The following is a 504,659-nucleotide window of genomic DNA, read 5'->3' as shown; positions in this document are numbered from 1 at the left end:
TGTGAAGCCGCCAACAGCTAGAGGTACCACCTTTTGTCTGTCCCGAATCTTCCACCATTCAGCTTCATTGGCTGTCACTGAATTCCAGTGTAAAGCAATGGAGACAAAAGCTTCCCTCTATCCACTTTCTTCACACGTTGCATGATCTTGCATGGCTCTAGAGTCTATAGTGTCACCTTTAACACCGACCTTAGGATATCCAGCATTGTAAGTTTGTTTTTACACCTGGACCAGTGATCTAACTCGCAGCAAGCTCCTAGCTAACAGCAAGATGCTGTCTTGCTCCCTGCATTAAGTTAAGGCTGTCTCAAAACAGTCTGGCTGAACTAAAATGGCTGGAGAAAGATTCCAGCAGTGTAGCCTGGATGATTGCCAAGAACTTAATGGAAGTTTTGCAGCAGGGATATTTCCATGTGAAGTCCTGCTTTTGGATTAGGATTTTACTGCTTGTAGTCCTAGGTCTCTTGCAACTAAGTCAGTGCTGTGGCTGCCTTACAATTTAAACCATGGGTGGCTTGCCAATTGTTGGACTGCAACTGCTGACCGCTGACTAGTAGCTAGGTTCAACCTCTGGACGACCACCCACCCCCAATGTAAGAGCTATCATCAGGGAGCAAAGCAATAAACACAGGGTTTGCAGGGCCTAATCCAGAGAGCAAGGTATGTTTTAACTTGAAAGTTAGTGGGTCAGAAGTAGGGTTGCCAGACTCAATAGAGGACAGGCCTTCTGTGCCTTTAATTGCCCTGCTCTCTTTTGAGTCTGGAAACCTTAAAGAGAAACCAGCAGACCCTTTGCTTGGAAATTAAACAAAGGGTCTGCTGGTTTCTCTTTAAGGTTTCCAGACTCAAAAGAGAGCAGGGCAATTAAAGGCACAGAAGTCCTGTCCTCTATTGAGTCTGGCAACCCTAGTCAGAAGTGGCTAAACAAATAGCCATGTTAAACTCCATTGGAAACTAACATACTTTAAATTGTGGCTAGTATTTGACTAATGGTTTTTTTTTGGGGGGGGGGGGGAGCGCGAGATCAGACAAGACCTAGCTCAAGGGGTCATTGCTGGCAGGGAAAACCACCCATTTTGAGCCTTCAGTTTAAGAGGTTAATACTGGAGTTGGAAATAAAAAGGTTACAAGAAGTATCATCATACACCAACGGCTTTTATTTAGTTTCAGAAACCTTTCACAAGATGGTAAAAAAACTTTGACAACCACTTCTAATTTCTCTGTCTCTCTCTCTCTCTCTGCCATGGTTCCCCATCAGTTCTAACCCCAGTGTGTGCCAAGTCCAATAACTTACCATGCATCTAAAGTGATAGATACAGGCTATGAAATTCTTTATTCTATTGTAGCAGCTTATGCAGGTGCAGCCAAATACCAAGCCTCGGGACAAAGTTTTACACAAAAACTTTACAATGTAGAATTTGAATTTTTAAAATATAGAACTTAAAATCTACACAAAAACTGGTAAAAATCAAGCACAAGTACAAGGACTGAAACTTAACCCAGGTGAAAAGGAGAGAATCTCATCTTCCTTTCAAGTGCCTTTATTCTGCTACATAACAGTAGAAAAAAAGCTTTTTTGTGTGGTTAGTTTAAATTATACACTCTGTAGATACTATGGACCAATTTAAAAGTTACACATATAGCAACAGATGTCCATCGGGTTCGTGTGGATTGCTCACACAATCCAACTGGATTGCTGGAAACAAGTCAGGCAAAATTTGAAAAGAAAAATCCATGTGTAACTTCCCCCCTCCCCCACCCCCAGACAAAACTTTTACTGGTGGGCACACTGCACCCCAGGTCCATGATGGCCGCTTTCGTCATCAGAACTATCGTTGTAAGCTTCACGCCTCTGGCCGCCACCTGAACCACGAGTGGTATCAAATTCTTGAAGTTCTACCTCCTCTGCATCACTAATTATGTTGGAGATTTCTGGTCTGGCAGGCAGAAGATCTTCAAGTTCCTAAAAAGAAAGTATTGGAGGAAGAGTGATGCAAAAATGTAGTACTCGCAGGAACACAAGTTCCAGCAGGCGCCTTCTGCACCAACTTTTGAACACCTGCTGAAAGCTTTCCTATTCCACCAGGCCTATGCAGAAAATTAAGAAGAAATCCTTCTACAATGGTTAACTGATGTCTGCTTTTATTTTATTTTTTATTGTTTTGGTTTTATGTTTTATTTCAAGCCATGGCTTGGTCAGTACCCTTTTCTCCACTTATATACAAATAATCTGGGCTTTTTACATAAACAATTGTACTGGGAAAAGAGCACAGTGTAAGAGCTTGTGTTTTTAATCACCATCCTTAAATCTATGATGGTAGAATCAGACCACATCTATGATGGTAGAATCAGACCAGGTGTGTCATCTAATCTAGCAGCCAATGTTGGACCTACTCAAGAGTAGGCCCAGTGAAATTAACGGAGATAAGTCAATTTCACCTCCAGTGAGTCTACTCCAAGCAGAGGAACACAGCTGGATAAAACTGTTTCCTATACTGATCAGATGTTATGGTGATGTGCAACTTCCACATATTCTGCAGCTGGTGTGCAAAAGAGGTGAGCATTTAGAGATACATCCTGGGGTACTCACTGTAAGCTTTTCTGGGCTAATCCAGTTGTTTTCAGGAAAATGCACATCAAACTTTATATAAAGATCTCCCTTTTCAAAGGGATTGCGGTACTGTGGCATTCCTTCTCCCCGAACAACACGGACACAGCCTGCAGGAATGGACAAAGGCAATTGTTAAGAGGCAGCCTGTAGTTTTCCCCTCTGTGTAAAATCAAATGCATTAAACAGGCAAAATGCAGGGTAACAGGCTTCCAAACAGCTCCAAAAGCCCATGAGGTTTTATAAATGTAAATGTAAAGGGACCCGTGACAGTTAAGTCCAGCCGCGAACGACTCTGGGGTTGCGGCGCTCATCTCGCTTTACTGGCCGAGGGAGCCGGCATTTGTCCGCAGACAGTTTTTCTGGGTCATGTGGCCAGCATGACTAAGCCGCTTCTGGCGAAACCAGAGCAGCGCACAGAAACGCCGTTTACCTTCCCGCCGGAGCGGTACCCATTTATCTACTTGCTCTTTGACATGCTTTCGAACTGCTAGGTTGGCAGGAGCTGGGACCAAGCAACGGGAGCTCACCCTGTTGTGGGGATTCGAACCGCCAAGCTTCCAATCGGCAAGCCCTAGGCTCTGTGGTTTAGACCACAGCGCCACCCGCATCCCTATGAGGTTTTTTTACCTGGTTCAATTACTTTTCCGGGAGGGTATTTCACCACAATTTGACGTCCGTCAAGGTGCTTAAATGTGAACTGAAAGCCACACAGTGCTTCAACAAGTCCTATTTTGTGCGTCATGTGCAAGTCATTCCCATCTCTTTGGAACACCTTGGAAAAAGGAGGGAAAGAAGTTTAGCGGCAAATGCATGAGCAGATGGGCTACCATAACAAAAAAAACAAAAGCAACCCTCTCCATGGTATTTCAAGTTCAGTGGTAAGGTGTGCTTTAGTTCCCTTCAGTCGTTTTACTTCCTCAGTTCCCGGATACCTGTTCAATGTCAAAATCCTCAGGAAAACTGGCACGCAGAAGTGCACAAGGGTCAACACAACAGATGCTGGTACACAGCTTTTTATGTAAAGCCTACATGTTAGTCACAACCCTTGTAAGAAATGCAGACTGTCACTTGTGTAGTTATTGCAATGTAGCCCATGCCAGTTTCCTAGAAGAACTTCTCACTAGACCCCTTGAGAAGTTTGGAAAGTGCACGACTCTTGCATTTTGGACATATGCTTAAGATGCAGTGGGGAGCAGAGGGAAGATGGCTGGAGAATATGCATTGATACTCAGAGGACATGGGAGCTGAATCTGTCCTTGTGCCCAACCAAAACAAAACCTGAAAGCATGTCATTGTATTTTGTACACCCTCATCTTGCCACCTCAATTTCTTCTCCTGGACAAGGCAGAGGGCAGGTGAAGGTCACAATCCTAGCCACCATCTCATTGAAATAATAAAATCTTCTGAACTTTACGGGACGTCTGATTAAAAGGACATTAATTGTATTTGTTGCTTACAAAAGTGACCCAAAACACAATATAAACAGTTATTGTAACAAAATCAATAAAAACCACAAATAAAACACATGTTTTACTGATCGTGGCCTACTAAAAAAAGGAGAAAAAGAGGGCACAAATACGAGAAACCCTTCAAATTTCAGGGCCAAAAGCCTGGGTACAAAGACAAGTCTTTGCCCGTCACCTAAAAATAGATAAAGATGGTGCCAGGCATGCCTCCCTGGGGCACACTCCTAGTGTGTGTATGCTTTGTGTTACACTGAAATATCACAGGTAGACAAAAGGTATCACATACAGGAGTATCTTACATTTACATCTGGCTACACTCCTATATATGAATTTTGAGACTAGAACTTTGGGGGGGGGTACAACTCCAGGACTAGGACAACTCACAGAATTCAGTGGGGCCATCTGACTTAAGATTCATTAAAATGAACTCAGTCAACTTAGTTATGACCAGTTTCATTTGTTTCAATGGGGATACTTAAAAACACAACTTAGCTGGATGCAGCCCAGACACTTGAGCAAAAACACAAAGCTTTGGGCTGAAAGGCTTTACTTCTGAACATTCAATTGTTTTTTGTTTAATTCTGAATAGCAGCCAATTGTATTTCGAATGGCTCAGGCCACAACAGCAAGGAGTTCACCGCAATACATTTTACTGGGAAAGGTATGAAAACAAAAGCAACCATGTCTCAAATGGCCTCTGACCATTATGAGGAGTTGCCCATTGCTAGCTTCTCTGGTTTCCAGAATGCGTATTTAAAAGAGCAGCAGGTTTGCTATATTATCTTTCCCTAGTTGCGCATATGTAAAGCATGGAAACAAGCAACAAAGACATACCTATTTTAATTGCTAGGTAACAATTAGGTGCCTAGAATGTACCAAATGCCGTACAGAGATTTAAAAACATGATAGGCCCTGCCCACAGGCCTACATTTCTAAAAAAGATTAGACACATAGGGAAAAAGAGAAGGGGAGAGAGAAGAGACCAATCACACACAGTAGTAGCTCATATAAATGACCAGCTTGAACAGAGACTGGGCTGCTGATAGTTGGGGCCAAGCGGCACATGGTCCCTTGGCTGAATCTACTGAGTGGGGCACCACAGCCCCATCTTTCTCTCTGTTACTGTCAACAAATTTGTTCACACAAATTATCACATGTTAAACTGGGGGAAGCCTGTGTCCCTCCTGACTGCTGGGCATGCTGGCTGGGGCTGACAGAATACAACAATATATGGAAGGTCAGAATCTGGAGGTTCCCCACCCCTGGGTTAGATCCAAAAAAGTGCCCTTCTGCATACATGTTTCTTCTGCCCATGGGAGGTATGTTTTTACACGATATGGCAAGACACCAAGTGCAAAAGGTGATTCTAACTCTCGGGGTGATGATCTGCTCTTGCAAGAGTTGCTGCGATATCTCCTGAGAAGCCGAAACACAAGAACTGCTCACACTCTTGCACAAGCACAGGCAGAACAGCACCAGCATCAATTTTCCTTTTGCTCATGGCTATCTAGTTCAACTCCATTATCACCCATGCATTTAATGGAGCACCACTACACCACCACTCCATAAACTGCCGCAAGCCTCAGTATTCAAAAGGCTCCAAAGGTCTGCAATAAAAAGACAGCTTTGCATTTCAGGAAGCAAGTTACCTCATTCTCCTTTTCCTGAAGCAGGAGAACGATGTCACCTGGCTCCACTCCGGGGGCTTGATCGGCCTCTCCAGTAAAGGTGATTCTCTGCCCGTGCTTCATGCCTTTATCTACATGGACTTCAAGGATCTTCACTTCTTTGATCACCTTCTTCCCTTCACATTTTTTACAGCGATCTTTTTCATTAATTACTTCCCCTAGAAAAGAGAGAGCCAGCCAGTTATGGCCCAGTTTCAAGGGGTTGAGGACATCTGGCATGCGGGACAAACACAGCCCTCCAGGCCTTTTAATCTGGCCCATGCGACTTTCCCCAGACCATACTTCTCCACGGTCCTATTCTGCACCCTCCCGGAGTGCCTCTGCCTGGCTGGAATGTGCCCAACTGTGATAATGCCTCTGGCTTGCCTGCATGGTGTGTGTGAAAGTGTGTGTGAACATCCTTAGTCAGAATGCAACCCCCTGTACAAAGACAGGGGTCACATCTGTTGCCACACCCATTTTTTTGCCCCTGGCCACCATGTCACTCACACACGGCCCCTGGAAGGTTGCCCAAATGAGAATGTTGCCCTTTGAATCCCTCTGCGCTGATGGGATTCTGTTGCATGTTGACGTCCCCCGTGTTTTCACAAACTTTTGGAGGCCATGCTTCAATTACCGTTAGCCCTGGTCTCAATCGTATTGATGCTTATTTTATTCCTGTAAGTTTAAAATGTATTTCACTGGTATCATTTTGTTATGATTATGGAAACCCCTTTGGGTTTTTGACAGAAAGCAATCTACAATAATATCTCTCCCCCCCACTCCAATAAAATGGTTCCTTATTCCTGCTCCATAGTTTGCTTCTTTACTACGATGCAAGGCACACATACCTACAAGCGCTGCTGGTGTCTCAATGTGGTTCACTAAAACCAGGTCAGGAACTTCCCCATTCAAATGTGTGTCATTTAAAGCAGGAAGACAGGCTAAGGCTAAGATACCTGACCTCACCACAGGAGGAGCCAACTCACAACTATTCAGGAACAGCTGAGCTGCTGGTCACCTATGACCATGCTGATCAGGTTATGAGGAATGTAGACCAGTTCCTTCCATGTCATTTCTTGCATATGCTTTCTATACTCCTACATTACTGGAACAACCATTGCACCACTCCTGCAATGTAGGAGTTAGGCCCAAGGTGTCATAATGCAATTGCCACTGATGCATCTAGTAGATGGCTAGTTGGATGTGTATCATCCTTAAGAGTTCTATATTCCCACTGCATTGTCAAACCTCACCAATGAAAGCAAGGCAAAGGGCAAACCATGTTGCCAATATGTCTAAACAATTCATCTTGCTAACTTGCACCCTAGTTTTAGCTCTCATAATGTATTGAAACTTAAGGGACTTTTCTTGAGATCAGATGCTTGTGGTAAATTGATTGGCTTACCTTCTCCATTGCAGTCGGAGCAGACAGACTGCATCTGCTGAACCATCCCAGGAGCCAGCTGCCTGATCATGATACGCACACCTCTGCCTCGGCAAGCCGCGCACTTCTGAACTGCTCCAGATTTACCCCCTTGGCTAGATAAAAAATATGTTGGTTTCATATTAATATAAACACAAAAGGGAAACGTAGCTTTACATCTTTGGAGCCTGGGGACATCTGATCCTGTAGCAAGTCTTAAAGCTTAGGAAATGCAGGTCTTAATGCTTTGGATAGCAGCTCACTTGAAAAACCGTATAAACACTTAGCGAGGAAGAGCAGCATGTAATCAACACACACACAAGGGCATCTTGTTGCAAAGCTGAATGATGTAACCCCACAAACAACTGAACCTTAGGTGGACATGGACTTTTTTGTTAGCAGTTATTAGATTCCAGCAATTTAAATTATATACCAACAGACTGCAGAAAAACCCCAAGCAATTTACAAAAAGAAACCAATACGATTATCAGTAAAAACAGCTATTTAAAAAAAAATTAAAATAACAATTAAAATCAGTGATAAGCTAAAACCAGATTAGAACTCATGTAAACATTCTACATATCTGGATAGACTTGTCTAAACAAAAAATTATTTATACCGTATTTAATTTTCATTTTTAAATCTTTCCTCAATTTTTCAAGGATCAAATCATTAATCTTTTGAAGACAGATGAATGTAAACAAACAAACAAACTAACAAACAAACAAACAAAAAGAACAACTCACCCGTTACATGAACTACAAAGGACATTCTTGCTAAGTTGTAGTTTGGTAGTCTTTCCATTATAAAGATCTTCTAAAGAAACTCTGAGTAAGGGAAAGGGATTTTGCTTTAGGTTTTGGTTCAAGTATCAGCAGAAGACTGAACACATTTTGTTTTAACACACTTGCAGGCACAAACAGTTGAAAGGTTACACAAAGTGGCAAAAACTTATTCCAGACACTGAATATACACTGGTAAAAAATGTTAGCACTATTGGTTTTATACCAGACCAAGAGCTGGATGAGCTGCATTGTAGAAAAATTATCCCCATCAACTTCTTGCCATTATATGGTAGCTCTACATTCTCTTACTAGGATTTCACATGTGCACCAAAGTCTCCATATCCCATAGCATAGCAATGCATCATTACTACACCATGCATACCCTACCTTCCTTCCAATGAACTCAACATACATGAGCCTGTGGAGCAATTAGCCTAAAACAGAGATACTCTCACTGAATTCCAGAAGGAGACATTTTAATGGAAGATTTCACACATTATTTGTTTGAAAGATCTGTATATGACCCTTCAGCTTCCAGGGAGATTAAAAAAAAACCAAACCCAATATAAAATACATAACATATTGGAAAAAAAACAGACATCAAAACACATTTAGAAGGCTGGGGATACAAAAATATATTTTGTTGGCACTGAAAGGATAACAATGTTAGCACTATTTGGGCCTGCCTGGGAAGGACCCTTCTTTAATATATTTTTCGTACCAGTCAAGTATTCCCTCCCCCCAAGGGTTTTTAACATCATTTAAAATTATTTACATTAATATTCTAATCTCTGCATTTCACTGTGGTTTAAGCTCAATGAGGATGTTTCGTGGTGCTCTTTAACATGACTATGGATGAAATTATGTTATCTGCTAAGACATGACTGTTTCACATGACAAGATGTTGGTATTCAAGTTAAAAGCAAAACAAACAAAAATCCAACAATGATCATCCCCCTATAACTCTGTTAATGGGGCAACTCGTAAATTTGAGAAAATTCCACAAATGGATCACTGGCACTGAAAAGGCTCTTCCTGGTTAACTCCCAACCCACCTCAGGTGAAATTAAGGATTTTGTTTTGACTTGAGACACATTCATGGAATAACAACTGTATGCTACAATTCTTCTAGTACATTTCCTCTGTCAGAATGCAGCATTCTAAAGTAGAAGCAACACTTGGCTAGCTCCTGCTCAGGCTTGTGTATACTCCTCACTTATCAAATAAACAAACCATTTCTGCACCAATGTAATCTGAATTTTGCAACTTGCATAATTAATGGAAGCAAATTGGCATTTTCTTAATTTTGCACCATTAATTCTGCTTCTGCTTTTTATTGCTTCAATTTTATATGCTGCCTTTCTCCACTTGGCACCCAATCAAGGCCTAGTTAAAGGAGCTATGCAGAACATTAAGCTCTCCTCCTGCCAATAAAATCCGACTCAGCACCACTCTAAGATAAATACACTAGGCATCTTACTAGCTATAAAGGGTAGTGTTTTTTTTGTTCTTTAAAAAATAAATTTCGGGTTATTCAATTCTGTACCCATCACTGCCTGCCTAGGCCACCTGCTGCGTTAAACTAGAATTTCAGAATACCTTCCTCACTCTACCTATTCTTGTGAAGGCTTGCTTTCTCACTTGATCTGCTGGGAACAGTCTGCTGTTCCAACTTGTCTGTTTTTCATTGTAAGGGATGCTGAACAACTTCAATGTTTTTAATTACATTGACTTGGTAGAACGATAGCCTCAGGTTTACAGTGATCTATAAGTGGTTTTGCTGCAATGATCAGTACAACCCATCTTGTAAATGTATCAAGTTACCTAAAGCATGGGCGAGGCTTTAATATTCCATTCACTGATGATTTAGTGGCTTGGCCTTATTTCTTTAGTAACTTGCCTTGGCAGAAACAAACCAAGACATAACCAGGCACCAGTTCCTTGGGACTATCTATTACAGGCATATCCAAACTTCGACCCTCCAGATGTTTTGGACTACAATTCCCATCATCCTTGACCACTGGTCCTGTTAGCTAGGGATCATGGGATCCCTAGGCCAAAACATCTGGAGGGCCGCAGTTTGGGGATGCCTGATCTATTACAATGCTGGATTATTTTTTTGTGTTCAAGGCTAAACCCAGAATTTTTTTCTCTAGCGTTTTTTAAAAACCCTATCTGAATTTTTTTAAAAACCCATCTGATGAGAGAGAGAGAAGGCTCCATGGAGAAGCACGAAGAACATTACTGTAATCTCTTGTAAAAGTTGGATGTGGCAATGGAGGTATACCAAAAGGGACAACATTGGGCCCTATGGAGATCTCGTCCCACCTACACTCACAATGGAAGGGGTCATACTAATCATTTGCGTTGAGTCAGGTGTTACACAAACTCTGCAGGTAAGGTTTCAGCCTTTAAAAAGTGAAGGGATTTTCTGCTGTGGTGCCATTCTACGAAAGTTGCTTGCCAGGTGAGATGCACCAGACCCATCACTGCATCCTTCCAGGTGCCTGGTGACAACATGGCTTTTAAAGACAGTTTTAAATGTTGTGCTGGCTTAAGTTGTGTATATTTTAATAACTGGATTTGTTTTGTTGGGTTTGGTATGGAATGCTGTGTATACAGTACTGTATTATTATTTAATTGTCTTAAGTTTCCTTGGAAAATAAGGCAGGGTAGACTTAAAAAAACAAAACAAATAAATGCTGGATCGCCAAGGCTATTTTGGTATCAGGTAGCTTCAGATAACTTTAAATCATGTGTACTTGAAAGTCCTTCAGTTTGTTATGAGAACTTCAGCCCACCAATAGAGCAGTTATGCATTCAGGACAGGAACTTCCCCCAGAGACAATAAGCCAGGTACTTACTTGAGTGGATGCATCATATCTTCACCTCTTCTTCTTCCGTTGCGACTTCTACTCTGATTACCCATGAAACTGAACAGTCCCCCACCAAATATGTGGGAGAAAATGTCGTCCATTCCTCCACCTCCACCACTACCTTCTCGGAGGCCTTGTTCTCCATACCGGTCATACAATTCGCGTTTCTCGGGATTTGAGAGAACTTCATAGGCAAAGCTTATTTCTTTGAACTAAGGAGGTAAATGTAAATGAAATGCCTATTATTTGCATGTTTGGCAATATATGTACAATAGGAAAGGAAAGTGTTTCAGCAGATACGCTTCTACTTCATTACAATTACTGTTTTATAAGCAGATACCGTATATTCCAGCGTATAAGGCGACTGGGCGTATAAGACGACCCCCTAATTTTCAAGTTAAAATATAGAGTTTGGGATATAATCGCCAGGGAGGGGAGGCTGTCTTCTCCAGCACTCAAGTCTGCAGCAAGGGAAATGGTGGATTTTGGGGTTTTTTTAGTTATTAAGAGGGGAAAAGAAGCCATAGCGAGGAGAGAGGAGAGATAGAGAGAGAGGCAGAGAATCTAGGGGAAAAGAAGCCAGAGAGAGGAGGGAGAGGCAGAAAACTGAGGGGAAAAGAAACCAGAGGGGGGGGCAGAGAATCGAGGGGGAAAGAAGCCATAGAGAGGAGAGGAGGGAGAGGCAGAGAAGCGAGGGGGAAAGAAACCAGAGAGAGGAGGCAGAGGCAGAAAATTGAGGGGAAAAGAAACGAGAGAGAGAGAGAGAGAGAGAGAGAGAGAGAGAGAGAGAGAGAGAGACGCAGAGAATCGAGGGGGAAAGAAGCCATAGAGAGGAGGGAGAGGCAGAAAATTGAGGGGGAAAGGAATGAGAGAGAGACAGACAGACAGAGACAGAGAGACGCAGAGAATCGAGGGGGAAAGAAGCCATAGAGAGGAGAGGAGGGAGAGGCAGAGAAGCGAGGGGGAAAGAAGCCATAGAGAGGAGAGAGAGAGAGGCAGAGAATCGAGGGGAAAAGAAGTCATAGAGAGGCAGAGAATTGAGGCCGGGAGAGCCAGCAAAAAGGGAAAAGCCATAGAGAGGAGAGCGGGGATGCGGCCGTGACCGTTTTTGAGCTCCCCCCACCGTATGCAGCGCCCACAGATTCTTGTACCCGGCATATAAGATGGCCCCCCAACTTTTGAAAAGATTTTCCTGGGTTCAAAAGCCATCTTATACACCAGAATATACGGTATATGCAAAATGCCAGTCCAGTCTGGACTCTGTCAACAGGCAGGTGAGCTGACTCTGGGCATCCAACTCTCCTGCATTCCTTTACTGACCTATCTTCAAAGAACAGGCCTCTCTTTGCTTCTGAGAAGGACCAGGTATATCCTGCTCTGCACAGCTGATCCATCCTTCTGTGCTTTGCTCTCAGGCATCTCAGTGATTCACTATACAAGCATGTCACATCTGTGTCATTCATGAACTTTCTCCATTACTCACATTGATTCGAACAAACTGCTCTCTGCAGTCATGTGTCAAAGCACAGCTAATGGCAAGAAGGCAGCTTTGATTATCTTAAAACATTCACATCCCACTGCTTCTCCAAAGACACAAGGTTAGTACGCATGAATATTGTTCCATTTTGTTCTCACAACAAAATGAGATAGAACTGGGCTCTTAAGTACCGTATATTCCGGCGTATAAGATGACTGGATGTATAAGACAACCCCCAACTTTTCCAGTTAAAATATAGAGTTTGGGATATGCTCGCCGTATAAGAAATACGACCCGGCGTATAAGACAACCGACTTTTGAGAATATTTTCCTGGGTTAAAAAGTAGTCTTATACGCAGGAATATACAGTAAGCTTCACCACCGAGGATGAATTTAAACCAACATTTCATCCAGTTATGTGGAACGCCCTCCCATCAGATGTCAAAGAGAAAAACAGCTACCAGATTTTTAGAAGACATCAGAAGACAGCCCTGTTTAGGGAGGCCTTTAATGTTTAATAGATTATTTTATTTTATTTTTCTGTTGGAAGCTGCCCAGAGTGGCTGGGGAAACCGAGCCAGATGGGCGGGGTATAAATAATAAAATTATTATTATTATTATTATTATTATTATTATTATTATTATTATTAAGCTGAGTACTACCTACACCTCACCGATGGCTACTCTTCCACCAGTGTGATCACTTTCGCATATTTTCCTCTTTTCAGTTCTTCTCAGACCATGTGTTCACAAGCTATTTTGGCCAGCATTGTGTCTTGTTCATCTTAAAATGCAACAGTCTGCAGAAAAAGTCTTACCTTGTCACCTGCATTTGGATTCTTATCAGGGTGGTACTCCTTGGCAAGCTTCCGGTATGCCTAAATGGCAAAAGGAACCAACATAACTAGTTAGTGGGGAAATGAATACAGATTTTGAGTTCAGCTTGTCCTTCCCCACTCCCCCAAAAGCCCCTGAAGTCAACTAGTGCTTGAAAAACCGATTTATTTATTTTTTAACTGTTTGTGTTTAACCTTACAACAATCCCCTTAAGAAGATCACTACTAATGGTTTGATATGTGCTCAAAGTCCATATGCATAGAAAGGAAATAGGGCCCACAAATAAAAAGTTAATTCTCAACAAGACATGCTACTATTTCTTCAAAGTCAGCAAAAATCTCCAAAGATCAACAATGAGAACAATTTGGAGTTGGTTATAGTGAAGCTTCACTAAAAATCTGTGTGAGTGATCAACTTTCAGTGAGAAAAGCCATAGTTGCTAAGAAGCAATTCTGTAACATGACCAAGACTGAAAAGTATTTTCAGTGACTGCTCTGAGTTAATACCGTGTGCCAAACTATTGAACATGAGATGCTACTAGGATTACAAACATTGTCAGAAATATCAGCCATCCCGAACTGTTTCCATTAATGACATCACCATTGGTACCTATTTGGACCATCTTTTTTTCCCTTTTTAATTTTTTTTACAGTATCCTGATTCCTGGACACAACTACGCTTTCCTCTACATATTTTGTTAAACTATGCAATGAAGTAGCATTAAGATTTACAATGTTGCTCATCAGGACACAACTTTATATTTAAAGACCCTGGACCTATCTTTCACCCAAAGCTGTAACAGGCACAAACTAGCAATTGTTTCACTGAATGAATCTCTTCTCTCTAGTGACCAAAGATGGACGGAAACTTTACATGTGCAAGTTGTTACACCAGAATTTTCTTATACATTAAAAGTAATGTAGCTCTGCCCTCTACTTCAAGTCATCCTGAATTTTTAACCTTTACTGTTAAAGGTTTGCTCCTTCCAAAAGAAAAAAAAATAAGCAAAATTATGGTAGTACTACTGCTGCAAACCAACATAGGCTGGAACACAACCCCCTTCCAGGTCCTAATCTACCAATTAAAGAATAACCTTTAAAAAGTCAAATGGAGTCTTCAGCCATCTGTTATATCTAATGATTGCAATTCAGAGACCATCATTCTGTATGTACCAAAGCTTACAAATAAGCAGTGGGAATTTTGATTCCCACACAGGAGCCTTCCCATGCCACACTGTTAGCTGCCTTTGATATTCCCAGGGCTCAAAAACTGCTTGCTGTGATAAGCAATATGTGCATCTGTGAAAAGAAGGTTCTCTAGACTCTGGAATGTATTCCTCCAAAATATATGCAAGTTCAACACAATCCCACTAGCAAGTCCAGATAAATGTTTGCTTCTCACCTAGAAAGCATCTATTTGTGAAATATTAAAATGGCCACAGTTATTCACAATTGCACCCTAATTTGACTTCCTATTTTTTGAAAAGTTTAGATCATGCAAGTGGTTCAAAAGCAAAAATCACGTTTCAATGTAACTTCCATGAAGTTTTCCTGGATATATTCTATTTTTAAAGGGACATAGTCAAAAGGAATTATCAGGGCATAGTTAATTTTGCTACTCACCTAAACTTTCATTTTAAAGGGATAAGACATTGCTAAATCTCAGCAGCCCTTAGTAAGCAATCACCTATCACTGTAGTGACCAAACACCACTTTAAAGGAGGAACGTCTGTACAGAATATAAATAGGTTTTTCCTGAATATACATGAAGGAACTTATTTTCCTGTTAACCTCAGAACCATACCCTGTTTCTCATATTTTAAGACATCCCCATAAAATAAGCCATAGCAGGATTTTTAAGCATTCAAGGAATATAAGCCATACCCCGAAAATAAGACATAGTGATAGGTGCAGCAGCAATGCCGGCCGTGGCAGGATGAGGAGGAAAAAAATAAGACATCCCTTGAAAATAAGCCATAGTGTTTTTTTTTTGAGGAAAAAATAAATATAAGACGTGTCTTATAATATGAGAAACACGGTATTATCACTCATGTTTATTCCAAAATACCTGCTTCCATAACAACGAAAACCCAGCCCAAACAAATTATGCTATTACACACTCAGATGAAGAGCATCTATTCCCCAGTAGCACCACCCTTCCGTCACAAACAGGCAGGACATGGTTATTAACCAGCTGAAGGCTCTGATGTGGGATGGGGCTATCAAAGACTAGATGAGGAAAAGAAGTGGGTTGTGCCTTACAAAAACAAGTTAATGGCAATTAATCTTGAAAGGGTTAACATGAAGGGGGTTATCTTAATTAGGGACTTTTGACCTTTCCACCCCCACTCCCCTTTTTGAACATCCAGCATGAGAAGGGATCACCTACACAGGAATGAAGGCCAAGAATGAAACCTATGCTTTTGTAGACAGAAACAGATTGTGCCCAAATGAGATTCAGCATATAGGTTGGGATACTATTCTAATTACCCTCCCCAAGATCTACAGGTTAAACCAATTCCCAAGAGGCATGGGATTGGGGCAGGCATGGCCAAACTTGGCCCTCCATCTGTTTTGGGACTACAATTCCCACCATCCCTGACCACTGGTCCTGTTAGCTAGGGATGATGGGAGCTGTAGTCCCAAAACAGATAGAGGGCCAAGTTTGGCCATGCCTGGATTGGGGGTTGGTAATGGACAGAAGAGTAGAAAATGAAAGGGCAAAGAGCTAACCTCCAGTTTTCCCTCACCATCATAAGAAACTCCATCAAGGTTACAGAAGATGGAGTGACAAGGGGAATAAAAAATGGTGAGATGTGGAGTGTGGAAACTGACAGGTCATCCGTGTTCTCACATAGCCAATCCAGAAAGGCACAAACTTGTGAGGAAAGGGAAGACAAGTAAGCTCTTGATACCATGTAGCAAGCCTCAACTGTGGGGAGGGAATAAGAATATTGGTGAGATAGTCTCTGTTTTCCCTTACTGCTACCCTAAGTTTAACTTCCAGTGCACAAAAGGTGTTTTTTTATTGGGGGGGTTTGCAAGAAGGCGGCAAAGAGAAGATGGGGAGAGAAAAGGAAGACCAGTCTCTGGCTCACCCTTGCCACCACGAAGCAAGGCACACAGAATTTTGAAAAATGGGGGACCTAATCCCCAGGTCTTTCTTCTTGCCACCCTAAAAATAACTCATCAGCCATATAAAATCTATGGGTGCTGTGGTTCTGGATAGAATGTTAGGTTTTAATGTTGAAATCCACCCTGGGACCTTAGGGTGAAGGTCAGGCAACAAATTAAATAATGAAGTCTGCAAAGGGTGGAGAGGATAAAGAGTGGAATTAACAGTAAAATATCCCTCCCCTCATTGTAACCATGAAGCAAGCCTTAACTCACATCTAGGGAAGTGGCACACTGGAAAGAAAATGGGGAGGAGGGCAGCATCCAGCTTTCCCTCACTGCCACTCTAAAAACAATCCCCAAGGTACAAACTATTGGGAAGCTGGGGTGGGTTATTGCCTTGTTACTGCTTTTGAACATACTTTTCTATCCAGTAAAGTATTATGGGTTAGATAACACTATGGACGGGAGGGGGAAGAGAGAGAAGAAAAAAAAGCTTGTCTTGGTCTAACCCAGTCACCCCCAAACTCAGCCCTCCAGCTGTTTTGAGACTACAATTCCCATCATCCCTGACCACTGGTCCTGTTAGCTAGGGATGATGGGAGTTGTAGTCCCAAAACATCTGGAGGGCCGAGTTTGGGGGTGCCTGGTCTAACCCATCTAGTCCAGCATCTTGTTCTCATAGTGCTCAACCAGATGCCTATTATGTGAAACCCTCAAGCAGGATCCAAGCACAAGAGCACTCCCCTCCCCGTGCCCAACAACTGGTATTCAAAAGCATCCACTTTGCCATTGTGGCTAGTAGACACGATCAGCTCTCTCATCCACGAATTCGTCCAAGTAAGATGGCGGGGGGGGATGCATAAGCGTCCCCCACCCAAATGTATATTTCAATGGTGTAGAAACATAAGTGATTCTAGGACAGGCATCCCCAAACTGCGGCCCTCCAGATGCTTTGGCCTACAACTCCCATGATCCCTAGCTAACAGGACCAGTGGTCGGGGAAGATGGGAATTGTAGTCCAAAACATCTGGAGGGCCGAAGTTTGGGGATGCCTGCTCTAGGATATAAACGCAATCAATCCAATACAACGCAGCCCACCATCAGCATCCACCTTCTCCTTCAGGGCCTACTTACCTTCCAGAGCCAACACCACAACAAACACTCGCTCCCACCTCACCCGGTGGCCCTTCCTCCTGCTCCTCCTTCACATAACACCCCCCGCTAACCGGCAAGGTGGACGCGAAGGTGTGTGTTTGTGTGTGTGTGTGCATAGGTTGGATACAAGCGCCATAAGCAAATTATATATGGACATGCCTAAAAAACACGGCCCACCATCCTCGCCCCCCCTCCTGGCAGGAGGGCCTTCTCTCACCTTCCAGGGCCAGCACACGCCGAGAGCTCAATCCCACCTCCCCCCCCCGCGGCCTTCCCTTCCTCCTCCTTCATACACACGGACACTCACCGCTACCCAACAAGCCTGGGCCTGACCCTGCGCTTCTGCCCCCCCCCGCAACCGGCCCCGAAGGCCCCATCCAGGCCGCCTCCTCCGCCCCCCCCCACCGCTCGACCCCCGGCCAGGCCTAGCCAGGCGAGGCCTGCTCCAACCCCGGGCGTCTCCAATGACCCCGGTCACAAGCCGGCCCGGCACCGGCGGCCTCCCTCCCGCCTGGGCCTCCCTCTCACCGCTCCCGCCCCCCGGCCTCCCCCCCCCGGCCAGGCAGACCTTCTTGAGCTCGTTGTCCGAGGCCCCCGGCGGCACTCCGAGGATGTCGTACAGCTTCGTGTCGGCTACGTTCGCCATGGCGGCCGGCTGGGAGGCGGAGGGAAGGGCGCCGACGACGACGAAGCCTCCCGGGTAGGTTGCGGGGAGAAAGGCCGGGAGGAGGAGGCCGTGCGCGCGCCCGCGTGTGTGTGTATGAGGGAAAGAAGGAAGGGAGGGAGGGGGGAAAAGAGGAGAGAGAGAGCGCGAGAGAGAGCGGGTGAGTGGAAGAAGGGGGAAGGCCCTCCGCCACGCACGCGCAACGTCGTCACGTCACGTCGCACGTACCGCACCGTACCGCACACCCGGATGACAGGGGAGCCAGAGGGAGCGGGTTGGTGGGCGGGGAGGAGGAGGAAAACGCACTGCGCGGAGAAGGAGCGCCCCGCCCCTGCTTTCTCCTCCGCGCGGAACACCAGGAAGTGAAGGGGAGAAGGGAGGGAAACACCGGAGTGGAGCTAGACTGAAGGGATCGGGGTTCTTAGGTGTTTGAACCGAACATTAGTTGTCGCCACTGCCGCCCTCCCCCCTTAGGGAATGCTGGGAATTGTAGTTCTGGGCAGGGGCGGGTTAAAGGCTACAAGAGCCAACATTGATGCCGAAATCCAGCATCGCCTGAGCTCTGCGAGTGTGGCTTTCTCCCGATTGAAGTGCAGAGTGTTTGAGGACCGGAATAGCAGGGAAACCAAAATGCTTCTTTACAAAGCTATTGTACTGCCACCCTTACCATATGCTTGTGAAACATGGACCACTTATAAACGCCATCTCCAACTCCTCAAAAGATGCCATCAATGGTGTCTCCGAAATTTTTTACATATGTACCGGTATCACTTGGGAAGACAGGTGAACTTATATCAGTGTACTGGAAGAAGCAAAGATCACCAGTGTTGAAGCAATGATTCTTCAACATCAACTTCATTGGACTGGTCATGTTGTGTGGATGCCTGATGATCGTCTTCCAAAGCAACTACTCTATTCCGAACTTAAAAATGGAAAGCGTAATGCTAGTGGTCAACAAAAGAGGTTTAAAGACTGTCTCAATGTGAATCTTAAAAAATGTAGTATAAACACTGACAACTGGGAAACACTGGCCCGCGAGCGCTCCAGTTGGAGAACAGCCTTTACCAAAGGTGTCATGGGCTTTGAAGACCCTCAAACTCAGGACGCAAGGGAGAAATGTGCTAAGAGGAAGGCACGCTTGGCAAATCCACATCATGATCAACTCCCGCCTGGAAACCAATGTCCCCACTGTGGAAGTGGAAGGACGTGTGGATCCAGAATTGGCCTCCACAGTCACTTACGGACCCATTGTTAAAACCGTGTTTATGGAAGACAATCTTACTCGGCTAAGAGTGATTGCCAAAGAAGAAAGAAGAAAAGGCCTTTTTGAGGCCCCAGACACTGAAAAGGTGATTGTGTTCCCCCAACCTCTGCATATGTAATTGAAAATAAAAAACAAGCTAATGAAGCCCAAATGGCATAATGTGCATTATTTTTATAGGTGTGTGTATGTACATCATCTAATTTTGCATATCATATATATATATATATATATATATATATATATATATATATATATATGTGTGTGTGTGTGTGTGTGTGTGTGTGTGTGTGTGTGTGTATGTGAGGAAAACAAATCCAGTATGTATAACTTAGAAAAAGATCGATAATAAAAACTTTGATTTATTGCAGCACACAAGAGGATCTGAGTTCTTTGCATTATTTCGATCTACATTAGTAGGAAGCCCCGTAGTTTATTGAAAAAGAACAGGAAAAAATGGGGAAAGGGTGTGGAGCGGAGTGCAAAGAAGTCTAACGAAGTCCCCAGGATGACACCTTTGAGGCTTAACAAAAATCAAATGTAAAATCATCATCATCATCATCCCCACCCTCTTTTTTGTGCCCCTGAATCTCTATTGGCAGAGCATTCCACAGGATTGAGCTGATGGCACTAAAGACGTAGGTCCTTTTTGGTCAAGGAGCCTCAGCAACTCTGGGAACGATCAGCAACACTCCTGCCGATTATCTGTGATCAAGCTGGGATGCCCCTGAGGTATCCTGGACCTTAGTTGTTCAGGGCTTTGTAAATTCATACAAGGAGCTTGGTAGTAGAGGGACAGCCATTGCAGCTGTTTTAACAATGGCGTCACATGTTCTCAACCAGAATTTCCCCTTAGCAGTCTGGCTGCTGCATTCTGCACCAGCTGGAGTTTCTGAACCAGACACATTGCAGTAATTTGTGCACGGGCAATGTGTGGGCCAAGTGGATTGTTCACAATAACAGTGACAAATACAGTAACTGGCCCCTAGGGATGTGAGAAGGCACTGTTTTCCAACCTGTTTCTGGTTCATCTATTATTTGTGTAATCAAGCCCTACTGACCACAAATGCCGTTGCTCTTGAAATTATGTAAATTATGTTGTCCTTGCATTATTACACCCCATTCATTTCAATGGAAAGGAAACACAGTGCAAAATGGGACACACACACACACACACACACGTAATAAATTATGTATGATTTGGAGACCGAAAGCAGAAACAACAAAATTGAATATGGAGGGTGTCTGCTGGATTACTTTTCACTCCAGACATGGGACAGATAAATGAACGCTGGCAATTTATGCTCCTGTTTCCATCAGAATTCTCCAGCATCCCTACTGGCCACAGATGCTGATGCTCTTGAAGAATAACTTCATGGTAGAATAACCTTCTGATCGGCAAGCCCTAGGCTCTGTGGTTTAATAATAATTAATAATAATAATTTATTATTTATACCCCGCCCATCTGGCCGGGTTCCCCCAGCCACTCTGGGCGGCTTCCAACAAAATATTAAAATACAGAAATCAATCAAACATTAAAAGCTTCCCTAAACAGGGCTGCCTTAAGATGCCTTCTTAACCCACAGCACCACCCGTGTCCCTCTAAGTAGCACCTTAGAGACTAAGTAAGTTTGTTTGTTTGCATGCACACTTTCTTCACGAAAGCTTATACCAAGAACAAACTTTGTTGGTCTCTAACGTACTACTGGACAATTTTTTTAAAATATATTTCGACTGTGTCAGACCAACACGGCTACCCTACCTGAATCTAGATCCCTGGCAAAGCAGCATCGCCATTGCTGTCTCTCAAGCATTGTCTCTCAGCATCACCTACCTCACAGGGTTGTTGTGAATGTATAATGGAGGAGCCATGCACACTACCTCCAGCTTCCTAAAGGTCAAGCTCCCCATCACAACTTCTGAAGAAGAGGCTAAGAGGAAGAACTAAGGATCCACATCAGCTTATAGGGCCCTTGTGGGTTAACTGATCCCAAGAGGTTCAAGGCCTTAAAGATCAAAAGCAGCACTTTGAGTTGTACCCATAAGCTATTTTCAAACATTTGGGGGATTTAGGTGTGTGCTTTCCTCGAACTTTATACTTAAACGCTGTGATCGTAAGCAACAAAAGGGCACGATCTCTGAAACACAGGACTTGGTTTGTCTTAGGTCATTATCACTTTTTAAAAATAAACCCAGAGGGAACATCACACGAGCAAATGATAGCGATATATTCTGCGGCTATGCTATTCTGGCAGAAAGGGCAACTTTTCAAAGTATGTGATGTTCATTAAATTACCGTAAGGGACTTCTGAAAGGGATATAATAAAAGGGCCTGTATAACGTGCAGCCATAAGGGATATAATGCTCCTTGCCTCCCTCTCCCCTCTCTCTTTCTCTCTCACACACAAATTCCCAAAGTACTTTATAAAATGTGCATGAACATGGATGCATGTGTGTCTTTTCTATGCCACTTTTCCTCCAAGGTGCTCAAAGCAGTGTATTTATCTCCACAAGAGCCGTGTGAGATAGGTAGAGTGAGAGACAATGAGTGACCCAGATCTCGCAGGAAACTTCATGGATTAGCAGGGGTTTTGAACCCTGGTCTCCCAGGTCTTAGTCTGACACTCTTAGCCAGTATATCACACTGGCTCTTGTGTGTGATTGTGTGTGTGTTTGTATAATATTATCCAACAGCACTTCATGTAAGCTGGCTCTGGATCCCTTTAAGGATTTCGTTAATCACAAAAATAATACATACATAACTGCGATTAACAAACAGAGCATTTTTTCCCTTAGGTTGCAAAATACTTCAGCTTTCACCTTCATCAGCTTCTCCAATAAAAAATGTTTGTGCAACATTGTGCAAACATACACATCATTAAATCTTACTAAACCTTGGTGTTCTGTAGGGTTTGGCATTCTCTGGGCTTGGAGGGGGCTGTTTTAGAAATCCAGAAAAACATTGCGGCTTAGAATTCCCCCCACCCTGCCTCTGAGTTGTCTTCTCTTCCAACCGGGTTTCTGCCTACATGGTGGTAGCAGCCTTTTGTAATTCCTTTTGGGAGAACCCAGAGAGAAAAGGGGACTCCATGTACTGCATGTATGTTCCCAATAGGGCTCTGGAAAAAGATGAAGACCAAGGTCCCTGTTGTTGTTTAGTCGTTTAGTCGTGTCCGACTCTTCGTGACCCCATGGACCATAGCACACCAGGCACTCCTGTCTTGCACTGCCTCCCGCAGTTTGGTCAAACTCATGTTCGTAGCTTCGAGAACACTGTCCAACCCCTATATGCTTTAATTGGAAAGGAAGTCCAGTTTTTTTTTACTTACAGTGACTGCAAGAACCAAGGTAAAAGAAAAGTAAGAGGCCTCCTATGTGCTTTTTAATGATGTTCTCTGTTTCCAGGGAAGGGTGAGGGTGGACACAATTTTATCCTTTGACTCAGCTGGCAATGAAAGACAGTAAAATTCATTTTTAAAGGTCACACCGTCGATATGTCTCCTCCGATATTAACATCATTTGGTTCTTAGATCTGCCTGCTCTTTATTCTTCAGTGGTGGGCAGATGGGAGAGGATCAAATGCCGTGTGGGTCAGAGAGGGGTCTGTCAGGAGGTTGAAGAGATAAAAAGGGTGGCATTTGGCAATTGGCACTGGCAGGAGCAGGTCAAGGAACTGACATTTTGCATGAGGCAAGATGGACTCATCGCTGAGGCAGGGCCTTCAGGTGGGCCCTTGGGGATGCAGTTCAGGGGCAGCAGCAAATACACGAGAGTTTTGCTCAAAATGTGCTGCTATCGCTAGAAGCTGCTTAATCCCATTGACTCCAGGAAGAGTGATGGAGTAGGAAAGCGAAGGGGTTGAAGTGAGTTCAAGAGATGGGTCTAGTCTGTGACAGAAACTCCCCTTCCCTTTCTGGGTAGAGGCAGATTCAAGGCATTGCTACCGGCTCTCCTGCACTGGCTATAACAACCAGTGGGGTCATTCCATGACAGATCCCCAGACCTTTACAATGTCTGTGCTAGGCTCAGCCATTGGGATTGTTGAAATATATACAACAAAAATTAATTTAGCCCTGTGCGACTCAAATTAGGCCTAAAAGGTAAAGGGACCCCTGACCATTAGGTCCAGTCATGACCGACTCTGGGGTTGCGGCGCTCATCTCGCTTTATTGGCCAAGGGAGCCGGTACAGCTTCCAGGTCATGTGGCCAGCATGACAAAGCCACTTCTGGCGAGCCAGAGCAGCACACGGAAATGCCATTTACCTTCCCGCTGTAGCGGTACCTATTTATCTACTTGCACTTTGACATGCTTTCAAACTGCTAGGTTGGCAGGAGCTGGGACCGAGCAACGGGAGCGCACCACATTGTGGGGATTCGAACCGCTGACCTTCTGATTGGCAAGCCCTAGGCTCTGTGGTTTAACCCACCACCACTCCCTTTCAAATCAGGCCTATTAGGCCCCAAATTTTGAAGCAATGTGGACTAATGCCACTCTGGAATTAGAGGTTCTGAAGCTTCGTTAGTTTCATAGTAGGTCTGTTCCTGGCCCTGCATGAGCTGCTGACATGCAGATTGGAAAGGAAGCTGTATAGCCGCCCTGAAACTTTTGCAGACCCAAGCCAGCCCTGAAAGTGGGGGATAGGGAACAGTATGAAATAGTATTGATAGCAGGATCCTGCATAGCTGTCAAGTTCTCACTTTTTAAAGGGATATTCCCTTATGTTGAATAGGCTTCCTCGCGAGAAAAGGGAAAACTTGACAGCTATGATCCTATATAACTGCCCTGATACCATCATGAGCACGAATCATCATGAATCTGCAATTAAAAGGATGCCCGTAGGAGACACTTGCCAACTAGTTAGACTTTCGTTCTCTGTATGATCTAGCAAGGCTCTCCTGAAGTTCTTCTCTGATACATGTCGCCCGGATCTCCTCGATGTTGACAGCAGAGGGCGCTTTTGCTTGCGAAAGTTTTTCCCCACTCACAATTTCACTCATTTCGAGGAGGGGAACCGAAGAAATTGCAAGGTTAGCAAGAAGAAGGCAACCCCCCTCCCGCAAGCTGTACAAAAGATGAAAAATGATCGCCACTGTAAATGTTGACATGCTTTCCATTTTTCAGATTGCATTAAAAGTGGCTATTCTGTTTCAGCTCAGGACAGATAACCCATGCTTTGTACGTAGAACAAAGGTGGGCCACCTTTCTCAGTCTGAGGAACACCCCCCCTTGCTGTCGGTTTTCTGGGGGCCACATTCCAGTGTGGGTGGAGCTGGTGGCAAAAGTGGGTGGAGCAACAGAAGTGATGCTTCCCTTTGTACTGTAGGCTACATTTCAGCCATGCAATTCAAGGTTTCCATATTCCCACCCACCCCCACCTCTCTATCCATCCAGGCAACCAGGAGGCATCACTTTGTACATGCTATTTATTAGATTTCCATTTCCTCTTCCCTCCAAGGAGCCCAAGGTGGCAGCACATATAGTTTTCTTGCTCCCCATTCTATCCAGAGTGGTGTAACCATCAATCCCTCTTGCCAGAGAGCTCTAGGAATTGTCATAGCTGCCAAGTTATCCCTTTTTTTAAGGGATTTTCCCTTATGCTGAATAGGCTTCCTCGCGAGAAAAGGGAAAACTTGGCAGCTATGTTCGGAATCGTAGCTCTGGCAAGCAAACAAGGGTCTCTGTTTTGGCTTTCCCACGGGAAAGAAAAGTGGATTATAAATACTAAGTGGAAATAGACTGAAACTGCAAAGGGGTCTCTTTAATTCTTCTAAACCTTGTCATTAGCATCTGGTGCATTTCTTTATAGGCTAACGTGGGTTTAAAAAAAATCCAACTTTCTTCCTTTCCTTTTTAAAGAAAATGATTTTTTAAGGCAAATGTTGCTGATGTGGTCTAGTTAAGCAATATGTATTACTTTTGCTTTCTGCAGTTTGTCCAGGGACAGTCTTCGGGGGCCGAGAGACCAGAGCATGCGAACTGCCTGCTGGCATCTCAGTGCATCCTTGGTAAATGCACAATCAATCTTGCGGCATGCTGGACAGCAGGAGCAAAGGAGGGCACCATATGGTGGAATGCAAGGACCATATGGCTCTTTCCAAGGCTAAACTCGCTCCTGATGGAAACAGGTGTGGCTCTCCTTGAAACCGCAGAGTTGTGATTGTGTAAGCCAGAGGCAAACACCGCACTCAGAAGTGGCCGTCTGGCACGTTGAGGAAACCTGTGTTAAATCAGGATGCAACCCTGATGAGCGAGTGGAGTATCTCATCAGCATGTCCTTGAAGTATATCTGGTGAATGGATTCTGAATAACAGAGCGTGCAAAGGAGGCATTTATGAGTTTAATTAAAATAATAATTTTCATTTGGAGAAAATGAGTGTATTTATTTTTTTTGCATGTTTCCACACCTTTATTTCAGTTTATTATTAAATTTACATCCTTCCCAAAGGATCAGAAAAGGACCATCAAAATGATCAAGGGGATAGAGTGAGGAAAGATTGTAGCGTTTGGGGCGTTTTAGCTTAGAGAAAAGGTGAGTGACGTGATAACAGTTTATAAAAATTATGCACGGTATGGGGAAAGTGGAAAGAGAAATGTATCCCCCCCTCTCCTGAAGTGAGAACTTGTAGACATCCAGTGAAGCTGAATGTTGGAAGATTGGAGGGGAGAGGCTCCATCAGGCAAGGCCTCTTTCCACCTGCCTTGCCTCCCCCATGGCCCTGGGACTCCTCATAAGGAAGCTGTGCCTGGAGGAAGAACTGTGAGGGGAGAGGCTCCATCAGGCAAGGTCTCACCCTCCAGTCTCTGTTTTTCAATTTGTATTGAATTTTTTTTATGCACTGTGGCTTGCTGTTGTTTTATTGATTGTTGTTTTGATATTATTTATGGTAAATGTTAAGAGTGGGTTTCTGTCTAATTTTCATATGCTGATATTATTCTATACTATTCTAATGATTGTTGAGCGTTACATTATTTGATTTCTTATTTTAAAGCTATGCTTTATTATCACATTTTTTATTGCAATAGATTGTTATAAGGGTGTTTTGTATTTCATTAGATTCTGTTTCTTCAGCTTGTAAACCGCCTTGAGTATTGTATGATAGAAAGGCGGTCTACAAATTAAAAGTGATGATGATGATTCAAGATGGACAAAAGGAAATACTTTCCCCCACGCAGCCCAGAGTTAAATTATGGAACTTGCTTCTGCAGAATGCTTCTCCCCAGATGCTTAGGTTTTCCTATAGGAAAGTATCCCCCCCCCACATGACCAAAATACTCAGGCTGGTCCTTTGCTTAATACTCCCAAAACCCACGAAGACAACCGTTCCTCCCCATTCCATCTTTGGCAAGATAGGACAGATGGAGTTCCTCAGCAGGAAGCTGGCTCTCTGTTGGCGAATGATCCCCATTTTACAGCACATGCTTCTTTAATATTCCCAAAGGCCCAGAAAGAGTTAGCAGCCCCTCGGTCATCCCATGAGCAAGAAAGGGATTGACAGCTAGTGGGCCATTGTGGGGCCGCCCTCCTTACATGGGGGGCTGCGGGATGGGCCATACCTAGTGGGGATGTTTGTCCAGCTGATTCCATACTCCATCATTATACCCCTCCGACCCAAGAGACCTGGCCCAGGGATGACTGGTTAGTGAGGGGATACCAGTCCTTTATAGATGAGGCCAACATGGGGTTTGGGATCACCACCATGGAAGGGCGAGGGAGGTATGGCGGTGGGGGTAGATTTTACAGGCGAAGGGTTTTGAGATGTGGTGATGCTCGAATCCCTTCCAATCTTCGCCCCATCCCGAGGGACGAGGGTAGGGCGAGCAGGGATTACCCACCTCCGTCACTGGTGTTGTGCAATGCCAGGTCTATAGGCAATAAAACCGCCACTATGAGAGACTTTTTCATCTCACTGGAGGTCGACCTGGCTTGCGTGACTGAGACCTGGGTGCGTGAGGGCGAAGTAGTTGCCCTGCATGAAATAACACCCCCGGGCTTCTCCGTCCTCCACCAGTCGCGGACTGTGGGTCGGGGGGGAGGGGTAGCGCTGTTAATCCGGGAGGATTGCTCTTTCAGGGCTCTGCCATCACCATCAATCACCGGCATTGAATGTGTTGGCCTAGTGTGGGGCACCAAGGGGGGCTTGGCTGTCTGGCTGGTGTACCGACCACCTAGCGCACCAGCAGCCACCCTGTCGGACCTGCTGGAGGTGGTGGCAGGCTGGGCCTTGGAGTTCCCTAACCTACTGGTTTTGGGGGACTTCAACGTCCATGCAGATGCCACCCCCTCCTCACGGGTTCCGGATCTGGTGTCTTCCATGGCGACACTAGGGCTCTCCCAGTTTGTTTTGGGTCCCACACATCAAGCAGGCCACACGCTGGATTTGATCTTTGGTGCGGGTATAGACGTGATCATGTCCCCAACTGTGGAAGTGCCATGGTCTGATCACTACGCTCTGAAAGCCAGGATTGACTTCCCGCCCCTCCCCTGCTTGGGTGGCGAGCCTATTTGGGCTCGCCCGCATAGGCTGATGGATCCTGATGGATTCCGTCAGGCCTTGCGGGACCCTGCTCCCCCTGGCGGCTCATTAGAAGAGCTGGTCGAGAACTGGAACAACCGGCTCTTGGCGGCCATCGATGAGATCGCACCTAAGCGCCCTCTGCGACCCCGCCGAAACCGGGCCCCTTGGTTTACCGAGGAGCTTCGGAAAATGAAGCGGGACCTTAGACGGCTAGAGCGAGTATGGCGGCGTGCTCACGACGGAGCCTCAAGAACATCTTACAGGAAACTTATGAAAGCCTATGAGATGGCGGTGAAAGCTGCAAAAAAGTCCTACTTCTCAGCTTCCATTGCATCCGCTAGCTCTCGCCCAGCACAACTTTTTAGAATAATCAGGTCTTTAACAACCCTAGAGGAACAGCCAAATTTAAATACGAATTTGACCCATAGCTGTGAGGCATTTGCGAGCTTTTTTGCGGAGAAAGTCTTGACACTCCGCCGTGACCTCCCTGCCAATTTGGACACAATAACAGAACTGGAGGCCCCTCGACTGTCTTCGAGTTCAGTATTGGACCAATTCGATCAGATACTCCCTGCCGATGTAGACAGATTCCTCCGGGCTGGAAGGCCCACCACTTGCTCCCTGGACCCGTGCCCGTCTTGGCTGATTAGAGCGTGTCCAGATGAGGTACGGGCCCCCCTGGGTGAGATCATCAACTTGTCCCTGGGCACAGGGACTTTCCCAGAGGAGTTGAAGGAGGCAGTGGTGCGTCCACTCTTAAAGAAAACATCTCTAGATCCTTTAGATCTATCCAATTATCGCCCGGTTTCGAATCTTCCGTACCTGGGTAAGATAATTGAGAGAGTGGTTGCCGAACAGCTTGGTAGGTTTCTGGATGAAACATCAGCTCTAGATCCATTTCAGTCCGGCTTTCGCCCTGGTCATGGGACCGAGACAGCTCTGGTAGCCTTAACAGATGATCTCCGTAGACAGCTGGATCGAGGTGGGTCGGGACTGCTGATTCTTTTAGACCTGTCAGCAGCCTTCAATATGGTCGATCATGACCTTTTAGACCACCGCCTTGCCGACGTGGGGATTCAGGGCACAGTCCAACAATGGCTGCGTTCCTTCATCTCAGGTCGGGGACAGAGAGTGGCGCTAGGGAGGGAGTTGTCGCCGCGGCACCCCTTGGTGTGTGGAGTCCCGCAAGGCGCAATCCTTTCCCCAATGCTTTTTAATATCTTTATGCGCCCCCTTGCCCAGATTGTCCGGAGTTTTGGGCTGGGTTGTCATCAATATGCTGATGACACCCAGATCTATCTGTTGATGGACGGCTGCCCTGCCTCGGCCCCGGACACACTCACCAGGTGCTTGGAAGCTGTGGCTGGATGGCTACGTGGGAGCCGACTGAAGTTAAATCCTTCGAAGACAGAGGTCCTCTGGCTAGGTCGGGGCGACATGGGGTTGGGGGGCCAACTCCCATCTTTTGCAGGGGCTCAATTGGTACCAGCGCCTTCTGTCAAGAGTTTGGGTGTAACCTTTGACGCCTCCCTTTCCATGGAGGCGCAGGTTGCATCCACAGCAAAGGTGGCATTTTTCCATCTCCGCCGCATCAAGCAGTTAGTCCCTTACCTCTCTCGCCCCGATCTGGCCACAGTGATCCATGCGACGATCACCTCCAGGCTTGACTATTGTAACTCGCTCTACGCAGGGTTGCCCTTAAAGCTGACCCAGAAACTCCAGCGGGTGCAGAATGCCGCGGCGAGGCTCCTTACAGGGTCCCGGCCGTGGGATCACATTCATCCAGTGCTTTACCAGCTGCACTGGCTCCCGGTGGAGTACAGGATCAGGTTTAAGGTGCTGGTTTTGACCTTTAAAGCCCTATGCGACTTGGGACCCTCGTACCTACGGGACCGCCTCTCCTGGTATGCCCCGCGGAGGACCTTAAGGTCCACAAACAATAATATTCTGGAGATCCCGAGTCATAAGATGGCTAGATTGGCCTCTACTAGAGCCAGGGCCTTTTCAGTACTGGCCCCAACCTGGTGGAACGCTCTTTCCCAGGAGACCAGGGCCCTGCGGGATTTGTCATCTTTCCGCAGGGCCTGCAAGACAGAGCTGTTCCGCCTGGCCTTTGGGTTAGACTCAGCCTGACCCCTGTGTTTTTCTCCCTCATGGCTTGGATTTATGGCCTACTTGAAATGAGGCTGCACGTTAAATTTTAATACTGTATTTTAATCTGTATTTTAACTAATTGTTTTTATGTTTTATTGTGGTTCTGTTGGTGTCAGCCACTTATGGCCTACTTGAAATGAGGCTGCACTTTAAATTTTAATACTGTATTTTAATCTGTATTTTAATTAATTGTTTTTATGTTTTATTGTGGTTCTGTTGGTGTCAGCCGTCCTGAGCCTGGTTTTTGACTGGGGAGGGCGGGGTATAAATAAAAATTTATTATTATTATTATTATTATTATGACACACAGAAAGGATTGAAACTGAAGCAATTCTGTAGCGCTGCATGACTATGATTAGAAAATCAAGTGCTAGTTATTAGGGTTTTCAAAAGCTTTCTTTTCCTATTTCAACTCTGCTGGATTTACACGAGACCTGCTAAGCTATGTATTTGTCTACACTGGTTCTTGAAATAGTCAATAGACATTATCCATTCCTCCTTATATTCCTTATCTTCGTCTTCTCTTATCCTGTTCGTCAGACAAGCTGGTTGAGCATATTCGAACATTTTACACTGCTATTCCTCCTTAGTGGGTACTAGACATTCTCCACCTTTATGCCAATAAGGTTCTAGCTGCGGCAGTGGCATATAGTAGTAAACTCTTTTGTTTTGGGGGGACCTCCATTGTTACCATCCCCAAGAGGAAAATTTCAGGTGTTTTGGAGAAAGTTTTTAAAAGTATCTTTTAAAATTCATTATATAGTCATACCTCGGGTTACAGACGCTTCAGGTTGTGTGTTTTCGGGTTGCACACCGCGCCAAACCCAGAAGTACCGGAATGGGTTACTTCCTGGTTTCAGTGCTCGCACATGCGCAGAAGCACTAAATCGTGCTTTGCGCATGCACAGAAGTGCCAAATCACAACCCACACATGCGCAGACGCGGCACTGTGGGTTGCGAACGTGCCTCCCGCACGGATCATGTTCGCAACCCGAGCGTCCACTGTATATAGTTTCACAATATTCCTTAATTATTTTACAGGACCACCACTCTGAGCAACTTTGGGAGGAAGAACATACAAATGTAAGAAGAGCACGGCTGGATCAGGCCAGTGGCCCATCTAGTCCAGCCTCCTGTTTTCACAGTGGCCAACCAGGTGCCCCAAAGCCAATGAAAACAAGGTCGAGTGATGCCTTGCAATTTTATTATATAGTAAGACATAATAATATAAAATAACCTGGAAGATAGTTCAACCTTTAAAAATATAAACTAGGCTGCTATGAGCTAGTAGTTTACCTGCAATTTAAATTTGAGGAGAAAAGAAGACCCAATCTGGATCGGCTCCCACATCCATGGCATCCTGATCCAAATTGGGGAGAGGCCCACCTTCTATTTCCTTTTTTTTATATATAATTATTTTTATTAAAGATTTTCTTAGGTTACAAAGGTAGTGCAATGTCTCATTTTTTTCATGCATCATTTTTACACATCAATTTTTACTTGTTGAGACATTATGAGGAAGGGGGGAAAGAGGTAGGTGGGATGGGGAGTTGGGTGTGGTGGATTGCCGATGTTTCTGTTTTTCTTGATATGTGTAGGGGTTCGGCGTCAGCGTCGTTTGTGCAGGTTCTCTGTTGTTTGTTCGTGCTTCTTTGTTGGTGAGAGAGGTCAGGATTTGTCTTAGAATGTGGTTGTTCATTTATGGTTGGCTGTGATGATCCTTAGTTTCTTGCGTGAGTGGGGAGGGAGGGTGTTTTGATCAAGTTAGCCATATTGATTTGTATGCTGACGGTAAGTTTTTGTCATTGTCCTGTTGGGTTGTATAAGTGATGAAGGGGAACCATACTGGGGTGAAGGTGTCTTCTTCTGTTTGTCCCCGTGTCAGTTTCAGCTTACTGGTTAGTTTTTCTAGCAGGGCTGTTTCCCATACAACTTGGTACCATTGGTCCAAGCCCACTCCCGATAAGTCCCTCCGGTGCCTGGCTATGATGCTTCTGGTTGCTGACAACAGATGGATTATAAGTTCTTTATGATTTGCGTGAGCGTTGTTATCTTGAAAGATATTTAGTAAAACCAATTCTATTTCCTTTTAAAGAATTTAAAGACTTCCTTTTAAAGAAAGGAATTCACACAATTGCTCAGTACGTGGATGGCTTTGTGTCTTGGCAGAGCAAAGGGGACATTGATGCTGGTCAGGTGCAAATCACTTGTGGATGACTCCAGCATTGTAGATTTAACTTTCAACCCTCCCAGGCAGCCTTTGTGTTCAGCTAGCTGGTTTCCCCCCATGCACTTCCAAGGCTGTTCGCCCCTGAAACGAGCCCGGGAGCCTATGCTGCTCCATTTATAATTATGAGTGTGGTGGCAGGCGCATTATTTGCAAGATGTGAAGCGCATGGAACAATAACCTCTCCCCGTGGCGTTCATTATCTTGATGGTGCAGCACATCCCCCCGTACGCTGCTCAGTGTTCCTGGGAGTGCGTGAGTAAAACAAACACAATAAAGGAAGAGAGCAATAAAGGAAGCCTCTGCTACAAAACTGCACCAGGTTGCTGGGGAATGTCTGTTGTCGGCATTGCTGAAAAATTGTGGGGCTAAATTATTACATTGCCGGTAAGATGAGGACATAAGAAGAGCCTACTGGATCAGGCCCATGGCTCATCTGGTCCAGCATCCTGTTCTCACAGTGGCCAAGTAGATGCCTGTGGGAAACCAGCAAGCAGGATTCAAGCACTCTCCCCTCCTGTGGTTTCCAGCAACTGGTGTTCAGCAGCATTGCTGTCTCTGACCGTGGAGGCAGAGCATAGCTATTGTGGCTGGTAGCCATTGATAGCGCGCTCCTCCATGAAATCCCCTTTGAAAGCCATTGAGGTTGGTGCCCATCGCTGGCTTACTGTGGGAGAGAGTTCCATAGTTTAACTATGTGCTGTGTGAAGGAGTACTTTCTTTTGTTTTTCTTGAATTTTCCAGCATTCAGCATTCAGAATCTGGCCCCCTACTATTACAAGACAATTTGTTCCAGGCTTATTGTTTTTGCTTGTGGACCAAAGCTCAGCCCTAATCATGGTGCTGGGATCTGGATCAGTTTTAGCACCTCTGCTTCCGGTGTCACAGGTCCAATGGACCTGGCTGTCCCCTCCTCATTTCTTTTCTTCTTAGATTAAATTACTTAATACTTTTGGAGATTTTTTTTATACCAAACTATGTTACAAAAGTAATATTAATTATTGTCTAATGGAAACATAAATTGCCCCCCTCCCCCCATGAACAGTATTTTGAGAGTCAGGTTACTTTTCTTTAAAACACAATACAAGCTGCTAGCAGGATTAGGAATTTTCTGCTTAACATAATATTTGATCAACTATAATATATAATACTTTTTCCCCCATTTACAGCATCCACTGTTTTCTATGACCTACAAATGGCTCCATTAATTAGATCCACATTTCCTTTTCCTTAATTGATCTAACCCTTCTTCCATAAATCCTTTTTAAAAGACCAAGCCATTTTATATGTAGCTGAACTTGACCTACCAGATACCTGGCTATTTATAAAATCAATAAGCAAATGCTAGCCTGCCAAAAACCTGTCCGTTTTCCTCAGGGCCGTCTCGAGCAGGTCGGGCGCCCTGGCGCTGAGGCATGGAGATCGCTCCGGCGCCCCCGCCCTCGAAGCGTGCAGCATGGCACCACCTAGAGTCGGGCCTGGTTTTCCTTTGACCCTGAGGTTCATGAGACAATCTTTCCAAAACAATTATTTGCCAAAGTTACAGGATTGATGTCCTAAAATTCATGAACTTTAACAATTTCTAATATTTAGCTATTGTTGCTCTTGCTGAGAAAAGGAGATGTGAGTAATCAGTTCCTTTTCCTTCCAATCTTTATTATTATCCTCAAATAAGTTCAACAAGCACAGGTAGGAATGGTTTTGATCCTTAATTTAACCCTCCTCATTTGAGTCAAGCCCAAACTGCTGCTTAGAGTGAGGGCCCAGAGGATCCACTTTACCTTATTCCTACTCGAAATGTGCACCTTTTCTAGTGAGACTCGTTTCAATTTAATGCACACAAGGGAGAAGTGTGCCTGAGAAGTTTGGGGAAATGTTATAGCTCTTTTTAAGCTGCTCTTCACAAGCACGAGAGCTGTTTTGAAAATGGAAGCCGAGATTTTCAGCATCAAATTCCAAGTTAGATAACCTGTTCATGCAGTGCATTAGCCAAGTACAAAAACTTTTCTTTTAAACTAATACATTTATATTCACCTAAAACCTTGTTGTGAAGGATGGACCAAGAGAGAAGCCTCACTTTCGCCAAGATCAAAGATTGAGCTATACTGCCAAGAGCTGGAGAACATGACATTTTTGAGTCACTCACCCTTTGAAGCTTGTAACAATGGAACATTATTTTCATCCCTGCTCTGGAAAAGGTCAGTGAGTAGCTGAGGAATCTTTGTTTTAGTGTAATTGCAGAAGCAATGAGAAATCTCTCTTCTCTCCCTACCCGCCATTTTGTTCTGACTCACTTTGTTGTTTCTTTGTATACTTAAAGCAAAAATCTAATAATGGCACATATTTTTCCTACAAAACAAATCAGAGCCAGCCCTAAGGATTTGTGATTTCCACACCATCATTCCTTGAAGAGGCATCAAAGAAAATGAAAGGACAAAGTGAAAGGACAGCATGGCTACACCAAGTGGCAGGTTGAGAAAAGGGCGAGCAAAATGGTCAAAGAAATGGAAAGACTCTCCTATGAAGTAAGCTTGCAGCATTTGGGACATTTTAGTTTAGAGAAAAGGTGAGTAAATGGCAACATGATAGAAGATTATAGAAATATGGCTAGAGAAAGGTTTTTCGCCCTCTCTCGTAACACTAGAACACATGCACATAGGGTTGCAAGACTCAATAGAGGACAGGACTTCTGTGCCTTTAATTGCCCTGCTCTGTTTTGAGTCTGGAAACCTTAAAGAGAAACCAGCAGACCCTTTGCTTGGAAATGAAACAAAGGGTCTGCTGGTTTCTCTTTAAGGTTTCCAGACTCAAAACAGAGCAGGGCAATTAAAGGCACAGAAGTCCTGTCCTCTATTGAGTCTGGCAACCCTACATGGACATCCAATGAAGCTGAAGCTGAGCACAGCAACACTTTACTCTCCTGCGGTTTCCAACAACTGGCATCCAGAAGCATTGCTGCCTTTTGCTCTGGAGGCAGAGCATAGCCATCATCAATAGTGAGTAGCCATTGATAGCTGTCTCCTCTATGAATCCTCTTTTAAAGCCATCCAAGTCGATGGCCATCACTGCCTCCTGCAGGGGTGAGTTCCAAGTTTAATTATGTGCTGTGTGAACAAGGGGTTTCTTTTGCCTTTCCTGGATCTTCAAACGCTCAGTTTCTAGTGAGAGGGGGAGGAAAAACTTTTCTCAATACGCTTTCTCCATGCCGTACATAAGTTTATTGAATTTTATCATACCACCCCCAACGCACCAGTGCCAGTGTGGTGTAGTGGTTAAGAGCGGTAGACTCGTAATCTGGGGAATTGGGTTCGTGTCTCCGCTCCACCACATGCAGCTGCTGGGTGACCTTGGGCTAGTCACACTTCTTTGAAGTCTCTCAGCCCCACTCACCTCACAGAGTGTTTGTTGTGGGGGAGGAAGGGAAAGGAGATTGTTGGCCGCTTTGAGACTCCTTAGGGTAGTGATAAAGTGGGATATCAAATCCAAACTCCTCCTCCTCCTCCTCCTCCTCCTCCTCCTCCTCCTCCTCTTCTTCTTCTTCTTCTTCTTCTTCTTCTTCTTCTTCTTCTTCTTCTTCTTCTTCTTCTTCTTCTTCTTCTTCTTCTTCTTCACCTATTCTCTAAATTAAAAAGTCCCAAACTCTGCAGCCTTTCCACATATGGGAGCTGCTTGAGCTGTTGCTCATTTCCAATTGGGAATCTGCACACTTTGAATCATTTCCCTCAGTTCAGATGGATATATGCTTTGTATATTTATTCCCAGAGCTGCTTACTCGAGAATTTATGCTTGGTTTAAAAGCATCCCCTCAATTGACATGGTAAGCGTTTTGAGGGGTTATAAATAACTCGGAGGAGGGAGTGATAAACGACAGGCTGTGTTCACTTCACTTAATTTGTAAGAGGGACTAATTAGCTAATTATAGAGAGGTCTCTGGCATTGGAGTTTGAGTTGGCCTGATGAGGAGCAAACTCTGTTTGAGAGCCGGAGAATCAAAACATAGAAAGCAGGACACAGGGGAGGAAAAAGATCTTGCCAAGCAGCGTGTCTCTAAGACATATTAGTATGTTGTGAAGAATAAATTTAACAGACCCATTCAGAGAGGGACTGACCACAGTTTCTCTGTATGGTTATTCAAGGACTCTGGAGTCTTGCAGGAACAAGGATGGGGATACAGGGAATGTCATGGAGAAGGAGAGGGGCTTCCCTACAGAACTGACCCCAGATTTCTTCACTGCCTTGCAAGATCATGTGCAATCTCTGCAATTAATCCAGAATGTGGCAGCCAGACTGGTGACTAGGAGCGGCCGCCGGGACCACATAACACCGGTCCTGAGAGATCTACACTGGCTCCAGTACGTTTCCGAGCACAGTTCAAAGTTTTGGTGCTGACCTTTAAAGCCCTAAATGGCCTCGGTCCAGTATACCTGAAGGAGCGTCTCCACCCCCATCGTTCAGCCCAGACACTGAGGTCCAGCATGGAGGGCCTTCTGGCGGTTCCCTCACTGCAAGAAGCAAAGCTACAGGGAACCAGGTAGAGGGCCTTCTCGGTAGTGGCGCCCGCCCTGTGGAATGCCCTCCCATCAGAGGTCAGAGAGATAAACAACTACCTGACATTTAGAAAATACCTAAAGGCAACCCTTTTTAGGGAAGTTTTTAATCTGTGATATTTTAATATATTTTAATTAATCAGAGTGGCCGGGGGGGCGGCCAGATTGGGGGGGGGGTAATAAATATGTTGTTGTTGTTGTTGTTGTTGTTGTTGTTGTTGTTATTTATATCTCTGATGTCCCCCTGGCTGAAACCTTGGAGAGTCACTGCCAGTCAGTGAAGGCAATACTGAACTAGGTGGGCCAATGGTCTTATTCAGTAAAAGAAGTTGCTGTTGCTCCTACATAAGAGAAGCCTGTGTCGTCAGCACCTCTTGGGCCCAAGGAGGTTGCACTGGCACCTCCAGAGTTTTAACCAGAAGTCCTGGAAGAACTAAGGGCTCCCTGGAACTACTGAAGCGGGTGAGGCCCCTTTAAGAGAAGAGATAGACCCAGTGGCAGATCAGGGTGAGGATTTCCCTGTGGTTGAGCCTACTGTGTGACTCTTCAGCCTAAGCTTAACAGGGAGCTATCCAGGGTGCTACCCACCTGCACTTTGCTTTACTGGTTCCACAAACCTGTCCTCTCTTTTTTGTTGTTGACATCTTCTCTTTGGAATCTCAACTCTGCCTTGTTTGACTCTGCCTTCCTTCCTTTGCCAGAACCTGAACTCGTGCTTAGTCTCTCTTCCTACCTCCATGCTTGTATTGACCAAAAGTTCATTTGCGTTTTCACCGTCTTCAAAGGGGCTTGGCTATGGGGCCCATCACAAAGAGCCCTTTTTGCACTTTTAGGATATGCCACTACATCGCAGCTCTGCAGTGAACCATTGCTACGGTTTTTATCTGCTCCATAAAAGGCATACAAATTAAAATGTCTCGTAACGACACCAAGTCCGTGACAGCTCGCCGGTGGCTCAGAACTGCCGTGGACAATTTGTTTGAGAGCCGAGTCGTGATCCAAAATGGGCTTAATCAATACGGCAAATGGTGACCCCTCCCTCCCCCATCTTAAAGCTTCGTAAAAAGGATTAGCTGTATCTCAAAGCTGAGACCGGGGCTCAGTGGATGGGAAATGATGATGCTCAGGTTTCTAATTAGTCAGCCTCTATCCTTCTATCACATCAGTTTGACATGCCCCCCCACTTGTATTGACTACACAGCTACTACAATGCTCCTTCCCCTCAACCCCCCCCCCAATATTTCAGTTGCTGAGGATACCAAAGCATAGCCTCCAAATGCAAATAGCCAGTTGCCTGAATACTTTTTTGGATCCCACACCAGTTCTTCCAAACCTTGTTAAGTATATATTGAGCTCAGAATTAAGGGGAATTATAGTGGCTGGGAGACAGATAGCAAAGTGCCTTCTACTGAGTCAGACCATTGGCCTATTTGGCTCAGCAATGTCTCCACTGACTTGCAGTGACTCTCCAGGGTTTGTGACCGGGAGTCTCGCCCAGCCCTTCTTGGAGATGCCAGGGATTGAACCTGCAACCTTCTGCATACAAAGCAGATGCTTCAGCAATGAGATGAAGGCTTCCAGTTGGGCTGCTGCAGGTGCGACGTGGCGTTTCTTCTCTCTGCATGGGCAGCAGGATATCTGGTTGCCTTCATCTGCCCCAGATGCAACAAAACATGTATCTACAGCCACAGCAGGCATTGCAACCTTCCAACTGCTTGACCTCGCCCCCAAAGGCACATTCCTCCACTGTCTCACAAGGCAGACAGATACCAACAACAATATCACCCTTCCCACCCAGATGCCGATCTGCTCAGCTACTACTACATGTTCTCTGTGCGTTTCCCCCCACAACTCTTTGTGAGTCTGCCACAAAGCAGCAGCCACAGAATATCCCTTAAGGAGGAAGGCCATAAGAACCTGAGAAGAGCCTGCTGGATCAGGCCAGCGGCCCATCTAGTCCAGCATCGTGTTCTCACAGTGGCCAACCAGGTGCCCCAAAGCGGGGAAGCAGGACGTGAGTACTGGACACAGTACTCCAGGTGAGGTCTGACCAGAGCAGAATACAGTGGTACTATTACTTCCCTTGATCTAGATGCTATACTCCTATTGATGCAGCCCAGAATTGCTTTGGATTTTTTAGCTGCTGCATCACACTGCTGACTCATGTCAAGTTTGTGGTCTACCAAGACTCCTAGATCCTTTTCACATGTACTGCTCTCAAGCCAGGTGTCACCCATCCTGTATTTGTGCCTTTCATTTTTTTTGCCCAAGTGTAGTACTTTACATTTCTCCTTGTTAAAATTCATCTTGTTTGCTTTGGCCCAGTTGTCTAATTTGTTACGGTCATTTTGAAGTGTGATTCTGTCCTCTGGGGTATTAGCCACCCCTCCCAATTTGGTGTCATCTGCAAACTTGCTCAAGCCCATCATCCAAGTCATTGATAAAGATGTTGAATAAGACTGGGCCCAAGACAGAACCCTGTGGCACCCCACTAGTCACTACTCTCCAGGATGAGAAGGAGCCATTGATGAGCACCCTTTGGGTTCGGTCAGTCAGCCAGTTACAAATCCACTGAATGGTAGCATCGTCTAGCCCGCATTTTACCAGCTTCTTTACAAGAATTTCATGGGGCACCTTGTCAAAGGCCTTGCTGAAATCAAGATAGGCTACATCCACAGCAGGCCTTGCTGAAATAAAGATAGGCTACATCCTCTCTCTTTCTCTTTCTCTCTCTGTGTGTATGCACACACACACACACACACAACATGTGCACACACGCACACGCACACACACAATCCCCACTAGCACAGTTAATAGTATTAGTGGCAATGGTGGCAATAGAAGCATTCCCCCTCTAACACTAATTATTGCTGCCGCAGAAATCCTTGGGTTCATTCTGCAAATGGGCTCCTGCTCATCCTGGGTTTGCCCAATTTTAAGCATTCAAGCTGCAGCGGGATCAGTCATCAAAATCTGCCCTTTTAATTCAGCCGCCTGATCCACTTCCTAATGATTTCTCTGCAAGAAAGTTGGTTTCAATTACTCAAGAGCTATTTCCCCCTTCGCCACGATTTTAATTTCCTTAATGTTCCCCCGTAATCATATTATGGCTTACAAAGGTAATGGTATTAGACAGGCTGGTTTTGTGTGTGAATGTAACGATATAATTAAGACTGTGTGTCCTTAATAATTGAATCTTTCGGGAAGGCAGACGTCTCAAACGTTTCCAATGGGCCGGCAAGTAGCGCCAGGCCTCTGTGAATTCTCTCCACCTAGGGATGTTGACTTCTATAAGGGACATATGGAGGGGGATATTTATTTATTAAAAAAACATTTGCTACTTCCTCACTTTCATTTTTTATTATTTATTATCTGTGAAATTTGTGTCACACTTTTTAAAGCATCTCTCAGCAGTCATCGTTTGCTAAGGGTGCTGAGACCCCTATGCACTCACGCAGAGTTTAACTATGAATCCTGCTAAACAACAAATCCAGAGTTCGCAGGCAACTCTGAAAATTGTAGCTTTGTGAAGGGAACAGGGTGCTGGTGGGGTTGTATCCCATCAAGCCTTGGCACCTTTCACACACTACAGTTCCCACGATGCTTTGGGGCGGAGCGTTCCAAACTTTCCATGTTTGTGACACACTTTTTAGACACGCAGACACGGTAATTCAGTTTTACTAGCTAACCGGAGGTTAAACAAACTCCTTTCTGGCCCTGGGAGGAGCACAGGGAGTCTTCGCGTGACACACCTACACACCGCAGCTGACACACTAAGGTGTCACGACACACAGTTTGGAAATCTCTGCTTTAGGGTGAAAGCCATGACTGCTAAAGTGGTATGATACGGCTTTAAATGTATGGTGCAGAGAGGGCCTCAATGCAGGTTTCTTTCTCTTCAAAGTCCTGGTGCCCCAATACTTAGAATCATAGAACTATAGAGTGGGAAGGGACCCCGAGGGTCATCTAGTCCAACCCCCTGCAATGCAGGAATCTCAACTAAGTCATATATGACAGATTGCCATCCATCCTTAACTCTGACTGAAGCACATTAGTCTGGCCAAATGTCTTCTTATAGGATAGGTTTGCAAGGGCCCCCTCCCTGAACCACAGGCCTTCCGACCTGCTGCTCACTCTGTGCCACTTCTAGAGTAAATATCTTTTCCCAGCCTGTCCACTGCTCGTTCTGTCGCATCTCAGAGTTAATCAACAATGCAGCCTGCGTCTCCATCTCTTCTGCCCTTCCTTCTTTTTCTCCTCTCCTTTCTATTCTTTTCCACCTACAAAAAAGAAAGTGAAATTGGTTTCCATTTCCCTAATTTTCTGCTGAAGTGTCCATCAAAGCAGAGCTTTCCTTTCAAAGTTTCAAAAGAACGCCTTGTGTCAGTTATGCAAATTGTTCTTATATATGTAACCGATATATGTGCATGTGTGTTATAAAATTGTAAATCACTTCAGGATTCACCTTGTGGGAAGTGATTCATAAAGGAATTATTAATATTATTATTATTGTGGGTTTTTAAAAAAAGAAATTATTAACCTCCCTTCAGGTACTTAAAAAAAAACTGCCACTCAACCAGTAGCAACCAGGAAATGTCTTCCTGCAGCCAAAGTTAACAGTTAAAATGAGAGAACCTAATGATGATTGGAAGCCTTTTATTATTATTATTATTACTTAAAGAAATACTATAGTATCATGAACTCGCGAGCAGGATTGGTACTATGAGCAATTAGAGATTATTGTATTGTTGTTACGGTATAAAGGACAAAAGATAGGGTACAAATTGAAAACAGGGTGGTAAGTACATAAAACAAAAGAAAAAAATCATAATGTATTGGAGTGTACATGTTGAATTTTTGAAAATTCAATAAAATATAATTATATCTTTTTTTTAAAAAAAAAGGAAATGTCTTCCCGCACAGGCGACTTCATAGCAGTGCTAAAGACCTCCTGCTTTCTGTAGCTTTAAAAGCAAACCAGTTGACTACCACCAGGAAGGGATATACGAAGCAGAGAGGCAGAGCACAAAAAAGTCCCATGTCTATAACAATATGTGACCAAAATAAAAAAATTCCTTCAGTAGCACCTTAAAGACCAACTAAGTTTATATTTTGGTATGAGCTTTCATACCAAAATATAAACTTAGTTGGTCTTTAAGGTGCTACTGAAGGAATTTTTTTATTTTGCTTCGACTCAGACCAACACGGCTACCTACCTGTAACTAGAAATATGTGACCAGTTTATTTGCGAGATCACCTTGCCCCCTTTTACATACTTGACTGCTCCAATCTGCAATCTGCAAGCGGTATATAAATTTTATGAAATAAATAATAACAAAAAAACCAGCTCCGGTTATATATAGCTCTTTTGAGCTGAAGCACAGGCCTGAGCAGTTCTGAAAATGAACTAACGGCGGTGAAGACATTCCAGGGGAACATTGAATAAATTTGGCACAAAGAGCTCCGCTGAATCCAACCCTCTTACACTGCAGCCTGGGTAATTTCATGTCCGGGGCTGAGGCTGTGCAGAGACAACAGCCCCTTAGGACCCTCTGTCTGTCTACAGCTGTTCAGGAAATGCAATAAATAGCCAACTGAGCTGCCAGTACAGCATCCTGGCATCAAAATGAAACATTGCTACTCAGGATTTGCAGTGTGCCTCTTCCTACCCCTCCGGAGATCTTAGGGTTGGTGTCATTGCTTTTATCCCACATCACCACACTGCAATGCTCGCTTTTGAAGTTTTTGTTTGCTTTGATGATGAAATTCCCAACCGACTGGAGCTTGTGCGGTGTTTGCTAATACCTTGGCTTTGCTCCTTTATTCTTGCTGCAATCCATGCTGCTATACTGACATTTTCATCAAAGCCACTCTGTTTTTCTCCAAGCCAGTGGCTGATGGTTCCGCCCACCCAGAGACTCTGTATCTTTCTCATTTGGAAACAGATGACGCAGGCTTACCTTTCAAGGATATACTGCTGTTGTTGTATTGCATTACTGTCTTACCCCTGATATACCCCTCTCCTGCAGGGATGCGGGTGGCGCTGTGGTCTAAACCACTGAGCCTAGGGCTTGCTGATCGGTAGGTCAGCAGTTTGAATCCCCGCGACGGGGGTAAGCTCCCGTTGCTCTGTCCTAGCTCCTGCCAACCTAGCAATTCAAAAGCACTTCAGAGTGCAAGTAGATAAATAGGTACCACTCTGGCGGGAAGGTAAGCAGTGTTTCCGTGCGCTGCTCTGGTTTCGCCAGAAGTGGCTTAGTCATGCTAGCCACATGACCTGGAAGCTGTCTGCGGACAAATGTTGGCTCAGGGGTCCTTTACCTTTACCTTTTACCCCTTCCCTGCACCCAAGCCCATTTTTGTCAAACCGTTACAGAGGATATTGTCCCTTATATTACTCAAGGTCAGCTTTAGAAAAATCCCTGGGAAAAATATTTGTCGGAATTTATCTGTGGGGAGAATTTTGCCACACTCAGGGCACCACCTGTTGTATGCATTTAAAGCTCTGTGACACAGCTTTAACACAGGCACTGCTCCCCCCCCCAAAGAATCCCAGGAACTGTAGTTTGTTAAGGGTGCTGAGAGTTGCTAGGAGACCCCAATTCCACCCAGAGCGTCAATTTTCTGGAGTGGCTTAACAAGCAATCCCTCCTCCCAGGGATCTCTGGGAACTGTAGCTCTGTGAGCAGTGTTTTTAAACCCAAATACGGTTAAAAGTGTGGCACTTACTATAACAACTTCACGGTGAGTACCAGCACCTTAAAAAAAGAGAGCAAAAAGCACAGTCTTTGAGGGAATTAGGGCTTCCCTAAGAACTCCCAGCACATTTAACAAACCACATTTCCCAGGATTCTTTGGGAGGGAAGCCATGACACTGTGTGATTTGCTTTAAATGTAGGGTGCGAATGGGTACCTAGTTGGCTAATGTGCTTTTTCTATTTGGCAAGGAAAACTATGTTACTTTGTGAGTTTCTTTCGTTATACTGGCAGCCAGAAAATTAAAAGCTAAATTTGCAGCTCAAGTCTGCATCTCCTTTCTTCTTTGTTATGGCTTACAGCTAAGGAAATAAAATTATTACCTACCTAGTGTTGTATTATTTTGTTGTCTTTTTGAAAGCACACATTCCCATCCCCTGCTTTAACTCCAGGCTACCTTTTCTATATATTCTTTTTACAGCATCTCTTAGGCTGTAAGCAAAGACACCAGCAGCTTCCCAGCCTTCCCCCCCCCCCCCTGCAGAAAACAGGTGGGGAAACATATTATATCTCCCCCGCCCCACACGCCTGCTTCACTGCAGGACTAACAGTAAGTTTGCGTGTGTCATCTGGCCTTATTTACATCACATCTGTTCCTTCACATTATATTTCTTTACATTTACACCTGTTGTAGGTGCCACCTACAAGCATTTCTGCATCTGCAAGAAATCCACATTTTAGTGTGGCAGCTCCCATACTTGGTAACTCCCTGCCTATTGTCATCAGCCAGGCGGCTTCCCAGCACTCTTCCCACCACCTGCTAAAAACATGTTTGTTTTGTTTTGTCTACCCAGATGTGTATGAGAATGTTGAGATGTAGGCTTTCGTTTGCTTTCGGTTTAGCTCTGCTTTTAATTACTCTTCCCACTTTTTAAATGGCTTTTTTATTGATAATTTTGCTGTTTTATTCTTTCTGTAAACTGCTTTGAGCATTAAAATGTATATACATTTTATGAAATAACAATTTTTAAAAATGCATTATATTAACACCCATCCTTTCCCCTAAGGAGCTCAAGGTGGCAGAGATGGGTGAGAGGCAGGAACTGTCCCAAAGTCATCCAGTGAGCATCATTGCCAAGTCAGGATTTGAACCCTGGTCTCCCAAGTCCTAGTCTAACCCTCCAGCCATCGCACTACACTGCCCCCCTTCTACTCTACATATTGAAGGCAGCTCTTATCAACATTACAGCGTAACAACAGTTCTTTCGGAACATACAGTTTGGGCATGTCTGCATTGGAATTATATTCCAGAGATGTCGAGTCAACACGCCTCTCTGCTGGGCTTGCAGAAAGTGTTTTGACACACATTTAATTTCCACAGGCTTCTGGTAGGGCTAGTTCAAACATTGGCTCATATCTGCTATTGACAATGAGACTATTTATAGATCTGACGGTTCTTCCTTTTTCTTTTATGCTTTTTTTAAAAAACAACAACAAATCAAAACACCATTTCCTTTTGAATATCTTCCCACACTATAGAGAAGCCTCTACAATACACAGATGCTTTTGAGCATGGCAGGAATAAAACATTCAAATAGATGCATTTATTTCTGGTAGCTCCTGTGATGCATGGGGAGGGCTGTTCAGTTAAGTTTGCTAAAAAACAAAACAAAACACCACCCCAAAACAAATGCTCAGGATAGAAGGCAAAGATATTTGACATCAGCCGCTAATAGCTGCTTCAATGACTCACAGAGGGCTTCCTTGAGGAAATCAATTAATACGTCCAACCTTAGCGAGGTCGACTCTGTAATCAATGCGCTTGCTGAACCCGGCGTGTTGTCCTTCAAGGCAAACGGGTGAGGTGGGTCTAATTGGTTTGGCAACCTTAGAATGTGGGCTTGCAAGAGACATTCTATATACCGCAAGGAAGGATGTCCCCCCCCCCACACACCCCAGCCTAGGGAACGAGATGCAAAGACTTAGGTAGGGCTCATCCAAACCCGCTGTTTACCACTGTTTAGGGAAGCTTTTAATGTTTAACAGACCTTTGTATTTTAATATTTTGTTGGAAGCTGCCCAGAGTGGCTGGGGAAACCCAGCCAGATGGGTGGGGTATAAATAATAAATTATTTATTACTATTACTATTATTATTGAATCAGTTTCCCCCCCCTGTGGATTGACATTTGTTTTGATTCAGTGGCAAACATCAGGTTTCCCCTAGGAAAGTGTTGGGGTATGTAGATTGGGAAAACAGGAAATGTAAGAACGCTTCAAAATCGTGTAAGAAAATAAGAGCGTTCAGGTTCAAAGTGGGGAGCTGAGCATCAGAGATCTAAGCTTTGGAAGGTGCCCACGAGTTGTAGTTGATGCAGCACAATTATCAGACTAATGCAGCTTCCTGTGCTAACTGGTACAGATATAATCATAGCTCAACAGCCTATAGCGTTTCACTGGTACAGAACATTTAAACTGGGCTGCCTGCAACAAAGGCTGAGCTTTTTAATGTCAGCACCCAACCAATTATTCTCAGAGCTGGCCTATATTCCCCTTGGAGGCTTCTAAAGGCAGTTCACAGACAGAAGAAAAAGGGAAGGAAATAGCCCTGGTGGGTTTTGATTTCTCCATTATGTACAAATAATGTGTATTCTCATTCTCTTTGTTCTATTGGATTTCTTGGCTTTTTCTGCCACAACAGCAAAGGCACACACAGGCTTATCAAATTCTGCAGATTACAAAAAAACCAACAACCCAACAACCCACCCCTGTGTGCAATTACTATAGCCTCATCTGCTATAAAGAAAAAAGAGGTGTAAGAGGCTAAGGCTGCGATCCTTTGCTCTTACCTGAGAGTTGGTCCTCTTAAGTGGGACTTATTTCTGAGTAAAAATGTATGGGCTTGTACTCCTTGAGATCTAACAATGTTCTTTTCGGCTTTTGTACAAGTGTGATGTGCCAGAATATTTTAAGTCATTTTTAGTGTCCATCCCATACAAGTATTTGAACTCAAAGTGTGTTGCTATAATCACAATTGAATAAAGAAATTACCAGCTTCTAATAGTTTTAAAATAAGTGAAAACAGACAACAATTGGCTTTTTAATATCTGTATGTGAAAGTGAAAAAAGAAAATGGAACCCTTTTGCTTAAACCAGAACATAGACATCATAAACATGTCAGGTGTGATATGGCCATATCAAAAAGGATAGTTTCTGACTGCTATATTTTAGTCACAGCCTGTTCCCCATCTAAACTGGTATGAGCTCCAAATTGTGTTACTGTCAGTCTCTGGAATGTGGACCTTGTGACTGAAGTTTCAGAGTCAGCTGTAGCCATGAGCGCTACATGATTCATGAACAAGGTGATTATTCAACATTTACAACACTGGGACTTTCAAAAATGGCAAATTCTTCAGCTGATGCACTGATGTCTGGTCTCTGTGGGTGTGATTAGGGAGAAGTGTGTTATATCTGCATGTTTTGTGCTGCTGTATTATGGACAAAACATTTGCAGAGGCTTGCTTAGAAAGTTACAGAGCAAAGTAATTAGTGTTGCCCACTTGGCCAAAACTCACTTCAGGCTGGCTCCAAATGAGGCAAATAAAAACTTGGATCAGATGGTAGATTGCTATGAGGCACAATTTAAGAGCAGATGACTTTCAGGAGGTTGGAAAGAGCCATCGGGCAAATAAGTATAAAGGAAAACTGTTCCTATTGAGACACTCCTGAGAGAGAACTTAAATGTAGCTCAACATACATTTGAGTTCTCTTAATAAAATTAATTCTGCAGCTAAGGATTGAGTTTCTGATGAATCTCTTTCCAAGAGCCGCAGTACAAAAGCAGTACAGGTAGAGCAATGCGGGGGGAGTGTCCTGGAAGCTAACCAAAGGGGATCCTTTCAAAATTTATACAAAATAGCTTCTCGTGAACTTGAGGCTATTGCCTATTGAGATGATTATTTCTATGCATTGTGAGATGCCCAAAGAAACCGAGAACTCATGGAAGCAGAGATAAGAGTTTTGCTGGTTGCTTTCAAGCTGAATGACATGAGCACATAACACCACGTAACCCTGCGAATAAAAAGAATTAAAAAACCAAGATAACGAATGTGGGGAAGGGGGGCACATGGCCTTCTCTGTCTCTTAATGACATGCATGTTGGCATTCTGTTAGAGAACAGGGTAGGCAGCCTTTCCCCTGGGAGATAATCTGTTAGGGGCAGTGGTGGGAAGATTCGTGGATAAGGCTAGTACACACTATAGCTCTGCTCTGTCTCCACTGTTGGAGGAAGTATACATCTGAATGCTGATTGCTGCTGGGACCACACATGGAGAGAGTGCTATTGTGTTCATGTCTTGCTTTTGAGCATCCCATTCCCATGGACATTTGGCTGGCCACTGGCACTGTGAGAAGAGAATGCTAGATGGTTAGCCATTGGCCTGATCCAGCAGGTGGGTCCAAGGAGAAAATGGGGATGGGCCATAGCTCAGGAGTAGAACATCTGCTTTGTGTGTAAAAGGTCCTGGCCTCTCCAGATAGGGCTGGGAGAAAGCCCTGTAGGAAACCCCAGAGAGCTGCTGCCGGCCCTTGCAGACAGCACTGAGCTAGCTGACTCAATACAAAGCAGCTTACTATTCTGGATAACACTAGAGTGATAAATATTGCCCTCCTTCAGTTTTCACCATGGCTGCCTCAAATTAGAACTCCCAATTCTATGAAGATCTGCTCAGAAGGAAAATAAATGTTATTTCTGAGTAGTCCTACATTAGACTGAGTACTAGACCAATACATTTGGGAAAGCAAATAGAAGTAATTCTTTTAGGACTTTAGGTGACACACAGAGTATGTGTGGCAGAGGACTACCATTTCCCCCCCTCAAGACAGCTAGGTTAAAAACTTATTTTCTCCTATCAGAAAAAAATCAAAGTATCACTTGTTTTTCTCAAATAAAACAGTACCTTCCAATTATTCTGGAGCTGCATAGGAAGAAGGAAACACACTTTTCAAGGCCAGGAAAATAGGGAACAAACAGGAGGGAAGGAACTCTGATGGGATGGGAGAAGGGGGCAGCAGGCAGCCCAGTTACACACCTTAAAAATAATGCAGTTTGAGATGGCAACATTCTTTCTCTGAAATACCAGAACACCCCACACCCCACTTATAGCTTAAAAAGACTCCTGAAATTGCCACACATCTAAATGAAAATGTGGCGAATATTTCCAGGTCTTTGCTTTCTCCCCTCATGGTCCAGTCTTGTGGAATCATAAAGGCTTGTGGCAACTAAGCCGTTACGTTCTGTATCCTGGATTATTGACAACAGCTAAATGCTGGAAAAAGGAGAAGCTGGATTTCAAAATTTCCATGATTTTAATACCTGAAGTAGATGGAAAACAGATTTAGCTGATGCAGCATTTGTTATCTCTCTTTTGTCCATACCTTCCCTTCTCCCCTCCCTCTTCAGCTGGGTATGAACAGTGATTGCATTAGGAAAATAATGGAGAAAAGGGAATTGTGACTATGTGGTTCATTCAACCAGATGTGATTAAAAAAAGAGAGAAGTAGTTATCCACTATTGAATTGCTTGTCATACATTTGGATGATTCAACATTCGCTTTCAGTGTTCCACAACATGACAAAACATTTCTGCATCTTTCGTACCAATAATGTGTGGGTACCAAGTGAAATATATTGCTAGAAGAGAACACAGCAGAGTTTCTCTTAAGATTGTTGGAGGTTCCTGGAGATGACATCTAATACCAACTGCTTCCACTCTGGTATCTGAAGAAGTGTGCATGCACACGAAAGCTCATACCAAAATATAAACTTAGTTGGTCTTTAAGGTGCTACTGAAGGAATTTTCAGTTACCCAAGCTGCCCTCTTTTTGCACATTTCCCTTTACTAATCAGGCAAACTAAGTCAGCTAAGATGAATATGCACTGCTCCAAATGGTCTTGCAGTTAGACTGAAAGCTTCAACTTGCTCACAGCAAGCAAGCAAACTTCCAGGGAACAGACAACTCTAGGCGACTGAAATCCAGTTGTATGTTGAGAGAACTACCGCAGAAACCAGGAAGACCTTTCACACAGGTAGGCCTAAATCACAGATTATAAGGTCAAAGTGATTAATAAAGTAGGCTTGGCACTTGATAAATTCAGCTTGGCCAACCCTATGTCACTGAGGAAGTATTTTACCCCTTGTCATGCTGTTTTTCTGATTGCAATCCCTCACGAGCTGCTAAATAGCCCAGGGGCTGGAAAAAGACAAGGTTTTTGGGGGGGAGGGGTGCATAGGGAGAGGTAGGGCACAGCTGCTTTTAAGAACAAGATTGCTGGGAGATGGTTTACAGATGACCCATGTCATGTCTACTTTGGCTCTGTTGATTGCAAAAGTAGCACTATTTAAAAATCCCACTGTTTAAAAATCTTGTACCCAGCAAGGTATCAGAGCCCGAAAGTCAAAGTCACTGGGATTATTTTGCACTAAAGAATATGACCAAAATAGTGTGTGCTTATTGCACTGAATGCTGAAGCTACTACCTTTGCTTGTGTGAAAAACCCTTGCAATCGTTTTTGAATGATGCTATTTTTAGGACTGTATTATTCCACAAAGCAACCGTGACCAACTTTTTCCCCTAGAAGAACAAAACTAGTTATTTGGTCATTCTTGTTTTGGGGAAAACGGCAATAGCTGAATGCCCTAAACTAAAGACTTGAGTTGTTATGCTTTACTGACGCAACCTACTTTTACAAAATCCCAGCAGTCTTAAAACACAAGTACTTGAGATGCAAGTATCTTTCACTTACACAGCAGCCTGCAAGTCAGTACAACAAATAATTTGTAACTTTCCTTTATCATACATTTTTTAAAAAATACAGGGTATTGCCCATTGGCTCAGAGTTGCAAGGTCACATTTAGTGAAAACAGATATGTAAACAAAGAAAGCTTAAGTAACCTGTGGGTTTATAAAAGGCTAGATGGTAAAGAAACCAGGTGTTCTTCACAAGTAGCAACACTGCAGTTCATAGCTGTTAACATGCACACTGATAATCAGTTTGCTGTACAGGTGCTTGAGTGGCAGACATAGGTCATACAGTGTCGAGTTATATAAAAGTCTAAGAAAAGCTGGAGAGTTCCATTTATAAACCTTTTGATCATAAAAATATGGAAGCCATACCTGTAGAGTTAAGAATATATACTGGTAACAAAAATGTGAATTGATGCTTCTTTCTTCAGCCTGACCTGCGAACAGACCTTGGCCTGAAGTCAAGGAGCACAACCTACAATATTCCATGACAGGACAAGGCAGGACAAAGACACTAGAGAGGTGGGATTTGTGGCTCCTAGTCCAGCCCCTGACCAAGCCACATTCTTCAAAGAACCTTTTAAGCAGGTCTTTAAGCAGAGGCTTGACAGGCATGTGTCAAGAATGCTTTGATGGTGTTTCCTGCTTGGCGGGGTTGGACTGGATGGCCCTTGTGGTCTCTTCCAACTCTATGATTCTATGGATAGAACACCTTGTGTCTAGAGCAGCAGAGCAAACTTGTCGCCCTCCAGATGTTGTTGGACTAGAATGCCTATCTTCCCTGGCCATCAACCATGCTGGTTGGGGCTGACGGGAATGGAAGTCCAACATCATCTCAGGTTCTTTTCTGAGAATCAACAAGTAGAGAGAATAGATGTTTTGCATTACAATTTCTATAGATTAGCATATGGCACAGGAGCCAACTCCTAGGAGCTGAGGTCCCTTTGGCTCACCCAATAAAATATTTGGGGGGTCACCCCCCAAAAAAAAGTTGATGGGCATTGCCATTCAAATGGAGTGCATGCACTGTATCCTGATCATGTGGGGTTGGGCTTATCTCCCCCCCCCCCCGTATTTTATTCATGTTGGCATCTGGGCTTTGGTGGCTTGGGCTGACTAGTAACCAATGCTACTTGTGGGGAAAGAGCTCAATGAATGGTAACCAATCACAGGTTAACGCTTTTTGCCTTTGAAGATGGTCAGGGAAGCCTGAGTATTGTGGCACTGGAGAGCCTTCCAACAACAAGGGTACCAAGATTCCTGCAGAGGAAAGCCTCATAAAGGCATTTGAATCTAACTTGTAAGTAGGCATTCCACACAATTTGTAATGAATTTAAATAGTGTTCATGTAATACACACATCATAAAAAGTTGGCCTAGGGCTCGGCTCAGCTCTGCCATACAGAGTAATTTGAATTCTTGCAACACAGGGGGAAAATGTATTTCTCAACAACCTGCATCACCAAAAGAAAGCAAAAGATATTTATTCCACCAACGACATGTGCGGGGAGAACGCTCAGACTGCTTTAGGACACCAACATTGCTGCAAATCTTTTGAAAGACATGGGCCAATATTCTTTCACAGTTAAGTACCTGCAACAATAATGTTTGCACCATGTTAATATGGCAGAAATGGCCTTTCAGCAGTTTTCGAAATCCCTGATGTATTGCTGCAAGAAGATAATACAAGTCATGGTCTAAACGTTGTTAACACATTTTTCTGATAACCGTCAAACAAATGTTGTGGTGATGTCTTACCTGTGCTTAGCACGAAGTGCTATCAGTGCATGATAGGATGTTAACACAACTAGAGATTTGGTGTGATGCTGAAATTACCAATGGATTTTGACTGCCAAAGACAAAAAACTTGATTTCCCCAAAGGAACCGAGTTCAAAGATAAAATTAAAAAGCTTTTAAAAGGCAAGAAACCCATTTCATTCATTTCCCCCACAGAACTTGGAGGTCCTGAATATTTGTGCTGGTATGATGTCCTTAAAATCTTGTCCTGTTGTCACCAGAAGCAGCTGCCAGTACACCATTTATTTGCTGGCATAGAAAGCCTTAGGACTGGGCTTTAAGGAGTCAGTAATTAAAAAGGCAGCGATATATAAATTAGACAAGATGAACCAGATGGAATGCAGTGTAACTCATTTGAGTCTTAATTGGCACTTAACACAATAACTCTAGCCACAATTTGACAAATTATAATAACTGCTTTCAATGTTAAGCTATATGGTGTTGTACCAACTTATTTTTTATTATTACTGGAGTAATTAAGCTTTTGACTCGAAGACTGAGAACCTGCAGGAATGAAACAAGGGAGAGAGTATACACTGATTTATATCTTTGTGTTTGGTGTGTGTGTGTGTGTGTGTGTGTGTGTGTGTGTGTGTTTTAAAAATGTCATGTAGCTGAAGCCTCATGCAAAACCTGTTATTCTGTTCTCCAAGCAGATGGGCAGTTTCACAAGGAAAAAAATGATTTATGAAGAGTTTTCTTTCAGGGGGGAAAACAACAACAACCCTAAAATAAATGAGCTAAAAAAAAAAAAGGAAAAAAAGAATGAATACACATGTCTCCATTGAATTCCGTATGGTACATTTTTGTACATTCACATACATTATATTTATATAATATTTACACACACCCATTTCACCTTCAAAAGTAGATTAGAAGTCCATTGATAATGAGCCTTGGGCAGCGTCCTCTCGACCCCTCACGTAGATTTCACAAGGGATCTCTTCCATCACCCTGTCCTCTATCACCTGCTCTGGACACTCGTGAGCCTGTTTGAAGGTATAGCTACTTTTTTTGAAAGTGCTATTGAAGGTCTTCATTGGCTGAGGTTGTGCAAAATCGTTGCGGAAAGGAAGTTCCATGGAACTGAGGTTGGTCCTGCTTTGCTTTACAGTTGCGGCCTGGGAGCCACAGTGATGGTCATGGATGCACCTCGAAGCTGTTGAGGAGCGTCTCATTTTCTGGTAGTTCTCAAGTTCTTCAGACAGGTCGGCCAAGTCGGCAGAGATCTCTTTGTCTCTCAGCGAGAAGAGCTCGTAATGAGGAGGGTCAAAAACCTCCTGGAAACCAGTTTTGTTGAACGTGGTTTTGCAGGCCATCACCTTCTTGCGGGGCTGCTTGACCTGCACCAGGATCGAGATGATGAGAAGGACCAAGACGATTCCTGAAGTAATCCCAATTATTGTCCCATGGGTTTTGGTGATTTGCTCAAACAGCCCTGTTTTTTTCTTTTCTAAAAAAAAAAGAAGAAGAAAGAAAAGAAAAGAAAAAGGGAACCAAGCAGCAACAAGCAATATTAAGACTGTCATATGACAATATTAAGTCCATCACCCAACAGAGAGGGAGAAAACCCTGCACTCTGCTTTTTTTAAAAAAATCCAACTTCTGCTGCTGAGCTGTTTTACATATTCTATCTGCTATCTTTCCCCCATTTCCTCAAGGTTGAACCAGTGTGGAGCAGAGTAATCTTCACCCAGGAATTCTAAAACTTAACAAGTTCTTTGTGCAGCTTCTACAAGCTCCAACTTCTTCACTTGTTTTATGTACGCAGGAGCTGCTTATGCGGGAGATTATGGTCGCAAGCAGGGCAACTAACTATGAGGGCAACGCTACATAAGAATACATGCAGAGCCTTCTGGATCAGGCCAGCATCCTGTTCTCGCAGTGGCCAAGCAGTGTCTGTGGGAACCCGACAAGAATGGTTGGAGTGTGTCAGTTTGCACTTCTTAGTGCAGGAAGTATTGATCTGATGTGTAGAGATCTTTCCTATTATAATTAACTCAAGAGGGTTCTGGAAGCTTCTCTGTGTGAAAGAAACAAGCAGAAGGTTCATGATGTTTAGGTATACCTTCAGAGAAGCTGAGTTAAACTGGTTCTGTTATCTCTTTCAGGCAAGGTCATGCTGGCTAAAAAGTAGGGCCAGAAGGAGCCTGGGTTTCAATTTCTCATTCTATCTTTTTCCTTCTGGTGTGGTGTTCTATACATAGTGTTAAGGTTTAGACTTAAGTTATTGTAAATTTAAGTTACGTCTGCTGCAGCTGGATTCCTTATGGACAGTGCCAATCCTGAGTGTATTGGATTTGTGACCATTATGCTCTTTTGCCTTCAGTACCAGTAAAGCTCTGCTAGATGAAATATTAATTGCTTCTGGTCTATTTCTGGGGAATCCTGCAATGTGTTTAAGTTGTTACTCTGCTAACTATACATTGGAATCTACTCTGGATTAACACTGAGTAGAATTTCATGACAGAGTATAAGAGCACTCTCCTCCTCCTATGATTTCCTGGCATTCAGGAACATTGCTGCCTCTAACCCTGGAAGCAGAGCATAGCCATCATGCCTAGTAGCCACAGACAGCCCTCTCCTCCTTTTATCTTTGTTTTGATGACTGGGGGGTTGGGGGAAGAGACGGGCACAACCTCAAGCTCTAAAAGTTAACAACACGTGACAAAAACCATATACAGTGGTATCTCGGTTTATGAACACAATTGGTTCCGGAAGTCTGTTCATAAACTGAAGTGTTCATAAACTGAAGCGAACTTTCCCATTGAAAGTAATGGAAAGTGGATTAATCTGTTCCAGACAGTCCACGGAGTACTTAAACTGAAGCGTTCATAAACTGAAGCGAACTTTCCCATTGAAAGTAATGGAAAGTGGATTAATCCATTCCAGACGGGTCCGTGGAGTACTCAACCTGAAGCGTACTTAACCCGAAGCATGGGTGTATTTGGTTCCAGAAGTCTGTTCATAAACTGAAGCGTTCATAAACTGAAGAGAACTTTCCCATTGAAAGTAATGGAAAGTGAATTAATCCGTTCCAGATGGGTCCGCGGCGTTCATAAACCGAAAATTCATAAACCAAGGTGTTCATAAACCGAGGTTCCACTGTAGTGATGTGAGCACTTCATATGAAAGCACACAAGATGGCACTAGCGGATTGCAGTAATTTTATATATCTAGCTACTGGTACTTAGAAAGGGGTGGAAAAGCAAGCTTTAGAAGAAAAGGTCATTCTTCTGTATGGCAAGAGGCATGAGCATGAATAAAAAAAGATATTCAGAAGGGGTATAGTGACATTATTATCTCTTGGGTATTAAAAAGAAAAGTCCATTCACATCTACAGACAAAATATGAATAGTAATTTATTTCAGCCCAGAGGATGGTGTTTGGCTCCAGCCACACAACAAACACTAGAGCAGATTTCTGAACTGAAAGGACACAGGCAACATATACAGAAGCATCATAATCGTTGCCTAGAGAATTGTTGGTAAAAAGGCCACCCCGACTAGGATTGATTCATGCTAGCAAGCTGGAGGTTCGTTAGGAAAAAAGATTGTTGTAAATGATCCAGAGTTGGTCTGCGACTGATTTATTTTTGTTAAGCTATAAAACAGGAAACCGAGTCACTGTGAGCAGAGAGATATAGTGTTGCGCAGTAAGTGCATCTGTATGGTTTACTAACTCAAATGAAGGTGCTTCAAGGTGAAGAAACAAGTCGCAATTGATACCGAGCTAGAAAATCCAGAAGCTTAATACATAAATAATCCAGAATTGCACTTCAAGTTTCATGTGCACTTTGCCTTATAAAGTTTACGTAGGCAGATCTCCATTAGGGAGAGTAATTTTATTAAATTTTGATTTTTTTTTGCTTATACAGTGGTACCTTGGTTTAAGAACAGCTTAGTTTATGAACAACTTGGATTAAGAATGCTGCAAAACCGGAAGTAGGTGTTTGTGAACTTTGCCTTGGAAGCAGAACCTGTTTCACTTCCTGTTGAGTGTGTTCCACTTGTAAATTGAGTCCCCCGCTGCTATGGGAAAACACGCCTTGGTTTAAGAACGCTTTGGTTTAAGAATGGACTTGCGGAACGGATTAAGTTTATAAACCAAGGTACCACTGTAGTATTTTGGTCTCAGAACCTGACCTTGACTCATTTGAGAGATGGGGGGGGGGGAATCAGAAGGCACAAGCCAGGCAGCCCCAGTTGCCCCTCATAGCAACACACACTCACCTTTGCAGTGGTTTTCATCCCACGGATATGCACAGTTTTGAATGCCGTTGCAGACTAAAGAATTATTGATGCACATGTTGCTATGGCAAAAGTATGTGCTGCCTGAGCAGGGGGCTATGAAGGAAGGGGGGAAAAGTTATGAGTTACCCAAACTTAAGAGTGATAGATAGTCACTTCAAGTGCTTTTCTTCTAGGAAAAAAGGTGCCAGTACTCTCCATGAACATATTACAGTAAGTGCCACACTTTTAACCAGTGCAGGAAAAAGGTGCTGGTACTGAGTACCCTTGAGTACCCCAAAAACCCACACACAACAACCCCCCCAAAAGCAAAGCACTGGTCGCTTCATAATTGGACTTAGAATTTGAGGAAAAAAGAAGTCTTCTGCATGCTACAAAGTGGCACATTTATAATAATCCCACAGCTGTGACTACTAAAGTACAGCATCAATCATGCACAATCACACAGAGTATTTATTCAAAGCAGCATAACAGTGCTATTCTACCCTCTTCCCCTGGCTATGATCTTTCGGTGGCGTTTATTTTGAGGGTTATTTTGTTGTAAATACAAGTGGTATTCCAGCATTTTTCTCTATTGTGCTTTTCCCAGTCTAGTCAGTTGTTGAAAATGGCCCATGCTTTTAGTTGTGAGTCATATTCTCTAAATTATAATACTTTTTGCCTTGTTGTTTATTGAGGCTTAAAGTGTAAAGCTGATTATTAAGGTCAACAACCAATTAGGTATCACATTAATGCAATTTAAAGTTAATTACACTTCTTGCTATTTCCAGCTGTTCTTAACCATGAGACTTAGTTTAAGGAAGGCAGTGACTCCAAAGTTTCCAGGAGACTGCACTGAAGACTAGATTTGGATCAAAAGCGGTCAACGATTTCAGATAGACTTCCAGTTTCAAAATGCCTGATCTATTAAAGAAGAAACCCTGTTTCCTTCAATACTTTAAAAGCCACATTAATTATTCATCCTGCAGTTCTGCCACAAATAAAGGAATGGGACTTTTCCAAACACAGAGGTCAACAGCCCCGCTCTAAAAAGAGAACACAACACTGCAAAAGTGCAGCTGTTCTATAGCAAGGCAAAGCTTGCAAATGGCATCTGAATCTCGCAATCTCCTTCTCTTAAAAGTTTCCAGCTGATGAGTCTTACACAATATTTTATATGGTTTGGAGTCACCCACTAATATATAGCAAAAGTAGTGTCCGTAAGCAGTTGTTGTCAATTCCGGACATTTATGGAGTAAACAGCAAACAGCTCTGAGTTTAAAGTTCTAAACAATATTTTTCCATAGTTCCGAAAAGGATGCATTACAGTACACTTACGGTCCACGAATGATGTGAAGAGCATTCTGAACCTGCTCAATCTACTGCCTTCGTCGGCCCACATTCGTACCACCCCGATTCCGGTCTGCAGCATCACATCATTAGCCACCGTGCTGCAAAACTTTGCTTTCAGGTTTTCGATAGAACTGCTTCCATCATACACAGCCACAAAGTTTCTCTTGCATTCATTTGAATGTTCCATCTGGTAGTCAAGAAACCTCAAATATATCTGTTGGTAAGGGGCAGGGGAAAGCTTTTAAAAGAAGTAATAATAAAAAAACTGACAAGCCAAATATGCAAACATTATTTTCGATTTTAAAAGTTTACACATTTCGTTTAGATGAAAGGGGCAGACAGCTTGTAAATATATTTTAGGCATGTATAAATATAAACTTGCAATTTTCAGCTATACTCATTACCCCACCATTCTCATACAGTCATACCTCGGTTTAAGTACGCCTCGGTTTGAGTATTTTCAGTTTGAGTACTCTGCGGGCCCGTCTGGAACGAATTAATCCACTTTCCATTACTTTCAATGGGAAAGTTCGCTTCAGGTTAAGTACAGACTTCCGGAGCCAATTGTGTTTGTAAACCGAGGTACCACTGTAATAAGCCTGATTTTTTTTAAAAGATAGTGACAGCCATTCCGTGCTTAAACAAACGTGGTACTTTTGCAGACAGAAAAAATATATTTTCCTCAGACAATTCACGCCATTAACTCACCTAGTCACATCTGCATTTACATGCATACCTGTCAGGGGTACTGTCTGGTTATTAGATGGATATTTATTTCCTGATGGAATTTTAGCCGTAAAGTGCTAAAACACATGCTCCCAAACCTTAGCAAGATAAGCCCAGTAGCATTTTGAATCCTGACAAACTGAGAGCTTGATACACCATAAATAATCCAATCAAAGCGCTGCGAGTTAGGAAGATAATTCAATTCAATAAGCGCAGAACTGAAGATATGCATTCCAGCAATATTCAATGAAATTTATAAATAAGCACCAGATATTTCAAATATAGATGAATCAGGAGGGATATAATTTGATTTCTTACTCTTGGAATACAAGCTGCGGTGTCAATAGCTTACAGTGCTTTAAGATTCATAAATCAACGTGAACAGCAAGTATATTGTTTATACTCCCTTATGCGCTACTCTTAAATAGTTTTTTTTAAAAAGCTCCAGAGAATGTTTATGGATGTGTGTGTATGCTGTTGTCATGGTCCTACCTAGTTCTGGCTATCTAAATTGTGGAGGAACTTATGCACAGCATCAAGCCCTATTCAAATTAATCTGCAAGTTTAACCCCAGATTGGGTGGAGATGTTATTGAATGTTAACCAAGAAAATAATTTCCCATCATAGGCATGTGTAGAGAAGATGCACTGTGGTGTCAACTAGAAAACGATGCCAAAATTTGAATATGTAAATTGAAGCTAGGTTGGTTACAACCTCACATAATACAACAGGGCATGCAATTTTGTAAATGAGAAGACTATTTTGTTGCACCCTCAAATAGTCAATAACCTGCAATAGTAAAATATAGATCTGAATCAGAAAACAAATTAAAACTGTAGCAGAATGACCCTGGCACAACCAGATTCCATGAGATTTTGAAAGTTATGTAGTTTAGGAGCTACCTAGCAAAGCTTATTAAGTTTGGATAGAAAAGTTCGGTTACAAAATGTAACAGTGGTGTCCATTAAAGCACTGATGAATAGTTTCCAATATGTTGAGCAGCATAGTATTTTAATTGAGTAAGTTGTCTTGGAAGCATGCCCAGAGCTAGGCCCAGGGTGTTTTGCTGCCCTAGGCAAAAGTGAAAATGCCCCCTGTTGGCATACATGGTAGCTTGGGGAGTAAAAAGAGGTGGGCAGCAGTGGTTGTGGGTAGATCCACCACCTGAGGTGACTGCCTCATCCCACCTCAGGGGTCCGCTGGCCTTGGCTGGCCCCATAGCAAAGGGATTTCTCTGATAAAATAATATGATTTCCATGTATTTGGACCTACCTATGTTAAATATAAAGAACAGTAACGCCGAAGAAGAAAAATAAATCAGACATTGGAGCCAAGGTGGAAGAAACCATATTCAAATATTTACATCCATCTTTTGACCCCCCACAACCAATAATGGTTGGTTTCTAAACAGCAGAATGGGTCTGAAAAAGTAACACCTTTTTTGTGCACCAGAAGCAGTCTGTGAAACCAACATCTGTCTTCGTTTCTCATTACCACCAACAGGTAATTAATTTAAATGAACGAGACGCAATATGCAAACCATTACTAATGGCCATTCCCAGCTACTAATGACCTGAGAGCTCATTACACAGTGAATGATTTGGAGGGCCCACCTTGGCATTTGGAGTGGCCTTGATGGTCCATATGCAGTCAACAGCCTGCCCAGGCTTTGTTTTCTCTTCTTGTTCCACCTGACTGGAGCGCACAATCCCATCAGCTCCCGAGAGCTCGAACTGGCAATCTAAAGTGAGGCAGACACAATGCGCTGTCAAATTAAAGGTAAGAGAAATTAAAAAATCTAATATGCAAAAGAGATTAGTACTGCAATACTAGACCTGGGATGGGATTTAAAATACCTCCTAGGTACGTGAAGTCAGGATCTGTAATGAAGAAGAAAAAACATAATGATTGGCCTGGGAGAGCTGAAGGTTTAAACAGAAAGACGGACCTTCCAGATGCCAAAAAATAATATGGTACACTAGGACAGTGTTTCTCAACCTTTTTTGGGCCACGGCACACTTGTTCTATGAAAAAAAATCCCGCGGCACACCAACTCTGTGCCGCCCTATATTTAGTTTAGTTTGGAGGGGAGACGTAATCATTACACACACGGGTGCAAAAAGTGCATGGTGTAAAAGTTGGAGTTTAATGGCAAAAGACTGTTGAGGGGTTCCTTTGCGGGTCTGTTCTGCATTATGTCCTTGGCGGAGCCACTCGCCGCCTTCTCCCCGTGCGCGCAGCCCCGGCGGTGGAGTTTCTGCAGCGGAAGGGAACAAACGACGGACCGACCTCCGATCGGTCCCTGTCTGTGTGGGCTGGGGCTTCTTGGTGAGGCTCCCTTTTGAGGCTCCCACATGCGGCTCCGGAGCCGCGGGTTGCCGACCCCTGGGCTAGCAAGAAGAGCACCTCACCTTCTGCAGGACTCCTTGCCGAAGAGGCCGCTCACTCCCGCGCCGACCAAAAAACTCCCGGGCGCCGTCAGCAAGAGGAGCGAGAGCGAGACAAACAGCCGCGGTGGTGGCTGTTGAGAGCTGCGCTCGCCCCGCCCCCGTCGTGACCCGGCCGGCTTCCTTTCCGGCGGGTCAGCGCCCCTAATGGCGGCCGCCAGTCACGTGACAGGGCAGCAAATCGCCCTTCTCGTCGCCAGCGTCTCCTGGCACACCAACCAGCGTCCCGCGGCACAGTACTGTGCCGCGGAACAGCGGTTGAGAAACGCTGCACTAGGATATGGAACTGAGAGGAGACAGGTTCCTTATCACTCAGTAACATATGTACCTTACATTTCAAGCTCTATACAGTGGTACCTCGGGTTACAGCCGCTTCAGGTTACAGACTCTGCTAAGCCAGAAGTAGTACCTCGGGTTAAGAACTTTGCTTCAGGATGAGAACAGAAATTGCATGGCGGCGGCAGTGGGAGGCCCCATTAGCTAAAGTCGTACCTTAGGTTAAGAACACTTTCAGGTTAAGAATGGACCTCCAGAACAAATTAAGTTCTTAACCCGAGGTAGCACTGTAATATGACGCCAAACAGTCATGGGTTCCCCCAAAACATTCTGGGAGCTGTCATTTGTTAAGGGTGCCAAGAGTTCCCCTATTTCCCTCCCAGACCTACAATTCACAGAGTGGTTTAACCACCAGTCCCTCTTCCCAGGGAACTCTGGGAATGTAGCTTTGAAAGGGGAATGAACATGCACACAACTCTAATCATATCTGCATGGTGAGTGGATATATATAAAATGCCAATTTCCACATGTGTATGTGGAGTGAGTGAGTGAATGAACAAGAGAGAGATAATGCCAATTTCCCCATTTAAGGATGATTTTAAGTTCCAAGGCCTACAAGGCACCCTGTCATTCACAATCTTGGTTTGAAATCTCTGCTTCTGACATTTGAAACTGGATAGCTGTGTTTACCCTCCTGCAGTCATGAGCACAAGAACATTAAAAAGAAAGTTCTGCTCCAGGATTTTTATATGCAGCCTTCAACGATAACCAATTCTGAGCAAAATATATTGGGTTAATATTGATTTACCCAACTAAATTCAACACCAGTTGGGCAGAATCTCTAACAGGCAAAGAAAGAAAAGGCTTTTTTTATTTACCTGGTATAAATGAATATTTTGCTTTAAATCCCTGTCCCTCTAGTTCTTCATCTGAGGTAAACTTTATCCACATAAATCTCCCTGTTGACCTAATTAGAGTAGGGCTTTTTAGACCACAGTAGCGATCAATGAGTGGGGAGAAACCAAAAGGTCCATCTCGAACTTCGAGGTGATCAAATCGACATTCAAATGAAGGCTCTATGTAGTACGGTTCATCAAAGGTTAGCTCTATTCTTTGCCTTGGGGCAGCTGTGACAGAGTAAAAACAATCTAGATCAATATAACTTTCAGCAACAATGAATTAAAACAATTTCCAGAAAGACGTGAAGTTTTGTATTTCTCAGCATAGGTGTGGAGTTAATTGCTATTGCAGTCCTAGCATGAATATAAATATAGATCTTCACAAATAGAATTTAAGATGCCTACACAGATGTTAAGTCTGACTGATTTCAATGGTTTTAGCTAACTGGGCACAGGATTGCAGCCTAAACATTATCCAGAACAAATTCGTTCTGGAATTTGTCCCATGCTGAAATCCTTAAAAAGAAAAACACACACAGTAACTTTCTTAAAACACCTATTTGCACATTTTAAACCTATTTCACATGAATAATTCACAAGGCTGCAAAAAAACAACAACACCCAAAACAAAACCTCATCAATTCATGCAACAAAGTAACCAAGCCAGCAATCAACAGAAATAAACCTAATACCTAGGATATTACTCTGATTAAAGCACTTGGTTTATATGTGTGTTCCTGGTGCAGGACAAAATAGCCTTTTGCTTTTTTCCTCTAATAAAACTTCTGATGCCACTGATGCAACCATGATGGTGGACTTCCTTCTTTACATGCTACTCAAAAGAAGCTCACCCTGTTTTGCACAAAGAGGGAAAGGCTGAAGCTCAGTGGTAGAGCATCTGCTTTGCAGAAGGTCCCAGGCAGGGCTGGGAGAGACCCCTGCCTGAAACCCTGGAGAGCCACTGCCAGTCAGTGTAGACAATGTGAAGCCAGATGGACCAATAGTCTGATTTGGTATAAGGCAGCTTCTGATGTTTCTGTTTTTCAAACGTCTTCTTCCTTGTCTTGTCCAGATCAATCCAGCTGCTTGTTCGGTTATAGACCTGTTTGATGAACCTCTCAAATGATATGCATAGTTTCTTCTGGAGTATTAAATGGGGCCCATATACCAGTCTTAGGGGTACATCAGTCATCTCTGACAGAACATTCCGTCTGGACCAGGGTATCATCTTTGCATGCCCAGCAAATGATGATACAATACTGCATCCTGTAAATGCATGGGATAGTGGTATAACATGTGACTTCCCAGGCTCAAGGCAGGTGCGATTTATAAGGAGCAGCCAGGTAAACCATTCCATGGCTGCTAGAGCTGTAATGAGAATCTTGATTTCTTCAGACATGAAAAATCAGGCATGGTCCTCCTTTACTGCCTGATGAAGGAAGCCCTTCCATTTTCCTGGTTCAGGTAAAACTCCTACAACATTCAGTTGCATTCTTACTTCCTGGTCTTGCTCTGGTTTTACTTTGGCAGAAGAGGCTGCTCAAGAGAGGCCCCGTGCCACATCCTGGCATGATGCGCTTCGTAGTTGCCCAGGTCATGCGGCACATGCACACATGTGCAATACAACATGCCCCCATATCTGAAAATGATCACAATGCGTTTAGTCCGCATTTGGGTACAATTTTTGGTGCTTTCATGAAAGAAAAGGGAATGGTTGTTGTGAAAAGCTGAGCTGTGCTGCCACACTTTATGCTAGAAATACATAGGATGGAAAGATAAGATTTTATCTGGTCAAGACAATAATCCTTAAACACACACACACACACACACACACACACACACACTTACTTTGCAACAAAAACTTTGTGCAAGCATCATTCCTAATGCCTTTTCTGGGATTTGACTCAGTGTAGTACCGTAAAGAGGAGAGGGAGAGGGACAGAGGACACAGTAATGACCAGAATGCACCAACACACAGCGCATTTTAATGAAAACCATAGCCATTGTGCATCTGTAACAATGAAACTGGACATCTTTATCTGGCCCAGCTGCAATAAAACATGTCTCTCCCGTATAGCCACAGCAGGTGCTGTAACCCTCCAATGGTTTGACTTTAGCCCCGATGGTGCATTCCTCTATTGTCTCTTGAGACAGACAGATGCCAACAACAACTGATTTAATGTGACCTGATATCCAGGTCAATGTCATGGTTGTGTTTTATTTATGGGATCCATTCCAGTATTGGGGCTGCATGCGAATGAGGAGTATTTTCCTGTATCAGTGTTTGAAGTTGGTAGAGAATAATGTATGTGTGTGTATCTCAGACAACATAGTAGCAAGGTTAAAAACAACCACACACGCTGCCCTTGTTTAGTTTAATGCTTTGTGGTGTTTTCATTTAGAGTCCAAGTGATTTATTTACTCAATAGTTGCCTAGATACCTGGACTGTTGTTTCCCTGGTTTTCTTCCCAATGATATCAATATTTGTTGAAGGATATTTAAAAACTCTGAAACTCTAATCCCTACCTCCGGAATACTCACTATAATCTCCTTGGGGTATTAGAGAGAATAATTAACCCATCCTTCCATGAATTATTCTAGTCCTGTTTAGAAGTTTAACTCTCACCCTCCCTATCAAAGTCTGGCTAGAACAAGGTAGTAGTGATATTTCAAGGGAACCCTTCATTGGCACCAATGGAAGCTCCCCCCGAAATGCAAATGCTGTCCTCAGAGAAGCAATTTCTACTGGATGGTAGCAGAGAAAGAGAGAACGGCAAAGTTCTGCTGTTGCTATTTGTTTATTTAAACAAAATTGTATACTGCTTGTATGCAGTTAACAAAAAATATAAAACAAAACATTAAAATCATTAATAAAGAGTTATTTAAGAACATCCACAAGATAATTAAAATCAACAATAGGTAAAAATAGGGTTGCCATATCTTAATGCAGAGCAAAAAAGAGGACAGCTTGAGCCACTGCCAGCCTGAGCTGGGGAAAGAGCACATGAGGCCATGGCGGCAGCTACGTGCCTCTTTCCCAGCTTAGGCTGGCAGCGGCTGTGGTGTGCTGTCAGACTTCTGCCAATGCTTTCTGGATTTTGTTCTATTTAGATGTCACTAAGTTAAGATGCTTAGGGATGCAGGTGGCGCTGTGGGTTAAACCACAGAGCCTAGGGCTTGCTGATCAGAAGGTCGGCAGTTCGAATCCCCGCGATGGGGTGAGCTCCCGTTGCTCGGTCCCTGCTCCTGCCAACCTAGCAGTTCGAAAGCACATCAAAGTGCAAGTAGATAAATAGGTACCGCTCCGGCAGGAAGGTAAACGGCGTTTCCGTGAGCTGCTCTGGTTCTCCAGAAGCGGCTTAATCATGCTTACCACATGACCTGGAAGCTGTACGCCAGCTCCCTCGGCCAGTAAAGCAAAATGAGCGCCGCAACCCCAGAGTCGTCCACGACTGGACCTAATGGTCAGGGGTCCCCTTTACCTTTAAGTTAAGATGCTTAAGATGTTTTAAACATGCAAACTTTCAACAGTGGAGTACACAAAGATTTAAAAAACAATGTCAATACCTTCTAAAATATAGACACACTCCTGGTTGGGTGGGTAGAAATTAGGGAAGTTTGGTGAAGCGAAGTGGCCTCCGTTGCTTGTCCGTACCCAGTCGCTACACTGGGTAGTTGCTAAGCGGTTACCTCCAATATTCTGCCCACCTTTTTTGAAGAAAACACAAGAAAACAATTCATAATAATTCCAGGATACCTCCACAAACAACAATCCCCCTCAGAAAGGCACGTTCTGAGTACTGGTATGAAGTCTGTGACATTTTAGAGAAGTGTAAAATCTCATTTGTAACCAAGTTCCAAAACCACCCATTAGTCTGAGACGTGAGGGTAAGGTCAGTTTAAATCGGAATCAGCAAAGATCAAATTCCTCAAGGATCTCAAAACCACACTAAATGTGAGCATATCTCTAAAGGGAAAGTGCTTGTTTCTTAAAACTACTCTTCAAGGCTAGACCGATCCCACAGAAAGGGCTCCGAGATTGCCAGAGCAAAGACTCCACTCCATGCTGACGCTCGGAAGAAATACTGTTGCTCAGAGGTGGAAAGGCAGCATACTGAAAAAAATGAGCAGTGTTGTAAGGAGTGCCCATAAGTGAGACTTCTGTTCCCTTAGACAATTCCTCAAAGATTTCTAGAATTTCAAAAAATGTATATGTTCCGCGTTAGAATGCACACACCTTTAGAAAAATTTTTAACCCCATCCAAAAATTAAGAATTCAGCTAGTTGTTTCTTTTCTCTACAGGAAGGGGCGGCAATCTGCTCTTCCTCCCCAAAGACAGAAGCTTTGAAGGCAAAGGTACATATAATGCATATAAACATCATGCAAAAAGGCTTAAATGTCAACTTATTTCCAAGAAAGCAAGCCAAGTGCTAATTACTCAGCAGTGACTTTCCCCCCACGAATGCTTCTTACTCAGGGAGCAATTAACACACACAGCATTGCCTTGTGAAAAAGTTAATTAGCATAGGCCTTTAACAACAATATGCATGTGAACGTGTGTTGAATTGAGAGTTCTTGTTCTTCAATCTCTATGGTTGCGCTTATCACAAAACCACCCCAGACATAGCTGCCAAGTTTTCCCTTTTCTCGCAAGGAAGCCTATTCAGCATAATGGAATTTCCCTTAAAAAAGGGATAACTTGGCAGCTATGACCCCAGATATGCACTGGGGCCACAAGCTCCCCACTCTTCTCATTGTGCACCAGCTTCCGAGCAGAGATCCTGGTTCACATTAAACCAGAGTTCCCTGTTACATCTGAATTAGATCCCCCCCCAGCTTAATGTCGGTTAACTAACAAGGATAATAAACTAGGAACAACATTTAAAATTACATTAAAACAAATATATCAAACTTTTTATGTACCGACATGTAATTACAGCAAGCGTTCTCCAGAGAAGTACCTTGAGTCTTTTGGGCCACAGCAATTCCTTCCACGACAAGTATAGTTATCAAGAACACTGGTGAGAAAAAGAGAACAGAAAACAACAACAACATAGATCTATAAATATAACAGGAGGCGCTGTATCTTAGCTTCACACCCATCCTGTGAGGCAAGTTTGGGTATCTCAGGGTAACTGGATCAATATATTTATTTAGAAGGGAACACAAAGTGAAATCCCTCGGCTACTTCATCACTGATACAACTCCCCCCCCCCACTACAACCTTAATTTTCACTAAGTGTTGGGTTTTTCTGAACCAATAAAGGGACCAATGCTGTAAAATTCCTCTGGCTATTATGCCAATACTTCCGTTCAGACCGCTTTCTGAGATTTATTCAGTGTGTGAATAGCAAATCACATTGAATAACAAATTCTGTACAGAAATGGCCCTGTATAATCAGCATTGATAATAAAAAAGGATTAAAGACATTCATGATTGATGGCTGTGCCATCCAAGAGATTCTTGATTATTAATGACTGTACCATCCGAGAGAAATCCTGCTGAGACAGTGGTGGCTGGTGCCCATTGATTGGGACTGGTAGGGCAGAAGACAGGGAAAACCCACAATGGGCAGAGGAAGAGCCAACGACAAGCAGAGCCAACCATCTCCAGTTTTGTCCTCCTCCTCCTCCTCCTCCCTGCTTCCAGAGCTCCAAAAAGATACATGCAATGGCTGGACAGATCAATGACTGGAAAAACCCGCTAATAAAAATTTGCCAGATAGCCAAATGGGCCCAACTATGTATTATTTTTTTAGTCCGCGGGTAATCTCTTGAGCTTCTGATCGCTCAGTATTCATATTTAGTAAATTACGAACAGCAGGCAATATTTTGGAAGAGTAAGTTTTTCATAAAGTGTGAAAAACTCTGGTAAGAGCTCTTCTGTTATATAATGTAAGTTATTACTTTACAGTACAGCCCTATGTGTGCCTACGGAGAAGGTAAATGTGTATAGGCACAAGTAAACTATACAGGTACCGGTAGTCTCAGGTAAGTGCATATAGGACTGCAGCCTGCTTTTTATTTTAGTAATTACCTTTCCCCCACTGCCAGTTTCTATGAAAATGACTTTGTTACCCAACGATATCTGAGCAAGATTGCTTATGTTCTGCGTCCCAATTTCCTTGATAAGCTTTCCTTCTGTTATTACTCTCTCTTCATAAGAAGATATTTTCTAAGCCACTGTGTGCAGAAAAACTTTATTCAGATCCCAATGAGCCTGCAATAATATTGCCCGGGGAAAAGGTCTGGGTGAGCATCAAACCTCTGGAGGTCTTAATTTTGAAAAAGTAGTACATTGAAGCACCACGTGTTTCTCTTACTCCACCCCAGGCATCGCCCCTCTGTTGTTTCAGACACATGATCAGAAACAGGATCTCTGTTTTACTCATCATACGATCTGCCACTTTCTGTGAGGTCAAAATATTACCTCTGTAAGAGTGCAAATAGTACGATATTGAACAAAATGTATATTCTTCTCTGACAGCTTGATTTCCCTGTCTCCAAATATCAATATTCTTGTTCCTGAGGCTATTTTGTTAATAATTGAGGTGCTTCATCAGTGCCACACTTGACTTCCCCTAATACATGTACCAGCAGCCTTGTGGGACATCTTCGGGAGAAGAAAAGGCTAAGGAGTAAACCCTACACGAATCCACAGTGGAGTCCCTGGGGTATTTGGATGGTGTCTTCTACACCTCCTTCCAGCAACTCCTGCAGCCAAGCTGGTGCCAGATGTATTGCCTAGCTTTCCTTTGGACCACATCTGCAAGGCTGAGGGGTCTTGTTGTCTGGGCAGCCCAGGACCTTCATACACACTGCCCAGGCTTCACACTTCAGTGCTGCTAATGCAGTGGATAGATTTCACCCCCAGAGGCACACTCTATTGCAGGCATCCCCAAACTTCGGCCCTCCAGATGTTTTGGACTACAATTCCCATCATCCCTGACCACTGGTCCTCTTAGCTAGGGATCATGGGAGTTGCAGGCCAAAACATCTGGAGGGCCACAGTTTGGGGATGCCTGCTCTATTGTCTCTCAAGACAGATGGATGCTAACTCCATTTATATCTTTCCCCAATGATTATAAATCTTTATCTTTTGAAGGGTTGCTTAAATGGATTTTTTTTAAAAAAAAATTCCACTTAGTACCCTTTTCATAAACAACTCTCAATCAAGTTGAAAAGCATTCATTGCCAAAGAGAAGCCTGCCATCAGCCCAGAATTACCATGCCAATCACACCATTTTATTGACACCTTGGTTGAGATTAAATATGCACCTAACCTACCTTGTTCATTGTTAACTGGTCATTAGTTGGGGGAAGGGAGTATTTCAGTGACAGAGCACGTGTCCTGCATCAAAAGGTCCTGGGTTCAATCCTTAGCATCTCTGAGTAGGACTGGGAAAGACTCATGATTTCAGTACAAAGCACCATCCTATGTTTCTCCCCAAACTTGGGAACTACAACTCTTCCAGCCTCCAACTGGGGCAAGGGATCTCCAAGGGATCTCCAAGGTGGGCTGCTGTGGAGATGGCGGCAGCTGATGCTACTCTAGAAAGCTTTCTCATGTACTCTCCTCAGTCTCAAACTACAGGAAATTCAGTTCATATCCATCCAGTCCATGTAATCTAGGCAGAAACGTAAAGCAAGCTCACATTTTGTAATGGGGGAAGATAGGCACTGGATAGGCTTAGATTTGGATGGAGGGGAGGGAGGTAGGGTTGCCAGACTCAATAGTGGACAGGACTTCTGTGCCTTTAATTGCCCTGCTCTCTTTTGAGTCTGGAAACCTTAATGAGAAACCAGCAGACCCTTTGCTTGGAAATTAAACGAAGGGTCTGCTGGTTTCTCTTTAAGGTTTCCAGACTCAAGAGAGAGCAAGGTAATTAAAGGCACAGAAGTCCTGTCCTCTATTGAGTCTGGCAACCGTAAGGGGAGGTTGTAGCCTCCACCTGCCCCTCCACAGTAAAGGGCAGGTATCCTGTTAAAAGGATCAAATGGGGATCCCTTGGGGGCACCCCTATGAGATGTAGGTAAGTCATAGGGCGCCCCTCCTGGTTGGGTTTACCCTCAGCCCCACTTTCAGCAGATGAGCTGGAGTGGATTAGTGGTGGCTTCACCCAATGCCTATTGTCAAACTTTCACATCTGTAATCAATAAAGTTGTGGCCTTAATTTATCCCATAAATCAATATACTGTGTTTTGTCTGGTTATTTCACCATGGGTACAGGGTGGTCTCTGGGCCTCGTCATGCAATGGCTTTTTGACAAAACCAGTGTTCTGTCCACTATTAAGAAACATGCTGTGAGGCTGTTGATTGTATATTTGTGTGCTTCTGCTGAAAACTGATTACTGTACTAGGATACTCAAGTAACCAGCAGCTCTTGGGTTAAGAACTCCTGAAAACTGCAGCAGTATTTGCACTGAACCATCACTATCCAGAAGGCAGGTCCAGAGAAGCGATCCATCCCTGATTTAGTGCATGCATTAAAGTAGTATTAACTAGCATTATTCAATTAAGCCAATTTTTATATATATTTAAATGGACGTGGATTTGCATAATTATTATTCCTCAGGGGCAGAATTCCTCTTCTTCAGCATAAGTTTTTTCACTAGCTTGTCTCAATGTTCCTGCAACCATTCTGTGTTGGGACTGTGCCTCTTCAGTTCTAAGATTCAGCACACGGCTCGCACCAGATAGATGTAAAGTAGCAGTAAAACATTAGGCATCCCACCCCAGAGCACTTGAATAAGGCATCTTCAATGTTTGTTTTCGGAGATTCTGGAGAGCCTTGGACTGTTTCATGATTGCATGATTATAATCTTCCTTGAGAGTGAAATGGAAATGCATGTGAACATTATACCACTTCTCAGCAAGAAACCCTACATAGACCTGGGGACTGAGGATAAGGCTTATCACATTGCCTGCAAAGCAGCAGGTATACCAGCATTGCTGCAGGTCTAACCTAGGACTGCATTGGTGCAGAATGAGCTGAGCCATCAAAGGATAGAAACTTAAATCTCAGCCAGCGCAGTTTCCTTAGGGAACTAGCAACAGTTATTCAGCACTGCATGTAAATCTTAATTGCCCCCCCAAAAAAATTTGTTTGAGAACAATAAATAAAACTTTTGTACAGTGGAATTACTGTATAAACAGTTGTCTGCTGTGATTTGCATTGTGCTTAGACTTGAGCTTCCTTCTACCTGGGTAGCAACTACTGAGCAAGGGATTTTATAGGACCCATGACTGAGAACACCAGGTGCAGCGGCATTGATGAAATTAAGCAGGTGCTGCCTTTATTATTTTACTGGATATGAAACCTCTGGGAACCCAATGTCAGAAGATATATACCGGTATATATTTAAAACACATTTTATTGCAATAAAAAACAGAGACTGTCGTGGGAATCTGAGTTTTTCCTTTTCCTTTTTAAAAAGCATATTGGATATGTGTAATGCATATATGCAAGATACATTCGTTTCTTAAAAATTAAAACACAGAGCAATTGATACTACCAGCACATGACTTCCTTGCATCAGATATCCCGCTGTGTTATGAATTTCTTTCCCAGGTTATCATCAGTCTTGCTTTTTCTTACAGCTTTTTGATGACCCACATTTTCTTTTTCTGAGCTTCCCCTCACACTCATGACTCCAAAGTTAAGATGGTTTGTGGTCCTCTAGCCCTAAACAGTAGCCATCAGGTAAGCCTGGTTGTAAGAAATTAATTCTCAAGGCCTCTAATACATGTACAATGTAGTCCAATATGTACAATTTGAAAGGCAGGATTATTTTGGTGCAATGTTTTCTTTTCTTTCTCCCAATTCCCAACTGGGAAATCATCAAAGCCTTGCAGATAAAGTGTCAGGCTCAGCAAGAAGTGCTGCCTCTGCCATGTGCATTGGCAGTTCTTTGTCCATGCCAGAGGAATGGTGCAAGTTTTGGCTGTCCGACATAGTTGCATGTCATGAGCAGGTGCTCACAGAAACTTCCTTGAGGCAGGAATTTTTGAGGTGCACCTCTCATTTGTACAGGGATTCTTTAAAACCACCAATACACCCAGCAAGGACTACTATAGTCCAGATCTTGTTGAACTACAACTTCCATCATCCCTGGCCATTGGCCATGGTGGCTGGGGCTGACAGGAGTTGAGACTGACAGCATTTGGAGAGCCACAGGTTCCGCATTCCTGTACTACAGCAATACTTTTATTCTGACAAATGCTAGAAGACTGATAAGATATACTGCAATATATGTGGAAGACAGCACACTCTGCAGATCACTTCCCTGCTAAGAACTGAAGTACAAATTGCATGTCTTTTATGGCCATGTTATACAATGGTCTCGGTGTACTTAGCTCCAGAAAGTATGCTCTGCAATCCTACACTCCCATAAAAACCAACACTTTGCATTTTGTACTACTCTGTGACACCAAGAACACATGCTTTTTGAACTTTCCCTACAATATTTCCAAACCCTGGTCTTCACATGCAATGCGATTTCAGGCTGTAGGTAGAATGTGGGAGAGATCGCATTTTTAAATACTGACCAGCAATTTATTTATTTATTTCAAAAGAACAACCACCGCCATGTAAGTTGAAACCTGGTACAGTAGGAAACAGGCTGGGCTTGAAACTTTCTGCCTGGTGCAGTAGTTTTTTGTGTTTAAAATGACAAAGGTTTTGTACACGAGAACACAACTGCAGTTTGAAGTGGTACAGTCCATTCTACCACCTCCATTTTGCTACCTGTATAAACCAGAGTAGCAGCAATAACAGACAGCACGGTAGTAATATCAGAATAATGGAAACACAAACAAACCGTGAAAATACTAAATGTATATGCAACCAGAAGACTTCACATATACAATGTATCTGAAAAGGCAAGTAAGATTCAGAAAGTGCAATGTTCAAAATATCCAAAGTTCAATATAAAGTGCCAAAAGTCCAATAATAAAGTGCTACGATGTATCATGCGTCCTCGGGAAAACAGAGGAGGATGCATGATACATTGTAGCATTTTATTATTGGACATTTCAGATACATTGTATATGTGAAGTCTTCTGGTTGCATATACTGTACATTTAGTATTTTCACGGTTTGTTTGTGTTTCCATTAAGCTGTATAAACCAGGCTTGAGTTTCAATTACAAAGTGAACATATACCGTAAGCATATCTGGGCCAGATTAGGAACTGGGGAAATATAATCAGTCTCCTTAACAAAAAGTCTTGGGGCTGATGAGTATGTTTTGGACTGCTATGATAGATAGAGATCCATACTTTAGAATAATTCTTCCATCTTCAACCCCTTCCCAAAAGAACTTGTACTATGTAACTGCCTCTTCGTGCAGACAACCATTTCCTTACGGCAGCCCATGCACGTAGAAGCTCACAAAGTCTGTCAAACAATGCTAATGTTTCTTAAAAGACATTGCTCCCTCCCTCTGCTTTAAGCATCAGACAATGTTCAGTTCTGCTCTAGCCCTTAAAATCCCCATTATGTGCCGGAAGTTCCATTAGTGTTAATCTATAGCAAAGTATGACTTCCCAACAGACGGTCTCCCATCTGCAACAGATGGTTAACTGCTTTCCTTCACTACTGACCTACTCTGGACACTGAACAAGCTCCATAAAGGAGAAAGTTGTATTTCCTTTATGGGTTTCCAGGGCATTCTTGAATAGCCAACTACTTACCACCAAGAAAAGGAAGGGCCGAATTTCAACCAGTCTCTTGGTTTCTAGATGTTGCTGTTAATGGGTTCAGCTGTTTAATGAAGAATTCTGGAACCCTGATAAGGCCAATTGGGGTAGCCCTTACATTGAATGCAACCCAATGCTTATAAGACAGCCAGGGTGGGTAGTAGCAGAGTGTTGGACTAAGACCAGGAAGACACTTGGTCATGAAACTCACAGGGGAACCTTGGGACAGACTGTCAGTCTGTCTCTCTCTCTAACTAACCTACCTCACAGGGTTGTTGTGAGGATAAAATGGGGAGGGAGGAGGAACTGCCCTTGAGCTCCTTGGATGAAAGGGTTGATATAAGTGCAATGATGGTAATAATGATTATAATAATGAGAACCCGTCCTTCACCCAAGGGTGGGATACATAAAAGTATTACAGAAAACAAATGAACAGCAGAACACCAAAATGGTAGAGGGTTCACTAAAACTTCATCTTGCCCTACCCCATCTCCAAATACCTGGAGGGGAAGGCGCATCTTCATCTGCCAACAAAAGCTGTACAACATCAGTGTAGGTAGGCCACACCTCACAAGAGAGACCATTCCAAATAGTGATGGCTTTGCCAATGGCTCCAGTTTCTCTTGACAGCATGCTACTACCAAGGATAAACACACATCTCAATCTCTTTTACCCCACCCTGGAGGGACAGAAGCCTACAGGGGTGGACCTTTCTACCAATCTGGCAATGAAACAATGCAGAGAGTTTCTGGGAGGCTTTATGTAGTGCTGTGGGCATCAAGGAAAAATACAGTGCTTAGTTATGTGTGATTAAAGATGGAATAGTACTGAGAAGTCTGCTGGATACAGGTGTGTGTGTTAATGCTAGGTTCTGTATTTTCTGCAAAGCTCTGAGGATAAGGGTCCATGTGAAGGAGAGAGTATTCTGTTCCATTATGCTCTGACAACTGCACAGGAGGCCTCTTCAGTTAAGCGGGTAGGTCAGTGTGTTCCTTAGGGTTCTGAATTACTGCTAACAGACATGCGCATCGGATTCTGTAAAACTGCACTTTTGGTTTAAAACCATACCCTATGAATTCAGACGCTCCCTGCCTCTCTGCCTTGTGAAACTGTATCCTTCAAAGCTGCACTGCACACACACAAAGAGTGGGTGGTGTACATGTGTCAGTTCCATGGATACTGCAAACAGATCTGGGACTGTTTAAATACCATTCTGTGTTTGGCTTGCACACCCCTGAAAGAACTGGAGCTTTATTATGTGCAGCTGAATAAAGAGAACTAGATTCTGATGCAAGGAGAAAGAATATCTTTCTGACTAGGATGGCTAGTAGAGAAAGAACAGACAATAAGCCCTCCCTGACACAACACGCTGCTACTTCGGAGAAGAAGGATGGGATGGTCCATCAAACAGGACAAAATTACCGGTATGCCCTTGTTCACACACATAACGCTAAGCCAAACCAAGGTTTAGTGTGCATGAGCAAACATGTAGGCTTCTGGAGAGGAGACTGCGGCTGCTTTGCTCTCTCTCTCTCTGCCCCCCCCCAATCATTTTGCTGCTATGTTGGCTTACCATGCCATCTGAACCCAGACAAACCACAAGCTGCAAACCATAGCACAAACTCAGGTTTTTGTTCATGGTCTGTCTGCGAGAGTTGAACCATGAGCTCAGCTTTGGGCAACATGCTAAACCAAACCATGGTTTAGCTCAGTAAAGCTCAATGGCAAAACAACTAGAGACAGGGGTGCCAACTTGAATAAAATATTTTTGGGGGTGGGTAAGCCTTGCCCCACTTCACTGATCACATGATGCAGTACACACACACCATGGCTAGAGAGGAGCAAAGTGGCCACAATTTCATCTCCAGGAGCCTGCATGTTTGTTGATTCACACCAGGCATCCCCAAACTGTGGCCCTCCAGATGATTTGGCCTACAACTCCCATGATCCCTAGCTAACAGGACCAGTGGTTGGGGAAGATGGGAATTGTAGTCCAAAACATCTGGAGGGCCGAAGTTTGGGGATGCCTGATTCACACTATGCCATGGTTTGGGTTAATGTTACATGCAAATTGGGCTACTGTATTGGGGGTATGGGACGCAGGTGGTGCTGTGTGTTAAACCACAGAACCTAGGGCTTGCTGATCAGAAGGTCAGCGGTTCGAATCCCTGTGACGGGGTGAGCTCCCGTTGCTCAGTCCCAGCTCCTGCCAACCTAGCAGTTCGAAAGCACATCAAAATGCAAGTAGATAAATAGGGACCATTACAGCGGGAAGGCAAATGGTGTTTCCATGTGCTGCTCTGGTTCGCCAGAAGCGGCTTTGTCATGCTGGCCACATGACCTGGAAGCTGTACGCCAGCTACCTCGGCCAATAATGCGAGATGAGCGTGCAACCCCAGAGTCGGTCACGACCGGACCTAATGGTCAGGGGTCCCTTTACCTTTACCTATTGGGGGTATAGCTCTTCAACTACAATATACACTGCTTTTACATCTAGCATATGTAGGTGAGTTGATAGGACTGATACACAGCTGTAGTTTTACACAATGGGGAAAAATATAACAAAACCTTGGAAGACAAGGCAATACCCACAGAATCCCATACAAGAATATGCAGGCTTCTTAACAATAATGCACATTTAACATTCCAGACATCCGATCACTTCCAATTGACAGTGATAAGTCTATTTACTACTGCTGCCCCTTTATTGCACACTTATTTTAAGGGAAGGAAAAAGAAAATCAATGAACATCAATGCTTGTTTCTGTGGTACGAGCCTTTTTGGCATTCTGAATTAAGAGGGAAAACAAAGGACACCACAGGCTACATTTTTCAGTGCCACTATCCAGCAATTTCACTTCTTTCACTGCTGCAGCTACAGAAACAAACCTCCTGGAGGATTTATAAAATCTGATTGGTTTTCACTAAAGCTCATGTTGATTCTAAAAATAGTTGGAGCGCTGTGTGTATGTGTGTGTAGAAGAGAAACCTACCAGTACAGCATGGCTAAGTAGCAGATAAGCAGCCAATTACAGCAGATAAAGAGGCAAGACATTTGGGTTTATTCCAAACCAGACCCCATCCCATTCGCTTTTGTTCACACCCCCTTTATTTTTCTCTTGGCATCTCCCTTTTTGTACCTTTCATCCCTTTTCTTTTATTCTCTCTCTCTCCCCCCTCTCATGCTTCTGGAGATTGTGAAAACATCCCCGCTCAGTCCCTCCGACTTTGGGCAATAATATAACAAAAAGAAGGCAGTGCTGCAGACACAGACTTCAAGGAAATAGTTTTCTATTATGGATCCTCTCTGCAGTGCTAGAGAAACAAAAAAAACAAAAAATAAAAAATGATGACCTAGCTGTCAGGTCCTAACTGAATGGTTAGTGCAGGCACTGTGGTCTAAACCACTGAGCCTCTTGGGATTGCCAAACAGAGGGTCGTCACTGCAAATCCCCGCAATGTGGTGAGCTCCCGTTACTCTGTCCCAACTCCTGCCAATCTAGCAGTTCTAAAGCACGCCAATGCAAGTAGATAAATAGGTACTACTGTGGCGGGAAGGTAAACAGCACTTCCGTGCGCTCTGGTTTCCGTCAAGGTGTTCCATTGCATCAGAAGCAATTTAGTCATGCTGGCCACATGACCCAGAAAGCTGCCTGTGGACAAATGCCGGCTCCCTCGGCCTGAAAGCAAGATGAGCACCGCAACCCCATAGTCACCTTTGACTGGACTTAACTGTCCAGGGGTCCTTTACCTTTTACCTTTTTGACAGTGCATCAGATCAATTGTCATGTTTGCCAACCCCCAAATTATGTGACACAAAGCAAAGATAAGCAGGTTTTGGGGGTGGGGTGGTGCAATCCTGTTCTTCAGTTTTGTCTGTTACATTAAATAAGTGCAGGGGGTATGGGCAAAGAAACTGGACCATAGGGAGGACTTTTGTCAGTTTTTCAATAGTCATAAGATGCAAACAGACTTCCTGCCCCTCCAAAAAAACTTGCTAGTTTAGAACAAAACTGTTGCGAAAAGTCCCAAGGGTTTAGCTTAAAAGTTTTTCAGGTGAAACTGAACTTGGCTGAGATACTAACTTACACACACACACACACACACACACACACACACACACACACACACACAGCTTCATTTGGACATCATGGTTCCCTACAAGCCATAAAACGGAAGCTAAACAATGAAAATTCACTACAGTATACATGATGCAATTATCACTTGCTATATAAATCACATTAACCTTTTTTTGGGGGGGGGAGCTGCAGACACAAGGACTGTTAAGTGGAAATGATAGCAATCTATTAAGTGGTTATTGCCCCTGTCTCAATGGCATCATATCAGTGCTCATGATCACCCTCGCAAGGTTCAGGCTGGGAGTAGTGAAATTAGGACAGCTGTAAGCACCCCTGACATACTCCCTTCCGTTGCAGCTCTCATTCCTTGGTGCAGTAAACATATAGGTTTTTTCATATATCATAACATGGATCGGCAAACTAAGGCCTGGGAGCCGGATGCAGCCCACCCAATCGCCTTCTAAATCCAGCCCACAGATGGTCCGGGAAGCAGCGTGTTTTTACATGAGTAGAATGTGTCCTTTCATTTAAAATGCATCTCTGGGTTATTTGTGGGGCCTGCCTGGTGTTTTTACATGAGTAGAATGTGTCCTTTTATTTAAAATGCATCTCTGGGTTATTTGTGGGGCCTGCCTGGTGTTTTTACATGAGTAGAATGTGTCCTTTTATTTAAAATGCATCTCTGGGTTATTTGTGGGGCATAGGAATTCGTTCATTTCCCCCCCTTCAAAATATAGTCCGTCCCCCCACAAGGTCTGAGGGACAGTGGACTGGCCCCCTGCTGAAAAAGTTTGCTAGCACCGATCTATAACTATCCATGAATACACGCACACACACATGTGCACATATACACAGTGTGTATATATAATTTGACAGCAACATAGAATAGTAGAGTTTGAAGGGACACTTCTCCACACTCCCATTTAATCCTCAAAACAACCGTGTGAGGCAAGTTAGGCTGAAAGGCAGTCATTGGCCCAAGGTCACCCAGTAGCCTTCATGGCTGCATGGAGATTTGAACCCTGGTCTCCCAAGTCCTAGTTTGATACTCTAACCACTACACCACACTGGCTGTCATATTGGTTATGCTAGGCTTCCCCAATCTGGTGCCCTTCAGCTCTTCTGGGATGCAACTCTCATCAGCCCCAGAATCATAGGGCCATGCTGCCTGGGGTGGAAGGACACCCAGTGTTCTTAATGCAACCTCTGGCAACCTAGTGCCCTCAATTTGTTTTGAACTACAACTTGCAGTCAGCTGTGCTTTAGGGCACCAGTTTAGGGAAGGATGAGCTATGCTGTTACAGTTGCTACAGTAGCGAGCAGCTATTGCCACTACAAACTTCTGCCTGAGAGAGAAAGGAAGAGAAGCAAGTGTTTTGCAATAACATAAGGAGGATTCATTGGGGATAGCAATTCAACAGTGGTAGCAATCAGTCCTTGAAGAATGTGTTTCTCCTCTCTGTCAAGTCCAATGCAAAGCCTGTTTAATCTCAAACAGTCAGAAGGCATCACTCTTTAAAACTTGGCATTGTAGCCACAGGGGCTAAGAATTTAGCTTTAACATTCTGAATTTTATTCTTATTATTTAAAAAGTGATGGCAGTAGTAGATTCGTAATTGGCATCAAACTAGCACTTCTGGCCGATGATCTTGAGTCATTCTTCCTTACATTTAAGAGAATTCTGAAAATACCATCACTAGACTTTCACAACCAAACCTAACGCTATATACCACCCCTCTTCCCACTTACTTGGATCACAGGTTTACAAGCCATCTAGCAGAAAATCGAAGGGAAATCTCCAGCAGAAAACCTCAGTTGCAGTCAGGCAAGTAAAAGATACACAAATACCATCCTATTACAGTGATGAGGTCTGCTATGACTATTTTAAAAGGGGGTGCAGTATGGACAACAATATTTCACCATGTTATCCCCAAAGTACTGATGCCTCAATTTCACCAACCCTATACACAACAGGGGGAAAGGCACACACAGCACATCTGCTGTACAACTCTATATTCCCTTTCCCCAACAGAACAGTTGTTTGTGTGTGACTAGAGTGCAATCTCTTTGTGCGAGAAACTGGAAAGGTAGACAAGAAATTATACTGATGGGTTGTAGTCAACTAAGTTTTACCGTACTCAGAGTAGATCCAACAAAATTAATAGATGAAAGTTAGTCATGTTCATTCATTTCAACAAGTCTACTCCAAGTAAAACCTAGTGCCACCCAATATTAATTAAGATGGACGTGTGTGTGTGTGTGTGTGTGTGTGTGTGTGTGTGTGTGTCTAGAAAAATAGCAAAGATCTTAATTGGCTATCTCCTCTCTCATCATCTACTTCCCATACACTTGATGAACTCTTGTGAACATTATCCCTGATCATTTTCCTATTCTCTCAACTGATTTTAAAGTTTTTATCTTAGAGAGTTAAAACCCCATCCTATCACAAAGGCCAATTCTGCTCCTAAAACTATATATCAACTTGGTTCTGCAGAAATTGAAGTGTATCTGATGAAGTGTGCATGCACACGAAAGCTCATACCAAAATAAAAACTTAGTTGGTCTTTAAGGTGCTACTGAAGGAATTTTTTATCTTGGATATAACTTACTCATTCTCACAGCCAGAGTTTATAGGTTTTATTGTGGGGATTGTATGAAAAAGTTTAACAGCATCTGGCAAAGCTTCCTAGTTTTCCCACTTCTCTTCCCCTTCCCAATATCTTTTCCTTCCTTTTTTCTCTCCAAGTTGTACATCCCATAGGAATTGGTGACTGGGACTGAGTGGGGAGAGGAAATGAGGTTCCTCTTGTAGGGCTTTGGGTTGGGTTGGTGATGGGTGGGGCTGTATTGTGAAGAGAATGAGGTTCATTAGATGACTGCATTAGTAAACTGTTTCTATATAAATAAATGGAAATAAGAACCACTATTCTTTCTTTTAAGCCGCCAGCACATTATCTCAGCTACCCGGTAACAGTGGAATCACTGCTACATCATTCTCACCTTTATATACCAAGGGGCTTTACAATGGTTACTAGAGACCTATTATAGTTTGTTTTGAGGCAGATGCTCTCTGCTTGCATGCTCTCCCCAGAACCCAGCAGGCCTTTAGTGAGTGGAAAATCTGGGATATTAATTCCACTTGAAGCAGCATTAGCTTCCATTCCATGATCTCTCTGTCTCTGTCTCAAAGGAAGCTATACAGGGAACCAAAGGCAGCTCACTTCCCAGAAATTCAGGCATTCCTGTTCTGTTTGTGCACACATTATTCAGATAATAAGCTGGAGACATGTTCAGGAGCCTTCAGATCGATGTCTATTCTATACTGATGTTTTGCCTCTCCAGCTGAAACAATTCAATATTCTTTCTCTTCGGTCAATGGGTTCTTTGCTGCTATCGTGCAAGACATTTCAGAAGGTAATTTAAAATATATATAAAAAACGAATATTGGATATGAAGCCACAAGAAGTGATATCCAGCTAAGTCTTAGTAGGCCCAAGATACTTAGGTTCATTGATTTCAATGGGTCTACTCTCGAATATGAGGAACATTGGCTATCACCCTAAAACTCTGTACAATGACTGCTGTTTCTGGGTTTTCATAAAAAGAGAAAATGACACACACACACACACACACACACACACACACACACACACACATGACTCAGACAATAACAAGTGGTGGGATTCAGCTAAGATCTACTAAAAGAAGACCCACTGAAATTAATGGACTTCAGTTTGTTACATCTAATGGTTTTAATTGGTCTGCTCTGAGTAGAATTGCTGCTGGGAATGTTGTGAGTTTCTTACATGTTTAATTCAACATCTTGCTCATAGTCATTCTTTTCTCAATGCCGCCCCAGGGTGATGTTAATCAAGTTCACAAGGAGGTTCTGAAGTTGGGTCTGCCTTCCTCATCCCTAGAAACAAGAAGCTTAGCACTTGGACAACATTACTCTCCAGAACTCCTGGACAAGGATGGGTAGGATAAAGTACTATTACAAAAACCCAAAATGAGAAGCTAAATATTGTTGCAGAAGAACAATATGGAAAGCCCTCTCAAGAAGCAAATTGCAGTGAAGCCTTCGCTATTCTCCCAAACCAAAGGTTACGTTTTGAAAATGAACAAGGAGCTTTCTTTAGCAAATGGAATGCAGCAGTTAACAAACCCTGAAGTGACTCAGAAAATGTAGGCTTCTACTGAATGCAGATTGAACTCTACATATAATCATAAAGGGACTGGGATGTTAAATCTTCAGAAAGAAATGTCATTAAGTGGCAGTTCTCCCTATCGTTGGAAAACATCCATTAGTTTCACAGGAGAGCAGTTTTTACACACTGCTTGAAGTTTCATTGTTACAGGACCAAATAGGAGTGTACCTGAATTTACAGAGGCTTTAGTTCATTCCAGAATTTGATACATTTCAAAGGAATGCTATTACACAGCCAGAGAAGAGCAACAATGTGTTCCTATATAGCTGGTTTTGCAATTGGCAAGATAGGTTTTATGTCTTAATATTGAGAGGTTTTATGCCTTAATACTACGTGACAGTTAGAATCAAGGCATTTACATTGCTAACGTTCGGTTCTGGAGGAAGGAGGAGGAGGGTGGAAACGCCACTGAGAAATGTTTCCTCACAGTCTTAACACACTTAATTGAACAGTGGTGGCCGGCACCCAGTAAGACTGGTGGGAGGCCAAGAGCTGGAGGAGTCATAGCCAACAAATTCTTAGTTTTGTCCTCACCCTCCTCCCTTCTACAACAGCAATACTGAGAGCAGATCCACACTATGCATTGAAAGCATATTCAACACACCTTTAAAATCACATGACATACCCCAAAGAATACTGGGAACTGTAGTTTTCCCTTCACATAGCTCTCGTTTCCAGCAGCCTCAAGAAGCTACAGTTTCTAGTTCTTTTGAGGAAGTCATGTGCTTCAAATGCATCATGTAGATCTGCCTATACCAGATTAAGGAGGAGGAAGCGAACAGGCATTGCCACACCCTGGGCAGGTTATATATAAGACGGGAGGCTGGTTGAGGGTAGACTGAGATTGCTGGGGCAATGCCCCACATGCCCTAACAGACCAGCATCCCCCCTGTAGTGGAAAGTTAGGTTAACACTGGTCAGGCAGGACTTGCTCAGCAAAATCTGTCAGATACCACAACCACAGAATTGTTCTTTCTCCAAAACTTGTTGGAATTTTCTACTGTAACTTCTTTGCCGCATAAGAACTTTAAGGAATTTTACTTTTATACCAAGTAAACTAGATATAATTAATCCAAGTATACAACTTACTTCAAAGCCTAACTTTGGGGTCAGCAAAATGGCAAAAGAAGCTACATTTATCATGTTGGATCCAATTATGTTTTCAGCTGTGAAACCGCTAAACCACCCAGAGCAATACTCCAAAAATGTAACTGCGTTACACAAGTTATGTAATATACAGAACTGCTCTCATGGTGAATTCAGCACCAAGTTAAAAACTAATGGGATGACATACTCTTGGTTCTCTATTAAGTGTCTAAAAATGGAATTTCAGAGGGATTACAATCTTCAGAGAGACAAGGAACTATTCATAGCAGTTTCATCAGATGGAGACACCTTCTGGATTACGGCTAAGAAATTATTTTATAGAAATCTCCTTTTTAATTCATGCAATAACCTGGTTATACAGGATCCTAGCAGAGAGGATAAAGCAATCATAGGTTATTTGAAAAGTCAGTGTCCAGTTATTCGAAGTATGCTATGCAACGCAAACTCAAGTGTCACAAACGAACAGTGAGATGAATTGCAGGCGTTTTGATTTATAACCACAATATCCTATTCCTGTTGGTGCTGCTACCAGCATGCATCCTACCCCAAATATGCCACCCCAAAGTGTTGGGCTTCTCATCCAAGGATCAGGAGGGAAGACCTGAGCTTCAAAACCTCGCTGAGCTGCGGATGGCCCTTGGTAACTTCTCATTCCTATTTAAATGCTAAATCTTGCTTGTCACCTTCTATAGCAAAGTATCAGAATCAGGTAGCATACAAACTTATTTTAAAGATTAGCAGCATCAATGAAACAAGCTGGATAAAGGCGTGGGAGTACTAAAAGACATAGACGGACTGATGCCTGCTTATAGCTCGCTTACACTTTGCATGTGCAATTAACCTTCCATGACACACAGGCTTTATACTATGGATCTTACTACACCATTGTTAATGGAATGTTTCAATATCTATATAGATGTGCTGTTAACAGCTCTCTGTTTTCCTAGCCAAAACCGAAAAATTCACTGAAGCACAGCAATTAACTCACCTCCAAGGTATTCATAGAGGCAAACATCGTGTTACAGAGTAATATTCCTGGACCTAAAATGTCAGTATTTCTTTCTGTCATCTGTCCAAACTATTCTGTGTCATACAAAATGTATGAATACATGACAGGGTGAAGATAAACTTTGCCACCTCAACACCATAAGAGGTCAGTCTAGCACAGGAGGCAAACTTCATTCTATTTTGCAGTATTTATCAGCCTGCTCCTTAAATTAGGAAAGCAAACATTCCATACAACTCCATTTCCTGATAGAATATTTTAGCAGAATGTCCTGACTCCTATGCAATGTCCAAAGTAATTAAAATATATGAAAGCTGCAAAACATCTGGTGCGCCTCGTTTCCATATAAATCGTTCTCTTTCTACACTTTTGCTGCGGAAGTATGGAAGATGAATACTATTGTATAAACCAAGGAAGTTTCAGGTAAGAAGGGTTTTTAAAAACCAAACAACAACATCAACAACAAATAACCGACACACCGTTTGAACCTTGCTCAGTGAAATCAAAATTTAAAAAGATTCACGAGCCGGAACCTATGGTGCAGCTTCTTCTTGTTTCAAAAAAGTATTTTAAACATGCTTCCACTTATGAATGGGAATAAAGCTGCACACTTTGGAAGGTTCAGCTCTCAATACCATCACCTGTGCTACCATTTCCAAAGACTATAAGAGAAACTGGGAGCCTTGGATTCCCTCCAGGCTTCTTTGGCTTTCGATACACTCGCTATTCCTAGCTAGAAATCTGGCTGAGGATCTGTTATTTCTCTCCTTATACAGCTCGACAGTTCTAAAATAAGGGCTGTCTCCTGCTACCTGCAGCTCTGTGACAGCCAGCAACAAGACACAATAAAACGAACACCTGGCAATCCTTAAAGCTGTAGGTACTCATAGGGACACTCCACAATCACCTGGGCTACCTTTGTCGGCAGCAGAACCAGAATTCCACCCACCCACTGAAAACCTCGTGGGTGGGATTTTCCTTGGGATTTCCTAACTCTCTGTTGCTACTCAGTCATCCCCACCCACCCCAGAGAAACAAACTTCCCCAGCTTTGTAGTTGGGTGGAAGCATACGCAGATGAGCCCAAGGAATCATCTATGGATGTTCTCAGGTGGCTGGTCTCCACGCGCTATGGGAAAATAAACCAGTGCGTGTATATAAAACCCAGGAATTTCAGGGGCGGGTGGAAGGGAACTGGGAAAGTGCCAACTATAACTAGCTACAGCACTGCAGTTTTTCAAGAGAGCCTACAGCTGCAGATCCTATTGGAACAAAGGAACACCTGGGCAGTTTCTTCCGCCATTTATGGAATCTGCCACCACTGAATGCAACATATACTTTTAATAAAAGTTTCATGGTACGTTGTAAATATGCTACGGATTAGCTGGTGGGACCCCAGGCAGACAGGCACCTTGCCAGCCACAGCCATGCTGAGCACTGGTGACATTTCCTTTGACAGGTAAAGGGCACCTTGCCAGAAGTGTCCTGACCCACACTCTGATTGGTAGATCTAGGCCATTAAACTTTCGCAAAGAGCAAGTGATACAAATCTGGGCCAAACCTTAATCTTAGGAAGGATGGGGAGGAGAGAGGAAGAGAGCTACAGTACTTGCCTTATTGTCAGCAACCTTGGGCTTGGAAGATATTGGTGCGGGCCACAGTTTTCCCAAGAAAAAGTCACAGCACACCAACCACAGTGAGGTGGAAAACTGAAGCCCCCACTGGGCACACTGGGCTCTGTTTCCTGGGTGTGCAGGTGGGGTGGGGATAGAAAGAGGAAGCGGGGGAAAGTCGTGTGCCAGTCTGGAAATGCCAGGTCTTTATGTGGAGGGCAGAGGGTGTCTCAATGCCTTTGGGGTATACTTGGATGTCCAGATTACTACATGGTGCTGGCAGCATCAAGCACCTGCAGAGCTGCCAAATCGCAGGACATATGGGTGGGGGTGGGAGGTTGGTTAAAAATGGGTCCAGCTCTTCACTCTCTACCTCCCAAGAAGCTTTAAAACCATGAGGCCGGAGCAGTATTTACCAAACAGGGTTACAACCTGAATGGAGGCGAACCCCACCCAACCCCATAACATTGCAGCATTCTCAGATCACGGAAATTTGGGGGTGGCAACAGCGGGGCAGGGGAATGAAGAGCTGAATGCTCCACACATCTTTGAAAAGTCAAAACATGGCTGAAACTGGAGCAGAAGAACAGCGGAATCACACACACACTGAGCAGAAAACCTCAACACACCCACATCCCTGTCAGATAGAAAAAAGGCAGCCCTGGAGATGTCCTGGGGCACACCTCCACCTGCCTACCCCTTTCTTGGCTGGAAGATTGCAGCAACCCTTATCTGTGCTCCAGCATCTGGCTGTTCTCCTAGATGTCAGAGATTAACCCCACTTATAACCCCCTAGAGTGGAGGGGGGGGGAGAGAAGCAGCTGGCTGGCTGGCCACTTTGGGGAGCTGAGAGAGGGAGAGATGGTCCCCGTTGAGCTGATCAGGGGGAAGAAAGGGAATAATTATCCCCCCACACACACACCCTAGGTCTTTAAACAGACTTTCTTCTCCATGCTTCCTGCCATGCTCAAGTCTTGGGCATCCAGATTTTTCAGGGAGATGAGCAGCAAAGGAGGCTCCTCTCTTAAGGAGAATAATTGCAATAACGGCAGTGGTGAACAGGAAAATAAACGATGACAACAACAAAAAACGATGATCGAGATGAATGGTGATGATGTCTGAAATCCCGGGCGCTCTCCAACCCCTTCTCCAGTTTTCCTCCTACCTTCCAGCACCGAGTAGACCTTGACCAGAGCCATCTTCCCTCCTCCTCCTCCGCGGTCTCTCCGCGCACCTGTGGCCGGGGAGGGGCGAAGGGGGTCGGGGGCGAGAGAGGTGAGAAGCGCCGCGCTCCCTCCCTCTCTCTCTCAGCGTGAGGGGCTCCTCGTCTCCTCACCCGCCGCCGCCGCCACCATCATCGCCCCTCGCGCCTCCGCCAGCGGCGGCGACGACGACCCCCGCCGGTCAGACTCGCTTCGCCCTTCGCCGGCACGACGCCCTCGAGTCCCGCCGCCTCTGGCCGCGGCTCCAGCCCGGCCGCCCCTTCATGCCCACCAGGGCGCGCCTGCTGGCGGGAAACTTCCTCAGAGGAGAGGAGAGGAGCGGGAGGAGGGGAGGACGAAGAAGAAGAAGATACGGGCAGCGCCGCCGCCGCTCCTGCCTCAGTCAGCCGAGTCCCATGGAGCGCGTGGAGCCCGCGCGCAAAGAAAGATGCAGGACGCAGCGAGGCTGCGGGTCCCTCCCCTCGGCGCTTACAAGTCCTCCGGCGGCGGCGAGCGGAGGAAAGCCACGCTGCTCCGCATCCCCTCAGCTCCCTCTCTGGAAACGGCTCCCCCCCCTCACGCCGCCTCTGCCACCCGCCCCTCGAGCAGCAGCTCCGACGACGAAGCGCCCGCGCCGCCCAGGCAGCCTGAGAATGTGCGAGAGGCAGGCAGGGAGGAGGGGAGAGTGCGCCCGAGAGGAGCCGCTTTCTACGCATGTGCCCCGTCGGCCCGTCTGTCCGCCCACCGCCCCTCGCGCGCCGCCTCAGAGGCAAGGGGCACCTCCGGGGTCTTTCCCGCCCCTCGGTCCCGCCTGCCCTCTTTCTTGCCTCGCGGTACCGGCGAGGGGGGAGGGTGTGTGGGGGTGACGCAGCTTCGTCCCCCGCCCTCCCAATATTCCCTCACCCCTCATAACCCCACTTTTCTTTTTAAAGGTGAGGGGGGTATGATGGCAGGGCTGTATCCACTCATTGTTATATACGAGGCCGAGGGAAAGAGTCAAAAAGTAGCCTCGGCTGAGGGTTTTTTCCAGCGCGATCCTATACGGTTGGGCGCGTAGGTTCGTTCTCGCAGCCTGAAAAAGCCCGAGGCGAGGAGCTCCTTTCATTTTGCTGGGTGCCCGAGCGGAGCATCCACAAAATTCCCCATGAAAGGACCGGGCACCCACAAATTTCGGCGCCAGGCCCATGCACACTGCATGGCGCCCACGGGCACCCACGCCATGGTCGCGGGGCCAAGCTGGCACTCCTGCTACAAGTTTTGCTCCCGGCTTTTCTTCCTAGGAGCTCAGGGGTCATTTCCCATGAAGGGTCGTCGTCCCCGCGCGCCCTTTACGGGACGAAGGAGAGCGACTGACTGGCTGACCCAGTTGGCTTGAGTCAGAGGGCGCGTTTGAAACCAGGGGGGGGCGCCAGACCGAGGGAGGGGCCTCGAGTTGCTTTTCAGACGGAGATGAATGCGCCACTCTTAATAACAACAACATCGCCGCCGCCTCGGCCGCGTTTAATTGCCACCCCCTCTTACTCCCGATGCGCGGCGAGGAGTGTCGTTGCCTGTGTAGCCAAAACGGCACCATCCGCGCGCAAAATGAACAGGCTCGGGGAAATCCCAAGGTTTTCAGAAGTACAAAAAACTTGTGCGAGGATCTATGCCCCCCAATTGGAATAAAATATTGTGTGTGGGGTGCGGGGTGTCAGCCTGGTAAGCCCTGCCCCATATACAGTAATCAATCTATCCATCCATCCATCCCAACGCAGTGTGACATAGTGGTTGGAGTGTTGGACTACTAGGGCCTTGGGAGATCTGGGTTCGAATCCTTGCTCAGCCTGAAGCTCACTGAGTGACCTGGACCAGTCACTCTCCCTCGGCCTAACGTCCTTGACAGGGTTGTTGTTGAGGATAACATGAGGAAGCGGGAAGAGGCGTCTGTGTTTCCAACTTGAACTCTTTGGAGGAAAGGTGGGACACTAGTATTGTAATCAATCAATGGAGAAAAGGCAGCGACCGATTGGAGAGGGGGAATTTTGAGTGAAGTGAAAAGAAAAAAAGGGGTAACAACTGAAAGGGCTAGGGACATAGCTGCCAAGTTTTCCCTTTTCTCGCGAGGAAGCCTATTCAGCATAAGGGAAAATCCCTTAAAAAAGGGATAACTTGGCAGCTATGGCTAGGGAGAAATAGGAAAAGGGATTATTTATCCTTTTTTTTCTGAGATAGGAAATGAAAAAGGGGTTGAGGGTTCTTATTTTCGCGCATAGCAATAGGAAGGAGAGTGGACGAGGTTAATTGAAACCAGGACTGCACAAGGGTTGGCCTCAGAAGCCAAAGGCAGGCATCCCATGAAGCCACAAGGCGAGAGGGTTTCTGAGCATACACAAAATGCCTTTGCCTCTGCTGTCAGCTGGAGGAGTTGGGGGACCAAGAGAGCGCCATCTGTAGACTCGCTTGAGTCCTGGCAACGCCACCGGGGGGTGCGCATGGCACGTTAGCCTTCCCTTAATCGTCACATCAACCCTGCGACGTGGGCTCAGAGACTCGGCTGTCTGGGGATGGGAAGCTCTGGGCTCCCCAGTCGAAGCGCAAAATATTAGGTGTTCTTCCACGATTTCACGCGTTTCCCTCCGTGTTTCGAGAGCTCACAGGGCGCGGCCGTATCCCTCGCGGCGTCTCCCTTTCCAAAAGCGCGCGTCTCTCTCCCCAGTTGCCGCCGATACAAGTTCCTGGCTAGGTGGGAGACGCTGGGTGGATCCCAGGAGGTATCGGTTGCTCCAATCCCCAAGCGCCCGGATTGAATGGGGAGCAGACAGACCTCACATTAAAAGTGCCATTTCTTCCCCATTGCAGGAAAAGACGGCTGGAGATTCCGGAGAAGTACAAATCCCAGCCGATCGCGCCTCCGCCTTGTGACTGCATTTTGCTCATCGCGCTTGCTTGCCCGAGAGAAACCCAGTGAGTTAAGATGATCGCACTTTTTATCGGATTAACTCCAGTCCCATCTTCTGCGACTGGAGGGACCGAAACAAACAAACAGCGACACACACACACACCCATAACACCCGCGACCGAACGGATCCATCTCGATCTGGACAGTCGTTCAGATAAGGTCCTTCCTTCCTACTGGACATGCTCTGCGTGGACGGTAAAAATGCGCAAGCAGTGGCTGCTTTGGAAACATTCAGGAAGAAGTATCCTTGAGCGGTTGGCCGATTGATGCCTTCTGCAGCTGCTGCTCTTAACCGGGGGCAGCCAGCGCTGCATGGCCCTCCAGATGTTGTGGACTACGACTCCCAGCAAGCATCCCTGGCCATGGGCCATGTTGGCCGGGGCTGATGGGAATTGTATTCCGCAGCACCTGGAGGGCACCACGTGGGCTAGCACCCCTGTTCCAAACCGTGCTCAGCTCCTAAAGGAAGGGCACTCCCGAGGATCAAAGTCTGCCTGGAAACAATGCCCTCTCATGTGGCTGCTGTTCCCCCCCCCGCCCCCCACCCACCCTGTCGCTGATGTAGAAAGACTGGGGCATGGCTGATGTGGAAAGGCAGGATACAAACCTAAGAAGTAGTTCCTGAGGGGTGAGGCAAATGCACTCTGCACCTGTTCAGAGCTGCTGCTGCTGCCACCTGCTCTTAATCAGAGGAGTTTCAGGGTTGTGCCGCGACATTGAAAATGCACACCAGGACTGAGCCTTTGCTGCTGTCGAAGTCTTGGTTCCAGAGAACTGTAACTATTACCTGCCAGTAAATGGAGAGCCACTATAAGTGTGAGCACACACATTCCATCTAGGAGATGCCTGCACCACTCCATGGGGAAGAACTGGATTGTTTTGTGTCCTTTTCTTCATCCATCTCCATACCTGCCCCAGCAGCAATATTTGGCTCATCATGCTTCTTCTCTCCCACAACGGGCCATAATCTCTTCTCAATAGCTTTTCCTTTCCTTTTTTTTTGGTTGTGGCAAAGTGGTGGAAGAAAGCTAAAATCTAGTTAGGTCATTTTAGTCTTTGGACTTTGAACCTCCTCCCTAGCTGCCAATGTGTAATTACTTCACTTATTTAAAAATGTGATAAGTCATTCCTGCTGTGTGTGGTGTGTGTGTGTGTGTGTGTGTGTGTGTGTGTGTGTGTGTGTGTGTGTGTAGCTTCTGCTCATCCCACTGTTTGTGTAGACCTTAACTTCTGCCCCAAAGTCCTGCTCTGTTGTTGCCACTCTAAGCTTAAGTCGATTCTAATGATTTCAAGAAAATGCTCCCAACCTGTTTTCCAGTGGAAACGTCCGAGACATTTGGAAAATGAAGGTGTGGGAATAGCTGCTGAGAACACATATAGGGCTGTTTGCCATTAGCACATTGAAACTGTTTTCAGAAAGCTTGCAGCTATGGTCCTCTCCCTCATTTTCTGGGTGTGTGTCATAATCCCACTTTTGCAAGCCTATCATCACTTCTGCCCTTCTTGCTACCTCAACCTTTGAGACAAGGTTTAACAGCAGGGTTTAACCCTGCAAACCTGCTCCTAAACCATATTGAAAAGGGTGATGATACTTATGAACAGCCTCCAAGTTCTAGATGCTTTACAAAAACTGAGTTTAAGACAAGGCTTTCAATGTAGTAAGGTTATGTGAGTTCATGTGTGCATCACACAAACTCTATGATTATTAAATCTGACAAGTCAATTACTCGAGAATAATACATATTCTCAATAGCATGCACAGGAATGGGCACACCTGCCAATACAAACTTTAGTGATCAATATTGTTTTGCAGTTGGTATCCTGATGGCAGTATTTCACTTGTCAGAGTCTCAGTACTTAAGGATGCAATTTGCAACTGAATCCAAAGAGCTAGTAAATCCAATAAACTGCCTGTAAATTAGATGGACCACTTATAAAGGTTGCTTCTTTATATCTATTTTAATGGCTGAGCTTACTCACTAGAGCTTGAACAACAATAGATTCCATCTCTCATGAATTCTGGTGTTGTTCTAATGTGTTTTAGCTACTTTGATTTTTTTGTATTACTACTATTATTATTGGTCTCTAAGGTGCTACTGGAAGGCTACCTACCTGTAACTAGTACTATTATTATTATTATTATTATTATTATTATTATTATTATTATTGATAGCTTAGCCATCCTTACCCAAACAGAACAAAAGTCATTTGCTAGCTTTTGTACATCATTCCCCCCCCCCCCCAAGACGTGCAAGGCAATATCTCGGGGCAACATCTAATGGTGACAAAATTGTGCACACTTTCGATTTGCACAGCATTTTAGAGGAGCCTATGAATCTCGTATAAAGTTAAATAGGGGGATGGGCTGGAAACGAGCTTGCAACACAGGAAATAGAGGTATCGAATGTGTATTTTTGGTGCAGCAGATGGCGCCATTTCATCTAATAGCCCCTCTCTGGCAGAATAGGATCCTGGGCATTGAAGATGCTGCACCAGTGCTCTAGAAGTCAGGGTCAGAAGCTTGGTGCTAATTTGCATTATTCTTTGTAATTCTCCCCCCCTCCCCTGAAGTTTCTTCACAGGGTAAGCACAGCCACAGGATTTTCGGACATCTGAGCTACATGCTGTACTGTAAAACTATTGTGCTATTTCACTCTTAGGTATCCTGAACATCTTTGTGTATATACACCTAGTTGGGAGATGTAGTGGCTGCTAGCCTGTGAAACTTAAATGAATGAAACAAACTATATAGATATAAAACCAGGGCTTTCCCCCACAGCTGGAACTCACCAGAACTCAGTTCTGGCACCTCTCAGGTGGGCGCCATTGCCATTATAAGAGAACAAGGGAGGCGTTCGTGGTGAGTTCTGGCACCTCTTTTTCTAGAAAAATAGCACTGTATAAATGCAAAGCTAGAATGCTAGTGTTTAAAAGTCTATTGCTGCCACCTTGAGTGACAGAAATGCAACTTGTTAAGAACTCCGCTTGCACTCGCTAAAGCAGCTGCTTCCAGCTCAGAACTTGTGCTACCTCCCTGTGTAGGTGAAACTGGGATGGCTGTTGGGGGTGTTGCCATTCTCCCTACTACCCTCAGCATACATAGGGTGGTGCAATGGTTGCAGTGTTGGACTAGGACCTGGGAGAGACCAGGGTTCAAATTCTCACTCAGCCACAGAAGCTGGCCAGTCACTGCCAACCTGTTGCATTCACCACATGGGAACTTTCCCTGCTAGTTGACCACACCCCCATCAATAGGCTGGGAAGGCTGGAGGGAGGGTGGCGAGGTGTCCCATTTCCCAGAGGAGAGTCCTCTGTTGCAAGGTGTCCGCTGATGCTCTTTAAATAAATAATTGTAGTGTTGTATGCTTTAATTTTAAGTTGCCTACAGCCGCCATGCGTTAGGCAACACACACACACTTATTCACTCTCTCTCTCTCTCAATTAATAATAATAATAATAATAATAATAATAATAATAATAATAAACTTTTTCCTTCGAAGGAAAGTGGCATGTGAAGTGGCAGCAGAATAACAGAAGACCTGAAGTAGCCCATCAACAGCTAGCACCTGGCTCACCTGCTCACACCCATTAAGGAGAGATGTAAAGGTAAAAGGTAAAGGGACCCCTGACCATTAGGTCCAGTCGTGACCGACTCTGGGGTTGCGTGCTCATCTCGCATTATTGGCCGAGGGAGCCGGCGTATAGCTTCCAGGTCATGTGGCCAGCATGACTAAGCCGCTTCTGGCGAACCAGAGCAGCACATGGAAACGCCGTTTACCTTCCCGCTGTAGCGGTTCCTATTTATCTACTTGCATTTTGACGTGCTTTCGAACTGCTAGGTTGGCAGGAGCTGGGACCGAGCAACGGGAGCTCACCCCATCACAGGGATTCGAACCGCCGACCTTCTGATCGGCAAGCCCTAGGCTCAGTGGTTTAACCACAGCGCCACCTGGGTCCCGCAAGGAGAGATGTACTGTATTGCAATTTGCATTATAGTAATTATTTCCAAATTAGCATCTATACATATCAAGCAGTATAGATGTCTTCCTCTTCTTAGCTGATTAATTTCTTCTAGCTGGAGGGGATAGCGAAAGGAAGTTTCTACTCCCCTTATCTACTCATCTCCCTCTCAGTGGATAATTATCCCTAGAAGTGTGTGTGGAAGGATAAGGGAAAATTAACCACTAAGGAGAGAGAGAGAGAGAGAGAGAGAGAGAGAGAGAGAGAGAGAGAGAGAGAGAGAGAGAGAGAGAGAGAGAGAAGGATAGATCAATAAGAGAAAGAGAGGGAGTCTATGGCTCTTTCTTCAGCCATCCCCCCACTCTTGTTTTTTCCTCACTGGGGTTTTTTTTTTTGGCAGGATTCTCAATATGCAGCAGTGTTAGGTGATCAAGTATAACATATAACCATGTAGGCTCAGCTTTGGGGGTAATACCAGCATGCAGAAATTAATCTCAACTGGCTGTGAGCCATGGCACTTCTTATGTCAGATTCTAGGGTAAGTTTCCATCTAGGAATAAAAATAAAATGCACAACTAGTTATGCAAAGTGGAAACAAACTGTTCTGAAAGTGGAACCCCCACACTGATGTCCCAAAATAGTGGCTGTTAACATTTGTGTGATCCAGGAAGAATGGTCTCCAATATGGCCAGGTCACTCTAAACCTAGGTGGCTCTGTTTTGGCACTACAGAGATGAGCACCTGTGAAATAATTTATACAAGCTGGCTAAAACTTGTGACTGCCAGTCAGTGCGGATTAAGAAGCACAGTGTCTCTCCGCTGTAATTGTACCGTCATTATTCATAGCAAAACATGAGATTCCCTAAGCCTCTAATATGCAGGTGAGAGACATTTATACACGTGCAAATTATAGACCCTTATCCCACAAATGCTCAGTTGTGCATATGCTTAGTTTGGCCCAAATCTGTGCTGGCTCCTCATGCTTCAGAAGTCAAGGGTGCACCTCTGCCTTGAAAATATAGCTTATCTTATTTATAATAAGCTTGCCCGTCTCACACACAAACAATATGCAGAGTGCATTACAGATTCAAGGTACATCTAGGAACACACAAATCTGTCATGTGCCAGGTCAGACTATTTGTCCATCTAGCTCAGCATTGTCTACTCTGATTGGCAGCTGCTGACCAGAATCTCAGGCACAGGTCTCTGCCATCACCTGGTATCTGACCCAATTAATTGGATATGCTGGGTACAGAACTTGTGGGATTCTGCATGCAAAGGATCGCTCTACCACGGAGCGATGCTGCCTCTCAAAGACTGACCTTGCTTCTACCAATCTCCTGCTGAGACTTGAGCTTGCCTCACCTGTCCACCGTCCCCCCCACATTTTGGAGCTCTGCGCCATGAGCCAATGCAGGTGGCTCAGAAGCGGAGCATTTCAAACGCGAATCCGATGTGACCCCTGTGGAACAAAAGATACAGGTCCCCCACATTCCTGTAGCTAGTGTGCATTCTCAAAAGGAGATTGTATGAAGCTTCTGTGCAGAGGGATCCTTAGGCAGGTGAATCTTCTCTTGGCACATTGTGATCTGATTTACATACAGTGGTACCTCGGTTTACAAACACAATTGGTTCCGGAAGTCTGTACTTAACCTGAAGTGAACTTTCCCATTGAAAGTAATGGAAAGTGGATTAATCTGTTCCAGACAGGTCCGCGGAGTACTCAACCTGAAGTGTACTTAACCCGAGGTATGAGTGTAATTGGTTCCAGAAGTCCGTACTTAACCTGAAGCGTACTTAACCTGAAGTGAACTTTCCCACTGAAAGTAATGGAAAGTGGATTTATCCGTTCCAGACGGGTCCGCGGAGTACTTAAACTGAAAATACTCAAACTGAGGCATACTTAAACCGAGGTATGACTGTAAATCAATTGGGGGTGGGGTTGTTGGAGGAAAGGAGAATTATTCCTCACAGCAGTGGGTTGAATTCAGTGACATATTTGTCCCTTTAAACTTTGGCTCTACAGTATAGGATTCCGTCTTTAAAGTTTCCAAACCAAAGCAGGACTAGGAGAGAAAAATGCCCGGTCTCTCTACAGCAAGGAACCCTTCACATGATCAGAACACATGAATAGCAAACAGCTGACTAAGGCACCTCCAGGCTCATCTAGACTAACCATCTGAACTGCAACATATCATGCTATACTTTAAAAAAAAATCCTGCATCTGCTAGACAGTTGTCTGGATATCTTTAAAAACTCCAAGCAGCTGTTTTGCAGAGTACAAAATTTCTACACCGAAGTCAAAGCTATTTAGGAATTTAAACACAAGCTCATATCCAAAAATTTACACGTGAGATTGCTCACTTTTTGCTGGAAGCTAAAGATGTCTTCCAACACTGCTCACCAGCAGGATGATTCATAGTTAGCTTATTTGGACTTGCCATAAAAAACTTTTTTAAAAAAAACCACACTTGAACAGTCAGTTTCAAACTTGAGCAGTGCTACTATTGTTTGCAGCGGAGCTTATCGGTGTTACTGCTAAGAGTTGGAACATCGCAAAGAGGCAACACATGTTTTCTTACCATTAAAACTGGGCAAGCAAACGAAGTAGAATGTTTGTTTTTTTCTATCCACTAATCTGTCAGTTTTATAATTACGTTGTGCTCTTCCTGCTATAAAGATATAAAGAACACTGTCCAGGCATAGCTTTATAAAAGTGGTGAACCTCAAAATGTACTGACGATACAAGCTCCATTCATTTTAGCCGAGACTCAGGTGGTACAACACTCAAGAGGCTGTGCATCCCAGGGATCTAACAAACGATTCGGTAAAAATCTAAAAGGTGATGAACAGTAATTTTTTTAAAAATTGCATTTATTATTAATTTTATTCATTGATTTTTAAAAAATACCTTCACCCTAAGATCACAGGGCAAGTTTACAATATAAAAACACAAAAATACATAAGAAATAAAAACAGCAACACCTTCTTGCAGTATATACTATCCTGTTTTAACGAAAGACGGGCGTGGTTCTCAAGCAGTGAACACATTATTAGAATAGAGAGAAGAAAACAACTTCCAAGCTAGTGGCTTCTTGGAATAAGAACAGCCTACTGCAGGCATCCCCAAACTTCGGCCCTCCAGATGTTTTGGACTACAATTCCCATCATTCCTGACCACTGGTCCTGTCAGCTAGGGATCATGGGAGTTGTAGGCGAAAACATCTGGAGGGCTGCAGTTTGGGGGTGCCTGGCCTATTGGGTCAGACCAAATGGCTCAACTAGTCCAGCATCCTGTTCTCACAAAGGCCAACCAGATGATTATTGGAAGCCCACAAGCAGGACCCGAATTCAAGAGCCCTCTCCCCTTCTGTTGTTTCCAGCAACTGATATTCAGAAGCATTGCTGCCTCCAGATGTGGAGGCAGAGCATAGCCATCACGGCTAGTAGCCATCGATAGCTTTCTCCTCCATGAATTTGTCCGATCCTCTCTTAAAGCCATCTAAGCTGGTGGCCACCACTGCCTCCTGTGGGAGCGACTTCCATAGTTCTAACTAAGTGCTTCATGAAGAAGGACTTCCTTTTATCTGTCCTGGATTTTTCCAACGTTCAGCTTCATGTCTTGGTGGACTCTTTGAGATCAGTTTTTGAAACCTTACCTAGCACATTTGGGAAATCCAGAGCCATGAGACATAGGAATAACCATAGTTTATAGACTACCCTGAATGTGCAACCTTGTCCTTTCTCCTCAAAAGTTAAACATCTCAGTGTGAGATGAGATATTTCAGGCATTTTTTTACCCTTGGTACAACCACCAAACTGTAGCATTAATACAAAATCCCTGTAATACCCCCTATAGCTTTCTCTGTGTGATATAAAATGAAGGGAGATGGAAATAGCTCCATACAAAGCCTACTTTCTCTATATTTTACCACAGGAGACCTCTGTTTGGCCCACTGCCAGGAGCAGGGATGAGGAACCTCAGTTACTGAGGGCAAGTGTGGCTCTCCAGACCTCTCTCCTTAGCCTCTCTAGGCCATAGCTGACATGATTTCAGCTTTGTGCATGCTTGGAATGCTTTTGCTTGGCTGAAATGTGCCCTTGACCTGTAAAAATGCCTCTTGTTTGCAAGCTGACAGCGTGGTTTAGTGGTTAAAGCAGGCTTCCCCAACCTTGGCCCTCCAGATGTTTTGAGACTACAATTCCCATCACCCCTGACCACGGGTCCTGCTAGCTAGGGATAATGTGAGTTGTAGATCAAAAACATCTGGAGGGCTGAGGTTGAGGAAGCCTGGGTTAGAGTGTTGGACTAGGACCTGGGAGACCCACGGTTCAAATCCCCACTTGGGCATGAAGCTCACGGCCTCTCAGCCTAACCTACCTCCCAGGGTCATTGCAGGGATTAAATGAGTAGGGGGAGAACTATGTATGCCACTTTGAGCTCCTTAGGGGGAAAATGTGGATTTTAAGCACAGCAAATAAATAAGAAGCTTTATAGAAAACTCATTGACTTTTGCATAGCTTGGATGTGTCCTACCGAATGAAGGTTAAGAGTTACATGCTTTTCTCCGCCTACTTTTGTCTCTGTTCCCACTGGCGTGCGGCACTTGGAAGGTTCCTCACGAGGGAAAGTGGCTCCCAGGCTGAAAACGGTTCCCTACCCGTTCTAGATTGGTTAATAGCAGTCATGCAACATGTAGGCAAAAGGACACAGGTGGCGCTGTGGGTTAAACCACAGATCCTAGGGCTTGCTGATCAGAAGGTTGGCGGTTCAAATCCCTGCGACGGGGTGAGCTCCCGTTGCTCGGTCCCAGCTCCTGCCAACCTAGCAGTTCGAAAGCACGTCAAAGAGCAAGTAGATAAATAGGTACCGCTCCAAGCAGGAAGGTAAATGCCGTTTCCGTGCGCTGCTCTGGTTTGCCAGAAGCGGCTTTGTAATGCTGGCCACATGACCCGGAAGCTGTGCGCCGGCTCCCTTGCCCAATAACGCGAGATGAGCGCCGCAACCCCAGAGTTGGTCACGACTGGACCTAATGGTCAGGGGTCCCTTTACCTTTAACATGTAGGCAGAAGACTCCATCAAGCTTTCTCTAATAAGCAAGGCCTGTGGCAACTAGACAGAAAACTAGTTTCAAGTCTAGGCCAAATTTGTACTTTCTTGCTTCTCTCTTGCTGCTGTCCCAGGAAGTGCCAAGACTGGGAAGAAGTAATGCAAACACAGTTATGACTGGGGACAAGTTTGCATACAGTTTGCTCTACATATAGATGATCCCAGGTTCAGTTTCTGGCGTCTTCATTTGAAACGAATTCAGGCCATAAGCACAGGAAAGGCTACTGGTGTGTGAGAACTAGGAGAGTTGCTGTCAACAGCAGACCAACGGCCAGAGCAACTCAGGATAAGACAGCTTCACATGTTCATGTGTTTCCCATTTCTCCAACTCAATTTCCCCCCTTTCGATTCTCCTTTATAGGTCAATGCCAAAATGACAAGATTGATTCAACGGTTGATTCAAGGGGCCACACAGAGAACACAGATGTTGTATTGAAAAGAAGCAACATTTAGATTCACCATCCATAAATTAAGCCAACGTGCATGATTTAACTTAATAGATGCCATTTATTAGGAATGCAGAAAAACAGTTTTCAAATCATGGTCAATTATAAATAAATCTCTAAGAATAAAGGAACAACCGCATTATACAAAGTATGTTTCCAACAGAATCTGTTTAATAAAAAAGCCCTGACCTCCTCTTTTTGGAAAATGATTTGCCTCTTAAACATAGCTGGAATTCTCTTTGTTCTTATTCATGCCAAATGCAAAACAATAATAATATTGGTTTGGTATGATTAAATGAAAATACAGCACAGTCCAGCCCTTGATTATAAGTGAATTTGGAAAGATCATACAACATATTTTCCCATGGTGGATTCTCTCCCTATTCCTTCCCTAATAACTTCACCTTATTGGTAAACTTTTATCATGATTGAGCTTTAGTGCAATTACATGATAACCATGAGTAAGCCATGCAAAATTATTCCACTTTAGGAAGGCATAATTTAAAATAGAAGTTGAATTATATACTTCCCTCTTAAAAATATTAATATATTAATGGGCATTGTGACCAGCTTCTTTTTCTTATTAGGGTGTTTGTATCTTCCAATTTACAGCCTTTCCTCTCACTTGATTGGCTACGAAGATTCATACGAAGCTGAGCAACCCAGAACACTACAGATCAAACACCCTGGAGGACAGTCAGAATAGCATGAGATATCTTCTCTCATCTGGCAATTATAAAATGCAATTCACATTTGGGGAATGTGTAAGTGACAAGTCTTTTTCAACGGGGATTTTGCTCACCGAAACTCACTTCCGAAATTTACATACGACTTCCTTTTCGTGAGTCATTGTACAGAAGAAAGTGAGCATATGCAAACAATTAAACACATGCTGTATGATCCATTATTAAAGCAGAGTTTACAGCTTTTTAAAAAATTAAGAGAAATGGTCTATCAGTTATATATACAACCAATTATTGGAGGGCCATGTGAAACAGGCTTGATTTTAACACTTTACAAATAAATTAAAACCAATGCAACATTTACAAATAGCACAGGAACAATACCCTCCCCCCCTCGGCCTTCGCAGGCTCGAATGCAGTATCTGAGACCAAGTAAATGTGCAGCACGTCCTCCATCGACACATTAAGGCGCATCACATAGCATCAAAATGGAACCGATGGGCTTCTTGCCTTTTCTCTCTGTCATCTGCTTTCTGTGGAGGGGGGGGGAGGGGATGAAAGAGAATATTTTGGTAAATGCATTTTGACTTCCAGAGTTACTGAATTGTATGGAGTAGCTGCTTTATCATGTGAAGAGGTAATGGAAAGCTCACTAAAAGCCTTAACAGTTAGTACTTAAATAGGTGTCATTTTAGAGAAGAGAAATGGCCACTGCAGTCAGTGATCAACTATTTTTTGTGTTAATGGTCCAATGCTTTGGGCAGGTTCATTAAATGATTTTCTTTAAGAGTGATAATTGTCAAAGTAGAAATGACTCTTGGTACACATGAATTTGCTGTTGTCTGGACTGTGCTTATATGCCGAGATGTGAGGGGAAGCTCTAAAATGACTAACATCTGGTGGGCTTGCTCCAGTTGTGTTTTTTTTTAAAAAAAAACATTCTCCTTCAGCCACTATTCGAAATGCAAACTTATAAGCCACAATGTGTGGCTCAAATAATCATTACAGGTACTGCAATGCAGGAAAAGGAAATATTTGTAAGCATTGCACATGCCTGTTCTCTAAACAAAGGAAGGAGTATATGTAACCTATGTTGGTCCAGGTATGTCTTCTGCAGTCTGCCATCTTCCATATGCCCTGGGCATCCTGTCCAGGAAAAAACTGCCCATAAACCTGCCTTTCTACTGTTTAGTGGACTAAGCACAAACATACACCTGTAATTGAGGAGAGGCCTGGTGCAGAAAGGGAAATAGTTGTTACATCTTAAGGTGGCCTGTGAAAAGTTTGCCCTCACCTACCTCATCCTTATCTGACAAGCTGTGCTTGCTCTCTAAGGGCACTCTGGGACTTCATGTTGAACTGACAGTACCCTTCTGGATTTTGCTGTCAGGCCTTTTATCTTTCAGGAAAAGAACTCTGGTTTTAAGGCGTTATCACTTCTGGCTTCTTGGCAGTGACATGCTCATGCCACTAAGGCTCTGACACATCTCAAATGTACAAAAGAAGCCTGCGACATGTTCCCTTCTATCCCACTCCCAGTCTTGGCAAATTCACAGAGCATAATGTGCTGGCTCCTCTCCTCTCCCATTCCTGCCTTTGCTCCCTTCAAACAGTAATTCCAAGCCAGCTGTATCCTCTTTCTCTCTCCCTTCCATGGCATTTTGAAAAGGTTACCTGTAAGACTCATTTAACACAAAAGTCTAAAAAAACCACCCCTCAGATACATTGTGGTTTATACAGATATATTTCTCCGCTATATGCCAGTTCTTGCACACAGAATTAAAAGATGCATCTTGAACTGCGGGATTTAAATTTGAACGATTTATTATTATTATTACAAAAATGGTTGGTTTTTAAAGAGAGAGAGATTAGTAGAATTATAAAAAGTGAGGGGGAACCTTCGGATCTCAACCTGCATGTCAACTTCTCCAAATAGCTGTTCTTCAGAATATGCATTTCCCCCCTGTAATAGTGCAATGCCCTTCACGGTCTTCCTCCCAATTTCAGCTAATGCCCCTGATAAAGCTGGAGGTGTGTGAGGAGTCAGCGAGCATTTCATACTTTAGAGGTGAGAGATATCCCTGCTCAGTAAAAGCGCCGTTGTTGCTAACTTGGTTCTGTTTGCTGAGTTGAGTGCCACCCTGAATATCTAACTTCATGGTTGTTTCTGTAGCTCCTGCCTTTGGCATTTGGTGTTAACGTTTTGGAAGGGTTTATGACAATAGGCTTACTAATTTCCAGGCATTGTGCAAAACCTTTCTAAACATTTAGCTCTTGCTCTTTTGTTTCACGAATGCCAATGACAAGCCACCATGAGTCTAAAGTGCGGTAATTTTGACAGTTATGATTACAGCTTGGCTAGGCGGCAGCATTTATTGGCTACCCTGCTGGCTCAACTGTTTGCTGTGAATGGAGAGCTATATGGGAAATTGGGACACAGTTTCCTTTTGTAGTATGAAAAGAAGCCTCCCAAATGGCTTCTCCGGATCAATGCATTTCTATAGAGAAAAACAGTCAGTTTTGCTCATGGTAAAATATCACCGTTTGAAGCATGTCAATAAAAAGTCAGCAAGGGTTTCTTAAACACAAGAGGGAAGAAATCCCTTTGTATTACAGCCTGACTGAAAATAATGAAAGCATGGGTTGAATTTCATTCATTGACAGAGCCACAATGTGCCTCAAGTATCTTTCAGTTAAACTACAGGCAGAGCAAGACATTCAAAGCCACACAAACCAAGTTTAACGAACGAAGGCACTTTTTGACTTGTGTACTGAGGCCACATATAGCAAAATGTGATGGGAGGAAGGGATAATACCTCTTCAGAATGCAGAGGGCAGATACTTATGGAAAGCAACTCCTCTTTAAAAAATCTAGCTCATTGGGGAGGGAGTTTCTAGTCCAGCTGTGCTAGCTTTCTACTTACAGGGTTGTTTTTAATATTGATGAGAATTCAAAAATGTGACCCCCACCTGCAATTTCAAGTGACATATTGTATTGTAGAAAGAAAGAAAGAAAGAAAGAAAGAAAGAAAGAAAGAAAGAAAGAAAGAAAGAAAGAGGAAGACATGAATGCACAGGAATAAGTAGGCCACAACTTTATTAAAGGAACATGGCATTCATCCACCCACCAGCTAAGGCCAGTATGGAGGGGCAGATCTAATCCTTCCCATATGACTTGCTCAGAAAGACTGGTATGGATAGCTAGCTGCAATACCTGCCCCCCCCCCCATCATTAAGGTGTATGCCAAGCTTGATTTGGGGCTGGGGGAAACCCACTATCCATTCTGACTGGCAATGGCTTCTCCAGGTTTCAAGCAGATGTTTTCCTCAATCTTGTTACTCAATATATTTATAATAGGAGTCAAATTCTGGGACCTTCTGCATGCTTAAACATGCATTATTTCCCCCGTTGTTTATTGAAGAAATGACTCGAAATCATCATGCTGAAAATGGCAACTTTTCCCAAAGTGAAAGGCTTAATTAAAAAAAGGATGATGCGGAGTTTGGTTCGCAATGTTGTATTGTCTGAACTTGACGCAAGAAAGACAAATTAAGCTTACCTTCTCTTGCCAGTGAAGTATGCCGATTATTGCCAGGATGAAGACACAGACCCCAATTAGGGCAATAGCCGTCAGCAATACGATGTTACTTGGGGTTAGGTACAGCTTGGCACTCCAGCTGTGGGTATAAAGGAGAATCCAAGAAAACATCAGTGTACTTTCAGGACTGATGGCAAGATGTTCCACAGAGATTATGGAAAGCAGAATGATAAAAGGATGCCTGACTTTGGGCCTATTTGATTTGGAGCTCTATGGGATGTAAAGCAATGAGTTAAGATCATCTCCCTGCTCCCCAGCCATGGCACGTTTGTCGTGTCAGAGTAACATTTTGACTTGTCGCTTGATGTGTTGACTCACTGCAAAGTTGATGTTCGCTTTTGGAAGCAGAGACAATGCGCAGAGAAAATGAAGGATTTGGGAAACTGGAGGCAGCAGCAGTGAGAGAAGATAATCTACTGCACATTAGTCTCTGAGTAGGAAAGGCTGCATGTTTCAGGAAGGAACTGCACCCATGATATGAAGCAGTACAAATTGGGAAAAGCTGGTAGGTGTATTTCTCCAGCTCCTGTTTTTAACGGGTTCTATCAAATACAGAAAACTACACTGCAATAAAGCTTCCTTCAAAGGCTTTAGCAGAGAAGAATTATCAGCAAAATATACCAAAACAGAGCAAAGGCAACCCTTTCCATCATCTTTACCAAAGTCACTTTACAGGTGATATTGCTATGTTCTGAGTTTATAAGTTTACAAATGTATCACACTCAAAGTACGCTAACATCAAAAGGTTTTCCCGTCTCAGCTAGGACTAAAACGGCAAATGGAGTTTGGAAACCTGAAACCCTTATTTCAGAAAAATAATATATCAATTCTCTTTGGGGTACCGAAACACAAAAGAACTTCAAGTGTTCTTGTGGCGTGCTTTGCAAATAGCTCCACTGATTATTGGAAGTTCATAAACAGGGTGTCAATTCAAAGCCACAAGGCGGCATTTAGCCCATCATGTGTCATCTTGCTCTTTTCTCACAGCACAGGCGACGGTTTCATATTGATCTGAGTTAATGTGTTTCAGCAAAATGAGCTCTAACTGTCCCATTTGTGGAGTGTGGTTCCAACTCAGGCATGCAGAAAACAACACAATCTTAATATACCCGTCAGGAGATCATTTAAAATACATTCTCCAACCCCTGCTCCCATTTTGTAATTGATCCCTCTGTTGTTTTTGGGCGGTGGTGGGTGCAATCAATCAATGACGGAGGGGGTGCAAACTATGTGCTTCTGTAATCCTTAGGTCTACCGTAAGAAAAGAAGTATTAGGATTGAAAAAGTATGGCTCCAGAGTTAATTGCCAGCATGCTCTTTAGGCTAAGGTGAAGCACTCCCCAAGGGCCCAAGCACAAAGCTTCTTCTAAAGCATTTTGCAAAATCGTGCATTCCATTCAATTCCATTCTAGGAGTTTATTTTATGGAAGGTATTTACTAGAGATGTGTGCCAGCCAAAATATTTAACTTGTATCTCTAGCCAAGGGAAGCCAACTCACCTGTTTTGAATCTGCTCTATGGCTTGCATCTACTGTTAATTCTATGCAGAACAGACCCATTGAAATTAATGGGCATGACTTAACTGAAGTCTACTAATATCCATGCGTCTCCTCTGAGCAGATAACTTGTTATACGGGTCTGAAGCACTGTTCCTTCCCCCTCACTGATTACAATGGGGAATCTAAAAATGTCTGCATTTTTCTCCCTTTTTTTGCAGAAGTGGACAAAATTTGCAGATAAAGGCACACCTCCAGGGTGCATTAAGCCTGCCAAATTGCAGACAGATTCAGTGAAGGATGTTGTGCAGCAAGCTTTTAAGGTTTTTTTTTAAAAAGCAAAAAAGTCTTTTAAATTTTCTGTCAGAATTCAATACAATGGTTCTCCCTTTTCAGGGGATGAAGCCTTTCAGAATAATAGGTGCAATGGTTTTCCACAAGGGCAACCATTTTTCAAAATGCAGTGATTACTTTTTTTTAAAGGCAAAATGCAGCATTTTTTGGGGATATCTGTGTTTACAGAATGACTTGGGGCTTCCTTGATCTAACTTCAACGCCTTGTAAATGGTGTAATCTGACTAATCTCCCTTGAAGCATTCCTGTTTGCCTCCTACTTTGGGTTGAATACAGAGTCAACCCACACCCAGTGGAAAACCATGAATGTTTCAGCATCTACCACACCCCATAATATGCATGGGGTGAAAAACCTGAAGTGCCTAGTAAGGATGCAGTGTAGTTCCAAGAAAAATTGGAGGACAATCACGCCCTCTAGACTCTTGTTTGTGGGTGCACAGGGCAAAATCACACTATACACTTTTATTCCTCAGACAAAATTATATTCTAAGGGTAAAATTCTGCTTCAGAATGCAAATTAACTCAACTACTATATAAAAATCCTACTGGGGCACAACAAATACTGTGCTCTAAATCCAAGACTGGTGAAAATCAAAACAACAACAACAACAACAACAATCCCAACTGTCACAACTGGAAAAAATTAAAAACAAGAAGACAACAGAACAAAAAACATGCAAAGGCAAATTAGAACAACAAACAATTTTACTAAAATGTAAGATTTACAGAAGCTTTTCTAGACAAGCCATATGAAAAGGTCACAAGCTTGTCAAGTATAAATTATGATAGAAACGGTTAAATGAATTAAATCTAGCTTGAAAATGACTTCCCGGATCCCTTACGGTAGTACTGCATTTCAATGTTCACTGGTTTTTAAAACAACATGTAATGAACTTTTTTCATAAAAATATTTTCCGATCTCTCCTTCCAAAGGCACACAGGCAATTTCAAAAACTAGAACACGAAGCTGAACCACATATCTGTGGAAAGATTGATTAGATTGCTTTGGAGTAAAAGCAGGTGGCAGACTACATTCTCCTTTGTTTAATATCTCTCAACTACCATGCGATTACATTAGTATAAAGCAAAACTGCATTCTCTTTTCACTTTTTCAAGTGCTGCTGCTTTATTTCAAAGATTAATAAAGCTATGATCTCTCTAACAAACAAGCATAGTTTTGTTTTAGGATTACAATAAAGATTTATTGGCCACTGAGGTCAGCCACTGCAATCAATAAATCCTGAAACTGACTGAAAACTAAAATCAATGTGCATTTTATAAGAGGCATAAATTTGAGAGAGCATTCTTTCAGAAAACACAAGGAGCAAAATAAGAGATAAATGACTAAAAACTCATTTGTAGGAAATAGTAGTACTACACCAACAGCTCCTAAAATGTCAGCACTAGAATTTACTTGATGCTGGTTAAAAGGAGCAATAGCACAGCCAACTGTGTTGCTTTGACAAAATGAGACATTATTGTAATAGTCGCTCTCGTGACATTTATTGCATCTGAATTCAATGGAGCTTGAACTGGATTACAGAGTTAACTGAACGCTTCCGGGTACGTCACGTGGTGATCAATAGCATGATATGTATACTATTTCAACATATTTGGTAAGCATTTTGGGAAGTGTATCTGAATATGTCGGTCTTCCTACCTACAGTATGTTGGTTCTGGGAGCAATTTGCTTGTCTTCCCCCTGGTACATGGCAAGGTGTTGACTGGGTGGAGAATGAAGATTAAAATCTGCTCCAACCTTTCCTTTCACCATTTCGTAGTGATTGGTTACTGATGGCATCTAGCAGGGTTTGGGAACCTCAGGCCTGTGGGCCAAATGTGGCCATCCTGGTCTCTCTATCTGGCCTTTGGGGCTCTTCCCAGGACACACCAGACTTGCTTTGCATGTGTCTTTTCCTGACAGGATAGTATAACTGAATTTGATAATCCTTCTTGCTTGCCTAGGAGGAGGATGAGTTGCAGGGGCTGGGACTAAATGACCCTTTGGGTTCCTTCCAACTCTGCAATTCTATGATTTTATATATAGAGTGTGTCTACAGCGAGCTTACTGTACACCAAGACATTCTTAACCCTCCTAATCTGCACAGAAAGGTAATTAAAGCTCCAGTTCACAATTCCAGAGAAATCTGGTTGCCTGAACATCAGTGAAATGGCCATCATGCTTCACATAATAATAATAATAATAATAATAATAATAATAATAATAATAAATTTTTATTTATACCCCGCCCTCCCCAGTCAAAAACCGGGCTCAGGGCGGCTGACACCAACAGAACCACAATAAAACATAAAAACAATTAATTAAAATACAAATTAAAATACAGTATTAAAATTTAAAGTGCAGCCTCATTTCAAGTAGGCCATAAATCCAAGCCATGAGGGAGAAAAACACAGGGGTCAGGCTGAGTCTAACCCAAAGGCCAGGCGGAACAGCTCTGTCTTGCAGGCCCTGCGGAAAGATGACAAATCCCGCAGGGCCCTGGTCTCCTGGGAAAGAGCGTTCCACCAGGTTGGGGCCAGTACTGAAAAGGCCCTGGCTCTAGTAGAGGCCAATCTAGCCATCTTATGACTCGGGATCTCCAGAATATTATTTGTGGACCTTAAGGTCCTCCGCGGGGCATACCAGGAGAGGCGGTCCCGTAGGTACGAGGGTCCCAAGTCGCATAGGGCTTTAAAGGTCAAAACCAGCACCTTGCAGATTACTCTCCCTGTCACAGGTGTAAACATCATTCTGATGCTGAGGGTCCATGAGGGGCAATCGTTTCATTCTGCCTTCTTACAAATGTGATGCCTGGTCAGTTTGTCTCGATCACCTGTACATCTGATGACAGGAAGAATTTGTTCTATTAGGTAAGTTTCTTTCATCTTAGTGGGCACTGGGAAGCGGAAGGAATCAGTTCTGCCAACAGGGCAATGAGTTAATATTTTGCCAATGGATTTCAAGGCAAACACCTTTGGGGGAAAAAACAATAACTGAACCAAAACCTTGGTTTAGTTTTTGTAGTTTTCTGAGGTTGCATATGTATGGAAGAGTGTAATGAGTGGTTTCCTCTCCAGAAATCCCTAAGGGAAAAGGGTGGAGTTTCCTTGTTTTATGCAAGCTGCTTCTGATAGCTTTTAATAGCACAATGCAGTCTCTTTTTTATCTCAAATGGCCTATGATGTCAAATTTGGAAATATGTCAAATATGTCAAATTTGGAAATATGGAATGATATCCAATGCTGCTCAGGCAATTTCCCCTTTCTTCTCTCATCTTCCCATCCCTCAGCCACCCCAGATCTAATCAAGAGTCTTCCCCCAACACTTTGGAGCAGATATTCGGGGGGGGGGACATGGGGGGCTGAAGGGGGAAGAGATTTTTGCAAAAGCAAAAATATGCTCTAGTGGACAGGCACGTTTGCATATCACCCACGAGATTGAGAGAAAGAGGAGAGCAGTTTACAAACAGAGAAGATAATCACAAAATGTGATTAACTACTAAGGCAAGGGTAGATAGAGATAAATTCTATAGCTTTTAGTTTTAAAAATGGTCCTATTCTCATATAGTTTTTCTCTGGGTTCTTGGATATATGAACCAATGGTATAAGTATATACCTATATCACCATCATAAGAGAAGTAAAAAGAATGTAGTAATTCAAGCGATTTTGCTTTTCTGAAAGGTAGAGATGGACACCAATTTATCAGCCTAGAAATTCAAGTTTATCAGCCTGTAAATAAGTGCCACAAGAGTTACTGACTTGTAAAATCTTTTGCTTGCCCTCCTCCTGTCCCATATTTATCCATGCTAGCCAAGTGTGGCTTAAAAGGAAATGCTCTTTTCCTGGGCATCTGGAAGCAATGGGTCTTAGTTAAAGGTGAACAGGTGAGCTGCTGTTTACAGTTTGTTCGATACCTTAGGTTACAACCAATTGTCCATGTTTAAAGAAAAATAGTTTCTGTCCAAGAGTGGAGCTTTAATATCAACATAGTTCCACAAATGCTTGGTGGCTGATGCAAAATAATAATAATAATAATAATAATAATAATAATAATAATTCTCTCTCTTATTTTAAGGTAAACTGAATTTTCCTTCCATTGGTCATCATAATAAGAGCATAACTATAGAGATAAAATTATAAACCATACACATAGATACCTATCTATGTAGTTGTTAGTTATTTTGTTGATTGTAGTTTTATTATTTCATATATATTTTGTTTTTCTGTGCAACTGTGGGAAGCCATGAGGAACACATTGGAAAAGCAGCACATAAGTAAATAAACAAGTAAGTAAATAAATAAATAAACACTACCTACGACACATTTTTAACTTTACTATATGTCAAGGGGGTTCCTAGTAGGCCAAATAAAAGGGCAGCTGGGAAGGAAAGCCAATTACTTTCATACAAATGGGACTTTATTTCAAGGGGATTTCATTGTGGAAATCCTCTGCTAAGCAAGTTTCGTGCCCCTAATTACAACAGAATCCAAAGAGCCATGGCAACACACAGCATGTGCTGGAAATCTGAATAGAAATCTTTTTGCACTTCACTGGACACAGAGAATGTATATTTGATTAGAACCAAACTTCTCGGGAAGCCATTGTCTCCACAATTACATTTGCTACTTGACAAAAAACAAAACAACAGCAAAAAAACCACCCCCAGACAGAATACATTTTATGAAGACACATTTTATGGAATTATACATCTATGGTCAATTCTTCAGAATCTTTCTTTCTTTCTTTCTTTCTTTCTTAAAAAACCCTGCCAATTAACACAACCCACGGGGAACATCTTCTGAAAGGTTGCATTTGCACGACTTCCATCCAATAAGGCTTGCCTAAGTTCCCAGAAACCTGCAGTCAGTCGGTATGTGAAAGTGAGTACCTCATCTCCATAGCTCCTGATCACATGCCCACTTTCAGCTTTGCTCATTCTTTGGACAGGAATCATTTCCCTCTGTTGTCTTTGCCGCCCATTTTCGCCCCTACAGCTTCAATCTGCCGATTCTCTCTGCCAGTTTTGCTTCTCTGAATAATCCTCTCGGACTCGCTCCATAAGCCTTCTGCTCTTTCCCTCATTTCTCAGGACCGTTCCCACACCAAACCTAATTTCCCAATAGCCTGGGGGCCTTCTTAGCCTGTCATTGCCTGAATCTCTTAAGAGTCCCAATCCCATGCTCATTGCTCTGCTCTTTCATTTCTACCAGTAAGCAGCTCAAGCCAACAGCAACAAGTTCCTGCTTCTTTGGCTCAGCTAGAGGCTTCACCACCATCACTACCAACACTCTTATTGAATTGCTCTAAAGACTTTGTCTCATTTTAGTCCAAGCAATATGGCCCTATGTTTATAGAATTATACTCTGCTTCTGGGGCACAGCCAAAGCTTTGTAGTGTCTCTCTGCAACTCAGGACATAAGAGGCACCTGCAGGATCAGGCCCATCTGGTCCAGCACCCTGTTCTCATGGTGCCTGTGCAGATGTCTGTGGGAAGCCTGCAAGCCACACACAAGTACATTTGCCTGCTTGCAGATCACAGAAACTGGCATTCAGAGGTATGAGGCCTCTGAGAGTGCAGGTAGGATATAGTCATTGTGGCTAGTAGCCACCAATAGCCTCTCCCCCCCCCCCCCCCCGAATTTGGTGTCCATCACTGTCTCCTGTGTGAGTGAGTTCTATAGTTTAGCTATGTGCTGCATGAACTAGGAAAGTGATTCGATTTTTGAGTATACCAGGATTTCTGTGAGAGAAGGAAACGGTCTGGCTCCAACCGCAGCATAAGCTCAATATCCTTCAAATCAACGGCCATTGCAACTCATATGACAGGATTTAAATCAGTGGCATTACCTTCGAGGGAGGTAGTGAGGATATGGAATGACGATCAGCTGGGAGTTTGGGATGATGGCTGTCCATTCCTGTTTCCTTATAGACTGGAAGAGGAAAAAAGCGAAAGCACTCAGTGAATGTCTTGCGAGCTCATTTCATTCTTAATTCTACTGTGCAGTCAAAGCAAAATCTCAACATTCTCATTATCTTAGAAAACTGGCTGGAATGACATTTCCCAAAGACTGTTTGGTTCCTTCCCACTTTCAAAGGCAAAACAATTTTGACCTGATACATTTTCAAGACTTAAGAGTAGATACTGCCACTTCAGTATGTGTGTGTGTGTGTGTGTGTGTGTGTGTGTGTGTGTGTGTGTGTGTGTATCAATCAATCTATAATAATGCTAGAGGGAACCCTGTCTTTTGCTGTCATAAATAAAATTAAGTAAACGGTGGATCAGGTCCGCAAAATGGCAGCCTGGGATAGACCCTGTCTGATCAGGATTCACACTGTATGAATGCCCTGTGGATGGAGGCCAAAATAGATGTAAACCCATGCTCTTTGGGTCCCGATCAGGCTTAGTTACAACCATAATGTTAGAGGTATTCCAGGCAGAGAATGCCTTTTTCAAGGTCTCAAAGGACTTTAAACAACAAAAATGTCCGTGCTGCAGGGAAAAGGTCTACTGGGATTCCACTGGGCCTGTTTACCTGGTCATTTTATCCTGTAGGTCAGCCATGGAAACCACAATTCTCTGGCTGAAGCCCACACCAACACATTCTCACCATCCCACCCTTTTAAGAAGAAGCCAATGTGATACTGAGCAAGGTATGAAACCAAATGCACATTGATATCAATACAATTATATGTGAACTGAGGTCCCAACATACCTTTTCACCTAATGGGCGAGGAATGCCCACATACAAGTGATCAAGAAAATTAGCGCTGCGTCCCAAGCCTAGCACATTATATGGGAGCTGGAGGGCAAAATGTGCTGATTGACTCAGTTGTCCCGCTGAAATGCAATCGAAAAGATGACACAATGAATACATTGTTTAAGGCCTTCTAAGTAAAACATTTTTGGTTTAGAGTCTTAGGATTAGGTGCTCTTCATCCATATTTGAGCCCTAAAATCCATTAATACCTTTTAACAGCAGCAACATTTGCCATTGATATAATATTCTGGAGAGTTCCAAGCACTGCACATACATTACCTTGCAGATAGGTCTGGGAATCAGGAAGCTGCCTGTTGTTGAGTCAGGCCATTGGTCCATATGGTTCACTACTGTGAACAGTGCTAGCAGTGTATTGGCAGATTGAGAGTATATGGGTAAAATTGTAGGAGAGGAAAACAACATTAACCGTACTGTGTGTGTCTGCTATAGATCTCCAAATCAGAGTGAGGACTTGGATGATGCCTTCCTAGAGCAGACACCAAACCTTATGAGGAATGGTTGATGGAACTGGGTATATTTTGCCTGGTAAAGAGGAGACTGAGTGGAGATATGATAACCATCTTCAGATATCTAAAGAGCTGTCACATGGAGGATGGACCAAGCTTGTTTCCTCCAGCTTCAGAGGCTATGACTCAAATTAATTGATTCAAGGGAGATTAAGTATCAGGAAGAACTTCCTGATGGCAAGAGCTGTTTGAAAGTGGACACCCAGAAGAGGTGGTAGACTCTCCTTCCTTGTATGTTTTAAAAGCAGAGGTTGAATGGCAATCTGCCATGTATGATCTAGTTGAGATTCCTTCATTGCAGTAGGTTGGACTAGATGACCCTCAGCCCTTCCAACTCTACCATTCTATGATTCTAGGGTATCTGAAGGACTGTATTCTTCTGTACAAACCTACCTGGACTCTGTACAAACCTACCAGGGGAGGAGACCCTTCTCTCAGTCCAACCACACTCACAGACATGCTTGGTGGGAATGCGGAAGAGGGTCTTCTTGGTGGCTGCCCCTAGGCTTTGGAACTCCCTTCCTAGAAAGGCTAGCCTGGCTCTCCCTTTTTGTCTTTCCACCGGCAGGTGAAGATCTTTTTTATTCCAGCAGGATTTGGAAACCGACCGCTTTTAAGGAAAGGGCTTTTAATAGTGTGCTATACTTTTTTTCATTCTTTTTATTCTAGATGTTGGGTTTTTTGTTTTTTTTACATAGTTTGAACTCCATAGATAGTTTAATTACTTTTTAAACATAACATTTTATATGTTTTAGCTATGTTTGTTTTATAGGTATTTGTTTTAATTTTTGTGAGCCTGTTTGAGTCTTGGCTCTGGCTAAAAGGTGGGATATAAATAATAGTAACTGCCATCAACCAATGACCACCTGGGGTTGAAGTCCAATAAAATCAGGAGAGCTACAGGTTACCCACCCCACCCACCTCTGGCGCTTAGACCTTAACCTTGTTTAAAAAATAAATCTGGAGGCATGTTTGTGATGAATATGCCATCTTGACCCATCATTTCATTTTGCTATGGTTATAAATGATAATCTGTAAACAGACCCCTGTGTTGCAATACAGACAAACTGAACAAAAAAACCACAACACGGTGGCCAATAACAATGGCACGAAGCACTATTTATAAACTAATACAAATGATCAGAAATTGCAACCAAAGTCTCTAAATCTTCTCCACCAGTCGCGGTAAAATAATTCAAAAGTTCAATATATACAATACTGTACATTTGTCTTTATCTTTTTTCTGGTCATCATAGCGCTACATCATGCACATTTATGGATGTTGAGGTCTTTAAATACAATGGTTTTCTTGCTGTTAAACCATATAAAAATCCACGGATTTTTACGCATTAAAAGAAATTCTGATTTTGATTCTGATTTTCGCAATAGTGCTCTGTAGCATTCTCTCTGTTCCAGGGGTTACCCTTCTATTGTCAACAGGTCCAATTAAAAAAAATCACTTATTAAGGACCGGTCTTCTCTTTTTGGCCCGAAAACTACACCCTCATCCAATAACCAGATTGTGGGTTCATTGGAATGCACGACCCATGCAGACATGGGTATTAGGATAATACGTAAACATTGGCATGTACTGTGGAATGTACCTTGCTGTCATGATTTCCCCCTGATTGGCCTTAGAAGGACAAAATCTATCAAGGATATGCTTGGTACACACAGACATTAATCCTGAGAGACTTACAAGTTGGACCATTGGTAATTTTGGGCCTACAGGTCACTACAAGTGTGGCAGATGCTCTTCCTGCCCATTTTCATTACAACTGAAATAAATTTATGATGAGAACATTAATTTCAGATTTGTCATACGTCAATTTAGTACGTGTCAAACAAAAAATGTGGTCTACCTCATTCGCTGTCCATGCAATTTATTATACATAGGCTCTACCAACAGAGCGGTTGGGGTCCGCGTAGGTGAACATTGCTCTCGCATACGCAATGCCATAATGGAGGCACCTTTAGTTGCACATTTTATTTCCCACAAGCATTCAGATACTGATTTATTATTCACTGTTTTATGGGTCAATCATAGGAGAGTTGGTATTAGACAAGATTCGGAACGGCAGTTACGCCAACAGAAAACCCGTCTCATCTACATGTTGAACTCTGTTTATCCGGGGGGATTGAATTCTGAGTTAGATTTTCATTGTTTTATTTAATTGCATTATCTGCCATGATCCACTGAGTAGATGGGGTACTGTTTTCATCTGGTTGTCAGGCATTCTTGCTGTTAATGTTGTGCTGTGTCTTTAATTTCCCTTACAGTATATTAGTTTCACCTGTGGTTAACTATATTATGTTCCTTACAATTTGTTACCAGCATCAGTGACTACAGTATCATATGAGCACTGATCCAGAGCATATTTTCTACAGCGTTTATATTTACTTACATGTAAGATAGGGTATGTATCTTAGTTGTATATATTGTATTACACATTTTATTTTATACAGATGCAGGTTTCATCGCATGTATATTGTAATTTCAGCTTGTTAAGAAATTGAACTGCATCCTTCTCCTATCAATTCTTACAAGTCTGGCTGATGAAGAATTGATCAAGATTGGCTGATAAAGCATTGAACGAAACAGATTGGTTATCCGGAAACTCTGTTCTGGCGATATTTGGTGACAGACTATATATATCTTGAACTTATTAATTATTCTACCACAACTGGTGAAGAAGTTTTAGAGACTTTGGTTGCAATTTCTGATCATTTGTATTAGTTTAGTGTCATTGTTATTGGCCATCGTGTTATGTTATTTTGTTCAGCATGGTTATAATGATGGCATTCTTTCTATGTTTTATGTGCTCCAAGACGTGCTCCTGCATTTAAATCAAGGGCCTTAAATGAAGCAGTAGGATACAGGAGATGTAAATTACAATACAATAAATCACACGGCTTTTGTGATAGATGGGAGCTTGAAGGCAGAGTTTTGTCACTGCAATTAGGCATGACTTATCACACCTTAATGCACCCTCTGCAGTCCTTTCCTTAGTCAAAACCATCTTTGTATTCCTGAGAGGCAAGGCACGCTTTTGGACAGATAAGGAGGGAGCACATGTAACGGTAAAGTGGAATTGTCAGAACTTTTCACACATCTAATGGTTGACTTTCTGATCTTCTGGTGCTTAAAAGCTGCTGAGAATTTCCACTTTATTTTCAGGATGAACTAGAATAATGATTCTCCTCTTCATCTTGGTCTGCAGCAGCAAACTTACTCAGCCCAAAATTGTATACGTAACATGTTTGTTTCCAATATTAGTCCTATTCAGAGCAGATCTATTTGAAAATGATGGCTGTGACTAATTAATTTCAGTGTGTCTACCCCGAGTTGATCTTAGCTGGATACAACCCCAAGTATTCCAGTACTATTACTGCACTCGGTGACACTATTCACATGAATGAAACCATGTGGTTGTTCCCTTGATGGTTTAACTTAAAGCGTAAGTTTATTTCCACATAAGACAGGCTTATATACAATAGCAGCCACTATAATTTCTATATGATGGTTCTAAAGAGTGCCACCGACAAAGCAAAAATTGCATGCATAACAATCCCTGTGTTGGCTCTACAACTTCCCCAAGTGATTATGGCGAGACCACCACTGTATCATGCCAGCAGCATTCTCACTTTCCATTGCCTCTAGGCCAGTTATATTTAAATGAAACTCGCACTGTAATATCTAAATATTCAACTCTCATATGCAGCACTATGTAAACATATTTCTTGAGAATAGAGTCAGCAGTAGTGAGGTGCCTGTTTGGAATGTATGTCTTCCTTCACTGTGTTGATCTGGGGATTAGGACTGATTGACAGAGTTGACAATTTATGCAAGTGTCGAAAGGAACAAGGGGCAATGAAGTTTGCCATCTTTAATTCATATTCTGAGACTTTGTTTCGTATCCTAGTATGGCCGTGTGCCCAGTTTTATCGACTTCAGATATTTGTGCCAGGTGAAAATTGCAATTATACCCACCACACTGACAATGAAACATTACTACAACAAAAGAGAACAATGTTACCAAGTGTTTGAAGAGGGAGTCTTATTGTAACAACAACAAAAACAACAACAACAACAACAACAACAACAACAACAACAACAACAACAACAACAACAACAGGAGTTTAAGCCTAAATTGTTAATGAAAGTGTTACAAAAAGAACTGGGAAATGTGAAACACTCACAGATCCAAGGAATCAGTCTCACTTAAACTCGTATGGTTTGAGCACAGTGCACAGGAGTAGCAAAGATCATGTTACTTGTCATGACTTGCCAGGGGAACATAGAATTTTCTGCCTTATGCCAGGTCAAATTATCTGTCCATCCAATGGTGGCTGGTGCCCATTGGGGCTGGTAGGGTGAAAGGCAGGGAGCCTAAATTGTAACTGGAGCCAGATCCAATGACAGGCAGAGCCAACTGACTCTAGTTTTGCCCCCGCCTTGCTCCCCACTTCCAAGTTCTACAAGGGCAACACTGAGACTAAGGAGAAGGAAGCTGAAAGGCAGTGACACCCTCTTGACGGGATGTAAGTACGAGGTCAGGCCAAGGCTGATGGGGCCGTGCCCCACTTGCCCTATTGGACCAGCCTCCCCTGCATCCAAATTGTCCACGTAAGCAGCAGTTCTGGGATGGAGATCTTTCCTATCTGTTACTTTATCCTTTTAATGGGAGATGCCAGGCACTGAAATTGGGACCTTCAACATAAAAAGCATGTGCTCTGCTACCGAGCGATGGTCAGTCCTTTTCCCACCACCTGCTATTCCACGTTCACTGGTACAACAGCTCATTCTTAACTCCTCAAAGAAGCAGTATAATGTTTAGCTAGGGAAGATGGAGGAAACTTAGCAATAATAGGAATTTCAATCAAAAGCATTCAGTGCACAATAGACGCATCAAACAATGCCGAAATATCTGAAATCGCCACCAGAACATGAGCAGTGAATCTTGGGTATAGGCAACAGAACAAAGGCATCCCACGGAGTCATTCCATTTTTTTAATATGATTTTCTGACATTCAGAGTGATTAAGCAAATGCAGTGGCAGAACAAAATCAATAATATTGACCACAGTACTAGGAGGTAAACGTTAGAACAAAAAAGTGAATTTTAAAGATACTGGAGTGCATTTTAACTGTGATGTTTCCCTCTTGGATCTGTACTATGGGAAAAGCAAGAGCCACAGACTTTAGGGTATGATAAATAATTTGGAAGGACCGGGACCCAGTATCGGGGAAGGTAAGGCAGGCCACCTGGTCTCCAACTGGATCTCCATCTCCTTTCCCCTTTCAGATTTCTACGGCTCACCCAAACTGTGCAGCAGGACTCATGTGGGGAGGTTTGGGGGATGCATGTTAGACTAGGTTATTCATCGTGGGGTAAACAAACCCAAACATGAATGGGAGAAGGGGGACACATAAAAATTGCCTGATACCAGGGTGCCACCTGTGCAAGAAAGACTCCTAATTTACATTTCTATTAGAGGATTCAAATTCAGATGATAGAAGAAACTCTAGTTTCAATTTACAGCCCACCACACATTTCGTACTTTTAGATTAGGAAATAATTCAGTTGTTCCTTGCTCTATTTAATATGTGAACTTCTTGGGTTTTAGTGGCTGGAAATAGGAGTAATTTGTTTAGAATGACAAACCTCTGTCACTGAAAAATATGCATGCAGGAACAGCCAGCAACTGAGGCAAATTCTAAAAAATAAACAAATGGAGCAACTCAAGGAAAGCACTAATATACTGAGCGCTTATTGATTTCTTTGTACTGCCAAGTCATTCATAATTTGCTTGTCAAAAAGCTGAAGGATAATTAATAAATGGCAGAGTTCTAATTAGATTCAAAACCTAAACTAAGATCATGTTCAATTCTCCACTGGACACTACTTCTGTGGGCCTCCAGCTTCTATACAGAAATCCACCCCCTCATTTTCAAGTGTTGCACACCAGGCAGAGGGAAAGAACCCGTGGCCTCAAATGCAGCAACAATTCATAGTAAATACTAGCAATTCACAGGCAGGATAATTTCAGAACATTTCAGAACCATTTTGTTCCTTTCTTTTCTCTGTTCTAGAAGCCCCAAGTTGCAGGTGGCTCAAGCCCTACACAGACTGTACTGCCGACATGCCTAATTCACCTCAGTGTTTTTGTTGACTTGATGATGAACCTGATAGGTGACACAAATGGAGAAGAATGATTTCCATGCTGTATTTTAAACTGACTTTTAAATACGGCAGCTTGACTTCATACTGTCATTAAGAAACATGCTGAGTTACTTGACCAGACAAACTGCTCATTTCCCAGAGTTATTTCCGACAAACATCCAATTCTTTCACACGGGAGCTCCTTCACTCATACATGCCCCACCATGCATAAGTGATGCAGAAAGGTTGGTACATACAATTCAAGCAAAGAATGACAGAAAAACAAACAAGCATGGCTGGACATCCAAACGGTGGTGTTATTGTTTGGAAAGAGGTGCAGATGAAGAATCAGGAAACAGTAATGCTTGACAAAACCAATACATGAAAACCTAAGAAGAAACTGCTGGATCAGGCCAATGTTCCATCTAGTCCAGCAGCCTGTTTTCACAGTGGCCAACCAGATGCCCGTAGGAAACCCTCAAGAAGAAGAAGTTTGGATTTGATATCCCGCTTTATCACTTCCCTAAGGAGTCTCAAAGCGGCTAACATTCTCCTTTCCCTTCCTCCCCCCCAACAAACACTCTGTGAGGTGAGTGAGGCTGAGAGACTTCAAAGAAGTGTGACTAGCCCAAGCCCAGCTGCATGTGGAGGAGCGGAGATGCGAACCCGGTTCGCCAGATTACGAGACTACACCACACTGGCTCTCAAGGAGGATCTGAGCACAAGAGCCCTCTGTCCTTCTGTGGTTCCCAGCAACTGGTATTCAGAAGCATTGCTGCTTCCAACTGTGGAGGCAGATCATAGATTAGTCACTGATAGCCCGCTCCAGCCAATGAGAAATCATTTGCAACCTCTCTCCTTAGCTCTGCTGTTATCACCTTCTCCAGTCAAATATCCAAAAACCTGACTGGTCTAAAATAAAAGAGCAAGTTGCACAGAGGTTGGAACGCACTGAACGGCCACCCTTGTTCAAGGACTAGGCTCAGCCAAGGGAAAGATAGATAGATAAACTTTATTTCGGCCATAGGCCCATAATACACAGCAAACAAGGAAAGGGAAAGAAAATGCCTCTCATCTCCCCAGCATGTTCAAATGAGCTCTTCCACCACGTTCTGCGATTTGCTTCTGCTCCACCACCTCCCACAGAGGTCACTGGAGTGGGCTGCCAAATATGCCAGGCTGGCTCTCATTGTTATGCAGATCAGAATGGCTGTGATTATGAAAAGGAAAACAGCTGTGCAAATTTTCATTCCCCCCTTTCAAGCTCCACAGTTCTGGCACTGTTGATCAAAGTAAAGTCACAGATGTAAAAATTCTCTAATTTATTGAGAAAACTGCAAACAAAAACAAGGGAGACCCTGGTTTATTCTATTTTAAAAGAAAAGAAAAGAAACAGCAGCTTCAGGCATACTAAGGAAATAACGCTAAGAGTGACTCAGCACCTTTGCAAAGATACCTGGAAAGGTGATTCCCTCTGACAGGTGCGCAGGACCTGGGGCCACTGTGGTAATTACTTAAACTTACAAAGCCAAAGGCAAATGGAAGCAAGCGAGTTCATGAGATGGGCTGACTGGAAGAGGAAACAAGAGGAAGGTGTCAGGAAGAGGAAGAGTTTCCATCTGCACAATCTCATTTGTGCAGATGTTTTGCAAATTGGACCTTCAAGCTTGAACGTTGTATACTGTGGCTGAACTAGCTTTCTTCTGCATCCCTTTTAAAGGAATGGTTTTTTTACTAGAAGAAACAAATGGGGGAGAGAAGCCAACCACATTCCCCCCCTCTTTTTTTTTACCCCCATCTTCTGATGGTAGTACAAGGCTCCATTTTTCTTCTACAGAGGCACTCCTCCTTGAAAGGGGATGCAGCTTGTTCCTTTTTCCAGTCATGAGTCTGCAGACTCATCATGTTATGTTTTTTTCCATTCCCCCTCACTTTGGCCTTGCAACCTTCATCTTACACTCTTTTCCAATTTACAAACATTTGCTACTTTCCCAATCAAGTATCCCTCCCTCCCCTGGCTGAGACATGTCACTCCCCCCCCCATCTCTCTAGCTTCCCCTTCCAGTATTAGCCTGTTATCCCTTCCACCCAGCTACTATTCTCAAAACTCCATCACTATTTGCTTCCTAGAACTCCTCACACTTGGCAGCAGTTAGTAATATAGATGCCATATTAATTCAAGCAAAAGTGCACATGGTTAAGATTATGCCTTTTATTTAATCAAGGGATGCTGGCACAACTACAAGCTTCTTTTTATGTTGGGAAGTATTATTCTTGCCTGAAAAATGTATTCTGGAGGTAGGAAACCTAAGGCCAAGGGGCCAAATGCCAGGCCTTTCTCTCTGGTCCTTCCCCAAGGCCACACAGCCTCCCTAAGCTTGCTTCATACCCTGGTTGAGAGGTTTTGGCAGGCTGTAAAAACAGCAGGGGTAGGCAACCTAAGGCCCAGGGGCCAGATGTGGCCCAATCGCCTTCTCAATCTGGCCTGTGGACGGTCCGGGAATCAGTGTTTTTTTTACATGAGTAGAATGTGTCCTTTTATTTAAAATGCATCTCTGGGTTATTTGTGAGGCATAGGAATTCATTCATATATTTTTTTCTTCAAAATATAGTCCCGCCCACCACATGGCTTAAAAAGTTTGTTGACCCCTGCAGTGTAATGTGTCCTTGAAGTCAGTTAATGACTCTTGCTTTCCTGGATAGAGGAGAGACAGGGAGGTGTGTGTGTGTGTGTGTGTGTGTGTGTGTGTGTGTAGACGACAGCCAGAGTGGTGTAGCAGTGGTTCTCAAAGGTTGTGGTACGCCACACTGGTGGGGTGGGGGGGACAGGATGGCGAACGTGCCAGAAGATTCAAGGACAATCAAATAAATAGTTAAACATTTCAGCTCAGCTCAGCTCAGCTCAGCACAGCACAGCACAGTACAGCAGAGCTTTCTAAATTGTGTGTCACGGCACGTTAGTGTGTCAGCTACAGTGTGTAGGTGTGTTGCGTGAACGCTCCCTGTGTTTCTCGCAGGAAAGGGGTTAGTTTCAACCTCTGTCTGGTCTGCTAGTAAAACTGAATTACTGTGTTGCGAAATAATGCATGTCTAAAAAATGTGTCACCAACATGGAAAGTTTGCAGAGCTCTGGGCTACAGTATTAATTTTTTTGGGAGGGTGGGGGGGGGATATACAACCAGAAACAGTATCCACACCTCTCTTCAAGAGAACTGGCTATTCTTCTACAGTTCTCCACGGCATATTGTTGCGAAAAGGGATTTTCAACTCTGACATATATGAAAGATCAGAAAAGAGAAAGGCTTCTTTGCGGTGATGGCGAGATTAGAGTTTGTCTGTCTCAAATTATGCCTAATATAAATGAGATTATCCAGTAAAAGCAAGCTCACACCTCTCACTGAGTTTGTAGTTAAGGTACATATGTAAGAGGCTTGTTTATAATTATATTTTGGGAATGATTCAAGCTCCTATGGAGCTGCATTGTTCTATATTTTCTGGATGATAAAATAGTTGTGTTCTATGTTACAAATCAACCACTGCTAGGAGTAGTTTCTTTTTGTTTCCCAACGTATTTCTTACCAATAAAAATTTTGGTGTGGTGCAAGCAAATTTTTATTCTGATAGTGTGGCCCAGAGAAAAAAGTTTGAGGACCACTGGGTTACGGTGTTGGAATAGGACCTGGGAGACCAAGGTTCAAATCCCCACACAGCCATGAAACTTTCTGGGTGGCCTTGGGCCACTCACACTCTCCCAACCTAACCTACATCACTGGGTTGCTGTGAGGACAAATGGGGAGGAAGAGAACCATGTACACCACGTTGGCCTCCTTGGAGGAAAAAGGTGGGATATTAATGTAATAAATAAATGATAGCAAAAACTAGCCTACTGTACAAAGGTAAAAATATGCCCACTTTTTCCCCTGGTCATGCTCACCGCTGGTTTATGCCCCCCCCCCTGGGAATGTGCAACTTTTGGCTGAAAAAGGTAACCACCTTGATGCATTCTACGCAGCTTCTGAAACTGGATCCCTGGCCCTAGGGAATGTTCTCTCTTCCATTTTCTAGGGAACATTCTGCCTCCTGAAAGCATCCCTTTCAAGCACTGCGTCTCAAGTACAAAAGAGAGGGGACTCCCTAATGAGGATTAGCCTTCTGCTCCACAAATTGATTGTATCTTACATGCTGCTGAAAATGTATTTTTCATAACTATATTGGTAAAATTGCTGCAAACAACTCGTACGCAGCTCGCACTATTACTGCAGATCATAAGTTCAAGGACCTAGAACGGCGCTAAATAATCATGGCATTGCTAAACTGTGTAAGCCCAGAAGGGCTAATGAAGATGCTGGCTCAGCAGAAGGTGAAAGGCCAGGCTGCCAAGGAGGGTTAGAAATTGCCAGCGAAGAACAAAAACTCAGTGATAAGGCATTGGTTGTGGAATCTAGTTTGAATCTGGACATAAAGAGCAATGAATCAAGAAGAAAAATGATCCCAGAGCTAAGGACAGAGATATGCTCTTGCAGCCCTTTCATGCTTGTCGGACAGAGCCACGGGGTTAATACGTTACAGAATTTAACAGTGATTAGTCATGTCTCTCTGAAACATTATAGGCAGAGCTTCCTAACTAGTTAGGAAAAGAAAGTCTTAAGAGAATTCTCTTAATAGTACAGGAAAACTGCAGCCAAAAATATAGTTTAGGAAACTTGCTTTTAATGATGATGATGATAATAATAATAATTCAAATCTTTTTCGGGTTTCTTTGCTGGTCCCCTGTTATTCAAGCACAAATGGGAGAATTCCAGCAATAGAGGAGAATGACAGATGCTTATAGAAGCTGCTCATTGTAGTCTTCTGTAATCTGAATTAAGCAGCACACTCCTTGGGGCGGTGGAATTTTATTCGACAGCAATTCGTTCTGCAAAGTACTTTGAATGCAGTGATAGCGCAGTATAGGCCGGAGGTCTAAAAGCTTGAATGGCAGCCCTGATGCCACAAAAACACTGTGAAGGTGCCACAGGGCTCGTTTGTTGTTCTGCCTGTTGTTGTTTAAACTAGCAAAGTTACGTTTACTTTGGAATTTGTCCCGGATGATGGTATGCCTTCTTTGCTCATGGGAGCATCTGAACGAATCGGTTCTGCAATAATTGATTTCCCTCAAATATTTAGTTTGACACTTAAGAAGTCTTTCCCAAACTGCAAGAAGCTCTGTTTAAAAGCTGAAACTCTGCCTAATCCCCCTTCACTTCAGAAAATTTCAGCTGGGTGATTGATACTGTACTTGAATGTGATAATTTCTAGCCAAACAGAGCCAAAACAAAAGTGAGCGCTGGTCTTAAGCGAGATGGCTTAAACTACAAAAACTTAAAAAAGGAAACTGCCAAGCAAGTTCTTTAATCTGCACTAAAATGCACAGGGGTTCTATCTGAATAAGACATACTCAGAGTAGACCTATTTAAATCAAGGGACTCTAACTTAAGTCCATTGATTTTGAAGAGTCTGCTCAGTGGGACTTAGCTGGATACAAGCCACCAGCATACCTATGTCCTGTGTTTTAATTAGAAAAAATATATATGCATTCTTAGTATAACGAAATGCACAATGCATTGGGAATGAAGAAAAAAATCCCAGTTCATTTGTTACCAATTCACCAGGCAACCTCAGGGCAGCCCACCTTTTATGAGCCTCAGCTTCACACCTACAAAACAGGGATGAAAATATAGACATGCCCCGCAGGGCTGTTGAAAGGATTACTGGAACAACATATGTGAAACACTTTGAACACCCTGAATGCTAGATATAAATGTCAGGAATTATTTTAATTATAATTTATTAATGTATAGCTTGGGGTAAGATGATGAACTAATTTCATATCTGTGTTTGTTTCGAAACAAAATTTCCTTTCCTTGTAAGCCATAGGAAAGGAATAGTCTATTACCCTAGGCTTTATTGCTCAGTGTTTAGTAAATGTTAGGAGCTAATAAGTTAATGATCATCTGTTTGATGGCAAGAGCGACACCGAAGCCTGACACTCAAGAAGCTGACTATAATATTGCTTGCAAACAACGGGCCATTAATATTTAAAAACTAATCTCATAAATTCATCAATATTTATACATCATAAGGCTTTAATTCTGGGCTGAGCTCTATTGCAGCTTGAAGTTATCACTCCTCCACCTACATAAGTTTGCAATTCACACACTATTAACTCCCCCCAGCTCCTGAGAAGATCTGCTTCACAACGCATAAGAACTTTAGATACTAGAAGACACTGCAGTGGGGTCAAGCTAACTATCACCCTAAGCCAGTGATGGTGAACCTATGGCCTGTGTGCCAGAGCGGGGCACGCATGTAGTCACCAAAGCAGGAATGTTGCTGGGTGTTTGCGAAGTGGGTGACGCCCCCCCCCCAATGCTGCTGCAGGCAGGAAATGGTCTGTAGAGTATGCTCCGCCCGCAGCAGCGTTGGGTGAAGTTGTGCACCCGCCAACCAGCTGGAAGGGGGGGATGGGAGCGTGGAAGCGATGGATCTATGGGCAAGAGAGAGAGAGAGAGCACACACGAAGGCACTAGGCCAGGGGTCAGCAAACTTTTTCAGCAGGGGGCCAGTCCACTCAGACCTTGTGGGGGGCTGGACACATTCTACTCATGTAAAAACACGCTGATTCCCAGACCGTCTGTGGGCCGGATTTAGAAGGCAATCGGGCCGGATGTGGTCCCTGGGCCTTAGTTTGTCTACCCATGGACTAGGCAGAGGACACTCTCCGCCTCCTCTGGGGTCTCGAAAGACACAAGCAGGAGATTATCTGCGTCGCTAGTGCATGTGATTGGAGGCTGTGTCAAGTGCTGTTTTTGACTGGCTGCCATTGGGGTGGAGACAATTGGTGTAAGTCTGTGATGGTGTTGAACGATTTTATGCACCCCCCCCAAAAGCTCATCAACTCTGGAGAATTCCCCCCCCCCCCAAATCTCTTAGTGGCTCGTAGTACAAGCCCTCCAGTGCACCTTCTGAAAAAATGTATTTCCAAGGTTTGATGGCTCATAATACTACTCTTTTGGGACTAATACCAGTACCTTTTTTTCTGTGAGGACATATCCCTATCCCTAAACAGAAAATTTTGAAGGCAATACATTACTGTGTAAAAGTGGGCTGCAAATAAGAAAAATAATAATGAAATATCTATACTCAACTTCTGCAATCTTTGAAAAACAAAGTTAATTATACTACGAACTGTACATTGGAAAATTTAGGGTACACAATATTAATTGTTTCTCTTTTATAACCACAAGGCTTTCTATTTAGGATCTGATTTGAAAAATGTCACATTTTTGTACCTTGTGCTTCACACCTCTATAGGAATTGATCTCCTAGAGCAGGCACGTCCAACAGGTAGATCGTGATCTACCAGTAGATCACTGGACATCTGTGGTAGATCACTGGTAGATCAGTGGCTCCCCCCAAAGAAGCTGAACAACTTTGGCTCCCCTAAAAAAAGCTCAACATTTTGGCCCTTCACCCCCTAAAAGGGCATTCCCTCCTCCCTAAAAGAAGCTCAACAAGTTTGACTTGAACCCCCCATAACAGGGCTTTCCTTCTTAAAAAAAAAGCTCAAAAACTTTGATCTGAACACCCAAGAAACGGGCTTCCCTCTTCCCTAAAAAAAGTTCAACAACTTTGACCTGAACCCCCCAAAAGGGGGTAGATCACTGCTAGTCTTTAACTCTGTGAGTAGACTGCAGTCTCTTGGGAGTTGGCCACCTCTGTCCTAGAGGATGGGCTTTCTTGGTGTCTTTGGTGCAGTGCCCAAGGAGATTAACGACATTAAAAATGTGTTTGAGATGAACCAGTGTAGGTTGACAAGATATTGAGAAGGCATAACTAAGCTACAGCAAAAAGTTCGCGTTTTCCCCTAGGCTGTGCTGTACGGAAGATGTTGGTCACAGAATGAGTCTTTAATATGTTTAACATGTAGAACACAGAGATCATTTTATTGACAAACATACAAAAAAAATGCTATGCCCAGACATACATTTTGCAAGCAAGTTGGTAGCATTTCTTTTCTGAAAGGACAGACCATCGTACAAGAAAACTATTATACCAGAACCCTTTTCGTCAAGCCCTTTTCCACAAAGAAATATTTTTTGTTATTTACGGCTACAATTTTTGGTTCAAATGAAAGTTCATTGTTCATGAACATTTCATGTTAGCGAGCAGCATTCTGGCTGGAAAAGACCTCAATAATAACTTTCACAGACCTCTTCTCCTCCAAGTTAATATAGTTGCCAAACCCGCTCCTAACAATTATTGCTTAAGGATAATGACTTTCCTTGCACTGACTACAGGCTAGCTGCAATGCTAGACTAACATCCCGCATTACTATTTTGGCATCTAGGTCACCAGCTTCTCTTTCTTGAGAATTCACTACATTACACATGGTATCTGGAGTTATATACTGTATATATCTGACATATATTTGTATCATGTATTAAAAGACCTCGGATGATTTGAAGTTACATAGTGCCTTCCTAGTGTTATTTGCTAAATGCAATTTGACCTGCTCCAAAACAAATAATTCCTTATTTTAAGAGTTTCTTTGTAGAAGGGCTTCTTCGACCCTCAGGTCAGAGTTAAGAATTGCTCAGGCAACTCTGAATTAAGTTGTTTCTGAACTACCTGTGATTTGGGAAAGAGCCTAGTAAAGTTTAACTGTTAACAGGTTAACTGTTAAGGAGCGTTTTAAATACCTAGAATTCTTAGTACATGCTCCAAACCAGCAGTGATGAACCCTTTCTTCTAAGGCAGCCCCACCTCTGACATCATATACAATAGTGTTTTTCAAACTTTTCATGTTGGTGACACGCTTTTTAGACGTGCATTGTATTGAGACACAGTAATTCAGTTTTACTAGCAAACCGAACGTTAAACTAGCCCCTTTCCAAGCCCTGGGAGGAGTGTGGGGAGTGACACACAGATTGAAAAGCTCTTATATACAACATCAAATGTATCTTAAATAAAGATATGACTGCAAGAGAACAATTGGGAGCCTGAAAATATGATCCTGGTTGCTCTTTGGCAAGTGGGGCTTGTATTTATTGTCCCTAAAATTTGGTGCTAAACGCAATCCCTGCTGGGATTGTTCCCAAGTGGAGCAGGAAGTCAGGATTCATCAGCGGTGACTTTAAGTCCTATGTGGACCAGCTGGGAATTTCCTTTGCAGTGCACAAGCCACATCACAAAGGAAATCGTGGCCACATTGATGACATGAGACTGACAGGTGACCGAAGTGACCTCCTGTGAGTGGAGGAGTGAAGTATCTGTCTCACCAGGCTTAAAAGGTTCCCCACCTCTGCTGCAATCATTAGTTAAACATTCATATTCTGCTCTGATGAATTAAGTGTCAACTACTTTCAAAACAGGCAGAATATAGATTAGAACCTGGGTTTCTGCTAACACTGAGGAAGCAGGGGATATATTTATAAGATGTATGGATTTTTAAGCTACCAAGATGGCAACATTTTACCATTTTCACTATGGAAAGAAATGATGTATGATTCATCACCTCGCCCATACTAACACTCGCTGTCTGGGGTTTGATCCATTTGAATAAACCATGCTTCTTTGCCATCTAAGCTGTGCTGGAGTCATCGCATCTCTTATCATGAGGCTTGAGCTCTTTAGCAGCCAGTCACAAGCCTTCCCTTCTAGATGTGACAGTGCCATTTCAGACGGCACTGACCCCAGAAGGCAGCTGGTGCGAACGGTCATTAGCTGTTGGTATTTTAGAAGCACAAACGGCTCGTACTTGTGATTTCATACTGAAATCCTGTAGGAAATTGGAGTGAGAGAGATTCTGCGTGACCCCTGGGCAAAATCCACAAGTCCCATGTCTGATGGCGTGTCACAAGCTGCACAGGCTTTTGAAATAACTGGAACTAATGAACATCCAAATTGGATCCATGTAAAAAGGCTGGGTCCTCAAAAGATCCCTGTTATTGATCATTGTGGCCTGCCCTACTTAGTCTATGTATGTCAATCCACTGGAAGTTTAGACAAGCTTGGCTCCCAGGGAGCTGAATTCTCTGCTGGTACAACCTCCAGGCTGGTTTTCTACCTCTTCCTATGTCCTCCTATCAGAGGGACAGGTTTTCCTTACCATCTGTGTGCTAAAAAATGTTTTCATTTATTAAAAGCCAACATGGTTATAAAACCACCCAGACTGACAGTTTTCATGCAGAGATCCGGTCTGCTTCCAGTTTTGAATAGTTAAAATATGACCACCCTGTCTGTATATGAGATGCTTATTATAATCTGCTTAATTATATGGGTACCTGCAGCCAGCTGTTCCACAACCCTGTGTGCATTTACAAGGCATCAGCTCCCTTGAAATATTAAGGATTGCAAGCCTGAGATTGCACTGACCCCATTATCATTCATGACCAGTTTAGTGAATAAGTAAACAAAAAAAGAAGTCATGACTGCATAAACAGACCCAATGAGAACAATTAAGAGTAAATAAAGGTCATGATACATTCATTCAAAGCTGCATTAACTGTGTACACCCTTGCCCTAATAAGAAGGTTAACAACCTAGCTATATCCATCCATTCTCCCATCCCCCCCCAAAAAAAGGCTCAAAACTTTTCTGACGAGAAAAGGGGACCCATTTGCCTAAAGTCACAACTCTTGGAGAATACAATTATAGCACAGCCATGTATATTCATGGGTCATCATTACCTTTGGCTCTTTGTAAAGAAGTGGGCTCCTACCAGCAAATTAACTATCAAGGGGACTCAAGTCTGAAACAAGCAGGCAGAGCTGTGTTAAAGACAGGACAGGGCCTTTAAACAACAACATACTCCCTAGGAAAATAAATGTAGATAAAAATTGAAAACAATTTAGAAATTGATAGTGTTAACCCTGGGGTAACATATTTTGAAGTAATTTGCTAAAAACATGGCCAAAGCTATTGATGTTAGATTGTTACATTTCTCTCTCTTCCACCATTCAATGCTCACCCTGACAACAACCATCACAATAACTCTGCTAGGCAGTCAAAGCTGTTTTCTTCTACACCCAAGACCATTTTTCTAGCCATTGCACCATGGCTGCTCTCCAAGTAAGCAAAAACTCACAACTCTGGAAGACACTTCAATGTGTTTCCACACTAACACTCTAGACTGATTAGCTCACATCCAACAGTCTAGCTAGCTAGCTACAAGTGTGTGTTTTTGCGGGGCAGGGGGCGGGATAACAGCAAATATGACATTTTATGTTTGACTCTTTTTTTTCTATAGAAATTTGGCTACTATTTATTCCTTACATTGGCAACAACAAAAGCACAGCACCCAAAACAGGAAAACTGAAAGATGCCTATTTGTTATAAATCCATCTTTTGTCACTGTTTTCTTGTTTAATGATTCAGGTTTTTAAAATATGTTTGCTGAATACGATGCTGATGGGACAAAGCTTAAGAGAGGTACAAATTATGGGCAACTAAGTTAACTTGAGTCCACTGAAATTAGTGAGACACACTTAAGTTTTGACTCGCGTGCCCCACGGATTCAATGGAACGTTAGTTTTAATCCATAATGGGTCTTAAGACAATTTTATTTTCTTATTTTCTTTCTTTGCTTCTGCTGTCTAGTATCTGAACCACTATTTTAAGAATGCCAACTCTCCTAAGAACACATCATATTTGCATAGACAGGATATCCTGTCCATATTCCCTGCTTCTCCACTATGGGGTATGGCAGAGGTTTCCAACCTTTTGGAGTCCACAGTTCCCTTGACCAACAACATTCTTTCTGCTGCCCCCCTGTGGGGAAGCATGCTCTGAGCCTCAGAAGCCCAGTTGTGTCACCCCTTGCCTGCAGAGCCAGCAGTCCCTCACCCCTTTTTGAACACCCTCCCTTGCGGAGTGTTCCCTCAGCCTCCTCCCTCTCCCCTCTCCTTGTGAGTCATCTGAGCAGCCACCGCCACTGCCACGCCAGTCCTCACCCCCCCAGGGACCTAGGAAGAGGATACCCCCAGCCATAGCAGCCCAATGGAGACTGGCCAAAGGTGAACGTGAGGTAAATTGCTACACAAGCCTTGGGGAGGCAGAAATGCGAGAGGGCACCAGAGGCGGAAAGGAAGGAAAGAGGGACAGAGGCCAGTGTTGCCCTTGGCACCCCTGACTCTCATTCAAGACACCCCAGGGTGTTATGGCACACTGGTCGAGAACCACTGGTTTATGGGATTATCATTGCCTGCCATGCTCTTGTGTTTCCATGGAGGGTTTGGTGAATCCAGGCAACTGCCACTTTCTTCACCTGGTTCCCTTTCTTTGAAGACATCCCTCCTCAACCAATGCTGGTGGGCTCCACATTGGGAAACTCACATTGAAGGCAGTCAACAGAAAGAAGTCTTACCTGAACCGTTTTTCAAGTATCCATTGGCATCCACTGTGGTATACATAATGTAAGGACCAGGTTGATTCACACCGAAGGGCTGGAATGTAAGATAATGACTTGGATTATTTCCCTTTTTCTTTTCAAAGCTTAAAAATCAGCAAAGGAAAAAAACACCCCACCATGAAATGACTGCAAACTCATTTTGATGTTGGGAACTCTACAACAATTTATTGTTGATTTTCTGAGACTAGAAGACAATTTTGTTTTCATGTGGCAAATAACCATGAGGGGTGCCTACCCTTCCCTACCAAACTAACAATACGGCTGTCAATTTGCTCCTGTACGTGCTCTTCTGAATGCACTGTGATTGCCATTGTGTTCTGAGGTCGATTTGAACGAGCATAATAGCATTTAAAGTTGCAAGTCCAATCTGGTGTGGGAAAAGGAATCTTTGGAGTTCTTTTTAGCCAATGATGCAGAAAACAGCAAATGTTTCCAGGGAAGATACTTATTCTCATCAGCTAATGCAAGTCTAAAAGATGAGTGACTGCAGGCTGACAGTTGATAAGAAGAGCAGATGCCAGGAAAAGGGCTTATGCAAGTTGAAAAACTCAATGGTTGTGCAACCATTTTCCAGGCTTTTTATTACTGGGCTTCTCTCTTTTTAGCACTGGAAGGGGTACAATGGAGTCTGCTTTTGCCTTATTCAAGTCTGTCACTCCATTCGTCTCCTGAGCATCACTTTGGTTACACAATTTCACCTTGTTCTGACTTGCTCAATCATGTTCTGCTCAAGCTTCTCCTACATATCTTTTAAGTGTGTCCATTTCTCCCACTCCTTTCTGTCTGCTTTATCTTCTTTCACCTTTTTGGTCTTGTCAGTCTTTCTACCTGGCCACCACCTATCTTGTTTCTGAGTCCAGAATTTCAATCACTGTCATCTACCGGGACATATTTTTCATAGCTACCCCTTCCCAGTGAAATACTCTCTAGCTCAGGTGTAGGGAACCTGTGGCCCCTTCAGTTGCTGCTGGGCTGCCATCATTCCTGACCATTGGCTATGCAAGGTGGAAATGATGGGGCCTGGAATCTAGTAACATCTGGAGGGCCACAGTTCCCCCACCCCTGCGCTGCCTGATAACCTCTGCTTTGCTCCATCCACAACCATCCTTAAATACTTCTCTTGCTCAGGCCTTCCTTCCCATGATTTGCTTCATTTACCTCTTCTTTTTCCTACCTCCTTTCTTTATATAGATAATATATTTTCTTTAAACTGTAAACCTCTGGGCAAGAAGTTGCCCATATTAAGATGCCAAGTCTGGCTTTGGTGCTTAACAATATGCAGTATCAGATGCTATCTGCCTGTGGGTCTGATATTTTAGTTCCCCAGGTGGAACTTTGAAGTCTACATATAACCATGCAGTACACACCAATTTATTGAATATCAGTATCGCTCTAATGCTCCAAATGATCGGTTTACAGGGTGAGCATTTCTAGGGCTTGCCATCCCACCTCCCCCAACCCAAGAGTTTTGTAGGCATGGGAATTCTGGTGCATTTACCGTATTCACTTAAGGCAGTGTTGCTTGGTACTATAAATAAATTATTCTGAAGTGAAAATCATTATGAACTTCACATATGCCTCCTAGGGAGATTAATACAAACGTGGATACAAGTCAGAAGGACAAAGCATATGGGAAAGAGAACATTGCTCATTACCCCCACCCCAAGTGTCAAGATTCGGTACCTTTGGGAAGGGAGAATAAAGAACAAGGCAAACCATTCAAGAAGATTTGGATCCTCAAACAAAGTCCAAAGAAGATAAGTGAGAGGCAAATGTTTCAACTACAGCGTGCCTTGGGGAACCAAGCTGTCAAGCGAGTCAGTCTGAAAGAAGCGCTCACAAATTGGGCCTTGCTGACATGCCTTTCAAAATTATTGCTTTAAAATTTTTGCTCAAGGCTTATTATTCAGAGGCTTCATTGCTCACGATAGAACACGGTCAATGAAAAAGGCAGAGCAAACTTTGCAAAGTTTCATGCTGGATAACCAGCGCTGTGATTTAGCAAACACTTTTACATGTGCACAGGTGCTCAATGGAGCCTGCATGTGCACTGGGGCTTTCTCTCTATCTTCCATGGTGGAAGAGGCAGCCCATTCACTGCCCACCTTGCACTATGAGCTGTTTTTAAAATCTGGGTGCCTTTTAAGTGTCACCGTGTGACAGAGTAGGGGGCAAAACAGGATGTTGAACGGGAGCAGGGAGTTCAGAATGCATAAGGAAACAAAGGACCAAGAAAGCAAAGCATAACTTTACGAAAACCAAGCCTTATGAGGAAAGGTTGAGGGAGTTGGGTATGTTTAGCCTGGAGAAGAGAAGATTTAGAGCTGGTATGATAGCCTTCTTCAAATATCTGAAGGGCTGTCATACGGAAGATGGCGCAATCTTGTTTTCTGCTGCTCCAAAGGGTAGGATTCAAATGATAAGAAAGGAGATTCCAACTAAAGATTGTTGTTGTTGTTTAGTCGTTTAGTCGTGTCTGACTCTTCGTGACCCCATGGACCATAGCACGCCAGGCTATGGTCCATAACTAAAGATTAGGAAGAGCTTTCTGAGGGTAAGAGCTGTCTGACAGTTAATGGACTACCTTGGAAGTTGGTGGACTCTCCTTTGTTGAAAGTTATCAAACTGAGGTTGGGTGGCCTTTATTGGTCAGGGATTTTTTAGCTGTGATTTCTAAACTGCTGGGGGTTGGACTAGATGACCCTCATGGTCCCTTCTAACTCTATCATTCTATGAACATTTTGGAGCCTTGCTTCTAATCTCTTGGCAGAAGTCTTGAAGCCTTCCTTCACTTTTTCTATATGGGCAAGATCTTGCAGACTGTCTGAGGAATGGAGATAGTGGACTTTGAACTCTACATACAACTGAATTGAAAGTTAAGCTTCTCTCATCCAGGAAGAAACGTACTGGGTTATCATAATAGCACTTAGCATGCAAGATATGGGGGTAAAACTACCCTCCCCTATCTCTGTCCATTGTCTTTTAGGTTAGGGACACCAAATCATTTCAATAACAACCTTTAGCAGCATACTTACCGTTATCTTTCGAGGACAGTCATTGGAACAAAGACCACTGAGCACTGTGGATAAACAATGGGGAGGAGTCCAATGGTTATCTATGCTGTTAAAAGGCTTGCTCTATACAAATCTTCCTGCAATCTTATAATTGTCACTGTTTCATGCTCAATTTGCACATCCAAGTCAAGTTGCATTTTCTTTATAAAGGCTCTAAAAATTTAAATTACTGTTGTTTATCTCACAGTAACATTTTAAAAAAAAATTATTGATTTGTCCAAATTATGCTGCTTCACATAATGAAGACATTAATTAGGTAATCACTGTTCTATCACACCTATTTCTTGTCTGGGTGACGTGATGCCAAATATAGACTCAATATTCATGTAAGAACGAAAACAAATTAAAATGCATGCTAAAAATAGAGGTTTGCATGCTCTCTTTCTCAGGCTTCTTTTTTTCAACTCTTGATTCAATATTCCATTTATTGTTTCTCATCATTTAGCCAGCCTTCCACCAAACAGCTCAAAGAGTGACATACAGGGAAATCTCCTGTTTTATTTTCACAACCATCCTGCAAGGTTGTGGATTGTAAAAAATGTGATTCATTAATTTAAGAGAACTACCCTCAATTCTTGGGTAGCTCAAGGATGTATTTTAACTTCATTCTTATCCTAAATAAGAAGTATCTTTGCTCATGTTTAATGTTACATTAGCAACCATTTTATATGTATTATTTGCAATGGCCTATGAGCATGAACAAATAATTTCCTACATTATCCTTACAACCACTCTGCAAAGCAGAGTAGGCTGAGAGATAGACAGAGACAGAGACACACAGTCACTATTCCAAGGTCACCCACTGAGCTTTGTGCCTAAATGAAAATTTGAACCCAGGTTTCTTCTGATCAAAGCCCAACAACCTGCAATACAGCAATATTATGTTAAAACACTGGAACACATCAGTGTTTTTGTGCTACACAGCAACATTTTATAAATGGGTTAGTGTGCTTCATCGATTGGAAGGAAAAGCCCTTACTAAAAAGACAACCCTGAGCAAAGTTATGGAGAAACGAAGCAGACTCTATTTAAGGAGCCTATCTATGCATCCAAGAAGCAGGTCACGGTAGGCTGAGTAGAAAACGCTGCTGGAAAAATGCTTGGAAGATCTGGGTTAAATACTGGCTCAACCACAGACTGCCTCGCTGATTAAGCCTCACCACCTGTTATATGAAAAGGCGTCCATTTACTTTTGAAGAGCACAGTGAAAGGATGAGCACGGTGCTGACTTCATCATATAGACCACAAAGCGCTTAAAAATAAAGCTTTGTAAAAGTATATTTGTCTCTTGCTTCCAAGCTTGTAATAGACACAACCTTAGGTCTCATCTGCAATAGAAGAGTGTCATTTTATCACTCCTAAACACAGATGTTAAAAAATGCTATCAGTTTGGGGGCGGGGAGGAGCAGAGAGGTAATGAATGCCTGAGAAAACAGCTTACTGACCATGGAAAATGAAGAAAAGGCTTGTTGTCAGCAGGCTACCAACTCACATCTCTTTCACTTTTCCCTTCCCTCCCTGCCCCTTAATACCGCCAAGAACATCTGCTCCTGAAAGCACTTCATCCTTCTGCCAAGACTTAAAGCTAGTTCAACCATGTAGCACCCTGTGATGAAGCAGCCAATTCCTTAATAACTTAGTGCCAAAGCTGGGCATTTTTGAAAAAAAGAAGAAGTTTGCCCTCTATGAAACTGTTCTTTTTAAAGTAATTGGTGGGTTTGCAATTTTAGTTGCAAAAATACCCACAAAAAACCATGAATGCCGCTTCAGAGGGAAATAATGGAAAATAGAAACGGAAACCAGCAAGTGCATACACCATTATTCTGGACTTTTTATAATTTCCAACTTTGCACAGCATCTTAAAAAGGATATTTAGGTCACTTTTTTTTTGCCCAGCAGGTACCCAGAAGAAGAGAAAGCTGTATTTAGCTGAACAATTTCATTACATACTCTGCTGAATTAAACAGTCTTGCATACAATGTGAATTCTTTCGCTTTCCCTGTTAAGTGACGTAAGCTAAAGTGATGGCAAAATGGGCTCTTGTGAATGAGGCCAGGAGCTCTCACCACTGTGTGCACTGATAAAGTTGAGCAGGTGCTTAGCATGGATGGGAGACTTCTGAGGGCTCCATGTGTAAGTCATGCCGCAGAGTATAAATGAAGATCCCAGGACTGATTTAGCTATTTATCTCTTTGATCCATTTGTGCATCACTTGTCACACAATTTGATTACAAAAAACAAAACAAAACGCAGTACACAAAACAATGCAATAAAAATAAGCTAGCAAATAAAAGCAGAAAGTGAAATGCTAAGAAATTCAAATGCCTAGGTGAATAAGGTAGTATTTACCTAGCACCTAAAAAAGCAATGTTGGTGCCAGGCAAGTCTAATGGCATTCTATAAGTGGGGTGCTGCTGCTGAAAAATCCCTCAGCCCTCAGATTGCACTCGCCTCACTTCTGATAGTGAAAGTACACAGAGACAGGAATCAACACAGTAGTCGACATAGTGCCTTGCAGACCTTGTTGGACTCCAACTTCCATCAGTCCCAGCCAGGGGTCAGGAATGATGGCAGCTGAAGTCCAACAACATTTGGAGGAGGACACCACATTGGCTACCCTGACCAGAGAGCATGGCTAGGTGGATAACATGCACTCCTGTAGGTACCCTGGTTCCAATCTGTTTAAGACTTAAAAACATTAGAACATTTGTTGGGTTTGGAAGTAGAGAGGAAACCACTAAAACTCTTAAAGGCCACCAAGATATCATCGGAATGAGCCGTTCCCATTCAAATTTCAGCAGTTGTATTCTAAACTAGTGTGCAATTTCAGAACAGTGAAGACTGTTCAGCTCCATGTAAAACAGACTGCAGTCATCTAATTGGGAGGTTACCAACGCCTACGTAACTGTGCCCTGGGTCCCTTGGTCCAGAAGGGGTTGAGGCTGGCAATCCAGCTGTACTTGGCAAATGGCACCCTGGGCAACTGAAGCTACTTGACAAGCTGGATCTAAGAGAAATGTGTGTGAGTAATAAATAGGGAACACCTTCCCCCATATGAACCGGCTCATCTATTTTGCTTCAAGTGGTGGTATACACTCAAAATGCATCCCTGATTTCATCTGCGAAAAACTGATGGGTAAACTTCTGAAACGTCCCAATGTTTTTTGGTTAAATACAATGTTCCTAATGCTTTGGGCTTATCGTTTGCTTTAAAATGTTAACTTTATTTCAGTTTAACCTTTAAGTAGCCTAAACGCACCATGAATTATGTTCTCCAGAGGCTGAGGATCAATAGTCCTCATCAGAGTGCCTGGTGATCCAGAGTGTGCCTCTTATTTTATTGAACCAGCTGTGTACTGGAATCACTGCTGCCTACGTACTCTGAAGCAGCAAGCGGTAGATTGTATTGAAATTAATTCTCCGTAGCCCAGATTAAAAGCAACCCAACTCCTGGGCTTTGGACAAAAAGCTGCTGAAAGCAGTATTTCACTTTCGTTTACCTTGCATATTTTCTCTTTCTGATTAAAAAGTTTCTGGTGCTCATTAAAAAAAAAAAGACCCTCTAAACTTTTGGCATAGCTCAATACCTTTTAAAATGCAGAATGAAATGAAATGAGAGTACACACCCACCCACACACATACAAATGTAATGAAGGCTAAATGGCCTCATTTTTACATACAGCCTGGCCACTTGCAAGAGAGCTGGTTTATGCTGCTGTGAACACTTCTGGTCCCATATTTTGAAAACAGAGTGGTCCTCATTAATATAGACATTTTGTTTCCTCTCCTTCCCTCTTGTGCAAGGCTGACTGTGAACCAGTAGCTTCAGGGTTTAAAACCAAATCCTCGAGTCACTTAAGAATTATTACTCAGAAGTATAGGTTACAGAGATCTCAAATAAGCCGTGAAGACTGATAAAAAGAAACAAGAGACAGGTTCACAGCACAATGCAAAGCCACAGCCAGTTTTTAAACAAGCCAATGTCAAACTGTGGATTACAAAGCTTGGTCATTTAACTGGTTTATTTGAAACCACCATCTTTGGTTTATATGTGGCAAGAAGCCCGATGTTGTGGAAAGTGAAACTAAAGTTTGTTGAAGTCCTCCTCCAAGAGGGTGGTCCATGTGGGCAAGTGGGGCACTGCCCCACCAAGCACACTCTGTGCTCAGCTAGTCCTCTTCTGCCTGCCTCCCTTCTTAAAAGTCTGGCAGAGGGAGTTGGCTTCCAGTTTCCTCCTCCTCTTCCTTAGGCTAAGTGTTGTCTTTTATAGAACTCAACAGGGAGAAGGATGAAGGTAGAATAAGAATTTGTTAGCTCCGCCTAATATGGACTCTGCCTGTCCTGGGCTCTGGCTCCACCCACTATCAGCCTCCTTGCCTTCCACCTTAATAGTTCCAATGAACATCAGCCTTCACTGTCCTCCTCCCAGAAGGGCAGGAGGAGGCAAGGGGAGACCAAAAATCCAAGGCTTGTGGAGGTTCCTTCCAGCTCAAGTACAAATCAAGTCCAATAACAGTTAAGGGGCAAGAGCAAGCATAATGAAGGAGCCTTCTTAACCATGCTTAGGAAATTGGGAGGGTGTAGCAGGCTTCCCCGACCTGGTGTCTTCCAGATGCTTTGTACTACAATTCCCATCAACCCCAGGCTTTGTTGGCTGGGGATGATGGGAGCTGTAGTTAAAAAAAATCTGGACAGCTGCACATTGGGAAAGACTGGCTGATGGGATCACTAACCTCAATCCCTCCTTCCTTCCCTTAATCACAATGAATAAGCATCAACCTTTAACCAGTGCTGAAATCCAGGACGATGTGGTGTTTTATTGCATACAAAGTATATCACTTTGATACTTTACATTAGTTGGTGGCATACAAACTTTCAAAAAGAATTAAAACAAATAAATTTTAAATATTGTATAAAAGGAAACACATAACAGCACAAGCATGAGCAAGTTCTGTACTGGAGGAATACACTACAGTGATCTAAATATATAAAACTGGCTAACATATGAGTGGGGGCAGTAAAATAATCAAATAACTTGGATCATATGTAATCAATTAGGTTTTCTTTAACCCAGTTCTCCCACACATAGCATTTCCCTTCCTACACTATTACTATAATACAATCATTTTTCTATTCTTCTTCGTGGGCAACGAGAAACAGAATCAAATTTCCCCTCTAACAGCATTTTGATGTTTTTATAGCAATCCACTTACCAATGACTTTAACAAAATAGGCATCAGCTTCAAAGTTATTTTTTAATGTGTGGATGTCAAGCTCTGTCTTTTTGCTATCCTTGCTGAGGACAATAATATCCAAGATTCCCTAAAGAAACAACAAAATATCAGTATTCTTAAAAGAGAGAGAGAGAGAGAGAGAGAGAGAGAGAGAGAGAGAGAGAGCAGAAACCTGAACATCACAAAAATGCAGGCAATACAATGAAGCAAAATAAAAATAAAAATACAATAACTGCTCGCAAAAACCATGAGATCACAAAATTAGTTTTAGCTTGAAACAGAGCTTCCAGAACCAGAGCTGTGGGTCAGATCACAGTTGTGAAGAGTTTAATCTAGCTATCAAAACACCCACTGAAAATGGTAAATCAGGCTTCAATAAAAGCTTAGCAACAATTTCACTTGTAAAGAAAATAGAATTGTTTTCAGACGTTGGGGGAAAGAGATATTTTTAATTTTAACATTGAATTTCACTTTTGGTTTTGAGTACATTGCCCTGGCCGCAGTCACACACGTTTTCTCCATACCTGTGCCCACTTTAAGACAGAGCCTCACAACCTGCAAGGAAGTTGGTTTATGCAGCTGTGCAACTTTCTGGCTCCTGGGCTGTACTTTGGAAATGAGTGGCCATTGAGCCACATCAGTTTTGAATTATGAGCATTGCATGTAATAAAGGAAACTTATTTTAAAAACTCTGAATATTTTCATTTAGTGAAATGGAAAGGAAAACAATTCTTTTATAGTTTTACAGATACAAAATGTTGATCTCTTTAAATTCACCAAAATGTTGGGCTTAGGCCAGGGAAGGCAGGCAGGGAAAAGGGTCCACATACTCTTGCTTTTGGTTAGGAGAAAAATGAAATAAAAACTGGGTCCCTTTCACCTCTGTCAATGGCATACTATCCAAAAGACACAGGATAGCACACTCTTGAGTGAAAAACAATGGAGCATTTAAGTTCTATGGGATTCATGTCTTCCAAGTCCAAGGACCTGGCTAAAGCTATAAACATATGCCAATTTCAGGCCAGGTTAAAGGAGATGTTGGAACTTCCATTAAACAACTCAAGTCTCAGGTAATACACAATGAGCAAGTCACATTGGAGTTACAGGCACCATAGGGTTGATATGTCCACCCTCATTCTACAAGCTAAAGGGAAATATAGGAGACACATGGCCAAATGATAAGTTTCCTCTGCGTGTGTTCCTTTTCTTCTCAGTTTTGCACAGATCTAGGCTGCAAGCATCTGCTTTAAGCACAACTTGATGCATTCCAGGCAATGGCATTCCATCCTTCATTATGTTTAACGGGAAACATGTCAGTTTTATGACTTCTCCACAACAGGAAACACTGCTGTGCTAAGCAGGTATCAGGCCTGCATTTAACAATGTTTCAAAAGTGTCAAACCTCACCTCCCGATATTATGGAACATGAAAACGTTTTGAATGACTTATTTGGCAGAAATATGCAGGAAAAATGTGGAGATGTACTTTTCACCCTTGGAATTTTCAAAGAAACATGTGGCCTGGGAGGGGGGGAATAAGAAATTATATCTAAAAGAAGGGACTCAGAGGTACCATTGCGATTTTGAGTGAATGAATGGACAGAGGTGGACAAAAGTTTAAAAGTGAGAAATAAAGCTGAGGCCAGGAGAAATTTGGCACTGAATGCAGGGAGCCAGATGCAGTGTCTGTTCATGTACTGTGCAGAAATAAATTATTGTGAATATTTGGCAGTCAGTAGGGGAGAAACTAAGCTGGAACCTTATGATTTATGTTAGCTTAGCTTAGTATACAAATGTCCCCAAATTGCACGGGAGGGTCAAGTGACAGTCACTAGGGTTTCAGCAGATCAGCTGTGGTGTATCCAGCTTAACAGTGCAGTAAACACCCCTTCCTTAACAACTTGGGAATATTGGTTTGCAATATTTAAAGGCGGCATGGTTTCTGGACTGGAAAGATGGAGTTGGTCTAGGAACTAAGAATGCAAGACCAAAAGACCATCTAGTTCAGAAATGTGAAACCTCTGGACTTTCAGAAGTTGTTTGACCTCAATTCCCATCAGCCTTAACCAGCATGACCAATGGGCAGGCTTAATGTGAGTTGCATTCCAATGATGTCTGGGGGGCCATAGGTTCCCCATCCATGAAGCAGATAATTAGCTTGTTTCCAACAGTAGGCAATCATAGGCAGTTAGGAAGGTAACACACAAGGCATGAAGGAAACAATGCCTCTTCCTTTCCTGTGTATTCATTATGTGCTCTGGGCAACTTGTCTTCTTTGAGCCTGAGATTCTCACCAATAGAAGAACGGGCTACTGGCTGGGAGGAAAGACACAAGGATTGTAAAAAAGGCAAACCCCTTCTATTTGGTGCATACACACATATGCAGTTCTGGAAGTATATTTTTAATGCAACTTCGGGCCTGTAAGTAAAAACAGGACATGAAGACGCTGTTAGCGAGCAACCACCTGTTTTTATTTATATTAACTCCCTGAATCCCTGTTTTTAGGAGCACAGGAAACTGCGTTCCACTGAGTCAGACCATTCCTCTATCTAGCTCAGCTTGGGCTACACTGACTGGCAGAGGCTTTCCAGGATTTGGGCAGAGGACATTCCCAGACATTCCTGGAGAGGGAGTTGCTAGGGCAGGAACAACACTCAGTGGTAGTGGCTCTCCATAGTTTCAGGCAGGTAGCCTCGCCCTGCCTGGAGATTCTGAAGCTCAAACCTGGGACCTTCTGCATGCAAAGCAGATGCTCTTCTACTTAGCTTTGGTCCTTCTCCAATATTACTTTGCATATGCTTTCACATGCCTTCATACTACTCTTTTACTGTTTATACTCTGTATTTTTGTTTTGATGGTATTGCTTACTGGGTTTTCTTTAAAGAGAAAGTTTATAAAATGTTTTAAATAAACAAAATAAAAATTGCATTAAAATAAGCCTGAGAACTTCATCTAAACAGATTTTAACAGATACAAGTGATGGTATACACTGGTGCCTTAGGAAAGTCCCAGTCCCTTCCTTAAAAAAAAATCAAATGTAAAAAGTGAAGCCCATTACTAACAAAGATCTATTCAAAAGAGCTGAAATGAAGGGTGACTGTTCATATAATCTCAGCAGCTCTCACTTCAGCTTTAAATGACTTCCCTTCAAACAACTCGTTTGTTTTCATTATGTGCCGTGGATTTGCCCAGTCAAAATATTCCAAGATGCCAGTTTGGAATGAAAGCTCAAATAAGAACGGGCAGATGGCAATTAAGCAGGCAGGAAAACAAGGAAGAGCACTCAACTCACGTCTTCATAAATGTCAAAGAAGGTTGCCACCACAGCGTTTTTGATCTGATTCAGATCCGAGAGCTCCCAGTAGACCTTAAACATACGCCGTGCACCCGTGCAGCTTGCCTCATTGCACTCAACATTCTCCAGCAGGAAAGCTTGCTGGTTGCTGCAAAGGAAGGAGAGGAACATGGAGTGGGTGCAGTTTTGTTTTGCTGCCTTTATTCTTGTAAGGCTGACCGTGAGTTGGGCCTCTTTAGGGCTTAATAATAATAATAATAATAGTAATAGTAATATATTTTATTATTTATATCCCACCCATCTGGCTGGGTTTCTCCAGCTGCTCTCGGCAGCTTACAGCATATATAAAAACATACAAACTCCTGCAACCCTAACCCTACGTATCTGGGAGTAGGATTCACTGAATTCAATAGGGCTTAGTTGTGAATAGACATAAATAGGATTGTGCTACTAGTCAGGTAATAAAAATTCTGCCAAGTCTCTGGGAAACACATAAATCTCAAGGCTATTTTGTCAAAATTTCTTGGGTTTGTTGGTATATGTATTATCTCCCCATGTGTATGTGTTGACAAAGTTGTTTGAAAAGGGAAAACTTAACACACACATAGGATGATTTCATCAGCCAAGTCCTTTATTCTGTATTGTAAGCTTCGCTTCCTTACTGTGCAAAGTCGTCAAAATGCATGAATCAGACTTCCCCACCCCCACAACTCAATGTTCTAATGAAGCTTTTCATTACCACAGCAATTTTATTCTCAACACCTTTCATGAATATTTACATATTTACTTCCAGTATGAGTCACAACTATCATTACATTGCATCTCCATTATTTCCCTTTGTGTCTCAGCCAAATATCAAAACACACCATTATACAATTTACAAGGTTATTTCAATTTCTTCATTACATATCCTATAAATGTTCCCATTCAGGTGTGACAAAAGGGGACATGCTGTGTGTTGATTTTTTAAAAATACTTTTGATGTATTCCTGGTTGAAATTTTGCAATTAAAATGACTGAGAATGCTTTTCTTCTCCATTTGGTATGGCACTACATGTCCCCTTAACACCAGGGTATAAATGATTAACGTTTCCGGAGCTGTGTAAAATGCTCAATTGTAAATTGTAGGAAAGGCAAACTAGCATGTATCAAACACAAACCTATAAGACAAATTCCAAAGCGGTATTTGTGTTAAAGCATTTCTTCATGTACAGCATAGTTAAATTATGGAACTTGCACTCAGAGGAGCCAGTGAAGACCACCAAGCTGGGTGGCTTTAAAAGAGGATTAGACAAATTCATGGGGGAGAGGGCTATCAAAGACTACTAGCCATGGCAATAATACTTCTGAATACCAGTAGGTATAAACCACAGGAGGAAGAGAAAGTACTCTTATGCTCTAATCCTATTTGGAGGTCTCCTATAGGAATCTGGATGGCCACTGTGAGAACAGGATGCTGCCGGATGGGCCATTTTCCTGATCCAGCAATGCTCTTATGTGCTTACATTCTTAATCTGTTGCAATAACAAAATGAGTCTTATGCTAACTTAAAGAATAAACACTTTCATTGTAACAAGCTTTCATGGATGCCTTATGAAGCGCACAGTGTGTTACTTAGCAGATATGTAGATATATGAGAGTTCAGAGCAGAAGAAAACAGGCAAACGATGGTATCAGGCCACACACACACACACAAGTTCTGCAGGCCTACTGCATTTGTATTGCATTGCACTGATCATTGTACTCAGATGTAAGTGCCTGCATAACTGTATCTCTCGACCAACTGAACATTAAGATTTCATGCATCCTGAAGAAGGCCTACAAAAGCCTGGGCCACAATAAACACATTAAATTTTAGGGCACTGCAAGAATCCTTGGTTGTATTTCCTGTAAAGCAGATTGCCCAGAGAGCCTTGTGATTGGCCCAAGATCACCCAATAATCTTAACAGATGAGAAGTGATTTGAACACATGATATTCCTTTCCTTTCCCCAAGGGTCAAACACACCTTTCCCATTATTCCTCAGTGCATGCCAGTTTTGAAAAACGCAGTCAGTCAGTGGCAAAGCTAGCCTGCCCACAAGGCTGGGTCTTCTTCTTCTTTGGCGATCACTTGTAGCCAAGTAAGATTGTCTTCCATAAACATGGTTTTAACAATGAGTCCGTAAGTGAATATGGAGGCCAATTCTGGACCCAAATGTGAGGTGGCCACCTCAAGCGACACCCATTTTGCCGCCTGACTTTGCTGCTGGTCTTCCTGGCCTCTAGGGGCAGAGAGGGACTAGGCACCAACACCCAGCTTTCCCACAGCAGGGGGGAGGGATCTCCCACCCCCACCCGGTGGTGTGGTGGGGCTTTGTGGGCTTCTCTCCTTACAGAGTTTGCGCCCCCATCACGAGGTCAGCAGCTGAGTGATTCACCTCAGGTGATGAAATGCCTTGGGCCGCCCCTGGTAATGAATGGTACAGGGCAAATAACCATCCCATTGCAGAACAATGAAAACAGGTAAAATAAGATATTCCACCCACTTCAAAGGAAATAGTGCTTCAAAGGTCAGTTGCCTTGGGGCTGCCAATGTTTGTATTATTCCAATCTGTTGTAAATTGCCTTGAGGGTCACACGTTTGAATGGTGGAGGATAAAATATTCCAAAATAGATGCATATTGCAACTAATGCAATCTCCATTTGTCAGCCCGTTACCCCTATAGCTTTGCACACTATTGTCCACAATTTATGGGGACATAGGTATGAAAACCATGCATTTATTACTCTGTTAGAAAGATTGTGTGATTGTTTTATTGGTCTCGGAATTAATCTTGGGATATTTGCATTCCCCTTCCTTCCATCTCATAAACAGCCCAGTAAAACCTATACAATTATGCACCCAAGCACTTTTGTTTCTGGGGAGACCAAAATGAGACACTCAGGTTGAATTCAAATATTACAGCTCCCACAGGGAGACTGATGAAAAGTGCTTCTGGATGTGGCTGTAACATTTGAAAAGCAGCTCTCAATAGTCTGTTGGCATATTTCGGGGGGGGGGGGTAACGTTCAATGGGACCATTAGTGGTACAAACATGGGAGTGGTATCAGTCTTTCTCATTAGGTGATGCAGATTACATTTTTTTTTCTGATGGGAGACTTGGTTCTTTGGGAAACAGGAGTTACAAAATGATGAAATGTTTTTCTCTTTTACTGTTGGCAGACCAGATCACACTTTTCAGTCTGTTCTTTATATAAATGTTTGATTAATTTTAATTACGTAATTTTAATTATTACTTAATGACACTTAATGTTAAAGTGGCGGAGACGATGATTTCTGAGAATGTTTTCTTAAAACATTCAGATGCAGATTCAAATTACCTGGATTCTGATATTAGTGATGGCATGGAAGAAGCATAAGCTACATTGCCATCTCATGTTCAACTGCAGAATTTACTGTTTATGCACTGCATTTATAGCATAAATACTATGCACTTGATAGATTTTTCACAATTATTGGCTCAAAAATAATTTCTGACACAACACTGTACTTTTTAGCAGAAGAACCCATCATTTCAGATTTTAGTAAAATAAAATATGACCCTTAGTTGTATCAGGAGCAATATGTCATTCCAGAGCACAGTGGGAGATTAAAATGGCAGCTCCTAGTAGGGGCCTGGGAATTGGTGTTTTAATTTCCCACAATGCCCCACATTGTTCTGTGGCATTGTGGGAAATGAACATGGCGGCTCCCAGACTCTTTCTGGGAGTTGTCTGTCTGCTGGGTAGGCACTGATGATGATGGGAAGAGCCAATTTGTCAGAGACCCCCCTCAAAGCTGGACCTGGACCTGAAGGTTCATAATTAATTGTAGGAACCCCCATCAGAGAGGAACTTCTGAACAGCATCCCATAATACAGACATTATTTCAAAATAGTGGGTTTCAGCCTTCCAGCGAAACATAAGAAGCCTACTGGAAAGGCCGAGTAGAGCAAGTCAATCATGAACGGGTAACTGCTGGGTGACAAACTCAGACTTGCAGATGGGTCTGGAAGACAGGCAAGTTTCGAGCTGTGGATCTCTTTAGGAAACAGTTTGGGAATTACAGTTTGAAAAGAGTAGTGCTCATCTGCCATTCCTTTAAAATATAGGATGTTGGGGAAATATAGAAAGTCTACTTCTGCAAAAAGAAAAAGTACATCCACAGAGATACTAGCAAGATGCAGGAATAAATCCAAGACCAGTGTCAAGCCTGAAAAGCACACTAACATGATAAAATGCTGAGTTATGCTAATGTTTTCAGTCAATTTCAAAACAATTAACATGAAATACTGAGATATAGTTGAGCAAGAGTGAAGGTATTTTGATTTAAGGCTGATGAGGATCCCCCTTTCCCTCCCTTTCCTTTCTCTTCTGAGCTTCTTCGAAAGAGGAGGAACAAGCAGCAACCTCACTGGCACATTTCTGCCTGTCCTTTCCAGGCAAGAAGCAACAGCAGTAAAAACAACACAACGCAGGAACAGAAGGAGCAGGCACAAGAGAGATCTTTATTTCTCTGGACCAATCCAGTGAGACACAGGAGAAATTTGCAGTGAAACTCCAAATTTCACTGCATACTACTCTAGCCTTCTCCCTGCTGTAGGAACATGGGGAGCTGCCTTACAATGAGTCAGACCACAGGCCCAGTCTGTGACGACTGGTAGGCATTCAGAAAGGAAACGTTCCCAGCCTTATCTGGAGCTGCCCAGAGACTGAATTTCTGCATGCAAAGTGGTTGCTCTGCCACTGAGCTACAGCTCCTCCCTATAAACTATGGTATACCAGCTGTAGTGCAGTAGTCAAGCAGATTCTTGGTCTACACTTGCAGAAGATGCTAGAATGGAGTGTACCATTTCATGGGGGAGACTGAACGTTTCTCAATGCTTCCCTGTGTTAAAAACTTCCTGCAAAAAGAAAACCACCACAGCAGGCTCAACTAAACCTTTCTTCCTGATGTACTAGTTTTCCATGTAGTGTGTGTGTGTGTGTGTGTGTGTGTGTGTGTGTGTGTGTGTGTGTGTGTGTTCCTACCTGCAGTCTGTGGTACAGTCCATTCTACCACTTAATCCTGTTTCATGTGTTGACCCATCCTAAGGCTCAGCAGTAGTTCCCTAGTTAACTGGACTGCATCAAAACAAGTGTGGTTAGTAAAATATATGCTTCTTTGAATTTCTCAGAGTTCCAAATAAAGGTACAATCTGCCCTCCAACACTGAATTTAAATAGATTTTTCCTTTAAGAAAAGCCTCAAAGCAAACTCATCAAAAGCCCTTCATAAAATCACTTAAGTTCTTTGTTTGGGATATTCAGAGAATAAATTCTAAAACTCAGGCCTGATGTGATCATGATTTTCCACAACTATGGCCAACATTTGGAAATATGCACTCTGCCCCCTCTCACACTTTCCCTCTATGGAGTGTCTATCCCCTTCTTTTCTCTACTTGGTGCTAACCTCAGTTTTGCAATACATAAGCACCAAATGCAAACCATCATTAAGACAAAACGGTTTCTAATATAACCTAGCCTAAAAACCTACTTAAAACTCTGACTTACCAGGAAACCATAGCCTGTGCTTAATTCTGGAAAGGGGATGAGAGAAGGGAAATTGCTCAAGAGTTGGAAGTGGGGGACACACTCTGAGATTGGCTCTCAGTCTGCAAACTATGGTTTGCAGGGAGCCAGCATTAAACCTGCATGGACCTAAGAGATGAAACTAAAAAACTTTATTCCAACCACTTACTGGATTCTCCCTGCCCCCTTATTAGCTCACCTAGGAAATATATCCAAATCACCCCAACATTCTCATACTATATTATAAGCACCCTCCCACACATTGCCAGAGCTTTCTTTTTGAGAGAGAGAAACACCACCAAACTATTTTGAATCCATTTTTGAGAATGATGGTAAGAGCATATAATTAACTCACTTCTGTGTCATGAGGCCATTATATACATCAGTGTGGCCTTGGATGAATAAAAAGAGGCATGGCCCCTTTTAATTTTACTTTGCTACAGATCCTAGCAATTAAGAACAAGGCTTCCTGGACTAGTAGCACAGCCTCAAGCCAAAGGTTTGTGCAAAAAAAGCTCTTATCACTTAATCACAGTAATCAATCATCAAAATTAGATCCGTGGTTACTAGTATTAAAAGCTGGAAGGGAAAGAATTAAAAGGTTTGCTTCAATTCATGATGTATCCTTAGCAACTAGCTTAAGATTTCTCTCTCTCTCTCCACCCCTTAACTTAATTGTTGAGATTTCTTGGTGAGTCACCTAATATGGCTCATAGAAGTGAATCTTGTGCACAATCTGAAATAAAGGGGAAATTAGTTTCAGTATACTGAACGTTCCTTGTAATGTTAAGAGAAAAGAAAATCTTTTAAAAAAGCAATGTTCCTGTATGTTCTTCTCCATCCCTTAGATCAGTAGCAGATGCACAGTTCTGCATTTTCTCCTTCATTCAAGGGAGGTTTGGCAAGGACACAGGGCAGAAGCTCTCTCAGTTACGCCACTCACTTTGTTGCATTTTAATTGGTTTTTTTGACTTCTTAGGGTTACTTGTTGACTTTAATGTTTTATTAACTGTGTAGCATTGTTTGCTATACATTTTTTAATTGTACATTAGATTGTGTGTCACCTGGAAGCCAAAGCTGGCTTATAAATGTTTGGACTAAACATTTCTTTTCTTTATTCTTTATTACCAGGACATCCATACAGTTTGAAAAGAAAAACACATCGAAAAAGGTGGTTTCTCTGGGGAAACATGATGTTTTATCAGTTATCAGTTCAATTTTTGCAGCTCTCTCTCAGACACAAAGCTGACATGTGTTACTGTCAGGGACTGGGCAGAGGCCGAATGGTGGAGACCGCCTCCCCATCCTGACCCTTCCAGGGAGGAGAAAGAGGAAGACAGTATAGATTTACAACAGTGGTTTGCGTGCGGGAGGTCACAGCTCAGAGGCAGATGAGGGGGAAAGCTGGGAAATAATGGGAGAGGAGGAGGAGGAGACAGAACCGGAGCGGCAGCTGGCTGACACAGTGTCATTAGAAAGCACCCCAGACGCTCCATCTCCCAGAACCCAGCAAGCCTTGAAAGTAGGAGAGCAAAGAGCTCAAAGACAGAAGGCATGTAGCAGTACCCGTAGAAGTGACAAATGAGGAAGTGGGAGAGACGGGGGTGGAGATTCACTCGGGACAACACCATTATCCAAGAGGCTGGATTTTATATCCCCTCTCTGTAAATATCAAAATAAAAAGGATGGTAATAAACTTTTCCTTTTCTTTGTACTTTCCTCGGCAACCAGCCGGGAGTCACTAACAGCATCCTGACAGTTACATTATTATTCCGTCTCCTCCTCCTAGTGAACTCAGTGGGTAAGCGTAAGTACCAACAAGACTGTAATCAAAACAGAGCTACTGAAAGCCAGCATGCCCAAGGTTTGCAGCAGTACGGAGAGCATATCTTCAGGAAAAGAACCACAGTAATTTGAGGAGGGCCTGGCTGGCTATGAGAAACCCTATGAGAAACTTCTGCTGCAACATTGCTGCAGATTCTACTTATGATTTATTTTAGATCGCTTGATCCTTTGAGAACCTACAAAGTGACATCTGTTTGCAGGATTTGACTTAATGGTGCGTGGTGATTGGACCTAGCCATGCTTAGCAAACAGAGCAGAGGAAATTGTGACTAAGATACTGTGCACACTCCACTAGCTCTCTGCCTTTTCTTTCATTTTCTGACCTAACCCACATTTAGCATTGCACCAGGTGTTTTTGCTAGCCATGATTAGCTTGAGCCAGTTTGCAAACCAACTCCTCAAAATCATGGTGGAAAACATTGGTTTCAACCTTGCCATGTCAGTAGACATGGCGATGTGCAATACAAACCGTAGTTCACTCCCAAAATAAAGCAACTTGAAGGGGTGGTGGTGGAATTCACACACAACAGGGAGAAGAGATGTCATCAGGATGCTCCCAGTCTTCTAACCATGGTTAGATAATTATCCAAAATTGTATCTGCACCAGTATGCCTGTGTCTGGAAGCAGGAAATGACAGGGTGGAAAAGAATCATCTGTGGGCAGAGTAGCAGGCTATTACATCGGTATTTTGCTGCCAACGTCAAAATCGCCCATTCGGGGATTATCCACTTTGAGTCAACAAATAAGCCAGCTGGCTGCTGCTGAAAATTTAAGACCAAAATACAGGTCAGGCTGCTACAAACAAGAATGAAGGGAAAGCTCGGCTGAGCAGAATAGCAATGTCTAACCTCACAGGACCATCCGTTTGATCTCAAGCTGAGTATTTGACTCGTATGATGAGACAACCTCAACTAATAGTACCATTGCAGTTCTTTTATAGTAACACTTACTGGGCAAAGGAACTTGTTTCCCAAGTCCACTAATGTATCTGATGGATGCTGCCTTGCCATCTGCCAAACCACCAAATGGTTTTCTTCTTCCCGATACATCCCTCCCTCCCTTAAAAACAAAAAACTACTACTGTGAACAAATTATGTCTTTTGTAACTATTTCAGTAACTTCATAACATTTTTAATAGCATGAGCAAGGAATTGTTTGAGTCCCTAGATAGTACTACACACATCAGAACTAAAGTGAATCCTTAGAATATATCAAAATGATGTTCCAAAAGGTTCATACATATATTTAAAGGACACTTGGCGCTGAAAACTTTAAAAATTCAGAGATAACTTGCTTTCCTTGTGCATAAGCACTTGGGTTCTGGAAGACATGAAAACGATCTAATCAATTGTTAATCCGATCTAGGCCACCTGTACGAAGACCAGTTCCACGAGAACCACAATAACCTTGGTTTTATATTGCAGCTGTTAACTACTGTCAATATATTTCCTCTCCAAAATGGCATGCTAAGCGTTTCATGTTAAGAGTCTCCCCTGCCAATTATCAGCTCAGATTTTACAAGAATTTATAAATATTTATATCCACCTTTGGCAGTTCATTTGCCATTGGGGAAAATCTGATTTTATTTTTAAACGACCACTTTTTTTTTTTGAAAGAAGCATATATCCTTACAGTTCTTTCTCTGGTAGAAGAAGCATGGGTAAATGTGTTAAAATTCAAGTTCTAATCAATTAATTTATACGCCGTAACAATATATTAAAGTGTTTAAACATAAAGGGGGGGAAGAAGAACCATGGCAGAATGCTGGAATAGAGGAGACTCCTCCTGTTTGAATGCCTGCCAGTTTGAACCAGATGTGCGCTGTCTCAATCTGGGAGAATAAAAACATTTGCCAGCATACATTAAATGGGTATCTCTCAGGCATTACTCATATATAATTATTTCTCTTGCCTCACTGCCTCATTCTTTCTTTTCTTTTTTAAGCTGTTTTGTTTTCCATCCCACCCACCCCCGCCCCACAAACACACCAAGGAACACATCTTCATTCTATACCCTTCCTGTTATCTTTCTTCTGCTCTTCCTGCATTTGAAAATGGGCTGACATCTCAGCGAAATTATCTTCAATTAAGCAGCTGTGTACAATTACTCCTTAAAAGTCAGGACGATTTGTCTCCTTGAAAAATCACTTGCTTTCTTAAAAGCTTTTAACTGGAACTGAAAGTGGGGCATTCATTAATAAGCGGTTCTTAACTGAACCTTGAAATGGTCCAGAATTAAGAAAAAAAATGCCCCTTGTTTCACCGTCACATGCTGTGGAAATGCTTCTTTATTTTAGGAAGTATGCCTTCCCCCTCAATGACAGCAATCAGCAACTGCTTTCATCACTTGCTTTCGAAACAGAAAAGGGACGGTATTATAGATTCAACACTAACGCACGCATCACACCGTGTATTTGAGAAGCCCTCAGTTCTGAGACACAGTTATAAATGTTATGCACATTCACACATCTAGCATGAAAAGTTGCTAAAAGGCTGCTAATCAAAGTCCAACATCTTTGCATCACAAACCATGTTTTTGGCCTTTGGACTGGATGCACATGCTCATTTTGCTCCTGTTTCAGAAGCACAAGCCTGCAGTTAGGCAGTGTGCGAGAGCTGAACTGCATGTTGGGGAATATGTTCTGCACCTTTTTATTTTGTAGCACTAAGAACATACGTCCACGAGGAGCACATGCCAAACATCAGTCACATGTCATCCATATTCCCCCACTATAGGTCACTGTGTCTTCCCTAGCCCTTTGCCTAAATGGTAAGCGACCATCCATCATCCTGTAAGATGGCAACCCTCTTACTAGATTTCAATTAATGGCAGTTTGACACCCTATGCCTTCTTCTCCGGGTGTCTTGCCAAAGAAATAAGGATCGGGGCTGCGATACCAGTAGCCGAGTAGGATGTTGTTGAGGCACTGCCTCCTCCAGTAAGTACATCAGGATCCACCAAGGTTAGGAACTTCCACGTAAAATATGTACACAGAAACCCCTTTTGCACTCATCACTCCTGGTAGGAAAACTTTGCCCTTCAAATAACCTCCTCTCCATTTGACCCATGAAAGCCCCTTCCTTAGATAACCAAGCTTTTAAGAGAAACAGCTTGAAATCGGTGGTCAGTGCAGCTGAAGTCCCTCCAGGTTAGTTAGCTTTGCTCACCCTCTTATCCTTTCTCCCACTTCTGTCCTTCCACAGCTCCATTTTTATTATTTTGTACTCTTAACTGAAGTCAGGGGTCCAGGGAAATGTGCACTCTTAGGTTCCCCTCCAGGTTTCTGTCAAAGGAATCCCTGTAACACACAAGGCTAAGGGACCTGAGAGGGTTCTGCTTGCTACCAGTTCCCCTACTGCAAATTCAGAAGGCAACCCCAGTGGCCTGGAACAAAAAAAATCACATCCAGAGCCATAGCATTCCCCAGGAGAAGAGGCTTTCCCACCACTCTGCTTTGGGAGTAAGTAATATTGATTCTTATTTTTATTTATTATATTTGTATACCACCCTTCATCTGAAGATCACAGGGCGGTTCCCAACATAAAAATACAAAACAAGGATGAAAAAACGCATCATATTATACGACATATGCTATATGAAATGTGTCATATGATATAAGAGATTGTTAATAAAGCAAAAAATGGAATAGTAAAAAAAAAACATAAAGCAAAAATAAATACAAACCAATAAGCTGCCTTCCACAAACACATTTAAAAGACCACAGAATGTTAATCAGCCAAAGGCATCATTTTAGATAAATGTTTTCGCCTGGTCTCCAAAGGTACGTAATGAAGACACCAGGCAAATCTCCCTGGGGACAGCATTTCACAAATGGGGAGCTTCTTGTTAAAATAGTTTGCTGTAGATGGATAATAACATATTAAAAGCCTCCTGGATCAGGCCAGTGATCCAATCTATTCAAGCATCCTGTCCCCACTGTGGCCAACCAGATGCCTTAATGGGAAATGCGTAAGGGGGGACCCAATCATAAGAGCATTCTCCCCTCCTGTGGTTTCCAGCAACTGGAATTACTAGCTCTAACCACGGAGGTGGAGCATAGTCATTGTGGCTTGCCAAGGTGGGGGCTGGGGTGGGGAAAGTGTGTGTGTGTGTGATCTTATGAACACACCTAAGTATCTTCTTTGGATCACTCCTTACTACTCTTTTAATTTTAATACTAATATGAAAATCACCGTTTGACACTGTCAGCAAGATTTTCTTTGCATTTTATACAGCAATTCCATACATCAGGCTGAAAACGGTTCTTCGGATTCAGTTTTCATTTTCTAAAATGCTGTAGGTGACCATTAGTTCCAAACACTTTTTTTAAAAAAAAAAGAAGGAAAAGGAACTCAAAAACTGAAAAGGACTCACTTGAAGCATATCTAGAGTTATGAACAAGAGCTTATGTTCATACGTCGAATAGGTCAAGAAGTTCCACTGCTGAGCAATTTCTTATCTAGTATTCTGTGCTTGCTGAAGTAAATCGTGGCCCAGGCAGGAAGGTAAATATAATATGCTTTATAGATGTATGGCAAGAAGTCAAGAATTTGTAACAGAAGGACATTATTCTCAGTCTCGTTGTAAAAGAACATTATGCTTGGTCTTTTGTATTTCACCTACAGAATACGCTTCCTTTCTGAGAAGATGCTGTAACCTGCATCTAGAGCCATGCAGTATGAATTCTTTGATTTATGTAATCGGTAGATTAATCAACTTAGATTAAAGAGTAAAGTGCTAAGTCAGCTATGAAGGCAGATGGCTCCCTCCTACTCATGCGAAACCTGATGGAAAAGAAACAAGCTCCTTCTGCTTTGCAACCAAAGCTAGTAGGTATTTTTCACTTCAAAGCAAAACCCACAAGGATCAAGGATTTAAAACCACAAGCAACTTAAGCCGGAAATGTTCAAGTGCAATCTTTCTTCATGCAGGTTTTAAACTTGAGTCTTCTGCAGTACTGATCAGATTTGAGCTTCTTCATTTTTAGAGGCATTCTGACTAATGCAATGTGCAAGAAGGAACAGGAGAAAATACGGCCAATTTTGGTTTCCAGGAGAGATATTTTTTCCCAAAGGGTGTTTGGTCATATCTGGAATTCCTCGAAGATTAACATATTAATAAATAGTTGTTTGAACCCCTTCCTCCCACAACACAATTTTTCATGTAGTGCCATTTTATGATGCATGGGTGAAAGTAATACAAATAACTACTACAACACAGAACAGATTCCACTATCAATGTCCCTCCAATTTCTGTATGAGAGATCCTTCAACACATTACTAGAAATAATGAGATGACATTTACTCATACGAAGTCTAACTGGGACTGACCCTTCCCTCACATAGTAACAGGTCACAGCAAAGAGCTGAGCCCAGGTAAATTAAATCACTTTCAATAGCAGCCTTCTAATCAGCAAGTGTTCCCTCCAGTAACTACTTACAAAGACAACAAGGAAAGTCAAGAAAGTCCACCAATTTATTGGGTGTTTTTTTTTGCTGAAACGTCTTTAGTGAATTAAAAGCTGGCTGAACGAATCAACAATTAGAACAGTAAAAGACATCAGATTTGCTGCAAAGTGGCTGCCCCTGTTATTAGTGTAGTACAGCGAGCCTTGAAAAAAATTAACATTCAAAGAAAATTCTACCTATTTTGCAGGCACTGGGCCTTCTTGGGATTCTATAGGACTGCCTTTGCAGCATAAAAGTTCACAATCCAGAAACACTGTAGAATGGGTTTGGGGATTTAGGATTACAGAGGATGGAAAGGATTAAATCATGCAAATTGGGGGGGGGCACAGTTAAAAGGCTGGGAGGGGGAACAATTGAGGCATGGGGCATGTGTGCAATTGCTTCCTTGCAGACACCGCACCTTTGGACAGCTGCAGTAGCAACTCTGGGAAGGGAGAAGGATGGCGGATATAGCTGGAAGTGCTGGAAAAATCCATCCTCACCTAAACTGACTACTTTTCCTACTTTGCCCGAGCTTCCAAATATATTAAGTTTCACCAGTAGCACAAGAAGAGGATGCCTACCTGTTCTGTACAATTATGAAATACAGGAAAGACAGGGTAAGAAACTGGCAAGTCCACTTGGCCAACATTCTTTCTCTTGAATTGATGCTTATTGTGTTACAGTAATCTCATAATATGTATCTAATAACATGCTAAATCCTGGGCATCATGAAAGGACTGACATCTCCCATATGAACCTGTTTGCCTGTTAAGATCTGTCTCAGAGTGCCTACTCCAGGTGCCTGCAGCTCGGAAACAGATCTTCACTGCTCCTAGAGGTGACCGGGCCTCACTACAATATGGAACACTCAGCTAACACTAGTTTTGAAAAGGGTAAATCACCAGAACTGCAGCAGGGAAGCTACCCTCTTCCCCACAATGCAGCCCTACCACTTTAGGAACCTTTCATTCAATGCCTTAATTTTTTTCTCCTTGCTGCCTGGATGCTTCCAACAGGGCAAGCCAGTGCTGCAGGAATTTTCCAGACTCCCAATTTTAAGGAGAGAGAGAGAAAAACAACAACCCACAGTTTAAGTAGTAGGGCTATTTTTCCTGCAGCGAAGTTACTTCAGTCCAACCCATTATGAGCGTACAGGATATATCACATTTACTGGCTCCTGGGTGCTATATTTGAGCTAGCTCAGAAAAACTGTTTTTTGTTTTGGTTTGTTTTTAAAACATTCTGGAAAAACCGCACTGATATAAACTAATGGATCCGACTTAAGAAACACACAAATAATGCTTTGAGCTTATTCATAATATATCTGTTGGTCTCATTCTCAACTCCAGAATTTACGCTGTCCTTTATTAATTTTTAAATAAAAGTATTTATATATTGCTGTCTCACAAAATATCTGGGTAGTGCACAGGAACATGAAAACATAAAAAAATTCAATGAAAGCCGTACAGTTTGCTTATTAATCAACTGCATTTATATTTTGCTTTCTTCTCCAAGGAAGCAACCATGTTTAGGGATGTTTTTAATGTTTGACGTTTTATCGTGCTTTTAATATTCTGTTGGGAACCACCCAGGGTGGCTGGGGAAACCCAGTCAGATGGGTGGGGTATAAATAATAAATAATAGTAATAGTAATAATAATAATAATAATAATAATAAAGTACACGGTTCTCCTACTCCTCATTTAATCCCTACAATAACCCTGTGAGGGAAGTTATTGGGGCAGGGGCAGGGACAGGCACGAGGTCACCCAGTCAGTGGGCATTTGAACCCTGGTCTCTCAGGTCCTAGTCTAACCACTACAGCACACTGAATTTCACTGGCATTAGCAGTGCTCCCAACACTGTTTGAATCCATGTTAGTTATCAGCTGCCATGTGGACACTATACCACTAGTTGGGAATCAATAATCAATTGTCCTTTAGATTAGGGAAAATTGGAAGACTGCTACCAATGACCCAGCAGTAACAGTGTGGTTGGCATCTGGCTAAGAGATGCCTAGCAGACCTGCTGAAATCAACAGACCAGCTTGTCCACCTTTGAACTTAGTCAGATACCACCTTGGTAAATTAAAAATATTAACTTGCTGAATCACAGAAATGTACAGATGGAAGGGACCCTGAGGGTCATCTAGTCCAACCCCCTGCAATGCAGGAATCTCAACTAAAGCATCCATGGCAGATGGTCATCCAACCTCTGCTTAAAAGCCTCCAAATTAAGGAGAGTCCACCACCTTCCAAGGGATTTCGCTACACTGTCAAACAGAAAGTTCTTCCTGGTGTTTACCAGAAATCTTATTTAATCTATTTGCTTTGGGCCCTACCCTCTGGAGCAGGAGAAAACAAGCTTGTTCCATCTTCCATGTGACAGCCCTTTAGATATCCGAAGGTGGCTATAAAATAGATTCCTTGATGAGCATCAAATAAATGCTTGTTCTGATTGATACCTTTACACTCAGTCTATCCTTGAGCCTTTGCAACACTGTTTGCTCCCTCTAGAATTTGGATTAGGTCATCCATTACCAGGAACCAAAAAGGACTATCAGAAAAACCTCCACTTAGCCCTAATATATCATACCACTTTTGTGGGTTTTAATTGCAAGCTGCTTGGAAGACAATACTGGCTGAAAACACAGGGCACAAATAAAATAAATTTAAAAATTAACTTAAGAAAGTGAATTGGTTACTTGGAGGTTGTCCATATTAAAGCATCTCCTCCTGTCATTGTTTTTTTAATGCTCAGCACAGAAACACTATTTCACTGTTAGCTGTTAGACGTCACTAAAACCTTAAAGTGACTGAACAAGAGTCTTTGCTCAAAACACACACATTTTAAATTCCCCCCTTTATTATGGATTACATTTCATGTCTGCTGCTGTAATCTGCATTTATACAGCTCTTAAAATGGGGATTTTAAAGGATTTCCAAAGTATTAACAAGGTCTTTGAGGATTCCCCACCCCGCTCCAAACTAAACAGCAGTGTGATGTTAGAGTGCTAGTTTGGCTGGCCACTGAAATATGACAAAAGCTGTTTGGGGGGAAAAAGAAGATTTTGTCTTGATGAGCTATGAAGCCCTGGATTATTGGGAGGGATTGAAAAAGCAGATGGGCTATATATGTGCAGGAACTGCACCCTGCTACTTGAACTGTGTGTACTTGATTTAAATAGCTAAAGGGAATATGCATCAAGTTACAGTGTGCTTTGGGGGCATAGATAGTCAAGATGTTAAGCTGAATCCATCAAGCTCTGCAGATTCTTGGGATATGGCTATTTGAAAAGACTCATCATACCACAATAATTAGGTGATTAGAAAGCCTCTCCAAGGGACTAATGCTGTCACATATGATCTCAAGGAAGTTTGTACATGCCCTGAAACCCAAGCCTCCCCTCAAGCAATATTACAGATCTGGGGCTACACAATGATATACAGTGGTACCTCGGTTTATGAACACAATTGGTTCCGGAAGTCTCTTCATAAACCGAAGTGTTCATAAACCGAAGCAAACTTTCCCATTGAAAGTAATGGAAAGTGGATTAATCCGTTCCAGATGATGAAAAACACCCCCTAAAGCAGCAATTTTACACGAATGTTACTGTCTAACAAGACCATTGATCCATAAAATGAAGACAATAATTAATGTACTGTAATATAAAATAAATAAGATGGTACAGTATTGTAAAAAAAAAATTACTTGAACTTGCGGAGCCATCATGAGAGCGCTTCCACGACTGGGGCGCAGCCACGGAAGCACTCCCATGGCTCTGGGAAGAGAGACGATTGACGACGAGCTGCTGCCTCTCCATGGAGGGGAAGGAAGGGGAGCCGCTGAAGCGTCGGGGGGATTTTGCTGAAGGAGGGAGAAAGGGGAAAGCAAAGAGGACTCGGCTTCTGCTGACGCGGAGCGCTGAGGTGGGGAGCCAGGCAGCCAGCCGGCCACGATAGCAAGGACTCCGCTCAGGCAAAGAAGGGCCTGCGGAGAAGGAAGCGAGCGAGCGAGCGGCTGACTGGACTTGGCCCTTTCCCCCTCGATGAGGAGACCCCATCTCGGCGGCTCCCCGGATTGCCCGGGCAACCCCGCGGGCAGCTCTCGCAATGCGATGCCTGCTGCTGCTCAGATTATTCGCCTGGGGCTTCGCAAGCTTGCCTGGGTGCAGCCGAGGAGCTTCTCCTCCTCCCCGCCTGCTTTCCTGCAGCTGCGATAGGGACGGGGTGGTGGTGGACTGCTCTGGGAAAGGGCCCGCTGCTGTGTCCGAGAGACTCAGCGCCTTCACCCACACCTTGGCTGCTGCTGGCGGGAGAGCCCTGGGCCCGCCGGGCGTCAAGCCGCGCTGCCACCTCCTGTCCACAGCAGCAGCAGCAGCCCCAGCAGCGACGCCTCAGCGGGCAAGAGCGGCACAAGATCCTGGCCCTGCTGGGCCTGCTGGGAAGACCTCAGCCCCGGACGTGACCCACCCTGACCAGCAGCAGCCCGGCAGCAGCCTGCTTCTTGCCCGCAGCAGCAGCACCGCCCCAGCAGCGACGCCTCAGTGGGCGACAGCGGCACGAGATCCTGGCCCTGCCGGGCATGCAGCAGCCCAGCAATGGCAGCTCAACCTCAGCTTTCTTCCTCAGGGCGCTGCGGTTCGTTTAAAAGGGCTGCCGGGAACTGCACCTCCGTGAGGGGATAAAGCACATGGAGGTTTTCTGAGGGGATCGAAATGAGCCGGATTCCTACAGCCTCTGCCGTTTCGTTCCTCCCTCAAAAGAATCCCAGGCTCTGCGCTTTATCCCCTCGCGGAGGTGCAGTTCCCAGCAGCCCTTTTAAACAAATTGCAGCGCTCTGAGGAAGAAAGTGCTTCCTTCGAAGGCCACAGCCTCTGCCAGCGGGAGCTGCTTCGGGCCAGGGGTTGGTGAAAGCTCCGTGCACGCCGCTTTAAACTTCTGCGGGGCCCCGAGGTATGAACGCCTCCCCCAATAAATAAGCCCGACAGTTAAAAGATAAGGCTCTACGCTCTCTCTTCTTTTCCTTCCCTTGCCGCCGGGGTACTGAGCAAGGCAGGCATGTAGGAGGCGAGCGCCAGGGTTGGGGAAGGAGGCAGCAGCCAGGCGCGCCGCAACAAGCCCAAGCAGGGTGGGCGGCCTGGCTCGGTGGCGGAGGAAGTGAGTCGGGGGGTCGGGGAGCGGCGTCGGGAGCAGGAGGGGAAAGCAGCCGGCGCCCTCTGTGCACGCTCGCATCGCCCCGTGCTTGTGAAGGCATTGGAGTGCCTCCGCAGCTGCGGCCCAGGCCTCGGAAACCTTGGTTTACACTTCCGGTTTATGATAGTTCGTAAACCGAAAGTTCGTAAACCGAGGTGTTCGTAAACCGAGGTTCCACTGTAAACAGAATCATAGAATCAACACAGAATCACAGAATTGGAAGGGACCATGTGGGTCATCTGGTCCCCCTGCAAGGCAGGGATCTTTCACCCAACATATATTACGTTGTTTTAAAATGTTGAATCCCAACTTGGGGGAAAAGCGGGATGTAAATACAATAATAAATAAACAAACCACAGGTTCATTCAGCTCAGTGGTACTGGTAAACTGTTGCGCTTCTGAATATGCACTCTCGCGGAGGAATGGAAGTGACTTGTTATGGCCTGGTTTGGATATTATGTTTAAACAAACAAAACATGGTTTAAAGGTGACAGAGCAGTGCACTGGTGGTATATGCAGCCCATAAGTCCCTGCCTCGCTCTTCCTCTTGCCACACGAGGAAAGAATCAAACCAGGGGCTGATGTTATGGTCTGTATGAACTGGTGGATGTGGTTTATTTCTCTTCAAACAGGCCATGAATGGAAGTCAAGCTTTGTTCTTGGCTTACTGCTTGCCGTTTGTTTGGAGGGAAGCAAACTGTGAATGCTGGGTTGCATCTAATGCAATGCCAGCCTCTGGACTGTTTCCTGCTTGGGAGCAAAGCAGGCAGTATTGAGCAGCACACACCAGCATGGTGCCTGTGCAGAATAAACCATACATTATTTTTTTTAACATTGGTTTAAAATGATGTCTTTACTTGCAAGAATCCTGGGAGGTTCTAGGAGAACTGGTGGACTGCAATCTATTGCCTGCCTACCCGATTCAGGAATCAGTCTAACCTTCCCTTATCCCTTATTCTTGTTAAAAATCAACTTTGTATTTTAATCGTATCTTTTGATTCTTTACAAGAGCAATGTAAATTTATACACTGCTATCAGCTCTGCTACTTTAAACCTTTGTCTTAAGATAGCTTGCAAGAACAGGGTTAAGATCACCAACTCTGATTTAAACACCTGGCAATAAGTGAAATATGTACCCTGCAAATATTTTGCATGCATTCATAGAAATGTTCCCATTTCCAACATGCATCCTTGGTATTGCATAGCAGCTCCAGGCAATGCATTACCACAACGTAATTCATCCAGATGTTTGCACATGACAATGTAAAAGAGCAGAGGTGGGAAGCAGTTGAGGGTCATGACAGCGGCGGTCTTCCAGTGGTGGGAGAGCTGGTGACTGAGCAAAAGCGTATATGACAGCTACCAGAAAATGCATCTGCAGTGTATCCATCAAAATAAAATGGGTCAACAACTGCTTGAGGGAAGAGGAGCTGCCTCAGGCAAAAATGGAACTGACAATGCACACTCACAACCACGGCCATGAACCAAGATCCTCCAGGGTATAAAGGCTGCCTCCGTTTCCCAGCCATAATGTCAAAATAAAAGAAGACAGTGCCCTAGAAGCAGAACCAAAATTCTTCCTATCTAGCCGGCCAAGAGGAAGGGTTGGTGGAGGGAGGGGAGGAATAGCATATTTGAAAGATCAGCAGAAATGCCTTTAGAGAAGCTTCAGCTGGCATGAATCATTATTGAAGGGACTTGATGTTGATGAAGGGACTGAGATGTTGACGCTTGCTTTAACAGGAAAATGGCATCTCTGGAGCCTTTTGGCTGTGCCTCTCGTCAGGCAGCGAGTGCCTGATCTGCTGTTATGTCACAAAGTGGCTGGGCATCAGAACATAAGAAGAGCCTGCTGGATTAGACCAATGGCTCATCTAAGTCCCAGCATCCTGTTCTCGCAGTGGGTCTGTAAGAAGGCCATAAGCAGGAGCCGAGTGCAACAGCACTCTTTCCTCCTCTGGCTTGTGCATGACCAGTTGCCTTTCTGACTTTAGCTCCCTTTCAACAGCAGAGCTGTTCATGACATATCACAGACTGCCTTTGAAAGTCCTGTTGCGAACGTGAAGGAGCGAATCAGCACATGTCAGGGAAGGAGGGATTGGTGGGAAGAGAGCATGTGAGCCCACAGCATGTTCCTAATCATAGAACCATAGAATTGTGGAGTTGGAAGGGATTGCAAGAGTCCTCCAGTCCAACCCCCTGCAATGCAGGCATCCTGCCCATGTGATTCCCTCGGTGGGCTCAAACCAGCAGCCAGGTGCACTGACCCGCAACCTTCCCCCACATGGTGCTATTCAGATGGTCAATGGTCAAGGATGATGGAGGTTGTTGTCCAGAGCATCTGCAGGACAGCAGCTTAGGGAAGGCCGCTTCAAACAAACAGAGCCCCCAAGCAAGGGGAGGAACTCAACTCTGGTACAAGGATGAAGTTCTCCTGCCTCCTTCAAATGAGTGGGAGGATGATAATCCCACGTAGTGGTGTCCTGGTGTCCACTTGAGGACATCTGGAGGACACTAGTTTAGGGAAGGCTGCTCCAAGTCAGCAGAGAAATTTAGGAATTACAAATCTTTAAGTACAATTTCTGAAGACTTCTGCTACAGAAATATTTACAGAATCTACACAACAGCTTTCAAACAAACAAAACTACACAATAAAACCAGTTCAATGAAATGAAGTTAAAATATCAATCGCAACAAAATAACATTAAAATATCAGTCACGGTAAACAGGATTGATGGGAGCCCGTATTAATGGTCAAGAAAATGTCTGGGTAGGTAAGTTTTCAATTGCTGGCAGGAATAACCACAGCTGGAGCTTGCTTGATCTCCATGGGGAGATCATTCCCCAAGGAACCATGACGGGTAAGTGCTTTTCATACAATTGGAACTTAATAAGGAAGGTGTGTGCGGGGGGGAGGAAGCTCCCCATGCTCCTTCCACACATTTTTCCAATGGGAATGGGTGAAAAAGGCAGCATTTCTTCACAATGCACTCTTCTTCCTAGATGGCAGCAGAAAAGAATAAAAGGGTTGCTTGATACAGATAAATAGATCCATTCTCATACCATTCAGGCACTTCTTTTTTAGATGAAGTGATTCAGCTTCTCCATGGGCCTATGATATTTGAAGGTGAGAATAATTTCATGCACCATTATGCCAAGTAGAAGAAACACTTGAAAACGCTATTTACTGAATATACTGTACCTTCCTGATGTATTCTTCAGGATGGCAAGTGCGTCTGGATAGCCATCCATGTTATAATCTCCAATGTGAAGGGTGATTGGGAAGGGAAAGTTGGTTTGAGCGGAATCGTACGGAACAAAGCCCCAGACGGTGCCTTTGTAGGTGAAGTTTTGCAACACTGGAAACCACTGAGAACCAGAAAAAACAACAACACCACAAATTGTCAGGATTTATCGAACACATATTGCTTTATTTTCCTTAGATTAAACCCCACCTTTCTTCCATCATGGAACCTGAGACTGCATACATGAGATTCCATCAAGGCACTCACCTGACCCACACATACTTAGCTTAAGCAAGCTGGCAGCCTCATGTGCCTTCAGACTTTACCCCGAGACCGTCAATGATGGGACATGAATTATTATTCCATAAATATTGTACTGGTGGCAATGTAGCTTCTGATGTGACAGTAAGGATTGTTCACAAGCACTCCAATTGTGCAGGGGGGACGCTGTCTGTCCAGCTTCTATGTGGGCAGATTGTCAGAAGAGGCTACTGAGAGGGAGACTCTTAAGAAATTTCGTAGTGCTTAGAGTCAGAAGGGTATGTGTGTAGGTGGGGAAGGAAAGGCAGGAGTATTAGGGAGATCGAACAAGAGGCGGGGGGGGGGGGAGCTAAGGAAATTAGGCAAAGTAGGTTGCACGCTGTAAAACAGTGGCTGGAGGAGCCAGTGAATGGCAGGGAAAAAATGAGCTGATGAAGAAAAGAGCCAAGTATTTAGCTGCAGGCATCTGGTAGATAGTGTTGCTTTTCTTAAAGGGGAGAGACGGTTAATCTCTTTTTAAAGAACACCTCTCTACTGAAATTATCCTAAGTGGATTACAACTAACCAATAACTTGATTATAAAATCAGTACATACGCCAAATACTAATGACTGCACATACTTTTTCAGAGCAGAGATTAAATCACTGCAATATCTGATTCAGAAGGACAGGGAGAGAAAGGCCTTGGTGAACAGGAATCTCCTTAACCAACCAGGTGCATATGGAGAGCCCATTAAAGACTTCCGCCCTGGTGACCCCAAGGCTGCTCAATTTCTCTCCCCCCCCCTTGCTTTTCTGTTCTGGAGTGCTCTAAATCCTATAGGACTGTTCCATCCATGAAACTGAGCTGCATATTAATGAATTAAAAAGCCACAGGGATAAGACAGTATCTCTCTGTTTCTGACACACATATACACCATTCCTGCTATTCCTGGCTTTTGTAAACTTTGTGCTTTATGCATCTGTGTGTTTTAGTGGGCTGCCAGGTTTTTGAAAAGTCTATGGCAAGATGTGAAAGAGAAATAGTTGTCTTTGGGGAACCGTGCGAAACAAAGCAATGATAGATTCGTTAACGCTGGTTTTTGCTCAACAGAAAATAGTCAAACACTCTTCTTGCCTGAGACAAATCGTTCATACGATCCCTCCCACTGGTTTAAGACAGAACAATCAAGTTCAAATAACGGTTTTACTTCACTCAGAAGAAGAATTTACACTGCAAAAAACCCATTACTTGAAACAAAAGAGAATAAGGAATGGGGAGATCATTCATACACCATTCCTAAATATCTTCTAGATGGAGCTATAAACACTAAAAATAGGGGTTCAGTTGTATCCACTAAAATACTAACAGCATAAAGGAGCTGCTTGATAGAAATCTACTGGGTTTTCACTCCCCCCCTCCCACCCCCTTCCTCAGGAAGATTAGTTTGTAAACAGAAGCCTCAAATACAGCTTGTGCTGATACTTGGAATACAAATAAGATTCCAACAATGGCTGAACAGAACGAGGATTTTATAAACCAAAGGTTGGATGATGCGGAGCTATACCAAAATTGTCTAGCTGGCGGGGGAGTCTGCTCACCGTTAAATATCGGCATAACCCCTATTTACCGTACTCCATCCTACTTAACAACGCTTACGGCCGCGTCTCATCGATATGCCTTCCTTAAAGCTAGGTTCAATGTTTTTCCAACTAATGTGCTGAGACATAGATTTACTAAGGGCCAAGTCTCTTCAATGTGTGCTTGCGAAATGAAATCAACTGAATCTTTACACCATGTTATGTTTATCTGCCCTATGTACAGTTCGGCTCGTGCTAGTATATTAAACTCCATAATCCAGCCTATGGCTGATAATCCAGTTGACCTTCAGCTAGCCTGGGTTCTTCAAGATGTGGACCCTTATATCACTCTACAGGTTGCTAAATTCCTAACAGCCGTCCTCTCGTACAAGAGACGGAATGGAATGTTAGCTGATTATTGATAGTTATAAGATTTTTTTTTTTTAATGACATCAGATATTGATTTTAGTTAGGCGCCTAAATTTTTAATCTTAATCTTAAACCTTCCTTCAAGATATGTTTTTTGAATTGTTAATATTTGTCCTCGTGAGCTGTGAATTGTGTTATATTATCTGTGGTTTGTATGAGTCTGTGGTTTTTATTTGATTTGTTTTGTTGTGTTGTGTTTTATGATGGGCGTACAGCCGAATAAACATATTTGATTTGATTTGAACGAGGATTTCTCAGGCTTTCAAAGAGAGTGTCGTGATCTGGAGATACATGAGCTTTACTGTTCTGAGTATATACTGCACAGCTGTTGGAAGTGTTTTGGCAACAACCCTGCTTAAGTAGGGTTGTAATATTTAGTTGATTACCCAGGTTGATTTATTAACACCATTTTGAGTGACTCAAGAAGGTGCCCCTATTAATTTCCATAGATGCCCTAGGCAGCCTTGTTCCACTGCTGAACTACTCTTGCGGTTAGAAATGTATTCTGAAAGTTGCCTCTCCTGAGCTTGAAGCCATTGCCTCTTTCTAGTCTATGGGAGACAATATGAATTATAAAGTTGTCACATGTGACAAGGAGTGCATGGGGGTTCACTGTAGTAAAGTACATAAGGGTTTAAAGGGAGACACAAGCCTGCAAACATTTAGGGCAGGTATCTTCAGCCTTTTCAGCACCAAAGCTTTTAACCCAAACATGCATTTATTAAAAAAAATTCCTTCAGTAGCACCTTAAAGACCAACTAAGTTTTTATTTTGGTATGAGCTTTCGTGTGCATGCACACTTCTTCAGATACCTTCAGATGCATTTATTAATCTTTTATCATATATTTGCTCCTCTTGTGACCCACCTTTGATCTGGCCATAACCCACTCATGGGTTTTGACCCTCCGGCTGAAGACCAATGATTTAGGGAGCTGGCTCACATCTCTCTAATGAGCATCTGGCACATCTCCAAATATACAGATGTTAATGTAAAAAGTTTGAGAGGCTTAATTAAGCTTATGTCAAAAACTGTACCAGACTATCCAGGAGTTGGAATCTAAGGAAGTGTAGTGTGTATTCTAAGCATCAGTGATTAGCATGTAAAAGCTAATTAGGTTAGGCACATTTCCTGGGTTGTGCATTGGACATGGTAATCCTAGCCAAATCAGCAAGTGTTAATGAAGTCAGGCAAACGTCTTTGTGAGGTGACTGTCTGGGAGGGATTAACCATTAGGAGTTCAAATAATAAAAAGAAAAAGGTGTTAGAATGCAAATGACAAAGGCCTCCCTCCCTCTGTCAATAAACAGGGCTTTGTTTAGGGAGGGTGGAGTGCGTGATCAGGTAGCAGAGAGAAGCAATTAAGCTGGGATGTGCCCTGCAGAACAATAGAGGCTGCAGAGAAAGAATGTTGATGCTGTTACTATGGAGGAAGTTGGCGTGTTTGGGGCTGCTGCTGCTGTGAGCCCCTCCATTGAAGGCTTCAGGTTGTATATAGGTGTAAATAAACCTATAAAGACACCACAGTCTCCACAAGGCATAGGCAAACTCTGGCCCTTCAGATGTTTGGGACTACAATTTCCATCATCCCTGACCACTGGTCCTGTTAGCTAGGGATGATGGGAATTGTAGTCCCAAACATCTGGAGGGCTGGAGTTTGCCTATGCCTGGTCTCCACTGTACCTCATTTTCCAAAGAAAACACAAGAAAACACAAACCCTAGGTGAGTGCATGGAAAACTTCAAGTCTCACACACCGCTCAGCGGAGAGCGTGGAATGCAATAATAATAATAATAATAATAATAATAATAATAATAATAAAGCATTAGCTGTAATTTGTATCCCATCTTTTTCTCCAAGAAGCTCTAGGTGGTGTATGAGGTTCTCTTTCTCCTCACTGAATATCCACAACAACCCTGTGAAATAGGTTAGGATGCACATTCCTCATTTGTACATTTATGGTTTCATTTCTTATTATTCATGAATTTCATAAAATTCATACAACGCTTGACTGCCCAAAACCTCAAAGTGGTTTACAAAGAAGATAAAACAATAAAATTATCATTAAGAAAAACAATTGAAGATGCACAAATGTTAAAATAACAATAGGCTAAAGCCAAATTAAAACTCACACCAACTTTCTACTGCAGCATATGTGGCTGCTGCTGACATCTGGCATGGCCCTAATTGTTGTCCCTTTGGGGCTAGATTTGGATCTTTGTCATTTCATCTGATGTACAAAATATGAACATGGTTTAATTTAATCTGCGCAAACAGAAGCTCAACATACCGAATCCAATCCTGGTTTAGATAGGTAGATGACACTCTTCTGACAAGCTGAATCAGCACAGGCTGGCAGCAAATGCTCAGTCTGTCCGTCACCATCTGGCAAAAGAAGAGGGAGATAAAAATAATTCCGCAAAGGAGAATAAAAAAGGTGTTCTTTTTATCGTCAGGGAAGAACAATGTGCACACACAAGAAGACAATGTATTTTGATACATGTAAACAATAGAGGTGTCAAGATAATTAACCAGATAGCTGTAATGCTTAACTTTGCCGGCCTGTTATCTAGTCTTTCCGTCAAGATTCTCCCTTGTCAAATGCTGAAGCTGATTTAGATTACTAATATGACACTGACTTGCAACCCAAGAGGAGTGAGGTGAGCCTGACTGCTCCATTTCATCCCCAGGGTAGTACATAATATTTAATCACTTTATGACTGAAAAAAATCCAACACATGGGCCTTGGATACAGGGACCATTTTTGAGATCCAAACTCTGGTTAGGATTGAACACCAATGCAAACAGAATACTGCACCACGGCTACTCCTGAAAAGGGCAAAGCAACTTGGGGGGACACACCCTGAAATCTAAATAAGCTCCTAAGCTTATAAAGTTTGGGACAGCAGATCTACATTTGGTCTTAGACCTATGCACAAAATTTTATTGATGAATTGATAATTTCATTCACGCCCCCTTTTCTTCATTGAGGAGAAGTTGGGTAACAATACCCCTAAGACAAAGGAAAATACACGACCCAGCACCATCGCCATGGCCTTATTCTCACAAAGAGCCTTTGGCAAGATCAAGGCCAAACCGTTTCAAACTACCAAGGTGGGAGACTCACATTACTACAGACTTTTTGTTTGTAAAAACAAAAATTGAAGGTTTGTGATTACAGGTGTGTATGTGGTGGTGGTGGTGACTTGCTACACACAGCAAACTAGATGTCAGGGAAAAGGCTTTCAGTTTGGGCTCTTTGCCAGCATGAACAATGGGCTGGGTGAAACTGCTTCTATATTCCTGCTATTAGGATAACCTTTAATTAAATGGAAACTGCCAGGAACTTATAAACACTCCAAAGTATACATTTCCTTTACTATGTGATAAACTGATTCCATTATGAGTAGTTATGAGAATTATTCATCTATAGGAGAGACTTTTAATACAGCAATTAAAGCCCCCCCCCCAATACTACAGATGCCTCATTACCTGTAAATGCACACTAAAATGGTGTTTTGAGCCTGCACTTTCGTTACATAAGTGTTATGAGTTTGTGGGAGCCAGACTCTTCTAATTCCTGGATCCAGCAAGTGTTGAAAGCTAAGTAAGCTAGGCTAGTTTCCTCATCAGGTGATCGCCCAGGGGATGGGCCATTAAGAGAAAAAAGGATTAAAGGCGCTCGGTATAATATGGCGCATGGATAAGGCCCCCTCCCTCAATAGTTAAAGCCAGAGTTTATAGTAGTAAATAAATTTACTACTTGGAGAGTTGAGTCCTTGGAGAGTTGAGAAAATCAAATGAAAAGATTCCAAGAGCTCTGGCCAGGTAGTAGATTAATTTTCAGAAAGTTTTAAGTTGATAATAAGACAAATTCCAGCACCAATCTAGTTTTTAGAAATCCAGGACCAGGCCCTGTTTCGGTTTATTCTTCACCAGCTCTAGTTTCATAGTTTCAAGGTCAAAGTGTGATCCGCTTTGACCTTGAAACTATGAAACTAGAGCTGATGAAGAATAAACCGAAACAGCTTCTGAGAGTTTATAGTAGGTGTGTGTGATGTCACCGAGAAGGAAAGCAGCAAGGAGCAGAGTTTGGTGTCATGTGAGCTAGAAGCTTGAGAAAAAGCTGCAGACTGGAAAGGCAGAGAGAGCGCCATGGCTTATTTCTGCTGTCAATCCAAGGCTGTGGGCTATGGGAGAAACAATACCCTTTTGGGGTGTGGATGCTGTGAACCCCTCCATCGTAGGCTCAGGTTGTATATATGTTTAAATAAACCATATGCCATAAAGACACCACAGTCTCTGCTGTGCCTCATTTCCAGGAGAAAACACGAACCCTGGGCAAGCGCCTGAAACCCCTGGAATCTCACACTGCTTGGAGATTGGGGTGGCGTGCGGCAATTATTAGAGAATCAACTTCACAAGGAGGTCAGTGGTGTACTCTCAAGACAGGCAAAACTTGTGTCGTGGGCATTAGCCAGCATTCTGTTTCTGTTCTGCCGCCCACTGAGATAACTTTTGTATCACTGTTCAGATTAATTTTCAATTTAAATAAAACCCTCCCAAGGCTTTGTCCTTTTTAATTAGGGATGTAAATACCTCAGCAGGAGGTGGCAGGGATGGGAAAGGAATTACAGTAACACAATCTCTCCACCTTGGCCAACTTATTAAAATAGGACAAGGCAGCCCCTGCAGAGCTTCCTAATGAAAATATGTTAGCAGATGCTAAAACAATTTAAAGATTTAGCCAGCTAAAAGATGCGATAACCACAAATAATTTTAGGAGAGAAATTTGAGGCAGAGAGTCCACTGACCTAGTGCCAAAAATGAGGAAATACAAGAAAAGGGACACCGATTTACATAAAATGTACATACGTTTTATGTGCACATTTCAAAATATGATTATTTAAGTAGAAATACATCTTGTCATAGTGATGAAGACTGTGACTGGGTCAACATTTTTCTTGGCTTTCCATGACTGAGAGCTAGGCAGTTGTACACATGAACCTCACAATAACGACAAGTCTAAGTACAGTGGTACCTCGGTTTTTGAACGTCTCCATTGACAAACATTTCGGTTTTCGAATGCCGTAAACCTGGAAGTAAATGCTTTGGTTTTCAAACACACCTCGGAAGACGAACATGCCATGCGGCTTCTGCTGAGAGCAAGATCCTGAGGCCCAGCTGTTGGCTACTGAGTTTTTGGTTTTTGAACGTTTCAGAACTCGAACGGTCTTCCAGAATGGATTACGTTCAAAAACTGAGGTACCACTGTATATTTTACATCCTGCAGAAAGCATTTCTAAATTATATAGCCTTACAGTCTGACTCATGTAAACATTCTGGGCATGGCGTTTCATATGCTTGCCTCCACTTTTAAAAAACCGAATTAAATCAAATTATGCAGAATAAAAGCATATTAAAAGCCAACTGTGCCTTTCCGACAGACTTAAATGTTACCTTGAATATTCAAAAGGAGAGTTGCATTTTCTGCTTTTATCCATGAATTTTAAAAAAACACACCCCCATCAAGCACCCACCCCAGCTATTTGTAACCTCGACTAGATGTTTCAGTGTTTCCCCCCACAGGAAAACTATGGAGCAGATCCTGGTTTTACCCACCGTCTAGTCATCTTTAGTGATTATTTTGTTTTTAAATTAATCGTTATGGCTAAAAATAAACAAACAGAACTGAGAAAAAACTATTTGTAATGGGAACATAAAGGCACGTAAAATCCTTTATCACAAGTTTTGCCCCTTCTTGTAAGAGACTGAATCAGTGGAAATGAAAAGGGATTGCTTTAATGCAGAGTTAGTTTCGAGTTTCACTTAGTTTCGAGTTAGTTTCACTTCCAAAACCTCACCAAAGAGGGAGGAAACTGAAGATTTTTTTTTTTCTCAAGACTGAAACAACGGATGGGATATACCCAACATCAGTGTTCCAAATCGAGCTTCCAAATCCTTTTCCAGGAGATGAATGCTTCCAAAATTGCAGCCATCTCTAGAAATTACTGGCAACTATATTAAATGATTTTAATCAATCGCAGTGCTAACCACTTTGCATGTAAATATATTCTAGACATTTGCATGCGTTGGAGAGAATGCAATTCAATGAAAATGACTCATAGATGAAAATTTCTAATTTACCCATTATTAATGCTCATTGTTGAACTGAAGTGGCTGAAATAATATTTTCCAGTTTTCTTAATGCTGTAGTGCTGCTTCATAACCAATTTTTACAAGAAAATTAAACTGATGAAGAGGAATATTGTAGCAGATGAACAATACAGATATTAAAGATGAATTTTATTTGAAGAGGAGCTAACAGCACATCACAAAGGGAGCAGCTTTTTGCAGGGGGGGGGGGTTGGGGGTAGTGGAAAGAAAGACCTGACATACTGAGGCTTTAATCCCTCTGTCATTTCCTGGGGAGCAAATAGGTCTTTGGGGACTTTTGTGAAACTTAAATTGCTCCAAACAATTTAAGAAATGGGCAACTTTGGTTTCACGAAAGTCCAAAAAAGAGCCACAAGTGCAGCAGGTGCAGTGTCTAGATAATGACATAAGATCATCCCTGGGACAAGGGGTTCAGATTAAAGGTCCATCTCTTCCAGTATCCCTCTACCCACAGCAACCAACAAGCCACCTCTGGCAATTCCACAAACAAGGCAAGATTCCTCTGCTGTGGTTGCACCACGACAATTTCAAGGACACTGCCTGCGAACATGCAAATTCAATACAGGCGCAATTCTCTCCGAGAGTAAACTGAGATGGTCCGTGCTAGCAAACGCAGACCCTAAATAAAGCATAAAGGGCAACTCACTCCCCCCATTCAATCTGATTGAGGATAGAGAACACTCAGCAGCCACTGAACGTTGGGTATCAATTGGAAAAGGGAATACCGGTAGACATAATGGAACATACTGAAGGAAGTCATGTTTAGAGGTGAGGTCTCAGTTTTCATAACTGATGTCCACTGAAATACTTATCCCCCATTAATGTTATGAATTCCCTTTCAGTCACCTAAACTATCAATCACCACACATTAATTCTGCTGTATGAAGAAGTCTCTTTTGTCTCTCCTGAGTCTCCAGCAAACAAGTTTCATAGAATGATGTTCTAGTACCGTGTTTCTCCAAAAATAAGACACCGTCTTGTATTTATTTTTCTTCAAAAACCACACGGTGGCTTATTTTCAGGGGATGTCTTATTTTTTTAAATTAAGTATGGCACAGATTAACCTACAAACTTATTTTCAGGGTATGGCTTATTTTCGGAGAAACACGGTATGACTACCAAGTTGAATGCAGTCCTCCAACCATTTGGTGGCCTAGTGGGGCCCACTTCCTCTTTTGGCTGCTTGCCTAAGTTCGCAGAAATGGAGCAGTAGTGGCTTCATGTGGCTTAGAGGACCCTGAGGTGGGTAGGTCTGCTTTAAATTGCCTTTCCCACAAACTCCCCCTTTTCTTTGTCCACTCTGGTTGGCCATGAGCCTACAGCTGGTCTGAAGACCCTTTGGTATAAACTAGGGCTGGAACCTAAAGCATCAAGTAAAATATAGGTGTATTTCAGTTCTCTGAATTTCTAATAACAATCACACCAAAATTGTTATGCTTACAAAGCCTTGGGATGAGAGCGAGAATGCCTGTGCCCCCACTTCTGAATGAATCATTGACACATAAACTTGTTCCCCCTTGCCACAACTCCTCGCAGAAGTTGGATTCGGAGATGTTCACAACAAGAGAAACAATGCTTTGCTTTCAACCTAGGACAGGCATCCCCAAACTTCGGCCCTCCAGATGTTTTGGACTACAATTCCCATCTTCCCCAACCACTGGTCCTGTTAGCTAGGGATCATGGGAGTTGTAGGCCAAAACATCTGGAGGGCCACAGTTTGGGGATACCTGACCTAGGACTTTGTGAGGGTAATGTAGACAGAAAAGCCGACCTTACGTTTTAAGGGGATGTCCGTGGTGCCTCTGCAAATAATGCCACAATGGGGCCCATCTAGCAAGGACTTTCCTTTTTTTAAAAAAAAGAATACTCTTGACGAATATTCCACATTAAAGGAGTCTCTTCGTATAAAGATGGAACTATGCACGCTAAGTAGCCCCACTGACCTCAGTGCATCCTAACTGCTCCATCTGGGCTGTGTGTGTGTTCTCTTGAGTGCTTTGCAGCTGGTAGCTGGACATACGCACACAGTAACAGACCATGCTATTAAGGGGCAGAGTAGATGGACCGGCATCAGATCTGTGAGTTTCTATGTGATTTTGTCGCAACTCTGCAGGAAAAGAATGTGTTGGAGGTCTGATATTTTAAAAGCAAGGAGAATGCACAGGGAAGGAACAAAAATGATCTCCCTTGCTTGAAGTTCATCTTATCTTCTTCTCCCCACACAGTATGCCCCCTCTTCACCCCTAATGCTTTTCTCCACAGCTGAGCTCAGATATGGAAAGGACTGGTGATTTCTGCAATCACTGTCTTTGTGCCTCTTTTGCTGCCAAAAAGCAGCCCCCTCCATCCATTTTTTCTGGCAATTGTGGCAGAGCCACATGTGACAAACAAAAAACCGCCACTGCTGCTGCTTCCTGTTTAGCCCTAAGAGCAGCCCTCACTCCTTAGGGAAAACGCATCTCGGCAAAAATTATATCCTATTATGGAGGTCCAGCGCTGTCAGGTGAATAATTGTGGCACTGTAACCTATCCAGTTTCATCTGTGGCAACGGAGGACTTTTCCCCCCCTGCAGCAAGCTGATTAATTTTACCCCTTCAAAGCTGACACAAATATAAGATATCAGATGCTGAAATATATCAATGCATGTTTTGCATCCACCTCTAACATGTTATAAATGCTTTTATGATGTATGCAAGGAAGCCTAAGAGTTACTTATTTAGAACATCTTTCCCCCTGCTTCTACAGCACTCGAGGCAGCTTTGTTAAGGACTTACCAACACAAACCTGTACATATTTACTCTGAAAAGTCCCATTGAGCAAAATGGTGCTCACTCCTATGTAATCGGGATTGGGATAACAGCCTCAGCAACTATATTTGAACGACATTTGCATATTTGTCGTCAGATTTTGTTTCAGTTGAGACACCAGAATATTGTACTGCTACTACCGTATGGGCCTTCTGGGGGTTCCCTCACTGCGAGAAGCAAAGCTACAGGGAACCAGGCAGAGGGCCTTCTCGGTAGTGGCACCCACCCTGTGGAACGCCCTTCCATCAGAGGTCAGAGAGATAAACAACTACCTGACATTTAGAAAATACCTAAAGGCAGCCCTGTTTAGGGAAGTTTTTAGTCTGTGATATTTTAATGTATTTTGATGTGTGTTGGAAGCCGCCCAGAGTGGCGGGGGAGACCCGGCCAGATGGGCGGGGTATAAATAATATATTATTATATTATTATGCCTTTGGCAGGATAAACCTACACTAAATTGAAGGACCATACCTGTATATAACCTTGTGGTGCTTTCTGCCCCCAATGTTACAGATATATAAGCTATGGAATTGATTTACCTCATGAGAGAATTCCTGCTACCCATCAACACTACAGAGATTCCTGTTGGAACTTCATGGGGATAAGTGATATTGACCTGCTGCATGAATAATATGCCTGCGATCCAAAGGACCACCCACATTTTGGGGATTTCAAGGGCCTCCAGTCATAGCTTTGTGCTGCATAAAAAGCCACCCGTGAAGGTCAGGGGACTGTCTGGTGGGACACTCAATGTGGTGAAGGGACTGCAGCCAGAAGGGGAAATGGCCAGAGCCTCAGATGCAGAGCTTTTGAAACAGACAGGCTTATACGGAGGGATATATTCCCATAGTCAACCTGGTCCCAAGTTGTCAAAAGTGTGATGGGAGGTAGGGTCAAGGCTAGCACTCAGCTATAGCATTACATCAGTTCCCGTGCCATTTGCCCAATCCAAACGCATGCAGACCGACTCCCACATGACTCCAGGCTTTTCAATTTCATGGTTACGGAGGAATCATGTGTTGGACAAAAGACCAAATGAGACTGGGTGAGGCTTCACATGCATCCTGCACAGCTCTCTGTTATCTATTATTGAATAATAATAATAATAATAATAATAATAATAATAATTTATTCATACCCCACCCATCTGGCTGGGTTTCCCCAGCCACTCTGGGCGGCTTCCAACAGAAATATTAAAATACACTAAGCTTTGAAGCTTTTTTAGCTTTCCTTTCATGAAACTTGTGTGTTAGTTCCATTCTCTCTCTAAATGCATTTGTCTCACCTTTTGTCCTAACCAGTCCTTTGAATGCACAAATGCAGCACTGCCACCAGGACTATACAAACCAAGCAAGCTAAATTGAAGACTTCAATCTGACAGAGAGTAAAACTGGGTTTCCTGGGCACGGAGCAATCAGCTTTGATAAGGGTGCATTTCAAAGGCCATAAATGTATGCTCTTTGAAAGCACCTTTGACCACCCAAATGTCTTACATGCTGCCTTCAGTACCAAAGAAGCTTTTCATGTTGTAGCTCAAGCAAAAATGGCTATGGGCCAGCTTCTGTGAATGTGCTTGACATCCAGAATGAATATGAATATGACTGTACTGCTGCATAGGGAAACACTATGCAGATGGTGAACATGGATGGGAAAAGGGACCCAGGCTTAAGTGGTGTCTGGTTCAACTACCCACTCAACAGCTGAGAAAAAAACAGTTCAGTATTTGCCCATGCTACACCATTTATGGATCCTGGCATGCAAATGTATCCTATATTTTACTCAAGTTCAAAATCAAGCATGAAACAAAATCATCACAGAAAACAGGCAGGGAGTATCAAAGCAGAGATCCTGCCTGAATTATCAGTCTAAATATTTTGCACTGAATTAACTTTATTTTTAACTGCATGTAATTTAGTTCAGTCAAGGGAAAAACGTTGTTTCATGGCAGTGGAAAAACTTTAAATGGCATTAATGTACATTTACTCAAATGGCTACGTGACGTAAGTTGCAAAATACAATTACAAAAGACAATTAAAATTTTTATATCAAATTCATTTTGCAGAAGACAGTAGAAAAATGTATGTTCTGTTGCTTCTAAAGAATTTATTAAAAATGTTTTCTATTCTATTCTCCATTTCATTACATTCCACAGAATAAAATAAAAGAAGAGCAGGATGATTTATTGCTCCAAAAATATTATTCGTACATACTCAGAAGAAAAGATTTTTATCATCCATTTGCAAAGTTTGAATGTTTGTAAATTCTCCCTGTCTCCCTGCTAGATTACAGTATAGCATCCAAAACAAACAAAAAAGTACCAAAACTTCCTTTTTGAAATGTCAATTTCAATTTTTATTACAGCAAAAGCCAGCAATACTTCCTTTTATAATAATTCCCTCCAACTGAGCCAAAGTGTCTTTGTTGCTGTATCTTGTTAAATTCATTCAGGTACAACTGAACATATGGAGGTTATTCATCAGGCTTCCACTCTCACATATTCCAAAGGTGATATTTGCAAGGCGCCTAGGCAGGCGTATCTGAATACATGTAGGCTTCTGTACATGTGATCTAGCATCTTGGAAAACAGCCTGGGATTGAGAGTACAGAGGCCTACATGTAGTTGATTGCGCATGCACAAAATCATTGCGGACGGCATCTTTAAGCATGTGGGGGCTAAGGGCAGGGCCACCAAGGTAGGAATACCATATTGGTTTGAATATAAGCTGCACCCGAATATAAACCGTACCTTTAAAATTGGAGGGGTGAAAAGAAAACAAAGAAAATATACCCGAATATATGCCGCTCCCTTCCTCGCTGCTCCTGGCTGCATCCTGGGGAAGCCACGGTGTGTTGCCAGCAGCCTTTTGCCTTCCTCACTCTCTCCCTTCCTGGCCTTGGGGGAGAGGATGGGGAAGTATTTGTGGGGTGGGCACTGCTTCGCTAAGCTGCCCCGCGCTCCTGGCTGCATACCGTAAGGTCACGAATATAAGCCGCCCTTTAACTTTTCACAGTCAGAATTTGGGGGAAAAGTGAGACTTATATTCAGACCAATACGGTATACCGTACGGACAGGGTTAGAGTGAGGAGCGGATACATCCTTTCATCAGTTAGAAAGTTAGCAAGGCTGGGGTATGCGAGTCTAACAGAGAAAAGGAAAAGCAGAAAGGCACTAAAAGAACGGAGGTCTCTGCTTTATTAAACCCAACCTCTTCTGAACTGAATTCTTATCCACAGGCACTCTTAGGCATAAGAAATTTTCAGTCTTTAGTCTCCAGACTCTCTTGCCCCTGGCAATCTCTACACATCTTTCAATGCATTCCAAGTAACAAAACTCTTCAAAGCTGTAAGCGCTTTCAGGAGAAGGAAGTTTTGCACTTCTTTTTCAGTATTTTATTTATTCGCAACACTGAAACTGTTAAATTTTTGTCAGGATTCTTACTTTAAAATGATAACAAGAAGTAGAACTCCAAATGGCACATTGCATATATAAAGTGTATGTTGCAAAAGGTTTGTTTCAACACTTCCTGAAATCCAAGTTAATTTTATACTTCCTTGAAATATGGCAGATTTCTAAAATTACAGTGCAGCCTTTGGTGATATTATCCACTGCTGTTAGCTATAACACTTGGAGAGATGAAATTCGATTCCAGATTACCTCTCTTTCTTACATCTTTCAAAATAAATGTATCTGACATATACTTTATGCTTATTAGTATTCATGGCATTTTTTTAGCACCATCTGCTTTGGGGGGAATCATTAACAGCTTTCTGTACCAGGACAATGTAAAACTGAAGCAGCATGGACAAAAGAGAGTTTAGATCATTCCCCCCTCCCACCCAAATCAAATCTCATGGGTATTCTTTCTTTCAAAATAAAATAAAAGACAAGGGGGGAGGAATTGCATGCAGATAATTATTTGAGTTTTGCCTAGATGTTAATGAGCATTCTAAGTTAACACTATGGCAAAAAAGGAGGAAAAACACAATTTGATCCTATGGCCCTGTGCTTTGTCTGTTGTAGTTAAATGTCTTCAGCAACCCCACCAGAGGCCAACCACAGTTATATGTGTGAAAGGTATTTGCTTAGTTCCTCATTCTAGTCAATGAAGGAAACCTTGGATTTTCTGAAGCAAGATTTTTTGACTTGGACCTGAGTCGACGTGGGTTTCCTCCAAAACGATCTTGAGCTGAAGCAGCCTCCCCACTGCCCCCAAATAGGATCTGAACCTAATCCTGACTTTGGCGCACATCCTTAGTAATTATACACTTAACTGAAACAAACAAACCAACCAGCATGCCAACCCCAACCCCACCCCCGCAAAAAACCACTCCTAAGTTATGCATAAAATTTTTGTGAAGCTCTCTTCATGGCCAACTGGAGGTTCTGACTTGCCACAAGAGACTATATGAATGGCCACTGACAATTTGCTAACTACTGGTACAGTGGTACCTCTACTTACAAATTTAATGCGTTCTGAACACACATTTGTAAGTCGAAAAAATTTGTAAGTCGAATCCCATAGGAATGCATTGGGAGAAAAAATTCGTAAGTAGAAGCAACCCTATCTAAAAATTCATAAATAGAAAAAATCCTATCTAAACTGCATCCAAGATGGCGGACACAGCTCCATTCGTAAGTAGAAACATTCGTAAGCAGAGGTACCACTGTATTATAAAAGTTAACTCTCAGAGGATGCCCTACTTAAAAAGAAATATAGATTATTTATATAAACCTATGTGTTTAAATTAGGATTGATGGAATAAAAAAAAATGCATTATCTGTCATCAATAAAATTAGAGTTAAAGAAAAAGACCTTTCGGATTAACATAACAACATAACAACATAACATAACAACTACATTTTAGGCTTTAAAAATATACACAATGATTCCCAAAAGCTAAGCTATTGCTTAAAAAGTACATTTTGCTGGTCAAAGATTTACATATAAATTACGTATTCCCTTTGTTCTAAAGCTTAGTGAAACAACTGGCAATTATAACTATTAAGAATGTTAACACATTTCATCAATGTTTTTATAAGCTACTTTAATTAATTTAAATGTTTCTCATGCATGACAGAGTTTTATAGGCAGTTTATCTGTTAACGTCTTGTAAATGAATGCCTTAGGTTTGTAGAAAAGGTGGGGGTTTTTTGAAAAAAAAAGCACTATAAATCCATTTGTTAAGTCAACAAAAGAGCTTATTGCGTATGTGCTTTGTCGCGCCACCCCTCTGCACTGGCAAATGTCAAGTTTTTCGGAAAAGTAGAAAAGAACCTCACCAAAATCAGCGAACACTGATTGCCCAACAACTTTTACATCTTTGGGTTTACTCTTCATATGTGTAGCTTTGGAAAAATTCCCATCCTGTCAGAGATAAATAAAAAAGTCAAAATATTACCCGAAGTAATCTATAAACAACTCAGCATAAACAAATCATCATAAAAGTAGAACTTGCTATTTTCCGGAACCAATATAATTCTGTCTTACTTTGTTTTGTTTTGTTTTATGGATCTTTATGCCACACTTCAGTACAATGGCCATGCAAGCATTTACTTGGATTTTCACACCTGATGATTTGCAAATCATTTTTAATTATGATTTTGATTTGGGGGAAAACCTGTCTGAAAAATGGCTCCAGTGCTAATTAACAATGCATTTTCCCAACTTCTTTGTAGTGGATGCAATCCCTGGAGAAGAATTATGTTACCCATATCCATTTTCTCTACTACTAGAACAATTTGGTCACCACCCAAAAGGGTAGTGGCAGGAGAACACCACATACACTATACCAAAATAGCCACCTCCTGAATATTCATTCACATCTCCCTCCATCTCCTTCCAAATAATCACCGCAATAAGATCTGTAGTGATCAGAAGAGGAAACCCTGAGTAGATGGCTTTTGAAAAGCAACATCACTAGTAGTATGGGATGCTCAGATGAGCTACCTGAGACTATAACATACCCTGCTGCACCCTGGGAATGGGAAGGGACACAATGCAGTGTTCTTAGATGTTCTCTGACTCTCTGGGTCAGAGGTGGTTCCTTAAAGCACAGCATGAAAGTTAAGAAACAAGATAAAAAAAATTCCTTCCAGTAGCACCTTAGAGACCAACTAAGTTTGTCAGTGGTATGAGCTTTTGTGTGCATGCACATGAAAGTTCACACCAATGACAAACTTAGTTGGTCTCTAAGGTGCTACTGGAAGGAATTTTTTTATTTTGTTTCGGCTATGTCAGACCAACACAGCTACCTACCTGTAAATGAAAGTTAAGAGTTATGGTACTTGCCTTTGGCTCTGGACCAAAAAATTGACCCCCTGATTATGGCAAATCAAATAGAAGTTTATTGCTGAATAGGAAATCAGCACATGACAATTAGTAAATAAAACTTTTGACTGCATTGTCGCTGGAACATGTCCTGCACAAGTCACACTTCGGGGAGCCTTGCACAATTCCTATTCATTGCAGCAGGGTCTTCCAAGCAGATGAGGTTTCTGGTAAGCTGTAATCATTGACGAGGTGTTGATGATCCTGTTTCTCTTGTACATGTAGCCACTTCAAAATGAGCTGTGATAAAACTAGGAAGACTCCAATTAGCCATAGTTTTTCATTTTGTCTGAAAAAGGAAACTAGGCATTGGTGTAGGATCTTGGCTTGATCCAAAGTTTCTAATCATAGTTTTCAAGTTCAGACAAAATGGGAAACTGTGGCTAATGAGAGACTTCCTGGTTTAACTGTGGCCCCCAGGAAAGAAGCAGCAGCAAAGAGGCTCTATGCCAGGCACCCCCAAACTGCGGCCCTCCAGATGTTTTGGCCTACAACTCCCATGATCCCTAGCTAACAGGACCAGTGGTCAGGGACATACCTGCCAAGTACCTCTCTGATAAATAAAGGAACCGGACCGAAAGTAGCATACCGGAAGTACGCACCAGAAGTCGTGCTGCAGCCATTTTGGAAGTGGGCAGAGCAGCATCAAAAGTCGCTTCTGAGCATGCTCTGCCCAGTTCCAAAATGGCCGCTGCGCCAGAATAAACCGGGAAAAAACAAAAAAAACCCAATTTTTCCGGCTGGGGACAGCTGGAAAAATGGGGGTTTCCCGGGGAAAACGGGAGACTTGGCAGCTATGGTCAGGGATGATGGGAATTGTAGTCCAAAACATCTGGAGGGCTGAAGTTTGGGGATGCCTGCTCTATGCACTGGCAAAAGGCTTGCACATATTCATGGCATAATAAACCAAGATAATCTGAACTGGGTCATTGTGCATCAAAGCTGGTTCCAATTTTGAACAACTTTATTTCAACACACCTGAATCATTAATGTGAATAATCCATTATAATAATGTTTGAGTGGCTTTGAAAACAATTTGGATTTTAAACTGCAGTCTCCCATTAACTCAGAGTGTGTTTTCATGTACTTTAGTCATGTGGAAATTATTAGAACTGAAAAATTGAATTGTCTTCTAAACACCGTTGAACTCCTGTAACACTTCAAGTTCACTGAGGACACATTTATGTTAGATCTTTAAAAAACTGAAAAACAATATGCCAATGTTTTCAGAGAACTAGGAAATGTGAAGCACAGGTACTTCTGCAGAATAATCTGATCAGTCTGAAACAAAAAGGTGTGTGGGGTGTCAGGTAACCCCTCCATCCTTTCTACATGGCAAACTCAGAAACAACTTGAAGTGTCAGTCCTTAAAAATGATGTTCAAGTATCCGGGCATTTTTTTAAAAAGAGATTGTCATCAGAGTTGATTTTCTTCCTCTTGATATTTAATTTATTTCATAATAAGCAGGAATTGTAAGAATTATACTGACTTTGTGGTTAGCCACTTGTCCTAAGATGGGTGATTCCTATTTTGCAACACACCAAATCGCACTGGGATGTCTTCCCTGGGAATTAAACAGCTGGGAAGAAGCCTGGATAAATCACCAAACTATCTTTTGCCATTTCTCCAAGGAAAAAAATTCAGCCATGTTTAAACCTAGACAAATGCCTAAAGGCAACAAAGAATGAGTACTGTATTGAAATCTTTTTCTTTTTCTTTGTAAGCCATCATGCTGACAAATTAAATGACAGTAATCTCATACAACAGATGACATCACTACAGGAGCCCTGTTAACGCACACATTAGGGCAGACTGATTGGTTTAATTGGCAGTCATGCTGAAATCCTGCCGAGGCAGGGATGCTGAGTAAAACATTGCCTCTAAGCAATCTTTGAAGTCTGAATGCGCTGAAGTTATATTTACTATAATGACAACTATTTATCCTTGAAATCAGTATGATCAGACAACCTCTTCATTTAACAGGCCCTAAGCACGCTTTTATTTTTATCTATTTTTTCTGAGCATGCTTTTATACATTTTTTAAAAAATTATATCCTAAAACATTTACATATAAGCTTCTTTACCTGATTAACCCAGATTTCAAACTGAATTTCATTGGACGGTGCTAATGTCGTAAGAAACAAATCTGTAAAGATAAAATAAAGGACAAAGTCAACAGGAGACCAAGAAATGTATCATTTACATTTTGCTTGAGTATTTAATTCAGCCTAGGTACAATTAATTCTAAATACATTGGCTCCCAGTACGTTTCCGAGCACAATTCAAAGTGTTGGTGCTGACTTTAAAGCCCTAAACGGCCTCGGCCCAGTATACCTGAAGGAGCGTCGCCACCCCCATCATTCTGCCCAGACACTGAGGTCCAGCGCCGAGGGCCTTCTGGCGGTTCCCTCACTGTGAGAAGCAAGCTACAGGGAACCAGGCAGAGGGCCTTCTCGGTAGTGGCACCTGCCCTGTGGAACGCCCTCCCATCAGAGGTCAGAGAGATAAACAACTACCTGACATTTAGAAAATACCTAAAGGCAGCCCTGTTTAGGGAAGTTTTTAGTCTGATATTTTAATGTATTTTGATGTGTGTTGGAAGCAGCCCAGAGTGGCGGGGGAGACCCGGCCAGATGGGCGGGGTATCCACGGAGATACCCCGGAGAGACCCAGACAGATGCCAGAACACTGTTCCAGGGCCTGGGACAGGGGGACCCTGACTGACTCCAGTTACAAAGGCTGAGGCTGCTGAACAGACTCTTGGGTTGGGGACTTGGAGAGAGTTGTTGTTGTTGTTGTTGTTGTTGTTGTTGTTGTTGTTATCTTAGATCTTATTATGATTTATGTGGCACTTGCTTCAGCTTGTTGGTTTACTATTCAATGTCTTATTTATTGTTTATCACTACTTTTGTTATGTTTGTAATTATGTAATATTTTTCATGTTGTAAGCCGCCATGTGCATGGTTTTGACTATGGAAGGGCAGTATACAAATAAAAAGATGTATGATGCAAAGAACCACTTAGAGATTTCAAAATATTAAATGATTTATAAATAAACTTTTATATAAATAAATACAAACATACGGAGAGAAGGGGAAGTTGAAAACACACCCACCTCTTACACCCAGAGCAACTCTCCGATTCTTTGCAAGCAAGTCCAGAATTTATTTTTATTTATTACATTTATATCATGCCTATTGCCCCAAGGACTTGAGGCAGCACACATCCCCTCTCCTATTTCATGCTCACAACAACCCTGTGAGGTAGGTTAAGCTGAGAGACAGAGTGACTAAGAAACCTTCATGGCTGAGGGGTAATCTGAAGGTGCGTCTCCCCAGGGACTAGAAGCTTGACACCCTTGCCCATTCTTTGCCAACATGATGCTTTCCAGGTGTTGTTGGACCTATCAGCCGCAGCCAACACAACGTGGCATCCTGCTTAGGGACAACTGTAGTCAAGCGGTATATAAATTGCTTGAATAAAATAAATTATTTAGAGATCTTTTATTTCAACTTTCTAAAGAGAAACTCCCAAAGCAGCGTGCCATATTTTGAATTAAAAAATACACATTAACAAAACTATACAAGTTGGTATCTGCATTGGATCTGAACAAACTGTGTTTAAAATTATTTTTATATAAGCAATTGCTTCCACTGTTTTTATACATGCAACAATTTTATTTACAGCTGGATTCAAATACCTACTGTAGCAACAAGCCCTAAACTGGGATAAGCTGAATGTACAAATGTGCACAAAGATCAGTGGACATCTATTTTAAAACTGCTCAGTGGAGCTGCACAGATGCCTGCCTGGGCAAAGGCAAACAAGTCAATACTATTATTCTAAAGGTGGGGATCACAGACTGAGAGGTAAGTGATTAGCACAAGGCCAGAAATGAGAAAGATTCTGCCATTGCTACTAGGGAACTTGACGTGCTTGCTGATCAACTGCAAATCATCCAGAGATTTCTTAGTTGGATCCTGATCTACCTAGGATCCTGATCTACCTTTGGATCCTGATCTACTGTCTGCTGCTGCTGCTTTAGGTGCAAAGGGCTGTAAGGTTCAATTGCGCCTGGAAGCACCCAGCATGATATTGATATTTGATACTGAGGAAATGTGTTCCATGCAGCTGGTCACTACCAATACACTACCTGCCTTATTTTGCGCCACAGAGGTTATTCTTGGAAAGGTTCAAACACATTTCCCCTTATTTCTGTTTCTATGTGTGGTATAGAGACTTACAAATCATTTTTCTGCATCACTTCAGAGGTGAGGTTCTCTACTCCCTAGTACTTTAAAAAACACGGATGTCAGGAAGCAGTGCAATAGTAGAAACCAACAGAAGCTCAACCACGTGTGAACAGAAAGTAGGCGGCTTCGCTGTACACGGTTGAATCCAAATAAGTCATCCAATTAGGACTTTTGCTCATGCAACCCCAGCCTCTCCTCCTCCTGTGCTCTCCTCTAATCTATATTGGGGTTTCTCTAACCCTCTGGAGCAGATTTGGGTGGGGGAGAACAGGAAGAGGAGAGGGAGGGGAAGCTCTGCTGGGCAAGAAGAGGCCCTTGTACAAATATACTGGTCTTCAACTGGTGGGTTGGGACCCGCTAGTGGGGGTCTGCAGCTTGATCCAAGGTGGGTTGTAACAAGAGCACCATCACCATGCAAATGTTCAGTAAAATATTAAGAAATGGGCTCTCAAATGCATGTTTGGGTTAAAAGTGGGTCCAAAAAAGTTGAAGTTACCTGCACTAATATAATAAAGTCTTTTTTAAAAAAAATGTTTTTATTAAAGATTTTCTTGAGTAACAAAAGTACATACATAGAGAAGTACAACTGTTTTCAGTTCATAGAGTCCTTTCCACAGATCAGTTACATCCGATGGATACACTAATGTTATAGACAGTATGATGTTGGGGGAGAAGAGTGGTGGGAAGAGAATGCGGAGGAGAAAGTTCATTGTTTTTGAAGCTTGCTAAAAGCTTTTATGATTAGGCAAGCATGTCCTGACATGTAATTTTACTATGCATAGTTGTTCTTACAAGCTATAGATTGCAAATTCTGTTGATTTTACTAACATTTTCTTATGAATGTTTTAAATGATTTTAAGGAAATAGCTTAGAGAGTTTACCTTGATTAAGCAATATATCATCAACCTTCTACGTTAAAATAAATTTGTTTTAAGAAAAGTGCACACACACAAAAAGCCACAAAGCAATAGGACTGGAATAATAACCATCTCCGAAACAAAATGGAGATTGGGTTTGTTTTTCTTAAAACCAGCCAACAACACAATGGCTCTGATGTTGGGCAGCTTAGCAATAAAACAAAACATGTGTTTAGCTATTTGCTGTGTGGGAGGAATAAATGTGAGGATTTGTTAAAAAACAAAACAAAAGCACAAGTCAAGCTACAAAGAGCTAACACAAAGATGATAATTTAAATGTCTAAAAGGTTTGGTGAATAGCTTTTTTTAAAGGTGCTTATAGAGAGAGAAGCATGCTCTGTCTACTGTAATGCATGTTGCCATTTCCTCACTTTTAGGATGAGATTGGTTTGTTCTGTTTGTTTTCTGAAAGAGGGGGAGATGAGAAAGAAGAAAGGATATGCCCCCCCCCCCGGTAAGTGGCTGCCTAAAACATCTAGCACAAATCACACAACTGGTACCAGCTTCGGGGGAAACTATGACAGCAACCCAGTAATGTACTTGTATTGCACAGCAGCCTTGAAGTAGGTGACATCCATCTTGGATTTCAGCTCCACCTTGGGTCACAAGGAGAAATGGTGACCAGGGTGCATTGGATCTCTTGATATATCTAGTGCTTTTCTATGGCACCTGGTGGTGTAAATTTGTTCTAAGGTGGTGAGTGAGCAGCCAATAATGCTCTCTGCTGTTTTAATAATTCTACACAGCCCTGCTCTGTCCTGGGAAGTACAGCTTCCATACCACACACATAAACCGTACGTGAGCACGCTCTGTATGGCACAGTGATAGAAGGCAAAATACAACTGAATAATGTTATCACCTGCTGTTTTGATTTTTAAAGCTGATGCTGTTTTGAGATTGTAAAAGGTTTACTTTGTGATTTTATAGCATTATTTTATTCTATGGAAGTTCTAAATTATTTGTTTGATAGCTGTTGTGAGAGCTTTACTGGCAAAGGGCAGGATATTAATTTATTTCTAGGATTTATAAGTACATAAATGGCTTTGGGGGAGTTTTGAAAAAATCTGCCATGCAACATAGGGGTCATCTACTCAAAAGCTTTTTTTAAAAAAAATCACACACCCTCTCTTTATGTGCCCCTAGGCTTAGCCTACAGTATATTTTTTACATGCTGCACATTCACACTCCTGGACTGTGAAATGAAGGACTGTATATTTCATATTCTGCTTCTTTGCGGAAACCTGAAATGTAATTACATTGAAAATAATAATAAAGCTAATGCATTTTAATCTTTGAAACATAAAATATAATCTTATAAACTATATTAAATTGGAGAATTTTCATTCTGCATTAAGTGACACTGACCTGAAAAACAATTATTTTAAAATACTTATTTTCAAGCATTACAGCATTTAGGCTGCTAGTGTTAGGGGAATGTGAAGGAAATAATAATTGGGCAATTCTGACTTTCTGTCCCCAGGTTTCAAAATGTAGTTGCTGTAATTGTTTTCTGCAGAAATTAGTCTGCAAAGAGTTTGCAATCTACCCCTACCTCAACATTTACATCAAAACCATGTAAGCAACCTTGTTTATCGAGGGAAACATAATTCTTATTTATTTGTGTGTGTTATGCTATAGTCACTTTATTCATTGATATAATTTTAATTTAATTTTTTACCTTGTGCTGAGCTTTAAACGTGTCTTTGACTGGGATCAACTGAATTCATAACTAGTTCCCCACACCCAAGGAAGCTTTGGGTTGTTGTTTCTTAAGCAGCACCCCACCCCCATATTGCATGACAAATCTACACAATCACTTTGTGAAATGCCACTGGGGTCTGCTGTTTGAAGGATGTTGGGGTGGGAATATCAAAAGTCCTACTGGGCATACCAAAAGTAGGTCTTTGGACGTTCCCCTTATCTCATTCCCTGTCACAATCTTGTGAGGCCAAGCTGTTAATAAGTGCATTTAGAGATGGAGGCCAGAGACAACTGCATTTCCGCACAGTGCAGACACAAACCTTGGTTTATTAAGCCAATCTGTGCATGGGTGCAGGTAGATAAACAAACCACTAAGAGGTGGGCATAGCATTATGCAATCTGAACCCTGGATTGTGGCTGGCTTCACTGTCATAAACCATGACAACTAAGCTGAAAACAACCCTTGATTTCAGGCTAACCTGCTATTGTGGCTTATTACTGTATTGTGAAACAAACTATGGTAATATCCTAGGTTCAGGTGGACTGTTAAGGTAGTCAACTTCATGGTTTATTTACCTTCTCACATGAAGGGAGGAGCAAAGAGTGTTTGGGTGGTGTGCATCACTCACAGACCAAGCACATTACAGCTTCATAAACCAGCCTCATGGTGAGATGCAGGGGTAGGCAAAGTGGTCCTTCCAGATGTTGTTGGACAACAACTCCCATCCCCAATCATTGGCAATGATGGGAGCTGTAGTCTAACAGCACTTGGAGGACACCATGTTGGCTACTCCCTGGCTTAGTGTTGCTTGCGACTGCTGCTGCCTGACTCCAAACATTGAGTTTATTTATTTATGAATGAATGAATAAGGCACTTAGTGAATACCTGAGAGATGTACAGAAATAGTTCTAGGCTGCAACAGGAACAATAGCATTGCCCGCTGGGTAACCTGATGTAATAATAACATTTTTAAAGCACTGGTTCCTTCATAAAGTACTAAATTAAGTAATTAAAAACAAGGCCTCAAGAAAATCTATTACTACTAATAAAGATTATCACACTGGGAACAAGGACAACTGGCGACTCCAGATTTCTAGAGCAAAGCCTTAAACAAATGTTTCAAAACTCAATTGATTTATGACAATAATTGTTAAGTACTGCACTGAGCAGAGATTATATTGGGCATAACTAACTGCTCATCTGTGAACAAGATCGACCACATCTACATTTTTAACCCTGGAGTTTCATTTAAACATACAGGTATTAAGATTTCTTCTCTACAGATAAATTATGTTTCCAATTATGCAGATCAACTGGGATTCATCCTCTGGGATTTTTACATTTACTGCATGTCAATGAGGATGGGAAATACCATTATTCTGGATGCAAAGTCTGCTGTGTTTCCATGAACAGTGGAATAAACCCCACTCCACATCAGCAGGCTTTTGAAGCCCATTATTTTTATGTTCAACAGTTCATAAGCCAAACATTATTGCAAGAAAACCAATTAATTTCTCATTTGCATTCCCATAAAAAAAATTACCAGAGGAAAAAATACCCCAACACAACCATGTTGCAAAAACATTAGCCTCCTGCATATAATTTGAAATGTAGTTCTGCAAAATATAATTGCAAGCTCATAATGCTTTTTGGTAACAAATTATAGGCTACCTTACTCATTTAAAACCCTTTTACTGAGGTTTATTAAAAAATGTATCTTCAAGGTAGGCTATAAAATATAGTTTAAAAAACACAAGAACAAAGATAACAAACAAAAAAAGCAGCATCAGCTTCAGACATCAACAAATCCTATCAATGACGGCTCTTAAGAACCAATTTAAAGAGGCACTAAACCCAGTAAACATCCAGACAATCAAAACCATATCTACCTGGTACCTAAGTCATATCAAGGACTGATAAGGAGAGCGAGATCCACAATTGAGATGCTGCCACAAGACAGACCCTATTTTTGTCAACCAGAGACCTTTTCTCTCTCAGGTCAGAATGCCAGAGCTGAGCCTTTGGTAAATATATTAACACCTGGGCAGGTACATCGAATCAGAGGGGTAGTTTGCACTTAACACAGTTCACAGTTAAATGGAGTAGCCTCAGTCAGCTGAGCAAGGCATTGGGTTTGCATGCTCCTCTCTCATTACAACCACAGACTCTCCAAGTGTCCGTATTTTCCAGGGACGCCCCTGATTTACTGGCCCAGTTTCTGATTTGATCCTGGAATGTTACACTTTTCCTTAGGGTGTCCCTATTTTCATTGGAGAATTGTTGGAGGGTATGGAGTTATCCAACCCCCGAGCCATCTGAAGGCAATCCAGTAAGGTGTGTGGGGTATAAACAGTAAAATTACAATTATGGAATGGGACGTCCCTATTTACACGGCAGAAATCTTGGAGGGTATGCACCCCACACCTCCATAAAAAGGGCTTCAGCTGAGGTTACTTTCAATTTCAAAGAATCTTGGCTTAGTGTTACGTGTGAGCCAGGAATATGGATTTAAAAACAAGCAATTGTTAGTTACACAAGCCAGGTTTTTAAACTATGGTTGAAGTTAGCTTGTTTAGCTAAGAATCAGCCAGCCAGAGTTTGTTTTACTGACCAGCGGGGGGGAAAGCAGGGAGTGTGCAAGCCCAAGGCCTTGCTCAGGAGCTTAGCCACACATTGCTAAATCACTCTTTAGTATCATGGGGCAAACCAGTAAGAATATTGGTTCCATGGGGAAAATCCAGCTAGAAGCCTAGCCAGATTCACTATACAAAATGTACATGAATACATAGTTTTCACATGCAAGGAAAATTACACTACAAAACTACTCTAGGGTCATTAGCACAGGATTCTTTGGAGGGTAATTGAAATCAACATTAAGAGGGCAGCAACAGCAGCTAAGGAAATTTCAAGGATTTGTCAGGTTCCCCAAGAGAGGAGTGCTTTTCTTTTCTTCCCCACTCCACACTGCAAGTGCCACAATTGGCAAGGATAAGCATTCCTAAAATAAAGTCGCCTGTTAACAGCAATTAAAGAAGGGTAAACTAACTCGTGCTGCCAGCAGACAGCACTAATCCTGAGCAGAGCAGGGTACAGGTAAGTGTGTGAAGGACCAACTCTCCCAACTTGGCACTCTCCAGACGTTGTAGTTCAACCCCATCAGCCCCAGTCAGCATGGGGACTTGTAGTCTAAAATATCTAAAAAGTCCTGAGTTGGGCGGGGGGCAGTGGGGCTGGTGAAGGACATGAGAGGAGAATCTTTCCCCCTTACAATGGTTACATATTAGGGTTACTAACAGGTTTGAATGGGAGGGGGGACCATCTGGACAGTTGCCTAAATTGTTCCAATTACAACCAGGTTTATTAATAAAGAGACTCTGGCCCTTTTCTCATTAAAAATATGTTTTGTTGCATTGACTTTACGCATACTTCTTCATTTCACACATGTGCAAATATAGTGGTGGTGGTGGTGAAGGAACCCTAGCCCCAGAGAGGTTAGACTGGCTCCCTCTTTGCAACCCTTCTGCTGGCAGGCCAAGACCTTTCGATTCAGGCAAGCCTTTGAAAGCTAAGGCGGAGATGATACTGATCACTGGGCTGCTGTCAAGTCAAACTGCTTTTTATTTACAGGTTCTAAATGGGTTCCGATGCATTTTAATTATTGTCCTTAACTATATGTTTTTATTACTTTGTATATCATAATGCTGCTTTAAAATGTTTTAAGCTGCCTTGAATCCAACTTGGGGGAAAGGCAAGATGTTAATGTGTTAAATAATAATGAAACTAAAAATTAACTACGTAGATGCAAGCCTGTGTGATGTGAAGCTGCCACCAACTCTTGCTGTTCTCACTTGGTTTGCTGCCTGCCCCCTTCCCAGCTTGCCATAGGCCAGCTGCCCTGCTTGCTGTGATCACTGACAGTGCTTGTGACAGCAGAAGACTCATGGCAATAGCAACGAAGAGTGGGAGGGAGCCACTCTGTCCTCTTCCCAGAAGCCTGGGCAGCAGCGGAGCTTCATGCTCTGCCAACGGGGGCGGAAAGCAGGCGCGCTGCCCCCAGGGATGTGGCATGTGTTTTGGGGGTGGGGGTGGGTTTTGGGAGCGGGGCGGGCAGCCGCGATGGCACCCCTGGGATCACGCCGCCCGGGGCGCCCCGCCCCCACCGCCCCTATCTTCCTACGCCCCTGAGCCTGGGCAAATCTCACGACCCTCCTCCACTTGAACCTGCAGCACAGCACAGAAATGGCAGTGCCCAAAATGAATTAATGATCGTACCGGCCAAATCTCCCTGTGGCATCCTCTGCCAGGGTGCAGTCAGGGCAGCTAAGAGGGTAGATGAATGCAGATAAGAGATGAACATGTAGTTCTGAATGGATGCAGTTATCCCTTTCAATTCAAATGGGCTCTGACCCCAGAGTGCTTTTAATTTCTATTTGGCAGCTTGTATTGCGAAGTTATTGGGCTGCATGCTCAAATTCAGGCTTTAGATAGTCTTGTAATGAACAGGATACTAGGAACAGGTTTGTGAACTATTGTCCAACTAGCAGATTTATTGCTAGAAGGAAAGGAATTGAGGCAGTAAACAAAGCAGCACCTTTGCTTGTGTTGGGAGCGATGTAACATGCATTACAATTAGCAATGCACAGGGCAGAAAGGCGCCGTCTCTTTCCCTGAAATGTCTTTGCTTGCCTCCTCAAATAACTGATTACACAAAGCATCCAACATCTCAAGCAAACAGCCAGCAGCACATCAGGTTACACTTTTTGCAATGCCTACACTGTACGAGATGTTTAAAGAGAGAAACACACGTTGAGATTTGCATTGACTGCTGTTGAGCAAAATCTTTGCAGACAGCCACTTAATTCTCTTCCCAACACTCATTGTTTCCATTTATTCCAACAGAAGGCATCTTGTGTGACATTTACGTACTTATTTTCCTTCATTGCAGCCGATTTAATGGAACTCAGTGAATTCTAGATTCCCAATAAGCGCATTCTGTGCATAAGGAAATTGAGAAGCAAAAATCTAAGCAAGCAGACAGCCGTGCCATTTCCACACATAGACAAAAATGTCTGTTTTATGATGCACATACTTCCCACTAAAGTTTCTGCACCTTCATTCCTGTGATGCACCTTCATTCTGCACCTTCATTCCCCTAACCCGGAAGTAGCTGCTTCTGGTTGCGAACTTTGCTCCAGGATGCGAATGGAAATCGCGTGCCAGAGGAGCGCGTGCAGCGGGAGGCCCCATTAGCGAAAGTGCACCTCAGGATAAGAACGGTTTCAGCTTAAGAACGGACCTCCGGAACGAATTAAGTTCGAAACCAGAGGTACTACTGTAAAAGGATTTGTGCTACCTGTTGGGATTTCTGGCTTCTTCTATTGAACAATGGACCCCACCAAGACCATATTATGTTTTCAGATGTCTTGATGGCTTTATTGTTTGTGTCTGTGCTACCCAGGGCTCTTTTGGGAGGAAGGGCAGGATATAGATTAAATTAATAAAATAGTAGTATCACAAACAACTTCAGTTCAAAGAACAGCTTTACCAAGCACTGGTGCTTGATAACCACGAATCCAAAGCCCGTTGGGTGCACGTTACTGGTCGAGTCATCACAGAAAAAGACTGTTTCTATAGTCTCACAGTAAGAGGAATGAAGCTGAGCAGAACTGAAGAGTGAAGGTATAACTTTCTACCAAATAGCTACTGCATTAAATGATAATGGCCACTGGCTACAAACAATAACAATCTGACGGACTACACTGAGACTGAACAGTTTTCTTCATAGCAAACCATGTCGCTTTCACACCACGGCTATCTGTCTGGAGTCCATATCTTATATACTGAAAGTACTTTTGTATCCAAGAAAATACGGCTGCAGCTCTATACTTATTTAGGCAGGATCGTTTTCACATTTATCTAAACAACCTGTGAATTTGTTCAGCAATGCATGGAAATACATTACTTAGGCCAATGCTATTAATTCCACCGATAAAGAGGTTTCCAAGACCAGGAATAATTCTGAAATAACAAATCTGTTTTTGTAGCCAAATTAAAATACCTTGGAATACGAAAAGCATCTGAAATAGCGTTCTCTGATTGATTAGGCCAATGCTATTTTCACTCTGGTTGATGTACTTATTTTCAAGGCTGAGAAAACTCTTATGCAGTTTACCAAACTGGGTCTGGTCCACACAATCAATCCCTGGATTAATAAGGCAGGATACACACAAGCTGCATGCAGGTCAGGTCAGGGCCGGTCCAATATATTTTGGCACCTGAGGCAAACCACAACATGGCGCCTTTCTCTGCCAGGGCTGAGAGGTCTCTGTAGAGATGGCATGTGGGGTAAGGGCTGGTGAGGAAGAGGCAGATCCAAGTAGCATGCCACAGCCTTCGCTGCTACTGCAGCAGTGGGCAATGCATTCCTTGGATACCAGATCTCCTCCCTCTGTGGATTCTGCCGCCTGAGGTGGATGTCTCACCTTGCCTCATGGCTGGACTGGTCCTGATGCAAGTATACAGAGGTCCTTTCCAGCCCAGTATGAACCACCTCAAAAACTACGCTTATTGGCTTACAAACAAGCCAGGGTACTGACTTTAAATCATGGTTTAATATTCCGGCTTGTTTGCAGGGCATTAACTATAGTTTATGGGTTCACATTTAAGGGGCAAGTCATTGTTTACAGCTTATTTTGCTGCTCACATGTAGGGGGTGAGAAAGTGCATGGTGCCATTCATATCCCTGGCTTTAAGTGATTTGTCCATGGAATTCTATTATGAAAAAGGATGACTCTTCAACAGAGTCTCCTAGATAACTGCTATGTAATTATATTATTGCTGGTAATAATATCAACCTTTTAAAGAAAGTTTTAATTGTTGCAAGGTTGTGTTATGACTTATATAGCACCATCTATGTACATGGTGCTTCAGCAAAGGATGAGAGGACAGATCCATAAAAAAAGATGAAAAGGAGTGTGGCAGTTGGAAAATGGATTAGGCCTAAACTAAATTGGCATAAAGATGCTCAGACTAGAGAGGATCCCTCTCCCCTTTCAGGCACAATTTAAAGCTGTTAAGCTGTTTATAATGATATAACTGTCAAAAATAGTTTAGCTGGCGTGACTATTTTGGCTACATCTGTTGCAAAAATAAACAGCGTGTTCTTTACATGCAGGGCACGGATCATTCACATCCCTTCTTAGTTGTCCTCCTCTTTCAAAGAGATGAAGAATCTGTGGTACTCCAGATTTTTCCTGAACTTCTAGCTCCCTTCAGCCCCACCCAGTTCGGCCAATGGTAAGTGAAGATGGGAGCTGTAGTTCAGCAACATCTGGAGTGCACCAAGTTCCCCATTCCTACTGTGTCCCTTACAATTCAAGTTTAGGTTACCATCTCATACCCGCTTACCATAGGATATGTCCCATTGAACCCAAGCATAGGTTTGCATTGTTAATCTTTTAAAATCCCTTCTCAAATCCCACATTTTCAATGCAATATTTGGGACATCCCCTGCAGTCCCTGTATCACACTGCTCCTACTCAACCTGAGTACATGTAACTGAAATGTAATTTTCATTTATTTATGCAAAATTTTACACCCCACTCTTCCCTTCTAAAAAAAGATCAACTAAAGCATAAAAACAAGTATAAAACAATAATCCATCATTTAAAAAAATCCCAGACTAAAAGTGGGAAAGAGAAAGAACACAAGAAGCTAAACTATGAAAGAATAAATTAAGCAACAATAAAATCAAAGGCTTCTGTTCTTCTGTTGTCTCCTCTCTTGTAGAATTTTAGCTGACAAACTCTTTGAGGCTGTACCTGTCCTTCTATACTTTGGAAAGTGCAATGCAATTATAGTTCTAAACAGTGTTTTTTATTATTGAAAACTGGGGCGTTGCTTTTTCTATACTGGTCAAAGTGCTGTGGGTGCCAAATAATACCCTCCACAAAGTTAGGCACTATTTTTAGAAGGTTAAGGGGGCATTCAAAAGTAAAGCAGGGAATACACCTTCTGGTTCTCTTGTCATTAAAGCACTGAGCATGGATGTTTCTGAACAGACATCCTGTGCAAACAAAGCAATGGAGAGCTAGAGACCTGACTGTGCTCCTCAGCCAGGCACAGAGACGCAGGGGTGCCAACTTGAATACAATATATTTGGGGGCAGGTAAGCCCTGCCCTGCATAACTGATCACATGAGGTACACACACAACATTTGAATAGCAATGCCCGCCAACTGTGGGGACCCCTGCCCCCTCAAATATTTTATTGTGGGGGCCAAAGCCCTCATGGCCCCTAGGAATTGACTCCTATGACAGAGAGATATGGTGAATACAGGGCCATAACAAAATGCTGCCCTATAATTCAAGCACTGTTTTTCGCTGCCCCCCCCCCTTCTGTCTAAAAGGAGCTTTTCTTATAGGACTCCCATTAGACACAGAATAACCTGCTAAGTTTGGATTCTTTTCTCCTCTTCCTGAGAAAACCCATTTTTCTTAGCTTGGAAAAAAATAATGTTGGATCTGAGTCCTGGACGCCACTCAGCCTTGGAAATTCACAATGCATAAGCGACTGCTTAATGTTCAGTTTAATTATTTGTAGATGTAATGCCAAACTGAACTTAAAAGGTATTTCAAAAGTAGTGACTCACCTGCAGTGAAATCATTATTCAGATCAATGAATGCATGGGAGTGAGGTGTGTACAACTTCTTCTGTGTGTCCAGAGCTATGTGCCACGATAAATTCCTATGAAGGGAAATTGTTAACAGTTAGTTTTAATAACAAGGTTAACACTTGAAGATCATCAATGTTGGCATTCAACCACTTGCACATAACTGATTTGACTGCAGTTATATAATATGTGTGCGAGAGAGAGAGCAACCTCTAGGTTTATACATACTCAGGCAATCATTTCATGGAATTGAGAAAGCAGGCTTTACCGACAAAGAGCTTATGCTACAATATATGTATCTGGTAGCCTTCAAAATGCAATGAGTCTCACACTGTTTTGACACAGTTCATTCAAATGGAAGAACAAAGTAAGAGGACAGAAAAACGCAATACCATTTCAAAGGACTAACACTGCCTTAGTTTGATCTGAGTAAACATTACTTGCATTCATAATACTTCTATTTTCCAGAAGAAGAAAGACCACTCTCCCATTGCAGAGTTGTTACCTTGCCTTGTGGTTAATGCTTTTAACCATGAGCTTGCTTGTTGGGCTAATTTGCTGTCGATTTTCTGGAATATGTTGTTCCTATTTTGTCATCTTAACCTTTTAATAAGCCCCTATTTCCCCAAAGCTAGTTAAACCAATGGGCCAATTTGTCTTGAATTAAGCCAGCCAACAATTTCAAATGGTAGTGCCCAGAATGCTGTGTCTTCCCTCTGTTTAGTATTCTACTGATCATCCCCAATATTGTAACTTGCTAACCAAAAGATCTCTGCATTACCACCATCTCCTCTCTCTCTCTCTCTCTCTCTCTCTCTCTCTCTCTCTCTCTCTCTCTCTCTCTCCATATTTTGATTTACGTTGAGTGACAATGGTTAGGATTTTTGTTTTTGCTCAGTTTCATACTTATTTGCCTGTATTCTGCATATTCATAGAACATTTCCAAGCAACAAATAAATGGAATCTCAAATAAGGTTGTTAGTACCATTCAACACACAGCTGGGAACTCAGCCAGACAACTGTACCCAAGATTCTGCCTCTGTGAGAATGACTAAGCAAGCATACAAATAGTGCAAATGTATTCTACACATATGAAGAACTTGATTTTTAGATCATGCAGAATAGCTATAACTGCGTAAGACAAGGCACTCTGGAACAGGAATGGGAAAGAAAGCTTATATGAAATCTCTCTAAGTCAGTTACTGGGCGGGGAGCTTTTTTTACTTCCAAACAGTTGCCTAAACATACTTAATTGGTATTGCTGTTGCTCCTGCTGAACTTCTTACTAGTTCATCCAATGATTAGGTATTCTTTAAGAAGATTTGGCTTAAGATACTTTATTCCTTCAAAGTCTTTGTTCTTACTTAAACCGATGCCCCTTTCTTGTCTCAGAATTTAACCTTCAGCCCTTATAAGCAGAAGCCTACTCATTGCAAGAAACTGAAAATTAATGGCTTATAAAAAACAAAAACACACACAAAATCCCAGGCTGTCCTTTGATGATAAGAGCTCAATTGAATCTGACTTCTTTGCTTGAGGTATTCGGAGGTGAAAATAAATTAAAGAAACAGCTAGCTGCGAGTAGGATCAGGCCAACATCACCAGATTCCTCATTCAGGGTAGGTCTGGGGAACCTGTGGCCCTCCGGGTGTTCTGGAACTACGACACCCATCAGTTCCAGCCAGCATGACCGAGGGCCAGGAATGATGGGAACTGTAGTCCAACAACATCTGGAGGGCCACACAGTCCTAATACCCATTATAAAGGGACACATACCACACCAGAAACAACTTTGATGATCCACAGCATCAACATGAACCCTTCAGGACAGGTGAGCGCCTGTGTGATCTAGCTTCAGGGAGACACATGTTCAGACCTAGCCATGAAGCCTGCTTGACCATGGGCAACTTACTCTATCTCAGCCTAAGCCATCCTTTCATATTAAAGGTACATCCTTCTGAGCTTGTTAAAGGAAGGGCAACATAAAGATGTAGTAGGGTTTTTTTAATTAAAAAAACCCAACCCCACAGTTCTGGCTTCTCCAAGTCAGTCAAGGCTCATAGGGAATCCTTAAAAAGGCAGGGGTAGCCAAGTGGTGCCCTCCAGATGTTGTTGGTCTTCAACTCCCATGAGTTCCCATGACTGATGGGAGTTGCAGTCCTAAAGCATCTGGAGAGTACCATTTTGGCTACCCTTCTCTAAGGAGACAAGTCAGCAAACTGTAAACAGCAAAACAGCAAACCCACTACATGCCTAGTGGGAACAGGATGAAATATAATATTTCCCCTCTCTCCTTCTTTATTCCATACTTATTAGTTCTATTGTTCAGATTTTGCACCCACTGCTGTCCAAGTACATTTCCCAAAAATTTCCCCTACCTTTGACAGACACGTTTCCATTTCCAAATGGATAAAGACACATCCTTGATAAGTCTGCGTTAATTTTGTCAGAAGTTCCCTATGAACTTATACACTTTCCCCCTTAAAAGACAAAGCATGAAATGCAAAGGAGAGCTGTGCTCTTCACACATTGTGAGGAATTTATTATAATGTGATCCATAATATTCAACCTTTTATTTTTAACAACCACGCTACTTTCTACTAAAAATATTCCCCCTCACTGGGGATGGGGGCAGGGGAGAGAGAGAAAAGAACAAGGAGACTTTTTTGTTCAAAAGCTGATAAAATCTTCCAACACAATCATTGCAAGGTTACGGTTGCTGTCATCTACACCCTTGAGGAATGTGCAGGCTTTGTTCCATAAGTCACAGTTTTTAAACAGAAGTCATCTTGATAAAAATGAAAGAGATTAATGGCCATAAAACTATCTCAGAAGGGCAGAAGAACTTCCCCCTAGACACTTAAAATGATTTCAACATCTAAACACTGTTTCTGTTTTCATAGTGCAAAATAATTTGCCCTGTCAAAAACAGATGTTATAAACAGATTTCTGAGATGAAAAAATCAAGTCTTAATAACAGGAAAAGGACAGCAATCCATCTAGTTATCCTAATATAGATATATTAAATTACTGGGTGATTTACCTAAATGAGGGAATATTTTACCTTTTTATTGAAGAACAGTACTCTTAGCCTGAATGATACAAATAGGTTTCTTAATTAAAACATTTAAGTGCCTGGGGACACATGATGTACCGTTTCTATGGAAACAGTGGCATAATCTGATTGACTTCTCTAGGTCTAATGCGCTTCTCTTGACACAATAGCTAAAAAGCCCCAGGGAAGTGCAAAACACTTCACAACAAACCATTTCCTTTAGAGCTGATGAGCATCACCATTGATTACATATAAAACTGAAACATCTGTCAAAGGCTTCAGACACCTGGATTTATTCTGCACTCAGTACCCTTCCATATGTCTATCTTCCTATATACATAAAAATGTAAGCCTGTCATCATACTCCGCAGTTCGCACAGCCACCAATAGGCTGCCCTGATCCATTAAGCCCAAAGAGCTCGTAGGAGTGGCTGGGTGCAGGGATACCAAAGAAGGGTATCAAAAACACCAGAGCAATTAGTTCTAGTGCTTCATTAAAAGAAAGGTCTAGAGCAGGCATCCCCAAACTGCGGCCCTCCAGATGTTTTGGCCTACAACTCCCATGATCCCTAGCTGTCAGGACCAGCGGTCGGGGAAGATGGGAATTGTAGTCCAAAACATCTGGAGGGCTGAAGTTTGGGGATGCCTGGTCTAGACCATGGGTAGGCAAACTAAGGCCCAGGGACCAGATCCAGCCCAATCGCCTTCTAAATCCGACCTGCGGATGGTCCGGGAATCAGCGTGTTTTTACATGAGTAGAATGTGTCCTTTTATTTAAATGCATCTCTGGGTTATTTGTGGGGCCTGCCTGGTGTTTTTACATGAGTAGAATGAATGTGTGCTTTTATTTAAAATGCATCTCTGGGTTATTTGTGGGGCATAGGAATCTGTTAATAATTTTTTTCAAGATATAGCCCGGTCCTCCAGAAGGTTTGAGGGACAGTGGACTGGCCCCTGCTGAAAAACTTTGCTGACCCCTGGGCTAGACTTACAGTAAATCAGCCTGCCATGTCTCCCAGCATTTACAGACAAGGAGATGGTTTGACCATGCCCAAGTAATTGTTCCTACACAAAGCAGCAAACACCACTTTGTTCAGAACTTCCCCTGACTTCCCCTGACCAGATAAGGGCATAGGTGGCATCAGATAGTTCCCCTTTCTGTGCTCAGAGCCCAGCACCCCAAGCCCACAGATATGGATAGCTTCAAAACAAGACAATTAGCCTATATCAAAGCAAGTGAATATAAACATATATGAGCTCATTGTTACAACAACTACTTATTAATTGTGGGATTATATTGACTACTACGATGGCATTTGCAGACCTTCCAGAATAGTTCGCCTTTGGTTCAACAATGCATAGGCAGCCACAACAACTGCAGCATGACAAATGGCAGGCAGGTGAGCAAGGAAGTAGTATGGGTGGCAAGTGGCTCTGGAGAGCTGTTTAATTGGGGGGGGGGGGAGCTGTGAAATATCGCCCTGCTCTGTTAAAGGCACCTACAAGGTTTAACACACAGGGAAAGGTGCTTCACATAGAAGTTCCTCTGTGATATGCTTCCTCCATCCTTTAAAATGGTGAGGGGAATGGAGCGAGTTGTGTGTGGAGGGGTTTGGTCAGGTGGAAGGGAAGGGCAGTTAGCAAAGGTGCAGCAGCCCTTAGTGTTCATATATACCTCTAAAATGATGGAAACATTAAACAATTGATCATGTGGATTAATTTATTTAATAACCTGATTTAGAAAAGAAGAGCACATGTAAAAAATGTAAAAAATAGGGCACATGGCCCTATTTGATTTCCAAATAGAGTCACAACTTATTACCTAACAGATTTTTAAAATTACTATTAAAAGGATGATTTCTAGCAACATAATAGATAGCAAATATACTCCTAAAAAGAGGCATGCTCCCTTCTCTCACAAACAGGAAAGGATGCCTCTTCTAAGATGATTTCCTCTAACAACAGGAGGGAGGAACCTGCAACTCAACTCCCAGCAGCCCCAGCCATAGCAATTACTGCCTCATCTTGGTAAGCACAAGTGTTGTGCATTTACCTTCAACAAGTCAGCTCACACCAAGCTTCCACAATAGGCTTCTTTCCATCCTGCCATACTTTTCTCTATTGTTCCTAGTGACCAACCATCACAGACTTGTTCCATTGGAGTATTGTAAAGAAACACAGCAGTCAGATGTAGAAATTAATTTGTTTAATAAGATTCGAGTAAACGAACCATTCAATTTTAAAAGGATAATGTATAGGTTGAGATATTATTCTGAATAACAGATATTTGTGTTCATAATTTGTGAATATTGGTAATTTTGCGTTTATAGTGTTTCATAAAATAAATAAAAGATAAATAAAAAGAAACACAGCAGCTAGAGCTGAAACATCAGCACCCAAAACGTCATGCACCCTTCTACATTTTCAGCACAGAATTTCCCTCCCAGCTCTTGTTCGCATCGACCATGGTTTAACACAGGCATCCCCAAACTGTGGCCCTCCAGATGTTTTGGCCTACAACTCCCATGATCCCTAGCTAACAGGACCAGTGGTCAGGGATGATTGGAATTGTAGTCCAAAACATCTGGAGGACCGAAGTTTGGGGATGCCTGGTTTAACAATACCATCCACACCATTATATATCATCTTTTATGTTACAGTCCTTTTACAGGGATCTGAAACCATTGTTTAAAGCTCATTTGGAAATCCTGATTAAGTGTGAAACTAACAATGGCAAGCATCATAGTGCAGAAGTAATTCTTAACTACTGCTCAAACAAACCCTGTAAGAATAGTCTTGTTGGATCAGACCAAACACCTGTCTAGTCCAGGATTCACTTCACTCAGTAGTCAGCCAAATGCCTTTGCTTTGGGAGTCCACAAGAGAAGGGAAGTAGGGTTTTTTTATCAGAGAGCACATTATCTGCTCTCAATCACTTACAAGGCCTCCTTTTCGGTCATCATACAAGACAAGCGATAAATATGCCAAAATGTGATAAAGCATGCATAAATGTTGGTACCGTGTTTCTCCAAAAATAAGACACCGTCTTATATTTATTTTTCCTCAAAAAAACCACGGTGGCTTATTTTCAGGGGATGTCTTTTTTTATTAAGTATGGTACAGTTTTGGGGCATGGCTTATTTTTGGGGTATGGCTTATTTTTGGAGAAACACGGTATGTAATGCTATGCTAAACCATTACTCAGTGTGAATGAGCAAATATGCAGGCTTCCAGAGAGGAGAATACGACCGCTTTGCTCCTCATCACTCAATATGCTGCCACATTGTGCTGTAAAAAAGTTGTGGTGTGGCTTTGCTCTCTCCAGACAAACCATAAGCTGTAACCAAGATCTATCCTATGACTTATGGCACATGGTTTGTCTGGATAGTGCTAAACCACAAACCAGGGTTCAGACAGCAGGCTAAGCCAAACCATGGATCAGCTCAGTGGCAAATGACTTGGAAAGAGCAAAGTGTCCACAATCTCTCCTCTGGGAGTCAGGATACTTTCTCATTTGCACCAAGAGTTATGTGCAAATCAGGCTGGTGTGTCTTCAGAGGCAATTATACACTGAATTCTACCTCCCTGTAAGCTCTAGTACCAAATGCATATCTAAAGCTTAGTTCACTGCAAGCCCAAAAATCTCTTACAGCAGGATTTATGACACCAATATTGTAAGACTCAACAATGCATCTTTTCAAAAAGTAATAAATAAATTCAGCTTACCTGCCAAGCAGTACCTGTGGCTTGTCAGAATCACTTGTAGCTCCAAATACATCAGGAATTAAGTCACCATCAAAACTGCAGGAGCAACAACGATAAGCTGAAATTTCCAGCTGCTCTGTCAATAATATGACAATTCCTCCTCCCCAAAGTTTAATACTGCCCTACCCCCAAGTATGCAGATGCTTAGAAAAATATGAAGCTGTCTTATAGCAAATCATGTCACTGGTCCATCAAACTCTGTATTGTCCACACTCACTGGCAGCGTCTATCCAGGGTTTCAGACAAAGGTGCCTCTTTACCTGGAGATGCAGGGAATTGAATTGGGACATTCTGCATGCAAAGCAGGTGCTCTGCCATTGAGCTACAGCCTTTTCTTAAAATCTGAAGAACAGAGGTTGGCTAAATACCACATTTTAAATGATTATTACTTTTACACTGCAATCCTATATACACTTTCCTGGGTGAAAGTCCCACTGAACTCAATGGAGTTTATTACAGAGTGGATACTGCACAGTGAATCAATAATATTTTCTCCGTTTTACAGTCAAACCTCAGTTTTAGAACGTCTTGGCTACCGAACTTTTTGGAAGCTGAATGCTGAAAACCCAGCAGTGAATGCTTCCATTTTTAAACGCGCCTCTGAAGTTGAATGGCTTCTGAGGTGCCTTTCTCCATTTTTCTCAATGGAACATGCTGACAGCCCTTTAATCCCTGGGTTTTGAACGTTTCAGAAGTCAAACACACTTCCGGAAAGGATTACATTCAAAAACCGAGGTTCCACTGTATTCTAATTTACATTTTGTAAATTTGTCGCATAATACTGAACATATACTTACTCCATGATTAGTGGCTCATCATGAAATGTTTTATTTAATAGAAACTTACGATTTACATCTGAAAGGAAAGAAAAATCACACTTGTTACTCTTGGTTCTCCCAACTGCTAAGTATTTCAAGCATTCTTATTTATTTCTGTGGGCTGACTATTAATACAGTTCATTTAAATTAACACAATGTTTGTTTTTTAATGAGCTGATGTGCATGTAGCACTAAACCCGGAATGGGGAACCCCTTGGCCCAAAGGATTTAATCCAACCTTCTAGGTCTCCTCCTGCCCATGAGCTGGTCAGCGGGAAGCTGCTGAGTGGGGAAAGGGTTTTGATCTCATGCAAACTGAGCAACTGCAGTTTGTTTCTCGCGAAGAAGATATGCTGCCAGATCAAATCAGAGAGGAGTATATGAAAGCAGAGACATAGACTTGTGTTCCTTGCAAATATGCAAGGACTGTTCATAGTTTTTATAACTGCATGCATGCAATTTTCTGGATGCAGCTACATTTTAAGGCTCTGAATAGTTGTTAAGGCAATACTTGCTGTTCAGTTGTACATTGACATTATTTGCCTTCTTCTGCTGGGATTAAGAAGCCCCTTTTGCTTTTTGTGCAGTCACAAAAGAAAGGTTGTGTGCCTAGAAAGGACGGATTTGAACTAGGCATATTCACTCTACCCCAAAATAATAGTGGGGTGTGGGGGGGGGGGTAAGCATGAACATAGGAAGCTGCCTTTTATTAACCAGACCATCTGTCTGTCTATCCAGGGTTTCAGACAGTAGATTTTCCCTGTCCTACTTAGAAATGCCTGGGAACTGAACCTGGAACCTTTTAGATGTGCTCTACCATTGACCTATGGGCCTTACCCATGTGCGTAGGTTATGTGCCCATAGGGCACTTAAACACATGGAAGTCAGTGGTGGCATGAACAAGTGCAACACCAACTCTCCAACCCCCTCTCCATACATAGACATCTTTCAGGACTGCACTGGATGATCACTTTCTAGAAATTTTAAAATGGTATTGCCTACCTAAAGTTTGATTATTTCCCCAGAAAATTAAGACTGATAGGTCAGCATTAGGTTGTTTTTGAGGACGAGTTGTCAGGAGCACATCCATTTGTGAATCACCATCATAATCACCAGGAACCACACTGGTTATCACCACATTTCTAAAATTAAAAAAGGGTAAAGTATTGTTAATTACTTAGTGCGTGATTGCAAACAATCATGTTTTCTTTTAACAGTGATTTGCACATAATTCCTCTTCTAATGCAGCATAATACTTGAGCATTATATCATTCTCTATGTTCTGCCCACAAAACTCTTGAGGTGTTTCCAACTGCTGAATCTATTTCAAGCTTTTAAAATAGGGCTTAATAAATTGCTTCCACATAGAATATAGACGCAAAGGTGAAACCCTGGACAGAGAAGGAGCGAGCAGAAAAGAAGGACTGTCATCATAAAGCTTTTGAAAGATGAATAGAAAGTTTATTATGGCATACATTAGGCAAATGGCAGGGCTAACATCTATTCCAAAGTCTACCAATGGAGCCAAAGTCTCTGCCTTGGCTCATATTTGAACAGGGTCTTTCCAATTCCCTGCGCCAACAAAAAATGATCCCCTGAGTAACACTTGGTGGTGCACAGGATTCTTTTCTACATGTCACACACAAGGAGATAAGAGGCATTCCTAGACTAAGTTCCTCAAAGGCTCTCCCCCACAAAAAAAGCTTCAGCTGGGTTTAAAATGAGGAAAAATTAAACATGCCCTTGTCTGTAGCATAAGAAAGAAGTGGAATATTTTCTCAGTAATTCTTTACAAACTAAATGGCAATGCCAATATTGAAAACTGCAATCCTAAACAAACATATTGGACAGTAATTTCCATAACAAACATGTTCAGGATTTCTCTGCCCAATTCTGAATGTAAAGTGTCATTTCAAGTCTACAAGCCACTAATTATGAAGGTTATCACTTCTCAGGTTACCACAAGTTTCCTATGTGCAAATCACAAAGCCACAAGCCACAACCTTCAGACTTAAGTCCCATGGTAAATAAATTCAGCAACTGGACAGTTCATTTAAGTTCAGCAATCAGACAGTTATAACAAATAGCACACAACAGCCTTTTGGAAAGGCTTATGCCTGTTCTGATGGGATGAGAAGAGAATTCAATCTGCTATATATCAGATGTATTTAACATACCTTATAAAGAGATACTTACGTTAATAATAATTTGACTTTGGGCTTAAAATAGGGCTCTTTTTGGTCTGCCAGGAAAATATTTAATTCACCATCTGAAAACCAAAGAAAAACATGACTGTAGCCTAAAATGAAAACATCAGATCAGGAACTGTCATGTAATACATGATTTTTTTAACTACCCTCTGAGAAACTTGTTCCACAATACAGTAACTCATCTGTTAAGGAACCCTAGAGTAAGTGTTGTATGCTTTACATAACTTTCTAGGGTAAGTGTACATACGCATGCACACACACAGAGTTCACCAGGCACACTGCCAGCTCTGCTAGGCTTTTACTCTTTCTCTTTACAAAGTGGGAGAGTGCCCCTAGAACAGACCTAGCACTCCCATGAATGCTCCAGGAAAATATAAGTAATGATGTACAAACTTTTCCAGGGAATCTTGTTCAGCATTACAATACTAAACTTCTCACTGAGTAAGCCCTAGGTTCCCTGGAACAAAGTTTGAAAACCACTGTAGCAATACAGTGAGATAGACACAGACACCCACACCCACACCCCAGGTCTAAATGTCATTCCAAATCATACTTTGTCTTTACACGAACAAGTCTAATTGGTCTACATGCTCAGGTCAACATGCTCCCTGCTCCCATGCATTTCATAAATTGTTTCCCTCCCTCCTTTCATGGTTTCCCTAAAAATTAGATTTTTGTTTTGCCTCAAAAAGAAAACTATGAATTGGAAAATATCATGGTTTTCAATTCTTGTTTGCAGGGCAAGCACAAACCATAGTGTTCTGGTTATTGCAAAACTGCAAGCTATGGTTTGCCTAAAAAGAGGTAACTGCTGCATGTGAAGGAAAGTGAGTTTGGCTTCACAACTGAACCACTTCAAAGTCACATCTTTCCTTATCTGGGCTTTATGAATCTTATCTTGCGTTATGCAGTTTCCCATTTCAATATGTTTCTTATCAGTTACAAGGGTAACAGAGACATATCTTGACAAATCTTGTTCTTTATCACTACAAAGACAATTGCCTGCTATGAATTTATATGAATCTACACATAACAAGAAAACCTATGAAACTTACAGAATTTGGGGCCGAAAAGTTGCTCTAACCATGCTGTTGGGCTTCAGTATACAACAAAAGCCCATCCCAACTATTTCTATGAATTGTGATTTAGTCTGGAATCAATGACCATGTCTGAGGCATGCTGCAGACATGTGAGTTGTATTGGATCATTAGGGCGTCGTGGCATGCATGAGGACCAATAACCAACAACAGGTTTCTTTCACCAGCTCAGAGATTTCTACCCTAAAGCTAACACTCCTTTTGTAAACACCGAATTCACTTCATATCCACAATTGGCAGACATGGGGCTGCTCAAGCCATGCTCTACTCGGCTCTAGTCAGAGTGAACCTATTGAAATGAATGCACCTAACTCTACCTATATGATCCATTTTATACTGTTGCCAAATGTCTGTAAACAATCAAGTGGTATATAAATTGTTTTAAAAAACACACAAAACTTAGCTATGCCCATTCATTTCTGTAGGTCTACTGTGATCAGAACTAACAATGTAAACAACCCTTCACCATTATTTTGGCAGATCCATTGCAACTGATTAATCTCCTTGCCTGGGTCCAACACCTCCCCACCACCAGGTCCTTTGCCTCCCCAGGCGAGAGGTGGGCCATTATTGGAGAGAGGAGACACAGCTGAAAGCTGGGCAATACCTCTACCATACAGTGTATAAAAGTTCATCGTGAATAGTTTCTGCGAAACATCCTTTGGGAATAGTAATCAACCCCCACCCAAAAAAGTTTTGTGTACTACCATTTTGTTCCCATTCCTGTTGGGTAAAATTCTCTCTCCTGCTTCAGTCCAAGCTGCTCAATCAAGTTAACTTATATGCATTTCTCTTCTGTATTTACCGACTTAACGATTACTTCCAATTGTTCTTAATATAACAAGTAAATGACGTGTCATTGCTTGTTTGAATGTTTTAAAAACAGTTGCTGCTGATAATACCGTGGCCTTATCCTCTTTTGTCAATCGCTTTGAGTTTTTGTTTCGTTTTGGAAATCAAGTAGTGTATAAATTTTATGAAGCAACAAAGATAAACAAACAGGATCTTTATCGCTGTTCATGTGGTATGCTGCACGAGGCACGTTGTAAGAGGCATGTGGAGAAGTGGCATACAAATACTGTACTGTAATCGGATGACGATGAAGATGAGGATAATGTTGATGCCAAGCCCACCCCGACCCAGCCAGAGTCCGTCCTCCTGCCTCGCCTCCCTCCTCACCTCCCCTCAGCACGAAAAGGTCCGTCTGCTTGTCGGAGTTGAAGTCCCCGAAGGCGGCCAGCGTTCCGTAGGCCTGGTTCCCAAAGAGCTGGGGCGTGACATTCTGCAGGGCCCAGCCGGGCCTCGCTCCCACCAGGAGGGACGAGAGGAAGAGGAGGAAGGTGGGGAACGGGAGGCCCCTCCGCGGGGGGCGGCGGCAGCAGGCAGCCCTCATTGCGCACGGGCAGCAGCAGCAACAGCGCCAACAAACCGGGTCCTCCTCCTCCTTGCCACCGCAATCACCAACATCACTTACGGCCCCATCCGCTGAGGCGAGGAATGTCAGGAAGGTGGGAATGGAGAGAGAGAACCACCTCGAAGCGAGAGGGCGGAGGGGGCGCGCCTGTCACAATCCCGACCGGCTTCCGGGTTTGCTTTACGACCGCGTCGCGCCCGCTCCCTGCTTCACAGCACGCGCGCCCTTCAGCCCGCATGCGCCGCAGGGACGCGCTTACGGCTGGGCCAGGCAACCGCTCAACCGCCTGCCTCGGGAGTTGGGGGCGGGGGAAGGGAGAGTCCGGGTCTGCGAGGCGAGCGCCAGAGCCGAGCTCCGAGGCTTCCTCTGACGGCTCGGCCGCCGCCGGTCCTCCCCTCGCCATGGCGTCCGCTCTGGCCGACGTGAGCTGGAAAGTGCTGGAGCTGAGGGCCCGTTCCAAGCGTTCAGGTCTGACCTCTGCCCCCCTCGCCTGCCCTTTCGCCTCCTCAGGGGGAAGGGGAGCCGCGCTTGTTGTGCCTGAGGCTGTGAGGGGGGAGGCGCGGGTGTCGCTTGACTGGACGGCCGCCCACCCGCCTCACCCACCCCTGTGCCCTGTCTCCCCTCCCTGCCCCCGCTGCTGCTTCTTCCTTCTTCTCGGCCGTTGCATTTCTCTTTTCCTTCTCCATTGCCTCAACTAGCCCAGTGCTCTGTTTCCAACGGCGGACATCTCAGCCAGATGCCTGCGGGACAGGAACCTCACCAAGCACCTGCCCTCAGTGCCTGGCATTTGCAGCTATACTGCCCCTGCACGCGGAGGTTCCGTGCCTAAGAAGGGGCCCAGCGCTGAGACAAACCCTCTTGACTTACCAGTGTTGCTACTGTAGGGGTGGGGGAACTTGCACCCCACGAGATGTTGCTGGGCTGCAACATCCATAATTTTTGACCATCTGCTAGGCCCAGGTGTGTGTGGGGGGGGTGAGGGTGGGAAGCTGATAGGTGTTTGTAACCCAGCAACATCTGAGGGCCACAGGTTCCTCGCTCCTGGACTGCTCTCACCGGCAGCAGATTTCCAGGGGTTTAGGCAGGAATCTTTTCTAGTCTTAGCTGGAGTTGGTAGGAATTGAATCAGGGACACCTGCATGAAAAATAGGTGCTCTGCCATTGAAAGAAGGATGAAGGCCTTTCTCCTAAAGTAAAAGGGACCTGCTAAATCAGGGGAAGGTCACTGTCCAGTTTAATGCACCGTTTAATCTGCTGCAGGCTTACTCAAAAGTAAGTCATGTTAAGATCTCACGAAACTCAGTGGTACATACTTCTCTGAGTCAACATGCTTAGAATTACTCTGCATGGTTGCCATCTTACGCACTTTGTTTTCTGTAAGCATGCTGTAAGGGACACAGTCTTGTCCTAGGAAGCCCACATGCAGGCCATGAAGGAAACAGCCCTCCCTTTCTCTTCCCACCCTGAATTATATCTAGTAGACCCCTGTCTGAGTTAGCTGTTATGGTCAATGACTGTTGATTAAACTCATTCTCCATAGCTTTGTCTAATCACTGTTAAGTCTTCTAAGACAGGGGCTATCACATCTTGTGGCAGTTAATATCTGCCTGTTCTGAACTGTAGTATTAGAAGAAAAACTTCACACTGCCCACTTCCTCCACAGTGTGCATGCTTTTACAAACCTCTAACCACCTCCCTTATTCTAAACCAGGCACCCCCCAACTGCGGCCCTCCAGATGTTTTGGCCTACAACTCCCATCATCTCTAGCTAACAGGACCAGCGGTCAGGGATGATGGGAATTGTAGTCCAAAACATCTGGAGGGCCAAAGTTTGGGGATGCCTGTTCTAAACTAAAACAACAACACAGATGTTTTAGCCTCTTCCTCATAGGAGAGGTGCCCTTAGTTTTCACAACATGGAGATAAAACATGATCTCCAAGTAATGTTGCACATTTAAACAATGGCTAAAGACAAAAGGTGACAACCTCCCCCTCTTGTTTTTTAAGGACAGGGTCTTGTACAAGAGTTTCAAGCTAAGTAGAAGTGCATCAGATGTGGCTTTCCCTCATCATCACATGCAGTGACATGGGGATGAGCTAATGGTGAAAAGCATCACACAGCTTTATCTCCTGTCATGTAGATGCTGAAGACACAGAAACTGGTACAGCAGAATTTAGAAGTCCTGGACTCTTCATCTTTTTCTCTTCTTCCCCTGTATAACCGAAGGCAGAGGTTGAAGCATCTCTCTCCACCCACCCCACTTTTCTTTAACTTCAGAGTTGTTCTTTCTTTGTCACCCTCATAACATGGTTTTCCCTGTGTTCTACCCCACCCCCCAATGATTGGGCTTCTCAACTTTTCCAGCACCCTCAAATCCTTCTTCCTCTTCCCTTCACTACATGCTCCATTTCCCACTGTTCTCACTTTCCCTGGTCCATCAACAACCTTTCCCTGCCTCAGCGTGTAGCTATTTTTGTCTTGCTTGTTCCATCTGGCAGCTTTGCAAGTCACTTGAAAAGGCGGCAGCAGCTCTGGCTGACACTGAAGATGCAAACTCTGCTGTTGCCTGTTTATATTTCTCCCTGTGGCTCTGTTATAAATATCTCTAATAAAAGTCTTAAGAGAAAGTTTAGCAGAGGCATGTGTTGGGTCTCAGTAACTTGCATAATTTCTTGCATGTGTTCAGCTGCATCTTGCCTTATTTCTGTGCAAGTTTCTCAACTTTATGGGAGCACATCAAAGTCCTGTATCAAATTTTGTAGTTCCTTCCCTTGAGAAGCGAAAACTTAGTTTTCTACCACCAACCACTCATGCCCATTGCTTTGTAATACTGATGATCCCTACAAATAAATTTGGCCAGTAAATGACTATCATTTGGGCTTGATGTTTGAAATTCACTTTATCCAGTGATGAGTGACTTTCCTACTTATTTGATTTAATTAGATAGTTAAATTTCAAATCACTTCCAGGGCCATGCACTTCCAGAACAAAGTCCTGTTGAGCACATTATAAATAAGTAGCCTACTACACACATCATTGTGTTAGACAAGCTAATAAACATTAATGTGTTCTTAAATTACTATTACCTTGAACAATTATTATGGTTCCCTTGATTTGCTTGTTCCATTACAACACACTTCAGAACATGACTTTTAAATTATTTACCTGACAAATAGTATAGAATCGGCTATAGTGACTCTATAAATGATTGTTTAAAATTCAGTTCTAAAGCAAAAGTAAATAAGGTAGATAACATTTCTTTCCCCTCACATTTTGTATTTGACCTATGAAGTTTTGTCTGAATCCTAAGGCTGGCTGGCCCAGATTGCAGTAAGAAGAAAATATCACAGAGAGCACACATTTTCTACAATACATACGCTAACATAACTTATATGGCAGTATAGATGCTTACGGATATATGTTTTCATTGCCAAACCTGACCAGGTGTAAATTGATCTACAACCAATGACTTGTACCCCGGACTTCCAATTTAACCTTACATGACACTGACTGTGAAATTTCCATTGAAAGTACTATATGCCCACCAGCTAATCAGAGGTGTTCACAATTTCAATACAAAATATCCACACTCAGAGTTGGGAAGCTTTTAACCGCTAAGAAATTATGCTCTGGCATGAATTTAAAACATTTTCCAGGCCTTTTCAAAAGTGTTTCAACATTCCATCTTTTGAGCTGAATGTGTTTCCCAGTCTGCCTTAAAGGAGTGTTGCCAAATCAAGTATAAACTTAAGCTCTAAAAACTGCAAACATGTTTTGATTTGGATTTACTGGATTATAAATAGAGGTTTGTGATGATTTAATTGTATTGTGTGCAAGGAAGAAAACTGCTGGGAATTTTAAAACAGATCATTTAAATTATGCTAATGGGTGTCCTGAAAACATCACTGAGGTTAAAAAGTATTTATATAGGCACAATAATTTATGCACAAGAATATCTGGTAGTACATTGTTATTGTGTTGAATTGTTGCAAACCTTTTGACCATTACTGACTCAGTATATGACAAGTGAAAACTTACCTTTTCTTTAGATTGGGGCCCACATTTTTCTATAGTACTTTTAAAAAATGCCATAAGTATGGCAAAAAGTTATTTTGACTAGCATAATACATAGATGGTACACAGTACATTTTTAAAAATACATTTTAAACCAAATAGTTTATCAACCAAAAATAGCTGACCATATTAAAATATATGGTAATAAATAGGAAAAGTGTATTAATAGAATCATAGAATTGTAGAGTTGGAAGGGAACTGAAAGATCATCTAGTCCAGGCATCCCCAAACTTCGGCCCTCCAGATGTTTTGGACTGCAATTCTCATCATCCCTGACCACTGGTCCTCTTACCTAGGGATCATGGGAGCTGTAGGCCAAAACATCTGGAGGGCCGCAGTTTGGGGATGCCTGATCTAGTCCAACCCCATGCAATGTAGGAATCTCAACTAGATCATATATGACAGACAGAGCATACATCCAACCTCTGCTCAAACACCTCCAAGGAAGGTGAATCCACCACCTCTCATGGGAGTCTGCTCCACTATCGAGCAGCTCTTACTGTCAGAAAGTTCTTCTAGATCAGGCATCCCCAAACTGTGGCCCTCCAGATGTTTTGGCCTACAACTCCCATGATCCCTAGCTAACAGGACCAGTGGTCGGGGAAGATGGGAATTGTAGTCCAAAACATCTGGAGGGCCGAAGTTGGGGATGCCTGTTCTAGATGTTTAGTCATAGAATTTTAGAGTTGGAAGAGACCCTGAGGATCATTTAGTCCAACCCCTGCAATTCAAGAATACACAGCTGTCCTATATGGGGATCAAAGCCTGCAGAGCAGAAGAAAACAAGCTTGTTCCATCCTCCATGTGACAGCCCTTTAGATATCAAGATACTGTTACTGATACTGTTACTGGACACAGTGCTGCAAGCAGTGGTTTTTTTGAGGCCTTACAGAGTTAGACTGATCAAATTTTTGAGGCCTTATAGACTGACAAAATAATTTTATTTATCCATATTTATGCAGCTGTGTATCACTTGTCCCCTGACCTTTCAGTCTTGGCAAAACTCGATGAATGAACAAACAGTATAGTTGAGAGTGATCCACTAGTTGGTGAGGTTCTCAGAGACATGGAGCCTATGGCCAATGGGGGAACAGGATCATAGTTTCCTTACTGCCAGATATGTATATTTCTTGTATTTGAGCCTGAATAGTATGTAGTTGATCTCTGCAATTTTGGGCGCTGCTGAATGTGGTTATTTCTAGGATTAAATACGTATTATTGCGGCACAGCACCCTCTGTATGATGTAGGCCACAAGAAACATATTAATGCCAAGTTCCATGCCATGTCAATGAGATTGTCATGTACATGCCTTGCTAAAATTCAACTTGGGTCATATTTTGGCACATAACCATAAGCCTAGTTATTAGAGCTTCTTCTGGCTACTGTGTGCTAAGGTGATCATGGGAGTAGACCCAAGTTTAACTAAATGAAAATTTGAGTATGCCCCTCTTCAATGTAGATAATTAAATTTAATTAAACAATTAAAAAGAAAGAAAGAAACCAGCCCTGTTCAGGTGTTCTACAGAAGTGTTAGGCCAACATGTGATAGAAGAGAGTGAGGACAAGTGTGCTAGATCTGCTCCGTATCCCTCCACTAATTGGAATGCTAATTTCTGAAGCAGGGAGCTTTCTCTGTTCATGGAGGTTCCTGCACAATGGAGAACACTGATTTTCAGGGTTCTAAATTTATCAGAAATCAGACACTGGTAGAGTATATTCCCTGTTTTAAGAAGTTATCCCTACAACATTTGGACAGCAAAGGGAGTTGGGGCTAACTTGCTTGTCCTTCTCTCCACGTGTTGATTTAACCAAGACTTTCTTCTGCTATGTAAGACTGTAAACTTCTGAGTTGTGCAGAGCCCTTTATCAGACATAATAGAAAGGAGGTTGCTGCAACTGATATTACAAATCCAAAACAAATACGTTATGTAAGCAATAGAGACAGTGCTATCGACAAATACTTGAGTTAATCTGTGTCCTTCATATGCTAGTATCTGGCCTGATGAAGAATTGTGCTTAATTAAAACCCTTGTTTTAATTTAACAGAAGGATGCAATAAAATCTGCAGCGTATTCAGTTCTGATACTGTGTAGAATCAATTGCTTCCCAAATTGTCATCTACATTTTCCAATTTCATACAAAACAGACACATTCCTTTATATTTTTCTGTATCCAAGAAACAGAGGAATTGCTAGTGTTTATATTTATGATTTTTCTTATATTCCTTTTAGCACTAATTTCCCCAAAAGTGAGTCGGGAACAGTCACCAGGTTGCTGAAACCTTGTTGAAGTTTATGTAGGATATTATAAATGAATGTGTTATGTCTAAAGTAGGGTTGAGGTATCTGGTGAAATCAACAGATGAGATCTGAGCCAGTACAGAAACCTACTGAACAAATTTGAAATCTGTTGTTGGGTACCTTAATGAAAAGCTTCAAAACTCCATAAAAGCAATATTGCATTGAAAAATGCAAGTAATTGCATACTATTTTGGTTTAGAACAATTATATGTTTCATTAAGCAAAGAATAAATGCTTTTCATTTGGACCTGGAATTTATTTCAACTTAGTGGAGGATTTCCCCCTCTTTGTTGTAAATATCCAATATTATCTGGCATAATAAGAAATGTTAATGTCAAATAACATTCTTGTTATAGAACAGTAGGCTGACATTATGCAAAAGTAGGTAATGGTACTTCAACCAGTGCGATTTATTGAAAATTATGATATAGGAAAATCAAGTTTTGCAGTATAGAGGGAAAACATAAAATAGAATGAATCTAATTATCCTCTTTATTGTACACTGCATCATGTTAATAACTCTGCTAACACTGCTTTTGCTTAATTCAAAGCTGATTGCCTCTAACCCTCACTAAATATTTTCAAAAATTGCTATAGCTTAGCCTGAGACGTTTGTGATTAGCTACAGAGCTTGAAATGGCCACTTTGGATGCTGACAGAACCACCTCTGCCCGTGTATTCTCATGGTCTGGTAAGTGTGCTGACCTCTTACAGGTCACTTGTTTTGTTTTTGAGGCTTGTGTGTGTTACTGCTTGTAAATGCACTTTTGAATTATTAGCATAAGAAGAGCTATGTTGTTGTTTAGTCGTTTAGTCGTGTCCGACTCTTCGTGACCCCATGGACCATAGCACGCCAGGCACTCCTGTCTTGCACTGCCTCCCGCAGTTTGGTCAAACTCATGTTCGTAGCTTCGAGAACACTGTCCAACCATCTCGTCCTCTGTCGTCCCCTTCTCCTAGTGCCCTCCATCTTTCCCAACATCAGGGTCTTTTCCAAGGATTCTTCTCTTCTCATGAGGTGGCCAAAGTATTGGAGCCTCAGCTTCACGATCTGTCCTTCCAGGGAGCACTCAGGGCTGATTTCCTTAAGAATGGATAGGTTTGATCTTCTAGCAGTCCATGGGACTCTCAAGAGTCTCCTCCAGCACCATAATTCAAAAGCATCAATTCTTCGACGATCAGCCTTCTTTATGGTCCAGCTCTCACTTCCATACATCACTACTGGGAAAACCATAGCTTTAACTATACGGACCTTTGTCGGCAAAGTGATGTCTCTGCTTTTTAAGATGCTGTCTAGGTTTGTCATTGCTTTTCTCCCAAGAAGCAGGCGTCTTTTAATTTCGTGACTGCTGTCACCATCTGCTGTGATCAAGGAGCCCAAGAAAGTAAAATCTCTCACTGCCTCCATTTCTTCCCCTTCTATTTGCCAGGAGGTGATGGGACCAGTGGCCATGATCTTGGTTTTTTTGATGTTGAGCTTCAGACCATATTTTGCGCTCTCCTCTTTCACCCTCATTAAAAGGTTCTTTAATTCCTCCTCGCTTTCTGCCATCAAGGTTGTGTCATCTGCATATCTGAGGTTGTTGATATTTCTTCCGGCAATCTTAATTCCGGCTTGGGATTCATCTAGTCCAGCCTTTCGCATGATGAATTCTGCATATAAGTTAAATAAGCAGGGAGACAATATACAACCTTGTCGTACTCCTTTCCCAATTTTGAACCAATCAGTTGTTCCATATCCAGTTCTAACTGTAGCTTCTTGTCCCACATAGAGATTTCTCAGGAGACAGATGAGGTGATCAGGCACTCCCATTTCTTTAAGAACTTGCCATAGTTTGCTGTGGTCGACACAGTCGAAGGCTTTTGCATAGTCAATGAAGCAGAAGTAGACGTTTTTCTGGAACTCTCTAGCTTTCTCCATAATCCAGCGCATGTTTGCTATTTGGTCTCTGGTTCCTCTGCCCTTTCGAAATCCAGCTTGCACTTCTGGGAGTTCTCGGTCCACATACTGCCTAAGCCTGCCTTGTAGAATTTTAAGCATAACCTTGCTAGCGTGTGAAATGAGCGCAATTGTGCGGTAGTTGGAGCATTCTTTGGCACTGCCCTTCTTTGGAATTGGGATGTAGACTGATCTTCTCCAATCCTCTGGCCATTGCTGAGTTTTCCAAACTTGCTGGCATATTGGGTGTAGCACCTTAACAGCATCATCTTTTAAAGAAGAGCTATAATGTGTGCTAATGAGGGCTGTGAGTGAGCTTCTTTGTGCTGGCCCCTTGCCTTTTGGAATGATCTCCCCTCTGAGGTGCATCTTGGGTGCAGACATGCCTCATCTTCCTGACTTTTGGTAAAGGGTGAGGTATCTTAGGCATCTGAATTTATGTTTTTGCGGCTGGTCATATTGGTAATTTAATTTTATACTATGTCTTGCATAGTTTTTATTTTCATGTTTTTGGTTTGGGCTGCATACATTTCCACCCTTGGTCCTTTTGGTGAAGTATGAATTATAATTTTTTTTAATTCAGTCTGTTAATAATAAACATTGTGCCTGTCACTTTTGAAGCAATGCGATGGTAACAATTTGAGCTGCCTGGGAGCAATTTTAGATTCTGTTCAAAAACTAGCTGGCTCCTTTTTTGTATTGCCAGGCAGGGCTGGCCTACCTATGAGGTGGGATGAAGCAACTGCCACAGGTGGTGGAAGCCCCCAAGGTGGCACCACTGTGGGTACCCAACCTGCCCCCTGCTTTTGCTGCTGGCAGAGAAGCAGCAGCAGCAGCAGCAGCAGCAGAGGCAGTGTGGCATGGTGTTGGTGCTGGCAGCGACAGCAGAGTGGGGGACACCTCTCATTTCGCCTCGTGGCAAAAAGGGACGTGCTGCGCCTGTCACAGCAATTAATGGTCAAAGCGGTTTTAATACCACCACCTGCCCCTACCCCACCCCACAGCCAAGAGCCACATGCCCATTATTCCCATTTATTGCCACTACTGGGTGCTCCAGGCTTTCAGTTCCTTATTGGGAGCTATTGCTACTGACTGTTTATGGCTGCTCTGGTAGATGTTGCACAATTGCTTGTCAATGTGAGATTTGCCAGGGTTTGGCAGTTTGGTTGGGAAATGAGGCGGCCATGTAGGAATTTGTGGATCTTGCCTTGTGTGTCTGATCAGATTTGTAATTTTTTTGCAAAAAGAAATTGTCGATGAATATATAGAAGTATCAAGCTACATTTAAAATTTATGCATTTCAGAAATAAGGATGCTTTACTCCTTTCGGCACGCTGAATAATTTTCCCCTTTCAAAGAGAGAGAAATATGATTATTGCTATTGCCTTCTTAGCGATAATAATCTGAAGCAGCAAGAGCACAAAGTGTTCTGTTCACTTCAGTGGCTACCATCAAGACAGATGCATCTGGGGAGTGTAGGGCTATCAACTACAGAGGTTTGTGCACGGCATGCAAGTTCTTACAGCATTGCCGGAGGTTTTCGAAAAGCTTTAGGTAAAAAAGTCTAAATACATTAATGTTCATTTTTATAGCACAGACACATTGCACTAGCAGGACAAGTTCTCAATCACCTGTGAAGCAAAACCACATGATCAGCAGTATAACAATGTTTCTTCTTTCGTGCTCATATGCATTGCCACAAGAGGTAATGATGCTTAAGATCATAAGAACAGCCCAGTGAATCAGACCAGAGATCCTTTCAGTCCAGTATTCTGTTTCCCACAATGGTCAATATGATGCCTATGGAAAGCCCTCAAGCAGGGCATGAGAAAAATAGCCTTCCCCATGCCTTTGCAGTTTAGCTGCTGGTATTCAGCCTATGAATTTTGAGGTTCCGTCATGGCTAATACCCAATGATAAACCTATTTTCCACAAATCTCCTTTATTGCTTACTAACGTAATCCAAGCTAGTGGCCACCACCCAAGCTTGTGACAGGGAATTTCATAATAAAGTTCTGTGTTATGTGAAGAAGTACTTTCTTTTGTGGCCTGTGTCTCCTGCTAAGTTGTTCCATTGGATGACCCAGATATGTGGTGTTATGAGAAGGAGGAAAACTTCTGTCTGGCCATTTTCTGCATAAGAATCTAGGAAACAGCCATATACTAAGTCATACCATTGGTCCATCTAGCTCAGTACTGTCAGCACTGACTGTCAGTGGCTCTCCAATATCACAGACAAGATTCTTTTCTAGCCCTACCTTTGGGATGCTGGGGATTGAACCTGGCATCTTCTGCATGCAAAACAGTTGCTCTGCTACTGAGCTATGGTCCTTTCCCCATGCATAATTTTATAAATCTCACTAATGTGTCCTAGTTGCCTTTATTTTTAACTAAAAAGTCCTGGTAGTTGTAGCCTTTCGTCATAAGCTTTATTAAGTTTGTTCTATGAGGCTAGTACAAAATTGCAAAATTAGCAGTATAATTTTAGACTGTCATTGGAATTACTGTGAGCCTTGTGATGAAATGATTCATTAGCTGAAATGGTTGGGTCACAGTTCTAGACTGTAAATTGAATTTTGCATAACATACTAGACAGTAGGGCTCATTTGCAGTTGTAGCCTATTCCCACACAACAGTTGACCACTCAGCTTTAGCTAATAAGTAAAACAGCCATTTAGGCAATATACAGTAGTATCCTTAGGTAGTCATATGTGGATGAATTTGCCCAGACATGTAACTATGGGAGGATAGCATGCCTTGTCAGGGAATGATGAAGGATTTTACATTATGTTGTAAGAATAGCATGAAAAACAGAGAGTTATGAACTGCAATTTTAGTTGTTTGGTGAATTCCAGTTTGGTAACATAGCATGTTACCTTTAACAATAACAGGAAACATTTAAAACTGTGAATACATTTTTAGAGCAATCCAAACCACAACCCACCATGCTGGAGGGATTTGGATGGGGCAGAGGCGTCTCTCTGCCTGACTATTGCTAACCATGCTGGCTTCTGCTGTTATGGAAGATCTTCCATTGACAGAAAACCCCACCATTGAGGAATGTCCCAATGTGCCTGGCTAATGTGTGGGTGGGCGGAAGCTGGCGGAAACCTCAGAAGATCCTGTGGCGACCCTGCTGCCAGCATGTGACGATAATGGACCCAATCTGAACCTGAGACTGATGCAGCAAAGGGGCATTTTATTCCTGCCGGTCTTCCTTTTGTCCTGGCTTGCCCAAGCCCTAGGGCTCTGGATGTGAAGCTGATGGTGCCACTTCAATGAACCCTGCTGTTGTTGGCCAGAAGTTAGGATAGCAGCCTTAGTTTAGTAGCAGGTGATGTTTTTTTCTCAGTTTTTGATGGTAGACACTGAAGAAAAGATGTTTGCAATTTGACACAACACTGTGCAGTCTCTGTGTGCTGTTGTACAAACCAGTCATTCTCAGCTCCAGCTATTGATGTGCACAATGGAGATAATAATATTGACCTACCTTGCAGGATAGTTTGCAATGATTACAACATGATATATATGTGAAGTGCTTTAAACAAGGGATGTGCTATATACATACTAAGTATGTGATCTAGTTTTGGGTCTGCTTTTAGGTTTAAATCACGGCCAGTCATTTGATGTAGCTTATCACTTTTGTGTTAAATTATTCAGCTATAATCTTGATGGGTTTTAGGGACAGGCTTGAAATGTTGACAGTTCTTGCTTTAAAGTGTCAAATGAGGTGTACTTGCTGCAACTAGTTACTGTTTTTAGTTGTGACTACAGAGGGACATAAGATCTGTCCCCATAACAACAACAAAATCTACAAGCCAAATAACAATCTACAATGGGTGATATTCAATTACCAGTAAGTCATATTTAGAGTATCAATTAAATCAATGTACTCATTATTTAGGTCAGTTGATTTCAGTGGGTCTACTCTTCAGTGTGACTTAGTTGGATAACACCCAATGTGAACTCTTTCCTGTTTTAGCAGCAACATCTTAAAACAAGACAGGTACATAAAGGTGGCACTTCCAGTAGTTTTTAGGATACTGTATGACCACCACAGCTTCAATCATACACATTTGAGTGTCTGAAAGGGGTGAGCAATTTCTAACTTTTTCATATTGCCTGGGGAAGAGGTAAAATGCCTTATGAGAAAAGAGCACTGCTTTTCTACTCAGTTCTTTGTCCTTTAATATGGATATTTCTCATTCTGATCCGTTAATGACCGTACTCTACTGCAGAGTTTGCTTTCTTAATCTGTGTCATGTCCCTGCTGGAGCAAGGACACCAGCTTTGACCTCACCTAGCCAGTGTGGCATGTTATGTCTTACTACAGCAACTCATAAGATCAGACCATAAACCTGTAAGGTATTATTACAGTGGTATATGCTACCTTCTGTTGAAGCTGTTGTCACACAAAGGTTTGGTCCATCCCACCAACTTCTGCCCACCTTTTTTGTGGGACAGCTTGGCACCGGCACTAGGCGCACATCAAGGTCATTTGGCATTAGGTTCATCTACCACAAAGCATAGGATTAGGTTTAACTGTCAAAGTCACTTTTCTAACGTTTGTTTCTAGAGTGCTTTGTTGCCTCCTGTTGTCTAAGCAGAAATTGCAGCAGATAGTCTGAAAAGACAATGTGAAGTGCCCTTATGTAGCATGGAGCTGTAGATAATGACCATTCAGCAATATTGATGCTACATAAATGGCTTAGGCTATACAGAGACTGAGCAATGAATATTGTGTTGTGCATTAATGGTTGCCCAGTAAAATACAGAGCCTCCCAAGTCAATGTCTAAATGCTTTCTAATGTAAAATAATCTATCTTGTGTGTGGCAGCTACTAATCCAGGGCTGTTTCATCTTCCTGTAAAATTGAGCTGTGTTTCTAAAACATTGTTATTTTGGCAAACTTGCCGTCGGTTAAATGAGAAAATAAGCACAGCACCCTATCAAGAATATAATTCTCTGCATATCTTATGCTTGCTAATTTGTGAACACTTGGATATGATTTTTTTAATAAAATAGATAATTGCTTTTTCACAACAGAATATGTTTGAAAGGGGGTGGGTGGGACACATACAGTGCTTTGTAGCAAAGCACTGCTTTTTTCATTATATGCCTTCCCTGGCTTATCCTCCAGATAGGCTATGAAAGATATTTATGCATATCTTTTTCTGCTTGATTTTGCAGTGAAACCATAATCCTGTGTTTATGATTTCCATTTGTTGCTATGGAGTAGATTGCAACACTGATTAAGCATAATTTCAACATAGGATTTGTTAAGCAGAGAATTTAAGCTGTCTGATCACAGCAACATATTTTGTCCATTTAAAATCCTTTTGAGCAGAATGAGCTGTCTGGAAATCATGAAGCGTATGAGAAATGGGGTTTGTGTTCTGCTGGTCAGACAGGATATAATTGTTTCTCACATTTGGTTACTTATAAAGAAACATGGGTCACTGTTAATTTGTGAACAAGTCTTAAATTCACATGGTGTTCTCATTTTACTTTTCACTTTTGAAATGGTTGCAAAGCTGGATCAGTTATTCTGAAATGATCTCATTAACTTATTTCAACCTTGGATTTGTTTACATGATCAAGGGATGAGCCTGGGCTGAGTTAATAGGATCATTAATTTTAACAGCACCTTTGGCTAGCTAACCCTGTGAATGGCAGTTGGGATGGTATCTTCAAGGCACCTATAATTCACAATTGCATGCCATAAACAGAGGATTCAATCAAGCTGAAAGGATGTTCATGCATTTAAGAAACCGAACTACTAAGGGGTGTGTGATTACAGTATCCTGGAGTGTACTACATGTGTAACCACACCTCTGGGAGATTTTTGGTTGGGCTAAAAGCACTTGGTACTCATGACTGAGCTATCTGCTGTGGGCAAAAAAGAGCCATACCAAGGGACAGACCAGAGTTATTAAGCCAAAAGTCAGAGTCAATGGAGAAAACCAGAATATAGCAGAGCCTGGTAGATGGTTGCTACTTAAGCAAAGTCCCAACCAAAACAGGAAGCCATTTTATAGTCCTTTTTGTCTAGAGGGGTCCACTGGCCAGTCTGTGTGGGTTGAGCCAATCCAGAGAGAACATTATACTTCCCAGGAAGATGCTGCAACTCCCGTGGCTCACCTGGTTCTAGTTCCAGTAGCTCCTGATACTGGTTAACATCTTCAGCGTCCCCGGGTAATTTAAAATAACTGATGTGGTAGCTATGTGTTAGTACAGTAAATAGGAAGCCATCACGGGGCAAGTCACATGACAAAAGATTTTATCATCTTCCCAGAGAAAGTCTATCATTGTGTTTCATTTTGCACCCCACATTTCAAAGGACTTGCATGAATTTATAAGCTATGATTTTGCCTCTTGTTTTTGTTGGAGCAAGAATAAATGCTCACTGTGCTCAAACATTTCCCAGTAGTGGCTTCATTACTGAGGCTGTTTGCGTCTTTCCTCTCATCAATATGAGCAATGTCTTTGAACAGAGTGAATGAGGGAAAGTTTTTATTTTAGAGCAAGTTTACATTTAGTCAGAAATTATAACTGGGAATAACTGGAGATACAGTATATGATACTTTGACTATTCCCAGCATCTGCTTTGAAGATCAAGAGGAGACCAGTCTAGACTGTGCACTAGTGCTACATGATTAAAGGAAACTGATGTATTGAATGGACACAGTGAAGACTGGTTTCTCTGCTTGAAATTTTCTCATTGTCAATATATATATATATATATATATAGAGAGAGAGAGAGAGAGAGAGAGAGAATGCTGTGATTGTAACAACAATTATTTTATTTCTTTGTTGGCTGCAGATGGCAGATTTCCTGGTAAGTGTATATATTTTGCAATGGCAACATTTCTTTTTGTAATCTACTCTGCTACATTATTAATGGACTTTCTTGCTTTAGGACTGTTTATTAGGGTGCCATTGTTTGGTATTAGAATAAGACTTCTATCTGCTGGTGAGGTGGAAAAGGACTGTTAATATTGCATTACAACTTGCATTAGTATCATTAGTGATCATATTTTTTTTAAATACAATTATAGTTATTATTTCAGGTGATGCCAAGATCAGTTTTTATTCTCTGTAACAGCCATTTTATGATATACACGATCCTAATTTACTTTGTGGTCTTGCCTTGATGGATTCCGAACTGAAGTTTTGCACTGAACTTCCACAATTATGTTTGCAGATTCATAAATGTGACTGCATTATAAACCGCTTCCTTGTAAGGCAATTTCATGACCACACTTCCCATAATATTTTGAAAAACAACAACATGAAATGTTTGTATAGAGGACAAGCTGCTTGTGAAATACCCTGTTTCTCATATTTTAAGACATACCCATAAAATAAGCCATAGCAGGATTTTTAAGCATTCAAGGAATATAAGCCATACCCCGAAAATAAGACATAGTGATAGGCGCAGCAGCAATGCCGGCCGCGGCAGGAGGAGGAGGAAAAAAATAAGACATCCCTTGAAAATAAGCCATAGTGTGTTTTTTTGAGGAAAAAATAAATATAAGACATGTCTTATAATATGAGAAACACGGTAAACTTGGGACAAATCAGCTTACTGTTGAAAACTTAAGATCAAGTTGATTTTGATGTTTTTTCTTCTTTAATGTAGAATGTCTTGTCTGTGTTTTTCCAATTATGTAACTTGGATGGCCTAAATCTGCTTTTGGATTGTGTGAAGAGCATGAAGGGTTGATTTAATTTATATTTCCATTGATACACTATTAAGGCTTATACAGTAATAATTGATTCTGTACAGCAAAATGGCAAGAGGCAAGCTGAAAGTAAGTTAATTCGAGATTCATTATGGGTATTTAATGCACTCTTTAAACCTAGAAAGGAACTAATTAATGCCATTTCCCCAAAGTCCTCTTGCATTTTAAACCATCAGGATTGCAATGCAATGCAGGGCTTTCAGAAGAGTGTCTCTTTTCTTGTCTTGCATTACTATGCATCTAGATTGTATTTTTCTGCAGAAGATGTACCCTGACATTATTCTCTGTTTTGTTGGGGTGTTGCATGCAGGCCTGGTGGGCAGCAAAGTAAGCTGCAGCTTTGGGAAGAGAAGGCAGATAGAAATGTTGTTGTTGTTTAGTCGTGTCTGACTCTTCGTGGCCCCATGAACCAGAGCACGCCAGGCACTTTTGTCTTCCACTGCCTCCCGCAGCTTGCTCAGACTCATGTTGGTAGCTTCGAGAACACTCTCCAACCATCTTGTCCTCTGTCGTCCCCTTCTCCTAGTGCCCTCAATCTTTCCCAACATCAGGGTCTTTCCCAAGGAGTCTTCTCTTCTCATGAGGTGGCCAAAGTAGATAGAAATAGAAGGCATTTTCCTCCATGGAGCAATGCAGCTTCTCCTAGGGAATCCCAGGGCAGAATGGGGCAGCAGCATGGGTGTAGCCGGGGAGGGGGAGCTGCCTTCCTGATCAAATAAAACAATAGAAATCCTTAACTAACTGACCAATTACTTTGGTTCTGCCTCCCCCTCAACAGAAGTCCTGCTCCCCCCCCCCAAAAAAAATCCTTGCTACACCCATGGGCAACAGAGAACTTATTGTCCAAATGGTAACTTTCTCCCTACAAGAACCTATGGAATATATGGATGTGAAGTCCTTGAAATCCTCTGCTGGCTTAGAGTAAAAGGCAACTGTCCTGCTTCACTGATCTTGGTCTCAGCTTGTGTCCTTGTTTGGGAAATAAACATTTGAATTTGAATCCAATTGTATCAGGATAGTTTGGGGAAATATTTGTGTTTGTTGACTTCATGGTTATTGCTATTTCTTTAAGTGCTTTGTAAGCCTCAAGATCAGAGTGTGTCTTATATTTTTACCAAAGCAGCCCCTCTTCCACGTGGGAAACATTAATTTATACACATTTATTTCTGAACATTGTCGTATGTATTTAGGTCTGTAATGCAAATGTGTGAGTTTCAACTAGCTTCAGAGGAATTAGGGTAATAGTGGAGCAAGGCAGGCATGGAGGTCTGAAGAAGTAAACCTCAACAGGAGAAAAATGCCCAAGTATGAGCTCCCCTATGGTCCTCAAGTATAGAATCTCAAAACTGTTAAGCAATAGTGCATTCAAGCAAGAGGAAATTTGCAATATCACCAGCTGGCATGCTATTATTTTCTTTGTAGATTACACTCAATATCTCAGCTTTACCTGAAGTCAAAACACAAATGCCTTCAAATAAACAAATGTATGGTGAATGCACATGTATATTTGTTGTGGCAAATCATAGCTTCTCAGTGTGTGTAAAAGGATTTGCAACATGATTAACTGCAGGTTTCATATGCTTTCTTAGGTGGAATTCCTCTTTATTATGAAACCTCCAGTGGAGGAATGGAGTGGAACCTCCAATCAGTTAACACCCAAGAGCTTGTGTGGTCAAGCAAGCAAACATATTTTAATAAATTAATACAAATCAGAGGCCTCTGTCAACACCTCTTTTCTTTCATAAGTTCTCTTATAAGACACCATGAAAATGGAAGGTGATATTTCAAGTTAAAAGGATGCAATTTTCTTTGTAAGTGGAAGAAGCAGCACAGAGTAATCAAATTAGATACACCAAAGACTTGAGAGTACATGACTGATTTCCATTATGTCTCATTGATATGGAATTAGTTTCGTCTAATTTTGAACTGACTCAAGTGCAACCTTGAATACTGAAGTGTGCCTTGACTTTGTTTTCCAGTTCTTTTGCATATATATTTATGGAACTTGGCTGCATAGAATAGTGAACAATACTTTCAGTAGAGGTGGTAGTGTTAATAGCAGTTATCCTACCTTAATTTTGCTGAATTCATTTAGTCAGTCTTACAGGCTCATTTTCTGCTGAATCTTTACAAGGGCTGTTGTTGAATTTGGTGACTTTACTATGTAGCAAACCTTTCCATGTTTGTACAGTATTTAGGACTATTTTTTATACATGCTGACTGCATAAACTGACATCAGGGTTCATTTTAATTAGAATTAATCAGTTGTGTTCATATTAAATAGTCTACAGCAGGCATCCCCAGACTCGGCCCTCCAGATGTTTTGGAACTACAATTCCCATGATCCCTAGCTAACAGGACCAGTGGTCAGGGATGATGGGAGTTGTAGTCCCAAAACATCTGGAGGGCTGAGTTTGGGGATGTCTGGTCTACAGGATTTCTCAGTATGCAAAGTACTGACCAGTTTTCCTAACCATGATAATGATAGTAAAAACATGTTTTATGGCTCCTCCCTCCCTCCCCCATCAACATGCTAAGTAAATGCAATATTATAGCTATGCCACTTGTTTTCTTGATCTCAGGTACTGAAGTTTTTACAAAAATGTGTCTGCAAGTTAGAGTGGAAATAGATTTTTTATTTTTAAAGACATTCGGTTACATTTTGTATAGCTGATTTTTTTTTTGTAGAGCATTGATAGAAAAACGTGTGACTTAAAACTGTTTTTATGCTGAGAGTATAACGTTAAGGAATTACTTATTGACTGACAAATAAATGTAAGATTCATACTATACAATTTAACATGTCAAATATTAGAGAGGTAGTTGTGTTGGTCTGCTTCAGCAAAACCAGCAAAGAATATTGATTTACTATGGTATAAACTTTTTTGTGGGCATATTCCATTTCATCATATACATAGTGTTATCACTAGTTGGTAGAGATACGTATGGTCGTGAGTGCATGGAGTCTGACCTGGAGGAGGGCATCAGTGGATTGGGAGATGGAGATCCAGATCCAAGGGAGATCCTGGTGGGCTATCTGGAGAGCGGGCCGTCTTGATTCCTGTGACATTGGATGCCCCAAGTGCAAAGTCACAGGCCATTGAGCCAACCCTGGTGCCTTCCTCTGTCAGCAAAACATCTTCCCATTTGGAGGAGGCAACTGAGGATACGTTTGACAGCAAGATGGCTCTGTTGACTCTGTTTCCATCTCCAAGAATGCAGAGGGGACTGTGCCAGTGTGAACAAACCATGTATGCCTAATATTTCCATGCTTGCCCAGTCCCAAGGCTCAGATTCCATAACCAGCAGAATATGGTTTCTACACCATGGTTTAAGCACCATATATATTCTTAATTGTTCTAGCCAAATTTTCCTCAGTATGGGAGTTTCAGTCTATTATGTAGACTGAATAAGAGTCTATTATGCCAATATTGTTATTAAACATAGTTGAAGTTTTGTTATGTGGAGGAGCTGAGGTTTTCTGGGAGCATGTATATTAGCTCCTAACAAGTCCAGATCAATTGACCAATTAGCTAAGCTTTCATTAGAGGAATATGTAGCCACTGGTGGAGGAAGGGGAGTGCGGAGGGAGTGGTTCGCCCCGGGTGTCATCTCTGAGGGGGAGTGACATTGCTGCGTTGCCACGGGACACTCGCCACGGGCGGCTAGCCCCACCCCTGTGACGCTCGCCAAAGGGGGCATCGTCCTGGGAGGCTAGCCGTGGGTGGCTAGTTCCACCCCCACAGGCAGCTAGCCCCACCCTGAGATGCTCGCCCCACCCCTGCACCCCGGGTATGCAAGCTCCGCCTCTGTATGTAACAAAAGCTCTTATTTGGGATAAGACATCTACTTCCCCATTACTTGCATACTTGCAATATAAAGGACCAGGGCTGTCATTATAAGGCAATTGCTTTGAAGTTAACTCTGCCTCCCTTGATCCAGTTGCTGAGTGTCAATAGTCCAGCATAGATTTCTGGACTAAATTTGGCAATGGAGTTCTGGATGATTAATCTGAAGCACTGGGGGTCTGTGCTCATGTAGTCACCATGTTAAAACAGCTGCTCTCCCAGCATCTCTCCTCCATTTAAAACATAGGACTTTTAAGCCCAAATAAAAATAAAACAGATATGTTCCTAGCCTGTATGTTGCATTTAACATTAACTGCTGAGCCAACTGACTTTAAAACTTTAACATTATTAAAAATAAAACAAATTAAATGTAGAACAGACTGCAGAATTCAAGGACAAACAGGCCTTACTCATTGCCATCTTTACCTGGAAGAACAACACCCTATTTTGCTCATAAGATGCTATCACAAAACATATTTTAGTCTTGATTTGTAGGGCAACTAGCATGTACAACCCATAGCTTGCCAGGTGTGGATGGTTTGGCAAGCTGTGATTTGTCAAGGACCCAGAATTAAGTTAAGCTGTTGTTGTATGGAAGGGGAAGGGAAAGTAGAAGCACTTAAGTCTGCTTGTGCGTGTAACGTTAAACCATGGTTTGGCATTGCATCTAAACCACATGTTTACTTGTTCTAAATCAATCCATTGTCGGTGCTTCACATAGTTAATCCTTTACTCTAAAACATCATAACCTCCATTGAAAAAAATGAGCACGAAGCATCAAGCTTAATTAGAGAGGCTTCCATCTTTATAGCCCATATACACAAGCTATGAATATATTATTCAAGGAACAGATTTTTAAAAATATATTTAGCAACTTACCAATTTGTAATTAGCCTCTAGATTTTAATGAGCAAGGTTGGCAATACAAAGGCAAAGTGAAGTGGATGGAAGCACAAACAGTTCTATTCTTCACAATTATAAAAACAATAATAAAATCAACCTTGCTACTTCATCCAGTACCTGAAGTTCATTATCACCTATAAAGGGGGAAAAATGAAATTATTGCATACACTTTTATTTAGAACTAACAAGTTTTCAGATGGTGAAGGAAATAATATAGCTATCGTTATTGTAAAGGTGTAGATGGATGTTTGTCTTTTCTGTGCAGTTGTGTTACATATTTATCCAAATAATTATTCTCTCCGGTGAAAACTGATTGCTGAAGAAAAATACTGCAAGGTGGTACACATAGTTACAACTTGCTGTAGAAGTTTTGGTCTTGGTTGACGCCTGCCTCCTTAGCCAGCCTGACTGGATGTAAACAAGACTAGTCTAGAGGCAGCATGCAATGGCAGACAGACCCATCTGATCCTTCTCTACCCTTTCTCTGACTGTACAAAGAGCAGAGGCAGCTGGTGGGTGGCTCTAGCAAGCAGAGCAGCAGAGTAAGGGCAGAAAAATGATGCAGAGGGAGCACTGCTGGGTGTCCTAGAAGCTGACTGACTGAGCACCCTCCTTGGGGCAGCCAATCCCCAAGAGGGGAACACATTGCAGGTAATTCGCATGGTGAGAGCCCAGTGGCGAGCCAAAACCCAAGAAAAGAAACTGGTGCTGCATTGCAGGCTTGGGGTAGAGTGCTGAGGAAGGTTAGTGTATTAGCCAACTGAATAAAACCCTTCATAGAATAGGGGCTATAGCAATAGCAAGCTTCCCCTGGACTAGAGAGAAGAAGTAGGGTTCTGAGGACTTGTCTGTTGTAATCCACTCCCAGTGATACATCTCACAACCTGTATTCTCCCACTCCCTTCAACTGGTTCATCTGGGGAAGGGGGAACTCTCACCCCTCTATTCATTACCATGTGGCTCAGTTACTTTTTAGATGGAGTACTGGTTGCTATTTTGAGGAACTGAAACATTTGTGCTTTTTAGGTAAATACGCTGTTTTCATGTGGTTTTAGTAATTACGGTATCTTGGATGCCTTGGGTTGCATTCATTGTCAAGCTGTCACATGTGTTCTGTCTATTCAGGCATATCCACTTGCCACTCTCCTTTCTCCCCTGTGTGTTCTTGTAGGGGTTTCCCCCTTCCACCTGAGTAAATTTTGGGGGTAGGATGGGGGAGGCTGGTTACGCAAGCGAAAGCTCTTGCACAAGGCTTCATTTGATGGATTCATTCGGTGAATTCTGCTCCTAGTATACCAAATTTCGGCATTCTGTCTGTTGTGGAAGTACCCTCATTAAAAAAAAAAGAAATTCCCAGATGGGATTTCCTGTACAAAAGCTTGGTTCATCCTGACTCCTTTAGCTGTTTTAGAAGGAATACACAGGAATAGGCCCCGTTTTGACTGTTCTTATCCGTGTGGTTTTAAAAAGTTGAAGACCTAGGATTTTTCTTTTTTAAAAAAAGTAGAATAATGTAGTATCTTATGAGGAAAGTTCAGAATTTTAAATCTGTCTATACATTTTATTTCATTTATTCAGGTTTGCACAAATTTTATTTATGTTAACTTGTGTTACATTTATAGAGCTGGAGTTCCTTTTGTTCCAATTTTCTGCTTTGTAGTAGTCCAGTGATTAGATACAAAGAATTGGATATGAATATGAGGCTCTATTCCAACCCACTCTTGGGGTTGGGTCTTTTTCAGTTGTGGGACCCAAGATCTAGAATCTCTTTCCAAGGAAGGTTTGCCTGGCCCCTTCACTATTTGCTTTTAGATAGACGGCTTCTTCAGCAAGCTTTTCGGTAGCTTATCCACATTATTTTATGTTACTATAGGCTTTTTAAAAGTCTTTTCAAACTGTTGTTCCTGGCTTTATTATTATTTTTTAATCCTTTGTAAGCCACCTTGGCTGTTAGAAAGGTGAAGTATAAAAGTTGAACATGCATACATGAAAATGAATAAAAGGGTTTTCTTGACAATATCTTTATTGCTTAATTTCATGTTACTGCTGTAATTCTAATCAAGGTGTTATAATCTCTTACTTTAGGTTCTGTATATGAACCCCTTAAAAGCATTAACCTTCCCAGGCCAGATGGAGAAAGTCTGTGGGATAAGCTGGATAATTACTATCGGATAGGTAAGTCAAACGAGAGGCAATTTGTTTTGGAAGTAATATGTCTACTTTTTGTGAATGTAACTTATTTAAACAATTAGGAAATCAAAAATTTTGTGTCTCATTCTGTGGAACCATCAGTACAGTGGTACCTCTGGTTAAGAACGTAATTCATTTTGGAGGTCTGTTCTTAACCTGAAACTGTTCTTAACCTGAAGCACCACTTTAGCTAATAGGACCTCCTGTTGCCGCCGTGTCGCCGGAGCACGATTTCTGTTCTCATCCTGAAGCAAAGTTCTTGATCTGAGGTACTATTTCTGGGTTAGCGGAGTTTGTAACCTGAAGTGTTTGTAACCTGAAGCGTTTGTAACCCAAGGTACCACTGTATTGGTGAAAATTCAAATGTTCTTTAAATGGTTTGGAAACTTGAATACCTTAGGGAAGGACTATCTCCTCCCATTTATCTCCATTCTGATCCATTCTGATCCCATTTATCTCCATTCTGATCCATGTCTTGCTCTGGGTTCCTCCACCAGCTAAGGACGGGAACAGGACCTTTATGATATCAACACTGTGAAATGTCCTCCCCTAGGGAAGTCTGCCTGGTCCCTATGTTGTTGTTGTTGTTGTTGTTACTAATCTTCTGTCACAGTTGGCTGTTTAAGGAACTTCCTTTGGGGACAAATGGACCTGTGTTTTCTTCTCTCTGCTATGTTGCTGGGCAAAATACCCTAGTTTTTTGCTGATTTCTTTCTGCTAATATATTTGCTGTGCTTTATGCGTTTCTTATCTTATCTGATCGTTTTGCTTTAAGTTTTCCCTCTTTTACTGTCAGCCGCTTTGCCTTTATTTTTTGGAAAGCAAGAGAAGTAATTTGAATACATAGTTCTACGTTCTTGTAATATCACTGGGATCATGAAAAGTACAGGTGTTCACGTTGTAGCAATGCTCACCTGTTTTCACATATTCAGTCAAAAGTACCATGTAGATGAGGGGTCGGCAAATTTTTTTAGCCGCGGGCCGGTCCACTGTCCCTCAGACCTTGTGGCAGCTGGAGAAGTGGCACCGGGGGGGGGGGAGTTGAAAGAAGGGGGGCAAGTAGTCCTCAGCCCCAGCCACTGCGCTTACCTTCCCTGGGGCTGCGGCCACCACCACCGCTGCTTCTCATGGGTAGGCAGAGTGAGCTCGTCCACTCTTCTCTCTGGCCCACAGGAGCACCAGGGGGGCAGTAGCGACGGCGGAGGGAAGATGAGCAGCGCGAAAGGGCTGGCTCCAGAGAGGGGCTGCTTAAAATGGCACTCAGCCAGCTAAGCCCAACCCCCTTCCTCCCCTAGGCAGAGCGGGGAGAAGCCAGGAGGAGGGAGGGAGGAGGCGCCACCGCGGTGTGTGTGAGGAAGAGGGGGAAATGGAATGGCACAAGGGGAAAATGGCGCAGCCCAAACGAACAGAATCCCCATGCTGATCCACGGACAGTCCGCGGGCCGGATCCTGAAGGCAATTGGGCCTGATCCAGCCTGCGGACTATAGTTTGCCAACCCCTGATATAGACTAAGATTATATTTGTTCAGGACTGAACATTGCTTATATTCAGGGACATTCAGTTGTTCTGCCGCATTAAATCTATTAAGGCAAATAAGCAACCAACCGTGAGCCATATGGCCTGCTCAAATGTGCTGTGTTTTCAAGCAGTGAATGCCTACCCATTTGCTTGAATCCTGCTAGAGTAGGATTCCAATAGAGCAGTGAGCTTAATTATTCAGTGGCAAAAAATAAGTAATGACAGTGCAACCTCAAACAGTCAAGCAGATGCACTTGTACAGTGTGTACAACACTACCTTCAAATAGAGGTTCTCACACAGACCATCCAGCTTAAATTCTAAAACTTGGCAATGGCTAACTTTGCTGCTCCTTGCTATCCTTTTCATAATTATTCAAAAGTTTTCATAATTATTCATAATTATAAAAGCAGTCATTTCATAATTATTAAAAAAATGACAGCCTACTCTAGGATGAAGGGCGTTCGCTTGAGTGACCCAGCTGGCAAAGTTCAAATATAAAGAAGTTGTATCTTAAAGTTCAAAATATTTTTAAATGAATGTTCATTTTTTTATTATGGCAGGTCAGATAAAGAGAGAATGTGGGGGGAATTCTGAGCAGACAGGTCTGCTGACTTATTGTGCTTGGTAGCTGTTGTGGCCAGATTATGGTGGCCACTACAGTGATGGACAGCTTCAATTGGTTGCACCAATTTCTCTCCCTCTCGGCAAGCCAGGATGATTGAGGTGTGCCTGCCACCTTTTTTTGCTACCAGTCTTGGCTACCTTGACATGTGGCGTTGTGTGATTGTGACAATACCCACTTGGATGTTGTTGTGATATAGCAATGAAACACGAGTGCTGCTAGGGAAATAACACCAAGGACTGCAGGGCTTTTTTGCCTCTTTCATCTCAGTGCAGTGGATTGCATCCCACCCCAAGTTACTCCCAATGCTGATATGGGACATGGTGTTGTGGCAGGAGGGGCTAAAGGCCGAGGAGGAAATCAGAAGAAATTGGGCATCTGTTTCTCCAATTCAGATACCACAAGAAGCTCTTTGGAGCCCAGTTGTAATGATGAAGTCGATATTATTTGAGAAACAGCATATTCAAATAAACACATTTTTCCTTCTCTGAGCAAGTTTCCAGTTCAGTTTACAATCTATACCGTGTTTCTCATATTATAAGTCATGTCTTATATTAATTTTTTCCTCAAAAAAACACGACATGGCTTATTTTTGAGGGATGTCTTATTTTTTAAAAAGTGCACGCGGGCGCTGTTTGCCGGGCTTGTCAAGCCCAGCAAACAGCGCCCGCCGATCTTTGGTGACAGGCGGGGGTGGGGGGAGAGCGGAGCACGATCTCCGCTTCCCCCCCACCCCCGCCTGTCACACCGGACAGGTCCAAAGATCGGCGGGCGCTGTTTGCCGGGCTTGTCAAGCCCAGCAAACAGCGCCCGCCGATCTTTGGTGACAGGCGGGGGTGGGGGGAGAGCGGAGCACGATCTCCGCTTCCCCCCCACCCCCGCCTGTCACACAGGACAGGTCCAAAGATCGGCGGGCGCTGTTTGCCGGGCTTGTCAAGCCCAGCAAGGAGCGCCCGCCGATCTTCGGCTCTGTCCCCCGATGCGCTACAGCTCGGGGAAGCAGGCAGGGAGCTCCTGCTGGGTCCCGCGCCTTCGCCTCTCGCTCGGTCGGGGCTTTGCGATAGTGCTTATTTTCGGGGTATGTCTTATTTTTCACCAACCCTTAGAAATCCTGTCATGGCTTATTTTTTGGGGATGCCTTAAAATATGAGAAACACGGTATTACATTAAACGAATCCATCATTATTTTTCATCTGTCTCCCAATATAGAAATTATAAAATGACCTTCTAAAGTAGCAATGGGCTGTTCTTGGAACCTCTAGCCTAGTTAAAATAAACTTTAAAATACTATGGATAGAACTTCCTTGAGAATAATTAAAATTTATGGTTTTCATTGCTTGTAGGCATTTTATATAAATACAAGTTTACTTGTAAAGAGAGAAGGGACTGAAGACTGTCCACAGAGTAAAAAAGATTTTTGTTTTAATTTCCCCCCCAGAAGCCATAATTGAACCATAAATAGCTTTCACATGGAAGGACATTTCTTCAGTATTCTGTTCTGAGGTACCAAGAATGCTCTGAATGTGATTGTTCAATAACTAAACTCTCTATAAAGCATAAAAAGTGAAAGAATCTAAACTAAAGGTGTTATAAAGAGGACAGTAAGATTACATTAAATTAGAAACACGAACAATAAAACACATAGAGTGGCCAACTCTAACTCTGATGCATTGTTAAAAAAATTTATTTTTATTTGCTACTGGGCAGGATGAGCAAGTGTTAAAGAGAATGATGCCTCTTATTAGGTGTTGAGGTATGCTAAAATATGTGGTATAATGGCAGTTTGTTTCCATGCAGAGTTCCAAAGGAACTGGGAGTTGTAGTTTTGTTCAGGGACTGAAAATTCTGTGATAGCATTCTCTAGTGTCCTCAGGGTTCCTAGAGGGGATGCTATCACAGTTAAACTGCTTTTTGTAGTGTAGACAAAGCCTAGGAATAGCAGTCAACAGATGTTGCCAAGAACAGATCCAGAGCAAAAGGCACAAAGGAAAAACAATAGAGAAACATGGGGAAATGGTAAAAACTGACATGCAGTTTTGACTGTGCATCTTTTCCCTTGCATCATCGTTAACTTATTCCCCCCCCCCTCACTTTTCCTTTTCCATGTTATCTGGTTTTTGCAGGTCGTATTCCTTTGTTTAAAAATACTGTACTTTCTGAAACTGCAAAAAATTGAAGTAATAATAATAATAATTGTTGTTGTTTATCTTGGCAGTCAAGTCAACAGTGTTACTTTTCCAAAGTCCAACCACTGGCCTCTTTCCTACAAAAACACTGGGTGACAACCAAAGGGCAAAAGTACACGACAGTCTTTACTGCGCTGCCTGCGCCTGGGCCCTGGCACTTGCATACAGGTAAAAATGGATGTGTTCTTCTTTGTGTGGTCCAATGCACTTAAGTTACTAGTCCTCTAAACTGTTTAGTGACAAGTCTGCCTTCTTATGCTAAAAAGGGATTTGTGGCAATGGAGTGGGGGTGGGCAGCCACCACAAAGTTTTGTAAAATTTATATGCACTATGTCTCAGGTTGTTGTACTGTATTATAATCATTGTCTTCTGCCCTGCAAATCTTAGCAACCTGGAATCTCCTCACTAGATTTTAGCATCACTTTTATCCATGGATGATCATTAAGGTCAACTACCTTGGCTTCTGTAAGCAGTAGTGGTCATTCTCATATAGCTGATTGTTGGCTTGGCAATTTGCATCTAAAAAATCATGTTGCCTTTCCTCATTTTCAGTTTCTTGAGTCATTCCTGAGACCATTTCAGTAAGCACCAGGTAGCTAAACTATGCACACTCACAGCTGTATACATCCAATAATAAAATATTCAAAAGTAATATTTGAAAATACCCAAATAACTGAAAACACCCATTAAACTCTTTTACAACTGAATAAAACAGATAATTTATGTAATCAATGTACATCATTATTATACATTGAAATTATTTGATCAGCAGAGTTCCATGCCAGTCATCAAAAACTGACCCCAATTCCCCCCATTCCTTAATTATAGAGGCTGTTGCAGCAAATAGAGCTGCCTTGTCTGTCAAATATTGGCACTCTCTATGTAACAATAATATTAATTTTAAAAACACTCCAATAGTTCATTTTCTTAAAAGGAAAAGAAAGCCTTTGAAAACCCTAATAATTAGCACTTGATTTTCTAATCATAGTCTTGCACCACTACATAATTGCTTCAATAACAATCCTTTCTGTGCGTCGTGTGTGGGGATACTTTCCTACAGGAAAACCTAAGAATCTGGGTAGGGGATTACCTAGGAGAACTGGTGCAAATAGCTTGTGTGATCTAGTGGTATATATATGTGTGACCTGGTCTTACACCTAGTCAGACTATTTGCCCAGGTTTGCCTGCTCTCTTTGGCAGTAGCTTGCCAGGGTCTTAAGCAGAGATCTTTTGCGCCCTTTATTGCAAGATCCTTTTTGCTTGGGATGCTGAGGGTTGCATTTTGGACCTTCTGCGTGCAGCTCATGTGCTCTACCACTGAGCTTTGGCCCCTCCCACACTTGGCAGATATACGTATTACATTGGGAGTTTTAGCAGTTAGTAAGTACCGGTAAGTAGGCAGGCATTAATGTCTGCAGACTAATCTGACTTGATCATCCTCTGGCTTTCTACTACACGTGCCACTGCATGTCCTCTGCCTCTTCATTAGAACAATTCAGCTTCCAGAAGTCTTCAGCTCATTCCTTCCGTGTAGCTTTTAGTTAGGCTTCCTGACTATTTCCTTCACATGAAAATGTGGCAAAGGGGGCTGCCGTTACCACGACCAAGAGATGGGAAATGTGCACACTCTTTCCCCAGCCTTACACACAGGAAATACATTGGCACCAGTGTTAAATTTGGTTAAACAGGTTCCACCTAAGCAGAATTCTTAACCAGTGTTTTGAAACCCAGTTGTGTTCAGCAGTACTTTCCTCTGAGTGGATTTGGTTAGATTATGCTTTATGAGTGTTTAAACAGGTTAAACTGTTTTTGTTTTTTGCATAACTAATGTATCATGTATACTACTTTGTGAGGATATGTTCGTGAAAATCAAGATATAATTTATGAAATAAATAAATCGAACATTTCTCCCAGGTACCCTAGAAGGTTTTGTTTGTTTGTTTGTTTGTTTGTTTGTTTTGCAGGTGTTTGCATTATTATTACTACCCATTCAGTAGTGGTGTCCTCCACCTGTAGCCCATTGTGTTGACCCAAACAATGTATTTCTGAACAGAACTTGTTAAACCTTTTAAGTCAAAATGTGTCCTTGCGCAGTTCCTGCTGTTAATTCTTCAACCTATGTAAGAATGAATAAAAACAGCTTTGTTGTCTACACATAGTTGAAAGTTGTTGTTTTGTATGATTTTGGCTCATTGGGTAACTTTAGTGGTGCCTTGGTGCTAGAATTCCGAAATTAATGGTAAATTGAAATAATGGAATACAACTCGGTCGGAAAAAAGGAGATGAACATATCAAATGGAAAGCAGAAATAAATGTATCATAATTAATGTATGATACTTTACTACATTGCATAATTAAATATGATGAAACTGTCTAAATTATAAATGATGAGCAATTGTAGCTATAGAAAGATTCATTACAGGGTGGTGTTACCATAGTAACTAGTGAGAATACTTTAAAATATGAATTAGTTTTACAGTGCATCAGTGTTCAATAAATATTTTTCATCTATAAAATAGTATCTATTTTAACTATAATTTTAATTCAAACCAAATTACCTGCCCAGGTGTATAAAGTATGGAACAGAAGTTAACAAAATGAGATGCATAGGATGTTAATCAAGCTGTGCAAGGGCTCCAGCATAGGCCTACCCCAAGTTTGGTAGTTTGTTTTCTTTTGAAGCAGTTCAGAGGACTAATTCACAGCTGTAGTAGTATTGGAGCTGCTACCCTATGAGGTCTTCTGCTCTGAAAATGAATGAATCACTCAAGATGGTTTCTTGCCAAAGAATGTTGGAGGAGAGTGGCATTCATGTGAGAAGGAATTATCTCATTGGCTCCACCTAGATGGTTACTTTTTTCAGATACTCTCAGGGCAGCATAGGATTGTGCCTTGGGGAACTTTTGGGAGAGAAGAGGAAGAGCTTGAGCAACTGGGCTGGGGACTGATCCCATGGATTAAAAAGTCTGAGAGAAACTGGAAGAGCCATTAGGAAATGAATTTGTGGACCTCTAATATGTTTCCTTCATGGATTTTGAACTCTTGACAAGAGCCCCTTCTCGACATGCCTCCCATTCTTCAGCTTGAGAAAGTACATGTGGTTGTGCGAGGAGGGTGTCATTCAAACTTCACTTGCCTAGAAAGCACAGGTCTTATAGGTTTCCTGCTTCTCCTTTTCTAGGCATGGTTCTGAGTGGTTTTCCATTTGCCCTGCCACTTTCCCTGGGAAAACCCACTCTTTGCTGCTGAATTGGAACAAACATCAATCTGCAGAAAACCTGAATGACATTTACTCTCATTCAGCAGTAAAGAGCGGCTTTCCCCAGGGGAAAGTGGTCGGGCAAGCGGAAGTGTGGACGAGCCCAGAAGCAGAGAGAGAGAGAGAGAGAGAGAGAGAGAGAGAGAGAGAGAGAGAGAGAGGACTCTGAAGGATCAGTGGTCTACACATCATCAGAGATTTGATTTGGCTAAGCCATTCATCTTTCAGCCTTTAAATTCTGTTAGGTAATGCAAACTGTAAAGCAAAATGGTGTGCACCCTTATGTTAGCCATGTGTGGAAGCACGAAGTGGGATCTGTTGTCACAAGTACAAATATCTGAGGGAGGGCACAGGTATTTGCTGCGGTAAAATGCCCATGATTAAATGATTCAAATCAATGTGTCTTGTGTTCACACATACGGCTGAATTATTGTCTGGGTATCCCACGGTGGCTGCTTAAAAGCTTGTTTCTCCACAACATGTTATGCGGTCCTTTGTTTCCTCTGACCCATGAGCTTTTATGGATTTCTAGAGGTTTTAAATGCACCTAAAGCCCTGAATACCAGTGTGCTTTTAGACACAATGGCTGTTGGTTTCATGTCATGTTTGGATTTACTGGTGATCACTTGGGATTTGAAACCTGCTACATGTACCTTTTACTAATGCTTTTGTGTTCTTGTTTTTTTGTATACCTTTTAACACTTCAGTGTTCCTATCTTCCTAGAAGAGACAACTTCCTTTTTTGTTTCACAGACAAGACAGTAGTTCTAAATTCTCCATTGTATTGACCTAACACTCAGTCTGGCCATGCTACTTATCATGCGCATTTTCCAGAACGGCTAGAAGAGATTATGTGTACTCTCCAGGAAACATAATTCTGAAACTTTTTAGTTCTGTGACTTGCCCTGTCCAAGAATCAGGTAGGTAGCCGTGTTGGTCTTATGCAGACGAAATAAATAAACAAATACAAAAATTGTCCAGTAGCACCTTAGTTTGTTCTGGGTATAAGCTTTCGTGTGCATGCACCAGAACAAACTTAGTTGGTCTCTAAGGTGCTACTGGACATTAAAAATTTATTTATTTATTTATCCTGTCCAAAAAGTTAGATCAAGCACTCAGTTCTGATCTGATGGCAAGCAACTGCCTTTGGGAGGCTGGCAGAGTGAAGAGAAAACACATAATCTAATGTTTTCCCTTCATGCTGCCAGCCTGAGGAAAGTTATCAAATTTTTGATTGACCTCATGGTGTAACTTGACTCCATAGGCTGGGAGGATAATATTCTATTTTTCCTGCGTATCTGTCTCAGTTGGAACTGCTTGTGGTTCCCACCCCTGACCTGCAGCTCAGCTTGAGTTCCTGTGGGTCCTCTGAAATGGTGTGTCATTTTGGCAAATGTGGGCAGGTGATTTCATTCACCTAATTTTAACTGTACAATTTTGATTCTTAATTTGGAAGAATTTGAGGTCTTCAAGCACATATTTCAACACTTCCCACAGAAATAGATTGTCATTTTACTATTTTTTAAAAATATAACTTTTTCTGCAAACTCTTAAAATGCACTTTTAATCTAGTAGTTCACCTGTTATCTTTGTCCAATTTACTCTAACTTACACTTACAGGAAATTCCCCTACTTCAGGTTAAGAGTATTTTCAAATTTTAATCATTTTCCATCAAAATCTTCTTTGGCATGGTATAATGCACACTTGTCATTTGGTATCATTTTAATTTACGTTTTACATCCAGTGTTCAAAATCAGCATATATGGTTTTGGAAGCTCCAGCCTCATTTAGTGGTTGATTAAATATCTGGTGCCATTCACAGTATCATTTTTATAGACATAATTTCCTCTTCCAATTCCCACTACCTACTCATTTAAATAGGTTCGACCTTCATGTTCTTTGAAGGATGCCTTCATATTGAAGAAGTTATGCATGTACCATTTTGGGGATTGAAGTGTGGTTTGTATCCAGAGCTTTGCCGGTATGGTTTTGCTCATACTTCCCACTGAATTATTAATCCCTTTTAACATTTAATTATTTGAGGTCATGCCCTATTGCAGTTTGTGAATTTTGTACTTTATTTCAAATGTCAGATTTTCAGTACCTCTGTCAAGGTTTAAAGTGGGAGTCCAGTATGCCCTTTACCTGCTGTCCTTTCAAAGATTTTAGCCTTTTTTAGGAAGGTCAGCACAGCCTGGAGTCTCAGGTTCAAGTTTCAGATAGTGTTCTCATATCCATAAAGCAATGCAAATGAATATTAAAGGCCTTTCTCACATTACCTTATTGGCATGGGATCAAATCTCTAGATCACTACAGTGACTCCTCCCCAAGCCAGCATCTCCAATCCCAGAAACTGTCACTGTGATGGTATGTGGAGAAGCCACAGCGTGAACTCTTTCCACACGGCCTGAAGGATGTTACCCATATGGTGCAAAAGCCACACTGAAACAATTTCCACGCTCTATATGCAATGGCTGTAGCTCAATATTCTGTGTCCACTAGTGGACAGGTGAATTCTAATGTTGTGCAACAGAGGAACCCAGTGCAACAGTTGTACTGGTGATCCTTCTAACTCAGTTTTGTTTACACTAATTTAGCAGCAGCTCTCCAGGATTTCAGGCAAGAGTCTCCCCCAGCTCTACCTTGAGATGCCAGGGATTGATTGAACCTGTGACATTCTGCATGCAAAGCAGATGTTCTACTGCTGAAATATGGCCCATCCCCAAATAGATTGTGCAATCTATTGCACAGTAAAGTTAATAAAGTCACAAGTACTCTTATGCATTCTCTTGTGCATCTGAGTTCTGCTACCGTGTTTCTCATATTATAAGTCATGTCTTATAATTTTTATAATTATAAAAATGTCTTATTATTTTTTTAAAAAATTACAGTATGGTACCTCCCCTGTCGCGGCTCGGCGCCCGGAACTGGCTGCTGCTGCGCTGCTGGGTGCGTTGTCGACGCTTCAGCAGGGCACGCTGCTGGGTCCCGCCGGGTCGCGGCTTCACGTGGCGCGCGCTGCGGCTCTTGCCGGATCCCGGCTCGGAGCAGCGCGCGCTGCGGCTCTTGCTGCGTCCCGCCGCCGGGTTGGGGCTTGGAGCAGCGCCAGCGCCAAGCGCCAACCCAGCGGCGGGACCGGCGGGACCTGCAGCGCGCGCTGCTCCAAGCCCTGACGCGGCGGCGGGACGCAGCAAGAGCCGCAGCACGCTCAAGCTCTGGGCGTTTTTCACTCGCTCCTGCTTGGCGCCGAGCTCCCAGCAAGACTCACCGCCGCTGCTGCCTCCGCGCGCAGCAGTTCAAAGCTCCAGTGGGGCAGCCTCTTCGCAAAGGAGCTCCGGGAGGGACCAGTGAGTGGCAGCCGCGGCGGCCAATGAAGGCTCGGCCGGGTGTTTTTTGTTGTAGCTGCGTCCCGCTGCGTCCCTCCTCTTCCTGTCGCGGCTCGGCGCCCGGAACTGGCTGCTGCTGCGCGCGTTGTCGGCGCTTCAGCAGGGCACACTGCTGGGTCCCGCCGGGTCGGGGCTCCACGCGGCGCGCGCTGAGGCTCTTGCCGGGTCCCGCCGCCGGGTCGGGGCTCGGAGCAGCGCGCACTGCGGCTCTTGCCAGTCCCGCCGCCGGGTCGGGGCCTGGAGCAGCACGCACTGCGGCTCTTGCCAGTCCCGCCGCCGGGTCAGTCCTTGGCGCGGTGCATGCTGCTGGACATTTTGGAGGGGCAGCAGCAGCCAGTTCCGGGCGCTGACAGGCATCTTCCTCTTCCATGGCGCCATCCAGACCTGCTCCCACCACTACAGCTTATTTTTGGGGTATGTCTTATATTTCTTCAACTCAGGAAAATCCTGCCATGGCTTATTTTGTAGGGATGACTTAAAATATGAGAAACACGGTAGTGCAAAACATTTTGCTAGCAGAAATGTTTATGACTTTAACTTTGCACAACATTGGATACAACCATGTCTTTTTTGCATCTGCCTGTAGTTTTGGATGGTGTCTGTGGTGTTTTTTTTTAAAATAAAATACCCATACATTAGCAATGACCTGTTTATCCAGGTTATCTGTTCAAGAATATTGTGTGCTTTAATGGGCTTCTGGGAAGATTTTGCTTCTGCTTCCAGTACGTCTTAGGCAGGGGTAAACCATTCTACAGCAACCAAGGAACTTGATATGAAGAACAATTAAGTTAATGCTTCAATATTTCTTTATGGTTCATTCAAAAAGGTGTTTATCTCCTTAAAATACTGCTTCCCTGTGGTCATCAAACTTTTTCTAATGTGTGATACACAGGAAGGTGGTGTTAGTTTAACTGATATATTTATGAGGGAAGAAAAATGACTTGGGAATGCTGAATAATTTACTCCTATTTCCAGTCAGCATCACACAGTAGGGAGATAATTTCTTCTTCTTCTTCTTGAGCATTGCTCTAGCTCTGCTAGATTTTCATTGAAGAGCTAATTATAATTTCGTTTTCATGCACAGACTTTGCATCAAGTGTGGATGATCTCTCTGCCAAACAACTTATATGCCAATGAAATCTTGTTTTCTTCCTGGTTTAAACTTAGACTTTGTTGTTTTTGAAAGCTGGATAGCTCTATCAGTGCCTTCTCTTGAAATATTCATTTGTCACTGTTTGATTCCTCAGACTATTTTTTTTTCTTGGTGAACTTACTCACCTTTTAAAAGCCTGTCCTATTCTCTTTTTTTAATGACAGCTCTGTCTGAAGTACCCTTGGTAACTGCAAATCAAAACCCAAAGGTTCTTAACCAGCAGAGTACCTCCTAAGGAGTTCCATTTAATTACAAGATGGAAATGTCAGCTTTTAGGATTTATATGTTTAATTTCATTTCACTGCTTCTAAAAATATTATAAAACACTTAGTAATAAATGCAGTTACTGAACATATTAATACTGTTGAATAAAAGGTAGCCAGAATGTCTCCTGTGTTCTGTTACTTTTGCCTCTGGAAGGAATCCTTGACATCTTCCTTTCATTATAGCTTTAATTCCTTCTCCCCATGGGATTCATGCAGATCTAGGTAGCGATGATCTGAAGGTTTGTGCAGATGTTACTTTTTCCTTCTATGTTGTCAAAAGAAACAAGCTCTTCCTAGAAGCTTTCCCTGCTCTTGGTTGAGAGCTTTTGCTTTGATTTCCTGTGTGTTCTCTTCACCTTTGTTGCACAGCTCACACAAGTAGATAAGTCTTGAAGTGAGTGCCACAGTTGTACAGTACGGTACTCAGTTCTGGCCTTAGACTCTCTTACACTGTGGTGATTGAAAGCATTCATGTAGCACAGAGAGAGGGGAACCTTTTCAGCCCAAGGATCACATTCCTTCATGTAGAAACTTTTGGGCAGTGCATACTAGTGGTGCGCAGGGATCAGAGGCAAAAGTGGGAAAAGCAATGGATGCAGGTTTTTCGTACAAAAGGCAGTATTCCACCCATTCACAAGTCAGAGCTTCCCTATGTTTGTTGGAGGTTTCTGGCACCTGCATGCATTACACCAATCTCTATCCAGGCAAGCAAGATTACCACACTTCACAGACATATATTTCTGACAAGCAGAGACACTTGTGAAGGGTGTGAAGCTGGTGCTAGTGAGTGTGGCCTGCAGAGAGTCATAAAGGCCAGATAGAGAGACCCAGAGGTCCACATTTAGCCCCTGAACCTCAGTTTCCCCACCCTCTGATATAGTAGAGCAACAGTGATTATTAACTCGCCTGGTGCTTGAGATTTACTAATGCAGGGCACTGATATGAATTATTATATTTATATCTCACCTTTCATCCAATGAGTCATACATGGTCCCCACGTCTCCAGCTCTGCAAGGTACCAGTAGGGTAGGCTAAGAGATGGTGACTGGCCCCCAGGCCAGCCAATGAGCTTCATCACTGAGTTGGAATTCAAAATTTGGTCTCCCAGGCACTAGCAGACTACCACTGTCTATATTTTATTTGAATATAATACAAGGTGTGTCCATATGGTTCAGGGATTATTCCAGCAGCATTTTCTGTCCCCATCCTTGTTTTGCCTTTCGACCACCACCTACTAGGCAATAACTTTCACTGGTGACATCTCTCGTGTGGGACGAAAAAGGGGGACAGTACAGTTTAATCTCACTCATCTCATGATGAAAGCACATCTTTGCTTGCTGGCACTTGGCAGTCCCCGTAGCACTGTGCAAATCTTTTTGTAAACTGCATTGAGAGCCTTCTGGGCCTTCAGTCTGGGATTTGCATGTTCTAAATAAATAAACAAATAAAATGGCTCAATTGAACTTTCAACCCTGTAAGTGTGCATATCAGCCATTATTCCCTAATCCTGCATATCTCTATGCATCACATACTTTCATTTTTGGTTTCCACTTTCTGAGCCATTGGTAATCGGTAATGCATTAAATTTTAAGGAGCTCACATGCTATACAGTAATTGCATTAACAGGCCAAGGAGAAGGGATGTTTGTGTGTATGTTAAAGGCTGCATGCCACTCTGCAAGTTAATTTTCCTGGCATTCTAAGTGTCCTGAGCAAATCCGTTGAGTGTATTAAGGTGACAGCTAACGGTTTCAATGCCTTAATCACACATGACACCGTCCCTAACACTATGATGACACTGAAGGACACCAGGTGGGTGGAGCCTTTTAATGAGAGGGCAAGGCTTTTGTAAGAACACTGCAAGTCATACTGGCACGAGAGGCAGAAGAGACAATGGCCTGTTTCACAGTGCTGTCCCCAGAAGTAATACGAAGGAATCTGATGCATTGTGCTCACTTCATACCGTTTAGAAATGATTAGCAACATTGCAAACCATCACTATGTCACAGTTATTTGTCAAATAAAAATATTGTTTCTCTCTGTCCTTTGATGATTCATAATTATTTGGACTTTCTTTCTTTAAAAATTTGTTTTAAACTGCTTTTTAGTATTGTATTCTAAATTGTTGCAACTCACCCTAGACCTTATGGTGCAGGGCAAGTAATACATTGAAATAATGATGGTGGTGGTGGTGATGATCGAAACTAGCAAATAAAAGGGTATCAAGTTTGTGGGCAACCTTTATTTGACTTCATTTCCTGAAACCTAGACATAGTGTTTGATTGCTTTAAAAAAAAAAAAAACACCTATTGGCTTTATTGTGGCGAGGTTGATAAGGCTCGAGTGTATCAGAGTTTGCTGGTGCCACTATATAAAGCATTCTCAATACTTAATTATCAGGAAAGGGATGCTGGTACCTTTTACTTCCTTCTGAATTCATTTCCAATTTGTTTCACGGGTTATCTCTCTCACCCAGGCGTATTGATGATGACAAGGGAAGGACCCACGAGCTGGAGCATTCTGCTATAAAATGTATGCGAGGAATTCTCTACTGCTACATGCGCCAGGCTGATAAGGTAAAACTCTGCAGTGTGGACACAAGCACACACTTAATTCTAAAGGATTAAGTTAATTGTAAGCATTAAAAATGTTCCAACTGGGAATCAAATTAAAAGGGCAATGGGTGTGATGCCACAATGCAGCCTGCTAGGAAAGGTCAGTTCCCAGGCTCTGGGCCCAATGCGTTAAAAAGCTGAAGGCGAAGAAGCACCTGATGTTGTAAATCAGGCATGTCAAACCTTCGGCCCTCCAGATGTTTTGGACTACAATTCCCATCTTCCCCAACCACTGGTCCTGCTAGCTAGGGATCATGGGAGTTGTAGGCCAAAACATCTGGAGGGCCGCAGGTTTGAGATGCCTGTTGTAAATGGACAACTGAATATATGTCAGAAATCCCATCTTTCAGTTGCTCTTGGAACTTAAACCAACAACAGATGGGAGCTTGCTGGTTTAAGTAATGTTGAAAATGCACAGCAAGCTGGAACACTATGGAAAACGTACAACTGTTTTGGTATTTTAACTTTAGTATGTTTTAAAGGATTGTTGTACTTTTCCCTTGATTTTCTTGTTGTAGCCTTTTATAAACTGCTTTGAGGTTTGTTGTTTTTACGATCAAGTGGTGCATAAATTTTATGTAATAGACTATCAAATTATAAATTTGGGAAAAGTTTTCTGAAAACTGGTTTTGACAAGACACTAGAAACTCTCTCCTTGTTGTCTTTCAGCCAGGAAAGGGTTATTAAATAGTGTTGTGCTGTTTTTACTCTGTATTTTAATAGATCTGTTTTTATATTGTTTTAGTTCTATTATATTTTAATTGCTTTTTAACTATCTTATATGTTTTTAGCCTTTGGTATTTTATCTGATTGCTTTAATTTGAGTAAACTGCCTTGAATCCTAGTCTGGGGAAAAGGCAAGATATAAACCAGGGGTCAGCAAACTTTTTCAGCAGGGGGCTGGTCCACTGTCCCTCAGACCTTATGGGGGGCCGGACTATATTTTGAAAAAAAAATGAACGAATTCCTATGCCCTACAAATAACCCAGAGATGCATTTTGAATAAAAGGACACATTCTACTCATATAAAAACATGCTGATTCCCAGACCGTCCGCGGGCCGGATTTAGAAGGTGATTGGGCCGCATCCAGCCCCCGGGCCTTAGTTTGGGGACCCCTGATATAAACAAACAACAACAACAACAACAAGGACTTGTGGGAGCCATTCACAAGGCTGTTCTGTGAGTGATGTACAGATGGGAGCAGGAAATGTGAATGGTCTGCTCTTTTCTGTGAACTGAAAAGTGGCATTTTCCAGTTCTAGGAGGGAGCAGTTGATTTTGTTTGCTTTTGCTCCAACCTTGTTATATGGCTCACATGAGTAGACTGCTTACATCAGCAGCGTTTTTGTGCAAATTACGGTAGCTTACAGTGTATGGTTGGAACTAGCTGAGCCATGTAGCCAACTAGGATTCTTGAGATTTTAAATCACCTTCAATAAATGCCAAGACATTCTTAAAAGCATCTGGGAAAGGAATTTGTATGACCTCCATTGCTCAGCCATTCTTAGTGTTAGGAAGCATTTTTATGCCATTCTGGTTACAACATGTATCAACTGGTCCATTTCCAGGGACAATTCAAAGTGCTGGTTATTACTTCTAAAGCTCTTTATGGCTTTGGGGCCCAGGTTACTGTAAATATTGTTTCTCCCTTTACAAACCTGGCCAGGTGCTAAGATCCTCGGGTGAGCATCTTCTCTTGGTCCCATCAACATCTGACGTATGGTTAGTGGTGACATGAGAGAAACCCTTTTCTGCAGCTACTGCCATATTGTGGAATTTCCCAGAAAGAGAGTTTAGACTTGCTCCATTTTTGTTACTCTTCTGCTGGCAGGCTAAGACCTTCCTGTTTAGACAGGCCTTTGAAAACTAAGGAGCAGATGATGCTGATCACTGGGCTATCAGGGCAATCTATTTTAATGCTGGTTCTAAATGTAAACCACCTTGAATGCCAACTTGGGAAAATACATTTAATAAATATATAATCAATAAACTATATTGTGGTGTAACATTTGTGTATGGGGTACACATTGAATAATTGGAGCTATCTCAACACTTGTCTGTGGATAGAGAGGGAAACGTGTCCTCAGAACAACATTGTCCAATGCAGTTGACTTTTGTGAACTAGCAAACCAGCTTCCATTTTAATTTATCTCCTTTTAAATGCTGTTTGGGAGAGATTAATAATCTTTGCAAACTTGCCATCTCCCCAGTTATGTGAGGGGAAAAGATTTTAAGGGATAACAAATCACATTAAGATACAGTCGTACCTTGGATCCCAAACGCCTTGCGAGTCAAACGTTTTGGCTTTCGAACACCTGGAACTGAGTGTTCCAGTTTGCGAACGTTCTTTGGAACCCGAATGTCCGATGTGGCTTCCGATTGGCTGCAGGAGCTTCCTGCAGCCAATTGGAAGCCGTGCCTTGGTTTCTGAATGTTTTAGAAGTCGAAGGGACTTCTGGAATGGATTCTGTTTGACTTCTGAGGTATGACTGTATTTTATTTTATTTTTGAAAACATTGTCCCCATTCATTAAACCTTAAAAAAATAGCATGGAACTTTAAGAATGAATTCAGACCATGCTATTAAAAGAATGATTCACTTGACATGTCTTTTATTTTTCTATCTGCTTTGAAAAATTCAATGTGACAAGGTCTCCTTTAAGTAAGGTATTTCTCCCCTTTCTGTATGGGTTGATTTGACAAGGTGCTGTGCAAACATCTTTGATAGAGATAATTCAGGAAAGATTATTTATGAGCTCATGTCCCCAAGAGGATCTTGTCTTGCTCTTCAGAAATGGAACAACTTTCTTTCCTTCCATTTACTCTGTATGTGGAGACCATTTTCCCTGTAATGAAACTGGAGCTTGTTCCTGAAGGGTAATGATTGGATATTGCTTGGAGATAACAAAGGATGTTCCCATATAATAACTTTTTAAAGTCTAAGTTTCCCGCTAGTACCGTACTTTATCATGAGCAGAAAAGCTGGGATCAAAAAGCTACTTTAGGCATGCCCAAGCCTTTCAATTTTCTAGGTGTTTCTCCCCCACCCCTCCCCATATATATATATTTAAACAGTGTAATAAAGTGAACTCTAAGAAACAAACTCAGCCTTGTGTTAATCATGTTACATCAATGTAGAAAGGGATAATTCCAGGGTGCCAGAGCTACCTAGCATGAAGTTGTCAATTTTATATTGTTTTAGAATTAGCAGGGTTGGGGACTAATTGACCTCAAGGTCTCTTTTTCTTGTTATATCCTTCCAAGGCCATAGTATGATATAGTGAAAAAACTCATTGTACAGTGGTACCTCGTGTTAAGAACTTAATTCGTTCTGGAGGTCCCTTCTTAACCTGAAACTGTTCTTAACCTGAGGTACCGCTTTAGCTAATGGGGCCTTCTGCTGCGCTGCTGCTGCACGATTTCTGTTCTCATCCTGAAGCAAAGTTCTTAATCCGAATCCGAGGTACTATTACTGGGTTAGCGGAGTCTGTAACCTGAAGCGTCTGTAACCTGAAGCGTCTGTAACCTGAGGTACCACTGTAATACCTTCCACTCCAATTGTCTTCTGCCTCCTCTGGCTCCCTCCAGTCAACAAAGGTACAGTGGTACCTCTACTTACAAATGACTCGACTTATGAATGTTTCTACTTACGAATGGAGCTCCGTCCGCCATCTTGGATGCTGTTTAGATAGGATTTTTTCTACTTACGAATTTTTAGATAGGGTTGCTTCGACTTACGAATTTTTTCTCCCAATGCATTCCTATGGGATTCGACTTACAATTTGTTTTGACTTACGAATGTGCGTTTGGAACGCATTAAATTCGTAAGTAGAGGTACCACTGTAAAAGTAACAGTAACATTAATTCCCTAAAGTTCAGTCTTTCAGATACAGTATTTCCCTCACAAAGAAGCTTCTTCACAATCACTGCACGGGGCCTTCTGCATGCAAGGTACGGTATCTGCCTTACCACTGCACTATGGCCATTTGCCAAATAAAGCAGCCTGTGCAGATAATTGCCTCCAACCTTCCCTGTGGGGCTGAAGCTGGGCCTCCACAGTCTTACAACTAGCCTTAACCTGCTGTCTAGATGCCATCATTCAAGTGCAGATTGGGTGTCCATAGAAATATCACTGTATGGCTCAGTTTTCATAATTGACCTTTTCCATTTATGGACTTTGGGAAACAATATTTCTTTGTCTTATTTGAGTCTCTCTCCCTCTCTCCCCCCTTCTCTCTCTCTCTCTCTCTCTCTCTCTCTATATATATATATATATAAAACACACACACACACACACACACACACACACACTTTCTCCATATGTTCAGTCTTTGAGATACCTCTGCATGTAGCTAACCAGAGAATACTGTGCCAAGAAAAGAATGCATTAAAATGATAACAAATAGGAAAGTGAATGTATTCATTAGTTGATGGCAGAGCTATTTAACAAGCCTATAATTTGTCTACCCAGGCTTGACATTGCACATCATTATCAAGAAAGATATTTTCAAATGTTATGCTACAGCAGAACTAATTTCATTCCAGAGTACAAAGAGGTAACCAGTTGTGCTAATGGTGGCAGTCATTTACAACATGGCAGTGTAAAAACCCAACTCATCTCCCCATATCTGATGAATTTTGAAGGAGTAATCTAATATACCAATAGTTATACCATGGCCTATATTTTCATTTTATGTATGTGAGCAATGTCAATATCTTGAGATTGAAGATGCCTGCAATAGGCTTCACTTAATCATAAATGGAATAGCACAAGTGAACTGAGTTTGCAGTCCTGTATTTTCTCTAATTTTAGCTTTTAAGCTTTGGGAAAGCATAAGCTAAACACTTTCTGTAAGCAGTTATTTGATGGTGCACAGTGCCATGCTGAAGATAGCAATTCCAAAGCAAATAGGAATAACAAAAATGCATGGGTAGCTATTAAATGGTATACAGGTTATCTATCACATTTATATATAATCTCTCCAAGGAGCTCAAGGCAACATATTTATCCAATTTGTTTGGTATCCTTTTGTGGGATAGGTCATAGGTGTGATTTTTTTTAACCCCACCTACCCCGTTATTCCTACCCCATTGCTACAGGCCATACTAGACTAGATGGATCTGGGCTCCTCCTCCTCCTCCTCCTCCTCCTCTTCTCCTTCTTCTTCATTTATTTTCAGCATGAATGCTCTAGCAAATACCCAAGGTGTATCTCAATGGACCTGGTTTAAGGCAGCATGCTGCTAAACCATTTTCTCTGTTCTTTTGAGCCTGAACCTCACTCAGATCCACTTTCTGATTATTAGGAATATGTTTCTTCTTCTTGAACATGAGAGTTGGAAATCCTCATTAAAAAGTGTAAGGATAATTTTAACAGGCTGGGACCCTCAGCCCAATAGTGTGCCTGCTTATTTTAGTGTCCCACTGAATTTAATGCAACTTGCCTAGTGTACATAATATTGTAACCTTCGTAGTGTGTGTGTTTGCACATGTGCGCACACGCAAACCAGCACATTTTCTGGCATCTGTCCAAAACTTGTTAAATGCTTTTCTTCATTTTATACCAAGGATGGAAAAGCTGTGGCTCTCCAGTCGCATTGGCGTACAAATCCTATGAGCCCTGCCAACATGGCCAATATGCTGGGATGGTGGGCATTGTAGTTTACCAGCATCTGGAGGTCCATGGATTCCTCATTCCTGCTTTATACTAATCCTGTAATAATCCCCAAATAGCATGCCTCCTTAATCACTAAAGGTTATCAATTTTGCCTTTTTACCTAGTATTTTTAAATTGGTTGTCTTTTAATAACTTCAGAGTTTAAGGACCTTGATACTGTTTCCTTCATTTTTTTTCTAAATAAATTTTTATACCTTTGTACTTAGTATTCCCTCTGCATAATGGTTGTCCTGAAATATTTAAGCTCTGATCTCTTGTATATTAGAGAGAGATTCAAATGATAGAGCACTGAAATATTATTTGAGGCCCATATTGCTTTGCTAAACTGATATAATCTTTACATGTTGAGATATCTTTGGGATGAAGAAAATATCAATTTTGATTTCAGAACTGAAGCTGCCAAGAGCATTTTCTGGAACTGGAGTATAAGGAGCTCTTTGTTGCACTTCCAATACATTGTTTTGAGTATGCAGGCTTCTATGTTAAATATATTTGCAAAGAGAACTTAGTAACTGCTTAAAGAGCCTTGTCCTCTGTGGAGGTTAGAAAAACTAAAATGTCTTTTGTAAGGTAGGGTGGCATCAATTCTGAGGAGGAGTTGTGTCCTAGGCGGTGGTGACTTAATCAGTTAATTATATTTCTTTATAATCTTGTATCATATTTGTTCTGTTGTTGAGCCCAGTTTGTTGGAAAGGCAAGATTCAAATTTGACAAAATATTGACAAGTATTATGAGGAATGGTTGAGGGAGCTGGGTATGAATCAGAGGAGATAAAATATCCATCTTCAAATATTCTGCTCCAGAGGGCAGGACCCAAACCAATGGATTCAAATTACAAGAAGGGAGATTCCGACCAAACACCGGGAAGAACATTTTGGTGGTAAAAGCTATTCAAAAGTGGAATGGACTCCTTTGGAAGCCAGTGGACCCTCCTTCCTTAGAGGTTTTTAAGCAGAGGTTGGGTGGTCATCTGTCATGGATACTTTGGTTGAGATTCCTGCATTAGCAGAGTGTTGGCCTAGATGACTCTTGGGGTCCCTACGAACTCTACAATTACATGATTCTATATATTTATTTCTGCCAAAGTACTTAAGGCAACAGCTTATAATTTATAATTATGACCAGAATCCAAGAGACATGACCCTGATCATATATAAAGAAGTTGTTGGTTTGTTCGGGGCTTTTATAAAAATATAATGTTGTTTACATTGATGTGGGCAGCACAGAAACATTTTTTTAGTGTAGTATCTTATCTTATCTTATCTTATCTTATCTATTTGAGGAGTGAGGGATGGGTCACATTTTGAAAGCTGTTTCTGGTTAGTGATCTAAGATGCAGATAGTCCAGCAAAGCGGAAATAACCATTTGAAGGCTCTTTGTGATGTATTACTGCTGCTATGCCTTTTGGTGGGGTGGCAACGCAGCACATTCTTGATTGCTCTGTGCTTTTGCTGAAGTTGCTGTTTGATACTGCTTTTACATTTCTGTTGTAAGCCACCTTGCGTAATTGTTAGTTGGAGTGTACACACTGAAAATAAAGGAAATCATATAAATAATAAATGGTACAAAAGGGGTTGATTGGGAAGATGAAATTCAGGTATTTTCATGCTGTAGCATAATGGAGTTGCATGAATGGCGAGGTGGGATGGGATCATGGTTTTGGAAGTGGAGTTACCAAATAGCCAGTGGAGGGAATCACATTGTTTCACTTCTCCCTCTGTAGCGGCCAGGTAGAATGGCTCCTGATGAAGGCAGCTCAAACAAGAGTTGAGTGGTCATTCTTACTAGCCAAGTTGATCGAGTGGGCTATGGTATCTTACCTGTTTTGTAATACTTATTATAGCTTGGTCTTAACAAACTGTAAGTTTTCTGTTTGTTGCTATTGCTATTGAATTCAAACTTAAATTACGGTAGACCACATTTTCTCTGAAGATAAGGGCTAATTAAGTATTACGATTTTGCATAATGTCTTTAGAACATTAGTGAACTCATTCTCCCATTGTGGAACGTTATGTAGCCTAAATAGTACCATCCATTCACAAGAAGATGACATCAGCAGGCTTAGGGGAATGCCAAATTTTGCAGAAGATTTTTTTTTTTTTGATCTGCAAAAAGGGGGCAAATTGCCTATTGACAACCAAGCACACTCATTGGGTATGTAATGTTGACTGGAGGAAATGGAAAACTGGGGAATGGAACATTAATAGAATCTCCTGGAAAAGGGCAAGATTGCATAGAATCCTCAAAAGGAGCACTCTACACTGCTACATTTTTATTTTACTTTTTTGCAGATATTATGTGCTTTGTATAATTTACATATATCAGTATTCTTTACAGGGCTATACATTTGTTGACTTTAAAAAAATGATGGTAGTTGACCTCATTCGGTCATGTCAGCCTTTTTCTGTTGATTGCATATGCCCAGGATTTATTACTTTCCATGTGCCAGTTCAAGTACCGTAAGTTAGAATGGTCTGTGGTTAAACAACAATAAAGATGGATGGATTAATAGAAGAGATTAGTGTAGTTCCTGATTGTGATGATAAAGCATTTGTGTCAGTTGTCTAATGAAGATAGCTGCCTTTCTTAGGGTAGCAAAATTACTCATTTTCACCAAAGATCAATGAGATGAACCACTCAGCTAATTAAATATCTTATGTTCTCTATACGTTTTCTATATGGGAAGGAAAAAAAAAACCACAGGCTAGGTTCTAGGCCAGTGTTTCCCAATATTCCATGGGGGGCACAGGTGAAAAATGTGTAAATGGGGGACCATACCATGAGGATAGGAGGGCACAGAGGGAATGAGAACTGATGGGGAGGAATTCATTTAAAAAAATAATCCTGAGCAATCCAGAGCAGGCCTTGGGCTTCCATGACCCTTTCCCTCCCCACTCACTTTGGGAGTCGGGAAGAGTCTAGACTGCTAGGGTTAAAAGGACTTCTCACATTGAAATCACCACAGCGTGTCTTGGTTTTGCCACTCAGCTTGCTGTCCTTCAGAAATGGGAATGGTGGAAGGGCAGTGGAATCTGACCTGCTTCTGATCTCTCTGTAGTGAGAATTCGAGTGGGAAAATATAAAAATAGCTTGAAGGAAAGACCCCAAAATGAAATCAGAAGTCTTCAGCAAAATAATAATAATAATAATAATAATAATAATAATAATAATAATAATGCCACATTTTCCATTGCCATGTGGAAATTGCATAGAAAGGGAAGGCTTTCCAGTCCATTGATGTGATAGGCCGTTCTGGACACTTAAAAGTCATGTGTAAGAAAGCTTATGTTTGGAGATGGATCCTTCCACCTTTGTTGTCTGGCTCTTATTCGTAAGACAATGGGCTGGTAATAATATGGGTTTTACCTCTCCAGTAGGTGATCTTTAGAATTAGCTTTATATTTAGAATATAGTGTTTTACATTGCATAATGGGGTTTTTGTTTGATAAAAAAGTTAATCCAACAATTATAATCTTCAATGCCTTGTGATACTTTTCGTGATAGAAGCATAATCATCTATATATTTATTTAGGAGTATCATCTCTGTTTTTTCTCTCCAAAGGTTCAACAATATAAGCAAGATCCTAAGCCATCCAAATGCCTCCATTCTATTTTCAGTGCCCACACAGGTGATGAGGTCTTGTCCCACAAGGAATATGGACATCTTCAGGTATGAAATAAAATTCTGAAATATACTTTAGGGACTGAGTGGCTTTGAGAATTGTTCCTTTCCCCTGCGGCTCAGTTAAAGACCAGAGTTCTTTAAAGATGTGCCAAACTCTGGAGCTTGGCAAATTGATTTTCCCGCTTTAACATACCAATAAAAGCAAGATGTTTTGTTTCAGCGTCACTTACTAGGAAACAGCTTAATTAATTTGTTGTTGTTGTTTAGTCATTTAGTCGTGTTAGACTCTTCGTGACCCCATGGACCAGAGCACACCAGGCACTCCTGTCTTCCACTGCCTCCCGCAGTTTGGTCAAACTCATGTTCGTAGCTTTGAGGACATTGTCCAACCATCTCGTCCTCTGTCGTCCCCTTCTCCTTGTGCCCTCAATCTTTCCCAACATCAGGGTCTTTTCCAGGAAGTATTTTCTTCTGAGATTGCCAAAGTATTGGAGCCTCAGCTTCAAGAGCTGTCCTTCCAGTGACCACTCCTGGCTGATTTCCTTCAGAATGGATAGCTTTGATCTTCTTGCAGTCCATGGGACTCTCAAGAGTCTCCTCCAGCACCATAATTCAAAAGCATCAATTCTTCGGCGATCAGCCTTCTTTATGGTCCAGCTCTCACTTCCATACATCACTACTGGGAAAACCATAACTTTAAATATACGGACCTTTGCTCAACAAGCCCACTGGGAAAATAACCTTCTCAGTGGCTAAATTCCTCTTCCTGGCGCTCAAGTGTCGGAAACGTATAATCGAATGTCTTGATGTGGGTTATCTGTAGGAGGTTTAGTAGCGCGGTCATACCCCATTTATGTATCCCTCTGATGCCTTCAGTTTTATATTTTTATATTTTTATGTATCCCTCTGATGCCTTCAGTTTTATATGTTTATCCTTGTATTGAGAAATGTTTTTTGTTTCTGACTATCGGTCGAATAAAGTATATTGATTGATTGAATATACGGACCTTTATCAGCAAGATGATGCCTCTGCTTTTTAAGAAGCTGTCTAGGTTTGTCACTGCTTTTCTCCCAAGAAGCAGGTGTCTTTTAATTTCGTGACTGCTGTCACCATCTGCAGTGATCATGGAGCCCAAGAAAGAAAATCTCTCACTGCCTCCCTTCTATTTTCCAGGAGGTGATGGGACCAGTGGCCATGACCTTAGGTTTTTTGATGTTGCGCTTCAGACCATATTTTGTGCTCTCCTCTTTCACCCTCATTAAAAAGTTCTTTAATTCCTCCTCACCATCAAGGTTGTGTCATCAGCATATCTGAGGTTGTTGATATTTCTTCCGGCAATCTTAATTCCAGCTTGGGATTCATCCAGTCCAGCCTTTCGCATGATGAATTCTGCATATAAGTTAAATAAGCAGGGAGACATTATACAGCCTTGTCGTACTCCTTTCACAATTTTGAACCAATCATTTATTCCCTATCCAGTTCTAACTGTAGCTTCTTGCCTCACATAGAGATTTCTCAGGAGACAGATGAGGTGATCAGCACTCCCATTTCGGAATTCACCCATTCCCATCCATTTTAGTTCCCTGATGCCCAGGATGTCAATATTTATTCTTGCCATCTCATTTTTTACCACATCCAGCTTACCATGGTTCATGGTTCTTACATTCCAGGTTCCTATGCAATATTTTTCTTTACGGCATTGGACTTTCCTTTCGCTTCCAGGCATATCCGCAACTAAGCGACCTTTTGGCTTTGGCCCAGCCGCTTCATCATACTTGTACTTGTCCTCCGCTCTTCCTCAGCAGCGTGTTGGATGCCTGAGGGGCTCATCTTCCAGCATCATAACTTTTATATGCCTGTTGTCTTTGTCCATGGAGTTTTCTTGGCAGGAATACTGGAGTGGCTTGCCAGTTCCTGCTCTAGGTGGATCACATTTAATCAAAACTCTCCACTATGACCTGTCCATCCTGGGTGGCCCTGCACGGCATAGCTCATAGCTTCTATGAGTTATTCAAGCCCCTTCACCACGACAAGGCAGTGATCCATGACGGAGAGCTTAATTAATAAGAAGGACTTAATGCACTCTGATACTGCTTTTTCATTTAATTTTTAGCTTTGATTTTCATAGTTCACATTTCTGTGATTTACAAATGCAGTTTCCTTCTTGCCTTTGTCATGTTTGCTTATGGTCAGAAATGTATTTGTCCTGGAGTATTAGTAACCCGTAAGGTCCAGCCAGTGGAAATTTAGAGTTTCTCCTGGATAATTGCCACGAGGAAATTTTCACTAGAATGGCTACTTTTCCCTTGGCTGCAAGCTTCTTCAAAATTACTTTGACTCACAGTATTGTCGATTGTAATCATTATGTTTGCTGCTGAGCCTAGTTTGGCATTGAGCTGTTAATAGATTGTGGGCTTTCTTTTATGTGGATTTCTTTGTTTACTGCCTGATGGGTTTTATTCTGTTATTTTTAGTGTTCTACTTTATAATTTGTTATGGCCAGTAGCTGAAACAAAGGAACTGAACTGAATGTTCCAGATGCCTTCAACCAGCCTTCTCACATCAAACTTAGTCATCACCATGTATTGGCATTGTTTGCCTACCTTTTATCTGCTGTGTTTTTTTTTATGTACTTCTTAGGAATAGACATGTTGTTACAAGAACAGCAGAGCTAAGACCACTTTTCAGAAAATGGTCCAGCTGCCATTTCCAAACCTGTGGCTGGCATCTAAGAGACCTACTCCAGGGGCACCAGAGTCTTGCACATTTCTGGTGGAAATTTGGACTTACTTCTTTGTGGCATGCCAGTCTTGTGCTCAAAGTGCTTGTGAGATTTCCTTCAGCTTCAAAATTGGTTTACCAGGGGCAAAGGGGGGCTGTTCTTCAAGAATCATGAGTCCAAATACCCACTAGGCATGGACAGGCTGGGGACACCTTCACACCACACATTTAAAAGCACTCTGACACCACTTTAAGCAGTCACATAGTCTGTTAAAGGTGAGGAGAGTTGTTGGGATACCCCAATTTTCTTCTCAGAGCTACAGTTCCCAGTGGGCCGTCCAGATGTTTTGGGCTTCAATTCCCATCAGCCCTAGTCAGCACAGTTGGTTTCAGCCTTTGCATCTTTCTATGGTTTAGAACTGGGTGCTTAAAGAGGCATGCACCTGTATAAACCATATTGTTATGGTTTCAGACAGCCGCCTCCTGGTTCCCCCATCAGTGGCGGAGCTTCATGCACCGGCACCGGGGTGGTGGTGGAGAGCAGGCGGGGGTGTGGTGTGTGTCGTGGGGGGTGGCATGCTGCCTGCGGGGGCAGGATGTCCAGCACGGGGGGGGGGGGGCAGCCACAGTGGCACCCCACCGGGATTGTGCTGCCAGGGACGGGGCGCTCCCCCGCAGTCCTCTTCCTCCACCAGTGACCCCCATCAAGGTGAAGTGGTTGGGAAATGGGGAAAGGGACTTCTTGATAGTAGCACCCTGAATGTCCTACCCAAGGCTGCTTGCGTGGTGCCTCCTCTCATGAGGTTTTGGCACCGGTCCAATATCTGCTTAGTTGTTGTTGCTGTTTCAAACTTGCTCTTTTTATTCCTGCCATTTTTTTTAAAGTGATGTTTGTTTGTAATTAATTGCTTGTTCTTCATTTTATTGTTGTTAACTGCCAGGAAATGAGGGTTACAATTCTTTAAAAAAATAAATAAATTGAAACTATTCTGTTATCTCCAAATGGAATAAGCAACGTGTAATATTAGCTGTTGTGAAATGATTGTATTTTGTGTGCATTCATTTCTCTGATAATTTGGCTGTTTTTTGCCCCCACGATGCAATATCTTGGCAGTGCTACGGCAGTTGATACAGATATCTAATAGATAATTATGTTAACAGAGGAAAACAACTCATTTTTCGTAAATATAATTTAACTCTATTAATCAAATGCGGAAGAGTTGATTGAGACTAATATTTCCCTCTGCAGGAAGCTGCATGAATGTTTTGTTTACAAGGTGGGAGATGGGGGTATACTGCCTGATGCAACAACATCTTCCACTGTATGTCTTTTCTTTTTGCTTTGTCATCTGCACTGTCGTTTCCATCTACAAGAAGCATTTTGACAGGAATGGCACTGAAATAAATCCCTGCTTGCTTAAAAAAGAAGACCAAAAAACAGCTAGCTAGCTAGCTAGTTAATTTCACAACTTAATTTGCTTAATTTCACAACTTCCAACTGCAGGTAAAAGTTTTTTTTAAAACTTTCTAAAACAGATGCCATGTGGATTCCACAGTAAGCAACATTGATGGTGTGTGTGTGTGCATCTCCTGATGCCCCAAGTGTGCTTCAATATTCCCATGGGCCGTACTTTAACAGATGATAGTTAATTACAGGAGCAAGCCACAGCTCTTAGCTTACATGCCCCTTCATGTACAGGACATGCATTAATTCTCCATCTGTTCCTGTTCTTTCTGCTCACTCTGACAGTTTCACTTTACCTACCTCCGTTTTCTTTTGTTTTTTTTTGGACAACTTTGCTGCAGGACTTCTTATTCAAGTGGGATCACAAACTCAACATGAGATATAATAGGTGATTATTTTTTGCTTTGAGGGTCATTTCTTTTACTGTCTGACCATTCTTGTCCTTTTTTCCTTTTAACAGATAAACGCTCTGTCGTTGTTCCTCCTCTACCTAGTTGAGATGATATCATCTGGTTTGCAGATTATCTACAATACAGATGAGGTATGAATTGACCAATCCATGAATCAATAGAACATGTTGAAGGTATTATTACAGTCTTTGTAAAATCACCCTATGGGGTAGGTTAATCTGATAGAAAGGGGAAAGTCACCAAGTGTGTTCTATGGTTCCCCAGGTTTTGCTAGTCCTACACCAGGCTAGCCTGTTTTCCATACACCTTAGTTAAGAGATGTTCTTTGGATTGCATCTGGATTGTTTTAAACCTAAGTTTTCACTCATAAGGTTGCTTTTAAAATATCATATGTGGGGACCCATAACTTTTCCTTTTACTTATATATTTAATTTCTATACCGCCCTTCATCCGAAGACCACTGGGCAGTTTACAATATAAAAATACACCCCATAGTAACAAATGAAAACAATACCACCCCCACTCCAGTTTAAAATGCCATAGATTGCTCAATTAGCCAAAGGCCTGGGAGACGAGGAATGCTTTTGCTTGGCACCTGAAGATATGTAACAAAGGTGCCAGGCAAGCTTCCCTGGGGAGTGCATTCAATAAGTGGAGAGCCATCACAGAAAAGGCCCTTTCTCGTGTTTGCTATCCTCCAGGCCTCTCATGGAGGATGCATATGAAGAAGGGCTTTAGATGATTGTTGTAGGGTCTTGGTCAGTTCATATGAGGAGAGGCAGTCCTTGAGGTATTGTGATCCTGCGCCGTTTAAGGTTTTACCCGTCAAAACCAGCACTTTGAATTGGGCCAGGAAACTAATCAGCAGCCAGATGGGCCAAGATTGGTCTTATATGCTCAAACCGTATTGCCCCAATGAGCAACCTGGCCACTGCATTCTGCACCAGCTGAATTTTCTGAACTGTCTTCAGAGGCAGTCCCATGTATAATATATTGCAGTAACCTAACCTAAACATCTTGTTGCAATTTCAGAATATTCTAGCAGCAGAGATTGCTCTGTTCAACATTCAGTCTTAATAGTGTTGGTTTTGTATATGGAAACTGTGGTTCAAATCCATGTTCAGCTATGAAACTCCAGGATGGGGAAACCTTTAACCTTCCAGATTTGGTGGGCTACAACTCACTTTATTTCTGACCATTGGCCATGCTGTCTTGGGCCAATGGGAGTTATGACAGGCTTCCTGTTCTCAGTTTATCCCTATTCTCAGTTTATCCTACCTCATGGGATTGTTGTGAGAACAAAAATGCAACCCTGTGGAAGCTTCCCTCTTTGAGCTGTTTGAAGAGGGGATGGGAAAGAAATGTGAAACAAATCTGTCTTCTCTCCAAAATTCATGGTGCTGTCATGGAAATAAAGGATAGGTTGGTAGAACTTCAAACCGTCATTTAAATGTGACTTTCTCCTTTCATGCCGTTTTCATTCATCATCCTTCAGCTGCTTCTAAAGCCCATATAGATTGATTTGGATAATCAGTGCCTTTCAAAGTAATATAAAAGCCTTAATCTCAGCAAGAATAGTGGGGTTTTTTTTAGTGTTATTGCAAGTTGTGCATTAAAGACTTGGATTCTTTTATGGAATTTTCTTTGTTGGTTTTGTGTGTGTACATGTACGTGTAGCAGGGATTACCACTAATAACAAATAATGCCCTTATTGTTGTGCTAGGAGCTGTACATGTTCAAAATGAATACAAAATGTCCATGCAAGTCCTCGTTAATGAGTCACAACAGATTGCACAGTCCCCACCATTCCTTTTAATGGATAGATTCAGAAATGGCCCTTTGAATGCTGGTTTTTTTAAAATGTGGTTTTAGTCTTAACATATTTAGAATTTTGACAATCTGTTTCAATCAAATCTGAATCTCACTACCTACCTATAAAGTCACAATGTGTAATTCACTCTTCCATTTACAACTGTGGGTTGCAGCATTTTCTTCTGGACTGATTTCCTGATTGAAATTGCACGCAAAGCTGATAGTCAGCCTGTATAATGGGTTTCCAAACATGATCCATGTGTGCACAAGTGTGCCCACCATACCTCCTACAGCTCTTGTGAAAGGTCTTAGTAAGTATCCCCTTAAAAATCTACATGATCTGTTTGCTCTTTCTGCTCAGTTCCTGTTTGCACAGGCTCAGCCTTTATTACCTGGAAATGCCCCCTGAAACTTGCTCACATTTTGGTGGATGCCAGGATTGGATACCCGCGCTTCCACCCAAAGCAGAGGAGAGGTGCAAAGAGCTTCTTTGTGTGAGCAGATGTGGTGATAGCTGATCAGGAAGCATGCCCATACCATTTTGTCTCTTTGCTTGTTTTTTTTTTTTAGGTGTGGCAGCCATTTTGCATTGTGCCATGCCCCCATTTTGTAGCTGGCGCTCATGGCACTTTCTCAAAATTTGAGATGTGGCCTGCTTCTCAGGCAGAATGGTCTCCCTACTTTCCCTTCCACACTGAGCTCTGAGCGCAGATCAGGCACCCCATCTGGTGCCCCTGCAGCCTCTGACTCTGTGCCCGGATCATTGCTAGTTAAAAGGGTCACTATTATAAATAGTATTTAAACGATGTATTCAGAGTGTTTCTCCTGAATTATGTACAGTGGCTGGTGAGATTTGCTAGGTGAGAACTGCTAGTGATCACTGCATGGTGAGTGGAGAAAGGGATTTCCACCCTGATCTGTTGATGGTGTTGATGGGGTGCTCCACCTAACCCAGTGCTGAGTACCCAGCTGAGTTGCCCCTCTTGATCCCAGCAGCCTGCACCCAGACCAATATCCACTCATCAGTACCCCTACCATCACCTCCACCAGTTCTGGAAGGTAAGGTTTAGGATTCCCCATCCTACCTTTGTGAGGATACAGTGACTGCCAGAAATTTCACCTAGCCAATCGCCTGACTGGACACAGCTGATTAACCTCATTAATCTTTAGAACTCTCCTGACATTTACAGATAGGGGACTGAGTGGTAGTGCCTTGCCTCCAGCCATCTGATAGGTTCACTACTAGGCTGAGGTTTGAACCCAAGATTGATTTGGTCCACAGCTCGCACTCTTATCCATTACACTACACCAAATCGCCTCTTCATGTGATGAAAATTGATCCGGCTGTGCAAGGCGGTAATAAGACTCTGTCGCCCAGCTGGATGTTACACACTTTGAATTTGCTCCTAGCTCTGAACTGCTTTTGACTTCCTTTGAATTGGCCCCTTTTCTGTATAGCTGAGTCTATTTTAATGCTTGAAGACTTCTTTGGGACCTCTTCCCCCTCTCATCTTCCTTTATTTCACATTTAGACAATTCACTTGTGCAGGATGTTACACCTATTGAGTGCAGTGAAGCAATTCATTATTACTCCTTTTTCCCTCGGAGGTAAATGAGCTGCCTCTGGTAGTAGATGAAAATGCTGAGCAGGTTTGAATGGTTGGGTTAATTTAATGGGGTTTGTTTCCCAGCATAGAACAGCAGTATTTGTTAAATCCTTACAAACGGGGGGGGGGGGGACTTATTTCCAGTTTTGTTATTTAAGCAACAGGTGTATACAATGCACCATCCCTGGTTAAGTGCCCATGAACCTGGTCTATAGCTTAATATCATATGAAATGGCATGTATATGTTTAAAATAAAAAACGAGTATTGATAAACTATGGCTTAGCAACTGAATAGGGGGAAATAAAACTTGCAGAAGGAGACATTTGGGTCGCCTTTGCCTCTTGGAAAGCTTCTTAGGGCACTCTTCTGAACAGAATGTTTTGTGACTCAGATGGCTCCTGGAGGGAATCACCTATATTGGGAACCATGAGTGAGCAGAGTGTTCATGAGACTCTCACAACACTCTGGAGAGTCTTTTAGGAGGTCTGCAAGGGAGGGGGAAGAGGGGTCAGTTCCATTCCACAAGATTCATTCTGCTTCTGGAGCTCCAGAGCCAAGACTTCATCTTGAATTATGTGTACACTGAAATTTCTAGAGAAACACAACTTCTTATTTCAATTCAGTTTGTTTGTAAATGGGCAGTATTTACAATAAATAAACTTAAGTTGGTCCAAAGCCAGGAGCTGGTTGGTCATTAACATTAATAAAATGTGGGCAAGATGGCCATACTGAAGTGGCTGAAGGTTGGATGATACCACTATGATTTACAAATGCTTTTAATTCTTTCCTTTTTCCATATGTACATCACTTCTTTGTTTTCCATCTAAGTGCCCAAGTTCACCATTAACCTGAATGTTTCCAACCTGCGAGTTAAAATAACAATTTTGTGTGTGTTAGGCTCTGTGTAGTTTTCTTGCAGGATTAACAAGATGCAGACAGATGGCCGGTGGTTGTAAAGCTGTCAGCTAGGAAGCGTCTGCTCTGTGCGGGGCTCATGGACAAGATTAGACCGTTCAATAGAATCTCTGTTTCTATAGGCCACAGAACAGCCAGAAACATGTTTACAAGATATTTACATGCCAGGGTTGTTTAAAAGCAGCAACCACTAGGCAAGACAACTATCACTGGCTTGTTAGTTAATGGTACTAGAAGAGGCAGAAAGAAGGAAGACAGGAGAGTAGCCTCAGCAGCGAAATTTATTGATTTATTTAGGCACCTCTCTACTGCCCAATCAGTTGCGTCCTCTGGATGCTTTATAGAAATTAAGCAGTGTTATAGCAGTTGGAGATGTGCATCTTTCTCCTCCTCTCCTGGCAACAGTGCAGAAGAGGAGAGAAAGAGTTGGCAGTTGCCATAGCACAGACTGCTTCTGACCAATCAACTCAATGCAGTCCCGAGTTATATGTCCCTATAGCCGGGGTGTGGAACCTTTGACCCGTGGGCCAGTTTGGCCCAGCAGATGTCCTATATTGGCCTGTGAAGCCTTTCCCCCCAGACCATGCCCACTCTTCCCACAGGTACCATCATAGGCAGGTACCAACATGGCTACACGGAAAGAATCAGGAGCTTAAAGTGAGCTCTCAATTTGTTAGACCATGGCATGCTTCCAGCACTGATCAGCTGATGGGTGGTGGGAGCAAGCCTTATTCCAACAGCACAGAGCAATTTGCTCTGAAACCACTTCTAAGACTGAGCCCCCCCCCCATTTTAATTGGTGTGCCAATGCAAACTGCTTTGTGCTACTGAGCCCTGCAGAAACCAGGCTTAAGCTCATACCTCATCAGCTGATGGACAGTGAATTCTAGCCCACTGAATTGGTCGTGCAGCCAGGTTCCCTGTGGAGAATTCAATCTCGCAGCCAACCCCTGCAGAAATCAGGCCTGAACTCACTGCCCATCAGCTGAGTTCATGACTGCTGGAAAGCACTTTCCGAGCCCTGTGCTCAGTGCTTCCCAAGTGTCAAGCATGGGTCTGGGAAACCCCCTGTACTACAGCTTCCAAATGTTGCACAAGGGACAGGTGGGCGGGACAACCTACCTCTCAATCATCTAACATCATCATGACTTGACCCTCAGAGGTGGTGGCAGATAATGATACAGCCAACAGGAGCAAAAAATGTTCCCCATTCCTGCCCTATAGCGACAGAATATATACTGAAACAGAAAGTAAGATCAACAGAGACATCTGAAAATTTTGTAGCATCCAACTATGGAATAAATACCGTGTTTCTCACATTATAAGTCATGTCTTATATTAATTTTTTCCTGAAAAAAACACAGCATGGCTTATTTTCAAGGGATGTCTTAATTAAAAAATAAGTACCGGTACCGGTATCTGTGCAGACGACAGACCTGCTCCCACCGGGTCTTCGCGCGCGGCAGGCAGAGGCTGCAGCCGGGTCCTGGGTCTTCGCGCGCGGCAGGCAGAGGCTGCAGCCGGGTCCTGGGGCTGCGTGCGCGGCAGGCAGAGGCTGCAGCCGGGTCCTGGGGCTGCGCGCGCGGCAGGCAGAGGCTGCAGCCGGGTCCTGGGGCTGCGCGCGCGGCAGGCAGAGGCTGCAGCCGGGTCCTGGGGCTGCGCGCGTGGCAGGCAGAGGCTGCAGCCGGGTCCTGGGGCTGCGCGCGCGGCAGGCAGAGGCTGCAGCCGGGTCCTGGGGCTGCGCGCGCGGCAGGCAGAGGCTGCAGCCGGGTCCTGGGGCTGCGCGCGCGGCAGGCAGAGGCTGCAGCCGGGTCCTGGGGCTGCGCGCGCGGCAGGCAGAGGCTGCAGCCGGGTCCTGGGGCTGCGCGCGCGGCAGGCAGAGGCTGCAGCCGGGTACTGGGGCTGCGCGCGCTGCGCGCTGAGGCTGCAGCCGGGTCCCGGGTGTCCGCGCGCAAAGGCTACAGCCGGGTTCTGGGGCTGCACGCGCTGCGCGCTGAGGCTGCAGCCAGGTCTCGGGGGTTAACGCGGCAGCAGCAACCCTTCTTTGCCACAGACCTTCTTCCACCACCCGGTACGGCTTATTTTCGAGGTATGCCTTATATTTTTCCACCTCAGGAAAATCCTGCCATGCCTTATTTTGTAGGGATGCCTTAAAATATGAGAAACACGGTATTGGCGTATTTCAGGTTTTTCTTTTTTCCCTTCATCTCCTTTCTGTTTTCTTTTTCTCTTAGGTGTCCTTCATACAAAACCTTGTATTTTGTGTGGAAAGGGCATATCGTGTGCCCGACTTTGGTGTGTGGGAAAGAGGAAGCAAATACAACAATGGCAGTACTGAACTGCACTCCAGGTATGGTGTGGGCAAGTCCTTCTGTTTCCAGTCTGTGCTGCTTTTGCATGTATTGATCCATGAAACCATTTTGTCCCATTTCCACATTAATGTACATTAAAAAAACACCCACATGAAAATTGTTATTTAAATCTCTATGTTAAAACATACCTGCTCTCCAAAGCCACATTGCCAAATGAATTTTCTCTCCAAAACTGCAATGGAACATTTGGAAATGTGAAATCAGGTTGATAGCTAAGTTCTGATTCATGCATTAGCCTGGAAGGTACAGCTGAGGTCAGTTCATATCAGGTTTCTTAAATATTGGAGCCCTAATTCAAAATGAAAAGAAAATGGTTTTGCTTTTGCTTTCAGATGGAGTATCTGTAAGTGAACTTAGCAAATGGTTCAAAATTATGGTTCCTACAATATTTACAAAAGTATTGCATTTGTAGAATGTTAATATGATAAAGCAGAAGATGGCAGCTTTTTAAAAAGCCAGATGAACCCATCATTAAGACCAAACATCCTAAGAAAACCCACTGGTGAATAATAAAGTGATCAAAAGCAACAAATAAACACTACAAATAAACGATAAAACAAACACTTAATATGCTTGCCTGGAGAGTGAATCCCCCAAAGAGGACTTTACAGCTGAAAAGGTCTAATTTTGGATTGTTGTTGTTGTTTAGTCATTTAGTCGTGTCTGACTCTTCATGACCCCATGGATTATCCTAATTTTCCCCATGGATTATCCTAATTTTGGATTATCCTAGCCTAACCTCCATTGGTACAAGGACCAATAGAAGGACCACTGATACCTAGGCAAATTTGTATGGAATGAGGAAGTCCTTGGGGTGTTCTGACCCTAAGCTGTTCAGGGCTTGGAAAAGTTAAGCCAGTATCTTGATTTGTGTTCAGAGGAATTGTGAGCCCATGCAGTTGTCTCAGGACTGATGGGATTTGTCCTACATGCCCAGTACCAGGTTGTTGTTGTTTAGTCGTTTAATTGTGTCTGAATCTTCGTGACCCCATGGACCAGAGCATGCCAGGAGTAACTGGCATGTTCTATTATAATGGTAGCTTCTGGTCTGTCTTCAGGGGCAGCCCCACATACACTGCATTGCAGTAGTCCAAATGGGACAATTTTAAAGCTGCTTCAGTAGTGTTAGGGAAAGCCATTCTATTTCTGATCAACCTGGATACTGTAAAACAGTATTTATTTGTCAGTCTTATGGTTAATGAAAGATGACTTGAGTCACATGACTGTATACAAAATGTACTCTGTCTGTAGTGTAAATGAAATCACTTATATTGCCAGATAGACATGAATAGCTAATGCTCATTTGTATTCTCAGTTTGATTTGAGTGCAAAGTTTTGAGTTTTCTTGATACAGCCTAGGAGCATATCCTGCATCCTACTGGATTAATAACACTGGAAACTGATTTTTCCCCTTTTCCTCCCCCATGCTATAAAGTGAGCCACTTTACTTCCTAAGCAGTGATCATCTTAAGGACCAAGTGGCAGGCTCCCCTTGTTTTAAATATAACTCTGAATATCGGACCATACTAGGTCTAATATTATTCTGGGAGTGTTCAGACAAATACACCTTATGGTTCATGTAGCCAGATCATTACAGACTCCAGGATAATGTTAAAGCTTCTGTGGTCTGACTGCTTCTGTCTTAAGAGTGCCAATATTCTTTGTAGTTGTGCTCTTTTTATTACCCATACCCTCTTGAAATAAAATTCTGAAATTATATGTTACCTCTGTTTGTGCTCCATTACCAGTGAAGTCAGTAGAACTGTGGCCTTTTAGATGACAACTGTAATAATTTTCCTGGGAAAATAGCTTACAAATACTGTAGACTAAAAGAGAAGTCACAATGACAATGGTTATATATAAAATTTGCTGTATTGGCTCAGTGCGTTTATTTCAGCATGCAGTAACATTAAGGGAGTCAGGTGGGCGCTTGTGTCTGCAATTTTATGTATTTGTAAGTTCTCCTTGCAATAAAAATGAGATACTTGTAATAATTTTAGATGTTTCCTTTTGTTGCTTTAGTACACATTAAAATATATATTGGTAACTTAACTCAAGAAGCCCAGCTATTTCAATAGACCTTAAACTACTTTTTTTTTTAAGTGTCAGACTTTAGTCCTTGATCTGAGTGGTTGTATTCAGAGAATGTGTCAAGGTCATAAACTTAGGGCTGTTTCTGTGCTGGAGAGACTGTACTCTTACCCAATACAAGCAAAGTACAGTACAAGATGTTCGGGGGGGGGGGCATGTAACACTACCTAGGTATTTTGACCACAGAAAAGGTGCCGCCTCAAGCAGCTAAACGATTATGCCCAGTTCAGACATCACAGCAAAACCATGTAATGCCTTTTGGGACCGTTTCTCAGGCCTGCATGCTCTTCTCTTCCCTTATTTCTGGTTTGTGGTAGTCATAATTTGCCATTGCATGTGAACCCTTGTTTACACTTAAACCCAAACTGGAAGCCACAGGATCATGTGAGCATGATAGTTTTGAGGGTTTTTTCTACAACCAATTGGTATTTTGAGTTAGATAGATAATGACCCTGCGGCCCAAACCATTACATTCAAAAGAGATTTAAGGTGCTTCGGGGTGTTGCCCCAGACAGATCCTTGAAAGTTGTAGGAACCATTCAGACTGTGTTTTTTCCTGTAATCTTGAGCTGTGGTACAGCTCTATCAGCTATCTTTTAAACCTGCAAAATCTATCTTTGTTTTCAGGTTTAACAAATTTAGCCATGGCAAAGAAAAAATGAGGAAGGAACTGACCAAAGGAGACTTTTCTCTCTCCCTGCCCAATAAGTTAGTATGGGAAAAGAGAATTCTGCTCTTCATCAGGTGTGCACCTGATAGCCGTGAGACAGATTGTGACAGATCAGAGTGTTATGAGAAACCGATTCAGTTTGCTGTATGGAAGGGTTAGTAGCAGGAGCCATATGCCCGTGTCAGTAATTAGAAGAGTCATGCCAATAACTGAGTCAAGGGTCAGAAATGGATAACATTTCAGGGAGTACATGGGAATACGTGCAGAGAACAACCTGAGGGTAAGGTCAGGCAAACCTTAGAAGTCATTTAGACAGTTCTTCCTACTGACACATTGATAACAGGACTGTTTTGTATTTAGGCACAACAAATTAACTGTTCACTGTCCCTTTAAGGGTAACCCAGCTCTGCACACTTGCATTAAGTGTCTTGGCAGGGAGCTGTTTGGAAGCCTCTTAATAAATCAGATTACTAACACCTGTGCAGCCTGAATTCTGTAGTTGGAGTCCAAGTGATAATTCATGGACCAGCCAATGCAACCCTGGGGTGGTGTAACCTTAAATGCTAGTGAGAGAATAAAACAGCCCTGAAAAGCTGGACCAGGGAAAGCCATCCCTGGGGATTCTAGATCAGGTCCCCAAATCTGTGCCCAACACAAATTCATGAAAGAGGAATGCCATGTTTTCCAAATTTCTATTGGCCCTGCCTAGTAAGACTGCTCATTCAAAGAGAGCTGCACCCTAATGCAGTGTGATAATTACCAGCCACATCTATACAGTACTTTCAAAAATGCACTGCACTTTGAAATTCCGGGGGGGGGGGGGTTCAGTCTCAAACCCACACAAAATCAAAACCTTGTACATTGGACTCCTTGTGAAAAATAGGTTCATAGCATTTCTTTCAGACAGCACAGCTTTTACTGCTGAATTTTCTTCGAGGAAGATTTGCTGTTCTGCAATCATCCGCTGATTTTTGAACAGCAAGCTTTGCAACATCTCGCTAGAATGGTACGATTCAGTCCCATGTGTTCGAGCTCCTGAAGTATTCATTTGTCCTGTAACCATTTTGATCAAGCTGTTCCCAAGCATCTGCTGAATACCTCTGCAAAAACACTGTTGACATCTCCCATCTGTGTTACTGATAATAGTGGTGTTTCTGAAATGCAGCATCTTTGTACTCCCGAGCTTTAGAAAGGCACCGGAATCTTCAACTTGTTCTCCTTTGTTCTACAGCTAATATACTGCTGTCATAATGCCTGTCCCTATTAGGGTTATTTTGTTTGTCTGCTTGGCTGCCTTTTTAATGTAGCTTTCAGTCCCAAACACCTACGTATGGTTTCTTTTATTTTCTTTAATGCTGTTTAGCACTGTTCCCAACGTTTCACACAGATTCATCATTTGTGAGCATGGGAAAATTATACTCAGGACACATAGCAGGTTTCTGAGGTTCTCAGTAATTGAATCCGAGTCTTAGTAGCTGGGTTTCTTTATGTTGCTTGTAACCTAGTTTCTTTGTTTTCTGTCTAAAAGCTTTTTCTTTCTTTTTTTAATCCCATATATCTAGTCTGGATTTGTTGCTTTTAATCACCTAATTAGTAGTGGCTGGAAACCAGCATGTCCTGAATGAGTGAAGAATTCAGCAGGCAGCTGCAAGCATGCAAAGAACTTGTGAGCTGGGTGAACAGCCAGGATGGGAGGCAATTTGAGGACAGCAGCTTCTATTCTTGCGGTGTCTGTAGCTGAAATTTTGGAAAATCTTAACTAGTTTCCAAGGGGCTTTTAGCGTCAACAAGGCAACGTCGGATAGAGTTTTGAAAACTAGGTGCGGACAATGTGGATTACTGAGCCACTGTCACTGCCATCAATATTTTAATGCTGGTTCTAAATGTGTTCTATTGGATTTTAACAAGTTTGTTTTTATTACCTTGTATTTTATTATGATGTTTTAAAGATGTTGGAAGTCATCTTGAATCCCAACTTGGGAGAAAAATGGGATAGAAATGTAGTAAATAAATAAATACATATCTCCAATCCCTTTCAAAATTTGGGGGAGTTTTGGCTCATGCAGTTAAAGGACAATCTTCCCATTTCCTTTGAAACCTGCACCTTTCCTGAAGTCTTTAGCTCTGATTGCATGTTTCTTATATTAATTCTTGGAGCCTGCAATTAAAGATGCCCAGAAGACAATGGACTGTAATTTAGTAGTGGAGTGCCTTGTCTTTCATATCTTGTTCTCCAGCAATCATGAAGGCATCAATCAAGTGCCCAAAATTTTACAGCAGCCATAATACTTAATCACAGAGTTTGTTCTTGGAAATAGCTCTTTGGCATTCTTCAGACTTGCCAGCTCCTGTTAGCGGGGTATATTGGCACCTCTAACAAGCTCTTATATCCATTTTATTGGTGTCTACGCCCTATGCGTAGACAAAAAGCAGCAGCTAATGTTGTTGTTCCTCATTGCAGTGTATTGTCTGTTCCCTTTTCTTTATATTTCTGCCACAGTTAATGTCTTAAACTAGGGGAACGGTAAAGGGACCCCTGGTCCAGTCGCGGATGACTCTGGGGTTGGGGCGCTTATCTCGTTTTACAGGCCAAGGGTACCAGTTGGCTAATCTTGTTCCTGAAAAAGCTACTCATTTGTGCGGGTTTAAACAGGGAGGTCTCCATTAATAACTAATGCAAGTGATTATCCAAGTGATGAGTTTATCATGGCTTGGTATTATTGCACTTTTACTGAACTGCTGTACTTGTAGTTCCTGGAGAAGATTTTTTGTGTGAAGTTTGTGTGCTCATCCATTTTAGATCTGCTGCTCTTTGAATAAACTTTTAAAATAAATAAATTGGAATTGAGCTATAATACTACTACTACTACTACTAATAATAATAATAATAATTTTTATTTTTTTATTTATACCCCGCCCTTTCCAGTTTAGAAACTGAGCTCAGGGCGGCTAACAACAAATATAAAACACTGATTAAAAACGACTTAAAAAACAGCTAAAAACAGCATGAAGTACAACATAGCATCGCCAGGGCTAACTGGCCAAGTTAGTCCTGCTAAGGCCAGCAAGGAGAACAGGGAAGAATTTAAATGCGGGGGACCCAGAAGGGTTTCTTCATAGAAAAAGGGAAGAGAAAAAGGAATGGAGGATCAGGCTAAATTGAAGGTCAGGTGGAATAACTCTGTCTTACAGGCCCTGCGGAAGGAGATGAAGTCCTGCAGAGCCCTAGTTTTATGGGACAGAGCATTCCACCAGGTTGGTGCCATCACTGAAAAGGCCCTGGGCCTGGTGGAGGACAATCTGGCTTCTTTAGGGCCCGGGACCCTTAAGCTGTTATTATTCGTGGACCTTAGGGTCCTCTGCGGGACATACCAGGAGAGGCGGTCCCGTAAGTACAAGGGTCCTAGGCCCTAGAGCTGAAAGAGAAGCTACCTGATTTTTATGTATTTATTTTATTATTAATTTAAAGTATTTATCTCCTACCTGCTCCTTGTAAAACAGCGCTCAGGGCGGCTCACATCACATTAAAAACCATTAAAGAAAAACATTCCCAAAATAAATGAAATCAAGTTCAAGTGCAACAGATAAAAAGGAACTTGAAAGAAAGGAATGGCTCAGTCCTACAGGCCTGACACCCCCCGCCCCCCAAAAAACCCCACCCTGCAAGTATAAATCAAGTACATTAAGGAGAGGGCTTACATACTTTTACCCAGATGTGGAACCTTTCCTGTCACAGTGGCCTGGGTGGGCTACTTCAGAGTAACGACTCTACACAGCTCTGCATTTTATCCTTTTATTGGTGCTGTGTATTTACAGTGCTCAAGGCAATGTTATTTACAGATAGTGTTACATGTTGTCAGTCTTCCTCAGTACCTCCGAATGGAGGTTGGCGCGTTTTTCTCCAGCAAAGAAGCTTGGGGAGACCCAACCTCTTCCCACGACGTTTCTTGCGCAATTCCGGGGTGGGCGGGATCGGCCTTCCCCCCATGCTGCCCCCTTCCTGTCCCACCTTGGGCAGTGGCTCCGCTACCTTGCCTGAGCCTCGGACACCACTTCCTGCTTCTCCACTTGAGGCGGAACTCTCCCTGCTTTCCCCAGCGCTCGGGGATGGGCTGGAGCTCAAGATGGGAGGGACCTCCCGGTATCCCCTGTCCCTCACGTTTCCATTTGCAGGAACCCATTTATTTACAATGCAGGGGGCATTAAAAAAGTAATCCCACCCACAGTGTCAAAAGTTTGGTCCACTGCATCACCTCATTGTGTAGCTCAGGCCCCATCATGGCACTCTCTAATATTTTGAATTTGCTTGTGGCTCATTAGCCCTAGAGGTTGGCTTTCACTGTTTTTAGAAGCTTGCTGTTAGTGAAACAGCATGCTCGCCAGTCCAGCTTCTGTTAATGTGTCATCCCATTATCTGGATAACAATAACTTCTAATCAGCAGAAGATAGAAAATTGTGGAGTTTCACCAACCTTTGATGGCAGCTGCTTAGAGCGGAGTTTTGTAGCCAACCTAATCAGCTTTTCCTTGTTGAACCAATTAGAATTAAACCCCACAAGCCTTTTTTCTCTCTTCTTTTCCTGGCACTGCTTCTGAAAGGCTTTGAAACCTATTGGTGTGACGGTTAGAAATAAAGGAACAGTCTAAAATCAATGTTTCATGGTAAGCTGTTAATGAAAATGTTCCGACAGAAGCTATATTTGTATGATAAATATGCTACACGCAGCAAGACGCTTGTTCCCATTTCCATTCTTGCTTCTGTGAGGTTGCAGTAAAATCATCAGGCTAAGGTCGCTTTTAATTTGAATCTGATTAGTTTTTCCAGCTCGTATTTCGTATGTGTACAGTATTACAGACTGGGCTTTAATTTTCTAAACGCCTGCATGCTACTGAATGTGAAGGCCAAGGTTAAATCCATCATTCCTTTCTACTTTGATCTTAGGGTCTGTTGTCAGTGCCATTTTTACATTAAGTTACTTTACTTTTCCCACACTATTATCCCTCATAAATGATAGTTGCCCTAATGAAGGGCTTTACACCCAGAACACACCAGTACGTGCGCTGGCCTGTATGAACTTGAACATGTGTGCTCCCTCCACCTCTCCATCTTGTTCAGTATTGCCGTTCTGACGGCCAGCAGTTTACTCAGGATTAGCTGCACAATCTTAAGATTCTTTTTATGTGGTGATAATGGCAAATTGAACGTGGGACCTTCTGTGTGCAAAGCTTGTGTTTTACAGCTGAGCTGCAGCCCCCTTCTCCTATCTATTGTGGTCTCCTGATCTCTGACCCACCTTTAAACAAACAACAACAACAACAACCCCAATTGTGAACATTTGCAATCGCCACTGAATAATCACCAGATAACCTCAGGGTACACACAAACGAATCATCAGTCCATCTACCACCTATTCTTAATGATTTAATTTCACGGAAACAGCTGGTGCTGTTTGGGTTCATAAAATAGATATTCTCTGTAGATATTAATGAGGTGTTTATTTTAAAAGGGACAGGGTAATGCCCAATTAACTAGACCAGAAATGTTTCAACTGTCAGAATATGTCTTCCTCAGCAAAGAATGTGACCTCAGTATGATGTTGGAGGAGGTCCAATAGTCATATATCGCCTTGGTATAGAACAGGGGTAGGGAACTTTTGACCCTCCAGAGGTTGGACTCCCAGCTCCCATAATCCCCAATTGTTGGCCATGCCAGGGGGCGCTGAGAGACGTTGGAGTCCAGCTACTCCTGAAGGGCCAAAGGTCCCTCATCCCTGCCTGTCTGTTCATTTCCAGGTGTACAGTCTTAAAGCCAACACAGTGTGTTACCATGTGGGCTGCCCTGATAGTGGTAGAAGCACTTATTCTTTTTGCCCAGGCCTTTGATCTTAGTCATTTGGAGACCTTCTTAGGGTAACAAGCAACTAATAAGTGCTAACATCAACAACAACCTCCCATCTTTTCTGCTTTTTTAGAAATATTTGCTCTTCAGCTCTTTAGTCCTCACCCCAGCTGAAATGAAGCTTACCCTCACAATTGCCATCCCTCCTGTTATTGCCTCTCCCTGCTGCCCAGCCTTGCAAAATTTAGGTTTCATGCATGTGGTGCTATTCTGCAAAGTTCCATGTCTAGCGATGGTGCTGGGTGTCCTTGGACCAGCCATCTTCTCTCAGCCTAGCCTACCTCACAGGGCTGTTGTGAAGATAAAATGGAGGGGGGGGAACCATGTACACAATCTTGGACTCTTTGAGGGAAAGGTGGGATAAAGTGGAATAAATAAGTTCACATGTGCAAAAGCTTCCAGTGCTTTATCATCAGGCTCTTGAAAGATGAGCACATAGAGCACTGATGTTTTTTCCTGTCACTGGTGCCCTCTCAGCAAGACCTTCAAACCCATAGCCCCAGATGTCCAAGCACAAGGTGACTCCATATATATAACAGATGGCCAGTGACCTTTAAAGATAAACTGCTGAAAAGTAATAAAAATAAGCCTACTATATCATCATTTTACCCTCGTTTTGTGTTTTTTTTTTCAATTCCTCAGCAAGAACAGATCTGATGAGCAAGGTAGCCTTGAGGGAGTTGGATTTTATTTCCAGAGCTGTGAGCGTAACAAACTTTTATTTCTTCTTCTCCTCTCTTTTTCAGTTCTGTTGGGTTAGCAAAAGCAGCCCTAGAAGCAATTAATGGATTCAACCTCTTTGGCAATCAGGTAGTAAAAATATTTAAGTATTTGTTCATTTTCCATTTTTAATTAACGGCTTGTTCTTCAGTAAATTGCTTTCATTGCAGATCAAAGGACACCTAATATCCATATGGTAAAGCCTGTTCACTCTCCAATTTTCTATTATTCTTTTTTAAAGAAGTAGGCTAACAAATTATTTCTTTCTACTTTAGATACAGGATTCAAAGGCTAACAGGACCAGCTCATTCCTCAGTTAACAGAAGTTACTTTTCCTTTCAGTCATTTATTTAACGCTTGTGAAAATGAAAAGTATAAATTTTTTGCTGTTCTAGTCTTTTGATCAAGACATTAAACAGCTCCGGCTGCTTATACAAATACTCTTTCCATTTTTCTGTTTTCAGCCTCTGATACAGCACACCATCACTTTCTTTTACTGACCTTCTTAAAGGTCTCCTCCCTCACCCCCTATCAGGTAATTTGGGAATCCATCGAATAGCCATGCTTTTCATCAATTGCTCTAAATCTGCTTTGATATGCATAGCCTTCTCTTGATTATCACAGAATCTGGTCCTAGCTCTGTCTCACTCTCTACGTATTATACGGCCATTAAAAATCAAAAGAAAAGGCAAAAGCAGAAAGGGAAAAGGTCTAATGCCTTGTGTGTGATCTGTATGTCCCTAGTCTGGAATTGTTTTACAAGAGACCAGTTTTCAGGAGGAGAGGGAGGGTAATCATCCAGGATGGGCCCAGTGAGTTCTATTGCCACACCGGAGTCCCTGCTTTCCCTGGACAGTTCCTTTTAGATGCAAGTTGGCTAAGAAAGGAAGCTTCCTGCTGCACAAGGCCAAAGGTTCATCTAGTCTAGTATCTTGTTTCCCAAGATGGCCAACCAGATGCCTCCAAAAAGCCCACAAGCAGGGCCTGAGGAAAACAGCCAGTGTGTTGTAGTGGTTAGGAGTGGTAGACTCGTAATCTGGTGAACTGGGTTTGCTTCCCCGCTCCTCCACATGCAGCTGTTGGGTGACCTTGGGCTAGTCACACTTATTTGAAGTCTCTCAGCCCCACCTACCTCACAGGGTGTCTGTTGTGGGGGAGGAAGGGAAAGGATATTGTGAGCCGCTTTGAGACTCCTTTGGGTAATGATAAAGCGGGATATCAAACCCAAACTCTCCTCCTCCTCCTCCTCCTCCTCCTCCTCCTCCTCCTCCTCCTCCTCCTCCTCCTCCTCCTCTTCTTCTTCTTCTTCTTCTTCTTCTTCTTCTTCTTCTTCTTCTTCTTCTTCTTCTTCTTCTTCTTCTTCTTCTTCTTCACATTGTTGCTCCTCAGTAACTGGTATTCGGCAGCATTCAGCCTCTGACATAGCAGTTCCGTTTAAACATTGACAGACTTGTCCTCCATCAAATTTTACCAGTCTTCCTTTAAAAGCAAGCTACTTGACCCCCACTACATTTGTGGCAGTAGATTCAATTAATTTAATATATGTTGTGTGAAAAACTACTTCCTTTCATCTGCCCCAAATTTCCTGGCGACTGGATAAGAGGCAGTGAGACAGAGACAGTCACTCTGTCCAATTTTTTCTACACCTTACACCATGGCAATACACACACACACACACACACCAAATGGTAGCAGTTTCTTTTTGTGGAAATGTTGTCGCCTTTGTTTAATCTGAGGACACCACTGTCAAAGAAACCACTGGAATGCAGAGTAGCAGACACACTTATCTGAGAAGCTTAAGGCTTCTTAAAGGGATTCAGCTTAGTTTTAACTGGATCCTTATGGTGAGCACAGGGCAAAGTGTAAACAGCTACCAGGAAAAAAGAACCTTTCATTTTTAATTTAACAATGTCTTAATCTGGGGGATTTGGAAGCTTGAGCGTTTGCAAGTAACCTCTGTTTGGCCTTGAAATAACAGAGCTCATCCTTCTTGCTCTCTGAATGCTTTCCATGAATATAGAGCTGATTTGTTTTACAAAATGGATCTGTGAAATCCATGACTTAGGCCTTATTGCCATACGTTGCGTTTATCCCCTGTCTCAGTACAGAAGACCAGATCCAAGGTGTGTCCTGCTGTGTGTATTGGGCTAGATACATGAGACAGGCCCATGATGGTCATGGAGGCCATGAACTCCTGATTCACTCCAGGCAAGTCAGCTTCAGCATATATATTGAAGTCCCTGGAGACTGAAAGTCTTTGGGGAGGGGGTCCTCAACACCACCCCTGAGACTACCTCTGTCAACTCAGGGAGGAAGACTGTGTTAGGCAATGGGGTGCATAGTGGACCAGCTGAATCCCACTCCTGTCTTGAGTTTCTAATGTCAGGTATAGATACTGGTCAACTGCAGGATAAAGTACCTGACCAGGGAAATGAAATCCTTAATGATCACAGCTACTCCATTTCCTCACCTCTAAAAACATGACTGACACTTACCTTGATACCTGGGGAGATTTACACCTTCTTCCTTCATCCAACAACATCTCATTTATACAGGCCAAGTTGGCATGTCCTTCTAGGACAGGCACCCCCAAACCTCGGCCCTCCAGATGTTTTGGACTACAATTCCCATCATCCCTGACCACTGGTCCTTTTAGCTACGGATCATGGGAGTTGTAGGCCAAAACATCTGGAGGGCCGCAGTTTGGGGATACCTGTTCTAGGATAAGGTGAATGATAACAAGACCTTTCCATTGACTGACCTGTCATTTCTTAGCATCATCTTAGCATTTCTTTCTACAGCCCTGTGAGGACTAAGATAAGCCTAAAATATTTGTAACGCTGGAAGGTGGATAGAACTAAAATATCTAACCATCTTTTCCCTGGTCAACACTTCCATTTTCCATCACCACAGCACCTCTTTCTCCCTTCTCTAGTTCATTCCTTTCACCCCCATCACCTGTATAATACAGCACAAGAACCAAACATGGAGCCCTCCCAGATGTTGGACTCCAGCTCCTGACAGTCCCAACCAGCACGGTATGGTGCGAGTTGTAATCCAAAAACATCTGGATGGCACCACATTGACTCCTCTTGAATCAGTTGCGCTATAGTCAGTAATGACAAATATTAATTGCACTATATATCAAGGTAATCATTAAATTACTGTTTAGCCAGTCAACTATTTAAAAAATCTACTCAAGAAATTAATAGCTGAGTCCAATCCACCCTCCCCACCACTCAGTTAATATAATTTATCTTCTTCTGCCAGCTGAATTGTAGTCTTCACTGTAGACAGCTGCAACCTTTCCAGCCCAAGCAGTTTACCAGGTCAGCACTTCTAGGCACATTCTTCCTACCAGCTCCTCATATAATTCATGGATCAGCATTCACAGAGGCCAGAACCCTGCCTCCCTGGTGTTAACTCTTTGGAGGTGACCCACTTTGCATGAAGGCCTTTGGGTAAAAAATGTAGCCCCTGAAAGTCATGGCCACTGCTGTCCTCACTGGTTGGGCTTTCTGGGGGCCTCTCTGGGCCTCCTGCCAACAAAATCTGTGGTGGTTAGCTGCTTTTCACTCTCGGCATCAGTAAGTGGTATGCTGTTATGATCCAGTTCTTCCCTGCTGCTCCTATACAAAATATGGCCTTTGTTCCCAAGGCTTAACATTGCTATATTTTATACTGAATATGATTTCTCCATGCCACTTCTGCCATTAATCCTTGATGCTACTGGAATTTCCTCTTGGACCACTAGCCCGGGACTACTTCTTTAATTTCTCATGGTTGTCCCCACAACTGTCCTGGTGGAGATTTGTGGTGTTGAGGCACCCAGCTGGAGGTCACTGAGGAATGTCTTATCTCAGCATCCTTCAAGCTGCAGAAAGAACCCCACCCAACTGAAGACAATTTGGTTGCATGTTCAGTTTTGTCATTTTATGCTAGCGTACTTCCCACTAGGCTTAGCCTGCACTCATCCCTCCCTGTAATAGTAAGCACAAGTGGGGAGTACTGATAGAAATGGATCTCAAATGGTGTTGCTGAAAAAGAGGAATCCTTATGCTCGGGGGAAGTCTCGGGTTTACAGTACAACACACACCCAACTCTAAAATCTCCCCCAAACAATCTTTTGAGGACTGAGCAATATAGGAGCCAAAAGATGGAAAACTGAGTGGGTGGGAGGAGGGTGTGGATTGCCTTATAACTTACAGTATCCTAGAAGAGGGCATTTATTTATTATAAAATATCAAAGCAGTTCACAACAACTATACATAAAAGCATACAATTAAAAACACATTGAAAAGGTTATCTTCCCTTTACAAGGGAAGACTTAATCATGCTCCCTGTGTGATGGTATGGCCGTAAAGCTCAGTGTCCTCAGTTTGCTCTTGATGAATTCTGAATGTTTTTCTCTGTCAAGATTGAAGTGGTTCTCTAGTAATATAAAGTGAAAATGACAATAGTCTTACTTCCTCTCATCCCTTTCTGGAGCAACTCTCTTGGGTCATGTCTCATTGCACCTCACAACAGAATAGTAATTTTTGTTGACTTTCCCTTGTTGATCCATGCATCTAGTTCCATGTGTTCAAGCAAGCTTTGGGCTCATGTTTCTTGATGATATGCCTAAAACATTTCATCAAACTTTCAGGATTTCCAATGTGTTTCAGTAGAAATAAGTAACAGGTGCATTAGAATCATAGAATCTTAGAATCATAGAGACCACAAGGGCCATCCAGTCCAACTCCCTGCCAAGCAGGAAACACCATCAAAGCATTCTTGACATATGGCTGTCAAGCCTCTGCTTAAAGACCTCCAAAGGAGACTCCACCACACTTCTTGGCAGCAAATTCCACTGTCGAACAGCTCTTACTGTCAGGAAGTTCTTCCTAATGTTTAGGTGGAATCTTCTTTCTTGTAGTTTGAATCCATTGCTCCGTGTCCGCTTCTCTGAAGCAGCAGAAAACAACCTTTCATCCTCCTCTATATGAAATCCTTTTATATATTTGAGCATGGCTATCATATCACCCCTTAACCTTCTCTTCTCCAGGCTAAACATACCCCGCTCCCTAAGCCGTTCCTCATAAGGCATTGTTTCTAGGCCTTTGACCATTTTGGTTGCCCTCCTCTGGACACGTTGCAGCTTGTCAGTATCCTTCTTGAACTGTGGTGCCCAGAACTGGACACAGTACTCCAGGTGAGGTCTGACCAGAGCAGAATACAGTGGTACTATTACTTCCCTTGATCTAGACACTATACTCCTATTGATGCAGCCCAGAATTGCATTGGCTTTTTTAGCCGCTGCATCACACTGTTGACTCATGTCAAGTTTGTGGTCTACCAAGACTCCTAGATCCTTTTCACATGTACTGCTCTCAAGCCAGGTGTCTCCCATCCTGTATTTGTGCCTTTCATATTTTTTTTGCCCAAGTGTAGTACTTTACATTTCTCCTTGTTAAAATTCATCTTGTTTGCTTTGGCCCAGTTGTCTAATCTATTAAGGTCATTTTGAAGTGTGATTCTGTCCTCTGGGGTATTAGCCACCCCTCCCAATTTGGTGTCATCTGCAAACTTGCTCAGGATGCCCTCAAGCCCATCATCCAAGTCATTGATAAAGATGTTGAATAAGACTGGGCCCAAGACAGAACCCTGCTGCACCCCACTAGTCACTACTCTCTAGGATGAAGAGGAGCCATTGATGAGCACCCTTTGGGTTCGGTCAGTCAGCCAGTTACAAATCCACTGAATGGTAGCATTGTCTAGCCCACATTTTACCAGCTTCTTTACAAGAATATCATGGGGCACCTTGTCAAAGGCCTTGCTGAAATCAAGATAGGGTATATCCACAGCATTCCCTTCATCTACCAGGCTTGTAATTCTGTCAAAAAATGAGATCAGATTAGTCTGACATGACTTATTTTTCAGAAACCCATGCTGACTTTTAGTGATCACAGCGTTCCTTTCTAGGTGCTCACAGACCATTTGATTAATGATCTGCTCTAGAATCTTTCCTGGTATTGATGTCAGGCTGACTGGGCGGTGATTGTTTGGGTCCTCTCTTTTCCCCTTTTTGAAAATAGGGACAACATTTGCCCTCCTCCAGTCTGCTGGGACTTTGCCTGTTCTGTGGTACAACATTTTCTGATCATGAAGCAGTTGCTGTAAACAGTACAGTTAGATTTTGTAGCATCGCCCCCCCCCCCAATTCCTCCCCTACACTGATCACACACTTGAAACCAGGTAAATGAATGTAGACATATTTGAGAACTATTTGAATGTGTGTTAAGGAGCAAGATGGCATAATTGCAAATCTTTTAATTGCCTTTGAAATACTGCAATATGTTTGTTTGTTTTTTTTTAAAAATAATGCACGAGATAGAAATTATACCGTACACGATTCAGTAACTCAGAACCAGTTGTTTTTTCTGTGAGATCTCTGACTGATAGAAAACTAGCTGTTGCTTAACTGTTTGTATGAACAAATACTGTCTCAACATTTAGAAATGATCAAAAGTTCTAAAATTAGGATTGGCAGGAAACAAAAGAAATTACTGGTATATCCTGTAAAATTCGGTTCTATTAACAAAATGGAATAAACCTTAAACGAGCTTTTTCCTGAAAAATAAAATTTAAGTGGCCTTCAACATTTTTTGTAACTTTCAAGAATATTTTACATGCTAAATTTTAGCAGCTTTCAGGGAGGGTTCCACTGTCTCAACAGGGCACAGCACTGCCCTGATACCTGCCCTGGTTTCCCTGTACGGGATGGCTAGGTGTGGAAACCGCAATTTTAATGTTCCATAGTGCCCCAACAAAACAACTCGTAGGGCATTGTAGCAGAATAAAATGGTGGCTCCCAGTGCTGAAGTCAAACCACCTGGCACTGATCAGAACCCTGCTTCTCATCTCTGCTGCCTCCCCTTCCCCAGCTAAACCTGCAAGTCAGAGAGAGCCCACCAGAGGCCATTTTGCCCAGAGCCCCCTCAAACCTGACACAGGGCCACACTTATGCTTCATAATGTGTTCAAATCAGACAGTTCCCTCGACCTTGGGAGCAGTTTTTGGAACAAGACAGAAAGCCACAGAGCTGCTTTTGCCAATGTCCAGGCAGCACAGTTGTGTTGTAGTCCAAAACATCTGGAAGGCACATGGTTGGCAAAAGCTGCATTATGTGGAGGGAGGAGGTTGGAAACGCCTGTTCTACACATCTGGTTGTTCACTTGCAATTGAATAGGGTCCCTGGCATATTTCTTTGGTGGGATCAGGGCAGGGTCATTTCACTACGTCGATGTTTTCTTTCCAAGATCTAGCGGATGTCACAGTAAGCATGGGAGCATCTGTAAGACACTCTAGCTCATTTGTTTCTTTTCACGAAGAATTAAATTTCTGACTTTGACATACTGTATTTCATAGGCTGAAGCAGCTATCTTGCTAAAACTGTTTGTAACACATTAGTGGTACTACAACACAATTTTAGCTTCTGCTACTAATTTGTGTGGATCATGTCATCTGCTGCACTGTCAAATAAGTGTAAAGCACTGAGCATGTGCACAAGGACTGCTGTATTGCCGTAGCTACAAGCCATGGCAGTGCACTGGCACTCTCAGTACAGTGGCCAGGACACAGCAGCAAGGTGGGCTTGTACTTTTGGCCCGGAAGGGGCTTCTTGACCCAACAGGTGTGGTCCCACAGCTTTTTCATATTGATGTACCATCATCAGTGTGATGTAGTGGTTAGCGTGTTCGACTAGGACCTGGGAGACCAGGGTTCAAATCCCCACTCGGCCATGAAGCTCACTGGGCGAGACCTTGGGCCAGTCTCTCAGTCTAACCTAACTCACAGGTTTGTTGTGGAGATAAGGAAAGGGAGAACCATGTATGGCACTTTGAGCTCCCTGGAGAGAAAAAAAGGGATACAAATGCAATAAATACATAAATAAAATATCCCTACAAATTCTTAAGCTCCTTGTCGGTAGTAGGATTTTCTAAATACATCCAAACCACTATCGTGCTTCCAGATCTATATTCTTTGATCAGATTATTTTTAGTCATCAAGTTATTGACTGTACTGTATAATTAAAGCTTTCATCTGTTTGCTAGAGGTGTAATTCAATAATAGTGGTAAATAAATCAGAAGAGTTAAGTTTCTGTAATCTCAAGTCTCCTATCTGCTAACTGGTTTTAAAATGTCTATTTAATCCCTTTAATATTAGTGAAATAGTATTATGTACATTTGTCTTGGAAATGTCATTGTCTATTTGAAGTTACTAGTATATGATTGCTGATAGCAATCATAATATTTGAAGAACCCATTCACTTTTCTCGTCTTTGCTATGCCAGGCTTGGGCTGTCTATATCCTATGTTGTGTTAATTTTCTATTCCATTTACAGGGTTGCTCGTGGTCTGTCATATTTGTAGACCTTGATGCCCACAACCGGAACAGACAAACTCTTTGCTCATTACTTCCCCGAGAATCAAGGTCCCATGTAAGTAATTTTTGATGAAACAGAGTTTAACAAAACATGGAGCAAATGCATCTGGGTATAGCTATTAGCTATACTGCCAGTTTAATAGTCTGTTTTTTATATGTATTTGCTAAGCAAGATTTATAAACCCCTTAATAATATATGTGGTTTGCATAAGAGTATAAAATATTCATTTAAAAGTAGCAACATTAAAAAGAGTAGATGAAATTAAATTATGAAAATAGGGGTAAAACCAACAGTTTATAAAAGAAATAAACACATAAACTAAAGGTCTGCTGGTTAGGGAGAAATTACAATTTACTGTTTTAAGTACTATTGCAAAAGGGAGATTTTTCTAGATAGCTGCTATACTTGTCGTTCACAACAGGGCAAAGAGCAAAATCCTTTCATTTTGGAATGGGCACTACTTCCCCACTCCCAGGGCTTGAAAGTGGATGCCACATTTTCAGGGTCCCATACCCCTCTTGGCTTCTTTCAGGACCGCAGACCGCACTCCCTTCTTTTTCTCTCTCTTTTTAATTATTTTTATTAATTTTCCAAATTATTACAAATCAAACCAAATTAGGTTTCCCGCTCCTGTTGCAAACATATGTCAATCATTTCCTACCATAGCTGCATCATTTCTTATTTAGTGCCCAGTTGTCATCCTTCACTTGCCGTTCGTCTGCACTCCCTTTTTGTCAGACCAAAGGAACCCTGCTTGTCACAGGGGGAATAAATCACCCCATCTACCACTCCCCATTGCTTTGCTTGCACATCATACAATGATAGGGCAGGTCCACACCATGAATTTAAAGCAGGCATCCCCAAACTTCGGCCCTCCAGATGTATTGGACTACAATTCCCATCTTCCCCGACCACTGGTCCTGTTAGCTAGGGATCATGGGAGTTGTAGGCCAAAACATCTGTAGGGCCGCAGTTTGGGGATGCCTGATTTAAAGCACATCAAATGCACATTTTAAACACATTACTTTCCTCCAAAAGAATCCTGGGATTTGCAGTTTCCCCTTCACAGAACTGCAGTTCCCAGCACCCTTAACAAATGAATTATTTGTGGGAAGCCATGTGCTCTCAATGTGCACCGAATGTGCTTTAAATGGTACAGTATGGGTCTGCCCATAGCAGCACTGCTCCATCTTCAACTTTAAGATGTCTAACAATATATGTTAGCACCCAAGTGGAAAACCTGAATATCCATTTATCTTCTTCCACCTTATTTTTTTAATCACCTTGACTGAAACAGAAGATAAAAATCAGCTGTTAAGTCATGACTAGTTGCATGTGAACACTGACTAGTTGCATGTGAACACTGATAAGGATGTGCTCTTAGATATATATCAGAACATACATCCTATTCAAAGTGGCTAGGTGGTACGCCCATCCTGATGAGAATCTGTGCATCAAATTCAGTCTTGCAAGTCTCTCTCTCTCTCTCTCTCTCTCTCTCTCTCTCTCACACACACACACACACACACACACACACACACATACACACCACTGCACCACAAGTCTCATTATCTGGACTGAAACAAATGTGTGGCAAATCCCATATAATGTACTTTTCTTCTAATAAGCACATTTGCATTAAACCCATGTTCTTTAGGAAGAGAACTGAATGAGTCTAGTGTGGAGTGCAAAAATCCTGAGAGTCTCAGCTGTATTTTGCCATGGACTGGCTAGATGCAGAGGAGCGGTGGGAGCACCAGCTGGGGAACCCCCAAGGGAAGAAGGCTCAGAGCTTGGGGATTGGTGGTGGGACAATGATGAGTGAGAAGAGGGAGCAGAGGGGGAAGAGGAGGTATTGGAAACTGAAGAGGTAACAGGGTTTAGTGAGCAGGAAGAGTCTGAGGCAGAGAGCAGTCCAGAATCAGAGGCAGAAGTGGAGACTGGAGAGGAGGGGGGGCCAAGAGATGAAGCAGGCTGATAAGGAATCCAGGCTGTCTCTCCCTCCTGTAAAATAAGAAAATTCCTTCAGTAGCACCTTAAAGACCAACTAAGTTTATATTTTGGTATGAGCTTTCGTGTGCATGCACACTTCTTCAGATACATGCACACGAAAGCTCATACCAAAATATAAACTTAGTTGGTCTTTAAGGTGCTACTGAAGGAATTTTCTTATTTTGCTTCGACTCAGACCAACACGGCTACCTACCTGTAACTCTCCCTCCTGTGACGGGCAGCTCCCTTTGCCCCTGGTCACCCAGAACCAGCAAGGTCATGAAGATGGTGGAGCAGAAACAGGCAAGGTGCTGGAATCTCCGATTGCTTGGGAAGGAGAGCTGTGGGAAGGCTCTCAGTCCTCACAACTTCCTCATTGGGTCAAGATCTACTGGAAGAATTGCTATGCTCACTAGGTCTGAACTGTTTTGTTTCTTTGAAGAAAGAGTTAATGTCACTGACATCTTGTGAGTTATCACTGACCAACTCCCGACCCTCGCCAGTTGTCACACACAGTGGCGGAGCTGCATACTCCGGCACCAGGGGGGTGGAGAGCAGGCGGGAGCAGGGCTGGGGCGCGTCCTGGGGCAGGGCGCGCCATCTGCGGGCGTGGGGCACCCAGCGTGGGTGGGTGGGGGCAGCCGCGATGGCACCCTACCGGGATCGTGCTGCTGGGGGTGGGGCGCTCCCTCCGCACTCCTCTTCCTCTGCCAGTGGTCACACAGCTGACAATTTTTCTTATTAAGAGTGAACTTCTACCCCTTCTAACCACAGATAAGTTTGAAAACGGGAAGGCATATAGATGTGGTTGATAAAATAAAATGCAGGCCAAATGTATATAAGGTTTTTAAAAAATAAATAAATAATTTTTTAAAAATAAATGCAGACCTTTTCTTTTTCCAAGGACTGACTTAAGCCTTTTGCATTTGAGGGCAACAGTTCCAAATCAACATGCATACTCAATGTTGTTTGGCAGCTGCTGAGTTCATGAAAATTTATATTAATTACATGCACCTGAAACATGCAAATCAACTTCGGTTCTTCAGCTCATAGCCTATTTGCAGGATGAATTCCAGAGCTGAACATATTATCCACATTTATAAGTTGTCTGCATTGTCTCTAAATAGTGTAGCTGGAAGGAACAGCCCGTGTTCCTTCCCTCTCTGGGCGTTAGACCTCTAAAAATTTATAGTGTGGGGAATCTTAAGGACAGAAATATATGTCACTTGCCTCTGGGGTCGGTAGTTTACATGCTGGCTTTTAGATTATTCTCATGGGGAAGGCCCTGCTGTGAGGCCAAGTTAATATGACATGAGATGCCTTTAATCAAGAATGCTATTTTAGTGTTAGGTACTTTTCATCAGCACCACAGTGTGCTCTTGTTCATTGTCTTAAAATTAGCAGTCATGACATGATGCCTTGTTCTTCATTCCTGGATCTGGTTGCATTTCCACAAATTAAGCAACCCATTAATCTTCACTGCTAGTGCTGCATTTGCCTCATGGAAGAATTAGAATTTAATTTTAGAAAATTAAAAGAAAATGGCACGGACAGCTATTTTGTTTATATTTTCTTTCGCTCCTGAACGCTGCAAATAAAATGTATTTCCCTCGGGAGCGTTGATTTCAGCATTTCAATATTTTGTTCACATGCATCCGAATACATATGGATCACCAGCACAATGAAACGTACTCTCTATAACGTCTCTCCTGGTTGTAAACTTTCAAGATTTCTTTCCATTATTTCTCATGGGGTTTTGAATAACTGTCATTCAGTTAGCTTATATTTTCTGCAGCCCTGATGTTAAAACTATTTTACCTAATTTATTGGTTTTTCTCCAAACCCTTTTTGCAAAGGAAGCCTCCTTGGGGAGTTTGCTCTTTGCTCAATATATTTTAGCGTATTAAAAAATGTGCTGATTACTGAGACCTCTCTAGAGTTTCAGTACCAAATTGTTGTTGAGTATCTCAGATGTAAACAAGGAGCAGCGATAAACATGGTTCTTAAGTAATTATAATATTTCTTTAAATGCTTGAATGCAAATAGTTTTAGGGCTTGAGACGATCTGTGCAATTGTTACAGATGCAGCAGAAACAGTTGGCCCAATCTGGTTTAAAAAGGATCCAATCCAAACCTTGCTGGGTGCTCCAGAGGGTACACAGAACTCTTATACAAAGTGTTTTCAATTTCAGAGTCAAAGCAGCTCCATTCACACATTCTCATTTTCTTTAGCAAGCTGCTCCTGACACTGAAGTATGAGAGGAAACCTCCAATCATTGGAGCTTCATCTGGAGCACCCAAGGAACTTTGGATTGGAGTTATTGGATGTTTCCCACCCCTATTAAAGTAGGGGTGGGAAACCTTTGGCCTGCAGGCCAAACAGGTGGTGCCAGGTGTGGAGCAGGTAAAATATATGGCTGGATTGGTTGATCAAGCTCTACAAAAAGCAGGATTGAACTCTCTGCCACGCCAGTATGCCAACTTTCATCTGTGCGTAGGACAACCTGCCTGACAATCACCTGATGTCATTATGATGTCAGCTGATTGACAGGTGGGTCATGACACCCCTCTGGTCAAAGTTGACTTGTGGGGGTGGGGGAAATAAAGATTTGGTCTGCCAGGCCAACAAAGTTTCCAGCCTATGTATTAAAACATAGATAAGTAGTTCCCATTATCTAGATTTCAGTTTCATGGTTCATTTTGCTCTGTATCATCCATAATTTAGAAAACATCCCTTTTTCTTCTGCCAGAACACTGATGCTGCCCTCCTGCCCTGTATTAGCTATCCTGCCTTTGCTGTGGATGATGAAGCTTTGTACAGCCAAACAATTGACAAGGTGGTTAGGAAGCTGAAAGGAAAACACGGATTCAAACGGTTTTTGAGAGATGGCTATAGGACTGCATTGGAGGACAAAAATCGACAATATTACAAACCAGCAGAAATTAAGGTAAAGGGTTTGTTCATGTGATACTGGAAAGGATTGACTTATGTGTGCCCAAATGTTTGATGTGCACTTGTGTATAGGATTTGTTCCTTCTTCATTGAAATGTGTTTTCTATGATTACCAGGCAAGGAAATTCCAGGTTTGCCCACTGTGAATAATTTTTAAACTATTAATTACCTTGACTCTGAATGTCAGATTCAGATTTCTAATTAGCTTCACTGTAGTGACATGGTTGTGCATGCTTGAGTGCAGATTCTATTAGTGCTTCCTATATAATCTATTGGTTTAACAAAAAATTCTAATGTTAGGTTACTTTTGATCAGATTTCCTTGTTGATTCCTCTTACATTCCCACCTGTCAAAATATTTATTTTTTTATCTTAATGCAGGGGTGGGGAAGCTCAGGTCCAGAGGTCAGATATAGCCCTCTGGGCCTCTCTAACACTCAGCCCTCTCAGGCCACCCCACTTCACCCTAGGTCACACCCCAGGTCTCACCAGCCTTGCTTCACACACTCCTTTACCCTGGAATGTGTCATCTTGCTGACCTTGATACTGAGATGAGTGTGTTTGTTGAATCCTCCGACTTTCCTACCTGGAATGTAGTCAACTATACAAGAGTCACATCCATTACTCCTGCTTTTGCCTGTAGTCACATCAACTTTTACCCCTGGCCCTCCCCACCACTGGCATGTGGCTTCTGGAAGATTGGTCATGTGGCTCTCAGGCTGAAAAGGTTCCCCACCCCTGACTTAATGGAAAGAAGCGATTGCAACTACTGTTTTTTGGGACTTGATGCCTTAGAACAATGTTTACAGATTACCAAGCAACTTCGCTATAATTGAAATTTGTTCCAGTTCTGTGATTCTAAAGTTTGCAATTCACCTTGTGGTAGAGCCACAGCTCCTTCTGTTTTGCATGCAGAAGGTCCCAGGTTCAACCCCTGGCATTTCCAGTTAGGGCTGGGAGAGAACCTTGTCTGAAATCTTGCAGAGTTGCTGCCAGTCAGTCTAGACAATGTAAAGCTAGATGGAGTAATTGTCTGACTCATATCATGTGGCAGGGCTGGGAAAGAGGAGACCCTGGAAACTCATGTCCAGTCTCAGAAGACCAAAAGGTACTGGACAGCCCATTGGTTGGGCTCATTATCCAGCAGCTTCATTTATATAGGAGACGAAGTATACAGTTCTGTGACCCATTATGAAGCTGCCTTATACCAGGCCAGATCACTAGTCCATGTAGCTCGATATTGTCTTCACTGACTGCCAGCAATCTTCAGTGTTTTCGGGTGGAGTCTTTCTCAGCCCTGTGTTGAGATGCTAGGGATGGAAGCCAGAACCTTATGCATGTAATGTACATGCTATGTCACTGATCTCCCTAATTCTTGACCCGTTAGCCATGCTTAATTGCCCAGGAGTAGTACATCTCCACTCCGTGTGCTGACATGCTCCACCCAAGACTGAATTGAGATGTGAGCCATCTTTCAAGACAGATTATCCCTATGGGTGGGAATGGGGGTGGGGGAGGAAGTAAGGCAGGGTAAGTGGTACATGAGAACTTACGTTTTTGAGTTAAGCCTGGGTTTACTGTTTTAATCCTGATTTTGCGTAGTTAAATCTGTGGAGAAAGACGGAGGTTCAGTTTCAAGTGTTCTTTTAATCCCTGCAATCCAAAATGGAGAACAACTTCATTCTATAAAGGGGAACAGGGAAGAGCCAGCAAATCATATGAACCATTAGCCTTGGCACTTCTTTGCAATCTATTTTTAGCGAAGGAGATGATTGTGGTAGCTTTGGGTGTGCAGTGGCCAGGAGTGCTGCATCAGCACTTTTCTCCCTGATTGATTTGTTTAGAGGTAAATGTGCTTACATTTCAAACTCAATGTATAGTTTGTTTCCCCCTAACAAACCGCTGAGTTATTTATCATTTTATTTAATTTCACAGCTGACTACAGGCTGGAGTGTATTAATAACCAAATTTCTATGTGCTTCAGAGTATTAATGTTTGCCATTAAAGGCTGTCTGAATAGAATCTTTGCTTTTCCTTCAAATGCTTTTGTTTTTGCCTTTTTCAGTTCAAATGAAAATTTCCTTGCCGAGAATAAAAAGCCTGTGAGGCATTTTGTGCATAAAATTAGGCTACAAGACTTTTTGAAAGTCCTGTGAATCTTTTGCAGCAAGCTGAAATTCCCCCCCTCCTTTAAAAAAAAGAGTTGTTGCATCTAAATGAATAATTTGTTTTCATGTTTATCTTTGGTTTCTTTGATGTAGTGGGAAATTTGAATAGATTTCCAGAAGCAACACAAATGCATCTTAAATTCTCCCCTTTTCTAATTTCAGCTCTTTGATGGGATTGAGTGTGAATTTCCTCTCTTTTTTATTTTCATGATGATTGATGGTAAGTATGACTTTATTTTCTTATTCTGTCAGAGGATGAGTCTTGGAATTCAGCAATAAAATGTTTTTAGCAATCCAAGAGGGAAGGCTATAATCTACTTATGCCAAGGTTTTCAGGGACAATGTTGCTGCCAAAGTATAACTAATGGAATGATTTCAGCTCTTGTAGAATAAACTTATTTTCTGTTATGAACTTTATATCTGAGTGTGCAATGCTCCATTGTGCACATCAGTTTTTACTTCTGAGAAAAGTATGCTTGGGTTTGTTTATGGCCAGGAAAATTTCAAAAGTTCTGTTCTGTCCCTTCACTGCAAATACTTTAAGCTGAGTTTCTCTTACAGTATTTCTATCATCAGCAACGGCATGTCCTGTTTTGTTGCCTGAGGCCAAATGGGAAGATGTTCCCCAATTCCTGCCCCTCCCAGGTCTCCCTTACCTGGGTTGCACAGTGGCTCCCGCAAAACAGTGGCAGCAGCAGGTTCCAGTCAGATCTCACGAGATCTTGTGGAGCTTTCACGAGATCTCGTGAGGTGGGTATGGCAGAATCCACTTCAAAATGCAGAAGTGGATCAGATATCCATTGAAATGAATGAAGAAAGCTGTACACTCATGAGATTCCCTTGTGCTCTAGGCATGTCTCTATATCATTGTGACCCTCCAGATATTGCTGGACTACAGCTCCCATCATCCCTGATTGTTGGTCAATAGTCATGCTGGCTGGGGTGGGGTGGGCACACATTAGCCACCCCTCCTCTCAGTACCATCAATGTCCATGTAATTTGCTTCAAAAGTACTAATTTATCGAGTAGCCCGAAATTATTTTCCATGCAAATGTCCATTTTGTCCAGCATTCTGGTTCCAGCAGTGGCCAGCTTGATAGGTTCAGGACAGCCACAAGCAGGGCATGAAAGCATTCACCTTCCCTGGGTCTTTATCCTCAGAAGCTGATATTCAGCTGACACATGGCCTCTGAATGTGAAGCCTCCGTTTTGCTTCCATACCTTGTAGCTGTTAATGGACCGCCCATTTTCTAATCCATTTTTAAAAGCCACCTAAGCTAATTGTAGTCATCACATTTCCCACAAGTCAATTATGCATTGTTTGAAATCGTTTCTCTTGTCAAACTGACAAAATACTTTCTTACAAGCCATCAATTTCATTGGGAGACTCTAAAAGCATTAGTTATTATCTGAAAGAACAAAACATTTTTAGCCACCCAGTCATTCCATACCATTCCTATTGCACACCATTCATAATTTTATAAAACTCTTTATCGTGTCCCATTTTGTGAGATTAAACAATTAAATTAAAATGAGAGAATGAGAGAGAATGCTGGCGTGCAGGTTCCTTAGATAGTTTGATTTCATCTTAGCCGTGAGCTTGTGGGGTTTTCTTTGTATTTATCATGCGTAAGTCTCTCCCGGGGCTCTTTGCCCTCAATCTGTGAAGTTAAGAGATGAGCAAATTATCATAATTCTTCATTTGGAGTTTCTGCAGCAAAAGAGCATAGATTCCATTTTCTCCTGTAAGTTGATGGACATTAGAGTTTCCAGATCAGGATGTAACTTAGTGATAGAGTACATGCATTGCATACAGAAGGGACCAGGTTCAATCCCTGGCATCTCCAGGAAGGGCTGGGAAAAGCTCCCTTCCAAAACCTAAGTTGCAATGTGTTCTGTAGCGAACATACAATATTGCATTTTTCCTCAATATTCATGCAGCATTGGAAATATGCAAAAAGAGAATTCCTAGCTAAAGACTTGTGAAGCCTGGCATGTAGTTAGCACCTTTTGAATGATTAATGAGCGCATATATGTGTCATAAATCTTTTATAAGACCTGTGTAAGGTAAGTGGGAATTATTATCCCCATTTTACATGTGGGAAGCTTTCTGAGATGGTGATTTGCCAGAAGTCTCCTAGCTGAGTTCGTGGTTTAAGTGAAATTTGAATGGGTACTTCCTGGCTCAGATTTCATACTCCTAGCCATTGTACAAGAGCAGTTAAAAAAAAAAAACACAGGACAGTAATCCAGTTTGTATCCATTGAAATAGGCATTTGCATGTTGAATAATTAGCAAAGCAAAGAAAATTTAAAATCAGAGAAGACTATGAATTTGAGCCCTCTGGATAGGAACAGAATAGAATCCATTATGCGCAGCACCTTACATAGCAGTAGTAATGGCAGTAGTGAAGTTTCAGATTTTTAATTAAAAACCTACTGTGTGTTTCACTTTTACAGTTCACCCTGTGCCACACTCTGACTTCACTGTATTATTTATTTATTATGTATTAATTTTAACAATTCTTATCCCATGCTTCAGAAAAAAAGGTTAATATAACAGCTTACAACACTGGGTATACAATCTAAAAAGGGAGGGCAAAAAGGAAAATTAATAGGGAGGGAGGAGGAAATAAGCAAACTCAGGTACAGGTTCTTTGTTACTAGTTCTTCTAATGAACAGATGGTGTAGGAATGTTCAAAAAGAGGAGAAGCCAAAAGTTGCTGGTCTCTCAGCTGTGTCCGTGGAATGACCCTGCATCCCTTCTCTTTCCACCTACCTTTTCAGCCTGATGTAATGTAATGTAATGTAATGTAATGGCTGCTTGATAGAGTGCCTTGGGTTTGGTGATGGCAACTCCATCAAGGATCAGTCTAGCAATTACTATTAGCCATTATGGCTAAATGGAGCATGCCTGTATATAGACAGTATACCAGATGTTGCTCCTGTTGATGTATAGAGGCATCCGGCTGTCCATACTAGAAACAATGCTAGGCTAGATGGATCTTTTTGTCTGACCGAGTAAGAAAATTCCTTTGTATCTGCCATTAGGGTTTTCATTTATGGAGGCAGGGCCTAGAGCCACAGCAAGGTAAAAAAATGATGAGAATAACTACTGGTAAAAATAACTAGTTGAAACTTCATCTAGTTTCAAATAAATCTTTTTTTTTTTTGCTTTGCAGCCTTGGTCTTAAAGGAAATATAAAATCTGGAATTGTATATGCAGTAGAGTTTCTAGGAAAGGGGGAAATGGTACAGCCAAGAAGTGTGAATTACAGACAAATGTCACCAAATGAAAACCCATGCTGATCACGCCTCAACACTGTGATCCTAAGAGCATGTAGGAGGAAGTCAATTTGCCACTGCATTACCTCTACCTGAGAGGGGAAATTATTTTCAGCCAAGAGACACTAAAGTAGCGGGGATGAATGCAACACATGAAAAAGTGACTTTGTGGACTTTTGTGGTAGCTGGATTGAGAAGAGCATGCAAAGGGAACAGATTTTGTAATTCTCTGGGATTGTTCAAGCACTGAATAGTTTGAGGTTCATAATCTCCCATTCCTTCCTCCTCTCATGTGTTGACTTTTGTTTGCAGCAGATCACAGTTTGCTGATTTGCCTGCACTATGTTTTGCTCTTGACTGGATTGTGAGAATTTTATCCTAGCTTGCAAGCAAGCACAAAACATAGTCAGTAGTCACATGGAACCCTAAGCCATGGTTTAACATTACATGCACGAGCCTCATGCTGGCATATTTCCCTTTGCTTCTATGGTGCAGTCATGAAATGGAAATCAGAAGCATTTCATCGAACCTTGGTTTGTTGTTATGACTGAACTGGGACAAACTGGTTAGTTTTAATTGTGGATTGTCCAAACAACCCAACCTTCAAACTGTAGTTAAGGATCTTGGCTTATTCAAATAATTACCATTAACTGTATTTCTTGGTCTGCCGTCGAAACAAAATAAAAATAAAATAGAAAAATTTCTTCCAGTAGCACCTTAAAGGTAAAGGGACCCCTGACCATTAGGTCCAGTCGTGACCGACTCTGGGGTTGCAGCGCTCATCTCGCGTTATTGGCCAAGGGAGCCGGCTACAGCTTCCAGGTCATGTGGCCAGCATGACAGAGCAGCACACGGGTATGAGCTTTCATGTGCATGCACACTTCTTCACAGCAGCAAGCTGAGTATATTTCAAAATAGAAGCACATATTCTAATCTCCTCGAGGCCACATTGGAGCAGGAGAGAGGAGACAGAAGGACACACTCCCAAGGCTCATGCTCTTAACTCTAATGGTATTTGAACTAGACCACAGCTTGTGGGGTTGGATAAAATGGCAAACTATGTTTTGGAGGGTAAAAATCACTAATTGAGCAAGACAGGAGGTCCCGCATGAACCCAAGGCTCCCTGATACTAGTTCCCATTTGGATGACCCCCATTATTGCTCACAAGAGCACTTCAAAAATTGCCTTCCCATCCAACCATCAGGCCGCAAAATATCTGAAATGATGCTAGCACTTATCATAAGCACTATCTTTCCTTAATTGTTCCTGGAATTGCTTTTAGGAGTCTTCAAGGGTAACACTGAGCAAGTCAAAGAATATCAAGAGCTTCTGGATCCATTGCTACAGCAAACAACAGAAGGTACAGTACAGCAGTGACACTGGAGAAATCTGAACTTTTGCAAATGCAAATGATGGGGTTGGCCCTACAGCGTGGAACTGTAGCGAGCGCTGATCAAATCCCAGAGAATAAGCCTATGTTCTTACAAAAGCAGAGCTCCAGGCCAAGTGTGAACATAAAACTTGATTCATTTCTTCAGTAAAATATGGCTCATCATAAAATGGAGTTCATTAACTGGTGAAAGAAACGCTGATAGGTTAAATGTTAGGTTTGCACCAGAATCATTTCCCACCCCCACTCCTGCTGTTATTTACTCAGTTGCACGAGAGACCTTATAGCTAGTAATTAGAAAAGCCTAAGCATGTGATCCATTTTTAAAAACTTTTTTATCATAAGCATGGATAAGCTTTCCATAATATATGTGTTTTAATTCCTGCTGTCAATAGAGGTGGTTAGCCATGAATATGATACACTGGTTGCAGTTTGGTACATCAGAGGATGGAGAGACCACAAATTAAACTAGGCATGGCAATAGTTGCTCGCTTCCCTTTCTCTATGTAGTTGTTTCTCACTCCCTTTTCTGGCACCTCTTGCCTTCTAATCCTTTCCAAGCCTGAAAACGTGAAAAGGTAGTTTCAGTTCCTTCATACAGTATTAACTAAAATCCAGAGGAGGCATGTGGGGTACCCATTCAGTATTCTTTGCAGCTCAGAGAAGAGCAGTGATTGCTTTCTCCAGACTTTGGATTGCGCTGGATGCTTATCTCAGCTGCCTCCTGCAACTTAAACAACTTGGGAAGAATGCCTGAGATGTTGCTCTTTCCCATTTCTTATTACATAAATTATGGAAGATCTATCATTTACTGAACAAAAAAATTGCTTATAATCTCATACATAGCATCCCTACTGACATAGCATTTAACTTCCATTGCAGTTTGTGTGTGGTCATATTTGATTTCATTAAATACACACACATGCCCTCACCCTGTACAGTATAACCAATATCCTGATTAATAACTGTTGATGTGCAGTTAATGAGGGCAAAACTTGGGGCGGGAGACTCCCTATTTTAAAGAGGTTTCAGTTTAAGATTGCGTTCATCTGTTAAAAGATTCCAAACAGTACTTTTGATTGGGATTACCTTGTGCTGCGTTCACACACTCAATTTACACAGAAGTTCTAGGGTGAAAATAGATGTGAGGTGGTCATACACTTGCTGCGTTTGTAAAATAGGTGTGTTTGCAATTCCCCCCTACCTGACCTGCTTATCTCTACTTCCGATCACGGAGTATTACTGAGTGGAAAGCAACTTTAAAAAAGGGAGAGAGGTGGGCAGGGAAAGAACTGCAGACAATTGGAGACTTCAGCTCCCTTGCCCTTTTCTGTCTATGCTGCACTTTATATGGGACTGCCGCCGTCACATCTAGTTTGACTTTAGCAAGAAGGTACAAACAGGCAGACTTCTTCCAGTGCAACTAACCCTCCTCTCCATTTTGTTCCTCGTTTGCACAGGAAAACTCGAGTGCACCCTTTAAATAGCACATGGGAATTAAAAGTGTATAGCCTTATTGTAGAGGACAGTGGCTTAAATGCAAGAATCCACAGCTGGTTCATGTATTTTCTCTTTAACTGATAAATACATCAGAAGTGATTGAAAACATTTTTGCTTATCATCAGCCTTCTACTTTTTTCAACCCTAGACTTAGGTTCATTTTTATTCTGGCCTGAAGCTTTTGTACGCCTTTACCAATAGCAGTTGTACATATTTTCTCTTCTGTTGCACAAGAGCAACAATAGTACCTCTAAAGAAATGCAGGGGATTTCCCCCCCCCTCCCATCTGTCAAACATTACTATTTTTTCGGAACCACTTTACAGGCACTGCATCTGTTCAGTCAAGAAGAGAGACATAAATAAACCTGTGCTCAGGGTAGCAGTTAGTGTTCTTAGCTGACTGGCATCGAATTATAACTAGGAATGACAGTCAGCAAGTTTTTACTTCATTTGCGTTGTGCATGGGGGATATGTTTCCTCACTTTGCAATAATGTAATTTTACATGTCTTTAAGTACATATTTTTAAACTTCGCAGGCTTTCCTGTTGTACCTAAGTATTATTATGTGCCAGCTGACTTTGTTGAACTGGAAAAGAAAAATCCTGGCAGTCAGAAACGATTTCCCAGCAACCATGGGCGAGATGGAAAATTCTTTCTCTGGGGACAGTCACTTTATATCATTGCAAAACTTCTTGGTAAGTAGACACCTGCAAAAGTAGAAGAATTTGAGTTTTCTCAGATTTGATATGTGCCCCGCCTGCCTCCAAAGTTGTATTTGTGTGACTACGAAAATTTTCAGACTGTGTTTGTCACCTGATGGCCAGTTCAGATTTAACACATTAGCCCAACTGAGATAGAATATTCTTGAGCCAACGATTAATCAGTTTAATGGGCAGAGAATGAACCATTCACCAACCTGGTTTCTCCTTGCCTTGCCCCTCATATCATAGCTGCCAAGTTTTCCCTTTTCTCGCGAGGAAGCCTATTCAGCATAAGGGAAAATCCCTTAAAAAAAGGGATAACTTGGCAGCTATGCCTCATATCCCTAGCTTCAACACTGGTGGCATGACTTGTTTCATCTCACAGCCAAATTAGAAAAGTATGGTTTAAGCAAGGCTTCCTAACCAGGACATGAGGCCAGAGTAAACAGGGATTAAACTACAGTTTCCTGGTGTAGATGTAACAGGAAACTGTGGTTTGAACAAGCTTCACCTTCAGTGCTGAAGATGGAATTGTTGGAGGAGTATGTGAGCACATGTTTTATTCATGGTTTATTGGCCTGAGATCATTATCTCTGAATTAAGTCTTTGTACACATTCAAAAATATTTCTATCAAAATGGATAGCCTGTGCAGCTTTCTTGTAGATAGCCCTATGAGCTGAAACTGGATTCATGATCATTGTAATTCACAAAACCTGCTACAATCACCATGTATGGATAACCCATTCTCAAAAAAATATGTTCAGATGCATTGAACCATTGAAATACCAGCTTCTACATTCCATCGCTTTTCTGGGCATTTATTCAAATGCCAAACTTTAACCCCTCCTTTAATTTAAATCCATTGCTTTTTTATTCTTGCATGCTCCAGAGTAATAATGATGACAAATGCTTTTGATTATAAAGAGACAAATGATGAATTGTTGGTGGTTTGCTTTCAGTTGACGGTTTAGTAAGTGTTAAAGATATCGACCCAGTGAAGCGTTACATACCTCCCCAAGATCAACGGAATGTTAGCATGAGATACTCAAATCAGGTATGAGTGTGTTTAATAAACTGATTTTTTAAAAAATACGGTTGAGAGGTGTCACAGTGGCCGGAGTAGGCTACTTCAGAGTAACGACGCTACGCAGCTCTGCATTTTATTCTTTTATTGGTGCTGCGTATTTACAGTGCTAAAGTCATTGCTATTTACATAGAGTGATGTGTTCAGTCGGTATCAGAACCTCCGAATGACTTTTGGCGCGTCTTTCCCCAGCACAAAAGCCTCGGAAGACCCATCCTCTTGCCCCTCCTCTTTCTGCGTAATTCTGGCGTTGGAGGGATGGGTCTCCCCCCTTTACTTGCCCCTTCCTGTCCCACCTGGGACCCTGGCTCCGCTACCTTGCCTGAGCCTCGGACCCGACTTCCTGCTTCCCCGCTGGAATCAGAGCTCCCTCTGCTTTCCCCTGTGGTCAGTGCTGGGCTTGAACTCAGGAGGGGAGGGACTTCGCGATATCCCCTGTCCCTCACATCCACCCCCCTTCCAAGCTCCCCTTCTCCCCTCCCCAGGTCCCCCCCAGGTGTCGGTGACGACTGGAAACCTAGGAACTCAGTGCTTTCCGAGCCTGTTGGTGTGAACACCTCCGCCCAGTCCTGCGAGGCCCCCCCTTCCGCCTGGGAGGACTGGAATCCCAAAAAGTCCGTGGCGTCTGAGCTGGTGGGGGTAAAAATGTGCTGCCAATCTGCTTCTGCCTCTGACTGGGTGGATCTAGGTGACACCCATACCTCGTCTTCCGATTCCTCAAACTCCGCCTCCCAGCGCCATGGTGAGCTGCTCTCCCGTGCCTCCTCCTCCTCCCCCTCCCTTTCCATGTGCCAGGGCTTGGGTCTGTGGGGAAAGAGGGCGTGAAATTCTTCCACCAAGAATTCCTCCTGTATCTGAGTGGCGGGGACCCATTCATTCTGGGAGGGCGGAGCGTCCTCCCATGCCATGAGGTACTCCAGGCCCCCCACCCCCCTCCGTGAATCAAGGATGGCCGTGGCTTCATTGAGTTGCTCCCTGCCTCCCCTCTCCCCCCCTCCCTCGGGGGTGTGTTCGCTGTCTCGGAGCCTGCTGCTTTCCCTGTACGGCGACAGCAGCGATCTATGAAACACTGGATGCACCCTCATGTCCTCTGGCAGTGCCAGCCTGTATGCCACCGGGTTGACCTGTTGCGTGACTGTGAAGGGGCCCAGCCTTCTGGGCGCCAGCTTTTTGCACCTCCCTCTGGTGGGAAGGCCCTCCGAGGACAACCAAACCTTGTCCCCCACCCTGATGACCTCCCCTTGTCGCCTGTGGCGATCTGCCCCCCTTTTGTACGCTTCCTTGGCCCTCTCCAAGTGTTCTCTGAGCTGCTGGTGCACCGTCTCCAGTTCCTCTGCCCAATCCTCAGCCTGTGGGCCCTCCTCCTCCTCCTCCCCCTCCCTCTCTGGGAAAGATCTGAGGTCGCGCCCGTAATTGGCCTTAAAGGGCGACACCCCTGTGGAGACGTGCACCGCATTGTTGTAGGCAAATTCTGCCAGTGGCAGTCTATCCACCCAGTCTGTTTGCCGCTGGCTGACGTAGCATCTCAGGTACTGCTGCAGAATGGCGTTGACTCTCTCCGCCTGTCCGTTGGTCTGCGGGTGTCTAGCTGTCGACAAGCTGACCTCCACCTGCAGGAGGTTCATGAGCCGCCTCCAGAACCTGGAAACAAATTGGCGGCCTCTATCCGAAATAACCCTTAAAGGTAATCCATGCAGTCTGAATACGTGGTCCACAAACAGTTTGGCTGTCTCTTCTGCCGAGACCGCCCTGGCACACGGTATAAAGTGGCACATTTTGGACATGAGGTCCACCACCACCAACACTGCGGTCTTGCCCCTGGAAGAAGGCAGATCTGTGATGAAGTCCATGGACACCACTTCCCACGGCCTGTGTGGGGTGGCTAAGGGCTCCAGCAAGCCTGGTGGCGCTGCTCTGACCACCTTTGCCCGCTGGCAGGTGTCACAGCCCCGTACATCGTCTCGAACATCTTCCCGCACCCCTGGCCACCAGAAGTGTCTCATGACTAGGTGGGCGGTTTTGTCCCTTCCAAAATGACCCGCCGTTGGGTTGTCGTGCATCTGCTTGAGGACCGTACGTCTAAGCTGGGTGGTGGGCAGGTAGAGTGCACCCTTGTAGAAAAGCAGCCCCCTGCGTTCTGCAAAGTCTTTAGCCTGCTCCCTCCCCCCTCTCAGTTCTCTGAAGATGCGGTTGGCAAATTCATCCGCTGCCGTCAGTGCTGTGAGTTCTGCCTCGCTCACCACTGCTGCTCCGCAGGACCATGCTGACGGGGGGAAGATGTGCCTGGGTGCTGGTGGCGCCTCCTCCTCCATGTACTCTGGCTTGCGGGAGAGGGCATCCGCCCTTACATTCTGCTCTCCCGGGATGTAGTGGATGGAGAAGTTGAAGTTCGAGAAGAACTCTGCCCACCGTATCTGCCGCTGGTTGAGCACCCTGGCCGTTCTCCAGAACTCCAGGTTCTTGTGGTCTGTGCACACCTGGATGGGGTGCTTTGCGCCCACCAGGAAGTGTCGCCAGTGCTGGAACGCAGCGTAGATCGCAAGAAGTTCCCTATCAAACACTGTGTAGTTGCGTTCAGGCTGTGTCAGCTTCCTGGAGAAGAAGGCACAGGGTCTCCACTCCCTGTTGGCGTCCAGTTGCAACAAAATGGCGCCCACAGCTTTTTCAGAAGCATCTGTCTCAATGCGTAGGGGCGCGTCCTGCACCACATGGAACAGGTTCTGGTCTGAGGCGAACACTCTCTTGAGGCTTTCGAACGCTGCTTGCGCCTCTGGTGTCCACCTGAACTTCTGCTTGCCTCTCAGGCAGTCCGTGATGGGAGCCGTAACGCGAGAGAAGTTCTTGATGAACTTCCTGTAGAAGTTAGCGAAGCCTAGTAGGCGTTGGGCATCTTTGCGCGTCCTGGGGCTGTGCCAGTCCAGGATGGCCTGCACCTTGTCCTTGTCCATCGCCAGCCCCTTGTCTGACAGCTTGTAGCCCAGGAAGTCCACCTCTGTGGTGTGAAACTTGCACTTCTCCAGCTTCACATACAGGTGGTTCTCCTTCAGGCGCTGCAACACCTCTCTGACATCTTTCACATGCTGCACTGGGTCATTCGAGTAGATAAGGATGTCATCTAGGAAGACCAAGCATTTCCTGAAGAGGAGGGACCCCAGGACGTGGTGCATGAAGGCCTGGAAGCATGCTGAGCCCCCTTGCAAACCGAAGGGCATCACCAGATATTCAAAAGAGCCCAGAGGCGTGAACATCGTGGTTTTCCATTCATCTCCTTCCCGGATCCTGATCAAGTTGTACGCCCCCCTTAGGTCCAGCTTGGTGAAAATCTTGCCCCTGCGTGCCGCTGTCAGGAGATCATCCACTCTGGGCATGGGGAAAGCCACTGGCTCTGTCACTGAATTCAGTCGCCTGAAATCCACCACAAGACGGCGCTGTTGCGTGTCTTTCTTGTCCACCCAGAAGACCGGGCTGCCCCCTGCTGCCTTGCTTTCCCTTATGAACCCCCGCTTGAGGTTCTTGTCGATGAAAACGCGCAGATCCTCCAGCTCCTGGTCTGACATGGCGTACAGCTTGGCTGGGGGTATCGTCGCCCCTGGCACCAGGTTGATCTGGCAGTCAAAAGGCCTGTGCGGGGGTAGGTGGTCGGACTCCGCTTCGCTGAAGACCTCCTGCAGGTCCCAGTACTGCTTGGGTATCGCCTCACCCCCTTTGATATGCATGGTGGCCACCGTGGCTATCGGAGGCCCCTCCCCTGGTTGGTGCTGCATGCAATGTTCCAGACAAAAGTCCGACCCAAAAGTGATGCACCTCTGGTGCCAACTGATGGAGGGGTCGTGGCGCGCCAGCCAGCTCATGCCCAAGACGATGGGGGGGTCTGAGATGGTGGTGACGTTGAACGCCAGTGTCTCTGAGTGCCTTCCCACCGTCATTCTCATGGGGGGGGTTTGATGTGTGATGGCCCCTCCCAGCAGCTCCCTGCCGTCAATGGTTGCCACGTGCAGAGGAAAATCTAACTGCAAAAGCTGGATTTGGTGCTCTTCTGCAAAGCTTCTTGAGAAGAAGTTGGCGGACGCCCCACTGTCAATTAGGGCGAGGACCGTCAGGGGATAGCCATTTGGGAGCGTTAGCGTCACTTCTAAAACCACTCCTGCTCTGGGAGGGGTGGGCTGGCTCTGCTCCTCTCTGTGCGGGAGGGCGGGCTGGGGCTGTTGTCTGCAGACTGTGCCTGGCTGCTGCCCCTTGTCTCCTGCAGCCAGGCTTTCCCGTTTCCCTGCTGTGGTGCTGCGTCAGTGTGGGAGGGCACCACCGTTCCCGCCTTTCCTTGCCACTCCCTGCGATGTGGGCAGTCTCTGACGAGATGCTGGGGTGAGTTGCAGAGAAAGCAATTCCCGCCCCTTCCCTCCTTGCGTCTTGGCGCCGCTGGGGTTTGAAAAGCCCGCGCGCGCGCGCTATCAATCTGCATGGGCTCCTGGTCCTGGCTGGCTCCAGGCGTGGCTTGAAAGGGTTGTTGAGGGAGTGGCTTCTCTTGCGACCGTGGGAACCAAGCCCGCTTTGCGCGCGTCGCTTGCTTGTCGTTCCACCGGGATTCCTGTCTCACCCCCACCGCCAGAGCCGCTTTGCTCAGCTGATCCATAGTACTGGGCTTTGGACCTCTCGAGAGTTCATCCTTCACCTCCTCGTGCAAACCCAAGTAAAACGCAGCTTGCATAGGAGGCGACTCCAAAACCCACCCCAGTCTGTGCACCAGCATGGTGAATTTCGCCCAATATGCGCGAACTGTCATATTTCCTTGGCGTAAATTATGCAGTTCCTCCTTAGTCTGGTCCAAATGACTATCGGACGAATACATCGTCCTCAAACCTTCTAGAAATTGTTGGACATTTTTCATGCAAGGATTCTTGGTTGCGATTAATGGTCTTAGCCACTCCCTGGCTGCTCCGGTCAGATGTTCCACAATAAACGCTACTCTGTGCTCATCATCGGGGAACTCATTCTGGTGCAGCTCAAGAGCATACACGATCTCAGTCTCAAAGCCATGATATTCCCTCGGGTCTCCATTGAACTTGCTTACAAGGGTCCCTGCTCTCCTTCCTGGCAGCACTTGGACTTGGGGAGCCCCTCCCGCCTTGTCTTTCTCTGCATCTAGCTTGCTTTGGAGGTCTACCGCCACCGCCCTTAATTGCTGCTCTCTTTCCTGAAGCGCTCTCACCTGTTCCACAAGTTGTAGCCGTTCTTCCTGGACCTTCTTAGTCTCTTCTTTTGCTGCCTTTAATTCTCCCTGTGCCTGCAGATGCAGCTTCTGCAGCTCCTCTTGCGCTTGTTCAGCGAGCTGCCGCCATTTCTCCGCCTCTGGCACGCTCATCCCGGCAACTCCAAAGTAGCCCAAAAAAGATTCGGAGGTTGCTGTCACAGTGGCCGGAGTAGGCTACTTCAGAGTAACGACGCTACGCAGCTCTGCATTTTATTCTTTTATTGGTGCTGCGTATTTACAGTGCTAAAGTCATTGCTATTTACATAGAGTGATGTGTTCAGTCGGTATCAGAACCTCCGAATGACTTTTGGCGCGTCTTTCCCCAGCACAAAAGCCTCGGAAGACCCATCCTCTTGCCCCTCCTCTTTCTGCGTAATTCTGGCGTTGGAGGGATGGGTCTCCCCCCTTTACTTGCCCCTTCCTGTCCCACCTGGGACCCTGGCTCCGCTACCTTGCCTGAGCCTCGGACCCGACTTCCTGCTTCCCCGCTGGAATCAGAGCTCCCTCTGCTTTCCCCTGTGGTCAGTGCTGGGCTTGAACTCAGGAGGGGAGGGACTTCGCGATATCCCCTGTCCCTCACAAGAGGCATGCCATTTATTAATATGTTGGAGCAGTAGTAATATTGCATTGGTCGCTGCTGGGGTTTGTTCTGTATGAAACAAATACTAAGAGTTCAGATGGCGTAAGTGAACTCTTTGCATCCTCAGAGAAAGTGCTGGGTAGACATTCCTTTTGAGTAGCTTGTTAAAGTTTCTGGCTGCCCAAAACTTTATCTTATTTTTAATAGGATGGTATACTCGCCTGAACAGGGCAAGCTATAACTTCAAATAATAATAAATGGCAAGGTGAGGTGGTGTTATGGTCACTTTTAACTTTATGGACCTGTTTGTTGCAGTGTGTTTTTCCTCTGCTGGCTGGGGGGAAAATGCCCACGTGGTTTACTTTTTCAGAGGAGTATTTGCTGTTTCTCACTTTGGGGCAGTTGAGGTTGTAGCATCAGCCAGGTCTCCAGAAAAGCTTTCTTGAAGAAGTGGCTCTCCTTCCCCACAACAGAGTAGTGCACTAGGGGTCAGATCAGTCAACCAAGTACATGCCTGCCCCTCCACCTGCTCAGTGTATCTGCGCCTCCCCATATGTGTGTAATGGGAGGGACCAGGTGAATAGGCCTGTGATGTGAACCAGGTGGCTATAGGTTAATTTTATTTATTTATTTACAATATTTTATACCTCTTAATGTGCATAGTTGGCGCTGTGGGTTAAACCACAGAGTCTAGGGCTTGCTGATCAGAAGGTTGGCAGTTCAAATCCTTGCGACAGGGTGACCTCCCATTGCTCGGTCCCAGCTCCTGCCCACCTAGCAGTTCGAAAGCACATCAAAGTGCAAGTAGATAAATAGGGACCGCTCCGGCGGGAAGGTAAACGGCGTTTCCGTGCGCTGCTCTGGTTCACCAGAAGCAGCTTTGGCATGCTGACCACATGACCTGGAAGCTGTCTATGGACAAACATCGGCTCCTTCGGCCTATAGAGCGAGATGAGCGCCGCAACCCCAGTGTCGGACACGACTGGACCTGATGTTCAGAGGCCCCTTTACCTTTTACCTTTAATGTGCATAGACCCTATGCCAGTAAAACCGAAATATAAATACTTGTCACAAAATAAAGCAAAGAAACAATGAATACATACCAATAAAAACGGAACAGTGCAGCAAAACATTATAATCTAGGGAAAGCCTGCTTATTCCCTTCCGTAAGCAGATATGGATGTTGAAGGTGGACCAGGCACACTAGGTAGGCAGGAAGAGCAAATCCCCCCTCCACCTACCCATTTTAGTTCCCTTCAGAGATAGTTCACTGTGGTTCCATCAGTTCTGCTCCATCTGGATCACAGCTCACATTGTAAAAGTTCTAGGTATACTGCTATACAGAAAATAAAGTCCTGTCTCTCCCCATGACACAAATGCCAGACATCTTTCACTGATACCCCTAGTTCTCATTTCATTTATTTATTTTTTATTTATTGAAATACTTTATCTGAATGTTTGCTAATGTATGCATAGTCATAGTGTACAAATGAAAGTTACAGGTGCTCATGTCTGTGTTTGGTTTGAAGTGTTAAAAGAACCGGCCAAAAATGGAATCTGAAACTGGAACACATCACATTTCACCTAATAATGCTGTCTTCATAACCCAAACACCACTTCACTTCTTAAAAGTGCTTTCTTCCTTTTCCTCTACAAAATGTATCAAATTAAATCATTTCTTCAAAAGCAAATTAAAAAATCCATTTAGTCATCTCAATGTATATAACGTTAGGCTTGTGGAAGCAAAATCAATCAGCCCAAATTTAACACTTTTTAAAAAAGCAATCCCATCCATTAATGGGGTTCATTGAAGTTATTCTCATTAGCAATAAAACAATTTAATCAGACTCAAGGTCTGTTGTAACACAGATTGCCATTACAAAAGTCTTTTTCTAGTAATTGGCACCATTTTATATAAGCAATTATCTTGGATCCAAATCTATCAAAAGGCAGGTTTTTCTGGCACCAAAAGCTGGAATTTAAGCATGAAGGACTCTAGGCAGGAAAATGCTGGTCTGGAAGGCTTAAACTTCCACGATGCTGCACTAAAGCGTCAAAACAGAAAAGTCCCCAGTAAAGTGATCAAACACTCTGGCATTAAACACTCTGCTAAAATAATGGGTGGGATCCTTGCCAAATCATACTTCTTAAAGTTCAATGGGGGTTCTGGTGGAAGAGAGGAGGAGGCATTTTGGGGCAGTTCTGCCTCCCCTCATGCCACCTCCCATCCTGTTCAATAGGGTCTCCCATCAAATGCCAAAGCAAGGGTTAATGTTGTATGCCTTGAGCTCACATGCTCCCTCCTGCAATTAATCAATTACAATTGCAGTGAACCATACTTTGCCATTATATCAGAACTGGCTATAAAGGGCACTTGCCCTCTAAACCATGCTTAGCTATGAAAATAAAAACAAATCATGCAACATAAGGATATGCAGGCCGTGTGTGTGTGTGTGTGTGTGTGTGTGTGTGTGTGTGTGTGTTGATATGGGGCAAAATCTGGCCTGCCTTGGTGCAAAATGTAGGTTACCTTGGAGCAAAAATTGGTAATTCTGACCCTATAGCACATGGACTTGCCTTTAAGCCCATACAGGCTTGATAGAGGTTGGGTTGTGGCCATTCCCTTTGTGCAGCTGGTCTTTTGGGAGTGCATCATTGCATTATATCACCATAAAAACAAAGAAGGCACATGCTGATTTGTTTCTTCCAGCCAGCACCATAAAATATCTTTATTCAAGCATTTCCCCTTCAGTCATAAAGCAGACAGAATCACAAATCCAATAAATAAGTCATAAAAGGTTCCTTTCTTCCCTCCACAATGGATTCATCAGGCATTTATTAAAAGTTCATTTGCATTTAACCTTGCTTTACAACCTGTGTGTTTGAGCTGCAGTCTTCCATTGCTATATCTGATGCTGCCAAATATTCCTTAAATTAGTGATGGTGGTGAAGGTGGAAGATTGTTCTGCATATTTAGGATTTGTAAAATCCCTCCGTGGGCTGGTTTATTTATTTAAACCTGGGGTGTGGAGCCTGTTGACATCCTTATGCTGCAGTCCTGCCTCTGATTTAAACCCACAATTGCCCCACGTATTCATACCATTAGAGGCAGCTTATAAATATGACTGAAATCTTAATTTTAAAAATTGTAAAAACAAAATTGCTAAGTCGAATCTGACCACACAATTTTTCTAGCCATGTTAATATAACATTCACAGGCATGTTCATTAGCCTGTGTCAACATGTGGTTTGGGGTTCATGCAGTAAACATGCCACCATGAAGAATTCTCACTTCTACTTTGTGGGGAAGGAGTGTTACATGTTCCTGAACAATGTGATGATGTAGCAGGTGTGTGTGCATCATTGGGTATTATAGTGTATTACGCCCAGGGACAGAGGGTGGGGAATGGATTTAGTATTGAAAGTATCTAAGTTCTTTGATCAAACTTGGGGATTGTTGCTGATCACCCAAACATTTGCACTTTCTCCTTGACTCCCCCACCTTTAAAAAAGTTATGGATCCTGTATACATCAGCGTGATCTGATCCTGAGAGAGATCTGAATTATTTTCATAGCTTTTAGCCCCTTTTGATTCAATTCAGCTCTTTTGATTGTGTAAGGTCACACACCAATCAAACACACACCAGGAATCTCTGAGAACTGTAGCTCAGAATGTGTATTTTAGGAATCTTTAGCAGAATTCTTGGCACCTCGCCATACTACAGTTCCCAGGTTTTCTTGGGGAACAGCTAAGGTGGTATAAAATCTGTCCATGTTTACAATCTAGATGGAGCTTGAAACCACAGTGCACACTGCCTGGTTCCATCCTCAGCAAGTCTGTTGCAGTATAAGATAACAATAAAGCTTTTTTTCAAATCTTGTATTAACACTTGTAATGCTGCTTAGATCATATTTTACTGTGTGCATAGTGGCTTATCCTAACTCATGTTCTAAATACTTTCTCTCCATGCTCTCTTTAAAGAATCCTTAATGTACTGAAAAAGATTCAGTTCTAATGAAAGTACCAGGATTTACAAACAAAGCTGAATAGCACAAATTACGCTTATATGGGGAACTAAAAACTCAAGATATTTTAGATACACCCTAATACACACAAACATACAATTATGTATAGAATTAGATGTGCCACATTTAAGGATTCTATCACTGTGATTGTAGATCTTTCTCCTTAAGACTCCTTGTGGGTTATGTGTCCACATTATCCTGTACAGGAAATAAGGCCTTGCTGAGTGGTTTATAATGGATTGCCTGTAAATGCAGCATTATCTCTCTGGAGAGCATTAGCAGTTATTACGTCTAAAGCTAAGCCACCAAAGCCTATAGAGGCCTCTAGAAGTCAGTGCAGCAATGTGACAGGTTTTGAATGTGCTAGAACACTGACCAAGCACTGTTGGAAAACCACCCCAGCATAGAGCATTCATTCTGTATGCCTATTGAAATTATAGAGTTTCACAGTGCTTTAAAGACATTTTTCTCTGATACATCTGGGCTTGTGACATCATGTAAAGTCACCATAATGTCATTTTAAGGTGTGTGTTTTTTTAATAAAAAAAATATTATTAGTATTTTACTCTGTGATACCAGAGAATGAAAATAGCACAAGACGTAGGTGCAGTGACTGGGCCATACCTGTACTAGTCTATTGAATGGCATCTGGTCAATATTCAGTGGGAGATATTAAGGGGGTTGTTAATAGTTGGCTTGGCATTGACATGTGACTTGCAACACTTTGGGTTTAGAGAACTTGTGTTCCTTCAAATATTGTTGGACTAAAAATCCCCAACACCCCTTACTATTGGCTGCTCTGGTTGGAGCTAATGGGAATTGGAGTGCAACAACATCTGGAGGGCCACAGGTTCTCAATCTATAGGAAATTGCTGTTAATCTCAGATGGCTATTGACTGACAGAGCAAAGAAGACATTTGTGCAGTGGCTTCTGATTTAGGGTTGTCATATATATATATATATATATATATATATATATATATATATATATACACACACACACACACACACACACACACACACACACACACACACACACATTTACAAAAATGCCAAGATCTGCATTTGCTAAGATCCGCCTTTCAGAAATTCCATCAGAGTTGTGGGTGGCATATGTGTGTTTGCCTTGCTCTGTAGCAATTGCAAGGGAGGTATTTTTTGATAAGTTATATTTCTTCTGAAAGTTTTGCTTGATTGTCAGCATTTGCTGGTTCAACATCCTGCAGTAGGCAGAGGCCCTGGCCTTGAAAAACGGAAGAGTCATCTTCTAAGTAAAGACATCTCAGGGCTCTTTACACCTGAAACGGTCCTGTGACTGGAGAAGTTTCTGTAAGTCATGCCTCCTAGGAAATGGCTAAGAGCGGAGAGGCCTGATTAGGATTTTTCCCTGTCTGACTTGATTCCCCTGTTTTGGAGTGGATTAGATTAGATCTGTCTGGAAGGACAGATCATGAAGCTGAGGCTCCAATACTTTGGCTACCTCATAAGAAGAGAAGACTCCCTGGAAAAGACCCTGATGTTGGGAAAGATGGAGGACACAGGGAGAAGGGGATGACAGAGGACGAGATGGTTGGACAGTGTTCTCAAACCCACCAAAATGAGTCTGACCAAACTGCGGGAAGCAGTGGAAGACAGGAGTGCCTGGTGTGATCTGGTCCATGGGGCCACGAAGAGTAGACACGACTAAACAACAAGATTGCATCTTCCTGGGTGAACCAAGTTTCATTCTGGATCCACATAAGTTCCAAGTGGCTTTCCAGGAATGTCCCTTAACCTTCCTTCCTTCCTACCTGCCTGCCTTTCTGTGGACACAACTCACACAACCTTGTATGCCTAATCCAGTTTTTTTTAAAGTAATGAATAAATCATGATAAATATGCCTTTTTCAGATGTCTGATTTCTCACTGTCTTTATCTTTCAAAGAGTTGCTTTTGCTTTTTGGGTAATAATAAGAAGCAGCATTCCAGTTTCAAGCATCAAAAAGAGTTGCTTGCAGAGTCCTCCCCACTTCCCAGGCTGACTTTTCTCACAGCCAGGCACTCTAAAATAAAAATGACTGAAGCATCAAGTCACCTAGAGAAAAGATTGCAGCTCCTTGTTGATAAAGCACTTCATCAAGTGCAGCTATCCATGAAATCCTGCTCACTAGCAAAAAGATTTAAATGAGAAATAAAAGCAGCAGCCATTTATTATCAGGCAAAACCACAACCAGATTTTTATTCTCGACAGTATTTGTCCATTAAACTTGTGTACCGAAATTCTTTTGCGCATATATATATATATATATATATATATATATGGGAAATAAAATGCAAAATATCAGACCAGAGCAGCTGCTTTTCTTGATTGCAAATAAGAATCTTCCTACTTCACACTATTTGTGAAAAACCTCCTCTCTCTCCTGCAACTCTGATTGTTATCTGAAGTACAAAATTCTTATCAAGGCCACCTTCCCAAATGATTATATTTGTCCAAACAGGAGAAAAAAATGCCATCAAAAACAAGGGCACACATTTAATTACATTTCCAGTTTTTGTGTCCCTACATTTCTCCATTTTTCTGAAAGCGGCACACAATTTGTTTCCCTCCCCCCTCAAGGAGTATGGTGTAGTGAATAGCAACATCCAGAATCCCCCCATTAAGTCTGTTGTTGAGTGCTCCTTAAAAAAAGAAAGGAAGAAAGAAAGAATAAAAGGCTTGCAACCGTGGTGCCATGCCAGGCAGATCAAAACTGAATCTCCTTAATAACAGCTGGAAATGGCCCACTGCAGAAGTCCACCAGTATCCATGATTTTCCTGAGTGCACTGTATGCTGTTTTGTCTGACACAGAGCTGCTTGCCTGGAATTTAATCACCCCCAGTGTTCAGGTAGATGCGACTTCAGTATTCTGCTCTTGTATTCTCTCATCTCACAGACTACAGCTGTTCCCTCTGAGTAGCTCAAAGTAGTTACACAGCTAAATCCAGGGCCTTTGTGAGCAAGGTTGTCAACTCCTTTCTTGGCAAAAGGATCCCGCGCCTTTAACAGCTACATGACAGGTTGATGCTCAGCTTCCTTGCAAGAATCGTGGGCTAATGCAGAAATATGCAGGGGGAAAACTAGCTTGCATATTCCTCAACAGTTACGTTAGGATCCATTAGAAGGGCAAACCTCACACATTTTAGAGTCACAGAATTGGCAACATCTGCTACAGCAAGCTATCCCCAGGGAAACTGATTCTCAAAACAGGGAGCTCTGGATATCTGAACTTGCAACAATGCACCCTGCATTTATTATAAGAGAACAGCAGTGTTTGCATCCCACCGCATTACAAAAATGTACACCTCAATTCAAATCAGGCACCTCTGACCATGGAATAGATTGCAGCCATTTTTTCCAACGGTGTATGGCAACTATGATTTTCACCTAAAACAAACAGCAATTTGTGGTAAGCAGGTGTAGTGCAAGTGAAATGCATTTGTATATGTTTATTTATGTACTGTATTTATTTTGATTTAGAAATATATATACCGCTTAAAAAACCCTACACATCTAAGTAGTGCCATCACAATAAGTTATAGCTAGCCAATGAAAAACCCTTCATGCTAAAAAAAGGAAATTAATTTTCTTTTCTCTTAAGCTTTTTTTTATTGCCTTCCAATTATTGATTTTTAATTTACACAGACAATTTATATGCCACTTATATTTAAACAGTTCTCTAAGTAGTGTTCCAACATAGCAGAAGACATGTCAAAGAAAAAAAACAAATACAAAAATACAGAGAATTTCTGTAAGACACAAGTAAACTAAAGGACCCTCATTCGCATCAAAATAAGTATTATTCATAAAAACCAGCTACAAAAATTCAAAGACAGTTCACATTGTAAAACATGGTCAACGGTTAAACAAAGTATCCTCTGCGAGGGGGGAGAGACTTTGTGCTGGCTTTCCCCACCTACCTTGCCCCACCTTGATAAGAACTTCTTCCAGAGGAAGAACTGTGAGGGGTGGAGAGACATTGTCTGTCATCATGGGATGACCTGTGCTGCCCCACCTCCAGCCCAGGAAACCTTCAGAAGGGCATTGCTTCCATGGGCATTACCTCTATGTGTATATCAAGGAGCTGAATGGAGTGAAGGATTATGAGTCATGGGGGTGGAGAGAGAGTGTATGTGAATTCAACAGTTTGTTTTCTGTTTTCTTTATTTCTGGTTGCTATTTTGTTAATGTTAATATTTTATAGATTATGAATGCTGTAATACTTTATGAATGAAAATATATTACTTTTGTTGCAATTGTGCTGTTTGCCTTTTTAGTTATTTTGTTAATAGCATTTTACTGTTATTGTTTTACTGATGATTTATAATTGTTTTGCTGATGATTTGTTAATTCATCTACCGGTATATGATTTATGCTGTATTTGTGATGATCTATTATGTTCTATAAAGTTAATGTCTTTTGTAAGCCACTTTGCAATTCATTTAAGAATAAGAATAAGAATTTTATTATTTATACCCCGTCCAGCCACTCTGGGCGGCTTCCAGCAGAATATATAAAAACATAATAAAATGTCAAATGTTAAAAACCTCCCGATACAGGGCTGCCTTCAGATGTCTTTTAACATTGTGTAGTTCTTTATCTCCTTGACATCTGATGGGAGGGCGTTGCACAGCAATGAAAAGTGTCATGGAAATATAATAAATCAAATAAAACCAAACCTCTAAACATCTGGAAATAGAATATTACAAGTGAGAATAAACTAAAAGGATCAGTTTCTGGGCAGCTTGCGGGGCACAGGTTGGGGACCCCTGTAATAAGGTTTCTTTAACTTACGTTATTTAAGAATATGGGGAGGGAAACTTAAATAATTACTGATATAACCTATTTGCACACATTCCTCACCTCAGAGATTGGCATATGCTGGGATGCAGGGCCGGCTCTAGGTAGACCCCCGGTGGTGCGGTGTGCCAGGGCCGGTAGGCAGGGCGCCACGCAGAAACCATGCTGCGCCCTGCGAGGGTGGGGGCGCCGGAGCGATCTCCGCCCCTCAGCGCCAGGGCACACGACCTGCTCAAGACTGCCCCATAGCTGCCAAGTTTTCCCTTTTCTTGCGAGGAAGCCTATTCAGCATAAGGGAAAATCCCTTAAAATAAGGGATAACTTGGCAGCTATGGACTGCCCTAAATGTATGGATGTAGAAATGGACACTCAACCAGACTTGTTCATTCCTTTGTAGAGATCTGATCTGTGTAGTCCAAGGAATGCACAGGGGGGGGGGGAGTCATCATGCTCCCATCTTAGGTAGAGGAGCTCCATATCTACAGTCAATGTACAATTTTTGCTATGAGGTGTGTGCTACAGATGAAAGCAGCATTGGTGCTGGAAAATCATCAATTGCAGTTCTTGGCAAAATACATGAAGGTTTTGTTTTTGTTTTTGTTGTTTTTTAATGATCCAAGGTATGCCTAATAAATCAAATGCTGTTGATTCCCTCCCCTCCCTTTGCTTTTGATGCAAAAATAGTAAATAAAGTAATAATGAAGGAACCTGTCCTTAACATACGACTATTGCATCACTCAAAAGTGTATTGACAATTCAGCTCCTCAGGTGGCGTTGAGATTTATGTCTGCTACCTCCCTGGTGCTCCATTTCCCTGTCTGCACCGTCAAATTGATTAGTGGGCAATAAAGAGCGAGGGAAAGCGGCAGTGCGGCCAGACGATGTCAATCATATTAATGAATGGTTATTGTTCATGTTGTCCTTGTATCTCATTGTGGCTCACAATCAGCCAACACATTCCACCAATAAAAATGTTGGTTTTACTCTTGTGTTTTAAGGGTCCTCTCGAAAATGACCTGGTGATCCATGTCGCGTTGATTGCTGAAAGCCAACGGTGAGCCATTCAGATAAGTGATCTGAGCCTCAGTGCTTGGATGTAAATGCATTATTTGGAGACTTGTGTGACTGAACCGGAAACTTTGTGATTTGAGACTTAGAACTGTTTTGATGGACTACATGGGATTGTGAATGCTCAAGCCCCAGAGCTGTTTTCAGGCAAAACAGTGTCCAGTATTCCTATAAGAACAATCTGCAGACAGGGCAGTATGAATCCCCTGGACTGACCAGACTTGGTATACATATTAGGAGCATGGCTTGGTGCTTTTTCTTGGTCAAAAGAGCAGCAATTTCTGTGTGCTGAATTTCAGGATCCAGCTCAAATCTCCTGTTCTAATGCTGAGTCCTCAACATGCCCTGAGATGCCCAACTCTCCAATGGTCTCTGTCTCACCTGTTTGCTAATTCTATTTTTATTTTATTTTATTCGCTTTCTGGTGGTGTGATGCAGGTGTGCCTAAGTTTTTTTCAGGGGAGGAGCGGTTTGCCTCTGTTTCACTTGATCTGATTGGATGCAGTTGTTTTGCTTGTTGGGGGTTAATGCTGAGGATTCCCAGTTTTTCTTCTGTGAAATGGTTTGTGATGCCCACAACTGTTTATTAGATTTCTAAATGTGTCCCTGGGCTCATTTTGTTTGTTTGTTTGTTTGTTTGTTTGTTTGTAGATACCCCTCCCTGACTCCAGTTAAGTTCCCCAGTTCTAGGAAATGTTGGATTTTGGTAGCAACTATCCCATGTGGTCCCAAGTTGGGTCTAGTAGCCTTCAATAGTTTAATTCTTTAAGGAGACATTTTGAGAAATAGGTATTGCCAAACTCACAATTGCTGGCTTGCTGGCTTTAGCACATGTTCTGACACACCAAGACATCCAATTCTAACAGTCTCATCACAGTCTTACAGCCTCTGTGGAGTGGATTGTATTCTAGGTGTGAAATCCAGCATTTCTTTCAAAGCCAGTTGCTATCAAGATCCATGTTTAATAGCAGGCTCCAGTTCTGCTGCATTCGAATTCCTTGTGATTTCCGTTTTTTAAAAAAAGCCTGCAGGTTTTCTTGAACACATATGGAATCCAGACACAGACTCCTCAGCAGGTTGAACCCATCCAGATATGGCCACAACAGGAGCTTGTGAAAGTAAGACATTATTTTCAACATTATAGGTACTATAATAAATAAATAATAGTATAATTTATTCATACTATATAAATAAAATATAATAAATAAACCTATGCTTACCATGCTGTGATGAATCATCTGGCTTTTGTTCCATTGTTCCACCGATACCTGAAACTCCAAAATATATATGGTGTTGTTCAGTAAACACACACTTAATTAGAAAACTGGGAATAACTTTAGAAATAAGGTGGGAATGAATCATGGTGAGATGCAGTAGATGATGTACTTTCTTTGGTATCTAGGAAATCTCCTCTAACATGTGTTCAGTACTTGTCCTTAAGAGCAAGAAATGTTCCAGGTGCTGTTGTAATCTCAAGTTCATTGTATTTAATAATGTTATTCAAGTAATCTTCGTTGAATAATGAAGCCTTCTTATCAGTATTGTTTGTCCATAAGTTTCATAATGGTGATGATAAAGCTTCACTATTCAGTAATGGACAGGATTTTTATTTTAAACCGGGGAGGGGGGGGGCACAATTTTCTTTCTTATGTATGGCATCTTCCAAGTTTCATGCTAACCACTCTTAAAAAGACAACGGGCCACGCTCTCTGAAATCCTTTCCTGTGCTCACTTTTCTTTCCAAGTAGCTCCACACCCTCCTAGTGGGAAAGAGGGTGTTCTTTCCCTAGATTTTCTGTAACGAGATGACCTTTAATTTCTAAAAAGGTCACTCTGCTGCAGAACCATTGACCATGCTCCCCGCAGTCTACTTGGCTCAGAAAGCAGCAGATGGATTGCCTTGGCAAGGGCCCTAAGAGTTAATGTGTTCAGTGAGGCTATCTTGTGTGCAAAAAGTACTAACTGGTGAGATTTTTTTTTTTTTGGGTGTTCCAGATCATTTCCCTCTCCTGTTCACATTCACTTGTCATCTCTTCTCTCAGAGACCATAAATATCCTCTTTTAGCCTGAAGGAGCATCTAATCGTAAGACCTAAGGATTAGTCATTCCAGAAACCACACCGACCCATCCCAGCTAAGACCCTGCTTCTATCTGCTGTTTGGTCTTAAGCCTCCCAAGCTAAGGGGGCTGCTATGGACCCCAGAAGCTGCTTGAAGTAGATGTCAACCATTTATGTATATATTCAACCATTTATATGGTATATCTATTCAACCAGTGCTCCTTTTTTGGTAAAAGAAACAAGGTGTTGGTACTCATATAGTGATAAAAGCGCTGTGAGTGCCAAAAAAAGGAGAGGTGCTGGTACTCCATATTGATGAGTACCCTCCCTCCCCACACACAATTCAGTGAGTGTTTAACTTATCAGGGCTTTACTTCTATTTAAATGAATGAGGCATTTATTTGTTCGTTTGTTTTTAATTTAAAATATTGGTTGCTTTTTCACCAAGGTCACTCAAATATATGAACAACTTATCCACAAACAAAAACATTAAAATTGTCATAAGAGAAAACAAAGACAATATTATTTTAAAAAGACAGAATTAAAACATCCTACCTACTCAAGATGGGACGCAGGTGGTGCTGTGGGTTAAACCGATCAGGGCTTGCCGATCAGAAGGTTGGCAGTTCGAATCCCCGCGACGGGGTGAGCTCCCGTTGCTCAGTCCCAGCTCCTGCCAACCTAGCAGTTCGAAAGCACGTCAAAGTGCAAGTAGATAAATAGGTACCTATTTATAGGTACCTACAGCGGGAAGGTAAATGGCGTTTCCATGTGCTGCTCTGGTTTGCCAGAAGCAGCTTGGTCATGCTGGCCACATGACCTGGAAGCTGTACGCCGGCTCCCTCGGCCAATAACGCGAGATGAGCGCCGCAACCCCAGAGTCGGCCATGACTGGACCTAATGGTCAGGGGTCCCTTTACCTTTACCTGCTCAAGGTAGCCACAGATAATTAAAAGCCAAAGGCCTGTTGAAAAACAAAAGATTTTGCCTGATACGTAAAAATATGTAATTCTGGCGCAGGGCAAGCCTCCCCGGGGTGGGGGTGGGGGCATTCCACAAGTGGGAAGCCACCACTGAAAAGGCTGGGCTCTTTTCAAACCCCAACAACTTATCAAATTCGGGTAGGGAAAACGGCATCTTACCTGCATCATTTGGTTGTTACTTCAATCCCTTAAGAGTACTGAAGGAGATGCTTTTTGTCATTTCCCAATGACAACCCTTTACATTCCTTTGTATACAACGACAACACACACACATGTGCAAAGACATGTGTATTACAGCTCCAAATAGGTGCTCATTGCACCTGGGAGTAAATTTTCCAACAGGTATTACTTCTGCTGCAAGTTGACTTTATCTTGACCCCGGAGTTAACAGCATAAACTTGCAACAGTGATTTCTTATTTTTAAAGTTATTTTAGGAAAACCAAACCCTGTTAGGCTATAAGGGTCCATTGGACCCCTTCCTTTAGTTGCTATGAGTCCACCTGTCCAACTCTTCTGGTCCCCCCCCCCCGGGGGCCTCTTGAAAGCCCATTGAGGGATTTAAGTTAACATTGTATGGGCCAGTATTCCCCAATATATTTTTTATGTTAGACTGTATTTTTGGACTATTATACCAATAAAAAGTATTTATGTTAAATGGGAGCCAGTTTGAAATCTTTTATTTCTAGCTAGAACTTTAAAAAGGCCTGTTGGGTTCCAATAGCAAATAAATACTGCCAAAAAGCATGCAAGCTGTGTTTCATGCATTAGACTTTGCGCATTGTGATGTTTTACAGGCTTACTTTCATCTGGGGATCAATGACAAACTGGGACTCTCGGGAAGACCTGACCGACCAGTAGGCTGCCTTGGAACATCAAAGGTCCGTGCAAGAAATAACTCTTCTCCAGGCTTTCATTAGTGTGAATAATGGAGGAGGTTTGGGTGTAAATATGGGAGGACAATTGAATTATTCTTTAAACTCTGAAAGCAATTCACATGGCTTAAGTTTACCAAAGGCTTTGCCCAGATGCTTTAAGGAAAAGTCACCTCTGTGGTTATTTGCCTGAAAGTTTTTATGCATATCATAAAGTCAGGCACTTGCCAAGAAAGTTTATGCCACACTCAAAATGGAGATAAAAGCTTCCTTTGTTTGCATGATTTGTCTTAGTGTCTAATTAATTAAAGCAACACTTACTCAGATTTTAATTATAAAACAGAATATGGATATATATTTTTCTTCCTCATGAGGTTTGGTTAACAGCATCCTATATACAGTATTAAAGGAAATGTTTGTGTTTCCTTTTCGGTAGATTTATCGAATCCTTGGCAAGACTGTTGTTTGCTACCCAATAATCTTTGATCTAAGTGATTTCTTCATGTCTCAGGATGTGATGATGCTGATTGATGACATTAAGGTAGGTGTAAATGTGCACGTGTAAAACCTGGTGCCCATTAAATGTTTTACATTTTAAAACTTAAGCAATGGCTCATTAGACTGTAACCCTGATAAGGAGAGAACACAGTTTTCATTTTGAGGCTACAACTCCATGTTTGCTTACTTGACACTAAGCCTCACTGTCTTAATTCTGGGAAGGCCAGAATTGGGGGTGCACAAATCTCATGTTCGCAGCACAGTGAATGTTGCTGCATTTGGAGTTGCACAAGAACATCAGTGGGGTTTGCATGCCTTTTCCTACACAGATGTAGGAATTTCAAATGACACATCTAGCGCAAACATGAAGGCAGAGGATAGACAGCCTTGAGAAAGGGGGCACAATAGAATGTTAAAGGGCAACTACAGCAATCATTGGAAAGTACTGCAGAGCAGTCACCCACTATCACCCGCTTTGTGAAATTCAGAATTATTTGCAGTGTTCTGTGCTATGCGAGAGAAGGCTAGATACCATATAGGGATGGTGGATATTAAATTGATTGAAGTTGGTAACAATACATGCTTGCATAGGTAGACATCAGAGTTATACATTCATGGATAGGGAGAAGTGTTACTGATGCAACAAGGGGGCAGTTACAGAAACCTGGTCACCTGTTAAAAGAGACCTTTCTTGGCTGGGCCATGGGGAGAGACAGCAGTTGAAATGCAGCTCCTCAATAGGAGATTTTGTTGACTCCCAATCAGCATCTGCTGGCTCATAAAGGCTGTTCTGGGAACTTCAGAACGACATGCACCAAATGTCAGTCCTCTTTTCTTTTCCTTTTGGTCCTTGGGCTTTTGAATGGCTTGATCTGGCAATTTGCATGTAGTGAAACCCTCTGTGTTGCAAAATCATTTGCAATAATCCCCACACTGGGTCATGATTTTTAATAAATGACATGAAATCTTCCTGACCTGTTTTGAACATTTCATGAGTTTCATGTAGTTGAAGTGTTCTAGTTGCACCATTCTGCTCCCTCCTCTCATTTATTGTTATTTTTGTATTTATGCAGAATGCTTTGCAGTTCATTAAACAGTACTGGAAAATGCATGGCCGCCCCCTTTTCCTTGTGCTTATTCGGGAGGACAATATAAGGTAAGCCCTTAACAGATGCAAATACCCCTATCACTTCTAGATGGTTAAAGTTTGCCCTATTGATGCATTTCATTTTCCAACTATCAGGGGAAGCAGGTTCAATCCGATACTTGACATGCTGGCCAGTTTCAAGAAGGGAGTTGTTGGTGGAGTAAAGGTTCATGTTGACAGGCTACAGGTAAGGTGTCCTTTTTTGTACGTGCAGCTATGTAGCCTTGCCAAATGAAATTTGATTGCTGCTGTTTTTGGAAACCAGACGAGCCGTTTCTCATTGCTCATCTTGCCCTGAAATACAGAGAGACAGAAAGTACAGTAGTTTAGGTGGTCCTGTTGGTTTTAATTATCTTTATTTTGTTACTGCTGGGATAAAATCTTACAGTAATACGTGTGGCTCATACATGTGCATGCTCTTTTATTTCCAGACATCAGGGGAATTTGCATCCTTTCTTTTTATTTAGTAATCCTTTATCTGGTTAAAAAGGCATGCTATCATATGGGACTTTTCTCGGTCTTATGCTACAAAGTGTGTTATTCTTTTAAAGTGGGGCTAATTCAAAGTCCTCAGAGGACACTTGTTCTCCTTCTCCCATTGCCTTTTCATGTAGATTTTCTTAATAATTAATAAGCATTTTAGAAGAATGTTTTATTTCTTTGACGGTTGCTGCTGTTTATGTAGTGTGTTTATTCATGGTGGGTATTAACTTAAAAAAAATAGGCTAATTTTAAATCAAGATCTGCTTTATGCTTTCATCTCTACGTACAAGTTGTTGAAGGTGACCTCAACTTCGTTGCACTGCAGTGTGTATATATATATATATATATATATATATATATATATATATTACATCTTCAAGAAAGTATGACTAAAAGTTAGACATAATCAGTTATATGATGGTATGTTGTTGTAGAAACTGCCTTGCCTCTCCACTTTGTGCTTCACTGCACAATGTGTGCCTGTCGAATTGGCTTTGACAGTTAGGTACCAGCTCTATAGTTTCCAGGGTTCCTGTGCATGTGCAGAGCCCTGTCCCATTTTTTCAAGTCTGGCTCCTCTGCCCCACCCATCCTTTGACCCACCTACTCACTTCTGATCAGGGACCCAACACAGATGCCCACTTCAGGGAACTTTGGGGGCCCTTTCTCATTTTCTGAAAAAACACAGGGCTTACCCACACTCACCTTTTACTCCACTCTTTCCAGCCAGAGATCCATGCTCCAATGCTCTGTACTAGAGCATAGTGTTGTTTGTTTGTTTGTTTGCTTGCTTGCTTGCTTGCTTGCTTTCCCCAAGAAAACTCACTCTTTAAAGCTGAATTGGAGCACACGTCAGTTCGGGTTTTCTGTGGGGGGAAGTGTGGTTTAGTGGTGCTGTATTTCTACCCCATGCCTTTTGAAACAATTAGAGTGCTTAGATCTGCTTATGTGGGGGGGGGGGGGAGTGTTTGCAGAAGTCTCAGCAATTAAGAGTTTGCGATTGGTTGCTGGAGTCACCCTGGCATGATCAACTTGATCTTTTCACACTAAATTTCTCAAGTTTTAATCATGCTGCATTTCTTTTTGCTAATGTTTAATCATTAATTTCCTAAATTAATCTTGTGTCGTGTCTTGGATATCGTCCATTTCATTACAACGAGGAGAGAAAATTGAAATATTGAGATTGTGAAATGCCGATAATGCATTATCTATTAAAGGGAATATATACTGCATGTTCATAATTTACTTCCAGCTTTTGCATTTGTATGCATATATATATATATATATATATATATATATATATATATATATATGCTTTTAGATGTTAATTCATGGGAAAGCTGCATAATCTTAGCTTGCAATATTTGCATAACAATATTTCCATCCGTTTCAGCTGCAAAATTTATAAGGTTCCCTGTCTTAGCCATAATTTTCACATTTGCAGCCTGTAATTTGTGCTCAAGGGGAATGCACAAAATACACAAGTTAACACAAGTTAAACAGAAAAGAGCAGCATTGGCATTAAACAAAATCCCCAACCAAACCACCGTGTCTTTGCATTCCATTCAGTATCCTATTGTGGTGGCATTGCTATCAAAATATTTTTTTCTTACATATGTTTCACTGTACCTGAATCTGTTTCCTTCCCTTCATAACTTGGAAACCCTTTTTAACAGAAAGACCTTAAAAACAGATTTAATTGGAAATATCCACCTGCCAAAAAATTATGTGATTACTTGATGAATTAATAGCGAATAGTATGGGTGCCTAATAAAATATTGATAGCATAAAGTGCAGCATTGTTCTCCAACAGCACATAAATATTTGTGCAGAGAATTCAGCTGGCAGGGTTAGGGAGAAGGAAAAAAGAGGAAAGCCTAATAAAGTCTTAGGTGTATGCTTTATGTATCTGTAGCACAGCATGTTGTTAGAAGAAGACTAGGATAATTAAATACGGAGGTATTTTCCTAAAGGCACCTGGAGGTCAGTCAGCATCGAGGATAGTGTCTCCTCTTGGCTTGGACTCAAAATAGAAATCCTAACTGCTAAGAGGAAGGGATCTGGCCTTCCTGTCTTTTTGTAGGAAACAACATCTTTGTGAGCCCCCTTTTGGAGATATAGGTCATGTCCGCACCATACATGTAAAGCATTCTCTTAACACCCCTCATCAGATCTTGCTGACCACAGGATGCATTGGATTTGCATGTTTTGGAACTGGAGTGGCCATCAGAGCTGGGTCATTCCTAGTCAGGTCTGCCCTAATTCATTCCCCTGCTGATGCCACTTGCAACATCAGGGAACATAAAGCTGCAGTTCTCTTGTCTCACCTGGAACAGCCTGGCACCATGCCTGAAGATGGGAACATTCATTAGCATATATATATATTTAAAACTTTAGTTGGAGGGAATAGCTTCTACATATCCCACTTAGTGTAATGTCTTTGCTAACTTTTATTATTTCTCTCCTATTCCCTTTCTTCTCCATTACAGACATTAATTTCTGGAGCAGTCGTTGAACAACTGGATTTCTTAAGAATAAGTGACACAGAAGAGTATGTATGCTTGAAATCAAATTACAGTAGAACATTAACCTATAGCATCCCAAAGCCCCCTCACTAGATTCCCCACCACCACCACCACCAAATCAAATTACAAAGATTGATAGTTAAAATGTGCACTGGATTTGGGAGACTTCAATATTGTCTTTCTGCAGGGCTCCAGAATTTAAGAGTTTTGAGGAGCTTGACCTCCCAAAACATTCAAAAGTAAAGAGACAAACCAGCACACCACAGTTGACTGAACTGGAACAACAGCCAGATATTAATGCTAATGACTGGAAAAACAGGCCGACTTATGAGATTCTTCAGAAACTGAATGTAAGTATAAAGGAAAAACTAAATATACTGTGACCCATCTGTGCTTTTCTCTTAAGGCATGAAGCTCACTGAAGAGGATAGACACTGGCATGCATACTACACAATCTGTTTTATTTAATATAAGCGAGCAGGAATGTTCATGAAATATTCCCAAACCTCACCTTTTTGTCAAAACAGAAAATATGGAAGGTGATGATAATACAGGAGGAAACATAGAGTTTACCCTATCTGGTCCAGAGGTCTTCAAATTGGGTACTTAACATGTTTTACCACAAGCAATGTAGAGGTTTCTCTAAGGAACTGCAATGTCAGGGATAGAATCTGGGAGAATCCGGTGTTTAATTTCATTATGGTAATCTTTCATAAATGTTGGAAGTCCTTGCCTATAACTCATTCAGGGTTTAATACCAGCTTTCCCCAACCTGGTGTTCTCCTGATGTTTTGGACTGCAATTTCTATCATTTTTGACCCCTGGAAATGCTGGCTGGAGTTTATAGGGGTTATGATCCATAACATCTGGAGGACTTCAGGCTAGAGTTTGGTGGTATAGAACCACAGAGTAACATTTACCATTCAGGATGTCCTACATTTTTTTCTGACTTTGTTACATAGATCTGGAAGCTTTCAAGTGAGCATTCCTTCACATAGACTGAGTCTTTTTCCCTGTTAAGTGTCATTACCATCATAGGAAATGAGATAGAGAGTTGAAATTGCCGAAGAGACATCTTTCTTAAACACACCTGGTTTTGTGCACATAACATCAATGAAAAGCAACTTAAACTTGTAATATTTGGCATTTCCTTGCTATTGATTTTACATTTTATGGCTGTTCCTTATCAGGACTGCAACTGCCTAGGAAGCCAAGCAATTCTGCTGAACATTTTGCTCAAAAGAGAAGGCCCGAATTTCATCACCAAGGAAGGTATGATTGCAGGAGGCAATTTTGCACATCCATAGATGAACATGAATAATGGGTATGCGCACTGCAAGTTGTGTTGCTATTTTCCTCTCCATTAAAGCACTTTCAATTTAAAATGGGAAACATGCACTCGTACACTGTAGAGTGGAATGAACCGTTAAATGTATTAACTCTTTTAAATAGTCTGCGCACCATATGGTTGCCTGTTTATAATTCTGAGCATGTGGTTTGTGGGGGAAGAAGGTTTCATCTGCTATGGTAAGGTGAAACTGGAATGCAGGTTGTGCATGTTTGAAATTGTAGAATCTGCACATTGGTTTTTTATACAAATATGTTATTTTAATGTTGCTGTTGGAAGCTTAATACAGTTTTTAAAACTGGCTGCACTGCATTAAGAAGTGCAGAGACACAGATCAATTCACAGGTGCAGCACCCCCCTCTTTCTTTAAAATGTAACACATTTTGCAAAACATCTCAATGATAATATTTTGCAAATGTGTTACACATTGTCTGACAAAAAAGGTTTGTGCAATAAAGAGGAACATATTCAAACTTTTGGATCAATGTCACATCTGTTTAAAATGTATCTCTGTGACTAAGGAGATAAATTCCTTTCCATTTTCCAAGGTAGCTGATTGCATCATGATGACCATCCTCATGTTGCTAATGAAAAACATAAATCAGTATCAGAATGGCTGGTCCATAGATCTTATTTATTTTGTCTTACTCTTACTTTGTCCTCTATATAAACTTAAAGAGTATCTGTTTAGCCACAGGAAGAATTTGCTACACCAAGTGAGTTTGTGTGCTTACTTGCATTGGCAGCTTAAGAAATTAAGAGCCAAATTTATGGCTCAGTTCTCAATTCTGAATGCCTTTCTTATGGCTTAAAGGTAAAGGTAAAGGTACCCCTGACTGTTAGGTCCAGTCGCGGATGACTCTGGGGTTGAGGCACTCATCTCACTTTATAGGCCAAGGGAGCTGATGTTTGTCCGCAGACAGCATCCGGGTCATGTGGCCAGCATAACTACGCCACTTCTGGTGAACCAGAGCAGTGCATGGAAACTCCGTTTACCTTCCCACCGGAGTGGTACCTATTTATCTACTTGCACTTGACATGCTTTCGAACTGCTAAGTGGGCAGGAGCTGGGACCAAACAATGGGAGCTCACCCCGTTGTGGGGATTTGAACTGTCGACCTTCTGATCGGCAAGCCCTAGGCTCTGTGGTTTAGACCACAGTGCCACCCACGTCCCTTTCTTATGGCTTACAGCTAAACAAATAAAATTATTATTATTATTGTGTCTGTTTTTCCAGACAAGCAGCTTAGCATATATATAAAAATAAAATCAATATTACAAAAAGAAACCAAAAATAAAACAGATTCTGAACTACAATGACATAACAGTATTCTAAACTCTGTCCAGTGAGCAGCAGGAAAAAATACTCATGAAAGGTCAGTCTTTAAGCCCAAAAGTCAGAGGTGCACCATCTGCTTCATCTCTACTGGGAGAGAGTTCCAAAGGTGTGGAGCCACCACCAAAAAGGCCTTTCTCTCATGGATGCCCACTTTACAAACCTGGGGGTAGACACACCAAGAGGGCCTCTGTTTGAGATCTCATTGTGCAAGCAGGATGGGCGTAGACTTTCCATCAAGTAGTTTGGGGCCAAACAAGAGTTTTGAATGTGAAAACCAGCACTCTAAATTGGGACTGGAAGTGAATTGAAAGCCAGTACAGCTGGTGTACATCTAGTATATTACATGTGTTCTTGAATGTGATGGCCATACACCCATCTGGACCACAGCGGCTGCATTTTCAACCAGCTGGAGCTCCTGGACTATCTTTAAAGACAGGTCTCCATAGAACGCATTGTCTAGCCTCAAAAACCTGTTTAGTTTTCACACCAATTGATTGATTCTCCCTCTTGTTATGTTACAGGGAGCTTGCTTATTTGTGTGTGTGTGTGTGTGTGTGTGTATATATATATATATATAAACTATATAATAAGTATTATTATATAACTAATAGAAACTGGGTTATAGTGAAAATCTGCACTGGGATTCTTAGCAATTGAGTAATTCAGTCCAGCTGGTTTGCTCCATTTTTAGCTTCTCTGACAAGTTCCATCAAAATGATTCTTGTGGCCCATTTTGAAGAAACTCTACAAATAAGGGCTGCTAGTGCAGAATAACAAAGCAACTACAGGCCTACATCGCACAAAGGGCTCACCTTAGTAAAAACATTAGCAATTGGTATTCTAACTGCTTAGCTACATAACTGTACATTAGCTTACGAATGATAAGGGCAAGCTCCATAGATTACAATTGCCAAAGGAAACCTGTTGTTCTTCTGTTTTCTGCCAGAAACCAATGAAGTACGTAAGCAAAATGCACGTATGCACATACATTTATGCTCTTGCATATTCATTTATGGGAAAGTGGTGTCCATCAGGTATTTCATATTGTGGACAAAATTGGCAGTGCTGCCCTTACACAGCAAGATAAAATGAGCTTTACAGCATAGATCAAACTCATTATCCAGCTGCAGTATAACCTCTCCACCTTCTTTTCCTTTCTTTCTTTTTCTCTTTTTCACTTTACTTGTGAATTAGGTACGGTCTCTGATCATATTGAAAGAATCTATCGGAAAGCTGGCAGCAGAAAGCTCTGGTTTGTATTTAGCGTTCAGCTTCTTGTTAATATTTTTGCACTATGTTTGTTGATTTCTGCGCTACACATATTTACATCTAGTTTTCTGCAATTTAAGTAAATGAGCTACATTGGGGGGATTCTAAGGAATACACTTTAATAATGTCTTTTTGTTCCTCTTCTGGCTGTGTGCTGCCATTGCTTAAGTTTGTAGAAAAATGAAGGTGGGGTCTTAAGTTCTGGCTGGAACAGTGGTATATTATCTGGAGGCTCTTCCCCTTAATATCTGATGCTGAAGGATTCTCTATAGTTATTCAGTGGTAAGTGCACTCTGCATCTGGTGAGGAACACTTTCGTCTCCTCTTCATAGTATTCAGAAGTGAGTGCTGCTGTTGAAAACTGAGTCCTGATAGCACCTCTAGGATGAATCACATTGTAGAGTTGAGTGCTGGTTAAGAGAAAAAAGATGGAAAACAACCAAGAAAGATTGCATTAACAGACAACTTGCACTATTAAAAAACCCTTTTGATTACTGCAGCGTAAATGTTATGAATTAGATGGGACCCATTCTTTTCACTCTGGGAATTACTGACTTGCTAAAACTGCTTTTTCTAAGCCCTTTAAAATACATGTTGGCATGTATCCAATGCAGCACTAAATAACGGTCCCATCAGCACAAGGATTTCTGCTTGCACAGTGGGACTCTTTCCCTGCCCTACCCCCTGCTTCCTCTCCCAATGCTCTCCCAATATCTACTCTGAAGGGTTGAGGGAGTCCACAGAACAGATTTAGAAGGGGAGGAGAGGGGGGGAAGTCCCTTTGTGCAGGCAGAAATCCTTCCACTGATAGTTGCTTACTGCTGCCTTGGATACAAGTCATTATTTTTAAGGTTCATGCGTGTCATCTGTATTTCCTACCCAATTATGATTGCTTTGATGCCTTGCTTCCCATGTCATTGCTTCACCACCAATACCTTTAGAATTAGATGTACAGTAAAACAGGAGGAATTTGCTGCTGTCTGGCCATCAGTCTTTTGAATGGGCTCCTGTGATACCTCAGCTGTGCAAGGAAAGGAGTCTAGTGATCTTTTTTGGAAACCTGTTTCTGTCTCAGAATGGAATTAAACTGAGATGCTCTCAGTAATCCAGTCAGTGGCCAGAATAATAAATGCTGTGTCTGGCTCAGCATTTTGTTAACAGCAGTGACGAGTCATATTTATCTGGGTATTCCCAAGGAGACCATGAAAGTGGCAGCTATTTCCCCTTGTTTGTCTGCAGCATCTGGGATCCGGAAAGATACTGTCTCTGTACATGGGGTTCCATTTAGCTATTGTGGCCTGTGCTCCCTGTAGTTGTCTAAAAAGCTGTCTAAGTCAGTGGCTACCAACTCGTTGACTATGCCCTACCGCCACTGTCAGAGGCAGTATGCTTCTGGATTCCAATTGCTGGAAACCACAGGATGGGAGAGACCTCTTGTGTTCCGGCCCTGCTGGCGGGTTTCCCATAGGATAATGATAAGAATAAGAATAAGAATTTATTATTTATACCCTGCCCATCTGGCTGGGTTTCCCCAGCCACTCTGGGGATAGGGATCTAGAATGGCCACTGTGAGAAGAGGATGCTGAACTAGATGAGCCACTGGCCTGATCCAGCAAGCCCTTCTTACGGCCGTATCTTCCTAACAACATGTCAGAATAAATCACTTCTAAAGAATTTCATGGCTAGTTCAGCGTCCCCAATGGGTGTTTCAGTTTTTGGTTCTCAGGACGCACACACACCATTCTTCTTGGACATGCCTCACTGGATCACTAGGCATATTTTGTACAAAATAAATGTGGAAACAGTCTTCCTCTTGAATTCCTCTTTCATAATTATCATATGCCACATCTAGGTTGGTGCTTCGCTGCAGTGCGGCATACATTCAGAAATTCGCTGCTTCTTTAGCCCCCCATATTACAACTTTGGTAGTCCACGGGAAGCAGGTAAAGGGCATAGAGGTTTGGAGCTGTGCTGCTTGACATGTGCTTTCTTATTTGCATTTTGATGGTCTTTGCTTATGGTGCTGCTGTTTTATCTTTTCCCAGTGCTTGGCTCTTGATTTTAAGGAGTGTGTGCACCCGCCATCATACAAGTCCACATGAATTTGGTTGATGGATTTTACGCTACCTTAGTGAAATATCACACACCCATTTCATTAATGTTTGTGATAAATGATAGCTGCAGTTACAAATCCTATGTTGGGCAATGTGAAACATCCAGTTACTTCAGAAATATTGTTATGTTTGATTTTCTTTTGTAGAAAAGATAGCTGTGTCGATATAAATCCCTCTTAAACACTGCGGCCCATTTTAAAACCCAGCACTTTACATGGTTTACGTTTTCACTGCTATGGTATATCCACGCATACACGTGGAAAGTTCTACTGTTCCCACATCATCTGCTGAAAAAGACATGATTTATCTGCTGCTGGGCTGTAACATTTCAGGTGTGGGGCTGAATATTTGAATTAAAAAACAAGTATAATGGATTCATTGCAAGCGGCTGTTCAGCATATATTTTTCCTGCTTGTAGAAGTGCATTTTGTTCAGTCTGAGAAGCAGAGGTTAAAAACTCTCAGTTAATGTGATCATTATTTCATGCTGTGAATGCTCTGATCACATGATCACATGTAGTTTTCAATATGTGCTGGCTGGCTGCATATATTTTTCATTAATGGAGAAATGAGCTTTGCATATGGCAAACCACCTGAATCCACCATAAAACACTGCTGTCTTTGGCAAGTGGCTACCAAAACTTGACCACTGAAATTCATTACCTACATATATGAGTGTGGTATGTTTAGTTTATTTTAAGACCAGGACATTTTCATTTTTTTAAAATAATAAATCTTTATTAGTTTTAAAATAAGTATAAAACAAAACAGAACAAAACATCCAACTGAAATACAAACCAACTTAAAATACAGATAAACAATCATATACATTTCAGCATGCTTTATCCTGTCTTCTACGGCATCCTTTCCCCTGCTTTGTACATTTTCATATTCCTATTTATATTCAAATCTTCTTTACGATTCGACTTCCCCTTCTCCTCCTCCCTGGCTTCAGATTTGTTCACATCTCTGCTGCATCTAATATTTTCCTTCTGGAAGTTCTACAAGATATTTGTTTTTAACCCAAGCTCTTTTACATATTTTCCCATTTTTTCCCAATTATTTTTTATTTGAACCACCCCTTATTGAATTTGTCAGTCTGGCTAGATCAATATAACTAATTAATTTTTCTTGCCAATCTCTGATGGTAGGGACTTCCTGGCTTTTCCATAACTTAGCAATTAGAATTCTAGCTGCCGCCACTGAAGACAAAAATACCTTTTCATCTTTCTTTTCTACTTCTTTGCCAACCATTCCCAATAGGAAAGACTCTGGAGTTTTCTTTAAATTATATCTAAATATTTTCTTTAATTCCTCTAAAACCCCATTCCAGAAAGGTTTTTATCTTTGAACAGTGCCACCATATATGTGTGAATGTGCCTATTTCTTTCTGCCTATGCTTTCGAACTGTGTTAAATACCGTATGTCCTGCGTGCCCTATAACTTTCCCTCACAACAGGAAACTTTCTCAAGCAGCGTCTTGAGGAATCTGAAACACTTCAAATTCCTATGCAAAAAGGCAACAATGACATTTGGTTTAAGTGCCTTAATTCTTATTCAGAAGATCCAAAACAGAAGATCCAAAACACCTCTCTAATGAAAGAATTTTTCTGAATGCAAATTGTCAAGGAGGTCTGAAGCAATGAATGTTTCTTTCTTTACATAATTTTCATCAAGCCATCATGTTGCAGTGTCAGAGAAAGGAACAGCAATGTCTTGTAATGTTGTATGCAGTTTAATGAATTCAAAATGTGTTCCCAACATAGCCGTTTTTACAATGTTTTTGTTTCAGTGCCTAAATAATTGAAGATTTAGCCTCTCCCCAAAAAAGAGATTTCACGAAAAGAGAACTCAAGTACAAAATACCATATACATATTTTAATGTTTAGCTTTGGGGATTGATGAAATGTGGCAACACAGTTTCAAACAGATTCTCGAATTCATTAAACTCATGTTTGATATCCAGCAGGACTGCTCTGTTTTCTGCCCTTAGGTCTGTTGTGCGCTTCGCAGCAAGTCTTTTATGTAAACTAGTGGACAGCCTTGCACCGTCCATTACTAATGTTTTAGTTCAGGGCAAACAGGTAAGTCTGTGTTTTTTGAAACTGTTAATCAGATAAAACATTAGCTTTAGATTTCTGAAGATTCTTACATTAGTTGGCTTAATTAAAAGAGAGGAGCCTTTCACAACAACAACAACAACAACAACAACAACAACAACAACAACAACAAGTTGCATCAAATCTAGATAATGGCTGCTCTATCAAACCTTTTCAGAGGACCATGCTGGCACCTTGCTAACAGGGGTTAGCAAATTGGTTTCCCTTCCTTGCTGTATTGCCCTCCCCACCCCTGTAGCACCCCCCCAAACCCCATGGTAAAGAAATTAAATGTAGTTAAGTGGGGAGAACATGTGAGAAAAAGAAATACTTTATAAGTTACAGCTTGGGTGACAGGTGGTTGTGCTTAACATAGAAAGCTAATAGTTAATAGTTACTAGGTTGAAAAGGGAACACACATAGTAGGGGAGATTTATTTTTACAGACAACCCACCAGGCCTCCAAATAAATAGATTTTGAGGGCAGGAGTAGGTGTTGTTCACTTGACAAATTGCTCTGTTTCAAGTCTAGAATCCATGGGTTCAAACCAGAACTTAGCCCTGGGCATATTGTGTAGCCATGAGCAGGGTGTTGACCGTCTGTTATTCTGCCCTGTTTAAAACAGGAACAGTGTGGCATGTCTTACACGAGTAAGGCATTTTCTTCATTTAAAAAAAATGGATATAGGGTTTATTATTTTTGCATTCTGTGTAAGCAACATCAGTGTGCCTAAGGCTTAGTTACATAGCCAAAGGTCAGGTCCCTACCCTGTGATGGGTACAATATAAAAAGCAAGTAGAGGCAGGAGCAGCAAATTGGCAGGTAGAGGGAGAGAATGGGGGATGCCAGGATGATAAGTGTAACAAAGCAGTGATTATTTGCTGCAATTGTCATTTTAAAGAGAATTTAGCAGCTATCTTCCAGGAGCAGGTAGAAACATTATTTCAAAATTTCCAAACAGAAACATTTCTGCCTGCCTCCTGACACAACAATTTTAAAGGCTGACACGGTTGTATGATGCCCAAAGCTGTTATTGGCCGTCTAAATAGAAACTTTCCAGAGTAAGTAGCTTTGGGTGCAGTCTAATTTTTTTCCATAGGATTCTTCCAAACTTTGCAGTGGCTTTGTCAATCTTGGACAACAATGGTACACAAATTTTATTATTCTGGTGTGCTTATAACACATGCATTCAACCTAATGCTGTCATGCAAACTGCTCACCTGAGAGGGAATTCAACCACCACCCTAAACACAGGATCCTGTGCCTTCCAGTAGAAGCATAACCTTGCAGCCATGCCACCAAGATTTTATCTGGCTGCCAGCTCTTTGTACTTTCTACACCTGCTCCCAACTAAGAACTGCCCACAGAGTAGCTTTACAGGAGAATGCATCCCTCCTAAGGTTCCTGACCTCTTAGTTGCTCTGGACATAAGAAACATAGGAAGCTGCCTTATACTGAGTCAGATCTTTGTTCCATCTTGCTCAGTAATGCCTACTCTGACAGGCATTTCAGACGGGGTCTCCCAGTCCAACCTGGTTATTGAACCTGGGACCTTCTGCATGCAAATCTCGTGCTCTAAGCTACGGCTGCTCCCCAACTTTACTTCTACCTGTTCCTCTATAGCAGTGTTTCCCAAGCTTGGGTCTCTAGCTGTTTTTGGACTACAACTCCCATCATCCCTAGCTAGCAGGACTGGTGGTCAGGGATGATGGGAATTGTAGTTTAAAAACAGCTGGAGACCCAAGTTTGGGAAACCCTGGTCTATAGTATAGTTAGGTGCCTAAGTGGGTTTTTGAGTTTACAGTATTATAAGAGCACTTGAACTATAAGAAGATTTAATAATAATAGTAGTAATAATAATAATAGTAAATAATAATAATAATAATAATAATAATAATAATAATAATAAATGGAGGAAAGACAGTATCAAAGAGAGCAAGCAGATCACTGAGGAACAATAATTATACTTCAGACCTTTCTACTAGCTCTGCGTTGGGAGTAGTTTGCTGAGCTGGTTCTAAAAAATTAGCAGGTTTTTTGGGGAGGATGATGGACAGCAGTTTCTCAGGAATGGACAGAAATATGTCATAGCTCCATCAACACCCAGGGTTCTTTTGAAGGGCATGCTAGGGATTTAGCTTCTGGCATGCTGGTCCAATCAACCTCTTAGGGGCCAAACCAATTCAAGAGCTTAATTTAACCTCCACCAGTGCTAACAAGACTCTCAAGGCCATGTACTTTGAAGGTGCTTCCTTGAAGCATATTACAACTTTACTTAATATGCTAAAAATGTTTTCAAGCAATTATTCTTTATAAATTTGAAGAGTCTAGACTTTACAGAGTTTATATTATGCCAAAAGTATGGATCACCCATGAAAAACAAGGGGGAAAGTAAATGTTTTGGCAAGGGATGGGCATTTGAGCATGCTTGTTCACAAAACTGTGGCTGTGATCCCAGACGTTTGCCCTACAGGAAAGCAGTGCTGTTTTATAGGGGGCTTTTCCATCACAAGTGCACTGTGTAATCATTTTTTAAAAATGATATGCTTTTATATAGCATGAGCTGGCACTATTGGTTGTTGTCTGCTTTGGCTGAGAGCTTCCTTTTTCTTTTTCTTGGGGTCCAAGAGTCAGTAATGCTGCCTGAGCCTTAGCAATGGTCAGGGGAACAGATGGTAGAACTCTTTGCTTTCAGTTCCTGGTGAGAAGTGAAGCCTGCTTTGTAGGAACTTTGGATGACTCTGATGCAGACATAATGGCCATAACTGTAGAGAAACCAGGGTAGTAATTTGAGTGTCCAAATGAAGGGGTTTGTTAGAATGTGATCTCACAGCTCATGAATCATTGCTAAAAAGGACGGGCAGCATTGCTGACACCAAGGGTGTGTGTGTATGTGAAGAATCAGATATAAGCATGATGCCTTGTTAAGCAACCTAACATTAGGCATTGTAGCATTGTGTTAAAATGCAGAAATGAAAATATGGAGAGGGGGCTTGAACATATCATGAACACAAAGGGCCCATGATTATGCACCCGGCATCTCAGTTAGGTTTATACCTGCACCAGCTTTGCTATGCCCACCCCGAGAACAACCTGAATCCTTGGTTTGTAGCCTGCCATGCCATGACCCCCACCTCCAAGCAATTTGAACCCTTGGTTGGAAACCTGCATCATCCATGCCATGCGACCCCACCCCTGAACAACATGAACCCCTTGGTTTGTAGTCTGTTCCATCCATGCTATGCCCCACTCCCAGAACAACCTGAACTTGTACCTCCCTAACCCTTCATCTTCAACTCCTCTTCCCCTCTTCCCACCTTTCACTGGGATTTGTGGCAAAGTAAGGCCTTGAAGGCTGCCAGGGAGGCATTCCATGACTGTGAAGACCTAATGGTGGTCATAGAGAAAGACAATTGCCCTCCTGCTTCCCTAGAAGTGAACTAGAATTATTTTATTTTTTAATATACCCAGCAAGTTTTAATCATAAGGAATCAACAGTGCAGATCGGGCCACTTTCCTGAACACACATTCTCCCAAGTTGTTATTTTGCCTTTTGGAATGATGCTTCTTTTCATTACAAATGCCTGTTTTAATACAAAATAACAAAGCCCCGTAAACCCCCTTTTACTCATCGGCTTTAAATTTAACTCAGCTAATTATCCTCCCCTCTATCCAATATTGATGGAAACAGGGAGAGTTGAGTCAAGGGGTTATAATGAATCAGGACTCCTTCACCGCTTTCCTGTTTCAGGTTGTAGTTCTAATTGCTGCTAATATATTCCTCTAGGTAACTCTTGGGGCATTTGGCCAGGAAGAAGAAATTATATCTAATCCCTTGTCTCCTGGTGCAATTAAGGACATCATCTACAACAAGTGTAATTTGCAGGATGAGAGGGAAGCTGTTCTTCAGCAAGAACTTGTCATTCATATTGGCTGGATCATCTCCAACTCCCCAGAATGTTTTAATGGAATGCTGAAGATCCGAGTGGGGTTAGTAAACCAACTTCAATTTTTATTCTCATGATCATCTGAGGAACCAAGTTGGCCTTTGCCTGCCTTCTAAAGTGTGCACACCAACAAAGCAGACAGGTTGCTCTCTTTGAAGGAAATAATAATTCAGAATATTAATATTAGTGAATCAAGGTCCAGGATGTGGGGGGGGGGGGTCTGCTTGCCTTCTTGGTTGGTCTGCTAGGGCACATTAAACCAACATGTCAATGGTCTGTCTCAACTCCCAGTTCTCTTCTAAGAGCTGGTTCTAACCTCTAAAACCCTAAAAAAAAAACCTGAAAGATAATCTCACCCCTTATATACCTAAGTGATCCTGGTGCTCTGCAGGTGAGGACCCCATGTAGATACCATCTTATCAGGAGGTCGGTTCTACACAGTGTAGGAATTAGGACTTCAGTGGCTCCTACCCTTCATAATTCCCTCCCCTTAAATATTACACAGGTGCCATTGCTGTTGACTTTTTGGGTGCCTACTGAAGATGGTCTTCTTCCAACCAGCCTTTTCAGTTGAGATCTTTCCCATTCTGCATCTACTATACTGGAATTGCTTTTAAGATTTCTTTATTGTTTTATTGCTTCTTTTTTGCAGCCCCCTAGGCTCCTTTGGGAGGAAGACCAGGATATAAATTTAAAAATAAATAAAATAAAATGACTTAGACCCAATATGCCATACAGCTCACTTCCTCCTAAGTGTCCCATTGCAATTAGTCACTCAATCATTATTATTATTATTATTTTAAAAAAGTTTTGGATTGACTAATATATTGAAAAGAGCATTTCTCATGTGTGTGAGAGAACAAGGAGTATCTCTTCTAAAATGATACTTGCTGCCACAATTTGAAAACTTTCTATAGAGCTATTGTTTTGATATGCATATTTATGCTGGCTTAATCAATAGATTAATAAACTAAAGCACACACAGTTACTTGGCTAATTTCTTATATTGAATGACAACCCTAATTATATCCTCCTTAGCAGCAGAATCTGTGTCAAGTTCAGACATGGAGACAGACATGAAGAAAAGCATCTTGGGAAGCTAGCCCTCAGTTGTGAAATACAGTGCAGATTTGCCCTGTTGTATATCTTTGTAAAGTCCCATCTGTTTTGGCTGATCTTTGTTGTTGGCCTATGTTTGCCTAATCAGAAGTAATTCCTGCTATGTTCAGTTAGACTTGCTCGCAAGCCACTGTATGCATAAGGCATGCAGAATGCTACCTTATACTGAGCCAGACTATTGTTCCATCTAGCTCAGTATTACCTACACTGATTGGCAGCAGCTCTCCAGAGTTCTCAGCAGTTCTCCAAGGTTTCAGGTTGGTTTCCCTCCAGATGCCAAGGACTAAACCTGGAACTTTCTGCATGCAAAGTAGATAGATTCTCTACGACTGACCTATGGTCTGTATACTGTATAGGATTAATGTCTAAGCTGGCAAAGGATGGGGCAATTTCAGCAGAAGTTTTCTGTTGCTGCTTTGGTTACCCACCATGAGCCTACAGGTTGAGCTATGTGGAGAAAAACAAATCAGCCAGTCAAAGTATTTTCCAAGCGGTAGGGAGGCAACTCCTCTTGCTCATAGCTAAAGCTCAAAGCATACCTGGCAGGCATTTTCTAAGTCATTGGATGTTCCCTGTGACAAATCCTGTGTAATTTATGCTCTCATCTAGTGTTGTGCTTATGCTGTTTTTCCCAATGGCACTTTAGATTGTTAAGCTGTCGCAACTCTGTACTGGAGCACCGACAACACAATAGATGGCAATAAATTATGGATGGCATACCTGGGGTATGGATCTAGCTATTCCAGTTGCCTGAAGGTAGCAGAAACCTGAGACAATGCATCTCCTCTATCGGCTTTCATCGTTTGATCAAAGTTAGTTGCCATAGCAGTTAGAAATGGGATGCTCCGCTCAGTTCCATTTCATACAGAGCCCATAACTCACAAGCCACTTAAAGCAATGCACATGTGCTTAAAAACTGGTGCCTCCCCATTGGCTTCAGTGGGAGTAAGCCAACTGAGTGATTTGTGAATTGCCTTTTCCGCTCCTTCAGCCTCTCAGAGCTTAAGTTTTGGCTATCTAGCAGGATTTATTACTGCTGTAACACTTTCAGTGCCACAGATTTCTGCATTCAAGCTGGAGGAGGATGTTTGTGTGCTTGACTGCTCCAAAGAGCAAGCCGCTCACGATGTGAGCAGCCCAGTTGCAGCAGTACATTGATGTGTCGTTTTACATGGCCCTAAACAAAGCTTTAAAGGGAAGTTGGCTTTTTCCAGGCTTTTATGATGCTATGTTTTATTCCCTTGGATATCCCTGCCTTAGTGCTACTTTGCCTTCTCAGATTGAATTTAAATTTGTTTCCATCCAATATCAGTTTCTTCTTCTGATTCCACACCTCGCTGCTGAAGCTTTCTTAGACTTCATGCAATCAGTTTATGTGCCTACCTTATTCCATAACATATACCCCCCCCAAAAAAAAAGTTAAGTTTTTGCTAAAATGCCACCTTTCCCTCTTAAACCTGATATAAATAAAAGGCTAAATACTGTTACATTTTGAAATACTTCCCCATTAACAACAAAAACAGGATGCATTACATTCTTAATTGTAATCTACGTCTTTGGTTGTTTCTCTACTGGAGAAGAAAATAGTCCTTTAATAAATGCCGCCACCTTTTAATTTTTGTATAACAGGTGTATTGTGCCTTTCCAGTACAAAACCAAGCATATTTTGGTTCTGCTATAACTAGTTCTTTAAAAAAAATGTAATCCATCCTCTCTAAAAAATCATCTTGTTGACAAATTCCATTGTATATCGTCATTCAATAAAATATGTCGGCTGGGTCTGAGTTCCTTCACGCATTATTACCCAGCACCAAAATAGAAGTAGTACAAGTCAATATGGCCCAGGTGGATTGTGTGGATTTGAACAACTCAAGGTGGTTGTTTGAAGGCATTGCTGGTTATTTTTCCAGCCGTGCTACTTTGAAAAGTAGGAGATTGCATAAATCCTCCATACTTCCTCTGTTGTTGTGATAGCTAACTTCAAAGAGTTTGAGGACAGTCTTAACAAATTCATTGTGGCATAAGCCAGGGGTAGCCCTTGTGGTACCTCCAGATGCCGTTAACGACAACTCCCATCAGTCCCGGCGAGCCTGAGGATGGGATGATGCCTACAGCATCTGGAGGGCAACATATTGGCTACCCCAAGGCATAAGCTACTCCATGAAGGACAGCTGAGTCCACCTCAGCAGATGCAAGAAGCGTTATGCTAAGTTGGCAGGAGTAGATTTCAGGAAACATAAGCAGTGAGGTCAGAAGGAAATAATAACACTTCATGCATCTTAAGTTGTTTTTGTTAAAACAGATTAAGATGGCTACCCCTCTGGAAATTGTTTCACTCTGTATGGGTTGTGTACCTCCTCCTCCTCCTGCACAGATTAATTAGTTGCTGTTAAGGGGCATACTCCTTTCCCTTTTACAAGCCACTTAGCTGCTTTTAGATGCTGAGTGCTTGCTTGGGTGTTAATTAGGAGTGTGATGCAGTGGTGGGCTAGGTAACACTTCAGTTTGCAGGGAGCATTCTGAGATCATCTGGGCTTTAGTTTCACTGCCTCTGCAATTTTACTTTAACCACCTCTGTTCTTTAGAACTTGATAGTGGGACTTCTGTAAAGAGGTATGTCACACTCGGGGCAGCATATATTTCAATGAAACTACTAAATGGGTAGCTGAAGTATTGATCTAATATAAGGCCAAGGAGGGAGCCAGTCTAGCTTCAGAGAGATCAACAAGTGTGGTCTGAAGATGCATGATACAGCTGCCTTGAGGATGCTAAGCAGGGGTAGATCTGGTCAGCACCTGGGTGGGAAAGAAGCCCTCTGGAGTTCCATGGTGGAAGACAGGCAGGATCTTAACTTACTAAGTAAACAAATAACAAGATTTTTCTGCAGCCTTCATTAGCGTATCTTGCCTATTTAAATAGTCCTTTTGTGTGTGTGTGTGTGTGTGTGTGTGTGTGTGTGTGTGTGTGTGTGTGTCAGAAAGAGAAAACCAGTCTCCTTGCTTCTCCTAAGGTTAATTCCATACATTCAGTTTCCTTTATTTCACCTTTATCATCCACTCCAGTGAACAAAATTAACCTTCTCCCAGAAATAGTATTCTGGCTTGATAATGATTAGATTTGGTACCTCATTATTGATTTGTGTGCCGGCTCTCATGCTGAAATAGATCCAGATCCTGACAGTCTCATTACTGTAAACACCTCCAATCAAATGTTGGCTACTCAGGCGCTGTCAGTCAGGTTTTTGCAGACCATGCCTCTAAAGCAGGCACCCCCAAACTGCGGCCCTCCAGATGTTTTGGCCTACAACTCCCATGATCGCTAGCTAACAGGACCAGTGGTCAGGGATCATGGGAATTGTAGTCCAAAACATCTGGAGGGCCGAAGTTTGGGGATGCCTGCTCTAAAGGTTTGGAAGGGATGCATACGTGCCATTTTTCATCTGCTGCTTTGCATTGCTAGAACATCTCATGTGAGCAGGTGAAGGATACATCAGTGAATTGGATACCTACCTGTTGGTGAATTAACAGCATCTGTGTGTGTGTCCTTCAGGCTGTTTCTTCAAGCAATGTTCTCCAGTATTGTTGTATCAGAGCTGCTTTCTATGGGGGGTCGGTGGAGGGAGAGAGACCAGAATAGCAACTGAGGCTGGGAATGGTGTCTCCTCACTGCATCCTTCTTCTCTTAGTTGGATGCTGCTGCTTCAGTAGATCTGCATGTTAACCTTTGACACATCTCTGGTCTCTGGAGCCAAAACTGCCTTCATTGTGCCCCTTGATCATGTAATTTGGCGACTGAGGTGCCATTGACCAAGAATCACCCACAGGCTGTAGATACTTCCCTTTCTGTTCTTTTTATTATTAGCTTTTCTCATTGTTGTGTTTGATTTGTCCTTTTTAATATTTCCAGAGCAGTCAGCTATTACTAGTAAATAAGTAGGAGACAGCCTGAGGGTGGGAAGAGTGTCAGGGGAGAGAGATAGAGGAGGTTTAATGCTACCCGCAAGAATAACCTTGTCACTATTTGGCACTTTGTATATGATTGAAAACCTGACTACACTCTAAATAGCAAATGGTTCCCCTCATTTCTCAGCTGGATTTGACACTCAGTTAAAGCAGTTGCAGGCCGAAGGTAGACTTGGGATCTAGTGGTAGATCTCTGGGTGATTTGTAGTGGATGTAAAAGGGTCTATGATTCCCAATTTTAACAATAGCAGTAGCTGAAATGGTGCCTGCCCTCCCCACTCCAAGATTAGTCTGCTGAAAGCAAAGAAAGCTTGGAGGAAAACCAGGTGCAGATTTGAAGGTGAAAGGACTGAGCACTCAGTTCTGCTACTGAAAGCAAACTCCTGAGCTGAGTGTGTATTCGGGGGTATCCTGTTTTTATATATACTGTATATTCTAAATGCATGTTTGGCTTATTGTATTAATTCTAAATGTATGTATATCCCCTCCTATTTTATAGCTGGCTTCAGGTTAAGCACCCCATCTATTTAAACTATTTCTGTCCAAGGACTCCACCAGCTTTCACTTTTTCTTTATCACGGTGCTTGCTAAAGCAACTGCTGCTTTTTTAGTACATAATGTGAAAATTTGTTCAATGTGATTTTTAAATTTTATTTTCATTCATTTATTTATTTACTACTACCCCCAAAATGATAGTCTCTTAGTTGTCTTCAAAATATAGTTTTTTTAAAAAAATAAGAATATGAGACTAAAGCATAGTAGCATATCTAAAACAAATAAAAAACAGGGATAGAACAAAGCTAGATAAAACTAGTGGTGAGGACAGCAGCAGTGCAAATGTCTAAAAGTACTAACACGTTTGTAAAATTTAAATGATGAGAATAAATCACTTGGTGGTGCAAAAAAATCATGTCATAAATGCCAGCCTCTCTGAGGAGGGTGCTCTACAACATGGGAGCCACCACCGAATAGGGCCTCACACAGGGAAGGGGCTCAGAGTCTGACCTTATAGTCTGGGTAGGTATGGAAATGTGGGAGGGAGGGTGGGAGGGAGGGAACACTTCAAGCCATTCAGGGCTTAACAAGCAAACAGTATTTGTATCATTTAAGAAGCAACAATTAGCACAGGTTATGTCTTCCCTACAAATACATTATTAACTATTATCTTTTGTAATGCAATAAATATGGTACAAATATTTACTTTAAACATAAGTTTTAAAGAGAAGGGAGAGCTTTCCCCCATTCTCACCCAAATCGCAATTTATTCTGATATAATTCCAGAATCTTAATCAGTAACAAAGCACAGCTAATGTAAAACATTGGCATTTAGCCATTTTGCCACAGACGCACACATCGGAATGTCAATGCTTTCCCCCCAAAAAATGTATTTCTAAGATGTCTGTTGAGGCTAATTAAACAGTAAACAAAACTTCTAATTTAAATGATTATTTGGTAAAGCGGGGTCAGGTGACTTGGTCCAGATTAGCTCCACTGAGCAGACAAGTTCATTTTCATCTAAATGGTGTTGTCTTTTAAAGGCGAGACGCCAGCTTTTGGAAGCAATTTGAATAGCCCATTAAGCAGTCAAAGTAAACAGTACATTCTGTTTGCCATTCATGGCGTTTCAGAGAATTGTGCAAAAGATGGCTGGCTGGCCACATTTCATGTTATCAGACTTTTCAGCTGTACCCTCGCAGAGTAGACCTTCCAGAGCATTTAACTGTGCCTTGGGGCACAAGAGAATTTGTATAAGATTTTCTTTTCTTAGAGAACAAGCTTCAAAGCTGCTATTAAAATGACACATTTTGGAGATTAGTTATTGAAATCTGTCTAGCTTTAAAAAACCCATTGCACCCTTCAACCAGTTCCTCTTGGCTTCTGTACCAGCTAGTAGATGTTTTGGGGGGTTGGCTGGGGTAGAGGCTGCAATAGCTGGTGTGTCAGGGGACAATCTGGAGGTGTTGTTCACCAAGAGCAGTCACTGTTGCCAAATGCAGCACTGGAAGGCTTGGCTTGATGTACTTACCCAAGGCTTTAGCTGCTTCCTTAACCAATCCTGTCTATCACCTAGAAGAACTGCATCTTATGAGAGTGCTTTCTCCAGCAACTGGCAACTTAGGAAGCATTTGGGTAAAGTGCACTGGGAAACTCTTCCACATCCTGCACCCCAGATGAATCAATCACTTGCAGGAAAGGTGAAGAACACAGCCCTTCCCTCCTTCCAAATTGATGGGACAACTAAAGAAACTGGGAATAACTAAGTGCAGAATCAAATCACAATAAACAGACTCCCCCTCCAACCCCCCGTAAATAGATGGATGTCCTTTGGCACCCATCCTTCAACAACTGTATTCAGGCAGCCACGTGAAGACGGCCTCAGTACTCAAAGTTTGGGATGCTGGAGAAGTCCCACAGAAAAGGAGGCAGGAATTGCCATTGTTTGCATTTTCATCTTTGGTCAGGAACTGAAATCGAGTGAATATGATTGATATTCAGTCATTATTGTTGTTGGTTTTAAATCCTCAAACCAACAGACAATCAAATGCTTTTCATTTTATTACATTGTTTTGACGTTTCCTTTGCAATACATTGGCTATGTTCAGCTTGACAGGTTACAGGTTGTGTAGACCTTAATATGTTCCATCCACATCAGATTTTCTCCTGCTACCTTTCTTGATTGGGGAAACTTCAGCTTCACAGCCCCCCCCCCCCCCCCGGTTTCCTCTTGGATCTTTAAGAAACAAAGATTGAGTTAACTGATGTTTTCATTCTTCAGATGGATTGTGCATGCCATGAAGTATGAACTGAAGATCCGTGCAGGGGAGATGCCCCCCATGGATTTATACCAGCTGTCACCCAGTGAGGTGAAGCAACTTCTCTTGGATATTCTTCAGCCTCAGCAGCAAGGGAGGTAAGGAGCTCTCTCGCAGCACATCTCATGCTGGCATTCCTTGCTGATTGATTGCACAAACAGTGTTTTCTCTTATTTTCCTCCCCCCCTCCCCTTTGCAAATGGTTCTTTCCCCACAGTACGCTATTTTATCTTATTTTGAAGCCAAAAAAGCAGACAGACACGGGTGAGTCTAACCACTCTCTTTATTGCTGTGCAGAGAGCATTGCTCTCTCATCAGATTTTGATACCTCACTTGGCAGTGGCTGCCAGCATCTGGTGTGTAGGGTTTCCCTTACCTAGTTTGACACCGGGAAGGAAGCCAACGTAACCCAGAGGCCAGTTACTTAAGAAGTTTGTTTCAGTCAGAGCAGCATTTAGCTGCTGATCGCTGACCCCTTTCCTCTGGGTTGTCATTAAACATCGGCAGCAGGCTCAAGACACAACCATGTTGTCTTCCTGAAGTGTGCCAGTTCTGTAAATATGCCACTCCAGTATGATGACAATGGCAGACTCCCAACACAGAGTGTCAAGGCCAGATTGTTTGGTTCAAGACCACTGGTATTTTACAGGGGCGCTCCAGTCTCTTTACGCCTGGAACAGTATTGAAAGTGGTAGGAAAGCACTGGATAACATGCCAAGATTCATTTTGTTAAACAAGTAAAGTTTGCTGGAAAGAAATTTGGCTAATTTACTGAGGTACTATGCTGAGGAAGATGCCTTTGCTTGGTCTATATGCTGCATCTCAAGGAGATTTTACATATTTCTTCTTCTGTCGTTAGGTATTGGGAACTAGTTACAGGTAGGTAGCCGTGTTGGTCTGACGCAGTCAAAACAAAATAAAAAAATCCTTCCAGTAGCACCTTAGAGACCAACTAAGTTTGTCATAGGTATGAGCTTTCGTGTGCATGCACACTTCTTCAGATACACTGAAACAGAAGTCACCAGACCCTTATGTATAGTCAGAGGGTGGGGAGGGGTATTACTCAGAAGGGTGGTGGGAATGGGAGATTGGCTGATAGGAGTGGTAAACCTGTTGATGACTGTTAACGACTGTTAATGACTGCAATTGGTCTTGCAGGAAAAAGCAAGGGCTGAGGTGCTAAAGAAAGCTTGATCATGTATAATGAGATAAGAATCCAGTGTCCTTATTCAGACCAGGTCTCTCCATGGTTTTAAGCTTGGTAATGAGTTGCAATTCAGCAACTTCTCTTTCCAGTCTGTTTCTGAAATTTTTCTGTAATAAAACAGCTACTTTGAGATCTTGTATAGAATGTCCTGGGAGATTGAAGTGTTCTCCCACTGGTTTCTCTGTCTTGTGGTTCCTGATGTAAGATTTATGTCCATTTATCCTTTGGCGTAGGGTTTGGCCTGTTTGTCTGTTTCAGTGTATCTGAAGAAGTGTGCATGCACACAAAAGCTCATACCTATGACAAACTTAGTTGGTCTCTAAGGTGCTACTGGAAGGATTTTTTTTATTTTGTTTAGGTATTGGGAGTGAAAGTGGTTGTAAGCTGTTGCCGTTTGGGAAAGTCAGAAAGTGCCCTTGCTGCTCTTGTGACTTGCACATATATATGGGGCTCTCTTGGTTGGGGACCGTGAACTCAAAACCATCACAAAAGAAAGGCTGAATCATTACAGAAATAGAATCCCCAAACTGGGATTTTTAAAGTATTACCAAACTTTTCAACAGGACTTTTGCCTGGACCCATTTTCTTGTTATTCTTCAGACAACTTCATCTACCACTAATTTAGATTTGGTGTTTTTTACAAAGTGATACAGTACTTTTAAAATAACTCTGAACATTTGGAGCAGCAACTTATCTGCCAAGCACACCTACATGAATGTAATATCAACACCTTCCTTGCCTCCAAAAGGCGGTGTTTAATTTTCTCTTTGCAGGAAGCTCTGCAAATAATGATAATACAGCATTATCTTTTGAACTGGGGAATATGAGAAACCTGGTAAATGAGTTGCTTCCTTTCTCTTAGCCACCTTCTACGTGTGAAGATGGAGTTCTCAGAAAAGCTGTTCTCCTAAGCTCTTAGCTTATCTCTTTATGAAATCAAACTTCTGAACAGCATCAGCAACGTTACTCTCTCTCTCTCTTTGGCTACCTAGAGCTCTTCAAAGGGAAAAACAGTTCCAAGGAGATACTCTTGCCTTAAGCAGGCAAAAAGCACTTTGCATAATTTAAAAATCCAGTTAGCTTATTTCCTTTTCCAACTATAGCCCAGTGACAGCCAGACTTTCAGAAGATTCCTGCCCTTGATTGCGTAGAGTTGGGATTCCTTCTTGTATTGCAACTTCCAGAGAGATGGCTATGTTACTCTGTTGCCATAAAGACAACAGAGTATTGTAGACCCCCAAAACTAGTACAGTGGAACCTCTACTTACAGACGTAATCAGTTCTGGAGGTCCGTCCGCAAGTCAATCCGGGTCACTGGTAGAAGCGCCGTTGTGCGCAGGTGCATTCGGCGGTGGCAGCACACTTCTGCACTTGTGCAGACAGCGGCAGCCGCTTCTGCTCGTGCTCAAATGGCAGAAGCTGCTTCTGCACGTGCGCGAATCGTGGCAAACCCAGTATTTACTTCCAGGTTTGCCTTGGTTGCAACTTGGATCGGGCCCAAGTAGAGGTGGTCGTAAGTAGAGGTTCTACTGTAAGTTTGTTCATCTATGGGATGTTGCAGTGTCACAAATTGGTCTAGTGCTTACAGTGCTGCAGGAAACTTGTTATATGACAGCTGTTCCCTGTCTCTACCATTTTGGGGATTTGCAGGGGGCATGATATGAACCTGTTCACCACAGGCAGGTTTAAAATGAAAAGGAATGAGTACATCAGTAACACAAACCAGTCTTCCTAATATGATACTTGCAACGCCTCCTCCCTTCCCCAATGAATCCCTTGAAATGTGCGGTTTTCTCCATTTGTCTAAGTTCCAGCTCTTTTACAAAAGCTGTGATGGTGAGATGTGGTTCAGTTGAAAGGCCACCCAATAGCTCAGTATTGTCTGCACGGAATGGCAGTGGCCCATCAGAGTTTCAGACAGGGGAACTTTTCTCACACCACCTGGAGATGTCAGGAATTGAGTTTGAACTTTCTGCATGCAAAGCATGTGCTATACCACTAAGCTACCGTCCTTCCTATATCTTTTTACTTTCTGAAAATTGATAAAAATTTAGGCCAGTTTCAGAAAGAATTTACAACAACAACAACAACAACAACAACAACAACTTATTACTTGTATGCCGCTCATCTGACTGGGTTTCCCCAGCCACTCTGGGCAGCTCCCAACAGAATATTAGAAACACGATAAAACATCAAACATTGCGGACTTCCGGTTTTGACCGCGGATCGTGATCGGGCTAAAAACGGGAGCTCCGCGGCCCCGAATCTTTCGCTGGAGGAACGGGGGGCTTGCAAGGCTAAGCAGCACCCCAAAGAAGGACTGGAAGGTGATTCCCGTCTGAGGTGTCGGTGGTTCCCTAAAGTTTCTCCCGGAAACCTTCACAGACTGCAGAAGGAGGGGGAGAAGCTGGGCACTGCGACAGCGTGAGACCAGAGACCATAACCAGCAAGAGCCGTAACCCGACGCGATCGTGCACGGTAAAATTCCTTTTAATTAAACCCTTTTAACAAGACACCCCCCGGGCGTGAGACAGAGACAATATGGTGATCTAAAGAAATCTGAGAAGAATCCCCCCCACTGAATTGGACTTAAAAACCGGAGAAGTTAAAGAGAAAAGTGGGGTGTGGGAAGGACTGCGATAAGACGGAGAGCGCAATGCAGAAGACGCCGCCGGGGTTTTAACTCATAATTGCCATACTGGGGACAAACTAAATTATAAAGAAGCAAGGAGCCGGCTGAACTTTGATTTGACTTGAAGTACATACACTACAGATAGAACGTGACTTTTTTTTATTGTTGTAAGAACTGAGTTTGGAGGGGGTGAAAGAAAGATTTGTTTTGACTCCCCTTTGAGTGGCTGCCTCCTGGAAAACTTTTTATAAGCTACTTTTTAGAAGCAGTTGCAACCCTCTATATTAAAGAAACTTGAAATAAAATGGCGACGATCCTCTAAACAAGACTATGACTAAGCAGACAAGGACATAAAGAAACCAGAAGTGACGCAATCTGAGTGAGAAGACTTTAAAGAACACGCTGACCTGTGGAAAATCTATAATAGACTATATCATAGTGACCTCTAGTGGTGACATAAATTTCAACTGATAAAATACCCACTTAAAAAAGACATTAAGCAAAGGCACCACCGTGTGGATAAGAGAAACATAGCAGGGCAATTTAATAAAATGGATAATCTAGGAGGACAACATAATAAATTGGATAAGCCAACATGTAAGTCACCCAAATTGGATAAGCAAAAGAGGACAAACATAGGAAGCTCTAACCAGAGAAGGACCTCAACAGCAGATCACGAGCTGGATCTCAAAGAACTGATTCTAAGTCTTAAAAATGATATAGGAGAAATTAAACAAGACCTCAAAAATGACATAGGGAAGATTAGACAAGATTTAACAGAAATCAAAAAGGAAATGGGTGAAAGGATCAAGAATATGGAAGACAAAATGGAAAATTTGGAAGGAAAAATGGAGATTAATGAAAAGGATAAACAAGAGATTAAAGAACAAATAAATAGGACAGAAGAAAATACTAAGAAAGCAATGGAACTGATCCAGGAGATACAAGATAAGAATCAAACACTGGAATCATCATTGAAAAATATATCGAAAGAAAGGAGAGAGGGGAAGAAAGAGACTGAAAAATTAAAGAAAGACCTGGAAGATCAGAAAGCAGCATTGGAAGCGTCACAAGATGCTCTCGCGATGATGCAGATGAAAATGAAGGAGAAGACTCTCAGATTTAGAAATATCCCAGAAACACCCAATGAATAAATTGAAAAACAAATTGTAAGCGCGCTAGCAAAATGGTTAGACCTTGAAGAATTGGATGTCGAAACGCGAATAGAGGAAGCGTTTAGAGTTAATTCAAAAAAAGCGAAAGCAAATAATTGGCCAGGAGACTGTCTTGTGACGTTTACAAATATGTGGCTGAGAAATAAAATCTTAAAAATGAAAGGAAAAAAGAAATTAATTATGAATGAAACCGAGATATACATCATGAAAGAAATTCCACCTCGGCTGATCCACAAGAGGAAGAAATACCAGTTTCTAGCCAAGCCTCTAAAAGCAAAAAAAATATCCTTCAAATGGGAATATCCAGAAGGAATAGCTTTTTCCTTCAAAGGAAGGTGGAGAAGATTCGACACACAAGAAGCAGCGGATAGATTTTTTAGAACTTATTCTCAGGAACTGGGAGGAGATAAAGCAAGGACAATCAAAGATAAGACCCCCTTAAATGAAGAAAATTTGGAAGATTCCAGTGCAGATGAATTTGATGGTGAAATAGAAGATGGAGAAGTAGATGAAGAAGGAGAAGAAAATCAAGTGGAAGCATGATTGACAACTGTAAATAAAACTTGATCTAGACTGCTAACGCTGTAAACCACAACTGAGAGCCTGACCAGACAAGTCACTTCAAGAGAAATATTGATTAATGAATTTCCTTGAGCCTGCTTAGTCTAAACATTTGGTTGTTTTTTGTTTTTCTTTTCTCCCTTTCTTCTCTTTTTTTCTTCATTCCCCCCCTTCTCTCTTTTTCCTCTCTTCCTATTTCTCTTTTTTCTTTTTCTTTTTCCCTTCCCTTTTTTTCCCTTCCCTTTTTTCTCCCCCCTCATCCCCCTTTTCCCCCCCTCCCTCATCCCTCCTTTTCCCCCCTTCCCCTCCCCCCTTTTTTTTCCTTTTTCCCTTTTTCCCCTCTAAATTTTATTTTAAGCCTAAATTGATCTATAATATCTAATAAATATGAATTTAAGAACAATTTCATGGAATGTAAATGGCCTGAATAACAAAAGGAAAAGGAATAGGGTGGGACACATATTAAGAAAACAGAATTGGGATGTGGTTTGTCTCCAAGAGACGCACATTAACAAAAAACATGTGAGAATTTTGAAAAACGAGAAATTAGGATTAGAATTTGTTGCGGCAGACACAAAAAAGAAGAGAGGAGTCGTGATGTATATCAAAAATAAATGGAATCCGGAATTAATCTGGACAGACAGAGAGGGAAGGAGTGTTATGGTCAAAACAACGATTGAAGGAGAACAATGGTTTTGGGTGGGGATTTACGCCCCCAATGGGAGTAAAACGGCCTTCTTGAAAAGTTTGGAGACCCAGTTAATGGATTATATGAGTGAAAAAAATAATAGTAATGGGAGATATGAATGGAGTCGTTGATGTAGAATTAGATAAAAATGGAAGCTATAAAGGAAATAAGACAAAATTACCAAAAAAGTTTATGGATATTATGGAAAATTTAAATCTATTAGACGCATGGAGACACAAAAATCCCATTAAAAAAGAATACACACATATTTCGGCGCGCCACCAAACAGCTAGCAGATTAGATACCATATGGATTCCTAAAGAATTGGCACTAAGAATACATGAAATAGAAATAAGACCCCAGACCCTCTCGGATCATAACCCAGTGACCCTCATTAAAAAATGAACAAACACAAAAAAACTGGAGGCTTAACGTCTTCATGTTAAACAATAATAAGAATATTCAGGGGGCCAAGAAAGTCCTAAAGGATTATTTTGAGTTAAACCATAAGGATGAGGTGGACCCCCTAACGATATGGGACGCGGGCAAAGCCGTGGTACGTGGCTATTTTATTTCATTAAGTGCAAAAGTAAGGAAAGATAGAGAACAAAGGAAAGAAAAACTCCTACAGGAGATAAAATACAAAGAAAAAATATTTTATAAAAACCATAACAAGTCAGTGGAACAAGATCTTAAAATATTGAGATTGGAATTCGAAAAATTAATTGATAAAGAAATGGAACAACAGATACAATTCTGGAGATACAAAAACTTCGAATGGGCCAATAAACCTAGTAAACTGCTGACTTGGCAAATTAAAAAAAGAAAAAATGAAAAAATGATTAATAGAATACGATCGGAAGGAAAATATTATTATAAAACGGAGGAAATTATGAAAGTTTTCCAAAGGTTCTATGGAAAATTATATCAAAAGGAAGAAATATCCACAGAACAGATTGATGAATTTTTAACAAAATATCATCTACCAAAGATACCAACGGAAAAACTAAAAATATTAAACAAAGAAATAACGTCCCCAGAAGTTTTAGATGCAATTAAAAACATGAAGAAAGGGAAGGCCCCGGGCCCTGATGGGCTACCAATAGAATTCTATAGAGAATTACAGGATGAACTTTTAGCCCCCCTCACTGACTTAATGAATATAATTTTAAAAAAGGGAAGGACACCCCAAACTTGGAATGAAGCCCAGATAATATTAATTCCTAAATCACAAGCAGATACAGACAATCCAGGCAACTACAGGCCAATCTCGCTATTAAATAGCGACTACAAAATTTTTGCAAAAATCCTGGCCAAAAGATTAAGCAACATCTTAGAGGATATAATACACAGAGACCAGGCGGGATTTATAAAAGGCAGATATGCAAAGGACAACATAAGGACCATTGTAAATATCCTGGAATGCCTCGAGAATCGAAGAGATAAACGAGCAGCTCTTCTCTCTATCGACGCTGAGAAGGCCTTCGACAGGGTCTCCTGGCCCTTTATGACAAAAACATTGGAAAATTTAAACTTAGGGGAGAAATTGGTGAATGCAATCAAAGCAATTTATAATATCCAAGAAGCAAAAATTTTAATAAATGGGAAAATATCAAGCAAAATAGATATTACGAGAGGCACCAGACAGGGGTGCCCCCTATCTCCCATCCTCTTCATAATCACGTTAGAAATTTTATTAAAAAATATTAGGGAAGAAGAAAATATTAAAGGAATATTAATTGGCAATAAAAAATTCAAAATTAAAGCATTCGCTGATGATATAATAATAATGACAGAGGACTCTGTCGAAGGCATTCCGGTCGCAATCGAAAAGATAAAAGAGTATGGACATCTAGCTGGCTTGAAAATTAATTATGAGAAGACCAACATGCTAGTTAAAAATTTAGAAATGGATGAGAGAACAGCCCTCCAGGAAAATACAGGCTTGAAAATTGTTAAAAAGATCAAGTACCTGGGCATTCAAACCACTATAAAGGGGATTGACCTAATACAAGAAAATTATAAGACAATTTGGAAAAAAATTAAAAAAGATTTAGAAACGTGGGATAAATTAAAATTATCAATATTGGGGAGAATCTCTTTAGTGAAAATGTGCGTACTCTCGCGGATGAACCACCTTTTTCAAAACCTTCCATTACTAGGGCAAGAAAATTTTTTCAAAGAATGGAAAAAAGATCTTACCAAATTCATATGGAATGGGAAGCGCCCCAGAATCAAATATAAGGTTATGATAGATCAGAGACAAAGGGGAGGATTTGGGATGCCAGATCTTGAAGCTTATCACGATGCGGCAGCGCTCTGGTGGATAAAAGAATGGATGGCTTTGAAAGACACTGACTTATTAGATCTAGAGGGATATGGGATGGCATTTGGGTGGCACCATTACTTGATGAAGGAGAAAATAGAAAAAAGGAGCACCTTTTTGTTAAATATTATGCGGAAATCCTTATATGCAGTATGGCAAAAATATAAAAGATATTTTGAGCCCAAAATACCCTGGTGGATCTCCCCTCTAGAGATAGTTGCGGTTAAAAGGAAAAATATGGAAGTAAATTGGCCAACATATAAACATTTATTAGAAAATAAAAACGGAATTTGGCAATTAAAAGAATATATGGCAGTAAAAGGATATTTTAATACATGGCTACAATATTTTCAAGTGAATCAGAGATTTCAAATCGATAAAAAAATTGGCTTTGATAAAGAAGTATCTAAATTAGAGGAGATTCTGTTGGTAAATAAAGACAAATATATAAAAAATTTGTATCAAATTATACTACAATGGAAAACCGAGGAAGAATTAACAAAAGATTATATGATTAAATGGAGCCAGGATTTAGGCAAGCCCATCTCAATGAAAGAATGGGAAAATCTGTGGAGGAGAGATTCAAATTTTACGCCAAACTATGATATAAAAGAAAATATAATGAAAATGCAAAACAGATGGCACTTAACACCAGCTAAATTGGCTAAAATTTACCCAGAATCGAGTAACATCTGTTGGAGATGTAATCAGGAAATTGGAACCCACATACATTTGTGGTGGAGTTGCAAACAAATTAAGGCCTTCTGGGAAATAATCTATAAGGAACTAAAGAAAATCTTGAGATATCCAATTAAGAAGTGCCCCAAACTGCTCCTGTTAGGAATGGTGCCCGAAGATGTCAATCCCAGAGATAGATGCTGTATAAGCTATGCTGTAACTGCCGCAAGAGTATTAATTGCAAAAAATTGGAAAACTGCTTCCGTCCCAACAAAAGAAGATTGGCAAAAGAAACTCTATAACTATTATATTCTGGCCACAAAATATGAAGAAGTTAAAGGAATGAAAGAGGATGATTCAAAAAATAATTGGAAAGCACTTACAGATTATATGCAAACCAAGGTAGATAACTTAAGCCTTACCTCCAATGTTTAAAGGTTCTATCTTTCTCTCTCTCTTTTTAGAAATATAATGTGCTAATTGTAGCAGGATAAGAGAGATTGAGCTAGGAAATTTGATAGATGAGAAGAATGATATGAATTTATTGTAAATATTGAAATAAGGTATGTATATTAAGAATAAAAAGGAAGATAAAGGGGATTAGTTCAGGCCAGGTTGTGAAGTCGCCGGGGAGGGGGGTGGAAGTGGGGGGGGGGGTGGGCGGGAAAATAAGACAATTGCAACATTGTTATGCTTGTAATTTGTTTTTATTTCATTGTTGATCTTGACCGATTGTATTTTGCTGTGATATAAAATAAAGTTTGTTTATAAAAAAAAAAACATCAAACATTAAAAACGTCCCTAAACAATGCCTTTCAGTCTGTATAATACTTTCTATGTTCATTCTGATACTTATGGATAGCCAAAAGGTGTGCACAGGCCTCAAGATTTGTTGTGTATCTATCTCTGTGGTGTGTGTTGTTGTTTTTTACAACATTCGTTCTTGTGGGGCAGGCATAGGCAAACTCTGCCCTCCAGATGTTTTGGGGCTGCAACTCCCATCACCCTAGCTAACAGGACCAGTGGTCAGGGATTATGGGAGTTGTAGTCCCAAAACATCTGAAGGGCATAGTCTGCCTATGCCTGTTACGGGAGAACTAAAAACAGCTATACCTCCCCCCCCCCTCTTGGCAAAGGACTCCGGAGCCCTCTCCAGAGGGAATTAAGCTTGCCAATTGCAAACAAACTGTTCCAAGCACTTTTGTGAGGGAAGTAAAAGGGATTCACTATCCTCCATAATCAGGTAATATCTATACTAAGCCAGGAAAAAACCCAAAAGCCATACTTTTTGTGGGGGTGGGGTGGAGAGGTTTGTATCTTGATCTTCCTTTCCTTAAATAATTAAGAGGTGGACATGGTGTATATTCTTGCTTGTATATATTTTTAAACATTAGCAGATTCACTCTTTCCAGTGCTTATTTGTGTTGGGAGGGGGCATCCTCTTATAGGGGAGGTTTGTCCAGATTGCTGCCTGCAGAATGCTATATTGCTCCAAAGGATTTCTTTCCCCCAAGCACAGCAATGGATGAAATTTTTTAAAAATAAATAAATAAAGCTTATAGCTTTTTTTAAAAACACATCATCGTCATTTACTGCTGCTCTTTAACAAATTAATTATCCAGAGCTCTTCATCACTCTGAAGGCAGCGTTCCAGACAGCCTCACTTCTTGCAAAGCTCATGGACATAGAGAAACATAGCTATGTAGTGTACATAAAAGTAAAACATATTAAACCAGAGCAACATGAAGTTTTCTGTGGGCCCTGATCCAGCTCAGTTGTTTTGTTGCAGTTTGATATGGGGAGGGCTAATGTCACCCCAAATTGCCTTGTTATTTTAACCTCAGCTGGGCTGAGCCCTGGGATCTTTAGTTGCAAAAGAGAACAGATGATGGTAACTTCCTAAATGAAATATAACTTTTTAAAATGATGTTTGGGCACTGGGCGACAGTTGAGATGAATTACAGGCTCAAGCTTTGCTTACATTTTTCAAACGTGTCAAGATGGCGAAAATACCTGAAAAGCCAGGATGCCTTTTTGCTTGAAGGCTTTGACTGCCTCTAGTAGATTAACTTTTGGTTGTGACCTGAAGAGATTCATTTGGTTCATTTCCTTTGTTTTCCCACTTAAAGAGATTTAACTTTTTGAAAATCTTTAGACCTATTAATAAGGCACACGTTTAACTTTAACACTATGACTGTGAGGATGAGCATTTTGCTTTGTTCTCATTAGAGTCTACTTTTGTCCTTTTCATTAAAATAACCGTATGAAACATTTAGGAAGAAACGCAGCACAGCATGCTGTGTTTTGCATTATTGATGGATTGATTTTTTTGCTTTTATTTCGTACTGGGTTTAATTAATCCACAAAGCAAGCATTGTTTTGATCTGGAAACAGATTGCTTTTGTGAGCTCATCCACATTTTCTTCTTTTTCCTCTTCTTTTTTTTTGTTTTCAGATGCTGGTTGAACAGACGTCAGATTGATGGTTCATTGAATCGAACTCCCAGTGGGTTCTATGACAGGGTGTGGCAAATCTTGGAGAGAACACCCAACGGTTTAATAGTAGCAGGGAATTTTTTGCCACAGGTAAAACCACCCACATGGTGCTCTTAAGTCACTTTTGTTATTAGATGACTACCTTGTTTTCTCAGAGAGGAAGCAAATGTTCACCAGTGGTCAGAAAGCTAGGCTTGTAACTTGAGTCCCAGCAGGCATGCCAACTTTAGGGGGGCAAAGGCACCTTGGCCCCATTTGTATTTGTTTAAAGGGAGTTGGGTCCCCTCCATCTGGAGGCAGCCCTGCATGTTTTGGAGAGCAGTGGCCAGTTCCTCCAGAGCACTTGTTGCCCGCACAATGCATGCCAGGCCCCCTCAATCTTGGGGGCAACTTGGTGCCTCTGAGTCCCAGAATTCAGTTCCTCCCCTGCCCATGGATGCTGTCATGCTAGTCTGGACACAAGGACAACAGAGCCTGCTGGATCAAGTCAAAGTCCCATGTATTCCAACTGCCTTGGCATTGGGCACATAGTTCCTATCCAATCAAGTTCTATTGATCATGGAGGCGTCACCTATATGCATTCATCCCTTGTAGTGTATCCCTCCCTGTGAAAACACAGGGTAGGTCCAAGATTTTCAAGTTGCTCCATGCTCTTTGTTCTGAAATTAGGCTCAATTCTGAGCCTTGGTTCCTTATGTGTAAAACTGGAGTATTGGTGAGCTAGTTGGTAGTTTTGTAGTGCAAAGCACTTTAAATTGGCAAAGCCTTGCATAAATGCACAAGGCAGTCTACAAATTCCAAAGAGAAGTGGAATTAATTGTTGATTTCTTGGCTCTTCAATACCAGAAGAACCTTGGATGTGTCAGACTTGTGCAGCATTAAAATAATTCCTTGTTCTGAAAGGAGCTTAATCTTACCCAGGCAGATGACACCTATAATTGGTTCAAATATCCCACTCACCACCTTGAAGAAATAGGGCATGTGCTTGTTTTCAGTTATCAAACAACATATTTGCCAAATGCTTTCTGCTTTCTAGAAATTGACTGCTACTGCTATTTAAGTTCACTTAAGCACCTGCTTTTGTTTGTTTGTTTTACAGCAACCAACATTGTCAGACATGACCATGTATGAAATGAACTTTTCCCTTCTGGTTGAGGACATGTTAAAGAGTATTGATCAGCCTGAATACAGGCAAATGATTGTAGAGGTTTGTACCATGCAATAATGAGGGGTATGAATTAGTTGTTTCATCTTACATTTTTTAAAAAGCAGAGAGTGAATGAGTGTGTTCAGGGACTTAAGCCATGAAAGACTTTCAAAGAAAATGACACTGTCTCAGTCTTGTCTCAATCTTGTCCTGTAGTCTCCTGACATCATGATTAGAATAAGTAATAGCAGCTGTCTTGGTGATGTAAGAATAGCCCTGATGGCTCAGGCCAAAGGCCCATCTAGTCTATAGATGCCTATAGAAACCGCAAAAACTAGAACTGAAGTGTAGCAGCACTGTACCCATTAGTGATTCCCAGCAACTTGTATCCAGGAGCACACAGGTGAGGTAGAGCATAGCCAGCATGGCCAGTGGTCATTGATAGCTTTATCCTCCTGATGAACAACTATGTTTCTCAACTTTCAGTGGTCCTCAGAAATATATTGAATGGTAGCTAACAGCTGCCTAGCGCTGCACAGTAGGGAAGGGCTACAGCTCATGGATGGGGCATTTTCTCTGCATGCAGAACAACCCAGGTTCAATCCCTGGTGCTTACAGATAGGTTTGGGAAAGACCCCTGCCTGAAATCCTGGAGTATCACCGCCTGTCAGTGTAGACCCGGGTTTCCCAAATTTGGGTCTCCAGTTGTTGTTTTTGGACTACAACTCCCATCATCCCTGACCACTGGTCCTGCTAGCTAGGGATGATGGGAGTTGTAGTCCAAAAACAGCTGGAGTCCCAAGTTTGGGAAACCCTGGTGTAGACAGTACTGGGACCAATGGTCTGACTCGGTGGGAGGAGGCAGGTTCCTTGGTTCTGTATTCCACACCCAGTGGTTTTATTTATTACCTTTTAAGTGTCAATTTGCGATGCAGTTTATGTGGAGTGATGGCGGGGAGAACTGATGTTAAAAAGAAGAAGCCTCAGGTTCTGCACGTTGTGCACAACTCCAGGGATCACTCAAAACCAGTTCTCTAGATGGTGACCGCTGTTTGCTGATTATTCAGTTCCCAGGAAATAGATCTTTAAGGATTACCACCGCCGCCACCACCACCCAGTGTTGTTTATTGCATTATTTGAAAACAGCAAAAAAAAAAAAAAAGAGTTCAGCTTTGTCAGCTGCACAAGACTAAACATTATGCTATGTGTCAAAATAAAATTATTTGCATTCCATGAAGTTTACGTTTGGGGGCGGGGAGGAACAGAGAGTTTTATATGAGTAAGTGGAAAGGAAGGCAGAACAGAAAAGGTGCCACAAGAATTTCAAATGGCTTTTTCTTTCGTCACTCTATTTCAAATCCATGGATGTCTATCTTTACCAGTAATTACACCTCTTATCCAACATCTGGCTATTATTATTTCTACTTCAGATCATTACCTTTATTCACACATTAAACACTAGTAGGGTACTCATGCATTGAAAGACTTGGTTGTATTTCTGGCTCCACCCTCAATCCTGCATGCCTAAGCTAACTCTTCTCCAACACACGGACATATGAAGAGGAACTGCTGTGTGTGAACAGCTGCTCATTTCTAGGGCTTCTTCTTCGGATGTCCAGGCTCAGCGCACAAATGTTGGGAGCAGGGATGCACAGCTCTTTCTTCAAGGCTTGAGCACCCTAAATGTAGGTAATATGTGAATGGGGCTATTGTAATGATCTTTTGAGTATTCCTCCACCATAAATGTCTGTGTTGTGTATATTTTATGTATGTTTTTAATCGTGTCTAATTTCCCATTTTACTTTGTGGCTTGATACTACCCAGATTTTGAACTGCCCTTGAAAGGGAAGGTAGTGTGTCTAAATCATTTGCTTTCATTTTATTCTTTAGTTGTTGATGGTTGTCTCCGTTATTCTGGAAAGAAACCCTGAATTAGAGTTTCAGGATAAAGTGGACTTGGACGGACTGGTGAAAGAAGCATTTCATGATTTCCAGAAGGACCAGAACAAGCTCAAGGGCACCGAGAAACAAGTCAGTACAATTCTCATGCCAAAGACTAATGCAGTGGTGGCCAAACTTGGCCCTCCAGCTGTTTTTGGACTACAACTTTCATCATCCGTAGCTAACAAGATGGTGGGAATTGTAGTCCCAAAACACCTGGAGGGCTAAGTTTGGCCACCACTGGCCTAATGCCTCTTTTGCTCTTGTTACCACAAGGCCAGTGTTTTTCTCATTTGGTTTGTGAGGTGTCCCACACTCTTCACAGGAGCAAATTTCATTAAAATTCTAAACAATGTCACATTCGCAATGATTCCACTGTAACCTTGTGCTAGGATAGCTCTCCTCACCCCTACTGTATGAGATTGATGACTAGCAACTTCTTTATGGAGATCCTCAGGAAAGAAATAATGTTTGTGCAGGCATGCACAGCTGTGAGCCTCTTTTTGCCAGAGGTGTTGGCAAAGTTTGCTGGACTTTGGCCCACATATCAGCTTCAGGGGCTTATCTTAAAGAATAGGCGAGCATCGTCAAAACCAGGCATCCCCAAACTGCGGCCCTCCAGATGTTTTGGCCTACAACTCCCACGATCCCTAGCTAACAGGACCAGTGGTCAGGGATGATGGGAATTGTAGTCCAAAACATCTGGAGAGCCGAAGTTTGGGGATCCCTGGTCAAAACCTTTCCCTCTCGGGCTCAGATCAAAATCCACGCTTGAAAATTATTCCTGGTTTATCCATACCTGCTCACACAACCATTGTCTCTGTTTCTGTAAAACAGTAGCTTCCAAAATTGTTACTTCTAAACCATCATATTGATGACAATCTGCATGCTTCTAAATACAAGTGTGTGAGATGGGCGGCTTCTTCCCATATTGTTTTTTTTAGAACAGGAATGGGGCACCTGTGGTCATAGGTTCCAAATCTCTATTTTAGAACATGGAACTATATCACCATATATTCTTACATAGGCGGCTGCCTCATGTCTAAATGGCAGAGCAAGCAACTGTTTCTCTCACATGCAAAAAATTTTTTATTATGTTTCTATCACACCATTCTTCCAAGGAGCTGAGGGTGTTGTTCCTGCCTCTCCCTCCTCCACAGACACTTTTGTTCCACAGCAGCTCTGTGTGCTGTGCTAAGCTTAGAGACACTGATTGGCCCAAGGAGTAACCACATGGTTCTGTTCTGAATTAGGGATTTGAACCTGGGTCTCTCTGGTCCTCACCTGATACTCTACAGAGGCTCTTATTGTTGGGCAAGGAAGAAAAGAATAGACCTTTTCTTCCTAACCAGCAAAGTTGAGTTAAGCTTCATGCCACACTCCTGCAGGAAGCAAATCAAGGAATTGTGTAGTTCACAGACGGGTGGCTGAAATCCAATGCTTCACCCAAAGTGTTTGTGAAAGTACATAATCATGGAATGGGTGCCAGATGAAACAGACACCTACAATCTTGCACATTTCTTTTTTCAAATTCCCCCTCCCCCGTTCCCAGCTCCCCTGCTGCTCCTGCTACCACTGTCCCATCCCTGCCCATCTGCTCCACCTTCTCCCTCCTTCCTCTGCCGCCACTTGCATCTGTAGCCCACAGGAGCTCTGCTGTGCTATCCATGCCCTCGAAAGCCGTGGGCTTCTTCATTGAGCCTAGGGGGAAGGTTAACTATCACTACAGGGCACACAACCATGACCATGTCTCCTCCTCCGCTCATCTCCTTGCTTGGGGACGATTGCTTCTTGCAAAAGGTGAGCCTGCAGCTTGATGAGCTCTGTACCTTTGGCACCAATGAAGTGGTGACTCACTGAAAGACTACGGTATGATCTGCGGCTGCCTTCCCACGGCCTAAAGCTGATGTTCTGAAGCAGCATGAGATCTCTGACTCACAGTGTTTGAGACAATACTGAATGCATATCAGTTTTTTTTGGGGGGGGGGAGGAGGTCTGCCTCTGTTGCTGTTAAGAAGCTTCCTCGTTCCCACTGTCTCCCTCCCAGTTCCCCATTTGCTATTTGGTTGGAATCCAAAATATTTATCAGACTGCATGACAGAGAATGTCAAGTGTGTGAAGTGCACTCTTCATCACCACCCTGCTTTTCCATCTGTGGCTCCCTCCTTGTCGTCAGTTGAGCCTGATTGTTACCCATCAGTGTTGTGACTGAGATCAAACTGTGTTTATCTTATGCAGGATGACATGACTCCCTTTTACAACACTCCTCCGCTGGGAAAGAGAGGGACTTGCAGCTATTTGACAAAGGCGGTGATGAATCTATTGCTGGAAGGCGACGTGAAGCCCAGCACAGATGACCCCTGTTCTATTAGCTAAAAGCAGGTGGACAGGATGCTGTATCTTTTAGCAGTCTCGTTTGCTTGGCATGTGATGTTCAATTCCTCACTGTACAAGGGATGCCATTCGGGTCCCTGTTATAAATGGCCGCCGTGACAAAGCTCAGACACTTAGGGTAGCAAAAGCACACAGCTGATTCTGTAGTAGCCGAGAAGCTCATTTAATCAAGCGCCGTATTCCTTTCCTACGTCTCCAATGGCAACCTGCACTCTCCACCTAAGCACTGCGGTCGCGAGTCGGCAGAGCAATTGCATGAATCGGCTCGTGCTGATTGAGACTTTGGATGCTTTAGAAAAAATTAACGGGGCTTGTATTTATAGTTTAAGCATTGCTTGGGAATGATTGCAGTGATAAATTTATTTATGTAATAGTGAATTAAATGTGCGCTGAAAAATTTATCAGCTCTCCCCCTTCATTTGTATTGTAATTCATTATTGAAAGGCTTCATTATGAATACTGGATGAAATACAGGCATAAATTTTAAAAATAAATGAGCGCCGTGTTTGAAGTTGAGTTACTTGTTAACTCCAAGAAGATAACTGTGACTTTGGATCTGAGTGCTCCCAATGAAGCTCAAGGATAAAATAAAAGAACTGTGTTCAATATATGCTTTAGAATGTTTCTGTGATCAGTTCTTCCATTTAATAATTGCTTAGCGTGCTAATTGCTTAAACACATTCGTTTTCTGCAGTTGAAAATGGGAAATAATTGCCATGTTGGGGAATATCTTTTCACATCACAGATTTTTCTTTGGCCCAGTCCAGACACCTTAAGGGACATGATTTTAAATTAACCTTTAGAGAAGGTCCCCTAGATCAAAGAGGACAGTAAATCATATTAGAAGAAATGCCCTGAATAAAAAAGCTTATAGTCAGAGCCCACCCCCACCTGCAGAGCATCTCTGTGAAGCAGAATTGTATCCATGCACATAAGTGGACTAAGGTGCATCTGTTGTATTTGGAAGCTCCTGGGTTCAATCCCTGTTCTTAATCCAGTTAAAGGGATCTAGGAATGACCTCTGTGTAAACCCATGGAGAGCTACCAGTCCTGCTCAGCTAAATGGACTGCAGTATAAGGCAGCCTCTTACATTCTGTTTGCCTGAATGCACCTCCACATGAAAAAGTAAGTACGAATTAAGAAATCTTCCCTCACACCAGGTCAGACTCCATATAACTAGACCAGGACTGTCTCCTCTGATTGGCAGCTGCTCTCCAGAGTTTTAGGCATCCTTCTCATCCTCTGATCCTTCTCACTGCAGAATGCCGGGGACTAAAGCTGGGACCTTCCGCATGCAAATGGGGAAAGGACTAGATCAGAAGAGCTCTTGCATGCAGAAGGTCCCCAGCATCTCCAGGTAGGACAAGGAAGTACTTGTTCCTTGAAACCCTGAAATGCTGCTGGACAGTCAGTGCAGGAAGTACTAACCTAGATGGACTCAAAGGTCTGGCTTGGTATAAGGCAGCTTCCTGTGATCCTATGAAAGAACATGCTCCAAAGCTTGAGCTATGAGCCCTCTACCCAAGAACACCTTGCATGTGGAAAGAAGAAAAAAACTAGTTGAGACGAAGAATTAGTTGGGGTGAACAGTTCTAGCCTGTGCTAGTTTTGTGCATGCAGGAGGAATATTCCTCCCCAGCAACAGCCTGAAGAGGAATAGTTACTGCCTTGCTTGCAGTTTGAACTAAACCTACTGATTCCAAACACGGAATGAGAATCTAGAGCTGAGGATATTCACAGACACAGTTTACAGCCCTTGCTTGAGGTGCTCAGTTCTTATGCATTCAGGGAGTCTCCTTCACTGTCTTCACCACTGAAGCGAGGACATTTTCAGAGCCAGGCTCATTCTTGATCGAATCGTCTTCTGTGTATTTTCTATGAGGACAGAGCCATGCTTAGATTTTGATCCAACTTTGATCCCAAAGGTAAATTCCAGGTATCGTAGGGCTGAGGAGATTGTAGTGCCTCGCCTCTACTTCAATCTGAAAACATTCTAGGGAGATTATCTGGCATGCATCGGGATAGAAACCTGCCTTAAAAGCCTCCCGTTATTAGAAGGGGTGGGTTGGAATTCAGAAAGGAATGAAGTGCAGTTTTTGCTGTAAAAATGGAAAAGGCTCTCCTAATACAAGATGGATTATGGCCTGTTTCACAAAGGCACTTCCTTCGAGTTGGGATGTGTTCCATTCAGTTAAGAATACATTGACTTTTTCTAGGGGGAATCCTAGAAAGCTCTCACTGTTCTTTAACAGGGCATTGCAGCGGTGTCAATCTGGCTTTAGCGATGGCAGTTTGATCTTTAGACATGGCTTGTTATTAAAGTGGCGGTCAGCAGCTAGTTTGGCCATCAAGCCAGGCTCTCCGCTTCCCTCTTCCGCTGCACGTTGGCTTAGCAGCACATCAAATCAATATACTCTCCTCTTCTGAATTGTATTTATTTAAATGGTAGGTTGCTGCTTGAAGGCTCCTGAGATTGGGAACAGATGAAACTACAAACAACATTAGAAGCAAACACCAGCAGCAGCAAATGATAGACGAGTTATATTACTCCTTTTGTAAACCACTTTGAGATTTTTTTTGCAATCGAACAACAGAGAGAGAGAGAATACACACACACACACACACACACACACACACACACACGTAGAGTTTGGAGGGACACCGAGGTTCATCTAGTTTAACCCACTGCAATGCAGGAATCCCAGCTTTAAGAATCCAACCTCTGTTAAAAAAACCTCCTATGCAGTAGAGTCCAGCTCCATCCAAAATGGTCCACTGTCCAACAGCTCTTACTGTCAGCAGATATATACAGACCAACAATGTTAGCTCACAAGCCCAGCAAAATAGCACACTCTTGATGGTCAAATAGGGGGCTAGACAAACTTGGGTGCCACTATGGAAAAGGCCTTGTTGCTACCAGTGGCATCTCTGATGGTGATGAAGCAAGGTCTCATTAGATGGCAGGATTGCATGGGTTCGTCTACAATTTGATGATTCTATGATTTAACTACTACAGATGCGCACCATATTAAGGAAGGGGAAGGGATGCATAAGTAAGCAAAAACAGCAAGGGTCTCATATCTTGCTCTCCCTTTGAACCTTTTCAGGGGTAGAGATTGAGGAGCATGTATAGAGTCCCTTCTGCTTTTTGTCTTTTCCAGTCAAACAATCATTCGAAACCCTGACAAGGGCAGAGGCAGAAGGGCGTACAAAGCAGGCAGTTCTCTCCATGCACTGCTCTGCCTCCAGCGCCATTTCCTCTTGGCTTCCTGGCCTGCTTGCATAGGAGTGAGTTCTTCCCTCCAGCTTCTATGAGCAGCTTCAAGAAGCATGGAAAGGGAAGGGAGCTGGTAATTGGGGAGCCAGGTGGTACCCGGTAGGGTGCTGGAGACCAGCCATGGTTGGCTCCTGAACTCAAACAGGAACCCTTGGAGCAGTACCGTTGGGGGATTGGCACAGCTCAATGTCAGCAGCTATGAATGTACTGTGCATATCAACATTTCATTAGGAACTGAGTAGGTTTTAATTGTTTCCGCCTTTGGTGGAACTGTTGGCAACCCTTAATCTAGAGGATTAAATTAATTCCCGAAGCACACACATAGAATCATAAAATTGTTGATTTGGGAGGGAACCCGGGGGTCATGTAGTCCAACCCCCTGCAATCCAGAAATCCTGCCCACAGCTGTCCCGGGGTGGGTTCGAACCACCAACCACCTCGTTGACAGCCAGATGATTCACTGACTCATTGTGCCACTTAGCATTTATATAGTGCATTATTTCAGTAAATCTTTACAACAGCCCTGTGAGACAGGACAATGTTGAAATGATCCTATGGGTTTGTCTAAGGCCACCTAATGGGAGCTGGGAGTTAGATCTGACACAGCACAGTGGCTTATTAAGCATTTTATTTCTTGAGTTGGGGAATGTGAGAGTGTTGGACTTAGATATGGGAGACTCAAGTTCAAATCTCTTCTCAGCTGTGAAGTCCACTGGGGGGATCTTTGGAATTCTTGCCCTAACCCATCCCAGAGGAGCGATAGAAGGGGAGAACATATCATCATCATCATCATCATTTGCCTGCTGTTCACCTTAAGGTCCCAATGTGGTTATAACAATTAAAACACACTATTAAAAACAGTTTAAAAGAACTTACGACCACTGAAATAACAAGGGCCCTGAAAATATACGGTACATCTCAAGTGTCAAAAGCTGGGGCAAAGAGTATTTCCTGAAAGCTGTAAAACAAAGGTGCCAGGTGCACTTCTGTGGGGTGGGAGTTCCACAACTTAGAGGTCGCCACGCAGAATGGCATTTCCTGTGCCACCACCACCACTCCGAGGTTTTAAGGACAATGGAACAGCCTAGACTCTAGAGATTGGCTGCCTCTGCCAGTCTTACTACCTGGCAGGGTCTGTAGGGAAGGAGGTGGCCTTTCAGATATCTGGAGCATAAAAGAGCACCTTGCATTGGGACCGGAAACAATCTGGCCATCAGGGCAGCTGTTTTAAAACCAAATGGAATCCTGGCCAGTAATCTGGCTGCTGCAGTTTGGACCAACTGAAATTTCCAAGGCGTCTTCAAGGGTAGCCCCAAGTAGAGTGTGTTGCAGTAATCCAGTCGGAAGTTAACTAGAGTCGAGTCAAGTCAGGTCAAGAGTCAGGTCAAATCATCTTTGTCCAAAAGGGGCTGTTGCTGGCAAACCAGCAGGAGCCCCCTTGAGCTCTTTGAAGGCAGGGGGAGGGTCCGAAATAAATACGTAGTTGCCTAACATGGATATAGCCAAAGTGAATTTGAAAAGGCATAGTTTAAAAAGAAGAGTGTTAACAAAACAGCATTGGACTTAAAGCAACACCTGGTGTATCTATGGTGTGTTGGATCTCCAGCAACCTGCAGATATTCTATCTGATGACCACACAGCAAGCTCCGACCTTTGCAGAACTAAAGATCTCTTAACTCAGTTGGTGGGGATGGAGGTGAATCCATGAAAGGGTTTTGCTCTCCTCTGCACACCCAGAAAGTATTCTGTAGAATAGAAAGGTTGGTGCTTCACTGGCCGTTAAGATTCAGAAAGGATAAAAGGGTCCCACTGGCCTTTTCGTGCTTCCAAATATTTAAACAGCTGCAGAAGAGACTGGGTAAAAATATTAGCACACTTAGCAGAGCATGACCAGCCTTAAATCTGATTTAAAGCTTATTTTCTTATAATGGCAGAGCTGGAGGATGGAAGGTTATTTCATATGCCCCATTTGTTCCTTGAAGAACTGCATCTTTTAAAAAGGTTTCCTCCAACTCTGCGTCTTGTAGTGTAGAATTGAATCACAGGAGGAGCAAGTGCTATTGCACTTGAGTCCTCTTTGCAGGTTCCCAGAATTGGATGCTGGACTAAATAGGTCCTCTGTGGCCTAATCCAGCAGGCTCTTCTTATGTTCTCATGTCAAGATTTAAACCAGGAATAAGGAAGCTGTGCCCCTTCCTATGTTCTCTCCAGCTACCATTGGTCCCAGCCAGCATGGCCAACTATCAGGGAAAGATGGGGATTGTAGTCTGACAGAATTTGGAGTTCCACAGATTCCTAGCAAGACAAAGAAGATGAAACCTTCAGCTTTATAACCCAGCAGCTATTTCACCCAGCCACAAAGCTCTACAGGGAAGATAAAGAACTTCTTGAAAGATATCTCCCATGACACATATGCTGCTTTGGGGTATTCATGCTGATGTGTAGACCTTTCACTTTGGAAGACACAAAGGTTTCTGCAGAGGATATTTTACCTTCATAAGCCCATAGTGAATTGTTTTGGGGGGGTTGCATGGAGAACCATGGACTTTTATCTACAGAGATAGCGGAACGAAGCAATACAGTGTTGGAAATAGTAGAGTGGGTGGTACCACTTTAGAATACAAGTTGGGGAGGTACCATTTTTGATTGCTGTTTCATAAAGGTAAAGGACCTTTGACAGTTAAGTCCAGTTGCAGACAACTCTAGGGTTGCGGCGCTCATCTCGCTTTACAGGCCGAGGGAGCCGGCGTTTGTCCGACAGTTTTTCCAAGTCATGTGGCCAGCATGACTAAGCTGCTTCTGGCGCAATGGAGCAGCGCATGGAAACACTGTTTACCTTCCAGCCGGAGCGGTACCTATTTATCTCCTTGCACTTTCTGGCATGCTTTCGAACTGCTAAGTTGCCAGGAGCTGGGACCGAGCAACGGGAGCTCACCCCATCGCGGGGATTCAAACCACCGACCTTCTGATTGGCAAGCCCAAGAGGCTCAGTCGTTTAGACCACAGCGCCACCTGCATCCCTAGTTGTTTCATACTCCAAGTAAAAACAAAAGAAAGCTGGCAGAAAAGCCTAGGGATTCAATCCTGGTCTACTTCCCGCTGTGCTACTTTTCTGATTGCAGAGTGTTTTGTTTGTTTGTATGTAATGTACAGGAGCAATAAAGAGCATGGTTCACCCTGGAGTCTGAAATGATGCAATTCATTCTACCACTTCACTCTGCTGCTGCCTTGTGTAGATCAGGTATCAACTTTCATGAACTGGCTGGGTTTTTACAAGAGTGCTTTTAAAGCATTCAGCTCATGGAGAGGCTTTAAGAGAAGGCTCTGGAAATCCAGCGCCAAGGGCATCTACTGTACCCGTTTCCAACTTGCTGTATGCGCTTGCCTGTCCAAAACCAGGATTACAAATGAGCAAACATTTCTTTTTCTTTTGCTCATTGCTTCACAAATGGAGCCTTTCTGCTTTTCCTCGTCTAATTTGGCCTCTGTTGGTTAATTTAAGAACCGCTGCACCAAGCCTCAACCAATCACTTATTGATCGTTGGCAGAAAAAATGGCAGAAACGCTGTTCCTGATGTGAGCTGCAATGATTGCTTTCATTGGAAAGATTTTTATTTGGGATAACTGTGCACTGGCCAACAGCACATTCCCTTAGACCTATGCAAACAGTGAATGCATTATCTCTGATATGGATCCTTGTGTCAGCAAAACAGCACCATCCACACAGCAACAGAGGAAGCTGCCATATACAGAGTCAGACCATGCATCCATCTAGTTGAGTATTGTCTACGTTGACTGGCAGGGGCTCTCCAGGAATGCAGACAGGTGTCTCTTCCAGCCCTACCTGGAGATGCCAAGGACTGGTCCTGAGACCTTCTGTATGTGAAACAGATGCTTATTTTTAACTTGCAATTATTATTATTATTATTAAAAAAATTAGTTCTGAAGAGCATTCCAAAGCAATATCACCACCCCACTTCTCTTGTAGTCTGAAGTGGTGCAACTCAGTTGGTAGAGACTCTTAAATCTCAAGGTCATAGGTTTGAGCCGCACGTTGGGCAAAAGATTCCTGTATTGCCAGGTGTTGGACTAGATGGTACTTGTGGTCTCCTCCAACTCTATGATTCTATGAATCTGTTCTGCAACAAGCCCTCTTTTATCCCAAATAAAGAAATAGCTGGTGTTTACCTCTTTGGGCTGAGAAAGGAAAGCATCAGTGGGAGTGTGCCCTCTAGAGGACTGGAAGGTGCACAGCACTCGTGTCACCAGAATGCAGAAGCCACCCAACTGGGGCTTTAGGCATCTTTCATCAGTGCAGGGTGTTTTTTGCTTTGTTTTTGTTTTAAGTTGTACAAAGTTGAGAAATAGTAAGGAGGTTGTATGTTGACAACATCTTAGCTCAGCTCAGTCAGCACACTCATTACCAGCTTTCCCCCATTCTGGGAGGGCATTAATCTTTTCTGATTCTTTTGCAACACAGGCAGAAAAGATGCTGTTTTCTTCCTTTCTCAGTAACAGGCCAGTTTGCGTAGGCAGGATCCTGGCTTCTGTGACAGATAAATGATGGTTTTTGAGGTCGTGTTAGTTTAAGGCCTGACTCAGTAGCTATGTCTTCCAAATTAACTCCCACCTTGCCCACCCTTGGCAGCTGCCCTGACTGGGACCACCAATTTATTTCTAGCCTCTTGCACAGTTGGATTCTTATCCATAGACCTGAGCGCATGTTTGTCACAAGAAGTCTTCAAGTGTGCTTATAAACCACAACTTTGCATAGAATGCCTTATGCATACTTTTGCCTGGAACCAAGTTTCCCTGGCTGTTCTAATTGTGCAAGTAGCCATCTGTAACCCAAGTTGATCTGGCACAAAAAGAGCTTTTAAGCTCTCTGCCTTGCGTGGGAAGTAAGGCCCCCTTTGCATGCTGGCTCTGGAAGCCTAGGGATGCTCGGGTGGGATCTCTTGGGAACTTGGATGGCTCCCACAATATTTCATGAGAGCTTCCCCAAAGTGGTGTGCTGGGCAGCCCTTGCCCCCTCAAGCAAGGCAGAGATCTTAAAAGATCTTGCCAAGCAACACCAAGCAGGCCTGCTGCAAAAAGAGCTTTTATTTAATCTGCACAATTTCAACCAGTCTGCCTTCAAGTTACATGTATTTAAGATGTGAACATCCTCTGTAACATCCTAACATATCTGACATAATCCAGTTTCCATAACTTTAAAAAGTCACTGAACTGAGGATCTCTTTTAGTGCCAATTTTGGCTTCACTTGGTGCAGAATTCTAATTTGTTGGGTTTAGTGTGGGTGTTTATAGCACAGCATACACATCTGTCCTCAGCTGGGTTTAACTGACTTTTGTATCTGTTTGCAGGTACCTGCTTTCTGTCTGAATTTTCACTGGAGAAGATCAGCAGAGTCATATTGAGTTATTACAATGCAAGTCCCAGGGCATCCAAATAAAAACATGCTCCAAATTGCTTTGGAGTTTCTGTTATTTAGTTCCGCTCACATATGAGCAGAAGGCTCAAGATGGATTTTCCTGTAGCCAAATCTCTCTGCCAGGCTCTCTCTGGTAATGAATTTTGATTGCTAATTTGCTGGGTCAGATTGCACACAGTGGTAACTCGGAGATGAAAGTCCTCTTCTCTGTTTTCTTGCCCTCCAGCCATCACTCTTGCAAAGTCCTGTGAAACCTTAAAGCTGTCACGTACTCCCATTCTGTGCATGCAGCTTCAATTAATATCCCAAATACCTGTGTATAATTTGAAGTCATCCCTTGTTTCAGGATTTAGTTATTATCTTCTTACAAAAAAAAAAGTGCATATCTGAAGTGAAGATTCTTAAAAGTTATTGCAGGGTTTAGGAAACTATTGCAAGAATATCAAACTTGAGACGTCAGTGGATAGCCAATACAGCATATGGCTTGAGGATCTTCAAATATTTTTGAACTACAATTCCCATCTTTTCCAGCCAGCATTCCCAGTGGTCAGGGTGATGGGATCTAAGAAGATCACTGGATTGATTTGTACAAGCCACACCCTCTTCTCAGCCTAATCCAGGTGCAAATCTCACCTCAGTTGGGCATTCTTTTAGTCAGACTACATATTATGCTGAGAACAATGGGGATTAAGAATTTACGGGCATATTATCTATCAGCATCATATAAAAATAATCTTGATGATCACAGGTTTGCACACAAACCTTCCTTGTACTGAGTTAGACCATTGTTGTCTGCTCTGACTAGCAGTGGCCCTCCAACATTTCCAGGAGATATATTTCTCATAACCTAGGATGTGACTCTTCACTGTGAAGATGGTGCCAGGGCCCCAGTCCAGGAATCCTCATAGGCAGAGTGTGATGATGGCAGCCCTGGAGTGGAGATGGATCTTCTCCATGGTCTGTCCCATCTGGAGAGATCAGGAGACTCCTGAAAAGATATTGCCTTGCTTGAAACCCCAAGGCTCAGAAGAAGCTAATGGGTCCGTCCAGAGTAAGGTGCTGTCCTTCCTCAGACCAGATGCAGAGTCCAGATGGAGGGGCTTCCTTTGAGTGAATACCTCACTCAGGTTCTAAAAGTCCACCAGTTCCTCTAGGACAATGTTTTTCAACCTTGGGTTCTCAGTTGTTGTTGGACTGCAACTCCCATCATCCCAGGCCATTGGTGACGCTGGCTGGGGATGGTGGGAGTTGTAGTCCAGCAGCATCTAGTGACCTAAGTTTGAAGAATATGCTATTAGGACACCATTGAGTCAACATGCATACTGCATTCTCTCTCAGCTGAACTATCCATGGTACTGAAGCCCACCACACCTTGGTTGCTCTCCAGGGTGCTGATCTTGCCTTCCCTCCCTATCTGCCTGGAACTATTGGCCTCCTGCTTGCTTGGTCCATCACTTATGACATACATCCCCTTGGATATCACAGATTGTGCTTGGGATCCTCTGCAAGGAAAACATGTGCTCAGCCACTTAGCTATGGCTTTCATCTCTTTTTAAACACTGTCTGTTAGACTCTCAAATAAACTCAACTCAAACCCGGCACTGAATCCTGTATTGTGATGCTCCACACTCCCACACTTGATTGACTCCCTTGTCTTCAACACCCACTTCTCTGGAATATTTTAGCAAACTCTAGGGGGGGGAGAGAGAAATCATACACTGGGATCAGAATTAATGATCTCAATCTATACAGTTCATCCTGAGAACAATTTTTTGGGGGGAGAGCAGGTGTTGAAAGGGCACTTTAGGGCCTGTGTGTGTGTGTGTGGAACTGTTTGCTTAAACAATGTGTGTGTGTGTGTGTGTGTGTGTGTGTGTGTTGAAGTCTGTAGTTTTCTTGGTCAGAAATCAGATCAGCTGGAGAGGTTGGAAGGAGTCCTCTATCCAACAGGCTTGTTTACTTTCCCTGTGTTTGAAACTGCATCAGTTTCTTCTTTTGAACAGCAGGCCTTTACATCAAAAGGTTTGTTTTCCAGCTCTTCCTTTGTTTAGGAACATTTAATTCATTATTTTCCCCTCAACCCCCCCCCCCCAAATGGTCTGCCCTGCAAAACTTCATTTGTGTAAACAGAGCAACTGAAAACTGGATCCCATATTCTTCCTCCACTCAGCTCTCTTTCCCACCCCCACCCCTGCATCTTTCTCTTATCTGACAGCCTCATTCAGCCACCGGCAACCATTGAGACTTAAGCGAGAGAGCATTGGGGGGCCCTTAAGATGTTCCTGGCCAAGGTCTTTTTTGCCAGGGTTTGGTTATAAATAAGCAGTGCATCCGAACAGCAACTGGACTCCATGCAAAGAAAAAGAAGAAGTAAACCAAGGTCATCAGTTCATTGGAAGAGACATAGTGGCCAGCTCGACAAAAATGTGCCAGTTTGTGTTTCCTACATTTTCAGCCTCTAACTTGGTGCACAACCACCTCTGCAAGGAAACCGCAAGCAGCAGGCCTCATTCTGAGCACATGTTTAATTCATGTGCCTGCTAGTAATTGGCATCTCCCACATTCTCTAATATGTTTTCCAGACAAAGCACCTGATGGGTTTGTCATATTTCCAATAACTGACCTTTTAAGTCATCTCACACCCTCTCTCTCCCCTGCAGCAATTTTTTAGAACTCGCTTGTGCTATTGTTCCTTGCCAGGGTTCTTAATTTGAGCAGAGCCCTCCTGGTATTGGCTGCCGATATCTGTGTTGGGGCTTAGAGCCCGAGTCTGCTGCCTTGCTGATTAAGTGGGAATGTGTTTTGTTTTGTTTTTCTTTATATGCAGTGACTGGATGGAGAAATGGGGTGCCTCTGAGCATGTGCAGAGTACCTTTGCTTTGCCACTGTGTCAGCCATGCATTTTTGAGGTCAGATGCAGAACTTCAAGAGCAAGGTTGTTGAATCTTAGGGAGGGGGAGCCAAGAGTTATTTTTGTTGTGGAGGTGGGTGGGTGGGGGTTGATTGACAAAATCAATCCTCTTGGCAAACTGGGAATATTAGGATATTCCACCTTTCTTTCTTTTTCTTTGGGAAAAATAAGTGGCTCGCGTAAATGTAAAAAAGCTTTAATAATAACAAAATAGCATAACAAAATGACATAATGAGAGAAACTAAATACAACAACAGGAGGCAAGTCTGAGGCAAGAAACAAGAAGAGGCAGTTGGTGCCTTTTAACCGACATTCTTAACGGAACTCACACAGAAGGGAGGGGATGATTCCGGAGCATAGCACACAAGCCCCGCCCACCAGACACCAAGCACTATATTATTCAAATTAGGCCCCAGTGTTTTTCTTACAAATTTAAAAAACAATTTGGCTCAAAAGAGGGGACCTTGATAATAGGAGATACTTCACAGGGTTTTCCTGTGATCCACACTGACTTTAACATGTAGTATGTGACAATTCTATCTCCAATTATTCCCTAGCATCACTTCATCCCCCCCCAACCCCAAAGAATCAGAGTGATAGCAGGGGAAATTGTCCTCATTCTGATTTGGGTCCTTGATGACACCACAGCATTGCTTGTCATCATGAAGCAATCAGGGGGGTGGCCATGTTTCCTGCTTTGTGTGAAGAAAACAATGGTGTATGCCAACTACTCTCTCTGCATGTTTGCCCCTCTGCATGTATGTCCCCATTCACACTTCATTCCTCCCCCCCAAATCACTCAAATGCCCCCTAACTTTTTATCCTGTGAACAAAGTTGTGGTGTTGCAGGGGACTTTGGCTCAGCCTGATGTGAAGACCTGAATCTCCCCTTTTTTGCATTCTTTCAGATCATATTTCTGAAATACGTGCAAAGAGTAAAATTAATTAAGATGTTTCATCATGCAAAGCCTTTTGGCTAAAAGTAGATTAGTGTTCCATTTTACTGTGCGTATAAATTCTAATCCAGGCACCTCTTGCTCAGCTTGCTGGAAGAGGGGTGTGTGTGTGTTTTAAAAAGAACATAGCATTTATATAATGCCAGTAAAAAGTTTTTAATGAAGTTAGTGGGAAATGCTGAGGGATGGTGATGGCTTCAGTCCCCTCTTCTTGCTCATATGGGTTTGCGCAGGATTTGAACCCAGGCCCCCTTGCACCTAAAGGGGCAATCATGCCCCCTAGACCTGCAAGCTGGATAGTGGGATGTAATTCCTTAAATGGAGGCAATAGCCATGTAGCAGCTGTTAATTCACTGCTGCTCTGCCTGCACAATGCATGCTTAATAACAATACAAGCATGTTGCGCACTTCAGGTCTGTGGCAATAGGTGTATACAGTAATCCCTCTATTCAGCTTGCTCAAATGGAACATGCCTTTCTAATTGCATGACAACAGTGGAGACAATTGTTAAAAATCCATCTAGCTTAAACCACTCTTGTAATTCTGGGGGATTATAAAAACACAGAAGCCCGTGAGTGATGACTGAAAAAGTGGTGGATTATCAGCGTGTAAAACTCTACAATGAACCACCATGGCTCTCTGATAATTGGCTTCTTGCTGAATACGGTATTTAGCTCAGTTTCTCATTGTGTGAAAACAAATAATGGGATGGAAGCATTGCCACAACCTGCATCTCTGCATGTTCTTTCATCCTCTCTCTCTCTCTCTCTCTCTCTCTTCTCTCTCTCTCTCTCTCTCTCTCTCTCTCTGTGTGTGTGTATTTGTGTTTGTGTGTATGCCATTAATCTGACATAACTAAAAGGCAGGAATGCTTAACAGAATCCTTCTGCCATCAAATTAAGTGCTGGATCCATATTGAAGAAGTATAGCTTTTTAAGGAACTGGACAGATTGCTGACTGCCAGCCAAAGGGGGAAGAAGAGGGCATTTTACATGACAGCTGACGTAGAGTGACAGCTGGAGAGTCTAGCTGCTGGCTCTGGAGGGGTGACCTGTCAGCATGACCAAAGGGAGTTGACTCTTGCACAGCACAAAAGCCCTGTACAACTGAACCTTCAACTCTGCAAGTTCAAAGGAGGAATCTGACTGCCTTATCACCAAGGAGCTGTCCATGGTCCTAAATCCTGCACTATTTGGATGCTTGCCTGCTCCCTGCCTATGGTACAAGGCAATAGACACCAACATTTTCAGGCCCAGAACCCATTGTGAGAATGTAAGAGAATACCTGCTGGATCAGCCAAAAGTCCATCCAATCTGCTATTCTACTTTGCAGGGCAGAGGCTTAGAGGACCCTTGGGGTCCCTTCCAACTCTACAACTCTATGCTTCTATGATTCTCATGGTGGTCAACTGGATGTCTTCATGGAAAGCTCCTGAGCAGGGACAACAACTCTCCTCTGTTCTGTTGCCCTGCATCCCAGCAACTGGTCTTCAGGGACATATTGCTCCTGGGCATGGGGAGTTTATTACAGCTATAGCCTTTGATGGGCCAACTCATCAAGGGCTGTGGGAAAGGGCTGTGCCTCTGTAGTAGAACATCTGGGTTGCATGTTTCCATACCAGGCATCTACTGATTCCTGTCTGAAATTCTGGAGACCAATGGCCAGTCAGGGAGGGCAATACTGAGCTAGATGGACCAATGGTCCTACTCGGTATAACTCAATTTCCCATGTTCCTACTAAAAAGAGGGTACCTTTAAACTCAGTCGCCTGCATACATTGATTTTTGTTGCTGCATATACATATTACTATGGATGTCCATGTTTATAGCTCTCTACATCCTTCAACCTTTGTCAGGACCTGACTGCAGCAGCACTCGCCCACTGGTGATTCCCAGCAACTGGATGTCAGAGGCTAGTCCCCATCTTTCAGCCTAACTAACCTACCTCACAGGGTTGTTGTGAGGAGAAAAGGATAAGAGGTCCCCTACCCTGAGCAGTGTGAGCTAAAAATGAAATTAAGTTAGCAGACTTTGTTTTGTTTTGTTTTTTAAAAGAAAAGGTTTGCCAGCACAGTCTTGTGAATGGAATCTTTTATGGAACATGACTATCATCTAAGAAAGAAAGAAAAAGAAAGAAAGAAATAAAATCCTGGGGACGTTTCAGTGAAGTAAGAAGTCTTGGAAAAGGAAGCTTTGTGCTTCTCTGTGCCCTGTGCCCTTTCCTTCCCCTTCTGCCACCAGGACTTTTCCCAGCAACAACTTCACTGCCATTCATATCTGCAAAGGGAATTACAGGGGCTTTATAATTCATCACAGGCTGAAAGCCTGGCACTAGGCGGCAACTGGCGGCCTGCGTCAGTTCTTCCCGAGACAGGACAAAGCTGCAGCAGACAAGTTGATTAATAATGCAGTGTTTCTATATTTCCTCTTCGTTTAATCTTGTCATTTCCCTGCTTTTTCCAAGGCTCTTCTGCCAGGCCTCCCCTTTTGCTAGGTTAAAAATCCCATAGGCTGACGAGTGTATTTTATGGAGTGGAAAGCAAAAGCAAAAGCATAGACCTGTCTTTTTCTACTGTGTGGGGTTGAGAACAAGCAGCTGCATCAGAATTAGCTGCAAAGACATAAAAGGCAACTTTTAGCTCACTCCTTCCATTTTCTTTTTCTGTGTCCCTCCCCTGAAACTGAATAAACCTCTAGGGAAGAAAGGATTTACCTTCTCTCTCATTCTCCCTCCCTCTCTTCTGCTCATATGTTTCCAGGACTGTAGAAGCACTGCAGCATTTTATATAGATTAAAAGATGACCAGTCTGAGCTCTGAAGTACTGCCCTGTTTGGGGGTGGGGGGACCTCCTTTACTTGCATTTGTTAAAATGAATGCAAAGGTGTGGTTCAAGGGGTGGTGACAGATCATGGTGTGCAAGCAGTGGGGTTTGCAGATCAAGGTTTGAGAAAGAGGTGCCTGCCACAGTCTGGGCCCCGCCAAAGCTTATAGTTGCTTCTGAGCTTGGAGGTGCCTCTGCATTTTCATGAGGACTAGAGAGTTGCCCATTTCAAAACTGACAGCCTAGGGTTTCGTGAACGTGACTGATGCTTTGCTACAGAGCTTTGCTACATCTGTGCCATGACTATAGCAAACGCATAAGCTGCTGCTTTATACCAGGCCAGATGATTTGTCCATCAGGACTCACATTGCCTGCTCCAGCACCTTCTCCAACCTGGTGCCCTCTGAATATTTTGAACTGTACTACTTTTGATTATTTGTTTGCAAACAGCAGCAGCAGCAGCAACAACAACCTATCATGCCAACATTAAAGGGGGCTGTGGAAATATAATGGTAAAGGTAAAGGGACCCCTGACCATTAGGTCCAATCATGATCTACTCTGGGGTTGCGGCGCTCATCTCGTGTTATTGGCCGAGGGAGCCGGCATACAGCTTCCAGATCATGTGGCCAGCATGACAAAGCCGCTTCTGGTGAACCAGAGCAGCACACGGAAATGCCGTTTACCTTCCCGCTGTAGCGGTACCTATTTATCTACTTGCACTTTGAAGTGCTTTCGAACTGCTAGGTTGGCAGGAGCTGGGACCGAGCAACGGGAGCTCACCCCGTCGTGGGGATTCGAACCGCCAACCTTCTGATCAGCAAGCCCTAGGCTCAGTGGTTTAACCCACAGCGCCACCCACGTCCCTAAATATAATGGTGGTGCACAGCAAAAAACAACATTTTTTTTTGTTCGGGATGTTTTAGGGGTAGCGATTCATAAATTTAATTAAATAATTAAAACAAAATTGCATTCATATAGCAAACTCAAAATACACTGCAAATCAGTAGATGATTGCAATACCTCAACAAAGCTGGATCACCTCTCAAGGAAAGCCAGCGTGGGACAGATGAGTTAAGAACATCTGAGCATAGGAAGATACCAGCATTACCCAAACTGGGGAACATTTTGGCCTTCCAGATGTTGCTGAACTACAGCTCCCTTCAGCCCCAGCAAGGATGGCCAATGGCCAAGAATGTTGGGAGTTTTAGTGTGGTGACAGTTGGTGGGCCAAAGGTTCTCAACACCTGCCCAAACCGAGTGGCAGTGTCTCCCCAGTGTTTCAGATCAGGGACAACCCCAAATTTACCTGGAGATCCCAAAAACTGAAACTAGGACCTTTAAAATACTTGCTCTATTACTGAGCTGTGGTTTTTCTCCTATTTTAAGCAATTATCTAAACATCACTTGCTTAATGTATAGGTGCCTGCCTGTAGGTGCCAGCACAGTAAAGGCTCTGGTCTTAGTTAAAATAGCACAAAGCGTGGGTGTATTTTTGGCGCCTGGGGTGGAAACTTCAGATGACTGGATACACTCCATTGGGTGGGGTGAGAATTAACACAACAATAGACTAATAATAGCAATTTCTTGCCGCTTAACTCAATCATTATTTCTAATACAAAACTACCTCCATAATGTAATTTCTTAAAACTAGATACACCCCCATTAAAAAATAATAATCCAATGGCAGATGGTGCCCATTTTCAAGTTTCTCTGTTGATGCAGGAAAGCTACTAATATTAAGAGAGTGTATGTGCTATTTGATCAAATCACCTGATAGAAAACCAAGATGTAAAAAAGAATGATTTATTATTCCCTCTCCATCTCTAAGAGCTCCAAGACCCTCACTGGGTCATTTATTTCCTGAATTATTTTTTTAAAAAAGAACAACATTTATCTTAACCAGTGATGCCTAAGAGTATAATTTTCTGTTATAAATGAAAATGCGAAGATGGGCCATAATATAAATGTAATAAAATTAAATAACCTACCATTAGCAAATGCAATGACAAACGAGTGAACAGCTGTTGTGGTCTAATGATAAATAGGTGGAGGTACTCATTCTGCTACTCAATATATAATGTGATGCAGGGGATAGAGAGCCACTTTTTAATAGGCCCAGTAAAATAGCAATCAATGTGTACAAAATATTTATTTTGTGAAGTTTTTACACGATTGATAAATCTTGCACAATGAAAGATTAAAAGGAAATCTGTATGGCAACAGGAAGCAAATTCCAGGGGGAGGGGGTAACTCAAGTGATTTGCACAGGGGCCCCATCAACAGGCTTTTAAACAGACCTTTAAAGCAGGCTTGGAGAATCTTCTTTCACCCCAAGGACCACATTTCTTCATAGGCAATTTCCTAAGGGCCACATGCCATGGTAGGTGGGGCCAGAAGCAAAAGTAGATTGGGCAACAGATACCTTTCTGCTGGAGCAGGCACCCCCAAACTCAGCCCTCCAGATGTTCTGGGACTACAGTTCCCATCATCCCTGACCACTGGTCCTGTTAGCTAGGGATGATGGGAGTTGTAGTCCCAAAACGTCTGGAGGGCCGAGTTTGGGGGTGACTGTGCTATAGGCTACATTACAGCCATACAAAAGTCAGAGTGTTTATTTTACACACACACACACACACACACACGTATGTGTGATTTGATGATTTGTCCCACTCTGGCTTTCCTTGAGAGGTGATCCAGTTTTGTTGAGGTATTGAATCATCTGCTGATTTGCATTGTATTTTGAGTTTGCTATATGAATGCAATTTTGTATAAATACACTTCCATCCAGGTAAGCAAGAGGCATGATTGCACCTCAGCCTGACAAGAACAGGGTGTGGTCTGGGAAGAGTTTCAAGGCAGGTTCTAATAGGGAGACCTGGAGCTTCTTCTTCTTCTTGTATATTCTTGTTCAACTGCCTCACATGGGCCCTGTTGTCTGGGGTTATTGGGAGCTGTAGTACTACAACAGCTACTACATATCATGGTCTAAAGCATGAGTAGCCAATGTAGTGCCTTCCGAATTTCTTGCACTGCAAGAACAGGGCCAATGGTTGTGGATGATGGGGGTTGTAGTCCAGCAGCATCTGGGGGACATCACATTGGCCACCCCAATGTCAATGACACTGTCTCATTGCCTCCAGGCATCTTTTAGTCCCTCTCCTTTCTCTAAAAGTGTGGTGCCTTTGGGAAGTTTGAAGTTTGCCATCAGAGATATTTCACTGTGCATAAAACTGACACAACATTCTATGTGTTTTGCTGTGCCTTTTAAAAAGGAAATGCTTCCGGAGAGTCTTTTATTTGACATTGCTTCTGCTCTTTTACTCTGCTAAGTGTAGATATACTGAGGCTAAAGCAAAGTGTTTGGGGTCACACTCTGCAGCTCTCTTCCTCTGAATGCTATATAGCAATTCTGAGCAACCTTGCATGAACCCCCCCCCCAAGCTCTCCCCAGTGACTGCAAATCAGAGAGGACACTTTGCAGCCTGGCTAGCTGTACAAGGCCAGCGGCCACAACTGTAAAGCAGAGCTGCAAAAAGCAAAAGGAAGTCATCCCCCATCACATTTGGTAGCTTTTGAAAATGCAAAAAGAGTAAGAAAGGGGTTTCATTGTACCTCTTTTAAACCCCCATTGCTTGATTCAATATTAAAATTAAGCTCACCTCCCCACCACCACCAGTGAAGCTCTATTAATGTTTACAGTCACTCTCATCATGCTCTTATTCAGGGATAGCCAATATGACATAGCCAGATGTTCCTGGACTCCAACTCTCATTGACCTCAGCAAACACAGCCAGTGGTCATGGAAGACAGGAGTTGTAGTCCAACAACCATAGTTGAGGAAGATCTGGATGGGGATGATATGGAGCCCACGAAACTTAGGAGAAATGCCACATAATGCAATAGCTTGCAGTCACAGTATATCAAGAATTGTCTCCTATGTGAACCTGCTTGAGTGTTGATATATACCTCTGATGTCTTGCCTCAGATTCCTCTGCTAACTAGAATATGGTGGGTTGCATGAGGGAGAAGGCCTTTTCTGTTGTGACAGCAAGATTTTGGAACGTCCTTAACTAATTGAATATTGGTTGAGCATTGAAACTGTCCTAGGTGCTGAAATATCTGAAACTATCCCAACTAGAACAGGGGATCTTAGCACCTGTTTTAGGTCTGTTCTTGCCTAGCTTGTCATGAACTCTTCATTCTGGTTGGGACAAGACAAACTGGAAGAGATGCCAAGTCAACTCCAAAATATCCTGGAAGTGCTATGTTAGCACCGTCTGATATAACACCTTGTAATGATAACCCTGCATCGAATGACGAAGCAGATGCAAGCACCCACTCTGTTCCCAGTTCCTCTAAACAACATTAGCTTGGATTAGGTTCCAGGGACTTTGCTGAATGGATGTGTGTGCACAGAGCAGTGGCCTTAGGGGAGATACTTTTCAATATTCATCAAACCAGCAGGGGCCACTGAGATAACAGTCTCCCTTGATGGAGTTGATTGCAAGAAAGCTGTTATGCTCTTTGCAACATTAAATTAATTGTGCCTACAAATGGGAGAAGTGATGTTATGTAAGGATAATAGCGGGAGGCCTGTTACAAAACCTCCTGGCCTCTCTCTCTCTCTCTCTCTCTCTCTGGCATAACACAAAATGCTTACGAAGATGGAGAAGCTTTTAGAAAAGGTCTCTGGTGGAAGAATATCTCACTTGGAGAATTTCAGGCTCAGTGCCAGCAGCTTTGGGGAAAGTAAAGAAGGCCCATCAATTCCCACAATTGAAGAGCAGGAAGTGAATGTGGAAAAGAAACAAACATTCATGGAGGATAAGTCTCTCAGTAGCTGTTAGACATGGCATTGCATAGTTCAGTTAGAGAATTTGTTCTCAGAAGAGGAGGATGAGCTTGGATGGCTTTCAAAAAACTCAGCACCTTTATGGAGGACAGGTCTAGCAATGGCTGCCAACCATGACAAGAGCATAATATAAGCCTGCTGGATTAGGCCAATGGCCCATCTAGTCCAGCATCCTGTTTTCGCAATGGTCAACCAGATCAACCAGAACATGAGTGCAAGAGCACTCTGCCCTCAGGTGATTCCCAGCAACCGGTATTTAGAGGCACACTGCCTCTGGCAGTGGTGGTACAACATAGCCATCACGGCTAGTAGTCACCAATGGCCTTGTCCCTCCATCAATTTGTCTAATCCTCTTTTAAAACAATATAAGTTGGCAGCCAACACTGCTTCCTGTAGTAACAAATTCCACAGTTTAACTATGCACTGTGTGGAGCACTGCTTCGTTTTCTCTGTCCTGAATATTCCTGCATTTGACCTCATTGGATGTCCACAAGTTCTAATGTTATGGGAGAGTGAAAACTTCTCTCTATGCACTCTCTGTCTAGGTATATGCTACCTCCAGGTTTAGAGGCAACATGCCTTTGAATAGTATCAACTGCTGTGATGTGACAATGGCAAAGGCCTATTGCCTTTCTGCCCTGCTCATGTGTTTCCTAGAGGCACCTGACTGGCCACAGTAGGAACAAGATGATGGACTAGCAAAGCTTTTCTTATGCAATAGGTGATCCAAGACATCCCATGGCAGGATGCCATGGAATGCCCATTGCTACAGGACCACAGCAGGGAATGGCTATTGCCCTTGTAAGTTCCCTAAAGGCATCTGATTGGATACTCTGGAAAACAGTATGCAGGCCTGGAGCAACTGCTGTTAAAAATGCATGAACAGGGCCAGGTCAGCTTTTGGAGGTGAGCTCTGATGCTAAGTAATAATTACTTCTTAAAAACGTATTGGATCTCCCTATGTATGACATATTTCTAGCAGTGCTTTAGATCCGGCTAAGGCTCCAAATCCTGGTTCCTTCTTACCCATCTACTCACAAAATGTCTTAAGAAGCACAAGCTTTCCAGTTCTCCTAGAGAACAGGGGGGGGGGGCATGTAGAAACCTCTGGTTGTACAGAGGGAAGAATTACAGCCACTGCTCTGTGTGCTTGAGCCTCTTGCCCTTTTCTACCACAGGCAGCATGAGGCTGGTTGCCTGGGGGAAATGTGACCCTCAAGCTGGAGGTGGGGGTGGGGGTGGGGATCCACATCCATGAGTCAAATAATGTGTTTGGAAAGGCTGCTAAGTTCCTTTAGAATAGGCCATCAAGCTGTGTAAATAAGGCAAAATGAGCCTGCTTCTTAATGGAGCACTAAAAAAGAAGTATTTCAGAACTGGCCTTGCTGTGTTTATGCCCAGTTGCCTGAATCCAATTGCTGCATTCTCAAAACTGTTTAATGTTCCCTTCCCTCTCCAGTTGTTCCAGTTTCAGTACGATGAGAACTTCAGAAGTCTGAAGGGAACAATTCTGGGAATTAATGGCCTCCACCCCCGTCAATTTCCTCTTCTCTTTCATTTTTAAGAAAACAAAAGAGGGAAATTAAAGATGTGAGCTTGAAATCAGGACGAAACACATATAGTTCAACAAGGTTTCCATTCTGCCATTTGAGGCTTGACCTTACTTCACACTTTGTGCCGGACAATTCTAGTCCGAATAAGAGATGCATTTATCTGGGAGGTACATTTTGTTATAATCATCTGTTCCCACAAGCTTCTGGAGCATGAACCAGGGAGATTATTGTTACTACATTTTTAAGCTGGTACTTGCTTCAGCAAACAAACAGCAGAACTAGCTTCCCTCTCATTTCCCCCCTAACAATAACCCTATGAGGGAGGTGAGGCTCAAAAGCAGTGACTGGCCCAAGGTGCTTCGTGGCTGAGTAGGGCTTTGAACATCTGTCTCCCTGGCACTGGTCTAATACTCTAACCACTGCACCACATTTTCTCCACCACAGCCTGTGTGCATTTAAGCTTCAGAGCTATCATCTGGCACAAATGTAAATTATGGTGTCCAACATTATCCCCTCTGATTGGCAGGCTGCGTCAAGCCTCTGGATTGGCTGGGCCTGGTACGAATACTCAGAGTCCAGCTGTCTCCCTTTGTCTAGGCAGAAGAACTGAATTTTTTGGTTGCTGCATAACAAACGGCAACTCTCAGGGATTCTGCTCCAGAACAATTTCTGGTCTGCATTAGAGTTCCCCGGGAAGAAGGATTGATTATTAAACCATTCTGTGAATTGGAACTCCTAACAATTCTCAGCACCATTAACAAACTACAGTTCCTAGGAGTCTTTGGGTCTTCTTGACTAGAAGCTCCTGGCAGCTGTCAAACTGCCACATTCTGCATTGATGGGAGCTTCCAAACTTGGCCCAAGGCCAGCCCCCACAGAGCAGATTGCAGGAATCCAGCCTTGAGGTTACCAACGCATGGACAGGAATGGTCAGGCTATCCCTGTCCAGGAACAGCCTTACCTAATGAAGTGGACATGGCTGATGAAAGGCATTCCTTGCCACAGAGGACATTAGGGCTTCCAGTGACAAAGATTTATTCAGGAGTATCCCCGAGCTATGCACTTGCTCCTTCTTCCCAGGATTAAATAATAATAATAATAATAATAATAATAATAATAATAAATTTTTATTTATACCCCGCCCTCCCCAGTCAAAACCGGGCTCAGGGCGGCTAACACCAATAAAATTACAATAAAACATAAAAAGCAATTAATTAAAATACAGATTAAAATACAATAGTAAAAGTTAAAATGCAGCCTCATTTTCAGTAGTCCATAAATCCAAGCCATGAGGGAGGAAAACACAGGGGTCAGACGAAGTCCAGCCCAAAGGGCAGGCGGAACAGCTCTGTCTTGTAGGCCCTGCGGAAAGATGACAAATCCCGCAGGGCCCTAGTCTCCTGTGAAAGAGCGTTCCATCAAGTTGGGGCCAATACTGAAAAGGCCCTGGCCCTAGTAGAGGCCAATCTAGCCACCTTATGGCTCGGGATCTCCAGAGTATTGTAAAGCACGGTTTATTAGCCTTCACCCAGCCCACTACTGCATTCAGACTCTAACCCCCAGTTTTTACAGTCTCTCTTTTGTCAGGAGAAGCCGGGGAGCTTTGCATTCTGGCTCTCCACCTCTTGTGTGGTTTGCTAAGGACATGACACTTTTGATCAGCAGCTGTCAAGCTGGCGAGGGAGCAAGTGGCGTTCTTTTCAAGGACCCACTTTGGATGCATGTTCCTCTCCCACCCACATTTCAGTTCCACTTTGTGGCAAGATTTCTGCTGAATGGCTTCCCAGTTCAGAGGCACTTTGCATTCAGGCATTGGCTGCGCAAGGCAGATGGAGGCAGAGCCATTGCAATTACGGACAAGATTGACTATTAGGATGAAGCCACCGCCCCAGAGCAATTGAACTGCATTCAGCACATTGCATCAAATGAACAGTCATTAACATAGGTTGTAAACAATTTACGTGGTGGTATTGCTGCTATGTTGTCAAATTCCCTCCAAGTTCAAAACTGAATTTCTGCAACTTACCATGTTAGTCTTTAATTTTTAAAATGGGGTGGTGGAGGTGATATGTTTCTTTAAAAAACTGAAGCTCTAACTCAGGGGTCGGGTACTGTTGTCCGTCCAAGGGCCACATTCCCTTCTGGGCAACCTTTTGAGGGCCACAGGCCAGAGGTGGCTGGGGCAAGTGGCAAAAATAAGTGGAGCAACAAATGTACATTTTCCACTTCTAATAGAATACAACACATTAGAAATGCATAATGTTGCTCTGCAGAGTATCAGAAACCCAGTCAGATGGGCAGGAAATAAACAAACAAACAAACAAACAAACAAAATAATAATCAGATATGGTTTAGACCTGCGTGCTACAGCTTCCATCACCACTGCTGCCTTTATGGATGCTGGCTTGATCACTGAAGAAGACAAGAGATTTGTGGATCACAATAAAATCAAGAGGACCCCCCAAAAAGTTATAAAATCCCTGGATCAGGAATCTGATGGTCTTTGTCAGAAGGGTGAAATTGACTGCATCTTCTTTGGAGGCTGTGAAGATACAACTAAATTTATGCAGAAAGCAGACAATTCAGATCAGCAGTCCCCTAGCATCATCACAGAAGAGCATTATTCTGTGCGCAGTGAGCCAGGTGGAAGATATCTCTACCACTTCACTTTGGAGAAAGGCTCAAAGAGAGAAAAAACAGCTGGCATTATTGCTGACAATCTAGTAGATTTATTAAAGAAGGGCCTTGATAAGAGCCTGCAGGCCATTGGAGGTGATTCTGCAAATGTTCACACTGGCTGAAAAGGTGGTAGAGGTCAAGCTTGGTTGTAAGCTGGTCTGGTTGGTTTGTGCCCTCCACACCAACAAGTTACCCCTGCGACATTTGATCACAGCACTCAATGGGAAGACCTTGTCTAGCAGAAAATGGACAGGTAACATTGGTGGCAAGATGCTAGACACTGTTGCAGAACATGAAATTGATCCTTCATTCACCAGACTCTCAGTTGGAGTGCCTCTTACTTCACTGAGTGGCAATGTCGTAAAGGATCTGTCTACTGATAAAGTGTAAAGGTGTTAAATCACACAGGCCATAAGGACAGGAAAACGTCCCGTTAATCTGGTCCATCTTGAAATGAGCCCTTCAAGGTGGCTAACAGGCTTTGTTGCATATGGGTTTCAAACATCTTCATATGCATGTTTTTTTGTATGTTATCTATCTAATCTATCTATCATCTATGGTATCTATCTATATGAAATGCAATTTCTTACAATATAATGCATTCTTTATGTTGTTTTTAAACTAACATGCATTTTATGCATACTTTAATCTAGTATATGCATTCTTGTGCACATAATTCATCTGGACTGCACTGCAAAATTTGGAAAAGCTTGAATTTTTAAGGATGCCTGCATCTTGGTTCTTGCATTATTTCAGAAAGTGTGGATTAGGCAAACTGAACTTTATATTTCCCGTCATCCCTATCTTCTGTGTAGCTGCTGAAATCTGTCTTGTGCCGTGGGGTGTGGCTAGCGGGCATGATCCTGCTGCCTTCTCATGCTTTCACTGAATGCAGGTGGGGTTGGCTGAACAGCAGTAAAGGCTTAGGCCCCCATCTGCACTATACATTTAAAGCAATACCATACCACTTTAAACATTCTTTGGCTTTCCCCAAAGAATCCTGGGAACTGCAGGTTGTTAAGGGTTCTGAGAGTTGTTAGTAGACCCCTCTTCTCCTTGCAGAACTACAATTCCCCAGAGTGGTTTAGCAGCCAGTCCCTGTTCCTAGGGGACTCTAGCTCAGATTTTTGAGAGGGAAACAGGTGCTTATTATTAATGCATTTTCAAAAATAGTCTCTAATTCTCCCCCCTCCCCAGTCCTTGTCTCTGAAGAAAAGGCCCCCACAGCTGTCATCGTCACCTGCTTGGCAGCCGTCCAGCACTTTGAAGGCAGGAGGAGCGAAACTGCTTGTACAGTTTTAATGAAGAAGTAACATTCTTGCTTATCAGCTACTTAATTCCGTGGGTTAATGAATGGCGGTGGTGATAATTGCACCTGTTTTTAATTATAGGCAGAAGCTGCTTCATAAATATTTAAATTTGGGCTGTCTTTTTTAAAAAAAACCTCTAAAGCCCTCCCCCTCCCAGCTCCGCGTGGTTTAACAGCCAATCCCTCTTCCCAGGAGACTCAGGGAATTGTCGCCTTAACTAACTGCATCTCCCCCCAAAAAAATTTGTGGGGGAATCCATGAAAGTTTATTATTATATTTTTTTTAATTTAGGATTTTCAATGTTATACATTTCAATAATTTTACAATCATTTTAACATTTCAAAACTCGACTTCCTTCCCCCTCTTCTTGCGTTTCCTTAAATTCATATTACCTGCATATTCCAAATTAACTGAATTTATTCATCTACTTTAAACGCATACTCTTATTTTTTAAAAAAACCTGCAGGTTATTACAAGAATCCTGACGACGTTCTTATCTGTTTACAATCTGTTTGCAAAAATTCAACAAACCATTTCCATTCTTTTATAGAAAGTGTGTTATCTTGATTTCTTATTTTTCCGGTGTCCGTGACAGTTTAAAGTGGTACAATGCTTTAAACGCTGAGTGCCAGAGGTGCTAACTTGAGCAGAAGACTGGGGGGGGGGGCTGAGGACGTGCGCATGATGTTTGCATGACTCCGGGATGCTGGGAGGAGCCAGGGGGCGGAGCAAAGTGCAGTGGCGGTGTGCCTTCAATGACTGGCAGCTCCTCCTCCCTGGCACTCGACAATCTCCTCCTCTTCCTCCCACTGCCACCAGCTGGGAGCTGCTTTCCCCCTCCTTCCCCTCCGTGGTAGGAAGAGGAGCAGCAGTTGCCAGCCACTGGAGCTGTGCCATGCTTGGCTCCATGCTCAGCCTCCTATGCAACTGATTGTTCTCAACATGGTCCCTCCCAAATATTTTATTTGAGGGAGGGGGCAAAGGAACCTGGGCTCCTTGGAGTTGGCGCCTCTACATAGTGCGGATGGGGACAAAGTGTGGCATGTTAGGAGAGGAAGTGTGGTGATAGTGATTGTCAGAAGCTGGCTCATATCAGGCCAGTCCCCCACATAGAGCTACAATTCAGTCCCTCTGGGAGGAAACTCTGAGACTTGGAGCTCTGTGAGAGGAGTAGGGGTCTCCTAAGAACTCCCATCACCCTTAGAATAACAGAACCGTAGAGTTGGAAGGGACCACAAGAGTCATTGAGTCCAACTCCCTGCAGTGCAGGAGTCTTTTGCCCAACGTGGGGCTCGAACCCATGACTCTGCGATTAAGAGTCTCCAGTTCCCAGGGGGAAGCTTATAGGGGGACAGGAGAGAAGCTTATAAAATAATGCACGGCACAGTCACAGTGGACAGGGAGCTCTTTCATAACACTAGAACTCATGGACATCTAATGAAGCTGGAAGTTGAAAGATTCAGGGCAGATAAAAGAGAATCCTTCATGCAGCACATAGTTAGACTATAGATCTAGCTCCCAGAGGAGGCAGTGACGCTCACCAGCCTACATGGCTTTAAAAGAGGATTCGACAAATTCATGGAGGAGAAAGCGATGGATGATGGCTTCGAGCCCTGATGGCTATGCTCTGCCTCCACAGCCGGAGGCAGCCATGCTTCTGAATACCAGTTGGAGAGGAGAGTGCTCTTGTGGTCAAATCCTGCTTGTGGGTTTCCTACAGACATGTGGTCGGCCACTAAGAGAAAAGAATGCTGGGCTAGATGGGCCACTGGCCCGATCTAGAAGACTCTACTTTGTTCTTATGTCCAAGCTGTGATTAATAATAATAATAATAATAATAATATTCCCCAGCCACTCTGGGTGGCTTCCAACAGAACATTAAAACACAATAATCTATTAAACATTTAAAGCTTCCCTTAACAGGGCTGCCTTCAGATGTCTTCTAAAAGTCTGGTAGTTTTTTTCTTTGACATCTGGTGGGAGGGTGTTCCACAGGATGGGTGCCACTATTAAGAAGGCCCTCTGCCTGGTTCCCTGTAACTTGGCTTCTCGCAGCGCGGGAACCGCCAGAAGGCCCTCGGCGCTGGATCTCAGTGTCCAGGCAGAACGATGGGGGTGGAGACGCTCCTTCAGGTATACTGGACCGAGGCCGTTTAGGGCTTTAAATGTCAGCACCAAGACTTTGAATTGTACCCGGAAACGTACTTTACATGTATAGGGCAGATGGGGTACCTAAGTCACCGGATGCCACTCTTTTCAGAACACTATCCATGGTTAATGTTCTTATTCGATCCTTGTAATGGAAAGGTTGCTACCACCTCTGGGTTGAGATAAACTAGGATGAAGCTGCAGTAAAGAACAGCCCCTCCACCCGCCCGGCCATTCTGTAGACAGCATGTGAGCAGCTTCCCATCCTGGCGACTCAGGCCTTAAAAAAAAATAAAAACTCTCAGTGGACAAGTGACTCATTGAAAGAGACAGGGGAGATATTTTGCTTTCGCACAAGCACTGCGATGAACTTCCCTCTCTTCCCATTTGCTCTGAACAATGTGTTATTTTGGAAACACTTCGATTCCCCCCCCCCCCAATGTTGCGAAGAAGCGGGTCATTGTTAGGGGTAATTAGGCATTATGTACTACATAATTGCACAGATTGCGAAAAAGCGGCTTGTCCTTTTTTGCTGGGGTGGGGGTGGGGGTGCGAAGAGAAAATGTTTAAATACATGATTACCACGAAGCCCATAACAGAAAAGCCTTTTGAAAAGCTAATTTAAAGCGCCATTTAATTTCGCAATTGTGGCTTGATAACAACAGCTATCTTGGAACTTGGAAAACAAAAACAATGGCTAGCTAATGCTCCTCACCAACCACTACCCATCATTCAGGTGAGATTGTTTTGTTTTTTCTCATCAGAAGCTTAGTGCCTTGCTAGAGATGTTAGTCAACATACTAACAGATGTTAACTTCTTCTTTTTTTCTCCTTATTCCAAGAAAGTGGACAGCTTAGGCATTGATGGGCCAAATGGTGGTTGGGTGGGTGCAATGGAATACCAGGAGGGGATAGGAGATGCAATGAAGTATCTTGGAAAAGGTTGTGGCTGGCTTGCTGGAACGCTGAACAGACTCCATGTGTGCACACTCGATGCAGTAACATTTTGTTGAAGGACTCACTTGCTGGATCCTATTACAGATTGATCAAAGGTTGTTGTTGTGACGGGGTTTTTTTTGGAAGGGGTAGGGTTGCCATATGTCCTCTTTTCCCAGGACACGGCCTCTTTCTCATGGGTATGTAAAATGAGAATCGCCATACCAATCCATAGTTAAAATCAGAAGTTGCCAAATGTGTCCTCTTTTTTGCTCTTCAAAATATGGCAACCCTAGAATAGGGCTTAAATGTTTGAGATAAATAAAATCCACTTTCGCTATCCAACTCTTGTCCCCAACTGAAACAAAGCCATTTGTAGCTATATTTCCATGCCCTCAGTCTCTTTACCTTCCCCACCATCTCTCCTCTTTCTGCCTCTCCCTAGCAAAATTTTGTAAAATTGCAACAAGAAATGCAGGTCTTGCTTCTGTTGCTTTGTGCAGAAGAATGTTGTGATTGTACTAATAAAGTATTGTAAAAGAATAGGCATTCTGATGTCAGCAATTGCAGATGCAATTTGTTCTTTTGTAGCAATTAATGCAAGGCACCAGGCATGCTGAAGGTCGTTTCTGTGTTAATTTTGCCTACAAGTCAGAGGAAACTACAAGCAACCCCTCTTCCACAGCCTTGGGGTAAAATATGAATCTCTCTGCAAAGGACAGGTGTACTTGCAAGATCATTCACGACAGGCTTGTCTGCAGTGTCTGTTTTTCAAGGTTTCAAAAAGTTCATCGTTTGAGACTTCAAAGAACCCTTCCATTCCCAAGTCATTAATACGAACTCCCAACACTTCATAACTTATTTCACTTCTTGTTGAAAAGAGGTGTCATGCTGGAGATGAGAAGGCTGTTTTCCTCACCAGCACATTTGCAGTGCTCTCTAATAAGCACAAGACTGCTGTGAATTATTTTCTGTTTGCACAATTGTTCCTTGAGAGTATGGGATTGAATATTGTGTTTGGTATAGCTCTCGTCTTGCGAATCTTCGCTCTCGTGTCAAAACAAGGCGAGCTTCTAGTCCATCTGGCAGTGCAAAGATGCAGCAGTCATTCTCTTATGTGGGAGAAATGAAATGGATGCTGTTGGGAACCCCTTTTAGGGAGCAGGACTAAACCTGATCCATCTCCTTGGCCTGCAGTAAAAGCAACCCACAGCCTCATCGTATTATTGAACACACTCTCACGAGAGGCAGTGATGGCCACCAGCTTGGATGACTTCAAAAAATGGACCTATTGAAATGAATGACTCTGACTCATTTTGGTCCGTTCATTTCAATGGGCCTACTCTGAGTAGAAACAGTGTTGCATACAGTCCTTTACTCTTCTTTGCTGCAACAGACTCAGCGCAGCCATCCCTTTGGAAGTTTTCGGGCACAGCAGTGGTGAGTGGGTTACCCCTTTGCCATCAACATTGCCTCTTTACCCTGTACAGTAATAACTAGTGGGAGCCATTGGGATCCAAGCCCCCTCCTATCTACATAGATCCACCGTTCATCTGCAAAATCCCACCTCGGCTTCTGTTTACTGGTGATGCCAGGAGTCAGCCTTTTCCAATACGAAAAGTGATTGCGGGACCTTATGCCACAATTCTGAGCTCATCTCTCCAACATGTTGTACAATGAGGAAGGCTGGCTGTGCAAATGAGTTAATCGTGTGCCCAGGCCCATTGTAAGCACTGGAGCAGCCCGGCTCTGCAACATCTCCTCCCTTTCCTCTCTAATGTGGGCTTGATTAATTTGAATTGCACCAGGCAGCTCCTTTTAATTAAAAATAAACTGATCACATCTGAGCACTGAGAGCTGGCTTTGGGATTGATGGAAATGCTCTAGCCATTAAGATTATATGCGGGCTGCTCCTGTCATTCTGGCTTCTGCGATGCAAGGAAGGAGGCGTGCTGTTGTGCTCAGGGCCTTCCCATGTAGGTGTCTAGTTGGCCACTATGACAACAGCCACTGATCTGAACAAGCAGGGCTCGCCTTATGTTCTTAAGGAGAAAGAAGAGGGGATAGCCATTCCAATGGGCTATCAGTCCTGAATACATATGCAATCATATGAATACTTTGATTTCCCTGAGCATGGCCATCACTTTTGTGCTTCTTCTTTCTGGAACTTGGTCTGGAAACAAAAACAAAACAATGTTGAGGGATATCTGGAACCCACGGGAGTGGAGAATGCTCTTATGCTCGAATTCTGCTTTCCAGTTTCCCACAGGCCTCTGGTTGGCCACTGGGAGAACTGGATGCTGGTCTAGGTGGGCCATTGGCCTGATCCAACAAGCTGTTCTTATGTGGTTTGTTGCCACCCGCTTTTTCTCGTGAGAGGATGTGTGTTTCTCTTCTGTTGCTGCCATGGACGAGGGGTGGGAGGGTCTTGCTGAGGGCAATGATTCATACTGCTCAGGAAAAGAGCCTGGATGGGTTGGAGAGGTTTGGTTTGTTGCTGTACTGACGTCCTGCTTATGGGTTTTCCATTGGAGCATCGGGTTGGCCACTGTGAGAACCCAGGATGAACCCAGAATGTTGTCAGAAAAGAACGTTCAAAATCTGGAGTGGGAGATAAGCACATAAGATAAGCCTGCTGGGTGCGACCAATGGCCCATCTAGTCCAGCATCCTGTCTTCACAGCTCCCAACCAGATGCTCCAAAGAGAAACCTGCAAGGAGGACTAGAGCACAAGAGCACTCTCTCCCTTCCTATGGCTTCCAGCAAATGGCATTCAGAAGCATTAGTGCCTCCAACCCTGGAAGCAGAGCATAGCCATTACTGGTAGTAACTGTGGGTAGCCAGAATGAGAAATGAAACAGAATATCCTGTAAGAAGGCATGGCCTGCATAACAAAGCTCCTGTTAAGGAGAGAGGTTTTGTTGCAACATTTTGTTGCACGTCCCACTTGCATCCTACTAATTCTTTCTTTCTTTCTTTCTTTCTTTCTTTCTTTCTTTCTTTCTTTCTTTCTTTCTTTCTTTCTTTCTCTCTCTCTCTCTCTCTCTCTCTCTCTCTCTCTCTCTCTCTCTCTCTCTCTTTCTCTCTTTCTCTCTTTCTCTCTTTCTCTCTTTCTCTCTTTCTCTCTTTCTCTCTTTCCATTTTGGACAGTTTCTTGAATATACCTGGAATCATGGTACAAATTCACTGATTATTATTATTTTTTGCAGTTCTCATTTCCTGCACCTGAATCATTTGTGTCCTGCCTTTAATATTAGGGGGGGGGGGTCCTCTATTCTTATTTCCCTGTAAAATGACCATCAGATTTTTGAGAGCAGACTGCTGCTTTGTTCCAAGCACTTCAGTGAACCAAATCTCCCAAGCCACCCATCAGCTTCATTGGATTCTTACTCTCCTCCAGAGCTGAGTCCAACTGAAGGACAGATTAATGCTTCACTTGGCATCTGAAATGCACATCCTCCATCACGGCTGTTATGCTGTTATTCCTGTCCTCTGGCCATATTTCCATTCGGCAGCCCATCCTATGTTCTCTCTCTTATGTCCTGCAGCAGGGCGGGGGGAACTGTTCTAGCCTGGTGATGGCCACATTCCCTTCTGGGCAGCTTGTTGGGGGTAACATGCCAGTGGTGGGTGGGGCCAGAAGAGAAGTGGACAGAGCAATAAATGTGATTTTTGCCCTGGTACACTATGCTAGTTTTTTCACATGGCCTTTAGATATTTGAAAATGCTATCATATCTCCTCTCAGTCTCCTCTTTTCCAGGCTAAACATACTTAACCCATTCCTCCCAAAAACCCTTATCATTTTGGTCACCCTCATCTGCACATGTTCCAGCTTGTCAATATCCTTCTTTTCTTTTTTTAAAATAATTTTTATTAATTTTATATATACATCAACATCACACATAAAACAAATATTAAAAGAGAAAAATAAAAAAGAACAGATAACAAGAACAAATACAATACAAATAAGTAAAAACATAAAATAAAAATACATTCAAACAAATATCAACTTAATTCAGCTTTTACAACCATTGTTCCTTATGCTTCCCCAGATCCCTTCTAACTGATTTTCCTTTTCTAATCATCTTTAGCAGTTTCTTATTCATTACTTCAAATATTAATCATCATATTATTATTCCTTCCCTTTTTACCTCAGTCCTTTAAATTTAATTCATTTATCTTTGTTTTCTTCCATCTTATTCTTCCCTAATGCCTTAACAACAAAATATTCCCATAGAAACTCAGTCTTTTATGTTCTAAAATATTTCCCTGAATATAGTTTGAATTTCTTCCAATCTTCCTCCATCATCTCATCTGCTTGGTCCCGGAGTCTTCCTGTCAGTTCGGCGAGTTCCATAAAGTCCATCATCTTCATTTGCCATTCTTCTATAGTAGGCAATTCATTTTTCTTCCAATATTTCGCAATTAAGATCCTTGCTGCCATTGTAGCATACATAAAAAAATTGACATCTTTTCTTGGGATTTCATCCCCGACTATACCAAGTAAAAAGGCTTCTGGTTTTTTCAAAAATGTATTTTTCAATACTTTCTTCAACTCATTGTAAATCATTTCCCAGAAGCCCTTGTCAATATCCTTCTTAAAGTGTGGTGCCCAGAACTGGACACAGTACTCTTAAGTGTGGTTTGACCAAGGCAGAATAGAGTGGGACTCTTACTTCCCTTGATCTGGACACCATACTTTTGATACAGCCTAGACTAGCATTAGCTTTTTTTTACTTCTGCATCACACTGTTGACTCATGCTAAGCTTGTGGTCTACCAAAGACCCTTAGATCCTTTTCACATGTACTATTGGCAAGCCAAGTATCCTCGTCTTATTTTGGTGCAATTAATTTTGCCTGCCTGAGTGTAGAATCTTACATTTGTCCCTATGGAAATTAATTTTGTTTGTTGTAGCCCAGTTATCCAATCCGTTAAAGTCATCTTGAATTCTAATGCTGTCTTCTGCGGCATTAGCTACCTCTCCCAGTTTGGTGCCATCTGAAAATTGGACGAGCATCCCTTCAATTCCTTAATCCAAGTCATATATAAAGACGTTGAACAACAGATACACTCAAGGTGCTAAACGCTTTGGTATAAGAAGCTTAGAATTCAGCTCTGCATTTCGTTGTCACAATAGGGAATTGCAGTATCTTTTATCCAGCAATATTGAAATGATTGCTGCTTTCCTGATGTTATTGGTGCACCACTGATATTAAACGGAATGCAGCGCCGTACTATAAGGTGCTCAGCTCTGTTTTCTTCTTTTCAAGTGCTGATTGTTGCTATTACATTACTGGTATGAAGCTTTTGCTTTCTGCCAGCAGTCTGCTCTGTTCCTCCCACACCATCCCAAGCTGCTTTTTAGACTGAGCAGTTTGAAGGCACCCGTGGGAAAATTAGAAACTCCTAGGTGTTTCCGAATGCCATTTTATGGAAATGCATATTTACCTAGACGGCTACCTTGATTGATGGGGAAGCCCAAGGTATTTTGCTGCTTGAAGTAAATGACAAAATGCCACACATACCTCAAGACACACTGGTTAGAAATTGAGCAGGCATGGAGGATGGGAAAATAATTTTTGATTTGGATTAATTGATTAATTATTGGTGGAGGATAGTGGACGTTTTTTCAGAATAGGATAGTTGAGAGCTAATGATAAGATGTGTTAGAATGATTTAAGATACAAAATGAAAATTGCTTAATTGAGATTTTAAAATGGACCCAGTGTGGGGGGAATTGAGGAAGTCAACAATGTTAAGTAAAAAAAAAAAAAGTAAGAACTGTTATGTTTTTCTTTTTCATGTTTTATTTTTGTTTTATGTTTTTTTGTGATTTTATTTTTGTGAATATTGGAAAATGAATAAAAATTATTTTGAAAAAAGAAAAGAAAAAAGAAATTGAGCAGGCATTGTCCACACATCTGTTGTGGGTTCCCTGGTTATGGAGTTCTTTGCATCTAGCCGGTGACTGGACTAGATGGTGTAAGTAAGGCCCACAAAAAATATGTTAATTCTATGTGCTGACTTGGGGAGGAGCTTGAATCCCCCCCCCCTTATTTTTCCCTCTTTTGGTTCATTCTGTACTGGCTGCAAATCTGCTACTGAGCCAAGTTAAAGGTGTAGGTGTTCCTAACATGTAAGTCCATACACAGCTCAGGACCAGGTTACCTTATATACCCAGCAGATTGCTGTGTTAAGGAGGAGAGTATTTCCTGCAAGTTCCAGAGATCCCAGGAGCCCGCTCCGCAGTGACCCATAGCAGGGCTTTTAGTGTGTCTGCCCCTGTTCTGCATATGTACTGAAGCAACTGAAGCATTAAAGCCTTTTGGGAAGAAATTTTCCTCCACTCTGTTCTTCCGCAACTAGGGGCCAGGACAGGCAGAGGTGATGTGAAGAAGAGGGACAGGAAGGAGTTAAAGTCTCGGCTCAGAGGGTCTTCATTTATTGGTTTGCAGGCTTCCTATTGAGGAACAGGGACCAAAACGCCCCCTTTCTACCCTGAAATATTTGGAGAATGACTGCAGCCAAGCGTTTTGCTGCTTCCTTTCCTCCCCGTGGGCATTCCCACTGTGCTGCTGTAACACTCGCTAGCTTATTGTCTCAGCAGCACAGCAGTTACACATGGCTGAGGGGAACTGCAGGCCACATGAGGCTACTTTGTCTAAAATGGCATCCCGGATTAGTAAATACTCAGGGCAACCTCAGAAAGGCACGTCAAGGAGCCACGGCCTCCACAAGGAAAAATTGCCAAGCTTCTTCGCCGCTTCCCCCCAGGAGTCTTTGAGCTACACAGCCTAAAATAAAGGAACAGGCAGTTTTAAAAATGAGAGGAAGGGAAGATGGAGGCGGGGAGGCGGCAATGGCAGGTGCATCGGTGCTGGGATAATGAGAGGGTTCTACTCAGCTTTGGAGAACTATGGAATCCCTCAGCCGGCTGAGCATTTGTGTTCATTTAAAGTGGCCTTTGGTAAAGTAATTTGTGTGGTAATGTCCCTCCCTCCCCGTGAGAATAAGACACAAGACACAAATGATAGATTTTAAGTGGGCGAATAAGGCCACAACTTTATTGGTTACGGATGTTGAGCAGTATTGGCTTAGGCATTGGAACCTAACCAACTATATCTGACACCAACCCGTGTGTTGGAGTCTGGGAGAAATTAGCCACCAGAAAGGAGCCCAGTGATGTACATCTACCGGAACTCCTCCTGTGACCACCGTTGGGCCGTGCCTTACGGCCCTGACCTCTCTGGCGAGCAGGGGCAAAGAGGCCGAGTTCCCGCCTCCGGGCTGTTTTGAAGGAGACAAGCCCCGCCACCAGCCGACCTCATTGGTCGGCTGGGGTTGATGGAGGCGGGAACGGCCAATCGCGAAGGGGCCGAGCTCTCAGCCCCCATCGCGAGAGTTCGGTTGGGCCTGCCCACAACACCACCTCCGTCGCAGGCGCGGAAGTGGTTTTTTCGGTAGCAGGAAGGGAAATATCTGCTGCATATGTGCTAATCTAATGCACTGTTGCTTTTAGCATTGAATATACCAGTGTGGTGTAGTGGTTAGAGAGTTGGGCCAGGTCTTGAGAGAGAGCAGGTTTCAAATCCCTGCTCGGTCATGAAGCTCACTGGGTGACCTTGGGACACCGTCGCCGCCTCTCAGCCTAACCTAATTCACAAGGTTGTTGTGGGGATTAAATGGGGGCGGGGAGAACCATGTATGCCACCTTGAGCTCCTCGCAGGCCTTCTCTGGGGTAGTTCCAATGCTTCTAAATTCTTTACCTAGAGAGAGTCACCTTGGCCCAAAACTAACAATTTTCTGTAATGCTGTGCAAGACATTTCTATTTTGGTAAATATTTAGTGCCTTTCTGTGGGCATGTAATTCCCCCCCCCCCAATTGTTTGTCTGGAATCATGTTGTTGTTGTTGTTGTTGTTGTTGTTGTTGTTGTTGTTGTTTTATTTTAAAAAATACATCTTTTATTTATTTATTTTATTTATTCATTTAATTTATATACCGTCCTATACCCGGAGGTCCCAAACCATCTTCTGTGGTTTGGGCACTAAAAAAAAGAAAGAAAACAAAAGCCCAACATAGATGCAAGTGATTTGTAAGCACCTATGTATTATTAAAGTATTCTTTATTATTATTTAAAAAACAGACAGCTCTCAAACAGGTTGGTCCAGCGAGAAGAGACAGACTCTTTGGCTCTTTGATTCTGCCCCCGCCAATGATATCCTCTGGCAAGAAGCCGGAGTCCTCCTCGAAGGATAATAAGGCCCAGCATCCCAGAGCCACCTTGAAGAGAAGTTCTTTTATATAGGAGGAGTAGGTGTGTTGTCTTCCTAGAAAGAAAAAAATCGATGGCTTGGCTGTGTGGTCCGACTGCTAATTGGGAATGCCTTCAGAGTGCTGAGTCATTGATTTCCTCCTGCTGCTAAGGAGGTTTGTGAGTGATCCACGCTGCAGAAAGCTCCTCTCTGTGTGCACAGGTTTGCACTGGATGTTGCTGCACATAAGGACACCAGGTGGGAAAGCAGGTCTCGCAGTTTATACTGTATGTGCATGGCTGTGCACATGTTGACATGATCCATAGCATTTTTCCTGGGGATCCCTGGCCAGGAAAAACAAGGCCGCACTTTCCACCTGCCTCCTGCTGCAGATGCCAGCCTGCATCCACATCTAAGGTCTGGACTGACATACACTAAGTGCATCTTTCTGTGCGCAAGCTTCCCTGGATCTGGGCCAAAATCATGAGGATCCAGAGAGGTGTCCAACAAGTGGACAGAGGAAAAAAATAACCACAGTAATTTAAGACTTAATTTAAAAAGTTAAAATAAGGATAGACTAAAAAGGCATAAGCTCTCTGAACATTTGGGTAGACTTGTCTAAACAAAATTTATTTAGTAGGTGCTGAAAAGAATATGATGTTAATAGGCAGGGTATTCTCAGCGGCAGAGCTTCATGCTCCGCCACCGGGGGTGGAGAGCAGGCGCACTGCCCCCAGTGACGTGGTCACATTCTGGGGGCGGGATGCACCATGTGCAGTGACGTGGCACACATTTTGGGGGCGGGGCGCGCTGTGCGCAGTGACGTAGCGCACGTTTTGGGGCGGGGCGTGCTGTGCGCAGTGACATGGAGCGCGTTTTGGGGTGGGGTGCTCTGCACGCAGGGGCAGGGCGCATGTTTTGGGGGCGGGGCGGGCAGCGGCGATGGCACCCCTGGGATCACGTTGCTCATGGCGCGCCGCCCCCACCACCCTATCTTCCTACACCCCTGGGTATTCTTACAAATATGGAACAGATGGCACCCATAAGGGCGGCAGTTCTGCCTATCAAAGTGGGCAAATATGGGGTAAGGCAATCTTGCAGGTAAACTGGTCCCAAGTTGTTAAAGGCTTTCTATACTAACACCTTGAACTTGGCCTGGTGGCAAACCAGGAGCCACTGCAGATCTCTGTGTTATATGCTGACAAGGCCTTACTTCTCCCAGCAGTTGTGTTGCAGCCTTCTGTAGTCACTGCAGCTTCCGGATCAAGCACAGGGGAAGCCGGAGGAGTCTTCCCAGCCCACGCCCAGCATCTTGACCCCTGCTTCACAAGGAGTCCATGATGCTTGTGCTGGAGAAGGGCTGCAATTCATGGCTTGTTGTCAAGCCAGTAATGCGAGACTTATGCTCTTTGATGGATGTGTAGACTGAGTGAGGAGCTCTAGGCTGCCTCACAACTCCAAGCCTTTGAAGTGCATGATGAGAATAAAAGCTGATTGATGAGATGTTTGCGTGTGTGAGTGGTGTGTGTTGGAGGGGGAGCAGTTTTGTGTATAATGATTTACTACTTTCTCTCTGAGTTTCTCCCCTCTGAAAGATGAGAGGCATGTCAAGATGAGTGTGGCAGTCAACCTCCCAGAAGATGAAGAAGCATTCCCATATTATTCTTCCACTCTGCTGCTCCCCCCACCCCCACCCCCTTGCTGTAGTACAACACTTTCTGCAGAGTTAAGAATGGTTTCTTCCAGGTCCTTTTCCTGTCATGGCTCTCCTGGTGTTTGCCAGCTTGCATGTCAGGTGTCAACAGCCATTTTGGAACAATAGCAGCTGGTGAGAGGGTGTGGCATCACAGAAAATGGCTGTTGTGGGGGAGTGGCTTAGCACAAAATGGCTGCCATGCCCGAAAGAGCAGAAAAAGAAACAGAAGCTCAACGTGGTGAGGATGTGCTACCCTACGTTCACCACTGCCATGCTTCCTCACAGAACTGACCTCTTTGAACCTCTTCAGAATAGATGGCAGTGGGTGTCCAATCCTGACATCCAGTGAATGTGGGCAAGTTTAAGGGGTGGTTTGTTCAATGTGGGAGAGGCTGGACCAGTGCAAACAGGAAATGATGTCACAGAGATTAGTAGAAGTGGAGGAGCAATGCCCCGATTTCCCTGGGGCTTGGGGCTTGGGGCCTTTTCTAGTCAGGTTACAAAATAATTTTTTCTTCTTCAGTAGCACCTTAAAGACCAACTTATTTTGGTATGAGCTTTCGTGTGCATGCACACTTCGTCAGATAAAAACTTAGTTGGTCTTTAAGGTGCTACTGAAGAAATTTTTTTTTTTTTTGTTTTGACTCAGACCAACACGGCTACCTACCTGTAACTAGTCAGATTACGTCAGGCTCAGGCAGGTCAAGGCAGATCAGGACCCGGGGCAACTCCCAGTGGGCTGTGATGGCTGAATTGTGACGCATGTTGTGTCAGCAAAGGACCAGGGTCACCTGAAGGCTTAGGACAGCTGGCAAGGTATTCCCCACCCATGGCTTTGCCCCCTGGGACACCTATCCGCAATCCTAAAAAGTAGGTATGGGGAACTTTTGGCCCTCTGGATGTTGCTGAACCACGACTCCCATTCACCTGAGCAAGAATGGCCAATGTCCAGGGATGATGGGAGTTGTGGTTCAGTGACATCTGCAGCGCCAGAGGGGTTCTTTACTCACATGCCCCTACAAGGCTGTGGAAACTCTTTGAGAGTCATCCCCAGTGCTTAAAAAATGATGAGGGAGCCACATCCTAGGGAATGTGTAGGAAAGGGTTCCAAGGGTTCCCCAACCCACAACTGAGGTAATTTTTGCCATCTGTAACTGAGTCCCCCTTGAGCTGACACAGGAACCTGGATTCAGGGTCTATCATTATCATTATCAACAACAGCATTTATAGATCACTGTTCCTTCAAGGTGCTCAAGACAGTGTACACATTCTTCCCACTATCCGTTTTACACTAAAAAAAAAACACACACACATCTGTGAGGTAGGTTAAACTGAGATAATTCTGGTCCATGACTGTAATAAACTGATTCATTCAATCATTCAAACTGAGATTTATAATGATGGGGTTAAGGTCATCTAGTGGGCTTCATGGGGATTTGAACCCTGGTCTCCTATCTGACACTCTACACCACACTGGTCCTTCAGTCTGTGACACCATGGTCAGGACAGGGGTAGTCATAGAAAATGAGATGTGGAGGGGTGGGGAAAGGATGGGAGAGTTTGGGATAGAGTTTGGGTTAACATTGCAGATACTGCAGTGCATTGTGTCCCTGTGAATTGTAGCTATAAATGGCCCAGCTCCCAGGGGGGAGATCTGTTGAAGAAATGATGGGTACATCTTGAGAGAGGTCAGCCTGGAGAGAGAAAAGAAAGAAAGAAAGAAAGAAAGAAAGAAAGAAAGAAAGAAAGAAAGAAAGAAAGAAAGAAAGAAAGAGAGTTTTATTTTCCTCACTGGTACCAGCACAGCCTATGATCTCTTTGCTCACTTCAGAGGCACTTTACATAATGGAGACTGAGATTAACCAAGGAGATGGTAATCTGGTCCAATCCTTTGCTGTAAAACAGACCTGCTGTGTTGCTGTTATTTTTTCCCCTGGAGGTGGGTGGGGAGAAAGTTTGTGTGTGTGTGTTTGTGTGTGTGTACCTGCAAAGGGGGAGGAGGACGAGGGAGAGGCAGTCCCAGTTGACACAGGATGTCACATTAAATCACTCGTGTTTGCTTATATAACATAATAGGACTGACACAATGTAAGGAGATGTGATGATCCTCGGAGCTGTCAGTTGTGAAATGCTGAAGTTGTATGGCTTGTTTGACGCTGCCGGGATATAGGGTGTTATTGTTTCTGAGGCAAGACAGAGAGAGACCGCCCTGTGAATGGCAAGCGAGATGCATGTACCGCATCGCAGACACTGTGGCAACAGACATGGAGCATCTCCCAGGAATGGAGAGTCGTTTCAGCATGAGCAGATTCTTTGCTTTCGCCTGTCAAGTCTATTATTTATTTTTATATATGAATGAGAGAGAGAGAAAACCTGTTAAAAAGATAAATGCCTCCTGGCAGAGAGGGAGAGCCAAACTAACATTCTGGTCCAAGCTACGTACATGGCATACCATATGTGCCATTGCCAGTGGAGGCTGGGCCATTAGGGCAGGTGGGTTGCTGCCCCACCAACCTCAGTGTGCCTTCAGCCCGACCCCAACTAAACCGTACTCAATATATGCCCACTCGTCCACTTCAATCAGCGGAAGTGGCACTGTTACAGGTGCCATATATGACCCACTCCACATGCATCATAAATCAATCTATTAGTACCAACACTTTGGAACTCCCTGCCTATTGGCATCAGGTGCCTTCATTGCCGTCTTTTCAGCACCTGCTCTATATGTTTAAAAAGTGTGTTCGAAAATACCATTTCTTGAAAAACGACGGCTATTGGGTCACCTATATTAGCTATGGTCTTTCTCTAATATAGCAGAGCGAGGAATCTATATCCTTCTTTTGTATGCAACCCTTTTGTTCCTGCTTCTTCCATATCACAAAATACCACCAACACAACTCAAGAGTATGGACTTTGAGACAAACATCCCTTGCCTTGCCTTGCTTCCTTTCACGCTTTTCTAATGATTCATTTGAAGAAGCAGTAATCTTTCAAGCCTGCAACTTCAGCCCATCAAAATCTAATCTTTGATCTGCGTTGACCAGGCTCCCATTGATGTTGGATTGCTTGACATTAAGGGCGTTTCCTTTCCCTGTCAGTTGCTGATGACATTCAAAATCTGCCTTGAAGTATTCTTTTACAAAATGGTCAACTTTTAGATGCTGCAGCTGCACTCAAAGCAAGGAGAGTTGGGGCTATGAAGTGGTTAGAGGAAGGATGCAGAATTTGTAGCTATCCAAACGTTGCAGAACTCCAGCGCCCATCAGGCATGACCAGTAGTTGATGGGAGTTGTAGTCCATCCATATCTGGAGTGCTGCATGTTCTCCACTATGGCCCTGTGGGAATCCATCAACAAAAAAAGTTCAATGGGTTTTTGCCAAATGGCCTCACATTGCTTTAGAATGATGCATGATGTCTAGCCAAGGACATGGGCTCCCTTGAAGCCTAAGCCAATATATTTCTAACCCACTGGTTTCAGGTAGGCCTATTTGAAGCCCTTGCAGCTTGCCCACCAGCACAGTACACAGAAGCCAAGCTTACTGATAAACAGTTCCCACCAACAAGCAATTAATGTTACTTTTTTCATTCCCAGTGGCGGTAGCACGGGAGAAAAATAAACAAGTGCACTCCTAATGGGTGACCCCACCAATTAGAATTTGACCCTCCCATTTAAAGATGATCTCCCCAATTAATCAGCTTGCACTTATGTGAGCACTGGCTTCAGCAGAGGCAAGGCGGGGCAAGAGGGTTCCATGCAGGGCTTCGGCTGAATCCTGTGTTCAGTATAAATAAAAAGGCCAACTAAAATGATCAAGGGGGTGGAGCAGCTCCCTTGTGAAGGAAGGCTGCAGTGTTCGGGATTTTTTTTTTTTTTAGTTTGGAGAAAAGGCGAGTAAGGTGAGTGCAAGATAAACCCACTGCCTTGGTTCCAGCAACTGGGATTCAGAAGCATGACTACCTCTGATCATGGAGGCAGAGCATAGCCACCATGGCTGGTAGCCACCAATAGCTTTATCCTCCATGAATTAGCCTTGTTGTTTTGCAAAGCCACCCAGGTTCATGGCCATAACTGCCCCGTTTGGAAGAGAGTTCCACAGTTTTAATGATGCACTGTCTGTGCGAAGAGGTTCTTCCTTTTATTTGTCCAATGTCACCCAACATTCATCGTCATTGATGTCCGTATGTTATAAAAGAGGGAGAAAAAACTATCCACGTTCTCCCTGCCATGCATGATTTTATAAACTTCCATCATGTTGCCTTTTAATCGCCTCTAATGCTGCAAACATTCCTCAAAGGAGAGTCACTCCATCCCCTTGATCATCAGGGTTGCCCTTTTTAGAACCCTTTCCAACTGTGGAGCAGTCAGGTGGAGTGGAGTGGTGGCTTGACTCTGGCCACCTGCCAGCTCACATTGACAAGGAAGAAAGGAAGGAAGGAAGGAAGGAAGGAAGGAAGGAAGGAAGGAAGGAAGGAAGGGGGGTTTCCTTTAGTTTTGGCTGCACCAGTTCCAGGTGAAAGTCCAGATTGGGGTTTTCTCAGGCGAAGCGACCAGTTTAGGATCTATGGCCAGCTCTGCTCTGCACGCCTTTCCCTGGGTTACCCTACACCAGCTACCATTGATGAGGACCCCAATGACAGTAACATAATCCCAGGAAAGATCAATGGGTTATACTGCAATCATGTACGTATTTGTCTGGGAGTAAGTCCCATTGAACCCAGTGGAGATTATATCTCAATAGGCATGTTTAGGACTGCACACTTCTTTTTAATTTACAGTTTGTGTGAATGCTGTCTTTTACCAGCTCCTCTTTTTTATTGTGTAATACACACAATTATGAAGAAGCTGCCAAGACAAATCTTAAGCATGACCAATTTTTCTACTTTGGGCCAATAGTCCTGGTGTTTCAGCCACTTCACACACACACACACACACACACACACACACACACACACACACACAAACACGGGTTAATTCAGAGCCCCTGTCAATTACCAATCTAATGTTTAATTTGCATTGTAGAGAGACGAAACAATTTCCATCTGCTTATGCGGGGTGGGGTGGGGGGAATTAGATGCCTACTGGAAGAATTACAATTCATTTGGGCCACTTACGAAGCAATGTTTACCCCTAAAAGTATTCTTAATGTTTAATCAAAGCTGGAACAGATGCTAAATTCATCCGAAGGAAGTCTCTTTCCTTACCCGTCTAGATCATCTTCACCAGAGGCCTTGAACGAGACACTAATTTGTATCCTGCAGCTCCATGTTGCACTGATAGCAGCTCTTCAGTCCAAATATTTCATCTGCCACGGATCATTTTCTTGATAAATGTAATCACTGCTGCAAGATGAAAACAACAAGAGGCTCCTGGACCTGACTTGAAACACAAAGCAAAACCACGGAACAATTTCCAATAGAATTACACAGGCCCATGTCTCTATTTTCACCAGCAGATGCCCTCTCCTTGAAGAAGAAGCATCCATCATAATGATGGGAACATTGAAACTTGCAAATCAGGGTAAACAATTGTACATGGTCTCCCTGCTGGCAGACTTCATGCAAGCCCAGGCATCTTAATTTCACAATCTCTAGATCCAGAATGCTTTCGTCATCACTGCTGTTGCCCAGAACACAGGGGTTTTTTTTACTCACAGAGCAGTGTTAGGACCAATTTAAATGCTGTTTTCTGCCAAGTAGGCAACCGTAGAAAAATGGAGTAAGGGGATTACAGTCCCCATCATTCTTGGCTATTGGCCATGCTGTCTGGGGCTGACAGGAGTTGAGGTCTGACAAGTTCTGGCAAGTACCAGTTTGGGGATGGCTGGGTTGTGGCATCAGAGGAGGGCTGGGAAAACCTGGGTTCAAACCCTCACTTAGCTGTCATTGTCTCTCAGCCTCATCTACCTTGCAATTGTTGTGAGAATAACGCTGGGGAAGAAGAGTAAGTGCCTGCCTGCCACAGGAGTGTGCTGGCAGTAAATGACACTGTTGGAGTTAACTCTCTATTAGCAAAACACCATCTCCACAGACTTGGTTGTGTGTCAGGCCTGAAAGTTTCTCCCTCCTCACAGTCATCTCAGGGCTTTCCCTCAGTAACCAGAGACTGTGCCTGCAGGCAGCCAACCTCTCCTCTACCCTTTTCATGCCTCTTCTGGTTCTGGGACACCAGGGGTAAACAGAGCTTGTTACAGCAGGAGGGCAAGACACTTGTGACTCTTCACCAGCCTGACTCAACTCTGACTCTTGGTCTCCCTCCTCCCCAGCTTCAGCTTCTGCCTCTGATTCTGAACTTCTCTCTGCCATAGACTCTTCCAGCTCACTAAGCCTTGTCACCTCTCTGGCTTCTGACACTTCTTCTTCTTCTTCTTCTTCTTCTTCTTCTTCTTCTTCTTCTTCTTCTTCTTCTTCTTCTTCTTCTTCATCTTCTTCCTCTGACCACACATTGCTGTCCCACCAACATTCCCTGGGCTCTGAGTCTTCTTCCCTTGATGGTTCCCTAACTGGTTCCTCCCACCATTCCTCTGGGTACAACCAGTCTATGACAGAATTAAAATGCAAGAAATAAATATGATTCACCCTTCCTGGCATGCCTTTGACCTATCCCTTCAGTCCTCAGCCCCACCTTAGCATCTGATCCTCTGTGCCTTTGTCTGCACTGCTCAGACTGCAGCCACACAAACCCCCAACTGAGCCCATCAGGTGTCATGCCCAGCCCTGACCTGGTTCCAGCAACTGAGTTTTTGAAGGATGAACCCATCACTCTGCAGGTTGAGGACCCTGAGGAGTGGGCAAGGACTCCTGGAACTAGTAGTGAGGATCCCATAGACAGGCCCTCTAGTTGGAGAACCCTTGGAAAGGTCATAGGAGGAGGTGGAGCCACCCCATAGTCCTTGAGAACATTGGTGCCAAAATGCTCAAATCAGGACTGAATAGGGAGGTGGGCCTTCTGTAAAACCCATTATCAGTGAGACCAGTGTCACATACGCAGGAATACATCCTGACCACAAAACTGTTAGAATTAGTTAAGGAGGAATCTAAATGTTAAAGTGAAAAACAACTCCAGGTAAGATGCAAGGAGGATTCAGTATGCACAGGAAAAGAAACTGGGTTGAATTCAAAGAACTGTGGTTGGATGAGAGATGGTGGGTCAATGGGGTGGCAGAAGATGGTTGAGAAGAAGACGAAACAGCCAATATGACATATATTTTGCCTATAAAGTGTGTGCCCTAATCGAAAGCTCTTGCAGACTCTTTGGGCTTAGTCCACTAATACATTACTGAATAAATTCTAATTGGGAATTTGCTAAGAGCCTCCACACTTGAACCTCAAAGGGAGGTTCAACCCCCCACCAGAGTTATGACGTAGCATGCATCTATGGACCCAGAGTTTTCATGTGGTCTCCTTGTGAGCAGTCAATCTCTGGAAAGCCCTGACTACCAGCAGCTTAGGTTAGTAAGGGCTGTGAAATTGACCTTGGACTACTTGCCTCTTGAATTCCTTTTGGACTGAGATTGATCCTCTGTGGTAGACCTTGGGTTGTCAAGACGGTGCTGCACCATGAACTCTCTTGGGTGTTTTGGGTAAGAGGCTTTTACCTCCTTGAGACCCTTGACCCCGAGGGCACCCCACCACACCACCACAACACCAGGACTCATTGATAGAGGAGGAGGCCCAGTAGAGGGAATTTTAGCCAGGCCCCCCCATCCAAGGTGGCCCTAATATTGGCAGCCATGCAGGTGGTCCCTTGTAAAAAATGTCAGTGTGGAAGAAGTCCTCAAGTGGTTGACAGGTTTTGGATGAGGTAATCTCCGTGTTAGTCTTCTGCGCATTTGTCAAGTTTTCTGACTTGCCAGTTGTGTGCATCGCAAAACCAGACTGCATAGGAATGAATATGAATGGTTTTCTAATTGGCATGTGATTCTCGAGTAAACATGTCACATTATCAATGCACATGTTTTATGACTCGAACCTGCTACACTTTCCCCTCTCATTATTTTTCCCGGTGACAACTGTTGCTTTTGAGTGCGCATATATATATATATATATATATATATATATATATATATATCCAGCTACAGAAAAGCAAACATCAAAACCTCCCAATCAAAAGGAGCATTAACCAGTAGGAAAATGATTTTCGAAGATTAATTTGAGCTTCATTTTACTGCCGTATACCCATCCTTCACTTGGGAAAGTTTTTCGCCAGAATATTATTAGCAAGTTACATCCAGCTATTGGGAGTTTAGGCTCTTTGACTTAAGCCTCAAGCAATTCTGTGCATGCACACAAAAGAAAATGACAATTTTCTGCTCCACATAGAAGCTACAGGATATTGTTCCTAACCCTCAAAAATGAGAACTTGCAGCATAGCAGAGTCCCCTAGAGCTAGCATACAAATCTCCCCAAAATACATACAAGGGCAAAGGTGCTCTCTTCGATATTAACACACCCTTTGCTTGGTTTCCAAGGATTTTTTCATCTTATTTTTGGTCCTTCTGGTGGTAAAATAACATTTATTAAAGTCTCCAGCATGGAATGTAAAAGAATGAAAGATTGCTCTTGAAAGGTAGAACTACCTAATTATAGAAAACATAAGGATTACAAATGACGAATCTGGTTTATAAAAATTATTTTATACCCCAATCCTTGAGATGATGTAGTTAGTGAGAAAGTTTAACTCACCTTCCAGATAGAAATAGCATCCCATTTCTTACAGCCTGCAATGATGCTGTTGTGTTATGCTCTGAAAGCATTTCTAGAGATTCAGGTCACATACAACCGAATCTTTTTGGACTCTGCTGCAGTACTAGTCTTATATGTGTTTATATCTATGAGCTGTACACAACATTCTCTGTTTGCTAGTGTAGTGGATTTTGCACTAGCAGATGGGCGACGAATCAATCAAAAGAACATGATGGATCCTACTAGATCAGACCAATAGTCTATCTAGTTCAACATCCTGTTCTCACAGTAGCTGACCAGATGTCTGTGGGAAACAGGCAAGCAGGATTTGAGCACAAGAGTGCTCTCCCCTCCTGTGGCTTCCAGCAACTGGAATTAGGAAGCCTTGGTGGCTATCCGTCCTCCTGCAGGAGTGAGTTCTGTAGCTGAACTATGTATTGCATGAAGACTGACTTTCAACTTTCAGCTTCACTGGAAAATTAAAACATATGATATATTTATCAAAATAGTATATTTGTCATCACCTGTAGCTTGGTGTGATTCTGCTGCAAATGGATTTGAGCATGCATTATTAATATTATTATTATTCCTGCTGCTTTCCCTGAGGAAGAACATTTATGTCCAAAACGTGATGGGAATCAGCTTGGTGATAAGTTCATTTATGCACCAGGTGTTTTCTGCTTCTGCTTCTTTCTTTCTTTTTGGCATCTATTCATAAATATTCCAAATATTGCTGTTTCTTCTTCTTCTTTCTAAAAGCCTCCCTCTCTTGTCTCCCTGCATCACCATCCTTTGGGAGTCAAGCTAAAGAGGTAAACAGCAGCTTTCCTGTGACCTTGGAAGGTGTTGTTTATTCCACCAAAGGGAGTTTGCAGATGGATTGGGGGGTGGGGTGAAGAGGGAAGGGCTTCGTATCCAGTTTGTGCTGTCCCAGGGATTCAAACGTGTCCAGTGACCTGACAGCTTCAGTGTAAATGTAAAAACCCTTTTGAAAATGACTAGAGGGAAAGCCTTCAAATGGCACAGCTATTACTGTGACAAGAAGCAGCTACAGATCAGTCCTGTGTGTAACGAGATGAAAAGTTGTGTGTGATGCTGACCAGGACCAGATAATCTGCCATGCTCTATCCTGACTCGACCCCAGAGGACTCATCCTCTGGCGAAGGACCAGACTTCTTGGAGCCAGCAGATGCTGGGGAGCAGAAGGATACCTGCCTCCCAAACTCTGGCACTGATCCAGAAGATTTCAGTATCCAGGGGGAGACCTCATCAAGTTGAGAGCAAACCACCTCATGAATAAGAGGGTAAATGACTAGTCAAGGGCAGAATTAAGAGCTTGTGGCTGGCCTGGATGGAGTTCTTATGTTCTTATAAACAGTTCCTAACAGGTGCATTTATTCTAGGCCAAGGTTGGGGAACCTCTTCTCTATGGGCTGAAAGTGGCCTCCAGATCTCTTCATCTGGCCTTCATAACTCTACACAGACTATGTATCCTCACCGGCCATGTCCCTGGTTGGAATGCATCCTTCAACTGGAATGATTCCACTTGCTTGCCTGAACAGAGGGGTGTGGGTGTGGGTGGGTGGGTGTACACAGAATCCTGTGGATTTTGCAGACCCTCCAAGTGCCCCTGTTTCCCAGGGACAGTCCCAGATTTACAGAAGCCGTCCTGGTTTCTGACTTGATCACACAATGCCCTGATTTCCCTATTTTCATCAGAGAAATGTTGAAGCATATGAAGTAATGCGCCCCCCTGAGCCAAGGAGATGAGTAACAATACAGCCTTTAGAAGACATCTGAAGGCAGCCCCATTTAGGGAATGTATTTTAAATTTAAAAAGTTTAATGTTCTATTATGTTTTATATATATTGGAAGCCACTCAGAGTGGCTGCGGCAACCCATTCAGATTGGCAGGGTATAAATAACAAAGTTGTTGTTGTAGTTGTAGTTGTAGTTGTAGTTGTTGTTGTTGAATAGCATGTTGGAGGGTATGTGGTAGAATGTAGCCTACTGTACAAGTTACACCTATTGCCCTGCCTACTTTCCATCTGGTCCTACCCACCATTGCAATACAGTACATCCCTTGGAAACTTTCCCACAAGGGGATGGAGCCCTTCAGCTGAAAAGAATCCCCTGCCCCTGTGTTCAGCCAAGGTTGAATCACCATGGTGAGAAATAGGATGAATGTTTTGCCAAAGACCCAGGTTTTGGTTTTCCTGGGCTTTGGCTTTCCTCTATTTGGCCAACCATCTCTGTGGGCTGTGTGTTTATATTTGAATTCAGGAGCCAACAACATCATTAGGCTTTGAAGATTGTATCACATTCTTTCTGGGTTAAGTGTCAGTGACGTGTTAGGGGCTTCGAGAATTTAAAATCTGGTCCATTGAAGCAGGGGAGATATTTTTAAGTTGCTCTTTTGACTCACAACATTCTCAACTTGGGATTTAAAGTCTGTGCTTCTTAAATGTATCAAACTTTCTGTTCTCCTGCAGGGGTTTTTTTGGGGAGCGGGGAAGGAGGGAGGCAAAACTAATGAAGGCATCAGGCAACAGGGACAACCTTTTTTTTTGTTGAGAAAATGAACACTTTGCACAAATGGATTTCTGGGGCCATAAGCCATTGATTAACGCAGTGGCCTATAGTAAGGCAAGTTCCAGATCTGGGGCACTATGTTCCCCTTGGGCTTTTTGAAAACACTCCTTGCATATAAATAGCATCACAGTGACACCCCTGGAGATATACTGTTCGAAAAACAAGAGTTCACAGCAGATCCGCAGAGGCAGAAGGAAAGGACTCTGTAAAAGGTGTATCTGAAGTAAGAAAAAGATGTAGATTAGTTTCAAGGAGAAGTGTGAAGCCGATCCTCTTGGGACTGAGTGCCTCTCTGAAGCAGCACAGGTGTCAGTCTTGTTCCATCCTGTATTGTTCCATGAGCCAAACCTTAGCACTGCATTCCCATTTTGTTCCAAGAAAATGAAGACAGGTCCTTCTTTCCTCCCTGACCTGAGGTTCTGTTCTGCAACAGAATTTCAGCAGGTAAAGTTCCCCCCATTGTTGCATTTTCACACTGGGGGACGCTGCACCTAAGAATACAAGAATAACCCTGCTGAATCGGGCCAAATGCCTATTGAACACACCATCAGGATTCCTAGAGTGGCAAAGCAGTGGCAGAATACATGATCTGCAGGCTGAATGTCTGAGGTTCATTCTCCAGCATGTTCAGATACGACTCTTCCCCCAGCCCTCTTTGAAATCTCATTATTGATATTTTTATTTATTTACTAAATCTCTATACCGCCCTTCACCTGGGGATCACAGGGTAGTTTAGAATATAAAAACACAAAAACACATACCATGGTAGCAAACAATACAATACCGCCCCCGCCCCCACCCTAGTTTAAAAGACCATAGGTTGCTTAATTAGACAAAGGCCTGGGAGAAGAGGAATGTTTTTGCCTGGCACCTAAAGATATGAAATGAAGGCACCAGGCGAGCCTCCTCGGGGAGAGCATTCCACGAGCAGGGAGCCACCACAGAAAAGGCCTCTTGTGGTCCTCTTGTGGAGGAGGCACATGAAGAAGGGCCTCAGATGATGATTGCAACGTCCGGGTTGGTTCATACGGGGAGAGGCGGTCCTTGAATATTGGCGGTCCCTGAGCCCTTAAAGGCTTTGAACAAGGCCTGGAAAATAATTGGCAGCCAGTGCAGTTGGGCCAAGATTGGTGTTTTATGCTCAAACTGTTTGCTCCAGTGAGCAACCTGGCCTCTGAATTCTGCACCAGCTGAAGTTTCCAAACTATCTTCAGAGGCAGCTCCACGTTTACATTGCAGTAAAGAAGTGTATCTTCAGCATTTGCCAAATGCTGCACGATGAAGGTGCCAGGCACACCCCTGTTAAGAAGGGATTCCACAACTTAGGAGCCATCACAGAGAAGGTCCTCTCCTAGGCTACCACCATTCCTGAGCTTCTGAGGGTGGAAGAACTACCAGGAAGGCTGCCATTGCTGATCTTAAAACCTGAGAAGGTCTGTAGGTAAGGAGGTGGCTTTTCGGATATTTGCACCTTGAATTGGGCCTGGAAACGGACTGGCAGCCTGGGCAGCTGTTTTAAAACAGGGCTTAGATGGGTTCTAAATGGAACCCTGGCCAGTCACCTGTCCAAAACATGGGAACGAGAAACCAAAGTTTATCCACGGCGCTATCATTTGCATTCAAGGAGACAGTTGGATTCAAGGTGTCATTTTGGGCACAAATGTAGTCAGTCACCACTTCCCAAACGGCTTTAATTATCTGTTTTTAAAAAGTCTATAATTGAAACCATTTAACTTGATGGAGCATATTATTCCTAAAAAAGAAAGAAAGAAAGAAAGAAAAGAGAGAGCAAATTATGCTAATACAATTATTGTTACAATAAAAATGGTGCTAATTTGAGGCTTTTAAGGATACAAATGCGCCACTCATAAACGTTATGTTCTCATTAGTCACCTGCAGAAGAACATGACACAAAGCAGGTCTTTCATCTTTCTTGGAAACAGAGCAGCTCAAACAAAGGAAAGATAGCTAATCAATTCAACAACGGAGAAAAATATGTCAGCTTCAGCAGACTGGGTCCTGCAGAAAACATGGAGCAGGGAGCAGAATGGGGAAAATACTGACTAGAAGGGGAGAGGAGATTAATACACACAGACGCACACACATTCACACCTTTCAGCTTTCAAACCATCTGTGTTTAGTGACACCTTTGCCACCTGCACTCGTGTGCCAGAGATCCCCATAATTGGCAATCTGCTAAAGCAAGTCTTCAGAAGCTTCCCCCCTCCCAACCTGAGGGCCACATGGGCAACCTTCTGGGGGCCACATGCCAGTGGTGGGCAGGGCCGGAGCTAAAGGTGGATGGAGCAATGGATGTTTTACCTGAGTAAAGTGGTCTACTTTCTACATACATTTACACACCTATCCAACCACTAGGGTTGCCAGACTCAACAGTGGACAGGACTTCTGTGCCTTTAATTGCCCTGCTGTCTTTTGAGTCTGGAAACCTCAACGAGAAACCAGCAGACCCTTTGCTTGGAAATTAAACAAAGGGTCTGCTGGTTTCTCTTTAAGGTTTCCAGACTCAAAAGAGAGCAGGGCAATTAAAGGCACAGAAGTCCTGTCCACTATTGAGTCTGGCAACCCTACCAACCACCCAAGCAAGCAAGCAAGGGGCATCATCACAATTGAAGGTCACATCCCAGCCAGATAAGAACACTGAAGGAAGAGGGTGTGGGCTGAAGAAAGTCCTGAGGATCAGATAAAGAAGTTCCAAAATGGTGGAAACACTCCAGGCGGGTGTATAGCAGCGCTGATGTGATGCGTGGCCTGGGAGGAAGGATGTGGCTGGGGGCGAGGTGCAGCCTGAGGAAAGTCAGAAGTGCCAGTCAGAGGCCCCTCACCAGCCTCACAGGAAATAGGGAAGTTGAAAGACTTTTCTAGCTGGACTTTCCGGCTCCCTTCTCCACATTTTCTATCCTCTCATTCCTATTCAGTGATGTATGTGTTTTCCAGATGAGTCAGTTGCTCCAGACGTATGAACTTAATCCTTTGCCTTTTTATCTGTTTGTCTTTCTTTTGCCTTATTTTGTATCCGTTTTTCTTTTTTGTATTGTACTGCAAATCTTGGGGGGGGGGGCGGGCGACTTAACATAAATTCCCACAAAAGTAATGGTTTCGTGCCCTGAAATGGCAGGGATACTAAAAAAACTTTGCTGCATTGTTGAACCCGTGTTGTTGTTGTTGTTTAGTCGTTTAGTCGTGTCCGACTCTTCGTGACCCCATGGACCATAGCACACCAGGCACTCCTGTCTTGCACTGCCTCCCGCAGTTTGGTCAAACTCATGTTCGTAGCTTCGAGAACACTGTCCAACCATCCTCTGTTGTCCCCTTCTCCTTGTGCCCTCCATCTTTCCCAACATCAGGGTCTTTTCCAAGGATTCTTCTCTTCTCATGAGGTGGCCAAAGTATTGGAGCCTCAGCTTCACGATCTGTCCTTCCAGTGAGCACTCAGGGCTGATTTCCTTCAGAATGGATAGGTTTGGTCTTCTTGCAGTCCATGGGACTCTCAAAAACCCGTGTTAAATGTCACTTATGGGCTTGTCCACACTTTCTAGGAGTGTGTCTGAGAGGTTTTCCATTTGCCCTGCCAAAACCCACTGTTTACCATTGAATCAGAAGCATCAATCTGCAGAAAACCCAAATGACGTTGGTTCCGATTCAGTGGTAAGCGTCTGGTTTCCCCAGGGGAAAGCAATGGGACAAACAGAAATGTGGTGGAGTCCCAAAGGAGCATCTTCTGTGCATTTTATAATCTGTGCTATCTCTCGCTTTATCTCTCTCTAGCCAAGATTTTAAAGCCTTTAAAAATGACTGCTTCTGTTAAGCTTGCAGCTCTGTCAAGACCAGTGAATTCATCTCTCCTTCAGGGCCTGAGGACTCCAATAACATACAAGAGGTGTAACTTAACAGAAGTGGTTCAAGATGCTGCCATCCATTTCCTCAGCTCCCCCACTTAATATATCTGCCCTGTGGGTTTTCTTTTAGGGTCTGCTTGTTTTCGTTTAGGTGTTTATACAGGTGCTAATGTGGATTTAAGCACTTTTGAGGCCGGGGTGTAACTTAGAAGGCTGGCATTCTTCCCTGCCCAGACTTCCAAATGCCCTGATCTGTTTTCCCTAGCCGAGCATTATTTTTAATTTGCTTTTAATCTGCAATCATCTTCTCCATCCTATTGAGACCAGAGGTCGCCTGCTCCACTAAAGGGGAATCTGCATGAGTGAAGGGCTCCCTTTTGCTCTTTTTGTTGCTTGAATGCTCGCTCAGAGAGGGCAGATGAGGAGGAGGAGGAGGAGGAGGAGGAGGAGGAGGAGGAGGAGGAGGAGGAGGAGGAGGATAGTGGAAAGGTGCCCGTGACTGGCTGTGGGGCCATAGCTGTCAAGTTCTCCCTTTTTTAAAGGAAAATTCCCTTATGCTGAATAGGATTCCTCGCAAGAAAAGGGAAAACTCGACAGCTATGTGTGGGGCCCCTCCTGCATTTGCAGTGCAGAGGTTGGGTATCCATCTGCCATGTACGATTTAGTTGAGATTCCTGCATCACAGGGGGTTGAACTAGATGTCCCTCTTCCAACTCTGCAATTATATGATTCTTTACAATGGTGCCCCCCCATTGCTACCCTTTAGCACAAGAGTGGGGAATTTCAAGCCCTGGGGCCACATTTGGCCCTCCGGCCATCTCTATTTCGCCCTTAGGACTCTCCCTAGACTACTCCCCTCACCAGCCCTGCTCCATGCACCTCCTGAATGCTGTTGCCTGGCTGGAATGTGTCCTTGAAATGTGCTCATACCTATTGCTTCTCTGGATGGATAATGTGTTGATATATCAGAAAGGTAAAGGTAAAGGACCCCTGGACGGTTAAGTCCAGTCAAAGGCGACTATGGGGTTGCAGCGCTCATCTCGCTTTCAGGCCGAGGGAGCCGGCCTTTGTCCACAGACAGCTTTCTGGGTCATGTGGCCAGCATGACTAAACTGCTTCTGGCGCAACAGGACACAGTGATGAAAACCAGAGCACATGTGTTATGTACTAAGCTTGGATCATAGAACAATAGGCAGGTAGGATCCTAGAATGCAACAACTGATTGGCTTGCATGAGAAGACCAATCAGGCTCCAGGAGGAAGTTAAAAAGCCTATTAGGCTGGTAGGATCGTAGAATGCAACAACTGATTGGCCTGCAGGAAAAGACCAATCAGGCTCCAGGAGGGAAGCAGAATCAGCCAATCAGAGGGGTTTCATTGTGTAAATAATGTATATAAAAGCCTGAGTTTGGGGGGCAATTCAATCACTGTTTTACAAACTGCAATAAAGAGCATGAAATCACTGCAGGACTCTGAGTATATTTCAGCACAGAAATGCTGTTTACCTTTCCGCCGCAGCAGTACCTATTTATCTACTTGCACTGGTGTGCTTTCAGACTACTAGGTTGGCAGGAGCTGAGACAGAGCAACGGGAGCTCACTCCGTCACGGGGATTCGAACCGCCAACCTTCCAATTGGCAAGCCCAAGAGGCTCAGTGGTTTAGACCAATGAGATGATAAAAGGTAAGAAACCCCATTTGTTTGTTTGTTTTCTTGACTTTCTCTCTCTCTCTCTCTCTCTCTCTCTCTCTCTCTCTCTCTCTCTCTCTCTCACACACACACACACACACACACACACACACACACACACACACCTCACTTGAGGGGGATAGGGGGAAATACTTCAGGAAATAGGCATCCAGAAATAATAGCTGTCATGCATTTACTCTGAGCCTCAATATAAACAGGCAAAGTGTTGCAGGAGACAAAGTTATATAATCAAATATATGCAATTTTGAAAAGCCCCAAAAGGGCTTTGCCCATAGAAACAACAACAATGCTTTTCATGACACTAATTTGCTAGGAAACTGTTGGAATAATTATATACAAATAGCACCAAAACCCGATAAGGCTTTAAAGAGCTTCTCTACCCCCCCCCCGCTCTCCGCCCCCCTCTTCCTTTGACAATTGTAAGAAGTCATTCCTAATTAAAAAGATGATGCTTAATGGAATTGGCTGTCAATTCCAGTGGCAATCATAATTTAGAAAAATGTTGCTTTTTGATGCCTGGCTTTTTAATGCGCAACAAAAGCCCAAAGCTGCTTGTGTTCTGCTTTTGCAAGATTAGAGCATAATTTAATGGCAACATCTTGCTTACCTTATTTTTTCTGTATGTACAGTGTATAGCAGATTTTGTGTAAATACATAAAGATGTTTGTGGCTTTTCAATTTGTCTTGCAAAAATTACTGGTCCCGTTCGGAAGGTGCTTTAGATGCACATCCTTGCAAATGATGGCAGCACAACCCAGTGGGAGTCAGTGCTGCGATTAGACAGTCCCCTCACTCCAAGTATAGCAAAATAACAGTAGCAACCCATCACACATGATATGCAGTGGCATGGTGAAGATGGTGGTGGCGGCAGCAGCAGCAGCAGGCAACTGTTTATTCTCTTGCAATTCCCTCTCCCTCCTTGGCCAATACAACCACCCCATCTCAGTTTCAGTGTGGTGCTGTGGCTACAGAGTTGGACTAAGACCTGGGAGATTAGGGTTCAAATCCCTGCTTGACTATGAAACTCGCTGTGTGTGACCTTGAGCCAGTTGCTGCCTCTTAGCCTAACCCTACCTCACAGGGCTGTTGTGGGGATTAAATGAGGAGGGGGAGAAGAACAACAATGTACACTACCTTCAACTCCTTGGAGAAAATGGTTGGATATAAATGCAGTCAATCAATAAGTATGTTTGTTTGATTGTATTCTGTCCTTCCTCCCAAAGCAGCACAGGGCAGAAGACAACAGGTGATAAAACTAGATGAAACCATCTTTGAAAAGCAAACCCAATACAGATGCAGGCTGGGGAAGAGCTCAACTCCAAAGGTTTGTGAAAGAGGAAGGTACCTGTAGGTGCCCAAAGTTCACCTGTCTACTCTTCAAGGGAAGGCGCGAATCCTACATCCTGCAGAATGGACCTCCCGATAAGGTGGGATCTGCAGGAGGCCTTGCACCTGCAGAGCGAAGGGATCAATTTTGTATGTAAGGGGTGAAGCAATCTTTCCGATATCCTGGTCCTAAGCTGTATAGGGCTTTACACACCAAAACCGCTAAGCTTAGTCCAGTAGCTAACTGGCAGCTAATGCCATTCTTTCAACAGACGTTGGCGATCTCTTGCCCCAGGGAGTAGCTGAGCCACTGCATTTTGCAACAGCTGCCACTTCCAGACCAGCTTGAAGGGCAGCCCCACATAGAGCACATGGCAGTAATCCAGCCTGGAGGTTACTAGTGGTCAGTCTATCACAGTCCAGAAGTGGCTGTAGCTGTCTTACCAGCCAAATACTCAATAATACGATTCTCTAGTATCCTTTGCTTAAGCCACCCATTCACAACCTGGTAGACCAACCTCCAGTTGTGAGCCATATGTAAACTGCAAAAAGGCCGCTGATTATTGGGGAGGTATATATTACATTTTATAGGGACCCAGGTGGTGCTGTGGGTTAAACCACAGAGTCTAGGGCTTGCTGATCAGAAGGTCGGCTGTTCGAATCCCTGCAACGGGGTGAGCTCCCGTTGCTCGGTCCCAGCTTCTGCCCACCTAGCAGTTCGAAAGCACATCAAAGTGCAAGTAGATAAATAGGGACCGCTCCGGCGGGAAGGTAAACGGCGTTTCCATGCGCTGCTCTGGTTTGCCAGAAGCAGCTTTGTCATGCTGACCACGGCATGTCTGCGGACAAACGCTGGCTCCCTCGGCCTATAGAGCGAGATGAGCGCTGCAACCCCAGAGTCGGACATGACTGGACCTGATGGTCAGGGGCCCCTTTACCTTTACCTTTTATATATTACATTACACTTGACATAATGCCCAGGTGAGGGCAGATTATGGGGTGGGGGTAAGGAGAGGTAACAGTGAAAGTCTTTATGCTGATGTGGGCAAAAAATTGTGCAGAAATGCTTTTGTTTAGCTATGAGCTTCTTCTGTTACATACCAACACTTCAAAGAGTTGGGATAAATATAAAAATTACTTCTTCCAGAACCTGCCCCCCCCCCCTGGCAAAGATGTGAAATATTTCCTCTAACTCGAAGGCCAGTCTTGTGATTGGCGGGTATAAAGGCCTTCCTCTCTTTTGTAAGGAATGGAGAGCTTTGCTAATGAAAGCTGGCTAGATTTGACCTTCCCACAACTCTGCAGGGACCATCTCAAGCTTCTCTCGTTAGTCTTGCACAAACAATTGTTCCAGCTCAGTTCAAACGCAGTGTCTATAGCAGGAGGAAAAAAGTGCAAGGGGGATATTATCTTTCAACTCTGTTGAAGAGCACAGACACACATGTATGTTCATCGCTTGGGACTTTTTATTTCTTAAATTCAGTAATTTTGTTAAGGTTTCTCATTGTCAATAATGACAACAATCTACTATATGCTTTGAAAAGTTGCTTGTTTATCTGCTATGCCTGTGGACACCTCTTAAGATATTGCTATAAAATTGCTAATGTAGCTGAGTCCCTAGATGGCTTGAGAAGAGGACTGAAGAACTTCATGGAGGAGAGGCATATCAATGACTACTAACCATGATGGCTATGTTCTGCCTCCACAGTTGGAAAACACAATATCCACAGACTTGGATTCATGTGCCTCCTCCAAGAGAGGTGTGGAGAGTGGCAACATGAGAGCGGGCCTTTTCTGCAGTGCCTCCCAGTTTGTAGAATGCTCTCCCCTTTAGGCACCAGGCAAAAGCCATACCTTGCCAAATCTCCCGCTGAAAAATGCAGGATCAGCAGTGGCGCGGCACCGAAAGTTGCGTAGAAGCCGCTCTACCAATGTGTGGGCACCGGAAATGGGGCAGAGCGGCACCAGAATTCGCTTAAACGCATACCCGGCGGCCATCTTGGTGACGGCCGCCGCCATGCAGCCACCACCAAGATGGTCACCGGGCATGCGTAGAAGCAACTTCTGGTGCCGCTCTGCCCAATTTCTGGTGCCCAGACATGGGCAGAGTGGCACCCAAAATGGAGGCTCCCTGGCAGGTAGGAAATCCAGAGGATTTCCGGGATTTTTCTCCATTCAGGAGAACAGCGGGAAATGGATTAAAATCCGGGGGTTTCCCGCGAAAAATGGGATACTTGGCAGCTAAGCAAAAGCATTCCTCAATTTCCTGGCTTGGGCCTTTTAATTTGGGGGTGGGCTGTTGGTAATTGTTTTGGTTTGTAACTATGGTATGTATTTTTCTGACTTTTTTATTGTGAACCACCCTGAGCTCTTCAGACAAAGGGCAATATAGAAAATTTATAATTAATAATAATAAAATGATGATGATGATAAAATTATTACCTGTCCTTCACCCTAAGGTCCCAGTGTGGGTTACAACATTTAAACAGGTTACTTAAAACAGTTTAAAACAACTTATGAGTACAAAAACTAGGCAGGTCCTAAAATATACACTTCAAGTGTCAAAAGTAAGGGTAAAGACGTCCATCTTCAGAATATGTGCATGAAAGTGAGGGAAGTTCCTCTCACACAGTAAACAACGGTTTGGCTTACCATGACATGTGAAGTGGGAACCAGGCCGCAGTGAAGAAATGAGATTTATTTCAGTCATATGTCTGTATCTTGAATGGCCCTATCTTGAAAAGACTTTTCCAGCAAGAGAGAAAGAACATGACCTGCGATGGATGTTTCCAATGCTCATCATATTCCTGAAAGGACTTTCTCAAGTGTGGAAACTGTAATAATCATAGTAAAAAAAAGAAAAGAAAAGAGTGAAAGAAAAAGAAAACAACCTAACCGTTTGCTCCTTTTGTGTGATGAGGTACAAAAGGAACCCACTGGAAGAACGATTATAGAAATATGACAAGATTTGTAAGAAAAGAGAGCAGGTTCAATAGAATCCCAGGGCAACAAAGGAGATCTTTTTAATATTTTTTTTTTAGAAAAGGCTTTCTCTTCCCCACACCTGAAAAAAAAGAGAAAAATCAAAGCTCATCCATAAAAATAGCAACAGAAAAATAAAATGACAGTAGTTAGTCTTACAACTCAGTCACCTTCAGGAGGAGATCTGCTTCCAAAGCAAAAAGCACTTCGTTTATAAAGGTATCCTTAAGAATGGTGTGTTCCCCCCTCAACACCCACCCCTTCTCTGTCAAATATACTTATTGTAGAAAATTGCTTCCCCATCATTTTCCAATTTTATTCATCTTTTGTTAGTCACCAAACTGTGCTCCACTTATTTCCTGCATGCTGTCCCTATCTTCTCCTGACTGTCAGGTGCTCCTTCACTTCCTTGGCATTTTTCTGAATATCTCATAGGCAGAGGAAACCTTTCCCAAGATCATGTAAAGGCTACATACACACCATGGATTGCAGCCAACTAAACCCTACTCAGAGTAGACGCATTGAATGAAATGCACATAGGGAAGTTCATTGACCTCTCTTCTTTTTTAATAAACATTTTTATTAGATTCTCCAATTTTAACATCTAATTCATTCTCAAATTATACAAATTTCATTTAAACAATTAATCCAAATATTCTGCCAAATTATACAAATTTAAAATTGACTTCCCATGCTTCAGACTCAGAAAGTTCCCTCCTCTTCTTGTCACTGCTTTCTAATCAATAATGTCCAGATCTTGTCCAATAATCTATTAAAGTCCTTGGGAAGTTCATTGATCTCAATGGGCCTACTCTGAGGAGAGCTAGCATTGGCTACCATCCCCATACATTTAAAGCCCCGCTACAAATAATCCTGAAAACTGTAGTTTTCCCCTCACAGAACTACAATTCCCAGTGCCATTAACAAACTACAGTTCCAAGAGGGTTTTTTGTGTTGTTGTTTTTTTGCTGTGTGTGAATGTGCTTGAAATGTTGAGCCAAAGACAATCTGTGAAATGAACCCTCCCCCCTTTTTGCAACAGTGGAGCAAGGTTGGACCAAAACATTTTGCTACCTGAGGCAAAGGATAAGAGGGCATCATGCTCCCCTACTCCAAACACAGGGCCCACTTGCACTATACAGTTAAATACTGTAGTTTTGACTTTTCCCAAAGCATCCTGGGAACTGTAGTTTGTTAAGGGTGCTGAGAGGTGTTTGGAGACTCCCATTCCCCTCACAGAGCTACAGTTTCCAGGTTGGTTTAACAGTCAGTCCCTCTTCCTAGGAAAATCATAGAATCAAAGATTCATAGAATTGTAGCATTGTAGCATCTAGTCCAGGCATCCCCAAACTTCGGCCCTCCAGATGTTTTGGACTACAATTCCCATCATCCCTGACCACTGGTCCTGTTAGCTAGGGATCATGGGAGTTGTAGGCCACAACATCTGGAGGGCCGCAGTTTGGGGATGCCTGATCTAGTCCAACCCCTTGCAATGCAGGAATCTCAGCTAAAGCATCCATGACAAATGCCATCCATCCTCTGCTTAAAAACCTCCAATATTCCTCAAAATATTCCCCTGCCCCCAATAACCTTAGCTTGATTGGGTATGCTTGACATCTCTCTGTGTTCATAAAGCTGTCAGGAACCCATTGCGAAAGCCTTTCCCCCATGGCACATTTATCTTAATATATAAGGAGGGAAGAAGGGATGGTTTTGATCTCAGGTATGCACATCTCCTGCAAACGCAGTTCTCTCATCAATATTTCAGTCCCTTGGCGTATTACAATATTTCAGCACTACCTCCTCTTCTGAGTGTTCCTGGGATACAGAACTAATATGTAAATTGAGGGAAATCAATGGAAATGTTTAGAGATGCCAGAGGTTATCTCTTTGTAGGTCTTGAGAGTGAGAACTGAGCAATGAGCAATCTTCAGTCACACAAAAAGGTGTTAGCCTCAAACTGCTTTATAAGCTTGAGGTACCTAAGAATTATTGCGTGATTGCATGCTTGGGCGTGTCCAGTTGAGCTGGATGAATCTTGTTCAGTCATATATCTTCCTATGTACATAAAATATAAGGCTGTCATCATGCTAAAGCCACCACTTGGCAACCACGTGATGAGAAAACAGGTGAGCAAGCAAGCAGTGAGGGTGGCAAGCTGTTTAATGGATGTAGGCAGGCGCTTCAGAGAGCAGTTTGCCAAAATACTCTCTGAAGCACCCCCCCCCACACACACACACCATTAAATGCAGCTGCAGCATGGTAACATGAAGAGCAGGGTCTTGGGGTGAGCTGTGAGGGGATAGGAGAGGGGGTGGGTGATGTGTTGGCCAGGTATGGGGTAAAGGAGGTTGGTGAGCACAGTGGTCGGGGTGGCAGCCCCAACGTGTGTGTGTTCAATGAGCTTCTTGTGGTCACGAAATTAAAAGACGCCTGCTTCTTGGGAGAAAAGCAATGACAAACCTAGGCAGCATTTTAAAAAGCAGATACATCACCTTGCTGACAAAGGTTCGTATAGTTAAAGCTATGGTTTTCCCAGTAGTGATGTATGGAAGTGAGAGCTGGACCATAAAGAAGGCTAATCGCCGAAGAATTGATGCTTTTTGGAGGAGACTCTTGAGAGTCCCATGGACTGCAAGAAGATCAAACCTATCCATTCTTAAGGAAATCAGCCCTGAGTGCTCACTGGAAGGACAGATCGTGAAGCTGAGGCTCCAGTACTTTGGCCACCTCATGAGAAGAGAAGACTCCCTGGAAAAGACCCTGATGTTGGGAAAGATTGAGGGCACAAGGAGAAGGGAATGACAGAGGACGAGATGGTTGGACAGTGTTCTCGAAGCTACGAACATGAGTTTGACCAAACTGCGGGAGGCAGTGGAAGATCGGAGTGCCTGGCGTGCTCTGGTCCATGGGGTCACGAAGAGTCAGACACAACTAAATGACTAAACAACAACAACAACAAGAACTCAATAGTTAGCTCCCTGGATCAAGGTAATGTAGCTTCCTATCTGATTTTGAGTCTTGGCATTTGTTAGGGCATTTGCTTGTGTTTGTATTGAGTAGGAAATTTTCGAAAATGCCATGATTACAAGCACTGCATATTTACCTTTCCATATATATTCATTTTTTCTTCTAGAGGCCCGAAGCCTTACCAATTAACACTTTTAAAAGATGAGATACGTATTGACTTAACCTTGCAAAACACGAAACTCCTACACATTTGCAGTTGAAAGGGAAGGGGGAGAGGGAGAAGGAGGAAAGCGCATCGTACAGGATGTAGTCCAAATAGCGCCAAGAAGATAAAAACCACATTTTATCATGTGTTTTAAACATGCTGTCAGATGGACAGAAGATCAAACATTTATATATAAATGTGTGTGTGTATATATATGTGTGTGTGTGTGTGTGTGTGTGTGTATGTATGTGTATAATATATATATATATATATATATATATATATATATATTATTGCTTTGAATCCAGAGCTGATAACTCAGGCTGTGTGTGTGTGTGTGGTTTTTTTTAAATAAAAAATCTCCAAAGATAACCTAGTTTGCAATGTGTTTAGCCCATCTATATTAGGGTTACCAGACGTCCCCGTTTCCCGGGGATAGTCCCTGGATTTGCGAATAAGTCCCTGGACAAATTCCATCCCCGGAATGTCCCTGGATTTCACCTAATGTCCCTGGGAAATGCAGCAGCGGCAGTCTCAGGAGCCCGGAGCAGTTGGCTCTGTCTGGCTTCAGGAGCTGCTCGGAAGTCCCCATATGATGGTGGTGCAGGGGCTCTAAGATGCAGCTTCTGGGCTGTCTCCACCTTCCCTGACCCCACCAACTAAAGCTGTGAAGGAAGGCTTCATGCTGCCTACCAGAGCTTGTGTGCAAGCAGGAGGGGGCAGGGATCTCTCAGTTAAGCAACGGGAAGCCTTGCTTCCCAGCGGAGGGATCCCCGCCCCTCCAGCTTGCACGCAAGTAGGAATGGGATTGGGGCTGCTCCGACGGGAAGGGAGGCATCGTGCTGCCCGAGTCTCGCCGCCGCTGCTGCTCTCGGCCCTCCTTCTCCACCCTCCATGCCTGACCCACCGCGCTTCCCCACCACCACCACCACCAAAGCACCAACAACTCAGGGGCTGCCCAGGCTCATGGAGAAAGGAGATAGAAGCCTCAGAGGAAGGAAAAAAGTGGCGGTTGTGGTCAAGGCGGTGGCCGCCCCTCTGCCACCACCATTGCTGTAGCATCAATGTCCCTGGATTCATTGAAAAAAAATCTGGTAACCTTAACTATATTAAACGAAAGAGGCTTTCTTAGGCACATAAAAAAAATTGGAAAAGATTTCTCACTCTACTCGATTTCTTTAGAATCAGATACAACAGAACACATCTTGGTGGATGAAGAGCGTGCCGTGCTGAAGGGTCCAAATTTGCACTCTCCCCCCCACCTGGAGAAACAGGTGAGTGGTGGTCTCAGTCTTGAAAGTGCTGCTCATCGGTTGGAAGAAGTGGGTGTCTGGATTCAGTTCCCTTTCACCAAACAGGCATCATATTCTTTGGTGTTCCCCAAGCTATGGAATTCCCTCCTCACAGAGGGGCACCAGCCAGTTGCATTGTATGGCTTTTATCATACGCAGAAGACATGGCTCTTTCCCTTAACCTGAGATAGCTGCATACCCTCCAACATTTCTCCAATGAAAATAGAGACGTCCTATTTAATAATAATAGTAGTAGTATCTATACCCTGCCCATCTGACTGGGTTGCTCTAGCCACTCTGGGTGGCTTCCAACATATATAAAAACATAATAAAACATTAAGCATAAAAAACCTTTCCCTACAGGGCCGCCTTCAGGCGTCTTCTAAAGGTTGTTACATATCTCCTTAGTTTGGGGATCACATAACTCCTTATTCTCAAACATTTCTCCAATGAAAATAGTCACATCCTTAGGAAAAGCGGGACATTCTGGGATCAAATCAGAAACTGGGACGGCTTCTGTAAATCCAGGACTGTCACTGGAAAATAAGGACACTTGGAAGGTCTGTAGGTATAGATTAGGACCCACCCTATTTTGCTGATTGTACCGTGTTTCTCATATTATAAGACACGTCTTATATTTATTTTTTCCTCAAAAAAACACACTATGGCTTATTTTCAAGGGATGTCTTATTTTTTTCCTCCTCCTCCTGCCGTGGCCAGCATTGCTGCTCCACCTATCACTATGTCTTATTTTCGGGGTATGGCTTATATTCCTTGAATGCTTAAAAATCCTGCTATGGCTTATTTTATGGGTATGTCTTAAAATATGAGAAACAGGGTAACATTTCTTTTTTTAAAAAACTGATGCCAATATTGTATTTTTTTTATATTGTTGTAACACCACCCTGGGGTCTTATGGTGGAGAGTGTGTAAAAATGCTAATTAATAATGGTGATAATTTGATCGCAAATCTCCAACATGCCTCCCAATTTCATCTCCTGTGAATCAGACATGGACAGTGGGGTTTCCAGTTTGGCCTTATGCACTCTAAAAATAAACCTTTTGAGGTGTAAGGCCACAACGGGTCTGCATTTCTAACCTCAGACATTCAGGAAATGCTACCTTAGGGCCAAATTAGGTCAGGCGCCATTCATACAATTCATGAGCAGCTCTTAAAAACTGGATTTCAGGTGCACGTGTGTGCAGGAGGCTGAGCCAGATCTGGACAAGGGCATGCAGAAGAGTAGTGAAAGTTAACCCTTTGATCCCTGCTATGGCCCCAATCTGGATTGGCTATTTACACTGGGGGAGAAAATGTCCAGTTGCTCCAAAGGGAGCCACCTCACTGCTCTGCAATCTGCACTGGGATTGCAATGGGAGACTAAAAATTAAAGCCCAGAGGGTTCTGATCCAGATTTTCCACACACACACACACACACACACACACAAACACACACACACACACGGCATATGTGCCATTTATTTTTCCAAAAACCACTGTGTCAAATCTGACCCTCAGCAAGAAGGTGCAAATAAATGAATCATCCGCTGGAGTCCTCAGTGCCACAAAGGAGCCCCTGCAGAGTAGGCCATTCGTGGGGCTGGCCTCAACTGCCCCTGCAAACCACCATTTGTGCACAGCTCCCCATTCATTTCACAGTCCTGTTCATTGCTACTTATGGACCGCAAACAGGGCAAAACCCCCCAAAACAGCCCACACACCACAGGAGCCTGATTTGATTTTTCTGCTTAGCTGCTTCCAGGTTTTTTAATCAGCTGAGTGTAGTGTTTTATATATTCAGCAAGGATATTTTTAGGAACCCTTTTGGATATGTATACAAAAGGTGCAGGAGAGAAGTGGATTTGATCCAATGAACTGTTACTTGTTTCTGTTGGGGCGTTAATGAAAAATGACAGCCTGGCTTTCGAATCTCAATTCCCCTGAGCCCCCCCCCCCTATACTAAAACGTTAATTTTGCTCACAGTTATACTCCTTGTTGAAGAAAGGGCACTGGGAGCGCCTTGGTCTATAGAAGAGTTACTTTTTAATAACCAGAGAGAATGCATAGTATTCGCTCATTCAATCTTTTTTATAAAAAGCAAGCTCTTCAGAGATTTGCCTTGCCTTTTAAATAATCTACTTGGTATGGAAATATGGGGAATTGATTTCTTATATTTATGGGAAGAATTCTTTATGGCCACATCCGCAACCATATATTTAAAGCATTATTATAACATTTTCAATAGGGTGTTGCTTCCCCCAAAGAATCATGGGGACTCTAGTTTGTTCACAGTGCTGGGGGTTGTTAGGAGGCCCCTGTTTCCCCTCCCAATTTGTGGAGTGGTTTAGCAATCAAACTCTCTTCCCAGGGAACTCTGCATGAGGGGCACAGGGGTCTCCTAAAAACTCTCAGCACCTTTAACAGCCTGCAGTTGCCAAGATCCTTCAGGGGAAACCATGACTCTTTAAAGTGGTATGATAATGCTTTAAATGTGTGGTGTAGATGTGCTCATATTGCACCATGAAGTTTAGGGTGGAAAGATTCAAAACAGGTGAGGGCTCGTGCACCTTTCATAGCCATACCTGCGGAAATGGTCTCTTCTACATAACTATTAAAGGTGCACGAGCCCCATCCTCTTCTGCGTCTGACCACCTTAAAGAATTCCTCTCCTGTGAGCTGTTAGTTGCTAAGCAGATGCATTTATGTGTGTACATGTCGCTATCAATCAACCCTTAGGAAACAGAAGTGTTGGTTGTTGGTTTTTTTGCCTCTGTTTGTGGGCCGATGGGAGTTAGGAATCCTCTACTACCTGGACTACTGCAATGCGCTCTATGTGGGGCTACCTTTGAAGGTGACCCGGAAACTACAACTAATCCAGAATGCGGCAGCTAGACTGCTGACTGGGAGCGGCCACCAAGACCACATAACACCGGTCCTGAAAGATCTACATTGGCTCCCAGTGCGTTTCCGAGTACAATTCAAAGTGTTGGTGCTGACCTTTAAAGCCCTAAACGACCTCGGTCCAGTATACCTGAAAGAGCGTCTCCACCCCCATCGTTCTGCCCAGACACTGAGGTCCAGTACCGAGGGCCTTCTGGCGGTTCCCTCATTGCAAGAAGCCAAGTTGCAGGGAACCAGGCAGAGGGCCTTCTCGGTGGTGGCACCCGCCCTGTGGAACTCCCTCCCATCAGATGTCAAAGAGGAGAAAACAGCTACCAGATTTTTAGAAGACAGCTGAAGGTAGCCCTGTTTAGGGAGGCTTTTAATGTTTAATAGATTATTTTATTTCATTTCATTTCTGTTGGAAGCCGCCCAGAGTGGCTGGGGAAACCCAGCCACGATGGGCAGGGTATAAATAAATCATCATCATCATCATAAATCCAAACAACCAATTTTCATTACCGTTTATAGAAATAGCAAGATACATTTGCCCATACAACCTGGTCAGCCAATCTCACAATTAGTCCATTACTCAGTTCATTACCTAATTGCTTCCTTTGGGGCCTAATGGTCATCTATAACCAATATTAGTGCATCACTCGGTGAATGTAGGAGCTGCCTTATACAGAGTCAGACGTGTGCTTTAAAAGAAGATTGGACAAATTCATGGATGAGAGGGCTATTGATGGCTGCTCACCATGGTGGCTATGCTTTGCCTCCACAGTTGGAAGCAGCAATGCTTCTGAATACCATTTGATGGGAACCACAGGAGGGGGAAGTGCTCTTGTGTTTGGGTCCTGCTTGCACCCAGGTCTGGTTGACCACTGTGAGAACAGGATGCTGGACTAGATGAGCCATTGGCCTCATCTAGACGTTAGTGCCTTCCCATCTGCCCCAGCCAGCCTGCCCAGTAGTCAGAGATAATGGGGTCCTGAGCTCACATTCTCTCAGTCATACCGGTTTCTCATGGATCAGGAGTTCATTTATATGGACAAGCATTGAGACACCTGCCACCCCCTTCTCTCTGGAGCAAATGGTACAGGCCAAAGAGGGCTGTGCCGCTCTGTATTTCTCAACATGCAATTCGGCGCTAAGTGAAATCTCATTTTCTTATTCTTAGCCTTTGCTCTCCTCCTCTGCTGCCTCACTGCCTTGCCTTTTTGGCAGCTTAAAATTCACATTGCTCCTGACTGTCAGCCCACCTGTCACTCAGGCAAAGGTTCCGCTCTTCCAGAAGCGAAACCTACAGGCAGCTCGTGGTTTCTATTCTCTGGCTAGAGGGGAGGCTGGTTTCAGAATTATAGTGGAGACAGCGGGACTACTGCCTGTCCACTGGAGAAACATGCCCGTTGAAAGGAAGAAAAGTATACTTCATTAATTAGAAAAGAGTATTTGCATGCTGTGTGCAAATGGCATCAGAGAGAAGGGGGGTTGGAGACTGACTTGGAAGAAGGAATCGGTGATCTGGGGGAGCCAGGACAGCCACACTCAGCCAGTTATATCGTTGTAAAGATGCAACCTCAGATGGCGCTGTAGAGCAAAAAAACTTTGTCTATGTGATTTTACATAGGGTTCCCCTAATTTATGACTAATTTATAGCATTGGAACCCCCCCCCCCCCCCGGTGCATAGATCCAGCATCAGAAGCAGGAGAAGCTTCAGGTTTGGAGAGTGAAGAACTTTTCCAGGAGGTAGAGATAGGTTTTCCTGCTAGGCAGGGGGTTGGACTGGATGGCCCTTGTGGTCTCTTCCAACTCTATGATTCTACTCTAGGTAAGGCTGGTGTAGAGTCAAGGCTTTTCACACCTTCTCCTGCTGCTGTTCCCACCTCTCCTGCTTCCCTGTCTCCCTGGCCCCAGAAGAGGAGCAGAAGGTTACACACAGCCAGAGTCTTCACCTGCTTGTGCGCAGCTCAGGTGGGGAAGGCAATCATTTGAGCTCAGTGGTGGGGCCTTTCTGTTGCACCAACTGCCTCATTGGGTGCAAAGCTAGAAGTACCCGAGAGACATAGAACTGATGGAGATACCCTTTCCTAATTTGTATGTGTACTTTTGACATTAAGGAGTTAATTCCTCTCTCTGGACAAACCTTACCTGACAGCTCCGGGACGCAGCATGCCCCTGAATGCCAGTTGTTGGGAATCACTGCAACAAGAATATTGCTGGCATCTGCCTGTCTCAAGAGACAATGAAGCGTGCCTCTAGGGGTGAAGTCAAACAGCAGGAGAATCACAGTGCCTGCTATGGTTGGAGAAACTGGTAATTTGTAACTTCTGGATCCTATGTTGTTTCTGCTGCATTGGCAACACCAAAGTCAAGTGTGTATGGGGGTCATGGGCTGCCCAGACACCTCCACTCAACCTCACTGATGTGGTCCAAATGAAAGCAGAGCAATACATTTGGCACCAGCTTGGCTGGAGGAGTTGCCGGAAGCAGGTGTAAATTACGCCATCCAACCTCCTTAGGGGACTCCGCTCCTGATTTGTGTAGGGTTTACTCCTTAGCCTTTTCTTCTCCTGAAGATATTCTGCAAGGCAGTAGGTACAGATTCTTCCTCAGTGTTTACTCCCAAAGCGTTTCCCACAAATGAGTGTAGCTGCGAGGCAGCAGACATTTAGGACCAGAGATTTCCTTCTCCAAGATGGACTACCTTCCCAGGTTGACGAGCCCCAACTGCCCCTCATTTTTCTCTACAGTGTATGCAATAACTGCCTTCTTGACTGTTGGACCCACCATTGGTCTCATCCACTGAGTCCGCTGGAACCTGTCTTCACATGCGGGGAAAGTCCCTAACTCACTGAGGGTTTGAAATCCATTGGCTACGCTCACCTGTGGTGGATCTAAACATGGGGTGGGTGGGTATAAATAAGCCAGAAATTAGATCGCTGTAACAAAAGAAAAAAATCTCCATGGGATACCGTGTTTTATAATTTCCTGCTCTCTAGTGCCATCTGGTGTTGCATGTTTATAGTGCATTCAAATCAGTGTTTCTTTACTAATGTTCCTGAGTCCCTAGTTTAGCCAGCCAGTCAAAGCTGTTCCCTGGGGTGCTGCTGGTGTTGCATGCTGGCAGCTTCCAGGAGCGACAGGTGAGAGCTGAGTGCAGAGTGGGGACCAAAGGTGGGGAGTACCGGTGGTTCTACCCTTCCCTTAGCACCCCAACAAGAATATAGGGAAGCTTTTAATGTTTGATGGATTTCTGTATTTTAATATTTTGTTGGAAGCCGCCCAGAGTGGCTGGGGGAACCCGGCCAGATGGGCGGGGTATAAATAAATTATTATTATTATTAATTATTATTATTATTATAGCAAGAAGAATACTGCAATAAAGTGCAGATGGTGCAGAGGGCATCTGATGATGATCACAATGCATAGGCAGGCTGATGTGGAGGTGGGTTAACATATGCAGAGATGCTTTAAGGATAGCAGAGATAAGGTTCATGGGGAACTTAGGGGAAGAGCTATAAGACCGCTAATATTAAGCCATGACACTAGCAAAGGGCCCTGAAACAGGGAAGGACTGGTAGAGCATTTGCCTTGCATGAAGAAGATCCCTATCAGCATCTCCAGGCACAACTGGGAGAGAGCCCTGCCTGAACCCTGAAGAGCTGCTGCCAGTCAGTGTAGACAATACTGAGCTAGATGGACCAATGGTCTGACTCAGTGTAAGGCAGCTTCCTGTGTATGGCTGCTCCTTTCGGAAGTCAGATTAAGAAAATGTGAATAAAAATGAAATAGAAGGGAGACCCTGTTGTTTTCCTATCCCACCCATGGTTTCATGCTATTAAGAGCTCCAGTAAGATAGATATTTATTATAGGCAATGGGCATATATTTTTCCAGCGTTCTCCAGATTGAGCTGAACTGACAGGCATGTTTTGTAGTTTCAAATGTTAATGAGGTTCGGCTTAACTTTACTCGACTCTATTATCTCTACATTTATAATCCATAAAGCGCAAGAGTTTGCATCCGCTACAGATTTACTGGGTAAACTGTCGTCATGAGCAATATCTTAATCCTATTAATTGCCATTTCCATGGATAAAAGTGCCATTTGCGTATCATATTTTTATTGGGAGCCTCATCAGTATTGTGTGAGTAGCCATCAAAGAGCAGGAACTGTGCCAATAAAAAAGCGTTTATTGCCGGCGCCAAAGTGTTGTTAAAACCAAAATTCAGCGCAGGTTATTCTCCGTTTTATGACTGTCACAAATGTAATTAGATTAGACGCAAGGTAGGATGCAGCTTATGTCACCTCTGGTGTCTGAGAGGTTTTTGATCCACTTCCTAGGCTGAATCTGCATTTATTCCCCATGAAGACACTTCAGTTGGTCCAAAATGTGTTTTGATAGGATCCCTAACTTGTCCGCAAGGGTGGGGGAGTGAGAGACCATGAGAGAACACAGCAAAGTGGACAAACCACACCCTGTATTGAGTCAATACAGTACATAGCATTTTACATTGAAATATGGCACGATCCCTTATTATATGGGGTGGGTGGCCCAATTCCCTACAAACCATCTTGGAGAATAGGTGGAGGAGGCCATCTTTGTTGTTGTTGTTGTTGTTATTTATTAAAGATTTTCTTGATTTACAGAAATATATGCAATGTCTCTCATAACATTTTTACAAATCGGTTTCAGTTGCTGAGACATTGGAAAGAAAGAGGGGGATAGAAGTAGATGGGGGAGAGATGGGGGGTCAGGTGACAATGTTTCTATTTTACTTAATATATGTCAGCATCGCTTGTGCAGGTTCACTGTTGTTCTCTTGTGTTCCTTTGGTGGGGAGAAAGGTTGGGGTTGGCCTAGGCTAGGGTATGGTCGTTCATTTGTGGTTGGCTGTGGTGGTCTTTGTTTCATGTGTGAGTGGGGTGGGTGGGTGTTTTGGATCAGGTCTTTGTTTCATGTGTGAGTGGGGTGGGTGGGTGCTTTGGATCAGGTTAGCCATATTTATTTGTATGCTGTTGGTGGATTTTTGTCATTGTCTTGTTGGGCTGGAGGCCATCTTTGTTGTTGTACCACCCTCAGAAGCTAGGAAGATAGAGACATCCCAGGAGAGGGCCTTCTCTGTGGCAGCCCCTAAGTTTTGGAACTCCGCCCTCACAGAGGTCCATCTGGCACCTTCATTATACATTGAATGCTGAAGACATCATGGCCTTTGACACCTGAAATGTATATTTTTAGGATCCACCTTATTCATATCATACCCTCCAACATTTCTCCGATGAAAATAGGGACGTCCCATTCCATAAATGATAACTTTACTATTTATACCCCACACAGCTTACTGGGTTGCCCCTATACAGGGATTACCTTCAGGCAAGCTTGGGAGTCAATTAACACCATATCCTCCAGCATTTCTCCAATGAAAATAGGGGCGTGCTAAGGAAAAGCAGGACTTTCCGGGATCAAATCAGAAACCGGGACGGTTTCTCTAAATCAAGGACGTCCCTGGAAAATAGGGACACTTGGAGGGTCTGCTATATGATTGTATATTGTTTTGTCCTGTTTTTAATTGTGTTTTAATTGTTGCAACCTGACCCTGGGACCTCGGGGTAAAGTGTGGGTAAATAATAACCACATTAATAATATTATTAGTAGTAATAAAATGTTAATTATAACATACCCATGCTGTCCTCATGGCACACCAGGATTTTGTATGACGTGGATGAATTACAAATGTCTGCTCCATGCAAAGTCCACTATGCTTGTTCATATGAAGGGGGCATCATAACACATCCTTTGCATGCAGAAGGTTTCAGGTCCAGTCTCTAGCATAGGCTGGGAAAGATTCTGGTCTGAAGCCCTGGAAAGCTTCTGCTAGATAACGTTGCTGGATGGGCCAGTGATATGACTCAGAATAAGACAGCTAGGTACAATTGCCTTGCCTACATGCATGAACACATCATTTTATTTGTATGCTGCCTTCCCATAATTCAAACCAAGGTGGCTTACAACATGAAAAAAAATGTTGTTGTTTAGTCATTTAGTCGTGTCTGACTCTTCGTGACCCCATGGACCATAGCACGCCAGGCACTCCTGTCTTGCACTGCCTCCCGCAGTTTGGTCAAACTCATGTTCGTAGCTTCGAGAACACTGTCCAACCATCTTGTCCTCTGTCGTCCCCTTCTCCTAGTGCCCTCAATCTTTCCCAACATCAGGGTCTTTTCCAGGGAGTCTTCTCTTCTCATGAGGTGGCCAAAGTATTGGAGCATCAGCTTCAGGATCTGTCCTTCCAGTGGGCACTCAGGGCTGATTTCCTTCAGAATGGATAGGTTTGATCTTCTTGCTGTCCATGGGACTCTCAAGAGTCTCCTCCAGCACCATAATTCAAAAGCATCAATTCTTTGGCGATCAGCCTTCTTTATGGTCCAGCTCTCACTTCCATACATCACTACTGGGAAAACCATAACTTTAACTATACGGACCTTTATCGGCAAGGCGATGTCTCTGCTTTTTAAGATGCTGTCTAGGTTTGTCATTGCTTTTCTCCCAAGAAGCAGGCGTCTTTTAATTTCGTGACTGCTGTCACCATCTGCAGTGATCAAGGAGCCCAAGAAAGTAAAATCTCTCACTGCCTCCATTTCTTCCCCTTCTATTTGCCAGGAGGTGATGGGACCAGTGACCATGATCTTGGGGTTTTTTTTTTTTATGTTGAGCTTCAGAAAAAAAATAGACAATTGCAAATATAACAAAAGTATATCTAGAGAAAATGGATAAAACAAACATCATTAAATGTGTTGCTGGATAAGTGTTTAATGGTTATTGTGTTTGTATTTGTTTAAAAAACAATGAAAAATTGTGTATGTGTATATATATTTCTTTGACAGAAACTTCCTTTCTTCCCGATTTTGGAACTGGGGAAGAATGTTCAAAGTGCAATACTGTTGTTGAATGCAAGAATTCCACCGACCCCTCTCTTTCGCTATCACAGTAAAATAACTACAAGCCAGCTCTTCAGCTGGGGTTAAATGCTATGTGCTATTATGCACATTGACACCTGCACACCACCCAACAACATGCTTTAAAAACGGGGAAGGAGATGATTTGATGTGTTGACAATTTTGCAGTTAGCCCCTAATAGCAAATCATATTTTTAAAATTTGCTTTTATTGCTTCCCATGTCACGAAAAGGAAAAAAAGAGAGAAAAGAATAGAAGGCAGTGTTTTTAATACAATCTGCATAGAATGAATTCTGTCATGCATGAAATATTTCTCATTTACGAAGATTCATAAGAAGGCCCCCCCTCCCCCTGCTTGTCGGAAATAGGAGTGTTTTCATTGCAATACACATTACTGTCAGAAATTACGATTCTCTTCACTGAGTGCTTGCTTTTCTTATCATATTTCCTTGCAAATGGCCTACCTAGTTTATTATTTCCATGAAATGTTCAAGCTTGCCAAAGCATGAAAGGAAATGTCAGTTTGGTTGCTAATGTTGTCAGATCCCAGAGAAATGGAGGAAGCAAGTTTGGGCAAACCACAGGGCCAACTTTCCTTCTCCCTTGGTAAGCAAAACACCAGATTTGGACTGCATCAGCTAGGATTGGCAGATGACATGTCATTGAATTATGATTCTAATTAGCAAGTTGATAATTAGGAGCAGAGGGCTCAGAGTCTCAGGGGAGTAACCTCTTTAGTGTTGCAAAGGGCAGACAAAATCCACGAAGTGTTTGGGTTGCATTCTGTTATTATGAGTTTATGTTTAGGAAGTTTGTCCTTAGCATGTCCCAGTCGTTGGGAAGGAAGCGGATGAGGAAAGAGGCAGAAAAATATATATGCTGGGAATATGATTGGATGTTGTGAATAAAGATCTCGAGCATTATATTTGAATCTATTCCTCATCAGCAAAGCAGGAAAGATAAAAAATTAAGAAGGGGTGAATTTTTGAAGTGTGGAAGGTCATCCTGACAACACCCATATCTGCACTCACAAGGAGCATCCAAAAATAGAGACGTGTGTGATAGAGAGTATGTGCACACACACACACACACACACACACACACACACACACACACACACACACTGCTCAAGTAAGTAGCAATCAGTACTATCTGTGTTTACTAGGCATGACGGCTATGCTCTACTTCCACAACTGGAGGAAGTAATGTTTCTGCTTACCAGCTTATGGAAAACACAGGAGGGGAGAATGTTATTGTGCTCGGGTCCTGATTGCTGGTTTCCCACATGCATCTGGTTGGCCGCTGTGAGAACAGGATGCTAGATTACATGGGTTATTGGCCTGATCCAGCAGGCTCTTCTTATGTTCTAATGTTCAAAGGGAACATCCATTGGAGCTGATTAGCAGGAGATGCAGGATAGATCAGAGAAAGTACTTCTTCATATAATGCAGGAACAGGAAATCTTTGGTCCTCCACATGTTGCTGAACTACAGCTATATACAGTAATGGCTGGAGATGATGACAGTTGTACAGCAACAACTGGAGGGACAAAAGTTCCTTGTATCTGACATAGTGCATTATGAACTTCTGGAATAGGTTTCCAGAATCATGACATCACAAGGTGTTGTGATTTCCCACTAGCTTAGTTGGTATTTGAAATGGAATTTGCCAAATGGGACAAAGCTATCGGTGGCTACTAGTCCTGATGATTCTATGCAATTTCTAGTAGGCAGAGTGCCTCTGAATACTGGGAAAGAACAGGATATAGTTATTTGTGTCATGACTCACCTGGGCAAGTCCTCGTTGTTGTAATATGTTACTGACTCACCCTTGCATGCATGAAAGGGTTAACTTGAGCCCTGAGCTCAAGTTACCAGAGTGGATGTGGTTTGGCAGGTTCACAGCAGTCTCTGTTCCCCCAATCCATTCCCCCACTTCTGAGTCTTTTACTCTTTGCGCTTCCTGGAACAAGCCCTGAAAGTGAACTGAATCTCTCTAAAATGAGATTTTAAAACCTGCATCTTTGCTAAATCAAAGGTTGCATGATCCTTTTGTAAGGAAACCAAGCACTTTTCTTTTTAAATCATCTTTCTCATCTTCGTTTTACTGCCAGCAGATGAAGACTTGTTTGTTGTAACGTCTAGAAACTCTGTGAGTAAAGCAGTCACTTATTTGCAAAGCTAAGTGTCTGTGATTTATTCTAATCTAAGTATTTTATGTGGTGAATGTTTGTTTCAAGGTGGATGAGGGCAGATACAAATCTAACCAAGTCTAAATGTGTTCGGTAGCAATCACCATTGCGCTTAGCTGTGCTATGAAAGTGTAAGAATCTCTCTTCCAAACCTCTCTCTCCAATCACTTGTCAGAGGAAGCTCTGGCCTTACAGCAAGATCCATCTAGGGGCATGGAGCCAGGATCCTGCAAACAGACTGAGGAGTCGGTGTCTATACCCAGGGTCAGTTCAGCCTTTGACATTGAGGCCAAATGGTTCCCAAGTCTGAGGGAAAGGCAGGGCTTTAAAAATCAGGTGGGAAATCTTGGCCTTGTCACACTATCCTGGCTTCTCACCCCCAGATGGAGCTTGATCCAGGACTTGGTGAAAGGCTGGGTCCTCCTCTGGGTCCTGCTGGTCCTCCTCTGTCTAGCAGAGACATGACACAAGGACTCCAGAAGCTGCCCAAGGGTGTGAGGTGCTCAGACCAGCCCTGACTGTGTGCCACGGATTTCAGAGAGAAGGGGAAGAGCAATTACCTTTTATTATTAGATCACCCCCCTTACCTTACCCCCAGATTATCCTTGTGTTCCTGCCGCTGATTGTCAACCAGTCAGTTCCTGCTTCTGTAAGAGATTTGCAAGAAGGCCCCTTGACAACACAACTCCTTATCTTGGTACAGGACCTGCATGTGTTTCTGGGTCAGGAAGATAAAACTTTTTTTTTTTTTCAAAACAGCATTCATTTAAGGATGTAATGTGGGCATCTGCTCCCAGCCTCCTCTAAACCAATTTGCTATTTTGTTGAAAAACTGTCATGAAGATCCAAAAAAAGTGATTATATATATCTTGGCAGGAAGGAGACCCACATATCTTTAGGAACTGCTACAGTTGCCGGGGCTGGATAAGGCATCTGCTTCCAACAGCTTATTTTTTTTTATCAATAATGTATGCAGAAAAATAAGACATATCTAATTAACATCTCCGGTTAGCAACACAGCAAGAGTGTTGGTCCGTGTGCAATAATGTCCTTATTGCAGGGACAAAAGTCTTGCATATTTCAGGGGGAACCAGGACTCATTTTTAAACTTAAGGAGAGGGCTTTAATGGAAAGAAATATGTGCCAATTAGAGCATAGCTGCCTGGCTCATTGGGCAGATGGTTTCAAAGCATCCAATCCCTGTAGTAGGCAGATAATGACTACTTCAGCCTAGGTTTGTCTCCCACCAGGTTTGATGGCTGATCAGGCAGATGGCAGGATCAGTGCTCCTTCGTCTCACAGCAGATCATCGTCTTTTTGTTCCCATGTACATTGTGGTATCTTGAGGTGGTGTGCTCTATTCAACTGGAGGTATTTTAGCAAAGGCTGACTGGCCACCTGCAAAAGGTATTAAGAACCTAATATAAGAAGAACGCGATGGGCCTGTGGCCCATCTGGTCCAACATTCTGTTCTCACAGTGGCCAACCAGATGCCTGTTAGAAGCATTCAAACAGGTCCTGAGTTCAACAGCACTCTCCCCACATCTAACTCCCAGAAACTGTGGGAATTAAGAAGCATGGAACAACTGATTGGTTCAAAATTGGGAAAGGAGTACGACAAGGTTGTATATTGTCTCCCTGCTTATTTAACTTATATGCAGAATTCATCATGCGAAAGGCTGGACTAGATGAATCCCAAGCTGGAATTAAGATCGCCGGAAGAAATATCAACAACCTCAGATATGCAGATGACACAACCTTGATGGCAGAAAGTGAGGAGGAATTAAAGAACCTTTTAATGAGGGTGAAAGAGGAGAGCGCAAAATATGGTCTGAAGCTCAACATAAAAAAAAAAAACCCAAGATCATGGCTACTGGTCCTATCGCCTCCTGGCAAATAGAAGGGGAAGAAATGGAGGCAGTGAGAGATTTTACTTTCTTGGGCTCCTTGATCACTGCATATGGTGACAGCAGTCACGAAATTAAAAGACGCCTGCTTCTTGGGAGAAAAGCAATGACAAACCTAGACAGCATCTTAAAAAGCAGAGACATCACCTTGCCGACAAAGGTCTGTATAGTTAAAGCTATGGCTTTCCCAGTAGTGATGTATGGAAGTGAGAGCTGGACTATAAAGAAAGCTGATCGCCGAAGAATTGATGCTTTTGAATTATGGTGCTGGAGGAGACTCTTGAGAGTCCCATGGACTGCAAGAAGATCAAACCTATCCATTCTGAAGGAAATCAGCCCTGAGTGCTCACTGGAAGGACAGATCGTGAAGCTGAGGCTCCAATACTTTGGCCACCTCATGAGAAGAGAAGACTCCCTGGGAAAGACCCTGATGTTGGGAAAGATTGAGGGCACTAGGAGAAGGGGACGACAGAGGACGAAATGGTTAGACAGTGTTCTCGAAGCTATGAACATGAGTTTGACCAAACTGCGGGAGGCAGTGCAAGACAGGAGTGCCTGGCGTGCTATGGTCCATGGGGTCACGAAGAGTCGGACACGACTAAACGACTAAACAACAACAACAACAACAACAACAATGCCTCCAACTGTGGAGGCAGAGCATAGCCATCATGGCTAGTAGCCATCAATAGTCTTTCCCTCCATGAACTTGTCTATCCCTCTTTTTAAACCATCCACGTTAGGGGTCATCCTGCCTCCTGGAGGGATGAGTTCCATAGCTGAACTATTTGCCGTGTGATGAAGTACCTCCTTTTCTCTGCCCAGAATCTTCCAACATCCAGTTTCATTGGATGTCCATGAGTTCCAGTGTTCTGGGGGAGGGACTTTCCTCTATCCACTTTCTCCATACCATACATAATTGTACACACTTTGAACATGTCATATCTTACTCAGGTTTTCTTTAAACTAAAAACGTTGTAACCTTTCCTCAAAGTGAAGATACTCCATCTCCTGGATTATTTTGGTTTCCCTTTTCTGAACCTTCTTCCACCTCCGCGGTATCCTTTTCAAGGTGAGGCAACCGACTGTACTTTGTGGTTTGCAAGATTCCTGCACTGAGTAGGAGACTAGACTAAATGTCGTCCCTGGGCACTTCCCACTCTAAAATTCTGGGATGATGCTGGTACCCACATTCCTTTCTACTCCCTTTCACTCTCCAGATCTCTTGGTCATTGCAAAGTATGCATGACAAATAGATCTGTTGTATCTATGCCAGGTTATCATCACCCCATCCCCAAAATTCATGCACCCATACACATTTTTCTTCTTTATGGCACTTGCAGTAAGTTCCTTTCTGATTTCCAGTTTGCAGACAGACTAAAGAATGAATTTAAGATTCAATTTCTATTACTTCTTTTGGAAGTTCTACTTGTTTTTAAAATAAAAAAACACCCCTATTACACAGATGTCAGCTCCTGTGATTTTGTACTGGAATCTGGAACATTGCATTTTCTCTCCGTCGGTCTCCATAACACACTTCCAGTGACAAAATGGTCTTGTCACTGATTGGATTTACCCAAGGAGAAGATCGTTCCACAAGATAATACCTTCCATAACCTGATGGGCTGCTCATTAGGGATTCCCATCACGTTAGCAGGCACTGCCACCTTTGGATCAGAAATGAAATTTGATTCTAGCTTCAGATAATTACTTCTACCCTTGCCAGAATTTCATAGATCAAAGATCAGCAGCCAGACCTCCTCTGCATTTCATGCTTCCTGGCTGGCTCACGACTTTCGGAGTGCTTGATTTATCTTATGCCTCATTCAGTTTTTGTTCTGTTTATTTACATATCCTACCTGTACTAACCTGCTTGACTAAATCTATGAATCGTTGCCATTGCTTTCTTTTGTGAAAGTTTCCCTGCCATCCCCGAAATGAATGGAGCATTGATTCTCAGTGGTGGACATCCTTTCTACAAGTCTGTTTACTAGTGTTTCACCATTCTTCCAAGCTTCAGTTTATGCCAGGCATCCCCAAACTGCGGCCCTCCAGATGTTTTGGCCTACAACTCCCATGATCCCTAGCTAACAGGACCAGTGGTCAGGGATGATGGGAATTGTAGTCCAAAACATCTGGAGGGCCGGAGTTTGGGGGTGCCTGGTTTATGCTCACAACAGCCCTGACAAGTAGGCTAGTCTAAGGTAAGATTATGTTGAGCTAACAGTGACTGGCCCAAAGCCAACCACTGAAATTCAGAGCTGAGCAGAAAACCTGAACCTGGAATTCTAAGACCTTTCCTGGTATCGATGTCAAGCGCACAGTAGTTACCTGTGTCTCTTCCCCCCCCCCCGCTTTTTTTTGTTTTGTTTGAAGATGGGGACAACATTTGCCTGCCTCCAATCTGCTGGAACCTGATCTGTTCTCCAAGAATTCTCAAAGATCACAGACAAAGGCTCTGAGATTACATCCGCAGGCTCCTTTAGTGCCCTTGGATGCAGCTCATCAGGCCCTGGAGATTTGAATTCATTTAAAGTAGCTAGGTGTTCCCTTACTACCTCTTTTCCTAACTTGGGCTGCAGCTCCCTCCTTACACCATTTATTCCGACATCACCAGGTTGGACATCGCTTTCCTTTTTAGTGAAGACAGAGGCAAAGTCGGGGTTGAGCAGTTTCACCTTCTCCCTGTCGCCCAATAGCGACAGAGCAAGGGACGTAATACTTGCTTGCTCTCCAGCTTACTTCAAACATAGCTGAGTAAATTAATAATTAATATTATTTTTGACCTCTTTTGCAAGCCTGCATTTATTCTGAGCTTAGGCCCACCTGACCTTTTCCCTTCAACTGTTGACTAGTCATATATACCCTTCCTTTGTAATTTCTCCTTTCTTCTATGTCTTATACATGACTTCATCAAGCCACAGAGCCCCTCCAGAAGGACTTTTGAATAGCAGGAGGCCTCGACTCCTTGGGTGGGAATTTAATAAAAGAAAGAAAGAAAAACCAATCAGTCTCAAATGTGTATTTGGTAGTTTCACCATTCTAGATTTTTGCTTAAACTTTTTACTTAAACTTGAGAGCCAGTGTGGTGTAGTGGTTAAGAGCGGTAGACTCGTAATCTGGGGAACCGGGTTCGCATCTCCGCTCCTCCACATGCAGCTGCTGGGTGACCTTGGGCTAGTCACACTTCTCTGAAGTCTCTCAGCCCCACTCACCTCACAGAGTGTTTGTTGTGGGGGAGGAAGGGAAAGGAGAATGTTAGCCGCTTTGAGACTCCTTTGGGGTATCTAAAGTGGGATATCAAATCCAAACTCTTTTTAAACTTGTCTGCCAATGCCAGGTTCCACACTCTGTCGCACCATTTACACATTACATCCCCCTGCAGCCTTCCAGTCAAGTGCTATTCCCATGCTTGTGACAATCAGAAGGTGTCAGACAAGAGTCTTGCATGAAAGATCTTTATTTCGCCCTTTGGAATCGGAAAGGAAGGTAAACCCAACCTCCACCCTGGTGCAAAAATCTCGGATATAATTGAAAACACAGTTAGTCCAACCCCCTGAATTTTGGGGCATTCCCACCAAAGGTGTATCAGGGTCCAGATAGTCAATTCTGAGCAATGCACCACCTTCTGAAAAGTAGACATAGCAAAGAGGAAATTCTAGTCGATTATCACCTGCCATGATGAACCATCAGCTTCTCCCCACGTCTTCTGGTTGCTATAGAAACATGACTCATGCTTGTTTGTGTTTCTCCGGTAATGATCCCCTACAGTCTGGCTGTGCTCACACATTCGTTACCTGTGTTAATACTCCCTGTTGTGGTTTATGTAGTAGCAGGAGGGTTGGGAACTGCTCCCCGTCTCCCACATCTCTAATAGGGTCTAGCTTAGAGCTTCTGCCAAGCATCCGAGGGCTTGCTGTTTGACATTACTTTAGAAAATGCCGAGACAAGAATGGGGTAACCCAACACAGTGTTGATTAAACACATGCCAGTGGAAGCAATGTTCAAGCAGTACCTGAAATGCCTGGTCGCTGGCAGAGTGGCTTGAGCTCTGGCTTCCTGCTGTTTCCAAGTGAAGGCTGCAGGTCTTAGGATTTTTGGAGAGTGCTACCACGTGGGACATGGGTGGCCCTGTGGTCTAAACCACAGAGCCTAGGGCTTGCTGATCAGAAGGTTGGCAGTTCGAATCCCCATGATGGGGTGAGCTCCCATTGCTCAGTCCCTGCTCCTGCCAACCTAGCAGTTCAAAAGCACGTCAAAGTGCAAGTAGATAAATAGGTACCGCTCTGGCGGGAAGGTAAAGGGTGTTTCCGTGTGCTGCTCTGGTTCGCCAGAAGTGGCTTAGTCATGCTGGCCACATGACCTGGAAGCTGTCTGCGGACAAACGCCGGCTCCCTTGGCCTATAGAGCGAGATGAGTATGCAACCCCGGAGTCGTCCACAACTGGACCTAACAGTCAGGGGTCCCTTTATCTTTACCTTTTATCACATAATACCTGTTCTGCACTTAAGTCTTCTTGTGTGGCAGCATCTATACTTCAGAACTCCCTGCCTGTTGATGTCAGGCAGGCCCTTTCATTGTACTGCAAGTTTTAAGTGCAGTCGCACCACAGAGTTGTATAACTGCATTATGATATCAATAGCTTTATTTTCAGTTTAGTTCAGTTTTTATTACAGCAAAAGCCAACAATACAGAATAACATTATTCCAAACGAAAGAAAATCGGCAATAACATCACCAGAAATAAAACAATTACACAAAAGGGATTTGCAATGTGTCATTCAATAGAAGGGATTTACGTTTCTTGATAGCTAAAGTGCATAATTTAGCCACGTCATATGACACTGGGCTTGAGGAATCTTCCAGAAGGAATTTTCATAAGAGTTCAGGGGAAAATTCCAAATAATATTGCAAGGGTGTAAATTTTGATAAAAGGGGTAAAATAAGTTGAGCTTGTTCTTCACTATAAAATTCACAAAATAAAAATCCGTTCCTAATGATCCCTAGCATGGAATTTGCCTTTCCCCCCCCTTTCACAGCTGCCACACACTGGGTCAACATCAAGCTGTCTGCTACAACCCCAAACATTTCTTGCACGCTCAGGATCTGATGGGGTACATGCTTGTTAGGAAAGTGGAAAAATAATATTCCATATGGGGGTGGTTCTCCCCATCATGTCCGATGACTAATCCATGTCCCCTCCCGTTTCCCAGTGTGATGCAGCCTGCTTATTACAGCTGAACAGCAATCTTACTGATTGCCAGGTTGTTCCAGGGGTGGTGGCCCATCTTGCATTTACAGACTGCCTTCTGGCAAAGGGCAATGATTTGGGGCTGAGCCTAAGCTGTAAGTTATAATTTGTTTCAAAGGAAGCTTTTCATCTAATAACATCCATGCTTATAACACCAGCCCTTTCTCTCTTTTTATTACCCTCCTTGCTGTCTGGTGTTCTAAATTCAAACTGAAGGCTGTAGCATCTACCTATTATATTATTAGCATCAACAGCAATAACTATAATGATACTTGAGAGACTGCCTTATACACTCAGAAGATCGCTGCAGTCTGTGAAAGAGTTTGTTCTGCATATTCCACAGGTTTTAGAAGCCCACTCCCTAACAACTTGGAGCAGGACTTTTAGTGTGGCTGGCCCCATTCTGTGAAATAGCACCCCCTTTAAGAAATGACAAACACCCACTAGCTGCACTTTCCAGAAACATTTGGAGGTCATTTTTGTTCTGACAGGCTTTCCCAGTCCCTCCAAGTTTCCCTATTTTCCAGGGATGACCTCAATTTAGAGAAGCTGTCCTGGTTTCTGATTTGATCCCAGAATGTCCTGCTTTTCCTTAAAGGTAAAGGGACCCCTGACCATTAGGTCCAGTCGTGACCGACTCTGGGGTTGCGCGCTCATCTCGCATTATTGGCCGAGGGAGCCGGCGTATAGCTTCCAAGTCATGTGGCCAGCATGACAAAGCCGCTTCTGGCAAACCAGCAGCACATGGAAACGCCGTTTACCTTCCCGCTATAGCGGTTCCTATTTATCTACTTGCACTTTGATGTGCTTTCGAACTGCTAGGTTGGCAGGAGCTGGGACCAAGCAACGGGAGCTCACCCCGTCACAGGGATTCGAACCGCCAACCTTCTGATAAGCAAGCCCTAGGCTCAGTGGTTTAGCCCACAGCGCCACCTGGGTTTTCCTTAGGATGTTCCTATTTTCACTGGAGAAATGTTGGAGGTTATGGAGCAGGCATAGGCAACCTTGGCTCTCCAGATGTTTTGGAACTACAACTCCCATGATCCCTGACCACTAGCCCTGTTAGCTAGGGATCATGGGAGTTGTAGTTCCAAAACATCTGGAGAGCCAAGGTTGCCTATGCCTGGTATGGAGTTATCCAACCCCTGAGCCATCTGAAGGCAATCCTGTATAGGGAAGTTTTTTAAAAATGTTTTATTATGTTTTTATATATGTTGGAAGCTGCCCAGAGTGGCTGGGGTAACCCAGTAAGATGTGTGGAGTATAAATAGTAAAATTATCACTATGGAATGAGACGTCCCTATTTTCATCAGAGAAATGTTGGAGGGTATGCTTTCCCATATGTCCAATCATTTTATCCCACCCAGTTGCAAATGTTTTCTAAGCAGTTTACAAGTAAAATAAAAATAAAACCATAGAAAATAAAAATAAAATCTAAAATCAGAAACAGGGTGAAAGCAGAATAAATCCATAGCATCATCACAACAGGTCTAGCAAGTACTAAAAATATTTATGAATGGGAAAGCCAGGTGATCTTCTCTGAGGAGAGTGTTCCATTACTGCGGGGCCAACACTGAAAAGGCCTTCTCTTGTTCTAGCCACATAGTGGATTTCATTTTGACAGAGGTAACTGATTAAGGGCCTCAGAAGACAATATTAGGGCCTGGGTAAATACTGTATATGTAGGATTACAGAACCTACACACGGGAATAACAACAGCAAACAGTGAGGTAGAATATGAAAGCTTTTTGCTTGCCATTGTGTTCCAGATAAGCATTTGGGCCAAGGACTTTAGAAAGAGATGGCCTTTTGATCTGAGTCTAGCTTGGGTTAATGACTTTCATACAAAATGACCCTTGCCATCACCAATATCATTCCCCTGACTTTCGAGGTAATGAATACATTAATGATTTAGTGTTATGACTAATTAACTGCTTTAGTGACTGGGGAGAAATATGCTTGCATAGTTTCTGCCTTTGAGTAGTAGACATATTTCTCTCCATACACATCTCCACAAGTCTACTGCTTCTGCGAAGAGCCTAGATTTAGAGTCATGGACATAGTCGATGTGGAGGGTAACCATTTACATGCAATGTCTAAAGCGTCCCTGATAGGTGGCCATCCAACCACTGCTTGAAAACCTCCAAGAAAGAAAAATTAACATTCTGCGGGAGTCCGCCATAGGACTGAGCTCTATGGCTGTTCCCTAACTGGACAGTCTCCCTAAGGCAGCTTCGTGCAATCGTCTGAGACAAATAACCTGCTGTTGATAATTCCTAGTCAATAACTGGATTCATGGTTTGAGAGATACACACACCCTATTTATTTGCCTCCCTGATGAAGAGGGTTATCGTTTCATGTGTTTATCTGAGCAGAGAGCAATATGTTTTCCCCGATATCGTATCAGGTTTGCAATTTGCTATATATAATGCACGCGCAACAACTGCGTTAAAACAAATTCTGATGATTTTGCAAAACTGATGGTTTCCGTTGAGTTTAAGGAGCTGCTTTATCTCCCTTACTATCAGAGCTGTCTGTGCTTTATTTTCTTCTATGCGGCTTTCGGCTAGTTGAATGACGGTTTTAAGGGGTTGGGGGAAAGGACTTCTGATTGCAATTCTTCCTGAGGATGCTCAAAGGTGCAGCAGAGATCAGGGTCCTGTTTTGTGCAAACTCTAAATTAATTAGCTAAATACAAACCACCATCCAGAGACGATTTGGAAATGGCAGACATTTAAGAAGCAATTGCACCCCTGAGAATCCCAGCCTCTTGTTACTGCGAAGTCAAAGGAAGGTCTGCAGAAATGAAAACAGTGCCAGACTCTCTAGAGAGATGACTGTAGAGATATTTAAAATTTGATGGTATTCCTCAGTCCCATGACATGTGGCCTGCTGTTAGCATGGCACAGCAATAACTGCCAGGATAGGCTTACTATTCTCTAGTGGCTTTGTAAGCATTTGGAAATGCAGAATAGTTTTGCTTTTCTTAATCCACTGCAGCTTCTGGGCCAACTGTAAAGACTTATTTGCAATGCTCAGGGTGAGTGTCATTGCTGAAGCAGCCAAAACAGTGCCTTCCATGCACAAGAAGGTGGTATTGTGAGGCACAGCGAAACACCAAAGTTTGTAGGAGTACAAAAAAGAATCTTGAGAACCACTTACACTCTTTTGCCTCCTTGTCTGATTTGCAAGAGAGGTGGATACACACACACACACACACACACACACACACACACACACACACACGGTATATGCGCCCATGCAAAACTCTTGCAGAAAGAATGGCTGAGCAGCAATAAAAGAGATCTGCAGGCTCAGCTTGCAAAGTTCAAAATGAACATTCACAGCGTTGCGATTGCTCTGGGTATAAAAAAATTTCCCTAACCCCATGCGGAGTTCTTCTGAATCCCTCTGGCAGGAATTTATATTAATCATCATGATGGCTCCCTTTCCCTGTGTTTCAGTTATAAGAGGGTGGTCTGTAAAGTCCTCGGCTGTCTAAAGTTACACTTCCCAGTTGATAGAGAATAATTACTTTTTATCGTTGGAAATGTTTCAGCTGATTGCAGCAGTCAATGTTCTTTTTCTTTGCCGGTGGGTTTTTAAGCCAAAGGGGGGCACAGGAGGTCACCTGCTGAAATACAGCTTCACATGCCAGTTTATTTTCGGCCTCCCAGTTGGTAGCAAAGGAGGTGAAGAAGCCATTCAAATGTTGCTTTTGGTGCCACCATTTACGGTGATTACTTGGGATGCCAGTGAATACTGACAGAAATGGAAGCAGAAATTGCCGATGTGCATTTATTCATTCCATGTCCAGAATGGAAATCAGCCTAGTGAATACAAACAATGTGTAATTGACAACATATCCCCTCTCCCCATTTGCATTGTGCTTTCATTGCATTGAAATGAATGGAATGGGAAAACATATTGACAACGACAAGGTAACTTACATGGTTAATTATGCAAGTTATGCAATTTAGCCAGAGAGGAATAATGCAGGTTTTGATGGAAGACAAACTGCAGCAGAATGGAAACAGCGCTGCATGCAGTGAATGCCTTATGAAATTGCATCCGTAGTGATCGCACAGTATATTGAGTGTCTGCCTTAGTTAGGGGGTGCTGATGGGTGGGATAACAGTATCAATTTCCCCAGTGGTTCCCCTGAGCCTCTGCACCTGCCATTCCTAATTGCCTGATCCAGCACCCAGGTGTTGGTGATGCTTATTTGTTGTTGGTCTAGGTTGTCTGCCTATCTCACCTAATTGTCTTCTCTTAACATGTCAAAGACATTAGGAAACAAGACAGAGAGGCAGTCAGTCCAGTCTACAAACACCATCAGGCATCTTGTGTGCCTATGCATGGATGGACTCGTGTGATTCATGCCGGTGCTAGTTCAGCCACCAGGCAGAGAAGAAGAAGAGTTTGGATTTGATATCCCACTTTATCACTACCCGAAAGGAGTCTCAAAGCGGCTAACATTCTCCTTTCCCTTCCTCCCCCACAACAAACACTCTGTGAGGTGGGTGGGGCTGAGAGACTTCAAAGAAGTGTGACTAGCCCAAGGTCACCCAGCAGCTGCATGTGGAGGAGCGGAGACACGAACCCGGTTCACCAGATTACGAGTCTACCGCTCTTAACCACTACACCACACTCACAGTGGTGAGCAAGGACTGAGATGTATTTGCCATGTGCTCTACCCTACACCCCTAAGTTAGCCTGGTGCAATGAAGGACACTGCCCCATCACCAATGTTAACTAGTAACCCAATTGGCTTCTGTATATCAAATGGAGACCACCACCTTTTCCTTCATCACAGGTATTCCATCCCCACTGTCTGTTTGCTTGATCCTGTGGTGCAGGTAGGTCATTTTAGACTCTGGACTTTATGGCCTAACCAAAGAGGGGAAGAGGTTCTCTGGATGATAATATGTATTACTTGCCTTACTTTAAAATGCCCTGCTTCATTTGGGGACCTTCCTGCTCATACTGCTGAGTTGGGGCCTGGGCTTCTGTCCTAAAGTCCTGTCCTGGTGGCATTATTGGCAAGGCCATGGGCTCAAGGTAATAGTTCAGTATACAGCAGCATTTACTGTGATTTTACAACCTCCCATTTTAAACTGTGCCCAGTTACAGCAGTGTTTCTCAACCAGTGTGCCTCCAGATGTTTTGGGACTACTACTCCCATCATCCCTAGCTAGCAAGACCAGTGGTCAGGAATGATGGGAGTTGTAGTCCCAAAACATCTGGAGGCACACTGGTTGAGAAACACTGAGTTACAGGCACCACATATTAAGAAGACTGTTGATAAACTAGAGTCTGTTCAAAGGAGGGTGGGGTGGGCCCATTCAAGTTCAGTGTACCCCAGATCTCAGAGGGGACATAAATAAGTCCATCCAATTTCCAGGTAGGTTTTTAATGGAAAACATATGAAAATCCGCCTGGAAACACACATTTAAAAGACAATTCTAAATGTTTAGATTGTCTCTGTTCCCCTTCCAGTCAGCCATAGTGGCTAGCATATGGGGCTTCTTGCCATCACATGGAACAAGTCTCCTTGGAGCAAGGAGACCTGATGGCGTTCCATTGCTTCCTGGGGGAATTGTATATAATAAAACCATGGCTGCCCCCTTGTAAACAGCAGTGATTTATATGCATCAATAGGTGTAGTGAAAAGAAGTTCTGCACACTAGCTGCTCAGGCTGTGAGTAGTTGGATAGCCTACACTCTTCCTGAAGTTCTGAAGGGAATTTTTGGAGAAGGGAAACAAAGGCAGAATGCAACCCTCAATCCCTCACATAATGGCATTTGTGAGGCTGCAAATTCTGGAGTGGGGGAAGTTAGAATCCAGCTGCCAGTAAGATTTAATTTCCTACTCCTGCCATACTGCATAGAACACCCGTCTGTGCTTGGATGGTGTCTCATTTTAGGGCGGCAAAGAGGCGCATCTCCCAGACAGATTGCATCCAGATGCCAGACCCTCTTTGCCAGAACTAGCACACTTTGCAGATCAGTGTCCTCCTCCTCCTCCTGCTGCTGCTGCATTTTGCATTATTTTGTCTACGGCTGCCCCTCTGTTGTCCTTCGATCAAATTTTGCCACCTGCTGCCGCTAACAACTGGATTTGCATGACACAAAGGCTGGGTCCCCAGCTGAGTGGCAATTGTTAACAAGGGATATTTAACCGAACTCCTTTGATAATAGACTCCGCCTCCCTTTAAAAGATTATTGTAGTAATCTACTTTTCTCTCTTAGATGATAAACTTTTATTATAAGCAGTGTTTGACAAAACTTGAAGGCAGTCTCTGGTGACTCACTCTAACAGCAGCCATATGGAAGTATAATTTCAAAGTCCCACGGAACTCATTTAGTTTTATGCTGTGTTGGATTACATGTCAAAGTCATCGCTGTGCCATCTGCAAGATTTCTTACACTCTGAGTGGCTTTTCCTCTGGCTCCTACTATCAAGAGATGCATTCTTTACATCAGGTTACCAAAATTACAGTTCTTGTGGAAAAAAAATGTTCTACAACTTAATTTATCTCCTTTCCTTCAGTTCTGTAGACCGGATGTTAAATTGTACCTTAACAAATGGCAGAAGAGAAGCCTTCCCCAACCTAGTGCCCTTCAGATGTTTTGGTCCACACTTCTCATCAGACATTAAGTGATGTGAGAACCAGCTCTGATATTTATGGTATACTGAAACCAACTTGGATTGCTATCAATGGCTACTAGGCGCCTTTGCTATGTTCCACTATCAGAGGCATCACACCTGCATAGCTGCCAAGATATCCCTTTTTTAAAGGGATTTTCCCTTATGCTGAATAGGCTTCCTCGCGAGAAAAGGGAAAACTTGGCAGCTATGCACACCTGTTGCTAGGAATCGCAGGTTAATCAAATGCTCTTGTGCTCAGGTCCTGTTTGTGGGTTTCCCATACAGATATCTGGTTGACCACTGTGAGAACAGGATGCTGGACTAGATGGGTCATTAAAGGTAAAGGTAAAGGGACCCCTGACCATTAGGTCCAGTCGTGACCGACTCTGGGGTTGCGCGCTCATCTCGCATTATTGGCCGAGGGAGCCGGCGTACAGCTTCCAGGTCATGTGGCCAGCATGACAAAGCCGCTTCTGGCAAACCAGAGCAGCACACGGAAACGCCGTTTACCTTCCCACTGTAGCGGTACCTATTTATCTACTTGCACTTTGACGTGCTTTCGAACTGCTAGGTTGGCAGGAGCTGGGACCGAGCAACGGGAGCTCACTCCGTCGCAGGGATTCGAACCGCCAACCTTCTGATCAGTAAGCCCTAGGCTCTGTGGTTTAACCCACAGCGCCACCTGCGTCCCTTAGATGGGTCATTAGCCTGACCCAAAAGGCTCTTCTTATGTTCTTATGGTGGTTATCCTGAGTATTTAGAAGGTACTTTCCAGCCTAGGGGCCACATTCCCATCTGGGAAATCTGGGAGCCACATGCAAGTGGTCAGTGTGGCCAGGGGCAAAAGCACAATTAATGTAAAATTTACCTTTGTACAGTAGGCTAGTTTCAACACACTCACACACCCCTCTGTGTCCTCCATCCAAGCAAGGAAGTAGCATTATCAGAGTTCAAGGAGACATTCCAGCCAGGAAAAAGCCCTCGTGAAAGGTGCACAGTGGAGCCAGTGATGGGTGTGGTCTGAATGAGTGGGAGCGGCCTGTTGAGAGTCCCATTGGCCAGTTAGAGAGGCTTAGTGGGCTGCAGGTGGCCCTGAGGTCCTCCACCCAGCTTTATAGCCTTTCCCATGCCAACATGAAAAGCAACTACAGTGCTGGTGGGAGCAGCTGCTGAAAGGGAAGCCTGTGGAAGATGTCTGGTGTGAATGGTGGTTGTGAAATAGATTTGCACCTCTAAATTGCAGCTTAAACCTGGTTGCATTAAGATAGGAAGAACTGTAGGAGAGAATTTACATTGCACTTGCACTTGTAGGATGAGGAAGGCCCGGGTATGTGTCCATAGAGGCATTCAGCTGCCCACTATTGGAAGCAACATGCTGAACCAGATGGCTCTAGGGTAACCCAGTCAGTCAGTTCTTATCGCCTTCTTCTCCTGCACCAGGTCACCTTACAGCTTAGGTAGTCTTCTTTCATCAGAAGAGCAGAACTTTCTCCTTCTCCTTTCTCAACTGGATAGAACTAAAAATGGCCAAGCAGAAAGAAGATTGTTGTGGTAGGGGGAAGATGCTGAATCGACCATGGGGCTGTCTTGCATTTTAGGACTTTCATGTTGTTCTTGGTACTGTTTTATGCTAGATTTTTGAGATTTGTATTGCTTTGTTATTTATTTTTATTTATGTTAGGGTTGACATACATCCCCCCCCCCAACAAAAAGCTCAACAAAAAGTTTCCCAAAGAAAGCACAACAACTTTTTCTGTCCAGATTTTTATTTCTTGAAATATGGCAACCCTAATTTATGTATAAGCCTCTTGGAGGTTTACAAGAAATGTTAAAATGATCAAAACAAAAACAAATCCAAAACATTTTAAAATGGTTTAAAAAAATTAAAGCATGTCAGCATCTCTGTGTTTGGATAGGCTTGCTGAAACAAACATGTTTTAAGCAGGAGCCAGAGTACAGCAAAGGTCCATGCCTGGTGTCAATTGCCAGGGAGTTCCAAAGTGTATTACATTTCTTTTTGTATTGTTTTACCTTTCTAAGGTGGGGACCCAGGTGGTGCTGTGGTTAAACCACTGAGCCTAGGGCTTGCTGATCAGAAGGTCGGCGGTTCGAATCCCTGTGATGGGGTGAGCTCCCGTTGCTGGGTCCCAGCTCCTGCCAACCTAGCAGTTCGAAAGCACGTCAAAGTGCAAGTAGATAAATAGGGACCGCTACAGTGGGAAGGTAAACAGCGTTTCCATGTGCTGCTCTGGTTTGCCAGAAGCGGCTTTGTCATGCTGGCCACATGACCTGGAAGCTATACGCCAGCTCCTTCGGCCAATAATGCGAGATGAGCGTGCAACCCCAGAGTCGGTCACAACTGGACCTAATGGTTGGGGTCCCTTTACCTTTACCTTTCTAAGGTGCCCAGCATTGAATAAATTCAAATCGATGGGATGAACAATATAAATAGAAACAAAGACTCCTTTTTCTCATTCCAACTAAACATGCACATACTGCAAGTGGGATACAGAGAAGAAGAATGAAACTGGAGGGAAGGAAACCAGTCGGACAAAGCATCACTATATTGAACTGCAGTGGGCAGACCTCTATTCATGGAATCTGCAATTTCGACAAAGCTTGAGTCAAATGTGGGCTAAACAAGTGAGTTTCTAACTTGATTTTGACAGAGCTATAAATCAGTCTTACTGTAGTCTTTCTCTTGATTCTGCTTACCAAGCTTTTCATTTCATGGCCCTCATGCATCCTGCACAATCGTCTCTTTTACTTGTAACAAGGTCATGGACAGTGGTAGCCATTTCTTCTAATCATTGGTACCGTCATCTTTCTGAGGTTTTCCAAAGACCAAATGTTCATGGAGGTACATGATGCCGTCCTGCCATGGTGACTGGAGGGAGAACCAAAAAAAGTGGGAGATGAGTTCAGCTTAGGTCCATGAACAGTTCCAAGTGGAGCTAGGAAAAGTTCAGGCTGGAAAGAGGCACTCAAGACCAGGTGTACAGGGTGTTGCTCCAGCAAAGTTCTAAATCCTATGTTGAGTTTAAATAGGCCATGGTTCTCCTCCTTCTGGGGAAGCTCTTGGTGTTTCAAGGGCCCTGCTCAAATCTTCAGGTGTGGGCTGCAGTGCAGTTGGTCATGAGGCTTCTAACAACATAAGAGCCTGTTGGATCAGGCCAATTGCCCATCTAGTCCAGCATCCTGTTCTCACAATGGCCAACCAGAAGCCTGTGGGAATTTGGACCTGAGCACACTAGCGCTCTCTCCTTCTGTGGCTTCCACTAACTGTGGCTTCCCCTTTTAAAGCCATCCAAGTTGCTGGCCATCACTGCTTCCTGTGGGAGCAAGTTCCATAGTAAGTAAGCACTTTTTTGTTATCAGTCCTGAATCTTCCAACATTCAGCTTCATTGGATGTCCATGAGTTCTTGTGTCAAGAGAGAGGGAGGAAAACTTTTCTCTATCTACTTTCTTCATGCAGAATTTTATAAACTTCTATTATGTTGTCTCTTACTTGCCCTTTCTCTAAACTAAAAAGAACCCAAAGGCTGCAACCTTTCCTCAAAGGGGAGTTGCTCCACCCACTTGATCATTTTGGTTGCTGTTTCCTGAACCTTTCCCAACTCTACGGTGTCTTTTTTGTGGTGAAGTGACCAGAACTGTACACATTCTTCAAGGCCAAGAGTTCAGAGATGGAGTCTTCAGGAGGGGAGAGGCAGAATGACCTCTTCAGGCTGCAAAGGTAGCATCTGGGGCTTCTCTCCTCATTGAGGCTCTTGGCTGAGCGACATCTCCTGGGGTGATTTCAGAACCCAGAGCTCTCCCTCACAGGTATATTCAGGGGGGCCACCTTCAGTAAGGCCTTGTATAGGGTCATCATCCCTATCACTTCTAAAGATGTTGGAAGCCAGAAATGGTCCTCCATTGCAGATCTTTTAAAGAGGGCAGATTAATATGGGAGCAGTGGTCCTTCCAACCCAATCCTTTAAAGAATTAGCTTAGAAGGCATCAAAGCTGACAGCCTATGCACATCAGAGGTAGCAGAGAATGCCTCTGAGAACTGGCAAAGAACATTTCCAACTCACTTATACATATTCTGAGATGAGGAAGAAGAGCTTCAGGGTCAGAGGATCCTTTTTCTTTTCTTGCAGGAAGACCAAAGTCATCCTCTTTCCCACCACCACCTTTTTCCTCCGTCTCTTACTTCTGAGAACGAATCACTGAGCACTTTGGAGGTGAATATTGTTCAGCTGCATCACAGGAATAGGAACCATCCTTTGCGCTGCCATCCAAATTCACAGAGACTTAAGAGACTTTCTCTAAAGGAAGAAATAAAACAGCCTTCCAACCCCCTTACTGACAAATGCATGTGCTTCCCTTGTATGTATTCCTTGCCAATCTCCCTGCAAAGCTCATTCATGCCTTTATCTTCTCCAGATTAGATAACCGCAAGGCCTGCTCACTGTTCTATCAAGCAGCTTGATTATTAAGGATTCTGCCTGTGCAAAATTTCTCCTGCTGCCAGCGCCGTATTTCATGCAAGAAAGCACATATTCTCTCTCTCTCTTTCTCCTTCCAATCTCTGCACAGGCTACCTATGAAATAACAGATTGATTTTTAAAAATCTTCTTATTAACCTCAAAGTCTCCCCACAGCCTGGGCACCAGCTCTCAGAACAGTGTGGATTTAATTATAAGACAGGCCTATCCAGAGTCTCGGTGGCCCGCAAATTCCCAATTATTTCGTTGTCAAAGTCGTTGTAATGTGAACAGTGGATGACAGGGTGTTCTGGCTTCTGCCCCCTCACCGCGCCTCAAGGCGTACACTTCTGTCTGAGGGCTTGATAGCTCTGTGTGCCTACTCATGAATATAATTTTGAAGCTGTTTCTCACAACAGCATCACTGGGCTGGCCTCATTCAGCTGTCTTTACAGCCATCAGGCTGCCTGGTGTAGTGATATTAACTTAGGAGGGAGATTGCAGCCTCAACAATTATCTAAAGGCAGGGTGTCCCTGTGCAATTTTGGGAGCTAATGTCGTTTAAGAGGATCCATCGACCCTGCAAAACCAGGGTTCAAGTCCCCACTCTCCCACGACACTCACAGGGTAACTTTGGACCAGCAACACTCTGGCCACCTTCACACCGTTCATTTAAAGTGCTTTTATGATGCTACTTTAAACAGACATGTATTCCTTTAAAGGGTTCTGGGAGCTGGAGTTTTTTAAACCATGCTGGAAACTGTAGCTCGGTGAGGGGGAATAGGGATTTCCTAACAACTCTCAGCACCCTTAACAAACCACAGCTCCCAGGATTCTTGGGGGGAATCCACGACTGCTTAAAGTGGCATTGTTGTTGTTGTTTAGTCGTTTAGTCGTGTCCGACTCTTCGTGACCCCATGGACCAGAGCACGCCAGGCACTCCTGTCTTGCACTGCCTCCCGCAGTTTGGTCAAACTCATGTTCGTAGCTTCGAGAACACTGTCCAACCATCTTGTCCTCTGTCGTCCCCTTCTCCTAGTGCCCTCAATCTTTCCCAACATCAGGGTCTTTTCCAAGGATTCTTCTCTTCTCATGAGGTGGCCAAAGTATTGGAGCCTCAGCTTCACGATCTGTCCTTCCAGGGAGCACTCAGGGCTGATTTCCTTAAGAATGGATAGGTTTGGATAATGGATAATTCAAAAGCATCAATTCTTCGGCGATCAGCCTTCTTTATGGTCCAACTCTCACTTCCATACATCACTACTGGGAAAACCATAGCTTTAACTATACGGACCTTTGTCGGCAAGGTGATGTCTCTGCTTTTTAAGATGCTGTCTAGGTTTGTCATTGCTTTTCTCCCAAGAAGCAGGCGTCTTTTAATTTCGTGACTGCTGTCACCATCTGCAGTGATCAAGGAGCCCAAGAAAGTAAAATCTCTCACTGCCTCCATTTCTTCCCCTTCTATTTGCCAGGAGGTGATGGGACCAGTGGCCATGGCATTATAATGCTTTAAATGTGGCATTATAATGCTTTAAATGTGTGATGTGAATGAGGGCTCCCCCCCAGTCTAACCTACCTCATAGGGAGTCTGCACTATGCACTTAAAGTAGTATCATGCCACTCTAAATATGGCTTCTCTCAAAGAATCCTGGGAACTGTAGTTTGCTAAGGGCTCTGGGAGTTGTTAGGAGACCTCTATTTCCCTCACAGAGCTTTTCCTCTCAAGGCAAAGGTGGTAGTCATTAAGTTTTAAATTTAAAACTTTGAAAACCAAGCAGGGTATTGACTTTCTGTCGGTGGAGGGGAGTGAAGGAATGGACGCTGAAAGGAAAGGAATGGATAATGTGAGTCTACTCTGAGTCTGCACTATACGTGTAAAGGAGCACCATGCCACTTAAAAACAGTCAAAACCTCCACCAAAGAATCCCAGGAACTGTAGTCTGTTAAGGGGGCTGAGAGTTCTTACGAGATCCCTATTCCCCCTCACAGAGCTACAATTTCCAGAGTTCCCTGGGAAGAGGGATCAATGGTTGCACCACCCTGGGAATTGTGGTTCTGTGAGGGCAATGGGCTCTATTAATTTCCAGCTGCATTCCTTGGCGAAGGGGTGGCCCTGCAGATAATATTTTCTGCGTCCTGGACAGATTTGGCCCTTTAGCTTCTGACTTCCATCAAATCAAGACTTCCCACTTTCACGTACCTTTGTGCCTCCCGAAGTTCTGAGCAAATTTAATGTCTCTGCTCAAAATACCTGGATAGGATAGAATGGATTTTCCACTTTCTTGAATCCTCTGTTGTAACTACAGCCTTACTTTTCATTTCCTTTCAGAGAAAGGCATGCCTATACTTTTGCTTGTGTCTAAACGTTTGCCCACACCTGATGTACAGCAGCTGAGAAAACTAGGGCTTCGCTTCCTCCGTCCTCCTACAAGAAATGACTGTCTTATTTTGCAGAGTGAAAGCCCCACTCTGCATAGTGATCAATTTTTTTAAAAAAACAACAACCCCAAATACCCAGCAAATCCCAGGAAGCTTTGTAGAGAATACATTTTGAGAAGCTAAGAGTATGTTTTAGTCACTTTCATGCTGCTGCCCACTGCATAATAATAGTCCTGTCTCTGCACCATGACCAAGAAGAAAATGCATTAGGGATATTGGGCACAGAAGGTCTCTCTCTCTCTCTCTCTCTCTCTCTCTCTCTCTCTCTCTCTCTCTCTCTCTCTCTCCAGTGCATCTGCATTGGAGTTTGGACTGGAATATGAAATATGAAAGCTTACCCACCCCTGCCTGTCAGTTTAGATCAGCAGTTAAATGCTCGGTGTCTTCAAGCATTGGCTTTGGAAGGGAGCTGTGACTGCGCTGAAACTGAATCTGCATTGAGGTACCTGCTGTCGGCATTTGACATATAGCCAGCCCTGCAAAATTATGTATTGAAAATTGCCACGCTGCTGCCGTGGTGGGGAAATCTATGACCCTTGCTCTTGTGCATGGCATGAAGAAGGTGGGTAGAGAAAAGTATCTCTCCCTCTCTTCTAACACTAGAACTTGTGGGCATCCAATGAAGCTGAATGTTGGAAGATCCAGGACAGACAAAAAGAAGAGCATAGTTAAACCATGAAACCCGCTCCCACGGGAGGCACTGGTGGTGACTAATCTAGATGGTTTTAAAAGAGGACAAATTCATGGAGGAGAAAGCTATTGATGGCTACCAGTCATCATGGCTATGTTCTGTTTGGACAACTGGAGGCAGTGATGTTTCTGAATACCAGTTTCTGGAAACCACAGGAGCAGAGAGTGCTCTTGCACAAGGGTTATGCTTGGGGGTTACCCACAGGCATTTGATTGGCCACTGTGAGAACAGGATGCTGGACTAAATTGGCCATCCAGCAAGCTCTTCCCATGTTCTTGCACCTCCTGTCATTGTTGTTCATTGGCCATCGCGGCTGAGGCTAATGGGAGTCCAATAGAATCTGGTTCTAGCCCTATAGCAAACTGTGGGCTTTCTGGGGAACTGTCCAGTGCTGATTCCTGATTTTCGCTCCCCAACAGCTGTGGCATTGTGACATTCTGATAAGATCTCTTGTTGCTCTTGTTTGTTTCCTCTAAAAGTTGCCTCTCTGTGTCTCCCTATCTCTTGCAGCACGCACGCACACACACACACACACACACACACACACACACCCTATCATTATTCATTAGAGTTTATATCTTGGCTCTCTGTTTCAGCACTCAAAGTGGCTAACAAAATACATATCAACTCTACATAACATGGTAAAATCAATATAAATGTCTAACCTTTTATCCTCGTGGCACATCCTCACTTTAGAAATGCCTGGGGTTAATAACAAGGGAAGGTGAAGGCAAAATGGATATAGGGAAACTCTAACTGCCTCCCTTTCCCAGGTTAATTTAAAAGGGAGGAGGAGGAGGCAGGAGATCTGATTACAAATTTTCCATGTCATTTTTTTTGTCTTTTGTTTTCTTATTGACCTAGGCCCTGCAGCTTTACCTTAGTGAGTTAAGCATGCATGAAATGTCTGCAAAAGTTGGTAGAATTATTATTATTATTATTATTATTATTATTATTATTATTATTATTATACCCCGCCCATCTGGCTGGGTTTCCCCCGCCACTCTGGGCGGCTTCCAACAAATACCAAAATACATTAAAATATCACAGATTAAAAACTTCCCTAAACAGGGCTGCCTTTAGGTGTTTTCTAAATGTCAGGTAGTTGTTTATCTCGACCTCCAATGGGAGGGCGTTCCACAGGGTGGGTGCCACTACCGAGAAGGCCCTCTGCCTGGTTCCCTGTAGCTTTGCTTCTCGCAGTAAGGGAACCGCCAGAAGGTCCGGGCTGAACAATGGGGGTGGAGATGCTCCTTCATTTATACTGGGCCAAGGCCGTTTAGGGCTTTAAAGGTCAGCACCAACACTTTGAATTATGCTCGGAAACGTCCTGGGAGCCAATGTAGGTCTCTTAGGACTGGTGTTATGTGGTAGAGTTGTGATCTCAGCTGACATGCAATGAAGCTGAATGTTGGAAGACTCAGGGCAGGTAAAATATACAGTACTTCTTCATGCAGTGCACAGTTAAGCTGTGGAACTCACTCCCACAGGAGGCAGTGAAAGCCACCAACCTAGATGGCTTTAAAAGAGGACTGGGAAATATGCATGATGGCTATGCTGTGCCTCTATGGTCCAAGACAGCAGCGTTTTCATACTCTAGGTTCTAGAAACCGCAGGAGGGGAGAGTGCTTTTGTGTTCAGATTCTGCTTGCAGGTTTCCCACTGGGACACCTGTGTGGCCACTGTCTGTTGGAGGAATATCAGGGAAGAGGACCGTATTGCCTCCTGGTGGGAAGGAAGTTTCCACCAGAACAAACAGGGAAGCAACATATCGGAAGCAGTGACCCCAGCAGCCCTCTCTCAGGTGCCATTACGCAGTAATCATTGGCATATTATGGACGTCGGCTGTATCAATTACCAAGCTAAGATAGCGCTTCATCCCTGCTAATGAGGCACCAAGCCTCCATCATATTCTGAAGTCATGCAGAAAAATGAGCTAAGTGATACGCCAAGGCAGACTATCAAGAGACTTCCAGATAGAGTAGAAAGATTAATGTGAAATGCAAAGCTGGAGCGAGCACTTGCCAAACACATGTAAAGGGACAAGGATTTAGCTAAGCGAGTCAAAAACAAGATCCTGCTTCAGATGATAATTCAGATATATGAAGAGACAGGAGACCACTAGGAAGTATTGGGATTGCTGCAGTGAGCTGGTTCAAGTTACTATATTGGCTGGCCTAGTCATGCAAGAGGCACATTCAATAGAGAAGTGTCCTGGTGGAATAGCACCCTCATGGAAGAAGTAACAGCAGCTCTCTTCAGCAGGCCATGCCGTGGATGATCTATTTACATAGCCCAATGATTTATGTGTAGTGTTTGACACCATAGTTTCCAAGCAGTATACAATAAAGACATAAGAAGAGCCTGCTGGATCAGGCCAGTGGCCTATCTAGTCCGGGGTCCTGTTCTCACAGTGGCCAAACCAGATGCCTGAATTTTCCATGAGGTTCCTTAAGCCATGTTGCATTGCCCACATTTCTAAATGGGCTGTTGCTCAGAGAGTTGCATGCAGTTAAATCCAGAGCAGTTCCAGGATCGGAAGGATCTTATTTTTACTCGTAGGTGAGTGTAATGCTATGAACATGACCTTGCACTTGAGTTGGCACAGACCACATCATACGTGTAGCAGCTGTTTCATATGGCATGGTTAAACTATGGAATTTGCTCCCATGGAAGCCAGTTATGGTCACCAACTTGGATAGCTTTAAAAGGGGATCAGACAAATTCTTGGGGGACAAGACAATCCATGACGACTAGCCATGATGGCTATGTTCTTCCTCTGCTGTAGGAGGTAGCAATGCTTCTGAATACCAATTGCTAGGGACTGCAGGAGGGGAGAGTATTGTTGCACCCAGGTCCTGTTTGTGGATTTCTCATAGGCATCTGGTTGGCCACTGTGAGAACAAGGTGTTGGGCTAGATGGACCACTGGTCTGATCCACCAGGCTCTCACTGCAGCGGCGGAGCTTCATGCTCCGCCACTGGGGGCAGAGAGCAGGCACGCTGCCCCCAGGGATGTGGCGTGCGTTCTGGGGGTGGGGTGGGGCACACGTTTTGGGGACGTGGCGCGCCGTGCGCAGGGGCGGGACGTGCATTTTGGGAACGGGGCGCGCCGTGCGCAGGGACGGGATGTGCGTTTTAGGGTGGGGCACGCCGTGCGCAGGGGCAGGGCACGCGTTTTGGGGCGGGGCGGGCAGCCGCGGTGGTGCCCCTGGGATCGCGCCACTCGGGGTGCACCGCCCCCACCTCCCCTATCTTCCTACACCCCTGTCTCCCTGTGTTCTTATGACTCAGAGAAGTAATATGATGTTGGGGCTGTATGAGTGTAGCAGCAACTCTTTGTAATTCTACCAAGCTCAAGCTTCAGCAGCTGAATGTGAAAGCATCTCAGGTCCATCTAATGCCCTGTGCTAATTATCTGAACATTATCCTGCCATTGCAACAGTGATCATGCCACTAGATGCTAGAATCCCCCACAGCTGGGCATGCCTTAGCATACAATTATGGGAGTGTCGCTTGCATTGTTTAAAAATAGGCATGCCATGTCACTACTCATTTGTGCCAGTGCATTTCTGAAGAGGTTGTTACCAGCTGGATGCTCAGCAAAACCTGGTGATGTTGCACATATTGTGTAGGAGAAACAGAATAAGTACAATTAGCAGACAAGCCACGCAGTAATGGCCAGAACAACTTAATTTCAAACTAGACTCGCAGCCACAGTCCTCAGCACACAGTTACAGGCTGCTGGGCGAACTTTCCTTTGTTGGGGAGATTCCTTACTAATTTCTCGGAATGGTCAGTTGATGCTGCTTCAATGGTATCTCATTGTGAGGAGATGGTTGGAGGATAACTGGCACGCAATCAATCTGAATGTTTTGAATAGGAAAGTCGCCAGAAATTGGAGAAGGTGCCATTCCCACTCGCTCCAAGGCAAGATGCCAGACCATCTTCTTTTGACAGCCAAATATCACTCCGTGTAGATCCAATCCAGTCTGATCCAGCCAAATCCCCAAACTGGCCCCCAATCAGCCCAATTCGGCTTGGGATCCAGCCAGATGCAGTGCACAGCCCTCCTCCTAGCTTTTGAGAATAGCAAATGAAGTGAAAATGAGAAAGAGGAGAGGAGAGGAGAGGAAGAAGTGGGGGGAGAGAAGCCTTGAAGCCTGCCTTTGGCAGCAAGGAAGGCTTCCGTTTCTCCCATTAATCATGCGATACCAGATTCTTCTCTCCCACAAGATAGTAATTTGCAAGTTTCTGGAACGTTTAGACCAAGGCTTGAAATCTGGGCCTTCTCTGCTACAAAGGTTCCCCAGCTTGGCTGAATTGTGACTCGCGTCATTGGTAATAGATGTGAATAGATGATTTAGTGTCCTGAAGGACTGCACAGCGGCTCTGACTGCTTTGAGACTTTTCTTTTCTTTGAACCCCCCCCCCCTAATTTCTGCAGTGGAAAAGAAAGCAACTGTCCCAAACCAGAAAGGGACGTGTGTGTGTGTGTGTGTGTGTGTGTGTGTGTGCGCACACACACACACACACACACACACACACACACCCAGTGCTGCTGTTGTTTTTAGACTTATTAATCAATGGCTACTTGAAGGGCTCCAAGCCATTTACGACATATTTAAAAGCATAAATATGAATACAATATACCATAAAAATGAAACAAGGCAACCCCCATAACAGCCATGGAAAGCTTTGGGGATGCGCTAGTAACAAAACAGCATCATCTGAGTGCATCAAAAGATGTCTTTACTTGGTGCCAAAAAGAGGAGAATGTCTTACAGATGCGGGGCCACAACTAAAAAGGCCCACCCTCCGAGACTTCCTCAGAGGCATGGAGGAAAGTCTCAGAAGCTAGCATTTCCTTATCTTTCTAAATGTGTGTGGCAATGTTCTTCAGCCTTGGGTCCTCATACCTTGCTGGCTGCAACCCCCATCATCTCCAGCCATGGTCAGAGATGATGAGAGTTGTAGAAGCCACAGGAGATATGAGTGCTCTTGTGCTCCAGCCCCACTTGAGGGTTTCCCACAGGCATCTACTTGGCTACTGTGAGAATAATAATAATAATAATAATAATAATAATAATAATAATAATAATAATTCATTATTTATACCCTGCCCATCTGGCTGAGTCTCCCCAGCCACTCTGGGTGGCTCCCAATTGAATATTAAAACAATACAGCATTAAATATTAAAAGCTACCCTAAACAGGGCTGCCTTCAGATGTCTTTTAAAATTAGGATAGCTTCTTATTTCCTTGACATCTGATGGAAGGGTGTTCCACAGGGCGGGTGCTAATACTGAGAAGGCCCTCTGTCTGCTTCCCTGTAACCTCGCAATGAGGGAACCGCCAGAAGGCCCTTGGCGCTGGATCTCAGTGTCCGGGCTGAACGGTGGGGGTGGAGACACTCCTTTAGGTATACAGGACCAAGGCCGTTTAGGGCTTTAATGGTCAACACCAACACTTTGAATTCTGCTTGGAAATGTGTGTTGAATTGTGCTCGGAGAAGGGGATCCTGGACTAGATGGGCCATTGGCCTGATCCAGCAGACACTTCTTATGGTCTGAGTGGCTTATATGCTTGTGAGGGAGGGGGAACCACTCACATCTGTGAAAACATGAGACACGACCTGCAGGTATGTAAGAGGACAACAACTCATTCCATAAACACCCCTCACGACTTGCTAAGTTGAGCCAAGTCCACAACAGGGGGAGTGTACATCAAAAGTCAACCCAGGGGAAAGTCCCCACTTTCTTTATTGTTATCTGACTATTGCAAAAATGTGCTCATGTGGCTTGATTTTAGTCATTTATTTCCAATCAGATAAAGTTTCTCTTGATGGGCTTCTTTCAGAACCTAATGAATGAACTGCTTAAGGAGTGCTCTTCAAAAGGATGGGAGTCTTCCTTTGCAAAGGCAAACTCCGGGGGTCTTTTTTTAAATAGTTCTGTTCATCGTTTCAAGAAGAAAAGAGATCCTGAGAACTATCACTTAGTCTTTACTGCTGCAGTGTGACATGCCTGTACAAAACTCTGCATCAAGATGAATTTGGAGCCAAAAGAAGCTGCATTGGGAAATGAGGACGGGGTGGGGGGGGGAGAGAGAGACTGGACCTATTTGCTCATAGATAATTATATTAGAACAATTCTCCACTGATGGTTGAACATGTCCCCTCTACCACATGAGTAGAAACATCATGCAGGAAAGGATTTTGAGGCAACTGGACATACAGTTACATCAAGGCTAGGCACGGGGGAGATCCTGGATTCACTTCGCATTTAAAGCCACCATGATAAGCGAATCAAAACACAGCCATGCATTGACATTCATACTTCTTTGAATTTTGCAACGCAGTTCTCTAGCCAAGTGACATGTACAAAAATGCATACAGCAACGTAATTTTTTTAAAAAAGCATATATTAGTGAAAACAATGTACCAAAAATGCATTCTGTGAAGAAAAACTGCTTTGCAAACATATGTATGTTAGGCAACATTGTCTACAAAAATGTGTATGTTGGGAGAAAAATGTGTCAAAATGCTGGTGAATTTTCATGAGGACAATTGCAGACTGGTGTGGAAATGTAGAGAACTGAAATTAAGACTGAATATAAGAACATAAGAAGCAACTGATATCCAGAAGCATTACTTCTTCTGACCACAGAGACAGAGCATTGCCGTTCTGGCCAGTAGCCTTGAATTTGTCCAATCTTCTTTTAATGCCGACTTAGTTGGCAGCCATCACTGCTTCCTGTAGGAGAGAGTTCCATAGTTTGTGCATTGCATGAGGAAACACTTCTTTTTAGGGTGGCTAAAAGTCAGAGATGATGAAAGTTGTCCATCTTGAAGGTACCAGTGAAGGTTTCCTTTCTTGGAAGATTTCCTTGGACCTTGAACTGCAGGGCCCACTTTTGCCTTTGGTTTACAACAGTGGTAGGGAACCTGTGGCCCTCAAGATGTTGCTGGACTACAACTCCCATCAGCCCCAGCCAATATGGCCAACAGCTGAAGGTGATGGGAGTCAGAGCCCAACAGAATCTGGAGGGCTCCATATGCCCCATCCCTGCTTTAGAATTATTTCTTCTCGACGTTGCCCTTGACATTTTTATTGCCAGCCACTCAAGCTATTTAAAATGAATATTGTTCATAATATTTCAATATTTATGAAAGCTAGTTCTTTTAGTTTTTTTTTAAAAAAAGCAGTCTAGAAATATGAAAAAGAGGAAATAATCATGCATGCTGGGTATTTGACAACACCACCTAAGTGCTGTATAAGGGCAGCATAGGTGAGCTTATGTAGAATTGCAGCAGGAAAAGTAAAAATGACAGTCCTACAACTCGAGTCTTGGATGCTAATCACACTTATGACTTCATTCAGTACCTTTCATTCCCAGGGTCTCAAGGAACGTTGCCAGCATTCATTAATTCTCTCAACATCCTCAAGTTAGTAGGAACATACAGCATTATCTGCATTTTACAGGAGGCAAAAGAGGGCAACTGGGTCACCTAGGAAATCTGGAATAAAAGCCAAATCAATGGCAGACTCCCATAGCTTTGCAAATTCGCTGAAACCTTCCTCAGAGAGATGTCAGCGGAGGCTGTGTTGGCACCTTTTAGCAACCTCTCCATATTAACAAACAAGCAAAGCTGGGAAGAAAAGCCTGGCTCCCTGGACCTAATCAAAGGAATTGTTCACACTCCAGTATAGGCTGCAGATGAAAGAAATGTTTAAAAAAATACTCATAGAGCCGAAATACTGTAGCCCAGATTCTTTTTCACCCTTGTAGATACCTTTTTAAAAATGTATTTATGTAGTGGTGGTTATTGGAAAGAGCTGTAATGCGAATAGCACAGAATGTGCCCTCATTCTTGCTTTGCATACAGAAGGTGCCAGGTTTCGCCCTTGAAGAATTCATCAGAAGGATGGGGACAGAACAAGAATTAGTTGGCTCCACCAATCATTGCTCTGTTTCTGCCTGTCACTGGCTCTCTGGCTCCACCTAGTGTTAGCCTCCCTGTCTTTGGACCTTCCAGTCTCAATGGGTGCCAGCCAGAGCTGATCTGAAATCAGGAATCTCTCTTTCTACCCTCCTGAACAGCAAGGACTTCACCAGCTAAGTCCAACTGAGGACCCTGAGTGCAGGCGGCGACCATTTTTGCATGTGTCCAATTGGTGCACGCCCACCAATGTGTGTGCAACTTTTGGCCCTGAAACATTATGGGTATTTTCTATCAATTAAACTTCCCAACTTTCTGTGACAGCTTCATACCCTGCTTTGGGGCTTCTCAGATACATCTGGTTGACCACCGTGACGGATAGGATGCTGGAATTAGGAGTGGGATAGAAATTTGCCAAATTCACTGTTTCTGAAATTATACATAAACCTAAATTCATCCATCCTTTGGAATTTGCATTCATCTGCATTTTGTAAAGGTTGTTCCCCAGCCAAATATTGTGTACAGAAATGCATATACTGGGGTAAAGTTTGTGTCTAAATGCATATATTGGTGAAAATAACATGCCATAATGCCTTATATTAGGTAAAATTGCCTTGCAAATAATATGTGTATTGGGGGAACTTGCATACAAAAATGTCTATTATTGGGAGAGATTCATACTTAAATGCTGAAGAATTTTCATGAGGACTTTCTTTTTTATTGCAAACTGATGTGGAACTCGGAGAATTGAATTTAAGATTGGAAAAAATGCAAAACTGAAAGAATTTGAAATCGACACACCTACTTATTTCTAACAGAAATATATAGGCAAGGGCTTTGATTCAGCAGAGTAACTCTGGTATTCTTTAGGAACAATTTACCAGGGGGTTGTTGGGGGGGATTTTTAAAGAAGAAATGTAGGAGGAAAAGAATTAGCAAGCAATATTTTGCAAGAGATACTTCTGGCACCCCCCTAATTTTTATGCAGAGGAGAAAGCAGTCATTGCCTCTGCAGACGCTCTCCAACAGAAATGACATTAAATCAATAGGCAAGCCCATTATGAGTCATTTGCTTTAATGACTTGAAATATGACAAAATGCTGACCCATATCAAAGCAAATCCCAACAAATGCCAGGACCGAACGCTGCAGGAGTTACATGGCCTGAAAGAGATTGAGTGTCCTCACTTAACCATCAGAGGGACACCCAAAGCTGTATCATTTCCATTCATATCAAGACATCGAGCTGCAGAGATGTATCATTTCGGTACAATTGTCAGAGTGAAGAAAGGAAGGTATGTGATGAAGCAAAGGCGGACTTGAAGAAGACATAGATGCAATGCGGAAAACTGCTAGCTAAATATTACCATTTGCCTAAGGGTTGTGAGTAAGACATCAGTAGCACATATAACGAAAACAGAAAAAAGTGTGAATGAAGAAAAACAAAAATAATGAAAAAAGTAATCAAAGAATACACCAATGGAGACAGACTTTAGTTACACTAGGTTGTATTCAACTAAGTCCTACTCAGAGTAAATCCATTGAAAGTAATGAACCTACGCTAGTCATATCCATGAATTTCAATGGGTTTAAGACTAGCATGTCACCCAAAATATCCAGGCTCAGAAAATATGGGAATCAGGTGTGGGTGTGTGGGTGTGAAGCTAACAAGCATATGCAATGTGCTAAGTGCATTTAAAATAGATAATGAAATGAAGTTTGCATAGAAAAATAATATGAGCAAGATTATTAAGAAGGGAAGAAGGAAAGATTAGGGGGATTAAAGGATATGTGCCAGCTTTTCTAAAAGTTTGTGATCCCCCCCCCTCCCCGCCGAAAGAGATAATTTGGTTGCTGGCTTGGCCAGGGGGCAAATAGATGATAATTTGTTAATTCTAAGAAATTGAAAGAGCTCAGTTCAGGAGCTAGATGGAACTCTCTACCAAGCAGCAAACAGCTGCTCTTTCTCATGCAGAAAAATAAAAGTGAAAGCAGCAGAAGCTTAGTTAACTTAGGCCAAACTGCATTCCTCCCAGAAAAAGCCAATGAGAAGGCTCTTGCTGCCCTTCTGAATTCCTGATTGGTCATTGGATTCCCACAGAAATATGGTGGGGCTCTTCGAAACCTATAATCCCGTGTACGGGAGGCTAGAAACTATAAGAGAAAGCTTGCTGAACCAGTCATGCCAGTTCCTTTGCCAAGGCAAAGAGCTTAGCGGCTCATCTAAGTGCCTTTCATTCACATCTCAAAAGAGCGAGCCCCGTTGCCATAGAGACAAAAGAGTAGGTTTTTCCCCACCTCACCTGGCTCGATGCCATGTCATCCTAGGATGGAGAACAATAGGCTGGTGTAGAAGAGAGTTGTGAGTGTGTGTGTGTGAGAGAGAGAGTGAGTGAGTGAGTAGGGCTGATGCTGGAATCTGGAGACACAGAGTAATGCCCAGCTCTGTGCAGGAACTGGGGATCCCATGGAAACCTAATGGGGAACCAAGACCTGTTGGAGTGCTAATACTGTGAGCTCCTCCATCCAATGGTCAGGTTGTATATATGTGTAACTAAAGCCATATACCATAATGACACCAGAGTCTCTGCCGACCTTCATTCCAAGGAAACTGATCCCTGAGCAAGTGCAGGTATCCCTGGAGTCTCCCTCTACTGGGAGACTGGGTGATACATAACATTATTTAACAATTAAAAAATATGTTCTCCTATAAATGTCTGAATTTGGTGGTGGTGCTAAGATATTAAAACCTTCAGAAGAAATTCTGTGCGTGAAGGAAAATATTAAAGAACAGCAGTTGCCCAAAGTGTTATCCATTGCAGGAATAAGAAAGTTCCCAGACGAAAGTGGTCCATAGTTCTGCATTCAGGGAGGACCTGCATTTATATATGTTTAAAAAATGCCTTCTCACTCATCAGTAGGAGAAAGTTCTGTGGAAAGTGCAAGAAGGAGCAAGGTAGCCAGGCTGTTGATTCATCACAGCATTCAGTCCCTAATCTGTTGCACTCGATATCATTCCCTACCTTCACATTGTTTTTCATGGTCCTAGGAAATAACATTGGCCTCGCCTGCCAGCTCTCTGACCCTGGGAATATTTGCTCCTTCGACTCTTTTAAGTTTCTTAAAACGAATCTTCGGCTCACATGGCGACAGCAAATAGAGTCTGTTCCAAGTTGGGGATTTTTAATGCAAAGGCAGCACTTTCTCCGTCCCTCTCTCTTGTTCCCCCTTAGCCTATTTGAAAGGTAACTGGAGGTGAAGGTATTTCATCTAAGGGACATGAAGGTCTCTGTTAAGACAGCAGGAGGGAGGAAAATTCCACACAGTGCTTTGTTCATGCCTTCAGAGCTTACCTACTTATTGAACTGCATTGGAAAGTTTTTCTGTCCACTCCTGCAACTTTTAACGGCTCACTTCTTCTCCAATGCAGAAATAGTGTGATTGTATATAAATGATGGTGGCATATATCCCAGATTGGATTACTGGAATGCAAGCTCTATGGAGCTGCCCTTGAAAATGACTCAGAAATTTTAATGGGTCCAAAAGGCAGCAGGCAAGTTACTGGCTGGTGTTGCCTTTTGAACTCATATAAGACATTTTCTACAGTAGCTGCCTTGCCTGCCAGCTAATTTCTGGGTCCAATCTAAGGTGCTGATGTGAGTGTTTAAAGCCTTAAATAGCTTAGCACCCAAATGTCTTAAAGTCCATCTCCACCCCAGTGCTTTTTTTCTAGGGGCACTCAAGGGTATGCAGTGCCTGAACCTCCCCCCCCCCCAAAAATGTTAAAAGTGTGGCACCTGATTTTCCTTTTCAAAAAGCACTTTTCATCCCTACAGACCCTCCCAGGTGTTAAGATCAGCAGTAGTAGCTCCATCTCTCATAGAAGGTTGGAGTGGCAGCAGCCCTGAAGAAGGGCCTTCTCTGTGGCAGCCCCAAATTTGTAGAGGTACATCTGGTGCCTTCATTATACAGCTTCTGGGAAATGCTGAAGGCACACCTCTTTACCCTGGCCTTTGACATATGAGATTTGTGTTTTCAGGACCCACCCTATTAATGTGAATGTAATAATGCTTGGGACGTGGGTGGCGCTGTGGGTTAAACCACAGAGCCTAGGGCTTGCCGATTGGAAGGTCGGTGGTTTGAATCCCTGTGACGGGGTGAGCTCCCGTTGCTCGGTCCCAGCTCCTGCCAACCTAGCAGTTCGAAAGCACGAAAGTGCAAGTAGATAAATAGGTACCTCTCCGGCGGGAAGGTAACAGTGTTTCTGTGCGCTGCTCTAGTTCGCCAGAAGCAGCTTAGTCATGCTGGCCACATGACCTGGAAGCTGTACACTGGCTCCCTCGGCCAATAATGCAAGATGAGCGCCGCAACCCCAGAGTCGGTCACGACTGGGCCTAATGGTCAGGGGTCCCTTTACCTTTACTTTAATATGCTTGAACTGTTTTTAATTTTGAATTTTAAATTGTTGTAACCTGTCCTGAGATGGCTGGTGAAGGGTGGTTATAATAATAATAATAATAATAATAATAATAATAATAATAATAATAATAATGGTTGGGAGAGCTGCATGATTTTGGTGTTCCACCTAGGGCTTCTTGAAATATAACAGTGATATTGAATGCTAGTGCTACTCAGAGTAGATAGACCCAATGAAGTTAATAGACACAACAGGTTCATAAATTTCATTGGGTCCACACACACACCACCTGACATAGGACACTTGCCATGCACCACGCCATCCTATTTGGTCATCTAATAAACCTATTTGGCAAAGCTAACCAACATGGCACCTTCTGGATGTTGTTGGACTCATCCTCCCATCAGCCCCAGCCAGCATGGCCAATGGTCAGGAATAATTGGAGCTTTAGTCCAGCAACATTTGGAGAGCACCACATTGACAGTCACTGATCTGGCCCAGTATTGCCCAATGTTGCCAGCATCTCTACATAGAGAGGTGCATCCAGTTATTTGATGACTTGCTGCTTTACGGGTAAATGCTGGGGACTGAACCTTCCCACATGCCATGCATGTGCTCCACCACTGAGCTACCTTCTCTCTGCACAATCATGTCATCATTATCTGTATTTTAGTATTTTTCGCATTGTCCGTCTTAGCTCTGTATTCTGTATAACACTGACCCTCAGCCGCTCTCCAGTATTCCTCTCCCAGCCCCTACCTGGAGAAGGCAGGAATGGAACCTGGGGCGGCTGTCTGCATGCAAAACACTTGCTGTACCACGGAGCTATGGCCTTTCCCTGAAATAATTCAGAACGGATGCTAGCAATTATCTGCATTTGGGGTTGAAAGAAACATCAAGTGAAAGCTTTGATACACCTCCAGAAACAGCACACAGAGGCAAATAGATCATTGCTGCATAACCAATGAAGGTACAAAACTGCAAAGAATGAAAACCTTTATTTAAAATCTCGGGCTGGCTAATATGAAATAAGAGCCGGTGAAACTTATATGATTCCCTTGACTTCGAGCCTTGTAGTGTTCGAAGCACAATGTCAAAAGCCCTTAAAAACGGTGTGTGCGACAGACTCCTTCCCCCCACCCCCCAAAAAACAAGGAAAACCCCGGGGGAGCATTTTATCACCACCAATCACATCCAGAATGCGGCAAAGAGAATGAATGGGAAAGCTGAAAACATCTGCATTTTATCTTATTCACCTGAGAAAAGTTCCTTAGAGAGTGGGTTACAGCGACGTTTATACAAAACGACACAGAAAACACCCCCAGAGGTCATAAAGGTCACAATTCAATATTGAGTTTCGTTTGCCATTTCAATTTGCATGGACTCATTTATATGCATAGAGACCCTATCTATGCTATACATTTGAAGCAGCCTCAAGCCACTTTAAACAGTTGTGGCTCCCACCCCTCCCAAAGAATCCTGGGAAATGTGAAGGGTGCGGAAAGCTGGCAGAGCTATAATTTGCAGAGTAGTTTGACAATCCCAGGGAACTCTGGAAGCCGACAGCTCTTTGAAGGGAACAGGGACCCCCTGACAACTCTCAGCATACAGTGGTATCTCGGATTAAGAATTTAATTCATTCTGGAGATCCATTCTTAACCTGAAACTGTTCTTAACCTGAGGTACTCTTTCTGGGTTAGCGGAGTCTGTAACCTGAAGCGTCTGTAACCTGAAGCATCTGTAACCCAAGGTACCACTGTACTTAACTAACTACAACTCCCAGAATTGTTTGGGGAGAAGCCATGCCTGCTTAAAGCAGTATAATACTGCCTTAAATGTGTGGTGCAAATAGGGTCTTAGTGAACATCTAAGTTCTGGTAAACAAGCTAAGGAGATTCTGTAAGCCTAAAGTGAACGTTTGAGTGTATACTGTGATGGTATCAGCGGCTTTTTAAATTAGGGTTCTGTTGATCATCTTGTATGGGGGGGGAGCACGTTTGTTATTTATTAGTGAAGATTGCATTTAGTTTGCTATTATTGATTTTCATGTTATATTTGTTGAATTGTGCTATAATGAATTTTTCCACTGTGCGACTTGTTTCAAGGTTTTTTTTTTAAGCAACCAATAAATTGAATTATTCCTAATAATGACAATCATAATGAATAAAACGTGCCCACATTTAATAATAAAATAATAATAATTAATAGAATTTGCCAGTGCCTGTTCTATACCACACTGGCTAACTTATCCACCAGCATGCTTTTAATATTCAGAAAGCATTTCGGTATAAGTAGCATTAAAGTTAACTAAAGAGATTAAGCCTAGATGTAACAGGAAATCAGTACAGATGAAAAGATGCATGTTCTGACATTGCAAGTTTAGCATCTAATTATGCCAAGGGATGGAGATTCTGAATGCAAAACAACTCTGCAGTTTGAGAAAACTGATTATTTTATGAGTTAATGAATCATCATCATCTGGCCAAACTGAGGTGTAAAGGAGCAACATAAGTCTTTGTAAATAAATAGCTATGGAAGTCAGAGAGAGGACATTGCAACATCCTTGATCAACGCTGCTGCAGCATTTTAGGTCATTCATTCCCAGTTAGGTGACAAGAGGAACCTCATACAATCTAGTTTGTCCCTACCCCTCCAACAAGTTTCTCATCCACCTGTACTTTTGTTGTAATGAGCAGAAGCTTCAGAAATTTGGGGGTGGGGGAAATGAGGAGGCTGCATTTACGTCAGAGTAACTCCATTTTCTAGAATAAAAATTGTTTTAAAAATCCATGATCTGATTAGTAATTTTCTACTTTTCTTCAACCAGAATTGAATAAACATCTCTAGATCAGGACAAATTCTGAGCCCTTCCAACGTTCATTTCACAATGCAAACAAATTTCCCCAGTAATCTTTATTGTTCTCCACAACCAGGTATGCTCCTACTATGCCACGGATGCCCTCTGTGTTATGATTTTCACACTTGCCTCAAAATTCTAGCACTGTAAAAATCACTGCTGCCACTTCATGTTTTGTTGAGGCCATTGGACAAAAAGGGGGAAAAGGAAAGAAAGAAGACATGATAGATAAAGGGACATTTATTATTGATTTTCACATGCCACTGTCAGGAAAATCCATTTCATTTCCCCCCGAAAGATGAATTCATTTGGTGCAGAAGTTCACTCACCATAACCCTATTGCCTTATAGTGATGGAATTCTATTAAACAGGCAGAGGTTAGGAAATTGCTGCTGGATACTGTTAATACTGGCAAAGATCTTCAAAACATCCTATGGGAGTTAGAGCTTCTTACTTACGTTATATACGGTAGACTTACAATTAATGGGCCTTTGTTCCAGAGGCTGGGCATGTATCTGAGTTCTCAGGATGGAGGCCAGGCAATATATCTCTCGCCCCATTCTGTGAACCCAAATTTAGACAAAACTAACCAAAGGAACGTATTCTGTCTCTGAGTCTCTCAGAGCCATTTGACCTCAAAAGCAAGCTGGAGTGATGGAAACAATAGAAGTCTGAGGCCAAGGGGCAAAGAACCACTGCATCTGACCACACCAAAGCGCTGCAACCTCTCCCACGCTCACCTTTTTGCAATTAAATGGTTGGGAATGGTGCCACACAGTGTGAGAGGAAGGGAACAGAATAGATCTGGAAGCTTTTAATAGCATTTCAACATGAGAGGTGAAGGTCTGGATCAAAGTGAACCTCATCAGACGTGTGGAAGCACAAATGCATCGTGGTGGTGGGATTAGGCTACCGGTTTTTGTTCTTGTGCACAATATATGATTTCTCCTCTTTTTTCCCTTCCTTCGGGAAGGGTAGAGAGGAAGACGCTGCTTTCCAATCTGTTTTGGTTGTGGGTTTTCTCTTCTCCCCTTCTTTTCCATCTAATGAAACTGAGTGAAAATGAATAATGTGGATAGGGGTTAAGGCTTGGGGGCTAAATGCAGCCCACATGCTCTCTCTGTATGGCTCTGTATGGCTCCTCCTCAGGTGTCGAGCCTAATGAGCACAGCAACTCATCGCTGGCAGGTCTTGCCCCCATGAAGCAGTTGCTGAGACTGAAGATCTACCACACGCTACAGCTGCCTAAGTCTTTTGTTCTCCATTGTTTCCTCAAGCAATCTGAGACTGCGCCTGCATGAAGCTAACTTTTCTGCCCTCTTCATGCTGCCTCTGGTTCTGGGAGACCAAGGGGAGAGCATTTTGCCACAGCAGGAGGGACACCAATGCCTCTTCACGAGCTGGACTGGGCCTCCCTCCTCTCCTACTTCAGCTTCTACCTCTGATGCTGGACTGCTCTCTGCCACAGACTCACCCCGCTCACTACGCGCTGTTACCTCTTCAGCTTCCAACACCTCCTCTCAGCCTGCTCCCTCCAACCACTCATCGTCAGCCACCAACAGTCCCCAGACCCTGAGCCTTCTTCCCTTGAAGGTTCCCCAGTTGGTTCCTCCCACCAGTCCGCTGCATCTAGACAACCCATGACATCAGGTCACACTTCTGCCCCAAGCAGACCGTTGACTGGTTCTACACACCCTTGAGTGCTTTTGTCTAGCTGGAATGGGCTCTTAAACACAGGTCTCTTGCTGGCCTGGATGAAGGATGGAAAGATGGGGAGGTGGAGAAACCTCTGGTGTTTGCATGGCTGGAATGTAGCCTACCACTGAGGGCTGGTCCATGAGGGCAAACAGGGCCCTGCCCTACCAACTCCACACAGCCCTCAGCCAGCCGCACCTGCTTGCCTTCTTGCCTTTTAACCAGTCCAGAGGGTGGCCAGGACTGTCAGCTTTCTCCTGCAGACTCAGGTTTGTTCCTTGTAAAAATCAGCATGAAGGAAGATGGAGACAATGACCACTCCACACATCAATGGGGGGCGAGTTCGGGGCTGGCATCGCCTTCCCAGATAGGATGCCAGGGGTCTCCGCCTACCCAAGCCCAGCGTCCAATCCTGCCTGGAGAGGTGCTGCCAGGGGGTGGCCAGGTAAGGGGAGGGACTGTCCAGCTTACACAATAGAATTGGAATCTTACCTCCAGGCACCAGTTGGTTCCAGAGCTTCTCCCACCCTCCACACCCTCATTCATGTTCTTTTGCACGTTAACTTTTTCTCTACAGGTTCACAGGCGCTGCTACGTCAAGGCTGCTGTTGAAGGGTCGGAAAGGAATTTTCCTGCATTGGCAGGTTTCGCCTTTCCTGTAGCAATATGTCACAACTTTGGCAGCGTCAGGCCTTGGGCGGAATTCTTTGGCAATTTTCCCAGAGGGAGGGGCATGAGGCAGAGACCTTTGCGGCAACAAGAGCGGGGTATTGGGGAAAGCCTTGTCCATGCCAATAGGCGTCATCACTTCCCCCTTCCAGTGGCGGTGAACGGGGGGGGGCTCTCTCTGCTTGAACGTATGTTCTCCAGAGCCAGCCCCAACCCCCATACATGTGGATAACTCCGACGCCTCCCAGAACCCTGGCTGGGGACTGGGAAGGATAACGCCCAATGCCTGAGCCAAGGTCTCCCTACATCTGAATCTTAATAAAGTTGTGGCCAATTTGAATCCCATAGCACGTTGTTATGCGTCTTTATTCCACTCAGCGGGTTGCCTGGGGGTTTGGGGGAGTCCGCCTGTCCACGCAAAATTAGAAGTCCCATTGGCTTTAGCTGTTCTAGCATGGCTCGTCCTATGTTTGTAAGTTCTTACCTTGCCACTCTTGAGTCCCCTTGTTCTTTCTGCTGTCCTTCCCACCACTGCCCACAGTCCTGAGATTAAGTCAGGAATGTTTGCTTCTCTCTTGAAGCTTTTGATGCTCTCTTCCAGGTCAGGATGACAGCACCAACCCCAAGGGCTATATGTTGTTGTTGTTTAGTCGTTTAGTTGTGTCCGACTCTTCGTGACCCCATGGACCATAGCACGCCAGGCACTCCTGTCTTCCACTGCCTCCCACAGTTTGGTCAAACTCATGTTCATAGCTTCAAGAACACTGTCTAACCATCTCGTCCTCTGTCGTCCCCTTCTCCTAGTGCCCTCAGTCTTTCCCAACATCAGGGTCTTTCCCAAGGATTCTTCTCTTCTCATGAGGTGGCCAAAGTATTGGAGCCTCAGCTTCACGATCTGTCCTTCCAGTGAGCACTCAGGGCTGATTTCCTTAAGAATGGATAGGTTTGATCTTCTGGCAGTCCATGGGACTCTCAAGTGTCTCCTCCAGCACCATAATTCAAAAGCATCAATTCTTCGGCGATCAGCCTTCTTTATGGTCCAGCTCTCACTTCCATACATCACTACTGGGAAAACCATAGCTTTAACTAGACGGCTATATAGCACACCCCTTTGAAACTTGGGAGTCCATACCGATTCAACTGAGACAGTTGACTTGTAAGCATTTATAAATCCAGCCTGTTACGAACTGGCTGAGCATTTGTGCAGTAAGTTAACATGTGTTTCCAAATTCTAAGCTCGCTCAGCTCCTAAGAAGGAAATTGGATATGTCACTTTGGCGGAATGACTGCTCTTATAGCTGGGCTCGGTGAGGCTCTTTGTTATAACCTCTTTGCTGTGCCGTCTCCTGATGGAAGGCATTTTTTCTTAATCTAAGAAGGGTAGCTAATTTAATTTAATGGAATAAAAGACATATTTATACAGCCTGAGCTTTTCTCTCGGTGCTTAAGAAGAAGAAAGCCACATTTATATTTATTTGCAATGAATATCTGAGTGAAGAATCCTGCATCGTCCAGCAGCATTGCACAAGCAAGATCTCAATTAAATTACTACATGAGTTAAGACTGTAATTTAGCTACAAATTCGACAATAATGCCATAACGCTGTACATCGCTCAGACATATCTAATTTACAATTGTAGTGATAAATCAATAGTAAGGGCAGCCTCGCTATCTTCTGCAGAGTTCCCCACCACCCTCTGCATTTAGTTATTTTCTTTTCTTTTTACTCTGCCAGCCAACTGTTGAAGTGGAAATAGTATCATTCTGTGAGAAAATGGAACGGTGCTCCATCCTAAGCTATAAGCCCCTCTCCCTGAACAAATGCTGTAAGGATTCAGAGCTCCATTGGGTATTTTATCAGGTGGTGGTGGGGGGGACAAAACTGGCTTGGGGGAGTTCAGGACTACTTTATCTCAGTGATCAAAGATGAGCCCATTAACACATGCACCAGAGTTCCCCAAGCACGGAGAAGTTTCAGGGTTCCAGTGCTTGGCTGGGTTTGGCTCCCTTTGGAAGGAAGTGGCTGGAGACTTGTACTGCCGGTGCTTTGTAATATTTGGTGCATTTTCAAACAGACAGGTTGAGCATAAATGGAGGACCCACAGTTTAAACCTTAAGGCACATGAAAGCCACTGAGTGCCCACCGGCTTCATGTATCCCTCCTTTGTTTGTTGTTGTTTAGTCGTTTAGTCGTGTCTGACTCTTCGTGTCCCCATGGACCAGAGCACGCCAGGCACTCCTGTCTTGCACTGCCTCCCGCAGTTTGGTCAAACTCATGTTCGTAGCTTCGAGAACACTGTCCAACCATCTCGTCCTCTGTCGTCCCCTTCTCCTAGTGCCCTCAATCTTTCCCAACATCAGGGTCTTTTCCAGGGAGTCTTCTCTTCTCATGAGGTGGGCAAAGTATTGGAGCCTCAGCTTCATGATTTGTCCTTCTAGTGAGCACTCAGGGCACTCAGAATGGATAGGCTTGATCTTCTTGCAGTCCATGGGACTCTCAAGAGTCTTCTCCAGCACCATATCCGTATCCCTCCTAGGCAAACAATGTCCCCTACACCTGATTTTCCAATGCCTAATTTTGTGGCTTCGTAACTCATCCCTTCAGCTTCCCTAATAGCTGCTGAACTTGTAGTGGTAGAACTTCCTTTTCTCCCCACTCTGAATCCACACAGAAGATGACTTCTTCAATACAGTCTGCAAGAACCTACACACTGCGGTGCCCTTTGCTTGACAGGGGAAGGGTTGTGGCTCAGTTACAGAGCACCGGCTTTGCATGCAAAAGGTCCCAGGTTGAATCCCTGGCATAGTCAGATAAATATGAGAAAGACCCCAGGCCCTGCAGAGCTGCTGCTGCAAGTCAGTGTGGACAGTATTGAGCTAGATGGAGTGTCTGTCTGGCTTGGAATAAGACAGTTCCCTTTGTTCAGTGTTCTTGCGACTGCCTCCTTCAATAGCCAAGAGTTTGGGGAGGCCCCTCCTGCTGCACCAAGGGGATCTGCTTCCGTAGGCATTTCTCTTGATCCCTGGAGTTCTGCCAGAGACTCCAATGTTCCAGCTGATCCGTATTGGCCACCCACGATGTAGTCAGCACTTTGCAGCTTTTGATCAATTGTCTCCTTAAAGCCCCGTCATGTCTCACGGATGCTCAATTTATCAAAATTAGTGTGGTCTCTGAAAGGACATGTTTATTGCTGTCTGCATTATATGGATTGGGAATGGGAAGAAAAGCCAAGTTAACAATTGTTGTTGTTGTTGTTTAATTGTTTAGTCATGTCCGACTCTTCGTGACTCCATGGACCATAGCACGCCAGGCACTCCTGTCTTGCACTGCCTCCCGCAGTTTGGTCAGACTCATGTTGGTAGCTTCGAGAACACTGTCCAACCATCTCATCCTCTGCCGTCCCCTTCTCCTTGTGCCCTCCATCTTTCCCGACATCAAGGTCTTTTACAGGGAGTCTTCTCTTCTCATGATGTGGCCATGATGTGGCCAGCTTCAGAATCTGTCCTTCCAGTGAGCACTCAGGGCTGATTTCCTTCAGAATGGATAGGTTTGATCTTCTTGCAGTCCATGGGACTCTCAAGAGTCTCCTCCAGCACCATAATTCAATAGCATCAATCCTTCAGTTTGTAAATGTATAATTGGGTTTGCAGTGCTGATGACATCATCACAATCATCCAGCTTTTACTGTAGATTTTAAGTTCAAAAACAAGCCAATGGCACAAGTGGACCCAAGACTCTGATGAATCAGTTTTCACCAGGAAATGCTCTCTCCAGGGAAACATACCTGGGTGCCAACATGATCAGCTTTTAGGTGCCATTCCTGTTTGCCCAGGTTTTTTGGATTTTAACTTAGGCCACATTCACACCATACATTTAAAGAACCATTATAATACTTTAAGCAGCCAATACCCCCCCAAACAATTCTAGGAGCTGTAGTATGTTACGGGTGCTGAGAACTGTTGAGAAATATGAGTCCCATATTTCCCTTCCACAGCTACAGTTCCCAGAAAGGTTTAACAAAGTTCCATAGGGAACTTTGGGAACTATAGCTCTGGGAGGAGGAATTGGTGTCTCTGACTAACTCTCAGCACCCTTAACAAGCTACAGCTCTCAGAACAATTTGCAGGACACTACAGGTATGGCTTTTTAAAATGGCATTGTAACATTTTTAATGGATTGTGTGAATGTGGCCTTTTAGATTATACAGCAGCATCATTATGGGACTCAGCTACATTAGTCAAGAAACAGTGTTTCGAATGTGTTATGAACATGCAACATCAGATGGCGCCAGAGAGCACAAATAATTTCTACGTGATTTTCGATAACGTTTATTTCTTTTGCTATAACGATTTCATTTCTGACTTTTTATAGCTCCCCCCCCCCCGTGTGTGTAGATCCATCCATGGTTTGTTCATGGTGTTCATCTTTTAGCGGAGTGGAGTAGGATTTATGTTCTTATTGTTGGATAAACAACAAATCCCACCCCCCACCATGAAATTGGTTTTAAATTATTGAGAACCTGTTTTGTGTTTTGTATATCTGTAAACTGGTCCATGGGGTCATGAAGAGTCGGACACGACTAAACAACAACAACAACATTAAGATTTATCATAACAAGGATAACAAATGTTGGAAATCCAAGAAAGAGGAAGGTTATTTTTATCATATGTGGTGGACTTGCCCATTAGTAAGGGATTTATGGGAAAAGATTTATAATGAACTAAAGAGAGTGTTGAAAAACACATTCACTAAGAAACCAGAATCCTTTCTATTGGGTATAATCGGGAAAGAGATTCCTAAGAAAAATGTTAATTTCTTTATGTATGCCACAACGGCAGCAAGAGTATTATTGGTTAGAACTGGAAGTCTCATGAATTACCAACAGTGGACGATTGGCAAATGAAGATGATGGAGTATATGGAAATGGCCGAGATGACCGGGAGAATTCGCAACCGGGGAGAAGAAGCGACAGAAGAAGAGTGGAAAGATTTCAAAATTTATTTTAAAAAATATGCTAAAATTGTATATTGAGATTAGATTTAGAAGTGTATAGAATCTGTGGAGTTGGGAATTATGTGAAGTAAATAGAGGTATGAAAGATTTGAAATTGTAAGATATTTTTACAAAAAATGATTGGAAATTGCTAAAGATAAAAGTGAAATGAACCGCAGATTGAGGGAACTCGAGGAGGTCCCTATATACAATGCTAAAGGAATTTGGATTTGGATTTGGATTTTTGTGTTTGTTTTTTTATTGTTATGTTACTGTGTTTTATTGTGTCTTATTGTGTTGTATGCTTTTGTTGGTTTTGTTGTTGTTGTTGTAAAACTAATAAAAATTATTTAAACAACAACAACAACAACAAACTGAAGGATTTAAAAAAAAAACAGTCAAAGGGCGGAAATATAGACCTGCCACACTTATCACTTATCAATCATAAGAAACTTTGGAGAATCCATTATTTAAGCTGCACATAATAATAAATGGTGCGCATTGCTGTTAACACACTGAATCAATACTGGTATACAGTATTCATAGAGTCATAGAACTTCAGGGCTGGAAGGGAATTTGGTCTCCAGTCAATGCAGGATCTAAAATGTCAGGGGTAGTCACTGTGGTACTCTCCAGACAGCATTGGACTACAATACCGTAATCCCTGGCCCTTGCCCATGTTGGCTGGGGCTGATGGGAGTTGGAGTCCAACAATATTTGGAAAGCATTATGTTAGCCACCCCATAACTATAGCATCCCAGGAGGAGATGCTGAGTTAAGTAACAGAGTGATGGAAGTATGAAAATTGTCTTGAGTGCATTGACAGGTAGTAAAAATATACATTGTAATTATTGGGTACCAAATGCACATCATGTTTGTTGCCGGTAAAGCAAACAACGGGGAAAGCTAAGTATTACACACGTGCTATTCACAGGCTGTGCCTGAAATGTAAACACAAATGCATGTCCTTAAAAAGAATAATCCGTGGGCTAGGTGAACAAATTGGAATTGGTATAATGTAGCTTCCTATGTTTCACCAAGTGCTAGAGCAGGCATCCCCAAACTGCGGCCCTCCAGATGTTTTGGCCTACAACTCCCATGATCCCTAGCTAAGAGGACCACTGGTCAGGGATGATGGGAATTGTAGTCCAAAACATCTGGAGGGCCGAAGTTTGGGGGTGCCTGTGCTAGAGGGTGGAACAATATGAAAAGAAAGTGTCTGAGGTGGGATTTATAGCGTATATATCTATAGTATATGCATTTGATTATGTATCTGTCAGAGGGACTCCTTACAGGGACCCTTCCCCAGTCATCCTGACCAGCACTTCGCCCAGTGACAGCGCTAGCAGCGGGTCAGGAGGAGGGAATGAGGAATGGAGCGGAGCGGAGAGGGGGCTCTCAGCCGTGTCAGAGCCTAGGCACTGACCCAGCTGGCTAGAGGAAGAAGGACAGCGCAGCAAGGTGCCAGAGCCTCTGCAACGCTCCAGCCAAAGGACGGGAGAAGGAACGCAGCCCCTTCCGGCACCAGAATTGAGGCACACGCCCACACGCAGGGCTAGGGGGAGGCGCTTTGGGGTGCCCAGGCTTTTATGCTGGTCCAAGACGCGACGGAAGCCATTGCCAGGTTCTGAATCGGACTAGGCAGTCATGTTTTCTGATATCTCTACACTGCAAATAATATGCACAATAAAGCCCTTAAAGACAGAGCGGACTGGAGCGTCTTTACTCGAGAGTAGCCACAACAATCCCCTGACAGTATCTTTAAAGATTCATTGACTGGAAGGGCCAGTTAGGAACTGTACTTTATGGTGCTTCCTACTGTCACTCTTTCCACTTGACACAGGACCAAAAAGCTGTTCGTGTTCAGCTCCCTCCAGAGCATTAATGGAAAAACATTAAGTCCAGCGACTGTTCACTTGGATCCATTTCAAGACATCAGGACTGCAGTGCTCTCTCACTGATCAAGCCTGCAGAGGCTGATTATGAAAGCAAACTTAGACTGAGCGGTCTGATGGGGAACTAGGAAGGCAGAAACACCTAGGGATGCTTCCAAAAGCCTCATTTTAAAAATCCTTCCTGTATTCTGGAATTTTGAAATAGCCAGACTTGTTCCTCAAGTGGAGTCATGTGCTAGGAATGCTCCAGTTCCCCATGTTTTGCTTTCAGAATTTTCCTGTGCTTTTTTCTGGGGGTACGCATACCCCTAAACATTTTGTGAATCTTTGTACTTTTGTCCATTTACTGTATTTATTTTTCCCGATTTGAACTATAAAAAATGGTGGTTTTCATGAATAAAAAATGAGAGTACCCCTAAACATTTTTTAAAGAAAAAAAAAGCACTGGGATTTTCTTCCATGAGCTGTCAGATAGCTTCTTTGTTAAGTCCCTAGGATCCTTAGTCCCAGAGATTGCCTGGTGGGAAACTTAACGCTTGGAAATGCCTTTTTCACCACAGGATCCCCTTTTCTATTTTTATTTCCAAGGTGTAGGACTTTCTTATCTACAGTTGTGTCTAATTTTCTATAGCATAGTCATTCCCTTACCTGCCCTTACGGGATTACTACCGCCTTTCCTTTTGTTCTCCTTTTGCTTTGGCTTTTTGGGGCTTTTTTGCTCTTTTATTCTCTGTTCTTATTCTAAGGGTGTGGTGTGGTGTGGCATGCCATTTGGTTGTTTCCTCCAGTGACTGGTGTATTGTCCTTAGGGACTGTCTTCTCTGGTCACTGGTGTTTAGCCAATGTTTTACCCCCACTCTTTTTGCAGCCTGCCAATTTATTTATTTACTTGCTCCCCCCCCCCCACTGTTGTTGTGGATTTTCCTGATCTTTCTCCCATAGGCCATGTGGTTTCTACAAAAAAACTTAAAAGTATATATATATATATATAAACCATATATATATAAACCACCACTGGTGTGTTTTCTATTGCTCTCCTTGAACAGTTGTGCTGCTTCTTGGAGAAAGGGACGCATTCAGCGGCTGAGTGGATCTGCCCCCACAGGATCTGTTGCGAACAGATGACCCACTTCAGGGCCCACTAGCAGTGAAGGCAGGACAACAAACACCTTGGGAAGGAAGCAGAGCTCCCAGAATATCTCAGTCTATGGACTCACCAAGCAGAAAGCAGGCAGTAAAGCTCAAATGTTTATGAAGCAAGGACAGTAACAAGAAACAAACACCTTTCCTCTCTGGCTCGAATTGCCGCCTTTCCGGGTTCCCTCTTACTTTCCCTGTTTTGTCCTTTCCTCCTCCTTCCATCCTCTCTTCCCTTCTGCATGAATCTCCTGGGCCTTCTCTCCCAACGCTCCTCCATCTTGCCTTTTATGCAGCCATTTTTCATTTGAGTGAGCTGGGGGAGGAACGTCACAGAAGGCAGCCCAAGCCGGAGAGCCTGACTCTTTTTGTCCTACCCTTTGCAGCAGCTTCCGTTTCTCAGAGACGGGGGAGAATTGTGATGCGATGACATCAAGATGATTCGAGGAGAGGTGCTGTTTTATCAGTGCTCAGGAGTGCATGTATGCAACAGTTAAAACACCACACCCAACAAATGTATTTTATTCACATTATTTAGAAAGGTGCATAAAGTTATGCATTTTTAACAAAAATCTCAGCAGTTGACATAAAATTATATAAAACGTCCATTGAAGTCCCATAACTGAATTGGGCCAGTTTGAAGGGGCATTGCTTGAACCAGGTTGAGACAGCCCCAGATTGCCGCAGGTTGGGTGGCCCAGAGAGATCTGAGGTTGTAAGAGGGTTTCAGAGATGAAGGAGAGGCAGGCATCTGGTGGGGAGAACAAGAAACCACAGAGAGAGAGGAGAGAGACATACCTCAACAGCTGCTTCTCCCAGAGAGAAGGGGAGGTGGATAATGATAATAATTTATTATTTATACCCCGCCCATCTGGCTGGATTTCCCCAGCCACTCTGGGCGGCTTCCAACAGAAAAATGAAATAAAATAATCTATTAAACATTAAAAGCCTCCCTAAACAGGGCTGCCTTCAGATGTCTTCTAAAAATCTGGTAGCTGTTTTTCTCTTTGACATCTGATGGGAGGGCGTTCCACAGGGCGGGCACCACCACCGAGAAGGCCCTCTGTCTAGTTCCCTGCAACTTGGCTTCTCGCAATGAGGAAACCGCCAGAAAGGCCCTCGGTGCTGGACCTCAGTGTCCGGGCAGAACGATGGGGGTGGAGACGCTCCTTCAGGTATACTGCCTTTGGATGCCTTTGGATGCAAGGTGCCAGCTTTCCCACTAAATCTTTCCTTCCAACTTGGTGTCTCCCTCTTTCTGCCTGGTGCCACACACCCCTGAAGCAGCCCTGCATAGGGGACAAGCAGGGGATTCCAACCTGTGGGGTACAGGTTGTTGCTCCTTCACGGGGAGCTTCCCTGCAGGGAAGTTAGAACACCCAACAGTGAGGAATGGTGGGAGTTGTGGACCACGACTTCTGGAAGGCTTGATGAGGGTTACGCTTTGCTTTGCAGTCTGTAATGTCTCAACCATCTTCAGGGACAGCCACTTGTGGAAGATGCTGACCAGCTTTCGCTCACTCTACCATGGTTTGCAACCGCTACCTTCAGTTCCACAGCCTCACATTCTCTTCCTTGCATGTTTATGTTGCTGGAGAGGAGACTTGGCAGCTATCGTTTGCAATGCAGCCCCTGCATCCATCTTTCAGGCACAACTCACTTCCTTTGCTTCAGTTATTTATACCAAGATGCGTGGCCTGCGACAGGCGCTGTAATTCTTGTTGTGCTTCCTCTTTTCAGCTGTGGGGAAACTGGGCAGGCTGCTTATTTATTTTCAGAGAACCCAAGGGACTTGGCAGCTGGAGACGTTACAGTGGTGTTCAGCAGTCAATCAGCAGGTGGAAAGTGGTAGCTACATCTGGTGTCTGAAATGAAGGCGGTACAATAGCTCAGTGGGAGCGTAACTCCCTTGCATGCCGAAGGTCCAAGGTTCAATCCCTGGCATCACCAGTTAGTAGGAATGCAGGAAACTGCCTGATCCCATGTCTGACTATTAGTCCATCTAACTTGGTGCTGTCTCCATGGACTGGCAGCAATTCTCCAGGATCTCAGAGAGGGGACATTCCCAACGCTACTTGGTGTTTGAATCTGGGGCCATCTGCACCTACAGCAGATACTCTACCCTTTCCCAATGAGGAGGTGGCAGATGATGTGAAAGACCCCCTGCCTGGGACCTCAGAGAACTCTTGCCAGTCAGAGGAGACACTACTGGGAGGCAGTAAGACTTGGCATCAAATAGCTCCCTAGGTTCCTTTGTGAGAACAGTATCCATTCATTTCTTTTATTTTTAATAATATTTTATTGGTTTTACATAATACAAAAAAGATAGAGAGAGAAAAAAATACAGATACATATCATATTTCCCATCTTCCCCTGCTCTCCCAGGAGCCCTCTCCTCCCACAAGAGAATCCCCTGAGAGGTAGGCAGTCGAAGGTGGTTCCTTTTATAATTAAATCTCTCCCCCCTTCCCCCTTCCAGTGTCTCCCCCTGCCACTGAGAGACTCCAGGAAAGCGAGGAGAGGGTCAGGCTGGTAACAACAACAACAAAAAAGAAAAAAGAAAAAAGGAAAAAAAAACACCAAGGAAGAACAATAAAAATAAAAACAAAAACAAAAACAAGACATTTAACATCAAAAATTTAAACCTTATCTATTTTCCTAGACATTGTCCTTTGGGCTTCCCCAAACCCCTCCCTTTATTGATTTTCATTTGCCAAATCCACCTTAACAGTTCTCATTTTTTACAAATCAATTTAATCTCATTTAATTATACTTATCTAATTAGCTATTTACTCAAATTACCTATAAATTTTTATATTTCTATATCTCTTTCCATTCCTCCCTTCCCCCCCCCCACCCCAGAGCACTCCCTGCCACCGAGAACTTCCAGGGCGCAAAGGACAAGCAGGGGATGGTTCTTTTCCAGCTGGATCTCCCCCTCCCCCTGTCCTCCCCACTCCAACAGTCCCCCCCTGCCACCAGGGAACCACAGAATGGAGACGACCACAGGGGAGGGCTAGAACATCCAGCTATCCTCCAATTCACTTTTTACCAGCTATACTAATAATCTCATTTCTAATCTAAAAAACCACTTCACTTCACTAATCTACTTTCCATCCCTTGCCTGAATTTTCCTGCAAGAACTTTCATAATTTTATAATTTCTATATCTTATTCTCTTACTCCATTTTATATCTTTTCTTTCTAATTTAAACTATTCCCCCCCCCTGTTCACAGCACATCCCTTCTCAGTTCAGCAGATTCCAAAATCCGTAACCAGTTTCAAACACCATTTTAGCCCACCTAAACTTAAATCCTTCCATTTACCCCACTCCCTTTCTGCAATATTTTACATGTCCCGATTTTCCATTCCCTCCCTGTTGCCCTCTTCTCATTTGAAAGTTCCACTCAGTAAATTTAATCTGCTCCCCTCTTCTTTGTTCCTTATGGGAATTCAGAAATCCAAACATAGTTTGTGTTCCCCTTTCCATAGGGGGGCTATTTCTCTGGTACCCTTGCTCAGAAACTTTTTCCTCATTGACAACTTCCTCCTGTTCTTCTTTATTGCCTTCATCCGATATTTTTTGTCCTTTGTCCCCTTGGTGAAGTTGCTTCATCTCTCTTAATTGCAGATTGTCCTTATGCATTTCGATTGTAAGTTCCCATAAGAGTTTCAGAGTTTTTTCTTTGAATTCAGCTGAATAATCGCATGTTGACATTTTGTACTCCTCTCAAGGACACAGTGTTATTCCAAAGCACAGGAAGTGGTTACATTTCTTCATTCCATCGCCATTTTTCCCAGGCTGGTTACAGTATGTCCACCCATTAAACACGAAAAAAAACAGATACTTATTTCCAATTTATAATTATCCAGAGGGGATTTTCGTAAGTGAATCTTTAAATTGTCAGCATCACTTCAACTCTCCCTCCATTCACGAGTCTTGCTAAAACTGTCAGGGCTGCTGGTTCCAGCGGCAGGAACAGGTTCTCCTCTCTTATCCAAATTTGCAGGGGTTTTAATATATATCACAGTCTCCCCTTAGCCCTGCCACTAAAGGGGATCAATACAGTTCTTGTAGTTGCATAGCACATCAAATCCAAAATTATCTTGGCATCGGGTAAATCCTTTAACTGCTTCCTCCTTCAATCAAGAGAGAGAGGTTGGCTTCCGTTCTTTAAACCTCAATCCCGTTCCAATTCTTTCAATCCAATTAAAAATTAAGTCTTTTTACTCACAGTCTCTTAAATTTCGAATCTTTCTTTGGAAGTATTCAGCGCTCTCCGCCTCCGGCACGGAGCTTCTCCTTGCGAGGGCAACGATGGCGCTCAAAGATGGCCCCCGCGACTTCAACCCTTCTCGCTCCGGGGCTCTTATTAGAGCTTACCAGAGAGTTGGGGAGTCTGAAATGGGGCTCTGCTGAGCAAATTCGTCCCCGGGACGCTCTTCCCAGGGCTCTTTTGGGGCGCAGCGTCGCTCTCGCTGCTTACCCCCCCCTCGCAAAGACGGGTGTCTCGCAGCTCGAGACAAACCCCGCCGATCGGCGCTGGCGCTGAACCGGAAGCTCACCCAGTATCCATTCATTTCAGATCTCAGTTAGAGCAGAAGGTCTTGGAGATTTTATGGATACAGTTATGATAAACACACTATAACACACTTGGTCTACTGCAGGGATACCCAGTGTGGCGCCCTACAGATATTGTTTCACTGTAGCATCCATCTTCTCTGACCATTGGCCATGCTGGCTGGGGCTGATGGGGAATGGAGCTCAACAAGATCTGGAGAGCCACTGGTTCCCCCTTGCTGCCATTGGGAGAATGTTTCGGTGGAGTCCACAATTTACATGCTCGGCTATTGGATAATTAAGCAATAATCAAGCAATTAAAGTGCATGTCCGTGTGAACCAGCCTAGCTTAGGACTTTGGGAACCAAGAACCTTGAAAGTGAGCAGCTACTCCCATCAGAAAGTACTCATTTGGGTTTCTCCCTTTTCTCCTTAACATTTCTGGTTGTTCTTCTGGAGCTCTAACTAGAGCAGCACACATTGCAGATGAAAAAGAACCCCAAGGCTGAAATGGGCCATTGATCTGCATCCTTGTGTGACGGCTTCTGATCATGCATGGAATCATTCCGTAGTGTTTGCAGCCAGATCAGCATGGATGAGCAAAGAGCCGCCATTATTTGCATACATATATTCTCCTGAAGCACCTTAATTGCAAACGTGTTGATCAGACGTTTATAGCCCTTGACACTTTTTTTTAAGTATCTCTGTAAGTTTCAGGAGAAATGCTAACCAGAGTTTCTCTTAAGCACTTGAAATTCCTCTTAGCCACTATAGAAACTGATAGCTCAGTTGGTTAGAGCGCGATGCTTATAACACCAAGGTTACAGGTCCGATCCCTGTATGGGTCAGCTGCATAAGGAAGTTGGACTAGATGATCCTCAGGATCCCATCCAACTCTACAATTCTATGAAACAAAACAACTGTACTGAATTCCCCTCTTCCCCCATAGAACAGGGGTGGGAGAGTTTTTTTTTCCAGCCCAGAGGACATTTTCCCTCATGGGGAACTTTCCAGCAGCCACATCCCAGCAGTGGGCAGGGTCAAGAGCAAAAAATGTGACCAGTACCAGTGAGCGCCATACAAAAAGCACAGGATCGGACTCTCCCTTTGTACAGCAGGCTATGCTGTAGATATGCACAAACCAGAGGTTTCCAGACACACAAACCTTTCCATCCAGGCAAGCTAGAGGCATCCTATCTTAACAAAGGGAAAGCACACGACAGGGGCACAGAGCAGGGTCAGCGAGAGGCGTGGCCTGGGGAGAGATCTAAGAGCCAGATGAAGAGGACTGGAGGGCCGCATTCATCCTTGCTGTGGAATATCAAAATATTAGACCCCTAAAACTCCATGTTCCCTCATGGCAGGGGTGGGGAAATGTCCAAATACATCTGCAAGTGATCAGTTCATACCTGTGTCTCTGGAACCTTTTGGGCAGAGAGGTACAAAAAGAGAAGGAGATTCCTGTTGATGGCTAATAGTCATCAAGGCTATGCTCTGCTTCCAAAGCTGGTAAGCAGTAATGCTTCTAGATACCAGTCACTGGAAACCACAGGGGGGAAAGAGGGCTCTTGTGCTTGGGTCTTGCTTGCTAGTTTCCCACTACAGGCATCTGGTTGACCACGGTGAAAACAGGATGCTGGACTAGATGGGCCACTGGCCAGCAAGCTCTTCTCATCTTCTTATGTTCTTAAGATGTAAGTCCATTACATTCATGTAATGAGTTTTTTCTTGAGACTAGAGAATGGTGGTGGACAGGAAGGTGGTGGACCCATCCTTCCAGCCTTTCTTTATATAAATGGCTAACTTAATCCAGGGGAAATTCATTTGCATACCATGCTTCTTTCAGGCATTTCAGTTGATTTCCACCCCCTAAGCGACTTGCATCCCTGGCCCTTTGATTCTGCTGGATTTCTGCATTATCTTTCTGTTCCGTGCAAACGGGTAACCTCTTCTTTAGAATTCCATTTGATGGGAAATTTACATTTTGAGTAGCGGAACTGTAACTCTTGATCTGCACTTAATTGACATGGAGAAACGTTCCCGTTTATTCAAGGCAAGCTAAAAACAGGTGTATAATTTTGATGGCAATTAGTCTTCTCAAGTGAGGTTAGCTAATGAAAGGCGGTGTTTAACTGTTGAGACAATTTGGTCAAGGAGATCTTGGCGGGGGGCGGGGCGGGGTGGAAGAGGGTTGTACAGTATATGGCAACCTGCAGAGCTGAAACTCTTAGATCTGCATTAAAAAACAGCAGTTGCTGTAAGAATTTAGGAGCAAATAAAAACTCTGAAAATCTTGTGTCAATGGCATTGCTCTATAATGCATAGTTCAAAAGCTACAGTCAGGAATGAAAATACCTCTTCTGTATACACTGTACACAGGATTATAGTTGTAGGAACAAACGTGAGTCAAGGTTATGTCAAACACAAAAAAGAAGGCTGAAATCTAAAATTATTATAATTAATTTATTTTAGAGATTTACACAAACCATATTTACATAAATAAACATCTTTCATGCCTAATATTTCTCAGATTCGTCTCACAATAATTTGCGAAGTATGACCACCTGTCAACCAATTTTTTTATTTTAGGAACTGTCATTTCTCTTATGGACCAAATCTGTCAACTTGTCTGTTTCTGCTAATTAAAAGGCCCTTCAAAAGCCATTTCCCCAAAGATGGACATGAGAGTATTTTCATTTTCTCACCCGTACAGCTCTAGCTGCGATTAACAAGATTTTTTTTTTTGCTAAAGACATCTGTTTATTATTATTATTTGCAAACATTTTTATAACCATTTTACAGTCTCCCAAGCACAAGGACAGTGGTGGCAAAAATCCCAAATGGGATTGTGATAAAACATAGAGAAAGGAACAAAAAGCCTGAGCTTTGTCTTCTCCAGGCTAAACATACCCAGCTCCCTTAACTATTCCTCATAAGGCTTGGTTTCCAGACCATTTAAAATCTTGGTTATCCACCTCCAGCTTCTCAACATCCTTCCGAAACTGTTGTGCCCAGAATTAGACACAGGACTCCAGGGGGGTCTGGCCAGGGCAGAATAGCATGGCACTATTATTTCCCTTGACCTGGACACTCGACTTCTATTGATGCAGAATATACAAAACAGAATAAATAAAGGTACATACCTGATATTTTTCAATGGAATATGTCAGTAAGATTCATGCTAAGGAATAATAATAATAATAATAATAATAATAATAATATGTTATTTATACCCCGCCTATCTGGCTGGGTTTCCCCAGCCACTCTGGGCAGCTTCCATCAAAATATTAAAATACAATAATCTGTTAAACATTAAACGCTTCCCTAAACAGGGCTGCCTTCAGATGTCACTAGATAGTGTAGCTGCTGATACTTGCAACACAATTGCACAATATTCGGCTTTATTTTACAATGTGCATGCAGGTAGCTCAGTTTTGTTATCATTCATTGGTTGTATGCCTTGTATCTTATTTCCAGCTGATGAAGACTATTATGAAACAGTAGTATCATTCCGGAGACACTGTCCTTTCGAGGCTTTTGAGACGTCTTTTGAAAGACTATTGTGCGACTGTCCTTAGACATCTGTTTTGAACACACGGCTTGACGGTCCTCGCTACCACTCTGTTATATTGTACATATGAACTTCGATTGGCTTACTCCTATAATTTGAATGATACCATTATTCTATTATATATTTTCTACTAACTATTACTCTACGTGTTGTGTTTGTATTGTTGTAACTGTAGAACCTGACATTTGTCCCTACTGAAATTCATTCTGTTAGTTTGGGTCCAGTTCTCCAACCTGTTCAGAAACTGTGAAAACATTGGTTTGTTTTATTTATTCCCTGTAGGATGGCAATGGTGTAACCTAGTATATCTTTGGTATCATCAATAGGTTAAAAAAAGTCATTTTAAAAAACTGCCTACATTGGAGGAGACAGCAAAATAAAACGAAACGACTGAAAGTGCTCAGAAGGTTTGCCCGAGAAAGATGGAGTGTGCCTGACAGAGAACAAATGCCAAATGCACGTAAGAATTGTGACAGTGAATTCAATTCTCCCAACCATTTCGCTGATGCCCTCCTTTGGTTCATTTTCTAACCCTTCTCACGTTTTCTATTAACATCTCTCCAACACATTTGTGAATTTAAGACCTGCCAAGTCCCCAGCTCCCCGTTCCCTATTTAACATCTCTCTTTTTGGTTACAGGTAGGTAGCCGTGCTGGTCTAGGTCGAAGCAAAATAAAAAAAAATTTTCAGTAGCACCTTAAAGACCAACTAAGTTTTTATTTTGGTATGAGCTTTCGTGTGCATGCACACTTCTTCAGAATCTGAAGAAGTGTGAATCTGAAGAAGTGTGCATGCACACGAAAGCTCATACCAAAATAAAAACTTAGTTGGTCTTTAAGGTGCTACTGAAAGAATTTTTTTATCTCTCTTTTTATATGGCTTATCTCCAACTAAGCTGCATTCAGAGGAGATCCATTGAAATGAATGGATGTCCATTACTCAAGTCCATTGATCTCGTTGGGTCTGAGCACGTCTTCCTTATTTACTTGTCAACATTTCTATAAAGTCCATATTAAGGGGTGAGGAGAATAGCATGTTAGTGAATGGTGTAAGATCAGCAATAAAACGATATTCATCAAACCACATGCAAAATGCCTTGCGATCGGTGGCTCAGCTTAAGACAGCAACATAGCTCAATCAGGGTGGAAGAAAACCAGGGTAAACAGATGAGATTTTAAACAGGTATCATCTCTTTCCTCCCTTGTTTACCTCCTCAATGTATCATTGCCTTTTCTATCATTCCTCTTGGTAACCTTCTACTGCTGTCCATATTTTCCCTGTAATCTCCTTGCAGCAGAGTCTTACCTCCTTTTGGTCTGCATAAGTTAGGTTGTTTTATTATTATTATTTCCATGTAGAGCAGTGCTGGGGAATAGGCTTGCCAGGTCAGAAACATTCCAGACTCTGGAATGTAAATGGTTGGACATTAGGATAGAAACCTCAGTCAAAGATATTGTTCCCTGGGAGAGCCAGTGTGGTGTAGTGGTTAAGAGTGGCAGACTCTTATGTGAGTGGCAGATCTGGTGAACCGGGTTTGCGTCTCCGCTCCTCCACATGCAGCTGCTGGGTGACCTTGGGCTAGTCACACTTCTTTGAAGTCTCTCAGCCCCACTCACCTCACAGAGTGTTTGTTGTGGGAGAGGAAGTGAAAGGAAAATGTTAGCCGCTTTGAGATTCCTTAGGGTAGTGATAAAGCGGGATATCAAATCCAAACTCCTCCTCCTCCTCCTCCTCCTCCTCCTCCTCCTCTTCTTCTTCTTCTTCTTCTTCTTCTTCTTCTTCTTCTTCTTCTTCTTCTTCTTCTTCTTCTGGGTAGGGAAGGCACTCTTGCCCACCTAGAGATTCAAGCCCTCCCCATGCCACCTGCAGAGAGGCAGGCCAACCTGGAGACTTCAGGTCAGTCCTGGGGGGTCTAGCAGCTCTATGGTTCATGTATGATGCTCTGAGCTCATTGAACCAGGGCTGGGGAACCTGTGGCACCCCAGCTGTTGAGGGATTCCAACCAGAGCCGGCTCACCCGTTACACAAGACGAAGCACCTGCCTCAGGAAGTGGAAGTACAAAAGGCGGTGCTCTGCCCAGAGCCGTCTTTTCCATACGGTGTAGTGGTGCGTTGCGCCAGGGTGCCGGCCTCTAAGGGGTGCCCCAGTGAGTGGGGGAGCTGCGCGGCTTTGCTGGTGGCCTCCCCTTTCCCTGCACGCGTGCAAGCTGCGCCCCGCCAACCATATGGCTAGCGGGTGCACAGCTTCCCTCCCAAGCCTCTGCGGGGATTGCTCTCCCGCAGCAGCATGGGGGAGAGTTGCACCCCCCGATGGCTGGCAGTGTGCAGCTTCATGCCCCCCCCGACTGTCCGTGGTAATTTGAGGGCGCTGGGCAGATATTTGCACCCTGGCAACGCATCTGATAAAGACGGCCCTAGCTCTGGCCAACTGCCCCACCATTTCCACCACCAAGACTTTCTGCATTTCTGCATGCGGCACTGCCGCTCGTTGAGGGTGGAGAAGCCAAGCAGGCAGCAACACTTTGAGGAGCACCCTGGTTCCCGCTGAGTTTGGCAAGTGCCAGGGTGTTTCTCTGCTCCATTTGTTATTCAGCTCCACCACCACCCCATGGGGAAAACTGCTTGGCAACAGTTCAAGGAGCATCCGAGGTCCTGCCAAGTTTGGCGAGAACCAGTAGTATGCGGTGCAATTTTTTGTGGGGGACGGAGGGGCCAGCTTGCAGGGGCGATGGTGAGGGACGTTAAACACATGAAGCATCACACCTCCGCCCCTAAGCTGGGTAGAAGCCTCCTGGGCTTTGGGAAGGAGGCGCCAGGTCTCTGATGGAATACTGGAGCACTCCTGCCTCCTTCCCAAAGCTTGGTGGGCTTGGGGAAGGTGGCAGGAGGGCTCTTGGACCCGTCAGAGCAGAAGCCTCCCAGGGTTTGGGAAGGAGACACCAGGGGGACATTTAGGGGACTAGCCTAGTTCCTCTAATCCATTGGCTAAAGCTGGGGAGCAGAGGCTCTGGAAGTGGGGTGTGGCAGGCAGGCCAGGAGGTGGCAATTCCCTTTCACCTCAGGTGGCGAAACGGGACAGGTTGCCCCTGATTCCAGCTCCCATCAGCCCCAGCCAACACGGTCCCATGGGAGTTGTAGTTCAGCAGCATCAGGGCAGGAGGCGCAGTTCCCCTAGCCTTGATGTAGAGTGATGGTGTGGTGCTAAGATGAACTCTGCTTCCTCATGTCAGAGCTGTCATTCTGTCTGCCAAACCAGTGTGCATTTGCACCCTCACCCAGAAACTCCTCTCACCCCACCCCCATTGCAAATCAGCTGTATGCTGGATGGGTGGGGGAAGCAGGGATGCTAAATTCACGGCGGCTTGAAATGCCAGACTTCTTGATGGGCCTTACGGGGAATTTGCTCTCTGCTATACTGCAATTATGGTTGCTGTCACATCAATCTACCACCTCCCCCACCCCCACCTCCTCCTCTTTGCTGGAGCTGCCAAAACCACCCTGTTTTTCATTCTGATCAAGGACCAGAATTTCTACAGCATCACGCATCTGCTCCAGGGAAACATCACTGCCTTGCACCCACGCAGTTTAAGAGAAAGGGGAAAAAAAGAGAATCAGCTGGCAATCCCTGTTTGCACTCACTTTCCTGTTCTCCTTCTCACATATTTTATTTCCTCGTCTATTATCCTTTATCTTCACTTCATATTGCCAGGACTTGGAAATCGCTGCTATACATCACTGTCATCCGATAGCACAGCTCCCCTTGTGTCAATGTCAACCAGGCATCAAGCAACTAACCTGCTGTTATGGGTCCTCATCGGCTTTCCCCTTCTCGCTGTTGCTTCACCGGTTCGACCCTTGCTTCCTGAGTCTGTAGCATGGGTGATTTCTAGGTTTGGCATCCATTCGCCCTCAGGCAGGGCTACCTCTTGCCAGTGGCAGGTTGTTTTGCCAATGATCATCTCACCTTCAAACGCTGAAACAAGGAATTAGACTGTGGCAATAACAGAAGCCAATGCCTACCTGGAGAATATTTCATTGAGGTACCAGTTGAACTGTTTACTTAGTACTGAATAAGGTTGCCAGGTCTGGAACAACCCAGATCCTGAAATTTTAGGGCTCAGACCTGGGTCCTAGGAGCAGTCCTTGGGGATGTCATGGGCAGTGGTGGAGAGCAGGCAGGGGCAAGGCTGGCACACGTCCTGGGAGTGTGGTGTGCTGCCCGCAGGGGCATAGTGTGCATCATGGGGGCGTGGCACACCGCCTGTGGGGGCGAGGCACCCAGCAAGGGTGGGGGGGAGCTGCGATGGCACCCCACCGGGATCGTGCTGCCGGGGGCGGTGCGCCCCCCCACTCCTCTTCCTCCGCTAGTGGTCATGGGGATGGGTCCTGGAGAGGGAATTTAATTGGGAAAGGGGAGCAGAGGACAGCCCACCCCCCAGTGTCTATTCTAGAATCTGCAGCTCTCTCCTGCCCTATTAGTGAACCTTTGTTTGCTGGGGCTGCATGCTTGCACAGCATACATTTAAATCCACACTGAATCCTAAGTTCTTATCATTACAGTACAAGCCCCTGTTCAAAGTCTTTCCCAGGCCCAGAGAAATGATGGCTCCGCACTGTGTATGCACCATATCTTCAAAGCGCATTTAAAGCACATGTCCCTCACCCACAAAGAATCACGAGAATTGAAGTTTGTTAAGGGTGCTGTGAATTGTAACTATGGAACTCATTCCCATAGGAGGTAGTGATCAAGGCTCTGCTCTGCCTCCGCAATCAGAGGCAGCAATACTTCTGAATACCAGTTGCTGGAAACCACTAGAGGTGAGAAGGTTCCTGTGCTTGGACCTCATTTCTTCATAGGCATCCTCCCTGGGGCTGCTTTCCAGTCTTGGGGGTGACTTTTACCTTTGCGCCGAAGGCTATCCGTGCAAAATCCAGAGGTTTCGACACAAGAGGGGCAGGCGTGTGCTGCCTCTTTCTTTGAAACTAGATTGGTCTCACTTGGATAGTAACTACCGCAGATCAGTTTCATATTTGGGAAGAAACTGTAATTATCTGCAAGGTGTAATTGCTGCCATGCTTATATCTCCAGCTGTTTCAGATATATATGTTAAGGGCTGTGGAAAATCCACGTTGAGAGTTTTTGTTTCTTGGGGTTACAGGCGCAATATTTGAGCCTCTTCTGCTCAAAATATTGGGAGCCCCAAGCAGTGCTAGAGACTTAAAGAACAGCACATGGAGATGACTCAAAGATTACCGTGTATATGCAAAACAGGCATATATTTCCAGTGGGCAAGTTTCCACTAAGTAGTGCTGACGCCAGGTTCTGGGAAGGGCAAGATGCCCACCCTTGAATAGACTCTCCTTTTCCTGGAACTGTTTGGGAGTATGTTACACCAAATTCCACAGAACTTGTTAGTACGTGTTCCTAGGACTGCATAGATTTGTGAAGACATTTAAGGGCTCAGGAATATGTTGTGATCTTGGAGGTGGCTGAGACAATCCCAGGCTGGCTTGATGGAGTTCATTTTGCAGCAGCGCAGATTGTGTGTGTGTGTGTGTGTGTGTGTGTGTGTGTGTGTGTGTTGGGGGTTTTTTTGGGGGGGGGTTGGCTGGCATTTCAAGGCATGATGAGAGATTAGTCAATGTATTGACAGCCATTGTTCAAGCTGGCAGACTGTTGCCAATAAATGCATTAAGGGGAATCTCTGTTGGTATACTGCACTGAACTGCTGAACAGGAGCGGCGGCAGGAGGTATGAGCTGCATGTTGGGGATGGAAGGAAGAGGTGATTGCTTATTATTTCATCTCTGTTGCTGCCAAAGCCTGCTGCTCTGTTTCTCAGGGAAACTTAGCTGTTAGCTATGCTAGGGACCCAGGTGGCACTGTGGGTTAAACCACTGAGCCTAGGGCTTGCTGATCAGAAGGTCAGCGGTCGAATCCCTGTGACGGGGTGAGCTCCCGTTGCTCGGTCCCAGCTCCTGCCAACCTAGCAGTTCGAAAGCATGTCAAAATGCAAGTAGATAAATAGGTACCGCTACAGTGGGAAGGTAAACGGCGTTTCCGTGTGCTGCTCTGGTTCGCCAGAAGTGGCTTTGTCATGCTGGCCACATGACCTGGAAGCTATACGCCGGCTCCCTCGGCCAATAATGCGAGATGAGCGTGCAACCCCAGAGTCAGTCACGACTGAACCTAATGGTCAGGGGTCCCTTTACCTTTACCTTATGCTAGTTAAACTATGGAACTTGCTCCCACAGGATTATATTTTTTATAAGCATTAGATAAATTAATGGAGGAGGGAACCCAGCCAAGTTGGTGGGGTATAAATAAAATATTACTATTATTATTATTATTATTATTAATGAAACCCAGCCAGATGGGTGGGGTAATGATGATGATGGTGGTGGTGGTGGTGGTGGCTACTAGCCATGATGGCTATGCTCTGCCTCCACAGTCAGAAACTGCAGTTCTTCTGAATGCCTGTTGCTAGAAACCACAGGAGGGGAAAGGGCTCTTGTGCTCTGGTCCTGCTTGCTGGTTTCCCACAACATCTGGTTGGCCACTGTGAGAATATGCTGGACTAGATGGGCCACTGCCCTGATCCACCCGACTCTTCTTGTCTTCTTACGTTTTTACATGTTTTGCACTTATTATTTAATTCCAGGGGGGGAAATCAGTGTGTGGCCCCTTTAACCTGGAAAATTGAGGGAGTTAGAAAGGCAAAATTTGGGATGGTCAACTGGCATGCAGTTCTTTCTTCAGTGGTTGGACTCACTACCTTTTATTCTGACTGGCTGCAATCAAGAGAAAAGGTGAGAAGACGTTTTCTCGGTGGCTGAAAAGTCCCCTTTTCATGCTAATTTGGCAGCTCTGGGACACTGGAGACAGGAGCCCTGCTGCAGAAATAGCAACAGTCCTTTGACCTCTTATGACACCCTTGCTGCTGCTGTATACTAATACCAATTTCAGTCTCCAAATGTAGCCAAAACAGCACCATCCACACTCGAGGGAGGTGTGAGTGGGCTTGGAGAAACCCAAGTCCTTTTGCAGGAAAGGGTGGGGGTGGAATGGAGTATCCTTTTTTTAATAATAATTTTTATTAGTTTTACAGAATGAAAAAAGACATACATTTCATCTTCACTCACTCTCTTCCACCACCCCCCACGAGCCCCCTCCTGCCACAAGCGGGTCCCATGCCAGGTGGATAGTTGAAGGAGTTCCATTTTATAGCTGGGTTTCTCCCCTCCTCCCTCCCTCCCCCCCAGAGCCCGCTTCTGCCACCAGTGAGCCCTAAGGTAACAAGGGAATACGAAGGAGGACAGCCACCCAACTATCTATCCATACCTGTCTTCTAAAAAAGATAAAAAAAGGAAAAAGGAAAAGCAAAAAACAAGCAAAAAAGGAAAACCCCTACCCCCCCAAAAAAAAGTAATAAAAGGAGGAAAAACAAAAAGAAAAAGATTCAAAAAAGGAAAAAGAAAAATGGAGTATCCTGGGAAGGGAGACATGCCTGACTGGCTGGGCCACCTGGATTGGTAAACTCCACTCTGTCACGTTTCTGTTGCACATCAGAACTGTCCCCTTCGAAACACTCGAAGCTCTCAGGAGGCCATCTCCTGCCATTTTCTCCCACTGGTGGACCATCTGATGGGCTATTATCTCAACAAACAAATTGTCAGCCAGCATCCCTGGCTGCCTCCTCTGATAAAGCATCATTTTCCCTGGCTGCTGGGCTGATCTCCCTTGGGAACTTCCATCCCTGTGGATGAGTCATGCGGCCAGTATCAATTTAGCAGAGGAGGATTTGGTTTCCTCCCTTCAGCTCTTGATGTTGCTGCAGCTTCTGAAGGCATCCAGATGAGGCTCTTGTCATTGTAGCAATTGTGCGCTATCCCTTAGGCATACGATGCAGAGCTTCAGTATCCATTAGGAGCATTTTAGGTTCACACCCGGAGCGCCGCTTATGGCTGCTCGGAAACAGCTTTTGCTCTTTTTTTCCTGTTCTCCTCGGTGCTAGCGAGAAACAAAAGAATGGCTTTGTGAAACGATTGGGGGGGAAAGAGAGAGAGAAGATACCTGGGGTAACTCAAAGCCAGGAATTAATGTAGAACTTGAGCCAATTTGTGTAATAGAGATACACACAGAGCTGGCAGCCTGGGAGCTTTCAAACCATGGAAACAGGCAAATATTAACTAAATTAATACACTCAGACTTCCCAACAAGACTGTTTATCCCATGTGAACAGCCATAAGATATGTCAATTTAAGTGAGGGTGGGTATGCATTGCAGTGTTGCTGGTCTTTAATAACTCAAGAGCCATTGAGATTGTCTTTACTGGTGTGGGAATTCACTTACCCCCTAGAGGTAACATTATTAAACAAAATGGAAATTATAAATGTGTTGATGTATACATTTACAAAGCCCTGAGCAACTTAGGCTTAGGGTACCTCAACCCATCTCCCTGAACTCTTATATCCCACTGAGATCATCTGCAGGAGTGGGGCTGGTCCCTCCCTAAGTTAGCGAGGCTCATTTGACAACAATGAGAAGTCTTTAGCGCCCTTGGCCTAGTCCTGCGGCTGCCCTGCCGACAGAGTCTCAGCAGCCACCTTCTGTGTTAACTCGTAAACACCCGCTTAAAACTTTTCTAATCCTTGAGTAGCTGCTCTCAGCCCTAGGACCCTGGCAGCAACCACCCCGACACCTGCAGTTAATTCATAGATCAGGATGCGGAACATATTTCGGCCAGAGGGCCACATTCCCTTCTGGGGGCCACATGGCAGTGAGCGCCTTCTCTCGGTCCCACCAACATTGGAAGCACAGTTGGTGGCGAGAAAGAGACTTTTCTGCTCCCATATTGTTAGGGTTGCCATATTTCAAGGAGTATAAAACCGGACACAGTTGAGCTTTTTTTGGCCAACTCCCTCCCAGAAGTGGCCCCTTTTTGCTGTCCTTCCACTGGCAGGTTAAGACCTCCCTGTAAAGATGGATCCTTGAAAACTGAGGTGCAGGTGTTGCCTATCGCTGGGCTGCTGTCAGGGGAAACTATATTAATTGCTGGTTCTAAATGTGTTGTGTTATGAGGTATTTTATTGGGACGCAGGTGGCGCTGTGGGTTAAACCACAGAGCCTAGGGCTTGCTGATCAGAAGGTCGGCGGTTTGAATCCTTGTGATGGGGTGAGTTCCCGTTGCTCGGTCCCAGCTCCTGCCAACCTAGCAGTTCGAAAGCACATCAAAGTGCAAATAGATAAATAGGTACCACTACAGCGGGGAGGTAAACGGCATTTCCATGCGCTGCTCTGGTTTACCAGAAACGGCCTAGTCATGCTGGCCACATGACCTGAAAGCTGTACACCAGCTCCCTCGGCCAATAACGTGAGATGAGCGCACAACCCCAGAGTCAGTCATGACTGGACCTAATGGTCAGGGGTCCGTTTACCTTTTTATGAGGTATTTTAACTACAGTGGTACCTCAGGTTAAGAACTTAATTTGTTCCGGAGGTCCGTTCTTAACCTGAAACTGTTCTTAACCTGAGGTACCACTTTAGCTAAAGGGGCCTCCCGCTGTTGCCCCCCCCCCCACGGTTTGTGTTCTCACCCTGAAGCAAAGTTCTTAACCCGAGGTATTACTTCTGGGTCAGCGGAGTCTGTAACCTGAAGCGCCTGTAACCTGAGGTACCACTGTATTGCTTTTCACTAGTTTGTTTTTATTAGTTTGCGTTTTATAATGTTTTTTAATGTCTTAAGCTGCCTTGAATCCCAGCTTGGGAGAAAGGCAGTACAGATTATTATATTATATTATATTATATTATATCATATTATATTATATTATATTATATTATATTATATTATATTATATTATATTAAGAGTCTCAAGAGACTCTTGAGAGTCCCATGGACTGCAAGAAGATCAAACCTATCCATTCTTCAGGAAATGAGCCCTGAGTGCTCACTGGAAGGACAGATCGTGAAGCTGAGGCTCCAATACTTTGGCCACCTCATGAGAAGAGAAGAATCCTTGGAAAAGACCCTGATGTTGGGAAAGATGGAGGGCACTAGGAGAAGGGGACGACAGAGGACGAGATGGTTGGACAGTGTTCTCGAAGCTACGAACATGAGTTTGACCAAACTGCAGGAGGCAGTGGAAGACAGGAGTGCCTGGTGTGCTCTGGTCC

The 504,659-nt window shown here is 43.1% G+C and overlaps 4 protein-coding genes across 8 annotated transcripts; 1 reads left to right on the top strand and 3 right to left on the bottom strand.

Moving 5' to 3' along the window:
- Window positions 1-1,134: 1,134 nt before the first annotated feature.
- DNAJA2 (DnaJ heat shock protein family (Hsp40) member A2) lies at window positions 1,135-18,272 on the bottom strand. Its single transcript, XM_035119546.2, has 9 exons — window positions 17,985-18,272; window positions 13,127-13,186; window positions 10,820-11,043; window positions 7,917-7,997; window positions 7,153-7,286; window positions 5,727-5,923; window positions 3,239-3,383; window positions 2,591-2,718; window positions 1,135-1,963 (listed from the first exon to the last, which is right to left on the bottom strand). The coding sequence occupies exons 1-9, from the start codon at window positions 18,060-18,062 to the stop codon at window positions 1,775-1,777; spliced, it is 1,236 nt and encodes a 411-aa protein (XP_034975437.1). The 5' UTR covers window positions 18,063-18,272; the 3' UTR covers window positions 1,135-1,774.
- Window positions 18,273-52,845: 34,573 nt separating this feature from the next.
- NETO2 (neuropilin and tolloid like 2) lies at window positions 52,846-87,111 on the bottom strand. Of its 2 annotated transcripts, XM_035119434.2 has the most exons (9): window positions 86,890-87,111; window positions 66,975-67,031; window positions 65,580-65,720; window positions 61,991-62,239; window positions 60,225-60,269; window positions 60,003-60,130; window positions 57,649-57,877; window positions 56,314-56,427; window positions 52,846-53,534 (listed from the first exon to the last, which is right to left on the bottom strand). In XM_035119434.2, exons 1-9 carry the CDS (start codon window positions 86,921-86,923, stop codon window positions 52,954-52,956), a joined length of 1,578 nt encoding a protein of 525 aa, XP_034975325.1. In that variant the 5' UTR covers window positions 86,924-87,111; the 3' UTR covers window positions 52,846-52,953. The 2 variants fall into 2 exon arrangements, with proteins under 2 accessions (XP_034975325.1, XP_060132076.1); XM_060276093.1 differs by lacking the exon at window positions 86,890-87,111 and having other exon boundaries at window positions 66,975-67,334.
- Window positions 87,112-99,417: 12,306 nt separating this feature from the next.
- On the bottom strand, window positions 99,418-209,995 carry ITFG1 (integrin alpha FG-GAP repeat containing 1). The gene is made up of 18 exons (XM_035117352.2): window positions 209,572-209,995; window positions 207,282-207,354; window positions 206,088-206,227; window positions 205,065-205,122; window positions 204,229-204,303; window positions 197,427-197,521; window positions 183,989-184,050; window positions 180,856-180,940; window positions 168,880-168,974; window positions 164,300-164,466; window positions 143,015-143,165; window positions 139,702-139,810; window positions 134,450-134,493; window positions 131,370-131,448; window positions 112,229-112,353; window positions 111,363-111,445; window positions 103,625-103,742; window positions 99,418-100,597 (listed from the first exon to the last, which is right to left on the bottom strand). Exons 1-18 carry the CDS (start codon window positions 209,783-209,785, stop codon window positions 100,538-100,540), a joined length of 1,833 nt encoding a protein of 610 aa, XP_034973243.2. The 5' UTR covers window positions 209,786-209,995; the 3' UTR covers window positions 99,418-100,537.
- Window positions 209,996-210,059: 64 nt separating this feature from the next.
- Window positions 210,060-363,472, top strand: PHKB (phosphorylase kinase regulatory subunit beta). Of its 4 annotated transcripts, none has more exons than XM_035117348.2 (32): window positions 210,060-210,274; window positions 216,805-216,873; window positions 232,703-232,792; window positions 237,165-237,303; window positions 247,676-247,775; window positions 257,055-257,162; window positions 261,765-261,845; window positions 268,284-268,399; window positions 277,827-277,890; window positions 286,185-286,280; window positions 290,969-291,166; window positions 293,501-293,558; window positions 297,907-297,984; window positions 300,051-300,209; window positions 301,176-301,270; window positions 316,972-317,027; window positions 318,066-318,159; window positions 320,879-320,962; window positions 321,393-321,497; window positions 322,528-322,610; window positions 322,698-322,788; window positions 325,574-325,635; window positions 325,797-325,959; window positions 326,800-326,881; window positions 329,491-329,548; window positions 333,672-333,762; window positions 337,565-337,767; window positions 345,582-345,716; window positions 357,341-357,470; window positions 358,480-358,587; window positions 360,418-360,558; window positions 362,707-363,472. In XM_035117348.2, the coding sequence occupies exons 1-32, from the start codon at window positions 210,208-210,210 to the stop codon at window positions 362,842-362,844; spliced, it is 3,342 nt and encodes a 1,113-aa protein (XP_034973239.1). In that variant the 5' UTR covers window positions 210,060-210,207; the 3' UTR covers window positions 362,845-363,472. The 4 variants fall into 4 exon arrangements, with proteins under 4 accessions (XP_034973239.1, XP_034973240.1, XP_034973242.1 ...); XM_035117349.2 differs by lacking the exon at window positions 333,672-333,762 and adding an exon at window positions 331,418-331,508; XM_035117351.2 differs by having other exon boundaries at window positions 216,780-216,873.
- Window positions 363,473-504,659: the final 141,187 nt, after the last annotated feature.

Source organism: Zootoca vivipara, chromosome 6 (genome assembly GCF_963506605.1).
Source record: "Zootoca vivipara chromosome 6, rZooViv1.1, whole genome shotgun sequence".
Classification (NCBI taxonomy): Eukaryota; Metazoa; Chordata; class Lepidosauria; order Squamata; family Lacertidae; genus Zootoca; species Zootoca vivipara.
This window is presented reverse-complemented; position numbering and strand designations above follow the sequence as displayed.

Coding starts and splice junctions, on each gene's coding strand:
- DNAJA2 (XM_035119546.2), bottom strand. CDS start 18,062: ATGGCGAACGTAGCCGACACGAAGCTGTACGACATCCTCGGAGTGCCG. Junction 5,924..7,152: donor CTCCGACTGCAATGGAGAAG/GTAAGCCAATCA, acceptor TCTCTTTTCTAG/GGGAAGTAATTAATGAAAAA. Junction 3,384..5,726: donor TTCAGGAAAAGGAGAATGAG/GTAACTTGCTTC, acceptor CCTTTTTCCAAG/GTGTTCCAAAGAGATGGGAA.
- NETO2 (XM_060276093.1), bottom strand. CDS start 67,116: ATGGGTGTGAAGCTAAGATACAGCGCCTCCTGTTATATTTATAGATCT. Junction 60,270..61,990: donor AAAATATTCATTTATACCAG/GTAAATAAAAAA, acceptor TCTTCATTACAG/ATCCTGACTTCACGTACCTA. Junction 53,535..56,313: donor GGATGAAAACCACTGCAAAG/GTGAGTGTGTGT, acceptor TTTTTTTTTTAG/AAAAGAAAAAAACAGGGCTG.
- ITFG1 (XM_035117352.2), bottom strand. CDS start 209,785: ATGAGGGCTGCCTGCTGCCGCCGCCCCCCGCGGAGGGGCCTCCCGTTC. Junction 207,355..209,571: donor CCTTTTCGTGCTGAGGGGAG/GTGAGGAGGGAG, acceptor TTTGGTTTTCAG/ATGGTGAATTAAATATTTTC. Junction 168,975..180,855: donor ATCAGTGTTCGCTGATTTTG/GTGAGGTTCTTT, acceptor TTCTTTTGCCAG/ATGGTGACGGACAGACTGAG.
- PHKB (XM_035117348.2), top strand. CDS start 210,208: ATGGCGTCCGCTCTGGCCGACGTGAGCTGGAAAGTGCTGGAGCTGAGG. Junction 300,210..301,175: donor TATCATTGCAAAACTTCTTG/GTAAGTAGACAC, acceptor GTTTGCTTTCAG/TTGACGGTTTAGTAAGTGTT. Junction 321,498..322,527: donor TGCTGATTGATGACATTAAG/GTAGGTGTAAAT, acceptor GTATTTATGCAG/AATGCTTTGCAGTTCATTAA.